Source organism: Hypanus sabinus, chromosome 2 (genome assembly GCF_030144855.1).
Source record: "Hypanus sabinus isolate sHypSab1 chromosome 2, sHypSab1.hap1, whole genome shotgun sequence".
NCBI classification, from domain to species: Eukaryota; Metazoa; Chordata; class Chondrichthyes; order Myliobatiformes; family Dasyatidae; genus Hypanus; species Hypanus sabinus.
The window spans coordinates 115501548-116075955 of record NC_082707.1 but is presented as its reverse complement, the minus strand read 5'-3'; the positions used below and the strand labels follow the sequence as shown (position 1 = coordinate 116075955).

The 574408-nt window shown below is 43.3% G+C and overlaps 5 protein-coding genes and 3 long non-coding RNA genes across 12 annotated transcripts; 4 read left to right on the top strand and 4 right to left on the bottom strand.

Moving 5' to 3' along the window:
* Positions 1–71044: 71044 nt before the first annotated feature.
* On the bottom strand, positions 71045–169167 carry LOC132382621 (uncharacterized). 2 transcript variants are annotated; one of them, XR_009508429.1, is made up of 3 exons: positions 168139–169167; positions 104159–104249; positions 71045–74276 (listed from the first exon to the last, which is right to left on the bottom strand). It is a non-coding gene; the product is annotated as an uncharacterized LOC132382621 (long non-coding RNA). The 2 variants fall into 2 exon arrangements; XR_009508428.1 differs by lacking the exon at positions 71045–74276 and adding an exon at positions 98005–102526.
* Positions 104958–162168, top strand: LOC132382609 (transmembrane protein 87A-like). Its single transcript, XM_059953008.1, has 20 exons — positions 104958–105123; positions 119463–119523; positions 120231–120325; positions 122431–122547; positions 124258–124308; positions 125876–125953; positions 132106–132310; positions 133980–134041; positions 135873–136056; positions 137374–137473; positions 143044–143137; positions 147266–147336; positions 148169–148275; positions 152770–152828; positions 156035–156138; positions 158170–158243; positions 158493–158554; positions 159030–159082; positions 160010–160040; positions 161398–162168. The coding sequence occupies exons 1-20, from the start codon at positions 105013–105015 to the stop codon at positions 161437–161439; spliced, it is 1761 nt and encodes a 586-aa protein (XP_059808991.1). The 5' UTR covers positions 104958–105012; the 3' UTR covers positions 161440–162168.
* LOC132382615 (uncharacterized) lies at positions 106462–119451 on the top strand. The gene is made up of 2 exons (XM_059953016.1): positions 106462–106504; positions 117460–119451. The coding sequence occupies exon 2, from the start codon at positions 118163–118165 to the stop codon at positions 118856–118858; it is 696 nt and encodes a 231-aa protein (XP_059808999.1). The 5' UTR covers positions 106462–106504; positions 117460–118162; the 3' UTR covers positions 118859–119451.
* Positions 169168–191122: 21955 nt separating the features above from the next.
* vps39 (VPS39 subunit of HOPS complex) lies at positions 191123–304865 on the top strand. The gene is made up of 25 exons (XM_059952985.1): positions 191123–191290; positions 200621–200686; positions 202545–202609; positions 225331–225373; positions 230213–230307; positions 238114–238212; positions 239642–239734; positions 246683–246866; positions 249865–249985; positions 252852–252972; positions 263420–263549; positions 264053–264195; positions 265491–265631; positions 266916–267057; positions 270779–270865; positions 271282–271355; positions 271671–271769; positions 273584–273701; positions 276980–277108; positions 279691–279793; positions 283449–283494; positions 287113–287262; positions 291939–292073; positions 293355–293446; positions 303995–304865. Exons 1-25 carry the CDS (start codon positions 191218–191220, stop codon positions 304074–304076), a joined length of 2631 nt encoding a protein of 876 aa, XP_059808968.1. The 5' UTR covers positions 191123–191217; the 3' UTR covers positions 304077–304865.
* An 83-nt stretch (positions 304866–304948) lies between these two features.
* eif2ak4 (eukaryotic translation initiation factor 2 alpha kinase 4) lies at positions 304949–492346 on the bottom strand. 4 transcript variants are annotated; one of them, XM_059952972.1, is made up of 40 exons: positions 491561–492346; positions 488230–488345; positions 470552–470654; positions 469736–469909; positions 463007–463087; positions 461879–462039; positions 460740–460855; positions 460466–460623; positions 455171–455706; positions 451389–451501; positions 450246–450406; positions 438672–439066; positions 433793–433865; positions 431250–431291; positions 428412–428510; positions 419078–419200; positions 399436–399540; positions 395479–395542; positions 393053–393132; positions 391830–391931; positions 388633–388680; positions 378581–378892; positions 375596–375671; positions 369680–369801; positions 367758–367807; positions 366551–366719; positions 365476–365592; positions 363859–363924; positions 362943–363113; positions 356797–356931; positions 354781–354885; positions 354464–354592; positions 352377–352457; positions 348450–348562; positions 340101–340162; positions 336124–336221; positions 335345–335413; positions 332088–332132; positions 331379–331497; positions 304949–305091 (listed from the first exon to the last, which is right to left on the bottom strand). In XM_059952972.1, exons 1-40 carry the CDS (start codon positions 491672–491674, stop codon positions 305088–305090), a joined length of 5007 nt encoding a protein of 1668 aa, XP_059808955.1. In that variant the 5' UTR covers positions 491675–492346; the 3' UTR covers positions 304949–305087. The 4 variants fall into 4 exon arrangements, with proteins under 4 accessions (XP_059808955.1, XP_059808945.1, XP_059808940.1 ...); XM_059952962.1 differs by lacking the exon at positions 304949–305091 and adding an exon at positions 328728–330352 and having other exon boundaries at positions 340101–340159; positions 491561–492345; XM_059952957.1 differs by lacking the exon at positions 304949–305091 and adding an exon at positions 328728–330352 and having other exon boundaries at positions 491561–492343.
* On the top strand, positions 305098–348502 carry LOC132382607 (uncharacterized). Its single transcript, XR_009508417.1, has 3 exons — positions 305098–309503; positions 340302–340436; positions 348368–348502. It is a non-coding gene; the product is annotated as an uncharacterized LOC132382607 (long non-coding RNA).
* A 36923-nt stretch (positions 492347–529269) lies between the features above and the next one.
* Positions 529270–549586, bottom strand: rpusd2 (RNA pseudouridine synthase domain containing 2). Its single transcript, XM_059952943.1, has 4 exons — positions 549329–549586; positions 547891–548105; positions 544789–545085; positions 529270–534082 (listed from the first exon to the last, which is right to left on the bottom strand). Exons 1-4 carry the CDS (start codon positions 549558–549560, stop codon positions 533453–533455), a joined length of 1374 nt encoding a protein of 457 aa, XP_059808926.1. The 5' UTR covers positions 549561–549586; the 3' UTR covers positions 529270–533452.
* An 11636-nt stretch (positions 549587–561222) lies between these two features.
* Positions 561223–568326, bottom strand: LOC132382583 (uncharacterized). Its single transcript, XR_009508411.1, has 2 exons — positions 567941–568326; positions 561223–567320 (listed from the first exon to the last, which is right to left on the bottom strand). It is a non-coding gene; the product is annotated as an uncharacterized LOC132382583 (long non-coding RNA).
* Between the last annotated feature and the right edge of the window lie 6082 nt (positions 568327–574408).

The following is a 574408-nucleotide window of genomic DNA, read 5'->3' as shown; positions in this document are numbered from 1 at the left end:
ATTCACTTGTAGCTTGTGAGGGCTCAGTGGAAGTGACAAGAGTTCATCAAAAGAAACTTCTGCTCTTCAGTATATGTGGACTGTTGGTGGTCGTCCTCCCAGGGTTCTGGGATGCCAGTGAGAAGGCCCAAGCTTTTGACCCACATGGGGAATCCATTCAAACAAACCCAATAGCTGTAATTCAAATTAACTTACAATTGACTGAAAGTATTTAAGTATTCTTGAATCTTCACCATTTTAAAATATTTTAGTGTTTCATTTTACAATTTATTTTTCATAGTTTTAACAATTAGTAGTTTTGTTAGTGTTTCTGAAAACACGGATTTGGTTAAAAAGCATTGCTTGTTTGGAACTGTGACTTTTTCAGCACTTGTAGAGTGGTCTTGATCATGCCTCACTCACACGAGGGAGTCCTGCTGCAGCAAGCACTGCCTTCCCACAGGTCCTCTCACAGCCAGACTGGAGGAAAATTCTGAAATTTCTGTGGAGGTCTGTAGCGAGCACAGACAACCAATGAAAATGGGTTTCTCAGGCACAACCTGTTCAGTACACGGAGACCGTAGATGCTGGAACCTGAAGCAACAATCTGCTGAAGGAACTCCGCGGGGCAAGCAGCATCTGTGGGATAAAAGAGATTGTCCAATTTTTGGTCAAAACCCTGCATCGTGACTGAGAGCAATATAAAGAGGAGAAAGGGAGTGATGAGCAAGGAGTCTATGGTGCTTTATAGGTGAGTCTCAGATGCAGGCTACAATGTATGGGTGACCACCAGGAAAAGTAAGGGGAGTAAGCAGCGAGAGGAGATTCCCTTGTGGCTATTCTAGTAATTCATATCGGAGAAGGGTGAAGTTAGCAGAGCACTAGTGACAGGGGTCTTGATAGTAAGGAGCACTGATAGGCAAGGTCATCCCTAGCTCAAGGACTTCTCACGTCAGGTACAGGACATTCTGAGAGAGCAGGCTGTGCATTGAGAGTTTGTGGTCTGTATGGGTAACAGTAACATCAAGAACGAGGACCTGCAAAGGGATTTTTGGGGCACTGTGTAGCAAGTTAAAAAGCAGGACTTCCAGAGTTGTAACCTCAGGATTATTACCTGTGTCATGTAGAAGTGAGATGAGAAATAGATAGAAATTGCAGTTCTATGTGTGTCTAAGGAGTTGGCATGGTGGGGGGGGGGGGGGCTTCAGATTGTTGGATCATTTGATTCTCTTCTAGGACAGGTTGGCCTGTAAAGACAACTTGAATCTGATCTGAACTGAATTGAATTAATTCTGAAATGGAGAGAAACCAATGACCTCACTGTTGGTGCTCAGGAATGGCAGGGGGATGGGAACTATAGCAACGGGAGGTAGGGTTGAGAGCAGGAAAGATGGCATGTGAAATATGACTAAAAGTAACAAGGAGGGGGCTTCTGGTAAGATGGCGATTGCTTAGCTGCTCCGAACTTTTGTTCCGTTACTGTCGCTATCTTTGCACTAAATGTCTCCATTTTTTAAACCTTAGTCGGGAACTTTTTCGGTACCTCTTACTTGCCTGTGAACACCTCTAACTTACAATGTCTAGCAAGAGCTCTAAATCCAGGAGAAAGGAAGCTCCGGCTCTCTCAGACGAGACCCTGGCTGCGCTCGGTCAGCTCCGAGACGAAATTTTAAAGGAATTCAAAACCGCTTTCAAACAGTTGGAGGACAAGCTTGATCGGATCAACGACAAGGTGGGCAAGCATGCCAACACTTATCTCGCATCGATTCGACTTCTGAAGATTTAGAAAGTCGTGTTCGATACTTGGAGACTCTCTGTTCCAGCTTGGAGGAAAAGTGTAACAAACTCCTTTTCAAAACGGTGGATCTTGAACATCGCAGCAGACGCTGCAATCTTAGAATTCTTGGATTGCCAGAGGCCACCGAACAGGGATCAACAGTGAAGTTTTTCGCCGAGTTTCTCTGTGAGATATTCGGGAAAGATTTGCTTCCGAACCCGCCTGAGCTCGAACGGGCACACCGGGTCCATGTTCCCGCCAGAATTCTGGGCTACCGCCCGCAACCAGTAATCTTGTGCTTCCATCAATACCAGGTAAAACACCGTCTGATCGTAGAGGCACATCGCAGAGGTTCTTTTATTTTCCAGGATACAACCATTCGCTTTGTGGAAGATTTTGCACCCCAGACCTTAAAGATGCGCGCTGAGTTTAAAGGCGCAATGAAAGTGCTTTTTGATCGTGGTTTTAAACCCTCTCTTCGTTCCCTTGCTGATCTACGAATCAAGCTTAACACTGGGAAATACAAATGGTTTAAGTCAGCCAAGGAAGCTGAAGCATTTGTGGCAAGTCTTCCGGCTATCCAGCCATCTTCAGAACCCGATCGGACCTCCTAAAATGGTGTTTAAGTACTTCTTGTAGTAAAATTACTTTTTCTGGACTCAGATTTTACATGAATCATTCAGACATTATTCATCGAAACTCTAAGGGCTGTTGACAATCTCTCCCTGGATTTGGTGTGTGTGTAATCTATTTTTTATTTTTGTACAACTTTATCTACAGAGTTCTTCAACTGACTTTAACTTGTTTTGGAGGATTGAAGTCTTCAGTGAAGGCCTTCCTGTTTGTTGGTTCACAGATTAATTGCCGATCTATTTTTCCTTCTTTTTATATTTATTTATTTTATTATACTTTTTTCTTTTCTTCACCCCCTTTTTTCTAATCTCTGAATTCTTTTCTCTCTTCTCTGTAAATAGTTGATAAATACTCGTCTTGAATTTATAATTTTCCCCTTCCTCTCCTTTTTTTATCCTTTTTTTTCCTTTCTCTTACTTTATTCTTCTATAATGTTTTCGCTGGCAGGTTAGTTTTGGTCCTCTTCCGATTTTCTCTGTATTAAGTTTTATATTCCTGCAGAAGGTGTCCTAATCTGTAGTTAAGTTTTCTAGTGCATAAACTAGTTACTATTTGTTATAGTATTTACACGGAACTGCTGTTAATGACACAGATCTGGAAGTTGTATTTGGGTTAATTTTTTTGGTAGAGCTAGCTACTTGTTTTGGTAGCCGTCTAGTTTTAGGTTGTGTGGGTGGGGTGGATTTTCTAGTTCCAACATCACTCACTGTATATATTATATCTCTTTATTGCTCAGGACATGTATATGTTTTGATTTTACAAATCTATGTTTACATCTCTGCTCCCAGACTGCTATTGTACTGCTTGACTTTTTATATGCCTTCTGTCTTTTATGCATTAGTAATTGATAATGGCTAGTGCACTTAAATTCGTGAGCTGGAATGTAAAGGGATTGAATCACCCTGTTAAAAGGTGGAAGGTATTCTCACATATTAAACAACTCAAAGCTGACATTGCTTTCCTTCAAGAAACTCATATTCGTTGTTCTGATAACTCTCTGCTTTTGTCAAAGTGGGCAGGTTAGCATTTTCATTCATCCTTTACCGCTAAAGCTAGGGGAGTCTCCATTCTTATTAACTCAAATATTCCTTTTGAACTCCATAATAAAATATCTGATATAAATGGCCGTTTTATTAGTGTTTCTGGCAAACTATATAACACTAAAGTTGCACTAGCAAACTTGTATGCCCCCAACTTTGATGATGTTAACTTTTTTGAGCGTTTTTTTTCCTCACTACCAGACTTAAATTCATACTCCCTTATACTGGGTGGTGACTTTAATTGTTGGTTAGATCCTAATTTGGATCAATCGTCCTCTGTTACTAGACCACTTACTAAATCTGCCTTAGCTATCCAATCGTTTCTCTCTAATTATGGTATCTCTGATATATGGCGTTTCCTCCATCCTACGGAGAGAGATTATTCTTTTTTCTCACATGTTCACCATACCTTCACTAGAATTGATTATTTCTTACTCGATAACCAACTTATTCCATTTGCCCACTCTTGTGACTATCAGAGTATACTGATCTCTGACCATGCCCCAATTACTCTCTCTCTGAATTTGCCTGGTGTCCCTCAGAGGAATAAACACTGGCGGTTTGATTCAACTTTACTATCGGATGATGATTTTTTAAAATTTATTAAGGATCAGATAACCTTTTATTTTAACACTAATACATCACCTGAAGTGTCATCCCAGATTGTCTGGGATGCCATGAAAGCATATCTGAGGGGTCAAATAATCCCTTACACAGCAAATCTCAACAGAAGATCCCGTGCAGATCGATTAGACCTCATTAACCAGATTAAAGAATTGGATCAAATATATGCCCAAACTAAGAACCCTGAATTATACAAGAAGCGTGTTGAACTCCAAACTAAATTTAACCTTCTGTCCACTCAACCTGTCGAACGCCAACTTCTCGAAAGCAAGAGTCGCTTTTACATTCGTGGGGATAAGTCTGGTAAATTCCTAGCCAATCAGCTGAGGCGTTCCAAAGCCAAACAACATATTACAAAGATCCGGAAGGAGAACGGAGACTTTACATCGGATCATTTAGAAATTAATGACGCATTTAAAAATTTTTATTCTCGGCTTTATTGCTCTGAATCTCTGAATGACAATATCTCTGTTGATCAATTTTTACAGAATCTGAATATCCCCTCACTTTCATCTGATTTCAAAGCCAAACTCAATTCACCTATGTCATTAGAAGAAATATCTACTGCAATTTCTGCACTGTCTTCAGGGAAATCTCCTGGACCTGATGGGTTCCCTGTAGAATTTTATAAATCATTCTCTTCACTTCTTTCTTCTCAGTTACTTTCAGTATTATCTGACTCGTTTAATTACGGCAAATTGCCACCCTCTTTCAGTGAGGCATCTATTATTCTTCTTTTAAAAAAGGGCAAAGACCCAACAGAGTGTTCCTTGTACAGGCCGATCTCTCTGCTCAATGTTGATGTAAAGATCTTAGCTAAAGTTTTGGCTCATAGATTAGAAATCATCATTCCCTCCATTATTTCTGATGACCAAACAGGCTTTAGTAAAAACCGTCTCCTTTTTTTAACATTCGGCATTTATTTAATATCTTATACTCACCTCCAACTGGGATTCCTGAATGTGTTATTTCCCTCAATGCGGAGAAAGCATTTGATCGTATAGAGTGGAACTACCTTTTTGCAGTTTTAGAAAAATTTGACCTTGGCCAAAGTTTCATCTCTGGATCCAATTGTTGTACCTGTGTCCTACTGCTTCTGTTTTAACTAATTTTCAGAAATCCCAAGTATTTAATCTCAAAGGTGGCACCCGCCAGGGATGCCCCTTAAGTCCCTTTCTCTTTGATTTGGCTATGGAACCTCTGGCGATAGCATTTTGAAACTGCCCTGAATTGACTGGGATTTGGAGAGGGGGTGTTGAGCATAAAGTTTCTCTCTATGCTGATGACTTATTACTCTTTCTCTCAAATCCGTCTACATCCTTACCGCCAATGTTTTCACTTCTTGACCAGTTTAGCCAGATCTCTGGCTATAAACTTAATTTACATAAGAGTGAACTTTTCCCAATTAATAAAGAAGCACAAGAACTAACATTTCATGATCTCCCTTTTAAAGTAGTCCATAATCAATTTACTTATCTTGGAACTACAGTCACAAGGAAGTTTAAAGATTTATTTCGTGAAAACTTTGCCAATCTTTCATATGCTATAAAACAGAGTCTGGTACATTGGTCACCTCTATCTATGTCTTTGGTAGGTCATATTAATGTTGTTAAAATGTATGTTCTCCCCAAATTTTTATACCTATTTCAATCTATCCCAATTTTTATTCCTATATCTTTTTTTGATTCCTTAGACTCTATTATTTTGTCATATCTGTGGCAAAATAAGCGCTCTAGAATTAATAAAATCCATCTCCAAAAATCTAAAAAAGAGGGTGGCATGGCTTTACCTAACTTTCGTTTATATTATTGGGCAGCCAATATACATTGTGCTACCTTTTGGTCTTTCTTCCATGGCCAACCCGAGTGCCCTAACTGGGTGGCGATGGAGTTGAGCTCCACTAAAGAATTATCTATCTCTGCACTTCTTGGCTCTGCACTCCCTAGTAGTCTGCCCAGATCAATAGCTAATCCTCTTGTTAGACACACTGCATATATGGGCTCAGATCAGGAAATGCTATGGTTTCCAGGGGTTTTCCATTTCCAGCCCTGTTGCTCATAATCACCTTTTTTTACCTACTACGTACGATTCAGCATTCCAGGTTTGGTATAGGAAGGGCATTAGACATTTTGAAGATCTTTTCATTGATAATCACCTTGCTTCTTTTCAACAGCTCTCTGTTAAGTTCAATCTGCCCAATGCTCATCTTTTCAGATATCTCCAAATCCGACACTTTATTGCTCCTTTAATTCCTAACTTTCCTGAAATGCCTGCGAAAAATGCTATGGACCTATTTCTTTCCATGAATCCACTAGGTAAAGGCTTAATATCAATCATCCGAGATAAACTAGCAGCCTTACGACGGGCCCCCATGGATAAAATCAAAATGGCCTGGGAGCAGGATTTAAATATCTCCTTATCTGAGGAAAGCTGGGATTCAATTCTCAAATCGGTTAACTCAACCTCTCTTTGTGCTTGCCACTGCCTTTTACAGTTTAAGATTGTTCATAGAGCCCATATGTCTAAATCTAAACTATTTCGATTCTACCCTGGCGTTAGTCTGCTTTGTGATAAATGCAAGAGGGGCGAGGCCTCTCTCATCCATATGTACTGGTTCTGTCCTAGCTTGGAGAAATTCTGGAAAGATGTCTTCACTACGTTATCGTGTATTCTGAATCAGCACCTAGAACCAAACCCCTTAATTGCTCTGTTCGGTTTTTGGGGTGAGACAGATTTATGTCTGGGTCCGACCAAATGCCGAATATTATCCTTTGCCTCTCTCCTGGCTAGACGCTTGATCCTCCTCAGATGGAGAGATGTTGCCCCGCCCACTCATGCTCAATGGCTTAACGACATCATGGCCTGTGTGGACCTCGAAAAAATTCATTATTCAGTTCTCAATTCGGATCTAAAGTTCCATAAGGTCTGGGGACCTTTTATCGAGTACTTTCATAACCTTCCTCTTGACTAGGGTTTTTTTTCCTTTTCGGTCCCTTGCTTTCAGCTCCTTTTTTTTCTGGTAGAAGGCATTATTATCCTCTGTTGCTGAGTGTATTCACAGTCTGGGAGTTTGGCTGTCCTGACTTATACTCTCTACATTGTGTTGTGGTTGGTCTGGAGTTGCTGTTGTTTTTTCTTGTGTTGTGGGGCTTGGGGAGGACACTAAGCTTACTTGTCTTTAATTCAGGTGCTTTTTTTTGCTAAATTCTCTTCCTTTGTAACATATTGTTATTGTATGCTTAATTTTGCACTGTTTTAATGGTCCTCATTGGGATTTGGGGTTTTTAATTTGTAAAATGTTTTGAAAAACTAATAAAAAAATTGTTAAAAAGTAACAAGGAGAGACAGACTGATTAAGATGGAGGGCTGATGGGCCTAGATGTATTTCACAACACATGTTGGTGATATTAAACCTGACTCTAGTGTGTTTATTTCACCACTACCGAATAAGGAGAATGAACCTAGAGTCTGAATCAGTGCATGGGATTATGTCGTTCTTGCTACTCCGGAGATCTGATTGTGTAAGGGATGGAACTGGCAGCTCAATTTCCTGCATATTCCTGTCGTAGATGTGGTGGCAGCGGGATGTGGGGTGGGGGGGTGGGGGAGAGGTGTTGTGGAGGAAGTAAAGCAGATGGAAGGTTTGCACTGCTGATAAGGAAAATGTCACTGAAGAACTCTGAGGGACATTGAAGGCCTTATCCATGAATATGATTTGGGTGGAAATCAAAATAAAAAAGGTGCAATTATATGAATTAAAGATGAAGATGACACATTTCTTTAATATTTTAGGCAAGGTTACTTTTTTATACTATAGACCCTCCAAAAGCCACTGAGTCATGGAGGAATAAATATATTGACAGTTTATTGCAAGGTGGGGAAGCACCAGGATCGTCATGGAGTGCCACTATTGACTGGAACTTCTTTAACACAAGAGGCTTAGATACAGTGGCATGTAAAAGTTTGGGCGCCCCTGGTCAAAATTTCTGTTGCTGTGAATAGCTAAGCAAGTACAAGATGACTTGATGAAGGGTCTTGGCCCAAAACATTGGCTACTCTTTTCTCATGGATGCTGCCTGACCTGCTGAGTTCTTCCAGCATTGTGTACGTATTAAAAGATGACCTGATTTCCAAAAGGCATAAAGTTAAAGATGACACATTTCTTTAATATTTTAGGCAAGGTTACTTTTTTATTTCCATCTTTTAAAGTTTCAAAATAACAAAAAAGGAAAAGGGCCCGAAGCAGAAGTTTGGGCACCCTGCATGGTCAGTACTTTGTAACACCCCCTTTATTTTTGCCCTTTCTTCGTTTCAAAAGGCTTCTAGTTCTGTGAGATTCTTGGGCTGTCTTGCATGTACTGCTCTTTTGAAGTCTATCCACAGATTCTCGATGATGTTTAGGTCAGGGGACTGTGAGGGCCACGGCAAAACCTTCATCTTGCACCTCTTGAGGAAGTCCAGTGTGGATTTTGAGGTGTGTTTAGGATCATTATCCTGTTGTAGAAGCCATCCTCTTTTCATCTTCAACTTTTTTACAGACGGTGTGATGTTTGCTTCCAGAATTTGCTGGTATTTAATTGAATTCCTTCTTCCCTCTACCAGTGAAATGTTCCCTGTGCCACTTGCTGCAACACAAGCCCAAAGCATGATGGATCCACCCCCGTGCTTAACAGTTGGAGAGGTGTTCTTTTCAGGTGTCATTTTCTCTTTGGAGAGTAGAAGAATGGGAGGGGACTTGATAGAGGTCTACAAGATTATAGGAGGCACAGATAGGGTGGATAGTCAGTACCTGTTTCCCAGGGCACCAACAGCAAACACCAGAGGGCATATGTACCAAATTAAGGGAGGGAAGTTTAGGGGAGACGTAAGGGGTAAGTTTTTTATACACAGAGGGTTGTGAGTGCCTGGAATGATTTGCCAGGGATGGTGGTGGAGGCTGAAACATTAGGGGTATTTAAGAGCCTCTTGAACTGTCACATGGATGAAAGAAAAATGGAGGGTTATGGGGTAGTGTGGGTTTAGTACTTTTTTTAAGGATTATATGGGTCGGCACAATATGGAGGGCCGAAGGGCCTGTACTGTGCTGTAGTGTTCTATGGTTCTATGAAATTCTGCAACGCTTTTTTCTCCAAACATACCTTTGCACATTGCGGCCAAAAAGTTTTATTTTAACCATCAGTCCACAGGACTTGTTTCCAAAATGCATCAGGGTTGTTCAGATGTTCCTTTGCAAATTTCTGACACTGAATTTAGTGGTAAGATCGCAAGAAAGGTTTTCTTCTGATGACTCTTCCATGAAGGTCATACTTGTGCAGGTGTTGCTGCACAGTAGAACAGTGCACCACCTCTCCAGAGTCTGCTAAATCTTCTTGAAGGTCTTTTGCAGTCAGACGGGGGTTTTGATTTGCCTTTCTCGCAATCCTACAAGCAGTTCTCTCAGAAAGTTTTCTTGGTCTTCCAGACCTCCACTGTTCCTGTTAACTGCCATTTCTTAATTACACTACGAACTGAGGAAACGGCTACCTGAAAACGCTTTGCTATCTTCTTACAGCCTTCTCCTGCTATAAGAAGAAGCGTGGCATCCCTTGGCATCGTTTATTTTAACTTTCAGAGCGCTAGGCAGCTGCTTAGAGGAGCCCATGGCTGCTGATTGTTGGGAGAAGGTTTGAGGAGTCAGAGTATTTATAAAGCTTTTGCCCAAACTTTTGCATGGTGCTCCTTTCCTTTTTTCCCCACTCTAAAATAGTACAAAACAAAAATAATACACTAATCTTGCTTAAAGAATGCTTTATCTTTATGCCTTTTGGAGATCAGTTCATCTTCTACTCACTTAACTATTCACAGTAACAGAAATTTTGACCAGGGGTGCCCAAACTTTTGCATACCACTGTAGGGTAGCATCTTTCTTTCCAAACAGATTGTAGGAAGTTGAACCAGAGGATAACCAAAGCCTGGCCGGGTGATAGACCTGATTGTGGCTGAACATTTTGGGAACAGTGATGACTACTCACTATGGGTAAGGATAAAATCTGATCTTGTGGGGAGATATTAAATTGGAGGAGGGCAAATTATAAGAGGGTAAGACAGGAGCTGAGGGGCATTCATTAGGAGCATTTGCTGTTGAACAAGTCTACATCTCACATGTGGGAATTGTCAGGGACCAACTTATTCAAGATAAGGTTTGGCATGTTCTGGTTAGGTATAAGGAGGATAGTGATAACAGAGTGGGGCTTGCTAATGTACTAAGTCTTGCAAAAAGCATTAAGGTCGATGAGACCCCAGGATCTGGTAGGAAATATTTCAGAATATTGAAAAGAGCAAGTGAGGAAGGTTCTGGTGACGTTGTCATTGAAAATGGCAGCTTAAGTCACTAGCTCCTCCAGAAAAACGCGTATTAAGCCCCATTAACCAATCAAATATAATATTTTTCAAAAAATATTTGAACTGAAAAGAGGGGCAAGAATGGGGAAAAAGAATGGAAATTAAAAGAGCGACACTGCGGAGCCTGTGGCCGAGAGGAGTGCAGCGAGTGGCTCTCCTACCCGACCGTGTGCTAGCCAGGCGGACACTGGGCCTTGTGCAGGCGAAGTGGCGAATATCTTCGAAATCCTGAAAGAAATAATGGAGTTTCAGAAAGAAATAAAGCAGCAGCTCTGGGATATTAAGTCAGAGCTCACCAGCGTTAATCAAAAAATAGCGGTGGCAGAGACTCGAATTGAGAAGGTGGGAGGTCGCGTTCAAAATGTGGAATGGATACTGAGTAACACAATAAAAGTATTAAATCACCAAGAAGGTAAACTGCTTGACCTGGAGGGAAGATCACGGCAGAAAAATATCAGAATCTACAACATTCCTGAAGGAGCGGAGGGCTTGTCTATGATGGAGTTTGTCGGAAAGTTACTGCGGGACGCACTGGAGCTTCCCCCGGCTATGAAGCTGGAAGTCGAAAGAGCCCATTGTGCACTCGTCCCAAAACCTACCCAGGATAGAAAGCTACACTCAATAATAATTAAATTCTTTCGGTACAGCACCAAGGTGGAGATTCTACGAAGGGCCTGGGGTAAGAAAAGAGTGTTTTTCAACGATAGATTAATATATTTCGACCAAGATTAACCCCCCCGCCCCCGTGGTCCTGTAGAAACACAAAGAATACTCTGAAGTAAAGCGAGTACCAAAGCAAAATAAGATTAGATTTCAAACTCCGTACCCTGCTAAACTTCGAGTGTTTTATGACAACGTGACACGGTTGTACCAGACAGTGGAAGAGGTGACTACAGACATGAAGGCCAGAGGGTTGCCCGTCAGGATGACCAAAACAGGGGAAAGCCTGGCTGAGGAATTATCCTGCTCTGCTTGGGAAATAGTGCGAGAAGCGAGAAGGCAAGAGATGGGAGGAGACTGAGAGAAATATATCAGGAAGAGACTGGGAATTTCCCAAAGACAGTCCTCATCCCCTTCAGAAGAGCCGTAAGGTTTGGCTAACTTTAAAAATGTTGAGAAGCTAAACGGAAGCAAAAGTACACGGTGATATACCTATCTCGAGAAATACTTATTATAATGTGGATTTTATATTACTTAGTAATATATATATTACTAATATATATATTAGTAACACTAATATATATATTTGTGTGTGTGTATATATATATATATATATATAAAAGGAGTACACAGGGAATTCTTTTCTGTGTAATGGATTTGTTCACTGACTTTTATGAATACTACAATGGGGGCCCTCAACTCACAAGTGGGAGGGGTTATCCCCCACAGCTAGACATTTCCTCTAGCTCAACGCAGGGTCATCTACTAGAGACCTCAGCATCGGAATCACACATTCGTTGCCATTTTTGTTATTATTTGCGTTTCTTGGTTCTTATTTGTTCAGGGAGTAGATCGATTAGGTTTTATTCTAATTTCAATGATACATTGATGGGAGATCCCCTCTTCAATTTCAGTTTATGTGGCGGCAATCCAGAGAATTTGACTGTATCAAGGAATTCTGTTGGAAAATGAGTGGCGTTAGCTCCTTCAGTTTCGGCATTGAAGGAACAGTATTCTTTCATGATTCCAGGGAAGCGTCTAATGCATGTGAAGTTTATTTTTCGCATCACTTCGTTGAGAGGAACCAAGATAGAATTCCTCGAGAACAGTTCTGCAGGATTGTTGAATGTCAGGTAGATGAAATCAATGCATTCTTCCATATTTTTTGCTGGCAGAATCATATCTTCAGGTAATTCGATGTCATCATTTTCATTTTTCTCAATCTTGTCTTCTCCAACGTTCAATAAGAAGTCAGAATATTGTCCTTCTCCCTCACTCAATTGCATGTTTCTCTTCAATTGAAACTTGATAAAGCTTCTCCATAAGTAGGATTTTTTATGCACAGATTCTCTAAATCCACATCTCACAACTGATAGAAGCTGACAGAAATCGCCACAGCAAATGGTTAAAACACCCCCGAAGGCCTCATTCTAGCCGCATACATCACGAAGAATCTGGTCCACGGCTTCAAAGCTCTCCCTCCTAATCATGGGGCACTCATCCCAGACAACAACCCTCGCATTTTGGAGTAAATTTGCAGTATTGTAGCGGTGTGCTACACGCAGCGCTAAAATTACGACACAGAGTCGATAACTGCAGTTGAAGGAAAAAACTTTATTCGAAATCCTCAGCCTCACTTTTAAGCCTCCCTCAACCTGCCCCCCCCCCCGTGGCGCAGGGGCTCCAAAGCTCTGTGCTCCCAAACCCCCGTAGGCTATCTAATTGTGAGCCGGTTCGGATGTGCCAGGAAATGGGTCGCCACATAACCCCCCCCCCCCCCGCAGAACCGGCGATATACCCCCCCCAATGTCCACAGTCTGGGCCACAACCTGCTTGGGAGGTTGGCCTCTGCGCCGAGGTGCCGGAAACTCGGCCGGTTGCGCCAGGTCCACATGGGCCGGTTTGAGGCGGTCCACCGTGAAAACCTCCTCTTTCCCCCCAACGTCCAGCACGAACGTGGACCCGTTGTTCTGGAGCACCATAACGGCCCCTCGTATGGCCGCTGCAACGGTGGCCGATGCCCACCCCTTCGTACAAACACAAACTTACAGTTCTGTAGGTCTTTGGGTACGCAGGTCGGGTGCCACCCGTGCTGTGAAGTGGGTATGGGGGCCAGGTTATCGAGTTTCTCACGTAGTCTGCCCAGGACTGCTGCGGGATCTTCCTCTTGCCCCCGTGGGGCTGGTAGGAACTCCCCGGGGACGACCAGGGGCGCGCCGTATACCAACTCGGCCGACAAGGCGTGCAGGTCGTCCTTGGGCGCTGTGCGGATGCCGAGTAGGACCCAGGGAAGCTCGTCCGCCCAGTTGGCTCCTCGCAGGTGGGCCATGAGGGCCGACTTCAGGTGACGGTGGAAACACTCCACTAGCCCGTTCAACTGTGGGCGGTAGGCAGTTGTGTGGTGCAGCTGAGTCCCCAAAAGGCTGGCCATAGCTGACCACAGGCTGGAGGTGAACTGGGCGCCTCTGTCGGAGGTAATGTGGGCTGGTACACCAAAGCGAGATATCCAGGTGGTGATCAGGGCTCGGGCGCAAGATTCGGAGGTGGTGTCGGTGAGCGGGACCGCCTCTGGCCATCTTGTGAACCGGTCCACGATAGTCAGGAGGTAACGCGCTCCGCGCGACACTGGCAGGGGGCCCACGATATCCACATGAATGTGGTCGAAACGCCAGTGGGCGGGATGGAACTGCTGCAGTGGGGCTTTGGTGTGCCGCTGCACCTTGGCCGTCTGGCAGTGCATGCACGTTCTGGCCCATTCACTGACCTGTTTGCGGAGTCCATGCCAAACGAACCTGCTGGAAACCATCCAGACAGTCGTCCAGATGGAGGGATGCGCCAAGTTATGAATGGAGTCGAAAACACGGCGCCGCCAGGCTGTCGGGACGACGGGACGGGGCTGGCCGGTGGCGACGTCACAGAGTAGGGTCCTCTCACCCGAGCCTACGGGGAGGTCCTGGAGCTGCAAACCGGAGACTGCGGTTCTGTAACTCGGAATCTCCTCATCTGCCTGCTGTGCCTCTGCCAGTGCCTCAAAGTCTACCCCTTGGGAAAGGGCATGAACGGTAGGGCGAGAGAGCGCATCCGCCACGACATTGTCCTTACCCGAGACGTGCCGGACATCCGTCGTGTATTCAGAGATCTAGGACAGGTGGCGTGTCCGAACTGGCATTTGGCGGGGTTGATTGTAAGACCGTACTAACTCAGTCGGGCGCAGAGTTGACAGAAGTGGGACAGATGCTCCTGATGACTGCTGCTGGCTATGAGGATGTCGTCCAAATAGATGAACGCGAAGTCCAGGTCCCGTCCCACCGTGTCCATTAACCGCTGGAATGTCTGTGCGGCATTCTTCAGGCTGAACGGCATGCGGAGGAACTCGAAAAGGCCAAACGGGGTGATGAGAGCCGTTTTGGGGACGTCGTCAGGATGCATCGGGATTTGATGGTACCCTTGGACGAGGTCTACCTTGGAGAATATCCGTGCGCCATGCAGGTTTGCTGCAAAGTCCTGAATGTGTGGCACAGGGTTGCAGTCCGGTGTGGTAGCCTCGTTCAGCCTGCAGTAGTCGCCGCACGGTCTCCAGCCACCCGTCGCTTTGGGCACCATGTGCAGGGGGGAGGCCCATGGGCTGTCGGACCGCCGGATGATCCCCAATTCCTCCATCCTCTGGAACTCCTCCTTCGCCAGTTGGAGCTTGTCTGGGGGAAGCCGCCGAGCACGGGCGTGGAGGGATGGTCCCTGGGTCGGGATGTGGTGCTGTACGCCGTGTCGTGGCATGGCCGCTGTGAACTGCGGTGCCAGAACCGATGGGAAATCCGCCAGGACCCTGGTGAAGTCGTTGTCGGACAGCGTGATGGAGCCGAGGTGAGGGGTTGGCAACTGGGCTGCACTCAGGGAGAACGTCTGAAAGGTCTCGGCGTGTACCAGTCTCTTCCTGGGCAGGTCGACCAGTAGGCTGTGAGCCCGCAAAAAATCCGCACCCAGAAGCGGTTGGGCTACGGCGGCCAGTGTGAAGTCCCACGTGAACTGACTGGAGCCGAACTGTAGCTGCACCTGACGGGTGCCATAGGTCCTTACTGTGCTGCCGTTCATGGCCCTCGGGGGGCCCCGGTGCCCTGCTGTGGGTGTCGTAACTCGTCGGAGGTAAAACGCTGATCTCGGCACCAGTGTCGACCAAAAACCGGCGTCCCGACCTTCTATCCCACACATACAGGAGGCTATCCCGATGGCCAGCCGCCGTAGCCATCAGCGGCGGCTGGCCCTGGCGTTTCCCGGGAACTTGCAGGGCGGGCGACAACGGCGGGCTTCTGCGCCCCACCGCTGGTGGTAGAAGCACCAGTGTTCATTGGGCCGGGGGTTAGCGGGCTCTGCGGCCGGGCCTGGACTGGTTTGCTGCCGGGAGCGTGGCTGGGAGATCTGTGCGATGGACGCCCCGCTCACCTTTTTGGCGTTCCACAGCAAGTCCGCCCGGGCTGCCACCTTCCGGGGGTCACTGAAATCCGCGTCAGACAGCAGCAGGCGTACGTCCTCGGGCAACTGCTCCAGGAATGCCTGCTCAAACATGAGGCAGGGTGTGTGTCCGTCGGCCAGAGACAACATCTCATTCATTAAAGCCGATGGAGGTCTGTCACCCAAGCCATCCAGGTGCAGTAAACGGGCAGCCCGCTCGCGCCGTGAGAGTCCGAAAGTCCTGAGGAGCAGGGCTTTGAATTCCGTGTACTTGCCGTCTGCCGGGGGCGACTGTACGAACTCCGCGACCTGGGCAGCTGTGTCCTGGTCGAGGGAGCTCACCACGTAGTAGTAGCGGGTGTCTTCTGAGGTGATCTGGCGAACGTGGAATTGGGCTTCGGCTTGCTGGAACCATAGGTCCAGGCGCTGTGTCCAGAAACCCGGCAGTTTCAACGAAACCGCATGAACAGAGGCGGCGTCAGTCATTTCTGGTCCAAAAATCATTTGGACCGTCGGGGTCACCAATTGTAGCGGTGTGCTACATGCAGCGCTAAAATTACGACACGGAGTCAGTAACTGCAGTCGAAGGAAAAACTTTATTCGAAATCCTCAGCCTCACTTTTAAGCCTCCCTCAACCTGCCCCCCCGTGGCGCAGAGGCTCCAAAGCTCTGTGCTCGCAAACCCCCGTAGGCTATCTAATTGTGAGTCGGTTCGGATGTGCCAGGAAATGGGTCACCACAGTATTGGTGTTTTTATCGATGTTACAAAGGGCATCTTCATCGACTCCGAGGGGTTTTTTGAATCTTGAATGTGCTGTCCTACCACCAGGCATGAATGTTGCTGCAATACCTGATGATGCTACAGCAATAGCAACACCTCCATCTCCCCTAACTTTAGCGAGGATCATGCTGATGATAAATGTCTTGCCCGTTCCCCTTGGTGCATCAATGAAAATCATTGAAGAGAGATTCCTTTCCAAGCTGTTGCACACATATTCATATACTTCTCTTTGCTCATTATTCAATAGGGGCTCCAGTGAATCAAATTCCTGATGTTCATCTCTGTTGTATTGCAGTTCATGCAGTAATTCCTGATTGCCTGCACTTTGAGTAATTGTACCGTTTTTTGGTGTTGGCAAGTTATATTCTTCAATTCTCCAAGTTCTCAAGTTTCACTTGGAAATACAGAAGAGCTTGTCCATGATGCCTCTCATCGATCATGATAATAGGATCACTGATAGTTCTTCTGTCCATTTGTAAGAAATCTTCAGACATTTCATTCTTGAACTGGGTCCATAATTGCTGTGGATTGTTGATTTCAGTGTTTGTTAGCAAGACAGCAAACAAATCTCTCTTTGCTCTTAGCATTCTTGCTCTCTCTGCTTCTTCCATAGTTTGCTGCCAATGATCGTCAGCTTCTCTCTCTGCAGACATCTTTGAATGATGGAAGGATATCTCCACCATGTGTTTTCCATGATTTGAAAGATCACCCCTTTATGTGATGAAGAAGAAGTCTCAAATAGTAGAAGTCACCACTTCGTGGAGAAACAGTATACTCTCGACCCAGAATGTTTGCTTCAAAAATCCCGGAGTACTCCTCCACTCTTTTCCCCCCATTCTCCTTCTTTCCCATCTCTTATTAGTCCAAGTGTAGAGTCTGGGAATTTCCACATAGTGCAGGGTTCTTGCAAATGGATCACCAGTGCAAAGATCCATGAATTCCGTTAAAGTGGTTCTTGCCACTGAATGAAAAGAATTGCATTCCCTAAATTCTATATAATAAACCAGACTTTCAGATACTTCATGATATAGGTCTGTATTTCTCTTAAACTCCCACCCCCACAGCAGTATTTTTGTTTATCTTAAGCGCTCCTATCATCTTCACTCTTTTTCTTTGATACTTCTTACATTTTATTAATACATGTTCAACTGTTTCTGGCTGATTACAGTATTCACACAACCCAGTTGGATGTTTCCCTGTTTTGTATAATGTGCAATTAAGACTTGTGTGTCCAATTCTTAAACAACAAATGATCACTTCTATCTTTCTATGCCCACCTGATATTCTTTGGTATCTGTATTGCCTTTGTATTTTGTACAGTTGTCTCCCTGTTTCACTCTCATCCCAGTGCTTCTGCCATGTCTCCTCAATACGTGTTTTTATAATGCTTTTGACTTCTGCTTTGCTTAGAGGAATTTGGATCTCTATTATAGACGATTTGAGTGATTGTTTATCTATAATGTCTATTTTATCACTACCCTCCACACCACAATGAGCAGGAGCCCAAAGGAAGCTTACCTCTACCCCATTTTGGGTCAGTGTACATAACTTGCATAGAATCTCCAATAGAATATCCTGTCTACTTTCTGATTTTCTTGATTTTATGGAGGTTAATGCAGACAAACTGTCTGAACAAATTACAGCCTTTTTGACATTATTTTCTGCTATCCAAGGTAATGCACTCAATATTGCCATTAATTCTGTTGTATATACTGATAAATAGTTTGATGTTCTTATCCTAATGCTAGTTTTGCACTGAGGAATGTAGACTGCAATACCTGTGTGGCCAGAGCAAGGGTCTTTTGATCCATCCATAAATATTACTAATTCGTTTGTAAAATGCAGGACTATATGTTCTTGTACTATCAGTTTGATTCCACAGTTAGACTTCTTTTTTAAAAGTTGTTGCAGGTTTATATCCACTGTATGTATTGTAAAGAGCCATGGGGGAACATCAGATAATGGAACTGTAGGGCTATATTCCATCTCGTGTAGACCATATTTATGTGCTGCTGCATCCCCAATCCATCCAACCCTATTATAATTTGAATTATTATGTTCCCAGCAGTCTTTTAATATAGCTTTAGCTGGATGTGAATAGTTATGCCCCATGATGTTAACCCAGTAATGTAGCATTAGCTTTATTCTTCTAAGTCTTAATGACATTTCCCCCGTTTCGACTTGAAGAGCTGATACAGGTGATGTTCTGAATGCACCAATGCATATCCTGAGGGCCTGAGCTTGCTCAACATCCAGCATTTTTAAATTACTTTCAGCAGCTGACATGTATGCTGCACATCCATAATCCAAGGTAGCCCTCAGTAGAGCTTGATAAATACTTAATAGCGATAACCTGCTCGCACCCCAATCCTGTCCAGCAAGACACCCCAAAAAGTTGTTTATTTTTTTACATTTGTTTGTAACTTTTTCAATTTGTTTTTTCCATGCAAGTCTCTCATCAAATAACAAGCTGAATTACCTTTACCTGCTCTAATTTTTGTTCATATAATTTCATGGAAACTGGTTTGTGATTTCTTGAGAAACATATCGCCAGTGGGGTGTTCTCTGGAGCTGCTTCATTTATGCCGAATCTTTTCTCTCCCCTGCAACTTACTATGGACTGGCCAGTATCGAATATAAACCCGCTGTCAGGAGATGAGTGATGTCTCTTGGTTTGAGGAATATTTTACTATGTTGTTGTAACCCCAGTTTGTTTAACTGATTGAAGTTTGGACTCTAGAACAGTTCTGTTGAGTTTGTAAACATTTTGTGTAAATAAACCCCCTATTTTTTTTCATTTTTACCTGCTCGGCAGAAGGTGGGGCTAGGTCCTCAGAAATAGAGGAGCCCCGGGAGCCCACTATTAGTGACCTGGCCAATATTCTTCGCACATATATGGGGCAGCAGCAGGTACAAGATGCCCAGTTGGTGAGGCCAAGAGCAGCGATTTAAAGCGCTGCAGCACCAATTCAATCTGCTTCAGTTAGACGTGCAGGCCCGCACCCCTCCAACATTTGATCAACCTTCTGGTAAGACAGATACTTTGGGGGCAGATGTTGTGGGTTCAGATGCAGGTCCCCCTCCTGCCCAGGTAAACTTTGGGGTCTCCCATGAGGATGGCTCTACGGCAGTTCATTTGAGATCTACTCAGGTGCCAAAGCTTCAGCAGCTGACACATCCTGATGATATTGAATATGTTCCTGTCACTTTTGAAAGAATAGCATCAGCATGCAGATGGCCAATTGAAAATTGTGCCTTTAGGCTCATTCCATTATTGACGGGCAAAGCTAGGAGTACCTATGTTCATAGGGACATTGATGAAGTTCTAGACTATGAGGAAGTTACAAGTGCTATTCTTAAAAAAAATGTTATAAATCCAGAAACCTACAGGCAGAGATTTTGCAGCCTTGAGGTTGAACCACATGAAGGCCCAAAAGAACTATATGGCAGGTTAAAGGAGCTTTATGGGAAGTGGGTTCACCTGAAGGGGAAGACAGTGAATGAAATTGGAGAAATTGTTGTCCTGGAACAATATCTGCAAATATGTTTTCCACTGAGCTACAGGTCTGGATTAAGGAGCACAACCCTGCAATGGCTGGAGAAGCAGCTGGCCTAGCTGATGTGTTTGTTGCTCCCAGACAGAAGAGGCAGCCGTGGAGCTTCACTGCCTGGAAGTTAACTAAGAATCACAAAGGGCCAGGTGTCTCCCGGTCAGTACAAAGGGTGGATTCACCCGGGGGTAAGGCTCCTGTAAAGGAGAAATCTACAGAGATTAACTCATTTCTAGATCTTCCAAGAGACTTACTTGTTACATGTGTGGTGAAGAGGGGCATACTAAATTTGTTTGCCCCAAGATGTGCTATGTGCCCAGAGGTGACCTGAAATCAAAGAGGGAGCCACAACAATCACAGAGATCATGGTGGAGGTGAATGGCTGTGAATTAAAGGCACTTATTGACAGTGGCAGCGACCAGACCCTTGTTCATAGACAGTTCATTCCTCCTCATAGTGTGTGTATGACTGAGACTGTGCCCATCTGTTGTGTACATGGAGATGACAAGCTTTATCCCACAGCAGATGTTCATATCAAAGTGCAAGGCCAGAATTATCTCCTGAACATAGGAGTTGCTGATCATCTCCCCTTTCCGGTGGTGCCAGGTCAGGATTTGCTTGTTCTTCTTGATCTTTTGCATCCAAGTGAGGTCTGCAATGTTGCATTTACACGGGCAAAAGCCAAGGACATCAAACAATCTACCCAGCCTCTCAGTGAACTTCCTTTTTATAATGCTGAAATTGAAACTAAGCCTGGAAGAGATCGTAAACCTTGTAGGCAGAAAAGTCGGGAAAAGTTTCAAAATACTGAAGTGAATTCATCCATTGAAACACACCCACCCCAGCTTTTGGGGTTTCAAATACCAACTGACATCCAGACAATGCAACAAAATGATGTTAGTCTAACTCCTTATTTTAAGCAGGTTCGACACTTTAAGGAAGGGGAAAAAGTTGAACTAATAAATGGAAAGGGATATTTTATAGAAAATGGGATACTGTACCACCAGCAGGGGTCGGTGAAGCAGCTAATGGTACCTAAATCTGCTAGAGAAATTGTACTTGAGTTGGGTCACTCTATTCCCTGGGCAGGCCACCTGGGGAAACACAAAAGTTTTGACCGTATTCAGGAACATTTTCACTGGCCGGGTCTACGTGCTGCTGTGGCCCAGTATTGCAGAAGCTGTCCTCAATGTCAACAAACCTCAGTCAGATTTCCTTCTAAAGTTCCCCTTTGACCTTTGCCGGTCATTGTCACTCCATTTGAACAGTTGGATGGTGTGGGCTCAGTAGAAAGAAGCGAGTCAGGAAATCGCTTTATGTTAGCAATTACTGACTATGCTACTAGATATCCGGAAGTTTTTCCACTTCAAACTGTCAAGGTTAAGTCAATTGCTTTTTGTTTGGTGCAATTCTTTGCAAGGGTGGGGGTTCCTAAGGAAATTCTCACTGATCAGGGGACTAACTTTATTTCCAAGTTACTGAGGGATGTGTACAAACTGCTGGGGATTAAAGGCATCAGGACTACCCCATATCCCCAGACTGATGGGTTGACAGAGAGGTTCAACCAAATCCGTAAACAAATGCTCAGAAAGTTCATAAATGATACAGGATCTGATTGGGACCAATGGTACTCTATTTGCTTTTTGCTTATGGGGAAGTACCTCAGGCATCAACCGGTTTTTCACCTTTTGAATTATTGTTTGGGCATGAGGTAAGAGGCCCATTTACTTAAAACCCACTGGGAAAAGAGTCACAAAATAGCTGAGCCACAGAATGTCATAGCCTATGTTGTCCACGAGGGAGAAATTGGAGAAAATGGCTGCATTGGCTCAGCAGAATGTGATGGAGGCTCAACAGAACCAAAAAACCTGGTGCAACCAAACTGCCCAGCAGCAGAGTTTTTCCCTGGACAGAAAGTTTTGGTAATACTCCCTGCAAAGAGAGCAAGCTTTTAGCTAAGTGGCAAGGGCCTTATGACATAACACAGAAAGTGGGTCCAACTACGTTCGCAACTCCTGGCGAGGCACGCCCACAGAGAATTTAACATGTTAACTTACTGAAAGATTGGTTTCCCAGGTCTGACCAGAAAGAGGTGTTGTTGATTGGACGTGTGGAAGAAGAGGATGATGATGAGGAGCAGTACCTTCCTGTACCCACCCCTGCCTTGCTCGATCTCGTCCACCAGGGCCAGGTCAGTGCTCTCTGTGTCCCAGAAGTTTTTAAAGAAATTCCTGGTCATATAAAAGTAATTGAACATAACACTGTGCTTAAAAAGAACGCTGCTGCGAGAAGAAGGAGCTACAGAACCCCAGAGCACCTCCTGGTGTCCCTAAAAAAGGAGATAGAATTGATGCTGTCCCTGGGCATCATTGAGGTATCAAGAAGTGAGTGGTGTAACCCCATTGTCTTGGTTCCAAAGAAAGATGGTACTATAAGATTCTGTATAGATTTTTGTCATCTGAATGCAATCTCTGAATTTGATTCCTATCCAGTTCCTCGCATTGATGAACTTATTGACCGGTTGGGCAAATCAAAATTTTTAACCACCATTGATCTCTGCAGGGGTTACTGGCAGGTCCCGTGAGCTGACAGGCATTTGTATGCCATGGGGTTCACTGTAATGCCTTTTGGACTGCATGGTGCCCCAGCTACGTTGCAAAGGTTAGTGGATCAGGTGTTGTTGGGACTTGCTGCAGCCTATTTGGACAATATTGTTGCTCACAGTGCTACCTGGGAGGAGCATAAAGATCACCCGAAGGCTGTCATCGGACGTCTCCAGGAAGCCGGGTTGACTGTCAACCCCTCAAAGTGTCAGTTTGCCAAGACTTAGACTGATTATCTTGGCTATATTATTGGCAACAGGGTTATCAAACCTCAGACACACAAACTTCAAGCCAATCAGTCCTGTCTGCGTCCACAGACAAAGACATTCCTTGGAGTGTCAGGTTGGTACAGACGATTTGTGCCTAACTATTCCCCTCGTGCTGCTGTTCTCACTCGGCAGATGAGCCCTACTCAGCTGCAGTGGAGGGAGGAGGAGGAATGTCAAGGATGCACTGAGTGAGAATCCTGTGTTGTGTAGTCCTGACTTTGCTAAAGATCTTGTGTTGCAGACGGATGCCTCAGAGCGAGGTTTGGGAGCGGTGCTTCTGCAGGGAGAGCCCAGTGGCTTACATCAGCAGGAAGTTGTTCCCGAGGGAGACTCGTTATTCCACTGTGGAGGAAGAATGCTTGGCACTGAAATGGGCTTTGGACTCGCTCAAGTATTACCTCCTGGGAAGAGAGTTCATCCTGGAAACTAACCATAAAGCCCTGAGGTGGATGGAAAGGATGAAGGATGCTAATAGCTGTATCACCTGCTGGTATTTGGCGATGCAGCCATATCGTTTCACCATCCAGCACATTCCCGGGCGAGATAACACCACTGCAGACTTTTTATCACGCTCTTAGGGTGTGATATCAGAAGGAGGGGAGTGTGTGGTGGCTGCAATTACCAGCCACACCATCAACCGGGCATATTAAAGTGTCCTGTAGCCGACCATCCTCCTGACAATCTGGCAAATGACTGAGCTGTTGCATTGCACCAGCCTAAGTAGATGGAGCTGGATAATTGGGCTGTGCCATTCTGCTACAGCCAGTGGGGTGTTCTCTGGAGCTGCTTCATTTATGCCGTATCTTTTTAAGGAGAGGAATGTTTTCTCTCCCCTACAATTTACTATGGACTGGCCAGCATCGAATATAAACCCGCAGTCAGGAGATGAGTGGGGGAGTATTTACTATGTCGTTGTAACCAAGTTCTGTTCTGCTTAGCTGATTCAAGTTTGGACTCTAGAACAGTTCTGTTGAGTTTGTAAACATTTTGGGTAAATAAAACCCCTATTTTTTTCACCTTTACCTGCTCTCCCAGTTTTATGTTTACCCTTGTCCTTCACAGTTACCCATTGCCCTCTATTTTTCTGAGCTCCATGTACCTGTCCAGGAGTCTCTTAAAAGACCCTACTGTATCCGCCTCCACCACCGTCGCCAGCAGCCCGTTCCACACACTCACCACTCTCTGTGGAAAAAAAACAAACAACAACAACTTACCCCTAACAGTTGATGAAGGCCAATGCACCGTATGCCTTCTTAACCACAGAGTCAACCTTCGCAGTAGCTTTGAGTATCCTATGGACTCGGACCCCAAGATCCTCCACTCTGCCAAGAGTCTTACCATTAATGCTATGTTCTGCCATCATATTTGTATTGGGAAGAGGGCATGTTCTGGGTGGTAAGGTTCCTCAGTGATGGATGCCATTTTGAGGCATGGTCTCTTGAAGATGTCCTCAATGATGAGGAGGGCTGTGCCATGTTGATGCTAGATGAGCCTCTTGCAATCCTGTGCATTGGAGCCTTCATGTTCGGCTGTGATGGAAGCAGTCAGAATATTCCAGTGTACGTCCATAGAAAGAGTCTTTGGTGATGTACCAAATCTCCTCAAACCCCTAATGAAGTGGAGCCACTGCTGTGCCTTCATGATGTCATCATTGCATTGGGTCCAGGCCAGATCTTCCAAAGTGCTGCCACCCAGGAACTTAAATTTGCTCACACTTTCCACAACAATCCTCAATGAGGAACTGCTTGTTCTCCATTCTCCCAACTTCTCTTTCCCTTTCCTCACACTCAATGTCAGCAAGAACAAGGAACTCATTTCACACAATTGATCTTACTGATGTTCAATGCTTAAGAAAGGATGTGCTGACATTGGAGAGGGTTCAGAGCAGATTCACTAGAATGATTCCGGGAATGAGAGGGTTAACATATGAGGAACGTTTGACCGCCCTTGGACTGTCCTCCTTGGAGTTTAGAAGAATGAGGGGGGGCCTCATAGAAACATTTCGAATGTTGAAAGGCCTGGACAGAGTGGATGTGGCAAAGTTGTTTCCCATGGTGGGGGAGTCTAGTATGAGACAGCATGACTTAAGGATTGAAGGGCGCCCATTCAGAGCAGAGATGCGAAGAGATTTTTTTTAGCCAGAGGGTGGTGAATCTATGGAATTTGTTGCCACGGGCAGCAATGGAGGCCAAGTCATTGGGTGTATTTAAGGCAGAGACTTTAGGTATCTGAGTAGTCAGGGCATCAAAGGTTATGATGAGAAGGCGGGGGAGTGGAACTAAAGGGGAGATTGGAGCAGCTCATGATGAAATGGCAGAGCAGACTCGATGGGCTGAATGGCCGATTCCTACTCCCTTGTCTTATGGTCTATGGAATGTGAGGTTGTTGTGATACCACTCAACCAGCTGATCTAATTCCTGCACATCTCCTCATTACCAGCTGTGACTTTATCAACAACGGTGGTATCAACTGTGAATGTACATCACATTTGAGCACAGCCACACAGTCATGGGAGAGTTGGGCAGTAGACTAAGCATGCAACATCGAAGTGCACCTGTGTTGATTGTCAGCGAGGAGATGTTATCACTCATCCATACCCATTCTGTTCCCCTGCACTTTGCTTCCAGGAAATCCACATAGAGATGTTGGGCTTTAGATGAACAGCTGTCACTTTGCCTCTGACGTGAATCACCAGATTTGGTCTGGATACCAGAGAACAGATTATGTCCACTGAGTGGCGTTCTAGAACAAAGCATAGGAAGGAAACTAACACAGCAAAGAAAATGTGAAGAGCTACTCTACTGTGGACAGGTTGGACTTCTGTAGAAGCTGCCAATAGTTCACCTCTCACTACCATCTGATCTGCTCTGGTAAAGTACTCTACTGAAAAAACACAGACACTCCAAATAATTAAACCTGCTTGTCTCCTGTCACTAGTTCCTCATATGATGATGCAAATGTTCCCTAGCAACCTTATCCAGACCTTGAGAAACCTCTTTAAAAGTTTTACCCTTCTTCACTCAATTGTTGATACATTTAGTATCGCAAGGTTCCTAAGGTTGTCATAGCCGGGGATGGTAGTGGGGATAAGCTCTCACTACCTATAAAGTTCTCCAAATGGTGTGCGACTCTTACAGCCTCTGAACCAAGTTCAACTCTTGGCCTTCGCGTGTGGCTGAGCTACTAGGCCGGGCAGAACTGTTTCTACTGACAAGAGAAAGGGCAAAGGCGGACAGCTGGTGCCTCAAAACCAGTTGCTTCAGGCAGGTGGGGCTCATCAGCCTTGGACAGCAGCCTGCCTGGGAGAAGGAAAACTCTGATTTTAAACCTCCGCTGCCCTGCAGCCATACCCACCCATGGGAAATGCTTCAGGAGTAAACCACAAAGAAGAAATATGGAGCTGGGATCCCCGAGGCAGTTTGATGTTGTTTACAACTTCACTCTGGCAACCTCTTTGATCACACTGGTACCAAACTGTATCAGCACTTGCACTTTGCTTAGACTACATCAGTGACATGGAGAGTGGGAACCCACTGCAAGGACAACAGACGGTTCTTCAAATCTTCCTGCACAGTCCACCAGAGGTGCAACGACTGGGATCAACGACTGCCTACTAGTATTGCAAACCTCCCTTCATGAGAATAGTTTCTCATTCATGTTAACACTACTGTGAATCAAAGCTCTTAAAGCTTTGTTCTGTAATGGGCTTTCCCACCTCCCTCTCCATCCCTTTGGTTTCAATTCTCTCTTTCACCCAGCAAACCTGTGATCTATTTCTGCCCACAATGCCCTTGTCACCAGTCAAATCATCCTAATTTCCTCCCATTTCCAGTTCACTGACACTCCTCTGACTGGAGGCCTGTGACTAGTGGTGTGCCACAGGAATGTGATAAACTGGATTCAGCAAATTTGTGGATGACACTAAGAATGGGGGTTGGTGGACAGCAAGGAAGGCTATCAAAGTTTGCAACCAGATTGGAACTAGCCAGAAAAATGGGCTGAAAAATAGCATTTGGAATTTAACGCAGAGAAGTGTGAGGTGCTGCACTTTGAAAGGACAAACCAGGGTAGGACTTACACAGCGAGAGCTATCACAGGTAGACAGGATCATAAAGGGAGCTCTTGGCCTTCAGTAAGTAAAGTATTAAGTGCAGGAGTTGGGATGTTATACTGGAGTTGTATAAGGCATTGACAAGTCCGAATTTGGAGTATTGTGTGCACTTCTGGTCACAGGAAAGATATCAAAAAGATTGAAAGAGTGCAGAGAAAATAAATAAGGACGTTGCCAGCATTTGGGGGCCTGAGTTTCCAGGGAAGGCTGAATAAGTTGGGACTTCATTCCACTAAAGTGTAGAAGGGAGTGGGTAGGGGGTTTGGGGTTTGTGAGCTTTTCATGTGGGGAGGGGTTAGTCTCTTCTTTCAATGACTCTTGTGGTTTGTTCTGTATTTCATGGCTATCAGAATTGGATTATACATGCATACTTTGACAATTAAATGAACCTTTGAGAATGAGGGGAGATTTTATTGAGGTATACAAAATTATGAGGGGTATAGATAGGGCAAATGCAAGCAGACTTTTTGCACTTTGGTTGGATGAGACTACAACTAGAGATCATGAGCTAAGGGTAAAAGGTGAAATGTTTAAGGGGAACATTTGGGGGAAACTTTCCAGAGGGCAGTGAGAATGTGGAACAAGCTGCCAAGAGAAATGGAGTATGCAGGTCTGATTTCAACATTTAAGAGAAATTTGGGTAGGTACATTGATAGGAGGGGTATGGAGGGCTATGGTCAGAGGGCAGATTGATGGGACTTGGCAGATTAATAGTTCAGGATGGGCTAGATGGGTCAAAAGACCCCCTTCTGCACTGTAATGTCCTATGGCTCGATTGGTCCCTTGCCCAACCCAACACTTCACATAACTCGGGAAGTCATGACTCACATGACCTCTTACTCAAGGTTTCTAATTCTGGACTGCTTCAAGTGTACCTGACTGTCTGCAATAGGCCTTGCAGGACAGGGTTAGAGTCAAAGGAAAGGATGGGAGTCGGTGCAAGAAGGTTGTAGTGAGAAACATTCAAATCAGGCAGTAACTTAAATACGTAGGAAGCTCATGGTCCAGTCAGAGGAACCCCAGACAACCAGGAAGAGCAGGTGAACTCTCTGCTCCCATCAAAAGCTAAATGATTTTGGTCAGATTACGAGACATTATGCAGTCCTGCAGTTGATATATGATGGACTTCCCAAACGTGCTTAGGAGCCAACACCTTAAGAAGGGAAACTAATTCCCCATCATTGCTTTCTGGATAGGCTACAAAAGCCACACTTTAGCATTGACTCTGCTCTTCAAGAGCTCTTTTCTTTAATGACCAAAACTACTTGTTTTCACTGCTGCCATCCTCCAATCTTTTCTCTGTCACTCAAAGCACAGTAACCATACAGTCCTCAGCAGGCAGCTAATCCGAGTGAGATGGCAAGGTGTATCATGACAATCTACTCTTGCCATTGTAGCCTTCTGTTGCCATTGCACCGATACGTCAGCCCTTGTTACTTGCCTGTTTTACCATTGAGCTTTTAGAATAAAATGGCTGTCTGTTATTTTCCCCTTGAACTTGATGGTCCATTGGAATGTCGCCTGGAGATTGCACTAAGGTTCAAAGATGCAGTGTAAATCTGTCTATAACATTAAGGTTGTGCCCCATGTACAAGACCAGCACTACAGCTTTCAAAACCTCCCATCTCCTTGTTATCTTTCACTTTCTACAAAGCCTAAAGATTCCAGACCAAGAAGCATCCTGCCCAATCTGATCAAAGTCAAGGTCAGGTTTATTGCCATATGCACAAATACAGGTACACACAGGTGCCCTGAAAAACTTACTTGCAGCAGATTCACAGATGCATTGTATCAGGCACAGATCATTCACAAGAAAAACAAACTATACAGAATTATGTGAGAAAGAACAGTTAAAATAAAACCATTGCACTCAGAAGTGGCCATAGTGTTGCTATACTGAGGTAGCTTTTAGGGTTGTGTTGGTTATCCTTGTGCTCAACACAAATTCTGAAACTTCTTAGCTTCTGGCATAAATTTAAAATAAACATTTCCGAGATAAAATTCTATTAGTATTTATAGACAATAGGTACAGAAGTAGACCATTCAGCCCTTCGAGCCTGCACTGCCATTCTGAGATCATGGCTGATCATCTACTATCAATACCCGGTTTCTGCCTTGTCCCCATATCCCTTGATTCCCCTATCCATGAGATACCTATCTAGCTCCTTCTTGAAAGCATCCAAAGAATTGGCCTCCACTACCTTCTGAGGTAGTGCATTCCAGACCCCCACAACTCTCTGGGAGAAGAAGTTTTTCCTTAACTCTGTCCTAAATGACATACCCCTTATTCTCAAACCATGCCCTCTGGTACTGGACTCTCCCAGCATCTGGAACATATTTCCTGCCTCTATCTTGTCCAATCCCTTAATAATCTTATAAATTGCAATCAGATCCCCTCTCAATCTCCTTAATTCCAGAGTGTACAAGCCCAGTCTCTCTAACTTCTCTGCATAAGACAGTCCGGACATCCCAGGAATTAACCTCGTATGTCTCATAACTCTTCCACAGCAGGTCATTGTCTGCAATCTACAAAGTTCTTGTTGGGATATTTTCTAAAAGATCATAACTATAAACTGAAAATCAATAAACTACAAATGCAACAATTCCAAATTAAGACCACAAGACATAGGAGCAGAATTAGGCTATTTGGCCCATCAAGTTTGCTTCACCATTTCATAATGGCTGTTTTAATCTCCCTCTCAACACCATTCTACTGTGTTCTCCCTGTAACCTTTTATGCCCTGACTAATCAAGAACCTATTAACATCTGCCTTAAATACACCCAATGACCTGGCCTCCTCAGCTGCCTGTGGTAATGAATTAGACAGATTCACCTGCCTCTAGCTGAAGAAATTCCTTCTCATCTCCATTCTGAAATGATATCCTTCCAATCTGAAGCTCTGGTCCTGAACCCCCCCCCCCCCCACCAACTATACAAAACATCCTCTCCACATCCACTCTATCTGGGCCTTTCAATATTTGATAGGTTTCAATGATATCTCCTTTCATTCTTCTGTATTCCAGCAAGTACAGGTCCAAAACCATCAAATGCCCTGTACATGTAACCCCTTCATTCACAAAATCATTCTAATGAACCTCCTCTGAACCCTCTGCAATATCAGTGCATCCTTTCTTAGAAAGGCAGCCCAAACCTGCTCACAATACTCCATGAGGCCTCACCAATGCCATATAAAGCTTCAGTATTACATCCTTGCTTTTATATTCTAGTCCTCTTGAAATTAGTGGTAACATTGCATCTGCCTTCCTTACCACCGATTCAGTCTGCAAGTTAACCTTTAGGGAATCCTGCATGAGGACTCCCAAGTCCCTTTGCATCTCGAATTTTTAAATGTTCTCTCCATTTAGAAACTAGCCTACACTTTTGTTATTTCTACAGAAGTGTATGACCATACACTTCCAGACACTGTATCCCATCTGCCACTTCTTTTCCCATTCTTCTAATCTGACTGAGTCCTTCTGCAGGCTCCCCACTTCCTCAAACTATCTGCCCCTCCACCTATCTTCATATCATCCGCAGACATAGCCACAACGCCATCAATTCCATCGTCCAAACCATTGGCGTAAAATGTGAAAAGAAGCTGTCTCATCACTGACCCCTATGGAGCACCAATAGTCACCGTCAGCCATTCAGAAAAAGCTCCCTTTATTCCCACTTTGTCTCCTGCCAGACATCCAATCTTGTATTCATGGGCTCTTTTCTTGTTGAACAGCCTCACGTGTGGCATCTTGTTAAAGGCCTTCTGAAAATCAGTACACCACATCCACCAATTCTGCTTTGTCTTTCTTGTTTGTTATTTCCTCAAAGAATTCCAATGGATTTGACAGGCAAGGTTTCAAATGTTAAGTTACAGTCACTGAACTATAAACTTATAAACTAGAATGCTAAATTCAAGTTCAAGTTTAATTGTCATTCAGTCATACATGATTCAAATAAAGGCTTATGTGGCAAAGTTTCCAAGTGAGAAGTGTTTGCATACCAGCACATTTCCTTAATAAGTATTGACTACTTTGATATTAAACTTCTCCTTATGAATATCAAAGCCTTTTGGCCAGCAACTCCCCACACGTAGATGTCCCATCAAATAAGTTTGGACGTTGGTCCTAATAAGCAACAGATGACACTCACACAGCTGATAATGTGTTGTCCTTGAAGCTGAATCTCCGAAGCAAGGGCTGGTTCTTACTCTGACAGTTGAGTGAACATTCAGTAAAAAACTACTTCTGCATTCTAAAGTAGGAACTTAGACTATCTTAGTCTCAAAGGTGATAACACCAATAATGAATCAATAATACAGTACAGGTATGCGTCACTTAACATCCACAATACATTCTGTGAAACTGGACGTTATGTGATTTGGACTGTTATGAATGTGAAGCAACTCTGAGGGGCCGAAGGGTACAAAGTCGCTCCCTCCTTTTTGAGAATTGCAAGATTCACTATTTATTCAGGTCTGGGACCCAGGAAATGAGAGAGAGACACACGGAATACACAAGGTTTGGAATGTGTCCTGGCCTCAGCGGAATGGAGCCATTGATAACGGCCATTGTCTCTTGGAGACGGAATTGTGTATTGAGTACTGTACTATTCATTGAAGCCCCTCAGGGGACAACCAGAGGGGGCTGGTTGAGGGATTACATCATCCCAATCTGATTGACATCTGAGACCCCGTGAGTAAGGATAAACGAGGGTTTGGGGAACAACCTCTTTAGACGCACCAGGAGAAACGCTAGAAATCCCGTAATAGCGTTTTATAGCGAAGGCCGGTGAGAGCTCGTGTGCGTCCTCCCTTGCCAGGGTGGCGGGCTCATCACGGAAGAACAGTTTAGCTAAAGGAGAGGCCACAAGTGAACGGCCACACCAACGAGACTCCGATGGATCGAAATCATACAAGGAAAGTCAGCAAGTTTTCTCCAAATCTCTCTCTCTCTCTCCAACCACTGCAACACAGCGGTCCCCAACGGCTGCAGCCTACATGAACTGAGTGAACTTTATATTTCAATCGGACAATACATTATCCCCTAGACAACAATAGAGCTTATTTCTTATTGATTATTATTATACCCGCACTTTTAGATTTAGTATTGATGACGTATATTATCTGTATATTTGCATTGATATTATTTTTGTGTATTTTTACTAATAAATACTGTTAAAAATAGTATAATCAGACTTCAACGGACGTCTCCATCTTTACTGGTAAGTGACCCAGTTACGGGGTTCATAACAGGACGTTGTGCGAACACCATATTATATACTTAGCAAGCCTATATGGAGTACTGTAGTGTACCTGTATTGACTAGAACTTACACTAAAACTGTATACTGTACTCTATAATACATACATACACTGTAATTTTTTATTTCATTTTAAACTTTTAAATTTTTTTCACTTTTTAAACTTTTATGTGAACACTTTCTTAGCCTCTATCACACACAATTTATCAAAGAGGATCAGGATCATCCACATCACTGGTCTCAACTTCCTGATAGTGTTCCACTTCTTCAGGAGGTGTTAGTGAGATCGTCGAGTACGACATGTCTAAATCCTGAGCAATAGTATTCACTGGTTTTCCACCTTCATATTGTTTAATAACCTTTTGTTTCACTTCCAAATCGATACTTTTTCTTTGCCTCTTGCTGCTGCTATCACTAGGAGTGGTTTTGCTGCGTTTGGAAGCCATGATGCACTTTACGGTAATATTTTCAAAAGAAAATTAAACAGCGAGATAACACTGCTACACTCAAGAGACACGCAATACCTGAGATTGGTTACGTCCGCTACGTCACGTTCTCCGATCGGAACAACGGACGTAAATGCGATCAGACATTGTCCGAATGGACTTTAAGCGGTGCACACCTGTATACTTGGGGAGAGAGGACACAGATAATTCCTTTCCACTTATAATCTCTTAAACCCAGTTGAGCTTCAGACTTGGATGTTACACCAGAATGCCCAACTCCACTCCATTTCATGCTGTTAATATAGTGTTAAGCATAGAGTGCTTTGTACCTCAGCATGCAGGAAGACCACTGATCAGTGCCTGGGCTGATAGCTACTGCACATTGTTTAGAGCCAAGACAGCTGCTCCACCTGGCTGAACATGCTGAAGCATCACCATAACTGGAAAAGACACTAATAAATCAAGCTATGTATAGACCAGAGCAGAAGGTTGAAAACTTGAAACGGTGAGATGACACTGCAGTGGTATTGTCGCTGGATGACTAACCTAGATACATAGGGCAAAATCATATAGACTTGGGTTCAAATCCCACCACAGCAGATGGTATTGTTCAACTTCAAAAGTTGAAGAGTCTAATAACAACCACAAATACTATTGTGGTCTGGTTCACCAATGTCTTGAAGAAGAAGAGACCTGCTACTAACATGATCTGGCCTCCAAGTGACTTGAGCCCTACATAAATCATATTATAAGAATTAGGCCATTTGGCACATCAACTCTGGTCCACCATTTCATCACAGCTGATTTATTATCCCTCTCAACCCCATCCTGCTGCCTTCTCCCTGTGATTTCATCCTTGATAAGGTACTCCAACATCTTCCCAACCTCTGAAATCAGGCTAACTGGCCTATAATTTCCTTTCCACTGCCTCACTACCTTCTTAAAGAGTAGAGTGACATTTGCAATTTTTCATTCCTCAGTCACCATTCCAAAATCTAATTATTCTTCAAAGATCAACATCAACTGTTTGTTCATTTCCCTTTAAATATGTTGCCTGACCTGCTGGGTTCCTCCAGCATTTTGTGTGTACGTTGCTTTGGATTTCCAGCATCTGCAGAATTTCTTGTGTTTGTGATTTGGTGCTCCAATACAAAGTCTCTTTGAATGATGCCTACCCTAAAGTTGTTTAAATCTTCTCTTCACCAGGACTTCAGTGAGACCCTCTCTCACTGCTCCCAATCTTTGTTGCCGTCCAACTCTTTAGCCATGTGCTGTCCCAGACCTGCTACCTCAGCTACATATCCTTCCTGGGAACTTGTGTTCACTGGCATCTTGCTCCACACCTGTTTTCAGGACTTTTGGTTTGGAGCCACTGATGCCTCCAACCTGATGGCATGAGATCATCCTTCATTCTTCAACTTTTTCCAGTCATCCAGAACCATTCCAGAATCTACTGATTCTTGAAAGATCATTACTAATGCCTCCACACTCTCTTCAGCTACCTCTTTCAGAACCTTGGGTGAACATTTAAAATTAGGTGAGAACATATAGACACAAAGTTAATGAAGTTATAACAACCCCACGAAAGTGGTGCAGCACAGCTCCAAATGCCCAGGTGCAGCCCTGACTTCTGGTGCTGTCTATGTGGACTCTGCATGTTCCCTCATGATGGAGTGAGGTTTTGCCTCACACATTTGAAAGATAAACCGGCTACTGCGAATCACTTTGAGACCTGGAGAACCAGGTTGAAGTTGGTGACAGTGTGAAATGAATGGCCAATTGGGACTGATAGGATTGCTCTTAGAGTCAACGTTGTCTTGCTGGCTCAAGTGACATTTTACATCATAAGAAAGGATGAATGAGAAATATAAATGTAACTTCCTGCAAAAATTGCAATGCGAACTGCAGGAAGAAGAAAGGTCAACGTTTGAGTGAATTGCCTTTCGTCAGAGAGAGTTTGAGTGGACACTATTGGCAGCAAGCACTGTTGGATCAGAGACTGAATGGACTGCCTCTAGATTTCAATATTTGAACGTCCAGTGTGACATTCACAGTTTCTAAAGCAGTTGTCGTTCTACTCTGAGCACTCACATTAACCAGAGCAGAGCTGAGAGTGAGTAATTTCAAGTTCCTGGGTGTCAATATTTCTGAGGATCTAACCTGGTCCCAGCATATTGATGCAGCTATAAAGAATTTCAAGACAGCAACTACATTTTATCAGAAGTTTGAGGAAATTTGGTTTGTCAACCAGAACGCTTGAAACCTCTACAAATGTACTGTGGAGAGCATTCTGACAGGCTACATCACCGTCTGGTATGGGGATGGGGGAGCCTGCTGCACAAGCTCGAGATAGAAAGTACCACATCCTGACTTGCTTAGCTGACCACAGTGAGGATGCAACAAGTACAGGTGCTACCTCAGAGCTCCAGCAATACAGTTTCAAGTGCAATATGTCCTCTCTCCTCCCAATCCCAAAATTGATAGATCAATTGGCTAAGTTACTCCGTGTGTAGGTGAGTGGGAGAAACTGGGGTGAAGACAGTTGATGAGAACTTAGGGAGAATAATATCCAATACTGTAGAATTAATATAAAAGTGAATGCTTGATGGTTGCCACAGATTCAGTGGGCTGAAAGGCTGTTTCATTTTGCATCTCTCAGGGCCGCTGTTGTGTTGCAATGAGGCTTGGGTGCCATGTGCTGAAGGGGCAATGTGACACATTTCTAGCTCTGACAGACTCTTCGATGGAAAAGCCTCAACAGAACTGTCACAAACATAAATCTAGCTCTTTTGAAATGTGGTGACCTACATTCTGAAATATGGTGACCTGCAGATGTTATCTGTACTAAACAATGGTCAACAGGATGAGCAAACAGAGGACCACATTGGTGTTGCACTCAGCAGGCAGCTACACATTCATTAACTAAGGGTTAATGTAAAGTAGGTCAAAGAACAATCTAACCAATGTTAAATGACATCCATTGTCCTCTCAGGGTAGATGCAAGTCAAAATTCTGGTTATGATGTATTGAGGCAAAGTTTCCATAATTATTATTTCCAGAAATGCTGCAGTTTACACTCCATCCCTATAGAACCATTATTACCTCTGCCTGGTTTAGATATCTCTTCCCAGAATGAACCAGTGGATCTTTCAAACAACCTACAATCATAAGTCTGAGAGAATCTACTTTGTGGACTTTCATTGCTGTTGCAAGATTCTCAAGCTACTCCTCTGAAAAGCTTGTACCTTGTAGGTTTCAGTCATAAACTGGTCGCATGTTCGGGACTTCTACAAACATGCTCAAAGAAATGCAGTGAAAAATCCAACCCAATAGATGTAGGCCCTTTTAGTGACAGAAATATTCCATAAAATGATTCAGAATTATAATGAAAACCTCAATATCAATATTATTTGAAAATTACTTTTTTTAAAAATAAGATCTTTCAATTCTGTAAGACAGCCATGTCATCATGTCAACACTTCCACGTGTTGCACCCTTATCCTTCCTCCCTCCTTAATGAGGAGGACGGAGGAAAAGAGTCAAGGATGCACTCAAAGCCTCTTGTACAACATCCCACAGACTGTCCAGAATCCCTGGCCTACGATTGCTCAGAGTGGAGAAGCAGCATTCAGGATGGTTTTGAAAACCTCAAGTCTCTGCATCAGGAACTCATGGAAGCCTTCCATAAACAGTTAAGAGCACCTGGCCACTAAGTACACATTCACCCACCACGTCAGACATCTCCTGCCTAATCTCCATAAGCATCTGCAACTCACACTGCCTCATCCCAACAAGACTGTAGTGAAAGCAAGTCATTCTTGCTTTGAAGGGCTGCCGACTGACAGGAGACAATTATGTAGTCATGTACCCCATTGTTACAGGAATGGTGAGGCTGTTTACACCATAGGAAAAGTAGTACAAAAACAGAAAGCAAAGGGCACTAGACTCAGTGGTCACCCTCAGCTGTGAATTAGCAGTGGAAAGGCAGCATTTGCACATTACTTATACATGATAAACTTTACCACACAATAAATGAGCATCAAAATATCTACAGATGTCAGAAATCTGAAATAAATCAGAAAATGCTGGAAACACTCAGCGGTAAGGCAACATCTATGAAAAGATTAATATTTCAGATCACAGACCCTGCGTCAAAACATTCTTTGTTTTTTTTATCCCGTTATGAGTGTTTCCAGTACTTTTGTTTTATTAACCTTGTTGTTGCTTTAGCCACTGAGCAGCAACGTGTAAATCAACCCTCTAACAGCAGAAACTGAATCGGTCACCGGGGAAACTTTTTTTGCCTTTATTGTTAATGAATTGCTTTCCAGCTGAAAAGCAAAGTCTCCTAAGGGATTGTTGTAAAGCAAATAGATTACAGAAAGTAACAGAATGCGGTTGTTCCCACTTAGTCCTGTCACCAATTAAATCGTGCTTACCTGAATATTTTATGTGGTGATATAATCATGACAGCAAAATGTAAATCTACCAGCCAATATGTTATGTGTTGTAACTTCAAAATATTAAACTAATTCAAAGGAAAACACAGGACTCCGAAATGTAAGTCTAACCTTGTGTTTACTTTAAGTAAGGCATTTGCAATTCACGCATTTATGCATATAAACTTATGAATTATTAAAATGGATAAGAATGCTTAGTCAACCAACATATGTACAAGATTACTCAAATATTACTGAAATATTAAATACACAACACAATAAGTTGACTGCTTTAGAGATGTATTGCTTACCATTTGCTTTGGTGTCTATAAACCCACAAAATTACTCTTTCCACAATTCTTGATCACCTTCATTCTCTTGAAAATTTAATCAGAAATTACATAACAAATTGCTTCCTCCCAGAGTAAATCTAGCTCACTAGTTTATTGGAGCCTCCTTAACAGCAACTGGTATTCCAGATTCTGCTGTCCAGGAACTCTGTCAATCCAAAGTAATACTTGACCTCAATACTGTAATGTCATGATATTCAAACATTAATAGTCACACAGGGAATGTTCAAAACCTGCAAAGTTTATTGAGTTACTTATTTAAATCAAGGTATTCAGATCCCTTAAAAGAAAGCAGAAAGAGGGCAAGGAGGCACTTTAAAGAAGTGTAACATTTAATTTTGAGACAAGCCAGAACTACTTTCAAAGGTAGCTCCACCTTCATGATGAGCTCGTGTATTGGTAAAGGCATCACTGGTTCACATTCCACTCTGACAGAGGTGGAGCACAAACCTGCAGTTGCTACAAACCTGAAACAGGCACAGAGATTGCTGGAAGTGCTCATAAGGTCAGGCAGCAGTAGTGGGGAGAGAAACTGAGTCAGTGCTTCAGTTCAAGGACTTTTGCCAAAAATGGAAAACTCTAAGCTGCTGGAAGAATGGAGTAAGGAAAGGGGATGTCTGTAATCATGTAAAGACCAAAGCTGTCAAGGTAACAATTATCTTAAAAATTGCTTTTCAAAACATCCCCATTGAGTTTGGAAGGAAATATTCAGAATGAGAATGAAATTTAGTATCGCCAGCATATGTCATGAAATTTGTTGTCTTTGTGGCAGCTGTACAATGCAATACTTAATAATAGAAAAAATGTGAATTACAGTTAAGTATATAAATAGGCCACATACCAGATGTACAGGAGAACTACAAATATCCGGGGATCCTGCAGCTGCTTGGAAGCCACAATAAGGACACAAGGAAGGTTGCAACATCTAAATACCTTCAAAGAGTGAGACAGGTTCTAAAAAGCCAGCTGAATGGGAAGAACAAAATCAGAACCATCAACACATTTGCCCTACCAGTCAACAGATACCCAGCCACAATAGTGTGCAGGCCAAGGAACAAATTGGAAGCCGCTGACTTCAAGACCCAGACACTACTAAGAATACATGGAGGATTCCATCCAAAGTCCAACGTCAAGTGACTGTACACCCACTAGAATAAAGGAAGGGACTTGTAATTGTTAAGGTCTAAAAGAAATGCAAAACATCCATGAGTATGTCAGGAAGAGGACCAGAGACCATGGCACTGCATGGGATGCACCATCGCCAGAAATCGGAGGTGGCTGACAAGTCCTACCAATGGCTGGAAATGGCAGGGCTGAGGGACAGCACAGCAGTGCTGCTCTTGGCCACACAAGACAAGGCGATGAGCACAAGAGCAGGGGTCTGGCACAACTGACAAGACCCAAGATGCAGACCGTGCAAGGAATCCACTAAAACCATCCAGCACATATTTGCAGGGTGCAAGATGCAGGCAGGGACGGCTTACACTGAATGGTACAACCAAGCTGCAGGAATTGTGGAGCATCTGCACTGAGTATGGATTGGACACTCCCAAGTCCAAATGGGAAACACCTGAGAAGGTAGTGGAGAATAACAGCTAAGGTCCTGTGGGGCTTCCAAATACAGACCGATAAGCAGGTACTGGCCAACCAACCAGACTTAGTAATACTGGACAAAGCAATAGTAAGAGATGTGGCAATCCCGAATGACAGCAACATCAGAAAGAAAGAATATGAGAAGCTAGAGAAATCCCATGGCTTGAAAGGGAAGATAGAAAGGATGAGGAAGGTTAAAGCCAGAGTAATCCTGGTGATGATCCAAGGACTTGGTGCTGTGACACCTGGACTGGGAGAGCAGCTCCAACAACAGCTCTAGCTCCCAGGCTTCTGGTAGTGGACTTGAGATTGAGGAAAAAATAATAGTTCAATTAAATAGTGCAAAAATAGAAATAAAAAGGGAGTGAGGTAGTGTTCATGCATTCAATGTCCATTCAGAAATCAGGTGCTAGAGGGGAAGAAACCATTCCTGAATCATTGAGTGTGTGCCTTCAGGCTTCTGTATCTTATTTTGACGTTAACAATGGGAATAAGCCATGACCTGGGAGATGGGGTCCTTCATGATGGGCTCCGCCTTTTTGAGGCATCACTCCTTGAAGATGCCACTGATTTTACTCAGGCCAGTGCCCATGCTGGAGCTGACTCAGGTTACAACTCCCTGCAGCTTATTTCGATCCTGTGCTGTAGCATGCCCCCACCCACCACCACCCATACCAGACGGTGATGCAGCCAGTTAGAATGCTTTCCACGGTACATCTGTAGAAATTTGCGAGAGTCTTTGGTGACATTCCAAACCTCCTCAAAATCTTAATGAAATATAGCTGCTGTCATGGCTTTTTTGTAGATGTATCAATATGCCCTGATGAAGGGTCTTGGCCCGAAACGTCGACTGTTTACACTTTACCATAGATGCTGCCTGACCTGCTGAGCTCCTCCAGCATTTTGTGTGTATATTTTGATTTCCTGCATCTGGGATTTACTCTTGCTTGTGAATTGATATGTTGTGTCCGGGTTAGATCCTCAGAAAAACTGACACCCAGAAACTTGAAATTGCTCACTCTTTCCGCTTCTGATCCCTTGATGAGGACTGATGTCTGTTCCCTTGTCTTACCCTTTCTGAAGTTCACAATCAATTCTTTGGTCTTACTGATGTTGAGCGCAAGGTTGTTATGACACCACTCAACTAGCTAATACAATATATCTTGCTCGTGACACCTTCTCGTCACCATCTGAAATTCTGCCAAGAATAGTTGTATTATCTACAGATTTATAAATGGCATCTGAGCTGTGCCCAGCCATACAGTCATGAATGTAGAGAGAGTAGAGCAGTGGACTAAGCACACATACTTGACGTGCACCAGTGTTGATTGTCAGGGAGGTGGAGATGTTATTTCTGATCCGCACAGATTCCTGTCTTTCAGTTAGGAAGTCGAGGATCCAGTTGCAGAGGGAGGTGCAGAGGCCCAGGCTCTTTTTGATCAGGATTGTGGGAATGATGGTGTTAAACGCTGAGCTCTAGTCAATGAGTAGCATCCTGGCATAGGTCTTTGTGTTGTCTAGGTGATCCAGGGCTGAGCAAAGAGCCAATGAGATCACATCCACCGTAGACCTATTGTGGCAATAAACAAAATGCAGTGGGTCCAGGTCCTTGCTGAGATAGGAGTTAATTCTACCCATAACCAACCTTGAAAGCACTTCATCACCGTAGATGTGAGTGCGACTGGATGATATTCATTAAAGCAGCTCACCCTGCTCTTCTTGGGCATTGGTATCATTGACACCCTTTTGAAGCAAATGAGAACTTCCAACTGTAGCAATGAGAGACTGAAAATGTCTTTCAACACCCCAGCAGATAGTTGGTACAGATTTTCAGAGCCCTACGAGGTACTCCATCAGGGCCTGTCACCTTGCAAGGGTTCACCCTCTTGAAAGAGAGCCTGATGTTGGCCTCCAAGACAGAGATGACAGTGTCACCAGGTACTGCAAGGATCATCATTGCTGCAGCTTTATTCACCCTTTTAAAGTGTGCATAAAATGTGTTGAGCTCATCACTACCACTCATGATGTTAGGTTTTGCTTTGTAAGAAGTAATGACCTGCAAGCCCTGCCAGAGTTGGCGTGCATCCGATTCCACCTCCAACCTCGGTCAGAATTGTTTCTTTGCTCGTGAGATAGCCCCCTGCAATTCATACCTGGTTTCCTTGAAAACCTGGGTCACCAGACTTGAATGCCACAGATCTAGCCCTGAGCTGACTATGACTCTCCTGGTTCATGGTTCATCCACAGCTTCTGATTTGAGTATCTACAGTTTGTTCTTGTAGGCACACACTAATCCACCCAGGTTTTAATGAAGCCAGTGACAGTTGTGGTGTACTGATTCAGACTCAAAGATGAATCCCCAAATACAGTCCAGACTACCGATTCAAAGCAGTCCTGTAAGTGCTCCTGTGCCTCCCTGGTCCAAACCTTCTTGGTCCTCACTACTGGTCCCTGCCTGTACTCAGGGAGTGGAAGTCAGCCAGGTGATCAAAGTGTGGGTGTGGGATAGCACAGGAAGCGCTCTTGATGGTGGTGTAACAGTGGTCCAGTGTGCTGATTCCTCTGGTACTACAAGTGATTTGTTGGTAATAATTATTTAGAAACTTTTTCAAGCTGACCTGGTTAGAATCCCCCAGAATAATAGGGAAGGCATCAGGATGTGCTGTTTCATGCCTGATGATTGCATCGCTCAGTTCGTCTAGACGAGCCTGAGGAGGGTCGTACTCTGTTACCAAGATGATTACTGGAATCATCTGAAACAGGTGAAAAGGCCGGTGTTGCGTTTTTGCAGCTACATATCAATTAAACGAAAGCGCGTGCATGGGAGATGGCTTTAAATGATGTATTCACATTGCAGTGAGAGAGAGAGGGATCAATACACCTGCGTAGACGACAGTCCATACGTAGTGCTAAAGAGAGTCATTGCTTTAAAAAAATAGATCTACACATCACACTTACTTCCCCTTTAGATTAATGTAACATAAAACCGTGTATGTACAAAACATTCAATTTGCCTTTCACAAAGCATATTCAAGTAAACATGCTTTCACAATAACATCCATGACTAACTTCACGATACTAAAGGTTCAGTCCTTTGGGTGACACTCTGTTTCTTTCAGGATAGTGCCCCTGGACCTGTGCAGTGACACCAGGTTTGGTAGGTGTCTTGTCAATGATAATGTTCTTGTCACGTCCCTGGACCTCTGCAGTGACACCAGGTTTGGTAGGTGTCTTGTCAATGATAACGTTCTTGTCACGTCCCTGGACCTCTGCAGTGACACCAGGTTTGGTAGGTGTCTTGTCAATGATAACGTTCTTGTCACGTCTCTGGACCTGTGGACTGGCATCAGGCTTGGTAGGTGTCTTGTCTAAGACAATGTTCTCTGTTGTAGGTGTCGCATTGCTGTCTGTGACATGATCATCACTGAGAGGTAAGTCTGGTGGTTGTAGTGTGTCAATCATGATAGATGCAGCCAGCTCAAGCATGTTCTTCAGTTGAGCATCCAGTATCTGGTCCACAGGACGTCTCCATGTCTGGTTGACTTCACTGGTATGACCTCCAGCCGCTTCAAATTAACTAACAACCACAGCAATCAGAAACATGGAGTCCATGAATGGCCTAGCAAAGTCAGTATATACTCTTCGCCATGGTGCCGAAGGCCACTCCCACAGGTGTAACAGTTTGTCATCCCGAACAGCTTTTGGCCAAGTCTTCAACCTGTCTTCCTATACCCGGCCACCACATGTAGCTCCAAGTGAGACTCTTCATCTTGAATGTACCCAGCTGTCCTTCATGCAGATTCTCCAACACTCTTGTCTCACTGAAAACTCTGGAAACAACAGGTTACCATGAGCCGGCCATCCTTGCATGGTGATGTCATAGACTTTTGACAATACCTTGTTTCTCTTTGTATTTCCAAATTTGTTACCAACTGGTCCACCAATGCTATGTGGAACACTACTGCTGGGTCACAGTTGAAGACTTTTGTTCTTCAGTTGCAACAGTGGAAGACGTGACAAACCATCAGTGTTGCTGAGTTGTTTGGTAGCCTTGAACTCCATGTCATAAGAGTGGGTTGCTAGGAATATTGTATCCAGGTATCCGGGTAGCAGTCATCACTGGAATTCCCTTCCTGGGATTGAAAGTGGACACGGGTTGGTGATCTGTTACTACCAACATTTATTCATAGAGGTAGTGGTGGTACCTGTTTATTTCCGGTACTAGACTAAGAGCTTCTCGGTTGTTCAGTGCATCATATGCAAATGCAATTGGGTGTTCAGATCTATCTTTCATAATGTGCAACAGAACGGCACCAATGTGCCATAAGGGGCACATCATAGCCCAGTCTGAAGGGCACCAATGGGTCACAATGGGTGAGAAGTTCATCTGATGTTATTAGTCTGTTTCCTTGAATGCTCTTCCACATCTTTCTGACCATTCCCACTTTGCTCCTGTCTGTAACAGTGCATTCAATGGATGCAGCACTGTAGCAATGTTTGGGAGAAACTAGTGTTAGTAGCTTACAAGGCCCAAGGGAAAATGTTGCAAAACATTTTCCTGTTTGGTTGCCTGTAGTACTGCTTCAGTCTTCTCTTGTGACTTATGTAAGCCGTGCTTGTCACTAATGTGTCCACAATATGAGGTTTCATTTTTGCAAAGCTCACATTTCTCTCTCTTTGTGTGCAGCCCATACTCTCCCAGCCTGGTAAGCACTTTACCAAGGTTCTGGAGGTGTTCTTCATCATTTTTCTCAGTCACAATGATGCCATCAAGGTAACATTGTGATCCTGGGATATCTAGGAGCACTTGATCCATTGCTCTTTGCCAAATTGCTGAGACTGATGTGACACCAAAGACGAGACAATTATACTGGAACAGTCCCTTGTGAGTGTTGATTGTGAGGAGCTTCCTGCTTGACTCTTCAATCTCCATTTTCAGATAGGTTTGTGACAAGTCAATCTTTGAAAATCTTTGGCAGGGGATACTGCACAGTACACAACACCGGGTTGATGCTCACCTTGAAGTCCCCACATATACGAACAGCTCAGGCCTTCCCTTTCTTGATCATTGGGACAAAGGGCATGGCCCAATCGCTCTACTCAACCTTGCAGAAAATTCCAGATGTCTCCAAGCTCTGCAGTTCAGCATCCACTTTCGGACATAGTATGTAAGTCACTGGACGTGCTTTTATGGAATCTCAGTGTTGCTTCATCCAGTCTTCATGCCTTTGAGTTTATCAATCCCCTTCTCAAGCACCTTCTCATTAGCATTAAGCAGCTGTGATAGTCTCTGGTTTGTGCAACCACTGGACTGCACTTGCTTGTTGATGACACATTGAGAGCTTTGATTGAGTGCCAGTCTAGTTGGATTTTTCTGCTGTGTTTGGCCTCCATACATCACATTCACTTTCGGTTCGCATTTGGGAGACAAATTTTCACCTGTGCAGGTGTTTAGCATCACTGAGGTCTTCTCTAATGGTAGCTTTGAAAACTTCCTGTTGTAGTCAACCTCTGAAATTATAGATAAATTATAGATAATTATGACCCTGTATCCAGCTCCATTTTCAGTTTTACACCAGACACATTGCTATCCATCTGATTTTGTGATTTGCTTCAGTAATACAATGCAGTTCTTGGCTTGACAGCTCACCTTTGTCGGACTCTGTGTTGTCTGATTCTGTTTCATATTCAGTCACTTTATGCATTTGCTTAGTTTTGTGTTTGAAACTTAGTGGGGTCTTTCTCTTTGGTTGTGCTTTTTGTCTGCCTTGCAGACTCTCTCTATGTGACCTTGTCTGTGACACTCACTGCAAACATTTTATTTGAACCAAGTCATTTGCATCATCGATAACATTTTTGGCTTTTTGCACCATTCAGGGACATATTGTGTATTTTACATTCTAACCTCTTTTTCTGTAGTCCTGCTGCATCCTTTGCTGCAGTCTCTAATGATATTGCAATGGTCAGTGCCCATTCTAAGGTTAGGTCAGCTACTGCTAGTAGCCTCCTTTGAATGATTTGGCTATGCATGCTGCATGCCACATACAAGCCTGTCCCTTAATGCAATAAGAAGCCCAGCTCTAGAGTCACAGTATCGGGAAAGTTTGCGCAGTTCTGCAATGTATTCAGAAATGCTTCCATCCTTTGACTGGTTCCTTTTGTAAAATCTAAATCTCTCAGGTAGTACCACTGGTTTAGGACTTAAGTAATTTTGTAAAATTGTAACAATTTTGTCGAACGTTTTGCTTGCTGGCTTTTCAGGGGTTACTAAGCTGCATAAGAGACTGTATGTTCGAGCACCCGTTAAGCTAAGAAGCATGGGGTTTCTTTTTCTCACCCTTGTTGTTCACATTACAATATAGTTCAACCCTTTCAACATATGACTCTCAGCCTTCAACAGTGCTATCAAATTAATCAACTTTCTTGAACAAAGCCATTGTCACGTAATTTTCACTTTAGCATTGCTAGTGTGTCTTTCACTGTGTACCATGTAGTTACTCTTGTGTCCTTTTGTTAGTGTTTGTGTTTAACTCTTTCCTCTCGCAGTCTCATCCCATAATCATCCTGTAACTTTCAGTGCAATCGGTGATACTCTCTGACATTCAGGTTCTTACTCGTTGCTAATTTGTTGTTTTTGCAACTATATATCAATTAAATAAAACCATGCCCACAAGAGATGGCTTTAATTGGTGTATTAATGTTGCAGAGAGAAAGAGAGAGAAAAAGAGATGTCTGTGCATAGACAACAGATCAATGCGAATGAGTAGGTAACAGTCCATATGTCGTGCTAAGGTGAGTCATTGCTCTAAAAGAGATAGATCAATACATTACATTACAGTCACCACTTGATCACAAGATGTTTCAGGCGGGACTGAAAAGGACTGGGACAGAACCACATTTATACACCACAAAGGGTTGATCATAAAGCACACTCCACCTCCTCTGCCTTTGAAAGACTCAGCCAACCTATCTTGCCATTCCTGTTGCCTGTCACTTTAATTACCTGCCTCAATCCTGTCTCTCTGAGACTTCATGAATATCTATATTTCATTTTCAAAGTTAATGCATAACAAATGAGCTTGCACAAAATGTATCACATTTTAGAGCCACAGGATTATGCAATTTCTTGTGAATAAATAACTAAGAAGAAAATAGGGATTTTTATGACTATTGTTCATACTGTCATTTAACCATTTTATTAATGGTGTAACACACAAAAGATGAAGGGTCTTCGCCTGAAATGTCGACTGTTTATTCATTTCCATGGATACTGCCTGACCTGCTGAGTTCCTCCAGCATTTTGTGTGTGTTGCCTGGATTTCTAACATCTCAGAATCTCTTGTGTTTATTAATGTTGTAATACAGAACCAGAAATCATTGCTGTCAACCACATGTCTGAATTTGTCTCACTGCCTTTATTAGTCCTCATTAGGGGATTGGAGGTGGAGAGAGTCAGTAACTTTACATTTTTTTGCATTATAATTTCAGAGGTTTTGTCCTGGGTCCAGCCGTAAATCCCATTACAAAGAAAGCACAGCAATGTCTTTGTTTTCTTAGAAGTTTGCATAAATTCAAAATGCCATCTAAATCTTCGACAAACTTCTACAAATACACAGTGGAGAATATCGTGACTGGTTGTATCACGCCCTGGTATAGATGCATCAATGCCCAAAATCAGAAAGGCCAACAAATGTAGTGGATACAATCCAGTCCATTGCAGAAGAGCCCTCCCCACCACTGAGCACTGTCACAAGATAGCAGCATCCATTAGTAAGGACCCTCACGATCCAGGCCATGCTCTCTTCTCGCTATGCATCAGAAAGGAGGTGCACATATACAGTATATCTGTCTATTTCTTTGTTTATTTATTTATCTATTTATTTATTTTTTGCATTTGCACAATGTGAATTCTTTTGTACATTGGTTGTTTGTCAATCATTATGTTTAGTTTTCACTGATTCAAAGTACATTTATTATCAAAGAATGTGTAAATTATACACAAAATGCTGGAGGAACTCAGCAGGCCAGGCAGCATTTATGGAGAAGAGTTCAGTCAACTTTTTGGCCCGAAACATCAACTTTACTCTTTTCCCGGATGCTGCCTGGCCTGCTGAGTTCCTCTAGCATTTCATGTGTGTTGCTTGGATTTCCAGCATCTGTAGATTATAAACCTTGAGATATGTTTGCTTACCTGCAACCTCAAAGCAAGAAACCTACACACACACACACACACACACACACACACACACACACACACACACACACACACACACACACACACACACACACACACACACACACACACACACACACACACACACACACACACACACACACACACACAGCATTCTGAACCAGACTGAGTCCTTAGATCTGCCCCCCAGAGCAGCTGGAGTAGGCCTAAGCCTGGATCTCAGTTCATCATATTAGCGGGGCAAAAAAGCCACAAAACTCACAGAGACAGCCGCTGCTGGTTCAGGTCACAGCCGCATCGACACAGATAGGAATGAACCTTGCGGGAGAGTGAGCAAAATCAGCCCAACCCTCAGGTTTTCTGGTCTATCTACTCTAATGTATTTCTCTGTTCTGCTGTGAATGTGTACAACAGTGGATCTCAGGGTTGTGTATACGTACGTTGATAATAAATTTACTTTGAACTTTGTTCAATCAGACAGTGCTTTTCCATTGTCAACTGCAATATTGTAAAAATTGCAAGTGGATACCCGCATGGCACATTGGATTTAATGTGGATTTAAACAAAGCTTCTAGTTGCATTTTCCACATTACAAATGTGGCATCTCTTCTAAACAGAGTGACAATATCTCTCATTATCCAACTTCTTCAACGTCTCCACCAGCTACAGCATGGTCTCAGCACGAGCCACATCTTCTCTCTCTGCTTTCCACAGGGAGAATTCTCTCCATGACTCCTGCCTCCCCACCCATTCCTCAGGCATCTTCCCCATTAACCATACATATAATACCTGTCCCTCCACCTCCTCCCTCACTACAACCAAAATCCAGATGAGGTAGAGTCATATGCATCTCCTCCAACTTTGCTTATTGTACTCACTGCTCTCATCAGGGATACCAAGTACAGACCAGGCAACCACTTTTCCAGCCCCTCCGCTCTGCCTGCCATGCCCATTTGGACCTGCTAGTTGCTGGCCATTTTAATGCTCCTCCCCATTCCCACACCATCCTGTCTGTCCTCAGCCTCCTCCACTCCCCCCCCCCCACAATTCATTTTTTCTCTTCTCTTGGTCCACCCAGTTCATCCTACCCTCACCCCCACATCACCCTGTTTCTTTCCCTTCCTCCATCCACTCTAGCTGCCCATTACCCACATTCTCCCACCATTGGGTCCCTTCCTCCTTACTATTCCCATTTGCCTACCCCAGCTGTTATTGGTTTCATGCTCCACCTTGCTTTCCTATCAGATTCCATCATCTGTATCCCTTTCTTACCTGCACTTATCACCTGCCAGCCTCTGTTGTTACTTCCACTCTCTCTTCCTCCATCTGCTTATCACCTGTCTTCATCTGGATCCACCCATCGCTTGCCAGCTCTTGCTCCATTCCTTTCCCTCACCTCTGCATATTGGGTACCTCTTTCAGTTCAGTTGTGTGGTCTTGGCCTAAAACATTCACTATCCATTTCCATTCACAGATGCTGCCTGACATGTTGAGTTCTCCTATCAGCTTGTTTGAAAATGTTGTAATCAATTTGATTACATTGGAAAAATATTGTAATCAATTTTGAATAATAATGCATCTTATTTAGTTTTATTAACACTTCAATATGCACAACTAATATTGGTTAAAAACCACTATGGTAATGACTAATCTATCTACAAGCTTAATTAAAGCTTGTTTGCTGTGATGGTTTGTCATGTGATGAGGTTATTAAGATCTACAATGAAAGGTAAGCCTTATTCTGTTTGGATGTCTGGGCCCAATGCACAATGTCTCTAAAATATAACTGGAACATCAAAAAGAAAGTGAAACATGGTCTCCATGATCTGTGATCCCTCATTGCTGGTGAGAGCACATTGCAATATTGTCTGCACTATTGCTCACTACGTTACCAGAAAAAAGTGATTAAGCTGTAGGAGGCTAGAAAAGAAATGCAGGAGCTATGCTGAGATATTTGCATCCTTGTTAGTGATGGAAGACTGGAGGGTAGTGAACACCATGCCATTATTTCAGAAGAGCAGCACAAAAAAATCTAGGAACTACAGAGCAGTAGGTCTATGGTGGGATGGAGAAGATTCTGAGGAATAAGATATATGCACATCTGGAAGAACAGGGGTTGCTTGGGGGTAGACAGCAGAGCTTTTGTGCATGGAAAATAATATGAACTGGATTGAGTTTTTCATGAAGTGACCAAGTGATTTTGTTGTCTAAATGGAATATTTTTCTTTGCAGCTCACTTACTATTTACTTCAATGTTGGCAATTGTTCACTGTACTTTATACATTACTGAAGAATTAATCACATCCAATTCACCCTTCTTAATTTTCTTTGTTTAGATTTGGGAGTCTGGTTTTCATCCCTGTTTCAAATTATTATCATCCTCTGGTCATTGTTCCCTAAAAGGCCCTTTTATAGCATGTTTATTAACTTCTCTTCATTGCACAAAGTCTCAAATATTGATTTTTACCCTTTTTCAGCCAACCTGTAAATTCATGCCATCTTCAGCTTGTTTTGGGCCTGGGATAGATCCTCTGAGAAGCTGAAGCTGATTGCCCTTTCCACCCCTGGCCTCACAATGAAGACTTCTGGGTTACCGTTCCTGGTTTTGTTTTCTTATCTGTCCTAGGTGAATGTTTTTTATCAAACTCTGAACAACTTCCTTCTCATTTTGCATAGTTTGGAATTCATCATGCAATTCTACTCCAAAGTTGAACGTACTCCTTCAGGAGTCATTTCTCAGTTTTCTTTGGAACGCTCATTTGGAGTTTTAGTGAGAGACAGCATGGCAAGTTCTGCATTGATAAGCAATTCCTCAGCTGCTCCTCTTGATAAATTCACATTATTTTGTCCATCTTGGTCTGTTACATCCAGCTGGTCACTCCGGACAAATTCCAGAGTTGTATACTTAGCCAACTCCATCGTGAGTATAGACATCCACACCATGGAAGACATCTTCAAGAAGATGGCATCCATATCTAAGGATCCAAGGCATTCCCTCTTCTCATTACTACCATCGAGGTGAAGACCCATGCATATGAGCAGCTTCTTCCCTTCTGCCATCAGATTAAAAGTTTGTTTGGTATTGTGATTGTTACAGGATGGGAAGTTGTTGGATCATGAGTATACTAGATTTCCACTGATTAAGTGAACTTCACCCTTTGGACTGAGATTTTTAGATTATGAGGACATTCAGTCCTCATTTATTGTCATTTAGAAATTCATGCATGCATTAAGAAGTGATACAATGTTCCTCTGGAGTGATATCACAAAATTAAAAAAAGAACAAACCAAGGCTCACATTGACAAAACCACATAATTATAGAATATAGTTACAGCAGTCCAAAACAATACTGTAATTCGATAAACACAGACCATGGACACAGTTTAAACATCTCAAGTGTTGATCGACTCCGATCGTCCTGATGTCAGGCAGCAAACGGGAGAACTCTCCCTGCCATAAACTTCCAGGCACTGACAATGCCACGGAAGCACCCGACGACAGCAGGCTCTGAGTCCATCCGAAAACTTCGAGCCTCCGACCAGCCCCTCCGATACAGCCTCCCGAGCGCCATCCTCTGCCGAGCGCCTTCGACCTCGTCCGGGCTGCCGAAACAAGCTAAGGCCTTCTCCTCCGGAGGTAGCAGTGGCAGCGAAGCGGGCATTTCAGAAATTTCTCCGGATGTTCCTCCACGCTCTCACATCTGCCTCCATCAAATCAGGATTGTGCACGGATCCCTACTTAACACAAAATGGATATCCATTCTCCAGAGAGGCCGCACACACTGTGTCATTCCGCCATCTTCTCCTCCTTATAATGCCAAGGGACAGAAAATCCTTTTCCATTTGCTATTACCGGGTGAGCAGAAGAGCAGAAGGAATTTGAGATTACTTTTTTGCTTAAACTAGGATTAATTGAGCTACTTCCCTTTTGAACAACGGTCACCAGAAGGTTCTGCTAGCAGGGAATTTGAGAGCTGATTACTTTAATAGAGGAAACTCTTCTCTTCTTTTTGATTACTAAATGCTGATTGGATCGAAGTTCAAAGTAACTTTATTATCAAAGTACATATATGTCACCATATACAACCCTGACATTTATTTTACTTGTGGGCATACTTGGAAAATCCAAGAAACAATAGAATCAATGAAATAGAATCAGCAGAATGGACAAGAAACTGTGCAATACAAAAGAAATAATAATAGTAATAAATAAATAAGCAAAAAATATCAAGAACATGAAATGAAGAGTCCTTGAAAGTGAGGCTATAGGTTGTGGGAACATTTTAATGACGTTGCCAGTGAACTTGATAAAGTTATCCCTATTGTTCGAAGTGCCTGATGGTTCCTGAACCTGGTGATGAGGGTCCCGAGCTACGTTCCCTCTAAGCTGTGCGTGTGCGCACACACACACACGTTTTTCAACCAGTCCACAAAGGAAATTAATGTGTGCACAAAAGGTTAGCTACCTAAAATAATGTAGTAATTAATAATTATTGAAAATAATCTTTTAGCTAAATGTTTCTGTTAACCAGTTAGTCAGTTTTTCAAATACCACAATGCAGGTCACTAATTTATGTCACCCCACCTTTCCTGTTCCGGTTTGTACAGCTGCATCATGGCGGCAGCCATCTTTGGCTGATAGTGTTTATATCATAACGTTTACAAAGATCTGTTTCAAATCCTGTAGATGGCTTAACAAGTTTTTATTGAAAAAAATATTGATTCGCTATGTCGAAGGGCATAAAGCGCAAAGGAACTGCAAATTTGTTTAAAGTTGAATGGCTTAACAAAATAGTAGAAACTGATACATTGAAAGCTCATGAGGTCATGAACGTTCAGCTATGAGAAATATTTATGTATGATTTGGAAACTGGAGTTACCTGTTTATATTGTTGTGATGCAAAAGTTGCTGGAGAATTTGCTAGTGGAAAGAAAAGGGATGGTATTTGGAAACTTGACTTTTTGAAGTGTCATTTGGCAAGTAAATCATATTTGTTCACTTCAATCTAGACATTTTGCATTGCAGGCAATAATAAAAAGTTATCAGGCACTGATCACATACTGTACTTTGAAGAAGATCAGTCAAATGACCCTGTGGCTAAATACTATCACAAGAAATTGATAAACATCACATACAAAGTAGCTTTACAGGTTTTAAGTGATGTCTTTGATGAACTGGCTGCACTGTGCAAGATTCTGCAAAAGAGGGGGCTGAGACCGATTGATTCACTTCATTTTGCGTGAAGCAAAATTAACAAGATAAGAAAGATAAGAAAGCAGTATCTGGGACACAACGTTTCGTGGAGTGACCAAGTTAGAGTCTTGCAAAACCAACAACGTGGAGAAAACCTCACAGTAGATATAAATTTGCTGTTGATTTTTATAAATAGTCTTTGTGTTCATTTAGAAGAAAGGTTTCCTGAAGATGAGGTACAAGAATGGTCAGCTTTTGATTTCTCTGCAATTGCAGATTGTAACTTCACATTTGGAGAGGAACAAGTTAATGCCTTATGTCTAAAAGATCATGATTTTCTCACTGAAAATACTGTAATAGTTTAATGATCTCAAATTTTCCGTGCAAGAAAAAAATAAATCCAAACTGATTTCAAACTTCACTCAAATGGTGACATTTGTACTTCAAAATGAGCAGTTTTGTGACCTTGCACAGTTGATGGACTTTGGGGGAATCTTTCTTGCCTCTAGTGTGGACTGTGAGCGAGGTTTTAGCCTAATGAATCAACTCAAAAGCAAGCTGAGAAACCGTTTAGGTGAATGTCATTTGGATATGTTAATGAGAATAAAAAGCTATCAATTGGATGGAAGTTCTATTAGTCTAGATAGAGGTTACAAAGAATGGGCAAAATGCCAAAGACAGGAGAGAGAGAAAAAATAACTGAGTGACTTAAATATGTATGTTATTTTGTTGTTATTCTGTGCAGTTTTATGTCAAATATTTTGTAAACCTACATAAACTGTGCCATATGTGCATTCAGTGCGCATATACTTTTGTCACAAGAAAAAAATTGCACAACATAAGATTTTTGTGCACACTGACTACTAAAAATTAGAGGGAACATTGGTCCCGAGGGTCCTGAACCTTCTTCTTGATGGCAGCATTAAGAAGAGAGTAAGGCCAGGGTGGTAGGGGTCCTTGATGATGGAAGCAATTTTCCTGTGAAGGTGCTTTGTGTAGATGTTCTCCATAATGGGGAGCGCTTTACCTGTGATCCACTACTGTTTGTAGGATTTTCCATTCAAGGGCACTGGTGTTTCCATACCAGGCCATGGTGCAACCAGTCAATATATGATAGAAGTTTCTCAAAGTTTTAGATGTCAGACTCCTAAGGAAGTAAAGGTGCTGCTGTGCTTTCTTCATAATTGCACCTATGTGCTGGGTCCAGGACAGACCCTCTGAAGTGACAACACTGAGGAATTTAAAGTTGCTGACCCTCTCCACCTCTGATCCCCCAATGAGGACTGGCTCATGGACCTCTGGTTTCCTTCTCCTGGGGTCAATGATCAGCTCATTGGTCTTCCTGACGTTGAGTGAGAGGTTGTTGTTATGGCTCCATTCGGCCACATTTTCATTCTCCCTCCTATATGCTGACTCATCACCATCTTTGATTCAGCCTATGTCAGAAGTATCATCAGCAATTTTAAATATGGCATTGGAACCATGCTTAGCCCCACAGTGAGTACAGCAGGCAGCCAAGCACAGTTGTGCTGATGGAGATTGTGGAGGAGATGTTCTTGCCAATCTGAACTGACTGGCGTCTGCAAGTAAGGAAATTGAGGATCCAATTGCACAAAGGGGTATTGAGGTCAAGGTCTTGGAGCTTATAGATTAGCCTCGGGAGATGATAGTACTGAATGCCGAGCTGTAGCCGATAAAGATCCAGTTGTTCCAGGGTTGAGTGAAGAGCCATTGAGATGGCATCTGCTGTGGACATTTTGAGCTGGTAGGCAATTTGGAGTGGATGCAAGTCACTTCTCAGGCAGGAGTTGATACGTTTCACCACCAGCCTCTCAAACACCTCATCATATTGGCTCACCGAGTCACAGACGCCGGTATAATCAAGCCTGCTTGAAGCAGGTGGGCACCTCAGACTGCTGAAGCAGAGGTTAAAGATATCAGTGAGCACACCAGCTAGTTGATCAGCACTTTAGTACCTGGTCTGGTATCCCATCTGGGCCAGATCCTTTCCATGGGTTCACCCTCCTGAAGGATGCTGCCACATCAGCCTCAGAGACTGGTCATAGGTTCATCAGGGACTGTGGGAGCCTGTGAAGGTCCCTCCATGCTTATGATCAGAATCATAATGTAATTAAACAGTACCTTGCATCAGCAGTAAGCATAGTCATGGGGAACTTTTATTTACATACAGGCTAGACAAGTCTAGCATAGGTGGAGATGCAGGACATCTGGAGGAAGCAGAAAGGCTACTAAAGGACAGAGACAGATTAAGAGAATGGGCAAAGAAGTGGCAGACAGTACATACTGTCAGGAAACATATGATCCTGCACTTGAGCAGAAGAAATAAAATGGAAGGTTATTTTCTCAACGCAGAGGAAATTGGAAAAACTAAGGTGAAAAGGGACTCTTCATCACCCGGAGCAGCAGGAACAGGCCCACAGCCTCAGCCTCAGATCATCACACAGCAGAACAAAACGCCGTGAAGCTTGCAGACATGAAACCCGGAGCAGCAGGAACAGGCCCACAGCCGCAGCCTCAGTGCCATGGAGAGCAGAGTAAACATAGCAGAGCAGTGAGCTGAACTGGTGGAAACTCATCTCTGGGCACGACAATCCTTCCTTCTCAATCCACCCAGCCCATTGTTTAAATCGTCCAAAGATCGGGTCATTCTTCACTCTAAGATCCAAGCCCACTGCATCGATGTGCTCTGGGCCTGGACCCCGCCACCACCCTTCAGCCTATACCAGACCTTTCCAAATCGACCCGCTGCTTAGACTGTAAGTAGTGTATATAGAAGCTAACAAAACAATGTTCCTCCGGGCCGTGGTGCACCCACAAATCATCGATCACAGATAGCACACAAAACAAAATACTGCCACAAATGAGTTTGTAAAAAATAATTCTAAGTGCATCTGGTATGCAGCACAGGTAAACAGTAAACAGCTCAGTCCTAGTGATGGGACCTCAGTGGCGGTAAAGTGTCCATTAGTCTCACAGACCAGGGAAGAAGCTGTTACCCAGTCTTGTAGTCCTAGACCTCGTGCTCCTGAAGCTCCTTACCGAAGGTAGTAGTTCAAAGAGATTGTGCGTGAGTGGTAGGGATCCTCAACACATACAATGGGCCTTATGTATACAAAGAAGAAAGTAGATAACAAATCAAAGGAGGCTGGGCAAGCTGCCAGAAATTGTAGCACTTGAATATTAGGAACCCTTAGAGCCTTGTATGATGGAACTACAACAAAAATGATAAAGGAAGACATGAAGGTAACCTGACAAGAAACATAAAACAGGATGTAAGGGCTTCCTCAGGTATGTAAAAAAAAGAGGGGGGGTGGAACAGTGAGAGCAAATGCAGGTGGAGTATGAAAAATTCAACAAAAACTCCCTTCAAGGAAGATACAAAAGGTAATTGTCAGAAATATTAGAGGATCAGGTGTCTAATGAAATTGAGAAGCTGTAGGAAGTTAGGATTGGTATTGGACTGGGAAGGTTTGACACTAGAAGCTGAATTCCAAAAGGATATAATCACATTGTTTTGAAAGTGCTGGCAATAAAGACGATATTTACGTCAGACAAAGTCTTTCTAGATTCTATATATTCTGGAATAGCTGCTGTAGGTTAGAGAATAGCAAATTTAACCACACTACTTAAGAAGTATGGGTAAGGCAAAACTGGAAATTTGACCTGATAGCCAAACATCAGCAAACAAGAGAAAATCTGCAGATGCTGGAAATCCAAGCAACACACACAAAATGCTGGAAGAACTCAGCAGGCCAGGCAGCATCTACGGAAAGAAGTACAGTCGACATTTCAGGCCAAGACCCTTCGGCAGGACTGAAGCAAAAAAATTGAGAAGTAGATTTAAAAGGTGGGGGGGAGGGGAGAGAAGAACACCAGGTAATAAGTGAAACCTGGAGGCAGCAGTGGTGGGGGGGGGGGGAATGAACTAAAGAGCTGGGAAGAGACAGAAGACCAAGGAAGAAAGAAAAAGGGGGAGGAGCACCAGAGGGAGGCAATGGGCAGGCAAGGAGATAAGGTGAGCGAGGAAGAAGGGGATGGGGAATGATGAAGGAGAAGCGGGTGGAGGGCTTTACCGGAAGTTCGAGAAATTGATGTTCATGCCATCAGGCTAGAGGCTACCCAAACGGAATATGAGGTGTTGCCCCTCCAACCTAAGTGTAGCCTTATCACCACAGTGGGGGACATGTCGGAATGGGAATGGGAAATGGAATTAAACTGGGTGCTTGTTCTGGCAGACGGAGCGTAGATGCTCGGTGAGGTGGCCTCTCAATCTATGTCGGGTCTCACCGATATAGAGGAGGCCACACCAGCAACATCAAACACAACGTATGACCCCAAAAGACTCACAGGTGCAGTGTCGCCTCACCTGGAAGAACTGTTTAGGTCCCTGAATGGTGGTGAGGGAGGAGGAGTAGGGGCTGGTGTAGCACTTGTCCTGCTTCCAAGGATAAGTGCCAGAAGGGAGATCAGTGGGGAGAGATGAATGGACAAGAGAGTTACTTAGGGAGCGATCCCTGCAGAAAGCAGAAAATTGGGGAGGGGGAGGGAAAGATGAGCTTGGTTGGAGGGATCCTGTTGCTGATGGCAGAAGTTACAGAGAATTACATGCTGGACACAGAGCCTGGTGGGGTGGTAGGTGAGGACAAGAGGAATCCTATCCCCGGTAGGGTGGCAGGAGGATGGAGTACGAGCAGAAATGCGTAAATGCGGTTGAGGGCGGCGTTGATGGTGGAGGAAGGGAGGCCCCTTTCTTTGAAAAGAAGGACGCCTCCTTCGTTCTAGAATGGAAAGCCTCATCCTGAGAGCAGATGCAGTAGAGATGGTGGAACTGAGAGAAGGGGATTGTCAGAAACACACTGAGTCTCAGCAATTTGCAGAACGGTAAACTTTATTTTTCGAGTCTGCAGAGTCGGACCCAACCAGCTCCTGCTAGATTGAGTGCCGAATTACACTTTGCACAGTTTTTTATACCCTACATTCTTCTTTAATCTCATTACAAAATTACAAATGTGATTACCCCTTTGGCCCACTTATCAGCCTCAGCGCATTAACACCGTTATTGTTCAACCGTTAAGCATGTCTTCCCGTTACCTGTATCGCTTCTTTAATCAGCAAGCTATTGTTTCATCCTGATTTTGCAAATTGGTTTATACGTTGCCCTGCAAGTTGCTTTGCACGTTCTTTCTGTGTCAGCACATTCTAAATGGACTCCTTAAGAATCATTTCTCTCAATCCACCCTTTTTCTTTTTAGAATGTGCTATCAGTTGAGCTTTTGCCACGGGTTTACATAGGCTTCTTCCTCTAGCTCTATTTCCCTTTGTAGGAGTACCTGAACAGGATCAGCTGGGGCCCCTGGTTGCATGACTTGTCTTGCCACCCGAGCTACTAGCTCCCGCAAGCAGGGGATCAGACATGGTAGCAGAAGGAGGACCATCAATCCCCCTCCTATAACCCCTAAAGCGGTTCGCCACCAGCCTCCTTTCAACCATCCGTCCAGCCAGTCCCAATACCCCAGCGGCTTCCAGGTCTGTACCGGCACGTGGGCCAGTTTCCTTATTTTATCTGATATTTTTTTTGAACCACCTTTCCGTTGTCATCTATCTTTAAGCAGCAGTTGGTTAGATTAAACTTTCCACATACTCCTCCTTTTTGTTGTAGTCATAACATTTCTCGTTTACATGCGAGTGTGATACAAAGGACCCTGGAAAAACCGTCATGCCCACCCTTACCATCGTCCTGCACTTATCACATCCCCCTTCAGCGCTTCTCAACAATAGCAGTATATACATTACAGTCCCAAAGTTCATTCTGTCCGTCTTTTGAGCTTTAGCACCATCGGGTCTTCTCCCTGGACGCAAGTCCATTCTGCACCTTCTTCGGGCTTTACGGGTCCCTTGATTCTCGCGGCGTGGGTCCACCCTTTTTCTTTTGTCCTTACTGCGGCTTCGGTGGTCAGTAGCACCTGGAATGGGCCTTCCCACTGCGGCTGTAACTTCTCTGGCTTCCAAGTCTTAATCAGGACCCAGTCGAGGCTGAGTTCGGTGGAGTGCGAAGTCCAGAGGTGGGGTTTGTGCGAGTAACCCCTTCCTGCGCAATTCTGCAAAAGAACGAGACAGTGCCTGTAAATAGTCCCTTACAAAGACATCTCCCCCTTGCAGGGAAGGATAGCCCTCCACCTTGTTCCAATATGGAAGGCCAAACAACATTTCATAAGGGGATACTCCTATATCTTTTCGAGGAGCCGTGCGGATTCTTAGTAGGGCTAGGGGTAGACACTTGGTCCAGGGTAGCTTGGTTTCCATCATTAGTTTTGTCAATTGCGTCTTCAAGGTACTGTTCATCCTCTCAACTCTTCCTGAGCTCTGAGGGTGCCAGGGGGTGTGCAGCTTCCACTGGATTCCTAAGGTGTCACAGATTAGCTGGTGTGTTTTTGAGGCAAGTGTGTTCCCCTATCTGAATCAATAGACCCCATTATTCCATATCTCGGGACTATATTTTCTAATAGGATCCGTGCCACTGTAGGGGCGTCCGCTTTAGTGGTTGGGAATGCTTCCACCCACCGAGTGAAGTGATGCACAATTACTAACAGGTACTTCCATCTCTGAACTTGTGGTAGTTCCGTAAAGTCTATTTGGATCCGATGGAACGGTCGGACGGCTAGTGTTTGTCCCCCCTTATGGGTGGCGCGCATCATTTTCTTGTTTACCTTTTGGCAGGTAACAGCCCCACACCTCCTGTTGAGCTAGTGTGAATATCCCTTTACAAACATAGTCCCTTAGGATAGTGTCGCACATAGCTTGCACTCCCCAATGGCTTTGTTGGTGTAGTTGTTGCAGTATATGACGAGTTACTTCCTTATTCAGTACTTGCCGTCCGTCGGGGGTCTTCCACTCGCCTTCTGATGTTTGTCGGGCTCCCCTGTTGATTCCCCGTATAAGAACTGTGCCGGGTTACAACTATTGTTCCTTTCAAAGCTTACATCATCCCCGACCATCAGAATGGTTTCGTATTTCAGTATGCGAGAGTCCGTCAACCACCGCTGAGCTTTTTGGGCTAAGAGGATGCTAACGGAGTGCTGGGTATACACCGTCATTCTTCCCCCAAAGGTTAATTTCCGTGCTTCTTCTACTAGTACAGCTGCTGCCGCTACGGCTTGTATGCACGTCGGCCATCCCCGGGATACCGGGTCTAACATTTTTGATAAAAAGGCCACAGGTTGCCGCTTTCCTCCTTTTTCTTGGGTTAGTACTCCTAACGCAGTTCCTTCATTGTTTGTTGCATACAGCTGAAAGGGCTTTTCCAGTGCTGGCAGTGTTAATACCGGGGCCCGAATTAGTTGCCCTTTTATTTTCCTGAACTTCTGTTCTTCTTCTTCGGTCCAGCTGATTATTCCCCGGTCTTCCTTTGCCAATTTGTCGTACATAAACTTCACCAGGGAGGTATAATTCTCTATCCAAATCCGGCAATAGCCCACTAAGCCCAGAAATTGTCTTATTTCCTTCTTTGTCCTGGGAAGCGGTATTTTAGTTATTCCCGTTATTCTTTCTGGGGTTATTTGGCGGTGCCCTTTACTGACTCTGTGTCCGAGATATGTTATTTCCTTCTCGACAAATTGCAGTTTCTTCTTGGACACCCGCAATCCTTTTTCTCCTAGGTAATTCAGGAGTCTTATAGTATCGTCTCGCACTACCTCCTCTGCTGGTCCCGATAGTAGTAGGTCATCGACATACTGTAATAGTTGGTTCTTTTCGGTACAATGGAATCCAGCCAATACTTGCTCCAGTACCTGTTCGAATAGGTTTGGGGACTCCGTGAACCCTTGGGGCAAGACGGTCCACCGGAGTTGCTTCTTCCGCCCAGTGAAGGGATTTTCCCATTCAAATGCGAACATATCTCGGCTACCTTCCTCCAACGGGCAACTCCAAAAGGCATCTTTTAGATCTATCACACTGAACCATTCATGTTCAGGAGGTATTTTGCTCATTAATGTATAGGGGTTAGGCACTACCGGGTATCGTGTTTGGACTACCGCATTTAAGCCTCTCAGATCTTGAACCATTCGATACGTGCCGTCGGGCTTTCGGACCGGTAGGATGGGGGTATTAAAGGGTGACATACATTCTTCCAGGAGTCCATCTGATACTAATGTCTCAATTACAGGTTGTAATCCCCTCCTCCCTTCCATGGCAATGGGATATTGCCGTCTTCTCTCTTCTGCTTGTTTGTCCCACTGTGGGTCGTTTACTGGAAATTTCCGGTCCCCCGGTAACTCATTCGGCTGTTCCCTTCCCCAAATTGATATTGCAGCTTGTCGTATCATTTGCCTCTCTTGTGCAGAAAATAGCGTTCCCATAATCGCATGCATTTCTTCCCAAGTGTAAACATTAGGTCCTAAGAATTGATCCAACTGTTCTGCCAGTCCCATTGGATCTTCTAATAAAGTTTTCATATCTTTCTTAAATCCTCGTACTTCGGTACTTGTCAGAGGGACGTTTACAAATCCTGTCCCTCCTCGTGCTCCTCCCATTGGAACCTCTCGAAGGGGATACATCGATACCTCTTCCTTTTTTAATTCGTCTTTCTTTTTCTTATCTGCTCCTGTCACACTCCTTGTTTCGATCCTTGCTTTTGCTTTTTCCCTAACATCCCTCTCCGGGTCTATTTCTTCTGTTTTTTTCACTTTCTTCACGTCCTCCCTCTGCTCCCGCAAGGGGCGCAGAAGGCTGGACATAGGGAGGGGGTAAATGATCGAGTGGGTCCCACTTCCGCTCCCCTTTAATGCCCAATTTAAAACTCTTTGTTGTTACTCCTGGCCAGGGAGCCCAACAAAAAGCATAAGCAATTTCTTTCGGTTTTACATTTGGTTTTGAATTAACGTAAATGCTTAAGACTTGTCGTACCCAATCCTCCTCAGACCCAAGCCGCGGCCACCAGACCGCAGGTTTTTCTATCGGCTGTTTCGACCAAATTAAACAGTACTGTATCATTTTTTTCTTTTGTTTCCCTTTTAGTCTTCCACATCCCCAATTCTCAAACATTCTACCGAGGGGGCTATCAGGAGGAACCCCCGGGTATGGTCCCGGTCTCTCCGTTTCCTCTTTCTTTTTAGAGCCACCCCCTCCCATCTTATTCCGCTCTTACTTAATCCCGCACCCTTCTACTGCAACAGTAGGCACTTTACCCGGTGCGTCCCAAGGACTTTTATCAGGAGGACCCCCGGGTAGCGATCCCGGTCTTCTCCGTCCTTACTTATTCCCGCACCCTTCTACTATAATAGTAGGCACTTACCCGGTGCGTCCTGGGGACTTCCAGTACCAGGTACTGTCCCCTTCTCCCCGTTTACCGCTCTGCGCTGTCCGGATATCACTCGCTCAAGCCGCGCTGGGGCGACGAGCAAGGAGTCAGGGACCGCCAAACTCGGCGGGGTGCACCGTCTCCGATGTCCTTCCTCGTGTCCACCGCGGCCGGAGTGTGGATCCCGGACGAGCCCCCACGTTGTCAGAAACACACTGAGTCTCAGCAATTTGCAGAACGGTAAACTTTATTTTTCGAGTCTGCAGAGTCGGACCCAACCAGCTCCTGCTAGATTGAGTGCCGAATTACACTTTGCACAGTTTTTTATACCCTACTTGTTTACGACTTTGTGAGTTGCACCCATGTGAGGTGCAGACATTCTTCCTTAATCTCATTACAAAATTACAAATGTGATTACCCCTTTGGCCCACTTATCAGCCTCAGCGCATTAACACCGTTATTGTTCAACCGTTAAGCATGTCTTCCCGTTACCCGTATCGCTTCTTTAATCAGCAAGCTATTGTTTCATCCTGATTTTGCAAATTGGTTTATACGTTGCCCTGCAAGTTGCTTTGCACGTTCTTTCTGTGTCAGCACATTCTAAATGGACTCCTTAAGAATCATTTCTCTCAGGGATGGTGTCTTTACAAGTTACAGGGTGGAAGAGGTATAGTCCAGGTAGCTGTGGGCTTATAATAGACATCAGTGGGTAAGCTGTCTTCAGAGATAGAGACAGTGAGGTTGAGAAAGGGAAGGGAAGTGTCAGAAATGGACTGGGTGAATTTGAGGGTAGAGTGGAAGTTGGGGGCAAAGTGGATGAAGTCGATCAGTTCAGCACGGGTGCAGGAAGCAGCACCAATGCAGTTGTCGATGTAGCGTAGGAAAAGTGCGGGACGGTCACCAGTGTACGCTTGGAACACAGACTGTTCCACGTGGCCGACAACAGGCAGGCATAGCTGGGACCCATGTAAGTGCCCATGGCTACCCCTTTTGTTTATGTTGTGGTTTCTCGTGCCCCACAAACGACCAGGAGATGCAGTAGATTCTTCAAGAAGGGTTAAACTTTAATTTGCAAATCAAAGCTGAGCTAGTCGCTGATTGCCCACCGATCCTTGGACATAGCATTTTTTATAGCAATCTCCTGGTTTAGTTGCATTAGCATATCCAATCGGTCTGTAGTTGCATATCACTAGTACATCCGCCACTATTGTTTCTACCCATTGACTTAATCATGTTCTAATCTACATCTCCTAGCTCGGGGGTCGGCAACCTGCGGCTCCCGAGCCATTTGTGGCTCTTTCACCTCTGTGCTGCGGCTCCCTGTGGCTTTGGGAAATAATTGGTCAGTATTTAATTAAAATGTATTTTATGTTAGTTTGTTAGCTTTTGAAATGTAATTATGGTGATCTTGTACAACCTAAGTGTAGCGACACATTTCCTGCCACATCCGAAACGGCTCACAATTAGCCAGCATTCCGGCTAAGGGAGATAGCCTACGGGGGTTTGTGAGTACGCGTCTTTTGCAGCATCTGCGTCCATGGGGGCTGGGTTGAGGGAGGCTTAAAAGCAAGGCTGTTTAGTTCGAATAAAGCTATCTTTGACTGCAGTTTACTGACACCGCTACAACGTGTTTTTATCGCTGGCTGTCCAGACGGAAGGTGCTGAAACGCTTTGTCGCGTGTCTGGAAGAAGTGAAAACTTTCCTGGGCAGCAAAGGGCTCACCTTTCCTGAGCTGGAACAGCCAGAGTGGCTGGAAAAGCTACACTTCATGGTAGACATGACAGCGCACCTGAACACTCTGAACACAGCTCTTCAGGGGAAAGGACGTACAGCCCTGCACATGTTGGAGGATGTTTTGGCATTCGAGCGCAAGTTGACAGTGCTTGCCAGAGATTTACAGAAAGGCACTTTGTCTCACTTCCCCAATTTGAGAGAGTTCAAACAAGGTCACGACATGATAATTTCGGAGTATTTACATTCTGCAATCATCGCAATGCAAACATCGTTTGGGAAACGCTTCTGTGAGTTCAGAGAGGAAAAAAAACACATTATCCTTCCCGGTCACTCCCTTAAGCATCGATCCTTCCCTACTGAATACGACTGCATTGGCAGGTGTGAGTCAACCTGATCTTGAGATGGAACTGGCCGACATAGCCGACAAAGACATATGGGTGTCCAAGTTTAGACGCTTGACAGCAGACCTTGAAGATGTTGCCCGTCAGAAGGCCGTTCTTGCTCAGAAACACAAATGGAGTGATATTGAAAACCTCACAGATGACAGCTTGCGATCCTGTGTAAAGATGAAGGTGACATCATACAGCCCTGATGTGCAGACGCTGTGCGCTGAGGTCCAGGAGCAGAAATCCCATTAACCAAGTATGATAAATATTTTAATTGCCTATTATTTTACTTATATTCATATTTTTTCATAGTTCAGTGAAATAGTCCTTTCATTTTTCAGGATGACAGCTGGCTGACGTTATTTTTGGTTTGCTGCTGGCGGAAAATTTAAGTTCGGCGTTTTTCATAAATACAAGAAGGACTCAAATAGACATTGAATATTTTACTTAAAAGTAACTTTCAACCCAACGTCTTTTTTTCGGAGTTCAAAATGTTTTTGTTGCATGCAGAAATGTAATTTCGTTTTCTCTGCAGGAGTTCATCAATTTCATAAATGCAACACATTATAGTTTGTTTATACATAGCATAAAGGCAAAAAAAAACGTTGTATGCAGTGTTATTTCATTTTAAATGTCAAACGGGTTTTGCGGCTCCCAGTGTTTTCTTTTCTGTGGGAAACGGGTCCAAGTGGCTCTTTCAGTGGTAAAGGTTGCTGACCCCTGTCCTAGCTAGCCTCTCATTAACACACCATTGTCTTCTACATTCTTAAGATTTCATTCTCCTACTAAATTGGATACATGCATAGCAAATAGCAAACTCAAAGCTGACTACATAGTTTTGGTTACACAGCAAACAATGCAACTTTTATACTCCAATATTTGTAGGAAGTGGGAGGAGCCAAAGGAGAAATTATTCAGAGTGCGGACAAGTGTCACTAGACAGAGCACAGTGGTGGTGAAGGGAAACTGGTTAGGTCTGGTACGAAACAGAGAGCTTGATGCCTTCCTGGTGGGGGAATGGAGGTGTATAGGGAGGGACATAGTAAAAATAAGATGATGGGAACCAGGGAACCTGGGAATCTGAAATCATTGAAAAGATCCAGAGAGTGTGAGGTGTCATGGGTGTAGGTAGGAAGGGACTGAATCGAGGGGGGATAAAACAGAGTTGAGGTATGCAGATTTGAGTTCAGTCATCAGCTCCAAGCATTGGCAGCAGGGTACTAATATCTACAATAAAACATCCAGTACAGTAACAGAACATCTTAAAGTATAATGAGGTCAGCATGGGTTAATGAAAAGAAAATAACATTTGACCAACTTTTTGAGATCATCTTGAGATGGGGATGAGCCAAGTAAAAGTGATGTATTTAGACTTTTTGGAATATTTTCTGCAAGTTCCACATAGATGGCTGGTCAGCGGTTAGAAATGGAACGTACTGGTATGGATTGAGATGGTTACTGTACAGAATGCAAAGAATGGGAATAAACAAATCATTCACAGGTTGGCAAAATGTGACGGATGGTGTGATGCTTTGCCCCATTTATTCACAACTTCTAGTAATGATGCGGCTGAGGGAATTGTATCATATTTCTGTTCACTGATGATACAAAACTAGGTAGGATTGAGTCTATTAAGATTGTAAAGAGGCTTTAAGGCAATATCAACACACTGAGATGGTGGACATGTTCCAAATGAAGAGTAATGTAGAAAAATGTGTGGCCATCTATTTGTGAATGCAAAACAAAACAGCAGAATACTTCAGAAATGACAATGCTCAAATGGACCCACTGTAGGCATCCTTGCACAAGCATCACAATAAGCACCATGGTAGCCTAGCGGTTAGCACAACACTTTACATTATCAGTGACACAGGTTCAATTCCTGCCACTGCCTGTAAGGAGTTTGTAGGTTCTCCCCGCGACCCTGCATGTTTCCTCTGGGTGTTCCACTTCCCCCCCCCCCCCCATGGTCCAAAGATGTATTGGTTAGTAGGTTAATTTTTAAGTTGTCCTGTGATTAGGCTAGGATTATATTGGGGGGTTGCTGGGTGGTGTGCTCGAAGGACTAGAAGGGCCTGTTCTGCACTGTATCTCAATAAATCAATACACAAAAATAAGCATACAATGTAGGAAGGGGCTGTGAGGCTAAATGATATGTTGATATTTATTATGAGAGGATAGGAGTAGAGTAGTAATGAAGTCTTACACAGTTACTAAGTCCTGAAGAAGGGTCTTGGCCCGAAACATCAACTGTCTATTCATTTCCATAGATGCTACCTGGCCTGCTGAGTTCCTCCAGCATTTTGTGTGTATTGCTTGGATTTCCAGCATCTGCAGAATTTCTCGTGTTTACAGGTAAAGAGTGTCTTAATTTAAACATATGTAATGTGTGCATGTTTTTGGTCCCCTTATCTGATAAAGACATCCCTGCTTTAAAGGGAGTGCAGCAAAGATAAAACTGACTGGTTCCAGTCATGGAGAACTTTCCATGCAAGAGACTGACTACACAAGGTCATACCCTCCACAGCTTTGAAGGATGAGAGTTCAATCTTAGAAAATTCTTACAGCGATTATTTTTCCCTTAACTGAGGAGTTTCAAACCAGGGATCAAAACCTCAGAATGAATGGGAAGAGGTGATACTTCTTCAATCAGAGGATGCAATTCTGAGGCCTAGAAAGTTGTGGAGCCTCAGTCATTAAGTTTATTCAAATCAGATTGATAGATTTCAGGACACCAAGGGAATGGAGAGATAATGCAGAGAGTGCAGAAAAGTGGCTCTGAGGTTGATTAACCATGACCTTGGAAATACCAGGGTAGGGTCAAGGAGATAACCTTCTTGTGCTCCTAATTATGTTGTTCACAATCCAGGTTGTGACGCTGTAGATGTCATCTGACAGCATAAGAAAGATGCTCTGACATTTGGAGAGAGGTTATTCCAGCAGCAGGAGAATTTGAGTTGTTTGAAAGTGAAGTTCCAAGGCAACATTTGGCTGCAGCTGATGTTGGAATGACATCCCATACATACACCAGTACAAGCCATGAGGCCCCCGATCGTCAGGTTGACCACAGGCCTTGCATCCTGACTGTCTACGTTCAATATACGCAAGGCAATGCTGTACAATATGGAGGCCAAGCTATTGTCCATGCAGCAAGGTCCCCCATCTCCAGGCAGCCGATGAATCCAAAGGAATGGCAAAGACCGATACAGTTTGGCACCAGCAGCATTGCAGGAGTTACCAGTCAGCATTGGACCTAACATAAGACTGTCGTAGGGACTCCAGTTCCAGATTTTTCCTTGAGATTTACTCCCAAAACCTTCCCCATGAGTTGGTATAGCCATATTCAGTGTTGGTTTGAGATAAGATTTTTCCTTTTCCTAGATGAGCCCCATCTGCCCAGAGCGACTGGTTTTAAGGCAGATAAATGTAGCACTGTTTCCTTCTCCTTTTCATCTGTTTCCTTTCTTGCTGCTGAAGTCTTGAACTATAATGAATTGAAACAGATTTGGTTCAAAGTTCAATGGCATGAATTGTTCAGCAAGGAAGTATTTTCAAATGTCTAAGGTGGGTTTAGTCCACTTTATAGGACTACCAGCTACCGTAAGTATAGAATAAGCAAGTTGAATAGAGATATAGTACTTAGTCATGTTATATAGGTATTAATGACTGGAAGGAAGCTCCTATTGGTTAACACACACCTTTAGAACCATAGATCCATAGAACACTACAGCATAGTACAGGCCCTTCAGCCCTCCATGTTGTGCCGACCCATATAATCCTTTAAAAAAAGTACTAAACCCACACTACCCCATAACCCTCTATTTTTCTTTTGTCCATGTGCATGTCCAAGAGGACGTCATGCAGCCGTCCCTCCTTTCGCCCTGGAGCCCAGTTAGTCACATCTGTGGATCATCGTGGCTTGTTGGGGCTCAAGGAGGCGACCCTGATGCCCATCGGCTGGCGGTGTGTATAGGGGGCTCTGGGACTGAATGGTGGTGGTCATCGTCGTGCTGCTCCTCTGGTTGCCCTGGCTTGGAGTTCCCCTTGTTAAAGATGAGTTCTTTAAGAAAGTCTGGCAGTCACCCTGGTCCTAGTTCCCTTCCTATCCCTTGCCTCTGTCGGGCAAGCCTGGATGGACTGCTGTTGCCTGGCGGGGGACTCTGCCCCTTTCCATCCCTTGCTGCTGATGGGTTGTGCCCTGCAACCTACCCAGGTGCCCTGTGACCTTCTCAGGCCCTGTGTTCCTGCCTGGGAGGCCTGGGCCTTGCCTAGGAGTTATGCGGCCCGCCCAGAGGTCTCTGCCCCTACCTATCTCTTGTTGTTGATGGGTTGTGGCCCGCTACCTACCCAGGTGTCCCGTGATCTGCTCAGGCCGTGTTCCTGCCTGGGAGGCCCTGCCCAGGAGTTATGCGGCCTGCCCAGTGAACTCCTAGACCCTGCCTGAACTCTGGGATCCTGCCGTGCCTGAACTCTAAGACTCTCCCGGAACCCCAGAATCACCTAGAACGTCATGTCCCTCATGCACGCCATGGTCACCACATCTTGTCCATCGTTTACTTGTTCCCATCCTGCCCCTAGTACTTCAGTGCCTGCGTCCTGCACTGGGGTCCAGCCTCTTGTCCCCTTGTGACATCACTGACCTCCAGGCAGAATACTTTCCTTCCACAACTACCCTCTGCTTTCTTCCTTTCAGCCAATTTTTTATCCAAACAGCCAAGGTTCCACTTATCCCATGCCTCATGACTTTCTGGATGAGTCTCTCATGAGGGACCTTGTCTTGATTTTGATTTTGAGTGGGACCTAGCCAACTAAACATCTCAGATTCTAAGTTGAGTTTATTGTTATATGCACAGGTGCAATGAAAAACAGCATTTACTTGAAAAACATTCATCAATTAGACATGTTTTACAGGAAAACAGAATGAAAACAATAAAGTCAATATTAGTGCAAGATGGTCAAAATGTTGCTAAACCATAGTAATAAGGGTTTCACCAGTTGCTTTAATAACCAAGTGGTTGAAGGGAAATAGCTGTTCTCAAACTTGATGGTGTGAGATTTCAAGTGTCTGTACCTCCTGCTTGATGACATTGTCACACTGGTGTGAATCTTTGATGATAGATATTGCCTTCTTGAGGCAGCATCTCCTTTGGGGGGGGGAGGGGTTTACTTGTGATGTGTTGGGCAGAGTCTACTTCTCTCAGCAGTTTCCTTACACTCCTGTGCATTCGAGTTGCCACACCAGACCACAATGCAACCACACAGGATATCTTCAGCAGTACCAGAGACACGTGGCAGGGAATCCAGAGGATTACAGACTGCAAGTCTACCCTGCACGTCAGCGACCAGGATGCCTCACTCCCTCAAAGGCTGAATGTCTTCTACGACCGATTTGATGGACAGAACAAAGTGCTGGCGAGGAAGTCACACCTCCTCCCCCCAGGGGAGCAGACACTCTGTCTGGCTGAAGCTGAGGTGATGAAAACCCTGGCTAGAGTCAACGCACACAAAGCTGCAGGGTCCAATAATGTAGCAGGTCATGTTCTGAAAGACCGCACTGCCCAGCTGACAGAGGCACTAAAGGATATATTCAACATCTCTCTGGAACAATGCATTGTCCCTTCGGTTTTCAAGGCAGCAACCATCATTCCAGTGCCAAAGCAGACGATACTAACCTGCCTAAATGACTATTGGCTGGAGGCATTAACAGCAAACACTATGAAATTCTTTAAGCAGGTGGTCATAGAGCACATTAAAGACTTTGGAGCTTTTCTAATTCACTTATCGCTCAAATTGATTCATTGACGATGCAATAGCCTCTACCCTTCACTCTGTCCTGTCCCACCTGGAAAATGGGGTCTCATTTGTGAGACTGCTGTTTATAGACTTCATTTTGGCATTCAACACCATCATACCCCAGAAACTGATGGGCAAATTGTCCTTGCTGGGTCTCAACACCTCCCTCTGCAATTGGACTCTGGACTTCCTAACAGTAAGGGCACAGTCAGTCTGTGTAAGCAGCAATGTCTCTCGTCCCATTACGCTGAGCACTGATGCTCCACAAGGCTATACCCACTGCTGATGCATGACTGTGTCGTAAGATCCAGCTCGAACCATGTCATCAAGTTTTCAGATGACACAACAGTGGTTGGCCTCATCAGGAATGATGATGAGATGGAGTATACAGAGGAAGTGGAGTGGCTGGTGGATTGGTGTGAGAAGAACAACTCAAGCCTGAACGTGGAGAAGACAAAGGAAATCATTGTGAGCTTCATACAAACCATCCTCTCCGTGAATACATGGCTCCTCCATAGAGAGAGTTAAGTGCACCAAGTTCCTGGGAGTTCACATCATGGATGATGCTCACCTGGTCCCTTAACATCACCTCCCTGAACAAGAAGGCACAGCAGTGCCTCCACTTTCTAAGAAGACTGAGGCAAGCAAGGGTCCCTCACCCCCATCTTAACTACATTTTACAGGAGTACCATTGAGAACATCCTGACAAGTTGCATCTTCATCTGGTCTGGGAGCAGGCAAGCATTAGATCAGAAGGTCCTACAAAGGACTGTGAGAACAGCTTGAGAAGATCATAGGAGTCTCCCTACCATCCATCAGGGATATTTATCAGGAACGCTGCATAGGCAGGGCCCTTTGCATCATTAAGGATCACACCCAGCCATCCAGCATCCTCTTTGACTTTTTACCATCAGGCAGGAAACTCTGATGCATAAAAGCAAGAATGGACAGGATGAGAAAGTTTCTTCCCGCAGATCATTAGGCTTCTGGACTCCTGGCCACATCATTTTCAAAGAGCCACTGGTTAATCTGTTCCATACCTAATGATATTTAATATTCATGCACTTTAGTTTGCTACTTATGTGTGATTCATCTGTAGATTTTATCCTTACCATAGTAAGTTATCGTGTATTATGTGTTATACACCCTGGTTCGAAGAAACATCTCATTTCGATATACATTATATGTGTTATGTACATGTATGTAGTTAAATGACAATAAACCTCACTTGTCACTTGTATATTGTAGAAGTTTGTTAGTGTGTTTGATAACAAGTCTCCTTAACCTCATAAGAAAGTGGCACACTTTCTGTATGATTGCGTCTTAAGTGCTGAATCCAGGACAGGAGACAGTCAGCCACTTGCTGACTCCTCTGTTGTATTTTGTAACTTCAAAGCATTAAATTAATTGCAAGAAAAAGAAGGGAGCCCAAGAGAACAGGTCTTAGTTTTACTTTTTATTACTTTAAGTGAGATGTACCCATATCACATGGTGGCATGATAACGCATAGCATTTACATACTTTTACAGACAATTCGCAATGCATTGCATAAACAACAAAGAAAGCTTAATCAAATGATATATTTGCAATATTACTCAAATACTACTGAAATATTAAATAGACAATACTTGTTTAGCCATGCTTAGCCATGAACTCCAACTCAACATAGAACGTATCTTAACTTATATGCACACAGTATAAACTATAATACAACTACTATACAGACATACAGCATAGTAATTTTTTTTGTAATTTATTTTTTATTGAAGTTCATCATCAAACAAACATTTCCATAAGATGTATTTCAGATATTGTACATATATATCATATGGTCATATATGCCACAAATCTCCACATAATATTTTTCTGAGGTATACACTTATAGAAGAGAGAAGAAAGGAAGAACAAGTGAAAGGAGAAAACTATGCACAAGTAGGGAGTGATCTTTTTTACAACGTATTCATTGATTTGTGAGAATAAAATCAGGCCTATGAGGTGTTATGTAGTTAAACCATTTTTCCCAGTATGAATCAAATTGTTCCAACATATAATTAACAGATGCTGTTATCTTCTCTATTTTGTAAATGTCCATTGTAATTTCCATCCATGCGTTTAAGGTTGGGCTCTCCTGTGATAACCATTCCCTTGTACGTGCCTTTTTACCAGCCACCAGCAGTATATTCATTAAATATTTATCTCTTTTCAACTATTCTTGAGGTATATACCCAAAATATATGGTCTTACTCTCTAAGGGTATTTCACATTTAAAGATGCCTTGTAGGGCATTGTGTATCCCACTCCAATAGTCTTTGATAATGGGGCATTCCCAGAAAATATGATAATGGTTTGCATTTTGATTCCCACAATTTCTCCAGCAAACAGGGACGTTACTATCATAATGGGATTTCTGAAAGGCTGTAATAAAATTTTTTATCAAGTTTTTCCATCCGAACTCCCTCCATTTCTGTGAACTGGTACACTTCCATTGATACCTCCATATAAATTTTCTCATTCAGGCCGAAAGATTTAACCGCTGTGAAGGATATCTTATTCTTTTGTGATATTGTCTTTCCTGACAAGGTAGGTTAATCTACTTGGCTGGTGAGACTTGTGGTTGTGAAAACAATCTCAGGTTTTGGGGTAATAACACACAAAAAGTGCTGGTGGAAGACAGCAGGCCAGGGAGCATCTATAAGGAGAAGCACTGTCAACGTTTCGGGCCGAGACCCTTCGTCAGATCTTGGGGTCTCCTCTGTGGTGCTTGTAGGAGTTGACTGAGACTGCAGGAAGTGATTCTGACAGCTCTGGACCCCTTTGTTTTTTTACTTATTCTCATTTCTGTATCTTGATCTTGGGAGGATCCATTTAGTTCACCGGAGTATTCTTTTATTAATCCTATTCTTCTCTTTATGATCTGATCTCTCCTCTTAGCTTCCTCGTCCACAACATCATCTGATGAATACTCTGTTGTTGTATCTCCTTTGATTCCTTTCTTTTTGGCCTTCCATTCATCCAGATGGGCTTTGGTCTTTGAGCCTACTTTTACAACTCCTAAGCAAACTGTATGTTTTTCCATCCAATGCACTCAGCAAAATTGGTACTTGTTTCTCATTGGCTATTCAATTTGCTTAAAATATTGTTCAGTTAGCACAATGTACATATTCTGGCTATCTATTGTGTAATCAAATGCATCAATCTTTCTGATGTAGCCAGCCATTTCTTTTTTTAATGATACTTACTGTTAATGAACCTGTGAATTCACCTGTTTTCTGCCTGTCTCTGACTGCTTTTGCAGAGAAAACACACTACGCTGCTTTCTTTTACTTAACTGTTTCTTGCTGTGCTTTTAAAAAAACTTGAATGTCCATTGTGCTTCAGTAGGTAGGTCACTATCTCAGGTTCATTTTAAAATACCTTGTCACCAGTGTTATGTTTTGTAACTCCAAAACATTAAATTAATTGCAAGAAAAAAGGTGGGAGCCCAAGAGAATGGGTCTTTATTTTGTTTTCTTTTACTTTAAATAGGAGCACCCATATCACATACTGGTATGAAGATGTATGCCATTTACATATTTTTACAGATAACTCGTAATGCATTATGTAAAAAACAAAGAATTCTTAATCAAACAATATATTTGCAATATTACTCAAATACTACTGAAATGCTAATTACTCAACACACTCCGCTGTTGATCCATCAATGTTGTTTGCTTATTTTCACCCTCCTTCTCCTTCCTGAAGTCAACAGCTATTTAGTTTTGCTGACGTTGAGTGTGAGGTTGTTGCAGCGCCACTCAACCAGGTGACCAATCTTGTTCTGGTGAGCTGACTCCTCACTACCTACCTGTGATTTGTCCAACAACGGTAGTGGCATTAGAGAATTAGAAGAGCAAGGCTTCAGGTTAAGCTTTAACACAAACTGCGAGAAAAGTATTAAGTAATAGTATATAAAGTTAGTACTTGAAAGTGGTGCAGAGGTAAAAACTCTGTCTTATTTTCTCATTATTGAAAGGAGGAGCAAGTCTGCTCCTGCCTTTTTTGTGTTTTAACGTAGGTCCCTTATAGAGTGAAGTATGAGAAATTGTATTAGGGAATAAACGAATGGACATGCAATTAGAATATTTCAAAGATTCAAAGGTCAAGATTAATGTCAGAGAAATGTATACAATATACATCCTGAAATGCTTTTGCTTTGCAAAACATCCATGAAAACAGAGAAGTGCCCCACAGAATGAACGACAGTTAAACATGAGAACCTCCAAGTCCCCCTCAGCTCCCCCCTCCCATGTGTAAGCGGCAGCGAGCAATGATCCCCCTCCCCTCTCACCACCAGCAAAAATAAACATGCACCAGTACAATCACCGAGCCCAAGCGTGAGCTAAGCGATAGCAAAGACACAGACCAAAGTCACCCCAAAAGCTTCGCATTTCATCCGAAGTTCGACAACCCACAGGTTCTCTCTTTCCCTGGCAAGGGAGAGGGAGGTGTCCCCCATATTCACAGCCAGCAGGAGACTTAACAACAACCCACTGGTTTACGATCTTAAAAGTCCATTTCATCCCTTTTTTCAAGCTCTGTGTCTGAAGATCGCAAAGCCCTCAGGTCATCAGGCCCACAGCGAAAGATTTTCTAGCCTCCCTGACGACACATGAGTCCCCGGCCATGACATCGACCCTCGATCCGCCTGTCTGACTTCCTGGAGCAGGTCACAAGAACCTGCTGGAAAATGGCAAGAGTAACAGTTTAAGGATGTGAGAAAATAGAAGGTATAGGCCACTCAGCCCCTTGAGCCTGCCCCACTATTAAATCAGAATCAGGTTTATTATCACCGGCAAGTGTCGTGAAATACGATGGTGGTGGACCTGCTTCAACTCCTATCCCGGTTCCTTACATCTATCAATTCCATGAGCTTTGAAATATGTATCCATTTCTTCTTCTAAATATTCCTGAGAAGTTAGCCTACACAGACCCCACCCCCGGGTAGAAAATCCCAGAGTTCACCACCCACTGCAAGAAGTTCCTACAAGCCTCTGGTTAAATGATGGTCCTTAACTTTGCAACTATATCCACTTGTTTGAGATGTTATGTGTAATTTAAAAAGAAGCTTTTGGTTTTGAAATGACAAAGACAGCTGTGCAAACAAACACTGCAGCAGTTTCTAAAACGAGCACAGAGGGAAGCAATAACAAGCATATGATAAGACAATCCTTCTGTTCAAAAAAACGTTTCCGGTAAATTTATTACCAAAGTACGTATATGTCACCATATACAACCCTGAGATTTATTTTCTTGTTGGCATTCACAGTCGATACAAAGAAACAACAAAAAACAAGCAAAATATTAATAAATAAGTAAGCAATAAAAATCGAGAACAAGAAATGAGAAGTCTCTGAAAGTAAGTCCATAGTTTGTGAAAGATTTTTTGCAAGAATGCACCAATGACAAACGCCAACATCCTGCATACAGTTTACAAAACTACTTCTTCTTCTTTTAAATATATCTCTACTGCTAATCTGTGTGCAATTGGAGCCCGTAATTTACATTTTGTGTTTGGGCCGAATGAGTGGTTTTGCATTCTCCGCAGGAATTTGACGTGGCCCAGGGTCAGGAGGTTCAGAATGGAGTGTGTGGCCATATGGCAGGGCACAAAGAATGATCAGCTCAATTTCTCACTGATCTCACTGATTAAAGCGTTGAGCAAGACTGTGATAGGCGAGGGCTCTGCAGTTCATGTTATATGTGTTTCTCCTCATGCTGTTGCCGTTTTGTATGATCTGATTGGAGCAGACAGGCTCTGCGGCCTGCAGTCAAATGAATGGCACAGCTCTATATTGAACTGAACTGAACATTCCTAGACTGGTTTTGTACTCTGTAGTTTGATGTTTAGTACTCTGTGTTATTCACTCATTTTTGTGACTTGCACGATTTGTTCTTTTTCTTTGTGTGTTGGATATTTGATGTTTTCTTTGAACAGGTTTCATGGTGTTTCTTTGTTTCGTGGCTGCCTACAGGAAGTCAAATCTCAGGGTTATGTACAACATACATACTTTGATAATAAATGTACTTTGACTTAAACTCTGTAATACCCACCCATATGACTAATTGCTCAGGGTGTTCGAATCAGCCATTAAAAATTCAAGATTCAAAAACTTTATTGTCATTCTAACCGTACATTAGCTCTGCAGGCAGAATGAGACAGCGTTTCCCAGGAGCAGTGCAATCATAACATAACAAACACAACACTAAATAATAAACATAACAATAAATAGTAAAACACAACAGCCACATATCAGTTTAAAACAAGTTATAAGTGTCCAGTGCAAGTTAAAAGTGTCCAAAGCAGAGTCAGGTAGAGCAGTTATTTAGCAGTCTGACTGCCTGTGGGAGGAAGCTGTTTAATAGCCTTGTGGTTTTAATTTTGATGCTCCTGTAATGTTTACCTGACGGCAGAAGAACATGGAGAGGGTGTGAGGGGTCTTTAACGATGTACCATGTCTTCTGAGGCATCGACTCTGAAAGAGGTCTTGGACTGAAGGTAGAGAGACCCCAATAACCTTCTCTGCTCCCCTAACCACCCTCTGCAAGGCTTTTTTGTCGGCAGCACTGCAGCTGGAGTACCAGGTTGTGATGCAAAAGGTCAGCACACTCTCAACCACGCCTCTGTATTAAGAGGTTAGTGGGGAGTGATGCTTGTTTAAGCTTCCTCAAAAAGTGCAATCTCTGCTGGGCTCGTTTCACAATCCCAGTGGTGTTCCTGGGCCAGGTGAGGTTGTCCGAGATCTGCACCCCAAGGAACTTGATGTTTTCCACTCTCTCCACTGTGGAGCCGCTGATGCTGATGGGTGTGTGCTCAGGCTGAGACATATCCTGAGATCTGTACCTTTGTAATATAGACAGGAGTACGCAGCAGGTAAATAAGGCTGATTTCCAACACCAGATAAGATCAAAAAAGGTTCCATATGGTTGTGGTTATATTTGTTTCATCAACTGAGTCCAAAGAACCATCCTCACTATCACAGTAAAAGACGGGTGTTTTTGATGTCTGAGTTTTGTCCATGGAAGCCTTTATTATATTGACATGAACTACCAAGTGTTCACCTATTTAGAGCTCATCAGTTAAGATGTGCTCCCATTGTGAATATGCAACTCCGTGGAATCACTTGTCCAAACCCAAAATATTGATATTATATTTAATCACCTACTTTTATTGTTGTACATGAATTATAAAAACTTAGTTTCTCACTTCTCATATCTGTGCTGAATAAAGACTGGTTACATCAACAACTCCTATCCTGTGTGGCTCATTCAGAATCAGAATCAGAATCAGACTTTAATCGCCAAGTACCTGTGCACATACAAGGAATTTACTTCCGGCAGATGTTGTCTCTCTGCTCATAACAATAATGATGATAAATATAAATGAAAATATAGATTATACATACAGGTAGTGCAATCCAAGTAATAGTTAGCCGACAGTTAACCGGCAGTTAACTGTTCAGCAAAGTGACCGCAGTAGGGAAAAAACTTCTCCAGTGCCTATTAGTCTTAGTCTGGAGGGATCTGAAGCGCCTACCAGACGGAAGCAGTTCAAACAGTCCGTGCGCAGGATGGGAGGAATCCTTTATGATGTTCCCTGCCCTCTTCTTCAACCTGGAAGAGTACAAGTCCACAATAGAGGGCAGAGAGGCTCCAATGATGCGCTCGGCTGTCCTCACTGTGCGCTGTAGTCTGGTTCTATCCTGCTTGGTGGCGGCTCCAAACCACACAGTGATGGAGGTGCACAGGACAGACTCAATGACTGCAGTATAGAACTGCAGCAACAATTCCTGAGGCAAACCATATTTCCTCAAGAGCCGCAGGAAGTACATCCGCTGCTGGGCCTTCTTCAGGATGGAGCTGATGTTCTGCTCCCTCTTCAGATCCTGAGAGATGGTGGTTCCCAGGAACCTGAAGTTCTCCACGGTGGACACAGGGCTGCCGAGGACTGTGAGGGGGGACATAACGGGGGGATGTCTCCTGAAATCCACTATCATCTCCTTTGTCTTGAGCGTGTTCAGCTCCAGATTGTTCCGACTGCACCAGAGCGCCAGTTGGTCCACCTGCTGTCGATATACAGACTCATCACTGTTCTGGATGAGTCCGATGACGGTGGTGACGTCTGCAAACTTCAAAAGCTTCACATAGGGGTTGGAGGAGGTGCAGTCATTGGTGTAGAGGGAGAACAGCAGTGGAGAGAGGACACACCCCTGGGGGGGCGGCGGTGTTGGTGATTCGAGTATCCGAGGTGACCTGTCCCATCCTTGCCTGCTGACTTCTGTTGGTCAGGAAGCTGTAAATCCAATTGCAGAGGTCAGGTGGCACAGTGAGGTGAGACAATTTGGAGCAGAGGGTATGAGGGACGATGGTGTTAAACGCTGAACTGAAATCCACAAACAGCATCCGAGCATAGGTCCCAGGACGATCCAGATGTTGCAGGATATAGTGCAGTCCCAGGTTGACTGCATCGTCTACTGACCTATTTGCCCGGTAGGCAAACTGCAGGGGGTCCAGCAGGCTGCTGGTGAGGGTCTTCAGTTGGTTCAACACCAAGCGTTCAAAAGGATTTCATGACCACAGATGTCAATGCGACAGGTCTGTAGTCATTCGAAGTCTTTGTTGTCCAAGATGGCACTAGCAATATATGGCAAAGTTTTGTGGGCAGCTCACAAGACTGCTAACTATTCTACTAATTATACTTCATCTGGTCTTCGATCACTGCAGTCCACAGCCTGTAATATCCCTTTGATTTTGAACCATCTAAATGATGTAGCATTTTTATGATCTCCTAAACGATTCAGCGAACTGGACTCTTGAGAATACAGGTATGGCAGTCATGGCAATGACCATTGCTGGAGCAAACTCCGTGACAGGTCGCAAGCCAATTAAGATATCCATTAATCACCGACTAAAGCATCAAGGAAGGTTGAGACATTGAAGTGAACGTAGAAGGTAAGCCAGAGTTCACTGCCAACTGCCTTCCCTTTGATTGCTGCTGAGAAGGAGTCTGTGAGTGGCCTACCTCTGTGTGGCAGGTGGGTAGGCCTCCCTGTCTTGTGTGGTATCCCTCTCTTTTGATGAATGTTGTTCACATCAAAGGATGGTATCATGGTTCTGCGTTTATGGATTGGACTATTGCGTTTATGGACTGTGCACTTATTCAAACTTAGAGTTTTATATTGAGTTTTTTTAAATCACCTGTTCCTTTGCCGTTTCGTTGTGCAAGCGGAGAGTGCTTTGGGGTTAACATTCTGTTGTATTTTGTTAGCTTTTGTGTGGGGGAGGGTTTTTTGAAGGGGTCGATGTTCCTGTTCCATTTAGTGCAGGGGAAGGGGTTTTTGGGGGTTGATAATCAAGGATGCCATTTTTTTGTGGGGTGGGGGTTGATAGTTCTCTCTGAACATCTTTCATGGCTATCTGGAGAAGACAAATTTCAGAGTTGTATATGGATACGTGCTTTAATAATAAATGAACCATTGAACCTTTAAGCTTTAGGCTGTAGGTCACACAAGTGCCTACAACATTATGATCAAAAAGCAGATTCTAAATTTACACTAATTTACAGCAGTTGAAAAATGATCAAAATGTGGACACTTCCTTTTGAAGAGCACATATGAAGTCAGAACACAGAAATGTTAGTACTTACATGTCACAAGATATTAAACCTGATTCTGCTTCTGACTATGAGCAGCAAGTAATAACTTCTTGAATGGAGGATGAATAAGTGGAAAAGAACTCACAGAATAGGGTTAAACACTACAGAATAGTACCATCGAATAGCAAAAAAATGTTCTTGCTGAAATCTAAATAAAACAGACTACAACTCAGCTGGTCAGGGAGCATTTGTGGAAAAAGAAACATTCTAATCAAAATCCCATAGTATCTGAAACAAAGTATCACAATTATTGGATTTTAGAAAAGTTAGGGGTGATTTTATTGAGCATAAAGGATCTTTTCAAAGTACAACAGGGTAGATGTTGAGATGCTTCCAATAGCAGCAGATCTCAAACAAGGCGACATAGTTATGAGATAAGGAGTCAGTCATATAAAACTAAGGTGAATAAGAATTTCTTCTCGCAGACAATGGCACCAAGCACAGAGGGTTTTAGAGCTAAATCACTAGAATCATTTACAGAGGATGGCAATTAAATTTTTGAAAGGTAATTGTATTAACTATCAATGTTCCCTCGGAGCTGCATGGGTGCACAGCAGTAGCCTTTGTCGCCACATAGCTATTCATTCTAAATATTCATAACAGCATTTTACAAAAAGAAATTTAAAGTGCCGTGCAGTTCTCAGGCGGTGGAGAGCTTCCCTGCTCAGAGTAATGGTTGGTCAGTGCAGCTGTAAAAAAAGTTAGAGGGAATGTTGCTGACCATATTAACCATAGTTAATTCAAACCCATGAGCTGCTGTATTTTCTTGGAGCACTGCTGGCACTGCTGGCACTGCTTGCCCAGCTGAGTCTGGTAACGGCCTGCTCCTCGAGCTATCCCAGCTCCATGTTAGAATGGTGAGAGCCCTGAAGCAATAGAGTTTTGGTTCTGTTTTGTTTTCAGAGGAATGGAAAATTTCCAAATAAAAGCCTTGCAGTAACTATACAAACATAACTTCTACATTAAAAAAAATCATTTTCCATATAAAACCCAATTGGCAGTGCAAAACTGTGTACCGGTGCCTATCTTCTGTCTATATTCTATTAGCTGCAGTGTTTTTTGCTTCTCCTAAATTATAAATAGCAATGAAAACTCTCTCTCTCACATAATCAAGACCAATGAGCTTTGAGGTTGTTCATGATCCCAATAATCACATCAAGAACCTGGTAACTCTCTGCAATTGTGAATGTTTCTTCCCCATAAGCAAGTTCTGATATTATTTTTCCAAGGGCCTTCATTGCTAAGAGTAATTCTGGAAGGTGACAATTTTCTTCTGAAGTACCGCTTGTGAACAACTACTTGGAGAGTCAGGAGCTGTAATATCTATGTGTTTTTATCTTCCTTTAGTCCTGAAGTTACCATCTCTTTCAAATATTCTAAGTAACAGGTGATCTAAAAAGGAATCTTTCCAAAGAATAATCTGTTGAATGCATAAGTGTGGAAGCAAAAAAAAAGGCTTTACATTCATTTCCAGTTCTCTTTTCATTTAAAAATTTCAACTACATCTCTAAGTATTTATTGCTAAGTTAGTAAACAATTCCAGTTGTCCTCATTATCCAAATCTCTAAAATTTGGCATTTCCATATCTACGTCTTATGCAGAACCAAAATAGCTTTGATCAAAAGAAAACCTGCAGAACAGTACATATACATGACAAACCCATGCCTCATATAATTACTGTAAGTCTTTGATGTCCTAACAGCACACACTGTAAAGCTAAATCAATATCCTGCTTGCTTCTCTATTTTTAAGTATCCTGCTTGGTTAACTACAGTTTGTAAGCCTTTTAATCCAAGACTCTTTTCTGATCTTTCACCTTTAACGGTTAACACTATTTAGGATGAGTTTCTTAACTCAATTGTTGACATTTCCCAAACCATGCCACGTTCACTTCATTGATTAAAAAATCAGCTTGCAGTTATTAATAAATTACTAAGCCAAAAATAACACTGTAGGACCAAGATACAAAACTACTGCAGGAACAACATGTAATGTTCTGACAAGTCACACACAACTTTGAAAAAGTATAGCTTTTGCTAACCACACCAAAGTGCTTAAGCAAACAAGCATGTTTGTTTTTGTGGGCAAAACCAGTTTAACACGTTATCTTTATCTCTTTAATACATTTGCATCATGCCACTAATTTATGCCTGTAGAATACTTTACCTTAATGTGTTTCTCTCTAATAAACTATCTCTGATGCACTGCAATTCATCAAGGCCATCATCTTGGCTCACAGAGTTTACTGCAGAAACGTGAAAGTTTGAAATGACCAAGGAACTGCTGAGAGGGAGATTAGAAACAGGAAGGATGACATAGCCCATTTTGAAGCTTGAACATACAGACAGCTTCTCTGTCTGACGAATGATACAAATATTAGCCCAGAGCACAAACCTGTGGAATCCATCTTCAAATTTCCTCAGCTGCCATTTCAAAAGTGTGATTCAACCCCAAGTTAAGGAACCCATTCTTTCTTATGATATTTTAAACATTCCCCAGTAAATTGTCAAATGCACAAATAAAAGCTTAAACAAATAATACAATAAATAGAAAAGGGCTATTTAATGTTTTCTTCAGCTCTGCTCATAGACTGGAATGACTGCCAGCATTGTTAATACAGTGAATTGAAATTCATTCAGTTGACTGAGTTCAGTGTTACCATGTATATGTTCTATTCTGAAAGCTTCAAGTGAACAAGGAATTCCATTGCACAGTGGTGTTTATGACAATGAATTAATATCAAGTTTATGATAACCAGCTATGGGTGAGCTGAAAAGCAGCCTTTAGAGTGGGAGGATTTGTCTTTGCTGGTAATAAAATAACTAGGCCCGGAACACACGCATTCTCACGATTCAAGCATCCTTTTTATCTTACGTGTGCACAAGGAGAACAGGATGGGTCCCTGTCACCCACACTCTTCTGAAGGCTGAACAGAAAACTGCTATTTTTATATAGATTTGGCTTATCAGTTACGGATATTGACTATTTGGTAAATTGTTTGAATTCCTTACTTGCAAGATCAATTGCCATTCACAATAGAGGTGTTAAAAGTCAATCGAAACTCCTAGATGACAACGGATGATATTTTGAAGTGAGGAAAGCAATTGTCCCTTACTTGTTTGGAGTATTTCACATCCTTCTGTTATGCCTACCTCATCTTTCTCTGGCACTCCAGCACACTGCCACAGTCTCCCCTGCGTATCTCGTCTATAGGTAAGCAGAGGTGCCTCCAGCCGTCTCACTTTAAAGATCTTACTCAACTACAACTGCCACAGGCTACTCTTGCCTGGACATTGTCTTTAAACCATGCCTTCATACAACTTCCACACATTTACTGCTGACATAGTTGGCACATGAGCGGTCTAGACAACTGGTAAAAACATAAGAGATAAAAGTAGCTGGCACTTTTGCTGCACTTTCTCATAACTCTCCAAATGGGATCTCACTCAGATCCTACACGAGTGTAATAAAGTGGAATGAGGGCAAATCTCTTTAATAAGGTCTAGCATGCCATTTACCTCCAATTCCCTTGCTGCACCTTCGTATTGGCCTTTACTGACATATGTACAAAGCACAGTTATATCCCTTTGAACATTAACATAATCTCTCACCACTTAAATAATCTGCTTTACCTCTCTGTGCTTCAAAGTGGGTGACCTCACATTTTTTTGCACATTATATTCCATCTGTCAGATTTTCACCTCCGATCTCAGCATTCAGTGTCTGATGAAATTCCCACCACAACATGGTGGCATAGCTGCAACCTCCCAGCTCCAGCAACCCAGTTCATTCCCGACTTCCCGTGCCAGTAGTGGGGAGTTGATATGTTCTCCCTGTGAACGCATGGGTTTCCCCCAGTACTCTGATTTCCTCTCACATCCGAAAGATAGCAGTTTAGTAATTTAATGGGTTGCTGTGTTAATTGCTTCTAGTGCGCAAATGAGTAATAGAATGTGTTGATGGAAAAGTAGAGAGAGTTACTAGGGATTAATGTAAATGGATGCTTGATGGGCAGAGCCAGTCTGATAGTTTGCATGGTTCTACAACCCGCTTCTATTACAGATGTTTGCTTGCTTCTACTACAAATGTTTTCCCTGGTGAGGAGTCTAAAATTCATAAGTGTTGTTTCAGGATAACCATCTAAGGCAGAAATATTTGTTATCGAGTCATATGGTAATACAGTATGGAAACAGGCCCTTCAGCCCAACTTGTCCATCGAACTAAGATGCCCACTTGCCTCTATTTGACCTTCAAACCCGTTCCAATCCGTGTACCTGTCTAAACTGGGGTGCATGAGGTGTTCTGGTGCTTGTTATGCTCCGCCCAGGGGTAGCTCGTCCACCTTTGGTCCCCACCTGCCACCCAGTTCTCACCTGTGGCTCCACCTGACTGTTTGTATGCAACAGTGGCCACAGACTGACAGGTGGGTTAAACCAGGAACCTCAAACCCCGGTGGGGTAGGATATGCATACCCCAGCAAGCAAAGACAGCTCCAGCAGGCCGAGTGGATGAGATCAGCTATACGATCCAATGGCTAAGAAGGCAGTGTTGCAATGCTTCGTGGAGAGTGAAGGGCATGACAAGGCACAGAAGTCGTCATGACTATCTACTGGAGTCGAGGAAGTCTCCAATTGTGATGATTTTTCATGCCATTGAACCAAGATTTTCAGGCTGAGAGAGTGGAACTGCCCCAGTGCAAGGGCTTTTTTGCTATAAAACTCCTCCCACACAAACTTTTCTCAATGCAGCTCTGTACTCAATCGATTGCTATACAAAAAACTGTCACAAAAGAAGATGAGACAGGTGCCAACCTTGTAAGAGGTTCAAGGACTGTGTGAATGCCAACCTCGTGCATGCTGACACGGCACCTAAGCAGCTTGAGCTGGGTGCTCAGGACCGGACGAGATGGCATGTCCTGGTAAGACAAGCCTCCAACAACTTCGAGAATAGTGCTGTGCAGATCTGGTCTCTGCTCAGGAGAGGAGAAAAATAGCCACTTCAGTTGCTCCAACAGTTTACCTGCCCTCACTGTCAACACTCATGCCTTTCTAGAATCAGACTGCAGAGCCACCTCAGAACACACATTTGATGAGCTGCTCAGACAAACATCATCATCGGAAATGACAGACAATCTACACCTGCCTAAATATCTTTTAAATCATGTATTTGTGTCTTAAGATGGCAGGGTGGAGATACGTCTCCACCAAAGGAGCTCATTCCCTCCATTAGCCTGCAGGTCAGGTTTACATCTGCTTAGCACCTTCCCTCCTCCCCACCCCGCAGATCACAGTCATGTGAAGTCATGGCAGCAGCTGGTGCACATCACAAGTCCTGGTTATGCGCTCTGACGCCAGGCAGATAATTACTGAAGTGTATTGATAATGGCCAGGGTCACCCATCCAGAAGGTGGTGATGGCAAAGCACTTTTGTTGAAAAATTTGCCAAGAACAATGATGATCATGGGACTATGATTGCCTACATATTGATGGTGAATGTGATTTGTATCCTGGGTAGGACTCGTACTTTCAAAGTATTCATCAGACAACATGAGGAAATAAAAATCAGTTTGTAGAGAACAAAATATAAAGCAAAAAGATAATGGTAGAAACAAATAAATCACACATAATTCTTAAAGCTAAAGATAAATGTAATTTCAAATGCAATGTCCAAAGAATTGATAATCTACAAATTTTAAATGAACTTTTTGGATTGTTGCGGCTTTAAGCATTCAGCCATTAAAAACTCACCACATACAGAAAGCTTCACACATTCAAGTTCTTTACTTGAAAGTAATTATTAAATATCTGAACTTTTGTTGGATCACAGATTAGGTAATGGGCCACTGCTTAGAATAAGGACTCACTACAAGATCACGATTTGCCACTTTCTTTCTGAAATGGCCGCTGAGGCACCGCATTCAATATTTATAAAGTGGAAGTGAGCAGATTCTTTCTCTTAGACGTACAAACAGGCTGGAGGAACTCAGCAGGTCGAGCAGCAACCGTTAAAAGGCGCAGTTAATGTTTCGGGCCGAGACCCTTCGTCAGGACTGAAGAAGGAGGGGGCAGGGGCCCTATAAAGAAGGTGGAGGGAGGGTGAAAAACCAATCAGAGGAAAGATCAAGGGGTGGGGGAGGGGAAGCAGGGAAGGGATAGGCCAGAAAGGTTAAGAAGGAATGTAAGGGGAAAGCACTATGGGTAGTAGAAGAAGGCAGAATCATGGGAGAGGTGATAGGCAGCTAGAAGAGGAGACAGAGTGAAAGTGTGATAGGGGAAGGGAGAGGGAGGGAATTACCGGAAGTTGGAGAATTCGATGTTCATTCCAAGGGGCTGGAGACTACCCAGACGGTATATGAGGTGCTGCTCCTCCAAACTGAGTTTGGCCTCATCATGGCAGTAGAGGAGGCCATGTATGGACATATCTGAATGGGAGTGTGAAAGAGAGTTGAAGTGAGTGGCAACCGGGGGATCCTGTCTGTTGTGGCGGACGGAGAGGTGCTCGATGAAGCGGTCCCCCAATCTGCGTCGGGTCTCATCGATGTAGAGGAGGCCACACTGGGAGCACTGGATGCAATAGATGACCCCAACTGACTCACCTGGAAATTGCCCCAAATTACCTCACCTGGAAGGACTGTTTGGGGACCTGAATGGTGGTAAGAGAGGAAGTGTAGGGACAGGTGCAGCACTTAACGCTTGCAGGGATAAGTACCAGGTGGGAGATCTGCGACTGCCTGGTCCACACATCCCTCCCCACAGATCTCCCACCTGGTACTTATCCCTGCAAGCGTTAAGTGCTACGCCTGTCCCTCCGCGACTGCCTGGTCCATACGTCCCTCCCCACAGATCTCACAAACACTTCCAGGTTGTTTTTCTCACTTATTCTTTGATGAACACCACTTCTGTGTCCAGCCATCACAGCAGCGTTGTCATAGCACTGTGACCGACAATCTTGTAGCTCCATTTCGTCCTTCTCTAGCTGTTTCAAGATGTCTTCAACCAAGCTCTCAGCATCCTTCTGGCTTTTCTGGATAAAACCAAGGAAGGACTCTCTAACATGGACTGTTTTCCTCTCAAAATCAACTTCCACATACCTCACTACTCTGCTCACGGTGTGTCTGATCAGGAGTCGAGTCAAACATGAGACCACAGTACTTGGCTTTACGAATGCTTCTCACAGTAAACTCTGGCAAACGGTGGATGCCATCATGTGGATGAATTCGTTTTGGACACCCGGTGAAAGATAAGACGTGGATCCAGAATGACCTTCCAAATGAGTGAGGTGTTCTTTTATGACAGGGTCAAAGATGGTAAGTGGTTTCAGTAAGCCAAGGAAATTTCCCACATTGGAGTCTTCGTCTAGCTGAAGTGACTCCGTGTCCTCGCAAAGCCAGGTTCTGAGTTGCAAGGAATTTTATGCAGTGAAGGATTCTTGTCAAAATATCACGCCACTTCTGCTTTTCCTTCTCAATCTGTGACTGAAATACCACGTCAATAACTCCTGTTTCCAGCTAAGTTTCTTTCCATTTCTTTCCACTGTGTGAAACATTCCCGATGATTCTTGGCATTTTCATAAACACTAATCCTTTCAGGTGCTTTCCACTGGTTGAATCCACTTTCCTGCTCCAATGAGGATTGATGGTCTGACCGGGAATAGAGAAGACAACAGATACAAAATGTAGACTTTTTAGAAGGGGAATAGACCAGCCATGAGTGAGTCACTTCCTCATCACGACCATTTCCCAATTTCCTCTTGAACCAAGTTTTGTTCATTGAGCAGGTATTTGTTGGTAGGACAGGCCCCTCACTGTTCCGGAAATACTTCGAACCCACCTTTATTATTTCTGTTCTCAATGCATCAGGCGGAATTGCTTTTCCAGATCCTTTCCAGGCTCTTTGCCACCATCCAGTTCACTAGGTTCAGTATTGTCAGGTTCAATCTCGTCAATAAACTCAACATCACCACCACCACCATCATCTTCCCCTCCTGTCATGTCCACGTTCTCTGTGGCAGCCTCACTCTTAATCTCATCATACTTGGATTTATCTGAATTGACTTCCTCCTCGGCTTGTGACGCATTTGTACTTGATCCACCTTCGGATTCTGACAAACTTGTAGCAGGTGCAGATGACTCCATGGAACGTGTCGAACTATTTGTTCTGAGCTTTTCAAAGAAGAGCATGAAGAACTTGCTCGACTTCTTGGCTTCCTCCATCTCCAACTTTTGTCTCTTCCATCCTTCAGCTCCACTTACCCTCTTCTTCGTGAAGAAACGTTTCATGGTCTTCTTACACAATGCTCTGAAATAAGGCCATCCTAGTGCTTCTCACCCATGATAATCACAGACAGATCATACATCTGAAGAAAATTATTTTTTCACTATCTGAGGATGGCTTGTCTGACTTTAATAGAAACTGCTCAGTGGCGCCCAGGGCACGTGCCATACCTGCCATACTTAGATACACCACTGCTTTAAACGCCTGGACGAGGCGGGAATGTGACGTCAGTATAACAAAAGTGCCAACAGACTGCTGGGACATTCAGGAGATAGAGATAGAGAGTGAGAGTGAGAGAGATAAATAGATAAGACTTGGGACTGTAAGCAGGAGCTTACTACAGTAATGGGTGAATTTTGATACTTTCCCATGCCCAAAGGATTGAGTTAATGGGCAGCACACAGTGCATATTGGATATGTAACTGTCAATTCATATGATCCATATGTGGATTTTTGGAGTATTCTGTGGCGACCACTTCCGTTAACCCTTACATGGATTTGAGGGTGTTATGTGGTGACCACCTGTGCTAAGGAATATTCCATGACTGTCACCTTGTGATAATCTCTACGTGGATTTCAGAACACAACTCATCGGCTGAGATCTTCTGTGACTGTTACTTTGTTTTCTCAACATGGAACCTGTGGAATTCTTTGTGATCCCCTCCTTGTTGCATTTTAATGTGGATTTACAAGTTTCTCCTATTCGGTGGATTACTGGAACTTTCTAGCTTGCCATCCTAAGACTTTAACAACTGTCCCTAAGCCTGATGGTTTGGGAGCTTCAATACATAATACCGTTAATTTCCGTTTAGAAGAGTGTTTAATCTTCCATATTTTGAGTAGATACTGATAAATATAGTGGCTTAACATTAAACCCTGACTCAGTTTGTGGTCTATTGCTGCTGGCACATAACGTAAATTGGGGGCTCATCCGCAATTTTGAACAAATTGGAGCTTATTGATTGATCAATTATCGATTTCAATGATTACTTCCCTTTTGATTGACTTGTGTGTGGAAACCAGCAGCAATGGATATTGATTAATTCCTGGCATCGCCAACCTCTGAGGCATTAGAGGAAGCTAAAAAGGCAGAGTTGTTGGTCATTGCTAAGAGGTCAAAACTTCTTACGGTAAAGTCGGCTATGAAAAAGGCAGAGATTCAGAGGAGAATAGTTGAGCACTATATATCCATGGGTGTGTTTGAAGCCGAGGTGTTAGAAATGTTTCCTGAAAGTAAATCAGTACAAGATGGAACAATTAAAGTTACAGCGAGAGAAACTTAAACTAGAAGCTGTGGAGAGAGAAAAACAAATACAGCTAGAGGCTGAGGAAAGACAAAGGCTGCTACAAGCGGATGAAAGAGACAAACAAAGGCAGTTTGAAGCTGAGGGAAAAGAAAAACAAAGGCTGCCAGAAGCAGAGGAAAGAAAAAGAAAGGCCGTTGGAGCTAAAGAAGCTAAAGTACGTGGATCAAACTTTTGGCTCTAGTGACAGATTTGTTGCCAGTCCGGAAGTTAGATTGGTTCCTCCATTTGATGAGGCCAAGATTGATAAATACTTACAGCATTTTGAGAAATCGCTCAGAGCCTATGGTGGCCAAGAGAGTGTTGGCCTCTTGTGTTGCAGAGTGTAATTAAAGGTAAGGCTTAGCAGGCTTATTCTGCCCTATCAGTTGAAGATGTTGCTGACTATGGGACAGTAAAACAGGCTGTGCTTAAAGCTTATGAGTTGGTTCCAGAGGCCTATAGGCAAAGGTTTAGGAACTTGAGAAAATCTGTGAGCCACTCTCATGTGGAATTCGCTTATGAAAAGTCTGTGTGTTTTGAATGATGGTGGACACCTAAAAATGTGGATGATGATTTCGACAAATTGAAAGGGTTGGTTTTAATTGAAGAGTTTAAAAGGAGTGCCCATAATGACATAAAGGCATGTTTAGATGAGAAGGATGCTGCAACTTTGCAAGAATTTGCTAAGTTAGCAGATGATTTTGCTGTAACCCACAAGTCTAAGTTTGCCAGAAGTAAGACCTTCCAAAAGAATAGCATGGATAATCAGGGTAAACCAGAAATCAAATCTGGGACTAGTGACAGAGGTAAGGATGAAGGGAAGCAATTAAAGGAGAAACATTCTGGTCCTGCTTGTCACTATTGCAAGAAACCTGGTCATATTATGGCTAATTGCTTCCTCCTGAGAAAGAGGAAGGAAAAGGAGTTAGTTCCAGATGCCTGCTTTCAGCGTTTGAAACACCTGTAAACCCACAGGGTTCCAGACATTCTGATGAAGCTCTATCAAAAGCTGAGACGTCTGACCTAGTTAGCAAAGAATTCATTCCTTTTGTGTCAGAGGGATTTGTTTCAGTAAATGAAGGGTCACACCCAGTGCCAGTGAAAATTCTTTGAGATACTGGGGCTTCTCAGTCACTCTTGTTAGACAATGTTCTAGTTTAGTAATGAGACTGCCAGTGGTGAGGTAAATCTTATTCAAGGCATTGTTTCTGTGCCTCTGCAGAAGGTAATTTTGAAGTCAGAGTTAGTTTCAGGACCGGTTAAGGTAGCTTACCAGTGAAAGGTGTTTCTTTGTTGTTAGGGAATGACCTAACAGGTGGCAGAACTGTCCCTGCAGTGCAGTTGACAACAATGCCAATCACTGATGGCCCAAAGATGGATTCTAATGTTTATCCATCCTGTGTAGTTGTGGTGAACTATGTGCCTGTCTGGACACGCCCCCTTCATGTGGTGAACTATGTGCCTGTCTGGACACGCCCCCTTCATGTGGTGAACTATGTGCCTGTCTGGACACGCCCCCTTCATGTGGTGAACTATGTGCCTGTCTGGACACGACCCCTTCTGACTGCTCCTGTGGCTCCTCCCACAGGCCCCTGTATAAAGGCGATCGAGGTCTGATCCTCTGCCTCATTCTCCAGGATGTAGTATGATGGTCACTTACTGCTGGTTCCTTCTTCAGTCAATAAAAGCCGATATCTTGCCTTACGTCTCAGAGTGAGTTATTGATGGTGCATCAGTAGTAACTCGAGCTATGGCCAAGAAGCTTGCCAATGCGGGTGGTTCTGTGCAGTATGGTTCTGCTACCCACGATAGCCCAAATCCAGATTCAGACTTTGATGACCTGTCAGTGACTTTCCTGCCTTCACTGTTTGACCAGGATCCTTGTATTAGGTCTGACTATAAAGATTTGCCTTTTTCCAGGAAGGAGTTTATAGTGGAACAGACTAGAGACCTTGAGACTGTTGCATTGAGAGAAAGAGCTCTCTCAGGTGAGAAGATTGAGAAAGTGCCAGTTGGGTATTATATCAAAGGTGGAGTGTTAATGAGGAAGTGGAGACCACCTGATATTCTGGCAAGTGAGGAATGGGCAATTGTTCACTAGGTTGTAGTTCCTAAAGTCTACAGAAATGAGATTTTAACCTTGGCCCATAGTATGCCCTTGGGTGGTCATTTGGGTGAAAATAAAACTGTGGACAAGGTTTTGAAACAATTCTTCTGGCCTGGTTTGAGGAAAGATGTTGTGACATTTTACTGGACTTGTCACACTTGTCAGGTTGTGGGTAAACCTAATCAGGTCACCGCAGTGGCTCCACCGCAGCCTATTCCTGCATTTGGTGAACCCTCTTCTAAAGTTATTGTGGATCACATTGGCCCATTGCCAAAGACTAGAGCTGGCCATCAGTATTTGCTAACCATCATGTGTACAGCACCTAGATTAAATCCATCATAATCCATTGGTGCTTTTGAGTAAACTGAAAAACAAATATTAGAAGGTTGTTGAATTGGAGTTTGATTTTACAGGAGTATGATCTCATGATAACTCACATTAAAGGCAGAGATAATATAATTGTCGATTGCCTTTCTAGGTGTTAAGTTTGCAAAGTACTTCTGATAGTGGAATAGAATTTGTTATTTGTATATGCTCTTGCAATATGTTATATTATTCTGTAGTGTGGTATTTGTTAATTGTATATGTATTGTTTCACATATTGCAGTTTGTAGTTAAAAATTTGCTCTCACAGATCAAAAATTTTCCTTCTTGGGGGGAGGTGTTACATGACCACGGGTTTCGTTTACTGTGGGCATCACTTTAAACGCCTGGACAAGGCAGAAGTGTGACGTCAGTATAACAAAAAAGCAGACAGACTGCTGGGAGATGGGAGGGACAGGAGGGAGAGGGGAGAGAGAGCGAAGACAAGACATTTTAAATAATTTAATTCAAATTATAATTTTGGATGTTCAAAGTTTTAGCTGTGGAGAAAATAAAACTATCCCCATTCGACTTGTGCCAAGATGAGGGTGAAGGAGCAACATCTTGATTTCTGTCTAGGTAAGCCTCCAACCTGACTGCATGAATATTGATTTCTCCTTCAGATAAACAAATTCCAACACCCTCTATTCCCCACTCTGACTTTTCACCTGCCTGTTACTTTCCCCTGGGTCCCCTCCTCTTTCCCTTTCTCCTATTGTCCACGATCTTCTATCAGATTCTTTCTTCTCCCACCCTTGATCTTTCCCACCCAACTGGCTTCACCTATCACCTTCTAGCTAGATCTTGGTATGAAACGTCAACTGTTTACTCTTTCCCATTGACCTTCTGAGTTCATCCAGCATTTTGTGTGTGTTGCTTTGGATTTCCAGCACCTGCAGTGTTTGTGAGTGTAACTGACTCTCAATATTTTATAATCTTCTAGTTCTGTAACATGTTAGTTCTTTTATGTAACCCCACGTTTCACAGCCTAGCAACTGATTCAAATTGAAAGCACACACTCAGCAATATGCATTAATTTGAATTTCTGAGCTAGTTATAGTTTCATTGGGAAATTAAGGGAGAACCCGGTCTACCTGATGCTAACCTTATTCTCTTCATTCAGCAATTACAGTTCGGCTCTGCAGTGTAATTTTTCAATCATATACAGCATGGCATGAATGGAAAATTCCCTGCTAAAAACTTTTCTGGCACCTGGAGAGGCAAGAAAAATAGTTTAAGATATTGGTGACAAACAATCAAACACACCAGTCTTCCACACCATTACATATTCAAATGCTACCACAAGGGCAGTAACCTGAACATTAATATTTCAACAAGCTTTTCTTGACACTGTGTAGATAAAAGTAACTATTCTAAGTTAAAGTAACTTTATTTTCAAAGTGCATATACATCACCATATACAACCCTGAGATTCATTGTCTTTTGGCATACTCAATAAATCCATAATAGAATAACAACCATAATAGAATCAATGAAAGACCACACCAACTTGGGCGTTCAACCAGTGTGCAAAGGACAACAAACTGTGCAAATACAAAAAAGAAAAATAAATAAATAAGCATGCAAGCATGTAAGCAAATAAAAACTGAGAACATGAGATGAAGAGTCCTTTAAAGTGAGTCCACTGGTTGAGAGAAGTTATCCCCTTTGGTTCAAAAGCCTGATGGCTGAGGGGTAATAACTGTTCCTGAATCTGGTGGTGAGCCCTGAGGTTCCTGTACCACCTTCCTGATGGCAAAAGTAAGAAGAGGACATGTCTAGGGTTGTGGGGGTCCATGATGATGGACACTGCTTTCCTACAACAGCATTTCGTGTAGGTGTGCTCACTGTTGGGGAGGGCTTTACCTGGGATGGACTGGACTATATCCAATACATTTTGTAGGATTTTCCGTTCAAGAGCATTAGTGTTTCATACCTGGCTGTGATGCAGCCAGTCAATATAGTCTGCACTACACATCTACAGAAGTTTATCAAAACTTTAAATGTCACGTCGAATCTTCACAAACTCCTAAGGAAGTAGAGGTGCTGATGTAAATATGTTGATACATCTTCCTTGTGATTACATGCTGGGTCCAGGGCAGGTCTTCGGATACGTTAACAGCTAGGAATTTAATGCTGCTGACTCTCTCCACGGCCAAATTTCCAATGTAACCTGCTGCATGTTTGCCCTCCTTCCCTTTTATGAACTCAACTATTAGCTCTTTAGTTTTACTGATACTGAGCAAGGTGTTATTGTTACCAAATACTTCACCAGGTGTCCTATCTCACTCCTGTACATTGACTCATCACCACAGCGGTGCCATGAGTGAATTTGCATATATAAGACCATAAGGCATAGAAGCAAATTAGGCCATTCAGCCCATCGAGTCAGCGCTATGATTTCATCAAGTCTGATCCATTTCCCTCTCAACCCCATTCTCCTGCCTTCTCCCTATAACCTTTCACAACTTATCAAACAAGAACCAATAAACCTCTGCCTTAAATACACCCAGTAGCCTGGCCTCCACAGCCGCCTTTGGCAACAAATTCCACCGATTCACCACCCTCTAGCTCAAGAAATTCCTCATCAACTTCTTTCTAAATGGAAGTCCCTCTATTCCCTTTTGTCCTAGACACTCCCATCATAGGAAACATCCTCTCCATATCCACACCATCTAGGCCTTTCGTTATTCAATAGATTTCAATGAGATTGCCCCCCCATTCTTCTAAATTCCAGCGAGTAAAGACCCAGAGCCATCAATCGTCCTCATATGATAAGCCTTTCATTCTCAGAATCATTGTCATGAACCTCCTCTGAACCCTTCCAATGACAGTGTATCCTTTCTCAGATTAGGGGCCCAAAAAGCTCATAATACTTCAAGTGATGCCTCACCAGTGTCTTATAAAGCCTCCACATTACATCCTTGTTTTTATATTCTAATCTTCTCAAAATGAAGGCTAACATTGCATTCGCCTTCCTCACCTTCAAGTTAATCTGTAAAGAATCCTGCACAAGTATTCTCAAGATTTTTTTTCCCTTGAATTTTTGAAGTTTTTGCCTGTTTAGAAAATAGGCCACACTTTTATTCCTTCTGCCAAAGTGCATGACGATACACTTCCTGAAAGTGCCACTTCTTTGCTCATTCTCCTAATCTGTCTAAGACCTTCTGCAGCCTCCCTGCTTCCTCAATCTTCAACACAATCTGCCCTTCCACCTATCTTCATATCGTCTGCAACCTTGGCCACAAATCCATCAATTCCATCATCCACATCATTGACATACAATGTAAAAAGAAACAGTCCCAACGTAAAAAGGAACACCACTAATCACCGACAGCTAACCAGAGAAGGATCCCTTTATTCCCACTCTTTGCCTCCTGTTCTATCCATGCTGGTATAATTCCTGTTAAGACCATGGACTCCTATCTTGTTTAGCAGCCTAATATTTGGTACCTTGTCAAAGTCCTTTTGAAAATCCAAGTACACAACATCTACTGATTCTCTTTTGTTTATCCTGCTTGTTATTTCCTCAATGAATTCCAGCAGATGTCCCAGGTAAGGCTTTCCTTTAAGGAAACCATTTTGGCCTACTTTATCATGTGTCTCCAATAACCCTAAAACCACATCCTTAACAAATTGATTCTAACATCTTCCCAACCACTGAACTCAGGCTAACTGGCCTATAATTTCCTTTCTTCTGTCTCCCTCCCTTTTTGAAGAGTGGAGTGACATTTGTAATTTTCCAGTCCTCTGGAACCATTCCAGAGTCTAGCAATTCTTAAAAGATCATTAATAATATTTCCACAATCTCTTCAGCCACATCTTTCGGAATCCTGGGGTGGAGTCCATCTGGTCCAGGTGACTTATCTACCTTTAGACCTTTGAGTTTCCCAAGCACGCACTCTCTAGTAATAGCAACTGCACTTACTTTTGCTCCTGAATGTCCGGCGTAATGCTAGTGTTTTCCACAGTGAAGACTGATGCAAAATACTTATTCACAATGTTCCCTCTAAAGTGTGCGTAGGTGCACAACCTTTGCAAATAGCACACAAAGGAATTTAAACTGCACACAAAAGATTGTCACCCTCTACCTCATTGGTATGTTACGTGTATTTCACAATCGTACACAATCACATTTCTTTTTCCGGTTTATGATATGGACAGTGTTGACAACATGGAGTTTACAAAGCCTTGTCTGCAAATTTTAGAACAGGCTTATTTATATGGATTTTATTGAAGAAATTATTAATTCACTATGTTGAATTTCAAAGAAGCAAAGGGCATGAAGCGCAAAAGAACTGCTAATTCATTTAATCTGGAATGGCTTAATTAAACAGTAAAAGCTGCTACACTGAAAGCTCATAAGGTCAAGAATGACCAACTACAAGAAATGTTTATGTACAATACAGAAACTGCATGTATCGCCATGATGCAAACGTTGCTGGAGAATTTGCAAGTGAGGAGAGGTGGAGTGACATTTGGAAACTTGAGATTTTAAAGTGTCATTTAGCAAGAAAATAGTATCTGGCAAAAGCTCAGGTGAAAAATGTTTTCATTACTCGCTATGCATGCTTTGTGAGAGTGCAGATGAACGAGAGCAAAATGATCAAACCCAATGGAGATCAAAGTTCTTACTAACTGTATTTTGCTAGCTATTAAAATGAGTACCTCAATATACAAAATTCAGTGCACACATGTTGTTGTCACTGGGCAAAAAATTGCACAGCCCAAGATTTTTGCACACACTGGTCATTACAAATTAGAGGGAATATTGCTTAATCAGTTTGTTCTCCATTTCCTTGTCCCCATTACTACCTCTCCATCATATTTTCCAATGTCCCAATAATTATCTAAAAAAAACATGACACTGGAATTGTGCTTAGCCACACAGTCATATGTGTATAGGGAGTAGACATGGAATAGAGCATGGAGCTTTGAGGTCATTGTAACAGCATCTTACCAATCTTCTCTGAATGAAATTTGCTGATGAGGAAGGGAAGCATTTAGTCAGAGAGGGAGGTACAGAGGCCCAGGTCTTGAAGCTCAATGATGAACAGCAGCTTGACATATATGTTCCTGGTGTTAAACTGTTTTGGCAGTAGACTAATAGAAGCAGATCCAAGTAATCTGAAGGAGGAAGTGATTCATACCATAACCAACCTCCAGAAGCATTTCATTATAGTTGATGTAAGCACTACCAGCAGTAGCATTGAAATAGGTCACCACACTCCTCCTGAGCACCAGTACAAAAGACGATGGGAACCTCAGATCACAGAAACAAAAGGTTGAATATTTCCAGTTGGCCCACACAGATTTTCAGTATTCTGCCAGATATGGCTCAAAATTTTAACAGACTTTGCATTAATTGCCTCCATTTTCTTGCAGTGTTTGGAGAATGAAAAATCATCAGAATGCAACAGTTCTGCTTATTCTGTTTTGAATTCTCTTTGGTGAATTAATCAAAGATTGTCATAATGCTATAAGTATATAGCATCGAAACAGGTCCTTCAGCCCAATTCAACCATGCCAACCAAGGAGTCTCCCTGCACTAGGCCCATTGGTCTATGCTTGGCCCACATTGCATTAACCTTTGCTACCCAATACCTGTCTATAAGTTGTTTGAACAATGTAACCGTTACCCAATTGTAGCACTTCTTCATCGCATATACCTGCCACCCTGTCTGTGAAAAAGATGCCCCTCAGGTCCCTTTAAATCTTTCCCCTTTCACCTTAAACCTATGCCCTTTAATTTTAGGCTTTCACACTCTGGGAGAAAGATTGCGACCACCTACTTCAATATGATTTCGGTAACAGTATTTCATCTTATTCCACCACCTCTTTTGGTAGTGAGTTCCACATATCAACCAGCATCTGTTTTCAAAAAGAAAATTCAACCGTTTGATCCCTTTCTTAATTAGGTTAAAAGGGAGCCTGTCTTTGTCAGCCATGCTATTACATTAAAGTAAACCAAGAGGTATAGATTAGATGGACAGTCAGAACTTTCTCCCCTGTGACTGGATATAAAAAACAGAGGATGCAGGTTTACAGTGGGAGCAACTTGATGGTGCATTTGGATGTGATGGGATGATCAGCTCTCAACACAATCATCCCAACCAAATTCATATTCAAATTCCTCCCACCTTAAACCTAAACTTGGTTTTGATATCATAACTGTGGGGAGAAATGTTCTGACTAACCAATCTACACCTCTTGCTTTAATCTGGTACCCGTATTTGGTAACATGGCTGAAAAAACAGGCTTCCCTTCAATGTAATAAAGATACTAAGTAATGGACATGACTTTATCATACTACATCAACCTAGCATATAGTCTCTTTGTAAATAAAATTACAGTGAAGTAAGCAACCAAAAAAAGGCAGAATTTTGTAATCCCTCAATGCAAAGTTCTGCTTGTGTTTACATGGTTAAAGTGAGAGGCAAGCATTGCTGTGAATTAATCAATGGTCTCTCCTCACTGTGCATGAGATGCAAATCGAGCCCCTCAACTGCAGTGAATAAAAGCAAACTCAGTGTTTCAAGATACAAACTGTGGAAACAGCGAGGCCTTAAGGTAATTGATCTTAATTAGTCTCAAAATTGGTCTACTGACTCACACTGATGTCATGTGAAACTGTACCTTTAACTTTTTCCTTTTTAAAATGTTATGAAATGTTGTAGCCCGGAGAAAAGTACACACTCAGGACAACAACTACTTTTTTTGGGTTTTAATTCCTTTATCTGTTTTAGATGTTTAAGTGCCAGAAGAGGGTCTTAAAACAAAACGAACGACTTTACAAAGAGGACCTGCTGTTACAATCTCCGTTTAACCTTCAATCCACACACTTGAGTCTTGACCAATCGCGTATGCAGTATAAAAATACAAAGAAAATCACACAGAACTATTACAGTACTAATACAGTAGTGGCAATTCTGAAGAAACACAATACAAACAACATTAGAATCTCCCCAACCCTGTATCTTATACACAGCAACGAAAAATGTAAGCGAATACATCTCATCTAAGATGTCTACTACTTTTTAGTACACAGGCGCTGAACCCCCGAACGGAGACTAAACATTCATGTTACACAGTCACGTGCACAATCAGTCATGATACAATAAAGTTAGACAGAAGGTACACTTTGGCACAACTTTTACAAGATATTGCCCGGTAGTTAAATTACAGGAAGACTGATCTACTTGGCCGGTGAGGAACTTTGCAAGCCACGCTATCCAATGTTGAGTTCTTTACTCATGAAAATCTAAAGCATCCACATGTAAAACATGTCAAATTACCGACATTCTCAAGTTGCCAGCAAGCATAAATGAATTCACGTGGATATTGTAAATTAATGCTCACCTTTCCTCACCAAGCCCAGCACCTCTGGGGGAACTTGATTCCAATGCCCCACCAGCTCCTGCAGCAGAAAATAAAAGGGTCTCCCCACTATCTCATGTGTGCATAATGACATCACCATCTCCACTTAAAGGCACAGACAACTGTTCTAGCATTACCCGGATGAATGCCTGAGTACACTTTTTAACGATAATGAATAGCATTCGATGGTCACCTGGTTACAGATAAAATGCATCCTTTGTGGCACTCAATAGCCACAAGTCATCTTGCTTCATTTGGCAAATCAGTGCTTTGACTAGGCCAGGCATTCAAAAGTCGTAGGCTCCAACACAAATAAGGAATTATTTCAATCAGATGGCAAATCTGAATGACATCTCAATGTGTCCCAACACTTCTGTATCAAAGAGGAGAATACCATACAGGTGAAATTCCTTCCGCTTCTCCCACCTTCTTATTCTGACCTCTCCCCACTTCCTGTCCAATCCTGATGAATGCCTTGGCCCAAAACAATGACTGTTTATTCATAGTTGCCAGCTGCTTGTGCCTGACAAGTTCCCTAGACCCGATCATCTTATTTTCACTATGGATGCCCAGTCCCTATACACCTCCATCCCCCATCAGGAAGACCCCAAAGCTCTCCCGTTTATTTCTAGGCACTAGACCCAACCAGTTCCCCTCCATCACCACTCCCCTGTCTGGTGGAACTTGTCTTCACTTTTAATTTCTCCTTCGGCTCCTCCCACTTCCTTCAAACAAAATGTGTAGCCATGGGCACTCGCATGGGTCCCAGCTATGCCAGCCTTTTTGTCAGCTATGTGCAACGGTCTATGTTCCAAGCCTACACTGATATCACTCCCCAACCTTTCCTTCGCTACATCGACAACTACATTGGTGTTGCTTCCTGTACTCACGTGGAGCTTGTCAACTTCATCAACTTTGTCTTCAATTTCCACCCTGCCCTCAGATTCAACTGGTCCACTTCCAACACCTCCCTCCCCTATCTCGATCTATCTATCTCTGTAGACAGCTTATCTACTGATGTCTGTTATGAACCCACAGACTCTCACAGCTACCTGGACTATACTTCTTCCCACCCTGCCACTTGTAAAAATATCATCCCCTTCTTTCAATTCCTCCGTCTCCGTCTCTGAGGGAATATCACACAGTTAGAGGGACAGTACTGAGGGAATGTCACACTGTCCCACCTGCACCAGCTCTGCAGCCATATATTATTTGACTTATCCATCTATTGTGCACATCTCAGGGAGTAATCCTGAGATTACAACCCAAAGGATCCTGTCCTTCGACTCCTTGTATTCAGTTCGCAGGAACTCATCTCTATTCCTCTGATATTGTTGGTGCCAATATGGTGCATAACCTCTTTCAATAATTAAAATCAGTAATACACCAAGAGGCTGCAACTAGATCTATGTAGAGATACACTGATAGGAAGGCTGTTACCATGATGTAATGAGAATTTTAAACCCTTAAGTGTTACCACCCAGAAAGCTATACAAGCCAGCAAGCATTGGATTCGTGGGATGGGATGCAATGCAAGTTAGGATATACACTTTACATTGTTTTGGATCAACTCAGGTCTATGTTGGGTCAAAAGTGATAGGTTGGTCAGAACATTAGGATAATAAGCAATTGATCATGATTTCAGTAGCAGATAATATGAGCATTATTGTTTTGAGAGATATTAGAGAAACTTAAAAACAGATAACCTTGGTAGGGAATCTATGATCTAAAACTCAGAACAGAATGAAGTTACTCTGGCCGCTGCCTCGGAATAGGAGTGTCCCATTTCAAACCAGCAGTCCCACAGAAAAATGACCTCATCCTGTGAAGTTCCACTGCAAGGGTCAGTCAGCATGACCACTCCTGGTAAAAAAATGCATGAGTTGTCAACCTCCTATCAGTGTATCTCCACAATCCAACCAGTGAAAAAGAAACTAACCAGCATTCTGTGACTTATTTAAATACCCACATGTAGATTCCAACCATGGAAAACAAATATAATTAAAACAAAAATGAAGTGAATGTTTTTAGAGGAATGAGAGATAAATATAGAGAGGCAATTCCAGTATAGGACTTGGGCAGCTAAGCATTATGAACTGTGTAAATGTTAGGGTAAGAGGCCAGAATAAGGGGAAGACTGATATCTCATGAGGATGTAAGGAAAAAGTTAAATGTGATTCCTCCTTGGTATATGCTAAAATAAAAAGGAAGTCTGTAAGACTGTTAGCTTGGGGTGTGATTGTTTTGAGAAAGTACAAGAGAATCAACCCACAGCAATGATTTGAGAAAGTTAAGGGATTATGTCTATAGTCATAAGATGGTGAAAAACATGTTTTTCATGGGAAAGTGAGGTAATTATGCATGGCCAGGTACCAAATGCACAGAAAAGTACCAGTGTAAGGGGCTTTGAAGGGTATAAAGGGGCACCTCCTAGGTGCAGGGGAAGAGAGTTTTGTCCCAGGCTAGGTCACGGCTGGTGACAAGTGCTGAGATAGAGAACAGTATGTTGGGAGAGTCATGTCGAGTCAGAATTAGAGGGGGAGAGGGAGAGACTGCATGTAAGTCTGTTGGCATTTCGCAGGTCAGTTCATTTGCAGGACAATAAATATTATTTTGATTTCTGTACTGCTACTACTTAACTGCTTTTGAGATTTGTTTTTCTTTCTGTATTGCATTTGTGCTAGTTCTAATAAAGTGTTTTCTTGTGGCCTTGAACACGTGTTGACTCCTTTTGTTTGCAAATCCCTGAGCTGAAATAAGGAAAGAACATGTAGCATATTGTAAAATAATTACTGTTTACAAAGGATATAGAGTTGGAGGAGATTGCATAGCTAGAGAGCCATATTGTGTCTTGAAAACAAAAATGCTAAGTTGCTAACTTAGATCCACTATTGTTATTTGGCAAGGATTGATGGAATGGGGCACAGAGAGCAGAATTCAGGATGACCTCATTCTAGATGTCTGCATGGGGTAGAAAACAGGTTGGCCAAGAGTACATCAAAACAGGAATAAGATTTGCGATAGGGAACAAATTATGATGGTTTCAGTCTTCCCAGCATCTGGAAGAATTGCTACTAAATGATTGCATACAATCTGGCAATTAAGGAGCCACAGTATTGTAAGACAGTCTGACACACATATTTACAGCTATGGTGCCTAAAACCTTTGCACTCCACTATATTCATCAATGTGGAGTAGAGTGAGTTTGTAAATCTGGCAGGAGCAAAGGTTGCTGTGAATAGTGTCACGTACCCCGTGACTGGGTTACTGAACTAGCAGAAATGGAAAACTCGTTGGAGTCCGGTATTACTGTAACTAATAGTGTTTTAATAGTAAACTAAGCAATACAAATAAAATGCAAATAAATGAAACAGGTTAGCGATGATATATACAGAAGTGTGGAAATAGGAATCAAAAACCAAGCTCTTTCAAAGTCTAGGGGTAAATGAATAGTCTTACGATGATGCAGAGCTCAGTTCAGTTTAGGTCGAGGAAGTTCTGGTGTAACGTTGGAGAGAGAGAGAGTGAGAGGTGACACAGTTGCCGACGAACCTTCCGTTGTCTTCCTGCCCTGTTATGGTCACCAACTGAGACCCCGTGCCAGGCACGACCGTTCTTCAGTGGTAGGCCTGTCACCCAGGCGAGGGTGGACACACAAACAAGTCCCCACCGGTCGCACCTTCCCCCGAATCGATCCTTCAAACCCCCACCTTCACGTGGGTGCACAATACTCTTTAAGTGTCCCATGGTGTGTCTGCTTGTGTCTTAGCAGACCTGCTTTTTATCATCACTTGCAGGGTACCGGCCATCCATCACCTGGTCCCGCCTTGCTGTCTCAGCAAGAATCCTCACAAGCAGGCAAAGAGATTGTCCTTGCAGCAAAGGTAAACAATCAGGTAAAACCATAATATTAAATCATGTCTCTCTCTCTCTCTCTCATCTGCAGCAGGATGCCTCCCCCCTCTTCTTCTCTCTCTCTCATAAGCAGCATAGTTCATGGGGGGAGTCAACTCTGGACCCCATCTCAGCTTGGTTTGCTCATCACAATAGCCAGAGTGGAGCACCATGGGAGGGGTGTGGGACATGTGGCAAAGGAGCACCGGGGTGGTGTAGGTACAGGCACACCCAGCCCTGAAATACCAGGCAAGGTCATTTGATTCCAAATAATCAGTTCACTGATCATTAAAGAGTGTCTCTCTGGTGATTCCCACTCCCTTCCTCTTTTCCCAACCATGATTCCCCTCTCCCTGCCCCTTCCCATTCTCAGTCTACGATAGAGACCCATATCAGAATCAGATTTATCATCACTCACTTGTCATAAAATTTGCTGGGTTCATTTGTGGCAGCAGTACAATGCCATACATAAAAATACTACAGTAGGGTGCAAAAGTTTTAAGCACCCTAACTATATACGTATACATGCCCAAGACTATTGCACAGTACTGTATGAAGAGATCAGGAAAGGTGATAAAGAGGTGCAGCTAGCTCTTTACATTTTGTAAATTAGCATCTTCATATCTACAGTTTGCACCTTCGATAGATCTATAAATATAATCAGCATTCAATAACCAAAATTCCTAAAGAAACTGGCTTGCCTAAGGATAAACTAAAAGTAATCCAAAGAATACAGTTCAGTGATGAGAATTTGAAATGCACTGTTGGAAATACTTTCTATCAAAGCTCTCGCCAAATTATTCAATATTTAACTCTGGCATTCAAAATTGGCTATGGGTGAAAGGAAAAGAATTTGGATAGCTATGAGAGGCCAGGAGAATGGGAACAGGCTGGAACTGAGTCAATGGGACAAGAAGCTTCTTTATGTAAATAAATAATTTAGGGAATCACAGTGAGTTGCTTTGTGTAGAACAAATCACTATGATTCCTTAAATTGTTTATTGTAATTTGATCTTGATGCACCATCAATAACTCTCTCTGAGATGTAAAGGCGAGATATCGGCTTTTATTGACTGGAAGAAGGAACAAGCAGTGGTTGACCACCATACTACATCCTGGAGACTGAGAGGCTGGGCTCAGGCCTCAATCGCCTTTATACAGGGGTCTGTGGGTGGAGCCACAGGAGCAGTCAGTGGGGGGGGGGGTGTCCAGACAGGTATATGTAGTTCACCACAGATCTGTAATTTGTTCAGTTTGAAACATGGTTACCATGACTCTGTCGGTCTGTTCACTTTGTTTAAATTACTCACTTCCCTGTATGCACTCAGTTCAGAATCATTATGTTGCCAAGTTTCAGAAGGACTGGAGTTACCTTTATCAAATTGTTAGTACCTTTGATCACCTTCCTGGAGTGACAAATGTGTATGCAGAACGGCCAAGGCTGATATAGGAGGGAAACTGCCATAATTGTACAGCCCAAAAGCATACCATGATTCCTCTCTTTAAAACTGTAAATGTTGATATAGTGTTAAATTAATTCCCATCTGTAAAGAAACAGTTAACCATCACATGGCAGTTTGATTAGGTGTTAATCAAGGGTTTTCCTGTACCTTATCTCATAGATATTTCAGAATGGGGTTCCATCCTTGCCGATTCTACGTTTCAGTCTTCCTTGTGTCGTGATAGTCTTGTAAACTGCATCTCCAAATAAAATTGAACAACGTGTCATTGAACAGATGGCTTATTTAATAAATTCGCTTCTTGCTCCTTACTACCACTCTTACACTCCTGTGACTTCCTTGGCATAAGAGGGCTACTGGGATATGTAGTTTAGGAAAGATAGAAATTCGGCCAATCTGGAATTCTAGGAATTTACAAACTACAATTAATTAACCTGTAAATTACAGCTGATGTGGGACATAAGCAGGCTGGAATTTCTCTGCACTACTTTAAGTCTTCTAGTAAGGAATTCTGTAGTATTTCGGGTTGTTTTACTGCACTCATGCAATGTAATTTGGGAGGATGAACTGCGGAGTGTTCAGGGTAATAGGGAGATAGTGCGGGCAAACTGAAGCACAACACCCATCAGCCCACAGCGGGCGGAGTGAGGTAAACCCACATTAGCCCCTTGCCCCCCCGTGAAACTCCGTACCGGCTCCGGCCGGGGCAATGCGCCCCGCCACCGCTGCAGCGCCCTCTGGCCGCCGGAAGACCGCGGTGTGCCCAGCCGGAGGCGATCGACTCCGGCCGGTGCAATGCGCCACGGCCACGGCGCCAGCGCCCTCTGGCCGCCGGAAGACCGCGGTGTGCCCAGCAGGAGGCGATCGGCTCCGGCCGGTGCAATGCGGCACGGCCACGGCGCCAGCGCCCTCTGGCCGCCGGAAGACCGCGGTGTGCCCAGCCGGAGGCGGAAGTGACGGCGCGCTGTGTGACTGAGAGGTGACTGCCGTGCGCTGTGGCAGCGATGATGTCCGGCCCAGCTGGAGGGTCCAGTTGGATTTACATTCTACTGCTCGGCGCTTTCCGAGTCAGTATCGCCGCCGAGGTGTCAAAATGGAGTATACCTGTTACGGAGGTAGGGAGAACCCGCGAAAGATACGGGAGAGGAAGGAACAGACGCTTGGAGGAGAGGCTGGCAAAGTGGGAAGGGCTGTTGGCGGAATAGCTGGGGAGTGTGGGCGGGTCTGTAGGGAAGGAGAGGTGAGAGCTGGGAGGCGTGGGGGGGCAGCTGTGTGAAGGGAAGGTGGGCGGGTCTGTAGGGAAGGAGAGGTGAGAGCTGGGAGGCGTGGGGGGGCAGCTGTGTGAAGGGAGTGTGGGCGGGTCTGTAGGGAAGGAGAGGTGAGAGCTGGGAGGCGTGGGGGGGCAGCTGTGTGAAGGGAGTGTGGGTGGGTCTGTAGGGAAGGAGAGGTGAGAGCTGGGAGGCGTGGGGGGGCAGCTGTGTGAAGGGAAGGTGGGCGGGTCTGTAGGGAAGGAGAGGTGAGAGCTGGGAGGCGTGGGGGGGCAGCTGTGTGAAGGGAAGGTGGGCGGGTCTGTAGGGAAGGAGAGGTGAGAGCTGGGAGGCGTGGGGGGGCAGCTGTGTGAAAGGGAGTGTGGGCGGGTCTGTAGGGAAGGAGAGGTGAGAGCTGGGAGGCGTGGGGGGGCAGCTGTGTGAAGGGAAGGTGGGCGGGTCTGTAGGGAAGGAGAGGTGAGAGCTGGGAGGCGTGGGGGGGCAGCTGTGTGAAGGGAAGGTGGGCGGGTCTGTAGGGAAGGAGAGGTGAGAGCTGGGAGGCGTGGGGGGGCAGCTGTGAGAAGGGAGTGTGGGCGGGTCTGTAGGGAAGGAGAGGTGAGAGCTGGGAGGCGTGGGGGGGCAGCTGTGTGAAGGGAAGGTGGGCGGGTCTGTAGGGAAGGAGAGGTGAGAGCTGGGAGGCGTGGGGGGGCAGCTGTGTGAAGGGAAGGTGGGCGGGTCTGTAGGGAAGGAGAGGTGAGAGCTGGGAGGCGTGGGGGGGCAGCTGTGTGAAGGGAGTGTGGGCGGGTCTGTAGGGAAGGAGAGGTGAGAGCTGGGAGGCGTGGGGGGGCAGCTGTGTGAAGGGAAGGTGGGTGGGTCTGTAGGGAAGGAGAAGTGAGAGCTGGGAGGCGTGGGGGGGCAGCTGTGTGAAGGGAAGGTGGGCGGGTCTGTAGGGAAGGAGAGGTGAGAGCTGGGAGGTGTGGGGGGGCAGCTGTGTGAAAGGGAGTGTGGGCGGGTCTGTAGGGAAGGAGAGGTGAGAGCTGGGAGGCGTGGGGGGCAGCTGTGTGAAGGGAAGGTGAGCGTAGGGGGGCAGCTGTGTGAAAGGGAGGGTGGGAGAGTGTTGAGGTGAGAGCTGGGAGGCGTAGGGGGGGGTTGCTGCGTAAAGAGGAGGTTGGGAGGGGTGCGTGTGTGTGGGGAGGGTGAGAGCTGGAGTGTGAGATTGAATTTTGATGCGAGGTATTGGAGGAGAAAGGTAAGATGAGTGATGTAAAAAGGGAGTGGGAGAATCCGGAGAGGGGTGTTGAGGCGATTCTCAGGATGTGCTGAGAGTGTGGAGATAGAGAAAGATAAAGAATAAAGAGGAATTAGGAGGAAGATGCAAATAGAAAGTGAGAAAGGGTTGCAGTAGGTGGAGGTGGAAACATTGAAATCCCATTTCCAATGGGATTTTTGGTAAAGTTGGAATTCAGAGAGTCTTAGCTAACTTTTGTAAGTCACTGAAAGCTAGCATGCAGGTGTAGCAAGTGATTTGAAGGGTTAATGCTACGTTGGCTTGGAATACAAAAGGATTTCAGTATGGAAGTGAAAATGCCTCTGTAATTATATTTGTGTCCAGTTTGTTGTATTGAAGTAGAAAGGATGCTAATGTGAATCCTCCAAATATGGTCAGACCAATACCTTAGAAAGCAGCAGTGTTACATTTCTGCTTTTTATATGTCTACTCTTAAAATGAATACAACATTGCATTTGTCTTGACTCAACCTGAAAGTTAACCTTTTGGGAATCCTGCATGAGGACTCCCAAGCCCCTTTGCACCTCTAATTTCTGAATTTGCTCCTGCTTAGAAAATAGTCTACTCTTATTTCTTCTACCAAGGTGCATGACCATACACTTCCTTACACAGTATTCCATCTGCGGCTTTTTTTTGTCCGTTCTCCCAAACTGTCTGAGTGCTTCAGTAGACTCCCTGCTTCCTCAGTACTCTCTGGCCCTCTGCTGATTTCTGTAACATTTCTGTAACATTCTGTAAATTTAGCTCAAAAGCCATCAATTCCTTCATTCAGATGATTAACATATAATGTGAAAAGAAGCAAACACAACCCCTACCCCTGAGGAACACTGCTAGTCAGTGCAGCCAATCAGAACAGGCCCCTTTATTTCCACTCTTTGCCTTCTGTCAGTCAGCCAATCTTCTGTCCATGCTAGTATCTTTCTGTAATACTGTGGGCTTTTATCTCAATTTGCAACCTCGTGTGGCATTTGTCAAAGGCCATTTGAAAGTCCAAGTAGATAACATCCTAAAAGACCATAAGATTATAAGATATAGGAGCAGAATTAGGCCATTTGGCCCCTTGAGTTTGCTGCACCATTACATCATGGCTGATCCATTTTCCCTCTCAGCCCCAGTCTCCTGCCTTCCACCCTGTATCCCTTCATGCTCTCACCAATCGAAAATCTATCAAACTCTGCCTGAGATATACATAAAGATTTGGCCTCTTACAGCTGCCTGTGGCAACAAATTCCACAGATTCACCATTCTCTGGCTAAAGAAATTCCTCCTTATCTCCATTCTAAAAGGATGCCTCTATTCTGAGACTGAATCCTCTGGTCTTTGACTCTTCCATCACAGGAAACATCTTCTCTAGTTCCACTTCATCAAGGCCTTTCACCATTCGATAGGATTCAATAAGGTCACCCCCCCACCCCCCATTCCTCTGAGTTCCAGTGAGTACAGGTCCAGAGCCATCAAACACTCTTCATATGCCAAGCCATTGAATCATTTTTGTGAACCTTCTTTGAACTCTCTCCAGTTTCAGCACATCCTTTGTAAGATAAGGGGCCCAAAACTGCTCACAATACTCAAGTGAGGCCTCACCAGTGCTTTATGAAGTCTCAGCATTACATCCTTGCTTTTATATTCTAGTCCTCTTGAAATGAATGTTAACATTGCATTTGCCTTCCTCATCACTGTCTTAACTTGCAAGTTAACTTTTTGGGAATCCTGCACAAGGACTCCCAGGTCCTTTTGCGCCTCACAGATTTGTATTTTCTCTCCATTTAGAAAATGCTCATGCCTTTCATTTCCTCTACCGAAGTGCATGACCATACACTTCCTGACACTGTATTTCATCTGCAACTTTGCTCATTCTCCAAGTTTAGTGTAGCCTCTCTACTTCCTCAAATCTAGCTGCATTTCCACCTATAGTATCTTCGTAAAGTCTGCAAACTTTGCAACAAAGCCATTAATTCCATCCTCCAAATCATTGACATATAATGTATAAAGAATCGGCCCCAACACAGAGCCCTGTGGAACACCACTAGTCAGCAGTAGCCAACCAGAAAAGGCTCCCTTTTCCTCCTGCCAATCAGCCGCTGCTTAATCCGTGCTAGAATTCTTCCTGTAATAGGGGCTCATAGCTTGTTAAGCAGCCTCTGACTCTCCTTTGTCTATCCTAATTGAAACTTCCTCAGAGAATTCCCCTGACACATAACAGGTGGGTTGGTGGGCAATTCAATAATTAGGGTGGCATAGGAGCTGGCGTATCACTATAACAGCTCCAACAATCAACAATTGGGATGCAATTACCGCCACTGTCTGTAAGGAGTTGTGGGTTTTCTGCAGGTGCTCTGATTTCCTCCCACGTTCCAAAGACATACAGATTGGGGTTATTTAGTTGTGTTGGTGCATTAGTCACTTGTGAACTGCTCAAGCACATGTTCAGACTGTGTTGATCATTGATGCAAATATTACATTTCACCATGTTTTGATGTACATGTGACAAATTGTATATCCAGTGGCCACTTTATTAGATGCTCTTGACAGTGCGCACTAGCTGTTGAAACTTGGATGCACTAGAGGATGGTCCATTGCATCATCCACAGCAGTTATGTTAAATTAACATGTGAACTCTTAGAATACTTTGCTGCAGGAAAAACAGATCCAGCCTATCCATTTGTATCATTCAAACCCTCTGCATGAACGAAGCACAGCAAAGTTATGAATCTTTTTTCAATCTCTCCGGTTAAATCCCATCTTACTTAACATGTTGTGCTCTGAACTACACACAATACTCCAAAGGCAGCTAACCAATGTTTTATATAAGTGTCACATGATGTCCAAACTATGGCACCCCTCCACTGGCAGCTACCTCCAGGTCCTTGTTATTTACTATGTGCATCCAAGTTAACATGTCAAATTCCCCCTGCCACTCCCTCGCCCATTTTCCCAGCTCCTCTATATCCTGTTGTAATTGTAGACACATTATTCACTGTTAACTCCACCAGTTTTTTAAAATCATCTTTACTCTTGCTAATTGTGCCATCTGCATGCTCATCCAAATCATTAATACTATATGTGTGTGTGTGTGTGTGTGTATATATATATATATGTGTGTATATGTATGTATATGTGTGTGTATTTAATTTTTTTTGCGAGTTTTGCCAATTATGTTTTATTGTCTTAAACTATTCTTTTCTTTTTAAGACAAAGAATGAAGCCATTTAGCTCATCAGGTCAATTTTGTTCCCAGCAGTCCCTTACCCTTCTTATTTCTCTATAACCCTACAACTTGTACTCTGACTTAACAGTCATTTCCCCTCCTGCTGCTCATATAAACTCAAGATAATCTATTGTTGCCAGTTAACCTCTTATCCCTAGGATGTCGGAGGAAACGGGCACACTGAGGATTCCCACGTGGTCATGGGAAGGAAGTGTGAACTCCACAGATAGCACCTGAGGTCAGGATGAAATCCTATTTCCTGGAGTTGTGAGATTCCCAACCTTTCTCATGCCATGGACCCCGGGTTGGGAACCCTGCGTTAAGGTTCACATCCCATCTCTGAGTATCTTTCACTTCTATTATTTTTCTTCATAATTTAGAGCTTATTTGACTATATCTCTATAATTTAAAAAATTGCAAAGAATTCTCAGATGTACAGTGCAAAGCGGGGAGGTCCATTGCACCACTCCTAGTGTTTATACTGAGCTGAACTTGGGCGTGAGAGAGCTGAAATACAGTGCTTATTGTTTCCATGGATACTACCTGCTCTGCTCAGTACACCCAATATTTTATTTCTGATGTACCCTATCATTGTTTAGAGACCAGTACGTATGTATGTATGTAATTATAGGCCCGACCTCCTGCATCTAAAGCAGATGGTTGTTGGTCCAAGTATAGATCAAAACTCTTGACATGCAAGTTTGGCTGATGCTTCAGTAAAGGACTGAAGGAATGTAACATTATCAGAGATAACATCATTTGCATAAGATATTAAATAGCGGCACAGTCTTTTTGAATTTCATATAAAAGATCCATTGGTCTTATTTAAAAGAAACGGGCCCTGGAGGTCCTGCTTGTCAGCTTTCAACTTAACTCCTTAATCTCTTTTCATTGGTAGCAATATGTACCACGACTTCTGGCTGCTCACCCACCCCCTTGAGAATGCTTGAACCTGCTCCGAGACATGCCTGATCCTGGTATCTGGGAGGCAAGATACCTTCCAGGTGTCTCTTTCACATTCACAGAATCTCCTGTCTGCTTCTCTAGCTATGGAATTCCCCCCCCCCCCCACTTCCCTTCTGAGCCTCAGTGCCAGAGACCTGGTCGCCGTGGCTTCCCCTGGTAGGTTGTTCCCCCACCCTATAGTATCCAAAGTGGTGTACTTATTAATGGGGGGTACAGCCATGGGGGTGCTTTGCATTCTTCCCTTTCCCTCTCCTGACAGTTACCCAGGTACCTGCCTCCAACAACTGAGTGGTAACTATCTCCCTGTAGTTCCTATCTTTCACTTCCTTGCGAAGGTCATTAAGCTGCAACTCCAGTCCTTAACATGGTCTCTAAAGAGTTCCTCAGGGCAAGGTAATCGTGCTATAATATACAGTACTGTGCAAAACTCTTAGGCACTCACGTAGCTAGGGTGCCTTAGACATTTGTACAGGTAATATTTGTGTGTATATGTATATATGCATGTATATGTATGTGTGTGTGTGTGTGTTTATTGTGCTAAATTGTTTGAACCCTTTCCCAATCAAGTTGCCAACATTTGGAAAAAGTCTGTCTGATCAATACTTATCACGATCAACTGTAGGACAGTCTATGTAAAGTACAATTTTCTGACATTAGCTGTAAGATTAACCCATTCCTCACTTAACTCAGTGTCATTAGCTTAATTTGACACAACACGGTGGACTAAAGGGGGCCTGTTCTGTGCTGTGTTAATCTATGTAGTCTGAACTCATGTCAACTCTCATAATGTGAACTAATATCCTGTAATCCTACTTTTCTTCTATTTGATCAATCTCTTACAGAATCACTGGTAATGAGGTGAAATAAGTCTCTTTTCTGTGTATTGCTATCCCTTCATATAAAAGACATAAACTTGTGTTTCAACTCTGTTCTCTGTAAAGTTTGATTTACCTAGTCTTCCATTCAAAATGATGATATTGCCAAAAAGAGCCCATTTAAAAAAAAGACTGTCATACACCCAATGTGCAAACAATAAAAATAAACAAATAAGGTTCAGAACTGAAGTTCACGAAAGTGACCCCTCTTCAGTTGTGAAGCTGGTCATCACTGCAGCTGATCCAGGAGCCCGTTATTTCCCGGCCACACCTCAGTTCACCGCAGCGACGAGTAAACCTCACCGAGCAACAAGCCCCGACACTCTGACCTTTTCAGTCTTAAATTGGCCAAACCCAACCTTTCCAATTCGGCTCAGTGCTTAAGTTGGTCAAACCTCTGATTGTCTTTGCATATTCTTAAGCAAAATAGTTAAAGCTGAGTTTCATGTGATTAAAGCGGAGTTTAATGGGATAGCAAGCACAGCTGGAGCCAGAGTGCAGATTAAGCTTAATACATTTACTAAAGTGGGACATTAAGCATAATTTTTTCAAGTTTCACATTGAAAAAAGTTACATAAATGCATTGTTTGACCACTTTTGTAGTAAAATCCCCACTATTTGTAGGTGTTCTGCCCTGTCACTGTGATTTGCATCACTTTGACAATAACCAGTATAACATAGAATTAAAAACTACCCAGCAGGTCAGGCAGCATTTCTGTGAAAAGAGAAGTAATGTTTTGGGTTGATTATCCTTCATTAGGAAATTTTATGACCTTTCATCACTGAGAGTCTCCCAGATAAATAAAGTGATTGAGTCATTCTTCTAAGGAATGCCTTTCTTCCACTGAGTTTGACCGTCAGGTTTGATGTCTGCTAAACTGACTTTAGCAGGGAGAGAGATTAATTCCATTCTTCTATAAGCATCAGTTTTCTGCTCAGAAGTTAACTGGAGAGACTCCTTGTCCACAAAGCTTACTGTTGTATAATCTGTTTCTTAGATTCATAACATACTGTTCAGCCCATTGAATCTATGATGGTTCTCAAAGCGATTATGTCATTCTTGTTTTTCCTCACATTTACTTTCAAGCTGTTGCCTCATTCCATGGTACAAATCTCCTGTGTAAAATATGTGGGATCACTGACCCTAGAAGCTTTGACCACTATTGTATGTCATTTCTATGTATACTTTGACACAGTTGCCCGTGCATTTAGGAAGTTAATGTGCCACGTTGAAAATTTCAATTTTCCGCATTCAGTATTTCCTTATGTTTACTCAAAGAAACAGAAACACGCTAGTCAATATTCTTTCTTTTTCAATCTTTTTATTATTATTATTAATATTAACATAATAAGATTGATACATAGATAATGAGATTACAAACATACACATTTCAACTGAACATGAAAGAATACATAAGCAATAGTTACAATATAAGTGAGTCTTTCCAAATCATGGACGATACAAGTAATATATAAACAAGGCAAACCTAGGTATATCATAATATATATTAAAAAAAAACAGAAAAGAGAAAAAGAAAAAAAATTATGCAAGAAAAACTAATCTAACAATCTAATAACTAATAAGGAAAAAAACAATAAAAGAAAAAAGGGAAAAAGAAAAAATGAAAAAAACGGCTGCTTGTAATATCTAACAAAAATACAAAATCATCAGTGTCGTCAACTCCAATCCTCTCAACATATGTAAAATCGAAACTGGAAAAACAAATAGGCTTGGAACAGGATCATATTACATCATATGAAAATATTGAATAAATGGTCTCCATATCTTTTCAAATTTAATAGAAGTATCAAATACAACAGTTCTAATTTTTTCTAAATTTAGACATAACATAGTTTGAGAAAACCAATGAAATAAGGTAGGAGGATTAATTTCTTTCCAATTCAACAAAATAGATCTTCTAGCCATTAATGTAAAAAATGCAATCATCTGACAAGCAGAAGAGGATAAATGGAGTGAGTCCATTGTTGGTAAACCAAAGATTGCAGTAATAGGATGAGATTGTAAATCAATGTTCAATACCGTGGAAATAATATCAAAAATGTCTTTGCAATATTTTTCCAAAAGCGGACAAGACCAGAACATATGAGTTAAAGACGCTATCTCAGAATGACATCTGTCACAAATAGGATTTACATAAGAATAAAAATGAGCCAGTTTATCCTTGGACATATGAGCCCTATGTACGACCTTAAACTGTATTAATGAATGTTTAACGCATATAGATGATGAATTAACTAATTGAAGAATTTTATCCCAATTCTCAATAGGGATAGTAAGGTTAAGTTCTCTTTCTTTTTTCTTTCTTTCTTTTTCAATCTTTTTATTGAGTTTCATATATAAAAAAAATAACATAATATAATATTGAATAGGTTGTAAATACACTAGGCTTGAAGTTAAATTAGTAATAAGATATCAATATCTTATTAAAATATCAGCAAAAAAAAAACATCATACAATATTCAGTCAAACCTATATTGATTATATATGAAAAAGGATAATCACTAAAAGAGAGAAAAGAAAAAAATATATAAAAAATACAAGAAAAAATATATATTGGAAAAAAAATAAACCTAGACTAACATGGGCTATAATAATAGTTTATATGTACATGATAGTGTCAAGAACTCCGGAACTCCATACCAGAACAAGGATAAAAAGAGAAAAGGTCCGGAAGAGGTCAGATTAACTCATATGAAAATGTCAAATAAACGGTCCCCAAGTTTCTTCAAATTTAATTGATGGATCAAAAATAGTACTTCTAATTTTTTCTAAGCTCAAACAAGAAATAGTTTGAGAGAACCACTGAAACGTGGTAGGAGGGTTTACTTCTTTCCAATTTTGTAATATAGACCTTCTAGCCATTAGGGTTGCAAAGGCGATCATTCGTCTAATTGAAGGGGAAAGTCGACTACCATCCTCATTTGGTATACCAAAAATTGCAGTGATAAAATGGGGTTGTAAATCAATATTCCAAACTGAGGAAATGATAGCAAATATGACCTTCCAATAGTTATATAAGGTGGGTCATGAACAAAGCATGTGGGTCAATGAAGCAACTTCTGAGTGACATCTGTCACATTGAGGGTTAATGTGGGAGTAGAATCGAGCAAGCTTATCTTTAGACAAAGTTCTCTTTCCCAATCATTTTTAATCTTATAGAAGGACTCTGTACGTATCTTCATAATTATATTGTAGAGTTTTGATATTAGCCCTTTCTGAGAAGAATTTAGTTCAAACAAATTCTCCAAAATATCTGAAGACACAAGATTTGGAAAGGTAGGAAGTACAGTATTTAAGAAATTCCTAATGTGTAAATATCTAAAAAAAAATGAAATCTAGGCAAATTATATTTATTAGATAATTGTTCAAAAGACATAAAACAATTATCCAAAAATAAATCGGAAAATCGTAGTAATCCTTTAGTCTTCCAAGCTGAATAAGCTTGGTCTATAATAGAAGGATAAAAAAAGCAATTGGATACAATAGGAATATTTAAAACAAACTGAGTCAACCCAAAAAATTTCTGAAATTGAAACCATATACGTAAAGTATGTTTAACTATCGGATTGTCAATTCGTTTCTGCAATTTAGAAAGAGCAAAGGGAAGAGAAGACCCTAAAATAGAACCCAATGAAAATCCTTGTACAGATTTAAATTCCAGGTTCACCCAATGAGGGCTAAAAGATAAATCCCAATCCTTTAACCAACATATCAAATATCGGATATTGACTGCCCAATAATAAAATCTAAAATTAGGCAATGCCAATCCACCTTCCTTCCTTGTCTTCTGTAAATATTTTTTACCTAATCTAGGATTTTTATTCTGCCATATATATGAGGAAATTTTTGAATCAACATTAGCAAAAAAAGATTTCGGAATAAAAATTGGTACCACTTGAAATATATATAAAAACTTGGGTAAAATAACCATCTTAATAGCATTAATCCGACCTATCAGAGATAAAGATACTGGTGACCGTAGACTAAACAAACATTTAATCTGATCGATTAGGGGTAAAAAATTAACCTTAAATAAATCCTTATAGGTTTTTGTGATTTTAATCCCTAAGTAAATGAGAGCCATTAACTAATTTAAAAGGTAAATTTCCATAAATTGGAACCTGTCTATTTAAAGGAAACAATTCACTCTTATTAGGATTTAATTTATACCCGGAAAAATTACTAAATTGAGCCAACAATGATATAACTGTGGGAATGGATTTCTCAGAATCAGAAATAAATAATAATAAATCATCTGCATATAATGATAGCTTATGTATATCCGACCCACAATTAATGCCAAAAATGTTCTGTGATTCTCTGATAGCAATTGCCAAGGGTTCTAAAGCAAAATCAAATAATAATGAACTAAGAGGACAGCCTTGTCTAGTACCCCGAAATAAACGAAAAAAGGGAGATCTTTGATTGTTAGTAAGCACCGAGGCTATTGGAATATGATATATCAGTTTAATCCAGGAAATGAATGTCGGACTAAAATTAAACTTCTCAAGCACAGTAAATAAGTATGGCCATTCAACTCTATCCAATGCTTTCTCCGCATCTAATGAAATGACATATTCTGAAGTGGTATGTGAAGGAGTATAAATAATATTTAATAATCTCCTAACATTGAAAAAAGAATAGCGATTTTTAATAAAACCAGTTTGATCTTCCGAGATAATTTGAGGTAATACCTTCTCCAGCCTGGATGCTAGTAACTTGGAAAAGATCTTAGAATCTACATTCAATAAGGATATTGGTCTATAGGATGCACAGTCAGTAGGGTCTTTATCTTTCTTCAATATTAAAGAAATGGAAGCTCTATAAAAATTGTGGGAGATTACCCAATCTAATTGCTTCTTCAAAAACCCTGCATAACCAAGGAGAAAGAATAGCGGAAAAACTTTTTAAAAATTCTACTGTATACCCATCTGGACCTGGTGCTTTCCCAGAATTCATAGAGGAAATAACCCCTTCAATTTTTGTATCTGTAATAGGAGTTTCTAATATTGAAAGATCATCTGATGATAATGTTGGAAAATTCAATTTCCCAAGAAAATCACACATGGTATTATAATCATGAGGGAATTCAGAATGATACAGGGAGGTATAAAAATCTTGAAAAGATTTGTTTATCTCATCATGACTAGTCAATATTCTTGGCAATACTTCTGTTAATTCAGGAACTTTCTGTTTCAAAATGGCAGCGTTACACTGCATAATTGAATCGTGTATTGATGTATATATCCCATTCTGTGACTTTTGGGTGGCTAGCTTTTAGAAATTGTTTTAAACTAACAAGTTTTGTGCTGTTATTATTCTGAAAATCACTCAATGTGAGATGTGTGTTCTAGTCCGTCTACCATTGTAGTATTTTTAAACCTAATTGCATTTATCAAATTTACTTTCCCTTTTCTTGACATTTGGGGCTAACAGCACAATGCATTATTAATGTGTTGTGGTCCTGCTTCTTCTGTCAGATTGGAACACTTTCCATTCTTCCTTCTTTCCATGTAACCATCTGGCTGACATTTGGGTCAACTGGTGACCATCCTATTGCATTTTATCTTTTCAGAAATGCCTAATGTGACATTCCAATAATGAGTGAGAAAGTTCTGAATATGGTGTTTGTTGTATTGTGAGCATTAGAAAAATAAGTTAATACTAATTAGGATGATGGTAATATAGCAATACTCTCACTAGGGGAAGCGTTAGTAAAGAGAGGCTGGTTCCGGGGTTTGGGGGGGGGGGGGTTACTTCTGTTTTCTTGTCCTGTGTGCATGTGTATTGCTTCTCTGCCATGCAGTGAAAACCTCCGTATATAAATATTGGTTTGCCGTCCCAGATAAAGTTGTTCCTTTGGACACGAAGTTATCAAGTGGTCCTTTTTCAAAGTAGAAGCTACCACATATTTTTGGCGATGAGGTGAGCTAGTTTTTTGGATGTATTGTCCCGCTGCTCTGGGGAGAGAATCCTCGCGTTCAGATGGCTACGTTTGGGTCTATCAGTGAATTTGTGCAGGGGAACGAGGACTGGCCGGAGTATGAGGAAAGGTTGGGACACTTTTTCTGTGCTAATGGAATTACTGAGGAGGCTAAGATGCACTCTATTCTCCTGAGTGTGTGTGGGGCAAAGACTTAAAAGCTAATAAGGAACTTAACCACACAGCAGAAACCAGGAGAAATTCCATATGATGAGCTGATCAAGCTCATGGGGAAACACCACAATACAAAACCTTCTGTGATAGTCCAATGGTTTAAGTTTCACAGCCATTTCAGGAAGCCAGGTCAGTCTGTGGCTGAGCTTCGGCAGCTGTTGGAACATTGTGATTTCGGAGCCATGTTGGATAACATGCTCCGTGACAGATTGGAAACTCCACCACTGACTTTCAAGAGAGCCCTAGAGATTGCCCAAGGCATGGAGATAGCTGCTGATAATATCCAGAAAGGATATGGGGGGTTGCAGTTGGCGGCAGTGTACTAAGTCAGGAGGGAGTCTGGTAAACGGGCAAAGCGGATGGAAATGTTTTCGGTGTGGAGGGACACACTATGCAAATGATTGCAAATTCAAAGACACTGTCAGCCATGCTTGTAGTTAAAAAGTGCAGGAGCATAAAGGGTGAGGTTAAGCCTGGGCAGGGGAAAGCTCAACAGACTCAGGCAGCCACACACCACCTAGGAGAAGCAGACGGAGAGGCAGCGTTTGCCTACAACATGTTTGGGGTGGAAATGGATGAGGGACCACCTGAACCATATTATGCCACAGTTACTGTTGGCGGAAAGGACATTAAGTCTGAGATTGATTCAGGGGCTACTGCATTGGTCATTGGTGAGGAGACCTACAGGAGGACATGGGGGTCCAACCTGCCTCCCATCAGACTGTCTAAGCTCCAACTCAGGACCTATACGGAGCAGCCCATACCTCATTTAGGGGTGTTATATGTGGATAATTCAGCCAGGCTGGTGATAGCTAAGGGCAGTGGGCCCAGTCTTTTGGGCCGCGATTGGCTTCGCAAAATCCGGCTCAACTGGCATGAAATTAAGTATGCACACACGATGAAGGACAGTCTGCAGCGGTACAGTGACGTGTTCAGGGATGAGCTGGGCACACTGAAGGGTGTGACCGTGAAACTCCATGTCAACCCTGAGGCCGCACCACGTTTTTTTAAGCCCAGATTGGTGCCCTATGCCACAAAAGGCAGTCGAGACGGAGCTGGAACGGTTACAGGAGCTGGGCATCATTGAGCCCGTCCAGTTTTCAAGGTGGGCAGCTCCTATTGTTCCAGTTTTGAAGGCAGATAAAATGGTGAGGATAAGTGGGGACTACAAGCTTACAGTGAATCAGGTCTCTCAGCTGGAGGAGTAATACGCACAGGGAGTTTGGAGTGGCGTCTAGCCCCGCCATTTTCTAAAGGACAATGGACTCTTTGCTGTAGGGGATTCTACACATAGCAGTGTATCTTGATGATATTTTAATCACGGCAGCCACGGAGGGGGAGCATCTGGCTAACTTAGAACAAGAGCTGAAGAGACTCAGACGCAGGGCTGTGATTGAAACGCGGCAAATGTGTGTTCCTAGCACCGAGTGTGAGCTGCCTGAGACACCAGATCACAGCTGAGGGGCTTTGCCCAGTGAACGACAAAGTGAGAGCCATTAAGGAGTTGTAAGTGGTAAATCTAGGTTTGATTTAAATGAATCCATAATGCTGTAATGAACAAGAATTTATAAAACATGGATCAATGCATTCCTAGAATAATATTGTCCCAAGCTGTGTTTTATGTTCACATTTGGTTTAAGAGAGTTTTCCTTGCACTCAATCACTCAATACCTCCCTTTTTGTTTCTCCAGCTTGTTTCTAATTATACCTTAAGGAAGACTCTTTTCAATGACACAACAATTTCCTTACACTGTAAGTAATAGTTCTTGGAATGTATATAAAAATAGTAATGGGAACCATAAGGGATTAGGAATGTGTTATGTGTTTTCAAGGGGGAAATGACTGCTATGTAGCCTTCTTCACAGTATTACTATGTAAGCTGGAGGATAATTAATCAGCAAATCGATGGAAGCAGCTCCATGAACACCCTCCTATTTTGTGATGGTTGGAGCCATTCACATATTTTAGTAGCTCAGGTTTTTGCCACTACCTTCCTGCAAAAGAGTTGAACATCTATGTCAGACGTATGTTGGGATTCCTACCCTCAGAAGCCGTATCTCAGCCAGGCTGATTCCCTCCACTTAGTACCCAGAATTTTAAAGAAGTATTTGTACATTGCCTGTGAATCTAGTCAAGTTGTCTCAGTAAGGTTAGAACACAGATGTATCCAACAATGTGAAAAAATTACAAGATTTCTCTTGTTCACAAAAAAAGCAGGACAAGTGTATTCCAGCCAATTCTTTGGCTTTGAGCTTCCTTAAGGAGCAAAATACCAATTGGTACCTTCCAGTGGATAATTCTGAAGTGTTTCTGGAATTTATTTTTAATTTCAGATTTTTTTACATTTTTACACAACATTCAGGTTGTACACTGTTTGCCAAGAACAATTGATTAAAAATATCTAAAAGTACCACATGATGTTCATAAACTAATGTTCTTTCTCGTGTTCTTGCGTGTAGTTTACAGTGAAAGTGGATGTGATTCTTCGCTGTCTTTTAATATCTCGTGGTACCTCAGGTATTCACACTGCTACAATGAAGTGTTCAACCTGCCAGTAAGTCCTGTTTGCTATAGTTTGAATGAGAAAATATTTCATGAAAACAGTAAGTGCTAGGCATACTATAAGGCAATATATATTGAGAAATGCTTAACACTTCAAGTTGATTTTTCATTTGCATTGGTGAAAGTTAGCTGCCAAGGTTTATCTAGGGAAATAAGTACTGATCATGAGATCTAATGGAAAGGCAATGGGAATGGTCACATTGTTGTTATCATGATTAAATAGTAATCAAAGACCATCTATTTCAACGTTGTCTGATGGGGATTCTTGCCTGCTTCAGACCATGTGTAACTCTAGTCACCGCAGTGTGATTGAACCAACTTGCCCAAACACACCCAGTACAATGAGTTTTATATTGTAAGGTTCTTTTCATGAGCTCCTGGGACTTTCTTGAATTAACATGAATGGTGTGGATTGGAATGACCTAGTCATAGACTTGTTACACCAAAATAACAAACCCTTTGGCCCAACCAGACCACTGCAGACCAAGTTGCCTACCTGAACTAGTCCTATTTGCCTCCTTTCGGCCCATATGCATTTAAACATTTCCTATCCTTGTGCCTAACTAAGTTGCCTTTTAAACTTTGGAATTGTATTCACATGCCATATCCTCAGCATTTCATTCCATATGCCCTCTTACAAACTTGCCCTTTATGTATTTTCCCTGTTACCTTAAGTCTCTTCATTTAGTTTTAGACTCCTGCCCTGGGAAAAAGACCTTTGTGTGTGTGTCCCTCATGATTTTATGCACCTCCATAAGGCCTCCTCGCAGTCTCTTCCAATTCAAGGAAGAGATAGTATCAAGTTTCTCCTTATGACTTAAGCCCTCTAATCTCGAAAAGGTCCTTGTGAAAGTCCTGCTTTACCTGGCAAGTACTCTTCTTGTGATGATGCACGACACTTATGTTAAATGGGACAGATCCATTAAAAAGAATGTGACATTGGTAGAAAAATCGGGGGGAACTGGGTTTGGGGAAAATTACTTTCAGAGGGTGTTGTGTTTTGGGAAGAGGTGTTGGAATACACTGCCTGAAAGGGTCATACAGGTAGAAACACAGGCCATGTTTAAGCATTATTTGGATGTGTATTTAATGGATCAAAGGATGTACTTCTGCCATTTCTTTTATTTCATATTTGTAATAAGATGTGCATGACGTCTCTCTTGCCTGTCCTGCTTGCCCACTGTCCTTCTTTGTCTTGCCCTCTTGTATAGCTGGTAACCATGTTCATTGTCCTAAATGCCATCAGAGAGATGAAGTTTAAAAACTGTGTGCAAAATTCTTCAGTATTGCACCTTTTGTTATGCTTGGTTCAGCATTATTACTTCGTAATCTGAATCATCAGTTTGCAAGCTTGTCCCATCCAGTACAGTTTAAAAGGTGTGTTGGCACATGGCCATGTGGTTAAGGTGTTGGACTAGTGATCCGAAGGTCATGAGTTCGAGCCCCAGCCAAGGCAGCGTGTTGTGTCCTTGAGCAAGGCACTTAACCACACATTGCTCCAATCCACCCAGCTGAAAATGGATACTGGCAAAATGCTGGAGTTAACCTTGCGATAGACTGGCGTCCTATCTGGGGGGGGGAGTCTTCACGCCACGGAAACTGCCATAAGTACTAGCCTGATGATCCCATAAGTCTCAGGACAGACTTTAACTAACAGTTTAAAGTGCCAACTTTTAATACATTCTCCAACCTCCAATTCATAGAAGGAATTCTATCAAAGGAAAGTTGGATGATTAACAATTAACCCTCAGCTTCGCAACCAGGCAGTCCATTGCATTACGATTACTGTTGCCTATGTTACTACAGTAATTAGATTTCATTGTCTGTAAAATGATCCAAAGAACACTGAGGTTTGGAAAGGCGTTACAAAAACAACTCGATCCTTCATATTAGTTTGAAGATAGTTGCATGTTAAGATACAGAATATATGTGAGATCAAAAGTAATGTATACTTTATGAATATTGTAGTTCATAGGAAAGAAGCAATTCCCTTCCTTCACCATTGCTACCCTTTGCAAGCTTAATCCACATTTGAGTCTTTTCTAACCATCTCTTCTTTGAATCACTGAAGCATTTGATTATTTCATTGTCTTGTAGGATGAGCAGAGTAATGTATACTTTGAAAGTAACAGAGAAATCAATCCAGGATGGTCTGGAAGCTATGCTCAAAATCACTTCATTGTTGAGAACTGCACAGAGCTCTTTAAGCCACAGGTATGTTGAAACCTTTGTTGCCTGGGGACTGATTGTGTAGAAAACTGTCATAGTCATGGCACCAACTCAAGTCCTTTGGTCCACTACATCCATGATGACTGTTTTGCCCATCTCATCATCATCATCATGTGCCACGTCATATCACATGGAAGATCTGTCTTTCCATCTGTTGTTCTTACTCTTTTCTTTATCCATGATTTTCTTGGCAATTTTTTCTATAGAAGTGGTTTACCATTGCCTCCTTCTGGGCAGTGTCTTTACAAGATGGGTGACCCCAGCCATTATCAATATTCCTCAGAGATTATCTGCCCGATGTCAGTGGTCGCATAACCAGGACTTGTGATAGGCACAATCTGCTCATACGACCGTTCACCATGTGCTTCCATGGCTTCACATGACCCTGAATGGGGGGTGGGGGTCTAAGCAGGCACTACACCTTGCCCAAGGGTGACCTGCAGACTAGCGGAGGGAAGGAGCGCCTTACCCCTCCTTTGGTAGAGATGTATCTCCACCCACCACCTCAACACTAACAATATTTGAAATTACAGTCGGCACTCATCCGCGAGTTCTGTATGCGCAAATTCAACCAACCGCGAATCGAGAAAACCCGGAAGTGCTCTTCCAGCATTTGTTGTTCGAGCATGTACAGACTTTTCTTTCTTGTCACTATTCCCTAAACGATGCAGTATAACAACTAGTTTACATAGCATTTACATTGTATTAGGTATTATAAGTAATCTAGAGATGATTTAAAGTATACGGGAGGATGTGCGTGGGTTATCGTGGATCGGGATCGAAAAAAATTGAAAGTTCTCTTAACTATGTAAGCTGGAACAGGTACATCCGGTATTATTTAGGGTCAGTTAGTCAAACGTTTGTCTTAGTATATAGTATATATTTTACCTTTCTATGCATATAAAATGCTTAAGAACGTATGTTTCAGTGCCGGCCTTGGGAAGTTCCTGAGTTCAATCCAATGACAGACCACTTACGAGTGCGCTCTCCACCAGTGCCTGGTTGATGTGGAGGATCAAAAACCCAAAACCCAATAATTAAACCACTGCGCTGCTTAGTAATAATTGTAGCTTTCATTGGGGCAGGACCTTTCTCACTTTATCCTTTAAAATTGTTCCAATCATTGACTGACGTAGTCTATCACTTTTCCGATGGCGTTTCACCTCTTTCTGATCGCTTTATTATTTCCACTTTATTTTCAATGGTGATCGTGATTATTTTCGTGAACAAAAACACTGCGGATTCAGAACTCCGCCGCCGGGTCCTAACGTCCACCACACTAAGACAGGTTAAATAAGGTCTGGGGTTCTGCTGGGTCCTAAGGTCCAGATCATTTAGACAGGTTGAATAAGAGACTTGAGCATCCACAAGGATGATATCCGCAAGGGGTCTCAGAACCAAACCCTTGCGGATAAGGAAGGCCGACTACTATTTTTTAAATTGTGCCATTGATCGTATAGAATTACAGAGAAAGGTAAGTTGGATAACAGGTGAACAGGAATATGGTCTGAAATGTTGGGGGGGTGTTGGATTTGGTATGTGAATATTCTTTCTGTAATGGGAGAGTGATGAAGTGTAACCTGCAGTTTGTGTGGGGGGGGCATCAAGTTACTAGAGATGGTTGGTGAAGGGGTGACACAATGAGGGGTTTTGAGCACAGGATGTTCAGTCATTTACACTACTTTCCTTTCTCAGACCTATAACCCATCTTTGATCCAGGTGAAGAAATTGGAGCCTCTGAAAGGGGTGAGTGCGCCTTGGGGTTAGATGGTTATTCTGGTTAAAAATTAACTGGTTAATGCAAACTGTTAAAATGTAGGGAAATTAATATTTTTTGAACTCAGTAATCTCATAGGTTAAAAGCTAAATCGTGTGTTTTGAAAATGGAGATAAGCGCTGATATTAGATTCTGGGATTAAACAGCAACATGCTTTAGATTCGGTTTACTATTTTTAAGCAATGCTTCCACTTGGTCCTCAGGTTCACTGTTTTAAATATCTAATTTCTAACTAGCTTCAGTCACATGAACTTGTGTGACCATAAGACACTACCGTGCTTAGAACAAACTATTTTTAAATAGTGCCGTTTGGGTGTGTTTGTGTTCAAAAAGCAATAGGTTCAGTTTAATGTCAGAGAAATGTATACAATATACATCCAGAAATTCTTTTTCTTCAGCAATTTTTGTCACTGATAGCTGGTGAGAAATTAGTAGTAAAACAATTCGGAACTGTTTTGCTCACTCTGGTTTGAAGCATTCAGACTTGGAGATACCAGAAACAACCAAGAGCGAAAATGAAATGATTTCATTACTGCAAGAAGTTAGGAGCTACAAAGAACTTGAAGGTGCAATTGTCAATGAAGGCAGTCCATTATGTACACTAGGTGGCTACACTGATTTTATTCATTTACACTCAATCAAAAGAACAGAGCAGCATACACAGGATGAATTCCACATTGATAACTATTAGGAACTAATACACACAAAATGCTGGAGGATCCTGATGATGGATCTCAGCCCAAAACGTAGACTTGTTTACACATTTCCATAGATGCTGCCTGGCCTGCCAAGTTCCTCCAGCATTTTGTATGTGTCGCTGGGGTTTCCAGCATCTGCAGATTTTCTCTTGTTTGTGATTAGGAATTAATACACAGTTTTAAAGTACTTTAGTAGTATTGAGTGCTCAAATTTGTTTCGTATTTTGTTTAAATACATAATTTGTTACTCGTTTTAGTTAATTAGTTTGTGTTTTTAACTATTTCCATGAAAGCTCAGCTAATTGAGGCAGCTGCCTAATTTGTCAAAATGCACTGTCCCAAAGTGTCCCAATTAGCCAGAATCCACAGTGCCTGCTCTTTAGACACTGTCTTGGGCAGCACCACATTTGGGGCTGTCTCCTCAACGTGAAGATAAGCAGCAAGTCAAATTTGGATCTGTCTTCAGCATGAATACCTATAAATAAATTTCACAGATCCCAAGCACAAGAAGGGTTATCTAACAGCTCAATCAAATTAATTTTTGGAAAGCAGGAAATTTAGTATCAATTCTGATGAGTATCCTTGGGTTAATAAGGAAGGAGCAAGTGGGGTGGTGGGGGGAGGGGGAAGAGACCTTTAGAGCAGAAACAATATAGCTGAAGACTTGGGTAACATGCCAAAACAGGATGACTAAAGGGTCTGGACTAAAAAACTGGGTTGAGTGAGATAACAGAGTTTTAAATCAAGACAAAGATGTGCAGGTTCAGAAGAGAAAGAATGTGGTTAAAGTAAATTGGCTGTGAATAAAAATTTCAAATGCCTTTGTTTCTTTTTCCAGAATCCAATAAACACACAAGAGAATGACAAAGGCAACAGAACGGTGGGAACTGTTTCACCTCCTGTCCCTGGACATGAAGTAAGTGCAGCTGAATTACACATTTCACTTATTTGCATTGGGCATTATTTCTTAAGAGATGTTTGAAAATATTTCTATCAGCTAACTTGTGGCTATACAAGTCTTCAGTGTCCTGCCTAAATGACTACCGTCCCGTTGCACTTACATCCATCATCATGAAGTGTTTCGAGAGGCTCGTCACGAGGCATATGAAGACCCTGCTGCTCCCCTCACTGGACCCCCTGCGTACCTTCCCAACCACTCAACAGATGACGCCATTGCCACCACCTTCCACCTGGCCCTAACCCACCTGGACAAAAAAGACACATACGTTCGGATGCTGTTTATAGACTTCAGTTCAGCATTCAACACAATCATCCCTCAGAAACTGATTGGAAAGCTGAGCCTACTGGGCCTGAACACCTCCCTCTGCAACTGGATCCTGGACTTCCTGACTGGGAGACCTCGATCAGTCCGGATCGGAGGCAGCATCTCCCAACACCATCACACTGAGCGCAAGGGCCCCCCAGGGCTGTGTGCTCAGTCCACTGCTGTTCACTCTGCTGACCCACGACTGTGCTGCAACACACAGCTCGAACCACATCATCGAGTTCGCCGATGACACGACCGTGGTGGGTCTCATCAGCAAGAACGACGAGTCAGCTTACAGAGAGGAGGTGCAGCAGCTAACGGACTGGTGCAGAGCCAACAACCTGTCTCTTAATGTGAACAAAACAAAAGAGATGGTTGTTGACTTCAGGAGGGCACGGAGCGACCACTCCCCGCTGAACATCGACAGCTCCTCGGTAGAGATCGTAAAGAGCACCAAATTTCTTGATGTTCACCTGACGGAGAATCTCACCTGGTCCCTCAACACCAGCTCCATAGCAAAGAAAGCCCAGCAGCGTCTCTACTTTTTGAGAAGGCTGAGGAAAGTCCATCTCCCACCCCCCATCCTCATCACATTCTACAGGGGTTGTATTGAGAGCATCCTGAGCAACTGCATCACTGTCTGGTTCGAAAATTGCACCATCTCGGATTGCAAGACCCTGCAGTGGATAGTGAGGTCAGCTGAGAAGATCATCGGGGTCTATCTCCCTGCCATCACGGACATTTACACTACACGCTGCATCCGCAACGGAAACAGCATTGTGAAGGGCCCCATGCACCCCTCATACAATTTCTTATCCCTCCTGCCGTCTGGGAAAAGGCTCTGAAGCATTCGGCCTCTCACGACTAGGCTATGTAACAGTTTCTTCCCCCAAGCTATCAGACTCCTCAATACCCAAAGCCTGGACTGACACCTTGCCCTACTGTCCTGTTTGTTATTTATTGTAATGCCTGCATTGTTTTTGTGCACTTTATGCAGTCCTGTGTAGGTCTGTAGTCTAGTGTAGCTTTCTCTGTGTTGTTTTTTTTTACGTAGTACAGTCTAGTTTTTGTACTGTCATGTGACACCATGGTCCTGAAAATATTTTTACTATGTACTGTACCAACAGTTATGGTCTAAATGACAATAGAGTGACTTGACTTGACTTGACACATCTCTACCATGATGCTTCAGAGGCCTGGGTGCTATTTTGATATTTTGGCTTGTCAAGTCAAGTCATTATGCAGTCTCCCTGCTAGTCAAAAAAACCTTGGACTACCTTGCACCCTACGACCTAGAACAGATCCCTGTGGAATACCACTGGTCACTGTCATTGAGGCATAATATGCTCTGTCTACAACCATCCTCTGTCTGTTTTGAATTCTGTATCCACACAGCCAAGTTATCCTGGATCTCATGTATCCTGATTTTCTGAAAAAGCCTACTATGGGGAATGTTATCAAATTACTAAGATCCATTTACGCTACATCCATTGCACTACTTTCATCAGTTTGCTTTGTCACATCTTCCCAGTCAGGCTCATGAGGCATGACCTACCCCTCAAAGCCATGCTGACTATCCCTAATCAGACCATACTTTTTCAAATGCTCGTAAATTTCTGTCTCTAGTAATTTGTCCACCACTGAATTAAAACTCACTGGTCTATTATTCCAATGGCTATCCCTACTCCCTTTTCTTTTGAACAAATAAATAACATTTGTTACTCTCCAAATATCTGGTACAACTCCGAGTGCCAGTGAGGATGCAAAGATCATTGCCAAAAGCTCAACGATCTCTTCCCTTGCTTCCTGTAATAACCTGGGTTATATCATGTATGGACCTGGGGACTTATCTATTCCAATGTTTTTCAAAAGTTCCAGCATATTCTCTTCCTTAATGTTAACATGTTCTAACATATCAGCCTGTTATACGCTGTCCTCACACACTGGTAAATTCTAAAGCAAAGTATTCGTTAAAGATCTTCTCTGACTCCAGGCATACATTTGCTTTTCTATCCCTGATTCGTGCTATCCCCACTCTAGTCATCCTACTGTTTTTCACACTTTTTTTTAGACATCTTGGGATTTTCCTTAATCCTACTTGCCAAAGCTTTCTCAAGTCCTCTTTCAGTCCATTCTTCAGCTCCTTCCTGGCTACTTTGTGACTTTCCAGTGCCCTGTCTGCTCCTTGCTTTCTAAACCTTATGTAGCTTTTTTCTTCCTCTTGTCAAACCCACCCAGAAACCCAGGCAAGCACTCCCTGAACGTTGCACCTTGATTGCCCCAATACATTTGTCAGGATTCTCTGTGATTTCAGTTGAGCCTTCAATACTATCATCCCTGAGCCTCTGCAAGAGAAACTCTTCATTCTTAACTTACTGCATCCCATGTCCAGGTGGATCACAAACTTCTCGGACAAGAGGCAGTATGTGACACTGGCAAACACATCAGCACAGCCCACACAGTCAGCCCTGGTGCACCAGAGTTGTGTTCACTCCCCTCTCCTATTTTCTCTATGCACTAATGTCTATTGTCTCCAGTGATTCATCGGTTAAACTGATAGTTTGTGGACAACACCACTGTCATAGGGCTAATCACCAGAGGCAACTAATCCAAGTACCACCAGGAGGTAAACAAGCCGGTAAACACGACACTTGGTGCTGAATGCCTTCAAAGCAGGAGGTACAGAAAATGAAAATGCCTTCTCTGCACCCTCCCACTCATCAGTTTCCTGGACATTATTTCACAGGACCTCATGTTTATTGATCTTCCGGCCCTTCGAGACGTGCCACCCCTGATTTAAACCAGCCTAGTCATGAGACAATTTATAAGTGACCAATTAGCCTACCAACCAGTATGTCTCTGGACTGTGGGAGGAAACTGGAGCCCCTGGAGAAAACCCATGCATTCCATAGGGAGGACATACAGACTCCTCAGGTGACATCAGAATCGAACTCTGAACTCCAACACCCTGAGCTGCAACAGCATCATGATAAACGTGATGCTACTGTGGTACCCCATTTACAAAAAGGCTTGGCAAAGTATGTACTTACAAGCAGTTGGTAAAATTCTATCTTCCCCAGAACATGCTGATGCAATTCCACACTGCTGTCATAGAGAGCACCTTCACATCAGCCATTACTGTTTGGTTTGGGGCAGCATCCTCTCACAATGTATGAAAGCTACAGTTAAACTGTCAGGACAACAGAAAAAGCCATTGCATGTGGTTTACTGTCACTACCAGACAGAGAATCAGGCAGGAAAAATCATTGCAAATATTACCCGCTGAGCAAACTGCCTTTTCTGAAAGTGCTGTAGGGCTATTAAATCAAAACACTTTATGCCATTTTAAAGGTTTCTTCCCCCAGGTAGTTATTCTGGTCAACCATTCCAGTTGGCTTTCTCACCATCCCCCTCTATCTGTTCCCTTTGTTACTGCACTGTAAAACAATCTAATAATGCTATTTACATTGCAAGTACATACAGTATTTATGTATGTACATTTTACATGTGTACTTATAACTTTATATTCTTTATTCTGTGTGATTTGTGAATGTTTATTTGTTTTATAGAGCCAACACAACAGAGCAATTTCCTAATGCACGTAAATATTATCATCATCATTATGTGCTGTGTCATATGATGTGGGATTAAGTGTCCGTGACCATATTATCATTGGCAAATGTTACTACAGAAATGGTTTGCCATTGTCTTCTGGGCAGTATCTTTACAAGGCGGGTGATCCCAGCCACTATCAATACGTTTCAGAGATTGTCTGGCATCAGTGGTTGCATAACCAGGACTTGTGATCTGCACCAGCTGTTCATACGACCATCCACCTCCTGCTCCTATGGCTTTATGTGATTCTGCTCAGGGACTAAGCAGGTGCTACACTTTGCCCAATGGTGACCTGCAGGGTAGCGGAGAGAAGGAATGCCGTCTACTTCCTTTGGCAGAGATGCGTCTGTATCCTGCTACCCAATGGCAAATTAAGTTGATTCTTACATCTACATTTTTGATGAGCATTTCATTGAGTACATCTGTTCCCAATTGTGCTCCCATTTCCTGTTTAATAACATTGTAATTCCCCCTCTCCCATTTAAATACTTTCTGTCTGTTCCTATCGCTGTCCAAAGCCAGGGTAAAGGTCAAGGAGTTGTGGTTCATTGTCTCCAAAATGGTCACCCATTGAGAGAGCTGATAGCTGACCTGGTTTGTTGCCTGGTACCAGATGCAATCTGGCCTCTCCTCTAGTCAGTCTGTCTATATAGTGTGGCAGAGCGGAGGGCGCTGAGTAGGCTACGGTCAATCATGGAAAACCCTGAACATCCTCTACATTGCACCATCCAGAGACAGAGAAGCAGCTTCAGTGGCAGGTTGCTGTCAATGCAATGCTCCTCAGACAGGATGAAGAGATCATTACTCCCCAACGCCATTCGGCTCTACAATTCAACCACCAGGGGCAAGACATGTTAAAGTGCCGGGGTTAGGACTGAGTTTAAGTTACCACTCAATGCACTTTAGTAAACTATTTAAGAACTTTTTAAAAGCTATTTATTAATGCTTTTTGGGAGGGTGATTTTAGATGCATATCATATTTATACTGAGTTAAATACTGTATGTAATTAGTTTTGCTACAATAAGTGTATGGGACACTGGAAAAATGTTGAATTTCCCCTTGGGGATGAATAAAGTATCTATCTATCTATCTATCTATCTAAGAATCTGTGTTGGACACACCTAACAAATTCCACCCTATCCAATCCTTTTGCATTAAGGAGCGACCAATCAATAAAAGGAAAAATGAAGTCACCCATGACAACAACCCTGTTATTTTCACCTTTCCAAAAATCTGCCTCCCAATTGTCTCTGTTGCTATTGGAGGTCTTCTATTTTATTATGTTGTAACTTCATTTAGAATGGAGCCAGGCAACAAACACTTTTGCTATAGACTGCTATTTGAATGATACTTGCATCAGAAAGGAAAGAAGAGTTTAGTTGCCAAACAAACTAAGAGCACCAACTGTACGTTGGAACATACTTTATGACCCAACAAGGAAAACGGACATCAATTGTAGATGTTGTTTTTCATTGTCCTTCTGCACAAAACTTTTATGTTTGCAGCTTTGTCCAATGTGACTGTAATCCAGGTTGTATGATGAAACAGCAGTAGCAAGTAGCAGTTTCAGGAAGAGTGATCCTACCAATAGCTTCAACCTGCCCTTTCTTCCATAGGGGTAGGCGGAGTGGAGATGCATCTCTACCAAAGGAGGTGTGAGGCGCTTCTTCCTTCTGCTAGCCTTCTGGTCACCCTTGGGCAAAGTGTAGCACCTGCTTAGCCCCCCCCCCCCCCCAAAAGACCAGGGTCACGTGAAACCATGGGAGGAGGTGGTGGATGATTATGAACAATTGGTGTATATCAAATGTCCTGGTTGTGGGTCCACTAACACCAGGCAGACAATCTCTGAAGTGTTGATAATGGGTCACAAGTCTTGTAAAGACGCCACTTGTGTCGAAAAATTTGCCAAAAACAATGATGGTCATGAAAAGACCATGATTGGTTCTGTCATACAGCGTGGCACATAATGATTTCCTCCATGGGAATGAGCTAACTAATAGAAATGAAATAAAAAGTCATAATTATCCCATTATCAGTAAAGGTACAAACATTTTTATTTGTGTTTTGCCCAAAAGAAAAGTTTTTTTTTCTTTTTCAGATGAGGATGGTTTCACTTCAGGAATCTAATCCAATTCATTTTAGTTTTATGTTACAATTTCTTAGCTTGTTTGTTTTACTTTAAAAGGTTCCTGGCATATTTAGAAGTTGGGAAGATGGACCATATTTGTTCATAATTAAAATCAAAGCATTACAAAGAAAGAATCAAGAAAGCAATAAAGAAAGCAAATCCACAGGAAAAGCAAATGATCCAGTGATGAATGCTACCAAGGACAAGCCAAAGGCAAAAAGGGAGGCTGCAGCAGCAAAACAGGCCGGGTTGTCACTCACAAGTAAGTTCTTATTCACTTGGGTGTGTGCATTTGAATTATTCTGCCCTCTCCTCTTTCATGTCAAACTGAATTGGAAATATCTTGCAACGGGAACAATGACAATCCATGTTAAAATGAGTTTTATGGTATATTTAGACAGACAGACATACTTTATTGATCCCAAGGGAAATTGGGTTTCCAACCAAGAATAGTGTAGAAATATAGCAATGTAAATCCATAAATAATTAAATAATAAGTAAATAATTCCAAGCGGAAATAAGTCCAGGACCAGTCTATTGGCTCAGGGTGTCTGACACTCTGAGGGAGGAGTTGTAAAGTTTGATGGCCACAAGCAGGAATGACTTCCTATGCCACTCAGTGTTGCATCTCAGTGGAATGAGTCTCTGGCTGGATGTACTCCTGTGCCTAACCAGTACATTATGGAGTGGATGGGAGTCATTGTCCAAGATGGCATGCAACTTGGACAGCATCCTCTTTCCAGACACCACCGTCAGAGTGTCCAGTTCCACCCCCACAACATCACTGGCCTTACAAATGAGTTTGTTGATTCTGTTGGTGTCTGCTACCCTCAGCCTGCTGCCCCAGCACACAACAGCAAACATGATAGCACTGGCCACCACAGCCTCGTAGAACATCCTCAGCATCATCCGGCTGATGTTAAAGGACCTCAGTCTCCTCAGGAAATAGAGACGGCTCTGACCCTTCTTGTAGACAGCCTCAGTGTTCTTTGACTAGTCCAGTTTATTGTCAGTTCGTATCCCCAGGTATTTGTAATCTTCCACCATGTCCACACTGACCCCTTGGATGGAAACAGGGGTCACCGGTGCCTTAGCCCTCCTCAGGTCCACCACCAGCTCCTTAGTCTTTTTCACATTAAGCTGCAGATGATTCTGCTCACACCATGTGACAAAGTTTCCCACCATAGCCCTGTACTACTCCTCATCTTCCTTGCTGATGCATCCAACTATGGCAGAGTCATCAGAAAACTTCTGAAGGTGACAAGGCTCTGTGCTGTAGTTGAAGTCCGAGGTGTAGATGGTGAAGAGAAAGGGAGACAGGACAGTCCCCTGTGGAGCCCCCGTGCTGCTGACCACTCTGTCTGACACACAATGTTGCAAGCACACGTACTGTGGTCTGCCAGTCAGGTAATCAATAATCCATGACACCAGGGAAGCATCCACTGTTGAGTACATTAACAGTACTCAATGTTCTTGGGATACTCTGTATTTCACACATTTCATAACCTGTTATGAAAAATGTAATAAGCCTCAGCTTCCGCTGAAAATTGAACGTTGACTGCTGGACAAAATACTAAGCTCTCACTGAATGATTTGAAGAGCTATGCTAGTTATCATTGGTTTCTAGTTACACATTTCATTGTAGATTTAAAAGGTAGAAATGGAAATTGTGAAGCAAAATATTCATTGAGGTCAATGAATGAGAGAGTGACGTAGCTGGACAAAAGTCATTAATAGAATGGGTCCATATCTGTGTGTATGTACAATATTGTTCCAAGTAACATTTTGCCTAATAAAAGATTAGTGTTGGTATTATTGAGCAATAAAAATATCAATGTTAGTGTTATTGAAGAAAAGAATTTGAATGAGGGAATTAAGTGGGTTTCTGGCTTTGGATTTAGTGCATTCGTAATGTCTTTTATCCTTTGCAGTGGTTGTTGAAATGAAAGGACAGAATGAGTACATCTCCCCAGCAGACTGGCCTCTCATGATGGTAAGTACTACAGTTAAAATATTTGCGGAGCATGTATCATCCCAGTTACTGCAGATTCAATGTATCCTCCCTGGGACGGTGGCACATTAGTTAGCTGTTAACATGCCACTATTACAGCTCAGAGTGCTGGAGATCAGAGTTCAATGTCAACATCCTCTGTAAGGAGTTTGTATGTTCTCCAGGTGGAATATGTGGGTTTCCTCCAGGTTCTCTAGTTTCTTCCCACAGTCCAAGGTGTCCCGGTTAGTAAGTTAATTGGGCATTGTAAATTGCCCTGTGATGAGGCTAGGTTTAAATCATTGGATTGCTGGTAGGGCAGCTCAAAGGATTGGAAAGGCCATTTCCAGGCTGGACCTCTTTTCAAAAAAATTGGAAAAAAAAGAATTGTTTTCCCCATATACAGTTCATGCAGAAGTCTTAGGCACCTTAGATCTCCAGAGCCCTGATCTCAACATCATCGAGGCTGTCTGGGAATACCTGAAGAGACAGAAGCAAGTGATACGACCAAAGTATTCAGAAGAACTGTGCCAATTTTTCCAAGGTGCTTGGAACAACTTACCAGCTGTTTTTCTTCAAAAGAAACAACTGCACGACAGTGTATCTAAGAGAACTGGTGCAGCTTTAAAGGCACAAGGTAGTCACACCAAATATTGGTTTGACTTACTTTTTACTGTTAACTGAACTTTATAGTAAATGTTTTGATATTTAGAAACTTTTCATTACATTATTTTTGAAAATATCTTTGCTTTACAGATTTTTGTTTATATCTGCCTTAAACATTTGCATGGTACTGTAGTCCCACTGCAGTCCAGAATATCAGAGCACATCACTTGCTGACGTTTTAAACCTAGTGGTAATGTCTTTAATGACTGCTAGGTGGCAAGTGGTATCAGCCCTGATAGACTCTTGGAAGTGTGTTCCTCTAGGTTGGAGGTTGTGTTCAGCTCCCAGATGATGTCAGCATCAAGGCACTGTAAGCCACCCTCAGCCCGCCCACCCAGACTCTTGTTTTACAGCACCTCCATTCCCCTTATTCAGCCATCGGGGAATAAAAGTTTGCTCATGCCAAACTTTTCTATTGCTTGTTTTATGAACAATTTTTTTTACCCTATACACTTTGAATTTAATGCCTAGGAGGGGGTTCTATAATATTAAACTCGGCAAGCTGTTTGGATCAACTTGCACAAAATCCTAGAGGAACTCAGCAATTCAGTCAGCATCTTTGGAGGGAAATGAACATGTTTTGGACCGAGACACTTTGTTAGGGCTGGAAAGGAAGAGGGCAGGATAAAGAGAGGGAGAGGGACAGGTGATAGGTGAGTTCAGATGAGAGGCGTAAGGTAGGTAAGTGAAATGGAATGGTGTGAGAAGCTAGAACGTGATAGTTGAAAGAGACAAAGGGCTGAAAAAAGGAATCTGCTAGCAGAGGACAGTAGACTTTGGAATGAAGGGAAGCAGGTAGGCAGCCAGTGGGAGGTAATGTGCAGGTTATGAGGCAGACGTACAGAGAAGGGGTGAGGGTCTACCACAGAGTGAGGGAAAAAAAAGGGAGGGGATAAAAGAAAATGGAAGAGGTTACTGAAAGTCAGAGAAATCAATGTTGATAACATGTTGGAGACTACCAAAACAGAATGTGAAGTGGAAACTGGTGTAACGTTTAAAAATTCAAAGCATTTCACGTCTAGTATGTCCCTGAACCAAGTCTGATCAAAAGATCTCAATCTTTGGCTGATTGACATAAGTGTACAGAATGGCACTGCAGCTGGGAGGTAAACTGATAGGTGGTAGTGTGAATGTTAGTGTAAGGTCTTTTTTTCTTTCTTTCTGCCAGTTTTTTATGGTGATGTGTATTGTCTACGTGCTGTTTGGAGCGCTGTGGCTTTTTTGGTCTGCCTGTTACTGGAGGGACCTGTTGCGCATCCAGTTCTGGATTGGTGCAGTTATCTTCCTGGGAATGTTGGAGAAGGCAGTCTTTTACGCAGAGTATCAGAATATCCGCTACAAGGGCGAGTCAGGTAAGGGATCTTGATAAACTGTTCTTTGTACAACGTTTCCAATTCACCTCATAACTATTCCATAATGCTGCTGTCAGATGAATGAAATGTTATAGCTTTAGCCAGGCATTTCAACCATTGGCAGAAGAGCAGTAAGCAGCTTTATTTCTATTTTGCTTTTTGCCTAATATATGTAGGGCTGCACTCTCCCTTTTTCACCCTCTTCCTTCTCTTACTCACCACATCTCAGCACCCCTAGCTAATTGAACAGAATATTGTTGAATGGATGTGTGCATGGTGTTAAGTCAGTGAAGGAGGTGGGAGTCAGTCGAAACTGCGTTTGCCCACTTTCATGTCGCATCTGCACTCATTGGTGTGCAATAATGGTCTTGAATGAATGAGCTGATTCTGTCAATGTTCAAGGATGTAATGGGAATGAGTATAGCTGTGAAAGGAGGGGGCTGGATTGCAATTTCTTCCCCCAACTTTCCAAAGCATGAAAACATCAATAGTGGAGCTGGAAGTAATCTTTCCTCTTTGCTTCACCAGCAAGTACATGTGTGAACAGCGAGACACATTTACTCCCTGTATTCTTCCCACTTTGGTTTGATGTTTCAGTCACAGCTGGCATCTGTACTTCGGCCACAAAACCTAATGTTCCCTTTGCTTAATAGATTTTTCTCTGCACCTGTTAGGATTGAAAAGGCCCAACCTAATCCTTGTAGTGCTCATCATCAGAGCTTTTTCCAACTATTTGAAATAGTTTTAAATCTGATCACAGGGGCTGATGAACATAGTCCTTTTGCCATACACTGCATTTAACCTTTAAAAGTCTGTTTATAACATTGCCGTTCACTTCTCTGATTATAGTAAAGCAATGTCAATCCACTAGTTTGTGCCACATGGTACAGCGATTCCTGAAGGAATCTTCTTAAACCGTATCGACACAATGATTTGTATTATTTTCTTAAAAGAAATGCAGTACAACGTGCTGGAGTTACATTGAGCACATTATGTCTCAGTTGTTAGAGGTGATTAGAATGTTGATTATAGTCCAACATTCTATACCTGTCTGCTGAGCTGTGTCAGCTGACCATCTGGGACTCTTTCATTTTAACTCTGAGGGGAAATGATTTGCCTTGGCATGAATGGGTCAGTGAAAAATGTTGAATTAAGGCTTTCTGGTAGGCAGTGCTGCTACATTTAGTTTCAACATTGTAGTTTAATTGTCCTGCATTTGTAGTTTTCAGTGAATGAAGACTTACAACAGTTCATTCTTCTGCTGAAGTTATTTAGTCTTGTATAACCACTATTATTTTTTCTTTAAAATGTGTTTAGTGCAAGGAGCAGTGATTTTTGCAGAATTACTGTCAGCGTTGAAGCGTTCCTTGGCTCGTGTTCTGGTTATTATAGTCAGTCTTGGATATGGAATTGTGAAGTAAGTATGAACAGTGACAATGGCATGTACTAAATCTCAATTCCAGCCATAACTCACAAGCTAAGCCGATTAACATGATGCATTGAATTAAGTACCTCTTTTGAGGTAATTCTTGTAATCCTTTGGAAAGCAATTGGGGAAGTACGGCAATTCTTTATTAAGGAAACTGTATCAGAGCACATGAAATAGGATTGAACAGAGTAGTTCTGAATTTTTGAAAGGGAAATTATATTTGGTAAATCTAGACCTTTTTTTTGAAGTTGTGCAGAAAAGAGTAGGTTGAACCAGTTGATGTGGTGTATTTAGACTTTTGCAAAGTTTTGATAATGAGCCACTTGAGGGTCAGGGATGTCTTAGATCAGGCCCACAGTATTCTAAAGGGAAAGGCTGAACAGCTGGAAGTTGAAGTACATAATGGTACCAATAACATAGATAGGGAAAGGGAGAGGTCCTGAAGAGGGAATATAGGGAGTTAGGTTAGAACACTGAAGAGCAACACATCTCTGGGTTGCTGCCTGTGCCACACATCAGTGAGGGTAAGAATAGGATGATTTGATAATTAAATGCATGGCTCAGCAGTTGGTGCTGGGGGCAGAGTTTCAGATTTCTGGATCATTGGGGTTGTGTCTGGGGAAGGTATAACCTATAGAAAAGAACAAAATTATCCTTGTGGGTAGGCAGGGGGATAGGAACCTCAGTGATGGGACTGAGGATGGGGCAGTTGGTATACAATTAGATGCAGTGTGTAGTGAGATTGAGGATAGGCAGATGATAGAGCAACGTTGCAGTCAGTGGGATGAGTTGAGGTATTACTTTATTGTCACCAAACAATTGATACTAGAGCGTACAATCATCACAGTGATATTTGATTCTGCACTTTGCACTCCCTGAAGTACAAATCAAAGTAAATATAATAAAAATTTAAATTATAAATCGTAATTAGAAAATAGAAAAAGGAACGTAAGGTAGTGCAAGTCAGGTCCGGATATTCGGAAGGTACGGCCCAGATCCGGGTCAGGATCCCTTCAGCAGTCTTATCACAGTTAGAAAGAAGCTGTTCCCAAACCTGGTCATATGAATCTTCAAGCTCCTGCACCTTCTCCCGGAGGGAAGAGGAACAAAAAGTGTGTTGGCTGGGTGGGTCGTATCCTTGATTATCCTGGCAGCACTGCTCCAACAGCGTGTGGTGTAAAGTGAGTCCAAAGATGGAAGATTGGTTTGTGTGATGTGCTGGGCTGTGTAACATGAGGGCAAAATCGAAAAGGATGATGAAATCAGGACTGAAGGTGTCATATGTGAAAGCACACAGAACATCAATAAAGTAGACGATCTTGTAGTACATTTAGAGATATGCAGATATGTTGTGGGCATTACTGAATTGTCTGAAAGAAGGTCATAGTAGAGAGCTTAACATCCAAGGATACACATTGTATCGAAAGTAGACAGGTGGGCAGAGGGTGTGGGTGACTATGGTTAAAAACTGAAGTCAAATCCTTAGAGATGACATAGGATTGGAAGATGTCAAATCCTTGTAGCTAGAGTTAAGAAACTATGGGCAAAAAGACCCTGATGGGATTATGCACACAAATGCTAGATGAACTCAGCAGGCCAAATAGCATATATGCCTTGGCCCAAAACGTCGACTGTACTCTTTTCCTTATATGTTGCCTGGCCTGCTGAGTTTCTCCAGCATTTTGTGTGTGTTGCTTGGATTTCCAGCATCTGCAGATTTTCTCTTGTTTCTGATGGGAGTTATATACGGGCCTCCATGCAGTAGCCAAAATGTGGGGTACAAATTACAACAGGAAATAGCAAAGGCATGTTAAAAAAAATGTAATTTACTCTAGTCATGGGGGATTTCAATGTGCTGGTAGACTGAAAAAATCAAGTTGGTGCTGGATACCAAGAGAATTTGCAGAATGCCTATGAGATAGCTTTTTAGAGCAGCTTGTGGTTGAACCCACTAGGGGAAAGGCAATTTTTGATTGGGTGTTGTGTAATAAACCAGATTTGATTAGGGAGCTCAAGGTAATGGAATCCTTGGGAAGCAGTAATCATAATGTGACAGACTTCACCCTGCGGTTTGAGGGGCAGAAACTAAAGTCAGATGTATCAGTATTACAGTGGAGTAAAGGGAATTACAGAGGCATGAGAGAGGGACTGGCCAAAAATGTTGATTGGAAGGGGACACCAGCAGGGATGACAGCAGAGCAGCAATGTCTGGAGTTTCTGGGAGCAATTTGGAAGGATACATCCCAAAGAAGTAGTAGTCTAAAGGGAGGATGACACAACTTTGGCTGACAAGGGAAGTCAAAGACAGCATAACAGCAAAAAAGAGGGCATATAATACAGCAAAAGTTAGGGAAGTTAGAAGATTGGGAAACTTCTTAAAAACCAACAAAGGGCAACTAAAAAGGCCATAGGGAGAGAAAAGATGAAATATGAAGGTAAGTTAGCCAATAATATAAGAAGATATAAAAAGATTTTCAGATACGTATGTATACGTGTATGTAAGGGTTAGTAATGGGGGACAAAGAAATGGTGGATGAACCTCAAGTATTTTGTCAGTCTTGGGTGTGGAAGACGTTAGTAGTATGCCCGAAGTTTGAGAGTCGGGCAGAAGTGTGTGCAGTTGCTAATACTAAGGAGAAGAAAGGGTGTTTGGGAAGAAGAAAGATCTGAAGGTACTTAAGTCACCTGCACCAGATGGACTACACCCCAGGGTTCTGAAAGAGATTGTGGAGGCATTAGTAGTGATCTTCCAAAAAATCTCTAGATTCTGGAAAATTGCAAATATCATTCCACGTTTTAGTTACCCTGAGTTCAGTGTTTGGGAAGATGTTGGAGTCAATTAGTAAGGATGAGGTTTTGGGGTACTTGGAGGTATATGGTAAAGTAGGCCAGAGTCAACATGGTTTCCTTGAGAGGAAATCTTGCCTGACAAATCTGTGGAAATTCGTTAAGGAAATAACAGGATAGACAAAGGAGAATCAGTGTATGTTGTTTACTTAGATTTTCAGAGAGCCTTTGACAAGGTGCTGAGCGAGGCTGCTGAACAAGATGAGCCCATGGTATTACAGGAAAGATACTAATGTGATTGACTGACAGGCAGCAAAGGATAAGAATATAGTGGGCCTTATCTGATTATCTGCCAGTGATTAGTAGTGTTCCACAGGGGTCAGTGATGGCACCACTTCTTTTTATGTTACATGTCAATGGTTTAGATGATGGAATTGATGGCGTGGACAAGCAAAAATAGGTGGAAGGGTAGGTAGTGTTGAGGAAGCAGGGCTTCTGCAGAAGGACTTGGACTTAGGAGAATGGGCAAAGAAATGGCAGATGGAATATAGTATAGGGAGGTGTATGGTCATGTACATTGATTGAAGGAATAGAAGTGTAGACTATTTTCTAAACGGGGAGAAAATTTAGAAATCAGAGGTACAAAGGAACTTTTGAGTGCTCTTGCAGCATTTCCTAAAAGTAAACTTGCATGTTGAGTTGGTGGTAAGGAAGGAAACATTCATTTCGAGAGGTCTAGAATATAGAAGCAAGGATGTAATGCTGAGACTTTATAAGGCATTGGTCAGACCACAGTTGGAATATTTGGAGTAGTTTTTGGTCCCTTACTTAAGAAAAGATGTCATGGTATTATAGAGGGTCCAGCAGAGAGTCACAGGAATGATTCCAGGAATTAAAGGGTTAACAGATAAGCAGTGTTTGATGTCTCTGTGCCAGTACACATGGGAGTTTAGAAGAGTGAGGAGAGAGTTCATTGAAACATCAAATATTGAAAGGCCTAAATAGAGTGGATGTGCATGCAAGGAAATTGGAATTGTCTTTTTCAGTGTGGGAGACTGTAGGGATTGGTACTGGATCAGCATCAGTCTTAATAATTTGGATGTCGGAATGCTTAACAGGAAACTTGGATGCCTTTATTGTTCATGTAAGATATATTAAGTTTGCTAATGATTCAAAACTGCTGGAATACGTTAGAGATGCAGAGGCTTTAAGAAGATCAGAAATGACATGGTGGATGGCATTACAGATGATCTTAGTGAATGGCAGAGTGGCTCAGTGGGCCACGTGGCCTAGTTTTGTTCTTTTTTAGTATGTTCTTATTTTTGCTGTTGTAAAGGATGGGGGCGGAAGAAAAGCATTATTATCTTTAAATGGTGAATATTGATTCAAGAGATGTGGGCTTTGCGGGCTGAACCAGCATTTAATTCCCATCCACCATGCCCATATGTTCATATTCGTAGGGGCCTGGGAGACCCTGATCTTGAATCACCTCTAATTAATATGCAGGTTCATGAAGCAATGAGCAAATGTAAGGTTATTTTGGTCTTCATTGCAAGAGAAAATAAGAACAAGAGTAAAGATGTATTATTTCAATTACATAGGGCTCTGATGAGACCACATCTGGAATGTTGCTTAGTAATTCTGGTCTCCATACCCAAAGAAAGACATTTTTAAAATGGAGGGAGTGCAGCAAATATTTACCAGATGGGTTACTGGATTTGTTGTAAGAGATGAGATGAAGCTTATATACTTCAGTTTAGAGGAATGAAATATGATTTCATAGTAACATATAAATTATGAGGTTTGACAGGGTAGATGTCTACCACAGGATGAAGTTGTTGACAATTAGGGGTCAAATCTCAGAAATAAAAGGATTACCAATCAGAATTGAGGTAAGATGGTGGTAAACTTTGGAGACTCAGTTGCTGAGTATATTCAATGTGAAATGTAGCCACCATAATAAAGAGGAGGCTGATGTTCCTTACGTTCAAACCAGACTAAGGGGCCAAATACCCTACTCTTACTTCCACTTTGTATGTTGTTAAAGGTGGTAGTATGCTTTAGAGAAGAAAGGGAACAGAAACTGCTGTCTGCAAGGAATCTAGTAGAGGATATAACTCACTCTGCAGACTTAATATTTCAGGAACTCAGTTCTCTGATTAGTAGAATGTTTAATTTTGTTCTCTTCCAAAAACTTCTTGTCCTGTGGCATCAGGACAGTGCCACAGATGCCAGCTACCCTAGGCAGGCTTGCCTCCATGCTGCCTCCCAGGACCCTGGATTACTACTGCTTCCCTCTGCTATCCCCAATTCTGATTTTAGCACATTGCTCCTCCTTTGAGCAATGCTGCCACCTCTGAAGCAAGGAGGGATATGGAGGAAGTTGCAAGTTTTTTGCTTGTATGTAATTATCAATACTCCTCAATTCCCTACATGTTCCTGCATATTCCAGCCTTTTAAATGTCACCAAAGTATCTGCTTCCACCATTTTCCCCCTCCCCAGCAAACCATTGCAAGCACCTACCCATTTTCCTTGTAAACAAAAAAACCTTGCTCTACACACCTCCATTAAACGTCCACAACTAGTTGCTGGAGGAAGCCCACTTCGTAGAGATTCATTAGATTAAGGAAGAGGATGTATTTGAAACCAGGGTAATGCTTTGACAGAGTGAGGCTATTGGATCATGGTATAAGTTCATTGGTACTTCATGTTTTTGTAGGCACTCGTGACTTTATTCAGCCATGTTTTAACTGTAATCTCTTTGTTCTAGGCCTCGTTTGGGAGCTATGCTGCACAGGGTCATTGGTGTTGGCATCCTTTATTTAATTTTCTCAGCAATAGAAGGCAATCTTCGAGCTACTGCAGTAAGTAGCAAAAATTCAAGGAGCTAGCACACTGAGAGTAGATACCACAGATTCTGCTGAAGTGTGTTAAACTATGTTCCTTATCCAAAGGAACAATCGTTGATTTAATTTCTCAGTGTTCTAAGTTACTCTTGTCTATGTGATAACTTCAGTATTACTGTTGTTAGGCCCTCTGAGCCAGTTGCTCAGTTTTCTCTCAGTCTTTGCCAAATCAGAGATTACTAACCAATGCCCTCGCCAGGTGCTATGCTGTGTGTGTTTTAATATTTGCAGCATTGCACTTACTGTGCAAATTAAACATCTGGGTGATTGTGGTTTTTTTAATCAATTTTGCCCTCAGTTGCTTTATTAGGAGCCCGTATGATGTGATGTAGGATGACAACCATAGCCACATATTCAACATACCAAATGCATGTTGACCAGCAACCACCCATTTACACTAAACCTACATCATGATAGTTAAAAGATTCAGATAAGGATATTGATAGGAGAGACAAATCATAAACACGAGATTCTGCAGATGCTGAAAATCCAGAGCAACACACAAAATGCTGGAGGGACTCAGCAGGTCGGGCAGCATCCATGAAGATGAATAAGCAGTCAAGTTTCAGGTCAAGACCCTTCTTCAGGGCTGGAAAGAAAGGGGGAAGACATCAGAATAAAAAGGTGGGGGGAGAAAGGGGATAGTTAGACGGTGATGGGTGAAACCAGGCACGTTGGAATGGAACAAAACAGGGCCAATTTTAGTTAAACTGGGAAAGATCAAAGGTGAAATGTACCTACCCACTGGAATGATGGATCCAAAGGCCAGTTTGTCATTTTTTGACCAGCAATAAAGTGTTCAGTAGATCCCTGAAGGTATTCAACATTCATTCCACTGCAGCCACCTGGCTTCACCTATCACTTTCAAACTGTACTCCGTACCTCCTCTTCTCCCCCCCACCCCACTGCACCTTTTTATACTGATGTCTCCCCCCCCCTTTCCTTTACAATCCTAATGAAGGATCTCTGCTTGGAATGTTGACTGTTTATTCATCCCCATAGATGCTGCCTGACCTGCTGAGTTCCTCCAGCGTTTTGAGTGTGTTGGTTAGGAGAGAGTTAGATGGATATGGTTCAAACATGAGCAAATGGGGTAGGTTTGCAAGGGTAAATTGAGCCAAAGAGCCTGTTTACATATTGTATTATTGTGACACTCTATTAATCTAATTTTTTAAAACTATCTACATTCTCATCAGTCACATTCCATCCCTCTCCTATGGACAATAGGAAAATTTAAGTGGCCAGATGATGACCCAACCCACATTTTTAAGATGTGGGAATAAACTAAAGAAACCAGCTGAAACCCAATCAGTCAAAAGCACACAGACAACACTGGAGGTCAAGATTGAACCTGGGTCTCTGGTGCTGAGAGACAAAGTCTCTACCAGCTGTGCCACTGTGCTGCCCAAAAGACAAAAAACAGGGTCCTCACCAACCCATTTACACTAATCCCAATTTTGTTTTTACTCTGTCTATATTGCCACCAACTCCCTCATGGTTCTGCAGCTCTCACACTAGGGGCAATATCCAGCAGCCAGTTGACCTACCATGGGAAGAAACTGGTGCATCTGGGGGACACCTGTGTAGTCACAATGTATATAAGCTGTGCCCTGAACTTTAGCAAGCGCTCACCTTTCCCTGACTGAGAATCAAGCACGAGCTGCAGTGGTGAGGTGGAATGAGTGTCGCATCCTCACCATCAGCGATCTACTGAACAATAGACAGTAGGTGCAGGAGTAGTCCATTCGGCCCTTCTAGCCTCACCGCCATTCACTGTGATCATGGCTGATCATACACAATCAGTACCCTATTCCTGCCCTCTCCCCATATCCCTTGACCCCACTATCTGTAAGAGCTCTACCTAACTCTCTCTTGAATGTATCCAGAGACTTGGCCTCCACTGCCTTCTGGGGCAGAGCATTCCACATATCCACCACTCTCTGGGTGAAAAAGTTTTTCTGCATCTCTGTTCTAAATGGCCTCTTTGGAATGAACTGATCCTGCACCTTCTGCATTATTCCCAGAAATACCTGCCATTCTTGTTCCACTGTCTTCCCTCCATTGAACTTTGGCCAGCTCCTCCCTCATAGCTCCATAGTTCCCTTTGTTCAACTGTAATACTGACACATCTGATTTTCCCTTCTCCTTCTCAAATTGTAGGTTAAAACATATCATATTATGGTCACTACCTCCTAATGGTTCCTTTACCTTGAGGTCCCTGATCAAATCCGGTTCATTGCACAACACTAAATCTAGAATTGCCTTCTCCCTGGTAGGCTCCAGTACAAGCAGTTCTAAGAATCCATCTCGGAGGCACTCCACAAACTCCCTTTCTTGGGGTCCAGTACCATTCTGATTCTCCCAGTCTACCCACACGTTGAAATCCCCCATGACAACTGTATCATTACCTTTGCGACAGGCCAATTTTAACTCTTGATCCAACTTACACCCTACATCCAGACTGCTGTTTGGGGGCCTGTAGATAACTCCATTAGGGTCTTTCTACCCTTAGAATTTCTCAGAACCCTTAGAACACTTTATACCTGGTCAAAAAATGGCAAACTGGCCTTTGGATCCATCATTCCATGTTGGTAGGTACATTTCACCTCTAATCTTTCTCAGTTTAACTAAAATTAGCCCTGTTTTGTTCCTGATTTAGGCCCCACTTATTACCTTGGCTCTCATAGGGAACATCATCCTTTCAGTCATCGACTCCTGTATGCTCTGGTGGATATCCTTTGCATTATACTCAAATATATTGGCTTTTCCTTTTATTACATTGATAGACAAATGATTCTTCCCTTTAAACCCAGTTGTGATTTGCACCCACATGGGAGTAAACTGGTGCTATTGAGTTCTGTTGTTCTTACCCATTTATTTTCTATTTGCAGTTGGCTGCTAATTAAAGCAGTGAATACATGCAGTAGATAAACTGGGAAGATCTAAGTTATTAGATTATTGGTTAATCTAATAGTGGTAGGATTTCTAGAATGGGTTTTAATGCTAGAAGGTTTGAAAATGTTGTTTGAGTTCTGGTCCTTATTTGATTTGTTGGGGTATTTGATCAGGTTCTCTTGAGTTTCTTTCCACGGCTGAATCTTGCCTCGTTCGCCACATGAATCCTAAACACTTGGGTGAGGCAGCAGAAGCCAATTACATCTGGAGAACATTACCCTGCTAGCTTCAGGAGAAACATGGAAACAAGCTACGAAGCTGAATGAAGCTCTTGAATCTCAAAGCACTGTAGATGACGGAAATCTAAAAGAGTCAACATTTTGGAAGGGAAAGGAGCTAACGTTTCAGTTCGAGAACCTTTGTCAGAAATGGAAAGGAGAAAATGTAGGGTAGTTTCAAGATTGACAGAGATAGGGGGAAGGACTGGTAGGACAAAAGGAATATTCTGATGCAATAAGTGATTGAAATTGGAGCTATAAGGCATTTTCCCTTGAGGATGAATGCTCGGATTGTTGCAGCAGGGTGTGGGTTAGACATTTGCTGTCAGTGGCTGTCGAATTAAGAATTCTGCCAATAAGGAATGGGAAGTCTGATGGAAGCTGCAAAGCTCTTGACTAACTGCTTATTTTCTGGAACACTGGTGGAAAATAATTGAAAGACGTTGACAAATCCTGATCTTTAATACACTTGAGAGCAGAAACAAAATGGGTGCAATTTCTGCTGAGTGGTGAGTTGATACTTGCCATAGAAACAGCTGTTGAATCTGTGATTCCATGGGCTGGCTTTCTGATTCTGATTCTAAATGGATATTGGCCATGTATCAATGGAACATGGGTTCCAATGCAGAGTAGTCTGTGTTATGTGATTTTCGCTTTGCTGCCTGTGAGAATCGTGATTTAAAATTAATTTGACTTACTTCAACCCAAATTATCCATCACCAGTAAAATGGAAACACTTGGATATCAATGTGTTGAAGTTAATTGTAGACCCTTGCTAATACAATGATTCTCACAGTTCAGTGAACACATCCCACTGCTGCTTCATTATGAATTCCTAACAAAACTGGAAGTCATTATTTTCTTTCTTTCTTTCTTCCTCTGTTTCACCTGATGCTATCCTTTCCTTTTTCAGGAGAATTTCGACCTGGCCCTTTTGGCTTTTATCCCTCTGGCTGTTCTCGACACTGCTCTCTGCTGGTGGATATCCTTTTGGGATCTGTTTTTTTCCAGCAAAAAGGATTTTCTGACCTGTTTTCTATTTATTCCTTGATCAAGAATGGAATATTGATAAAATCTGCTTTCTAAGCATGTAGTTTATAAGCCCTTGAATTTAATCTTTACACAGTGCATTGAGGTAAAACAATAGCACACTGCAGAATAATGTGCAATAGCTGCCTAGAAAGTGCTGTGCAGGGAGACGAGAAGGTGCAAGACTAGAACAAGGTAGACTCTGAGGTCAAGAATCCATCTTGTCTTACTAGAGGACAATTCAATAGATTTACAACACCAGCATAGAAGTTGTCCTTGAGTCTGGTGGTACACGCTCTCAAGCTTCTGTGAGTTCTGCCTGATAGCATGGTGGGGGGGCAGGTGCAGAGAAGAGAATGTCTGGCGTGAGTGGAGTCTTTGGTTATGCTGACTACCTTACAGAGGCAGCGAGGAGTGTAGATTATGGTTTCTGTGATGTGCTGAGTCGTGTCTGCAACTCAGTGCAATTTCTTCACAAGTAGAGCAATTACCATACCAAGCCCTGATGCATCTGGATAGAATGCTTTCTATGGGCTATTGATAAAAATTGGTAAGGGTCAACAAGAATTTGCTGAATTTATCCTCTTGAAGATCTAAAGGCATTGGCGGACTTTCATGGCCCTGGACAGTTTTTGTTTGAAAATCAAGTTGAGCAAGATGATGCACAATTCCTGTTGTACTGTTCTTTAACCTTAGACCTGATTTATATCTCTGAATTTATTTCCACGTGTGACACATGTGATGCTTCATTTTATGTTCCATCTGTTTTCTTTAACTATTGACACATTTTTATCAGCTTGACCCAAACAATGAAGATGCTAAAACTTAGAAGGAATGTTGTGAAGCTGTCCTTATACAGACATTTCACAAACACACTTATCTTCGCTGTCATAGGTAAGTTTAAAAATTGCTTATGCTTGGTGTTTCTAGGTGGCCTAACTACACACTAATGAACCACTAAATCTCTCATTTTAGGCTATCTCCGGCATGGACTGACCAGTTGAATAGAAAGAGCTACAACAGTGAAATATAGGTTATGTCGGTAGAGTTGTGAGGGCAAAGGGAATTTGCTCACCAATGGACAATTATGGGGCTTTTGCAAGTAGGAAGAAAAAGATGTAATTGCAAGTTAGCTGAGAAGGTTAAGAAGTTTTGGGGTCAGGTTTAAGAAGCTTAAAGATAGATGTGCCCAGGAGATGAAGATGGTAAGTAAAATATATGTACAAAAGCCTGACTTGTGAACAGTCTATGTATACAAATAAGCATCTGGAAGTCAGCCACTGCAGGCAGCTTCTGACAATTTGGAACTTGGTTTGCAGCCCATTTCTGACTAATGAACTGTAATGTGCTGGAGAAGCTCAGTAGGTCAGGCAGCAGCTGTGGATAGGAATAAACAGTTGACATTTCAGGCTAAGACTCTTTATCGGGCTACAAAAAGGTTCACAGAAATGGAACCCTGTCATAACCTGGTGGTAATGTGGTGTTATTGGATGTCTTACTCAACATTGGTGCTAAGGTAAATGGCTTAAACTTGTCTGATTAGGTGATAAATCAAATATATTTTCTTAGTTATGTAGAATTGGCACCACAGTTGTACAGAACTCTGTTCCACCAGTGTTAGGAAACTGAAAATCTGCTGAAGTAGCCAAGAGCAGAAATGCTAACTGGCAAATTGTGATAGATGCAAACATATTTCTAGAGAAACTTTAAATTTCAACAGCATAGGAGCATTCCCCGAAAATGAAGTGGGTTAAAGATTCACAAAATATTATCAAACTACATCTTTTTCTCACTCCATAGATGCTGCCCAGCCTACTGAGTATTTTCAGCCATTTCTGTTTTTCATTTCAGATTTCCAGGTGGCACAGTAGGTAAGAAGCTGAAAGGCAGGACCTCTAGGGTAGTAATCTCAGGACAAGTGCCAAGTGCTAGTGAGTGCAAGAATAGCATGATCGGGCATATTAATGTGTGACTGAGAGACTGGTGTAGGGGGCAGGGATTCAGCTTCCTGGATCATTGGGGCTTCTTCTGGGGGAGGTACGACCTGTACAAAAAGGACGGGTTACACCTGACCTCAAAGGGGTCCAATATCCTAGCAGGCACATTTAATAGAGCTGTTGGGGGGGGGGGGGTTAAACTAATTTTGCAGGGGGTTGAGAATGGGAGTGATAGGGTTGAGGAAGGGGAAAAATGAAATAAATCAAATATAGCATACAACAGAGATAATTGAAAGAACAGGCAGGAGATGAGGCTTAATCACAGCCAGTGGTATGAGTTACAGGGCAATAGAGGTGTGGTGTAGTTAAAACAGAAAGCAACAAATACTGGACTGAGAGTGTTATATTTGAATGCATGCAGCATAAGGAATAAAATGGACGATCTTGAAATTCAGCTACAGATGGGCAAATATGACATTGTGGCCATCTCTGAAACTTGGACGTTCAGCTCCCAATGGCAGCCATCCTTTAGCCAGAATTATACGGTGTATAAGAAAAATAGGTTAGTCGTCAGAAGGGGTGGTGTGGCTCTGTGTATAAGAAATAATATCAAATCATTAGAAAGAGATGACATGGGATTGGAAGATGTAGATTTTGTATGGGTTGAGTGAAGAAATGGCAAGGGTAAAAGGACCATACTGGCAGTTGTATACAGGCCTCCAAACGGCAGCTGGGATGTGGATTACAAATTACAGCAGGAGATACAAAAGGCATATCAGAAAGGCAATGCCATGATAATTATTGGGGATTTTAACATGAAAGTGGATTGGGAAAACCAGGTCAGTACTGAACCTCCAGAGAGGATTTGTAGAATGACTAGGGAATGGCTTTTTAGAACAGCTTGTTGATGAGCCCACTAGGGGATTGGCTGTGCTGGATTAGGTGTTGTGCAATTATCCACAGGTGATAAGAGAGCTTAAGGTTAAGGAACCCTTGGGGAACAGTGATCACAATATGATCGAGTTCACATTGAAATTGAGAAAGGAAAAAATAAAATCCAATGTGTTGGTATTTCAGTGGAATAAAGGAAATTACATTGGCATGAAAGGGGAGCTGGCTGAAGTTGACTGGGAAGGGACTTTTGCAGGAAGGACAGCAGAGCAGCAATGGCTGGAGTTTCTGCGAAAAATGAGGGAAGTGCAAGACAGATACAGTACCAAATAAGAAATTTTCAAAGGGAAGAAGGATACTACTGTGGCTGACAAGTAAAGTAAAAGTGAAAGGCACACAAGGAAGCCAGAGCTAGTGGAAAAATTGGGAAGCTTTTAAAAACTTACAGAAGGAAACTAAGAAGATCATTAGGAAGGAAAAGATGAATTATGAAAGGAAACTGATGACTAATATCAAAGAAGATACTAAAAGCTTTTTTTAAGTATACAAAGGGTAAAAGAGAGTCAAGGGTAGATATAGGACCAATACAAAATGATGCTGGAGATGGTTGTAATGAGAGATGCAGAGATGGCAGAGAAACTGTATGCGTATTTTGCATCTGTTTTCACAGTAGAAGATGTCTGCAGTATACTGGACATTCAAGAGTGTCAGGGAAATGAAGTTTGTGCGGTGAAAATTACGACTGAGAAGGTGCTCAGGAAGGTTAATGGTATGAAGGTGGATTAATCTCCTGGATCTGAAGGAATACACCTTCAGGTTCTGAAGGAAGTAGCTGGAGAGATTGTGGAGCATTAATGATGCTCATTCAAGAATCGGTAAATTCTGACATTGTACCGGATGACTGAAAAATTGCAAATGTCACTCCTGTCTGACTAACCTACTGCAATTCTTTGAGGAAATTACAGGGTAGATAAAGGAGTTGCAGTAGATGTGGTGTACTTGGATTTTCAGAAGACCTTTGACAAGGTGCCGCACATGAAGCTGCTTAGCAAAATAAGAGCCCACGGAATTGTAGGGAAGTTACTAGTGTGGGTGGAGAATTGGCTGGTCAGCAGAAAACAGTGGAAATAAAGGGATTCTATTCTGGCTGGCTGCCGGTTACCAGTGGAGTTCCACAGGGATCGGTGTTGGGACCGCTGCTTTTTATGATGTACGTCAATGATTTGGATTATGGGATTAATGGATTTGTGGCTAAATTTGCTGATGATACAACGATAGATGGAGGAGTGGGTAGTGTTGAGGAAACAGAGCCTGCAGGGTGACTTAGCTAGTTTTGGGGAATGAGAAAAGAAGTGACAAATGAAATACAGTGTTGGAAAGTGTAGGGTCATGCACTTTGATGGGAGAAATAAACAGGTAGACTTATTTAGATGAGGAGAGAATTCAAAATGCAGAGATGCAAAGGGACTTGGGAGTCCTTGTGCAAGATACCCTAAAGGTTAACCTCCAGTTCAGTCATTTGTGAAGAAGGCAAACGCAATGTTGCCATTCATTTCTAGAGATATAGAATATAAGTGCAGGGAAGTGATGTTGAGGATCTTTTAGGCACTTGTGAGACCACACGGAGTATTGTGTGCAGTTTTGGGCTCCTTATTTTGGAAAGGATATACTGACATTGGAGAGGGTTTAGAGAAGACTCACAAGAATGATTCCAGGAATGAAAGGGTTACCATATGAGGAACATCTGGCAGCTTTTGGGCTGTATTCCTTGTTCAGGAGAATGAGGGGCAATCTCATAGAGACATCCCGAATGTTAAAAGGCCTGAACAGATTAGATATGACGAAGGGATGACGAAGGGGATTCTAGGACAAGAGGGCACGACTTCAGGATTGAAGGACATCCATTTAGAACAGAGATACGGAGAAGTTACTGTAGTCAGAAAGTGATAAATCTCTGGAATTTGTTGCCACAAGTGGCTGTAGAGGCCAAGTCATTGGGTACATTTAAGGCAGAGATAGGTTCTTGATTAGTCAGGGCATCAAAGGTTATGGGGTGAAGGCAGGGGAGTGGAGATGACTGGAAGAATTGGATCAGCCCATGATTGAATGGCGAAGTGGACTAGATGGGCCGAATGGCCTACTTTTATTTCTTGTCCTGATTTGGATGTAAATTGTCCTGTGATTGGGCTAGGATTAAATTAGGGGATTGCTGGGTGGTGTGGCTCAAAAGGCCAGAAGGGCCTATTCTGCGCTGTGTCTCAATAAATAAAATAAAGCATCTACAACTTTGTTTTGGGTTATGGGCTGTCTTCATTTGAGTAAATGAATCCTACTGGTATTGCTGATTTACTTAAGAATGGCATGGTACAAACTGAAAGAGGATTGGATATATTATTGTTGCCTTTTTAATTTTATTCACGTTAAAAATTAACTGTGTGTAATCCATTCCCGTTTCTAAGGAGATGCTTGTAAAAGTATTTTGCTAGGGAGATATTGGGACAAGATGTCCTCTTGAAGAATACTTTGTTGATTCACGATGTTCACGGTTCCTTTTCTACAGCGTCAATATTTTTCATCATTTGGACAACAAAGAAATTCCGGCTTGCAGACTGTCAATCGGTAAGTTCTGTAAGCTGTTGTGTATGGGCTTTATGTAGAATGGTTCTGACACTCCTGTCTTGTGCTGTTTTCCTTGAAGGTGCCATCTCCCACCAACTTGGAACAAATGCCCGAGTCGATTCTTTTTATCTCATTTAAATCCACCTCAGGCAGTGCAGCTATGCACTCTTATCAGGGGAGAAGAAGAATTACTTATCCTGGAATTGGAGAGCATAGGAACATAGAAAACCTACAGCACGATACGGGCCCTTCGGCCCACAAAGCTGTGCCAAACATTTCTTCATAACCCTCTATTTTTCTAAGCTCCATCCAGGAGTCTCTTAAAAGACCCTATCGTTTCCACCTCCACTGCTGCCGCCAGCAGCCCATTCCATGTACTCACCATTCTCTGCATTAAAAAAAAACAACTTACCCCTGACATCTCCTCTGTACCTACTCCCAAACACTTTAACACTATTCCCTCTCGTTCTATTCCCTCTGACTATCCACACGATCAATGCCTCTCATTATCTTGTACACCTCCATCAGGTCACCTCTCATCCTCCATTGCTCCAAGGAGGAGAAAGGCGGAGTTCACTCAACCCATTCTCATAAGGCATGCTCCTTGTAAGTTTTCTCTGCACCCTTTCTATGGTTTCTACATTCTTCCTGTATTGAGGCAACCAGAATTGAGCACAGTACTCCAAGTGGGGTCTGATCAGGGTCCTATATTACCTCATTGCAACATTACCTCTCGGCTCTTAAACTCAATCCCACTGTTGATGAAGGCCAATGCACTGTATGCCTTCTTAACCACAGTCAACCTGCGAGACAGCTTTTGAGTGTCCTATGGACTCGGACCCCAAGATCCTTCTGATTCTCCACACTGCCAAGAGTCTTGCTATTAATGCTATATTCTGCCATCATATTTGACCTACCAAAATTAACCACTTCACACTTATCTGGGTTGAACTCCATCTGTTACTTCTCAGCCCAGTTTTGCATCCTATCAATCCTGCTGTAACCTCTGACAGCCCTCCACACTATCCATAACACCCCCAACCTTTGTGTTATCAGCAGATTTACTAACCCATCCCTCCACTTCCTCATTCAGGTCATTTATAAAAATCACTAATAGTAGGGGTCTCAGAACAAATCCCTGAGGCACACCACTGGTCACCAGCCTCCATGCAGAGTCTACAACCACTCTTTGCCTTCCGTGGGCAAGCCAGTTCTGCATCCACAAGGCAATGCTCCCTTGGATCCCATGCCTCCTTACTTTCTCAATAAGCCTTGCATGGGGTATCTTATCAAGTGCCTTGTTAAAATCCATATACACTACATCTACTGCTCTTCCTTCATTAATATGTTTAGTTACAGCCTCAAAAAATTCAATTAGGCTCATAAGGCATGGCCTGCCTTTGAAAAAGCCATGCTGACTATTCCTAATCATATTATACCTCTCCAAATGTTCATAAATCCTGCCTCTCAGGATCTTCTCCATCAACTTACCAACCACTGAAGACTCACTGGTCTATAATTTTCTGGGCTATCCCTACTCCCTTTCTTGAATAAGGGTGCAATGTCCGCAACCCTCCAATCCTCCAGAACCTCTCCAGTCCTCATTGATGATGCAATGCCAGAGGCTCAGCATTCTCCTTCCTCTCTTCCCACAGTAGTCTGGGGTATATCTTGTCTGGTCCCGGTGACTTATCCAACTTAGTGCTTTCCAAAAGCTGCAGCACATTATCTTCCTTAATATCAACATGCTCAAGCTTTTCAGTCCGCTGCAAGTCATCCCTACAATCGCCAAGATCCTTTTCTGGAGTAATACTGAAGTATTCATTAAGTACCTCTGCCATCTCCTCTGGTTCCATACACACTTTTCCACTGTCACACTTGATTGGCATCTTTATTTTAGCTGCTAGTATTAATGCCAAGTCTCCAACATTGTTTGCTATTACCCTTTATGCTCTATATACGTCCCATCACTTCAAAAACAGTTCAGTTACGAAGAGGTCACTTCTATAATGCTGCTCAGCTTTTGGAAAGGACATCAAAATTTTGGCATTTTGGCAATACTGGAGTATTCTTTGCTTTGCATCTTCAGTTCAAAATTATAGTTTGCCGGTTATTAATCATGGATGCATTGTGGCATTGTTAATTATTTCCAGACCAGTTAACTTCTTACCCTATCCTGGTTCAGTCCCATTAAGCTGTCCATTGATTAGACATGGAAGAGGATTAATATCTGTGAATATTGGCTGACTTAATTCATAGTTCATTTGAAAACATTTTGTGTAAGTGATCAGTTATGGAATGAAAGAGGATGAAAAGTTTTGGCTTTTAAATTTGGTTTTCAGTAGATACCCAAAGTTACAGGATTAAAGATGATGATAAAGTAGTTGCCCTACTTCATGAACACACTGCCCTTTGTGGTTCTACTGCAAGAATGTCTCACACCTGTCCATCAAATGCTTGTGCTGTGTCAGCGCTTGTCAATCAGGGCAGCATTTGTGTCCCTACAACTTGTCACAATAAACACGAGTTCAAAAATGAGAAGAATCTGAGGCAGAATCTCCCCTAGTGTATTGCATAACCACAATGCATTCAACATCATCTAAGCTAATTCAATCAACCAACCTTCTGCAAGTAAACATACCCCTTTTCGACTCATTTTAGCAATTTTCTTTTGGAGATTGGAGTAACTTGTGGAAAATCCCAACTACTCCCAATCCCTCCCCCTTGAGGTTGAGATATGAAATGAGGGTTATAGTTGGTGTTTGGGTGCAATTACATTTGAAACGTATTACTCGAAAAAACTTTGTATTTAACCTTAGCCCACTTTTACGGGGCGCTCCTTTATCAAAGCAGTGTGTTATGAGGAGTTCACTGCCAGTGGAAACATCCCCAGGATATTATTTGGTGCCTCTTAACTAATGTGGAATTTCATTCCTGAGAGAAGTTTTTGTTAGCAAAATTTTGTAGTTCAAGCTGGACAAAATGTATTAAAGGTATCTTGCTGCTTTGTATTATGCCCACTCAATCAAAAAATATAATCATGTGACAGTATAGAAACCCAAAGAGCAAAAATTGAAGAGGGCACTTATAAATCAAGGAAAAAGTGTCTGGATCTGTACATGATGCAGCAACTTCAAAAATGATAGTTAAAACTACAGCATGGATGCCATAAACAGCACTGATCCTTCTTTTCCATGTTCCTGTAGGACTGGAGAGAACGGTGGATAGATGATGCATTCTGGCGATTGCTCTTTTCTGTCATCCTGTTGGTCATAATCATCTTGTGGAGGCCATCGGCAAACAACCAAAGGTTTGAGCGTCATTTTTGGCAAACCTTTTCTGAGGGCTTTTGCTCAAGCTGAGGGATAACAATGTTGAGAGTAGAGGTGGCACATGGTATGTAAGAGTGAGTGAATTGTGGCTGGTGTAAGCGGGCACAGTTTGTGCCAACACACAACTTAAGAGGTGGAATATTGCCATAGTACAGAAGAAAAACTCAACCGGAGAATTATCTCCTTTTGTCTGTTGCTAACAGCTGATTATAAAATAATATAAGCAGAAATGTGTGTAACAATGCTATTTTCTTTAACTGGGAAGACAGAAAATTTGATAATTTCGTTCAGTTAATAGCTCATCGCATGGCCAGCTGGAATTCAGCCTGTTGAAAATTCTTTCCTTCACTCGTTATAAAATGTGGGCTGTGGAAACTGAGGAAATATTGATGACCTGTTTGCAAATGTGTGTGTGTGCACCAACAAATACAAAGTGCACGTCCCCACTTGCCCAGAATTGCAGGAGAACGTAGAACAGTACAGCACAGGAACGAGCCCTTTGGCCCACGATATCTATTGATGCTAATTTAACTAGTCCCAGCTGCCTGCAAGTGATCTATATAGGATCTGTCGCTTCCTACTTTTGATTATCTCTTGGCTCATAAAAGTTGCTATCATATCTGCTTCCACCTCATCTTCTGGCAGTGAGTTCCAGAATAACTATTGCTGTTTTTTTTAAAAAAAAACCTTGCCTCACCAATCTCTTTAAATGTCCCCCTCACCTTAAAACTGCCCTCCAGTGTTTAACGTTTTCATCACGTCAGAAGGACTGACTGTTTATGCTATCAATGCTTTTCATTATTATATAAACTATTAGATTTCTCATCAGCCACTCACATTCCAGAGGATACAATCTGAGACAGTCTCTCTTTGTAGTTAATACTCCAATGCAGGCAAGATCCTGGTGAACCTCCCCATCCTTCCTATAATGCAGCATCCAGAACTGCATACAATACTCCAAATGTGGCCTAATCAAAGCTTTATACAATTGTATCATGACTTCTGAACTTTAAAATCAGCAGCCCAGTTGATGAAAGCAACTACCATCTTTACCACCAGATTTGCTTACCTTATGACTTTCATGGAGCTAGGGTTTGCATCCCAAGATCCCTTTGTACATAAATGGTCCAACAGGTTGTCCCATTTATTGTGCCCTTACATGTGACTTCCTAAAGTGCAATGCTTAACACATAGAAGATAGTACAGTACAGTGATGAACAGGCCATTCAACCCATAATGTTGTGCCAATCGATACCAATTTATACTAAATATATCCTCTTTGTGTTCCACTGTATCTCTCTGTTCCCTTCATATTACTGTGTCTGTCTAAAAGCCTCTTAAACTCCACCAAACTGCCTGCTTCCACCGCTATCCCTGGCAACCTACCACTCTCTGCGTAAAACAACTTGCCCTCATGTCACTTTTATTTGACACTTTTACCCTGGGAACCAAGCACTAACTTGTAAATTTTGTAGGTGAGGCACATTGTGCCTAATAAAGCAAGTTTTGTTGGGTACATTGCTATTTTATTTATATTGCAATTACAGAGATAGCTTTAAGCTGCAACTCTTCTATGTGTAAAGACTGTGAGTGGTAAATTTAGTAATGATGATGCGTAAAAGTGGTCTGAATATAAGCTCTCATTTAAAAACTTGTTTCAGTGTATGGCTAAGTACTGTTGCAGAGATATTGTAAAGGCAAGATGATGCAAGTTGGTTTAAGCTTCTATGGTTTTGCTGTAAAAATGCAATGAATATAGAAATGCTCGTATGTTAAACGTTGGCATTTACTTATATAATAGTAATGTGGGCCATGAATTATATGCTCACTTATCTGAGTTGGGTGAGGGACTGCATCTATTTTCCAGGAACTAATTGTGAATCATTTCAGTGTGTCTAAGGAGAGAACCATTTCGAAATGTTTTTAGTGAAAATCTTACATCAACTTGATCTCTAATTCACTAACAATAACACAGGATTCAATGCTAACTCAAGACTTCCTTTTTGTAGGTTTGCCTTCACTCCTCTTGCCGATGATGATTATGACGAAGAAGTTAAGGAGCCAATGCTTAATGAAGCTTTTGGTAGGCTGGATCTGTCAGCTAGCAACTGGGATTTTTAAAAAAGCAACAATTAACTCTGAATTGTGGCAGGGCTGGGAAAAAGTTTTTTACCATTTTACCTTAATTTGTAAAATTATCATTTACTGTTAGCGGTTGGAGTTAAGGGTAATGATTAAAAGAGAGATTGAAAGATTTTATAACTAGAAAAGCCATTGAACAAAGACCTCTTAAAATTGAGAAACATGGTTATGCCTTGTATATTTTCTGCAGAGGGAATGAAGATGCGAGGTACAAAAGCAGAATCTAATGGCACTGCAAAACTAAATAAAGTGGTAAGACAGCAGGAAATCCTTGATTTTTAAATAGGTGGAATGTCTGTAGAGTGAAAGCGTTGTAAATGAAGCATATTGGGGGTTCATTTGTTAAGGTGTATAAAGTCTGGACACTTGATACATTATTTGCCCAGGGTGAATATTGCCCAGATGAGGTGATTTCAGATAAGAGCAGAGCAATTTAACTTTTCTCATGAAGAACTGAAGTGGTGGCCACTGAAATGTTTAAACAGTGTGTGTAGCGAAGAGTCTTATAGCTAACTGCCCTGGTTTGCTTTCCCACTGCTACATTCCATCCTGTGAATCCTGCTACTGCACTCTTCTCTCCCTTGCTCCCCTCCCACAAATTGATGTAGTATTCTCCAGATGTATCCATGACAGGGGGTAGATTTGTGCTTGGAACTGGGAGGGCTATTCTATGAATTGACTTATTAATTAGACTGAAACTCATCAGAGCTGTTGCTGTTGTTGACAGGACGAAGATCTGAAGTGGGTTGAGGAGAATGTCCCATCTTCCATGGCAGATGTGTAAGTGACTTTTCATCAGAGTTGCCTTTCAGCTATTTCAGTGCACTCTGCCCTGCTCACTCCTTAGTCCTGCTCCATCACTCTGAAAGGTCAGTCTGATCTGTCTTGGCTTCACTTTCCAGCCTAACTCCTGCAGCTCTCAAAACTCTCAGGAACCTGTATGTCACATCCTTAAATATATTGAGTGACTCCACCTCCACAGCCTTGAGGGGCAGGTAATTGTAAAGATGATGACCCTCTGATGGAAAAAGAACTCCATCTCCATCCTGAATGAACAAATCCTGGTTCTGAAAATCTACCCTTGGCACCAGTTTCCCCGTGAAGGAGAAATGTTTTTCACCGCTTCCACACTCCCATAGAGTCATGTTTCAGTAAGATCATTTCATTCTTCTAAACACTGATATATAGTCCAGGTGAGACAAAACTGTACACAATACTCCAAGTCTGATCTCGCTAAATCTCTGTATGTAATTAGCAAAGCTTCCCGATTTCAATACTTGATTTGCCATGCATTTGAAGGCACAATAGAATGACCTGTGGGAACTTTTGCATTCAAAACTGATAGATAATCCAAGTGATTTACATGGAGCAAATGCGGAGTAAAACATCCTTTAGCCAAGTCACTGTGACAAGTGTTTTTTTTACAATACTTTCTGCTTTCAATATTTATTGCCCAACAACTGCTATGCAGGGACAGGCTGCTGGGATGCAAAGCAACATTGAAATTGGATCTGGAGCTTAGAGTGCTTCTGGTTTTCCATCTGATCACCATTCTCAAGTTCACAAAATCTGAAGAAAAAATGCATAAAACCCAGTTGACTGGAACGGTTTCTCTGCACTTGGCAAGCAAGTGATGCTGGAGTATGTGACAATCAGTACATGGTATTACTGTTCATCAATAACTAAAATCTTGCTTCTTCCTTTCAGAGCTCTTCCTGCCCTCCTGGACTCAGATGAGGTAATTCAGTTTAAAGAAAATATTGTGCTAAGAAGCCTTTGCTAATATACATATGATGTGTTGGCTTGTGTGTGTGGAGAGCGGACATGTGGGTTGATGTCTGTGTGTGGGCATAGAGAACAGGCTGGGAACAGGAAATTGGCATGCATGCACTGATGTTGGCACGCATGTAGGAAGTGGGGATTTGCCATTTTGGAGGCCTTACTCTGCCTGAAAATTGCTCACTCCACGTTTTGTGGTCTTTGATGTTTAATTTTGATGCTCAGTGGATGAATGCTGCTCTTTAAAAGAGCAGCCAGAATCCGTTGCGTGCCCAATTTTCATTAAACAAAATTACGTAGCAGCAGTGAGAACTCTTGGAATGTAATTTACAATCTTATAAAAAGCAGTTTCCCAGCTACCTCTACCCACCCCACCCTACCCAACTCCAGCTCTAGCTCCGGCTCCATAATACCCAACCCTGGCTGTGCTCTAGAACTACCATCACTCCGGGTGAGCTGAGCAGGATGGTGTTTAACTTTCAAATTGTACAGATCATGGAGTGAATCTCTTGCAGTAGCCCTTCATTGATCCTCAGCTGGTCCTGCAGCTACAGGGAATGGGTTCTAAGCAACTAGTGCTCGTCGGATGGAAACAAGATTGAAAAAGATAAGCTTGCAATACAGATAGAGAGGTCAGGACAAATTGAACAAGGCAGATGTCCTTTCCCCGGTGTGTCCTCTTGGTTAGACATGGTTTCTGTGTCTCATGTTTGCTGAAGCAGAAGTTATGACCAAAGGATCTCCTTTACTTGGAGTAACAGGCAAATGGTAGTCCCTACCCAGTACTTTCCAATGGGTCAACAACATCCTGCTTAATCAATGCAGAAGTCCTGGTTCGTGCACACTTCTGTGACCAAATAGCAAATGTCAGAAGTCAGGCCAGGTGCTGATATCCTGGCAAGGCCTTGATCCAGGTGTGGGACAAATTCCATAATGACAGATTCGGATGAAAAGGCTGAATCAACATGGTGATCTGTGTTACAGAGTTGATAATGAGTGATCCATTTAAAATTATCACTGCAATGAAGGAGGGACTTTAACAGGGTTTTGTTATATGTACAAATGTTGGTATAATGAATTTTCGTCAACAGAATCGCTGAGGCACAAACCATTTCACCGTTTAAGGGATAAGTATTGATAAATATGTAAATATTTTAAACAAGGGAAGATGCCAGGCCACGGGAAGAGAATTGGGGAGCAAGATTAATTTTGGACGACTGGGGGAGAGGTCTAGCATATACTGCTGCACTCCTACCTTCAGCATTCTAAACTTCTGATAACTTAGAAATAAAACTGTTAATTTCTCTGTTTTGCAGGAAATTATGACTACAAAATTTGAGATTTCGAAAATGGAATGAAAATGGAACGAAAACACTACTCTTGTATTTGAAGCAATAGCTATTGAGAGTACACCTTCAGTCTGCACAAAGGCACTGGAATTGTACAATGTCACATAATTTCAGTAGGGTTGGGTGGGTGGAAGAGTGTATTTTATATGTTGCTGAAGTTACATTCTGAATTTTGTTTTTAAAACCAAGTAAGTTATTTTGCACGTACTTGCCATAGATTTGGATGGGCTTATACTTTTTTTGGGGGTAAATCTAAGCTGCTCTACTATAACTGTTCTTAACAAAGCTGGTCCACAAAGGGTAGGGCAAAAGTTGCCCTGTTGCCCTTCCTCGTTCCCTTATAATCCATCCTGCCAAATGAAGTGGAAAAGCTGTCTTTGTATTCCAATATTCTTCTAGCCTGCAACATGAAGGCATGGTACTTGTGGTGTTCTGCAGCCACTTGTCAACTGTAGCTCTCAAGTGGGTGGGTTTCCATTGCCCATATTATATGAGATTGTTCCTCCCTGAATTTATTTTGTGCACAATGTCTGGAGAAGGGGTGAGCTTTCTAGACACTGGACTGTAAGTTACCGATTGCTAGCTGTGCTGGCACCTTGAACAGTTATTCCAATTTCATTAGGAATGGTGTTAAAATGAAGTTTTGTAAACTTGGTTTGAAAGGGTTTAGTAAAACTATCAACGGAGCTTTATTGTGATCTTGTTTCAGATTAAATAAAAAATAGGCTTTAAGTTCTACATCTTGATTTATAGTGCCCGTGCAGATTTTTATAGTTAAGGACAAAATCAAGCTGTTGTATTTTGTTCTGTTGAACCTTCATGTTCAATTCTGAGGATATACTGCTGTGTTTTTAATGAGTATGACACCAAATTCCATATATTCAAGATTGAAGACCATAGGTGATAAAGGCAGTCAACACTTGGCGCAAAGGCAAGAGTAAAACTGCCAAAACAGTAGGTCCAGCAATGTCTGTGTAAGGGTGGGGGGAAGGATTGTTGATGTTTCAAGTCAGGTCCTGAAAACTGAGAATCCTAGGAAAGGGGTAAAAGTAGGAAACTTCCCTGGGGTATGGGGGTAGTTACAGTATATGATCTTCTCACAATGCTGCACTTATTACCCCTTATTGGAAATTTGCTTCTCATACAATAACTGTTCATCTCTACACCTTATTTTCTTTAATTTTTTTCATCCTTTGTCTGAAGTGTAGAAGTACTTGTCAGAAGTACAATAGTTGCCTTCAAACTCGTTTTCCTCTGACATTGAATCACTTCAGCAGTGGATGGCCCTGCAAGTCAGGGGTGCTGAGGCACAAGGCAGCAACCTCTGTGTGACTCAGCTCAATATTCTCAAATATCTGCTCTGATGTCCAACAATGAATCAAACCAAGTAACATATTAGTCCTGAATCTTCTCTTTTTGCATCCACTTTACGCAGGATTCTTCTCCTACTCTTAGTTTAAAATGTTATCTTTCACATTTCCTTACAACTTGGAAGGCTGTTTGGCCCATTGAGTCTGTCTTTGAGCTGTCATATCATTTCCATTGCCCCACTTCTTTCCTGTAATTTGTTCTTTCTCGCCTGTCCATTAACCTGTTCAATCCCTCCAACTCTTAATACTCCTGCCTTGTTTAATAAGTAATTTAGTGGCCAGTTAGCTTGCCATCTTAATGTCTTTTGATGTGGAAGTGGGGTGATGTATTTATAGGGAGAATGTATAAACTTTACTGACAACACTGGAGGTCAGAATCAAACCAAGACCAAAAAAATCTCTGAGGCAACATTGCTAACTGCTGCACCGTTATCTGTGAGAATCTCCAGCCTGATGCTGTATGGTCAATATCAACCTGTTTGTTTCTTGCACATTTTTTTTTAATCATTCTGAGTCATTTTGCAAAATGAGATGTCATTGCTAAGTTTACTATGATTTCTTGAAGCATTATTAGAACTTTATATCCTACTTCTAAGTTGCTCCTCTCTCAACTACAAGCCATACTCTACAACTTGTTGCTGAATCCTCTTGCCTTTCCAGCATTTGAAGCCTCTACTTTTTTGTCATGTTTCCCTGCTTCAGTACATTCCTGGAATGTTTTCACCTTTGATTAATTCTGTGATTACCTTTTGAAGATTGTTATTGAAGTTGTCTGTAAGTAACGTGTTCTAAATATTAACCACTCATTTTTATTAAAGAAAACAAAGATCCCTTAACAAAACCAGGAGTAAGCAACTTTTCCCATCGCGTCTGCTGTAAGACCTGCAATGGATCCATGGGCACTAAAATTTGGTTTTGATGACTTATATAATTTTAGTGGAAAGATACTTTCAAGAGAATCTATGCCTAGCAATTTGATCAACTTGAGTTTCCAAGAGATACAAACAGTGACAAAGTACAATTATATAGTGCCTTTAACATAGCAAAATGCCTTTGCGTATTTTACATAATATAAAAGCAAATTGAACACTGATCTACAATAGCCATTGGGGTATATAATCAAAGTTCAAGCCAGAGGTAATTTTAAGGAGCATCTTAAGAAAAGTGTGATTAATGAGTTTAGTGTTGGTGGGTAGATAAGATGGGTCTTTTGAGAAGAAGGTCACAGCAACTAAGTGCATGTGTGGTGGGGTGGTTATTATCTATGATTCTCAAGGTCAATAAATAAACACAAGAAACAATTAGTATTATTTTAATTGTGCAGAAGAACAGTTTTAGCATCTGCATCTCTTGCGCAGCACAAAATTAATATGCTAGAGATCGGTGCCATATTTTTTAAATCTTTAGAGATTCTGCTTTAATTAGATACAAGACAATTTCAACTCTTTATACTGTATTGTTGTCAATTACTTTCAAGTACTCCGGAAGTAGCTTAAGTTGGTTTTTTAACAGAGATACCCATAATAGGTACAGCAGCACTTCCATTCAAATTTCCTTCATGTTCCTTTCTTTGAATCAGCTCATTTCTTTAAATGAGCAAGTTTTTACTTAAATGTGCAATATAAACACTAGCAAAGGGGGAGGTTAGGCACATCAATGCATCACTAGCACTCATCAGCAGTAGCTAATTTTTTTTTTATGTGTTCTTGTGATTTTTATGACTGTGGCACAAAAGAGTAGAACCCTTTTCTATCTACTGTATTAGCTTTTTGGTGTACTACAGGTAGCCTGCCTACGTCTATCATGGGGATCCACATGTGTTTTCTGTGTAATTACATTTTCTGAGATGTTCTGAATTAGTTTTGCATGGAGTAAAAAAATGTGGTAACACACATCTTAAGATTCCCACTGCAAGTGTGTCAAAAGATACATAAGGGGACACTTCAACATATTTCTATCAGATTTCTGAAAGAGCTATCCATTTAGTACTAAAGCCTGATTTTTCCCCAAACTCTTGCAGTCTGTTTTACATTAATATCAGCTCTTGCATGTGAACCCATCTTTGTTGCATAAAATGAACAATAGATCATCTCAGCTTTGTTAATTCACTCATAAGGATTAGATCCCGGTTGATCTTTATGTTTACTTCATTTGTCCTGCTTGTTCCATAGGTGCGATGTATTTTCCTAATAAAAATCTTATCCTGATCTCTAAAATGTTAAATGCACCTACTTCATATTGCCACTCTTCCTAGCCAGTCCGTTGGGATAGAAGGTGGTTTGTTCCACTCTGGTTTTGAGTTAACCAAGGCAAATGTGTGAACCCCAGACTCTTTCACAAATAGGGCAGGGATTGTCATAGATAAGTAGCTGAGCAGTTTGCAAGGAGATGTTTCTTCCATTGGTACTGGACTGAAAGTTCTCCAGCCACCCTAGATGTCCCTTTACTTTGAGCAACTTGAACCAGATGTCCACATTTCTAAAGTTCTGAGCATTCTCTAAAATATTTTCTTCTGATCATTTGCGAATCTCATCCTATTACAATGTCAGTTTCAACAATTTAAAGAGATTCTTGAATGTTGTCATAATTCATTAGGAAAACATTTCCAGATTTCACATTTAGGGTGTAACCTCCAATGAGAAATAATTATATTGGCTAAGTTTATATTTATCATGAATAGGAGGCAGAGATGAGCAACAAATAGATGTAACAGAAGATAGTTATGCAGATAGTGGATTGTGGTTGTATTTATAGATCTGTAATCCATAAATATTTAATGTATTCAAGATAAATTTTCTCGTATTCTTTAAACAAAAAAAAAGTATCAGATATGGTTCCCTCTAACAGTTGTATTGAAAAAAACATCCGGTAAGATGGCAGCGCGCTCAGATGCAGCAGCTTCAATGGAGCCAACCAAAGGTGTTGTTGACTTTAAACATTTTTTATAATCACAAGACCCTGCTGGATATTAAGAACTTAAAAGTACTGCTGGTCTACCCCATCAGTGAGCTGCTCGTTGGCAAAGAAACTGAAGGAGTCTGACTTGGTGTTGATTGTGTTGCTGCCTGCATCAGACAAGCATTGGAAGAGTTGGTACGTGAAGGTGGTGTAGAGCGTAACAACGTGATCATCTTGGTCACTATTCTTGTGATCACAAGACGCCATTGGACATTATTAATGTGGAATGCTGCAAGTCCATTTCGCTGGTTCATTGGCAGACAGTGGGGAAGGTGTGTGGCCTTGGTTGTAGTGAGGACTGGGCCTCGAGCCATGGTGTCACCTGCTTACAGCAGGCCAGGAAAGGGGTATTGAAGTGGGTGTGCTCCACCAAAGGTGTGGCACAGCCAGAGTCAATGCTACCCATTCCGCCCCACCCCTGTATTTGCTAGGCAGAAGACAAGCCATATGTTCAACTGCCCACTGCTGCAGCATTCATCAACTCAGGGACTTCGACTATATTTTTCTCTCTGTGACTATATTCACTGCTAGCTTATATGTGCTTCCTATCTTACATGTGCTTTGTGTGCCTTGTGCTGTGTGTAACTGTTGCTAATGTGTTTTGCACCTTGACCTCGAGGCAACACTATTTTGTTTGGCTGTGAATTTGAGCTACATGTTTTGGGTTGTTAAGGAAAATAGAGCTTGGTTCTAGTGGTCTTTCTACCATCCAATAGTCATACAATAAATAAGTTGTACCAGACAGTGTTGAGACAAACCTGATTGGCAAGGATGGTGTGTTTTTTTTTGCGATTGTACTTTCTTGAATATTTGCTTGAAACTTGAAGTCAAAATCCAGTTTTCAGTACTTGCATTTCAAACCTCATCACCTTTGTGATGACCAAAGTAAAATTTAAAAAATGTTTAACTTGTACCAGTAAGGGAGGGAAACAAGCTTCTGAAATAAAATATTCAGAACCTATGTGTTTGTGCTGAGTTGTTAACAAGTACATAGCTTTTAATTGCTTTGAACTATCAACATACATGGATAGTTTTGTGGGATGGTAATGCAGAGCTTTGAGGCAGGGAAATGATGGGTTGAAAATTACATAATTTTGCAACACAGACAAAATGCTAGAGGAACTCAGCAAGTCAGGCAGAATCTATGGAAGGCAATAAACAGTCAACGTTTCAGGCCAGTACCCTTCATCAGGACTGGAAAGGACCTGAAACATTAACAGTTTAACACCACTCCATGCTGCATGACTTGTTGGATTCCTCCAGCATTTTTGTGTGCGTTGCTCAAAACATCCAGCATTTACAGAGTTTTGTGTCCACGTAATTCCGCAATGGTGGATAATGCACCCATCTGTTCTAACCCGCTAGTAGTATCTTTCACTTTTTCTGGGACACAGTTCTGTTCATGAAATCTTGCATAATACAGGGACTTTGTTTCTAATGCTTAAAAGTGACATTATAGTTGAAGTTGCAAATTGGTCTTTATTCATTCATGGGCTGTAGTTATCACTGGCAAGGCAGTTTTTATTGAGTATTTGTAATTGACATTGGGATAATAGCGGTGAACCATGAAGTATAATTGTGATTCAACTAAGTATTTATTTACAGTCACTTCTGCTGGCAATTGTTCCACATAGCTTGAACTAGTTAGGAAAGCAGAAGTAAAAAACTAGACTTGGCACATTTAATTCTGGGCCCATAACAGGTTAATGCCAAAGGATACAGAAGGACAAAATTGGCCAAGGTTCCTACTTTCAGTTAACTGCTGGGTAAATGTGGACACCAAATAGGGGTGGATTCTGATGCTGATCACAATTAACATAATTAATCTAGGGTACTGGATGGAAAGTGATGGGTGACCAGTGTTCATGGAATGCATTCTGAATGGGGGTAAAAATTAAGATAGTTCAAACCATCTGTTTGTATTCTCCAGCTTCAATTCCAATTTGAATATCTTACAGCAAATTACTGTGTTCTGTTTAGTGAGGTGGCTGATGCAATTTTTATGTGAAGTTTCTGTTTTGGCTGGAAATTGTTTTCTTGGTCACAGGCATGAATAATGTAATTATTGAGTAAGTGATGTGGTTGGATGGTGGAAGTGAATTAACTCTATACAGTTATAAAATCGATATGTGATGGAAGAAGATTAACCATTCAGGGATGGGAAATAAGTTTTGGTAGACTCTACTTTTGCACTTTCAAACTTAAAAAGTGATTGAAATTTAGGTATGAAATTTTTATTGGATGTAAACAGGGCTATTGGGTCAAATGACCTTCTTGTCTGAGAATGTTTCATCAAAATTACCACAGCCACACTGAAAGTTGGAAAAAAAGGAGTGTAGTTTTCTTGCACAGGTGTAAAAGAACTCTGACAATGGTTTACCTCGGTGTTTAGTTCAACGAAGACAGGATCGCAGTAAGATTAACCGTTTACTGTTCACTCTTCCACATTAACGTATGGTGAAAACTGTTGATAAAACAATACAAAATATATACAGTATTTGTTTCCTTCTTGATATCACATTTACATCATAAATACATGCAAAAGTAAAACTACAACAACTACATTACATTAAGGTGCAACATAGTCAGAATCTACCTACGCCATTGACTGCTTTAAATACACTTCAACACAAACTATCTGCAACTCTTTAAATAACAAAAACATAAACCTTATCAACCGTCATTAGTGTTAACAGAATCAGCGTTAACATTTTTAATTCAACATATCGATTATCTCATGAACTTACGGCGTTGCTTCGCGCTGATCCCCTCCTTCCCGTTTCTCCAAACCGGTATTTTCCCACAAGGCGCGGCGAAACCGGGCATGGCGTCATCGCAAGCCGCGCTTTATCACAGACAACGACACCAATCTTAACTAGAAAACGATAACAAACGAATTACTAAAGCGAAAATATTATAAACTAAACAAATGCCGTAAAGGCAACACAAGGAGGTTTTATTATTTAAGGAGAGCAGGAAGCTAACAATCAAAATAGGGCTGGGTGATTCAAAGTCATTCTTATCAGAATCAGGTTTGTTATCATTGGCAAACGTCAAATTTGCTGTTCTGCAACAGCATTATAGTGCATGTAGGAGCCATTAATCTACTTTGTCTAGATTGTATTTTGCGTTGCATATTTACCATGGGTTATGGTCACGGGTGGCAGAAGTAAATGAGTGTAGTCACATTTTCACCCTTTGTACACCCTTTGTTTTTAGTCAGTCAGGGAATGATTTTTTTTGTTGACCGCTGTATCACTAATTTGGTTATGCTAACTTAGCTTATTTCATTTGTTACGCTTATTTCACTATCTCTATGCTACTTTTGTTATTTTTTTATCATTATACTGTATAAGATCATTTGTTTTTGCTGGTTTTGTAATAAAGGATTGCATGTACTTTTTTTGACTTGGAACTCAGTTATTTGGAAGTGCATCATGGAGTGTCGAATCCTTCACTCAGTATCTCAGCAGTTTTAGGTTTGTTTTTTTTAAGTAACTACTACATTTTGTCAACAAAAGAAGTTATATCAAACAAACACGTTTAAGGCAAAGGATTGCAAGGGACCTGTTGATGAACCCGGAGCTGCTTCTCTAGGACTATCTGCAATCTTATGTTGACTCATGCTGTGTATTTGTGGTTTGAACATAGTTTTGAATGGTTAGCACTGCCCATCCATTAGAGACCATTGCTGGATTGTGTGAGGGTTCATTGCTTTGTTTAATTGAAATGTTGAAATATTCTTCCTGTTGCAGACATTTAATTGAATGGTGTTTGCTTGGTCTGGTTCAGTGTTGAGGATGTGCAGACAGTTTGTCATCTATGTTTATTGAACAGAATATTGTTGGTGTATTGCTCAAGTGTGCTGCAAACCAACAAAGTTAATTGAGAGTTGCACAATGAGGAGAAAGTAACAAGTGAATCAAAGCATGGAACTGACGTCAGCGACCTAAAGTCGGACTGGCAAAGAGAAATTAACCTTTCTATCAAAGCTTTGGTGAGTAGAGTGGAATGTCTTCAAAAGAAGTATAAGACAATTGTGAACTAAGTTAAAGGCTTAATACCATCAATTAACGGTCCTATGAAAAAGGAAAATAACTTATAAGTGCAATCTCATTTTGAAAACTAATTTGTGAAGTTGTTGCTTAGCAACATCAAATATTAATGTCATTACTTCCCAAGGATGAACAGAAAAACAGAATGAATGTTTTTCAAGCATTGATAGCTATAGCAGTGCATTCAGATGTTGTGAAAGAATGGTTGACTCAAACATGTTACAGTGAAGGTCATGTTGCTGCAGTGAGTGAAAATAGGCATCATCTTCCAACAGGCGATGCTTCTCAAACTTCAAGACATGTTTTGACTATGCAGATGACCCTCAAGATGATGTGAAACCAAACGACAGTGTGCAAAATGAAGCTGCTGCAGGAAGAGAAGCTTCTGTATCTAATACCTCCTCTGCACATGATTTTTTTAAAAAGGCTGATTTAGGGGCATTAATGGCATTTCAATTATCAAAGGACAAGCATGTGCCGCAGGAGCAAGAGGAATGATTAATTGCTATGGAATTATGGAGAAGAAAGGAACAGCTGAAGCTGGAAAAAATTGCCGCACATATGGCTAAAGTTTGGGAATGTGGCGTCTGCTAAAAGTGTTCCAGCAGGACAGTCCTATAGTGTGAGTTCCTATATTGAAAAGGCCCAAAGGAACACAAAAATACTCAGCTCTATGTAAGAAAGAGCTCAGCTGGGATGACACTATACCAACATCAGTTGACATAGGTGGACAAGCTGTCTGAAAGAACTCTGCCAGTTGGAAGACCTCAAGGTTGTTAGATGTTTGAAGCCTCTGGATTTTGAAGAAGTTATTGCTGCACAGATACACTATAGATAAAAGTGAAGACAGCTGTGAAGCAGTAACCTACCTATTGTTGCACAACGTGTGAGTAGTGCTTTGTGCTTTTATCATGGGGAAATCTATGGTAGCTCTGTTGAAATCAGTTTCTATCCCTCATATGGAGCTCATGCTGCTATGATAGTAAGCTGTATGGACACTCGTGGAGGAAGGAGTTATGCATTCAGCCTCATGACTCAGTTTTTTGGACTGATAACACTTTTGTGCTAAAGTACATCAAGAATGAAACATGGGCATCAGGGCTTTAGTATCTTCAACCCGAGAGGGAATGGCCTCTGAATCCTGATTGTTCTGGAGAACTCCTGCTAGATGATCTGGAAGTCAAGAGTGCTGCAATGAATGCCATGCAGAATGAAGAAGAGGTGGACACAGTAACATCTATAATCCATAACTTCTCATCTATTCTCATCTATTTGAATGCCATGCAGAATGAAGAAGAGGTGGACACAGTAACATCTATAATCCATAACTTCTCATCTATTTGAGGAAGACAATGGCCTGGGTTCTTAAGATTTAAGAACCTGTTCTTATTTCATAGAAGAGAAAGCAATTGAGAATGGTTCTTGCTCAGTCTGACTTGGATGAAGAACAATGAGGGTATTCTTTGAAGAGAGAGATTGAAAAGGCCAAAGGTCAGATCGGCTGAGATCCTGTCTTACTAGAGGAGCTCAGGCTGAAATGGAGATCACTGGGTTTTGCCAAAGAGATTTCCAGATGAATTCTCAAGTTTGCAAAGGGGTGAAAGTGTGAAAAGGAACAACCATAATTTCAAACTCAATCCAGTACTTGAAGATGGTGCCTTGAGAGTTGGTGAATGGCTTAGTAGGGCAGCCATGCCTGAAAAGTCTAAACTTCCCATTTTACTGGCAAAGGATCTCCATATCTCAGATATCATTGAGGCATGTACATCAGAGGTGAGTCATCATGGCAGTAACCACATATAATCCAGTTTGCACCAAAAATACTGGTGCTAGTACAGCTATAAGAAGAAAACTGTCTTAGTGTGTTGTTTGTTCACAATTGCACGTGGTTTTAGGATGCCAGCACATGGCAGATCTAGCTTTGGACAGTCTCCATTTACATGTGTAGGAGTGGACAACTTTGGACTTTTGAGGTGAAGAGCAGGAGTACAATGAAGAGGAATGGGGTAATATTTACCTGTTTAGTTCTACAAGCTGTTCACATTGAAGTGGCATCTTCTTTCAACACAGATTCCTTAATGCACTTTGATGCTTTATAATAAGGCAAAGACAAGTTAGTGAACTGTGCTCTGATAACGTGGCAAACTTTAGAGCTGAGCATGAGTTAAAAGAAGCATTGAGAAATGGAACCATTCACAGATCAATGATGTCCTTCAGAAAGGAATTGTGTATTTTTAACCCCTCAACTGGCTTACATCAGGGAGGAACATGGGTGAGATCGGTCAGGTCTGTGTGAAATGTCCTTAATTCCACCATGAAGGTACAGAATCTTGAAGGCGAGGGCTTCCACATAGTTCTTTATGAAGTAGAGATTAATATCAATTCTCATCCAATTACTAAGGCATCCTCTGATCCTGATGATTTAGAAGCACTAACGCCCACCCATCTGTTGTGTCTGAAGACCTCACAAACCATAGCATCAGGAGAGTTCCAAAAGGATGGCACTTATGCTCATCATAGATGGAAGTATGTCCAAGGCATGTCAGTCTTGTTTTGGAAACAATGGGTCAAAGAATACCATTGTTACAGGAACATCAGAAATGGTCAAGAATAAAGTGCAGTTTCCTCCCATGAGACATTGTGGCAACACAACACCTCAACTCATGGATCATGGGAAGAGTCATTCAACTTGTTATACTTTGTAACTTAAGAACATTAAATTAATTCAAAGGAAGACACAGGAGTCCAAAATGCAGGTCGAACTTCAAGTGTACGTCAAGCAAGGCACACCTCAAAGTCAGTGGTAGCATGATGACATATGCAACTCACATATTTATACATATTCCCATAATAATTTATTTAAAGGAATGATCAATCAACCAATTTATATACTGTATACAAGGTTACTCAAATATATTTAAATATTAAATACACAACTCAGGCCTTTCCATACATAAGAAGATTCTAGAGACCAAGTCTAGCTATCTGGAAAGGCCTATAACCAAGATCTGTTGGTTAACAGGAGGCAGAGGTTCAAGGAGCTAAAGCTCTAGAAGATTTATGACTTTGACTTGATTTACTGACTTGGCAGAGTGGTGGTAAAGATCATTCTGTACACGACTAAGTGCTGGTAATCTCTGACCTAGATGACTGTTATATAACTTCAAGAAGAAAGAGTAGATTTGCATGAATGTTTATCCTTGAAGATTTCATCTCTCTTTTTTGCAATATATAGTAATTTTAGTGTAATATTTAGGGACTGGAATTGTGTTTATTATAGGTTATGGTATTTTGTCATTTGGGTTGACGTGTAGTAGAAGCAAATGAGTATAGTCATGTATTCACTGTTTGTGCAGTTAGTTTTTAGTTGGAGTCAGCCAGGGATTGGATGTTTTTTGTTGACTGCTTTGTCTCTAATTTGGTTACATTAGCTTAGCTTATTTTGTTTATTTTTCTATTGCTACTTAGTTCTGTTAGTTTTTCTCACTAAGATCATTCGTCTTGCTGGTTTTGTAATAGAGAATTGAACAAACTTTTTTCAACTTGGAACTCAGTTATTTGGAAGCGTGTCATACAGTGTCAAGTCCTTTGCTCAGACCTAGTGGTTTTGGTTTGTTTTTCAAGTAACCACTACAATGAAAGACAAATTCTATGTTACAAAAATAACATGAAACAGATCTTGAAGGGTCCATGAAAATCATTTGCTTATATGATTAAAGAGAATCCCAAGGCATTCTGCATCTACATTAAGAGAAAACAGATTACTATGGAGAGGGAAGGACCACACAGGGATAAAGGAGAGAAAATATACTTGGAAGCAGAGGATGTAGGGGAGTTCCTAAATGAATACTTTCCATCAGTATATACCAAAAATAAAGAAGTGATGGATAATGAGATTAGTGTGGAATCTGCTAATATGCAAGGGCACTCTGAGATTAAGAAAGAGGTAGTGTTGGGTCTCTTGAAGGACATTAAGAAGGATAAGTGCTCAAGGACTGTCGAGATATACTCCAGGTTTTTCAGAGAAACAAGAGATGAGATTGCTGGGACCTTGACCAGGATCTTTGTATCCTCAGTAGCTACTGGTGAGATTGCAGAGGACTAGCTAATTGTTCATGTTGTTCCATTGTTTAAGAAAGGAAATGTGGGTAATCCTGGTAACTAGACTGGTGGCTCTCACATCAGTGGCAGGGAAGCTATTCAACAGCATGTTTAGGGATAAGATTGTGAGCATTTGAAGAGTTTAATTAGGGACAAACAGTGTGACTTAGTTTTTGAAGAGGTGATGAATATTATTGTTATGGGTAAAGCTGTGGAAGTTGTCTACATGGATTTTAGTGGGACATGCGACAGGGTACCAAATGATAGGCTTCTCCAGAAAGCTGAGATGTATGGGATACATGATGAACTGGCTTCCCCAGTTAAAGGAAAAACACAGGGTAGTGGTCAGTGGAGTGTATTCTGGCTGGAGGTGACTTATGTAAACTCCAAAAACTAATCAAACAAAAAAAAACTGGAGCAAGGGTGCTGACTAAGCTTCTCCATTTTTATTAAATGAGGTGCTCACATGTAACGTGGTGTAATGATGTACGTTATTCACATACTTGTTACGTATAACTCATAATGAATTATGTAAATACTTAATCAAACAATATATTTAAAATATTACTGAAATATTAAATCCACTACATTCCTCCCTGGTTAGCTATAAACTTCAACTCAAATATATAACATATTAGCCTCTTGTCATATATATAGTCATGTGTATATGTGCAAATACCTTGTACTATATAATACAACTACTATATAGACATCCACAGTATGGTACATTTTAAATTTCTTGCTTTTGTGGGATAACATCTTTCCTGACAAGGGGAGTCATTCTGGCAGATGAGACTTGTGGCTGTGAAACAATCTCAGGTTCTGGGGCCTGCTGTGGTGGTTGTAAGTGTTGACTTAGGACTGCAGGAGGTGGTTCTGACAGCTCTGAAACCTTTCTTCTCTAACAATTGACCCTGCTTTCCTCAACTCATCTCCAGATAACATTAGACATAATCTCCACTGTGTAGGAGAGTGATCCAGTTCTGTCCTTAATCTTTCCAAGTACCCACCTTTGATCATCTCTGTAGTCCCTCACCAGGACTGTTTGTCCAGGATTGAAACATAGAATCTTCTTGTTTGAGCTGTTTTTCCTGCATACTCCTGATATTGGGTTTGAGGAGATCCAAGCATGAACAATCTTTAGACTCTGGACAAACCTGTCTACCAGGCCATTTGTAGCTGGGTGGTATGGGACAGATGTATCTTATTCCATTCATTTTCAGATACTGCAGTTGTTCTGCAACGAACTGGTCAATTGTCACTGTATTCTGAAACACCAGTCCTTGAGAAGAGGCTTCTCAAGTGACTATTTATATATGACAAGAGGCTAATATGTTATATATTTGAGTTGAACACTTCAGGATTGTACAAGGCTGTAGTGGAAGCTTTGGAAATACTTCTGGCCACTTTGTAGCTACGTCCACTACTATCAAGAAATTTATATCTATGAACGGTTCAGTAAAATCCACACAAATCCTCTGCCAGGGCAATGCAGATCATTCCTAGAATGGAGAGACGCTGCTGCTCTTGGCATCTTCTGGACATATTGGCATCCCAAACAATGTTGGCAAGTTGCTCCATCTGCTGATCTGTCCCAAGCCACCAGACAAAGCTTTGAGCCAACACTTCATTTTGACCATGCCTAGATGACCAGCATAACGCCACTCCCAACATTTTGCATCTTAACTTGGATGGTACAGTAACTCTCGATCCTCACATAAGGCAACCCCCATCAAGGGCAACTTCATCATGACACTGGTGAAAATGCAGAAACTGGAATTTCTACTGGATGGTCCAGCCATTTTGGATTGCCATATTGTTATGAACCCCGTAACTGGGTTACTTACCAGCAAAGATAGAGGCGTCCGTTGGAGTCTGGTGATACTATTTTAACAGTATTTATTAGCAAAAACACACAAAAATAATATCAATGCAAATATCAAGTTCGTTTCACTTCACACCAGCTGCAGTGTTTGTTTGTCGCTGTGTTGCAATTGTTGGAGAGAGAGAGAGAGATAAGAATGGGAACAGTTTTTGCCAACCTTCCTTTATGATTTTGATCCATCGGTGTCTCATTGTTGTGGCCGTTCAAGTATGACCTCTCCTTTAGCTAAACCATTCTTCCGTGATGAGCCCGCTACCCAGGCATGGGAGGACACACACGAGCTCTCACCGGCTTTCGCTATAAAACGCTGTCTCTGGATTTCTAGTGTTTCTCCTGGTGTGTCTGAAGGATGTTTCCCCAGACCCGACTTTTATCCTCACTCACGGGGTCTCAGATGTCAATCAGGTTGGGATGATGCAATCCCTCAACCAGACCACTCTGGCTGCCTCCTGAGGGGTTTCAATGAATAGTACAGTACTCAATACACAATTCCTCTTCAAGAGACAATAGCACTAATCTCTCTCTTTGTCAATAGGAGACATTCCACCTTGTGTATTCTGCGTTGTCTATAACAACTGCCTTTGCTGTTATCCTGTGTCTCTCTCATTACTGACATGCTGTGTATTTCTCTCATTTCCTGGGTATCAGACCCGAAATAATAGTGATTTTGCGATTCTCAAAAGGGGGGGGGGACTTTGCTCCCTTCATTCATAACGCCCCCATCCTTCTGAGGATTTTTACCACAGGGAAAAATTAACTACTACAGAGTCTTACAGAATTTCAGAATCTAGCACAATACAAAAGAGTTTTTTTTCACGACAGAGTAATACAATTATACATTCAATTCAGCATCTAGATAAACAGTCAGTGAGCACATTATCACTTCCTTAATATCTTGTACCTTAATAAATTCCTGTAGCATCAGACTCCAATTTAATAACCACCCTTTTTTTTTATTCCTTTTCTTCAGCAAAACAAAAGAGTTGTGATCTTAGCTTATGTGTATATTACAAAAGCTTATGCAAATAATAATCTTTATTTTACTTTCAAACTTAACAGTCAATCTTCCATGGTGTTGTCTTTATTATTTACATGCTTTGTCGAAATCCCTTAAAACCGTTCCTGTTATTTAAAGTGGCATCCCATCAACCTTCGCCCCTTTTCCAGTTAACTCTCACGTGGTTAACTTGTATACCAGTGTGGAATAGGCTTTTGCATGCTCCTTTCATAGGAGGTATTTTATCAACAATGTTTTCCAAACTTAGCCCATCTTCTGAACTTCCACACAATTCTTTATTTTTAAGCAAGTCGTTAGTTTTATCTTCAGGACCCTTCATTCTATTAGTTTTCAGTTTAATATCTGCAAGCGATCCCTGTTTGTCCAAACAACATTTCAAATTCTGCCTCTTCACAGCACACCCTTGAATAACATTAGCGAGTGGGGCACCTTTACATTCCAAATCAACCTGTAATTGATTCACAGGCACCTTGTTAACAAGCCATTGTTCCTTCAGCCTGGTTACTGCTTCTGACACCAATCCAGACTTTAAATTTTCTTCATTCTATTTAGGAACTACACTTTTCCCTTTCCCTTCAATAATAATATCCACATCACCACCTTTTATCTCCTCACTAACTTTTAACACACCTTCGAACACAAACAACTGGGAATTCTCACTTCCCACTAGTACCAAGGTTAACCCTTTCTTCACTGAACCAAGTCCATCTGACCCACAAGGACTACATTCCTTTTTAACTGGTACCACGTGCATCCACATCTTGAACACACTCAAATGGGACATCTGCCTCTTCCAGGCTTTCAATACCCGTCCCCTTTTCAAATTCTAAGTTCCCCTGATCCTCCCAGTTACTCTCTGGGCAACTCCCTTCCGGAGGAAACTCAACCCTGCGGGCTGAAACAACCTCATCTGCTAACCCAGCAGACTCCAACGTAACGGCATCCTTTTCATCTAGGACTATCCTTACTTTATTATCGGGAACACATTTAAAATTTTCAACTTCTTCAAACAGTTCTGTCAAGCCAGACAGATCATCCATGTCCAACCCTGGACCTTCTAACAGTCTTATCTGTTTCTCATTTTTACTCCGTGCCTCTATACATTTCCTCCTGGCTAAGGGTAGGTCTACCTCCTCTGCTTTAGTCTCTTTCACCTCCCTATTCTCCATTTTACCACCCTCTAACCCCTCTTGGTACAGGGTCGGTAAAAAATGTCTCAGCCAAATCGATACTGGACTGATTTAAACTGGTCTCTTTCTCAGCTGCCTTTCTCGACATGTTGCGAGTGGTCGCGCATGCGGGATAGATCTTGGAACCGAGGGGCGGGACCTCAACACTTACAGGCTTGCTCGTCAGCTTCATTGCTGACCAAACCTCACCACATGCTAAATCATTACCCAGAAGGACGTCCACGTCAGTTCTCGGAAATTCTGATCGCACCCCTATTTCAACTGGTCCAGATACCAGATCACAATTTATAATGATCCTATGCAAAGGTACAGCTTCTGTCCCTTTTCCCATGCCTGTCAAAGCAACCTCTCCAGTCTCAGGACCAAAATCTAGTACCTTACTGAGAATCAATGACTGCTCAGCTCCAGTGTCTCTCCAGATCTGCACTGGAACTGGTGTTTCTCCCTCTTTCACAGACATGGTCCCTTCTGAAATAAATTTCTCACGCCCCTCTCATATTCTATCTACCTGGGGCTTTCTCGTCAATTTGCTGATCAACACAATACACCCTGTAGGGACTGCTGCTTTCCCTTTTCCTGCCTCCTTCCTCGGAGCAAAGCACTTAGATGCAATATGACCCACCTTTCCACAATTAAAACAGGTCAAGCCAGGACCTCTCCTGCCATCTTGCCTTTCTTCCTCCTTATTTTTACCACTAGCTCCCGGCTGAATCTCTGCCTCAGCCGGCGGGCTTTCTCTACAGTTCCTACAGTCTTTCTGGTAACCCTTATTCGAGGAAAACTTTGTCTTATGGGTTAGGGCATATTCATCTGCGAACCTGGCAAATTCGGATATGGACTTATTTGGCTTCTTGTTCGAATACATCCGGATATCATCCGAAACACAACCTTTCAATTCCTTAATCAGAATTAACTCCCTTAAACGCTGAAAATCTTCTTCCACCATTTCTGCTGCACACCAACAATCCAAGAGCACACCCTTCTCATAGGCAAACTCTGCAAAAGTCTGATTCCACACTTTCTTTAAATTTCTGAACTTTTGTCTATAGGCCTCAGGTACCAATTTGTAGGCCCGAAGAATGGCCTGTTTTACTTCCTCATAATTCTCATACTCCTCCTCTTCCACATACAACACCGCATATGCTCGTTGTGCCTTCCCTTTTAACACACTTTGTTACAACGCCACCCACTGATCTCTGGGCCACTTCTGATTCACTGCCACCTTTTCAAAATGCAAGAAATAACTATCAACATCTGTCTCTTCGAACAGAGGTATTAACCTAATCTCCCTACTAACATTAAATCTCTCCTCTCGATCTGCCCCTGGAGCTTTTCGCTCTTGCCTTAATTTCTCCAAGTCCAGCTCATGCTGCCTGTTTCTCCTTCTCCCTCTGCTTTTCAGCTCTTTCCTTCTCCTTTTCAGCTGCTTCCATCTGTTTTAACTTAATTTCATGTTCCAACCTTAATTTTTCCAACTCTGAGCCGCCCCAATAGCTGGTACTTTTTCCAGGGATATTTTCCAATACCTCAGCCGAAAACACATTCTTCTCAATATAATACTGAGTTATGGCCCTCCGCATCTCCCACTTTTTCATTGATGACCTCATCTCTGCGAGATTTAGTCCTTTTGCAATATTTAACAAGTCCGACTTTGTGGCCCCCTCTAGCTCCTTCAAAGTCAGGTTTTGTGTAAATTCGTCTGCGTCCATCTTTGCTGGTTTCCCGTCTGGCTACCCGCGCAACCAGATCCAAGTCTGGACTTAAAAGCCTGATTTACACGTGCTACCTTCTGGTCTTTCTTCCATGGCCAACCTGAATGCCCTAACTGGGTGGCGATGGAACTGAGCTCCACTAAAGAATTATCTATCTCTGCACTTCTTGGCTCTGCACTCCCTAGTAGTCTGCCCAGATCAATAGCTAATCCTCTTGTTAGACATACTTTGTGTATATGGGCTCAGATCAGGAAATGCTATGGTTTCCAGGGGTTTTCCATTTCCAGCCCTATTGCTCATAATCACCTTTTTTTACCTACTACATACGATTCAGCATTCCAGGTTTGGTATAGGAAGGGCATTAGACATTTTGAAGATCTTTTCATTGATAATCGCTTCGTTTCTTTTCAGCAGCTCTCTGTTAAGTTCAATCTGCCCAATGCTCATTTTCTCAGATATCTCCAAATCCGACACTTTATTGCTCCTTTAATTCCTAACTTTCCTGAAATGCCTGTAAAAAATGCTATGGACCTATTTCTTTCCATGAATCCACTAAGTAAAGGCTTAGTATCAATCATCCGAGATAAACTAGCAGCCTTACGACGGCCCCCCATGGATAAAATCAAAATGGCTTGGGAGCAGGATTTAAACATCTTATCTGAGGAGAGCTGGGATTCAGTTCTCAAATCGGTTAACTCAACCTCTCTTTGTGCTCGCCACTGCCTTTTACAGTTTAAGATTGTTCATAGAGCCCATTTGTCTAAATCTAAACTATCTCGATTCTACCCTAGTGTTAGTCCACTCTGTGATAAATGCAAGAGGGGCGTGGCCTCTCTCATCCATATGTACTGGTTCTGTCCTAGCTTGGAGAAATTCTGGAAAGATGTCTTCACTACGTTATCATGTATTCTGAATCAGCACCTAGAACCAAACCCCTTAATTGCTCTGTTCGGTTTTTGACGCGAGACAGATTTATGTCTGGGTCCGACCAAATGCCGAATATCATCCTTTGCCTCTCTCCTGGCTAGACGCTTGATCCTCCTCAGATGGAGAGATGTTGCCCCGCCCACTCATGCTCAATGGCTTAACGACATCATGGCCTGTGTGGACCTCGAAAAAATTCATTATTCAGTTCTCAATTCGGATCTAAAGTTCCATAAGGTCTGGGGACCTTTTATCGAGTACTTTCATAACCTTCCTCTTGACTAGGGTTTTTTTTTCCTTTTCGGTCCCTTGCTTTCAGCTCCTTTTTTTTTCTGGTAGAAGGCATTATTACCCTCTGTTACTGAGTGTATTCACAGTCTGGGAGTTTGGCTGTCCTGACTTATACTCTCTACATTGTGTTGTGGTTGGTCTGGAGTTGCTGTTGTTTTTTTCTTGTGTTGTGGGGCTTGGGGAGGACACTAAGCTTACTTGTCTTTAATTCAGGTGCTTTTTTTTTGCTAAATTCTCTTCCTTTGTAGCATATTGTTATTGTATCCTTAATTTTGCACTGTTTTAATGTTCCTCATTGGGATTTGGGGTTTTTAATTTGTAAAATGTTTTGAAAAACTAATAAAATTTTTTTTAAAAAAGCCTGATTTACTGGTCCTCCAATTTGGTAACAAATTTCGAGACGAGGCCCCAAGTTGTTATGAACCCCGTAACTGGGTTACTTACCAGCAAAGATAGAGGCGTCCGTTGGAGTCTGGTGATACTATTTTAACAGTATTTATTAGCAAAAACACACAAAAATAATATCAATGCAAATATACAGATAATATACATCGTCAATACTAAACCTAAAAGTGCAGGTATAATAAGTCAATAAGAAAGAAGCTCTATCGTTGTCCAGGGGATAACGAATTGTCCGATGGAAATATCAAGTTCGTTTCACTTCACACCAGCTGCAGTGTTTGGAGGGAGAGAGAGGGAGAGAATTGTTTTTGCCAACCTTCCTTTATGATTTTGATCCATCGGTGTCTTGTTGTTGTGGCCGTTCAAGTATGACCTCTCCTTTAGCTAAACCATTCTTCCGTGATGAGCCCGCCACCCAGGCATGGGAGGACACACACGAGCTCTCACCGGCTTTCGCTATAAAACGCTGTCTCTGGATTTCTAGCGTTTCTCCTGGTGTGTCTGAAGGATGTTTCCCCAGACCCGACTTTTATCCTCACTCACGGGGTCTCAGATGTCAATCAGGTTGGGATGATGCAATCCCTCAACCAGACCACTCTGGCTGCCTCCTGAGGGGTTTCAATGAATAGTACAGTACTCAATACACAATTCCTCTTCAAGAGACAATAGCACTAATCTCTCTCTTTGTCAATAGGAGACATCCCACCTTGTGTATTCTGCGTTGTCAATAACAGCTGCTTTTGCTATTATCCTGTGTCTCTCTCATTACTGACATGCTGTGTATTTCTCTCATTTCCTGGGTATCAGACCCGAAATAATAGCGATTTTGCGATTCTCAAAAAGGGAATTGCAAAAAGCAAAAGACTTTGCTCCCTTCATTCATAACAATATATAGACAAACAATGTAGTGTCTTTTCTGGTTTCCCTTTGGACCATCTTGGCCATAATAGGGAGACTTTCTATTTGCATTAGGGAGAATAAAGTAAGAGGAGTGTCCTCTTTTGTAAATTTTTCAGGTGTTTCCTTTTCCAAGAGTAAACAGGACAATCCATCAGCATTTCTATGATAACTTGTCCTCTTGAATTCAATCTCGTAATTGTGTCCTCCAAGAAACAGCACATCTCTGCATCAATGCTGCTGCTGTTAGTGGAACACCATTCTGTGAATTGAAAATGGACACCAGTAGTTGATCATCTCTAACGAGAGTAAATTCTTTTCCATACAGGTGCTCGTTGAAATGTATTTTCCCCACTACTGGTGTCAAGACCTCTCAATCTCTACATGATTTTTCTCTACAGTGGTAAGGGAATGTGATACAAAGGCTATGGAGTGCTCACTTTCATCATTTATAACATGACATTCCTGCATCTATACCATAAGGTAAGACATACCAGGGAAGCTTCACTGGACAATGTTGGTCATTATATATGAGCACAGGTCTGATGCCACCATTTCCCTTATGTTTTGGAAAGCCGCTTAAACACTACCAATTCCCATTTCTTGGTAATGAGTTCATTTCAACTAATTTCTGGAGTGATGAGTTCATAAGGGTGGAGCACAGTAGCCAGATTTGACAGGTAGTCATTGACAAATCATAAAAAGGACCACAACTGCGACTCATCCTTTGGCATTCACCACTACTTTAATTTTCTCAGCACAATTGTGCATCAATGGTGTGACCACAGTAAATGATGCTTGGCTTAAATAATTCATACTTGTGTCACACTCTGAACTGATAATCTTAACGCAGTCTTGATATTTTGGAGATGTTTCTTGTCATCCTCTCTAATAAAAATGATGCCACCCAGGTAACACTGCATCTCTGGGCAGCCGTGCAGCACTTGATCTATTGCTTTCTGCCAGAATGCAGGTGCAGATTGTGGTAAAGCCCTTTATGGTGAAAAACACTTTGGACTCTTCTTCCATCTCCATCTGTAGACAGACCTCAGTCCACTTTGCTGAAGCGTTTCCCTCCAGAAAGGTTTGTAAGGATATCCTCTATCCTGAGCAGAAGGTATTGATCTACTTTCAGTACAGGGTTGATGGTGACATTAAAATCACCACAAATCCTGACAGACCCATCCTTCTTGACTACTGGGACCACTGGCATTGCCCAGGGGCTCCATTCAACCTTGGACAGAATTCCTTCAGTCTTTATGCAATCTAGCTCACTGGCTACCCTATCACGGATGGTATGAGAAACCTGACTCGCTTTGTAAAATTTGGGTATGACAGTTTCATTTAACACTTTTACCTTTGATATATCTGAGTTTTCCAAAGCAATCCTTGAACACTAAAGTGGCATTATCCAGTACCTACCTTAATCTGCTTTCAGTTGAGTCTATTGCTGGGGATGTGGCATGCAAATAGTGGATGGATCTCCAATAATGTTGTAATCGTCTCAGCCAATTATGATCTCACAATGCTGGCCTTCCTGTTTTACCACATACAAGCTCAATGTGGCTTGTTGATTGTCCTATTTCTCTGTTACAAATATAATTCCCACAGGAGATATCTTTTCTTCACTGTAAGTTCTTCTTCAGATATGTACAGTTCTGTATCTTTGAAATGCAGTGCAAACTCATTTTGGTGGAATTCCAGTGTCCATTTTAGTTAATTTGCTGTTCATTTCTGGTGTAAGCCATATTGGTGGTCTATTATTAGTTTTCATATTTTGAAGTTCAAGACTACCCAGCCCTGTGTCACTCTCATCAGATTTTTCATCAACAGTATGCAGATTAGTGCTGTTTTTGAAACTGCAACTTTTTAGTTTTTTTTCTCTTCCTTGTGCAGTCCATTTATTTTTGTCTGCCCAACATGCTGTTTGCATGTGTCCTACTGTGTTGCATTTTCTGCAAGTTTCGCCTTTAAACCTGTATTATTCTGGTGTATGTGAGACCTTGTCACAATGGAAACACAATTTCTTCAGCCAGGCAGTTTTCTGTTTAATGCAATTTTGTTCACGCTCACTTTCATTCCTGATTGCAACTCTATTGGGCTCTTTTAAATGTGACGTGCTTCAGTTAGGAGCCATTTTTGAATGTTTTCTTGTCAGATTCCACAAACTAAATGATCTCTCATTTATCTGGAATTATGGTTCATTAAGCCATAATAAACTGAATGTTCAAACAACTTTCAATTCAGCCATGTAAACTAAAATGGACTTCCCCTTCCTGCTTATGAAACCTAAAGCATTCTTCAATCAACAACAATTTTGATTCTGAATGTTCCTGCATCATGTTCATGAAATCAGCAAAGCTCGTTTCATCTGGTTTGGTTGGAGCAGTCAAACTTCTAAGCAAACTATGCTTTTCCACCAATTGCACTCAGCAAAGTGGCACTCTTATTGGCTATTCAGATTGCTTTAAAAGAGTGCTCATTCTGTTCAGTATACATCAGGCAGTTATCTGATGTGCGATCGACCATGTCTATATTTCCACTGTAACCAGTCATTTCTGCATTTTTTATTATTATCATCATTGCCTGGTACTCACTGTTTGAGCCCATGAATTTGATCTATTTTACCTTTTTGATAACTCGAACGTCTCCTTTTCTGAAGAAATACATGCTGCATTTTTTTTAATAACTTAAACATCTCTCTCTAGGGTTCGTTTTAAAATTTACTCCTTGCCATTGTGGTGTTTTATAACTCCAGAAATTAATCAAAAGGGAAATACATGAACCTGGGAAAAAGTGTTTACTTCATGTTACTTTAGTGAGGTGCTCACTTTGACATGGTGGTATAATGACGTATGCCATTCACTTCTTACAAATAACCCATATGAATTCTGTAAACAAACCAAGAATGCTTAATCAATACATATTTATAATATTATTGAAATATTAAATATACCATAGCAGGAGTTCCCGAACTACTTTATGCCATGGATTTCTACCATTAATCAAGGGGTCCATGGGTTCCATGTTGGGAACCCCTGATGCACACTGGGACCATATTCCACATTAAACAACCTAAGATTTTGTGCCCATTCATTTTCCATGCATCAAAAATTATTAATGCAGTGCTCTCAACACTACTAATGTTGCCAATATTGTCCTCTTACATTAACCCAGTAAACCATTTCTAACTGTAGCCTGTGTAGATGTAAAGGTACTTCACCCATTTCTACAGGCAATGCTGAAACTGGGGATGATTTAATAGAACTACAACATAATCTCGATGTTTGACTTTATCTAGTGCCTTTAAAGGCAGTGGTGAGACTGACCCATAAGCCAATCGGCCCATCAAGCATGCTCTCCTTTCATTATGGCTGATACACTTCCTCTCAGCCCCAATGTTCTGCCTTCTCCCTGTAACCCTTCATGTCCTGACTAATCAAGAACCTATCAACTTCTGCCTTAAATATATCCAATGACTCGACCTCGACAGTTACCTTGGCTAAAGAAATTCCTCCAAGTCTGTTCTAAATGGACGTTCATCTTTTCTGAGGCTATGTCCTCTGGTCCTAGACCATCATGGGAAACATTGTCTCCACATCCACTCTATTGAGGCCTTTCACCATTCAACTGGTTTCAATGTGGTCACCTCTCATTCTTCTGAATTCAAGTGAGTATAGGCTCAGAGACATCAAACGCTCCTTATCTGATGAGCCTTTCAAACCCGGCATCATTTTCATGAACCTCCTTTGAACCTTCTCCAATAAGGGGCTCAAATCTGCTCACAATACAGTGAGGCCTCACCAGTGCCTCATAAAGCCTCAATATTATAAAAGCCTTGCTTTTATATTCTAGTCCTCTTGAAATGAATGCTAACATTGCACTTGCCTTCCTCACCACAGACTCAACCTGAAAATTAACCTGTAGGAAATCCTACACAAGTATTCCCAAGTTCTTTTCCACCTTTTTTTGTATTTTATCTCCATTTAGTCTTACTCTTTTGTTCCTTCTACCAAAGTGCATGAGCATACACTCCCGACACTGTCAGTCCTTCTGCAGCCTCTTTGCTTCATCAACACTACCTTCCCCTCACCTGCATCGTATCATCCACAAAGCCATTAACTCTATCATCCAAATCATTCATATATAACATACAGGTCCTTTTGGAACACCACTTGTCACTGGCAGCCAACCAGAAAAGGCTCCCTTTATTTCTACTCTGTCTCCTGCCAATCAGCCAATTTTCTATTGATGTTAGTATCTTTCCTGTAATATCATGGGCTCTTAACTTGTTAATCAGTCTCCTGTATGGCACCTTGTCAAAGGCCTTCTTAAAATCCAAATAAACAACACCCACCATTTCTCCTTGTCTATCCTGCCTGCAGTTTTATCAAAGAATTCCAACAGATTTGTCAGGCAAGGTTTTCCCTTAAGGAAACCATGCTGGCTTCGTCCTATTGTATAATGTTCTTTCAAGTACTCTCAAACTACATCCGTAACAATCAATTCCAACATCTTCACAATTACTCAGGTCAGACTAACTGGCTTATAATCTCTTCCTTCTGCCTCTTTCCCTCCTTGATGGGTGGTGTGACACTTGCAAATTTCCAGTCCTCCGGAAATACCTAAGAATCTATTGATTCTTGAAAGATCATTACTAATGCCTCCAAAATATCTTCAGCCATCTCTTTCAAAACCCTGGGGTGCAGACCATCTAGTTCAGGTGATTTATCTATCTTCACATATTTCAGTTTCCTAAGCACCTTCTCCTTAGTAATGGCAACTGCACTCACTTCTGCCCCCCCCCACCCAACACTCTCGAACTTATGGCATACTGCTAGTGTCTTCCATAGTGAAGACTGGTGCTAAATACTTACATAGTACACTCACTATTCCCTTGTTCCCCCAGTACCACCTTCCAGTGGTCTGATATCTACTCTTCCTCTTTTAACATAGAACATAGAATAGTACAGCACAGTACAGGCCCTTTGGCCCACAATGTTGTGCTGACCCTTAAACCCTGCCTCCCATATATCCCCCACCTTAAATTCTTCCATATACCTGTCTAGTAGTCTCTTAAATTTCACTAGTGTATCTGCCTCCACCACTGACTCGGGCAGTGCATTCCACACACCAACCACTCACTGAATGAAAAACCTTCCTCTAATATTCCCCTTGAACTTCCCACCCCTTACCTTAAAGCCATGTCCTCTTGTATTGAGCAGTGGTGCCCTGGGGAAGATGCGCTGGCTGTCCACTCTATCTATTCCTCTTAATATCTTGTACACCTCTATCATGTCTCCTCTCATCCACCTTCTTTCCAAAGGGTAAAGCCCTAAGCTCCCTTAATCTCTGATCATAATCCATACTCTTTAAACCAGGCAGCATCCTGGTAAATCTCCTCTGTACCCTTTCCAATGCTTCCATATCCTCCTTATAGCGAGGTGACCTGAACTGGCCACAGAACTCCAAATGTGGCCTAACCAGAGTTTTATAGAGCTGCATCATTACCTCACGACTCTTAAACTCTATCTCCTGATTTATGAAAGCTAACACCCCATAAGCTTTCTTAACTACCCTATCTACCTGTGAGGCAACTTTCAGGGATCTGTGGACATGTACCCCCAGATCCCTCTGCTCCTCCACACTACCAAGTATCCTGCCATTTACTTTGTACTCTGCCTTGGTTTGTCCTTCCAAAGTGTACCACCTCACACTTCACTGGGTTGAACTCCATCTGCCACTTCTGTGCTCACTTCTGCATCCTATCAATGTCTCTGCAATCTTCGACAATCCTCTGCACTATCCACAACACCACCAACCTTTGTGTCATCTGCAAACTTGCCAACCCACTCTTCTACCCCACCATCCAGGTCGTTAATAAAAATCACAAAAAGTAGGGGTCCCAGAACCAATCCTTGTGGGACATCACTAGTCACTATCCTCCAATTCAAATGCACTCCCTCCACCACGACCCTCTGCTTTCTGCAGGCAAGCCAATTCTGAATCCACCTGGCCAAACTTCCCTGGATCCCATGCCTTCTGACTTTCTGAATAAGCCTACTGTGTGGAACCTTATCAAATGCCTTACTAAAATCCATGTAGATCACACCCACTGCACTACCCTCATGCCTGGCACCTCCTCAAAGAACTAACAGGCTTGTTAGATACGATCTGCCCTTCACAAACTACTCGCCAAAGCCTTCTCATGCCCCTTCTTGCTCAGCCCCTTCTTAAGCTCCTTTGTTGCTACTCTATGTTCCTCAATCTGACTCCTTTTCAAATATCAGGGTGAATTCAATCATACTATGATCACTTTCCCTAAGGGTTCTTTTACCTTAGGCTCTCTCATCAATTTTGGTTTATTACACAACACCAATTCAGAATTACTGATACTCTGGTGGGCTCAACCACGACCTGCTCTGAAAAGCCATCTTGTCGGCACTCTAGAAATTTCCCCTCCTGGAATCCAGAACCAGCCTGATCTTTCTGACCTAGTTGCATAGTCCCTCATGACTATTGTTACATTGCCCTCATGGCATGCACTTATCTCCCATTGTAATTTGTAGGCCACATCCTTACTATTGTTTGGGGGTCTGTATACAGCTCCCGCCAGTGTCTTTTACTTTGCAGTTTCTTAGCTCTATCCACAATGATTCAACACCTTCCAAAACTATGTCAACTCTTTCTAATGATTTGATTTCACTGTTTTTACTGCACGCCCCATCTATTCTTTCAATAAATTGTGTATCCTTGGACATTAAGCTCACAGCTATAATCTTTTAGCTAAGATTCAGTGATGCCTATAACATTATACCTGCTCATCTGAAACTGTGCTGCAAGTTCATCTACCTTATTCTATATACTGCACATTCAGACACAATACCTTCAGTCCTGTATTCACCCTTTTTGATGTTGTCTGCTTTTTACATTACAACTAATCCTGTTAACTGCAATTTTGCCCTATCAGCAACCTCTCCTCACTACATATTGCCCCCTTTTTGTAAACCAGCTAACTCATCTTTAGCACAATTATCCACCTCTCCTACAATACTTTTTGCATTGAAATATCAACAGCTGAGGACTGTAGTTGTACCACGTTCAACCTTTTGATTCCTGACTTTGTCTGAGGTCTTACCAACATGTGCCTCACCACCTCTCCACTAACTGTTCTGGCACTTTGATTCCCATCCTCTGCAACTCTAGTTTAAACTCCACTGTGCTGCATTAACAAACCTTCCCACTTGGATATTAGTCCCCCCTCCAGTTCAGGTGCAAATTGTCCCTTCTGTACAGGTCCCACCTTCCCTGCAAGAGAGCTCAATGCTCCAAAAATCTTATGCCCTCCCTCCTACACTAACTCCTTAGCCACGTAATAAACTATAGTCTTCCTAGTTCTAGTCTCACTAGCATGAGGCACAAGTCGCAATCCTTAGATCACAACCCTGGAAGACCTGCCCTTTAACTTAGCACCTAACTCCCTGAACTCCTTATTACAAACCTCATCACTCATCCTACCTATGTATTGGCACCTACATGGACCACGACTTCTGACTGTTCACCCTCCCACTTAAGAATGCTGAGGATTTGATTAGAGATGTCCTGGACCCAGGCACCCAAGAGGCAACATACCATCTGGGAATTTCATTCTTGCCCACAGAACCTCCTGTCTGTTTCCCTAACTAATGAATCCCCTATCACCATAGCGTGCCTCCTCTTCCCCCTCCCTTCCCTTCTGAGCCAGAGAGGCAGAGACCTGACCACTGTGGCTTTCCTGTTAGGTCATCCCCACCCCGACAGTATCCAAAGTGAAGGGGGTGGCCACTGGTACTCTGCACTGGCTCCTTAACCCCTTTTCCCTACCTGACTGTCACCCAGTGTCCTGCACCCTGGGTGTAATTACTCTCTGTATGTCCTATCTCTCACCCCTTCAGCCTCCTGAATGTTCTGGAGTTCATTCAGTTCCAGCTCCAACTGCTTAATGCAGTTTGTTAGAAGCTGTAGCTGAATGCACTTCTCACAGTCGTAGTGGTCAGGGAAACTAGAGGACCCCCTGCCTTCCCACATCCCACAAGAAGCACTTCACTACCCTGCCTGCCATCTCTATTGTTCTAGCTGAAGAGAAAGGGGAAAATTTTTGAGCCTTTCTTTCCATTGCTTTTTCTGAGTGAAGCCTCTTTGCTATAATCTTTTTTCAGGAGGCAACATACCATCCAGGTGTCTCTATCACGTCCATGGAACGTTGTCTCTATTCCTCTTACTATAGAATCTCCAGTCATTGCTGCAGTCCTTTTCGCATCTCTTCTTCTGAGCCACAACACCAGACTTGGTGCTGGAGTCCGGGTTGCTGTGGCTTCCCCCCCCCCCCCCCCCCCCCCCCCCGGTAGGTGGTCTCCTCAATGGTTTCCAAAATGCTACTTTTATTACTGAGGGCAATGGCTCAGAGCTACTCTTCACCTTTTTTTTCCTCCTGATGGTCAGTTACCTGTCTTCTGCAACCTAGGGCTGAATACCTCCCTGTAGCCCCTATCTATTACCTCCTCATTCTCCTGTACTGCAGCTTGAGTTCCGTGAGGAGTTGCAGCTCGGTGCAGATGTGGTTATCCGTAGGTTGGAGGTCTCCCACAGTCAGGGTGCAAGTAGATGACCTAATCGCACCCTGATCACATTTACTAAGCACCTGAACCCACGAAGGGCCTTTCAAGAACACTTCTCTAGAATCTTATTCCACGGCAGCCGGGTGTCCATTAACGTACCTACACGGTCAGCTCGGCAAAACGACTACATCTTGCCGCGGCCCCGTTAGCGCATGCGCAGACTTGCGGGAGGCTGCGGGGCGGAACGAGGGCGGCGCACGTGACGTTGGTCACGGGACTGTCGTGCGCAGGCACGCAAGCGCGCGCGCCGGCGTTCGGAGGACGTGCGCGGGCCCGAGCCCCGGGAGTTTGTTTTGGGCAGCCGGCTGGGCCGTACCCACCGCCAGGATGCACGATGCGTACGAACCGGTGCCGATTCTGGAGAAGCTGCCGCTGCAGATCGATTGCATGGCGGCCTGGGGTAAGGTGCTGGGCCGGGGAGCTCTTTCGCCAGTGGGGTGAGACTGACAGGAGGAGCAGGGGTTGTCAGGGATCCTAGACGGGGTGTTAGAAATTGGTGGATTGAGGCAAGACGGTACTACCGTTAAAATAAACACCATTTACGTAGTTAAAATATCGACTCCGGTGGTGGGGGAAGAGCGGTACGCAGAGAACAACGTTTGTGTCGCCTGATGATGACATCATCAAAGTAACCAAACTAAAATCTGTGGGACTTGAGATGGGTTCAACTAATTCTTCCTCCCGGGTTTGGCCAGTTTTCAATTTAAAACAACATGCTGTCTTTTCACTTTTGGAGCACGGTTTCTTCTTTAATGAAGGCATAATGATATTCCCGCACACCAACACATGCTAGCTGTGAGAAAAGGCTGGTGGCATCACCCTTGTCTACTGTAGTTGCCCACCTTTGGCACAGTTCCTTTGAATCTGCTTGGCCCATCTATGTTTGCTTGTAGAATTGTTTTATTTATTCCTGTTCTTCCATAGTTTCCTTGTCTGATATATTTTCTGACGTGTCCTGTACTCAGTGTCCCTACCTTAACAGTCAGTGAATTCAAGATCACAACCGTTCTGTGTCTTTTTAAAAACATGATAATGTATTTTCTAGTGCTTTGTTTCAGTTATTTGGTTCTCAAACTATCCACTAACACCAAAAGATCATTTCAATGTATCCTGTCTATACCATCATGACCTTGTACACCTCTTCCAAATCTCCTCTCAGCTGCCTCTGTTCCAAGTACTATAAACCAGCTTCTTCAGTTCTAACCTACACTTGAAATTCCTCACTCCCAGAGCTGGTATAGCAAACCTCTAACTCTTTTCACAGCATACAGAGACGTACGTAGGATCTGAGTGAAAGAAAGAGTGTTTGAAAGGGAAAGAGCTGTGGAGTGAAGGTGTTGAGTATGTCACAGATCAATTTCAATTCTATAATCGTCATAATGAGCTGTATGGTATGTGGGTGATTATGATTGTTCTTGGCAAATAGTTCTACAAAAGTGATTTGCCATTCCTTTCTTCTGGGCAGTGACTTCATGTAACAGGTGACCCCAGGCATTATCAATACTCTTCTGAGATTGTCTGCCTGATGTCAGTGGTTGTATAATCAGGACTTGTGATATGTACCAGCTGTTCATACAAGCATCCATTACCTGCTCCTACAGCTTCACATGACCCTGATCATGTCAACACCTTGCCCAAGGGTGTCCTGGAGGCTAGCAGAGGGAATGTGTGCTTTTGGTAGAGATGTATCTCCACCCCACCACCTAGAATTATGTGATATCAAGGCTGAAAGCTTAGATTTTGAGGACAGGTGGTATGGACTTGTTTACTTCCTCAGATACAGAAGGTGAAGAGATGATATTATTGAGGTTCAAGTTGATTAAAGACAATGGCGTAAGATACTATTCCTCTCTGGGAAGTCTAGAACTAACAACAGCTATGTAAGTAGAGGGGGTCAGCAAGACAAGAAATACATTTTCTGCAGAAAGAACATGGAGATTTGGATCTGTCTTTTCCAAAATCTTATGGAGGCTAAGAAATTAAAACAAATATGACTGATTTTGTTACATGTTGTTGGTTTGTGTTAAGCAGTCAGGATAAAAAATAGAGATGAAGATTAGCTAAGATTTAACCGAATGGTAGAACGTACCCAAGGACAGCTTAATTGTTGCTATATTCTTTCCTGTCATCCTGCTGTGTTCCAATAGCATCATATACACTTTAAACTGGGACTTTAAAATCTTATGCTTTAAAATAATTCTCAGTGGTTCTCTCAGCTATTTTTCATTGTGTACTTCTATAGAAACTAATGAAAAGTGAACCAGGATTTGTGGTTAAATACTGTGTTTTTTTCTGGATCAGTACTACTTGTGTGGGCTAGGATGTTGGATAAAACAACCGAGTCATTGAAACAACTTGGTGATATGTGCATGTCAACAAATACACACAAGAACTTCTATAAATGTACCGTGGTGAGCATTCTGACAGGCCGCATCACTGTATGGTATGTAGGGATCCTGCACAGGACCAAAAGAAACTGCAGAGGGTTGTAAATCTAGTCAGCTCCATCTTGGGTACTAGCCTAGAAAGTCCCCAGGACATCTTTAGGGAGTAGTGTCTCAGAAAGGCAGCGTCTATTATTAAGGACCTCCAGCACCCAGGGCATGCCCTTTTCTCACTGTTACCATCAGGTAGGAGTTACAGAAGTCTGAAGACACACACTCAGTGACACAGAAATGGCTTCTTCCCCTCTGCCATCAATTCCTAAATGGACATTGAAGTTTTGGACACTACAGTTGGCCCTCCTTATCCGTGAGGGATTGGTTCCAGGACCTCCCACGGATACCAAAAAACACGGATGTTGAAGTCCAAAGTTCAAAATGGAGTAGTATTTGTATATAACCTATGCTCATCCTCCCATATACTTCAAATCATCTCTAGATTACTTATAACACCTAATACAATGGAAATGCTATGTAAATCGTTGTTACACTGTCTTGGTTAGGGAATATTGACAGGGAAAAAAACTGCGAGACGAACATTGACCAAACAAAGAGTGAAACTTGTAATACCTGTACAGTAGTTGTTACACTGTCTTGTTTAGGGAATAAGGACACTTTGGAGGAGGCTCAATAATACTAAGTCAGGAACTGTGGAGGTTGAGGGCTGAGGTTCTTCAAGCGTTGAACGTCGAGACTTCAGAATTGCAGATGTTTTAGTTAGAAACATTGTTATAGGAAGCTCTGTCTTTGTATCATCAAACAAATCTTGCAAGGTAGCCTTTCTCTTCTATGAGTTTCTTGAGCTCCTCTGGGAACGCTGCTACAGCCTCGGCATTAGCCGATGCCGATTCTCCTGTGATCTTTACATTCTTGAAGCTGTAGCACTTTACATAGCCAGTCAACCATCCCATTGCTTTGACCATGTAATTGCTTTTTAGGAGTCATTTTTTTCACAGGAACAAGTAGCGAACGAATGAGACGCGAGGCGAATAATGCTCGAACAAGTGCTGGAAGAGCACTTCTGGGTTTTCCCGCTTTGTGGTTGGTTGAATTTGCACATGCGGAACTCGCAGATAAATTGGGCCGACTGTACTTCACTTTTTTTTAATATACAGTATTTCTGTTTTTGCACATTCTTTAAAATCTGTTCAATATACATAATTGATTTACTTATTTATTATGTTTTATTTTGTTATTTCTTTTCTCTCTCTGCAAGGTTATGTATTGCATTGAACTGCTGCTGCTGAGTTATCAAATTTCATGTCACATGCCGGTGATAATAAACCTGATTCTGATTCTAGCGATCCCTTTAGACAAGTGGTTCTCAACCACCTTCTGCTTGTGGCTGTCTTCTGACTCTCATTTACCTCTGTGGCCCCCACCCTCCGTAGTCTCCATTAGTTTTTAAAGTTTTTTTTTGGTCAACTGTACCAACTATTTTAACATAGTCAATATTTATGTTTTAGCAGGTTATAATAATGTTAAACATAATGTTACAGTTGTGTATGAAAACTAAATCAAAGTTCTGAATAGCACATTTATATACTGTATACAATTCTTCCAAAAAAGCACCTTATATTGTTATTTTGGATATTTAGTAAGATACTTGCAGCTGATGCAAACTAGCAAGTTTTTGAATGTCTGGTTGCACTTGGTTAAAGATAATTGAAGATCTTTTTTCACAACATCAAGATGGTTGTGAGCTTTTGCTATCAGCTGAAATACTTGACTAAAACCACATTCAACTAGATAAAAGGAGGGAAATCCAATTAAAAACAACTTTGCTTTCTCCCAGAATTGTGAAAATTTATTTTGAATATCACTAGTTATCCAAAAAATTTTGCTTGCTGAGTTTGAATTTTGCTTGAGTTGTTATGTCACTGTGCCAGTCAATTTTTGCAATGTGGTGCCAACATTATTTACATTCAACTGAAATAGATCCACCACCCAATCTGGAATATGCATCTCCAGCAGGACTCTGAACCAAAATTTCATTCAGTGTGCAGTTGTTTCAAATGATCATAATAGACGAGAGAAAATCTGCAGATGCTGTAAATTCAAGCAACACACACAAAATCCTGGAGGAATTCAGCAAGCCAGGCAGCATCTATGGAAAAAAGTACCATCGACATTTTAGGCCAAGACCCTTTGGCAGGATAGTATATTGATAATATACAATCAAATCATCAAGCTTTTCACTGTTGGTGCATGTGACAGTAATAAAACCTATTTTAATTCCATTTTAATTATTCCTTGTAATAACTGCTTAAGTATCAAAGGCATTTCAAACAAACCATTAAGGACCCCTCTGCTTTATAGCCATTGAATATGGGCATTGGGCTTTAATTTTAAAAGCAATCAAGAATGTTTTGGGAGCTTCATCTCCTCATTGATGTATTGGAGGCCCTGCTGCTGTGTATCTTTGGGTTCATGAGGTTTCTCTCCTGACTCTAGCCTAGTGTGGGCGATGGGAAACTGTGGGTGGTAATTTTTGGGTTGGAAAACTGGGACAGCAATTTCTAGCCATTTGAGAGCAAGGAGAATATATATACCTTAACAAAAAATGTAAGAAATATGTAGAAATACCTTAAACTTTTTTTACTACGCTGAGTCCCAAGGTAATAGGTTCAAGAATCTAGACATAAATTGAAAAAATTATACTTCAGAAGAATATTGGAGGTGATCTGCTGCTTTAGGTTGAGACATTAAATGAAGGCCCAGGTTCCAGCAAGTCCTTTAAGCTGCTTTGCACATTTTATAAGGCAGAGAGGTTTATTTCAATGCCTTGACAGAAATATCTCCTTAGGCAGGTCCTTGAAGTCCGTGAAAACATGATTCACCATTTTTTGGCCTTTCAGCTGGCTGATCTGTCCTAAGTGGGATCCACAGACCCTCTCACAGTTGGGCATGCTGAGTTTGAAGAGGCCTATAGACGAGTTGTTGAAGTAGTTGTGCAGTGGTCCCACTTAGTCTCCATGCATTTATTACAGTTCCTCTTGTTTATGACAAAAATCTTCTCGACCAAAGTCACAACATCTGCTAAGCTTTGTGTACAAAATAGTGCTCAGCACAAGAACAGGATTTTTTCGGCAATTGGCTAAAGTTGTTGGTACGGTATGTGTGAATTATTGAAAATAATTATTGTATATTCCTCGTCAAATAAAACTTTAGATTTGTAGGAACCTGTCCCACTAGAGGTCCTATCAAGGAAAAAGAAGTTTACTCGGAGTAGTGTAGGGCCTTCTACTTACTGAGAGAGTTCACTGCCATTGTGACTATTGCTGTTCACATTCCCCCTATCCCCCATCCAACGCTATTGCTGGGGAAGTGCTACAGGAGGTCTGTGGCACCAACTGCGACCTCAAACTCCAATGGTGTCTTTGCTGCTGGTGACTTCAATCATGGCAACATGAAAAACAGTCCTTCTGAAGTTCTAGTAGCATGACAACTTCTCAACCAGAGGATAGAATATATTAGACTTGCTTTATACCAACGTTGGTGGAACCTACAGAACTGTACCCAACCTCCACTCCACATCCACCCCATCCTCGCCTCGGATACATATAAGTTTTACTAATCCCTGCATTTAGACTCCTGGTTTAATGAGTCAAACTAGTTCACAAGGAGATCAGGGCCTGGCCAGAAGGTGCCACCTCAGTGCTGCAGGACTGCTTCGAAAGCACCATATTCAGGGAGGTGGACACCTACGATTATCACCGAAACCTGCAGGCCTGGACAACATACCTGGTCAGTTGCTGAGGGACTGTGCCCAACTAATAGATATCTTAACAGACATCTTTAGTATCTCTTTGAAGCAGTCCATTGTTTCTGGAGACTTCAAGGCACCCACCGTTATTCAGTGGCCAAGAGAGCAATGCTAACTGGTCTAAATGATTATTACCCAATAGCACTGACTTCAGCAGTCACGACGTTCTTTCATGGTTGTATAAAATCCCACCTTCCAGATACAGTGGATGCTTTCCAGTTTGCCTACTGTTCAAACCAGTCCACTGATGATGCTGTCCACTCTGCCCTGTCCCACCAGGAAAATTATGTTTTATCTTCATCAGCTCAGCGAATAACAAGATCGTCCCTCAAAGGATGGTGGGTAACCTGTCTTTGTTGGGACTCAACATCCCTCTCTGTAACTGGATCTTGGACTTATTGACAGAAAGACCCCAGTCAGTCCGAGTTGGCAGCAACATCTCAAACCCCGTCACACTGAGCACTGCTGCTCTCCAGAGCTGTGTGCTCAGCCCGCTATTGACTCACAGTTGCACTGTCAAATCCACTCAAACCCCATCATCAGGTACTACAGTAGTTCACCTCATCAACGATAATGATGAGTCGGCGTACAAAGAGAAGGTAGAGAGGCTTGTTAAGTGGTGTGAGAACAACACTCAGACTCAATGTGGACAAGACAAAAGAGATGATTGTGGACCTTAGGAAGGCATGGGTCACCACATTCCATTGCACATCAATGGCTGTGCTGTGGGGAGAGTGAAGAGCACAGAGTTCCTTGATGTGAACATAATGGACAATCTAATCAGCACCCACAACACCTCTTCATTAGTCAAAAAGACACAGCAGCGTCTACGTTTTCTGAGGAAAATGAGGCATGCAAGGCTTCCCACCCCCATTTTAACAAATGTCTACAGAAGCACCATCAAAAGTGTCTTGTCAGGCTGCATCATTGTGTGGTACGGAAGCTGCAGGACCTAACAGAGGCCGAGAGGATCAGCAGAATCCTGCCTCCTGTTGGTGACATTTACTGGGACTGTTGCAGATGAAGGGGCTGAAGCAATGTTGAGGATCCCCACCATTCATCCCACAATCCCTTTGACCCACTACCATCAGGAGCCTCAGGACTAGGGCTGCCAGACTGGGTAACAGTTGCTCCTCTCAGGCTGTGAGGCCAATGAATACCCTGCCACCACCAAGGCCTTGTCACTAGGACAGTGAGTAGTTTACTGTTTACCTGTGCTGTACACTTCACATGCATCTTGAATTATATTTTATTAACTTATTTATGGTAATACACATTGAGAACCTCTTATCCAAAATGCTTGGGCTTTGAAATGTTTTGGATTTTGTATTTTTTCTGAATTTGGAATATTTGAGTCTATATAATGTGATACCTTGCAGATGGGACCCAAGTCTAAACACAAAATCCATTTACATATATGTACCTTGAAGGTAGTTTTCTATAATATTTTTAATAATTTTGTGCATGAAACAATGTGTTCATTGAACCATCAGAAAGCTAAGCTATCAGTTGCCCATATGGACAGTCAGTGGCTGTTCGGCTTCGCCATCAATCCCGACTGAATTTGTGTTACCAGTGAGCAGTCTGTCTTACACTCGTTCATCACACAAATGTACTGATGCAGTTGTTCAGAGTGTTAGATTTTCATCAGCTCAGCAAACTCAATGAATTTCTCTGCTGCCTCATGATCAGCAGACTCTTTATCACCACAAACCTTTAAAAATGCCATGCCTTTTCTTAAATTTCTGCAACGTCTGAATATTCACAATTACCTTCAATTCTCATTTTGTCATGATAGATCTTTATTTATTTTATGATCAGTATGCTGTGAATCGGCATGTGTTCACTCTGAAGTTGACAAATCCACACTTTCTGTACATGATAGAGATTACCATCTTTTGCTTTATGCAGTGTTTTTCCTGTTTTTTTTATTAACTTCTGTTTGTTATATATGTGAGGTCACTTCTCAGAACAGTCTGTGTTGTGCAGAGACTTGTCCATCGGCTGGGAACCTTCCCAGTGCTTTGTGAAATTTTTCATTTGTGACATCATGTCAATGCTCAAAATAAGTTTCAGATTTTGCAGGTTTTCGGAATTTTGAATTTCGGAAAGGGGTGATCAACTTGTATTTTGGTTTAGGTTTGGTTTATACAATTTGTGGGTACAACATGGTCCAGAGGAACGTTGTATATATGTACAGTCAGGTGACACTCAACTTGAACTTAAAGTGCCAATCCCCTCTCAGCTTTGATTGTACCCTAATCCTTTTGTTTAAGAATTTCCATCACTTGTGTTCAAAGAATCATCGGAATGTCATCAAAGACTTCCTTGCCATTCGATTCATGTAGACAGATTGGACTGAATAACTTCAGATCTTAACTATAGCTTAATTGTTTATTTGAATATTGCAGTTATATGGGCTCAGGTGTATTGCCTTTAGAAAGGGTAGTAAGTTGCTTTGTTGAATGGCTGCAACCTCATTGATAGGGGATTCCAGAATTTAGATCTGTCACAGTAGCCAAGATGGTTTATGCCTTGGAGGTGGTGATGTACCACACATAGACCTTGTTTTTCTCTCAAAGCATTGTTCCCAAAGCTAGGATTTGTTGCCCATTTCTAATTAAAACAACTTTTATGCTCACTTCTAGGCATGCAATACAATGCCAGCCACAAACGCTGTACCCTTTCAGGTGAGCAGCCTGTGTCTGCAACAGCAGAAGACATGAGAAGGACTCTGTGGAGAGTCAATTCCCTCATAAGGTGGCCTGACCAGACAACTTGACAGGCCAAGTACTCGGACCATGCACACCAGCTCACTGACAACTTCATAGACATCTTAAGCACTTCACTCATCCAGGGCACCAGACTCAAAATCAGTAACTTTCACCAAGCAGTAAGGCTGATCAACACCTTCACACACTAACCCATCCCTCCATATCCAACCACTGCCGCTGTCAATCACCTTATGTACAGTCATTCCAGTGCCTTGCTTCGCTTTATGGACATATAAATGATCTATGTATATAAGCTTTCTTATGTACTTGTATTTATTGTGTTCTTCATCTTATTGTGTTCAATTTTCTTGTGCTGCATCGGATCCTGAGTAACAATTATTTCATTCTCCTTTAAACTCGTATATTGGAAATAACAATAAACAATATTGAATCTGTAAATCCTTTTCTTGAACTGTAACTATCTTTCCTGTAAAAGTCCTCCCAGTGATGTTGGATGAGGATTTCCAGGCTTTAGACCCAGTAGTGTTTAAGTAATAATAAAACATTTCTAGATTCTGTCCTTACAATTTTGATATTTTTAAATGGTTTATGTACTGACTGCGATATATACCAATATGATGTATATATTTGCTGTATTGTACTCTAGGCCAAATATGCTGTATTGTGACACCATATCAGTAGCAACAGAGCAGCTGGAGTTCTCTACAAATTGATAGAGAAACAGGTTGTTATGTCCTTCAGCTCTTTAACAACTAACATAACCTTGCACTATTTTTTTTCTCTCCTAGAGGATTGGCTTCTTGTTGGTACCAAGCCAGGACATCTTCTGCTCTACAGGATCAAGAAGGAATTGGGCAAGTTGATTTCTCTTGGATTGGAATTTGTGTCACATGAATGCTGTTTTTAGTTGTATCTAGGATCTGCTGACTGCACTTAGGAACTGAAATTTGACGTGTTAACAAACCCTGATGCATTATTCCAAATTCCTCAACATCATTCCCTTGCATAATGCATGTGTTCCTAAGTTGCTATCTATTATGATACATAATACTAGGAAGCTATTAGCTCTTTTGGGTCCCCATCATCCAGGTCATCCTCTGTTCTCCTACTACCATAGGAACTAGGTCCCACTAGTTTTTACCAGACAGCCATCAGGCTCCTGAACTGGCGTGGATAACTTCACTCAACACAACTCTGAACTGATTGCATAACCGTCTAGTATGGGGGGGGGGGCACTGCGACTATTGCAAAAGCTGAAGTTGTAAACTCAGCCAGCTCCGTCATGGGCGGTAACTTCCCCAGCATCGAAGATATCTTCAGAAGGCAGTTCCTCAAAATAGCAGCATCCACCATTAAGGACCCCCCACCAAGACTTGCCCTCTTCTCATTGCCACCATCAAGGAGGAGGTGCAGTAGCCTGAAGACACACTCAAAGTTTCAGGAGCAGCTTCTTCCCCTCTGCCATTTGATTTCTGCATGAACAATAAACTCAAGAATCAGCTTTTTACTTTTGTTTTGCATTATTTATTTAATCTGTTTGCATACATATACTTATTGTAATTTATAGGTTTTATTATGTATTGCAATGTACCGCTGCCACAGAGCCACAAATTTCACGACGTATTCCAGTGATGCTAAACCTAACTCTGATCCTAGAAACTCACTTTCAAGGACACTACAACTCATGTATTTTTTATTTCTGCATTTTGTCTTATTTCTCACATTGGTTGTTTGTCAGTCTTTGTTTATGCATAGTTTTACACAAATTCTATTGTATTTCTTTATTTTCCTGTAAGAAATGAATTTCAAGGCAGTATATGGTAACATATATGTACTTTGATAATATATTTGCTTTGGGTTTGAGCCAAGGTGAATTATGTCATTAAGGAATGGTAGGGACATTAATAGAAAGGGCCTGGATTTTAGGTAAGGGGAGGTAGATTTAAAGAAGATTTGAGGGGACCTTTTTTAAACACTCATTGAGCTCATTGCTAGAGGAGGTGATGGAATTAGATAAAATATACATGTGTTACTACCCGTTACGCCACTGGCGTTTAGGGTAGCAATGAAGGTCCTCCATCTCTAGTGGTGTTCAGGTATTCTTTCATCGTGTCAGTAGCTTCCTATTGGTTTTCACTACTATCAGTAATGCAAGTTCCAGATGGCAACTCAGGAATACCATCACACTCAGATGTTGAGGATTCTTCATTGCTGTTTCCATGACAATTTTGTCTTACCGGTCAGGGTTGTTAGCCCTGAGCTGAATCCCCGAACGTGGAGAACTGGTGGACCACATTTAATCTGACCTGTTTGGCATGGGTGACCCTACAAAGAACCAAAGCACAAAGTCCTGACTCCAGCCAAGATAGCTCTGTGTCATTGAGGCACAGAAGCCTTCAAACCATGACAAACGTGGCGTCCTCTTGGAGGAATAGTCATTTAGTAGTCACTTAAATAACGTGACATAAAAGGTTACATACAGTATTAGAGCAACCAAGTAAACTAGTGTAAATGAGGAAGAAAGATTGCCATGGATATTGTGGGGTAAAGAACTCATTTCTGACTTGTACAACTCTGTGATCATAATTGAGTGGAGGCTTCAGGCCATGTTACTTATTAATCTAGGAAGCTGAGAAATTCTTGTTGGTTGTAGGGTATTTGAATGTTATGAAAAATTAATTGGTGTGTTCTCATTTTCCTGTCTTTAAACAGGTAGCAACAAATTTGAAGTCTTACTAGAAAAGTCCAACAAAAACTTTTCAAAGAAAATTCAACAGGTATTTACTATGTTTTTTAAAATGATACAATATTGTCTAATAGTTATGAAATTTCAGTAATTTTAAAATTCCCCCTTGCTTTCTTTCAAATAAGTTACTCTCTCCAACTTTCAACCCTTTTTTTCTGAGAACTATGACCAGTGCTGTGTTTTTATTCACTGATGTTATTTAGAATTTATATCTCTAATTAGGATTTTCAAAAACCTACTTTACTGAATAGTATGAGCTGCCTTAATGACTGTCACCCAGAAGCACTCATGTTAAAAGGACTAGATTGGGTGGATGTGGGGAGGATGTTTCCTATGGTGGGATATCCAGAACAAGGGAGCACAGACTCAAAATTGAGGGACGACCCTTTAGAACAGAGGTAAGGAGGAATTTTGTAAGCCAGAGATTAGTGAATCTGTGGAATGCTCTGCCACAGACTGCGGTGGAGGCCAAGTCCGTGCGTATATTTAAAGAGGAAACTGATCATTTCCTGATTGGTCAGGGCATCAAAGGATGTGATGAGAAGGCAGGTGTATGGGGTTGTATGGGATCCAGGATCGGCCATGATGGAATGGCAGAGCATACTTGATGGGCTTGATGCTTTACCCAAGGTGTATAGGGCCAAATCTGCTATTTTTGCAGTATTTTCCACTCAAAGGCATTGATGTTCCCATACCAGACAGTGATGTAGCCAGTCAGCACATTTTCCACCACACATCTGTAGAAGTTTGCCAGGGTTTTTAATAACATGCCAAATATCCATGGACTGCTGAGGAAGTAGAGGCACTGTCAAGCTTTCTTTGCGATTACAGTGCCTATAAAATGTATTTCCCCGCCCCTCCCCCCAAAAGTTTTCATATTTTACGACATTGAATCACAGTGGATTTAATTTGGCTTTTTTGATGCTGATCAATATAAAAGACATTTACATGTCAAAGTGAAAGAAGATTTCTACAAACTGGTCTAAATGTATTAAGCACAAAATAATTGCATAATTACTCACCCCCTTCGAGTCAGTATTTAGTAGCTGCACTTTTGGCAGCAATTACAGCTTTGAGTCTGTGTGAATAGGTCTTTCTCAGCTTTTCACATCTGGACGGTGCAATTTTTCCCCATCCTTCTTTACAAAACTGCTCAAGCTCTGTCAGATTGTATGGGGATCATGAGTGAACAGCCCTTTAAGTCCTACCACAAATCCTTAATTGGATTGAGGACAGACTCTGACTTGTGAACTCCGGGACATTAACTTTGTTGTTTCTAAGCCAGTCTGGTGTAACTTTGGCTTTATGCTTGGAGTTCGTCTTGCTGGAAAACAAATCTTCTCCCAAGTTTCTCTTGGAGACTGCATCAGGATTTCCCTGTATTTTGTTGCAGTCATTTTACCATCTACCTTCACAAGCCTTCCAGGGGCTGCTGCAGTGAAGCATTCCCACAGCTTAGTCTGATAGCCAAAAAGCTCAATTTTGGTTTCATCAGACCTTAGAACCTTCCAGCTGACTCCAGAGTCTCACATGGCTTTCTTGTTGCCACTCTCCCATAAAGTTGTGACTGGTAAAGCACCCTGGCAAAAGTTGTGGTCTGCACAGTCTCTCCCATCTCAGCCAAAGAAGTTAGTAACTTCTCTGTAGCTGTCATTGGTCTCTTGGTAGCCTCCCTCACTAGTCCCCTCAATTTTTGAGGATGGCCTGCTTAGGCAGATTTACAGCTGTACCATATTCTTTCCATTTCTTGATGATTGACTTAACTGTTCTCCAAGGAATATTCAGTGACTTGGAAATTTTCTTGTATTTGTCTCCTGACTTGTGCTTTTCAATAATCTTTTCATGGAGTTGCTTGGAGTGTTCTTTTGTCTTCATGGTGTAGTTTTTGCCAGGATACTGACTGACCAGCAGTTGGACCTTCCAGATACCTGTGTATTCTTACTACAATCAATTTAACTCCTCAACTGTCTGCAGTGATCTCCATTTAACTAATTATGTGACTTCTAAAACCAATTTGCTGCACCAGTGATGGTTTGGTGTGTCATATTGAAGGGATTTAATACTTATCCAGTCAATTATTTTGTGTTTATATTTGTAATTAATTTAGATCACTTTGTAGAGATCTGTTTTCACTTTGACATGAAGGAGTATTTCTGTTGATCAATGTCAAAAAAAAAAGCCAAATTAAATCCACTGTGATTCAGTATTGTAAAGCAAAAAAATATGAAAACTTCCAATGGGAGGGGGAATACTTTTTATAGGCACTATATATGATGGGTCCAGGACAAGTCCTCTGAGAGAGTGTCACCGAGGAATTTGAAGTCACTGACCCTCTCCACCCTAATCCTCTGCTGAGGACTGGCTCGTTGACCACTGGTCTCCCTCTCCTGAAGTCTACAGTCAGTTCCTTGGTTTTACTGACATTGAATGAGAGGTTGTTATTATTACACCACTGAGCCGAATTCTCAATCTCTCCCCAGTATGCTGAATCATCACCACTTTTGATACAGCCCACAACAGTGGTATCATCAGCAAACTTGTAAATGATGTTTGAGCTGTTCTTAGTCACACAGTCATAGGTGTAAAGCAAGTAGACCAGGGTGCTAAGCACACATCCCTGTGGTGCTTCTGTGCTGATGGAGATTGTGGAGGAGATATTTTTGCCAATACAAATTTACAAGGGTCTGCAAGTGAGGAAATCCAGGATCCAATTGCTCAAAGGGGTATTGAGGCCCAGATCTTGGGGATTTACTGCTTACTTTTGAGGGGATGAGTGTATTAAATGCTGAGCTATAATCGATAAAGAGCATCCTGATGTATGCATCTAGATGTTCCAGGGTTGTGTGAAGAACCAGTGAGGTGGCATCTGCTGTAGACCTGTTGCTTCGATAGATGAATTGGAGTAGATCTAAGTTGTCACTCAGATAGGAGCTGATATGCTTCAACACTGCCTCTCAAAACACTTCATCACAGTGGATGTAAGTGCCACTGATTAATATTCATTGATGCAGGTTGGGCACCTGCTTGAAGCATGTGGGTACCAAACACTGCCAGAGCAAGATGTTGTAGATATCTGTGAGTGCACCAGCCAGTTGATCAGCACAGGTCTTCAGTACTCAGCTAGGTACTCCATCCGAACTGGATTCTTTCCTTGGATTCACTGTTTTGAATGCAGCTCACATGTTGTCTTCACATACTGAGACCAAAGGATCATCGGGAAACATGGGGGTATGCAGTGGTTTCTTGATCAAAGCGAGCATAGAAGGCATTGAGCTCCTTTGGAAGTGAAGCTCTCCTGTCCCCTATGTTGCAAGATTTAACTTTGTAGGAGGTTACAACATTCAAACCCTGCCACAGCTGTCGAGCATCCCTCCTTCACTTCCAAATAACTTTCTCGACAATATCATCTCCAGGTCCAGTATTCTCTTGGTTTGACCAATTGAATGGCAAAGCAAGGGGTACTACTAGTCATTGCAAAGTATGAGTTTAGGGAAAACTTTTGAGTGCAGTGAGGAAGAGGCAGGAATCCTAGTCTCCATTTATTCTACCTCATTATGCTTCTGTTAAATATTCATTTCCTAACTAGTGGATCTGCAAGTGGTCAATAGCAAGTATTTGTGCCATAGTATCTCTGGTCTGTGAGCTCAGACTAAATGTGCTCCAGCTGGTTTGGTGGATTTGGATCTTTTGCTAGTCTAAAGTCAAAATTTGTGTGATTCCCAATTCTTTATTCCAAGGGGCTGTTTGGCCACTTCTCAGTATGCACACATTTGCTTTCCACCAAGCTTTGCTTTATTTTTATTTTTCAAGCACAAGCATCGTGAGACTTTTGCTCAGATATGGTGAAACCAATGTGGCTTGTTTAAATCATTTTCGTTTCTAGATTTATAGAAGAATTTGGGTTCCTTATTCTAGTTTAACAATAATGACACATTGGCTTGCCATGCCTGATGACACATGAGTTCAAGGGTGGGCATTCACCACTCATCTCCTTAAGCTGATTAACTATTTGGAAGGGCCTTGTAACAGAAGTCAAAATGTATGCTTCCTGATAGTTCCTCCTGCTGGTCTATCAGCACTTCATTTTTAAATTACCTGGAGAGACAGAAACAAGTGAGACCGCGAAAGTTCTCCAAGATTCTTGGAACAACCTACCAGATGATTTTCTTACAAAACTGCATGACAGTGTACCAAAGAGAACTGATGTAGTTTTAAAGGCAAAACTGGTCACACCAAATATTGATTTGATTTAGTTTTGTTTTACTGTTTACTGCTCTTTATAGTCAGTTTTTTGATGTTTACAAACTTAACCGTTTCATTTTTGGAAACTTCGCTTTACAGAATTTTTTTAACATATGCACATATGACTTTTGCACAGTACTGTTGACAAGGATCAAATGTGGCCTGATAAGCAGCAAGTAACAAATAGGATTCAGAGATTCAAAGTGCATTTATTATCAACAAATATATCTATTATACAATCTATTATACAAACAGTAGAAGTGAGCAGCAACAACAGCATTCCAACCCAAATTGAGTCCTTGGTTCCAAATCTTCGGAGCAGCTTGGAGTAGGCCCAAAGCCTCAGAATTCAGTTCATCATATTAGCAAAGAAAATCGCCGCATGGTTCACAGATGTGAAGCACAATAGCCAGGGGCCCTAGCATTGTGGAGAGAGGAGCCCCAAGACTATCTGGGCTGGCATTTCAATTGCCCGAACCTTGCAATGGAAAGTGGGCCCTGCCACAGTGAATCGTTCCAGGTTTAGATGTCGCTGCTGGAGAAGCTGTTCTCAACCTCTCCAAATTGGCTAAGCACTTACAGTGATCCATCCTCTCCCAACTCTCGACACCCTGCCTTTCCAGTCTATTTAGGCAGGCATTTAGGTTGTCCAAACAGTGGGTTGTATTTCACATTAGGACCCGGACCTTGCCGTGGTGAATTGCTCCAGGGCTAGAATATACTGCCCAGCGATTCGCTTCAGACCAGATTTCGCTGCTGAAGAAGCTATTCTCCACCTCACCAAATCAGCTCGGTGTTTAGAGTGGAGCTTCCTCACACCCAGCTAAGTTGGACAGGCATCAGAACTCATCAGTCTCTGAGTTGTCCACTCCAACCAGCACGAGTGCATTGATTTTGCAGGGTACCAGCAGGGCACATCTCTTGAGTTCACTTTGCCCTCATTCGCCTCTTCATTGTTCATGGTGAAGGTTTACTACAATTTACTTCAAAAAAAAGTTTGCTTCAAAATAAGCCACAAAATTATCAGATAATGACTGGCTCCAAAAAGAGTGTCTAATCAGCTATCTATGACATGCTGTACCATAACTGTGTTTACAGTACAGGCCCTTCAGCCCACAATGTTGTGCCGACCCTTAAGCCCTGCCTCCCATTTAACCTCCCCCCCACCTTAAGTTCCTCCATATACCTGTCTAGTAGTCTCTTTTCCACATAGAAAGTTAACCATCTACAGTCGGCCCTCCTTATCTACGGGGGATTGGTTCCGAGACCCCCCGCGGATACCAAAAAAGAGCGGATGCTTAAGTCAGTGGACTTTAGGACCCTGTGGAGCTCAGGACCTGCCACCTGCATGTTTCTGTTCCATTGACAGAAAACAATCATGATTGAAAATAAAGTGGAAGTAATAAAGCGAACGGAAAGAGGTGAAACGCCATCGGTCATTGGAAAAGCGTTAGGCTACAGTCGGTCAATGATCGGAACAATTTTAAAGAATAAAGTGAGAATAATGAAGCATGTGAAAGGCCCTGCCCCAATGAAAGCTACAATTATTACTAAGCAATGCAGTGGTTTAATTATTGGAATACATATGTTTCTTAAGTGTTTTGTATGCATAGAAAGGTAAAATATATACTATATACTAAGAAAAAAGTTTGACTAACTGACACTAAATAATACCAGATGTACCTGTCCTGACTTAGAGAACTTCCATTTTTTTTCTCGATTCCTGATCCACAATCCTCCCGTATTCTTTAAATCATCTTCAGATTATTTATAATACCTAATACAATGTAAATTACCATGTAAATAGTTGTTATACTGTATTGTTTAGGGAATGATGACAAGAAAAAAAGTCTGTATATGTTCAAACAACAAGTGCTGGAGAGAGAACTTCTGAGTTTTCCCGATCCGCGGTTGGTTGAATTCGTGCATGCAGAACCTGCGGATAAGGAGGGCCAACTGTATGTGGATGACATTTAGCTGCTGTGTTTAATATCCTGGAAGTCACCATTGAACAGAAACTCAACTGGACCAGCCACACACATACATTAAGGGGCAAATGAGACCTCTTCTGACACCTACTGAAGAGCAATAAATCCACCTACTGAGAAATTAATAAATAATGAGAGACTTACAGTATTATATTAATTACATCATATAAGGCAAGTGTTAGTGTTTCCCTCATTGGGGATATGTCTCTGTAATTTGTAAATTTTTTCAATATTGAAACTCCTGGCTATATGGATACATTTGATGAATGTGATTTGGAGCTGTTAAGTCCTGTGGCTCCTTCCCATATTATACCACACAGCATAGGAGCACAATTGAGTATTCTCCACTATAATTTTCTATTTAGGACATTTACAGCAACAGGTATGTAAGAAGGGCCAGGAGGATCAACAGGGACTCCAGCCACCCCAACCACAAACTGTTCCAGCTGCTTCCATCTGGCATACAGTACTGCAACATTAAAGCCAGGACCAACAGGCTACGGGACAGCTTCTTTCACCAGCCATCAGATTGATCAATACACATTGATCTGATTGCATATCTGACTGTATATACATGTACACAAAACAATTATGTATACAATCTCAGTGTTTGGGCAATATCCTCCCAAATTTCCCTTACTTATTGTTTGTACATAGCGATGGAGATGCACCATAAAGATTTTTACTCCCTCATGTTGAGATGGATGTAAGAAATAAAATTCATGGCTGAGTTATTATTCCTCTCAACCCCATTCTCCTGCTTTCACCCCATGACTTTTGATGCCCTTACTAATCAAGAAGCAATCAACTTCTGCTTGAGATTTACCCAATGACTTGGCCACCACAGCTGTCTGTGGCAATGAATTCCATAGATTCACCACCCTCTTGCCAAAGAAATTCCTCCTCATCTCTGTTCTAAGTGGACATACCCCAATTCTGAGGCTATATCTTCTGGTCCTGAACTCCCCTGCATTAGGAAACAACCTCTCCACATCCACTCTTTCTAGGCCTTTCAATATTTGATAGGTTTCAGTGAGCTCTCCCCCTGCATCCCCCCCCCCCCCATTCTTCCTGGGATTATTCTCCTGAACCTCCTCTGGACCCTCTCCAATGCTAGTGCATCCTTTCTTGGATATAAGAGACTTAAAACTGCACTTGATATTCCAAGTGCAGTCTGTCTAGTGTCTTATAAAGCCTCTGCATTATATCCTTTTGTATTCTAGTCCTCTTGAAATTAAGTGCTAGCAGTTTTCCTTGCCACTGACTCAACCTGCAAGTTAATATTGAGGGAATCCTGCAGGAAAACTTCTGAGTTCCTTTGCAGCTCTAATTTCTGAATTTGCTCCCCATTTGAGAAAAAAGCGTACACCTTTATTCTTTCTACTAAAGTGAATGACCATACACCTCCCTACACTGTATTCAGACTGCCACTTCTTTGACTGTTCTCCTGATCTGTTTAAGTCCTTCTGCAGACTCCCTACTTCCTCAACACTAACTGCTACTCCATCAATCTTCATACTGTCTGCAGTCTTGGCCACAAGGCCATCAATTCCATCCAAATCATTTACATATAATTTGAAAAGAAGTGGTGCCAACATCTACCGCTGCAGAACACCACTCACTAGTCACCAGCCGTCAATCAGAAGAGGCCCCCTTTATTCCCATTCTTTACCTCCTGCCAGTCAGCAATCTTCTATCCTTGCTAGTATTTTTTCTGTAGTACCATGGGCTGTTACCTTGTTTAGTAGCCTCATGTGTGGCCCATGAAAACAACATACACTGACTCCTTTGTCTATCTGCCTGTTATTTCCTCAAAAAATTCCAACAGATTTGTTTCCCTTATGGAAACCATGATGACTTGGTCTTATTTTATCATGTGCCTCTAAATACTCAGAAACCTCTTCCTTAGTAATGGACTCCAACCTTCCCAACCACTGAATCAGGCTGACATTTGGTCTGGGACTGTGGAATTTCAAGTCTCGGTTAGAATTGGTGTTATGGTACTTGGAACATGGGCAGCTGAGAGGAGATTTGGGAGAGGCGTTGCAAGGTCATGGTGGTATAGATAGGATACATTGAAGTCGTCTGTTGGTGTTGGTGGATAGTTTGAGAACCAAATAACTGAAACAAAGCACAAGAAAATGCATTATCATGTTTTTAAAAAGAGACAGAATGGCTGTGATCTTGAAATCACTGACTGTTAAGGTAGGAAAATTGAGTACATCAGGCACATCAGGGAAAGTAGTTTGTCAGGCCACAGGGAAAGTATGGAAGAACAGGGATAAATAAAGTCACTATCCTCTGGCTAAAGAAATTCCTCATCATCTCTGTTCTAAATGGACTTACTTCTATTTTCAGCTGTCCTAGATTCCCCCACTCTAGGATACATCCTCTCCACCCTGTCTGGACCTTTCAATATGCATTAGGTTTCAATGAGATCTTTCCCTCATTCTTCTAAACTTGCAGCCCCAGAACCATCAAACACTCCTCATATATGAACCATTTCATTCCTGGGATCATTATAACAGATATAATGTTTCAAGTAATTTATCAACTTTTAATTTTTAAAAAACTGTTGGAAATAGCATTATTTAACCTTAATAGGTCAAATAAAGTCATTAAAATGGGTTACATACAGGCAAGGCTAGGCTGGATCTTTGCATATACCCTTTCCCCAGAGCTTAGTAAGCCTGTAGTAGAAGTCACATGCTTGTGCAGTGACCACTGACTTTCTGTACGTATTGAAGACCTTTCAGCTGCATCACAGCTCACATCATTATCAAGGGTGATTCCTATTACATCTTCTCTTTGATAGATATTGGAAGGATTTATCTGTTGGTCCTTGTGTTGAGATAAGGGAATCAGTCTGGGTGCATCGTTATACTGAGGATGAGATTAGACTTTTCTGCTGAGAATATTCTCTAATTTTTGGCAACTGGAGAGTGTTACAGAATTAAGAGCTGCAGTTCCTTAATTTATAGCAATATGGTATAATTCTGTTTGACCAGAGCCTCTTGGTTCCATCTGCAGAGCTTACTTCACACAACTTTCCTATTATTTGAATGTCTATCTTGCAGGAGTCAGTCATTTTGCATTGTCCTGACTGAGTACAGTGACATTGTTCCATATTTGACACACTTGCTCCTCTCTTCCTAAGATAGTGTTACGTATCCTGTAACTGAATAACTTACCAGCAAAGATAGCGAGGTCCGTTGAAGTCTGATGTCACTATTTTCAAACGTTTTTATTTGAAAAGGGGCACAAAAGGTTAATACAAACATTCAGATAATGCACGTCGTCAATACTCAATCTAAAGCGCGGGTATAGTAATAATCATCATTAAGAAATGAGCTCTACTGTTGTCTAGGGGATAATATATTGTCCGTTGGAACTATAAAAGTCACTCAGAAGTCTGCAGGCTTCAGCCTTTTGGGAATCGCTGGGTTTCACGTGGGGCAACAGAGAGAGAGAGATTGGGGAGAAGAGGAAAGACTTGCCGGGTCTTTATGAAGCTTCCGTTGAATCGGGGGAGCGTGGGTTCCCCCTCCCCGATGTTAGTTAAAAGTGGTTTTCCGTGATTCCAGCCACAAATTCCAATCCCGGAATCTAACGCACGTGGCTTCCTTCAGAATGGCTTCCCGCTACGGCGGGATCACTCTCTTGTCTTCTTGGTGCGTCTGAAGGGGCTGTCCCCCTTCAACCCTCCTTTATACTTCCTTACGGTGTCGCAGTTGTCAATCAGGTTGGGATGATGCAATCTCTCTCTCAACCAGCCCACTTTGCCCGAGGGCTTTACACGTGGTCGCCTTATTTGGCATCCCGGTGGAACGTGCTATTCGGCACGTTTCTCTCTCTTCCACTTCCTGTGTCTATTCAGCACGTCTCTCTCTCTCTCCCACTTCCTGGGTCTACTGACCCCCCCACTCAACGGGTGCTCTTGTGATTCTCACAAAGGAGGGGGCTGGGATCATAACACCTCCCCTCTTAAAAACGTTTTTACCAGCGGTTAAAACGGAGTGGTGCACAGTCTTACAGGATTTTTGAATCTAACACAATACACAAGTTTTTCTTTTCACAGAGTACTACCGTTATACATTCAAGTCAGTATCTAAATAGTTGAAGATCACAGTGTCCCTTTCTTTAATATCTTAACATCGCGTACCGTACTAAAGTCTTGTAACATCAGACCTCAATTCAATAACCACCTATTTATGTTTTTTCCTTACAAAACTAAGGAGGTGTGGCCTTAGCTTAGGTGCATTTACAAAAGTTTATGCGAATACTAATCGTTTCAGTCGTTTTACTTAACCAGCAGGTCTCCAAAGGGGCTGTCTTTATTATTCACAGGCTTTGGCGCAAACCCGTTAAACCTGTTTTGCTGGCTAACAGTGGCATCCCTATTAACTGTTGCCTCTTTTCCGTTGAGTCCCGTCCCCCCCGTCCCCCCCCCCCCCCGTGGGGAACTTGAGTAATTTGGCGTGGTGAACTCCCGCCCACCTCTTTCATCGGGGTTATTTTAGCAACACCATGCCCCAAAGTTAGACCATTTCCACCCAATTCTTTAGTTTTACCCAGGTGGCTGGCCCTTTTGTCAGTACCCTTCAGGCTATTGGTGTTTAATTCGAACTCTTCGCTCAAGTAGCATTTCGAAGGCGGCCTCTTCACATTCACACCCCATCCTGGCATAACAATAGAGTGGGGGGCCCCGCTATCTCCCGGCTCACTCTGTGAGCGATCTGCCAAGTTTAAGATTTCTTCCTTCGATTTGGAAACTACTGACTTTCCGTTTCCTTCAATAACAATCCTCATCCCCCCCCCCATTCTTAAATTCTGCATGAACTTTGAACCCACCTTCGAGTACAAACACCGGGGAACTCACACTTCCCACAGTTACCAAGATTAACCCTTTTCCCACTGAACCAAGTCTATCTGACCCACAAGGACGCCCGCCCCGTTCCACTGAATCAGATACCTCAGACTTCTTCTGAGCTCCGTTACCAGGTTCAGCACCACGTGCATCCCCATCTTGGACACACTCAAACAGGACATTGGCCTCTTCCAGGCTTTCAATACCCGTACCTTTTCCACATTCTAACTTCCCCTGATCCTCCCAGTTACTCTCTGGGTAGCTCCCACCCGGGGAAGGCGCAACCCTGCAAGCTGAAACAACCTCCTCGGCCTTTTCAGCAGACTCCTTTGAGGCAAGGGTACCCTTTCCATCTAGGACTGCCCTCACCTCATTATCGGGAACACCTTTAGAACTCTCAAGTTCTTCAAACAATTCTGCCAAACCAGACAGATCATCCATGTCCAACTCTGGACCTTTTAACAGCTTTATCTGTTTCTCATTTTTTTTTCCCTACCTTTAGGACCTTTCTCTTCGCTAAGGGCAGATCTATCTCCTCTCCCTTACCCCCTTTCACTTTACTACTCTTCGTCTTACCACCTTCTAAACCCTCATGGCACAGGGTCAGCAAAGACATCTCAGCCAAATCAAAACTGGCCAGATTTAAACTGCTCTCGTTCTCATCTGCCTCTCCCGACAGGCTGCGAGTGACCACGCCTGCGAGATGGTCCTTGGGCGCTAGGGGCAGGGCCACCGCACTCGCCGGTTGGCAGGTCGGCAGCATTGCTGACCAAACCTTACCCCCTCCTAAGTCGTTTCCCAGCAGGATGTCCACGTCAGCTCTCAGGAATTCTGATGGCACCCCTATTTCAACTGATCCATACGCCAGCTCACAATCCAGAATGACTTTATGTAAGAACACCATTTCTATCCTTTTATTTATTCCTTCTACCTTTACCCTGCCCGTTTTCCAACCAAATTCTAGTACCTTACTGCTGATCAACGACAGCACAGCCCCCGTGTCTCTCCAGATTCGTACGGGAACTGGTGTGTCTCCCTCCGTCACAGACACGGTTCCGTGTGACAGACAACTCTCAGAGCCTTCTGGTACTCTGTCTATCCTCGGCTTTCTGGTCGATTTACTGATTACCACGGCACACCCGATAGGGACTGCGGCTTTCCCTCTTCCTATCTCTGTCCTCGGAGCAAAGCATCGAGATGCAATATGCCCCTCCTTTCCACAATTAAAACAGGTCAAACCCGGAAACCTCTGGCCGTCTTGCCTTTCCCCCTCAACCTTACCGCTAGCTCCCGGTGGGACCTCTGCCTCACTCGTCGGACTTTCTCGATCGTTCCCATGGTCTCTCTGGGGACCTTTATTCGAGGGAGTCTTTGTCTTGTGGGTTAGGACATATTTGTCCGCAAACCTAGCAAATTCTGAAATGGACTTATCTGGCTTCTCATTCAAATACACCCGGATCTCCTCCGGAACACAACTTTTAAATTCCTCAATCAAAAATAACTCCCTGAGACGCCCATAATCCTCGTCCACCCTTTCCGCGGTGCACCAACGGTCCAAGAGCACCCCCTTCTCATGGGCTAGCTCGGTATATGTTTGATTCCACCCTTTCCTTAAATTTCTAAACTTTTGCCTATAGGCCTCAGGTACCAATTCGTAAGTCTGGAGATTGGCCTCCTTTACTTCAGCATAATTCTCCGCTTCTCCCTCCTCCAGGGACAACGCCGCATATGCTCGTTGGGCCTTCCCCTTTAACGCACTTTGTAACAACGCCGCCCATTGCTCTTTTGGCCACTTCTGATTTACTGCCACCTTTTCAAAAAGCAAGAAATAACTATCAACATCTGTCTCCTCAAACGGGGGTACCAATATCAACTCCCTACTAAAATTAAACCACTCCGCTCGGTCTAACCCTTGATCTCTTCGCTCGTTCCTCATCTTCTCCATGTCCCAGTCATGTTGCCTCTGTTTCTCTTTCTTGGCCCGTTCCTTCTCTTTCTTGACTGCTTCTAGCTCCTTTAACTGAATTTCATGCTGTCTTTGCCTGTCAGCTTAGTCCTGCTCCTTTTTCATCTCTAACCCCTTTAGTTGGAGCTCATGGTCCCGGGTCGCCTCCAGCTCCTTTAGGTGGAACGCCTGCTCCCTTTCTCTCTCAGCCCTTTCTTTCTCTCTCTCAGCCGCTTCCAGCTCTTTTAACTTAATTTCATGTTCCAACCTTAATTTCTCCACCTCTAACTGAATCGTCCCACTTGATGGTACCTTTTCAGGGATATCTTCCAATACCTCAGCTTCAAACACATTCTTCCCAATATAATACTGAGTTATGGCCCTTCGCACCTCCGGCTTTTTCATGGACGACCTCACTTCTGCGAGGTTCAACCCCTTTGCCAAATTTAACAAGTCTGATTTGGTGGCCGCCTCTAGCGCCCTCACAGTTGGGTTTTTCATAAATTCACCCACGTCCATCTTTGCTGGTTTCCCGTCTGGCTACCTGCGTAACCAGATTCAAGTTTTGGACTTACAAGCCCGATTCACTGGCCTCCCAATTTAGTGTCAAATCCCGAGACGAGAAACCCCAAGTTGTTACGTATCCCGTAACTGGATAACTTACCAGCAAAGATAGCGAGGTCCGTTGAAGTCTGATGTCACTATTTTCAAACGTTTTTATTTGAAAAGGGGCACAAAAGTAAGGTTAATACAAACATTCAGATAATGCACGTCGTCAATACTCAATCTAAAGCGCGGGTATAGTAATAATCATCATTAAGAAATGAGCTCTACTGTTGTCTAGGGGATAATATATTGTCCATTGGAAATATAAAAGTCACTCAGAAGTCTGCAGGCTTTAGCCTTTTGGGAATCGCTGGGTTTCACGTGGGGCAACAGAGAGAGAGAGATTGGGGAGAAGAGGAAAGACTTGCCGGGTCTTTATGAAGCTTCCGTTGAATCGGGGGAGCGTGGGTTCCCCCTCCCTGATGTTAGTTAAAAGTGGTTTTCCGTGATTCCAGCCACAAATTCCAATCCCGGAATCTAACGCACGTGGCTTCCTTCAGAATGGCTTCCCGCTACGGCGGGATCACTCTCGTGTCTTCTTGGTGCGTCTGAAGGGGCTGTCCCCCTTCAACCCTCCTTTATACTTCCTCACGGTGTCGCAGTTGTCAATCAGGTTGGGATGATGCAATCTCTCTCTCAACCAGCCCACTTTGCCCGAGGGCTTTACACGTGGTCTCCATGAGACAATAGTCACTGTCGCCTTATTTGGCATCCCGGTGGAACGTGCTATTCGGCACGTTTCTCTCTCTCCCACTTCCTGTGTCTATTCAGCACGTCTCTCTCTCTCTCTCCCACTTCCTGGGTCTACTGACCCCCCCCCCCCCCCCCAACGGGTGCTCTTGCGATTCTCAGAAAGGAGGGGGCTGGGATCATAACAATAGTGCTGGCAATACACGACAACGTTGTTGTGAGCATTTCACAAAACTACTAGATATACTTGTGTACTATGATTGCTGCAATCCACAGCCTGCAATTCTCTTTAAGAAATGTACTTTTGAACTGTCTAAACAAAGTAGCAATTTTACAATCTCTTGAAGGGTTCAGCAAACTCAACTCTCAGTAATGAGGGTTCAGCACCTTGAAACAGATGAAGATCGGCCATTGCTGGAAGAAAGAGCGCCAGGGCAGACCTTAAGCTACATCAAAGCGTTGAAGTATGAAGTTGCTTCTGCCAACCACTCTTGTGGCCAGTGTGTATTCAATAGAGAACAAGATAGAAGACTTAAGCCAAGATTGCTGAATCAAAGGGAAATGAGAGATTCCTGTATTCTATTACACTGGATGTTGCTCACTCTGGACCCAGTGTTGCGGGCCAGATGTTCTTAATCCACTGGATGGACTGAACTATAGACTTGAAGAAGGCAATAATTGAGGGACTATTTCGTGACAAACTCTTCATGGTGCTTGGGCTAGCAGTTTTGTTGCACTCTTGTTCTCTTGACTTGGAACACCTATTGATTTAAATATCATTCTACTTACCAAGAGAGTTCTGCATCATGATCCTGACTGCAGTTTACATACTACCAAAGGCAGAGGTTAAGCAAGCTGTTAATATATTGAATGCCATGTTTAGCATACAACAAACAGCCAATGCTGATGCCTTCCCTAGTACTTCAATTAGACTTGCTTGAAGAAATCACTGTCCTGTACCATCAGCACATCGCCTGCAGAGCCAGGGGTCCCAACACACTCAACCACTCCTACACTACAATCAAGAATGCCTGGCATTCCATCCATAGACCATACTTTGGGAAATCCGATAATCTGGCTGTTCTCCTTCTACCTATGTAAAGGCAGAAGCTAGAAAGCAAGGCATCAGAAGGAAGGACAACAAAGAGATAGTCATGGGAGGCAGAGGAGTGGCTATGGGATTACTTGGAGTTGGTATCTGGCCCATGTTCAGAGGATTTGAATGAATATGCCATGAATGCTCTGGTCTTTATAAAGGCATTCATGGACAGGTGTGTACCTATGAAATCATTCAGTCTTTTCCAATCAGAAACCCTGTATGAACCAAGAGATCCACAATCTACTGAGAGCTAGATCGGTATGGTTCAGGAGTGGTGACCCAGTAAAATACGAGAGGCCCAAGAACGCTCTCTGGTGTTACGAACCTGTAACTGGGTCACTTACCAGCAAAGATAGAGAAGTCGGATGGTACTACTTTTTAAAGTCTTTATTTATAAAGGGGCACAAAAATAAGAATAACACAGACATTCAGATAAAATACGTTGCCAATACTTAATCGAAAAACACGGGTATAATAATAATCATCAATTAAGCAATAGCTCTCGTTTGTCTAGGCCAGGGGTCGGCAACGTTTACCACTGAAAGAGCCACTTGGACCCGTTTCCCACAGAAAAGAAAACACTGGGAGCCACAAAACCCATTTGACAGTTAAAATGAAATAACACTGCATACAATGGTTTTTTTTGCCTTTATGCTATGTATAAACAAACTATAATGTGTTGCATTTATGAAATCGATGGACTCCTGCAGAGAAAACAAAATTACATTTCTGCATGCAACAAAAACATTTTGAACTCCGAAAAAAAGACGTTGGGTTGAAGGTTACTTTTAAGTAAAATACTCAACGTCTATTTGAGTCCTTCTTGTATTTATGAAAAACGCCGAACTTAAATTGTCCGCCAGCAGCAAACCAAAAATAACGTCAGCCAGCTGTCAGCCTGAAAAATAAAAGGACTATTTCACTGAACAATAAAAAAAAATGAATATACGTAAAATAATAGGCAATTAAACTATTTATCATACTTGGTTAATGGGATTTCTGCTCCTAGACCTCAGCACTCAGCGTCTGCACATCAGGGCTGTATGACGTCACCTTCATCTTTACACAGGATCGCAAGCTGTCATCTGTGAGGCATGCGCGATGTTTGTTTTTAATAAAGTTCATGTTGGGAGAACACCTGCTCACTTACATATGTGGATCCAAAGATCGACAGGACTCCAAGCGCATACTTTTTAATGTTTACATAAGTGTTGGGGATAGCATTCCATGTTTTGAACACAAGTTTGTCCGATTTGGGGAGGTTTTCAATATCACTCCATTTGTGATTCTGAGCAAGAACGGCCTTCTGACGGGCAACATCTTCAAGGTCTGCTGTCAAGCGTCTAAACTTGGACACCCATTTGTCGGCTATGTTGGCCAGTTCCATCTCAAGATCAGGTTGACTCACATCTGCCAATGCAGTTGTATTCAGTAGGGATGGATCGATGCTTAGGGGAGTGACCGGGAAGGATAATGTGTTTTTTTCCTCTCTGAACTCACAGAAGTGTTTCCCAAACGATGCTTGCATTGCAATGATTGCAGAATGTAATACTCCGAATTTATCATGTCGTGAGCTTGTTTGAACTCTCTCAAATTGGGGAAGTGAGACAATGTGCCTTTCTGTAAATCTCTGGCAAGCACTGTCAACTTGCGCTCGAATGCCAAAACATCCTCCAACATGTGCAGGGCTGTACGTCCTTTTCCCTGAAGAGCTGTGTTCAACGTGTTCATGTGCGCTGTCATGTCTACCATGAAGTGTAGCTTTTCCAGCCACTCTGGCTGTTCCAGCTCAGGAAAGGTGAACCCTTTGCTGCCCAGGAAAGTTTTCACTTCTTCCAAACACGCGGCAAAGCGTTTCAGCACCTCCCCTCTGGACAGCCACTGGACTTTGTTGTGCAGCAGGAGATCAGAATATGCGCTTTCCAGCTCGTCCAGTAACAAACGAAATTGACGGTGATTTAAACTTTTTGCCATTATTTTATTGATAATCTGAATGCCAACATTCATTACTTCTGTGCATTCCGGAGGAAATGTTTGAGTGCACAGTGCCTCTTGGTGCAAGATGCTGTGAAAAGTCAGCAGCTTTCTGTCCAGCGACTTCTGCAGTAAAGCCACAAATCCCTTGTGCACTCCTGTCATACTTGGTGCCCCTTCAGTAGCTACTGACACCAGGTGGGTGGTCTTTATTCCTTTGGCTCTTAAACAATTCAAAACAGCCTCACAGATGTCCTCCCCCCCGTGTATGGCCTTTTAGAGGTATCAACTCAATCATTTCTTCCTGTGGCCCGGCAGAACAGCGGTATTTGTTCAATATCACCTTTGTCTTTAGACTCGTCACAGGCAATCGAGTAGGCCACAGCTGAATTGATGTCTTTAATTTGCTGTCTTGGGATGTCTTCTGCCATTTTTATGGTTCTGTCTTTGACAGTCTTTGCAGAGAGGGTCATATCCCTGATTTTCTGCACAATTTCACTCTTGTTTTTAAAGTCCGTGAATAGATGTTCTGAAATCTTAATGAAAGATTCTTTTATATATTCACCATCTGTAAACTGCTTCCCGTGCCTGACTATTTGCTGAGCGGCAACAAAACTAGCATATGTAGTTGATTTTCCAGACTTCATTCACTTCTTGAAATGATTCTTGCTCCGATCAACCTTGCGCATGAGTTCCGATACGGCTTTTTTTCTCTCATCTCCATCCAGATATTTTTGAGCAAAGGCTGCGTGTTTATTCTGGAAATGTCTTGCGACATTTGACTTTTTGTTGTTTGCTAGTTTCTCATTGCATATTAAGCATACCGGTAAACCAGTCTCGTCAGCAGTGAAAGCAAATGAATCTGCCCACGTATCATTAAACGTTCTGTTTTCTTCAGTCACTTTTCTTTTTTTAGAATTCTCCATAGTTAGCCTACCTTGGATCGAAAAATTTAAAAAATCGCGCACTCGCGGGTATCAGGCATTGGCAGTGGTGAAGTATATTAATAGCGACAAAAAACACGTTTTATTTAGATTGTACAAGATCACCATAATCTTCAAACTTAGAATTACATTTCAAAAACTAACAAACTAACATAAAATACATTTTAATTAAATACTCATCATTTATCTTCCAAAGCCACAGGAAGCCGCAGCACAGAGATGAAAGAGCCGCGGGTTGCCAACCCCTGGTCTAGGGGATATTGTATTGTCCGATGGAAAGATAAAAGTCACTGTCCTTTCAAGCTGCAGCTTTTGGGTTTAAGAGAGACAGTTTTAAACTTGCCCGGGACTTTTATGAGGCCAATCCGTTGCGTCGGGGGAGTTGGTTCCCTGTTGTTAGTTCCAAGTCGTTTTCAGTGGTACCAGCCACCAGTCCTCTGGTAAGGGAACCGAATGCATGTGGCTTCCTTCAAATGGCTTCCCGCTATTACGGGATCGCTAGCGTTTCTTCTGGTGCATCTGAAAGGGGTTGTTCCCCCAGAACATCTTTTATACTTCCTCACGGGGTCTCAGATGTCAATCAGGTTGGGATGATGCAATCCCTCTCTGAACCAGCCCACTTTGCCCGAGGGCTTGCATGTAGCATAGTCCCCAATCCACAAACATGGTCTCCAGGAGACAATGGCCAGGTCTCGCACTCTCATTTCCTGGGTCCTCTGACACAACCCAATAATGCTCTTGCGATTCTCACAAAGGAGGGGGCTCCCCCGCACCATTCGGCCCCTCAGAGCTGTGGTGCATTCATAACACTGGAAAGTCATATCACATGCAATGTGGAAATTCTGGACTAAACATGAAACACAGATGCCTGACAACTGTGGCAGGGTTTGAATTCTGTCTCCTCCTGCAAAAGCAAAGCCATCAAGGTTCACTCCCAGATGAGCTCAATGTCTTTTATGCTCACTTTAACTAACAAAACATCAAGGAACTTTCATGAACTCCCAAAGCACTGACCCTGTTATTTCAGTCTCTGATACCTATCTGAAAGCATCTTTCAGGAGGGTGAACTCACAGAAAGTATCTGGCCCAGACAATGTACCTGGTTGAGTGCTGAAGTCCTGTGTAATCAACAAACATCTTTTATCTCTTGCTTTCGCAATCTGAGGCCCCCCCCCCACTTCAAGCAAGCTTCAATCACACCAGTGCCCAAGAAGAAATTAGTAGCCTGCCTCAAAGACTGTCATCCAGTTGCACTTACACCCACTGTAATGAAGTGTTTTGAAACTACCAACTCATGCCCAAGAAGTGACTTGGATCTGCTCCAAATTACCTACCTTCACCACAAGTCAACAGCAGGTACCATTTTATTGGCTCTCCACTTAACTCTAGAACATTTGGACAGTGAAGATACCTACATCAGGATGCTCATTATTGATTACAGCTCAATATTCAACACCATCGTCCTCTCAAAACTAATCAATATACTTTAAGACCTAGGCCTTGATACTTCCTTATACAACAGGATCCTCGATTTCCTTGCTTGCAAACCCCAGTCAGTTTGGATTGGCAATGACATCTCTTCCACAATCACCTTCATCACAGGTGCACCACAAAGCTGTGCATAGCCCCCTGCTCTTCTCATTTTAAAGTATGACTGTGAAGCTAAGAATAGATCTAATGCCATTTTTAACTTGCTGCTGACTCCACAGTTTTGTTTGCCAAATTAAAGGTGGTGACAAATTGGTACATTGGAGGGAGATTGAAAATCTGGTTGAGTGCCACAACAGCAACCTCACACTCAAATTATCAGCAAATCCAAAGAACTGATTATTGATGCAACACACAAAAAGTGCTGGAGGAACTGGTTGGTGTGTTTATAGACATTTTTAATCTCTCCCTCTACCAGTGTATAGTGCCCTCCTGTTTCAAATTGTCCATTATTGTCCCGGTACCTAAGAAAATTAAGGTAGTATACCTGAACGATTAGCACCCTGTTGCACTCTCCTCAATTATAAGCAAGTGCTTTGAGAGGCTGGTTAAAGACTTCATCTGCAGCATACTATCACCCACTCTGGACCCCCTACCGACGGAACCAGTCTACTGATGACTCCATAACCGCAGCACTACACACCATCCTCACTCACCTGGAGAAGGGGGATGCGTACGTTAGAATGCTGTTCCTGGACTACAGCTCAGCATTTAATTCTCTAGTTCCCTCCAGACTTGACAGGAAGCTCAGAGACCTCGGTCTGCACCCAACCTTGTACAGCTGGATCCCAGACTTCCTATCAGATCATCAACAGGTGGTAAGAATGGGCTCCCCACCTCTGCCCCTCTGACCCTCAAACACAGGTGCCCCCAGAGTTGTGTTCTGAGTCCCCTTCTCTACTCCCATTGTATTGCCACACACAGCTCCAATCTGCCAATCAAATTCGCAGAAGACACGATTTTGATCAGCCTTATTTCTAGCAGTGATGAGACAGCCTACAGAGGAGAGGTTGACACCCTGACACAGTGGTGCCAAGTTAACAACCTCTTCCTCAATGTCCAAAAAACAAAACAGTTGATTGTGGATCACAGAAGGAACGGAGATGGGCTCGGCCCAATCAACATCAATGGGTCTGCGGTTGAGAGAGTGAGTAGTTTCAAGTTCTTTGGTGTACACATCACCAATGATCTCACCTGGACTGTACACACAGACTTTGTGGCAAAAAAAGTGTCTCTTCCCCCTCAGGCAACTGAAGAAATTTGGCATGGGCCCCCAAATCCTCAAGACACTCTACAGGGGCACCACTGAGAGCATATTGACTGGCTGAATCACTGCCTGGTATAAGAAATGCACCAACCTTGATTGCTGAGCACTGCAGAGAGTGGTATGGACAACCCAGTGAATCTATGGATGTGAACTTCCCACCACTGACAACATTTATAACAGCAGGTGCAGAAAGATCATCGGGGACACCAGTTACCCCACAATAAACTGTTTCACTGCTTCCTTCTGACAAACACTACCGCAGCATTAAAGCCAGGACCAACAGACTATGGGACAGTGTCTGTCTACAAACCTTTAGACTTATAATTTCACATGTCTGTACATTGCAACAGAATCATAACACAAAGATGTTTACTCCCTCACATTGTGTGATGGATGTAAGATTTAAATAAATTCTGAATTCATCTATGAAAAAGAGTACAGTCAACCTTTCGGGCTGAGCCCCTGTGATAGAATTTCCAGCATCTGCAGATCTTCTCTTGTTAGTGAACTGATTATTGACGACAGGAGGAAGAAATCAGGTCCATGAGCCAGTGTTCATTAGAGGACCAGAGCTGGAGAGGGTAAGTAACTAAATTCCTGGGTGTTATCAGAGGATCTGTCCTAGAATGAGCTTGTAAGTTCTAATTCAAAGAAGAATTGGCACTGCCTTGTCTTTCATAAAAGTTTGCAAAGATTCAGCATGTCATTTAAAACTGACCATTTTTTATGCATACACAGTGGGGTGTATACTGACTGTTCCATCACAGCCAGGTATGGAAACACCAATGCCCAAGAACAGAAAGCCTACTGAAAGTGTAGATACAGCTCTGTTCATCACAGGAAAAACCCTCCCCACATTTAAGCACATTTACAAAGAGCATTGCCATGAGAAAGCAGCATCTATCATCAAGGACCTCCACCATCCAGGCCATGGTCTCTTCCCACTGCTACCATAGGGAAGAAGGTACAGGAGCCTTAGGTCGCACACCTCCGGGTTCAGGAACATTAATTACCCTTCAACCTTGGGTTCCTGAACCAGCATGGAGAACCTCACTCACCACAATACTGAAAACACTCATTTTCAAGGACTCCACAAATCATGTTCTCATTTATTATTGTTTATTTTTGTTTTTCCTCATTGTTTGCTTATCAGTCTTTGTGTGCATTTTTTATTGATTTTGTTGTATTTCTTTGTTCTGATGTGAATGTCGGTAGTATATGTACTTTGTACATATAGTACATATAGATTGACATTTACTATCGATCTTTGCCTCGGTAATAATGTCGTCTCATCCTCAGTATAATTATGTGCCAAGACTGATTCCCTGTTTATTTACATATTAAGTGCAGTTGTTAATATATTACTTATATCAAGACATGGCCATCTGAATGACTAATTTGATTATTTATCATGTTACAAGCAGTTTTGCTCCTTTTTGCTTATTTGCCATTCTGGTGCATCATGTGTCAATTTCTTCTATCCCTTTGCATGGCATACTACCTCTTTTTTTTAATTCAACAATGTGCTGTGTTTCCTGTTTACTCTATTTAAATGGAATCTTGAATATGAGTAACAGGCATTCTATGATTTTTCATGATGGTGATTTAACTGAATTAATGCCTTTTTATTTTGGTCTTCTAGCTTTATGTGGTATCACAATTTAAGATACTGATTTCACTCTTGGGTAAGTAAAAGAATTTAAAGCTGATGTTTTACCTTTGAATCAAAGTCTAATTTTAAGAGAATTAAGCTGTTTGTAGGTTAACTGTTGTACATGAAATAAAATGGATGAGTGATTGAATTTATAAAAGAAAATTAATCATGTACATAACAATTCATTTGCTTCATTATCTTGATTGGTGTTACCTGTAGATTTTATTCTGTTCTCATAATCACCTTGACAAAATTTGCACCAAAATGTCCGTGGATGATTGCTTACAGTATCTCAGGCTGTCTGTGAGTTATCCCCATACAAATTACTTTCCACAGAAGACCATGTCTTTTGCTAAGTAGATGTTAAGGAATAAATGAAGCAAACTGAGAAACCAGAACACTAAAAAAAGGTAGCCCTGTGTCCATTAAGGGAATAGGTGTTTCAGCTTTCATTCAGGTGACGACATTAGACAGGGCAGACTATAATTTGGGCTTGCACTCAAATCTGAAGCAAAATACGAGAAAATACTGAGATGCAGATAATGTGATGTGTACCTTACTCTGGTTCAATACCAAACATGGACGGAGGCCCATCATGTCTGAACAATCCTGTGTTGAGTGCTCAGCTGCATCTCATTTCCACATTTCTTTCTCAGAGGCTGGAATTCCTAGTCCTTAAACCATCTGCTACCTTTATCCACTGTGAATTCGTATATCTCTATCAAATGTCTGCTTAACTTTCATTTTTGCTAGGAGAGCAGTCTGACCTTGTATCTGAAAACCTGCATCATGCCCAGATGTGTCCAAGAACTATCCTTTGCCCCACTCTAAGATCTTGCGTTTTCTTTCCTAACAAGTTCTTTATGAACCCCAGAATAGAATTTGCCTCTAGCACCTCACAATACATCAATACATTCCAGATCTTAACCACTTACTGTCATTTTTTTAAAAAGGGATTTAAATTTTGTTTGTCACTTCTGACCTTTTTGTCAATCCCATTAAATTACATCTTTTGGTTCTTAAGTGTATTAATGTTGATAATACCTCCTTTCTCTGAAACCTTTGTGATTTTCTACACTTTTTTCAAATCCCCCTCAGTCTTTGGAGAAGAGTGTCATTTTCTCTCATCTGTTCTCATAATAGAAATCCACTATGCCTGCATTCGTTTCGATCAGTGGTTCCCCAACTTTTTTGGAGAACATCCCCTTGATTCCCAGTGCTTCCCCTTCCTTTTCCAACCATTACATAAAAGCTATGAAGACTTTTGATTTATGATGCACAGTGAAAGAACAGGAACTGTAATTCCAAAGCAGTAAGAGATAATTGCAAAAAGTTATTTAAAGCTACAAATACCATTATTTGTTTATTTAATTACAGTAAAAACTATTTTCATCAATGATTTTAGAATGTGCATTAGTATTCCCAACTAGTCGCTATTTCATTGCTTTTTGAGCTTTCAGAGAGATGGCTGGGCTTGGTGCAGTGATATCAGCTTCTCAGCATCAGGCTGAATGTCACTCAGAAGGAGGCTCAGATCCCCACATTCAGTAATTTGCAGTCTGTTTTGTTGCTTTAAAAGAAGTTGGGCGACTGCACTGAAACTGTGCTCTCCTAAATATAAACAACAACACACACAAAATGCTGGTGGAACACAGCAGGCCAGGCAGCATCTATAGGGAGAATCGCTGACGACGGTTCGGGCTGAGACCCTTCATCAGGACGAAGGTTCCACCAGCATTTTGTCAGCTTCCTAACGGTAGCCAAATATGCTTTACAAAGGTTCCAGCATCATCTTTTGCCCCTTTTTTCAACCTATGAAGTCCAGTTCACTTTATGCATTATTAACTGCATTTTCAACATGTCTGGCTATTACCAAGATCACTCTATGCCCCCTTTAATGTAGTGCTCTATAGTTTGCATTTTCTCCTTTCTGCCAAAGAAATGAAATCCTTAAATTTATTAGTAATTGGAAATCATAAACTCTGAAATCCTCAGCAGTGTTGAATCATAAATTTTACAGCAAAAACTCACTGAAGGTGGAAATCTGCTTAAATCACAGTAAGCTAGAGATGCTCAGCAGCTGATGAAAGGTTAACTGCTTCCCTTGCCATGAATGCTGCCTGACTTGAGAACCTCCAGAACTTTCTGTCTTTGTGAGCTTCTTTAAGTTCAAAGTGAATTTATTATCAAAGTACATATATGTCACCATATATTTATGTTGCCAAAACAACAATCACTTACTCAATGTCAGTAAGACCAAAGAGCTAATTAGCCCTGAGATTTTTTTTCTTGCAGGCATGCTCAATACATCCATAATACAATAATAACCATATCAGAATCAATGAAAGACTGCACAGACTTGGGTGTTCAACCAGTGTGCAAAAGACAACAAACTGTGAAAATACAAAAGAAAGAATAATAAACAAACAATAGATATCAAGAACATGAGAAGAGTCCTTGAAAGTGAGCTCTTAAGCTGTGAGAACATTTCAATGATAGGCAAGTGAAGTTGAGTAAAGTTATCCCCTCAGGTTCAAGAGCCTGATGGAAGTTTGTCAAAGTTTTAGATGACATGTCGAATCTTTGGAAACTCCAAGAGGGACTGAGGAATTTAAAGTTGCTGACCCTCTGCACCTCTGATCCTCTAATGAGGAGTGGCTCATACTCCTGTTGTTAATAATTAGCTTTTTGGTCTTGCTGACATTGAGTAAGAACTTGTTATGATGGCACTGCTCAGCCACATTTTCAATCTCCCTCTAATATTCTGATTCATCAATACTTTTGATTTGGCCTACAATGGTAGGATTCAATTTTATATTTATTTCAGAAACCTCTTTGGGTGGCACAATAGCATAATGGTTAGCGCAGTGTTTTACAGTACCAGAGACCCGGGGTCAATTCCCGCCTCTGCCTGTAAGGAGCTTGTACAATCTCCCCGTAACCGTGTGGGTTTCCTCCAGATGCTCTGGTTTCTTCCCAATGTCCAAAGATGTACCAGTTTGTAGGATGTTTGGTCATTGTAAATTGTCCCATGTTTAGGCTAGCGTTAAATTGGGCGATTGCTGGGCAATGTGGCCTATTCTGCATTGTATGTCAATAATTAATTAGTAAAGAAAATCTCACCACCAAATTTATCTTTCCTTTCTTCTTTAACATTCTAGTGGAATCATTCCTCCCATGACACCATTCATGCTTCATTCTTTGATCATAAACAGTATTACTGTCCTTCTCATGCAAATGCTGGGAATATAACACCTTTGTTTCCAGAGTCTAGGTCTCTGAAGCACCAATTTACAGTTTAATACAGTACTTGCAACTTCAGTATTATCCCCTAGATTAGAAAAGACTAAAGACAAATGTGTGTGTCTGCTTTGTGAAACATCACTGCCAGTGTGCAAGCAGACTCAAAGCTACAGGGCTGTTTGATGCTGTAATTCTCCATCCCACTCTCACTCATGACTTTTCTGGTCCTTGGCTACAGTATTTCATTGAAGTACACTGGGAACAACACCGGACCTTTAGTCTAGGCATGATGCAACTTCCCTGTTTCAAAATTGAGTTCAGAGGTTTTAGGGAATGCTTCCACTTACACCAATTGTTCCGATGAAAAGTCATGGACTGGAATTCTGGCTCTGTTTCTCTGTCTCCAGGTGCTACATTATTTTTTTTAACTATTTCAACATCATTTGTTTTTATCTTAGCTTTCCAGCATCTTGATTTTGTAGTTTTAGCAGGTTTAATCACCCAGACCAGAACTGGTACAGATGCCATGTCATTTCAGCTTAGCTAACTTGGCTGAAAACACAAATTGAATTTTGTACTTTTTGTTTACATGGTTAGTAAAACATGACTCTCAGAATCAGAAAGGAAGACTGTATGGCAACAAGCCCTTTGACCCCACCAGCACCCATTTACATTGATCCTGCACTAATCATTCTCCCCATATTCCCACACCATCTGAGCTGTGAGATGTCTTTTCACTCTGCTCCTTGGTGCGACACATATCAAATTTATGTCTATTAAAGGTGGTACACGTAATTTAATACTTTTACCAAGTGCTAATATTTAATGATTTGATTTCATCCTCTCTGACATCCTATGATCATATAAGTGGTTTAAGGAATTGGAGCAACACATTTGTAACTAATTCAGATCTGGTGACAGGAATTGTGAGCTTAATAAAAACTGTGCAACAGTATCTGTCATCTTGAGCTCTAATACAGTTGTAGCTGACATGTCTCCCTTTTCCCCAAGATCCCTGGTATATAACCAGTTTATAGTAATTTTTAAAATGAACCTTATTGTAAATTGTTCATAAGGTATAGAAGCACACAGAGCTTGAATTTTATCATAAACAATGTATTAACAATGGTTTGTTATATGGTTGTAACATTTTTGTGAATTCTGCAAAATTTTTTATCAATGGTTGAACATAATAATGCCTTAAGTTTAAAAAAAATAGGAATTGTTTGTGCTGAAATTTAACATTAAGAAGCCAGTTAAAAAGGTAAAGTAATAATAGAATAGTGGTCGAAGTGATTGATCTGTTCTGACTGGATAATCTCAGAAGCAAAATTGGTCCTTCCTAGTGGAATGGAAATTTGAGTCGGGTTTTTTTGAGGTTTTGGTGAAGAATGAGATAAAGTCAGAGACATTTAATCCTAGACTAAAAGTGTGTCTTGAACTTTAACAATATACAGTATAGTTTATTGGAGCAGGCAGAATTGATGCTGAAATATATACTGACTAAATGAGATTTTCAAGCAGTTGCCAAATTAACGGCAGTGTAAGACAAATATCAATGAAATTGTTATGTAAGGGAGAAATGCTTCTAACAAAATTTAAATATATATTTCTTTTTCCCTTGCAGAAAATAATATTTATGTTCATGATTTACTCACATTCCAACAAATTACAATGGTTGCAAAAGCTAAAGGTGCTAGTCTCTTCTCGTGTGATTTGAAGGTAAGAGGTAACGTGCTGCGAGTTGTACCTAGTATTATTTCTGGAATAATAAATATAATGGTCATGATGTCTACAATTTCATATTTTCCAATCAAATCTCAACCTGTCGCACTGATTTAAAAAAAACACCAAGGGAACATTTGAATGCATGTTTCATGGCTGATAATTTCTACCATTTTCCCACCTTACAAATGCAGAGTTAGTTGAGAAAAGGCATAATGTCCCTCCATCTCCTTCCCTTCTGTAGTATTCTACCTACCTCTTCTGATGCTGCTGCTTGTTCTGGGGTGTATTTGCCCTATCAGGTACCTTGTTCAAGTGTCCTTCCATTAATGAATCTCACCACCCTTCCTTGAAGTTGAGAATGGAGAGACTGAAAAAAGGACAGAAAGAAACCACAGTCGAATAGAAGCAGTGAAGGCAGGGAAATCAAGGCTTAGAGGCAAAAAGGGTCAGAGAATGAAAAAGATTTAAAATGATTTTTTAAAAATCTAACCTGAAGGCCTTGTATCTTAATGTACAAAGCATGTGCAAAAAGATAAATGAACTAACAGCACATGGGTGAATGGGTATGATTACAGAGATGTAGTTGCAAAAGGAACAAAATCAGGAACTAAACATTTAAGGTTATTTGACTTTTTGAGAGGACAGGTGAAAAGGAAAAGATTATGGAGTGGCACTGTTAATGAAGGATTAGATAAATATAATTGTGAGAGGTAGTGGATCAGCAGGAGACGCTCATGGAGTGAGCACTGTTTCAGATTCGCTCCATAACCTTTACTTTTCTTAACCTATGATCACCCTTATTTAACTTAGTTTTACCTACACCAAAAGATTCTTGCTACTTTTTTGGACTTATCTTTAGGAGTTTATTGTGAATTTTTGAAGAAATGAATACAGAAATGGCTCTTAGGTCTAAAGGGCGAGAACCGGGGAAAGATCCTAATGGGAACGGGAAGAAGAAGACGACTGATCCTAAGCGCACTGAATTGACTTATGAAATATTATTGGAGGTTTTAAATGAAAAATTTGAAGAACAACGACAAATTTTTAAACAAGATATAAAGGCTTTTCAAGATTATATGGATAAGACGGATTCAGTAGTTAACCAGCAGCAAGTTCTAATCGCAACTTTGCAAGAGGACGCTCGGAAGCGAGACTTGATAATTGAAAAACCGGAGCAGAAATTACTTTCGACGATTAAGCAGGTGGAAACACTTAAAGCCAAGAGTGTCGACTTTGAGAATCGGTCCAGAAGACAGAACTTACGCATACTTGGTCTCCCGGAAGGTATTGAACAAGGGGACCCCTCGAAGTACTTTGCTCAACTTTTAAAGGATGCGTTCCCTTCTGTATTCCCAGACAGTCCTCCGTTACTTGATCGCGCTCACAGAATTATGCGTTGATCACCAAGTGCTACAGCTAAACCACCCGTTGTAATTGTCCGATTTCACTATGTGTATGTTAAAGAGCAACTTATTCGTGTGGCTTGGCGTGTAGGGATGGTCAAATTTCAAAATCACAATTTTCGATTAGTGGAAGATTTTAGTCCAGAAGTAATGAAGGCAAGGCTTCTTTTTAAACCTCTGATGTCCGAATGTTATGAGAAAAATCTAAAACCTGCGCTCTTATACCCTGCGAAGCTCAGAATCTCGCCTCCCAATGCACCACGGCGTATTTTCCTTTCTACATCTGAAGCGAGAAGTTTCCTGAATGAGAACTTCCCTACAGCTGCGGATTCTCGTCTCTAAAAAATGAGTGATTTTGATCATGCAAGATGGTTTTTGTTTCCAAAACCAGATTTTGTTTCTGGCTATTGGTGTAGGTTTACTCTATATTTTATACTCTAATTAAAGTTTTTTTTTCGTCATATTAATCTTTTTATTTTACTTACTTCAACCACTGTACTTTATCTTTGGTCATTATTCTTAATCCTTCGAAGGTGAATTTTTTTTTACTAAGATGGCAGTTTCTTCTCTAAAATATTTTAGGCTTTTTTTTTGATTTCTCCATTTTTTTTCTCTCGTCTTCCTATAATGTACCTCTTATCACAGTTTAAATTTTTTTTGGTTTGTTCGGGTTTTAACCCGATTTATAAGTTACTAGTGATTATATTCTTTTTGTTTTTTTACTATATTAAGTAGTTTGGTTTTAGTATAGTGATTATTATTTCTTTAGAGTTTGAGTGGATCTTTTTTTTTATCCTTTATATGCGGAGTTGTCTTCTGCTGATATGGGGGTAGATTTAGTTTCATCTCTCCTTTTTCCCAGCCTTTTCCTGGCTGGGGTGGTCTTTTTTCCTCTTGGGTGGGGGGGTGGGGTTTTTATTTCTAAATCTTATGTTCCTTACATCAGTTTTTTTTAGTTTCTTCGTTTGGGCTGATTTTAAACTACTAAAATGTCCGCGGTGTTGTCACTTCCGGTTCAGCCCCTTATTTTTGTTCCTCTTCCGGGTGCATGAGTTCATAATTTGGTTAACCCTTTATGTACCAAAGGGTTGATTTCAGAAATATGGCTCAGACCATTAATTTTGTCTCGGAATACTAATGGCTTAAACCATCCCATTAAACGGAAAAAGATTTTCAAAGTATTCCAAAGACTTAATGCTTATATTATTTTTGTACAAGAAACTCATGTGAGGAAAGAGGACAATTATCACTTTTTTAGGTTTTGGAGGTGGTCAACAGTACCATTCGAATTCGAATGCTAAAGTAAAGGGAGTTTCAATTTTTATTGACTCCTCTATTGCATTTGTCCAACACGATATCTTTTCGGATCCGAATGGTAGATCTTTGTTAATTACTGGCTTACTTTTTAACAAAAAGGTTGCTATGGTTAATGTTTATGCTCCAAATGTGGATTGTCCCGATTTTTTAAGTCCTTATTTACTTCTCTACCTAATCTAAATGAATATAAGTTAATAATGGGTGGTGAATTTAATTGTTGTTTAAATCCTTTGTTGGACAAATCTATATCTACTCAGAATTTACCTAATAAGTATTAACTCTTTTTTGACTGATAATGGAATTTTTGATATTTGGAGATTTTGGCATCCTAAGGACAAAGAGTTTTCATTTTTCTCACATGTTTATCATTCCTACTCGAGAATTGATTATTTTTTTATTGACTCTTGTTTTATTCCATCGGTAATTGGTTGTAATTATGATATTATAGCCATCTCTGACCATGCTCCATTAAAACTTTCTATTAAATTTAAGAATACAGCTTCTAGTGCTAGACAATGGCGATTTGATTCTACCTTACTGCAAGATCCAGAATTTATTAAATTTATGAAGGAACAGATTGATTTCTTCTTTTCAACTAATTCCATGGATGATATTTCTTGCGGAACACTTTGCGACACTTTTAAAGCATATAAAAAATTAGAAGTGTTGTATTTAATACTTCTATTAAATTTGAAAAGATATGGAGACCATTTATTCAATATTTTCATATGATGTAATATGACCCTGTTCCAAGCCTATTTGTTTTTCCATTTTCGATTTTATATATGTTGAGAGGATCAGAGTTGACGACACTGATGATTTTGTATTTTTGTGAGATATTATAAACAGCCCTTTTTTTCCTATTTTTTCTTTTTCTCTTTTTTCTTTTTATGTTTTTTCCCTTATTAGTTATTAGATTATTAGATTAGTTTTTTTGCATTTTTTTTTTCTTTTTCTTTTTTCTGTTTTTTTTTAATATATATTATGATATACCTAGGTTTGCCTTGTTTATTTGTAAATTGTATCGTCCATGATTTGGGAATACTCATTTATACTGTAACCATTGCTTATGTATTCTTACATGTTCAGTTGAAATGTGTATGTTTTTAATCCCATTATCTATGTATCAATTTTATTTTGTTGATAATAATAATAATAAAAAGATTGAAAAAGAAAAAGAGAGGTAGTATGTGCTCAGAAGATACTGACTTTAGACTGAGGTTTCTAAACAAAAGCCAAGGGAAAGAAAATACAGGTTAGAGGAAGGTGGTACTACCCCCTCACACCAACCCCCTGACATGTTGCCTTACTCCCCATACAGAGGCCACATTGTAGGAAAGAGTATAACTCTATATAACAGGAAGATAATCACAGGGGACTTTAATCTTCATGTAGATTGGATTAGTCAAATTGGAAAGAGGAGTTACAACAACATTCATAGTGTATTTGGGATTGTTTCTTGGAGTACAATGTTATGTAGATAAACCAGAGAACACACTAAATTAGATCTGATAAAGGATATAATTTTGTCTTCTATTTGAGAGATAGAAACTGGGGTTAGAAGCAAATGTGCTTAAATTAAATAAGGGGAATTACAGTGGAATGAAGATAGTGTTAGCTAAAGTGTTCTGAACTGATAAATAAGGGAAGACAATAGACAAATAGTGGCAAACATTTAAAGAAGTAATTCATGGCACAGTGTATATGTGCATGTATGCTGCATAGATACACAAACTTCAGCCCAACCCCAACCAGTTCATGCCTACCACGTTGCCCACCCAGCTTATCCTGATCTCCTACATTTGACCAGGTTGCACCTCCATGTACCTTTCCAAGTGTTTCATAAATTATACTACTGTACCTCCCTCAACCTCTTCCTCACCCTCCATATGGAAAAGTGGCCCTCGAGTTCCTCAGCATTTTATGTGATTTGCTTTGGATTTGTAGCATCTACAGGATATTTTGTGATTACAAATTCCCCTTTCACAAGGATATGCTAACCCTGCTTAATTAGATTATGATTTCCCAGATGTATTAATATGGTTTCCTTAGTTATTGATTTAAATATTTTTTCTACAATAGACGTGCTGCTAATCAGCCTACAGATACCTGCTGCTTTGCCTCCCTTTAGAAGCAACATATCACTGGCAGCTTTCCAATCCTCTGACACTTCTCTAGAATCATGGGATTTTTGAGGAATTCTAACAATGAATTCCACTATCTTAGCAGTCATTTATTTTTATATCCTGGGATGCAGGCTACGTGGGTCTAGAGACTTAACAGTCTTTAGTTCAAGCTATAGGCATAGCTTTTTGTTGGCTACAGTCCATGTTCCAAGCTCCCCAACTCTCTCTGCACTACATTGATGACTACATTGATGCTGCTTCATGCACCCATGCTGTGCTTATCAATTTCAACTTCCACCCTGCCATTAAATTTACTTGGTCTATTTCTGACACCTCTTTTTCAATCTCTTTGCCTCCAACTCTGGAAGCAAACTGTCTACTGATTTTTGAAATTAATTTACCAATTCCTACGACTGTCGTGACTGTACCTCTTCCCACCCTGACTCCTGTAAAAATGCCACTCCCTTTTCTCAGTTCCTTCATCTATACCCATCCTGTTCCCAGGATGTGGCTTTCCTTTCCAGGATGCCAGAGATGTCGTCCTTCAAAGATTTGGGTTTCCCTTCCTCCGCAATTGATACTGCTCTCACCCGCATCAACTCCATTTCCTGGACATCTGCGCTCACCCCATCTTCCCACTGACTTAATAGGGATAGAGTTCCTCTTGTTCTCACTTACCACCCCATGAGACTCCACATCCAACCTGTCATTCACCATAATTTCCACCATCTTCAATAGGACCCTACCAGCAAACACATCTTTACCTCACCTGCCCCCCCCCCCCCCCCCCACTTTCTGCAGTGATTGCTCTGTCCGTGACTCCCTTGTCCATTCACCCCTCTCCACTAAACCCCCGTCTGGCACTTAGCCATGTAGCGAACAGAAGTGCTGCACCTGCCCATTCACCTCCAACCTCAACTCCATTCAAACTCTGTCACACTGAGCACAGGTGATCCCCAGGGTTGTGTGCTCGGTATACTGTTGACTCAGGTCTGCACTGCCAAATCCAGCTCACACCACTTCATCAAATTCGCTGATGATACTACAGTGGATGGCTTCATCAACAACAATGATGAGTCAGCATACAGAGAAGAGGTAGAGAGACTTGACAAATGGTGCAGAAGCAACAAGCTGAGTCTCATCATGGACAAGACAAAGAAATAATAAGGGACTTCAGGAAGGCACAGTCAACCATTCTCCATTGCACATCAGTGGCAGTGCCATAGAGAGAGAGTGAAGAAGTCAATGTCCACATAATGGGCAATCTAACCTGGACTCACAACATCTCCTCAGTAGCCAAGAAGGCACAGCAGTGTCTACCTTTCTGAGGAGACTGAGGTGTGCAAGACTCCCCGCCCCTGTTCTAACAACTTTCTACAGGAGCACCATCAAGAGTGTCCTGTGTGGTACAGAAGCTGCAGGGCATCAGACTGCCAAACCCTACAGAGGATAGTAAAAACTGCCAAGAGGATTATCGGAGATTCCCTCCCTCCACCCCCCCCCCCCAATTGTGACATTTACCAGGAAAGTTCCAGACAAAGGGCCCAAAGCATTGTTAAAGATCTCCCACCATCCATCCCACAATCTCTTAGACCCACTACTGTCAGGAAGGAGGTACATAAGCACTGCTAGGCTGTGAGGCTTATGAATGTCCTGCCACTTAATCCTTGTAGTCATAAATACATTGATTTTTGTCCCTTCACTTGGAGGGGTCAACTCCTTGATATGGATGTGTTTGTGGTTGCTAGATATGCCCGGTAATTCAGCCAGTGAGTCATTTTGGTGAAGATGACTTTTGACGGTGATGATTAAGTCAACTATACTGAGCAACGTAGCTGATCCTAACAGATGTACATGTGGGTGTACATTTTGCCCTGCTTTCCTTTTCCATGACAAATTACTGATGTTGCTGCCACAGCAACAATGTTTGCAAATTCAGTCCAAGCTTGGGATCTTTCTTCTAACTAGGCTGTGTCTATTGATCCTTCCTTTAACCAGCAGAATAATTAGAGGGATTCTGGAATAGAGTTGCTCTGTATGTGATTAATTATGTTCTACCTTCTACTGTTTATATTTGGAAAAAATCTAGTTGCAGTAGTCCTGTCATCAAATCTATAACAGCAAGATGTAAAATTGCTAATGTAATTTTGCATAATTGATGGTTATTTTAAAACTGGAATATTTTTATTCTTTTAGCGGTGTATCAATATTATATATTATCCACTATATCAGAATCAGTTTTATTATCAGTGACATGCAAAATTTGCTTTGTGGCAGCAGGTCAATGCAAAAACAAAAGGAATAACAAGATAGTGTTCATTGGTCAGGGGCTATTCAGAAATCTGATGCGAAAGGAGAAAAGCTTTTACTGAATCATTGAGTGGGTCTTCAGGCTCCTGGACTAACTCCCCAACTATGGTAAAGAGAAGAGGGCACACCCCAGTAGAAGCTGATGGATGCCACATTCTTGAGGCACCAGCTCTTGAAGATGTCCTCAATAATGGGGAGGATTTTTGGCTATAATGGATCTAGCTAAATCTTACAATCCTCTGCTGTTCCTTGCGAGTTTGTGCACTGCAGCTTCCAGACCAGGCAATGATGCAACCAGTCGGAATGCTCTCCATTGTACATCTGTAGAAATTTGTAAGTGACATACCAAAGCTTCTCAAATTCCAGACTCCTAACAAAGTAGTGATGCTGATGTGCCTTCTTCATGATGGAATTACTGTAATGTGTTGTATTTTTGATCCAGAGAAAGATATATTAAACAATCCTTACCAAGTTGTGATGCAGCCTTTTAAAATGGTCCCACCATATTTCCATAGAAATTTACAAGAGTCTTTGGAGGTAGAAGAAGTAGAGCTGCTGGCATGCCTTTCTCATGATTATATCAATATGTTGTATGTTTTAATCCAGAGAAACTGTAATTGGTAACAAGCATCCTGTATTTTCAGCGAACTGATGGTGATGAGCCAATTCTCAGTATGTGTGTAGCTGTGAAGAAGAAACTGCAACTCTACTACTGGCGTGGTCGAGAGTTCCAAGAAGCACAGGTGAGGATATCTCAATTGAGGCAAATTTCAGCAAGATAATCTAAAATCAAGATGGGTATTAACCTGGGTTTCTCTCATTTCCAGTAATTTCTCTCCCCTTCCTCCCTCCTCCTTTATCCGTTATTTCATTCTGGTTACCCTTTCTCTTTCCCTCCCCTGCCCATCACCTCTTTTCTCTTTCTTCCATGATCCACTTTTCTCTCCTGTTAGGTTCTTTCTTTACCCCCTTATCTCTTCCACCTAACCTCTCTTCCAGCTTCTTTCTTCAACCACTCCTCCTTCACCCTTGCACCTTCCCCCTCACCTTGTCTCACCTATCACCTGCCAACTTGTACTCGTTCCCTACCCGCCCCCAACCCCAGCCTTCATACTGTGGTTTCTGCTCCTTCCTTTCCAGTACCAGTGAAGATCTCAGCCCCTCCACAGATGCTGCCTTATGAGTTCTTCCAGTATTTGTATGTATCTTGCTCTAAATGCAGCAAGCTTCTATGATCCAGAAGACCAGAATCAGATGTATTATCATTGACTGAGGTGATGTGAAATTTGTTGTTTTGTGACAGCAGTGCAGTGCAAAGATGTTAAATTAGTTAAAATTACAGAACTATAAAGTGGAAAAAGGGAAAGGAATAATGAGGGTTCATTGGTTCATGGGCTATTCAGACAGAGGGGAAGAAGCTGTTTATGATTTACTGAGTATATGTCTTCAGGCTCCTGAAAGCAAGCATGCAGGTACAGCAGGCAGTGAAGAAAGCTAATGGCATGCTGGCCTTTATAACAAGAGCAATTGAGTATAGGAGTAAAGAGGTCCTTCCACAGCTGTACAGGGCCCTGGTGAGACCCCACCTGGAGTACTGTGTGCAGTTTTGGTCTCCAGATTTGCTATTGAGGGAGTGCAGCGTAGGTTCACAAGGTTAATTCCTGGAATGGCGGGACTGTCATATGTTGAAAGATTGGAGCGACTGGGCTTGTATACACTGGAATTTAGAAGGTTGAGAGGGGATCTGATTGAAACATATAAGATTATTAAGGGATTGGACACGCTGGAGGCAGGAAGCATGTTCCCGCTGATGGGTGAGTCCAGAACTAGAGGCCACAGTTTAAGCATAAGGGGTAGGCCATTTAGAACAGAGTTGCGGAAAAACTTTTTCACCCAGAGAGTGGTGGATATGTGGAATGCTCTGCCCCAGAAGGCAGTGGAGGCCAAGTCTCTGGATGCATTCAAGAGAGAGTTAGATAGAGCTCTTATAGATAGTGGGGTCAAGGGATATGGGGACACGGCAGGAACGGGGTACTGATTGTGTATGATCAGCCATGATCACAGTGAATGGCAGTGCTGACTAGTAAGGGCCAAATGGCCTACTCCTGCACCTACTGTCTATTGTCTCAGTATACTTCTATTTTAAATGAATTACATGTTTTGTTGTTGCAGGCAGATTTCAGTGTTCCCGATGTTCCCAAATCCATGGCCTGGTGTGAGAACTCCATTTGCGTGGGCTTTAAAAGAGATTATTATCTTATCAGGGTACGTAAGATATAGGTCACTGATTATCAGAATTGCAGTTTTTGATAGAAAATTAGTACATTACATTTGTAACTTGATTGTAGAAATTCCTTTAATATGCAGTTGATAGCCTTTTGTGAATGATGAGACATTAAACTGAGCATGGACAGTAAGAGCTAATGTGCATTCCACAATGACTTTGCTTTATCAGTAGCCCAACAATAATATTTTAATGATCTCTGAAGGTCAGAATTAAAGGAACAGATGTAATGAAATTGGTAATCAAAATCTTGGGTGGTGTGGTGGATATAGCGTCTCTACCAAAGGAGGTATAAGGCCACCCTTGGGCAAGGTGTAGCACCTGCTTAGCACGCCCCCCCCCCCCCCCCCAATCAGGGACATCTGAAGCCATGGGAGCTGCTGGTGCATATCACAAGCCCTGGTTATGCAACCATTGATGTCGGGCAATCTCTGAAGTGTATGGATAATGGCTGGAGTCACCCATCTTGTAACGACACTGTCCAAAAATTTGCCAGGAACTGTGATGGTCAGGATAGATGAAAGAGCATGATCGCCTACCTCATATGACACAGCACTTAACGATAATGGCTAGAATATTTATCCAGTAAATGGAGAGGCAGGTGCTCAGATTGCCAAGTTATCTGTTATTGTATGAGATTATTGTATAATGTTATAGGAAGTGGGAAACTTGTTATTTTTTTTATGTATGTTTGTCAGCCTTTGTTCAGTTTAAAGCCATCTACAAAAGCTCAGTTTAAAGGTAAAGTGTTACATACATATATATATATATATATATATAATATAATTGTTCTTCCATCTCAATTTCTAAAATACTTTTAATATGCTCATATTCATCTAGTCCTGAGTGCCAGAGCTTTCAAAAACCATCATAGCCAGCTGATAGCACACTAAAAAGTAATCTTTGGCTGAGGGTAATATATGGTTGTTCTTCTTCATGCCCCTATTCTGAGCTAAATAAATAAACAGCAGATGAATATGATTTTCAATTTAAGAAATGCCTTTATATCCTTCCCACAATCTCTTTGACCTCCTGCCGTCGGTTAGAAGCATTAGAACCAGCACTGTCAGGCTGAGTAACAGCTTCTTCCTCCTGGCTGGAAGACTTCTTAACAACCTGCTGTCACCCAGCACACATGAACACCCTGTCTGAATGCCCAGGCACTCCCCAACTCAAAGACATGCTCTTATCCTGTACTGGTTACTTTCCATCATTTATTGCTGCTGTTTCATATACATGACTGCTGTTTTATTATGATAGTGCCAGTAACATTTCATAAGCATGCACCTTGCACTTTATGTCAACCTGTCAATCTTCAGGCCATGTCACTTGGGGACTTGTGCTAATATTATTTTGTGACTCTGCGTGCTGGATTGTAACTATATGTGCTGTGTGTGACTACATGGACTGTGTTTTGCACTTTGGCCCCAGAAGAACAATGTTTCATTTATCTGTTTACTAGACAACTGGGTGACCCGTTGGGGCACCCTTTGAGAGAAAGGTAGTGCAGTCGGATGTGATGTGCTTTGGAAATTAAAGAAAAACTCAGTTTATTAAAGAATAAAGACACATAGCAAGGCAAATATAGCTCCTCCTTGTTTAATGAAGGACACTTTTTATGAAACCATTTCTGGTTGATCTGCCACCCTTCAAGAATACTCTAACGTTTTCATTTCTTTTTCCCCGGCTTAAAGCCACATACAGCTGACCATTCTGGAATGCTGGTTTCTCCAAATAAATCAACACATTCTCCATGGTTTGGCCTTGCGCATTATGTATGGTCATAGTAAAGCATGACTGTATCGGGAACTGGTTCCACTGAAATGGGACATCGTCCCCTTCTGATAAATTGAGAGTAATTCTTGGGATCATGACAATGTCATTATTGAACACACCAATGTTTATCTTTGCTACGATGAGATTGTCGTGCAGTTCTTCCACCATCATTTGCGTTCCATTGCAAAGCCTTGGTGGATCCAAGTTCCTCATTGAAATGATGGGAGATCCCCTCTTGAATTCCAGTTTATGTGGCGGCAATCCAGAGAGTTCGACTGAATCAAGGAATTCTGTTGGAAAATGAGTGGCGTTAGCTCCTTCAGTTTCGGCATTGAAGGAACAGTATTCTTTCATGATTCCAGGGAAGCATCTAATGCATGTGGTTTATTTTTTTTGCATCGTTTCATTGAGAGGAACCAAGATAGAATTCTTTGAGAACAGTTCTGCAGGATTGTTGAATGTCAGGTAGATGAAATCAATGCATTCTTCTATAGTTTTTGCTGGCAGAATCATATCTTCAGGTAATTTGATTTCATTATTCTCATTTTTCTTAATCTTGTCTTCTTCAACATCCAATAAGATCTCAGAATATCGTCCTTCTCCCTCATTCAATCACGTTTCTCTTCAATTGAAACTTGATGAAGCTTCTCCATAAGTAAGATTTTTTATGCATGGATTCTCCACATCAGCATCATTTCTGCATTTCACAACTGGTAGAAGCTGACGGAAGTCGCCACAGCAAATGGTTAAAATGCTCCCGAAGGCCTCATTCTTGCCGCATTCATCACAAAGAATCCAGTCCACGGCTTCAAAGTTCTCCCTTTTAATCATGGGGCACTCATCCTGACAACAAGCCTCACATTTTGGAGTGAATTTGCAGTATTGGTGTTTTTATCAATGTTACAAAGGGCATCTTCATTGACTTTGAGAGGTTTTTTGAATCTTGAATGTGCTGTCCTACCACCAGGCATGAATGTTGCTGATGATGCTACAGCAATAGCAACACCTCCATCTCCCCTAACTTTAGCGAGGATCATGCTGATGATAAATGTCTTGCCCGTTCCCCTTGGTGCATCAATGAAAATCATTGAAGAGAGATTCCTTTCCAAGCATTTGCACACATATTCATATATAGTCGGCCTTCCTTATGCGCGGATTCAACCAACCGCAGATCGGGAAAACACGGAAGTTCTCTCTCCAGCATTCATTGCTTGAGCATATACAGACTATTTTTCTTGTCATTGTTCTCTAAACAATACAGTATGACAACTATTTACATAGTATTTACATTGTATTAGGTATTTTAAGTAATCTAGAAATGACTTGAAAGTACAGGCAGTCCCCGGGTTATGAATGAGTTCCATTCCTGAGTCCGTCTTTAAGTCGGATCTGAAGTCGGAACAGGTACATCCGGTATTATTTAGCGTCAGTTAGTCAAATGTTTTTCTTAGTATATAATACATATTTGACCTTTCAATGCATATAAAACAGTTAAGAAACATACGTATTTCAATAATTTAACCACTGCGTTGCTTAGTAATAATTGTAGCTTTCATTGGGGCAGGGCCTTTCACATTCTCCATTAAAATTGTTCCGATCGTTGACCGACTGTAGCCTAACGCTTTTCCAGTGACCGATGGCATTTCACCTCTTTCCAATCGCTTTATTACTTCCACCTTATTTTCAATTGCGATCGTGATTATTTTCGTGAACAGAAACACTGCAGATTCAGAGCTGCACCGCCAAGTCCTAATGTCCACCGCATGGAGACGTTAAATAAAGTCCGGGGTTCCACTGGGTCCTAAAGACCACCGCACTGATACATATTAAATAAAGGACTTGAGCATCCGCAAATTTTGGTATCCGCGGGGGGTCCTGGAACTAATCCCCAGCGGATAAGGAGGGCCAACTGTACTTCTCTTTGCTCATTATTCAATAGGGGCTCCTTCTGTGAAACAAATTCCTGCTGTTCATCTCTGTTGTTTTGCAGTTCACGCAGTAATTCCAGATTGCCTGCACTTTCAGTAATTGTACCGTTTTTTGGTGTTGGCAAGATATATTCTTCAAGTGTTTTGCCCAAGTTCTCAAGTTTCACTTGGAAATACAGAAGAGCTTGTCCATGATGCCTCTCACCGATCATGATATTAGGATCACTGATAGTTCTTCTGTCCATTTGTAAGAAATCTTCAGACATTTCATTCTTGAACTGGGTCCATAATTGCTGTGGATTGTTGATTTTAGTGTTTGTTAGCAAGACAACAAACAAATCTCTCTTTGCTCTGGGCATTCTTCTTCTCTCTGCAGATATCTTTGAATGATGGAAGGATATCTCCATCATGTATTTTCAATGATTTGAAAGATACTGGTCCCTTTATGTGATGAAGAAGAAGCCTCAAAAAGTAGAAGTCACCACTTCGTGGAGAAACAGTATACTCTCGACCCAGAACATTTGCTTCAAAAATCCTGGAGTACTCCTCCACTCTTTTCCCCCCCATTCTCCTCCTTTCCCATCTGTAGTCCAAGTGTAGAATCTGGGAATTTCCACATAGTACAGGGTTCTTGCAAATGAATCTCAAGTGCGAAGATCCATGAATTCCGTTAAAGTGGTTCTTGCCATATCATTATCCAGTTGCACAGCAGCATTATCTTGAAAGAATACGATGCTGTTGGGGAAGGTGCACTTGAAGACAAACAACGGCTAGTTCCCTCTCGTGAACTGGAAATCCAAGTATTGATCTGACAGCTTCAAAGGGCCCGATATATCTATCTGTCAAATACAGTGTGATTTCGTATTCTCTATTCACTGCAAAAATTGCCCGATCCCTCAAAGGTGGAATTGGCTCTGTGAGCATCGTGAGACGCTGCTGAGGCTGGCTGTGCGTCTGGTGTCGCGTCCCTATTTCCATGATGGCGGATCAGCTCTCAGGTCAAAACGGGACAGTTGATTTTAGTGAATGAACAATTTTATACAAGTTTGTAACCCTGAATTTTGCCTGCATTCTGTAAGATAGCGCATTTTAAGTCGATTTAACCAAAAATAGTGCCACTGTAATGCACCGTTTGTGCTAATTGAAGGTCACAAGCAGACAGACAGAGCGTGATAGTTTTAGTATTATATAGATGTGTATGGTTGAATGACAATAAACTTCAAAGTTCAAGATAGGAGCACAGTTAAAAGAATGAATATTTCTTCAAAGCATACTAGTGCTCTAAGATTAATCCACATTGCCATGAATACTTGTAGGTGATTCTTTCTGCCCATGTCTTCATTTGCTTGTTCTTCTGTCCAAGTTATATAGAAGTACAGCATGTAACAAGCCATTCAACCCAACTCATCCATCCTGCCCACCAAGTTTACCTATGTCTGGCCCATATTCCCCAAACTTCTTCTATCCATTTACTTATCCAAATCACTTTTAAATGCTGTTATTTTAGCCATTTCCTCTGGCAGCTCATTCCATAAATGCACCACCCTCTGTGAAGAAGGTACTGTAAGTCTCTTTCAAATCTTTCACCTTAAACCTATGCCCTCTAATTTTTAGCTTCCCTTCCATGGGAAAATGCCTGTATATAATCACCTTCTCTACGCCTGTTATGATTTTATAACCTCAATAAGGTCACTCTTCGATCCCCTACATCCCAAGGAATAAAGTCACAGACTGCTCAACCTCTCCCTACTAGTCCTCATCAAGGGATCAGAAATGGAAAGGATGAGCAATTTCAAGTTCTTGGGTGTCAGCATCTCTGAAGATCTATCCTGGGCCTAACATATTGATGCAGTTACAAAGAAGGCATGAGTTTTAGGAAATTTGATATGTCAAGAAAGACACTTGCAAATTTCTACATATGTACCACGGAGAGCATTCTAACTGGCTACATCGCCACCTGGAATGGCATGGAAGGCACTGCACAGGATTGAAATTACTGGTGCAAGTTAGCTCCATCATAGGCACTAGCCTCTTCAAGGAGTGATGCCTCAAAAAATCGGCATCAATCATTAAGAACCCCATCTTGCAGGACATGCCCTCTTCTCATTATTACCATGAGGGAGGAGGTACAGGACTTGAAGGCACACACTCCACGATTCAGGAATGTCATCTTCCCCTCTGCCATGACTGATTTAAGGCCAGCATGCCAAACAGCTTTTTCACCATGCTGTGTACCTGACACCGCTTTCAACATACTTGTACTCTTGGGTCCCACTGTTCCATAACATTTCCTAGGGCCCAACCATCCATCATATCAGTCCTATCCTGGTTTGACTTTCTGAAAAAGCAACACCTGACACTTTTCTGAATTGATAGTATTTGTCAATCCTTGACCCACCTGATCAAGATTCCTTCCCCCCACTCCTTAATTTTTGATAAGCTTCTTTCACTGTCTGCAATACCACCTATTGTAGTAATATCTGTAAACCTATAAACCAGGGCTTGTATATTCACATCCGGATTGTTTATATAAATAATGAACAATAATGGTCCCAGGACTGACCCCTGTGGTACACCACCAGTATCAGGCCAACAACCTGAGAAGCAACCTTCTAATGTCACTCACGTGCTCCAGCCAGTTGCAGGTTCAAAGGTTCAGTGTTTTTCTAATTTGTGGCAGGTGATATAATAGCATTTAGTTCTCTGTCAGCACAGTAACCTAAGCGTAGTACGTACACCCAGTTTAGGGTGTTGCATGAATTCTTCATGTCACTACTTACTAGTCCACCAATAAAGGATATCAGAAGTGTTGCTGTTAGTATGCCCGGACCATAGATCAGTAAGTGATTCAAGTAGAGGTTGTTATCATGTAGTTCCAAACTTGCTAGCAAAGATTTCATGAGGATATGAAGGATGGGCTTGTTATCATATAAAGTATTGCCAGAACTTCTGGTATTTCCTGTCCCTTAGTTATACACGCACACACAGACAATCAAACAGGCACGCACACACACACGCAAATTATGTTTCACTATTATGGACAGAAATGGGCAATAATATATAATTTGAAAGTATTTTACGGTCTCTATGAGAATGTACAGTAAATAGTAAGTCCATTTTCATTATTAATATGAATGAAGACTTTCAAACAAGTGAAGATTATATTTTTGTGGGATAATCTGATTTTGAATCAATAATGTACAGTTTTTGTTTCTTTTCAAACAGTTAGATGGAAAAGGTTCAATCAAGGAACTTTTTCCGACCGGGAAACAACTAGAGCCTCTCGTAACTCCCTTGGAGGACCAAAAGGTGGCAGTTGGACAAGATGACTTAACAGTGGTTCTGAACAAAGATGGAATCTGCACTCAGAAATGTGCCCTGAACTGGACTGATATCCCTCTTGCTATGGGTATATAACATTTAAATTATTCCTTGTTTTTAATCTTTTCTATTGATATTTTCACAGGATTCCTATAAATGTTAGTATTTGGAGAACTGAACCGAACATTCAGTGCAAACTGTAGCACCAGATTTGTACCTCAAGGAGAATTTGAAAAGCTTAACGATATTTGTTGGTTTTCTTTCCTAAATAAATGTGGAAGCAAGATTTCCATCCCCTCCCTTCACTCTTGTTATTTTCTGAATATTCTCATCTGCAAAGACAAAGAAGCAAAAGAACTTAAAGTGACAAGAGGAAATATTTTTTGCATAGCAAGTAATTATGGTATGGATTTGGTGCGTAGTTTATCTTCTTAAAAGGTCGTGAATCCAAAAGTAGACAAATAGTTAGTAGTCATTACACTTGCCCATCATTTTTGTTCCTGGTTATTGTTGTTGAAACTTTCTCCGCAACTAGTTGAACTCAGTACAATATCATGGACTGAAGGGCCTGTTCTTGTGCTGAACTTTTCTATGTTCTACTCAGGTTAAGGTAGTTACTCTGTAGTTACTGCACAATTATCTATTCAGCTTTTTTTCAGATGAACATCCCTCTGAATCTGCAATTATCTTCCCATGCTAGTGTAAGGTGCTTTCTGAGCAAGTGATTTATCCAGTAAGTGAAACTAGTCTTCTAGTATGTTCTCATTATTATATTTTAGCTCACCCGGAATCTCAACTATATCTCCTGCTGCTGACACTCCAGCATGGTCATTTTCATTGAGCTTTCTGGATATTTCACATTGATATTTGGCCTGGTATATTTCCCAGAACCAGTTCCAGTAATACCATCTTTCTCATTGGGTTATAGTAATTACAGATAAACTGAGTTCTCTTGGAATACACTTCAGAAACTCCTCTTCAAACCTTTACCTCTTTCCCTTTCCTCTCCCAGCTTCTGGGCAACACAGACAAAATGCAGGAGGAACTCAGTAGGTCAGGCAGCATTTATGGAAAGGAATAAACTGTCGACGTTTCAGGTTAAGAACCTTATCAAGGCTGGAATCAGTCTTTTTATTGTTGCCAGGTGTAGCCCATTGACTTGGTTTTCTTCATCCCCCAGGGATGAGGTCTGGAGATTTCTGTAGCTTTGGGTTTTTAACAGGATGGGCTTGCTAGCCTCATGCCCAACCCTCCTCCTTTCGCAGCTGAGCGGGGGAATCTCCATAGCTGTGTTACAATGTTTATATACATTTCTTCAATTTCCCTGTAGATTTGCTGTCATTATCCTTCTGAATAATTGGTGGTCTTTAGAATTAACTGGAATTATGAAGGCACCATTAGTACTCTCTCTCCAACACACAGTATACCCTTTTCTTAAAATGCACATCAACAACCCCCTCCCCTGCCATCCTTCTTTCTTTCCTACTGGTTCCTGCTCTGTTAAAGTGCTGTACACTTGACCTTCACGGGGTTCCACATTGCACTGGAATCAGAAACAGGTTTAATATCACAGGTATATGCTGTGAAACTTGTTAACTTAGCAGCAGCAGTATAATGCAATACATGATAATATGGAGAAATAAATAAATAAATAAATAAATCTTTACAGTGAGTGTATATATGCATATTAAATTAAAAACGGTGCAAAAACAAATAATATAAAAACAAGAAGTAAGTGGGGTAGTGTTCATGGGTTTAATGTCCACTTAGGAAGAAGCTGTTCCTGAATCACTAAGTGTGTGCCTTCAGGCTTCTGTACTTCCTGACAGTAACAGTGAGTGATGGGAGTCCTTGATAATGAATGCTGACTTTCTGAGGCACCGCTCCTTGAAGATGTCTTGGATACTATGGAGGCTAGTACCCAAGATAGAGCTGACTAATTTTACAACTTTCTGTAGTTTCTTTTGATCCTGTGCAGTAGCCACCCCTGTCCTCATACCTGACAGTGATGCGGTCTGTCAGAATGCTCTCCACAGGGCATCTGTAGAAGTTTTCAAGTATTTTAGGTGACAAACCAAACCTCCTCAGATTCCTAATGAAACATAGCCGTTGTCTTGATTTCTTTATAGCTTCATTGATATGTTGGGACCAGGTTAGATCCTCAGAGGTATTGACACCCAGGAACTTGAAATTGCTTACTCTCTCCACTTCTGATCACTCTGAGGATTGGTTCGTGCTCCCTCGTCTTACCCATCCTGAAGTCCACAATCAGCTCTTTGGTCTTACTGACATTGAGTGCAAGGTTGTTGCTGTGACACCACTCAACTTGCTGATATTCTCTCTCCTGTACGCCCTCTTGTCTCCATCTGAGATTCTGCCAACAGTGGTTGTATCATCAGCAAATTTGTAGATGGCATTTGAGCTATACCTAGCCGCACAGCCAGGGATACAGAGAAAGTAAAGCAGTGGGCAATCCCACATCGTTAAGGTGCACCAATGTTGATCAGCAGTGAGGAGGAGATATTATTACCAATCCACACTTCTAAATCCTTCCCCCTTGCACTATCCTTCCAGCCATAATTTGGTGTATTTCTGGAGTCATACAGTACAGAAATAGGTCCATTGATCTTTCATATTTATGTCAACTGTGGTAATCCTCTTTCATGTGCTTTCTGGATGCCCTGATGCATGGATTTAGAATCAACTTGGCTTCCTGATGACTGATCGCTTGCCTTTCATTCTATATGATTACTTGACAATTGAGCTTAATTCTATATTCGCCAGGTCTTGATATGTGCTGTCTAAGTAGAAATCAATGAATAGTTTTATTCCCTTCCAGTCTACGTCACAAATGACATTGCCAAACTGTAGAATAGCAGATGATCAGCTGTGGGTAGGTAATTCAGAATTATCCACAAATTAATATTGAATCCACTGTGGAGATCTGTGATTTGCTTGAAGAATACTTAGCAGAGTGGATGATGAAAAATGGATCATAACAGCACTGTAATGAAATTTCCAAAATTTCTCAGTGAAGAGTGTTTCTCATGACTCATATCCACTTAATTTATTTATATTTCCAATAGAACACCAGTCTCCTTATATCATAGCAGTGCTGCCACGATATGTAGAGATTCGTACCTTTGAGCCACGGCTGCTGGTACAGAGTGTGGAGCTGCAAAGGCCCCGCTTTATCACATCTGGAGGGTAAGTGTGCACTATTCTTTCATTCCAAATCAGATGCAGACTACAAAGCAAGGAGGGTATCAGCGGGAGTTTAATCTTTCCAAGATAGACATTATAACTTGGCCAGGACTTGCAGCATCTCAGTTAGAAAGTACTGTAATGTCTCATTCCAGACTATTAACAGTGCAGATGGATTAGTTTGAAATGTAGGGATACACACTATAAGAAGGATATTACCCAGTATTTTCTTTAGTGGTCTTGAGGATAAACCCATGAAAAACTAGAGATATTGAAAGTATTTTAAGTCTGCCATTGGTTCATATTTAAACTACTACTGAAGGAAGTATCCTTGCTGTTGTATGTGGCTCTCTCTGTTACTACAACATTTTTAAGGTATTATAGGAATTGGTGTTTTTAATTTACCTCGCCCATTGTGTTATCATATAACAAAATAGTATAAAATGGAATAATTCTGTGGATGAATTTCCGTTAAATCTTTCAAAAGACTTATCTTCTCTGTTCCTCTGCCATATTTCTGTTTTCCTTATTAAAGTATTTGTCCAATTTCCTTTTATATCTATTTCCATCATACCTTTGGGATCTACTTTACAATCCAAGCAATTAACATCGTCTCCACCAGTCATTGTCACAAACGTTGCAAAATTTCTCTAATCTATCTTTTAGCCTTTCACCACAGAGGAGACCTATCCAATAATCTAATAACATTCCAATAGTCACTAATCAATCCAAATAAATGTAATCTATTATCACTGGTAAATCTCTTTTATATCTAATCAAAAACCTTTAGTCGAATGCTATCATTATTCTAAAATGAATGAACTACTAGCCTAATTTATATAATCTATATCCATATATGAAGCTCAGAATCCAAACATGGAGCATTAGATGTGTATTGATGATGATTCTTTTGGCTAAATGAATCATCTTACAGTCCCCTACACTGAATTTCAATTGCCATTTGCTTTCCTGCCCCATCACTCTGCATTAAAGCAAACTGCTACCTTTCCTGTTCGGAACAATACTTCAGCATTTTGCTGTCTGCAAACATTGAAATTATGTCCTATACCTTTGGTCTAAATGTAAATTGATAGATTGATCTATTATTGTCTCATAAATGAGGTACAGTGGAAAAAATGTTGTTTTACATGCCGTCCAAACATATCACTTTATCACATTAGTACTTTGATAGTATAACAGAAAAGGATAACAGAATGCAGAATAAGTTGTTACAAAAAAAATACAATGCATATAGACAATAAGGTGCAAGGGCATAATGCAGTACGTATATTGCAAGGTCAAGGGACCATCTTATTCTACAAGGGAAATGTTCAATAATCATATAACAGCAGAATGGAAGCTGTCCTTGAACCTGGCTCTATGTGCTTTCAGGCCTTATTATCTTCTGACCTATGGGAGGGTGTAGGAGAGAAAATAACCGCAGGGGAGAGGGAGGTGGTGGCTTTGATTATGTTGGCTGTTTTATCAGGGCAGCGAGAAGTGTATACATAGTCTATGGGGGGGGGGGGGCTGTTTCTGGTGTTATGCTGAGCTATGCTGCACAAAAAAACAAGGGGGAGCACGAGTGTATATCTTTCTCTTAACCCAAGATTTAATTAGTGCATTATTGTTATTTAAGTTTTTACCAACTTAAGTTCTCCATTAATGCCCTGTGAACATAAACAAATGTTTGTGCTCTCCACTGCACAACATTGTAACATTGAATCAGGTTTGCAGGTCTGGCGAATGAGACAGAAAACACTGACTACAAATAACTATATCAATCATTTACTTATAAGCAGTAAAAATTCAACCAAACATTCATGTTCCCCAAGTTATAAACGCTACAAAGTTGAATGTTCAACAAGCATACTTTAATAAACATACATTCAACAAACATACTTAGGTAAAAGTACGCTCAGAGCATACCTTCCCAGTGGTTGTGTGCACCGCTTGTCTTAAACAAAGGAAGAGAGAGCAACCTCTTCCACGTGTTATACCTGAGATATCTGACCTGGACACCAGGCGACTAACCAATGGGAAAAGCAGCTGCAGTTTGTAAACTAACCAATCAAGACGGAAGCGACTTTCAACAAACAGAATAAGTAATGCCCTTCCCCACCACCACCACCACCACCACCACACCCAAGTATATTTGCACCAAGGACCCAAGTATATTTGCATTCCTTCTGGGAATTTTAATTTGATGCTGGCCTGTAAATAAATGCACCATCAACACAGAGCATTTTGAAACACTTCTAAAAATCTACTTTTTTAATTTGGCCTACTTTTAGGATTACTTAATGCCTGTTTATATTATTCACTATATCCAATTACATTTTATTCTATATGATGTTTTCCTTTACTTATTAAGTTCATTTCATATTTTTATGACTATATTGATTTATCTTTACAATCTTTGTAAAGCAGTTTGAGCCTACATTTTAATGTATGAAAGATGCTATATAAATAAAATTATTATTAATATCAATTTTCTCCCTTTTTCTAAACTAATAACATCTTTTTGTTGCACAGTACATCTGGCAATCTCAAAGCCTCCTTTATTTCTTTCACTGTGTAATTATTATTGTCATTACCTGTAAGGCCTATATATTTGAATATATGTATAGATTTGTTGACTTCATTGAAATCCTGCAGTTTTGTTTGGATCAAGAATGTAAAGGCAAAATACTCACCTAAAAGCTGTTTTACCTTGCATTCCTCCTGTAGAAGAAGGCTGAATTTCTTAATTTCACAGTCAACGAGTTTCTCTTCATTTGCTTATTATTAAACAGGAAGTTGGACAAATATAGTGTTTTCATCTGTCTTTCTACCTTTCTCACCTGCTGTCCACATTTTTTCTTCCCAGCACTAATATTGTTTACGTGGCTAGTAATCACTTTGTGTGGAGACTGGTACCTGTTTCAATTGCAACTCAAATTCGACAGCTTCTTCAAGACAAGCAATTTGAACTAGCTTTGCAACTTGCTGTAAGTATTTATAGAAGTTAACCTCAGGATATTGTATATTTTTTAAAATTACTGTTAAAATACAGTAAATATCTACTTGCGTTGCTTTCCTATCCTCGTATCTCCCTGATGCAAGAGGGTGTGATGAGTACAGCTTTGATAATACTCTTGACTACTGTATTTAATGTACATAATTAAGTGAAATGGCACAGTAATTGTTTTCAAATTAATATCTTCCTTATGATTTTGAGATGTCCAAGATATTTCAGACTATGCTGCATACTTCATATTGAGGCCTTTGATAAGGTGCCACATAAGAGGCTGCTTAATAAGATGAGGGCCCATGGAATTACAGGAAGGATATTGGAATGGGTGGAGCATTGGCTGATAGGCAGAAAGCAAAGAGTGGGAATACAGGGATCCTATTCTGGTTGGTTGCCGGTTACTAGTGGTGTTCCGCAAGGGTTGGTGTTGGGGCCTTTTCTTTTTACGCTGTATATCGACGATTTAGACTATGGATTAAATGGTTTTGTGGCTAAGTTTGCGGATGACACCAAGATAGGCGGAGGAGCAGGAAGTGTTGAGGAAACAGAAAGGTTGCAGAGAGACTTGGTCAGTTTAGGAGAGTGGGCAAAGAAATGGCAGATGAGATACAATATTGAGAAATGTACGATTGTACATTTTGGAAGAAGAAACAATCGGGCAGATTATTATTTAGAATGGGAGAAAATTCAAAAATCGGAAGTGCAAAGGGACTTGGGGGTCCTAGTGCAGGATACCCTAAAGGTTAACCACCAGGTTGGATCGGCAGTAAGGAAAGCTAATGCAATGTTGGCATTCATTTCAAGAGGAATAGTGTATAAGAGTAAGGAGGTGTTGATGAGGCTCTATGGGGCACTGGTAAGACCCCATTTGGAATACTGTGTGCAGTTTTGGGCCCCCTATCTTAGAAAGGATGTGCTGATGTTGGAGAGAGTTCAGAGAAGATTCACTAGGATGATTCCTGGAATGCAGGAACTAACATATGAGGAGCGTTTGTCAGCTCTTGGATTGTATTCATTAGAGTATAGAAGAATGAGAGGGGATCTCATAGAAACATTTTGAATGTTGAAAGGATTGGACAGAGTAGATGTGGAAAAGCTGTTTCCCTTGGTGGGTGAGTCCAGGACAAGAGGTCACAGTCTTAGAATTAGAGGGTACCCATTTAAAACAGAGATGAGGAGAATTTTTTTTAGCTAGAGGGTCGTGGATTTATGGAATTCGTTGCCACATACAGCTGTGGAGGCCCAGTCATTGAGGGTGTTTAAGGAAGAGATTGATAGATATCTAATTAGTCAGGGTATCAAGGGATATGGGGGGAAAAGCCGGAAATTGGAACTAGATGGGAGAATAGTTTAGCTCATGGTGGAGTGGCGGAGCAGACTCGATGGGCCGAATGGCCTACTTTTGCTCCTTTGTCTTGTGAATCTTGTGAAAATTGAAAAATGTAAAATGCTGGAAGCACACAGCAACTTGGGTAACGTCTATGAAAAGGGAAATAGAGTTAAAATCTAGCCAAGAGCCCTTAGTCAGTCAGAACTGTGAAAAAGAGTGAACAAGTTGGTTTGCATTTGCAGTGAAGGTTGGAAAGGATGGTTCCAAAGATAAGATGTAGTAAAATGAGGCCAAAATTACAAGGGATTAAGTTATCTGGTGTTCCAGTTGATGGGTGAAAGGGACAGCGTGTGTGAAAGGGAGCATGAACAAAAGCTATGAAGTGAGCATAGTTAAGAGAATGAGGATATATCCCTTCCTTAGGAAAGTAAGAGCTTCTTACTTCATCAACATAACATTCTACTTCCCTGCCCATCATAAAGTCCTTCAGAATGGAAAAAGATCTTTCAGATCATGTATATCCCATGCCAACCAAGATGTATATTCAAGTTAATTTCATTTCCCAGATTTTGTACAATATCCTGCTGAATTTTTGCCATCGTGTATCTGTTCAAATGTTTCTAGAATTCACAGCTTGTAAACACTTTCTGTAGCCACCCAAGAGTCTTTCAATTCCTGTTTGGGGGATTTTCGCCCATTCTTCCTCGCAAAAGGCTTCTAGTTCTGTGAGATTCTTGGGCTGTCTTGCATGCACTGCTCTTTTGAGGTCTAACCACAGATTTTCAATGATGTTTAGGTCAGGGGACTGTGAGGGCCATGGCAAAACATTCAGCTTGCACCTCTTGAGGTAGTCCAGTGTGGATTTTGAGGAGTGTTTAGGATCATTATCCTGTTGTAGAAGACATCCTCTTTTCATCTTCAGCTTTTTTACAGACAGTCTGATATTTGCTTCCAGAATTTGCTGGTATTTATTTGAATTCATTCTTCCCTCTACCAGTGAAATGTTCCCCATGCTACTGGCTGCAACACAAGCCCAAAGCATGATGGATCCACCCCCGTGCTTAACAGTTGGAGAGGTGTTCTTTTCATGAAATTCTGTACCATTTTTTTCTCCAAACATACCTTTGCTCATTGTGGCCAAAAAGTTCTATTTTAACTTCATCAGTACACAGGACTTGTTTCCAAAATGCATCAGCCTTGTTTAGATGATCCTTTGCAAACTTTTTTTGTTGTGAGGATGCAGGAAAGGTTTTCTTCTGATGACTCTTCCATGAAGGTCATATTTGTGCAGGTGTTGCTGCACAGTAGAACAGTGCACCACCACTCCAGAGTCTGCTAAATCTTCCTGAAGGTCTCTTGCAGTCAAATGTATTTCTAGCAATCCTACGAGCAGTTCTTTCGGAAAGTTTTTGTGGTCTTCCAGACCTCAACTTGACCTCCACCATTCCTGTTAACTGCTATTTCTTAATTACATTACAAAATGAGGAAATGGCTACCTGAAAACGCTTTGCTGTCTTCTTATAGCCTTCTCCTGCTTTGTGGGCATCATTTATTTTAAATTTCAGAGTGCTAGGCAACTGCTTAGAGGAGCCCATGGCTGCTGACAAGATTTGAGGAGTCGGGGTATTTATAAAGCTTTGAAATTTGCATCACCTGGCCTTTCCTAACGATGACTGTGAACAAGTCATAGCTCTAACAAGCTAATTAAGGTCTGAGACCTCGGTAAAAGTTATCTGAGAGCTCAAATCTCTTGGGGTGCCCAAACTTTTGCATGGCGCTCCTTTCCTTTTTTTCCACTCTAAACTTGTACAAAACAAAAATTAATACACTAATCTTGCTTAAAATGTTGAAAAGAATGTTTCATCTTTAACCTTATGCCTTTTGGAGATCAGTTCATCTTCTACTCATTTAACTATTCGTAGTAACAGAAATTTTGACCGGGGTGCCCAAGTTTTTGCAAGCCACTGTAAGATAAGCCAGCCAATAATATAAAAGAGAATACCAAAAGGTTTTTTTCCCCAGATACATAAACTAAAAGAGAGGAAAGAAAGGATATTGGGCCGCAGGAAAGTGATGCTGGAGAGATAGCAATGGGTAGTGAAGAAATGGCAGGTGAATGGAAGGAGTATTTTGCATCCGTCTTCACTGTGGTAGACACCAGCAGCATGCCAGAAATTCGAGAATGTCGGGGCAGAAGGGAGTTTATTCACAATAACTAAGGTGAAGGTGCTTCGGAAGCTGAAAGGTCTGAAAGTCGATAAGTCACTTGTACAAGATGGACTATACCCTAGGGTTCTGAAAGAGTTAGCAGAAGTGAATATGAAGACAGTATTAGTGACCTTTAGTGATGTTTTAAAAATCACTAAATTCTGGAATGGTTCCAGAGGACTGGAAAATTGTAACTGTTACTCCACTTTTTAAGAATGGGGGGAGACAAGATACAGGAAATTTTAGGCCAGTTAGTCTGACTTCAGTGGTTAGGAAGATGTTGGAGTCCATTATTAGGATTGAGGTTTTGGGGTGTTTGGAGGCACGTGATAAAATAAGCTGAAGTCAGCGTTGTTTCCTTAAGGGGGATGTCTTTTGTGACAATCTGTTAGAAAGATGTGAGGGAATTACCAGCATGACAGACAAAGGAGAGTCAGTGGAAGTTGTTTACATGGATTTTCAGAAGGTCTTTGACAAGATGCCACACATGAGGCTGCTAAACAGGATAGGAGCCCATGCTATTACAGGGAAGATACTAGCATAAGCAGAAGATTGGCTGCCTGGCAGAAAGCAAAAAGCAGGAATAAAGGGGGCCTTTTCTTTTTGGCTGTCAGTGACTAGTGGTGTTCCACAGGGATCATTACTGGATCTTCTACTTCATGTTATATGTTGATGATTTGGATGACAGAATTGATGGCTTTGTGGCCATGTTTGCAGCTGATACACAGATAGGTGGATGTACAGGTAATGTTGAGGAAGCAGGGAGTGTGCAGGACTTGGACAGATTATGACAATGGGCAAAGAAGTGGCAGATGGAATACAGTGTGGGCAAGTCTATGGCCATGAACTTTTCATGCACTTGAGGAATAAAGGCATAGCCTATTTTCTAAATGTGGAGTGAATTCAGAAATCAAAGATGCATAGGGACTGAAGATTCCTGGTGCAAGGTTTTCTGAAGGTTAACTTGCAGATTGAATTGGTACTAAGGAAGGCAATTGTAATGTTAGCATTCATTTCAAGAGGATTAGAAAGTAAAAGCAAGGATGTACTACTGAGCAACACACACAAAATGTTAGAGAAACTCAGCAGGTCTGGCAGCATCTATGGATAGGAATAGAGTCAATGTTTTGGGCCAAAACCCATTATCAGGTCTCCAGATAAAAGGTCTCCGCCCAAAACCTCAGCTTTTTATTCCTCTCCATAGATGCTGCCTGACCTACTGAGTTCCTCCAGCATTTTGTGTGTGTTACTCTGTACTTCCAGCATCTACAGAATTTCTTGTGTTTATGCATTCTTGAGACTCTACAAGGTATTGGTCAGAAAACATTTGTAGTATTGTGAACTGTTTTGGGCCCCTAATCTAAGAAGGGATGTGTTGGCATTGAAGAGGGACAGGAAGGTTTCTGGGGATGAAAGGGTTAACATATGGGGAGTGTTTGATGGCTCTGGAACTGTACTCACTGGAGTTCAGAAGAATGAGGGAGAGGATCTCATTGAAATCTTATCAAATATTGAAAAGCCAAGATAGAGTGGACATGGGGAGGATGTTTCCAAGAATGGGAGAGTCTCGGGCCAGTGGGCACTGCCTCAGAATAGAGGGACGTCCAGTTAGAACAAAGATGAGGAGGAATTTCTTTAGCCAGAGGTATTGAACCTGTGGAATTCATTGCCAAAGATGACTGTGAAGGCCAAGTTATTAGATATATATTCAAAGCAGAGGTTGATAGGTTCTTGATTAGTAAGGGCTTCAAAGGTGATGCGAGAAGGCAAGAGAGTGGGATTGAGAGGGAAAATAAATCATCTATGATAGAATGCCCTAATTCTGGTCCTATGTCTTATTGTCTTGTGATTTCATAGCTTAATTTCTTCATGTTTTATTTCACTGACTTCCATATAGAAATGGTGAGTGGAGAAGAAGGTGGAAGATTATAACATAATTTTGTCTGAGGTCTTATAACATATGATGTTATGGCATCAGACAAAGTCAGGAAGCTAAAGGTTAACAATGGTACAACTAATATTGTGAGTTGCATATATTTTAACGCAAGAGGTATTGTAGGGAAAACTGATGAGCTCAGGGCATGAATCAACATGGGAGAGTGATATTGTAGCCATTAGTGAGACTTGGTTGCAAGAGGGGCAGGACTGGCAGCTCATTATTCTCGGTTTCTGTTTTAGACATGATAGAGCAGGAGGCATTAAAGGGTGGAAGGATAGTGTTACTAGTCAGGGAAAACATCAGAGTGGTCAAGTTAGGACAGGTAGGTGAACTCATCTAGTGAGACTTTGTGGGTAATACCGAGTAATAAGAAGGGTATGACCACATTAATGGAGCTATATTACAGACCACTCAACAGTCCGTGGGACTTAGAGAAACAATAGACAATAGGTGTAGGAGTAGACCATTCAGCCCTTCTAGCCACACTGCCATTCACTGTGATCATGGCTGATCACAAATTTGCAGAGAGATTGCAGACTGTTGCAAGAAACATGGGGTTGTGATAGAAGGTGACTTTCCACATATTGACTGGGACTCCCATACTGTAAAAGGACTAGATGGGATAGAGTTTGACAACTGTGTTCAGGAAAGTTTCTTTAATCAGTACATAGAAATCCCAACAAGGGGGTATGTAGTACTTGATCCCTTAGTAGGGCAAGTGACAGAAGATTCTGTAGGAGAACACTTTACATCTAGTGACCAAAATGCCATTAGTTTCAAAGTAAGTATGCAAAAAGATGGGTCTGGTCCACAAGTTGAGATTCTAAATTGTAGAAAGGACAATTTTGATGGTATCAGAAAGGATTTGGCAAGTGTGGATTGGGACAGGTTATTTTCTGGCAAAGGTGTACTTGGTAAGTGGGAGGCCTTCAAAAGTGAAATTCTGAAAGTACAAAGCTTGTATATGCCTGTCAGAATAAAAGGCAAGGGTAACAAGTTTAGGGAACTTTGGTTTTCGAGAGATACTGAGGCCCTGGTTAAGAAGAAAAAGGACGTGCATAGCAGGTATAGGCAGGTAGGAGCAACTGAGGTGCTTATGGGATATTAGTAATGCAAGAGAACACAAAAGAAATAAATCGGGAGAGCTAAAGGAAGGCATGAGGATGCTCTAGCAGGCAGAGTGAAGGAGAATCATAACAGTTTCCATAGTTATCTTAAGAGCAAAAGGATTGTAAGGGATAAAATTGGTCCTCTGGAAGATCAGAATGGTAGTCTATGTGTGGAGCAAAAGAAATGGGGGAGATCTTAAATGGGTCTGTATTTACTGGGGAGAAGAACACAGAATCTATAAAAGTGAGGCAGGGCAGCAGTGGGATCATGGACCCTTTACGGATTACAGAGCAAAAGTGTTTGCTGTCTTGAGACAAATCAAGGTGGACAAATCCCCAGGGCTTGACAAGGGACCCTTGGACCCTGTGGGAAGCAAGTGCAGAAATTGCAAGGGCCCTAGCAGATATATTTAAAACATCTTTAGCAATAGGTGAGGTATTGGAGGACTGGAAGATAGCTAATATTATTCCACTTTTTAAGAAAGACTATAAGAATAAACTAGGAAACTATAAGCTGGTGAACCTGACATCAGTAGTGGGAAAGTTATTGAAAGGTATTCTAAGAGACGAGATATATGATTATTTGGATAGACAGGGATTGATTAGTGAAAGTCATCATGGCTTTGTGTGTTGTAGGTTATGTCTAATCAAACAAATAGAGTTTTTTGAGGATGTTACCAGGAAAGTTGGTGAAGGCAATGTGTTGTCTACATGGACTTCTGCAAGGTATTTGACAAAGGTCTGCTTGGAAAGTTTGTCAGAAAAGTTCAGTCGCCTGGCATCCAAGATGAGGTAGTAAATTGGATTAGACATTGGCTTTGCAGGAGGAGCCAAAAAGTGGTATAGTTGGTTGCCTCTCTGACTAGTGGAGTGCCCTGCTGATTGGTGCTGAGTCTGTTGTTGTTGGTTATCTATATCACCGATCTAGGTGATAATGTAGTTAACTGGATCAGCAAACTTGTGGATGTCACCAAAATTGGAGGTGTAGTGGACAGCAAGGAAGACTACCAAAGCTTGCAGCAGGATCTAGACCAGCTGGAAAAGTGGGCTGAAAAATGGCAAATGGAATTTAATGCAGACAAGTGCAAGCTGTTGCACTTCGGTAGGAATAATTAGGGTAAGTCTTACATAGTAAATTGGAGGGCACTGAAGAGTGCTGAAGAACAAAGAAATCTGGGAATACAGTTCCATAATTCATTGAAAGAGGTAGATAGAGTTGTAAAGAAAGCTTTTGGCACATTGGCCTTCATATATCAAAGTATTGAGTACAGGAGATGGGACATTATGTTGAAGTTGTACAAGATGTTGGTGAGACTTAATTTAGAGAATTGTTTGCAGTTTTGGTCATCTACCTACAGTAAACATGTAAATAAGATTGAAAGAATACAGAGAAAATTTACAAGGATGTTGCCAGTACTGGAGGACCTGAGTTAAAAAGAAACATTGGATATTTTAGAACTTTATTCTTCGGAATGTACAAAGTTGAGAGGAGATTTGATAGAGGTATGCAAAATTATGAGGGGTAGAGATAGTGTAAGTACAAGCAGGCTTTTTCCACTAAGGTTGGGTGAGACTACAACTAGAAGTCATGGGTTAAGGGTGAAAGGTGAGATGTTTAAGTGCAACATGAGGGGAAACCTCTTCATTCAAAGAGTGGTGGGAGTGTGGAATGAATGGCCAGTGCAAGTGGTGGATGCGCTTTTGATTTCAATGTGCAGGAGAAGTTTGGATCGGTACATGGATAGGAAGGGTATGGAGGGCTATGGTCCAGGTGCATGTTAGTGGGACTAAGCAGGTTAAATGGTTCAGCCTGGACTAGATGAGCCAAAGGGTCTGTTTCTGTGTAATTTTCTATGACTGAAATGTAAGAATAGAGAGATGGGATTTAAATCATTATTAGTGCTAAGCACATAAAATCTACCTGGCCTTTATTGGAATGCATGCTGGATTGCTGAAAGTAATAGTAAAGAAATTATGGAAACTGCTTACACAACCATTCATGGATCCCTGGGTATTCATGTTTTAATGGTAAAATAAATTATTACATCCCTAATCCATGAGGTAGGAGGATTACAAATAGGCTGGTTGATTAAATGTCATCATGAAACTGAGTCTAGGATTTTGAACAATATGCACTGGGTAACAAACGTGATTGAAATCAGTGAAGTAATGAAAAACAGTTGAAGGAAGTTAATGTACTCTCCACCACACATCTGTAGAAGTTTGTCAAAGTTTTAGATGACGTACTGAATCTTCACAAACTTCTAAGAAAGTAAATGAAGGTTAAGAAAGAGATCTAATAGATGTGCTCAAACTGGATTTATTTCTTCATGCCAAAAATAGTTTGAACTTTGTCTTAAACTTACACAGTGAATGAAGATTATTACTGTCTTGGGTTGATTATTTCAAGGTTTCACAATCAAAGTGAAGTAGCTTATCCTCCACTAGGTGGTTTTAATCTGACAGTAAATGCTAGAATGATTAATGGAGTCTTGGCATTCGTGAAGGGTAGTATTCAAAAATTGACTGTTTTTCAGACTACTTTAAGGGAGAACTCAGAAGAGTGTTGTTGGACAGGAGTTGCTCAAGGCCAGACCAGATAAAAGACAGGAATATGCCATTTGTTTTATTTATATAATGGTTTTATGTGCCCATTCCTTTTCAAACTTGTATCAAACTCTCATACTCTTCCTTAGTAGGATTTAAGTTTTAAGTTTCCTGAATTGCCACCTCATTAACATAATCCTTGGTATTATCACAAACAGTTAGTTGCTAGCATAGATATTCACTTAGATGGATAGGATAAATATTTTGTAGCACTGAATGTCTGATTCAGATAATGATATGTTCCAAGACCATCTTCAGTTCACCTGGGAGCTTGTGATTATTAATCTTCCTACAGTATATAACTTACCTACAGAACTCAATTGACCTTCTGAAAGGTCTTGGCCCGAAACATCAGCTGTACTCTTCTCCATAGATGCTACCTGACCTGCTAAGTTCCTCCAGCATTTGTGTGTGTTGCTTGAATTTCAAGCATCTGCAAATTTTTTCTTGTTCGTTGACTGGGCAAAGTAAATTAGTTTCAGAGTTCAGTCAATAAAGTGCACAATTTTAAAAAAAAAATAATGTAATGTGCTACATGTGAAATGCATCATGATTAATTATAATTCTGTTGCATTGAATATCTCGGGCAGTGAAAATGATCAAGGATCTTTTCTCCAGTCAGGCAGTTGTGTAGCAATTGGTTACAGATACTCTTTAGATTGTAGCAGAACTTTATGCTGTCTGCCTTTCCTTCTCGTTGTTTTGGGTGGTATAGTAATACAACAGTTAGCTGTCACACAGTTTCAGGTACCGAGATTTCATCCTAATCTCTGCTATCCTTGTGGAATTTGCATATTTTCGGCCACCACTTCAATTTCCCAAATACATACTGCTAGGTTAACTGACTAATGCAAATTACCCTTTTTGTAGGTAAGTGACAAAAGTATAAAGAGTTGATGAGTATTTGAAGAAGAGAGTTGAGGGGAATAGGACTGACAGGAGCTAGCATGAGCTTGATGAGTTGTAATGAGTTTCAGATTATGTTGGGTGCTCTCTCATGGAGTAGGGGTCTTGTTATAGGACTTACTACCAGACAGGATAGTGAGAATATTCTGATGTTCATTGGACATTTACAAAAGAAAGCCATATATTTTATTCACTTATTTCCCATCCAAACTTTTCAGAAGCCGATTGGTTTGTGCTTCAGAGTGCTGTGCTCAGTGGTGTTTGTGAATACTGACTGTCTACTTATCACTCAGTATTTGTCTGAAGTGTTGCCATTTTGTTTCAGAAAATGAAGGATGATTCAGACAGCGATAAGTGGCAACAGATTCATCATATACAGAACCTTTTTGCTTTCAACCTGTTCTGCCAAAAACGCTTTGATGACTCCATGCAGGTTTTTGCTAAGCTTGGCACAGGTAACAACATACCTATACCATTTTTAAAATAGATGATGAACCGGGGCCCATGCAGGACAGCAGGAATGATAACAGCATGTGAATGTGGGAAAGAAGTTGAAACTCTCATTAGTAATCTCATACTAATTCTTACTTCCCTTTCTATAATCAGAAATGATGATTAAGGAAGCCATATTTGGTATGTGTAATGGAAGTGGAGAGCAAGAAATACTAGTAAGGGGCTTAATAATTTAGTAATTATGAGAAACTTCTGAGAGGATTGGTTTGAATGTGACAAGGAACAATGTAGTATTGTGCACTAAAGAACATAGAACTAAGAGGAGCAGTTCATAACAGTGCCATATCCAAACTGTAGGTACATGAAATATCTTAAATATTAACTGTATTTAAGGAGCACTTAATACATATTTAAAGCTATAGATATGCAGTATAGGTTTTAGATATTTTGGATTTCAAAGGGAACTGAATTATATTCTTTTCATTAAATTTATTTGATTTATCAGATCCCACTCATGTGATTGGACTGTATCCAGACTTGTTGCCAGCTGATTTCAGGAAGCAACTTCAGTATCCAAACCCACTTCCGACACTATCTACTGCAGAGCTGGAAAAAGCACACTTAGCACTTATCGACTACTTGACCCAGGTAAATGTCCCTGGTGAAATCAAATTCTGCCTTCTTTGAATGCACCTGTAAGGGCATGCATAACTTTTAAGTAACATATCATGAATGTTCCTGGAGCTTTGTGGCCTGTCATATTTGAATGGTTCATTGGAAGATTGGTTCAACTCAGGCTGCAATTGGACTTAGAACAACAGAATGTCAGAAATATCTGAATGTATTGGATTGGGGTTGGCTACACTAGAGTAAATGCTCCAGAGTTTGGATTTGGGCAGGAAATCAGGTATTCTACCTGTTAAAGGTGAATACAATTATATTTACAAGTGGTTTGTACCTCCTGGAAAGAAGTGCAGACTACCTAATGATGGCTACAAAAACATTGGGTTTTGTAGAATAAATCTTGTGGTGACGTGGTTGTAAGATGCATGGTGGGTTAAATGCAAATTTGTTTATGGCATTTTTTATGAATCCTGTAACTGGAGAACTTACCAGCAAAGATAGAGAGGTCCGTTGAAGTCTGATGTCACTATTTTCAAACGTTTTATTCGTAAAGTGACACAAAAGTAGGGTTAATACATACATTCAGATAGTGCACATTGTCAACATTCAATCTAAAGCGCGGGTATAGTAATCATCATCATTAAGAAGTGAGCTCTGCTGGTGTCTAGGGGTTAATAGATTGTCCGTTGGAAATATAAAAGTCACTCTGAAAGTCTGCGGGCCTCAGCCCTTTGAAAATCGCTGCGTTTTGCGTGGGGCGACCGAGAGAGAGAGATTGGGGGGAAAAGAGAAAGAACTTGCCGAGTCTGGATGAATCTTCCGTGAAATCGGGGAAGCGTTGGTTTCCTCTCCCCGATGTTAGTTAAAAGCGGTTTCCTGTGATTTCAGCCACAAGTTCCAATCCCGGAATCTAACGCACGTGGCTTCCTTCAGAATGGCATCCCGCTGCTGCGGGATCACTCTCTCGTGTCTTCTGGGTGCGTCTGAGGGGGCTGTCCCCCTGAGACTCTCCTTTATACTTCCTTACGGGGTCGCAGGTGTCAATCAGGTTGGGATGATGCAATCTCTCTCTCAACCAGCCCACCTTGCCCGAGGGCTTTTCACGTGGTCTCCATGAGACAATAGTTGCTGGCATCTTATTCTGTATCCCTGGTGGGACGTGCAATTTTTCACGTTTCTCTCTCTCTCACTTCCTGGGTCTACTGATCCCCCCCCCCCAACGGGTGCTCTTGCGATTCTCACAAAGGAGGGGGCTGGGATCATAACACATTGTAAAGCTTTATTAATATATTGTTTATAATTTTTGTCATTCTTCCTAGAAACGAATGCACTTGGTTAAACAACTGAATGATTCAGATCCTTCTACCACTTCACCACTAATGGAAGGAACACCGACCATTAAGTCAAAGAAAAAGTTGCTCCAGATTATTGACACAACATTATTAAAGTGTTACCTTCAAGTGAGTAGGGCAGCATTGTGATTCAGTAACATGATTTGTCCGACTTTAAAGGCAAAAGCAAATGTTGCACTTTCTTTTCCCTATTGAGGTGTTGACACGTGCCTCAAAATGAACCATTCTATTTTTGACCTTTCAGCGTTGTGAATGGTGTTGTGCAGCATGTGCTGGTTGATAGAGACACAGCATGGAGCAGGCCCTACCGCCCAATTGCCTTCATCTTCAGGATGTTAAGTGTAATCTTCATCCAGCGATGAGCTAAGTCACAACTATCAGTTGTGGGATCTTGAGGGAAAATTTGGAGGAAAACAGTTATTATTGCATTGTTAGTTAAGGAAGGTGTGATAAGTGGGGACTTGGCAGCAGATTTGAAAACCAGGACATGAATTTTAAGTCTGAGATAAAATTGGAGCCAAAGGTGAATGATGATTGTGTCATTTTAGAAAGAGAGCAGCAGGATTTTGTTTGAGCTGCTTCTAATGAAAGATTGTGGGTGGACTACCAGCAATAGGCATATCATGACACTGAAAAGATACCACCCACAGTTTCCCTGGAAAATCCTCCAAATTCACCTTTCACTAGTCAGCTCTAGTGGACAGACAACGCAGTTCACTTGCTTGACACTGGACTTTTGTAACAGATGCTCTATTTAAGCAGAAAGAGGGACATTTTTAAGAAGGTATTCAGTGTTTCCTGGAATGACTTGGGAATCCCTGGTCCATGACTGCCTAAAGTAGGGAATAAGTATTCAGCAGGTACTCAAGTCATGCTTTGGAAGCACACTCAAGTGGCAGGATTTCGATCCTTGGTTCTTGGGACTGACTGCCCAATTGGTACATTTGCCACAATTGCATAAAAGGTCAGGGCAGACATAGAGAAACAGAAGCTTTGCAATTGTTTATCTTCAGAATAGTCAAGTCTAGAAGCACCTAAGGTACGCATGAGTTTCAACTGCAGGTGGGGTGAATCAGCTAGTGGTGGAAAGTATTTACAGGGTGATTTTGAGGAAGACAATGTTTCACAATTAGCAGGTAATTTTAGGATTTACTAACTGTGTTATTGAGATTTCATCAGTCATTGAGAGGAATAGAGCCAATAATTAGGAGTAGGGAAAGCCAAGGATGGTGGCTTCAGTCTTCCCAGTATCTAACTGATCTTGGCTTCATCCGTCACAGGTACAGTGGAAGGGATGAAAACGATGATGAAGTAGAGCTGTGTGTCATTAGCGTACAAAAAGTTTTCATCATTCTCTTTCTCCTTACTGAATACTGACTCTGTGTGTTTCAGACTAATGTAGCTCTTGTAGCACCATTGTTACGGCTGGAAAACAACCATTGTCACATTGAGGAGAGCGAACACGTTCTGAAGAAAGCACAGAAGTACAGTGAGCTTATTATTCTGTATGAAAAGAAGGGTCTACACGAGAAAGGTAAAATAGTAAACTTAAATCCATTGCTTAAATTCTGTTTCCTTTTACAGGAGCAGGATTAACCTGTTCTACTATCCACTTCACGATTGATCTCTCAACTGAAACAGTTAGCCACCTGAACACTATCTGCTGCCCTTCCTTAGCTGATGAATCAGTACTTCTGTAGTTGAACAATACTTGGAAGAAGTGCCAAGGATAGTGGTGTAAGATTAATTCTGGATAAGGTTTTCATGTCCAGCAACAAGCAGCAAGATATCAATACCAGCAACTGAATTGTCCTCAGCATGATGGAATACTGTCAGTGGTGATAGTTTGAGCCTAGGGCAAGAGATGAACCTGTCTGACATCGGCTTCAGTTTACTTGTTACGGATCCATCAATCCACATTAGTTTTTTTAGGACAGTGTTGATAGAGGCGAAGTCCCACCTTCCTACAATCCACATGATAGCATGGAAAGATGGAGCCCTGAATGTAAAAGAGGGGAAAAGAAGACACATCACTGATAATGAGGAAACACTAGTGTTCCCAATGTAGCCTAATTTGTACCCAAGTACTTGCATTACTGTTACAACACTGAATCTACCTCACAAAGTGAAATTTCCTTAATAATTATGTCCTGCCATATTATAAGCAGCCAATTATTACCCAATATTTTGCAGTCAACCATCAGAAAAGGGACAGATTATGCTATCAACGTACTTACCAATAGCCTCTTATATTGGATTTCCCTATAACTATTTGCTTTCAATCTGTTTATAACATTTGATCCAAATCAGCAGAAGTGGTAAATTCCAGAGAGGTTCAAGTGACTACCCTTCAAGTCAAGCATCATTTGACAGAAAGTGGCAACAAGAGTCTTAGTAAAATTGAACTCATTGGCAGTAAGAATAAACACTATTAGGTTGAGTTATATCTTGCATGAAGAAAGGTGGTAGTGGTTGTTGGTCCATTATCTCAGATCCAGGCCATTGTTGCAAGAGTTTCTCAGGGCAATGTCCTGGGTCCAACTGCCTTTGGCTGCTGCCTCAGTGATATTCCTTTCATCATGGTGAGGAGATTCATTGATTATACAGTGTTCTGTTCCTTTAAAAATAACAGACTATGCCGGTGTGCAGCAAAGAAACATACCATTTGAACAGGGTTGATAATTGGGAAGTCAAATTGTCATGCCAGGCAATAGAAGTTTTCAACTAGAGCGTCAAGCTACCTACCTGTGATAATCAATGGCATTATTATCACTAAGTCTTCTACTTGAACATCTTGTGGTTCACAATTGACCAGAAGCTCAGCTGAGCTTGCTACCGTACATAAATTTTATCATGGCTGCAAGAGCAGATCAGAGACTTGCCTTGCAGTATGATTCATTTCCTGACAGGCCAAAGCTTTTCCGCCACATATAATGTACCAGTTATGAGTGTGATGGAAGCTTTCCAGCTGCATGGATGAGTGTATCTCAATATCTCAATACTCAGTATCTTTCAGATCAAAACAGCTTGCTCGATAGGCACTCATAGTGTCATAGTGCACTACAGAACAGAAACAGGCCCTTTAGCCCATCTAGTCTGTGCCGAACTGTTAATCTACTTAGTCCCATCAACCCACACCTGGACCATAGCCCTCAATATCCCTCCCTTCCATGTACTTATCTAAACTTCTTTTAAATGTTGAAATCCTACCCGCATCCATCAATTCCACTGGCAGCTCCTTCCAGGCACACAGTACTATTACCATAAACATTCAACCTTCATGCACTGCCACAGTTTGTAGTGTGTATCATCTACAAAATACTTACCAATACTACTACAATAGCATGTCTCAAGCTTGTCAGCTCCACCACCAGAATAGACAAGCAAACCAAGTGCATGGGGTTAGCACCATATAAATAATACAAATAAAATTACCTGCATGGTTTGATCAACTTGATTAGCTTTACCAAATTAAACCTGATTCATTTCAGATTTTAAAATCTTTAATTAGTCCAGCCTCAATAGCGTTTTATTGTACTAATGTGAAGCGGTATTGTCTGGAATCAGTGCAATGATAATTTAGTGACCCTTGTTCTAAATCTGTCCACAAGAGTAAGTAGTTTCTTTCTAATCATTCTCTTGAATGGTTTAATCTTCTGAAACATCTCATAAGACTATAAAACCTAAGAGAAGAATTAAGCCATTTGGCCCATTCGCTCATGGCTGATTTATTATCCCTCTCAACCCTATTCTTCTGCCGACTCCCATGCTCTTGCTAATCTAGAATATGGACTTTCTACTTTAATATACCAAATGACTTGGCCTCCACAGCAGTCTATGGCAATGAATTTCACAGATTTACCATCTATTGGCTAAAATACTTACTCTTCATCTCTGTTCTAAAGTGTCATTCTTGCATAATGAGACAGTGACATCAGGCCCTGTTCTGTCCCATTATTGGAAACATCCCTTGCATATCCACTCTTTGTTTGATAGGTTTCAGTGGGATCCATGAGACTTAGAGCAGAATTAGACCATTCAGCCTGTCAGGTCTGTTCCACAATTCCATCATGGCTGATTTATTATCTCTCTCTACTCCATTCTCCTGCCTTCTTTTGATGCTCTTACTAATCAAGAACCTCTCTATCTCTGCTTTCAATGACTTTGCTTTCACAGCTGTCTGGCAATGAAATCCATAGATTTACCGCCCTCTGGCTGAAGAAAATTTTCATCCCTGTACTAAAGGAACCTCCTTCTATTCCGAGGCTGTGCCCTCTGGTCCTAGGCTCCCCCACTATAGAAACACCTTTTCCATGTCAACTCTATCTAGGCCTTCTAATATTCGAATATTCAATAGGTATCAATGAGACCATTCTAAACTCCAGCGAGTGCAGGCTCGGAGCCATTATATACTCACATATTATTCTCGTAAATCTCCTCTGGACCCACTTCAATGCCAGCACATCCTTTCATAGATAAGTGGCTCAAAACTGCTCACATTACTCCGTGAGCAGTCTAAGCAAAGCGTTATATAGCCTCATCATTATGTCCTTGCATCCTTCCACCAAATTGCATGACCAGTAGTATAAAAACAGCGCTTTCATTTAAATAGCTCCATTACACTACTGCTAAATAGATGCTTTTGTTGCTGCTGTAATCATTGTTGTGTTGAAAGCATGCACAGCAAGCTGCTAATTCTTTGCCCATCCACCTAATCTATCCTTCTGCATATTCCCTGTTTCCTCACCACCTTCTGCCCCTCCACCTGTCTTTATATCGTCTGCAAACTCGGCCATGAAGCCATCATTTCCATCATCCAGATCATTGACATATAACGTGAAAAGAAGTGGTCTAAGCACCAACCCCAGCATGCAGAAACCCCCCCCCCCCCCTTATTCCCATTCATTGCCTCAGCTAATTTGTCCATGGTAGAAACCTACCACAGGTTTCACGCTTTTTAGCCACCTCATGTGCGGCACTGTGTCAAAGGTTTTTATTAATTCCAAGTAAACAACATCCACTGATTCTTTTTCGTATCTCTTAGCTGTTATTTCCTCAAATAATTCCGAGAGTTGTACCATTGTTTTAATTTACATAATTCATAGATAAAAGCCTGTTTATGACATGGTGTCACAAATGTTCAGCTGGCTTTAAAATGCTGTGGTGCTGTAGTTATCTGTCCATTATAACTGTGCCTGCCATTCCTCCCCTTGTTTTTGAATGATATTTCATGTGCTGTTGTGCTTTCTTTGCAGCTTTACAGGTCCTTCTCGATCAGGCAAAAAAAGCTAACTCACCACTGAAAGGACATGAGCGAACTGTGCAGTACCTGCAAAGGCTGGGTTAGTAATAGTTAGTAACATATTATAATAACATTATAAAGAAACCTGTTAAATAACAGATGATTGCTCAATGTAGTTAGTTCCTACTCTAATTCACTGCAGTATTCAGGATATAATTAAGTTCACGGGCTGTGATGAAAGACATGGCTGCATATTACTTCTGAATAGGACATTTACGCAGACAGTGAGTGAGACTAGATTGAGTTTAGCTGTGATGCTTGCTGTTGCATATTGGCAGGAAGGGTCTTTGGAAATATTGGCATTCAAGAAGCCTTTTGAGGCCTTCCAGTAATCTGCAGTTTTTATATTTGGAATTTATGATTTTATTTGTTATAGTTAATTTATGCATTAGGTGTTCTCCAGAAGAAACCTTTTTCTTCTATTTCTATTTTCTGATGTGTTTCTTTTCTCTTTAGGGAAAGAGAACTTGAATATAATTTTTGAATTTTCTCTTTGGGTCCTAAAAGCATGTCCTGAAGATGGATTAAAGGTTAGTGTTTATAATAGGTTTTGTTTTGATCCTTAGTTAAAATCTGAACGGTTTGCTATAGACCATTTTTAGTTGAGTCCTGACATCTGCTCTGTGTGACTATGATTGTCAGTGTTGCTTGACACTAGTTGATAAAGTTTTACGGAGAGATTATGCTATATAGCTGCAGTGCTGAGATGGAACTTTATCATAGACTGTGGCATGGCAAGGAGATGAATGTCAGGAGCAGAATTGCCCAGAGTTTAAACACCCAGATGAACTTACCAAGGTGCACAACAAATTGGTCCATATTTGCTTTTTGTCGTCTTTGTTTAGATATTTACAGAGGATCTCCCTGAAGTGGAAAACCTACCAAGAGACAAAGTATTGGAATTCTTGAAGGAGAGCTTTAAGGAGCTTGCTACTCCATATCTGGTAAGAACTCTTCATATCTGGAAATAGTATTAATATTACTCCCAGTGATGTGTCCATTTTGTTACAGTTTGTACAGACGTGTTCATCCCTTCCCCCACTTTTCATAGTCCAGCAAAAGTTTTCCTTTAATTTGCTGGGTGTTCCTTCATTGTTTGGTCAAGAATGCGAGGTTGAGTTTTGCAAGTTATTTTCAATTCAATTGATGTTCATATTGATGGAATAGGACCTGCTTGGTATAGAGATATAAAAAAGACATTTGCGTTTAAATGGTTATATTACACCACAGCCAAATAAATGTTTTTGGACTTGCTATTATCATTGTCATGTTGGAAGAATGCATAGCAGACTGCCACAAGTAGCAATGCAATAGCTATATCTGTATTAGTGTTGCAGATTGGTCATTAAATATTGGTCCAGAAATCTGGGATAACTCTTGTTCTTCTAAGTAACACTAATACAGCTGCAAGAGTGACGAGGCCTCTGTCTCATTGGTTTTACTTTTTTTATATCCGTTCAAGGGACTGGGCTTCACTAATTGCATTTAATTGCCCATCCCTTGTCATCCATGAGAATGGTGCTAGGATACAACTAGGGTTAATTAGCAAGAGCCAATATAAATATGTGTAGGTCAGAGGAATTTGGTTTGGGGGGGACTGTTGGATTTACTTTTTAGCAAGTTTGGCACAACATTGTAGGCCGATGGGCCTGTTTGTACGCTGTACTGTTCTGCGTTCTATTTCCAATTTAGTATTCTACATTCATGTCATGATATTCTGTAACAGGAAAGTCAGTCACACTCTTCATATCTGTTATAGAGTACCTTTGTCAAGTCTGCATATATGACCTCCAATTGCTTCTCATTTTAATTCTATGTACTCCTGCACTTCAGCCTTTTACAATGTTTCTGATGCACATTTGAGAATCCCATCTTATCTTTTTATTAGGCACCAAACCTAGCAGTAAGTTCAACATATTCAGACATTCATCAGTTTCCTCATTTTTAATAATTTCATATATAATTTATCTTCCTTACATCAACCCCTATCCCTTGTTGTCCACAAATGCCTTTACCAATTTCTTTCACCTTACTCTATTTTTGTCATCTCTCCTGTCCTCATTGTGTCACGGTTTTGTATTTTTTCTTCCCTGCCTCCCTTATCAGCCACTTAAAATTTTTGTCATTAACTTTTCACTGTTCTGCTGAAAGGTTATTAATTGAAATGTAATAAATCTGTTTAACCATTCCAACCTAACCTGCTGAGTATTTCCAGGATTTTGTGGGAGTTGAGGGTTGGGATTCAGATTTCTTATGTCTGTAGTGCTTTCCTTTTAGATAAGCATATTGTGGATAATTGCTTGTCCTGAGGTATTTGACTCCCCTCCTGGCTATGCCTTCTTTTGTTTGCTCTGCCTCATCTACTGTTCATTACCAAATTGTTTCTTGCTCAGTTTTCGGTCTTCTAAAGCTTCTTTGAGCATCTTGCCTTGTTCAGCATTGCTGGTGTTTTTTTTAATGTTTTTCTCTGTGCTGCCCACCCAAAAAATATAATTGCATAAAATCCAAGATGCATAAATATTTAAAGAAAGGATTCTTTGTTTGTCAGTGCTTCTGTGGAGGTACTCTGGAATTTGATTATTCTGGCGGTACCTTACTCCAGTAACTCGCTATTCATCTTTGTTTAATCTAAGACAGTGAGATTTGATAGAATAATTGCTCTGGGCATAGGCCTGAGATAATGCTCCCCATTACCCCTTACCCATCAACCATTTATTGGATCTTTATGATGATTTTTGTTTATTATCTTCTTTTCGAGGAACATATCATTTACATCTGGGATGAAACAGGGCCAGTCTTCCACAACTGCCTGATCCAATTGTACCGTGAAAAAGTACAAGCCCTCATGAAGGACTACCTCAACTCTCTACCTGAGGGTAAGACCTATGTCTGAGGATCAGTGCTGCATTGCAATTCCTATTTTGTTTTCGAGTTGTCAACAAAATTATTTTGTTTATGTAGCCAACTTTTCAACCATCCTTCTATAAAAGTACTTCCTTGGGAATTTCACTAATCTCTGTTGCTGTGATATTGCACCAGTGATTCCAAACTTGGTACACCTTACAGCAATAAATATTCCACAATGCCATTCTACATTAAACTTTGCCATAATTTTGCAAGAAATGGAATTGAACAGTTATCTAGCACAGCTGCTATGTCCAGAAGCAAGAACATTTAAGTCATCGCATTTTCCTATCAATGGAAATTGTACAAGGTTACACTTCACATTAATTAACAATTAATGAGGTAATACTGTGAGGCAGCATTGAATTTTGGCATCTTTTGACTATATTCTGTTCCCTTTATTTCTGTAGCATCTTTCCTCCTCTAACTTTCTAGGGGTGCACTTTGGGTGTGCACTTGTCATATTTATGAAAGTAGGAGGATGTAGAAAGAAGGCACAAGAGATTCTGGGATAGCAGAGATTCTTGAGCAACACATGCAAAATTCCTTAGACCAATTGAAATTAGGCATTTTATGTGAATGTGGAAACAAGTTCAAAAATGAAGTGGTAAATGTATGTTTAGTACAAATGGGAGTTTGATGGATTATATTGTTTGCATGCTGTATCACTATGTCTGATGCCTAGTATGATTTTTCCACTTAGGGCAATTAAGATGAACTATATGATGTAATGTGCCCATTATATTATCAAATTGCTGTTTGCATTTATTTTGTCATTTACAGCATCTGCAATGTGACACATTCTGGCTTAATTTTAAGACATATTTACAAGTTTTCAATTTAAATGTGGCAAAGATTCAAGATAATATTTGGGTTGTTTATCTCCTTCAGATACCTTTCCATTGTTCCTGTTACAGTATGACTGCCTCATTGTAGTCCCATGGTTATTGTTTAGTCTAGGATATTTGGGGTAGTGGGATGAGATACCTCTCTGCCAAAGCAGATGTAAAGCGCTCCTTCCCTCAGGTCACCCTTGGGCAAGGGTTAGCACCTACTTGGCATGCCCACCACCTCCCGAATCCCGAATCAGGGTCACATGAAGCCACGGGAGCCGGTGGTGGATGGTCATCAGAGCAGTTGGTGCAGGTCACAAGTCCTGGTTATTTGACCACTGATGCCAAGTAGATAATCTCTGAAGAATATTGAACATGGCTGGGGTCACCCATCTTGTAAAGACACTGCCCAGGAGAAGACAATGACAAATCATTTCTGTGGAAAAATTTGCCAAGAACAATGATCCCTCACGTCATATAACACGGCACTTAATGACGATGACGATGATGACTAGAATATTTAAATAGTAAATGGAGAGGTAAGTGCTCCGATTGAAAAGTTATCTGTTATTGTATGAGAACTGCCCTAAGATCCCAAGGATATATTTTTCTTAACAGAGAGATCAGTAACTGAGATGCGGGGATAAAGATTTAAGGACTAAAAAGAACTGAGGAAAACGGGTTACACTCAGAGTAGGGGTGTCTGGAAATTTTCTAGAACATTTGAAATCAGGATCAGGTTATTATTGTAGTATATAATGTGAAATTTGTCGTTTTGTGTCAGCAGTACAGTTCAAAGACACAAAACTACTATGAATTGCAAAGTAAATAAATCGTATAAAAAAGGAGTAACAAATATAAGGATTTATGGATTGTTCAGAAATCTTTGGCATAGGGGAAGAAGCTGTTTCTGATCCATTGAGTGTGGGTCTTCAGCACCTCCCCAATGCTAGTAATGAGATGGCATGGGTCCTTCATGATTGATGCCAGCTTCTTGAGGCACCCCCCCCCCCCCCGCCCCGAGACTGCTCTCTTATGCCCATGGTGGAACCGGCTGAGTCTACAACCCTCTGCAGCCTCTTGTGATCCTGTGTACTGGAGCCTCCGGTACTGGACCAGGCTGTTATGTAACCTTACAGAGTGCTCTCCACCACACTACATCTATAGAATTTTGCAAGAGTATTTGGTGACATACTAAATCTTCCCAAGCTCCTCACAAAGTAGAGAGGCTGGTATGCCTTCTTCGTGATTGCATCAATATGTGTGGCCCAGAAAAGATCCTCCAAGAGGTTGACACCCAGGACTTAAAGCTTTCCACCACTGCCTCTTGAATGAGAACTAGAGTGTGTTTTTCCAACTAGTATGTCTTTGCAATTGTATTCTCTTATATCAGGCAGCATTTTGGTGAATTTTTCGTACGTTTTCTAAAGCCTTAATAGGCCATCTTTAGTGGAAATCCATATCACTCTGTTATTGTTGTGACTAGCGTTCTTTGAAGTTGTTGAAGAGTAACCTGCCTCGTTCATTTTTCTGCTGTTTGATGTACTATAATGATGCCAAAATGTGTTGCAAGCAATCTCCATCTAAGTGGAAAATGCCTAAAGAAGCTAGTTCTGAATAGACAAAGGTGTATGTACATTTCATACACTGTCCTTTAAACAAAATTTTATACACTTCATTTCATTTCCTCTTGTGTTTTAACAAGATTTTCAAGCTAAAAATGCTGCACCTGACAAAATCCATTGAGACCAAGATTTTTCCATTCACTTTTCATCAGAATCTTGATGCATATGCCTAGACAATATGCAATAGCCAGCAACTAGTGCAAAGTGGTTCTGAACTGTATAGGTAAAGCTGTATCACAATACAATGGAACTATTTAAAGCTTTGTTCAGAACTGCTTAGTATTAAATATTTTGTCGCACTTACTTTGTCATTTCTGAGCCTGTGCAGAAAGCTTCATCAGCCCCAATTTGCTTATTTTTGGCTGTGACGTTTATGGCAGAGTTTGTAACACGGTCACTTCTGACTCAGTAGGTCTTATTCCAGAGATTGAGCAGCAATGATTACCACCTCAATGTTAAGGGAGCATTGCACTGTTAGTGCTGCCTTTTGAATGTGATGTTAAATCAATCCATAATATGCTATTTTTCAGCAAGGCATAAATGGTTTCATTGGATAATTTCAAAGGAAAATAGAAGCTGATCCCTAGTATTTATTGTTCACCAGTTTTATTAAGACAGGTCAACGATGTTTGAAGGTGCTTCCTTTCCCCAAATTATGTTAAACTGCTTATTGTCCTTAAAGTGTTTTGGAACACATAGTAAATAAACACAAGCTTTTTTCTCTTTTTCTAAAGACTTGCATGTCTATAACAATTTGATTATAATCACCTTGAGTTGATTTTTGTTTTGCAGATGATATTCCTGTTCCTGCTGGAATGGAGGAAGGGGAGTTGGGAGAATATAGGAGAAAACTGTTGGCATTCTTGGAAATCTCAACATATTATCAGCCCAGTAGGCTTATCAGTGACTTTCCATTTGATGGTGAGTGGTTAACAAGCACAGCTTTCATTGTTTTGGTAAAATATTATGTGCAGATGGCCTTTAGTGGTTAACAGAATTGTGTTAGGTTTATGAAATTAATTTGCCCAAGTTTTCTCAGAGTTCTGTAGAAATGTTAAACTAGACTGGAATTCAGCATAAATGCATACTGTGTAATATTTATAGACCTTTGATCTGGACATGATATTGGAGCATAAAAATATTTGATAAAGATGGCAGTTATTAATGTGCGGACAACAGACACCTAACAAAGCCTAGATTTGAGATTTGTGTATACTGATTTGGAGATGGGCCTTGGTGAGGATTGAGCTGCATACCTAATAGATCTCCTCCATAAGCTTGTACTTTCTCTCATAAAATCTTGCTACACTAGGTGCAATAACATTTAAGATTAATGTACATCTGAGTTTATCCAGACATTGCCCAGTTACAATCTGTCATACATGCATGTGGGATTAGATTTCCATTTTTAACAAGCTCTTATAAATATAGTTTGCATATTAATCACTATCTTGGATAAACTAAGAAGATTGGGGTTGAAAATTTCCATTTATTTGCAAAGCTTTGCTTTCAGTTCCCTGAGCTATTATTGTCTAAATTTTCATTAGAAAATCCTGCTTACATATTTACCAAAGGACAATAGTATGCTACATAGGACAATAGTATGCTGTATTTGCATACTTCCAGTTGAGGTGGTGCTGAAACACAGCAGCTTTGAGATTCCATCGTTTAACTCCTAACTATGGAGGTATTGCCTGAGGATGTGGTCAGGGAGAGGATATAACCATATAACAATTACAGCACGGAAACAGGCCATCTCGGCCCTTCTAGTCCATGCCAACACTTACACTAACCTAGTCCCACTGGCCCGCACTCAGCCCATAACCCTCCATTCCTTTCCTATCCATATACCTATCCAATTTTGCTTTAAATGACAATACCGAACCTGCCTCTACCACTTCTACTGGAAGCTCATTCCACACAGCTACCACTCTCTGAGTAAAGAAATTCCCCCTCGTGTTACCCTTAAACTTTTGCCCCCTAACTCTCAAATCATGACCTCTTGTTTGAATCTCCCCTACTCTCAATGGAAAAAGCCTATCCACGTCAACTCTATCTATCCCCCTCATAGTTTTAAATACCTCTATCAAGTCCCCCCTCAACCTTCTACGCTCCAAAGAATAAAGACCTATCTTGTTCAACCTTCCCCTTTAACTTAGGTGCTGAAACCCAGGTAACATTCTAGTAAATCTTCTCTGTACTCTCTCTATTTTGTTGATATCTTTCCTATAATTCGGTGACCAGAACTGTACACAATACTCCAAATTCGGCCTTACCAATACCTTGTACAATTTTAAGATTACATCCCAACTCCTATGCTCAATGGCAACACGAGTGAATCTGCAGGTGCTGGAAATAAATAAAAACACAAAATGCTGGCAGAACTCAGCAGGCCAGATAGCATCTATGGGAGGAGGTAGTGACAACGTTTCAGGCCGAAACCCTTCATCAGCAGTGAAGTAACATGAGATGGTCGAGGGGGGATAAGAATTAGGGGGAGGGATGAAGTAGAGAGTCCAAAAGTTTCAGGGCCCAAGAAATAGTAGGTTGGGAGCACAGAGAGAGAGGCTCTCGCTGAACTCCCATCAGAGAGATCTGAACTTCTTCAGTGTAGGCATCACTGGAAGAGGCTTCGCAGTAGTGAATTCAAAGGCAACATGAGTGAATCTGCAGATGTTGGAAATAAATAAAAACACAAAATGCTGGCAGAACTCAGCAGGCCAGACAGCATCTATGGGAGGAGGTAGTGATGACGTTTTGGGCCGAAACCCTTCATCAGGAGTGAAGTAACATGGGATGGTCAAGAGGAGATCCAAAAGTTTCAGGGCTGAAGAAATAGTAGGTTGGGAGCAGAGAGAGAGGCTCTCGCTGATCTATACTCAATGCTCTGATTTATAAAGGCCAGCATAACAAAAGCTTTCTTCACCACATGAGATTCCACCTTCAGGGAACTATGCACCATTATTCCTAGATCACTCTGTTCTACTGCATTCTTCAATGCCCTACCATTTACCATGTATATCCTATTTGGATTATCCCTACCAACATGTAGCACCTCACACTTATCAGCATTAAACTCCATCTGCCATCGTTCAGCCCACTCTTCTAACTGGCCTAAATCTCTGCAAGCTTTGAAAACCTAGCTTGCAGAGCTAGGATGAACAACTTGCTACCGATACACATTTCACAACTGAAAAATTGGAGTATTGGACAAAGCTAGCACAACCTTCATTGAGGTTGTGCACTCTAATATAAGGGTTCTTCCATATAAAGCCATCACATAAAGCAGGGGTTCTTAACCTTTTTAACACCATAGATCATTATGGCAGTCTGGTGAACCCATGGACCCCTTCTCAGAATAATGTATTTAAATATATAAAATAGAATACATAGGACTGCAAAAGAAACCAATTATGTTGAAATACAGTTATCAATGTATTAAAAAAAAGAGGAATGGAAGTGTGCTTGATAAATCATATTTCTATCTTATTTCTGCATTTTAGGACTGCTAGAGGAGCGAGCTCTGCTCATGGGCCAAATGGGTTTACATGAACAAGCCCTTTTTATTTATGTCCATGTACTGAAGAATATTAAAATGGCAGAAGAGTAAGTATATTCTCAGAAATCATTATTCTGAGCCATGAACGAGCTTGGCTATCCTTCTGTATAATTGGCTCTCTACCTGATGGCGGCAAAGGGAGCCCACCACTTCAACTAGTATAGTTATGCATGTGCACTTGGGTAGGAGGCAGGGGAGCAGAGACTGCAGGGATTTTGCAGAGGTGGGAATGAAATTTGGACTTGCTTGAATCCCAAATTCTGATGTAATGTGAAATCTAGTGAACCAGTGAAGAAGATCAGGAGGTGTAAGTCTAAAGCAGGTTATGAGAGCATTGGTTTTATCAGTTTGGCCGAATCAGAATCAGGTTTATTATCACTGGCATTTGACATGAAATTTGTTAGCAGCAACAGTTCAATGCAATACATAATATAGCAGAGAAAAAATAATAATAATAATAAATAAAATAAAGCAGAATAATAATAAATAAACAAGTAAATCAATTATGCATGTTGAATAGATTGAAAAATGTGCAAAAAGAAAAATACTGTATATTAAAAAGTGAGGTCGTGTCCAAAGCTTCAATGTCCATTTAGGAATCAGATGGCAGAGGGAATGAAGCTGTTCCTGAATCACTGAGTGTGTGCCTTCAGGCTTCTGTACCTCCTACCTGATGGTAACAGTGAGAAAAGGACATGCCCTGGGTGCTGGAGGTCCTTAATAATGGACGCTGCCTTTCTGAGATACTGCTCCCTAAAGATGTCCTGGGTACTTTGTAGACTAGTGCCCAAGATGGAGCTGACTAAATTTACAATCTTCTGCAGCTTCTTTTGGTCCTGTGCAGTAGCCCCTCCGTACCAGACAGTGATTCAGCCTGTCCGAATGCTCTCCACAGCAAAACTATAGAAGTTTTTGTGTGTATTTGTTGATACACCAAATCTCTTCAAACTCCAAATAAAATATAGAAGCTGTGTTGCCTTCTTTATAACTACATTGATATGTTGGGACCAGGTTAGATCCGCAGAGATCTTGACACCCAGGAACTTGAAGTTGCTCACTCTCTCCATTTCTGATCCCCCTGTGAGGATTGGTATGTGTTCCTTCATCTTACCCTTCCTGAAGTCCACAATCATCAGCTCCTTCGTCTTACTGATGTTGAGTGCCAGGTTGTTGCTACGGCACCATTCCACTAGTTGGTATATCTCACTCCTGTATGCCTTCCCGTCGCCACCTGAGATTCTATCAACAAAATTGGGTTATGCCTGGAAAATTGCCTCCATATCAGAACAAAAATGGTGAGTTTGTAGTGATTTACTAATATGGGAGGCTCTTGAAATGTGCTCACTTTTCTTGTGCCCCTTCAGTCTTCATGCTTCTTTAAATGTTTTTCTTAATATTAGACTACATTCATTTACTAATAAAATACGACAGTGTAACTAAGTGATTCATAAGTGTTTATTTTCAAATTTCAGATTGCTCATAAGCGGAGGACTAGCTAATGTGTGAAATTTGGAGGCAAATAAATGTTCAAGTGCATTAATAAAGTTATAAGATTACCATCTAAATACTGTGGGGAGATGTTTTAGTGCAAAGAAACAACCAGTTCTATAACACTGCCAGTATACACTGGTTCACTGATAATTCAGGATTTGTAATGAAACAAACATGAAATATAGCCTTAGCGGTCCTGTTTCAGTGGCATAAACAAGAGATTCTGCAGATGCTGCAAATCCAGAGCAAATGCAAGGAAGGAGGAGGAGCATCATTGGGAGGCGATAGGCAGGTGAGGAGAAGAGGTAGGAGGCCCTCCACACTAATCTCCCTCCTAGCATTTATCCTTGCAAGTGGCAGAAGTGCAAAACCTACCCATTCACCTCTTCTTTTACTTTGGTTCAGGGCCACAGGTGAGGCAACACTTCACCTGTGAACCTGTTGGGATCATCTATTGTATTTGGTGCTCCCAATGTGCCCTCCTCTGTTTTGGTGAGGCCCAATATAGATTTGGGGGTCTCTGTCAAGCACCTCTATTCCATCTCAGAAAGCAAGATGTCCTGGTGACCAACCATTTTAATTCCTTTGCTCATTCCCATTCCAAGATAGTGGTCCGTGGCCTCCTCTCTGCCATGATGAGGCTACTCTCAGATTGGAGGAGCAACACTTATATTCCATCAAGGTAGTCTCCAAACTGATGGCATGAACATTGATTTCTCCAGCTTCTGGTAATTTTTCTTCTTCCCTCTTCAGTTCTCCACTCTGGCCTCTTCTCCTTACCTGCCTATCACCTCCTTTCTCCAATGGTCTCCTCTTCTCTCCTGTCAAGATTCCTTCTTCTCCAGCCCTTTACCTTTTCCACCTATTACCTCCCAGCTTCTTACTTCATCCTCCCTTCCCCACCCACCTGGCTTTACCTATCACCTTCCAGCTTGTCCTCCTTCCCGTCCCACCACTTTCTAAATGGTTCTGCCATCTTCCCCCTTCCTTTCCAGTCCAGATGAAAATTTTGGCCTGAAACATTAACTGTCTATTCATTGCCATAGATGCTGCCTTACCTGCCAGCGTTTTGTGCCTATTTCACTAGCATCCTTTGTCATTTCCCAGTTGAACCTGATGGAAATGTTGTGCCTTTTTCTCTACTTTTAAACAAAAATGGTCACTTAGCAGTAGTTGTCTTGGATCCTCCTCATATGGTAAGCTGTACTCTCATGACGTGGAGCTGTTTGGAGGGAAGAAGAATGAAGAAGAGCATGCAGAAGAGATTTACAAGGTCGTTGCTTGGACTGAGTTATAGGGAGAGGTTGGCCATGTTGCATTTACACTTCCTGGAGTGCAAATTAATGAAACTTGATTTTATAAACCTCTTGTAAGTTTATAAAATCAGCCATAATCTTTTCTCAGGATTGGGGAGTCTAAAACTGGAGGGCACAGATACAGGACATGAGGGGAGAGATTAAAAACTGCCAGAGGAAGGGGTTGAGGCAGGTACAAATGCAAAACTTAAAAGGGATTTGGATGGGTACGTAAAGGAGAGCAGCTTGGAGAGTGCAGGGCACCGGGACTGGCAGGGAGGATGCTGTGGTTGGCAAGGTCTAGTTGGGCTGAAGGGCCTGTTTCTGTGCTGTGACGCTCTGATTCTCTGAATTGTGATCCACTAATGAAAGCAAATGAACAGATTATACTGAATAATCGTTGAAAAATATTTAAAAACACAAAATGCCGGCAGAACTCAGCAGGCCAGACAGCATCTATGGGAGGAGGTAGTGACGACGTTTCGGGCGGAAACCCTTCATCAGGAGTCAATATTTGCTGGTTGATTTCTTTCAAAGTTTGCTCAATTCAGAAAATTGACCCTTGAACTGGTTTTACTTGTATGGCCAGGCTGTCATAGATAGAAAACGGTTTCCATTTTTGCAGAATCAATTTTGTTCATAAATTGGAAAATACACAAAAATCATTCAAGTAGCCATATCTGCACAGCATTATAATGAATGGCATCAAAAGCACACAAGATTAATAAGCGAGTTACTAAACTGAAGAGAGAAAACTGGTTCAGTCATTAGGAATAGCTGTATGTAGAGCTTTGAATTTAATAATAATGGAGCTTGCTTGATACCGAAGTTGAACATCATAATCTACGTATGACTTGTAAATGTAACAGACTTATTGTTTGGTTTGAGATACTTTTGAGCACTTCTCTGATTTCAGATACTGTCACAAGCATTATGACTGGAGCAGGGATGGCAACAAAGATGTGAGTACAAATTGTTCTAGTTCTAATTGTAAGGAACTTAGCACTCTGTCTTCCTCTATGGCAATGTGGAGCATGAGCACCAGAGATTATTGTTTTGCTGTCGGAGCAACATTAATTAGTCCTTGGCAGATTGGAATTCAAACTACTTACCCCCCCCCCCCCAAAGTTAATAAACAGCTTGTATGTTCAAGCCGCCCCTTGGTTGACATTTTTCGTAATTTTTTAAGTTCCAGGAGGGTATCAGAAGATTGGAAAACAGCTAATGTGACCCCCCTCCCCTTTGTTTAAAAAGGAAGAAAGATAGAAGGCTAGTTATTTTAACATCGATGGTTAGAAAGGTGCTGGAGTTAATGAACAAGGCAATAACTAATTATTTGGCTAAATATAATCAAATATAATCAACATGGTTTTATGAAAGGTAACTCATATTTGACAAATTTCCTTTTATTCCTTGTGGATATGGTGGAGAGCTGTTCGAGGAGAACCATTAAGTATAGTGTATTTAGATTTCCAAAAAATCATTTGACAGGGTGATGCATAAGAGGCTCACTTATAAATTAAGAGCCCAAATTATTGGAGGAGGTGGTAGCATGGATTGAAATCTAATGTTGAAAAAGTTAAAATAAATGGGTCCTTTTTAAGCTGGACCCCAAGGATCCGTTTATAGAGCTGAATCATTTACTAATGACCTGGAAGGGGAACAAATGTAAGATTTCCAGATTTGCCAATGATAAGAAAGTAGGTGAAAGGGCATGTTATAATGGAGATGTTGCAATTCAGCAACAGGATTTAGCTAGGTTGAGTGGTTGGGTAAACATCAACAACAAATGCAGATGCTGGCAAGCTAAACTGAAAACAGATCTGTGGTACAAGAAACCGACTGAACCTTTCAGGTCAAAGACTCTTCATCAGAACTGGGAAGGAAAGTGAAGAAGTTTCTAAAGCTGCAGGAAAGGTGGGAAAATGGGGTTACTTTATGACCATGCCAATAAGTTAGAAACAAGATTATCTGGGTAGTGAATAATGAGGAGCAGTTCAAAAGTGAGAACATAGACAAAAGAATGTAACTGCAAAACAGGGAAGCATGTCCAGTAGGTCAACTTGGGCACTTTTCTCCAATCCCACAGAGGGAGATAAAAGTAGGGGAAAAGACAACAAACAAACTGGGTCAATATCACTGATACCTGAAATCACATTGTGGAATTCAGTACTGAGTCGAGAAAGCTGTAAGGTAGTGAGGTGATGTTCTTAATGCTTGCATTAGGTTTCATTATAATATTGATTGGATGAAAACCTGTTGAGAATGTCATACATTTGGGTGAGAGGAATCAAAGCTGAATTAGTATATAAATGGAGATAATCCAAATTCAGATTTATTATCACTGGGTTGTATGACATGAAATCTGTTGTTTTGTAGCAACTGCACAGTGTGAAAACATAAAATCAGTATAAATTAATAAAATAAATAGTGCAAAAATGTTACTCCCATCATCTACTTGTAAACCTGCTGGCTTATCCTCAGCTCTAACGTACTGGTTCCCATCTTCCTGCCATATTATTTTAAATCACTCCCAACAGCTCTAGTAAATTTGCCATAAGAATATTGGTCCCCCTCAGATTTAAGTGCAACCCATCCCTTTTGTACAGGTCACACCTGCCCCAGAAGAGGTCCCAATTATTCAGAAATCTGAATCCCTGCTGCCTGCTCTAATTTTTCAGGCACGCATTTATCTGCCACCTCATTCTATTCCTGTCCTCACTGTCACATGGCACAGGCAGCAATCCCAAGATTACTACCCTTGAGGTCAGGACCTCCTCCCTTTTTCTACCCATGTTGTTGGTATCAATATGTATCACAACTTTGGCTGCTCACCCTCCCTTTTCAAGATACTGTGGACACATTCAGAAACATCGTGGATCATGGTACCTGGGAGGCGAACTACCATCCATGTTTTCTTTATGTGTACACACAATCACCTGTCTGTCCCACTGAGTATAGAATTCTTTATTACTGCTGCCATCCTCTTCAAATCCTTACCATACTGCACCACAGGGCCGGACTGAGTGCCAGAGGTACGGCTGCTGTTGCTCACCCCAGATATGTCATCTCCTCCCCCCCCACCCCCCCACAACAGTACTCAAAATGGAATGTTTATTGTTGAGGGGACGGTCATGGGTGCTTTCCACTATCTGATGTCCCCCTGGCTTCTCCTGACACTCATTTATCTGTCTCCTTGTAGCCCTGGGGTAACTACCTCCCTGTAGCTCCTGTCTATCACTGCCTCACTCTCACTAATAAGTCGAAGATCATCGAGCTGCAGCTCCAGTTCCCTAACGTGGCCTCTAAGGAGCTGCATCCTTTTGCACCCGGTACAGATGTGGCCATTGGGGAGGCTGCAAGAAATCACACATCTGGCACCCAGAACAGAATACTGGCTCTGCAGACATTCTCTCAGCAGTTAATTCAAAAGAAAAAAATAAGGAATGAACTTATCTACTTACCTTGTCTCTGCCTGTTCTCACCAAAGGCAAGGTCTTACAACTCTGACTCACTACTCCGATGACAAGTGCTCCCACAGTGACTGCTCCACAAGGCGGTACCTCTCTTTTATAGAGACTTGTGTTTTTAAAGCCAGACCTGTGCAGGAACGCTCCTGTTGTGTCTGTACAGTACTCCATTCAGAAATCTGATGGTGGAGAGCTTAAGCTGTTTCTGAATCATTGAGTTTGGATCTTCTGGCTGCTGTACGTTCTCCCTGATGATAGTAATGAGAGGAGGCATGCCCCAGATGGTGAAGGTCCATAGAGATGAATGTTCGAGTGCATGAATTCCACAGTGTTCACAGACAGATACACGTAGTTGGTAAACAGCATTCTGGCTTCATTACAAAGGGGTTAGAGTTTTAAAAACTAGAGATGTTTAGTTAAATTGTACAGAGTATTGATGAGGCCATATTTGGAGTACTGTGCACAGTTTTAGTCCCCTTATTTAAAAGATGATATAGTGGAGATAATCCAAAGGAGATTCAGCAATCTGTTTCTTAAGATGAGAAGGTTCTCCTTTCAAGAGGGACTGAAAAGTTTAGTTCTGTATTCTTCGGAGTTTATAAAAATGAAGAGTGATTTTATTCAAAATATAAGATCTTACGGGCTTGGCTGGTAAATGTTAAGATGTTTTCATTAGTCACAGTGTCTTGAAAAAGGGGATATAGTTACAAGATAAAGAGTCCAGTCATATAAAATTGAGGTATATAGAAATTTCTATTCTGAGAAGGCAGTGAATTTCTGGAATTCTCTGCCCCAAAGGATAGTGAAGGCCAAATCATTGGAAATATTTAAGCTGATTTGAAAGGTCTAGCAAGTTAAGGGCTATGGAGAACTAGCATAAAAGAGAAGCTTAGATCAGCCAGGTTCATATTGAATGGTGGATCAGGCTTGAGGAACCTGATGGTTCTGTTTTCTTGTCTTCTTATGTGCTTCTTTGCTGCATTCACGGGAATGGCACGGGATATAAATGCAGTAAGTTCTTGTTGGATCTTCTTGGTGTTCGCACAACACTGAATAGTGAATGGTTGTCTGTTTGACTTTTTCAAAACATTATCTCTTTGTTTCATTTAGGTATACCTCTCTTTACTTCGTATGTACCTTTCACCACCTGACATTCACTGTGTGGGGCCAATCCGAATGGAGGTACCAGAACCACAGGCAAACCTGCAAGCAGCACTGAGAATACTAGAGGTGCACCACAACAAGCTAGACACTACAAAGGTACTGTCAGGGTGATTTTATACTCAGTTGCAAATGTCAGAAATCTCAGCTGACTGAAGCAGTTATTGCTCCAATATGCTTGTAATTCATATCTAGCATTGATTTTCAAATATGATTCAAGTTCACACTGCCTCTGCCCCATTTACTGCTAAGGGTGCCCACTCTCCTGAATTATGTGACCTAATATTTTCAAACTATTTGACACTGATAAGAGCAACCTATCTTTAGTGAACGTAAATATTTATATATACTTGATCTCCCATACATATATTTGTACACATAGAATACAGATCAGCTCAATTCTGTGTCTCAGTTTGACATTTGAGATGCTTATGCAATGAGGATACTGCTGTTGTAAACCAGGTTTTGATGAGCAGTAAATGTATTCATTTCCCTAAGCCTTGCATATTATCTCTATGGTAGTGTTCCAATTTTCTATCCTCGTGTACCACTTCAATTTCAATACCTAGATAATCTGTTGTATGCCTTTTATAGATTACCTTTAAGTTTATTTATGTTAACAGAACATGCTGATGATCTGTATACTTTTATCAGTTTAATCAAAAACACAACAGGTTCTGCAAATGTTGCAACATACAAAATGCTGGGTGAACTCAGTAAGTCAGGCAGCATCTGTGGAAGGGAATAAACAGTCATCATTTCAAGCCAGTACCCTTCATCGGGACTGGACAGAAAAGAGAAAGAAGGCAGAATAAGGTGGGGAAGGGAGGAGGAGTGCAAGCTGAGACCAGGTGAGGGGGAAGGGTGATAAAGGAAGAAGTTGGGATAGGGTGAGTGAAAGAGGTAAAGGTTTGAAGAGGACCTTCTGAAGTGTGTCATTTTTGTGACCCACTGAGAAATGTGGTTTTACTGGACTGAAAGGAAAGGAGACGGTGGTGGGAGGGGAAGGAGTGCAAACAGGTGAAACCAGGGGCCAAGTGATAGGAAGAAGAGATGAGGGCTAAAGAAGAGGAATATGATGGGAGGGGACAGTAGACCGTGGGAGAAAGGGAAGGAGGTGGGACACCAGAGGAAAGTGATAGGCATGTGAGGAGAAAAGAAGGGGTAAGAAGGAGCCAGATTGGGGAATAGAAAAAGGGGGAGAAATTACTGGGAGTTAGAAAAATCAATGTTCATGCATTCATACCATCAAGTTGGGCGTTGCCCAGATGGAACATGAGGTACTGCTCCACTACCTGAGAGTGGCCACATTATGGCAGTAGAGGAAGCCATTGACCAACATGTCAGAAAGGGAATGGAAGCAGAATTAAAATGGTTGGCCTTCAAAAAATTCTGCCTGTTGTGTGCAAACGGAGCGAAGGTGCTTAAGGATGCTCTGGGTAGACTCCAACCTGATAGCATGAGCATTAATTTCTCTAACATCATATCCTGGATTAAACTGATATATCATACTCCAGTAGCCTCGGTCTTTACTAACAATCAAAGATCTCCCTTTTTTCATTGATTTTGGGGTACCAGGCAAGGTTGTCCGCTTAGTCCATTATTATTTGATATTGCTTTAGAACCTCTAACAATTGCTATTAGAGAATCACCGAACATTTTTGGCATTACTCGTGGATGGATATACATAAGTTATCATTATACGCAGATGACTTGTTATTATATATTTCTGATCCTGAGAAATCCATTCCTGCAGTTATATCATTGTTAGCTCAGTTTAGTAAATTTTCCGGGTATAAATTAAATCTTAATAAGAGTGAATTGTTTCCCTTAAATAGACAGGTTCCAATTTATGGAAATTTACCTTTTAAATTAGTTAATGACTCTTTTATATACTTAGGGATTAAAATTACAAAAAACCATAAGGAGTTATTGAAGGTTAATTTTTTACCCATAATTGATCAGATTAAATGTTTGTTCACTAAATGGTCGCCATTATCTCTATCTCTGATAGGTCAGATTAATGCTATTAAGATGATTATTTTACCCAAGTTTTTATGTATATTTCAACGGTACCAATTTTTATTCCGAAATCTTTTTTTGACAATGTTGATTCAAAAATTTCCTCATATATATGGCAGAATCAAAATCCTAGATTAGGTAAAAGATATTTACAGAAGGCAAGGAAGGAAGGTGGATTGGCATTGCCTAATTTTAGATTTTATTATTGAGCAGTGAATATCCGATATTTGATATGTTGGTTAAAGGATTGGGATTTATCTTTTAGCCCTCATTGGATAAGTCTGGAAACTAAATCTATACAAGGATTTTCATTGGGTTCTATTTTAGGGACTTCTCTTCCCTTTGCTCTTTCTAATTTGCAGAAACGAATTGACAATCCGATAGTCAAACATACTTTACGTATATGGTTTCAATTTTGGAAATTTTTTGGGTTGAATCAATTTGTTTTAACTATTCCTATTGTATCCAATTTCTTTTTTCATCCTTTTATTATAGACCAAGCTTATTCAGCTTGGAAGACTAAAGGAATACTACGATTTTCTGACTTATTTTTGGATAATTGTTTTATGTCCTTTGAACAATTATCTAATAAATATAATTTGCCTAGATTTCATTTTTTTTTAGATATTTACAGATTAGGAATTTCTTAAACACTGTATTTCCTACCTTTCCAAATTTTGAGCCTTCGGCTATTTTGGAGAATTTGTTAGAACTAAATCCTTTTCAGAAAGGTGTAATATCAAAACTTTAGAATATAATTATGAAAATACGTTCAGAGGCCTTCTATAAGATTAAAAATGATTGGGAAAGAGAACTTAACCTTACTATCCCTATTGAGAATTGGGATAAAATTCTTCAGTTAGTTAATTTATTATCATCTATATGTGCTAAACATTCATTAATACCGTTTAAAGTTTTGCACAGGGCTCATATGTCCAAGGATAAATTGGCTCATTTTTATTCCCATATAAATCCTATATGTGACAGATGTCATTCTGAGATAGCTTCTTTAACTCATATGTTTTGGTCATGTCCACTTTTGGAAAAATATTGGAAAGACATTTTTGATATTATTTCCACGATATTGAACGTTGATTTACAACCTCATCCTATTGCTGCAATTTTTGGTTTACCAATGATGGACTCAATCCATTTATCTTCTTCTGCTTGTCAAATGATTGCATTTCTTACATTAATGGCTAGAAGATCTATTTTGTTGAATTGGAAAGAAATTAATCCTCCTACCGTATTTCATTGGCTTTCTCAAACTTTGTTATGTCTAAATTTGGAGAAAATTATAAGTGTTGTATTTGACCCTTCTATTAATTTTGAAAAGACATGGAGACCATTTATTCAATATCTTCATATGATGTAATTTGACCCTGTTCCAATCCTATTCGTTTTTTCGGTTTTGATTATACATATGTTGAGAGGATCGGAGTTGACAACACCAATGATTTTGTACTTTTTTAATAGATACTATCAACAGCCCATTATTTAATATATATTTTTTTCCTTTTCTTTTTTTTCTCTTTATTAGTGTTAGGTTGTTAGATTAGTTTTTCTTAGGGTTAATTTTCTTTTCTTTTTCTCTTTTCTGTTTTTATATATGATATATCTAGTTTTGTTCTGTTTATATGATATTTGTATCATTCATGATTTGGGAAGACTTAACTATATTGTAATTATTGCTTGTGTATCCTTTCATGTTCAGTGTAACTTTGTAAGTTTGTAATCCCACTATCTATGTATTAATCTTATCATGTTGATATTAATAATAATAATAATAAAGAGATTGAAAAAGAATTTCTCTAACTCATGGTAATTTCACTCCTCCCCCACCATCCACCTTCGCTCTTTCCAATCTTTCCATTCCCCCATCTGGCTTCCCTTTTACTCCTTCTCTTCGCCTTACCTGGCTGTCACCTCAACATGGTGCCCCTCCACCTGTCCGTCCCTTTTCCCCGTGGTCCACTCTTCTCTCCTAATGGATTCCTTCTTCACCAGCCCTTTACCTTTTGCATCTACCACCTCCCAGCTTCTCAGTCCACCCCTCCCCCATCCACCCACTTTCTCCCTCTCCTGGATTCACATATCACCTGCTGTCTTGTACTCTTGCCCTCCCTCCTTGTCACCTTCTTGACCTACTGAGCTCACCAACGTGTTGTTGTTTATCAGTTTAAATGTGTTTTAATTTCTGTTCACAAATAAAGCTATATGGGCTGTCTATACTCTCGTTAAAAAACATGCGCAAGAGGCTTATATTTAGATACATCTAGGAAGAAATTATCAAGAATAATATTTTATTTGTCTTGCAGGGCTGAATCATTACTGCTTTCTTACATGCTATGGATGCATTAAATTTCAGTATTTACATGAATGACGATATTCTCTATATACACAATAGAAGCTAGTTACAATTACTATAAAAACACCAAAATAGTTTTCAGATCTTTATCTGAAAGGAATTCCACTAATCCAATTGGCCACTGTTTGTGAAGTGCATGTCAGCAACCTGTCCATTTATTAGCCCTTTAGAATTGAATCTCAAACCGAGCTAATCCAAAACTTTCCAGATAAGGCTAACATCTGTCAATAAGAGTAAGCTTTGATGAAGCTCTCTAACATTTCATTGTGAGTTCTTCTCACGTAAAGTGACTGTTTGCTATATAGTAGAATGGGTATTACACCAAAGTAAAATATTGGGTTTGGTTATAGTCATAGAGCAACATTGTTTCTGTAATGTTCCATAGGCTTTGAATCTGCTTCCTGCCAACACACAAATCCGGGAGATTCAAGTATTTCTGGAGAATGTTCTTGAAGGAAATGCTCAGAAACGACGCTCCAATCAAGTTAAGAAAAGTCTTCTTCATGCTGAATTCCTTCGTGTAAGTCATTAGATCTTGAGTGCAAAATAATCAAAAGTATTGCTTCAAAGTATTCCATATGCATGATGAAAATGTAGCATCCTCACCAACACAGTGATAAAATGAGTTTCTTAAACACAGAGTACACAAAGATGCTGTGGTCAAATCAACACGCTGGAGGAACTCAGCAGGTCGGGCAGCATCCGTGGAAACGAGTAGTCAACGTTTCGGGCTGAGACCCTTCATCAGGACTGTCGAAGTCCTGACGAAGGGTCTCAGCCCGAAACGTTGACTGTTTGTTTCCACGGATGCTGCCCGACCTGCTGAGTTCCTCCAGCGTGTTGTACGTGTTGAAAATGAGTTTCTTTCCCGCTGATTCATAATTTTCAAGTGTATCAAACAGTATTTTATCTTTCTGAATGGATCCCTAATAGCTGAAGTTGACTGTAGTATAGCTGAAACTAAATACTTTTTCTGTGCATTATATCAGGAAGCACACGTTGAAGGCCAGGCTTTCCCAATCAAATGCAGAAAGAAAGCTTTTAAAGTCCTATTCCAGTGACCACTAGTCAGCCTTTTCCAGTCATCCATTACAAAATATAAGTCATTCATTCAAGACTAAGAAGGAGAATGTGTCTCTAGCCACAGGACTTCCATGAAGAGTGATTTTGGGTAGAGAACCTTTACACACTACTGCATCTAATTTGACCATCTCATCTGAAGATTCTGCTAGTTGACTAATGCAAAGTGGAGAAAAATTGTCTTATGGAAGTGGGAAGAGCTTCTCTTCAATTTGGATAGGCTGGGTTGGAAGAGTGATAATCTATATTCACTTTACAATCCCTAACTTCGAAGTGTTTGGTGGTTAAAAGGTTTCCATATAGAACATAAGAAACAAAAACAAGGAAAGGGACAGATGAATCTTTTGCTTTGGAGCATGTTGTAACAACTGTGCTTAGATCTTTTGCTGACAGGTGAACTGGCTAGACTGTCAGGTAACTTGCCCTTGAAGCACCCACCCTTAAGGCCTCATATTCCACTGAGAAGCAACTTGCCAGATGACTAGTAAGGCTTAGTATCGTGCAGAAACCTCCTGATTACAGATGACCCACATATTACTGTTATTCTGGTAATAGAAATTCCCCTTCATGGAATTTGTGAGGGAAAAGGAAATAAATACATTTTTTTTTAATTGGCCACATCGTGGGGGAGTGGTGGGAGAGACTGGAATTCTTAATATTTTGTCAACTTTATAAAAGGTAACATATATAAATGCAAATTCCATTCTTCATTATTTGATAGATCCAAGAGCAGAGGATTTACCATCAGGAGGTGAAATGCATCATTACCGAAGAGAAAATTTGTCGAGTCTGCAAGAAAAAAATAGGAAACAGGTTTGATCACTAGATATCTGTCCTTAAATTTATTGAACACTTAAATATTTATTTATATATATATATATATATATATATATATTTAAGTGTTCAATATCTATATATAGATATAAATAAATTTATAGATACAGTTACATATTTATTAAAGTTTATTTAGTTAAGTAGTTAAGCTTGAAGTCACCAGTTTCTCCTCAGCAAATTATACTTTTTGTTCTGTGACCTTTTAATTTGTGAATAACATCCAAATAAGAACGATAGATTCTTTCTTGAGAACTTATCCCAAAGATCAACTTGGGCAGTGTAAGATCAAGGATGAAACTGATAGTCAAGGCTAGAACTAACCATGGATGTTGAAGAACCAGAGACAATGAATTAACAGCATTGGATTAGAGGATTACTGCACAGGCTTTAAAGGTTTAGCTTTTCTGTTGTGCATACACCTTTCTATGTCCCCACAATTGCTCAAATGACTTAAGAGTGAAGGTTCTAAATTCAAGGAATGTCAGTTTCCTTGAATTGGACTTGGGAAAAACTTGAAGGTGAATTAATCTCAGAGTGATAGAATACTTCCATTGGGTTCGGGCTAAATATGTTTTCCACAAAGGCTGCCAAGTATAAAGCCTCCTTAAGTGATAACCAAAACAAAACAACGAAGCTTATAACAGGCATTTTGAGCGATATCTTAGTTCTGTGATCAACAGGGATCAAATTACAAGGCCATTAAGGACATGAAAAGAATATTGGCAAAATGTATCCAAAGTTTGATAAGTACTTAGAGACATGCAATACAGAAACCGGCCCTAAGGCCCTACTGGTCTAGTTGACCAAGGTTCTCATCCAAGCAGTCCAGTTGGCCCATATCCCTCTATTTATACCTTTCCTATTGTGTACCTGTCCAAGTTGTTAATATACTTGCCTCAACCACTTCCTCTGGGAGCTCATTCCATATACTGACCATCCTCTGGGCAAAAACGTTGCTCTTTGGGCTCCTATTAAATTTTTTCCCTCTCACCTTAAACCTTGTCCTCTAGTTCTTGAGTTCCCCAACTCTGAGCAGAAGATCATAAGCACTAATTCATCTATGTCCCTCCTGATTTTACTCATTCTCCTGCACTCCAATGAAAGAAGTCTCAACCTGCTCAAAGGCTCTCCATAACTCAGTAACCTGAGCCCTACCAACATCTATCTAATTCTCATTTGTTCTCCTTCCAGATTAATGGCATCTTCCCAAAAGCATATACTGTTTATTTCAAAGGCAGCCTCACTAATGTACTTGGAGCAAAAAGATGACTAAGGAAAAGAGTATGGCCTGTTAAAGTTTTCTTCGACATTGAGGAATGTGAAAGGAGACTTAATTGAGATAAATGTTGGAAGGTGGGGATGACTGGTTTAGTAGGAAGGACAGCAGAGGTACAAAACCAGATGGAGTAGATTTTATAAGCACTTGACAACAGAGTTTAAGGAGAAATGATGAAAATACTTTCTGCCAAGTAGTGATAGGAGTCTGGAATTGCTGACTAGAAAGACACCATCGTCAGATGTAAACAATATTTGGATGTGAACTTGGAAGAGCCATGACCACATGGCTGTCAATCACATGCTGGAAAATGGAATTAGTCTGGGTGGGCTTTTTCAGCAAGTTAAATGGTTTTCTGTGCTATAAATTTACAGTGATTCTGCTATCACTTGTCCAGACCCCTCACACTTATCGGGCTTTTGTTTTTCTTTTGAAGCTTTACAACTTCAGGCTGAAAACCATGGACTCCTGGGGACACACAGATAGAGTTTGGCTTTAGCTTTAAGGATGAGCGTACATCCAGCTGATACCAGGATTGTCCACATGTGAGAGGCTTTATCACAAGTCCTGATCAAAGTATTTTATGCAGATGCTGGAATCTGAACCGAAAAGTAAACTGCTGAAGGAACGACTAAGTTCAGCAGCATCTATAGAGGGAACACTGACAGTCAGATAAAGGACTCAACCTGAGATATTGGCTGTCCATTTCCCTCCACAAATGTCACCTAAGTGCTGAATTCCTGTAGCAGTTGTATTTTGTGCAGAGTTGCCATTTTATAAAAGGGTGCAAGCTTATCATGCAGAGGGAGCGGTGTGTTGGACTGCCTTGTTGCAAGCACCATACTAGAGACCTGAGAGAAGGCCACTGCCTCCTGTCCAGCTAACTCAATGCTAACCTTTGCAATAGTGAGTATAGGCCTCAGGCGGCTCACCTGTAAAGCAAAGCACCTTGCTGTGAGCCCAAGGAGATTGAGGGATGCACAACCAAGATATGTGAAGCAGTTTACACAAGCACAGAAATTGTCACATTCATTTTGTGGCTCTAGTACTATTTTCTTGATATGCAAAATATATAGCACCTTACAAGATAGTTAATTAGCACATAGATAAATCCCCAGGGCCTGGCAAGGTGTTCCCTCAGATAGTGTGGGAGGCAAGTGCAGAAATTGCCAAAGCCTGAGTGGAGATAGATAAATCATCGTTAGCGACGTGTTATGTACCAGAGGAATGAAGGATAGCCAATGTTGTTCTGCTGTTTAAGAAATATAAACCAGCAAATTATAGGCCGGTGAGTCTGATATCAGTTACTGGAAGGTACTCTGAGGGACCAGATATGTAAGTATATTAAGGATAGTCAGCATGACTTCATGCCACATTGACTAACCAACGTTAGAGAATTTTTTGAGTAAGTTACCAGGGAAGTTGATGAAGGCAAGATGGTGGATATTGTCCACATGGACTATAGCAAAGCTCAGGCCTAATAACTAAATTGTTATGGAAACAGCAAATAAGAAAGAATCCTTCTACATCTAAGTGCAATGGTGTTCCTGAGTCTCCACCCAGGACTTGCGTGACTGACAGTGGTGAAAACTGGGAGAAAGCTACTGACATGATGAAGGAAGCCGTGAACACTGCCAGAGATGGAGGACCTTCATTGCTGCCGTAATGGGCAATAAGTAAGGACTTTAGCAGGCATTTGACAAGGTCCCGTAAGGGAGGTTGCTCAAGAAGGTTCAGTCATTGGCATTCAAGATGAGGTAGTAAGTTGGATTAGGCATTGACTTTGTGGTAGTACATGGTTGCCTCGCTGACTGTGACCAGTGGAGTGCAGCAGGGTCAGTGCTGGGTCCGTTGTTGTTTGCCATCTGTATCAATGATCTGGGTGATAATGTGGGTCACTGGATCAGCACATTTGCAACTAAGATTGGGGGTGTAGTGGACAGAGATGAAAACTATCAAAGCTTGCAGCCAGATCTGGACCAGCTGGAAAAATGGGCTGAAAATGGTAGAGGAGTTTAATGCAGACAAGTGTGAGGTATTACACTTAAGTAGGACCAACCAGGGTAGGTCTTACACAGTGAATGGAGGGGCATTGAGGAATGCTGTAGAACAAAGGGATCTGGGAATACAGGTCCAAATTTCATTGAAAATGATGTCACAGGTAGATAGAATTATAAAGAAAGTTTTTGGCCTTCATAAATCAAAGTATTGAATTGAATTGACTTTATTTCTTACATTCTTTGCATTAGTCTGAATGTGCAATGTGCGAATTACAGTAATCTGTAATAAATAGTATGTACAGTAAGATATACAACAGAACAGTCAATATAACATAGAAATACAATTGTATCAGCATGAGTTGATCAGTCTTGTGGCTTGGTGGAAGAAGCTGTCCCAGAGCCTGTTGGTCTTGGCTTTTATGTTGCGGTACCGTTTCCTGGATGGTAGCAGCTGAAGCAGTTTGTGGTTGGGATGACTCGGGACCCCAATGATCCTTCAGGCCCTTTTTACATACCTGTCGCAGTAAGTGTTCTGAATAGTGGGAAGTTCACATCCACGGATGTACTGGGCTGTCTGCACCACTCTCTGCAGAGCCCTGTGATTGAGGGAGGTATAGTTCCCATACCAGACAGTGATACAGCCAGTCAGGATGCTCTCAATTGTGCCCCTGTAAAAAGTCCTTAGGGTTTGGGGACTCATGCTAAACTTCTTCAGCAGTCTGAGGTGAAAGCAGCGCTGTTGTGTTTTTTTCACCACACAGCCAGTATGTACAGTCCACGCGAGATCCTTGGTAACGTGTATACCGAGGAACTTGAAGTTGCTCACCCTGTGAACCCCAGATACATTGATGTCAATAGGGGTGAGCCTTTCTCCATTCCTCCTGTAGTCCACAACAAGCTCTTTTGTTTTTGCGACACTGAGAGACAGGTTGTTTTCTTGACACCACTGTGTCAGGGTCATGACTTCCTCTCTGTAGGCTGCCTCATTATTATTTGAGATTAGGCCAATCAGTGTAGTATAATCTGCAAATTTAATTAGAGTGTGGGAGCTGTGGGTGGCACAGTCATGGGTGCGCAGAGAGTAAAGGAGGGGGCTTAGGACACAGCCCTGCGGGGCTCCTGTGTTGAGGCTAAGAGGGGCAGAGGTGAGGGAGCCCATTCATACCACCTGCTGGTGATCTGACAAGAAGTCCAGAATCCAGCTGCACAAGACAGGGTGAAGGCCGAGGTCTCTGAGTTTCTTGTCGAGCCTGGAGGGAATTATGGTGTTGAATGCTGAACTGTAGCCCAAGAACAGCATTCTCACATAAGTATCCCTCTTCTCTAGATGTGTCAAGCTGTGACTATTGTGTCATCTGTGAATTGGTTGTGTCAGTAGGCAAATTGTAGGGGGTCCAGTGTGGATGGCAGCATGCTGCAGATACTGTCCTTGATCAGCCTCTCAAAGCATTTGCTTATTATTAGGGTGAGTGCGACAGGACGCCAGTCATTCAGACATGTTACCTTGATCTTTTTAGGTACAGGGACAATGGTAGATGTTTTGAAGCAGAAGGGCACTCTACTCCAGGAGATGGATGTTATGTTGAAGTTGTATAAGATGCTGGTGAGGCCTGATTTGGAGTATTGTGTGCAGTTGTGGTTTGGTCATGTACCTACAGGAAAGATGTAAGTAACGTTGAAAGAGAAGAAAAAATTTACAAGGATGTTGCCAGGTCTGGAGGACCTGAGTTATAGGGAAAGATTGAATAGGTTAGGACCTTATTCCTTGGACCATTGAAGATAGTGGGATGATTTGATAGAGGTATACAAAATTATGAGGGATATAGATAGGGTGGGTGAGACTGCAAATAGAGGTCATGGATTAAGGGTGAAAGATAAAAAGTTTAAAGGGCACATGAGGGGAAACTTCTTCACTCAGAGGGTTGTGAGAGTGTGAAACGAACTGCCAGCACAAGCAGTGTATATAGAACCATAGTAACATAGATGGTAGGGTTATGGAGTGCTATGGTTCTGGTGTAGGTCGGTGGGAATAAGCAATTTAATAGCTTGACATGTACTTGATGGGCCGAAGGGCCTGCTTCTATGACAATGACATTGAAAAGGCAGGCCAATGGACATTATTAGAGACAATGATAACTCTGCTTTGGGTGGTAGTGTAACATGCAAGAGAATTTATTTCACAGCTGATCCAGATGTTTTTAGGCTGGCTTAAGCTAATAGTCTGAAGCAGAACCAAGAATTTAAATTTAAATTCCTTAACCTTAAGTTTTACTTTGACAATAAGAACTTGTATTTTTATCGCATTTTAATGCAGCAGAATTTCACAAGAACTTTTTCAAACAAAATTCACGCCCTTAAGCATTTTGAGTTTTAAAAGTCAAAGTAAATTTATTATCAAAGTGAATATATGTCACTATATACAACCCTGAGATTCATTTTCTTGTAGGTATACTCAGTAAGTTCAAGAACTATAATAGAATCAATGCAAGACTGTACCCAACAGCACAGACAAACACAACAAATCGTGCAAATGCAAAAGAGGAAAGAAAGGAAGAAAAAAGAAGTGGATGAATGGATAGATAGATAAATAAGCAATAAATATCAAGAACATGACATAAAGAATCCTTGAAAGTGAGTCCATAGGTTGTGGGAACAGTTCAGTGAAGTTATCCCTTCTAGTTCAAGAGCCTGATTGTTGAGGGGTATAAATGTTCCTAAACCTGGTAGTATGATTCCTGAGGCTCCTGTAGCTTCTTCCTGATGGTTGTGGGGGTCCCTGATGATGGATGCTGCTTTCCTGCGATAGTGCTCCATGTAGATGTGCTCAATGGAGGGGAGGGCTTTGCCCTTGATAGACTGGGCCATATCCACTAATTTTTCTAGGATTTTCTGTTCAAGGGCATTGCTGTTCCCATACCAGGCCGTAATGGCAAACAGTCAATATAGGTGGAGACGTATGAAGATTTAGAGAGGGAATTCTAAATTTTAACAGTGGTAACTGAATGCATGCAAAGGTATAAGAGTGGAGTTGTATGGTGAGGGCTGAAGAGAGGCAAGGTGGAAGTGTTGATGATGTTTTTGGCACTGAAAGAGGTTGTAGTGATGAGAAGGAGTGAGGGATTCAGAAACATGAATGAGAATCTTAAAATCTGGATGCCCATTGATGGGAAATTGATGTCCGTCAGTAAACTTAGGTAATACGTGAACAAGAATCTGCAAGTTTGGATATGGACAAAAGCTCTTTAATTTCTGTGAAACTAAGGCAACAGATCCTTACGTGCTGCTAACGCAAGGAATTATTCTATTGGGTCCATGGCCTCCTCCCCATTAAGTTAAATGTTTCTTTCATCAGTGAAGTGGTACAGATGGTAGCTCTTCAATAATGTTCAAGCATTTCATGTCAAAGTTTGAAGCTAGTAACAGATATGGTTTCCATGGAGATGGTGTTTGTTCAATTGTGAAGCTGTTCCTGCATACAATACTGAATTCTGAACATGGTGGTTTTAAAAGTTTTGGTTAGCCATGTTATGAATGTAAATGGTTCTCATTATTCAATATTGTAACAGCAACGAAAATGAGTTCCATAATAAATTCAGCATTGCATTTGCAAAATAGACCTTTAGTCACTGAGCAGCCAGATTAAATTAATATTGGAAGCCTTCAAAAAAAGTGAGTACTTGTTGACGAGCATAAAGCCACCAAAGCCGCTTTCAACCACCTCATAAATACTCATTATTCAAAGGACATGAGTTTGCTTCACATTATCAGAAGCAAGGATGTCACATTTTATTTGTCCTGATTTTTCAAACTTGCTCTCAAATGACCCTCACTATCATGTGTTTAGAATGCATGAATGGATCTTGTATTTATGTATGCAGTATCAGAATGTACAGATAACATCTTTGCACACTGTAACCATCATACACATATAAACACCAAAGCATAACCCACATACATATCCAGTTTTTAATATCTACTGAACCGCTGCCAGCAACTCTTCACTGCCTGTGTGCTGAGGTTTTGTGAGGAACTGCCAAGTCACCAAGGGGAAGTATTAACAAACCAGTCATGACCTGGTGTTTGTCAAAGTTCTGCATTTCTTTATTTTTATTTCATGCCTATGGCATTGTTATATTTACAAAATATGTTGAGTCACAGGTGGATTTTTTAAGGGTTAGAGATTCATTTTATTTGTCACATGTACATTGAAACATACAGTGAATTGTGAAATTTGCATCAATCAAATAGGCGAGGATTGATTGGGCAGCCCACAAGTGTGGTCATGCTTCCAGCACCCACATAGCGTGCCCATGACTCACAATCCCGAACCATAAGTCTTTGGAACCATAGAACCAGAGAACATTACAGCACAGTACAGGCCCTTCAGCCCTCTATGTTGTGCCATCCCATATAATCCTTTAAAAAAGTACTAAACCCACACTACCCCATAACCCTCTATTTTTCTTTCATCCATGTGCCTGTCCAAGAGGCTCTTAAATACCCCTAATGTTTCAGCTTCCACCACCATCCCTGGCAAGTCGCTCCAGGCACTCACAGCCCTCTGTGTAAAAAAAACTTACCCCTGATGTCTCCCCTGAACTTCCCTCCCTTAATTTTGTACATATGCCCTCTGGTGTTTGCTGTTGGTGCCCTGGGAAACAGGTACTGACTATCCACCCTATCTATGCCTTTCATAATCTTGTAGACCTCTATCAAGTCCCCTCCCATTCTTCTACTCTCCAAAGAGAAAAGTCCCAGCTCTGCTAACCTTGCTTCATATGACTTGTTCTCTAAACCAAGCAACATCCTGGTAAATCTCCTCTGCACCCTCTCCATAGCTTCCACATCCTTCCTATAATGTGACCAGAATTGAAAACAATACTCTAAGTGCGGTCTCACCAGAGATTTGTAGAGTTGCAACATGACCTCTCTACTCTTGAACTCAATCCCCCTGTTAATGAAGCCTTAGCATCCCATAGGCCTTCTTAACTACCCTATCAATCTGCACAGCGACCTTGAGGGATGTATGGATTTGAACCCCAAGGTCCTTTTGTTTATCCACACTCTTAAGTAACTGACCATTAATCCTGTACTCAGTCTTCTGATTTGTCCTTCCAAAATGCATCACCTCACATTTAGCCGGATTGAACTCCAGATAACTTATGCTCTGGAATATGCGAAGAAACCAGAGCACCTAAAAGGAACCCACGCCGTCACAGGAAGAACGTACAAACTCCTTACGTGCAGCGGCGGGATTTGAACACTGATCAGTGATTGCTGTCCTGTTATACAAACCATTGTGCTACCGTGGCACTTTGCTAGTTTAACAATTCATACTGATGTGCCTACACGCCATGTGCTACAACTTTTCTAATAAACCTTTTCTAATATGGGGCATCTTTTCAAAAGATTTGTGTAAGTCCATTGTACACACATCAATTGCATTATCCTCACTAATTCTTATGTGCTACCTCATCAAAAATTTCTGTCAAATTGGATAAACATGATGTGCCCTTAAGAAACCTACATTGATTTGCCTTAATTAACTTATTTACTCCAGATGACTATCAATCCTGTCCCAGATTAATGTTTCTAACCACTTTCCCACTCCTGATCTTAAACTTGTTGCCCAGAAATTATTAAGGTTATGTTTACTTCCTTTTTTAAGCAAAGAAGTAACTTACCCCATTCTCTAGTCAAAAGCTCCAGAAAAACACAATGATGAAAAATAGTTTTATATATAAGTTGTTTATAAAATAAATCTGTCATTGCTGTATGATTTTTGGAAAATTAGTTGTTGATTTCATTCAATGACAATAGAGTACCTTATTTTTACTTTCTTAGATTTTGAATGATCCAGTGGAAAACATTTTCCCTTATTGACACCAACAATATAATTGAATGTTCTCATTATGTCCACATCCCTCCCCATGAGCTTGCACCAGTCCTATGAGTTTGATTTAGTTTCCTGCTACAGCAGCACAAGGTACAGCTTCCTCTCTTGATGCCTTACATCCCATTTACCTCCACATGCCATCACTGTCCCTCCTGGTAGAGCAATTAATATACGTTCAGTAATGCACATCTGGTAGGTGAAATCCACGTCATTCACTGTTGCTGAGATAGTAGGAAGGGGATGGTTGACTCATGTTTGACAAAGAGCCACGATAGAGAGGTTTGAAGACTGAACTAGTCATGGGATATGAGAGTCATCAACCCAAGCACTGGGCAGGTGGGGTTGGCTGTGGAGTGCTGAGTTTGAACTGTAAAACAATGTGGTGGTCTAAAAGTGGCCTGTGGAAGCCATTGTTAAACTTACTTCCTGCAACACACAAAAGCAGATTACAGTAATTTGCACTGGAGCATTTAATTGATATTTTACTGTGGGATTGAGTTTCAAAATATAAGCCTCTTTGACAAATATAGAAGGGCTTAATTCTACATTTTGCTGCTTTAAGAGTGTTGCTGTTATATTTGATTAGGAATTAAAATATTGTGATTGCTAAGTATTTCTGAGTTGTCTCACTGCTTAATGAATATATTCAAAAATGGTATAGGACTCTATTAAATTAAAGCAACTAGTATATTGATATCAAGCTTAGTCCTGCTGGGTAAATTGTTGGCAGGAGGACTACCTTTTCTGAGCATGTGGAATTTCAATTTCAGTTCAATTTCTTGAACTGTTGTATACATATTTATCTTAATTTTATTCCAATTTATAGATACTACATTCAGAGAAGGGGATTTTGGTCTACTTGAAAGACATGCTGGCATCTAAGACTTTACTATGTGAAAAGTATCTGAATAAATGTGTATAGGTGTTTGGGCTAAATTTGAGATTGCCCATCAGAACATCGGAAGAGTGATGGGTTCTAATTTTCTATTATTGTACAGTAATCTCTTTTGGGAGACACTGTTAATTCATACTACTGACTTATGCTTATTAATAACTAAAGAATCAATGTTGGCACAGATTCAGTTAGTCAACATAGTACCTGGTGTTGGAACATGACAATCATGGATCAGAAAATAGTAAGTTAGATAGAAAAATATAATAATAGCAACATAATAATAGCAGGTGATCTGGATGATATGGTGGTCAATTAAATATTTCACTTTGTCTTTCAGTTTATATCCTACCCCAATTTAAAGAGTTAAATGCAAATTAAGTTGCTTTTTCCAATTTGTGTTATTTTTAAATGCTTTTCTCCTCTTCAGATTGGTTACTTAAAGTTGTTTCTCTTCTTCTAGTGCCTTTGCCCGTTATCCCAATGGTGTTGTGGTCCATTATTTCTGCTGCAAAGACCGAAATGTTTGTCCCACAGAGACGTGAATGTGCAAGCTCATTTGAAATGCAGGAATCTATTTGCTGTCTAGATAGACAGTTGGAAAACATGGAGGCTTGAGAAGGCGCCTGCCTTTCACTGAAGGAGGAACAACTGTTGGACAAATGGCACGCACACTGTTACACTGTTGGCGTTAATAATTACATTAATAATTGTGTATATACTGGCATGTTGGCTTTCCGCTTACATTGGGGTATTAGTGTAAAACTGGAAGCTGTTTCATGTGTAAAGTTGTATAGTAAACTTGTGCCACTTTATGAAAGACAGTTGCACTCCATGATGGTAAACCCCAGGGTATGAAAGCACTGTGCTCTGAAGTACTTTGTTAGAGGGGCTGTTGACTTTTAGCCTGACCAGGGATTAAATCTCTTCAAAGCAAGAAGACCTTTTGAGTATTGTTCTCATTTACGTTATATCTTGTTTAAGCCCTCTGCTCATAGCACTTCTGGTTTGTAACACCCTGATTTTTATTTCCACGTGATATTTGCTTTGAGTGTGTGCCTTCATCAAACAAGAAAAACTATGAAACTCCCAAAAGTGTTGCATTGCACAGAATAATCTACTTACCTGTACTGTGCTCCATTTGGAGTTCGTCCTGATGCTATAAAATACATTTAATGATCTTTCTATTTAAGATCTTGAAACTGTAAATGTTAAATTTGGGTAAATATACTTAGAACCCAAAATTTTGAAATGCTGAACATTTCTTGTATGTCTTACCATTTTGTATTTTTTCACTTTAACATCCAACTTAATAAAACAACAGTACAGAATCATTTCCCACCTGTTCTCCAGTTTGGGCGGAACTCGTGATGCTGCAGTTGATATGATTCCCTCTCTCCTCTCCCTACATTTCCACTTTAGAACAGAATTCTTGCAGTTGAATGCCACCATACAGTACTGTACAAAATTCTTAGGCTGCTTAGATTTTTTATATTGTTTCAGATGGTGTGGTCTCTGCAGATCCTTGATCGCAACATCACTGAGGCTGTCTGGGATTACCTGGAGAGACAGAAGCAAGCGAGAAATCTGCAAAAGAACTCTGGCAGTTCTCCAAGATGCTTGAAACAAACTACCAGCTGACTTTCTTATAAAACTGCATAACAGTTTTAAGAAAATTGATGCGGTTTTAAAGGCAAAGGATGGTCACACCAAATATTGATTTGATTTAGTTTTTTTTTACTGTTCACTGTTTTTTATAGTAATTTTTTTGATATTTAGAAACTTCTAATTTCATTATTTTTGAAAGCCACTTTACAGAAATGTTTTACATGTGCCTAAGACTCTTGCACAATACTGTACATCCAGGATGAAAAGAACACATGTAAACCAGCTTCAGTTAGGAAGTCACCCCACCATAGTTATTTCATAAACACTGTCTACTGACTAGTGGTTGAGGTTTCAGAGTATCACTGCAATTGTGTTCTTGTTACAAGAAGAGAAGAGGAAGGAAATAATGTACAGAATTGTTCCTTTGGCTTTAGTAGTAACCATAAAGTTGTATTTTAAATAGTTCCTCAAATTAATCTGGCTGATTTTGTTTGTGTAATTGCAATGGACTGTGGAATTATACTTACTCCAAGCAAGGAACAAACAACAGTTGAATTTAAGGTCATTGAAAGTGGCTAGGTTTGACAGTGAATTTATTTTTTTAATATTTCCAAGAGTGATATTTAAAACTATTTTGTCCACCCAGCTACCTTCACCCCTGAACAGTTATGGCAGCCATTCCAAGGAGGGGAATTTACTGAAGGCATAGATGTAAAGAGTAGGCATACAACAAGCTGATGCACATGTTCTAATCACTTTTCAATTGCATAACCAGCATTCTATGGAAACAATTACTGAAGACTGGAAAATTGAGTTGAATGTGTTGATATTGTAAGGATAAGTTTACCAAAACTGATGATAGGAAACATCCCAACTTGTCAGTTTTCCAACATTTAGCTCTGCATTGAATGCTATGATTTGGAATTAAGTCATGATAATCTTACAAAGATTTTATTTTTCAACCAGTTTATTTTTATATTTACCCCCAGTTAAATTTGGACCAATTCCAAGACTGCCTAGTTTTGTGCAAGAAAAAAGAAAACAAGCAAATTGAGAACTTCAATACTTCATTCTACTCATTTCCAGTTACTGGTGAGCTGCTTTTTTCAAAGTTGACTAGAAGTCTGAGTAACAGTGTGCACCCAACTTGAAGTGAAAAGAGAATAGGAAGAGACTAAACATTTTCTTGGCTTCGAAGTTAGGTAATAATATATGAGAAAAATTAAAAGGACAGAAAGTTGTTTGGAGCAATAAATGATGCTAGCATGCCAATGATAAACACACAAGAGAAAAGGTGCAGTTAAGCTCCACACAATTTATAGTATGAAGATAAATTGGGAACTGTGACAGGACTGTTTTCTTGTGTTATAATCTGAGATTGAATCTCCCATATTTCATATTGAATAACTTTTACTTTGTTCTGTATCGTACTTCTAAGGATACCCAAAGTTTCCTCCAGATGAGAAATCTACTTTTACTTAACTATCCAGATGGGAGGCTGAGCGATACACACGCTCAGCAGGAGCGTTCTGGAGGAACTCGGCAGGCCAGACAGCGTCACTGGAAAAGAATACAGTCGATGTTTTGGGCTGAGACATTGACTGTACTCTTTTCTATAGATGCTGCCTGGCCTGCTGAGCTCCTGCAGCATTTTGCGTGTGCTGCTTGGATTTCCAGCATCTGCAGATATTTTCTTGTTTCAGGTGGGAGGTGTGATGACCATGTTAGATTCAATTCAAATTGTGGTTGGTTTAGATTTTCTTTATCTGCAGCATGTTGGGAAATGAGTTGACAATATTCTCAACATTGTTCCACAGCTGTTTGGAACATACGGACCTTAATTATTTTCTGAAGCCGAGCCTGTACATATCAGACAATGCAAGGTGGAATTTGATATAGCATGTTACTAAGATTATTTGCATTTCTGAATCCATTTGTTTTAAATCAATGTATGACTCCCTGGTTAAATTCTGGCATTTGAATATTTTGTGGTTACTCTAACTTCAGTTTCTCAGCTTTTTGCAGCCGGAAGTAGAAAGGTTCTTTAACTCTTCCTCCTGCATCTCACCAAAGTGACTGTGGGTTTTTCTCCCTTGAGGAATTTTGAATTTTAAAGGTGAGCTGTGAAAAGTTGTGTATCTTTATGTTCCTCTCTGGAACCGCAACACATCATCCATTCTTTCCTTCCTCTCCTGTAAAAACTAAAACATTGAATTTCTAGATGTCCCATGATAGGATATACATTTTTGCTTTAACCTGAAGATTCAATAATGCATACCCGGCTGTGAGATCCAACAGTTGAATTCTGAATAAATCCAGCAAGTGGCAGGCAAAGACAGCTATCACTCAGTTAAAGCGGTTTTGCAACAGTAAAATAACTCATTAAAATGGCCAGTTATTCTATCTGCAGTCTCTTCTGAGTGCCATCATACACATTAACAACTGCCATCTAAATATTTATGGCACTGCATCCTTAACATGCTGGTTAAGGCAGCCAAAGTGGAGTGCAGAGGCCCTTTGACTAAGACAGGTGTGTGGCAGTCTCCAGTTAGAGCCTTCCCAGATGACCTCACAGTGACAACTACATCAGTCATAGGTTGTAGATAGATCCTGCAGGGGTAGAGAGACTCATCGCATGGACAAAGATGATCATTAATAGACAATAGGTGCAGAAGTAGACCATTCGGCCCCTCGAGTCTGCACCGCCATTCTGAGATCATGGCTGATCATTCACTATCAATACCCAGTCCCTGCCTTGTCCCCATATCCCTTGATTCCCCTATCCATCAGATATCTATCCAGCTATCTATCAGATATCCATCAGATATCATTAAGCCAGAGGAATCCAGGTTTCTGGTGTTAAAGAATGGCAGACTCAAGTTCCGTTTCTCCTTTCTCATGAAACCAGTCAAGAGCCTGGGGAGGGTCTTTAACTGCAGCCTAAGAAATGCAATTGCCATCCAGTAGACCACCAAGGAGTTAGAAGTCTGGCTTACCAATACGGACAAGTCAGCCCTACCTGACAAGTCCAAGGCCTGGATCAAGCAGCATAGCTTCCTCCCCTGAATCCCCTGGCCCATGCTAGTATATGAGGTATCCTTGTCAACAGTTGAGCTCTTGAAAGAACCATTAGTGGCTACCTTCCAAGGTGACTGGGACTCCCACATAGCCTGAGCAGCACTGCTTTGTACAGGAAGGGGAATAAAATGCAGCTTCTCTTCAGCAGGCTGAACAAGGAGTCATGGTTTCCTGTACAAGTTAATTGCTGCTGTACAGAGATGCCAGCAATCCCAGTCTTGTCAGCAGGCATTGTGGTCTGGACAGGCAGGAAATGGAAGGTCGAGATGCAGTGGAGATGACTGAGGCACAGGGATCTGGTAGGGACAGTAGCTTCTGGTCGGGCAGGGCTGGACAGCTTCCTTTGCCCCGCTGTCATAGGGCCCAGGGCAGGGACAGATGCAAATAGGTCAAGGAAGTGAGTACCACCAGGATGGTAGGAATGGGGCAGCAGGGATCTTGAACAAGCTGGAAGGGTATGCTGAAGCAGATCTCCTGGTCCAACATTTAGCAGGCAGAACCCCAGCACGTCAAGTTCATGATCCAGGTTGCGTATGATGACCTGCCTAATCCAGCAAACCTTTTTGCTTGGTATAAAAGTGAGGGCCATGGCAGAGGGACCCTAGAACACTTCCTCAGCAGCAGACCAAAAGCTTTAGTAGAAGGATGCTATCGCTGGCACCATGGCCTGCTGCTGAAAACAGTGGTAGGTAGTATTGACATGGCCATTACAGCAGTAAGTGCTTCCACAACCCAGAAAACCCGTGGCCTTTGTCAAAGCTGGAGACCAACTACAGCCTCAGCACAGATCACCAGCAGGCTTGCTCACCATAGTGTAATTGAAAGTCAATCTTGGCAACCAATTAAAGTTTCCTGACTTCAGTGCATCATCGTCCCTGAGGCCTGATATGGTCATTCTGTCAGAAACCTCAAAGCAGGTGCTCATGGTTGAACTGACAGTGCCTTGGGAAGACCAGATTGAGGAGACGTTTGGGCATAAGAAAGCCAAATACCAGGACCGGTGGAGGGAACGATGTGAGCCTGTAGAGGTTGGAGGTTAGAGCTTTTTGCTGGCTGCTCGCTGTGCAGAACCTATTCTCTCCTTGGCATTACAGGGGCTGCAAAGAAAAGAGCCATCGAGAACATCGCAGAGACTGCTAAACAAGCCTCCAAGTGGCTATGGATCAAGAGGTGTGACCTGTGATCAACTCTACTGGGATATTAGCCAGGACTTGATCAACGCTGGCAGGGTTGCCAGGGCGAGGGTGTCTGATGTTAAAAAGACCAGAAACAGCCGATGACCCAGGGTACGTCAATGATGAAGTGTCCCAGCAAGTCCTACGATGTATCTCAGCATCATCACTGTTAACAGAATGGAAATTCTAATTACTGCTAGATTTGAAACACTTTGAAAAATTACAAAAGATGAAAAACTGAAATAAAAACAAAATATGCTGGAAATAGGCAGCATCTGAGGAGAATTTCAAGTTGAAAATATTTCATCAGAATTAAGCATGGTAAAAAATCAAGGGGTGAAGAGAATAAAGGGAATATCTACGTTATGGTCGAGATCATGAGAGACTGACACAAGACACTATTTTTGAAACGGAGCAAACTCAGAAACCAGAGGTTAAAGGGAACTTGGGAGTCCTTGTGCAGGACTTCCTGAAGGTTAACTTGCAGGTTAGTGGTAAGGAAGGGAAATGCAATGTTAGCATTCATTTCAAGAGAACTAGAATGTAGGAGCAAGGATGTGATCCTGAGACTTTATAAGGCAGTGGTCAGACTGCACCTGGAGTATTGTAGCAGTTTTGGGTCCTACATTTATGAAAGGGTGTGCTGAGAGTTTTCAGAGGTGGTTTGCAAGAATGGTCTCAGAAATGAAAAGGTCATTTGATTGCCATTACTGAAACTTGGTTAAGAGAGGGGAAGGAATAGGTGATTACTGTACCAGGTTTCAAAGTTTTAGAAAAGAGAGGAGGAGGTAAAAAGGGTGGTGGGGGGAGTTACACAACTAATCAGGGACAATATTATAGCTGCAATTGGGCGACATAATGGACAGTTCAGATACTGAGTCCATTTTGGGTAGAATTCAGGAATAGGAAGGGTGTACTCACACTGATAGGATTGTACTACAGAACCCTAGTAGCCACCGGGACATTGAAGAACAGATAAGTAATCAGATTAAGGAAATATGTACAAATAATAGGATTGTTGTGGGGAATTTAAATTTGCTTAATATAAACTGGGACCTTCTTGGTGCTAGGAGTTTAGATGGGGCAGAAGTTAATGCATCCAGGAGAATTTCATAAATCAATATGTGGACGGTCCAATGAGAAAAGGGACTGTACTGGATCTGGTGTTGGATGATGAGCCTGAGCCAGTGGGTGAACGGTTAGGGAACAGTAGCCACAACTCCTTAACATTTAGGATAACTCTGGATAAGGATAGGCATGGTCTTTGCAGAAGAGTTTTAAATCGGAGTAGGACAAATTATGAGGACATTAGGCAGCAACTAAGAAGAGTTAACTGGGACCACCTTTTTTCTGGCAAGTCCACATCAGACATGTGGAGGGTGTTTAAAGATCAATTGCACAGAGTACAGGAAAGTTTAGAATGGAAAGATAAGAGAATCTTGGATATCCAGAGAGGTGGTGAATTTAGTTAAGAAACAAAAGAAAAAATATAAAGCTTTGGAAGTCAGGATCAAACAAAGCACATGAGTATAAAGAAACCAGAAAAGAAATTAGTAAAGCCAGGAGGGGCCATGTAAATTCCTTGGCAAGTAGGATTAAGGTGAATCCCGAGGCAACCCTATACATATATAAGGAGCAGGAAGATAACTAGGGAGAGGGTAGGACTGCTCAGGGATAAAGGGGGCAGCATTTTTCTTGAATGTGGAGAATGTGAGTGAGATACTTAAATGAGTAACTTGCTTAAGTATTTAATAAGGAAAAGGATATGGAGTACCAGGAGATCCTTGCTGAGTATATAAATATATTAGGGAGTTTAGAGGTCAAAACTCAGGTGAAGCCACATCTAGAGTATTGCATACAGTTCTGGTCGCCCCATTACAGGAAGGAAGTTGAGGCTTTGGAGAAGGTGCAGAAGAGGTTTACCAGGATGCTGCCTGGTTTAGAGGGTGTGTGCTGTCATGGGAGGCTGAATAAACTTGGGTTGTGTTCTCTGGAGCCACGGAGGCTGAGGGAAGATCTGATCTCCCCTGAGCAGACAGGGAGTATCTGATTCCCAGAGTTAAGGTATCTAATACGAGAGGGCACGCATTGAAGGTGAGAGGGGGTAGGTTCAAAGGGGATGTGAGGGGTAAGTTTTTTACTCAGAGAATGGTGAATGCATGGAACGCACTGCCTGGGGTGGGGTAGAGACAAGTGCATTAGAGGCTCTTAAGAGACATTTAGATAGTCACATGAATGTGAGGAAGATGGAGAGATATGGATATTGTGCAGGTGGGAGGTATTAGTGTTTGGGTGTTCTTTATTTACTTTTCAGCTGGTTCAGCGCAACATTGTGGGTTGAAGGGCATTTTCCTGTGCTGTTCTATGTTCTGGGCCTGTTCTCACTGGAGTTTTGAAGAATGAGGGATGACCTCATTGAAACTTATGCATCACTGAAAGACCCAGATAGAGTGGATGTGGAGAGGATGGATCCTATAGTGGGGATGTTTCCTGTAGGGCACAGACACAGAATAGGGGAATGTCCATTTAGATAGATAGATAGATAGATAAATAGATACTTTATTCATCCCCAAGGGGAAATTCAACATTTTTCCAGTGTCCCATACATTTATTGTAGCAAAACTAATTACATACAGTATTTAACTCAGTATAAATATGATATGCATCTAAAATCACCCTCCCAAAAAGCATTAATAAATAGCTTTTAAAAAGTTCTTAAATAGTTTACTAAAGTGCATTGAGTGGTAACTTAAGCTCAGTCCTAACCCCGGCACTTTAACATGTCTTGCCCCTGGTGGTTGAATTGTAGAGCTGAATGGCGTTGGGGAGTAATGATCTCTTCATCCCGTCTGAGGAGCATTGCATTGACAGCAACCTGCCGCTGAAGCTGCTTCTCTGTCTCTGGATGGTGCTGTGCAGAGGATGTTCAGGGTTTTCCATGATTGACCGTAGCCTACTCAGCGCCCTCCTCTCTGCCACCGATGTCATACTCTCCAGTTCTGTGCCCACGACAGAGCCCACCTTCCTTACCAGCTTATTAAGACGTGAGGCGTCCCTCTTCTTAATGCTGCCTCCCCAGCACGCCACCACAAAGAAGAGGGCGCTCTCCACAACTGACCGATAGAACATCTTCAGCATCTCACTACAAACATTGAATGACGCCAGCCTTCTGAGGAAGTACAGTCGACTCTGTGCTTTCCTGCACAGGGCATCTGTGTTGGCAGTCCAGTCCAGCTTCTCGTCTAACTGCACTCCCAGATACTTGTATGTCTTAAACTGCTCCACACATTCAACAGGGATGAGGAGAAATTCTTTAGCCACAGGGTGGTGAATCTGTGGAATTCATTGCTGCAGATTAACTGGAAGACAAATCACGATATATTTAAAGCAGAGGTTGATAGGTTCTTGACTGTAAGTGTGTCAATGTTTACAGGGAAAAGGCAGGAGAATGGTGTTGAGAAAGAAGATAAATCAGCCATAATGGAATTGCAGAACAGACTAATTCTGATGCGATGTTTTATGGTCTTAAGTGGTAGTGGTAATGACATCTGAGAGAGGGTGGTTGAGGCTTATTAATCAGCTGATCTGTCCAAAGGAGAAGGAGACAAAAGAAGTGAATCAGGACAAAGGTAATTTACAGAACATTGCATTTGTTTGAAATCCAAAATGAAAGTGAATGCTCAAAACGCCAAGCAAATTAGATACTTCTATGGAGAAAGAAAATCAGAGTTAACATTATAAATTGATGACTTTTCATCTGAACTGACAGCATCGCACCTGGTTAGAAGTTGCAGGGTTGTTCTTTCAGCCTATGTTAGATTTCATTGGAACAATGCAAAAGGATAAAAGCAGATGTCAGAATGTAAGTGGGATGGAGAGTTAAAGTGATAGGCAGTGGAACCTCATCCTTGTAGACTGAGTGAAGGGATTCCTCAAAGTGCATTTTATCCAGGCCAGTAAAGGCTGCCAAATGAAGTGCACTAAATTGGAAAAAGTACGTCAATTGCTGCTTTACATGGAGAAAGTGGATCTCTGCATGTTCAAAGGAGCGTTTGTTATCGAAGTATGTATGCAGTATACAAGTCTGAGAGTCGTCTTTTCCAGACAGCCACGAAACAAGGAAAATCATGGTAGTCATTCAAAGAAAAACATCAATCTCCCCTCCCCCCCCCCAACCCCCACTGGAAAAATAAACAAATCTCTCAAACACCCAACTTCTTCCCTCGCACAAAGAAACCAATGGATCGCTCCACATGTTGAGCAGAATTTAGATAAAAGGACAGGTGTTGCATAGGAAGGTGCCATGAAGTGAAGCGCGTGTGCTGGTGGAGATGGAAGTGTTAAACAGGGAGTTCTGAAGGGAATTGTCCCTTTGAAATGCTGGGAGTGGGGGAGATAGAAACATAGAAAACCGACAGCACAATACAGGGCCTTTGGCCCACAAAGCTGTGTCGAACATGTCCTTACCTTAGAAATTCCACGTACCTGTCCAGGAGTCTCTTAAAGATCCTATTGTATCCATCTCCAGCACCATCGCTAACAACCCATTCCACGCACTCACCACTCTCTGCATTTAAAAAAAACTTAACCCTGACATCTCCTCTGTACCTGCTTCCAAGCACCTTAAAACTATGCCCTCTCATGCTAGCAATTTCAGCCCTGGGAAAAAGCCTCTGACTATCCACACGATCAATGCCTCTCATCATCTTATACACCTCTATCAGATCACCTCTCATCCTTTGTCACTCCAAGGAAAAAAGACTGAGTTCACTCTACCTATTCCCATAAGGCATGCTCCTCAATCCAGGCAACATCCTTGTAAATCTCCTCTGCACCCTACCTATGGTTTCCACATCCAATGAGTTTGGTTGTCGCACTATGTTGAAGTGATAGGCAACTGGAACCTCATGGATGATTCACAAAAATGTAAAGGTTGATGAGATGGAAGGTGAGTTACTTTGCCTCGGGTTGGAGAAGACTTGGGTGTAAATAGATATTTAGGAAATGGATCAGAGTTGATGAATTTGGTTGGTGGTTAAGAACCTTTAAGATAAAGTGAAGTGAAAGCTTTTAGAGAAAGTGGAAGGCTGCCCCTTTGTTTGGGATTCTCAATCATATTGGTCCCATTTAATGCATTTTTGCTCTTGCTCCATCTTCTGCCCAGAGTAAGGATAGCTTTCTCTCATTTTCCATGAGCAGCTTCTACACTCAGTGGATTGTCATTTGTAATTTCTGTCATCTTCTAGATGATGACTTTTATTTTGGAATAGTCAGCATGGCTTTATCAAAGGCAGGTTGTGCCTTACGAGCCTGATTGAATTTTTTGAGGATATGGCTAAACACATTGATGAAGGTGGAGCAGTAGATGTAGTGTATATGGATTTCAGCAAGGCATTTAATAAGGTGCCCCATGCAAGGCTTATTGAGAAAGTAAGGAGGCATGGGATCCAAGGAGACATTGCTTTGTGTATCCAGAACTGGTTTCCCACAGAAGGCAAAGAATGGTTATAGATGGGTCATATTCTGCATGGAGGCTGGTGACCAGTGGTGCACCTCAGGGATCTGTTATGGGACCCTTACTCTTTTGTGATTTTTTATAAATGACCTGAATGAGGAAGTGGAGGGATGGGTTAGTAAATTTGCTGATGACACAAAGGTTGGGTGTATTGTGGATAGTGTGGAGGGTTGTCAGAGGTTACAATGGGTCATTGATAGGATGCAAAACTAGGCTGAGAATATCAGATGGAGTTCAACCCAGATAAGTATGAGGTGGTTCATTTTGGCAGGTCAAATATGATGGCAGAATATAGCATTAATGGTAAGACTCTTGACAGTGTAAAGAATCAGAAGGATCTTGGGGTCTGAGTCCACAGGACAATCAAAGCTGCTAAGCAGGTTGACTCTGTGGTTAAGAAGGTATATGGTGAGTCCTGACGAAGGGTCTTGGCCCGAAACGTCAACTGTACTTCCTATAGATGCTGCCTGGCCTGCTGCATTCCACCAGCATTTTGCGTGTGTTGCTTGAATTTCCAGCATCTGCAGATTTACTTGTGTTTGCATTTACAAGGATGTTGCCTGGATTGGGGAGCATGCCTTATGAGAATAAGTTGAGTGAACTCGGCCCTTTCTCCTTGGAGCGACAGAGGATGAGAGGTGACCTGCTAGAGGTGTACAAGATAATGAGAGGCATTGATCATGTTGATAGTCAGAGGCTTTTCCCCAGGGCTAAAATGGCTAGCACAAGAGGGCATAGTTTTAAAGTGCTGGGGAGTAGGTACAGAGATGTCAGGGGTAGGTTTTTTACACAGAGAGTGGTGAGTGCGTGGAATGGGCTGCCAGTGGTGGTGGTGGAGGCAGATATGATAGGGTCTTTTAAGAGACTCCTGAATGGCTTCATGGAAGAAAAATAAAGGCCTATGGGCAAAGCCTAGGTGATTTCTAAGGTAAGGACATGTTCGGCACAGCTTTGTGGGCCAAAGGACCTGTATTGTGCTGTATGTTTTCTATGTTTCCAAGTTTTCCATGTTTCTATGTTTCTATCATTACTAATGCCTCCACAATCTCTTCAGTCACCCCTTTCAGAACCCTAGGGTATACACCATCTGGTCCAAGTGATTTATCTACCTTCAGACCTTTCAGTTTCCCAAGAACCTTCTCACTAGTTATGGTCACTTCACACACTTCATGACCCCTGACACCTGGAACTTCCACCATACTGCTCGTGTATTCCGCAGTGAAAACAGATGCAAAATACTTATTCAGTTCATCTACCATTTCCTTGTCCCCCTTAACTACCTATCCAGCATCATTTTCCAGCTGTCCAATATCCATTTTTGCCTCCCTTTTACACTTTATGTATCTGAAGAAACTTCTGGTATCCTCTTTAATGTTACAGTAGTTACTTTCCTATTCCATCTTTACCTTCATAATTACTTTCTTAGTTGCTTTTAAAAACTTCCCAATCCCTTAACATTTCACTAGCTTTTGCTCTATTATCTGCCCTCTCTTTGGCTTTTACATTGGCTTTGACTTCTCTTGTTAGCCATGGTTGTCTGATCTTGCTTTTAGAATACTTTTTCCTCTTTGGGATGTATCTATCCTGTGCCTTCCAAATTGCTTCCAGAAATTCCAGACATTGCTGCTCTGACACAATCCCTACCTGTGTTCTTTTCCAAATAATTTTGCCCAACTCCTCTTTCATGCCTCTGTAATTCCCTTTACTCCACTGTAACACTGATACATCTGACTTCAAGGAGAAGTCACTTATGATCACTTTCCCTAAGGGTTCTTTTACCTTAAGCTCTCTAATCAACTCCGGTTCATTGCACGACATCCAATCCAGAATAGCTGAACCTCTAGTGGGCTCAGCCATGAGCTGCTTTAAAACACCATCTCATAGGCATTCTAAAAAATCCCCCTCTTGGAATCCAACACCAACCTAATTTTCACTATCTACCTGCATATTGAAATCCCCATAACAGTTATAATATTGCCCTTTTGGCATGCATTTTCTATCTTCCCTTGTAACTTGTAGACCACATCCTTACTACTGTTTGGGGGTCTGTATACAACTCCCATCAGGGTATTTTTATCCTTGCAGCTCCTTAGCTCTATCCACAACAATTCAGCACCTTCCAGCCCTTTGTCACCTCTTTCTAACAATTTGATTTCATTTTCTACCAACAGAGCTATACCACCCCCTCTGCTTTCCTGCCTATCCTTTCCATACAATGTGTATCCTTGGACATTAAGCTCCCAGTTATAATCTTCTTTCAGCCATGATTCAGTGATGCCTACAACATTATGCATGCCAATCTGTAACTGTGCTGCAAGTTCGTCAACCTTATTCCATATACTGCTACAATCAAATACAGACTCAAGGCTGTAATTGCTGCAAAAGGTGCATCTAGTAAATATCGACTTGAAGGGAGTGAATACATACGCAATCAATTATTTTGTTTTATATTTGTAATTAATTTAGATCACTTTGTAGGGATCTGTTTTCACTTTGACAGGAGAGTCTTTTTCTGTCGATCAGTGTAAAAAAAAAAGCCAAATTAAATCCAATGTTGTAAAACACTAAAATATGAAAACTTCCAAGGGGGTGGGTGAATACTTTTTATAGGCACTGTATTGGCACCATTGACACAGGTAGACAAAGTGAGGAGGTCCTGAAGAGAAATCTTAGGGAGCTAGGTAGAAAGGTGAGAAACAGCACCTCCAGGGTCATAATCTCTGGATTGCTGCCTGTGCCACGTACCAGTGGGTATAAGATTATAATGATTTGACAGGTGAACGTGTGGCTGAGGAACTGGTGCAGGGGCAAGGGTTCAGATTTATGGATCATTGGGGAGAAGAGAATAGCGGCCAATTGATGGAATTTTGAATTATTGCTGTTCTGCCTATACACTGGATTCTAGTTAGTTGGATCATCAGTTTATCGGGGCAGTCATTTACTTGGGACAACTCTGAATGAAGACTGCCGGGATTCCCTTCATTTGTTTGGACACAATGCTGCTTAGCTGGGGCAGAAGACTTGCCAAACAGATTCTAACTAACATCAGTCACACATACTTGCATGGCTGTTGGACGCTACATTGTGCTTAAAGCAAACACTTTTTAAATAGTGTTAGTCACCTGTGTTTGAGTTCAAGGAACAGTGATTATTGTCACTGACAGCTGGTGAGAAATAAGCAATAAGACAATTCGGAACTGTTTTGCTCACTGCGTGTCATGGTCCGGTCCACGAAATCCGCATTCCGGTTTGCGGTCTGGTCCATGCTCCTTATTCCAGGTTTTCCGGGTTTCCCCAGTTTCTGTTGAGGCAGCTGATTCTTGTTAGGGCTGGCTTCATAAATAGCTTCAGGATTCAGCCTCTGGCTGCTGGATTGTTCCTGTCTGTATCCCTTCCCTTCACCTTCCTGCCTGGAGCCTTGCCTTGCCTCGCCTCGCCTTGCCCTGCCCTGCCCTGCCCTGCCCTGCCCTGCCTCCACCTGGAGCCCTGCCTTGCCTCACCTCTGCCTGGAGCTTGCCCCACCTTGCCTCTGCCTGGAGCCTCACCCTGTTTGGAACTGTCTGTCTGTGTCCACACCTTTTGCTAGGAATGTCCGGCTGTTTGCCACTTCCTAGCATTGGGAACTGACAGTGCCCGTGCCTTTGCTAGGTAGGTCCAGCCACTTACCGCTACCTAGCATTGGGAACTGACAGTGCCCGTGCCTTTGCTAGGTAGGTCCAGCCACTTACCGCTACCTAGCATTGGGAACTGTCAGTGCCCGTGCCTTTGCTAGGTAGGTCCAGCCACTTACCGCTACCTAGCATTGGGAACTGACAGTGCCCGTGCCTTTGCTAGGTAGGTCCAGCCACTTACCGCTACCTAGCATTGGGAACTGTCTGTGTCCACGCCTTTGCTAGGTAGGTCCGACCGTTTTGCCACTACCTAGTGTTGGGAACTGTCTTATTGTGTTCAGCGTTCTGTGTTATGAGTCCTGGCCATATGTCCTGTACCCAAGGAGGGGTCCCGGCCCTACGTCCTGTACCCAAGGAGGTCCCAGCTCGGTGTTCCATGTTCATGTCTCTCCCTCGACCAAGGCTCTGGGTTCTTGTCATGTCCATGTGCCTCGCCCAGCACAGGAGTACCTTGCCCAGCCCGGTGCTGGGATTCCCTCATCCTGTGCTGAGGTTCCCCTGTCCCATCCAGGAGTCTCTTGTCCCGTCCTGTGCCTCTCCTCGTCCTGTCCTCACCGGGATCTGGAGTCCGAGCCAGAGTCAAGACCCAGGTTCTGGGTCCTTGTCCAAGCCCAGGCTCCTAGTTCCCAGTTCCACGTCCTGGTTCCGCTATCCTCATCTAGTCTTAGCCCAGGCTCATCCTTGTCTCACCCAGGGCCTGCATCATGTCCTGCGTCCTTTCTTCCCCACTTTCCTTGCTTCCTTCTCATGCCTAGTCCTGTTCCTGGTAGTTCTTGCATTTGGGTCCTTCAAGCATCCAGACTTGGAGATGCCAGTAGTGGTCGGGAGTGAAAAAGAAACTATTTCACTACTTCAGCAAGTTAGGAACAATGAAGAATTTGAAACTATCGACAATCATCTTGAATATTACAATGAAAATAAAGATTTGGAGGATGTGGTAGTCAATAGCATTGCATGAGGTGTCTGCACCGATTTTGTTAATTTACAGTCTATTGAAAGAACACGGCAGCAGACATGGTGAATTTCTCAGTGTTATAATTTGCTCTATATTTCATTTAAATACATAATTTGGGTCTCAGTTTGTCTTTTTAAGGCCTTTTTAACTATTTCCATGAAACTTTGATTGAGTCAGCCACTTAATTGGGCAAAAATGTACTGTTCCAATGAACCAAGATTCAGTGTACTGGGTATTTAGAATCAGAAGTTGACAATATAGAGACGATATAGAAGCAAGAGTAAGCCAACAGACAGAAACAAGCAGCTGATTTTTCTCCAGCATTCCTCTCATTAAATATCAGCCTTCAACGATGAAGCATGGACTGGAACATAAATCACATACTTTAGAGAGTCTGCAGGGGGACCATTCTTTGATATTACTGAAATACCGCAGTATTACTCTGTTGAGGTTGAGGCTGAGGTGCACTGTTGGGGAAGGCAGAAGGAGGTATTTGGCAGAGGATTGTGTTTGGATTGTGTTCCTAGTTTATAGTGACTAATTTCAATGATACAGTATCTGATACTGTGTTAATTATGCAGATATGTAGTCTACAACTGTACTTTGAGAATAGTAGAAACTGGGAAAACTCCCAGAGCTTCACATTAAAGGAGCAAAATACTTAACATAGGATGAGTACCCCTTATCCAAAATGCTTGGAGCATGAAGTGTTCAGGATTTTGGAATATTTGAGATAGTTTGAGATGCTATTATTTCTGACTGAACTTATGTGCTACTGGCAAGCAGGCTTTGTCTTACACTTTGTTCATCAGACACACATACTTAACAGTAAAAATTATTACATAAAATTGACATAATGAAACTATAATGTGTGCAGGGTAACAGAAACAGCACAGCAGCATCGGGAGAGAATACCCGATGTTGAACCTCAACGAACAACAGGCTTTCTGTCTCCACCTACGATGCCACGTTTTGATTAAAAGGTTACAGTACACTGTATCTGTATTTTACTTTTTTCAGGTTTTATGTAAGGAATGAAAACAATCAGCATTGTGAACTTGTTCTGCAATTGGATTTTTGGTGGTGCCTTAAAAATGTACAGCCGTTATGTAAGGTATAAAAACAATTAACATCGTAGACTTGTTCTGGTGCTAGATTTTCCTGATCAGCAGATGCTTTAAAAATTTAATGCTGTGCTTTTTCTTAAATTTCTGCAGCTAGCCTGTTGATTATTCACAATTACCTTCAATTTTCGGTTTGCCGTTGTATGATTAGCATAATGTTAAACACATATGTTCAAGCATAATGAAAAGCAGTAGCCTGGGCAACTTTACAGAGAAAAATACAAGGTGTTTGGATTATTAGTGAGTGGGAAGAACAGATGACTCTGGGGCCGTGATATATACTGCAGACATAAATTATGATCAGAAATTCAGAAATATTACTAGCCAATTTATTCCCTCAAGTCATGCAGTGACACGAGAGATTTCCACTTGGGAATTCCAGATGCAACACCTTCTGTGAAAGTTATTTTCACACACCACACCCTTAAAAGCCTGTCCTCTTATCTTGTAGCCATAACCCCTCATATGAGACTGTCACTGGTGGAAACATCTCCACCCCATGCAGTTCCTAAGGAGCTTACAAATTTCAATAAGACCGTCCTTCATTTTTCTAAACTCCAGTGGATACTGTCTCAGCCTGATAATCCTCTCATAATAAGACAATGCACTCACCCCAAGAATTAGCCTGATGAATCTCCTTTGACCTATCTCCAATTACAGTGGATTCTAGTTAATTAGGAATTATTTGGAAATTCACAATTAAGTACTGGATTGGGAATTTCAGTTAGATTCCTGACCAGTATGTTTTGGCCCAATTAAGTGGCTGCCTTAGTAAGCTGAAGATTCAAGGAAATGGTTAAAAAGGGATAAAAGAAAGACAAACTGAGTAACAAATTATGAATTTAAATGAAATACAGAACAAATTAGAACACTACCCATAGTACTATAAAACTGTCTATTAGTTCCTAAAAGTAATCAACAGAGAAATTTATCGAGTGTCTGCTGCTGTGTTCTTTAGATTGACTATAAATTAATAAAATCAGCACAGACACCAAGTAGATAATAGACCGCCTTCATACAATGTTTTTGTTGATTACTTCCTGCAAATCTTCCTTTTCATTGTAACATTCAAGATGATTGACAATACCATCAAATTCTTCATAGTTCATAACTTGTTGAAGTAGTGAAATTGTTTAATTTTCACTCCTGATACAGTATGGTCAAAGTTCCAGGTGTCAGGGGTCATGAAGTGTATGAAGTTACCATAACTAGAGAGAATTTTCTTGGGAAATTGAAAGGTCTGAAAGTAGATAAGTAAGCTGGACCAGATGGTGTACAACCCAGGATTTTGAAGAGATTGTGAAGGCATTAGTAATGATTTTTCAAAAATCTCCAGATCAACCTTTCTCAAACTTTTTGCCCTGGAGAAAATCTTGAAATAATTTTCAGGACTCAGGGAACCCCTGCATAAAAATTATTTTGTCTAGAGCCTACAGTATATTAGCATGATCAGTAAGTTGTGGTTATAATAAACCAAAAATAATTGTTAATGATCATTTGAGTAGAGAATGAATTTTTAGCAACCTTTCTTTAAACAGTTAGTTAAGCTTAACCTACCTTTTTTGAAATTACTCTTCCTTTATCTTTTATAAATTTTTAAAACTCCATAAGGCAAACATAATAAGTTAATCAATTCTGGATGGAACAAGATGAGCACACCTGAATTTCATCATCAACTGAAATGAGACTGTATCTATCATTGCTCTTAATGCTTGATAAACAAGAAAAAGCTTGCTCACACATATAAGAAGTTGAAAACTGCAGCAAGACGTTTGTTGCTTTCCTATGGATGGCAGGATACTCTTCGTTCACAGAAATCCAGAACTTGTCCAGGGACAGGTCAGTAAATCTCATTTTGAGTGCATGATCAGAGTGCAGCTCACAAAGTTCCTCCTCTTCTCTCAAAGTTAAGTTCTCAGGCTGAGCAGAAGATTCAGAGAAAGGACCCCTCACCCAGACATACACTCGTGTTGAGAGGGAGGGAAAAACTGTTCAGGTTTGTTCTGCAGTTCTTCCAGGTGGTTTACAATAAGGCTTGATACTTCCTGATATCCTTCCTCATTTTCAAGTCCAAGCAGCAGTGGACATTTCAAGATTTCCTTTTGCAGCATGATTTTTCCAAAGATTCACTTCCTTTTAAATCTTGTCACTTAAAGTCAAAACGTTTTCTCCAGGGCCTTGCAGAGACTTGTTCAACTGGTTCATATGATGAAAACTGTCTGCTAAGTAGGCTAGTTTCTACAGCCATTCTTCATCTTCAAAGGACTCAGCAAAATCTGGACCACTATTTTCTTGAAAGTCCTCCTACAATTCATCATTCAGCTCAAACATCCTGTTCAGAACTCTTCCTCTGCTAAGCCACTGGATTTCTGTCTGTAGCAGGAGATTGGTGTACTCTTTGTCCAGGTTTTCACAGTACTTTTTAAAAACATTATCGAGTGAACTGGTCTCAAATAATTTGCTTCCTGAATTCTTTTACTGACTTTAACTTTATTTTCAAAGCTTTAATCTGTTTTGAGATTCCAGTAATTGTTTAAAATAATCAGCATTTTATGTGTCACATGGTTGTGATTTGTAGTTAAGTGTATTTTCAATTTTGATGAAGCTATTGCTACATTTGTAAGTACCATTGATCATGTCAGAGGCTTTTCCCCAGGGCTGAAATGGCTACCATGAGAGGGCATAGTTTTAATGTGCTTGGAAGTAGGTTTTTTTGACGCTTTCGTAAGCTCTTTTCTTCTTGACTAGATTTACAACAGCCTTTGTGCACCACGGATCTTGTACCCTACCATCCTTTCCCTGTCTCATTGGAACGTACCTATGTAGAACTCCACGCAAATATCCCCTGAACATTTGCCACATTTCTTCAGTATGTTTCCAAGAGAACATCTGTTTCCAATTTATGCTTTATGCTTCCAAGTTCCTACGTGATAGCCTCTTAGTTCCCCTTACTCCAATTAAACGTTTCCCTAACATGTATGTTCCTATCTCTCTCCAATGCTATGGTAAAGGAAATAGAATTGTGATCACTATCCCCAAAATGCTCTCCTAAGAGACCTGACACCTGACCAGGTTCATTTCCCAATACCAGATTCAGTACAGCCTCTCCTCTTGTAGGCTTATCTACATGTTGCATCAAGAAACCTTCCTGAACACATCTAACAAACTTCACCCCATCTAAACCCCTCACTCTAGGGAGGTGCCAGTCAATATTTGGGAAATTAAAATCTCCCACCACAACAACCCTGTTATTATTACACCTTTGCAGAATCTGTCTCCCTATCTGTTCCTCCATGTCCCTGTTACTATTGGGTGGTCTATAAAAAACACCCGTTAAGAGTTATTGACCCCTTCTTATTCCTAACTACCATCCACAGAGACTCTGTAGACAACCCCTCCATAACTTCCTCCTTTTCTGCAGCCGTGACACCATTCCTTATCAACAGTGCCACACCCCCACCTCTTTTGCCTCCCTTCATGTCCTTTCTGAAACATCTAAAGCCTGGTAATTGAAGTAGCCATTCCTGCCCCTGCACCAGCCAAGTCTCTGTAATGACACAACATCATAGCTCCAAGTGCTGATCCACGCTCTAAGCTCATCCGCTTTATTCACGATACTCCAGCCCAAATAGACTGGGGGCTCCTCTCTCCATGACACTGAGGCTGTGAGACTGCCCCTGGCTGTTGTGCTTCGTGTCTGTGAACTTTGTGGCGACTTGCCCTGATAATGTGATGAACTGAGTACCAAGGCTTCAGGCCCAGTCCGAGTTACTCCGAGGACTTGGACTCAATGCCGGTCGGAATGCTGTTATTGTTGTTGGGTCACTTCTACTGTTTGCATGATTTGTTTTGTTTCTCTTCTCTGTGGGCAGTGGGAGGTTAGTCTTTTTTTTAAATTGATTTCTTTTGAGTTTCTTGCTTTGCAACTGCCTATTAAGGAAACAAATCTCGAGGTTGTATGCATTCTTTGATGACAAATCTTTGAATTTAATTATTGGCAGAAGTTGCAGAGGTGGGAAGTACGACTAATTGGAGAGAGCTTGCAACATTGGTGCAAGAGCCTGTGTGGTGCAGTTCCATCTTGTGGTCGTGCTCAGCTCTGCATCCAGATGTGAGCAGCAAGCTAATCAGGCCGGGTACCTACAGATACCTGTCATTGCAGTCCTCAGTGGGATCTGAGCAATGAACTCCCTCAATGGGATCCCGCCAGGGCTGTGGAAGCTGTAGCTTCTGGATGGGATGTAGGAGGGAACTCAAACACCTGGAGGTCAGAGTGCAGAGGTCTGGACTGAACCTCAAGGCATTGGAGCTGTAGGACACCAGCTGTCCATGCACAATGACAAACTCTCTCAGCAGCTAGCCGCACTCTTTTTTGTAAATATGAAGGCGTATACTATTTGCACAGGGAGCAGCTTTCGGACAGTACCATCAATGTTTTTGGAGTGCTGAAATCCACCTCATGAGTGGGTGTTTGAGCCGATCTGGATGCAGATTTCTGAATTACATCTGTTTCATCTTTGTGCTCATTAAAGTGTGGATTGTTTATTTAGGGGAATTAAAATCTTCCCCCATTTTGGATGCTGGGAATGTTGGTATTGGAAAAGCACAGGGAATTAGAAGTGATTCAAATATAAAACAGGCTAGGCCAGGTAGCCGGCTGAAAGCCCGACGTTTGGGCACTTTACTCTTCATCCCAGTTGTTCTGGAGGCCCAGCTCAATCACCGTGAATTTCAGCAATCAGCAGCAAGGCAGGGCTGGCGGCTAGCAGACACCCAGCTTTGCTGAATAACGCCAGGCTGCAGCCCCTGCTCCACAGTGCAGTGAAGACATGCTCAGCAATGGGTGGTGGTGACAGGTGATCTCATAACGGCAAGGGCATTACCAGCTGCCTTCACACTCTCCTAACATCGGTGACTTAGACTGAAGTGTAAGGGTCACAAGAAAGGAGTTTGCTGGTGGTTGACGCCGATTGTGTGATTGAGTGAGGAAAGCCTTTGAACGCCTGTACAGAAAATAGGAAATGAAATTTATTGAATGAAGTGTGAGATGAGTTTTAATGTGCAGCAAGGGAAGGGTTATACAATCAGGGAATAAGTATTACACAAAATGCTGGAGGAACTCAGCATATCAGGCAGCATCTATGGAAATGAATGAACAGTTGATGTTTTGGGCTGAGACCCTTCTTCTGGACTGGAAAGGAATGGGGAGAAGGTGGTTGGAGGGGAAGGAGGATAGCTGGAACATGATAGGTGAACTTGGGTAGGTGGGAAAGGTAAAGGGCTGGAGAGGAAGAAATCATAGAAGCAAGTGGACCATAGAAGAAAGGGAAGGAGGAGACTCAGGAGGAGGTGATAGGTGAGTGCGAAGGGGTAAGAGGCCAGAGTGGGGAATAGAAGAGTTGGACTAATGGGATTGCTGCACTGGCAGCTAGCATACACCCGATGGCCCGAATAACCTGCATCAGAATCAATGCAGTGTATCCAGTGTGTCAGTGTGTCCATAAATCAATAAAGGTCGAAGATAGATCAGTCAGAGCTTAGAAAGACACAAATGATATTTACAGCTCTTAAGCTCTGGCACAGAGGAGCAAGAACATTCTGCTGCTGCTGTACATGACTGTAAACCAGCTGGAGTACTGCGTACAGCTGTCACCATTTTACAGCAAAGTTACGAGGAATGGAAATCTAGTTTATGAGGAAGGATTAGATAAACATTTGGAACAGAGGAGGCTAGACAGAAGCCTTAATTGACATATTTAAATAGCAGACCAACTAAGACAAAACTATTTCTGATGGTTGAAGGGTCACATTTGGGGACAAAGATTAAAGCCATTGGTAGAAAGATTAGTCAGGAAGTTGTATGGTATTGAAAGACTCTTCAGTCCACCAGATCTATGCTGGCCCTCATGCCTGTCTGTATTAACCCCACTTCCCTACACTAGTTCCGTATCTGTCTATGCTCTGATCATTTAAGTATCTCAGTAGATGCTTCTTAAATGTTGTAACTGTTCCTACCTCCTCTGGCAGTTCATTCCAGACACTACCATATTGTTTGCATCAAAAAGATACTCCTCAGATTCCCTTTAAATGCCCTCCTTCTCACCTTCAACCTGTGTCCCCCAGTTTGGAAACAGACGCTGGCTCTCTAACCTATCTATGCCCCTCATAGTTTGATATATCCCTGTTGTGTCAACCCCCAGCCTCCCACACTCCATGAGAACCAGGCCCAGCCTGTCCAGTCCCTCCTTATACTTCAAGCCTTTAAGTCCAGACAGTGTTGCTGTGGATCTTTTCTGCACCTTTCTAGCTGAATCACATCCTTCCTACAGTGAGAGTGGTGATCTCAAGTGTGACCTAACCGAAGATTTGTAATGTGATATCCCACTCCTGAACTCTTAATGAGAGGGGCGATGAGGAAAGGCAGGCTTGAAGATCTGAATGGCCTAAATCTGTTACAATGTCTTTATTTTACAAGCTATGTCAGGGAAATGGAGAAAGCGGAAGCAAGTTTCATTGAAGATGTTTTCAGTTATGAGATTTTTTTTTGGTAAAATGTCCTTTCGAATTTACTTTGAAAATGCAAATAATCAACCAAATTAGGAGTATATAATCATAAAGCATCTTAACAATTAACTATGCTAAACCAGATGCAAATCCACTTCAGCAGGTTGCTTCAGCATTACCTAGAAGGCACAACGAAGGAATTCATTTTGCCTTTAACCCTTCATCATTTGGAGGGTTGGGGTTGATGGAAAAATGCATTCCATAGGAATGAACTCCTCTGCCACCCATCTGGTCCGGGCCCCAGACTGTCTTCACTCAGAGCGTGCTGCAGGTGTGAAACGTGTGGTAGATGCAGTTCAATTGCAGCATACAAGTTTGGATAGGTACATGGATGACAGAGCTTTGGAGGGCTATGATTTGAGTGCAGGTAGATGGAATTAGCCAGAAGACCAGGCTAGTACAGAGTAAATGGGCCGATAGATCTGTTTCTATGCAGTAGTTCTCTAAGACTGACTCCAAGGTGCTCCCACAGTTCTGTTTAGGAAGGGGTTCCATGATTTAATGGAGATGATGATATGGTTCCGAGTCAGAATGGTGTGCAGCGCAGAGGGAAAGCTGCGGGTGCTGTTGTCCATTTAGAGATGGCAGTTTAGGAAGATGCTGTCAGCACCCGGCTGAGTGGGTGACGTAATACCTCATGTGGATGGCACATTCTGTGGGAGGGACGATAAGTGGTTGGAATGGTGAATCTGGTGTCTTGTCCTGGGTGCAATTGTGTTGAGCCTGAGTGGGCTTGGAGCTCCATTCATTCAAGCTCCATCACACTCACACGGCCTCAGGATTAGCCATCCCCTAGCTGCTCTTCAACCCATGATATTTATCTGGCTGGGCCAGTTGAGGTCCTGGCGCTCCAGATATTCTGATGGTTGCAGCAAGTATCCGAGATTAACTTGTTGTACAATTCACGCTTAACCTATTCACTCATTATCTGGAATGACTGCTTCCAACTACAGTCACTCTTACTCCAACCGTTACAAGGTGACCCTACACCAAAAGCAACAGCATGTGCCATCAAAAAAGCTGTGTCAGTGAGGGAGGTCCTTTCTTTTGGTTTCACTGTCTTCGACCAATTTGAAACATTACTTATAGTCAAACCTTCAGCTACAGAGACAGACATCAAATAGATTTTGCAAAATTACCCAAACAAGCTTTTCAGCAAAAGTAAACTGCAACTGTTGTCCAGTGTAGTGGAGTGCTGACCTCCTCCACTTTCACTATGTCAGTTGGATATAACCAGCAAGTGTGTTTCCTTCAGCGACTAGGGTCAGCAGATTGGTACGTGCTGTAATACACTGCTCCACTTCACCACCACTTGCTGCAAACAGATGTACGTTGCAGCAGAATCTGGTTGAGAATGTTGCCGTCCAAATGTTTTCATAAACTGCCAAGAAGCAATAATGCTGTTGCTGCACATCAGTGTAGGCTGGCTTTGCGGAAAAACCCTCTGAATATCTTATCATCCAAACAGTTAACAGCTGAAGTATAATGACCATAACCAAGAAGTGCATAGACAGGGATAAAAATCTCATGTGCAAAGTTTATTTTTCTCCAGATTTACAGCAAAAGTCACTTTATGTTCACTGTGCAATTTCACAATTTAGAATGATCTAGATTTGAAGTATAATCAACTCATGCTTTGAAATTCCCTGGGGCACCTTGACAAATCACTAAAAACCAAGCAGTAGCATCAGGACCTCAGGGCAACTGTTTGCTTGCTCCTATGATTGCTGTACCAGCAACGCTCCCTTAAGGCAGGATAAAAGCGTCAAGTGATCATGATGAAGTACACTGGCTTTGGTTTGTATCGTTCACCTTTGATTCTTCTGAATTGTTCAACACCAGCCACAACAACAAACCTTGTAGCAGCTAGGCTGTGTTTTACTTTCCTCAGAATTTCTGGCTAATTCTACAATATTTCATAATTCTACAAACTTAGCTTCAGTCCTGATGCAAGGCTGCTTTTCTGTACAATTAAAAACCAGAGTGGCTCAGCTGAGGGGGGCACTATCAATCCAAAATGGATTGGATAAGCAACACATTAGTAGCAACTTTAAAACCCATAAAATACTCCCCAACTCATCAGAGTGGCTCCAGTGCCTGCCTACAGATTGGGGCCACTAGTTATACACAATCTGGTACTACAATGCTCACATTACACATGATTCAAGGATTCTTCTTTGAAAACCAAACACCATGATTCCTAAAGCAAAACAAATTCCTCATGAAGCGGGTGGGCCAATCACATTGCCTTATTGCTCGAATTTAGTTAAACAGAAAATCTGCTGACATTGATTAGGATGACCCACTAAGGCAGGCTGGTGGATTTAAAAGGCACTCATTCCAATCAAACGGTTGGCTGCGCAACACCAAACAGTGAGCAAAACGGCTGCTTGGAAGGAGGGACGAGAGAAAATGCAGTATGGCTGCAGGCATGGTTAGCACAGCGGGCAGTGACAGGGCACGTCTCAGGAAACAAGAGAATTTCTACGCCATGAGCCCTGCTGAACACTGTGGGGCAGTCTCATCACAGCTCACTCCTGAACTAGACGGTCAGGTGTAATCATTAACAAAGAAAACGCAGGGACTGCCAGTGACAGTAAATGTCTGCCTCAGAAGAGGAATATACTTGTTGCATCAGGTCACACCACGGATGGGGCAGTGCACCTAATGTGAAGGAACTAGCAGCTACTTTGATGCAGTGCGGAGCTGTGCCTGCCAGCTTTGACTCAAGCTTTAGCTGAAGAAATGGCTGCAGGGGAGCGTTGTCTGTGGTATGGGATGGGATGGTTATAGCCTCCATAAAACTGGAGCCCAGAGCTTGGGTGGAGACAGTAACTAGAGGAAGGAATGACGCTGAGATTAACAGTGGAATGACGATGATGGTGCAGTTTAACACTCTGCATTGACACGAGATATGTACATCCACAACACACTGGATTGACATATTTGATTCAAATATTCCCAGTTTTCTGCTCTCCCAAGTCATTAACTCATGAAACTCCCACACATCAAAATAATCTGTGCACACTACTCTGTGCAGTGTTCCTGTACAAACTTCAAACCGGGAATCTCACTAGAACATAATCTGGTAGTAGTCATCTTTGTAACTGTACAGAAGCAGCATGGACACTCTGTGGAGACAAAAGGACAAACATCAGGTCTCTCTCTCTGTGACACATACTCCGAAAGACACTTACTTCCAGAGAACAGGTCTCTTGTAGTTTGAAGAGATTTGGTTTGTCAACTAGAACACTCAAAACTTCTACAGATGTACCTTGGAGAGCATTCTGACATGTTGCATCAGTGTCTGGTATGGGCAGGGGCTCCTGCACAGGACAGAGTGAAGCTACAGAAAGTTGTAAAATTCGTCGGCTCCACTGGGTACTACCCTCTGTAATATTCAAGACATCTTCACACAAGAAGAACATCTTCATGTTTCAGAAAGTTGGCATCCATTATTATCACCCAGGACATGCCCTCTTCTCATTGTAACCGTCAGGAAGGAGGTGCAGAAGCCTGAAGGCACACACTCAGTGATTAAGAAACAGCTTCTTCCCCTCTGCTATACGATTCCTAAATGGACCCATGAACACAGCCTCATTTTATGTATATGTGTGTATATATATTTTGTGTGCTTGCACTGTTTTTAATCTATTCAATATATAAATATACTTTAATTTATCTGTTTATTTTCTTTCTATATTATGTATTGCATTGTACTGCTGCTGCAGAGTGAACACATGCCGGTGATAATAAACATGATTCTGACTTTATATAACCCTTGCTACACCTACCCTAGGACAACTCTCATGAAGCACATGATAGAAAAGTGTTCATGCCATTGATCCAATGCAACTAGCGTTTAAGGTCAAATACTCTTCCTGCCCAAACCCTCAGTAATCAGCTGCTAAATTTCAGAAATAATTTTGCGATCACGAAACAAATTGTTAATGCTGTTCCTCTGAAGTATGGTAGGAGTTGTAACTGATTCAAGATTCATGACTGTGAAAGTGGCCTGACGCAACATGCCACTCTCCTTACAGCAGCTGCTGTGAGAAGTGGGAGCCAGAGACCCTTGCCGAGCACCTCTGCAGCAACCAGGGATCTTGCCCCCACAACGCTCACCCCACAGATTTTTGGAACTCAGCTGGCCTTACCTCTTGATTAACTTGAAGTGGTGGATTTGGTCACAAATGGTTTTCAGATACCGTTGTTTCGATGACTGAGAGAGCAGCTGTTGGACACTTGTGTTAAATGTTTGCTCGTCCCTGTCACACTGGGAAAACAAGAAAACAGGATCGGGAAGGCAGACCAAGAAACAACTTCATTATGAGGCCAATGCAAGGCTGAAACCATTCAACAATCTCATCAGGTGCATTACCAGACAGTACCTGAGGTATGTACACTTGGTTCAGGCAAATCTTTTATCTGTGACTTTTTGCAGTGACTCCACCCTTAAAAAGGAGAGGCATCTCATTTATTGACATGTGGGGAACAAGCCAGAATCAGTTTGGGTCATGATGTCCGATGATCTGGCGTGGCCTCACCCCTCATTCACAGCCTACAGAGCCAGCTTGTGAGCAAGCCAAGGGCAGCTACAGGGATGTGTCCTCCTACTCACCCAGTCAAGTGATCCCCGAGATGGCACCAGAATTGCATGAGCCTTCCCTACCACGTAGTGGATGTTACTTGTGAAACAGTCATTTACAGAGCCAAAACTCAGCAGACCAGGCAGCACCCGTGGAAAGACAAACTGAGTTCATATTTCAGCTACTGTCTGACCAGCTGAGTATTTTCAGCGATTTCGGTTTTTATCTCTGACTTGATTTTTCATTTACAGTGAGTTGCTTAGATTAAAACCCTTACCTTCAGTGACAAGAAGCTCTTCACAGTTTCCTTCGACACATCAACCTGCAAATTATACCATATGTGTAACTCATGGGAAATTATCACCGTGCTGTTTCACACAGCTCCTCGTGACTGGGAGTGGTTCTGAACCCTATGTGACACGAACTCTGGAGAGTAAAGCAGCCTTCCTGAGCTGAGAGTGGTGTAAGTGGAGTACGGAAAACCGGCCAGGTGAAGCAAGCCGTAAAGCCCTGGTGGCACAGACACTTCCTCGTGTGTACGACAATGTCCAGGTTCATCTCCACCGAGGATCAATCAATTCGGTGGGTATCCCTCTCATGAGGAGGTTACACTGTCCAAAGTCATCCCCACTATTGAGCATACCCACACAGGAAAGCAGCATCCAGCATCAGAGACCCCCAACACCCAGGACATGCTCTCATCAGCAAGAAAGCACAGGAGCCTCAGGACCCACACCACCAGGTTCAGGAATGGTTATTACTCCTCAACCATCAGGCTCTTGAACCAAAGTTCATTCAACTTCACCTGCCCCATCACTGAAATGTTCCCATGACCTACGGACTCACTTTCAAGGACTCTTCATCTCACAGTCTCAATATCTACAGCTTAATTATTTATTATCATTGTTTCTTTCTTTTAGTATTTGTACAGTAGTTAAACGCCCAAGTTGGTGCAGTCTTTCACTGATATTATGGATTTTCTGAATATACCCACAAAAAAACGAATTTCAGGGTTGTATATGGTAATGGATATAAACTTTGATAATATATTTAGCTTAAACTTAAAAAGAATTGGGAAAAGGGATAAAAGTTGGTCTCCTCTCCCCCAACACTCCCTGCCGGGAATTACCTGTCAACACCAAAATCACAGAAAAGATCAAAATCCCATCAAGTAAAGCAGCCCTCATTAACTGGAAATAATAACAGGGTGATTAAACAGGGAAGACACGAAGATGAAGCTGGGACAAAGTGCTGCTTAGTTACTGGTGTTTGGGCCAGTCTAGCTGAGGCAAACTAGCAGCAGTAGGTATCTGCCATTTCCTACTTCATCATCGAAGTTAATGCTCCACACAGAGATGGTACAGAACATTCTATACAGTTGGGACAACCTGCCTTCTGAAGGCAGTGTCCCTGAAATGGCTTCCCCCTCACATTGAGTACAGAAATCTCTTTCCCTGAGCTGAGCTGCTTTAGTTGCAGGGCAGTCCCCCGACATGCTTAAGAAATGGGTTACCAATCAAAATGTGACACAGAGGCAAGACACAGCTCCTGGGCAGATTCTCTAATATTTTGGACAGACAGCAAACTTTGAGGAGAGAGATTTGGAAGAGAATTTCAGAGCGTAGAACCCAGGCAACCATACACACTATCCGAATGCTGGAGGGTCTGCAAGGGGCTGGAATTCCAAGTGGAAACTTGTAGAACTCAAGTGGGTTCCTGAGGAGAGAGGGATTTGAATCGGAGGACTGGGTTATTTTAAACCAAAGCAGGAGGGAGATGGAGCCGGAGCTGTCGTTCAGTAAAAACATGGATGGAAGATGTTCCCACGTGGCAGTGAGGAAGCTGCCTTCTCCTTTGGTGTTCCCTCATGGTTGAGAATGCCCTGACTCCCTTCCACTACCAAGGGCCATTACAGCCAAACTGCCAGTCCTGGCCCTATGTCAGGGAGGTCTAAGGCATTTGAAGACTGCTGCATAGAATCACCGTATGCACACAAACTCAGCGCTGTCAGAAGTATCATCCGGCAAAAAAGAGGTTAAACTGAGCCCCACCTTCTTTCTTAAATCAACAAAAATTGTTTGACTCAATTCAAACCAAGGGAAGTTTTTGCAGAGCTGTGATTGACGTTGAAAACCCAGTAAATGTGAGTTTAATATAACAGATTACCTGCTGAAATATCTCACTGCTGTGGGATTACAATAGTGGTGAATGATATCTGTGGTAACACTCTCATGAAACTGCTTGGTTGCCATTTCAATAGTTTGAGTTAGGAAGAGATAGAAGACCAAGATTAGGCCATTCAGCTCCTCGAACTCATCTTTTTTTCAATCAGATGATGGCTGCTCCATGTGCTGTTCTCACCCACCCACTTGGGTTCTGCAGCCTTTAATACCCTTACCTAGCAAAGCATATAACTCTGATTTGAGACTTTCCATGAATCCTTGGCCTGACCAGTATGTTTCGGGGGGGGGGGGGGGGGGGGGGGAGGGAAACAAGCAAAAATTTAATTCACCTGTATGCTCTCACTCGTTCTAGATTTTCCACCCCTGACCCCAAGGAAAGACTTCCTCCCAACTCTCTCTTCTAACCGTCCAATCGTCTTAAACATTTCATCTTCAATATTCGTAGAAACGTAACCTTAGGCTCTAACACCCTAATGTTCCAGGTGCATTCTGATGGACCTGCCCTGTACCCCCTCCCAAGATCATTATGGTGTCCTCGTCATGTACTGCCCAGAACTAAAGACAGGGCATAATCAAACATTTATCCAAATGCAGGAACTCCTTGAACAAAGCCCAAAGTTGCACTCGCATCCCCCGGTAGCTAGTGACTAGTACAGAACAGAAATAGGCCCTTCTGTACCAGCTATGATGCCTATCTAACTAGTCCATTTTAACAACTCCCTTTGTAAAAGAAAAACTTATTTTACAGATCTTTAAACTCCACCACCACCACCCCCTCACCGTATGGCCTCTGATATTTGACATTTTCATCCTCGGAAAAAACTGACCATCTACTCTATCTTTACCTCTCATAATTTTATCTCAGCCCCTTAACGCTCCAGAGAAAAGTTTGTCCAACATCCTTATAGCTAATACTCTCTAATCCAGGCAGCAATTTCGATACTCGATACCCTGATTTATCTGCACATAATTGATCCACACTTTGTTCTCCTCCACAATTCTACACATCTTGTCATTAAATACAAACCTGGATTTATCCTTCATACTGCTACAGCTCTCTGCTCTCCCAGACATGTCATTTATGAAGCAAACAGTGAAATAGATCAGCTGATCAATATTGTTTTCTTGAACCTCAGACATCTGGCTCAGCTCAACTCACTTTAATGGGAGCCTTTTATCAACAGGAGACAGAAAGGGAAACAATGAAATAGCTCAATATCTCTCTTTCTTCCTTTTGGTTCTCACCTTGATCTCCCTCCAGCTGCCCCAATCATTGAGCCGTGCCCCTTTTCATTGCAGTCACCCCCCCCCCCCCACATACACACACTACACCCATCAATTAGACACTTACCATTAAAACTTCAATTTCACTCCCTTTCTGCTGCAGGTTACTGACAAAGGTTTTAAGTTTTGTTACAACCTGAGAAGAGAGTTATGCAGGATGAGGAAAACTCAGAAAACTCACACAAGTTCTGCAGCAAATTATAATAAAGAAGCAGCCAGTGTTCATTGCGTCTCATACAAGCTCTGGTTTGACAACTTTTATCAATGCCCTCACAGTCTTATTACAGCCATGATCTAATATCAGCACAAATTCATAGGGAAATGCACGTTATTAAAAGCCAGAATCTTTGTGAGAGCACTAATTTAGTTTGCAGGACTGGGTGCAAAGGTAGAAAGTAAACTGTAAAAATACTTCTTAGCCATTAATGATGTTGTTCAATGTTCAAATGTATATTGTGCCCTGACTTTCCTACAGTATTTGGTAACATTCACTTATCATGTGCTCTGTTGTATGATGTGAACAATCATAGTCTCTGTGATCACAACTGTTCCTGGCAAATTTTTCTACAGAAGCGGTTTGCTAGGCAATGTCATTGCCAGACAGTTGACTCTAGCCTTTATCAATACTCTACAGAAAGATGGCCTGCCTGGTGTCAGTGGCCGCATAACCAGGACTTGTGATGTGCACCAGCTGCTCATATGACCATCCACCGCCTGCGCCCAACTAACCCTGATCAGGGAGGGAGGGGGAGTGGGGGCTAAGCAGGTGTTACACCTTGGTGGTAAGGAGTCTTTTTATAGGAAGTCTCCTATAACACGACAACAATGAAGGAGAAAACCTCTCACCTTCTCTCTGTACTGTTCTTTGTTGCTGGCAGATAATTTGTCAGGTGGAATGAAAGTAAGATGTGGGGTAATCGAACCTCCATTAGATTCGAAAGATCCTGTGAGAAGACAGCAATAAATAAATTACTAATGTAGTTTTGGCCCATAAGACATAGGAGCAGAATTAGGCCATTTGGCCCATCAAGTCTGCCCCACCATTCAATCATGGCTGATCCCTTGTCCCCTCTTCAGCCCCACTCCCCAGCCTTCTCCCCATAGCCTTTGATGCTGTGTTCAATCAAGAACCTATCAAGCTCTGCCTTAAATACACCCAGTGACCTGGCCTCCACAGCTGCCTGCGGTAATAAATTCCACAAATTCACCACCCAATGGCTAAAGAAATTTCTCTGCATCTGGTTTAAATGGACGCCTCTCTATCCTGTGCCCTTTTCCTAGACTCCTGCACCATGGGAAACAACTTTTCCACATATACTCTGTCTATGCCTTACAACTTTTAAAAGGTTTCAATGGGATCCCACTTCATCCTTCTAAATTCGAGCAACTACAGACCCAGAGCTATCAAACGTTCCTCATATGATAATCCTTTCATTCCTGGAATCACCCTTGTGAACCTCCTCTGAACCCTCTCCAATGCCAACACATTTTTTTTAAGATGAGGAGCCCAAAACTGCTCACAAAGCTCATGGTGAGGCCTCTCCAGTGCCTTATGAAGCTTCAGCATCACATGTTCTAGACCTCTTGAAATGAATGCTAACACTGCATTTACCTTACTCACCACTAACTCTACATGCAAGCTAACCTTTAAGCTGTTCTGCACAAGGTCTCCAAGTCCCTTTGCATCTTGGATTTCTGGATTGCCTCCCTGTTTAGAAAATAGTCTGCACAATATTTCTACTATCAAAGTGCATGACCATGCATTTTCCAACATTGCTTCCTTTGCCACTTTCTTGCCCATTCTCTTAATCTGTACAAGTCCTTCTGCATCCGACCTGTTTCCTCAACACTACCTGCACCTCTGCCAATCTTCATATCATCTGCAAACTTGGCAACAAAGCCATCTATTCCATCATCTAAATCACTGATAAACAGCATAAAAAGCAGTCCCAAGATCAACCCTGTGGCAGCCAACCAGAAAAGAATCCTTTTATTCCCACTCGCTTCCTCCTACCAATAAGCTAATGCTTTAACCATGCCAGTAACTTTCCTGTAATAGCATTAGTTCTTAACTTGGTAAGCAGCCTCATGTGTGGTTCTGAAGGTCCAAATATACAACATCCACTGCATCTCTTTCATCTAACCTACTATAACCTCCTCAAAGAATTCCAATAGGTTCACCAGGCAAGATTTTCCCTTAAGGAAACCATGCTGACTTTGTCCTATCCTGTCCTGTGTCACCAAGTACTCCATCACCTCATCCTTAACAACTGACTCCAACATCTTCCCAACCACAGAGGTCAGGCTAACTGGTCTATAATTTCTTTCACTGCCTTCATTCTTTCTTAAAGAGTGGAGTGACATTTGCAATTTTTCAGTCCTCTGGCACCATGCTAGAGTCTAATGATCTTTGAAAGATCATTTCACAGTCTCTAGCACTACCTCTTTCAGAACCCTAGGGTACAATTCATCTGGTCAGGTAACTTGTGTACCCTTAGGTCTTTCAGCTTTTTGAGCACCTTCTTCCTTGTAATAGTAACTGCACTCACTTCTCTTCCCTCACACCCTTCAACATCTGGCACATAGCTAGTGACTTCCACAGTGAGGACTGATGTAAATACTCATTTAGTTTATCTGTCACCTCCTTGGCCCTCGTTATCATTTCTCCAGCCTCATTTTCTAGTGGTCCTATACTCATTCTCATCTCTCTTACTTTCTTATATACTTGAAAAAGTTTTTACTATGCACTGTGATATTGTTTGCTAGCTTGCATTCATGTTTCATCTTTTCCCTCCTGATGATTCTTTTACTTGCTCCCTGTAGGGTTTTAAAAGCTTCAAAATCCTCTGTCTTCCCAATAATTTTTGTTTTGTTGTATGCCCTCTTTTTTGCTTTTACATTAGCTTTGATCACATATTATGATCACTGTCTCCTAAGGATTCGTTAACTCCCTAATCACCTCCGGTTCATTACATAACACCCAATCCAATACAGCTGATCCCCTGGTAGGCTCAATGATAAACTGCTCTAAAAAGCCATTTCATAGGCATTCAACAAACTCACTCTCGTGAGATCCATTTCCAACCTGGTCTTCCCAATCAACCTGCATGTTGAAGTCTCCCATGACTCCCATAATGTGGTGATTTAGCCCCTGAAGAGTTGACTAGTAATGTTGAAAATAACAATTTGTATATTTCTAGATCCAAGCTAACAAATCTTAGAATTACATGCCAAACAATTTATTCTGGTAAGCATTTTACAACTCAGAACACTCGGCAGCAAATAAAGATCATGTAAAGCAACACACAACAGAGGCTCCCAAACTTGGACCAATACCATTAAGGTTGGGAACCCACCCCCAAGCTAGAGAACCTCATGAAGGTACCTATGGAGGGAATTGAACAGTCACCTTTAAACGTCGAGACTTCATCTGAAAGAGGGCGAGGGAAAGAGCCATATAAAAAGTGGAAGGAAGAAATGGAGGCAAAGCTAGCAAGCAGTAGGTGGATCGAGGTGAAGAAGGGTGACAGGGAGATGAAGGAGGGGAGAGTGGAGATGGTGACAGAAGGTGCGAGGTGATAGGTGGCTGCAAAGGCCCATATTGGAAAGGTATTGGAAAGGAGAGGAAGGTGGAGCAAGTGAGGGAGATGTGGAAGCAGAGGCAAAGAGTAGCATAAAACTGGCTGCAAACACCAAAGGTTCTTTATTGCCCTGAACGGGAAGTCTGAGATAACAACAGAAGGCAGCAAAGGGCAGGTTCATTTAAAAGGTAGCAGATCTCATTCAGCAACATTACTCCTATAGGGTCCAAACTGGAGAAAGGCTGTAGGAAGAAGAGAAATAGGAGCAAGAGTGCAGCTTTCGCTGATTGATCCCAGAATCATTACTGTGACCCATTCACTTCCGGAAATCCATCGATCTCTAATTCAGTGCGTGAGACAACACAGCCTCTGAGATTCCCAAGATTTACAGCCATGAAGAAATTTCTGTTCATCTGCTAAACTGGAATTCAGAAGAATGAAGTGTGACCTCATTGAAATCTATCGAATGGTGAAAGGCCTTGATAGAGTGGATGTGGAGAGGATGTTTCCTATGGGACACGGGGAAAAGGCAGGAGATTGGAACTGAAAGGAAAAATGATCAGCCATGATGAAATGGCACAGCAGATTCGATGGGATAAATGGCCTAATTCGGCTCCTATGTCTTATGGTCTAAATTCTTGCTATTCTTCTATGGAAAGTGTATCAAGAATTTTTTTTTTTAATTTATGGGTGATATTCCAGCTATCACCTCACAAAGCCATTGAAAGGAACAAAATGAACTGAATTTATTGTGAACGATGGAACTGAATAAGAAGAATACTTTCACAAAACCAGAGTGGAAAGTAGATATAGGTATCAGAACAAACACCTCAAGACAGAAAGAAATATTCTACTTGTCCTTTCTCTCTCATAATAAATTCACCAATAAATGTTAAACACATCTATGAACTTGAGTATAATTATTATTGACATGGTATCATAACATAATAATTGCCACTTTTGTACGTTTAATCCCTGCGAAAACAAATACACACCTTTGAACTTGACAGAGCTACAAATTAAAAAGCATTACTATGATAGGTACAGCAGCAGGTTTCAAAGGCAGAAATTTGAAATGTTATGTCCAAAAGAGAAGGAAGACTGACAAAAATAGCACGTGCCATGAATTGAATTTAACGCTGGTCCCAACCATGGCAAGTCACTCAATAACTAACTCCTTCATCATCTTCCCTTCAATGAGGTTTATGACATTATTCACCAAGGCACACATGCACCAGTTACCTGTAACACAGCAGAGTGATCCTATCAGGTCCTGAGAGGAGAAGTTCTCTCGAGGTTCCCTGCTTAGAGTTCAACATGGAAAAAAAAGACTATAAACACAAAGCAATCACACAAAATGAAGATCACAATAGGAGCAACATGGTAGTTGTTTTAAATATAATTTTAATTAAATTATAATTTAAATATCATTTTCTTCATCAGTTTAACAGGGGCACGACTGTGCAAGTGCGTGTAAGTCGGACTGTGAGGCAGCGGGAGTACTTAAAGACGGAGCAGGCGACGGAGTAGGAAGGCTTTGGCGAGCAGAGGCTGAGGACAAGCTTCACTCCAAGTGAGGTAAGGCTGGGTAAGTTCCTTTAAAAGGAGAAAGTTTCAAAAGTTGAGGCAAGTATTGGGTAGGTCATGGTAGCTGAGATCTACGTGGTTTGTTCATCCTGCAGCATGTGGGAAATCAGGGATACTTCCAGTGTCCCTGACAACTATGTGTGCAGGAAGTGGGTCCAGCTGCAGCTTCTGGCAGACCACACTGAGCAGCTGGAGCTGCGATTGGATTCATACTGGAGCATCTGCGATGCTGAGAAAGTCGTGAATAGTACGTTCAGTAAGTTGGCCACACCGCAGGTAAAGGCTACACAGGCAGAAAGGGAAGGGGTGGCCACTAGACAGTGTAGCAGTAGGCAGGTAGTGCAGGAGTCCCCTGAGGTCATCTCCCTCCTAACGGATATACTGTTTTGGATACTGTTGGGGGAGATGTCTCATCAGGGGAAGGCAGCAGCAGCCGAGTTCATTGCACCATGGGTGGCTCTGCGGCACAGGAGGGAAGGAAAAGGAGTGGGAGAGCTATAGTGATAGGGGATTCAATTGTAAGGGGAATAGATAGGCGTTTCTGCGGCCACAAACGAGACTCCAGGATGGTATGTTGCCTCCCTGGTGCAAGGGTCAAGGATGTCTTTGAGCAGCTGCAGGACATTCTGGAATGGGAGGGTGAACAGCCAGTGGTCGTGATGCACATAGGTACCAACGATATAGGTAAAAAAAAGGGATGAGGTCCTACAAGGTGAATTCAGGGAGTTAGGAGATAAACTAAAAAGTAGGACCACAAAGGTAATAATCTCTGGATTACTACCAGTGTCACGTGCTAGTCAGAGTAGAAATAGGAGGATATTTCAGATGAATACGTGGCTTGAAAAATGGTGCAAGGGGGAAGGATTCAAATTTCTGGAGCATTGGAACCAGTTCTGGGGGAGGTGGGACTGGTATAAACAGGACGGTCTGCACCTGGGCTGGACTGGAACCAATGTCCTAGGGGGAGCGTTTGCTACTGCTGCTCAGGAGTATTTAAACTAATGTGGCAGGCGGATGGGAACGAGTGCAGAGAGACAGAGGGGTGTAAAATGAGGGTAGAAACAAAAAGTACAAAGGTGAAAAGTAAAAGTGACAGGCAGGCAAATCCAGGGCAAAAAGCAAAAAGGGCTACTTTTCAACATAATTGTATAAGGGCTAAGAGTGTTGTAAAAACAAACCTGAAGGCTTTGTGTGTCAAAGCGAGGAGCATTTGTAACAAGGTGGATGAATTGAATGTGCAGATAGTTGTTAATGAATATGATATAGTTGGGATCACAGAGACATGGCTCCAGAGTGACCAAGGATGGGAGGGATAGACAGGAAAGAAAAGGAGGTGGGGTAGATTTGCTGGTTAGAGAGGAGATTAACGCAATAGAAAGGAAGGGCATTAGCCTGGAGGATGTGGAATCGATATTTGTAGAGCTGCATAACATTAAGGGGCAGAAAACGCTGGTGGGAGTTGTGTACAGACCACCTAACAGTAGTAGTGAGGTTGGAGATGGCATTAACAGGAAATTAGAAATGCATGCAATAAAGGAACAGTAGTTATAATGGGTGACTTCAATCTATATATAGATTGGGTGAACCAAATTGGTAAGGGTGCTGAGGAAGAGGATTTCTTGGAATGTATGCGGGATGGTTTTCTGAACCAACATGTCAAGGAACCAACTAGAGAGCAGGCCATTCTAGATTGGGTATTGAGCAATGAGGAAAGGTTAGTTAGCAATCTTGTCGTGCGAGGCCCCTTGGGTAAGAGTGACCATAATATGGTGGAATTCTTCATTAAGATGGAGAGTGACATAGTTAATTCAGAAACAAAGGTTCTGAACTTGAAGAAGGGTAACTTCGAAGGTATGAGACGTGAATTAGCTAAGATAGACTGGCAAATGATACTTAAAGGGTTGACGGTGGATATGCAATAGCAAGCATTTAAAGATTGCATGGATGAACTACAACAATTGCTCATCCCAGTTTGGCAAAAGAATAAACCAGGGAAGGTAGTGCACCCGTGACTGACAAGGGAAATTAGGGATAGTATCAAGTCCAAAGAAGAAACATATAAATTAGCAAAAAAAAAAGCGGCACACCTGAGGACTGGGAGAAATTCAGAGACCAGCAGAGGAGGACAAAGGGCTTAAATTAGGAAAGGGAAAAAAGATTCTGAGGGAAAGCTGGCAGGGAACATAAAAACTGACTGTAAAAGCTTTTATAGATATGTGAAAAGAAAAAGATTGGTCAAGACAAATGTAGGTCCCTTACAGTCAGAAACAGGTGAATTGATCATAGGGAACAAGGACATGGCAGACCAATTGAATAACAACTTTGGTTCTGTCTTCACTAAGGAGGACATAAATAATCTTCCGGAAATAGTAAGGGACCGAGGGTCTAGTGAGATGGAGGAACTGAGGGAAATACATGTTAGTAGGGAAGTGGTGTTAGGTAAACTGAAGGGATTAAAGGCAGATAAATCCCCAGGGCCAGATGGTCTGCATCCCAGAGTGCTTAAGGAAGTAGCCCAAGAAATAATGGATGCACTAGTGATAATTTTTCAAAACTCGTTGGATTCTGGATTAGTTCTTGAGGATTGGAGGGTGGCTAATGTAACCCCACTTTTTAAAAAAGGAGGGAGAGAAAAACCAGGGAATTATAGACCAGTTAGTCTGACATCGGTGGTGGGGAAAATGCTAAGAGTCGGTTATCAAAGATGTGATAACAGCACATTTGGAAAGAGGTGAAATCATCGGACAAAGTCAGTATGGATTTGTGAAAGGAAAATCATGTCTGACGAATCTTATAGAATTTTTTGAAGATGTAACTAGTAGAGTGGATAGGGGAGAGCCAGTGGATGTGGTATATTTAGATTTTCAAAAGGCTTTTGACAAGGTCCCACACAGGAGATTAGTGTGCAAACTTAAAGCACACGGTATTGGGGGTATGGTATTGATGTGAATAGAGAATTGGTTGGCAGACAGGAAGCAAAGAATGGGAGTAAACGGGACCTTTTCAGAATGGCAGGCAGTGACTAGTGGGGTACCGCAAGGCTCAGTGCTGGGACCCCAGTTGTTTATAATATATATTAATGATTTAGACGAGGGAATTAAATGCAGCATCTCCAAGTTTGCAGATGACAAGAAGCTGGGTGGCGGTGTTAGCTGTGAGGAGGATGCTAAGAGGATGCAGTGTGACTTGGATAGGTTAGGTGAGTGGGCAAATTCATGGCAGATGCAATTTAACGTGGATAAATGTGAGGTTATCCACCTTGGTTGCAAGAACAGGAAAACAGATTATTATCTGAACGGTGGCTGATTAGGAAAAGGGGAGGTGCAACGAGACTTGGGTGTCATTGTACACCAGTCATTGAAGGTGGGCATGCAGGTACAGCAGGCAGATGGTATGTTGGCATTCATAGAAAAAGGATTTGAGTACAGGAGCAGGGAGGTTCTACTGCAGTTGTACGAGGCCTTGGTGAGACTGCACCTAGAGTATTGTGTGCAGTTTTGGTCCCCTAATCTGAGGAAAGACATTCTTGCCATAGAGGGAGTACAAAGAAGGTTCACCATATTGATTCCTGGGATGGCAGGACTTTCATATGAAGAAAGACTGGATCCACTAGGCTTATACTCACTGGAATTTAGAAGATTGAGAGGGGATCTTATTGAAACGTATAAAATTCTAAAGGGATTGGACAGGCTAGATGCAGGAAGATTGTTTCTGATGTTGGGGAAGTCCAAAACGAGGGGTCACAGTTTAAGGATAAATGACTTTTAGGACTGAGATGAGGAAAAACTTCTTCACACAGAGAGTGGTGAATCTGTGGAATTCTCTACCACAGGAAACAGTTCATTGTCTATATTTAAGAGGAAGTTAGATATGGCCCTTGTGGCTAAAGGGATCAGTGGTTATGGAGAGAAAGCAGGTACAGGGTTCTGAGTTGGATGATCAGCCATGATCATACTGAATGGCAGTGCAGGCTCGAAGGGCCGAATGGCCTGCTCCTGCACCTATTTTCTATGTTTCTATAAATTTCTATCACTGGCCAACTGGACATTTTACATCTGAACTCAATCATTTCTGAATATTCCCAAAAATAGTGATAAATAATTCTTCATCCCTTGAAATATTTCAATTGTACCCAACATGACTGGACCACTTTAGTGGGCAAGTTAATCAAACTGATAGTAATCAGAACAACAGAACTTCCCTCAATAATTAAGAGAGAAACTGCTGGAAAACTCAGCGACCCTGTGGTAAGAGAAGCATTTTCGGGTCTGAGTCTGAGAAAAAGATTGAACCAGTTAGTTTTGGCTACAGAAAGGGTGGAAGTGGGAGGGGGCACTGGATGGAATAGAGAGAGTATCTCAGATATGGTGTGACAAAGCATCTTTGTGCTTTGCATCACTAACAACAGGGCTGTGGGACTTGTCCAGCAGGTCAGACAACACCAAAGGGGAGAGGAAAACTGCGCCAAAATCACTTAAGTCCTGATACAGATAGAAAGAAGACAGTCATAGTTAGACAGCATGAAAACAGACCTTACAGCCCAGCTTGTCCAAGATGGCTGTACAACCCAGTTCCAATCCCCTAAAATTTTAGATTGTAAAACATTAACTTTGTTTCTCTTTCTGAAGATACTGCCTGACCTGCTAAATGTGTCTAGCATTTTCTTTTTTTTTTGGTTTCAGATTTCCAGCATGTTTTTTTTTCCTCCTTTTTTCTCCCCTCAGTAATTTATTGATTTCCAAACTGTGCTGGTCTAGCTGGGTGCTCAATATTAGGCCTCACATTCATAGGAGCAGCTTTGAGAAGTGAGCTACATAGTAAGAGAGTCTGCTTTCTTCTAAAGAATAACCATGACCTCTCCACCAACTCAGCCAGCTGCCAAAACTTGATTTAGAGACATAATTCATTTTAAATTTGAACACAAAGACCTGCTGTAACTTCAGCAAGAGAACGGAAAGCATAGTGATCACCATATTCACTAAAGGTATGACATTCGATTTGGAGCATTTTGTTGCTGCTTATTGTATCCCATGCCATCAGGTTTCTTCAACGGCTTTCCCGCTTCCCTTCAATATTTTTACTTGAATTATCTAATTCTCTCACATTTAACTAAAGTTTCTGTGTCATACAGCATGGAACTCAATTTGTCCATGCTAACTATGGTGACCACAAAGGTACTCCCATTTGCCATGTCCTTCTAACACTCTCCTATCCAATGTCTGTTAGAAATGATTACTATAGCTGCCTCAACAACTTTCTCTGGCAGCTCACTCCATATACTATTCTCTGTGTGAAGAAGGAGCCCTCAGCTAAACCTGTGCCCTTTAGGTTTTTAGTTCCTTTTTGCTGGGAAAAAGACTGTGTGAGTTCACCTTATCTAGAGTCCTCATGATTTTAGAACATAGAACAATACAGCACAGTACAGGCCCTTCAGCCCACAATGTTGTGCTGACCCTCAAACCCTGCCTCCCATATAACCCTCCAACTTAAATTCCTCCATATACCTGTCTAGTAGTCTCTTAAATTTCACTAGTGTATCTGCCTCCACCACTGACTCAGGCAGTGCATTCCACACACCAACCACTCTCTGAGTGAAAAACCTTCCTCTAATATCTCCCTTGAACTTCACACCCCTTCCTTTAAAGCCATGTCCTCTTGTATTGAGCAGTGGTGCTGGCAGTGGGGAAAAGGTGCTGGCTGCCCACTCTACCCATTCCTCTTGTACACCTCTATCATGTCTCCTCTCATCTGCCTCCTCTCCAAAGTGTAAAGCCCTAGCTCCCTTAATCTCTGATCATAATGTATACTCTCTAAACCAGGCAGCATCCTGGTAAATCTTCTCTGTACCCTTTCCAATGCTTCCACATCCTTCCTATAGTGAGGTGACCAGAACTGGACACAGTACTCCAAGTGTGGCCTAACCAGAGTTTTATAGAGCTGCATCATTACCCCGCAACTCTTAAACTCTGTCCCTCAACATAGGAAAGCTAACACTCCATAAGCTTTCTTAACTACCCTATCTACCTGTGAGGCAACTTTCAGGGATCTGTGGACATGTACCCCCAGATCCCTCTGCTCCTCCACACTACCAAGTATCCTGCCATTTACTTTGTACTCTACCTTGGAGTTTGTCCTTCCAAAGTGTACCACCTCACACTTCTCCAGGTTGAACTCCATCTGCCACTTCTCAGCCCACTTCTGCATCCTATCAATGTCTCTCTGCAATCTTCGACAATCCTCAACACTATCCACACCACCACCAACCTTGGTGTCATCTGCAAACTTGCCAACCCACCCTTTTACCCCCACATTTAGGTCGTTAATAAAAATCACGAGAAGTAGAGGTCCCAGATCTGATCCTTGTGGGACACCACTAGTCACAACTCTCCAATCCGAATGTACTCCCTCCACCATGACCCTCTGCTTTCTGCAGGCAAGCCAATTCTGAATCCACCTGGCCAAACTTCCCTGGATCCCATGCCTTCTGACTTTTTGAATAAGCCTACCATGTGGAACCTTGTCAAATGCCTTACTAAAATCCATGTATCACATCCACTGCACTACCCTCATCTATATGCCTGGTCACCTCCTCAAAGAACTCTATCAGGCTTGTTAAACACAATTTGCCCTTCACAAAGCCATGCTGACTGTCCCTGATCAGACCATGATTCTCTAAATGCCCATAGATCCTATCTCTAAGAATCTTTTCCAACAGCTTTCCCACCACAGACATAAGGCTCACTGGTCTATAATTACCCAGACTATCCCTACTACTTTTTTTGAACAAGGGGACTTATCCATCCTAATGTATTTTAACAACTCCAACATCAACCTCACTCATATTGTCCTCACCGTCATCAAGTGCCTTCTCATTGGTGAATACCGAAGAGAAGTATTCATTGAGGACCTCACTCACTTCGACAGCCTCCAAGCACATCTTCCTACCTTTATCTCTAATTGGTCCTATCTTCACTCCTGTCAACCTTTTGTTCTTCACATAATTGAAGAATGCCTTGGGGTTTTCCTTTACCCTACTCACTAAGGCCTTCTCATGCACCCTTCTTGCTCTCCTCAGCCCCTTCTTAAGCTCCTTTCTTGCTAGCCTATATTCCTCAATAGACCCATCTGATCCTTGCTTCCTAAACCTCATGTATGCTGCCTTCTTCCACCTGACTAGATTCTCCACCTCACTTGTCACCCATGGTTCCTTCACCCTACCACTCTTTACCTTCATCACCAGGACAAATTTATCCCTAACATCCTGCAAGAGATCCCTAAACATCGACCATGTGTCCATAGTACATTTCCCTTCTAAAACATCATCCCAATTGACACCCGCAAGTTTTAGCCTTATAGCCTCATAATTTGCCCTTCCCCAATTAATATTTTATACTGCTCTTCAAATTTACCTCCTTAGTCTACTATTTCAAGGAATAGTCCTAGCCTGCTCAACTTGCCCCCAACATTTAGGCTCTCTAGTACTGGAAGCATCATTCTGCACTCTTTCCAGTTTAATGAAGTCTCCCCTACAACAAGGTGACCAAAACTATACAGAATATTCCAAACACAAAAATACAACTGCAGACACTGTGGATCAAAGAATACGTACACGACGCTGGAAGAACTCAGCAGGTCAGGCAGCATCCGTGAGGAAAGAGTAGCCAATGTTTCGGGCCGAGACCCTTCATCAGGAAGTTCTTCCAGCGTTGTGTACGTATTCCAGAATATTCCAAGATGTGTCTCACCAACACATTGCACGACTGCAACATAACTCCCAACTACTGTACTCCAGCAGAAAGTTCACATCAAAGGCCTGTTTCTGCACTTATTCCCAGCTTTCGATTGTGAATCCAATCCTTTGGTCTTTGGTACAATCTAATCAATACCATTAACTCTTTGCTATTTAATCTCTCCCATTTCAGGCAATTACTTGGGCTGACCCTCTGCTCCAGTGAATCCACTCCACCAGTAATGACCAGGACTCACAGACCAAACCGTGCTCACCTGCTGTTCTTGTCATCAGACACTTTGCACCACAGCTTCTCGGAGAAATGATCAACTAATTTTTTTTCCAAAACTCGCTTTTCCGTCTGTTTATCCTTTTCAAATGACCTCACCTGAGAGAAGGATAAGCCGTTAAGAACCACAAGCCACTTATCAATGAAACAGTCTTTAAAATGTCAGGTAACTTGAGATTTTGACATTCCAATCTGCAATGGTGTTGACTAAATAACAGCCGAACCCCAAACTACCCATTGAACAGGATTACTGCTAAATCCCCACGTATACATAAATTCAACATGTTGGTGTACATATAACTTTTTAAGGTACCAGTTTAGAAATGTGAAACTTTTTTTTAAAAAAATCATTAAAAACCCTGAAGAAAGCTTTCAGCTCAGGTGATTATTCATGTGTTTAACTCTCTGCCTAGCTTTGTACACATACGTTGCAAGGACAGTAAAGTAAATGATAACTCATCTCCAAAGGCAATGCCAGGAGACTGGAGATGCGTCTGAAGGCTATAAGCTACAACCATCAGTTTCTGACCCCGGCAACTTCCATTGCCCAGCCCTGGAAGTCAGGTCAGAATGTGGCGCATCAATCGGGTCTTTGCGACTCTCAAGCATTGCTGCAGCACGAATCCACGCCACAGCTGAAACAGCAAGGACGAGGAGCCTAACGCTGAGGCTACGTTAACAGGACATGAAGCAGCAACACACACAAAATGCTGAAGGGCTGACCGAACCCCTGCCAAATGTCGGGCACAGGTTAGAATCCTTCTTGTTCTTCAAAGACAGGTGTATGCAGAGGATGTGCAGTGCATCACAAAGCAGGAATTTCTCCCAATCCAAAGTTACCTTACACATTCCAGTTAAGATGGCACCTTTGGTCTATCATCTTCTGGATAGACCAAAATACCATGTACTTCTTTTATGTCCTTTAATGTTTGTTTTCATCTCGAGTGTGAATCTGGAACTGTCTGGAGATCGTTTGGGTGTTCCAGTACATCGAGCCAAATGCAGAGTCTGGAGATCATTTGGGTGCTCCAGCACTCTGCTCTCTCCAAGAGGATTCCAGGAGACAGAGGCAGTGCTGCTCAAACCTTGAGGCAGGCTGCGGGACGGGGCACAAGCCGATGTTTGATTCCTTTTCACCAATTAAAGCGATGAGGGAGATTAAGCCACGGAGACAATTGCGAAGGGTAAGCCTGTCGTTTGATCACTCTGCCACTGGAGAGCCGAGAGCCTGCCGCTGTGCCCAAAGAGTGTTGCCCAGGTTTTCTGTGTTTTGTATGTGGACTTTTTTTTTAAGTCTTATAGTTTTTTTTATATTCTGTGGCTTCTCGCCCAGTTCTCTTTTTTTGTGTGGGCAGTGGGGGAGGAGTGAGGGTGTAACGTTCTCCTTCGCGTGTACTAATAACGCCGAATTCAACGTCGAGATAAACCAGTCAATGAAAACCAGATCGCAGTAAGATTAACCATTTACTGTTCACTCTTCACATTAACATATGGTGAAAACTGTTGATAAAACAATACAAGATTGATACAGTATTTGTTCCTTCCTTAATATCACATTTCAATTGTAAATACTTGCTAAGGTGACTATAACTACATTACACTAAGGTGCAGTATACAGGGAGAGTTTACCTGCTCCATTGACTACTTTAAATACACTTCCATGCAAACCATCCACAACTCTTTAACTAACGAAAGCATAAACATTATCTACCGTCGTTACTTCTAACAGGATCAGCATTAACATCTTAGTTCAATATATCGATTATCTATTAACTTACAGCGTTGCTCTCACTGTGATTTCTCATGCCTGCAAAACAACTTCTGCTCGGGTCTGCCTCGTGGTAAGCCCCCACCCTCGTGCTAATTTCAAACCGGTATTTCCCACAAGACGCGGCGAAACCGGATGTGACGTCATCGCATGCCGATATATTTTACATGCAATGAATATACTTTAAACACTTCTAATTCTAACTAGAAAATACTATCGAATGAATTACTAAGCGAAAATATTATAAACTAAATAACTGTCGTAAAGACAGCACAGAGGGGTATTTGAGTGTTTATGTATCTCTTCCCTTCTGTTCGTTTTTTTTGTGAGGGAGGAGGGAATTGGGGGTTGTTGTGCCTGTTCCATTTTTGTTCTTTTTTTTGTGTGTGGAGGGGGCATTTGGTTTCATGGCTACCTGGAGATGAAGAATTTCAGAGCTGCATATTTTGATGATAAATTAACCTTTGAACTCTGTCCAATTTCTTGACTCCAAGGAGCTATTGCAACTTGGATGACACATAAAGAGAGCACAACTCACTCTAGAGTTACCTCACCCAATCGTCATTCAGAGTGAGCACCGGTCACCGGTCTGCTCATCAGACATTACCATGAGCAAGTGTGTCATCAAAGTCGACACTTTCGAAGTGAGAACGTTAAAGACTGCGCAGTAAGGCTGTTTCAAGACCAGTGTCTGAGACTGTCCTTTCTTTTGCCATGGACATAATTGTATGATCATTTGACTTCTAGTTTCAGTCCATCTTATGGATGTCAGACGGGGGGGGGGGGGTTGTTCCTGCCTCTAGAGGCACTGCTCTTTTCATATGCAGTTCATTTGTATGAACATCACTTCCTGTACGCAAGCTCCTTTTACATCATTTCCTGTGTAGTTAATTTGGATTTCAACTTTAAGCACACACGGTAGAAAGACATCCATCTCCATCCACTCTTTATTTGCTCTTGAAACAGCAATATCTGAGTCTTAAGATTTCTTAATATCGGTAAACATTTAGTAGGTGTACTTTGAAGAAAGTGTTATGTTTATCATTCATCGCTATTAAACTGTTGTTGCACCACAAGTTCACAGGGCATAGTATGGAATGTTGCCTTTGGTTAATGCCGATTGTGAGAATAATCAATAGAATTAGTAGATTCAGGCATGCGACGATTCTGTATTGTATTTAACACGTATTCCGCAGTTTCACAAGTTCTTCCTCATTAAAAACCCCTAAGAAAGCTTCTGGCTCAGATGACCTTTGAGAAAGTGTTTAACTCTCTGCCAAGCATTGACACACACATTGTGAGGGCAGTACAACAATAGAACCCACTAAAAACAACACACACACACATAACAAAGACTGTCAAAACACCAAATGTGTGAAAAAAAGAACGAATCATGCAAAAAATTAAAAGAATAAACACACAGAATTGAACCGCAGAATCCTTGAAAATGAGTTTGCAGCCACCGTACCAGTTCAGTCTGCAGCTGGTCCAAGAGCCCCATGGTTGCAGCCACAGCCATGGAACTGGTTCAGCGTTGAGGTAAATACAGCCTCACGGGTAGTAAGCTGAATACTGCTTCATTCTTTGCCCTTGGCCTCAACAGCTTGATCTTTTTAATCCGGCTCGGCGCTGAAATCGACTAAACATCGGCTCATTTTCTGTTCTCAGGCCTGGGCCTCGATGCTTTGATCCGGCCTCAAGTCTACTCCAACAATGGCCGGCACCTGCATTCCCGAGAGTCTGCGTAACTGAATCCTTCAGGGCACCGCAAAAACGCCCAGTCGTTCAGCAGGTTCGAAAGCACTACTCCAAAAGGGAAAGTACAGTCTGCTGATTTCAGTAACCGCAGTCTAGACAAAGTATTATTAATAAACAGTTTTATTCCCTGCCCACAAAAAGTTACCGTGTCTTGCCTGCACCATCTTCCCAACACCTAGATTAAAGTCGGGTTTCTGTAGAATGGGTCAGTTTCCAAAGAGCCTGCGTCCAAGCTGTGTCACTTTGACTGCAGATGGTGTAACACTCCTTTCATTAGCCATCCACACAGGAGCAATGACACAGAATATTAGTGGGAAGATATTACTTAGACACAAAGAATGTGGGTTGTAACAGAGGAAAGCTGTAAAAACTCCAAAGTACTTGTACCTTCACGTGGTCTTTCTCTTTATCTGAGACCAGGATTAAATAACTGATTCCCGTCTGTTTGCAATGGTGCTGAACTTCCTCCTGCTCAGGGAAAAGTAGAGGAAATCAGAAACAACAGTTTGATCAAGAGAAAAGCAGCTGATTCACAGTATAATGTAATCAAAATAATAAAGAGGCATAATCATATAATCCTTAAGCATCCTTGCTGGAAGAATCCAGATCAATTCCCAGATAATGTCTGAGATTGTTAGATCTCAGCTGGGGTAACAGGGGGAGGGCAAGGAAGCAGAACTGGGGAGAGGTGTCTAATTCAGGTGCCCCCACCCACTCCAGCTGCCAACTGTAACACCGTCACACATCAGCCGAGCCAAGAAGACCACTGACTACGTCCACTACAGGTCCCCTATATAATGGGGTGGAACAGACTGCTGTCTACAGAACACGGATATTTAATAATAACACCTAGACAGAGCCTTAATCACATGGATTATGGAATTAGCAACAAAATCTGTAGAAGAGAATGTGGTTGCCTCATTAAGGAAGGATGTGGAAGTGCTAATGAAGAGATTTACCAGGATGCTGCCTGGATTAGGGAACATGTTTTCTAAGGAAATGGGGTTTTTTTCTCTTTGGAGCAAAGGAGTACGAGAGAAAGCTTCATAGAACTGTTAACTATAACGAACAGTAAAAAAGTTCACTGCAGTGCAAAGTGGTCTTAACGCTGGTAATGGGTTATGCCGGTGGGTTCAGTGTTGAACAGTTGAAGGAAAGCAGCTGTTCCTCAGCTGGTGGTGTGGGACGATGGTAAATGTGAGAAGATGGCACAGAACCAGTGGTGGGGATTTTTGATGATGGATGCCGCCTTGAGGCAGCCCCTCCTGTAGATTGTACCTACCAATGGTGGGAGGGGTGAGCCATGCTGTGTCGGGCAGAGTTCACTATTTTCCTCAGCTTCCTGAGCGTACCACACCATAGGCCACCAGTAGGAATACTTCCATTAACACATCTGCAGCGTTAAACCTGTAGGTGCTTTTAAGCCTCCACTTACAGTACTGGGTGCACTTCCCAGTACAGGAAGGATGTAGTTAAGCTAAAGAGATTGCAGGAAAGAATCACAGGATGTCGTCAGGACTGGAGGGCTTCTGGAGTTATAGAGAAAGACCGAATTGTCTGGGACTGTTTTCCCCGGAGCAACCAGGTAGAGATCTATAAAATCATGAGGGGAATAGATGGGTACATAGTCAAGTCTTTTTCCCAGGGTAGGGTAATCTAAAAGCAGAGGGTAAGGTGACAGGGTAGAGATTTAAAAGGAAGCATTCTCAGAGAGTGCTCCATATGTGGAATCTGTTGTCAGAGGAAGTGTTAGAAGTGGATAGAACTTCAATGTTTAAAAGACATATTGGCAAGTACATTGATAGGAAAGGTTTAGAGCAGGGGTTCCCACCTGGGGTCCACAGAACCCTCAGTTAACGATAGGTGTCCACGGCATTAGAAAGGTTGGGAACCCCTGTTTTTGAGGGTATGGGCCAAACGCAAACAAATGGCACTGTCAGGTTGGTACCCTGGTTAGCCTGAATGAGACGGGCCGAAGGGCCTGTTTTTATGCTACACAACTCTGAGACAATGATTTGAAGATCATCACACACAGTGCAAGATATTTACTTGCATAGACAACAGGCAGACGGGCAGCAGACCCTAGCACTGCTCACTGCTGACCTCTGAAAGACCATCCAGATGAACAGAATCGTGGTGCCTGCAACAATGTTAGTGCAATATTTCACAGCACCGGCTGTGGGAACAGGGTTTGATTCCCACCACTGTCTGTACGTTCTCCCAGTGGCCCTGTGGAATCCAAAGACGGACAGGTGAGTTGTGGGACACCATGTTGGCAGAAGCCTGTTAACACTTGTGGGCTGTCCTTGCTGATTTGATTTGACATAAATGATGCATTTCACCACGTTTCAATGTAGAGGTGACAAGAAGTTAGTCTAATGAGGCAAGAATCTGAATCACCTGAGAGAATTTTTGCCCCCTCCTACTAAATCAAATTATCCATAAGCCCAGCAGCCAGCTCTGCAGTACTTTACCTGGGAGACATCACAAAGGAGCTCAGCATTTATCCCCACTGTCCACAGGTTCTGGATGATGCGGATAGATCTGTCAATCAAAATTCGACTGACTGCAACCACCAGTGCCTTACAGTGGCAACCATCGGGCTGGAATGGAAGGACAAAGTTTAGCTCTTGGCCACGGAGATTTGCACAAACACATCAGTAATTCAATGGAATCGACAAAGACTGCTTCTGCCAGTCCGCCTGTCTACCCCCATCTCCCACTCTCTTGATCAATTTATTAGTTAAAGCATGAGAGAAGTCCACAGAAAGACTTTTGTCAGATAACTCACTGGTACCAAATCACTACAAAGCGTGGAGATTTTATCCAAGGCCAGACTGACTCCTACAGCAGTGGGAACCGGACCTGTGAGACGCAGACGTTGAAACTCCAGGATCTGAAAGAGCCGAAAAAGAATGAGTAACTTCTTGAGAAAGCTAAATAGATTTGCAAACCTGTTGAATATCTCAGGGAGACTTCTGGGAATAATGGTACTCCCTAGCACGACTCTCAATCTGCTCTGGAGGGTGAGTCTGCAGACATTAACCCCCCTCCCCCACATACCACCTGGTATGGGGGGAGGAGGTCCTACTGCACAGGATCGAAGTAAGTTGCAGAAAGTTGTAAACTTAATCAGCTCCATCACAGGTACCAGCCTCTGTAGTATCCAAGGTACCTTTAAGGAGCAGTGCTTTAGCAGTGCTTTTGTTAAGGACCTCCACCACCCAGAACGTGCCCTCTTCTCATTGCTACCAACAGAAAGGAGGTACAGAAGCCTGAAGGCACGCAACCAGTGATTCAATAACAGCTTCTTCCCCTCTGCCATCCAATTTCTAAATGGATATTGAACCCATGAACACGACCTCAGTACTACTTTTATTTCTGTTTTTGCACTACTTATTTTAACTACTTAATATACATATACATACTTCTGCAATTGACTTTTATCCTACATTATGTATTGCATTGTACTATAAGTTACTAATATGCCAGTGTGATTAAACCTGATTCTGATACCACAGTACTTGGAAAACAATGCAAGTCAGAAATGGGCCTTTCAACTCTCTGTGCCAACCTTGACAGTGATGCCTACCTATGCTAAACAGCTTTTCCCACATTAGACCCATATTCCTCTATGCCTTCCTCCCCACATAATTATATCTACCTCTATCACCTCCCTCTAGACAATACCACCCACTGTGTGAAAAATACTTATGCAGAAAATTTAGAAACCCTCCAAATTTCCCTCCTCCATTCATAAACCTGTGCTCCTTAGTTCTAGATTCCCCTGCCCTGGAAGACCACTTATCCAGTGTATCCCTTTGCAATGTTGTAAACCACAGTAAAGGTCATCAGTCAACCTCCCACATTCCAGTGTGGAAAAAACAAACAATCCAATGTCTCTCTACAACTAAAGCCCCTCATTTCAGGCAACATCCGAGTGAATCTGTTCTGCACTCTCCCCATCGCTACCACATCCTTCCTTTAGAGTGGCAACCAGAATGGTACACCAATCTCCAAAGTACTGAATGGAAACAAGGAGCTAGTGATCTCACTCAGTGACAATGATCTGGGATATCACACACAGCACAAGGGAACCACCTGCAAACACATTCATCAAATGAAGAGGAAGAAAATGGGCTTTTAACTCTCATGCACTGCTTCTGTGCATAATGCAGTTCGTGCCTGAGATGTAGAGAGTGGCCAGCTCAGCTGGCTCTGCACCTTGTGGGCTCACAACTGAAGTGTTCTGTGTGGATGTGGAGTCGAGTCAAGACAAGAGTGAAGTCATGGATGCCGGCCACTCTCAACTAGTCCAACATTGCTAACGAGTTGGCTGATAAATGGAGAGTGGCATTGTTTGATTGATGTATTTGTTTATTGAGATAGAGCACGGAACAAGCCCTTCTGCCCCTTCGAGCCATGCCACTCAGTAACTCCCAATTTAACTGTGGCTTAATCCCATGACAATTTATAATGACCAATTAACCTCCCAACCAGTATATCTTTGAACTGTGGGAGGAAACCGGATGAAACCCATGCGGTCAAGGGAAGAAAGTATAAACTCCTTACAGAGAGCAGCAGGATTTGAACCTGGGTCACCAGTACTGTAAAGTGTCGTGCTATCCACTATACCATCGTGCTACCTCTCTTATCCTCACAGAAAGGTAAGAGAAGCTTTGTCACAGGAATACAGAGTACCATAGTGCAAGATGTCTGGACAAAATGAACAGAAAGACTTTTTAATAACTTGCAGATGTATGTGAGACCTTTTCCCTTTCATAACCTCTAATCAAACAGGACTCACCAGATTGTCATATCTCCCTCCTGCTGCAAGGATATCTGGCACAAGATGTTGTCGCCGCTTTACAAATGCAACAAACTGGAAGACGATTCCACTGAATAGGTGCACCTTGTAGACAAGACCCAGATTGATCTCCACCTGCAAAGCAAGAACACCAATTTCACTCCACAGCTGCCACAGATATCATTATCTGTGTCCTCTGTGTAGACACCAAGTGTCTGATTCCTCTGGCCCTCAATTTCCTATACTTCACAGGAAGGAGAAGGGAACATTGCCTTATGAGAAAGGCCCAGACAGAGGCTGCAAGTTTCTCTCATTTCCCTCCCGGCTATTGGATAGGCAGTCATTTGAGTCGAACCTCAATGCTTGGAACGTTGCTTCTCCAAAAGCGAGACTCAGTAGAACCGGCATAATTCATTCCAAGTCAAATCAGTGGCAGAAACAATTCCCTTCCCTTTCCCCAATACCAGCCCTAACAATACAACAGCTTCTCATAGCACCAATGTGACATTTGCCATTTTCCATAGGAGCTAATGCTGTGATTACTTGTTGAAATTCACAATTTGTTGTGAGGTTCTACTAGGCCAGCCTTTAATCATTCAACTGATGTAATCTAAACAATCAAAGTTTGCAAACTTGTGGGCCTGAAGATAGACGAGTCCCCTGGTCCTGATGGAATGCATCCCAGGGTACTGAAAGAAATGGCAGAAATTATAGTAGAGGCTTTGGCGATAATTTACCAAAATTCTTTGGACTCTGGGCAGGTCCTGGCAGACTGGAAGATGGTGAATGTCACACCACTGTTCAATAAAGGATATAGGCCAGTTAGTTTAACATCTGAAGTTGGGGAAAATGCTTGAAGCGATCATTAAAGAAGAAATAGTGAGGCATCTGGAAAGAAATGGATCCAACAGGCAGACACAGCATGGATTCAGCAAAGGCAGGTCCTGTTTGACAAACTTTCTGGAGTTTTTTGAGGATATATTGAGTGCAGTGGATAGAGGGGAACAGGTAGACGTTGTTTACTTGGATTTCCAGAAGGTGTTCAATAAGATGCCACATAAAAGACTTATCCATAAGATAAGGATGCATCGAGTTGGGGGTGATGTATTAGCATGGATAGAGGATTGGTTAACTAATAGAAAGCAGGGAGTTGGTTACATGGGTGTTACTCTGGTTGGCAATCAGTGGTGAGCGGCATGCTGCAGGGGTCAGTGCTGGGCCCACAACTGTTCACAATATACATTAACGATCTGGAAGAGAGGATTGAGTGTAATGTATTAAAGTTTGCTGATGATATTAAATTGAGTAGAAAAGATATAGATATGTTAAGTGAGTGGGCAAGGGTCTGGCAGATGGAATACAATGTCATTCACCGGAAGGAAAAATGGAAGAGCAGATTATTACTTAAATGGTAAAAAAAAATTGCAGCATGCTGCTGTGCAGAGGGACTTGGGAGTGCTTGTGTATGAATAGCAAGAAGTTGGCTTGCAGGTTCAGCAGGCTATCAAGAAGGCAAATGGATTTCCATTAGAAAAAATTACTTATAATTTAAGAGATAAATATGAAACATTTTTGAAAATTTGGAGCCCTTATTTACAAAAGACAGGATTAAATATATAGATGCTTTGAAGATGAAACAATTGGTTATTAGGGGAAAGAAATAAATATACATATTAAAATTATTACGAATTCCATGGAGCATGTGGAGATCTTCCAACCACCAGGCATTCATTCATTCTTTCTTTCTTTCTTCTTTTTTTTTTTCTATGGGGCAGTTAGGGGGGAGGGGTTAAGGGGAGGGGGTATGGGTTATATACATTGTTTTTTTTCATACTTTGTAATCATTTAAAAATGCAATAAAAAATTATTAAAAAAAAAAAGAAGGCAAATGGGATGTTGGCCTTCATTGCTAGAGGGATTGAATTTAAGAGCAGGGAGGTTATGCTGCAACTATACAGGGTACTGGTGAGGCTGCACCTGGAGTCCTGTGTGCAGTTCTGGTCTCCATACTTGAGGAAGGATATAGTGGCTGTGGAGGTGGTATAGAGGAGGTTCACTGGGTTGATTCCAGAGATGAGGGGGTTAGATTATGAGGAGAGATTGAGTTGCCTGGGACTGTACTTGCTGGAATTCAGAAGAATGAGAGATTTTATAGAAACATATAAAATTATGAAAGGGATAGATAGAGGCAGGAATGTTGTTTCCACTGATAGGTGAGACTAGAACTAGGGGACATAGCCTCAATGTTCAAGGGAGTAGATTTAGCAGGAGATGAGGAGGAACTGCTTTTCCCAGAGGGTGGTGAATCTGTGGAATTCTCTGCCCAATGAAGCAGTAGAGGCCACCTCAGTAAATATATTTAAGACAAGGTTGGATAGATATTTGCATAGTCAGGGAATTAAGGGTTATGGGAAAATACAGGTAGGTGGAGATGAGTCCATGGCCAGATCAGCCATGATGGCCACGTTCAATAGCCCAGATGGCATACTCCTGCTCCTATTTCTTACATTTTATGTAAGAAGAAATGGCAGTCACCATAACTAGTGACAACCATTACTGACATTGCTCTAAGTGTACAGCAATGAGCAAGATTACTGCCTTTCATCTTACTGAAGTACAGAATCTTTGCTCTGCATCTGTATGAGGAGCGTAGAGAACCTGTCCAATTAGTTTTTCAAAGAGATAACCAAGAATATCGATGATGGACTCAAGAGTCACAGAACTGTAGACTAATACAGTTAACACAGTCTATGTAGATTTCAGTAAGACCTTTGATGTGGGAGACTGGGCCAAAATGCAAAACCCACATGATCCAGAAACTCAGCAAACTGGATTCAGAAATGGCTTGTGGTAAATGAGGAAGTATCCTGATGGAAACAATTGGAAATCTATGACCAGTGGAATACCACAGCGATCCATGTTAAGACACTTGCTACTTGTTGCATTCACTAGCAATCTGGATGTGAATGTTAGAGGCCATTAAAGTTTGTAAATGTTAAGAAAATGGGTGGCGGTGTTGATAATGAGGAAGGTCACTCTCAGCTTCAAAACAGTATTGTCATTTGGTAAGACGGACCGAGAAAAGGCAGAGAGTAACGATGTGAGGTGAGGCGACACAGTCTACTAACAGGGACAGGATACACACAGTGAATCGTAGGGCTCTGGGGAGAGCATGCTCGTCCAAGGGTCTCCGTGCGTGCAGCATAGGTAGATAAGGGGTTAAGAATGCTGCTTGCCTCAACAACCAGGACACACAATAGGAGAGCAGGGAGATTGTAGCACAACTACCACAGCTGTCACCATGCTAATGGAAAGGATGTGAGTGTGCTGGAGAGGGTGAAGGGAGGATGTTACCTGGGATGAAATGTTCCAGCCACGAGAAGAGGCTCATCAGATTGGACTGGTTTACCATGGAGAGTGCAAGAGTGTACTGACTGATATACAGGATAGTGAGAAATCATTTCCCTTAGCAGAGGTTTCTAGAACTACAGGATGTCAATTAGATAATACGTGGATTACTTGGAAGTAATTTGAGAAGACATTTTCCAGCCAGAGGGTGGTTGGACTCTGGGACCTGATGCCTGGGTGGCTAATGGAGACAGTGACTCTTACTGAGAATTGCTCGTGCATATTGAATATGGAGTTAATCTACTTATTCAATCCCTCCCCACCTATGTTCACGACACTTCTCATGCTCTGGATTTTTTCAATGATGTCAAGTTCCCTAGCCTCTGGCATCTTATTTTCACCATGGACGTCCAGTCCCAAAATACCTACATCCCCCACCAGGAAGGTCTCAAAGCTCTCCATTTCTTTTTGGATTCCAGACCCAACCAGTTCCCCTCTACCACCATTCTCCTCTGTCTAGCGGAATTGGTCCTTACTCTTAATAATTTCTCCTTTGGCTCCTCCCACTTCCTTCAAACTAAAGGTGTAGCCATGGGCACCCGTATGGGTCCCAGCTATGCCTGCCTTTTTGTTGGCTATGTGGAACAGTCCATGTTCCAAGCATATACGGGTATCCGTCCCCCTCTTTTCCTTCGCTACATTGCCAACTGCATTGGCGCTGCCTCCTGCACACATGCTGAGCTCGTCGACTTCATTAACTTTGCCTTCAACTTTCACCCTGCCCTCAAATTTACCTGGTCCATTTCCGACACCTCCCTCCCCTTTCTTGATCTTTCTGTCTCCATCTCTGGAGACGCCTTATCTATTGATGTCTACCATAAGCCCACGGACTCTCACAGCTACCTGGACTATTCCTCTTCCCACTGTTACTTGTAAAAATGCCACCCCCTTCTCTCAATTCCACCATCTCTGCCACATCTGCTCTCAGAATGAGGTTTTTCATTCCAGGACAAAGGAGATTTCTTCCTTTTTTAAAGAAAGGGGCTTCCCTTTCTCCACCATCAACTCTGCCTTCAAATGCATCTCTTCCATTTCACGCACATCCTCCTGCCACTCCACTAGGGATAGGGTTCCTCTTATCCTTCTAAGTGGAACGAGTGCTTCACCTGCCCTTACACTTCCTCCCTCACCACCATTCAGGGCCCCAGACAGTCCTTCCAGGTAAGGCGACACTTCACCTGTGAGTCGGCTGGTGTGGTATACTGCGTCCGGTGCTCCCGGTGCGGCCTTCTATATATTGGTGAGACCCGATGCAGACTGGGAGATCGTTTCGCTGAGCACCTACACGTTGTGCGCCAGAGAAAGCAGGATCTCCCCGTGGCCACACATTTTAATTCCACGTCCCATTCCCATTCTGATATGTCAATCCATGGCCTCCTCTACTGTCAAGATGAAGCCACACTCAGTTTGGAACAACAACACCTTATATTCCGTCTGGGTAGCCTCCAACCTGATGGCATGAACATTGATTTCTCTAACTTCCATTAATGCTCCTCCTCCTCTTCTTACGCCATCCTTAATTTTTTCCCCCTCTCTCTGTCCCTCTCACAGTAACTCCTTGCCAGTTCTCCATCTTCCTCTGGTACTCCCCTCACCCTTTCTTTCTTCCAAGGGCTTCTGTCATACGATACTCCCCCTTCTCCAGCTCTGCATCCCTTTTGCCAATCAACTTTCCAGCTCTTAGCTTCACCCCTCTCCCTCCAGTCTTCTCCTATCATTTCAGGTCTTCCCCTCTCAAATCTCTTACTATCTCTTTTTTCCATTAGTCCTGACGAAGGGTCTGGACCCGAAACGTCGACCGTACTTCGTCCCATATATGCTGCCTGACCTGCTGTGTTCCACCAGCATTTTGCGTGCTTTGCTTGAATCTATATTTATCAGGAGTCGTGACGAAGGGTCCTGGTCTGAAATGTCAACTCTTTATTCCTTTCCATAGATGCTGCCTGGCCCGCTCAATTACTCCTGATTTTGTGCATGTTACTCTGGATTTCCAGCCTCTGCAGAATCTCTTACATTTAAGAACAGAACAAAACCTGCTTGTTAGTAATTCCCAGTAAGGACTAATCTGTCCCATGAGCCAGCTTTGATTAGTAACTATAGTACTTCTATTCTCCAAATTCTCTCTGCTGTAGTCAGTCCCAACACTGGGTACAGCAGCCTGTCTAACACAAGACAAAGCCATTAACTGTGGAGAATCCTCACCCAGGTTACACATACCCAACCTATGGATACTCAGTACATAAGTTCAGGCACTGGGGAGACATGCCAGGTGAATGGGGATGGATCTGCCACTGATGCAGAGCTGCAGGCATTTTCTGCTGGGTGGGAATGGGGTATTTCCTCAAGCCTGCACCAAGTCACAAAAGTCAGGGCCGGGAAGAGCCCTGCAGAGCTCAGAGCACTGAGCTGGTGAGGCCAGCTGACAGCCGCTCTTTCCACGCCTGTCACAGTTGTTTCTGTTCATTTTCAATTTATGAACAATTGTCTGGAGGAGAACTCTGTTGTAGCGTGGAGACTGCCCGCACAAAAGTGATGAGGAAAGGAAACTAGCTCAGTAGGCAAGCTGAGCTGAAGGCTCGCCATCCATGTCTGACCTCAGCTGGTTGCAGCCTTGCTCAGCCAGTCCAAACGATTAAACTGACGGCACTCGGCCAGCATGGTTCAGCAGCGTTCAATGCCTTCAGAAGATAGGTTAGCAGCTAACTTACCGAGAATTAGTCACTGGCATTACAACCAACCTGAAGCTCGATGTCAAGTTTCTTCAGGAGCTCTGTCACAGTTTCCAAGTCCTTTAAGCCTTGCTGTGCCAGCTGGGAAACAGCTAACTTCCCTTTCATCAGTGGGCTCAATGCACTGCTCAAATCTTTTATGTCCAACTTGACTTCAATGTACTTGTACAGGTGCAAGAGCTGAAAAAGAGAAAATGGGAACTTAAATGTCTTAAATCATCCTTCCTGCTAACTTTCATACTGCATTCTCCACAGCACACTATGTTACACATTTGTATTTAAGGGAAATAAGGGTACAATAAGATTCTGATAATCCACTCTCTGACCATTTGGAAACAATTTGCCACACATGCCTTTCTACTTCCTAAACCCAGCACTCTCGTTAAAATGACCAAGGTCCCAGTTCCCACATTCCCTAAAAACCTACTATAATCAATGGAAAATTTATGATACATACCATAACATCTAAAAAAAATGTGAATTAAAAATCTGTTGAAACAACATGGAACTCTCAAAAATCTACTGATTAGAGAGCAAAGTCCTGAGCATACCGGATTACCAAAGTTTTACTGTAAACTCTTAAGAAAATGAAACAGAGGGCTGAAGTTCACTGGGAGCAGAATGACTGCCATTGACCTGTTGGTTTAAATGCCTAGACTGCCCAACATACACAAAATGTTGAAGAAACTCAACAGGTCAGGCAACATCTGTGAAAAAAAGTACAGTCGAAGTCTAGGCCCGAAACATCAGCTGTACTCTTTCCCATAGATGCTGCCTGGCCTGCTGAGTTTCTCCAGCATTTTGTGTGTGTTGTACGGATTTCCAGCGTCCGCAGATATTCACTCGTTTGTAATCTAGACTGCCCATCTTCTTCCTTGCAGTTGCCGATGGAATGATCAAGTGATGCCAATAACACAAAACTTACATTATTCTGTGACAAGGAGAGATTGTAGAACTTGATTTCTATCTCTCTTTTGGTCAGCTTCCCTGTCTATAAAGGAAGAGAGGTTAAATGTTAAAATATTATGGCAGATGGCAAAATAATGCATTTAGAAATACACCAATTCTGTATTATATAATTAGAGATGTGTTTAAAGGCACAGATATCAATTGATGTCTCCTGTATGATGAATACAACAAGAATGTCAAATCCAATATGTTCACAAACTTCAAGGATCGCCTAGAGTCCAGTCTCAAGATAATGCACCTCATTTGCGCAATTACCCTTAAAGGTCTGGCCCAAAAGGCTGCGTCCTCGGCCCCCAATGCACTTATGAACGTGTAGTCAAATTCTGCTCGAACTCTAGTTTACAGATGATACCACTGTAGTAGGCCAGATCTCTGAGTTGGCATACAGAGAGGAGAGCTTAGTGACATGGTGTCATGACACAACCTTTCCCTCAATGTCAACAAAACCATGGAAGAGGTCATTGATTCAAAAGGGGGCAGTACACATGCTCCTGTCTACATCAAAGGTGCAGAAGTTGACAGCTTCAAGGTCCTAGGAGTGATCCGTTGTCAATTGCCTGTCCTGGTCCAACCACACAATCAGCGCACAGGAGGCTACAGAGACCTTGGCCATGAACCAACTTGTATCAAAGAACCATGGAATTCATCTATCCAGATGCACCACAGCTGTACGGCAACTGCTCTCCCAAGACCACAAGAAAGCGCAGGGAGTTGTGGAAACAGCTCAGCACATCTCGAAAATCAGCCTCCCCCTCCATGAACCCTGCCTACAGTCTTGCCGCCTTGGTAAAGCAGCCAACATATTCAAAGGTCCCACCACACCAACATTCTTTTCTTCCCCTTCCATCAGGCAGAAGATAAAAAGCCTGAAAGCATGCGCTACCAGGTTAAAGGACAGCTTCTACTCCACTGAAACAAGACTACTGAATGGACTCCTGACTGGGTTTATGGCCCTGCAGCTCATTGTCCTGCCTGCGCTTCACTTTCCCTATAAACGCAACACTTTATGCTCCTCCAATGTCCTCAGGATCGTTAAAGAGATAGCTCTGTGGCATATGAATGCCCAACTTACAGTTACCCCATAAATAAAACTGAGCATTTGGGAGACCAATGGGGGATGAATTGGCCAGCTTCAACAGGTTTCTTCTACCGAATGGGACACTTTCATGTGCCTTCTCTTCTCAGCCCATCACAATCACAGTTGCAACAGTCAGAGCTGGGGACACTGAACAGATTCACTCAGCCAGTGAGACTGGCTGGCAGCCTCTCTTCCTGCGCCCGTCGTTCTCCCATCACACCTGTTTACGTGCTCTTCTCCCACACACTGTGGTTCTGTTCTAGACTGAGGACCAGTTCCCGAGAACAGAACACTGTTGTAACCTGGGGACTGCCCGTACAAGTTGAAATGCAAATCATTTCTCCCCTATAATCCATCTGTGCCATGCACTACTGTACAGAGGAGGTAAGTTGGCAAATCTGCAAGGGATCAGGGACAGCCCGAAACAGAACCATTTTTGGATGCCGTGACATGTGATGCTGAGTCCAGTTAGATTTAATCAGCTCCACGACTTACCATGACATCGCACAGGATGTTGCACACCTGAAGGAGTTTGTCCTCCGGTATCCCACAATGCAGCAGCACTGCCTTCAGCAGGCAGATATGGTTCAGATAGATGCTATAGTTCCTCTTCTGAAAACCAAATAAATGCAATCATTTCTCAAGGAGTAGCTTGTAATAATCACACTACAGCCTCAGAGGCTTCAAAAGAGAAAGAAATTACTGATTGGAAGCTTTCCTTTAATCCTTCCCTGTTTAATAATAATTACAACAGAACTGTAAATTCCACCTTGCATTTTTCTTGACAGGGATTTCTGCAACTTCACCTATATTTGGCAAGTTAAGTTAAAGCAATGAGACTCCTAACAACAGTGTGTCACTTTGATTACAATCCCTCTGTGTTATGTAGCATCACTGGTAACTGCATGGGCAGTGAGTGATAGAACTGTGTATACAGTTACCAATGATGCAGAGGGATTGTAATCAAAGTGACACACTGCTGTCAGGAGTCTCACCGTGAGAAGCAAAGATCACCGCTTTAAACCCGCAAAACCAGCAACAAACTCAGCTTTTTAGCTGCCTCACCTGAACTGTGACAATTGAGAACCCATTGGCAAGATGCGAATATTTTGCAAGGATCTATTTCAGCAAGGATTTTTCTTTGTAGAAGTAGGATTTCAGCAGGCATGCAAGGGAGGTGGGAGGATGAGTGAGAGGGAGGTGGGTGGGAGGGTTAGTGAGTCTAGGTGGACAGGGGAGAATTGGTGAATTGAGAAAGGCAGAAAAGGCATGCATTTCTACAAGCAACATCAGACATCTGGCAGATTTTCCAGACTACTGGTTGTTTTTCTCCAACAAACTTCCAATTCATTTTTTCCAGATATCACAAAGTCGAGTAATAAATTTTCCAGGAGAACCCAGCAAGTGAACAGGAGCTCAGGAACCTGGAACCTGATGAAGCCTCACTGAAATCATTGCAATTTCCAAACACTAGGATAGCAGACAATAAGTTTAACTGTTCTGACCCTATCTGAGGCATTAAAACAGAATTAGATTAGAAATGGTGACAGACTGTGAACTAAATCCATACCTGCAGTACGTGAAACAATTTAATAATCTGGGCAACGACTTGGATGACCTCTGCATCTGCCAGCAAGTTGTTTGTGATTGGTGTGACAATATCAAATGCACATTCTAAAAGTTCTTTAGGGTGGGACCGGTGCAGCCTTCGTGGTCTGAATACTCGTTCAATACAGTACCTTGTGATAAAGAAACAGATAAGATGGCGTCAACACGAGAGGTTTCAAAACTAAATAAAGTAACACACACACTTCTACATTTTACCATCAATGAGTACCATACAACCCAAGAAGGATCAGACCGTAAGACACAGGAGCAGAATAAGGCCATTCAGCCCATCAAGTCTGCTCTGCCATTCCATCATGCTGATCCACTTCCCTCTCAATCTCAACCTCAATTCTCCTGCCTTCTCCCCATAATCTCTCATGCCCTGACGACTCAAGAACCTGTCAGCCTCCACCTTAAATACACACAGTAGCCTGGCCTCCACAGCCACTCGTGGCAACAAATTCCATGGATTCACCACCATCTGAGTAAAGAAATTTCACATCTCTATTCAGAATCAGATTTAATAACACTGGCATAAATTGTGAAATTTGTTAACTTTCTAACTGAATGACCCTCTGTTTTGAGGCTGTGCCCTCTGGTCCTAGACTACCCCACCATAAAAAACATTATCTTCACCTCCATTCTATCTAGACCTTCCAACATTCGATATGTTTCAATGAGATCCCCCCCCCCCCCAATTCTTCTAAATTCCAGCAAGTACAGGTCCACAGCCGTCCATTGCTGCTCATATGATAACCCTTTCATTCACAACATTATTCTCATGAATCACCTCTGAACCCTCTCCATCTTTCTTTAGACAAGGGGCCCAAAACTGCTGACAATACTCCAAGTGAGGCCTCACCAGTGCCTTAGAAATCCTTGCTTTTAGATTCTAGCCCTCTTGAAATTAATGCTAACATTGCATCTGCCTTCCTTGCCACGGATTCAACCTGAAAATTGTCCTTCAGGGAATTCTGCACAAGGAGTTGAAAATTGCTTTGCAGGTAACAGGAAGAGTAGTCAACTTTGCCTTTCTGCAACCCAACTGCTAAGAGGCTTGTCAGTCACCAAAGTCATCCAATTCTGCCCAAAAAACATGGTCCTCAAATTTCAGGCAAGCAAATGACTCCCAACACATTCCAGCAGCTGCAGTAACCTCTTCCACTCACCTTTTTAAACTGGTGATGTTGTTCCTTGCCACAAATCTCGCAAATGGCACCTAAACAAAAGAAAAAAAAACACACATGCACAAATAACCAATTCTTTGGGTAACTAGCTTTCGGTATAAATTAAACATTCTTAAACATTTATTATTAAAGTAACATTTTCAAAAGTTTCTTTATATAAACAAATCTGCTATTTCATGGCCAAAGTAATTGCCAGACTCTGGTAGAAGACATCTACTAATGCAAATCGATAGATTTGGCTCATTCATAAAATCATGGAAACTTGGCAGAGTTGGCTTGCCCACAGAATGAAAAGGGTGGTTGTAAATTTTTATAAATGACTTAGAAGAGGAAGTGGAAGGGTGGGTTATCAAATTTGTAGATGAGATGAACGCTGGTGGAATTAGAGAGAGTGTAAAACGCTGTCGTAGCTTGCAACAGGACACTGACCTGGCGTTCTACCCAAAAAAGTGTGAAGTGATTCACTTTGGAAGGTCGAATTTTAAGGCAGAATACAGGGTTAATGGTAGGATTCTTGACAATGTGGAAGAACAGAGAGATCTTGGGGTCTACGTCCATAGACTAGGGGTCGTTAAGAAGCTGTATGGTCGGTTGGCCTTCATTATATAGGGGACTGAGTTCAAGAACTAGGAATACTGTGTTCCATTCTGGTCACCATTTTAGGAAGAATGTGGAAGCTATAGAGAGGGTGCAGAGAAGATTTGCTATGATTCTGCCTGGATCGGAGAGCATGTCTTATGAGGATGGGTTGAGCAAGCTAGGGCTTTTCTCTCTGGAGCACAGGAGGATAAGAGGTGACTTGATGGAAGGTGTACAAGATGAAAAGAGGCATAGATTGAGCAGAGAGCCGGAGACTTTTTTCCAAGGCAGGAACAGCTATCATGAGGGGGCTTAATTTTAGGGTGATTGGAGGAAAGTACAGAGTAGGTGTCAGAAGGAACTTTTTTGACACAGAGTGGTGGGTGCATGGAACATCCTGCCAGGTGGGGTGACAGAGATAGATACTCATCAACAGAAACATGGAAGACAGAAAAGTAGAGGACTATGTAGGACCGAAAGGTTAGATTGATCTTACAGTAGGTCAAAAGGTCAGCACAAATAATGGGCCATACTGCACTGTAATTTTGTATGCTCTTAAAATTAAACTAAAGTTCCCTGGATTGGGGAGCATGCCTTATGAGAACAGGTAGAGTGAACTCGGCCTTTTCTCCTTGGAGCGACGGAGGATGAGAGGTGACCTGCTAGAGGTGTACAGGATGATGAGAGGCATTGATCGTGTGGATAGTCAGAGGCTTTTTCCCAGGGCTGAAATGGTTGCCACAAGAGGGCACAGGCTGGGGAGTAGGTACAGGATAAGTTTTTTACTCAGAGAGTGGTGAGTGTGTGGAATGGGCTGAGGGCAACAGTGGTGGAGGTGGATACGATAGGGTCTTTTAAGAGACTTTTGGATAGATACATGGAGCTTAGTAAAATAGAGGGTTATAGGTAAGCCTAGTAATTTCTAGGGTAGGGACATGTTCAGCATAACCTTGTGGGCCAAAGGGCCTGTATTGTGCTGTGGGGTTTCTATGTTTTCCATGAAATCTGAAATAATAAAGAAAGAAAATTCTGGGAACACTCAGCAGTCAGGCAGCATCTGTAGAAAGAGAAACCCTTCCTCTCGGAACTGATGAAAGGCCTCTGACCTGAATTTTGCTTCACCTTCTACAAATGCTGCCTGACCCGAGTCCTTTCAGCATTTTTGTTTTTAAAACGTCTTTTCAATTTTATTTCTCTAATTGAGAAGAGTTATAATTACCTCATGAACAGAATACGCAAGGGAATAAAGTGATCACAGCCAATAACCGCAGGAATTCCACATGGGACACACCACAACATGTGGACAATATTATCACATGACTTACCCTAAGGTCTTGGGGAAGCGTGACTAACATTCCAGAATGGTCTATGAAGAGAGCTCCTCCACTAGTCTCATACAATTTTTTGTTCTTTGGCATAAGTAGTGGCGTGTTCACACAAGTGGCACCTGTAAAACGAATTCAGACGTTCACACGAAGCTTAATACTTCCAGTCACTTGAGGATGTTGTCAGCCAGTGGTCTCAAAGTTTGGGTCATTCGTGGGTTGAGCTGAGTAACAGTACAGAGATTCAAAACAGCATAGAAAGAGGCCGTTCGTGCCATCATCCTTGTGATAGCACTTTAGTAGTGCTTTTAATCCTACTATCTCACCTTCCCACCGTCTTGTAAGTTTATTTTCTACAAGTATTTATGTAATGCTCTTCTTAACCATACAACCAAAGAAGCAATATTCACTGATTCTTCTCTACATAATTATCTTTATTCTCTGTGTTCTGATTACTGAATCAGAATGGTATTGGACCCCAAGAAGGGGAGTTTGTGGAGTGCCTCCGAGATGGATTCTTAGAACAGCTTGTACTGGAGCCTACCAGGGAGAAGGCAATTCTAGAGTTAGTGTTGTGCAATGAACCGGATTTGATCAGGGACTTCGAGGTAAAGGAACCATTAGGAGGTAGTGACCATAATATGATATGTTTTAACCTACAATTTGAGAAGAAGGGAAAATAGGATGTGTCAGTATTACAGTTGAACAAAGGGAACTATGGAGCTATGAGGGAGGAGATGGCCAAAGTTCAATGGAACAATACCCTAGCAGGGAAGACAGTGGAACAAAAATGGCAGGTATTTCTGGGAATAATGCAGAAGGTGCAGGATCGGTTCATCCCAAAGAGGAAGAAAGATCCTAAGGGGAGTAAGGGGCGGTCGTGGCTGACGAGGGAAGTAAAGGGCAGTATAAAAATAAAAGAGAAGTATAACATAGAAAAGATGAGTGGGAAACCGGAGGACTGGGAAGCTTTTAAAGAGCAACAGAAGATAACAAAAAAGGCAATACGCCAAGAAAAAATGAGGTACGAAGGTAAACTAGCCAAGAATATAAAGGAGGATAGTAAAAGCTTCTTCAGGGATGTGAATAGCAAAAAAATAGTTGAGACAAAAATTGGGCCATTGAAGACAGAAACCGGTGAATTTATTATGGGGAACAAGGAAATGGCAGATGAGATGAACAGGTACTTTGGATCTGTCTTCACTAGGGAAGACACAAACAATTTCCCAGATGTAATAGTGGCCAAAGGAACTAGGGTAAAGGATGAACTGAAGGAAATTTATATTAGGCAAGAAATGGTGTTGGATAGACATTGTTGAGTCTGAAAGGCTGATAAGTTCCCGGAACCTGATGGTCTGCATCCCAGGGTACTTAAAGAGGTGGCTCTAGAAATCGTGGACACATTGGTCATCATTTTCTAATGTTCCATAGATTCAGGAACAGTTCCTGCTGATTGGAGGGTGGCTAATGTTGTCCCACTTTTCAAGAAAGGAGGGAGAGAGGAAACAGGGAATTATAGACCGGCATCAGTGGTGGGAAAGATGCTGGAGTCAATTATAAAAGAGGAAATTACGACACATTTGGATAGCAGTAGAAGGATCAGTCCGAGTCAGCATGGATTTATGAAGGGAAAGTCATGCTTGACTAATCTTCTGGAGTTTTTTGAGGATGTAACTATGAAAATGGACAAGGGAGAGCCAGTGGATGTAGTGTACCTGGACTTCCAGAAAGCTTTTGATAAAGTCCCACATAGGAAATTAGTGGGCAAAATTAGGGCATATGGTATTGGGGGCAGAGTACTGACATGGATTGAAAATTGGCTGGCTGACAGGAAACAAAGAGTAGTGATTAACGAGTCCCTTTTGGAATGGCAGGCTGTGACCAGTGGGGTACCGCAAGGTTTGGTGCTAGGACCGCAGCTGTTTACAATATACATTAATGATTTAGATGAAGGGATTAAAAGTAACATTAGCAAATTTGCTGATGACACAAAGCTGGGTGGCAGTGTGAAATGTCAGGAGGATGTTATGAGAATGCAGGGTGACTTGGACAGGTTGGGTGAGTGGGCAAATGTATGGCAGATGCAGTTTAATGAGGATAAATGTGAGGTAACAGGAAGGCAGATTACTATCTAAATGGAGTCAAGTTAGGAAAAGGGGAAGTACAACAAGATCTAGGTGTTCTTGTACATCAGTCAATAAAAGCAAGCATGCAGGTACAGCAGGCAGTGAAGGAAGCTAATGGCATGCTGGCTTTTATAACAAGAGGAATTGAGTATAGGAGTAAAGAGGTCCTTCTGCAGCTGTACAGGGCCCTGGTGAGACCCCACCTGGAGTATAGTGTGCAGTTTTGGTCTCCAAATTTGAGGGACATTCTTGCTATTGAGGAAGTGCAGCGTAGGTTCACAAGGTTAATTCCCGGAATGACGGGACTGTCATATGTTGAAAGATTGGAGCGACTGGGCTTGTATACACTGGAATTTAGAAGGATGAAAGGGGATCTGATTGAAACATATAAGATTATTAAGGGATTGGACACACTGGAGGCAGGAAGCATGTTCCCGCTGATGGGTGAGTCCAGAACTAAAGGCCACAGTTTAAGAATAAGGGGTAGGCCATTTAGGACAGAGGTGTGGAAAAACTTTTTCACCCAGAGAGTGGTGGATATGTGGAATGCTCTGCCCCAGAAGGCAGTGGAGGCCGAATCTCTGGATGCATTCAAGAGAGAGTTAGATAGCAGGGTCAAGGGATATAGGGAGAGGGCAGGAACGGGGTACTGATTGTGTATGATCAGCCATGATCACAGTGAATGGCAGTGCTGGCTAGAAGGGCCGAATGGCCTACTCCTGCACCTACTGTCTATTGTCATTCCTGTAACTACACCAACTGTGGCACAACAGGTAGAGCTGCCGCATCAAAGCAGCCGAGTCCCAGGTTCAATCCTGTCCGTGTGGAGTGTGCACGCTATTTCCGTGGGTTCCCTCCAGGTGCTCCATTTTCCCCCCATATCCCAAATTCGTGCAGATTGGCTGCTATAAAATGCCCTTAGTGCAATTACAGACCCCTCAGTTAATGCAGGTATAGAAGAGGATGAAACCCCTGCACCAGTGTGTGGGTGAATGCCTGCTCGGAAAGGAGCTGAAGGGAATGTGGGGAGAATTGGCTTGTTGTAGGAGAGCAAAATGGGTGTTGATAACTCAATGGCTGAAGGCCCTGATTCTGTGCTGTATCTGAATACTCTGGCTTAGATCCAGCAAGTTTAATTAGTTTCAATTTTATCAGCACTTTGTCTACAGTGCTTCATTACTTACTAATTAATTTTGTTCATCTGCTTTCCAAATTCTTTTCCCTTTTTTCTCAAAATTACTTAGGTCTTTATCTTACTTGTGCCTTTCTCAATTATATTATCATCACTATGATGATGTGGGGTGTAAGGGGTGTCCAGGGAGGGGCGGCACCTCTGGTGAAGGGGCTTGTCGTGTCCATTCTGGTCCTCACCGGATACCCAGCTCTCACCCGTGGCTCCAAGTAGCTGCTGCAGACAGCAGCAGCCACGCCACGGTATACCACTTCGACAGGCGGGCAAAACTAGGGGAGGCCTCGTACCCCAGTGGAATAGGGACATGCAAAGTCAGCTCTGGTGGATCTACAGCGAGAGACAATGGCCAGGAAGGTGGTTCCACAATGCTCCATGGAGAACAAGGACCATGACAAGGCACTGAAGATGTCATGGTCATCCTCTGCAGCCAAGGAAGACCCCAGTTTGTGACGATTGTTTGTACCACTGGAGCCTGATCTCTCAGGTTGAGAGCATGGAGCTGCCCCAGGGTAACAGCTCTGTCACTCAGGTCTCGTGTTACCGTCAGACACGAAAGACAACACCATTAACATCACTACTGCATGGGAGTCCTCAAGTTATTTTCTTCATCTATTCTGATCCTTGTTCTGGCTTTTACCGGGCTGATTATGCATAACTATTACTGATACATTGTAGACCTTGCCCTTTTCTTTCCTCTTTTTGGCAAGTTATGTGGGAATAGTTGAATCAGTGAAATCAAAATATACAACACAAGCCCATTGTATCTGGCTGACCTATCCTAAACCCACCTTTGAGCAATACTCCAGCAGTCAGAGCATTTTGTAAATGTGGTGACAGATTCTATTTCCACCTCCTTTTCACACTTCTATCAAACACCTTAAATCTGCATCCCCTACTTTTTCAACCTCTGTTAGGAGCAACAAGGGCTTCCTGCTTTTTCTATCTAGGAAGCCTACACCTAGACATGCACTTCGTCTCCCCAAAGGCTCTGCTGTTTCAGAAGTAAAAGACTCTCTAGTTTATTCTATCTTTGTAAAACTGGCCATGTTCTCGGAAATCTCCTCTACAAAGACAGCGATGAGGCAGACACAAATCTGATTGAGTTTTTTGAAGAGCTGATGAAAATTGATGAAGGCAGGGCAGAATATGTGGCCCACATGAACTTCAGCAAGGCCTTTGACAAGGTCCACAAGATGGGATACTCCAGAACATGAGGTACAGAGTAATAACCAGTGGTGTAACTGCAGTGGTGTTCTGACTGATGAAAGGTCTCGACCCAAAATGTCAACTGTTTACTCTTTTCCACAGATGCTGTCTGGCCTGCTGAGTTCCTCCAGCAGTTTGTCTGTTGCACTTTGGATTTCCAGCATCTGCAGATTTTCTCGTTTGTGGCGTATTGGAGGGATCAGCACTGAGTCTACTGTTGCTTGTCATCTATATGATTAATGATCTGAATGACAATGGTTCGTAAGTCTGCAGATAACAGAACAGGTATGTGGACAGTCAAGGAGCTTGTCTAAGGATACAACAGAACTGGGGAAGTGGGCCAAGGAATGTCAGATGGAATTTAATTTGGACAAGTGTGAGGTATTGCATTTTGACAGTTAAATCAGAAAAGGACTTGTACTTGTACTTGACTCCTGATGAAGGGTTTCGGCCCGAAACGTCGTCGCTACCTCCTCCCATAGATGCTGTCTGGCCTGCTGAGTTCTGCCAGCATTTTGTGTTTTTATTTGTACAGTAAATGTTAGGGTCCTAGCAAGAGCTATGAAACAGAATGAGGCCAGAGATAGTTAGCTCCCTGAAAGTGGCAATACAGACAGGGCAGTGAAGAATGCTTCTGATACACTTGCCCTACCAGTCAGGGCAAAGAGTACAGTCACTGGAACACCATGTTGCAATCACACAACACATTGGTGAGAACACTCAAGGAGCACTGTGTGTAACTCTAGTTCCCAGCTATAAGAAGGATGCTATTAAGCTGGAAAAGATGTAAAAAATATTTACAAGATGTTACCGGAGCTGAAGGGCTAGAGTTATAAGGAGAGGCTGGATAGGCTAGAACTTTTCCCCCTGGAGAACAAAAGGCTGGCGGATGACCTTATAAAAGGTGGGTGATCAGTCTTTTTCCCAGGGTAAGTGCCTCTAAAACAAGACGACAGAGAATTAAGGTGGAGGGGGAAGATTTAAAAGGGTGTGGAACAATGCCAGAGCAGGTTACCATTACAGTATTTAAGCAACACACAGAAATGCTGGAGGATCTACAGATTTTCTCGTCTTTGTGCCATTACAATATTTAAAAACATTTGGACAGGCAGGAGATGGAAATGGGCTGTAAGACTCTACGATTTTGTAACTGAAGCAAGATTGGGTGCAGGGAAGAGAAGGATCCACATCATCTGAAGTTTTACCTTGTATTCTGTTCAGGGCCAAGGACTGTCTGCAAACAGAACACCCAAGTGTCTCATGGAGCCCTGAGCTTCATGCACTTTGAAGTAAAACAAGCAGGCTAACGTGACGGAGGGTCACCGGGGCAAGTGACACGTGGTGCGGTTTGAACAGTCGATACGGACAAGGCCGTCACCACGCATTACTCACCATGTCTTTTGAATATTCGGCATACTGTCTCCTGCACAAACTCCTGCACCATGTTATAATGAACTGAGAAACCACTCTGAAAACAGAAAATAATTTACATTTTTGAACAAAACAGACTAAATTACAGTCTGAACTACATTCATTACAGGCTCTTCAGAACAAAGAGATTAAAGCACTAAAAGTTTTCCAAGATTTGTTTAGCTTTGCCACCACAAGATACACAAATAGGGGCCCATCATCATTTCAGAACTGACCCTACTATGTGAAATTGGTTTTGAAGTGCAATGCAGAGGCAGGAATGAGGCTGCAGGCTGGTTTTAAAGGAAGGACTAAGATGAGGAAAATTATTCATTGAATTAAGGAGGCCACATTCAATCAGAGAGAGGGATCAGGGAGTGCAGTGACTGTACTGGGTGAGGAGAACCCAGGAGCCAGGCTATCTTCCCCTCATCCTCACCCACCAATTTTCATCAACTCCAGTGATGAGAAATCATCACAACAGATCATGCCATCTTTGTGTTCTCCATTTAGCAAGTAACGTCACTGCACTGTTGGTCATACAGGATTTTATGTATCATTGGTTGGATTCAGGCAGAATTCTAACGCTCAACAATCAACTAGACTGTGGCAATAGTAAAATATAAATGATATTGCATTCCAGCAGTGACCACACTGACTTGTATTCAGCACTGGATGCCGAGCACTACGCACACCTCATCAATTACAAGCCAACAGATTTTACAGTGTTACAACCATATCAACATACAAATTATAACAAAGAATGTAAATGGATCACTGAAGTTAGAAGCCTGTCATGTTTCAAATATTCACCAGTGTGTTGTTCCACTTTGTATTTTCTGCAAAAGAAAGCCATTAAACTCTTGGTGCATTCGTAACACCAAAAGAATAAGGAGCAGGATGAGGCCATTCTGCCATGGCTGATTTACCTTTCTCAACTCCATTCTCCTGCCTCATCGCCACAATCTTTAACATCCTTACCAATCAAGAACCCATCAGTCACTGGTTTAATACACCCAATGACTTGGGACTCCACAGTCCTGTGTGGCATGAATTCCACAGGCTCACCACCCTCTGGAAGGATAAATAACTCCCTAAAGGAATGTCCCTTTATCCTGAGGTTGTACCCTTGGATCCTGTCTGCATCCACTCTATCCAACCCTTTCACTGTCTGGTAAATTTCAGTGAGATTGCCCCTAATCTTTGTTACCTCCATCAAGTGCAGGGCTACAGCCAACATACATTAAGCTTTTCATTTTGGGGATCATTTATACTTCATTGTTAATACTACATTGCTACAAGATAACCTTGACCTTATTTCTACTGTCTCGGGTATTTTTCTCCTCCTCTTCATTTCCATGACACTGCAAATACTGAATCGCCCTTAAGAACTCTGCCTGAAGATTTCCAAAATCTCTGTAAAGATGTGGGAATTTGAACAAAAATCCTCAGCACCCCATTCCCCCAGGCAATCCGCAGCATCCCATTCCCCCAGGCAATCCTCAGCACCCCATTCCCCCAGAGAATCCTCAGTACCCCATTCCCTCAGACAATCCCCAGCATCCCATTCCCCCAGAGAATCCTCAGTACCCCATTTCCCCAGGCAATCCACAGTACCCCATTCCCCCAGGCAATCCCCAGCATCCCATTCCCCCAGTCAATCCCCAGTACCCCATTCCCCCAGACAATCCCCAGTACCCCATTTCCCCAGGCAATCCCCAGTACCCCATTCCCCCAGGCAATCCCCAGCATCCCATTCCCCCAGTCAATCCCCAGTACCCCATTCCCCCAGACAATCCCCAGTACCCCATTCCCCCAGACAATCCCCAGTACCCCATTCCCCCAGGCAATCCCCAGCACCCCATTCCCCCAGACAATCCTCAGTACCCCATTCCCCCAGGCAATCCCCAGCACCCCATTCCCCCAGGCAATCCCCAGCATCCCATTCCCCCAGACAATCCTCAGCACCCCATTCCCCCAGGCAATCCCCAGCACCCCATTTCCCCAGACAATCCTCAGTACCCCATTCCCCCAGGCAATCCCCAGCACCCCATTTCCCCAGACAATCCCCAGTACCCCATTCCCCCAGGCAATCCCCAGCACCCCATTCCCCCAGACAATCCTCAGTACCCCATTCCCCCAGGCAATCCCCAGCACCCCATTCCCCCAGGCAATCCCCAGCATCCCATTCCCCCAGACAATCCTCAGCACCCCATTCCCCCAGGCAATCCCCAGCACCCCATTTCCCCAGACAATCCTCAGTACCCCATTCCCCCAGGCAATCCCCAGCACCCCATTTCCCCAGACAATCCTCAGTACCCCATTCCCCCAGGCAATCCCCAGCACCCCATTCCCCCAGGCAATCCCCAGCACCCCATTCCCCCAGGCAATCCCCAGCACCCCATTCCCCCAGGCAATCCCCAGCATCCCATTCCCCCAGGCAATCCTCAGCACCCCATTCCCCCAGGCAATCCCCAGCATCCCATTCCCCCAGGCAATCCCTAGCATCCCATTCCCCCAGGCAATCCCCAGCATCCCATTCCCCCAGAGAATCCTCAGTACCCCATTCCCCCAGACAATCCTCAGTACCCCATTCCCCCAGACAATCCTCAGTACCCCATTCCCCCAGACAATCCCCAGCGTCCCATTCCCCCAGGCAATCCCCAGCATCCCATTCCCCCAGAGAATCCTCAGTACCCCATTCCCCCAGGCAATCCCCAGCATCCCATTCCCCTAGACAATCCTCAGCACCCCATTCCCCCAGGCAATCCTCAGCATCCCATTCCCAAAGAGAATCCTCAACATCCCATTCCCCCAGACAATCCTCAGTACCCCATTCCCCCAGACAATCCTCAGTACCCCATTCCCCCAGGCAATCCTCAGTACCCCATTCCCCCAGGCAATCCCCAGCATCCCATTCCCCTAGACAATCCTCAGTACCCCATTCCCCCAGACAATCCTCAGTACCCCATTCGCCGAGGCAATGTCGAGTACATTGAAGTCGTCCTGTGAAGGATGTTCTTGACAGTATCTGTTCCTCCCCTTACGAAGATCAGAATCATAGGTGAAATCCATGGCAGGAGTAACACTTTGGGAGAAGAGTTGAGTGACCATGGTTCGGTAAGCCTTGCTGCTGGTGTTTGCCAGGGTGTGGTGCAGGATTTCATAAAGCTCTGACTCTTCCATCTGGGGGGGCGGGAGGTACTCGCTCTTCAGCAGCTCAACTGCAGAGGGGCGTCTGGATGGGTCGTGATCCAACAGCCAGCCAATGATCAATTTCTTTAAAGAAAACAAACAACAATGAGATGTGAAGTTTATGCACAACTTCTATGAGAATAGAGAGCTTGTACTGAGGCATCTCAGAGGCAGCCTATTTAATTTGATCAAGCCTAATCAACAACCAAGCCTCCACAAGCATCTTGGGAAGAGAATTCCAAAGGGTTGCTGCTCATTGCTCCTGATCAGCACTTTGTTTACAGGCCCACTGATAACTCCTAGGATACTGATAGTTAACTACTTCATAATGGTCATCAAGACTGCAAGCACTGGAATCAGAAGCAACACAAAACACACTGAAGGAACTCAGGTCAGGCAACATCAGTGGAGAGAAAAGGATAGTTGGCGCTTCCAATGAAGAACCTTTATCTTGATCCTTTGACCAGATGAAACCTGAGACGTGGACCCATTGACGCTGCCTGACCCTAGGGAGACTGCAGACGCTGGAAATTTGAATCCTGTCTCCCTTTCACTTCACCATCTACACCTCGGACTTCAGCTACAACAGAGTCTTGCCATCTTCAGAAGCTTTCTGATGGCTCTGCTGTAGTTGGATGCATCAGCAAGGGAGATGAGGCTGAGTACAGGGTTACGGTGGGAAACTTTGTCACATTGTGTGAACAGAATCATCTGCAGCTTAATGTGAAAAAGACTAAAGAGCTGGTGGTGGACCTGAGGAGGGCTAAGGCACCGGTGACCCCTGTTTCCATCCAAGGGGTCAGTGTGGACATGGTGGCGGATTACAAATACCTGGAGATACTACATGACAATAAATTGGACTAGTCAAAGAACACTGAGGCTGTCTACATGAAGGGTCAGAGCCATCTCTATTTCCTGAGGAGACTGAGGTCCTTTAACATCTGCCGGACGATGCTGAGGATGTTCTACAAGTCTGTGGTGGCCAGTGCTATCATGTTTGCTGTTGTGTGCTGGGGCAGCAGGCTGAGGGTAGTCTAAACCAACAGAATCAACAAACTCATTCGTAAGGCCAGTGATGTTGTGGGGGTGGAACTGGACACTCTGATGGTGGTGTCTGAAAAGAGGATGCTGTCCAAGTTCCACTCCATAATGTACTGGTTAGGCACAGGAGTACATTCAGCCAGAGACTCATTCCACCGAGATGCAACACTGAGCATCATAGGAAGTCATTCCTGCCTGTGGCCATCAAACTTTACAACTCCTCCCTCGGAGTGTCAGACACCCTGAGCCAATAGGCTGGTCCTGGACTTATTTCCACTTGGTACGATTAACTTATTATTTATTTATTTATGGTTTTATATTGCTATATTGCTTCACTATTCTTGGTTGGTGCGGCTGTAACAAAACCCAGTTTCCCTCGGGATCAATAAAGTATGTCCATCTGTCTGTCTGTCTGTCAAAACACAGAAAATGCTGGAGGAACTCAGCAGGTCTGGCAGCATCTATAGAAATGAATAAATAGCTGATGTTTTGGACTGGATAGAAAGAGAGCAGAAACCTGAATGGAAGGGTAGAAGGGAGGGGAAAAGTATGGCTTGCAGGTCATAGGTGAATCCAGGTGAGGGGGTGGGGGGGACAGAAGGCAAGAGGTGGGGGGCCTAGAAGAAAGAGGAATCCGATAGAGGAGGACAGTAGACCATGGAATAACAAGAAGGGAATGGGGAACCAGAGGGAGGAAGGTGAAAACGAAGAGCAAATCATGAGGGAAGAGGAGGGAAAGAGCAGGTAATACAGCCACAGGGACAAGGGAAAAAGGCAGTGGTGAGAAGGGAGTGATTACTGAAAGATAGTGAAAGCAAAGCCATCAGGTTGGAGACTACCAAGACAAAATGTGAGGCATTATTCCCCCAAACTGCATCTGGATTCAACAAGGCAGTGGAGAAGCTGTGGGCAGATATATCAGTGGGAATGGGAAGTGGAACTGAAAGGGTTTGCCCCTGGGAGATCCTGGCTCTGGGCAGACATGCCAGTGTGGGAATGGGAAGTGAAACATATTTTGGATGAAAATCTCTTTCTGACCACAGGTGACCGTGGAGTTCCACACAGGCTCTTTAAAACCAATGCACAACTGTTTCTCCTTTGTATTGTAGAAGCAGGTCAATCAATCATCTATCATGCTACAACATAACCACTCAAGGTGTCCCAAAGAACTTCACAGCCAGTGAGGTACTTTTAAAACTCAGTCAGCGCTGACTGGATTTTATAAGTAAATTATTCCAAATAAATTAATTGCACAAGTAAACGTGCTTTTTTTTCAGACCGTTGGTTAACTGGTAACAGAAATATCCAATGATACTTTGCATCAATCTCACAGAATCTTTGCTTCTACCCAACAATGCAGCAATCTGTTACATTTAAGCTCTGCTGATACCATAGCTCTCTCTCAGTAATATCCTGGGTACATCAGATTAGATCATTCAGTTCATTTCCCGGAGTACCATTAGAACATGGCTGAAAATCACAAACAAGAGAATACTGGCACAATTCCATGGGGTACAAGATCCTTCTGGAGAATGTAGTAGTGTGCTCACTCGATGACCACGTCATCCACAGCTGATCCGAGACCCACACATTCTGCTGCAGTGCAGACACAAGTAAGTGGTGCCTGTAGTTAGTGGTTGAGTGTTGAGTGTTCCTTCTCTCCTTTCGCAGCCGACACGTGTTCTCTCAGCACAGCAGAGGTCACTCTCACGTAGCACAGCTCTCTCGTGAACACATTTCCCTCAGGTGCATCTACTGAGTGCTATTCCATGTAATGGTGAATTTCTTTAGGGTGATTTTGATGTTACCTTTGAAGCGATTTCTTTGCCTACCGGGGGCACACTGGGAGTAAAGGATCTGTTTGGAGAAACTAGAGTTACACATCAGAATCTATTGGAGTTGGTGCTGCTTTAGTGTGAAAACATTGCTCATGTCGACCTCCCAGTACGCTGGTGTTAGAGCGTTAGCCCTTCCAGCTGATCCTCAAAAAATCTTCCAAAAGGATCTTTGGTGGTTTTTCCAGGTGTCTACTGTACATGGTCAACCCCATGTAGTACTGTAGGAAAGACAGCTGCTCTATGGACCAAAAGTTTTGTTTGGACCTGTAGTCTGCAGTCTTCCAAGACTCTTTCCTTGACCTTGTGTAGAGTCCACTAACACTAACTACTCAGGTGGTGGTTGCCAATATCTGATTCTGCGGAGAGAATGCTGCCAAGGGCAATACTGCCAGCTTTTATGGAGAGCTGAATAAATGGCTGGTTGGGTGGTGGTTGATACAGGATCTATGTATTTTTTACATTCAAAACAAGATTCAGGGCCCTATATGCCCTGAGAAAGGTATTCAGGATACAACAGAGCTTTAGTTCAGAGCGTGATACATTGCCTTTGTTACGCGCATACCGACACTACCCGATGCAGACTGGGAAACCGTTTCACAGAACACCTACGCTCTGTCCGCCACAGAAAGCAGGATCTCCCGGTGGCCACACATTTTAATTCCACGTTCCATTCCCATCCATGCTCATCTGCTGTCAAGGTGAAGCCACACTCAGGAACAACACCTCATATTCCATCTGGGTAGCCTCCAACCTGATGGCATGGACATTGATTTCTCTAACTTCCGTTAATGCCCCTCCTCCCCTTCTTAACCCATCCCTGATTTATTTATTTTTCCCTCTTTCTCTGCCCATCACTCTTTGCCTGTTCTCCATCTCCCTCTGGTACTCCCCTCCCCCCCTTTCTTTCTCCCTAGGCCTCCCAGCCCATGATCCTTTCCAGCTCTGCATCCCTTTAGCCAATCACCTTTCCAGCTCTCAGCTTCACCCCACCCCCTCCGGTCTTCTCCTATCATTTTGCATTTCCCCCTCCCCCTCCTACTTTCAAATCTCTTACTATTTTTTCTTTCAGTTAGTCCTGACGAAGGCTCTCGGCCCAAAACGTCGACTGTACTTCTTCCTATAGATGCTGCCTGGCCTGCTGCGTTCCACCAGCATTTTGTCTGTGTTGCTCCAGGGTGGTAGTGGTCCTGACCTTGTTCTTGGCTTTGAACCAACCAGCTGAGAATAAAAAACCAGTTGTCCATTCTATTTCAGATTCAGATTCCCTGTGGCAGATCTCAACCACTGAGGTGAGGATGTAGCAGCAAAAAAGATGACAAATATGATGGCACAGGGTACTTGAACATTCAGAGATGTCTCCCATCGTAGGTATGCAATACAAAGAAAGCACATCAACAAATGTGACTGTGAATGAAGGACACTGAAGCTGGTGATATAGAAGTCTTTATTCAACACATCAAGCAGGTATCATTCTGGAGACACTCTACACCGGATAAATCCATAACCAAAGCTTTTTCTCTTCGTTTTTACCCTCCGTCCACACTGAAGTGGCATTTTCATCCCCCGAAACCGGAGCTTTTCAGAAACACTTTCCAGGGTGGGTATTTTTGAAAACACTGCTCGGGCATATCAGTATGGATGGGGTAACCAGAGAAATCTGAAAACGCTATTGGATGGCAGCATGTTATTTCATTGTTTTCTTGAATGCAATCTAACAATTTCAGAACAGACGGCAACGAGACTGAAGCCAGAAGAGTTAGAAATGTACTCACCAAATACTTTGACCCATAACTTACTGAATAAATAAGTATACTCACTTTGCCCTGTTTACTGTCCTTGCTCGTATGAAGGTGGTTTACCTATTTATGCAAGTACTTCTCTGACAATAGATGTGTAACAGCCTAAAGTAACATTGTACGGAAATACAAGATAACACTGATGCAGACATGTTTTATACATTTAACAAGGTGCTTTATTAATGCAACAGAGTTAGTCAGTTTTTCAATGTACGTTGTCAGCCAGGTCGATCTGTCCCTGAACTCCCTATCGGTTGCCTCCATAAGCTCCAGTATGTTTTTTTTTACTTTTAAGTTCTCCTGTGTGAGAGCCAACAGCTGTCCGTCATTTTAAGTTTTTCTAGTCTGTAACTACACAAACGCGCACTTTCACGGCGAGATTCGACACCAAACGTGTCACTTGCTTTCGGTAGATGTGGCCTGCACATGCGCAGTAGGAGGAGATTCACCAAAATCTCTGTTTCAAAGTGGATAGAGATATTTTTTTAAAACGCATAGTGTGGACACCTATCATTTTTACGCGAAACCGGTGTTTTCAAAATTATCCGGTCTAGTGTGGATGTAGCCTCAGTAGAGGCTCACAAACTCAAAACTGTATCACATTTCTTATACCCTCAAGATCAATGGTAAGATCTTAATGGTGATTCAATGCAGTTTCAATAGATACAATTACATCGTTCACTTCAATACTTTGGGTTGACAATGCTTCCTTTGAATTGCATATCTGCAGTGGGAGACATCTCTGAATGTTCAAATACCTTGGCTGGATCACCTCCCTGAACTTAAACAATCGTACAAATGCCTTAAACTCACAGATGATGCAGGGCAATTAACACCTTATTGTATGGCTGGTGCATATGCAATTTCTTAATCTGTGCATCAGCCTGTGCTTACAACTTCAAATTTACAAAAACTTAAAGACTAAATGCAAGCTTCCTGAATTTGTAAGAACTGGATTGTTTCACATGTGAATTAATTCTGTTGTAATCACGTAACTCCAGAATACTCCTGACACACCACCATGCAGAAGCCTCTATTCGTAAGTACTTGTCAGGGTAGCCAAGAGAGCTTGGCAGTCCTTTATCAAAAATCTTTGAAGACCAAGTACAAGAGTTGTCTTTGTTCACAGCATTTTTCCTGCAGTTGGTGTGCTGTGAAGTAGCTCCAGATGGATGGAAACCACACTGTGACTCAGGGAGGACTGCAGACAGCGGATGGAGTCAGCGGACAGCAACCCACACAAAGTGCTGGAGGAACGCAGACCAGGCAGCATCTCTGGAAAAAAGCACTTTGATGCCTACTGTTCACAGGAGGGAGATGCCTCTGTAATTGCCACAATCTGCCTTGTCTCCTTTCTTCGATACAACATCAACTTAAATGGAACACTACTTCTCACTATATGTGCTGAGCACAATCACAAACACTTCCCTCCACCAGAAAAAACAAATTCAAGGCATTCTGGGAGCACTCCCGATCCAAACACTGGCACCTCACTGACTGTCACTGCCTGATCAAGGGACCACTGTGATATGACTATCACAAGGGCCATGATTGGCACAGATGACAAACCTGTGAAACAGGTCAGACCAGTTCCAAAGGTGGCAAAAACCTGGCCAGAGGGTGCAATCTCTGCACTCTACTTCAATAACTGGATAATAATAACAACTTCAATAATTCTCCAGAACTGGAGAATGTTCTGGAAGGCTGCTACCTATGGCAACCAGGATTCTGTGACCAGCAACATAGGGAAATGTATTGAGGATGTTACCATTGCAAAACACATCGAGGTGAGGGTAACTCAGAAGCCACGTCCATGCATGGCTGAGGGATTGTGATGCCACCTTTAGATTGGGGGATGTAACAACTCGCAGGGAAGCAAGAACTATACTTTCCCACTCCATCAGGAAGACAGAACAGGAGCATTCTCAGAGAATTTACAGACACTTTTATCATACCAGGGACATGAGACTCATATGGCAGGGAATTCAAAGGATTATAGACAACTAGTCTACCCTGCACATCAGTGACCAGGATGCTTCACTCCCCTACAGGCTGAATGTCTTCTACGCCTGGTTTGACACACAGAACAAAGTGCTGGCGAGGAAGGTGCCCCTTCCACCTCCCACACAGGGGAGCAGACATTCCGTCTGGTCGATGCTGAGGTGAGGAAGACCCTGGCCAGAATAAACTCACACAAAGCTGCAGGGGCCAATAACATACCAGGTCAGGGTCTGAAAGACCCAGCTGATAGAAGTGCTAATGGATATATTCAACATTTCTCTGGAACAGTCCTCTGTGTCCTTGGTTTTCAAAGCGGCAACCATCATTCCAGTGCCAAAGAAGGTGAGAGTAACCTACCTAAATGACCATCAACATCAACCATTCTGAAATGCTTTGAGCAGCTGGTCATGGAGCAGAGTAAAGCCTTTCTTCCAGCTCCATTGGACCCATTCCAGTTTGCTTATCGTTCAAATCGACCCACTGACAATGCAATAGTCTCTGCTCTTAACTCCATCCTGTCCCACCCGGAAAATACAGTCTCATATGCCAGACTGCTGTTTACAGACTTCAGTTTGGCGTTTACCACCATCATACCCCAGAAACTGGTGGAAAACTGTCCTCACTGGGTCTCAACACCTTCCTCTGCAACTGACCACTGGATTTCTGAACAGTAAGGGCAGAGACAGTCTGTGTAGGCAGCAACATCTCTCGTTCTATAATGCTCAGCAATGGTGCTCCCCAAGGCTGTGTGCTCAGCCCTCTACCATTCACACTGCTGACACAAGACCGTACCGCAGGATCCAGCTCAAACTGTGCTATCAAGTTTGCAGATGACACAACAGTGGTCAGCCTCATTAAAAATGATGACAAGACGGAATACAGAGAGGAAATCATTGTGGACTTCAGGAAGGTGCAGACGAGCCATCCCCCTCTGTGAATACATGGCTCCACAGAGAGAGTTAAGTTCCTGGGAGTTCACTTCATGGATGACCTCACCTGGTCCCTTCATGTCACCTCCCTGAACAAGAAGGTACAGCAACACCTCCACTTCCTGAGAAGACTGAGGCAAGCAAGACTCCCACCCTCTCATCTTAACTGCGTTTTACAGGAGCACCATCAACGCATCCTAACAAATTCCATCTCCATCTGAGCATCAGACCTGAAGTTCCTACAAAGGACTATGAGAACAGCTGAGAGGATCATAGGAGTCTCCCTGACACCCATCAGGGACATTTATCAGCAGCAATATGTACACAGGCCCTTTAGTACTATTAAGGATCCCACTCATCCGTCCAGCATTCTCTTTGACCCTCTACCATCAGGCAGGAGACTCCAATGTATAAAAACAAGAACGGTCAGGATGGGAAACCATTTCTTCCCTCAGGCCATTGGTCTTCTGGAACTCCCAGCTGCATCATACTCGAAGTGTCATCTGTTCTGCACCTTACAATATTTAATTTATGCACTTTATTATTTATGTGTGATTCATCTGTAGATTTTATCCTTACCATCCTAAGTTATTGTGTGTTATGCGTACTACTGTGCTTTACACTCTGGTTCGGAGAAACATCTCATTTCTACATACATACATTGTATGGTTATATACATTGTATGCATGTATAGATTTAAATGAGAATTAGCTTGACTTGACTTGCTGGACAGATTATCAACTGATCCACCATGTCCATCACACCCATGAAAAAGAGGAAGGTTCAAAAGAAGCAGACCAGGCCAAGACTAAACCTTGCTTGACACTGCATCGCCACCCGATGGCACGATCAGGTCTCGTTTGGGTTTTCATGAACTTCTTAACCGCAACAGTACTGCTGAACCAGAGATTACTACCCAAATCCTCCAGAGACCTGTGAGAGAAGACACGTGGGATCCTCCCAGTAGGAGCGAGGTCCCTGATGCCATCAGGAGTGGAATTAGCAACAAAACCACTGGTCCTGATGGGATCCCTATAGAGATCCTCAAAGAAATTAAACCAGCACTCCTACACCAAATTCTGCTCCTGAAGGCCTGGGAAAAGGCACGACCGTCCTCAGAGCTCAGAGATGCTCTAATAGTGGAGAATACAAGTGAGCCTATGAACACAATTCCATAAACTTATAATTCGTATTTTTGAATTCTGTGGACCCTTGTAATAATCTCAATGCTACTTCCCATTTTTGTATTTATTCTGCTGACCTGACATACTGTATTTTATGAACCTATCACTAGATCCCTTTGCCTTTATCCCCTATACAGTTCATTTTTATTTCCACTGGTTTGATAAAATTTGTAGTTTTTCCTACCAAAATGTACAATCTCATATTTATCCAAACTGAAATCATTTGTGGTTTATAATATTTTTATAACGTTGCAGTTGTCCCCAGTCTTCCTGTAGCCCCAGCATTGGATCATCACCGCAATCTGATTTGATATTACTTACTCTGCTCCAATCACTGAATATTAATGGTCCCAATAATTACTATTGTGGAACACCACCCTTTTCTTCCGAATTGAAGGCAAGTCATCCCAAGGTTATGGCAGGATTCTGTTCCCATGAACTGCTCATAACTCAAACAGCTCACAGATTGGAAATGTGGCCATAAGTTGAGTTCCCACCTGACAGAAGGTGCCTACACTCTCACATCAGTCAACAAGTCCATCCCATCACTCTCCCAAACACTCAACTGGGCATACAGGCCACACACACATCAGGCACTCGTAAGCTGGGGAGGATCTGTGACTACTTTGTACCACCGCCCCCGACTGCTATTTTCTGCCCATACAGCTTTTAACCCAATTCCATGTGCCCTATCCAGTTGTGATCTGTCACTGTGCCCAGTTAACACAGCCAGCTCCAAAGAACCTACGACTACTACAAGTTAGAACTCCCTGCAAATAAACGGTTCATAGCTGCTTCAGGACCACTTGCTGAAAGATACAAAACCTGCCCGCATTACAGTTCAAGAGCTGAAGTCCATCTCCAGGACACAGATAAAGCTGAAGAATGTCCAAACAAGCTGGATGAACTCAGCAGGTCAGGCAGCATCCGTTGAAATGAGATGGTGCCCGACCTGCTGAGTTCATCCAGCTTGTTTGTACGTGTTTATATGACCACAGCATCTGCAGTGTACTTTTTGTAAGCTAAAGAATGTACCTGTTTTGAACATTTTTCATCAAAATCTTCAGGAAACTCGATAGCTGGCTACGGAAAAAGAACATTTAAAATGGTTAACAAAGTTTTGATTAGCTTTATTTTTTACATGCATATCAAAACATACAGCAATGCGCATCATTTACGTCATCTCTTACGACGTGCTGGGGCAGCCCACAGGTGTTGCTATACTTCTGGCACCAGCATAGCATGCCTACAACTTACTAATCCTAACCCGTACATCTTTCTTTTGGAACGTAGGAGGTAACCAGAGCACCGAGAGGAAACCCATGCAGTCATGGTGAGGACTGAACCTCCATCCAATTGCTGATCCTGTAAAGCGTTACACTAACCACGACGTTACCACACCTCCCAACACGGTGCATAACAACGAGGAATATCCCAACACTCGACCAATATTTAGTTTTTCTCCACTGGATGCTCTAACGTACAATCCTAAAATAAAGGACATTCAGAGTTCAATCCAATATCAGAGAATGTACACTGTATGCAACCTGAAATTCTTACTCTTCACAGACATCCACGAAACAAAAGACCCAGAAGAATAAAAGACAGAAACTTGTTTAAGAAACAAGGTTATTAGAAGAGGAACACAGGGTTTATAATGCCGCAAAGAATAACGGTAGAGATTGAGAGAATTTTATATACCAGTAAAGAGTAACTAAAAAGAGGGAGAGAACAGTAAACTACCAGGAATATAAAGCAGATCGAAAGGGCTCAAACATGCAGTTAGGGAGAGGGTAGCTGAGGTGCCTTAGGTGCTAAGAGAAGAATTAATGATGAGCAAACAGCAAAGACATTAGATAAACATTTTATTTCCATCTGTAGAGTGCAAGATATTAAATGCCGACACAAACAATCAAAAGATGGGAACAAAAGGGTGAGCACAGATATCAACAGAGGGAGTGGACTGGATAAACTGCTGGAACTTAAGGTGACAAATCCCTTTGGCCTGAAGGTAAAGGTAACAGAGTTTTCAAAGTTCTTGAATTTCTAATAACACATTGGAAGTTGTAAAAATAGCCTTACTGCAAGGAAGGTGGGAAAGAGAAGGCCAGTTTGCCTACCTAATGCTGGAATCTATTACTAAAGAAGAAGCAACTTGAGACTTAGAAAGTGAAAGATAGGGCAGATTCATGTTGGTTTTATGGAAGAAACACTGTGTTTAACAAATTTATTAGAGTTATAACGAGCAGGGCTGATAAACAGAAACCTGCGAATCACTGTATATGTATATTCTGTTTCCAAAAAGTATTCAATAAAGTACTAGAAAATTAAGTTATTTTACACGATAAGGGCTCATGGAGTTGAAGGGGTATGTTACTATGGATAGATCGGTGAGAAGAGAGGAAGTGGAGCAGCTTGGTGAGCTGCAGTAAGGTGTCACATGGAATGATGTTGTTACCTCAGTTTGAGTTAGGTAAAGGGACCAAGTGTATTCATCCAAGTCTGACAATAGGAGAAATAGAAATGAAAAATTCAGACTCAGCCTATCTAATCTCTTCCTATAACTCAAACCTTCCAACCCAGGCAACACCTTTGTGAGTCTTTTCTACACCCTTTTTTAACTGAATTACATCCTGGTCATCGCACCGTGTAGAATACACCAAGTGCGGCCCTAACCAACAACTGTAACATCATGTACTCATTGCTTTGGCAAGCATGCCATATGCTTTCTTTACCAGTCCGTCTCCTTGTGTTGTCAATTTTAGGAAGCTACGTACTTGTAGCACTAGGTCTCTGTTCAGCAACATTTCCCAGTGCTTGGAGATACTTTACTAACGTTTACATTAATTTTCCACTTACCAGAGTTAAATTCCATCTGCCAGTCCTTGTCCACTTTGTGAATTGATTTATACCTGTATACCATCGTACTCTTAGACAGCTTTCTTCATTATCTAATATACTGACAATTTCGGTGTCATCTGTGATCATGCCCAGTACATTCTCATCCAAATGGATGACAAACAACATCGGTCATACACCACACCAGTGGCCACAGGTCTCTAATCGAAAAGCAACTCCTTGCTTTTACACTCCGTCTCCTACCACCAAAAAGACATTGTATCCAATTGGCCAGCTCATCCTGGATTCCATGTATTCTTGCAGATCAGCCTACCAAAGGAACTTTATCAAAGATCACAGAGATGATGTCTAGCATCCTCCCTTTGTTGATCCCGTTGGTCATCTCTTCAAAAAAAAATCAATTCAATTTAAAAAATCCAGCTTATGAGACATGATGTTTCATGCACAAAGCCACACTGACTATGCCTCATTAGTCCTTGCCTTTCCAAATGCAAAGAAATGCTGCCTTTAAGAATCCCCTCCAATAAGTTGCCGACCACTGATGTAAGGCTCCCTGTCTATGGTTCCTCTTGGCTTTTTACATAAAGGTAAAAGATTGGCTCTCTCCTATTCCACCAGTACATCACCTGTGAAGTTTCAATAGTTTCTGACAAGGCCCTGGCAACTTCCTCCCTTATTTCCCCATAACATCCCAGTCGGCCCTATACCCTACCAACATGTGCTCCCTCCATTCACCCTTAAAATAATGCTGCGATTGTGATTTCGAAACCAGCATCAGGAAAAGTGCTGCCTTTCTACTCTTTTCAGGTGCAGTGAACCCAGAGCATTACCAGGCCATCTAGAGAATAAATGTGTACAAGGTTCGGCACCAATCTCAACAGTGAACCAACAGCACTTCTGAACGGAAGGCAACTTAACACCAGTGCTTATTAAACTGTGATCGGGACAGCTATCTCACCCCCAAAAAACACTCGTCGTTTATTAGATCAAGTGTAGCAAAAATTCACTGTTGCTATATTTTTATTTACTGTTAGGCACTATAAATAAATCTGCACAGGTTTTCTTTAAATACACATCTATATAGATTTACATACATAATGTTACAAAATTCCGTGACCAGTAAATTACACTGTCGTGTGGTGCAATCAGGAGCCACATCAACTAATAGCCAAACCTATAAGATTAATAATAATCCAACTTTTACATTCACAGTTCCATTGGATAGAAAGAGAGAACTCTTATTCACATTTGAGTTTAATATTATGGATTTAAAAACACAAACTGATTATTTTTCTAAGGCAGACATGTCAGTAAGAGTTACAATGATTCAGAACTATTACACTCCCATTAAAGGTTAACAAGCTGGTACATACCGTTCGAAGCTTGCCGAGGACAAAAATCCTCTCAGAAACAGTAGCCATAGGACGATATGACATCTCAAAGAAAATGATCCCTAAACTGAACAGGTCCACTTTCTGGAAGAGATGATTGTGAACTAATATTGGTAACAGAAGGGATAAAATTAGCCACATGATTCTGAACACCTTAGAACATGGCATACTTTCTGTTGATGACACATATAAAATGCTATACGCCTTATGATTCAATGACTGTTTCCTTTGCTGTGTATGACTTGCAGAACAACCCTTCTACTAATCCTTCTTCCAGCGGACCTGTCTTTCAGCTCCAAGGTGCCTGATGATAGGACTAACAATGTCACAGAGATCACCATCATTTCAACTACTCAGTGCAATATTTAAGTTCATCTCCCGTTTATTGTTGTTCTCAAACCCATGACTTTTACCAACAAGAAGGGTTTAGGTGTTTGGGAACCCCAGCACTGTACATTACACCTACAGTTGCCCACCATCCTGACTTGGAAATGTACAGCCAACCCTTCATTGTCTCTGAGTGCAAATCCTCGAACTCTCCCCTCAACAATGAATGACCTGAAGGTCATAGCAGTTCAAAGTGGTTTCTTCAAACAGTTTAATAAAGAGAATTCTGTAAAATCCATGGTTGTAGAAAGGCTGCTGCACACTTAAACCTGACAACAATAAATGTTCAATCAGGTAACTTGAACAAAGTAGACTTCAATCTGTGTCATGTTACATGGGTAGGGTTTTCCAGCCTTTCAATGGAAATAGAAAACAGCACATAGCTACAACAGGCAAGGTAGCATCTAAAACCCTAATGTATCCAAAATCTATTTGCAAAAGTCTGTGGATCTAATCTTACTGCACACTGCAGAAAGTAAACACGTCTTTCACTTGCTTATGGTTTGGAAGAATTGAGCAGAATCTCACTTGCCTCTGTCTGAAATGCAGAGCTGTAAAACACAGCCAATAACAATAGCATCTCCCACAGGGAGTAGTCAATGAGGCAGGAATAGCTTGGAACTGTCCATCCCTTATACTAAGCACAACAGCAACAGTGTCAAACTAACCACATCACACCAGTTAGAAGACAAAGACAAAATTAATAAATAGGCTGAAAATTTCTAGAATTGTGCAGTCAAACACAGAGCTGACATACAGATATCAGTACATCTCAGTATGAATTGCAATGCTTGTTTCAAACAAATGCAATGGGTTACCTGATTGTAAGTGGCCTTTGCATTGCCCTGTACTTCAGGGCTCACATACAGAGCAGTGCCGACCATTCCAGTTAAGTTCTCTGGAATTGGAACAAACGCAGAGCTGTTAACTTACGTATTGTAAAATCAAATAAAGATTTAAAGAACAACAGATGAAACAGCAGATGCAGTAGTCTAGGGCAATAAACGAACTGCTGGGAGGAACTGAATGGATTAAGCAAAGGGGAGATCGATGGTTCAGATTGAAACCCTGGACAACATCTGATGGACAATCAAAGACATCTCATCCTTCTGAGCTCCAGTGCTTAGAAACCAGTCTCAAATTTTTCCCACCCTCATCCCAGGAATTGGTAAATCTATGCTGTGAAGATCCCAAGATGGAGAGCAAATCTACATGTATTAAATTAAGCCAGCAGTTAGGGCTGAATCTGCAGAAGCTTGGGCTCAATGCTTCATCAGGACTGAGAGCGTAAGGGGAGATAGCCAATCGGAAGAGGTGAGGGCGAGGGCTGAGGCAGGAGCTGGTAAATGGCGGGTGGAACCAAGTGAGCACAGAGTTCATGGGCAGATGGAGTCAGGTGAGGAGGGAGTGATGTTTCTATCTGTATGTATTAATTCATTCATTGAGATACAGAATAGGCCACTCCCAGCCTTTCGAGCTGAGCCGCCCAGCATCCCTGGATTTAACTCCAGCCTAATCACAGAACAATTCACAATGGCCAATAAACCTGCCAGCTGTTAGTGACAGAGGCTGGGAGGTGATCAGTGGAGGGCAGAGGGCTGTAAATAATGGAATCTGATCAGGAAGGAAGATAATGGGTGCAACCCGAAAAGGGAGGGATGGTGGGCAGAGGGGAACAGTGAACGGTGATTGGCAAACTCGTAGGCTGCACATGTGGTATGAACGTTGAATTCTCCTACTTCAGGTCACCCGCACCCCCTCTGCTTCTGATCCACACTGACCCTCGCGCATAACCCTGTTACCCAGTTCCTTTCCATTCCCCTCCCCCATAATTTCATCTGCCCCTCCCTCCCCCTACCTGACTCCTCCTGCCAATCAACTCCTCACCTGGATCCACCAATCGTTTGCTAGTTCCTGTCCCACTCCTCCCTCTCACACCTTCATGTTGGCTGCTTACCGTCTACACTAGTGGTCGCCAACCAGTCAATCGCCATCGACCGGGCGATCTTCGAGACTTTCCTGGTAGATCCCGGAAAAAAATTGAAAAATGCGCTCCAGGCAGAAAAGACCGGAAGTAAAACCCCGTAACCCAGAAAGCAATCTCTCCCCACAAACAGCTCTCCACAGAAGCACTGCTACATCACCATTATCCTAACTGGCATCAACCTACGCTCACATTACAACACTTCTCCCCCTTTAAATTCCAACATTCCCCAAATGTAAACGAACTGGGAAACAAAAATCAGTGGTGTCATTAGCTTGCGTTCCTCTGAAACATACTGATATCTCAGTAAGTTTAACAAAACACCCGAAAAACGTGGCAGATTCAACATTCAGTCTAACAAAGGAAACTGTCCATTCAAATATTCAGTCTGTCAGGAGGTTTGTGAGGGCGCTGTGCTGCAACAGATTAAAATGATTAATTCTAAGTACAGGAGCTGTTTTACTGACAGACACCTCACAGACTGTCTCAGATTGGCTGTCTGTAGTTATGAGCCAAGTTTCAGCAAACTAGCAGAAAGTATTCAGCCCCAGTCATCACACTAAGTGCAACAGTCAATTTTTATTCATTTATTTTTTGTGTTGAAATAAAATTAAATAATGAAACATAGAATTAAAGGTGTTGTAATGTGAGCATAATAAAAACAAGTAATACCAATTAAGATCATGGTAACCAGCTTTTTCCCTTGCTGGTGAAGCAGGCTTGGCACCCTCTTTGGGACCTGCCTCAATGCTGGCGCGCGCCGCTTTGTGAGCCGGTTCGAGTGTGCTACGGAAAGCCGCCTGCAAAGAGAGACTGCTTCCGGGGCTGCGGGGCTCCACTTCAGTCCCTTCTGCATATCTAAACAATTTAGTAGGTCGATCTTGCCTTTCACTAAGGCCGAGGTAGGGGATCTTGGGCTTAAAAAGGTTGGTGACCACTACTCTATACACTCAGTCCTGTTGCAGGATTTCAACCTGAAAAGCTGACCGTCCCTTTAGACGTTCCTGATCGGCCAAGTTCCTCATTCTTTTCAACGTTTTCAGACTCGTCTCTCTTCCTGAACTGCTGAGTATTTTCAGCACTATGTTTTATTCAAATTCAGTGATGTGTCCACCTGTGCATGTGCAACTGCAATTTCCTCTATTTAGCTGGCTCCTTGGTTACGTGAACTTGGACCTTCACCACAGCAGAACTACTCTACCCTGAGTGTCTGCACTGTGAGTGATCCACAGGACAGCAACTGGATCCCTGTGCCCTCACCTGCTGAGTCAGATTTAATCCCGTGAACTGATCCACCCTCATCTGCTTCCAGCTTGTCATGTTCCTGTGGGGAAAGAATTTTAAATTTGCAAGTTTTATTAGTAGGTTCCAGTTTTTAAGCTACAAAGAGCCAGAGACATACAACATGGAGACAGCAGTATCAACCCACTGAGTCCATGTTAACCCAATTCTACACTAGTCCCATTTCATTCCACCCACACCCCATCAATGACCCCGACATTTTGCTAGCCACCTTCAGATGGAACAATTAGTGCATTAATCAGTAGATTTTTGAGACACAGGAAATAACCCACATGGTCTCAAGGAGAAATCCACACAGACAGCATCAAAATTCACGACAGAACCCAGGTCGCTGGAGCTGCGAGCTGTGTTACGGTGCTAGCACAAAAATAAATAGAATTCAGAGAAACTTTAAACTCCTGAAGCTTTGATTCTTTTGACATACAGAGAAGAGTTCACAGAAGACAGCCATTGTTACAGAGCATGGAAACTGGCCTTCCAGCCGAGCTCATCCATACTGACCAACATGGCTATCCCAGCTAGTCCCATTTGCCTGCCCATATCCCTCCAAACTTTTTCCATCCATATACCTGCCAAACATCTGTTAAGCATTGTAACTGTACGCTCTTCTAACCACTTTCTCTGCCAACTTGTTCCACATATCCTCCCCCCAGGTCCCCTTTAAGTCTTTCCCCTCACTGAAAACTCTGGTTTTTAACTCCCCTACCCTGGGAAAAAGCCTGTGGTCATCCTGCTGATCTACACCCCTCATGGCTTTACGTGTCTCTACAAGGTCAGCTTCAGACTCCTACACGGACAGAAAACAATCCCAGCCTATCTAGATTCTCATAGCCCAAGTCCTCCAGTCCTTAACGTCCTTGTGATGATATGCTTTCTGCAGCTGGTTGACCAGAATTGTGCAAAATGCGGCATGTGTGGTCTCTTCAACAATTTGTACGAGTACAACTCGTACACCCAGTGGCCTGACTGACTACGGCAAGTGTGCCTAATGCTTTTTCTCAGCACCTTGTCATCCTCATTTTCTCTGCCATCAACCCCTGACTGATCTAAACATCAACATTCACTTGCTTTTTGATACCCTTACCTTACACAAGTATACTGATCTCTGTCTTCAAAACTCAATTGAACTAGTTACCACGGGAAAAAAGTTCAGCATTTGAGCTTCCCCTGTGTACCAAGGGTTCTTTGGTTCCACCCATAAATAGCCTCATCATCACAACCACCACTCGCTCTTGATCATCCCACCCAGAAATATTCTGTCTCATTGCCTCATCAAATACTTTTGTTTTAATTCTGCCTGAACACAAGTTACAACTTTAAATCACGGGGTTAAGCTGTTTCTATATCTTGAGCTCATTTCAGCCTTTGTGACAGAAAATGACTGAATGATCTTTCCAACAGCTCATATCCCAGAAAACAGATCAATGGGATGTAAGTTTCTGGAAATTTAACAGCCTCAGCGGAAGTAAACTTGACCTGCAATAATCAGGAATCCAGAATACCTGGAAATCCCGCTGCCTTTGGCTGACAGGATGTAAACTTGACCTGCAATAATCAGTAATCCAGAATACCTGGAAATCCCGCTGCCTTTGGCTGACAGGATGTTTGCTGTTCTCTCTTTAAATCACCAGGGTCCTGCTTCCTGCCTTCACTTTCAATTAGTCAGGGTCCCAGCTCCCACAGCTCTCTTTCACTCACCAGGACCCCAGTTTCTATGCTCCCTTTGAGATGACCAAGGCTCTATTTCCCACCCCAATTTTAAACTCACCGCATCCTGATTCCCACTCTCCCATTAACCTGACCAGGGCCCTGTCTAACACACTTCTTTAAGCTTACTCAGTTCACTGGAAAATTTATTATTGTAAAAACAAGAATTAAAAGTAAATTGGGTTATTAACAGAAATAGTCCAGAAATACCAAAGTCCTGAGCCTAGAACACTACATGCCCTGAGATGTGCTATCGAACTTTTAACCCACTCTAATCAATCTACTTTTCTCTTCTACATAACCTTCCATTTTTCTATCATCCATGTGCTTATCAAAGAATTTCTTAAATACACCCTATCCTTGTTATATGTGTCTTCAGACAATGCGGATTCACAGTTATGCAAGGAACCTATTTCTACCAAAGTCTCCTTTAATATGTCCAAAACTCACAGTTATGCGAGGAGCACTGCTTTCCCACCAATACAAGTCAGGTGCGCATGCCTCACAGTCTCACTGTTGGGACGAGAAGCACCGCTTTCCCACCAATACAGTCTCACTCCCGCCAGTCTCGCATTGGTTTTGGCAAGGTGTGGATGTGCAATCTTGCGCTCTTAAACTTCTGTTGGTTTTACCTACGGTGCAGTGATTTTGTGCTTGAAATACTTAGCTATGCTTCCTAAGCGTCTGATGTCATGTCCCGGGCCTACAGCCCAGTGGCAGAGAACCACTTTAACACTTGGAAACCTGGGACGCTACGGCCGGGAACAGAATCTTGCCTTTAAAGTTCTTTTGTTGCTTGACAATGCGCCAGCCCATCCTAAACATTTGGACAGCGTTCATCCTAACAGTGCGTTTCCTGCAGCCTAACACAACATTGCTGATTCAACCACTCGACCAAGGTGTGATCCACATTCAAGGTGTATTTTTTTATATGGCAAACTATCTCTCAGACGCTGCAAGCAACAGACAATTTTGAAAATCCCAGGAGTTCACCAATGGTGAGGGAATGGTGGAAGTTGGAACACTTGGCACAAATGGCAATGGATGTCGACCCAAGTTTAGAACAGAGTCAGCATTTCAGTCATTTCCTGCCGTCAACCCTTCTTCCCTACAAGCAAATTTATGCTTGAAAACAAAATGCTGCCAAGCAAACAACCCTCACCACTTTCTTCAAACTGGTGTCAACTCCTGCTGCCAGCAATTCTGAGAGTTCTGTGAGTCTTCCTTCACCCCTTGCTGTGTTTGATATGATCCTGACAACCACAACCATTCACCTTCTCCATGTAAAGCTGCCCGACACCACAACAACCACTCATCTTCCAGAGCGAACACACATCTGCCACTGTTGGTGAGTACTGTACACCCTAGTATGTTAACTTTCTATGATTTATTGCATTGAATATTACCTTAAATTGATGAAATATAATACGAATGTTGCTTTGTGGTACTGCTTTTGTGTCGTATAGGTATGAAAATGTGAATAAATTACAGATAAAACATATTGAGGAAGCCCTCTGGAACGCATCACTATTTTCTCCATTTAACTAATTATTCACATTATGCGTCGACTGCGAGGAACGTATCCCCCGCATATGACGAGGGTAGGGTGTACCCTAATGTATCTGCCACTTGCACGTCCCCAACAGGGTGTTCCATACACTCATCACTCCGTGTGAAAAGCTTACCTCTGACAGACCCTACCTGAGATATCTAAGTTTTGCTGCATGCAAAGGACAGATTTAGCAGTCTGTTGAAAAGATTGATAACCTGGCTTGATCAGGAAGCAAGGGGTTAGGAGCAGGATCTTGTAACCACATATTCTCATCTTCCACTCACCTGAAAGTCTAGGGACATCTCTATCAGTATCTCCATCTGGAGATCAACATGTTGCTGCCAATGGACAAGCCACTTCTCACAAGCTAACATCACAAAGGAACAGTACAGATGGAGTGCAGGTCGACAAGGGCACAGAATTATGAAGACATGCTGCTACTTAAACTTTTAAAAACTTGAAAACAAAAATCCTCAATTTCAACATATAAATGTTAGGAGAATGTAAGTGTAGCCTCCCTAAAGCTACAACGAATAAAAACACAAATATCCCACATAAAAGATATTATTCCTGAACCGCAAAATATATCAGACTGAAAGCACTGCTGCTGTCATCCATTTATGTGAAACATACAATATCTTAAAAACTCCTCTTACCACATTAGCAAGGTGATCTGTGGCTAAACCGAAGTCTCCTATTTTCACGTGATCATACAAATCAAGGAAAATATTAACAGGTTTCAGATCCCTGTGAATCATTCCCTGAAATGAGAGAGAACAGTTGGTCAGAACAGACTGGGCCAGAAGGTTATCAGGACAGTCAAGATTCAGATTTGATTCTGGAATGGCAAAACTAAATCAAATTTTAGAACATGGATTTTTCCAGCTAAAAATGGTGCACTTATCATATGATTTTTCTTCTATCAGAACTATCTGATTTCCCTCATCCTGCTCATTCCCCCATTACAAACACCACTGGCATTCCCTTAAGACCTGGGACACAGGTGAACTTGGTTATCCATCGCCTGACCTGGCTAGATCAAATCAATTGTGTAGTGTGACTCTCCTAGAATGAAAAAGCAACTGCAACATCTCTTCTCCACTCTACTTCTCAAGCACATGTGTCTTCCCCTCCATCGTCACTCCTAAATGCGAGGAACTAATTCTCACCAGGACTAAGACTATTTGTTAGTTGTCTCAGCAGACCCTTCCTCCACTCAACAAGCAATCAAACAATTGACATCATTCTCCAGTTTGAGGACATGATTTGAGAGTTAGGGTGCAAAAGTTTAAGGGAAACATGAGGGGGTATTTCTTTACTCAGAGAGTAATAACTGTGTGGAATGAGCTTCCTGTAGAAGTAGTAGAGGCCAGTTCAGTTGTGTCATTTAAGGTAAAATTGGATAGGTATATGGACAGGAAAGGAGAGGAGGGTTATGGGCTGAGTGCAGGTAGATGGGACTAGGTGAGATTAAGAGTTTGGCATAGACTAGGAGGGCCTGTTTCCATGCTGTGATTGTTATATGATTATATATCATTTTACTTCCTCTTCCTGCCAACTCCCTGAATCAAAGATGTCACAATGTTCTCCTTGAGCTTACTAAAACAGGACAGGTCCTTGGTGATACCATACCTGGAGTACTGTGTGACATATCAAACTCCATACCAAGGAGGGGATATACATGCCTTAGAGGGAGTACGGCAAAGGCTCTTTCTGAGACAGTGGAACAAGAAGAGATTGGCTCGTCAAGGCCTGTGCAGTTCAGAGATTTCCAAGCAGATCTTATGGAAAAATACACATTTTGGACAGGCCTAAACAGGCCAGAACTGGGGAAGATGCTTCCCTTAACAAAGGCATCTCAAACCAAGGATCACAGTCTCAGGATACATATAGGATTAAACGAAGCTTCCTTACTTTGTAGGTCAGTGAATCTGTGGGGTCCTCTACCCTGTGGAGGCAAAATTGCTGAATACATCTGTAAAGGACAGTACAGTGGCACCACAGACAATGCAGCAGCATCAGAGCTCCAGCAATCCAGGTCCCACACTAACCTCCAGAGACTGTTCCAGTCCCAATCACCCTCAGCTCCCAGACTCTGCACACCCTCCCTGCTCCAGTCCCAATCACTCTCAGCTCCCAGAGACTGTACACCCTCCCTGTTCCAGTCCCAATCACTCTCAGCTCCCAGACTCTGCACACCCTCCCTGTTCCAGACCCAAACACTCTCAGCTCCCAGATGCTCCAGATTCCTTTCATGCACAGATTGGTAGATTAATTTCTTATCTCGTGTAGTTAGATGGCAGAGAATGGTGGGTTGGGAAGTAGATCTGATGGGTATTTCAGTTCAGTTCAGTTTCAGTTTATTGTCATTTAGAAACCACAAATGCAAAGCAGTAAAAAATGAGACAACCTTCTCCAGAATGATATCACAAAAGCACATGACGAAACAGACTACACCAGAAAATCCACATAACCTTTGGCAATCCCCAAATCCCGAGTCCGGAGAGGCTGCTGCGTATTAATATCGCGCTACCAGCTTAGCATGTTAAATAAAGAAGGGAGGATGTGAAATAAAGCAGGTTACAGGGAGTGAGTGAATGGGATTAATGGCATTACTCCGAGAGCCAGAATAGGATTGTGGAGCCAAGTGGCCTCTTCTTGTTGTGAGATGAGAAATATGAGAAATAATTAAAAAGGCAGATGGATTTTTAGACATAAAAGGGTCAAGGGGTATGGGGAGAGAGCATGATATACAGGGTCAGCCTTGTATGGTTGAGCAAACCCAAGGGACCAAATGGTCGACTCCTGCTTTTATTTTTCTATGTGTCTATGTCTTTCATCAATGTTGTCCATTGCCTCTCTTGCCTCAGCTAATCTGTGGCTGAATCCTTCCTCCACTCTTTTACTACCACCAAGTTCAATGTTCCAACCTACCTTTTCCGTTCTCCACAAGCTTCATGTAACCTGAGCTTTTGCCCTGCCCCTAACTCACACATCGCACTGCCAGGTCCTCAATCTTCCTTCTATGCTCCACCAAAGCTGCAATCACAGACTACTCATCACTGGATAAAACGTCAACGGAAGCCATTGTCCCAGCAAAGCCTCAATTTTAACATTCACATCCTGTTTTTGTATCTCTACAAACCCTCATCTCAATCCTACAGATCTATGGCACTCCAACATCCGTCTCAATGTTCAAGGACAAGGAGATCAGGGAAGGAGGACAGAAATAAAATATACTATCAAGAAAATCAAAGAACCACAAAATAAAAGTAAACTGTGAAAATACTTGTTGCATGGCATATGATAAAACTTACCAAGTCATGGCGTTACAGAGAAACATAGAAAACCTACAGCACAATACAGACCCTTCAGCCCACAAAGCTGTGCCAAACATGTCCCTAACTTAGAAATTACTAGGCTTACCCATAGCCCTCTGTTTTTCTAAGCTCCATGTAACTATCTAAAAGTCTCTTAAAAGACCCTATCGTATCCACCTCCACCACCGTTGCTGACAGCACATTCCACACACTCACCACTCTCTGCATAAAAAACTTACCCCTTACATCTCCTCTGTACCTACTCTCCAGCACCTTAAACCTGTGCCCTCTCATGGGAGCCATTTCAGCCTTGGGAAAAAGCCTCTGACTGTCCACTTGATCAATGCCTCTCATCATCTTATACACCTCTATCAGGTCACCTCTCATCTTCCGTCACCCCCAGGAGAAAAGGCTGAGTTCACTCAACTTATTCTCATAAGGCATGTTCTCCAATCCAGGAAACATCCTTGTAAATCTCCTCTGCAGCCTTTCTATGGTTTCCACATCCTTCCTGTAGTGAGGCAACCAGAACTGAGCACAGTACTCCATGGGGTCTGACCAGGGTTCTATATAGCTGCAACATTACCTCTCAGCTCTTAAGCTCAATCCCACAATTGATGAAGGCCAATACACCGTATGCCTTCTTAACTACAGAGTCAACCAGCACAGCTGCTTTGAGTGTCCTATGGACTCGGACCCAAAGATCCCTCTGATTCTTCACAATGCCAAGAGTCTTACCATTAATATTATATTCTGCCATCATATTTGACCTACCAAAATGAACCACTTCACACTTATCTGGGTTGAACTCCATCTGCCACTTCTCAGCCCAGTCTTGCATCCTATCAATGTCCTGCTGTAACCTCTGACAGCCCTCCACACTATTCAAAACACCTTCAACCTTTATGTCATCAGCAAACTTACTAACCCATCCCTCCACTTCTTCATCCAGGTCATTTATAAAAAATCACAAACAGTAAGGGTCCTAGAACAGATCTCTGAGGCACTCCACTGGTCACCGACCTCCATGCGAAATATGACCTGTCTATAACCACTCTTTGCCTTCTGTGGGCAAGCCAGTTCTTGATCCACAAAGCAATGTCCTCTTGGATCCCATGCCTCCTTACTTTCTCAATAAGCCTTGCATGGTGAACCTTATCAAATGCCTTGCTAAAATCCATATACACTACCTCTACTGCTCTTCCTTCATCAATGTGTTTAGTCACATCCTCAAAAAATTCAATGTTATTGAGGCTGAAAACATTTTTCTGCAATGGGTGGTTCTGGACTTGAAAGATTACAACTGCTGACCAGAAAGACTGGGTTGTTCTCCTTCGCACAAGAGAAGTGAAGAGGGAAATGTACCGGATTGGCAGAGACATTAAAAGGAGTGCTGTTTATTCCAGCTGATGGACTAAAGGTACAGGAGAGCTGTGAATGAAAATGTTTAACGTAGAGAGACATTATGATAACAAGTTGGTGTCTATGAGGATGGTGAAAACAGAAATGAATTGGTAGGCACTTGAGGAAATATAATTTGCAGAACCATAAAGCAAAAACAAAGGATGGGACTGTTTGGATACTCGAAGAAGGCAAATTAGGCTTGATGAGCTAAATGGACTCTTCCTATAATATGAAGATGCTCTGAAGTTATAACATTAACTTGGCTCAGTGTTTACTTGATGACTTGATAGTCAAGAACAAGAGTTACAGTCAAAAGTGTTATAATAGTATTTGCCATAGAAAGGGAGGGTATGAACCAATTCGATGCTAAAACAGACAGATAAGGGCCCAGGGGTAGGAGCAGCAGAGGTATGACAGTAGGAATATAGCCCGAACTGTCTGGGAAACACTGCCTGCTGTTTGCACTGGATCGTAGTTCCTTTTTTTTCCCCTGATTTCAAGCAACTGCAGTTCTTTGACTTTCATTCTGTTTGAAGTAGGACTGTGCAAAAATCTTAGGAACCCTAGATGTATTATGTAGTTTCAGATGGTATGGCCTCGACAAAGCCCTGATTTCAACATGATCGAGGCTGTCCGGGATTACCTGGAGAGACCGACGCAGGCAAGACAGCCAAAGTCTGCAGAAGAACCGTGGCAAGTTCTCCAAGATGCTCGGAATAACCTGCCAGCTGATTTTCTTTTAGAAATGCATGACAGTGTACCGAAGAGAATTGATATAGTTTTAAAGGCGTCACACCAAATATTGATTTGATTTAGTTTTTACTGTTTACCGCTCTTTACAGTATTTTTTTGATATTTAGTAACTTTTCATTTCATTATTTTTGGAAGCACCTTCACTTTAAAACATGTGCCTGAGACTTCTGCATTTACCGTACAACACGTGACCAAACTAATTTGCTGTAAGTATTACATTGGAAATCCCATGTTAGATTATACAGCAGTCTCAAGGCTAGGATAAATCTCGACACAGTTACGTAAACACTATAATGAGCCTTGATGAGAAAGCTTACTGGAAATTATTAAAGTATTGGAAATAATAATTCTTTCTACAAATTACCTGCATTGAGATGCTTCTGGTTTATCAAATTGCTTGCCTCAGTAGTACTGAGTCATAGAAATTTATGGTCCACAAAAGGAAACAGTTCCATTTATCTTTGAACAGAGAACAGTACAATGCAAGAACAGGAAGCTTTGGCCCACAATGTATGTGTTGACCATCATTCAAAAAGAAACTAATCCCATCTTCCTACACATATCCATACCCCTTCATTCCTTGCATCTTATATAAAACAAACAACAACACAGCACACAATACCATTCTAGCCCATCATGGCTTTGACAACCATAATGAAAAATTAGACTGCACATGGTCCAACTCACTCTATTCCCTGCCGTAAAGGAGCCTGACTACACACCTCTTGTTCACATATCTGTCAAAAACTGTTCTGAGGGGAAAAAAAATCAGAAACTAGCAATAACAAACTGTCCAGCCTGAGCCATAACCAAGTAAGCTTCTGAATCTTTAGGTAGGGTCTTCAACATTTAGGTGCTGGTATGAGAGAGGAGCTGGCCGAAGTAAATTAGGAAGAGATGCTGGCAGGGATGACGGCAGAGCAGAAATGGTGAGAGTTTCTGGGAAAAATGAGGAAAGTGCAAGACAGGTGTGTTTCAAAAACAAAGAAATACTCAAATGGCAAAATAGTACAACCATGGCTGACAAGGGAAGTCAAAACTATTGTAAAAGCAAAAGGAAGGGCATACAACAAAGCAAAATTAGTGGGAAGAGAGAGAATTGGGAAGCTTTAAAAACCTACAGAGAGCAGCTAAAAGAGTCGTTATGAGGGAAAAGATGAAATATGAAAGCAAGCTAGCAAACAACAGCAAAGTGGATAGTAAAAGCTTATGTAAAAAATAAAAGAAAGATGAGAGTGGATATAGGACTGCTAGAAAATGAGGCCAGAGAAATAATAATGAGGGACAAGGAGATGGCAGATCAACTAAATAGGTTGCATCAGTCTTCACTGAGGAAGACATTATCTCTGTGCTAGATGTTGAAGAATGCAAGGAAAGAGAAGTGAGTGCAGTAACTATTATAAGGAAGAAGGTGCTGAAAAAGCTGTAAGACCCCAAGGTACATAAGTCACCTGGACCAGATGAACTGCACCCTAGGGTTCTGAAAAAGGTAGCGGTAGAGATTGTGGAGGCATTAGTAATGATCTTTCAAAAATCATTGGACTCTGGCATAGTGCCAAAGGACTGGAAATTTGCAAATGTCACGTCCACTCTTCAAGAAGGGAGAGAGGCAGAAGAGAAGAAACTACAGGCCGGTTAGCTTGACCTCAGTGGTTGGGAAAGTGTTGGAGTCAATTGTTAAGGATGAGGCTAAGGAGTACTTGGTGACACAGGACAAGATAGGACAAAGTCAGCATGAATTTCCTTAAGGGAAAATCTTGCCTGACAAACCTGTTGGAGTTCTTTGAGGAAATTACAAGTAGGAGAGATAAAGGGGATGCAGTGGATTGTGTATACTTGGACTTTCAGAAGGCCTTTGACAAGGTTGCACACCTGAGGCTGCTTACCAAGTTACGAGCCCATGGTATTACTGGAAAATTGCTAACATGTTTAGAGCATTGGCTGATTGGTAGGAGGCAGTGAGTGGGAATAAAGGATCCTTTTCTGGTTGGCTGCCAGTGACTAGTGGTGTTCTGAAGGGGTCAGTGCTGGGACCACTTCTTTTTATGCTGTATATCAATGATTAAGATGATAGAATAAATGGCTTTGCTGTCAAGTTTGCACATGATATGAAGATAGGTGGAGGGGCAGCTAGTGTTGAGGAAACAGGTAGGCTGCAGAAGGACTTAGATTAGGGGAATTGGCAAAAGAGTGGCAAATGAAATACCATGTTGAAAATGTATGGTCATGCACTTTGGTAGAAGAAATAAATGTGCAGACTATTTTCTAAATGGGGAGAAAATCCGAAAATCTGAGATGCAAAGTGGACTTGCGAGTCCTTGTGCAGAACAGCCTAAAGGTTAACTTGCAGGTAGAGTCGGTGGTGAGGAAGGCAAATGCCACGTTAACATTCATTTCAAGAGGTCTAGAATACAAGATGTGATGCCGAGGCTTTATAAGACACTGGTGAGGCCTCACCTTGAGTACTGTGAACTGTTTTGGGCTCCTCATCTAAGAAAAGGTGTTCTGGCATTGGAGAGGGTCCAGAGGAGGGTCACAAGGATGATTCCGGGAATGAAATGTTTATCATATGAGAAATGTTTGATAGCTTTGGGAATTTAGAAGGATGAGAGGGATCTAACTGAAACCTTTTGAATGTTGAAAAACCTAGCAGAGTAGATGTGGAAAGGATGTTTCCCATGGTGGGAGAGTCTAGGACAAGGGGGCACAGCCTCCAGATAGAGGGGTAACCATTTAAAACAGAAATGTGGAGAAATTTCTTCAGCTAGCTGGTGGTGAATTTGTGGAATTTGTTACCACAGACAGCTGTAGAGGCCAGGTCGTTGGGTGTATTTAAGGCAGAGCTTGATAGGTTCTTGATTGGACACGGCATCAAATGTTACAGGGAGAAGGTTGGGGAGTGGGGCTGAGGAGGGGAAAAAGGATCAGCCATGATTGAATGGTGAAGCAGACTGGCAATAAGAGTATTAAACGAAAACAGCTTTATAGAGCGGGCGACAGTAGAGGGAGTCAGAGTAGGAGAGCTTTGGCTCAATGGGGCTTCGGCGATAACGGATTGGGGCGAGGCAAGTTACTTAGGATGTATGTCTGCGAGGCCAGTTTCTATACTGGGTGTCAGATGTGGGATGTCCGGGAGAGTCCCAGCCTCTCGGATGCACCAAGTGTGTTGAGCTGCAGCTCCTTAGGGACTGGGCTAGGGAACTGGAGATGCAGCTCGATGACCTTAGTCTGGTCAGGGAAAGTGAGGAGGTGATAAAGAGGAGCTATGGGCAAGTAGTCACACCAGGGCTTCGGAAGACAGATAGTGGGTAACAGTCAAGAGGGGAAGGGCAGGAGTCAGATACTAGAGAGACCCCTGTGGCTGTCCTGTTTGAGTACTACTGGGGGGACGGCCTACCTGGGGGAAGCAACCCTCTGGGACAGAGTCCAGCACTGTGGAAGAGGATGGCAGTAGTGATAGGGGACTCTAAAGTTAGGGGGTCAGACAGGCGATTCTGTGGATGCAGGAAAGAAACGCAGATGGTAGTTTGCCTTCCAGGTACCAGGGTCTGGGATGTTTCTGATCGCATCCATGACATCCTGAAGTGAGAAGGTGAGCAGCCAGAGGTCGTGGTACATATTGGTACCAACAACACAGGTAGGAAAAGGAAGGAGGTTCTGAAAACAGACGACAGGGAGTAGAGGAATAGAGTGAGGTGGAGGATTAATGAGCGGCTGAGGGATTGGAGCAGGGGGCAGGGATTCAGATTTCTGGATCATTAGGACCTCTTTTGGGGCAGGTGTGACCTGTACAATAAGAACGGGTTGCACTTGAATCTGAGGGGGACCAATATCCTGGTGGGGAGGTTTGCAAAAGCTACTGGGGAGTGTTTAAACTAGAATTGCTGGGGGTGGGAAGTGTACTGAAGAGATGGAGGAAAGGGTGGTTGGCTCACAAACAGAGAAAGCTTGGAGACAGTGCGAGAGGGAGGACAGGCAGGTGATAGAGAAGGGATACATTCAGACTGATGCTTTGAGATTACTCTAATGCAAGGAGTATCATGAACAAAGCGGATGAGCCCAAAGCATGGATCAATACTTGGAGCTATGATACAAAGTTACTAGAAACTTAGAATCTCTGCCTGTATTCATGTAACCTCTTGAGCCAAAGTCTAACCACTCCAACAATAGTCACTCCCACAATAGCTGCTCCATCTACATCTTGCTTCTTATTATCAGCCCTTGCTAAGTTACTAATCACCCAAAAGCAATCTCCCACTCAGCAGACAAGTCCTGAAAGGCTCCACTTACTTAAAGCTAGCACATAAACTCCACAAGGAGCTGTCTCTGCAATCTCATACTTGGCAGGATACCAAACCCTTTACCCATCCAGCACCTTGGAGTGACCATCGTTAATTTCATGCATACAAGCCAGAGATAATACTTCTGACTCTGGGGGTTGTCCGGCGACTGAAATATACACTAAATGAGGGTTTACTCATCTGACATCAGTGCATACTCTAGAAAAGAGTATATAGCAAAATAAGGCAAAAAAAATCTACCTGATATCCCAGTTAACGTAATAGGGCACTGAGCCCTGTCCCTATGTCCCAGTTGAAAAGTGACAACTTTGCTTCCCTAGATAAGACGTACTGTATATCCTTGAATAATTAGGTAGTAGGCTCCCCATCCCGCTAATGAATCAAATTCCCTCAAACAGCAAGCATCTTTCAATACTGTCACCTCAAAGAGAAACAAGACAGTTTAGGAACAGTTTACCAGTGTCATTGCTACTGTTTAGTGCTGACTAACTCCCCAGTATGTTCCTGGGCATGTGATTTGCAGTATAGTTGACCTAAACATAACACCTTTTCATGTGATTTCAGTTTCCAACTATTATTCATTTAATTATGTTGTGAAGATGTATAACAAATACAAACACACCCTAGGTACATAGAACACTGGTTTGATCGAGTAAAGCGTCCTCTGTCAAATCCTTTTGAAACACGTACAACCAGTAAGCAAACATTGCAAGTTATTTCGGTATAATGTTCATGTAAGAATGTTATCTTGTATTTGTAATCATCTTGTATTGTGCTTCTGCAGCAAAAAAAAATCTATTTTCCATGTTATTTTTACCCTGTGTATGTATGTCTATGATTATAATGATCTTGAGTTTTGAACTTGAAACCATCACCAATATAATCCAAGTAAAATGCAAGAAGCGTCATAAACAAAGTGGATGAGCTTAGAGTGTGGATCAGCACTTGAGTTATGAAGTTATGGCCATTACAGAGACTTCGATGGCTCAGGGGCAGGAATGGTTACTTAAGAGTGCAAAGCTTTAGATGTTTCAGAAAGGACAGGGAGGGAGGCAAAAGAGGTGGGGGTTGATCAGAGATAGTGTCACAGCTGGAGAAAAGCATGAAGTCAGGGAGGGATTGTCTTTGGAGTCTCTGTGGGTGGAAGTTAGGAACAGAAAGGGGCAATAATTCTACTGGGTGTGTTTTATAGACCACCCAATAGCAACAGGGACATCGAGGAGTAGATTGGGAGACAGATTCTGGAAAGATGCAATAATAACAGTGTTGTCGTGGGGGGATATTTTAATTTCCCCAATATTGATTGGCATCTCCCTCGAGGAAGGGGTTTAGATGGCGTGGAGTTTGTTAGGTGTGTTCAGGAAGGTTTCTTGACACAATATGTAGATGAGTCGACAAGAGGAGAGGCTGTACTTGATCTGGCATTGGGAAATGAACCTGTTCAGGTGTCAGGTCTCTCAGTGGGAGAGCATTTTGGAGATAGTGATCATAATTCTATCTCCTTTACCATAGCATTGGAGAGGGGTAGGAACAGACAAGTTAAGAAAACATTTAATTGGAGTAAGGGGAAAGATGAAGCTATCAGGCAGGAACTTGGAAGCATAAATTGGGAACAGGTAGTCTCAGGGAAATGTTCGGCAGATGTTCAGGGGATATTTGTGTGGTGTTCTGCATAGATACGTTCCATTGAGACAGGGAAAGGATGGTAGGGTACAAGAGCCAAGGTATACAAAAGCTGTTGAAAATCTAGCCAAGAAGAAAAGCTTAGAAAAGGTTTAAAAAAACTAGGTAGTGATAGAGATCTAGAAAATTATAAGGCTAGCAGGAAGGAGCTTAATCATTTGAAATTAGGAGAGCCAGAAGGGGCCATGAGAAGGCCTTGGTGAGCAGAATTAAGGAAAACCCCAAGGCAATGTACAAGTATGTGAAGAGCAAGGGGATAAGACATCAAAGAATAGGACCAATCGAGTGTAACAGTGGAAAAGTGTGTATGGAACCACAGGAGATGGCAGAGGTACTTAATGAATCCTTTGCTTCAGTGTTCACTACTGAAAAGGATCTTGGTGATTGTGGGGATGATTTACAGCAGACTGAAAAGCTTGAGCATGTAGATATTAAGAAAGAGGATGTGCTGGAGCTTTTGAAAAGCATCAAGTTGGATAAGTCACTGGGACCAGACAAGATGTACCCCAGGCTACTATGGGAGGTGAGGGTGGAGATTGCTGAGCCTCTGGCGATGATCTTTGCATCATCAATAGGGATGGGAGAGGTTCCGGAGGATTGGAGGGTTGCAGATGTTGTTCCCTTATTCAAGTGTTACGAGTGAGGAGCAAACCTGATGGGCAGAAGGGTACAGAATCGCCAATGTCCGCCCCCCCCCCCCCCGCCCTTTTTGAGAATCACAAGATCGCTATTATTTCGGATCTGATAGCCAGGAAATGAGAGAGATACACAGCATGTCAGTAATGAGAGAGAGACGCAGGATAACAGAAAAGACAGTTGTTATTGACAACGCAGAATACACAAGGTGGAATGTCTCCTATTGACAAAGAGAGAAATTACTGCTATTGTCTCTTGAAGGAGGAATTGTGTATTGAGAACTGTACTATTCATTGAAACCCCTCGGGGGCAGCCAGAGTGGTCTGGTTGAGGGATTGCATCATCCCAACCTGACTGACATCTGAGACCCCGTGAGTGAGGATAAAAGTAGGGTCTGGGGAAACACCCCTCAGACGCACCAGGAGAGACGCTACGAGACCGGTGGGGGCTTGTGTATGTGTCCACCCTTGCCTGGATGACGAGTCCTCCACGGAACGGTCTAGCTAAAGGATGGATACGGATCAAGATCGTAACAAGGAAAGTCTGCAAGTTTTTCTCTTTCTCTCTCTCTCTCCAACAATTGCAACACAGCGATCAACAACGACTGCAGCCTGTATGAACTGAAATAAACTTTAGATTTCCATCAGACAATTCATTATCCCCTAGACGACGATAGAGCTTATTTTTTATTGATTATTATTATACCCACTCTTTTAGGTTTAGTATTGATGACGTATATTATCTGTATATTTGCATTGATATTATTTTTGTGTATTTTTACTAATAAATACTGTTAAAAATAGTATCATCAGACTTCAATGGCTACTCCTATCTTTGCTGATAAGACACCCAGTTACAGGGTTCGTAACAACTTGGGGCCTCGTCTTGAGATTTGATACCAAATTGGAGGGCCAGTAAATCGGGCTTTTAAGTCCACACTTGGATCTGGTTGCGCGGGTAACCAGGCGGGAAACCAGCAAAGATGGACGTAGACGAATTTACACAAAACCCGACTTTGAAGGCGCTAGAGGGGGCCACAAAGTCGTACTTGGTAAATATTGTGAAAGGACTAAATTTCGCAGAGGTGAGGTTGTCAATGAAAAAATGGGAGATGCGGAGGGCCATAACTCAGTATTATATTGAGAAGAATGTGTTTTCGGCTGAGGTATTGGACAATATCCCTGAAAAGGTACCAGCTATTGGGATGGTTCAGTTAGAGTTGGAAAAATTGAGGCTGGACGCGGAACAGAGGAAGAGGTAACATGAAATTAGGTTAAAAGAACTGGAAGCAGCTGAAAAGGAGAAGGAGTTAGAGCTGAAAAGGAGAAGGAAAGAGCTGAAAAACAGAGGGAGTATGAGAAGAAGGAGAAACAGAGGCAGCATGAGCTGGACATGGAGACGTTAAGGAAAGAGTGAAGAGCTCAAGGGGCAGACCGAGAGGAGAGGTTTAATGTTAGTAGGGAGTTTAGGTTAGTACCTCCGTTCGAGGAGACGGATGTTGCTAGTTATTTCTCGCATTTTGAAAAGGTGGCAGTGAGTCAGAAGTGGCCCAGAGATCAGTGGGTGGCGTTGTTACAAAGTGTGTTAAAAGGGAAGGCACAACGGCCATATGCGACGTTGTCCGTGGAGGAGGAGGAGTCTGAGAATTATGAGAAAGTAAAGGAGGCCATTCTTCGGACCTATGAATTGGTATCTGAGGCCTATAGACAAAAGTTCAGAAATTTGAAGAAAGGGTGGAATCAGACGTATACTGAGTTTGCCTATGAGAAAGGTGTGCTCTTGGACCGTTGGTGTACAGCAGAAACAGTGGAAGAGGATTTTTGGCGTCTCAGGGAGTTAATTCTGATTGAGGAATTTAAAGGTTGTGTTTCGGATGATATCCGGATGTATTTGAATGAGAAGCCAAATAAATCCATGTCCGAATTTGCCAGGTTCGCAATTGAATATGCCCTAACCCACAAGACAAAGTTTTCCTCGAATGAGAGTTACCAGAAAGACTGTAGGAACGGTAGAGAAAGCCCGCCGGCTGAGGCAGAGATTCAGCCGGGAGCTAGTGGTAAAAGTAAGGAGGAAGAAAGGCAGGCTGGCAGGAGGGTTCCTGGCTTGACCTGTTTTAATTGTGGAAAGGTGGGTCATATTGCATCTAAGTGCTTTGCTCCGAGGAAGGAGACAGGAAAAGGGAACGCAGCAGTCCCTACAGGGTGTATTGTGTCAATCAGCAAATCAACGAGAAAGCCCCAGGTGGATAGAATACGAGAGGGGCGTGAGAAATTTATTTCAGAAGGGACCATGTCTGTGAAAGAGGGAGAAACACCAGTTCCGTTGCGGATCTGGAGAGATACTGGAGCTGAGCAGTCATTGATTCTCAGTAAGGTACTAGATTTTGGTCCTGAGACTGGAGAGGTAGCTTTGAGAGGCGTAGGAAAAGGGACAGAAGCTGTACCTTTGCATAGGATCATTATAAATTGTGATCTGGTATCTGGACCAGTTGAAATAGGGGTGCGATCAGAATTCCCGAGAGAAGGTGTGGACGTCCTTCTGGGCAAAGATTTAGCAGGTGGTGAGGTTTGGTCAGCAATGAAGCTGACGAGCCAGCCTGTAAGTGTTGAGGACCTGCCCCTAGGTTCCAAGATCTATCCCGCATGCGCGACCACTCGCAGCATGTCGAGAAAGGCAGCTGAGAACGAGGCCAGTTTAAATCCGGCCAGTATCAATTTGGCCGACGTTTTTACCGACCCTGTACCAAGAGGGGTTAGAGGGTGGTAAAACAGAGAATAGGGAGGTGAAAGAGAGTAAGGGAGAGGAGGTAGATCTATCCTTAGCCATTAGGAAATTTATAGAGGCACGGAGTAAAAATGAGAAACAGATAAGGCTGTTAGAAGGTCCAGGGTTGGACATGGATGATCTGTCTGGTTTGACAGAACTGTTTGAAGAAGTTGAAAATTTTAAATGTGTTCCCGACAATGAAATGAGGGCAGTCCTAGATGAAAAGAATGCCATTACCTTGAAGGAATCTGTTGGGTTGGCAGATGAGGTTGTCTTAACCCGCAGGGTTGAGTTTACTCCGGAAGGGAGTTGCCCAGATTGTGAGATTAGAGATTGTGTAACTGGGAGGATCAGGGGAACTTAGAATTTGAAAAGGGGACGGGTATTGAAAGCCTGGAAGAGGCAGATGTCCCATTTGAGTGTGTTCAAGATGTGGATGCACGTGGTACTGAACCTAGTAATGAAACTCAGGAAAAGTCTGAGGTATCTGACTCAGCTGAAAAGGAATGCAGTCCTTGTGGACTTGGTTCAGTGAAGAAAGGGTTAACTTTGGTACTAGTGGGAAGTGAGAATTCCCAGTTGTTTGTGTTCGAAGGTGTGGTAAAAGTTAGTGAGGAGATAAAAGGTGGTGATGTAGATATTATTATTGAAGGGAAAGGGAAAAGTGTAGTTCCTAAATTGAATGAAGAAAATTTAAAGTCTGGATTGGTGTCAGAAGCAGTAACCAGGCTGAAGGAACAATGGCTTGTTAACAAGATACCTGTGAATCAATTACAGGTTGATTTGGAATGTAAAGGTGCCCCACTCGCTAATGTTATTCAAGGGTGTGCTGTGAAGAAGCAGAATTTGAAATGTTGTTTGGACAAAGAGGGATCACTTGCAGATATTAAACTGAAAAGTCCTAAAGAGTCCTGAAGTTAAAACTAACGACTTGCTTAAAAATAAAGAATTGTGTGGAAGTTCAGAAGATGGGCTAAGTTTGGAAAACATTGTTGATAAAATAACTCCTATGAAAGGAGTATGCAAAAGCCTATTCCACACTGGTAAGCAAGCTAACCACGTGGGAGTTAACTGGAAAAGGGGCGAGGGTTGACGGGATGCCACTTTAAATAACAGGATCTGGTTTTAAGGGATTTCGACAAAGCATGTAAATAATAAAGACAACACCATGGAAGATTAACTGTTAAGTTTGAAAGTAAAATAAAGATTAGTATTTGCATAAACTTTTGTAATATACATGTAAGCTAAGATCACAACTCTTTTGTTTTGTTGAAGAAAAGGAATTGACATAGGTGATTATTAAATTGGAGTCTGATGCTACAGGAATTTATTAAGGTACAAGATATTAAGATATTAAAGGAAGTGACAATGTAATCACTAACTGTTTAGGTGCTAAATTGAATGTATAACTGTATTACTCTGTAGTGAAATAAAAAACTCTTTTGTATTGTGTTAGATTCTGAAATTCTGTAAGTCTCTGTAGTAGTAAATTTTTCCCTGTGGTAAAAATCCTTAGAAGGATGGGGGTGTTACGAATGAGGAGCAAACCTGATGGGCAGAAGGGTACAGAATCGCCAACGCCCGCCTCCCCCCCCTTTTTGAGAATCGCAAGATCGCTATTATTTTGGGTCTGATACCCAGGAAATGAGAGAGATACACAGATGTCAGTAATGAGAGAGAGACGCAGGATAACAGAAAAGGCAGTTGTTATTGACAACGCAGAATACACAAGGTGGAATGTCTCCTATTGACAAAGAGAGAGATTACTACTATTGTTTCTTGAAGGAGGAATTGTGTATTGGGTACTGTACTATTCATTGAAACCCCTCAGGGGGCAGCCAGAGTGGTCTGGTTGAGGGATTGCATCATCCCAACCTGACTGACACCTGAGACCCCGTGAGTGAGGATAAAAGTCGGGTCTGGGGAACACCCCTCAGACGCACCAGGAGAGACGCTACGAGACCAATGGGTGCTTGTATGTGTGTCCACCCTTGCCTGGGTGACGAGTCCTCCACGGAACGGTCTAGCTGAAGGACGGATACGGATCAAGATCGTACAAGGAAAGTCGGCAAGTTTTTCTCTTTCTCTCTCTCTCTCTCTCCAACAATTGCAACACAGCGATCAACAACGACTGCAGCCTGTATGAACTGAACTGAACTTTAGATTTCCATCAGACAATTCATTATCCCCTAGACGACAATAGAGCTTATTTCTTAATGATTATTATTATACCCGCACTTTTAGATTTAGTATTGACAACGTGTATTATCTGTATATTTGCATTGATATTATTTTTGTGTATTTTTACTAATAAATACTGTTGAAAATAGAATCATCAGACTTCAACGGCTACTCCTATCTTTGCTGGTAAGACACCTAGTTACGGGGTTCGTAACACAAGAAGGGGTATAGAGATAGCCCAGGAAATTATAGATCAGTGAGTCTTACTTCAGTAGTTGGTAAGTTGTTGGAGAAGATCCTGAGAGGCAGGATTCACGAGCATTTGCAGAGGTATAATATGATTAGGAATAGTCAGCATGATTGAATTTTTTGAGGATATGACTAAACACATTGATGAAGGTCGAGAGTAGATGTAGTGTATATGGATTTCAGCAAAGCATTTGATAAGATACCCCATGCTAGGCTTATTGAAAAAGTAAGGATGTATGGGATCCAAGGGGACACTGCTTTGTGGATCCAGAAGTGGCTTGCCCACGGAAGGCAGAGTAGCTGTAGACGGGTCATATTCTGCACGGAGGCCGGTGACTAGTGATGTGCCTCAGGGATCTGTTATGGGACCCCTTCTGTTCATGATTTTTATAAAAGACCTGGATGAGGAAGTTGAAGAATGGGTTAGTAAATTTGCTGATGACAGAAGTTGGGGGTGTTGTGGACAGTGTAGAGGGCTGTCAGAGGTTACAGCGGGACATCGATAGGATGCAAAATTGGGCTGAGAAGTGGCAGATGGAGTTCAATCCAGATAAGTGTGAGGTGGTTCATTTTGGTAGGTCAAATATGATGGCAGAATATAACATTAATGGCAAGACTCTTGGCAGTGTGGAGGATCAGAGGGATCTTGGGGTCCGAGTCCATATGACACTCAAAGCTGCTGCGTTGGTCGACTCTGTGGTTAAGAAAGCATACGGTGCATTGGCCTTCATCAATCATGGGACTGAGTTTAAGAGCCAAGAGGTAACGTTGCAGCTATATAGGGCCGTGGTCAGACCCCACTTGGAGTATTGTGCTGAATTCTGGTCGCCTTACTACAGGAAGGATGCGGAAACTATAGAGAGAGTGCAGAGGAGATCTACAAGGATGTTGCCTGGATTGGAGAACATGCCTTATGAGAATAGGTTGAGTGAACTCGGCCTTTTCTTCTTGGAGCGATGGAGGATGAGGGGTGACCTGATAGAGGTGTACAAGATGATGAGAGGCATTGATCGTGTGGATAGTCAGAGGCTTTTTCCCAGGGCTGAAATGGCTAACACGAGAGGGCACAGTGTTAAGGTGCTTAGAAGTAGGTACAGAGGAGATATCAGGGGTAAGTTGTTTTTTTTTAAAAACGCAGAGAGTGGTGAGTGTGTGGAATGGGCTACCAGTGACAGTGGCAGAGGCGGATACGACAGGGTCTTTTAAGAGACTCCCGGACAAGTACATGGAGCTGAGAAAAATAGAGGGCTATTGGTAACCTTAGGTAATTTCTAAGGTAAAGACATGTTTGGCACAGCATGTGCGCCGAAGGGCCTGTATTGTGCTGTAAGTTTTCTGTTTCTACTCGATGGGCCAAATGGCCTAATTCTAAGTGGACCTAAAGGTCTTTTTGAATGCTGTACTCTATGACATCAGAGATATGCTATTCAATCCATTGTGTCCATTCTAGCCCATTGTGGAGCAATTTAATCAATCCCATTCCTTTACTTTTACCCCGTGGCCCTGCAGAGACTACGTTCCATCAAGTGCCCATCAATCCTGTTTAAAACCCCTGATAGAATCTGTTTTCACCGTTCTGCAGGCAGGGTGTTGCAGACTATAACCTCTCCTGGCATGAAAATGCTTTTCCTCACATCTCCCCGTACCTTTTTGCACTACAGCGAAGGACACAGGAATCTTCCGGAAGTCAGTTGCAACCTCAGTGAAGAATGTTACAAACTCATGCCCTCAGCCACAACAGGAACAAGGTTAAAGCAGGAAAGTGGACAACAAAACCAACTCCAGATACAGTGTTAGTGTTCAGTGTGACTACGCCGATTGGCAAGCTGAGGAATATTTCCGGCACTATGTGCATTCAAAATTTTAGTAGAAAATTTGGGTTCCGAAACCAGTGGTACAATTTCTAAAGTTGTGTTCAGAACAAAAGTATATCCAAGAAAAGAAGAATGTGATAAAATTCTGGAAGCTATTTAGAAGCCTGCAGAATGGGTGCCCAATTGACAAAACGAATTTCAATACAGGCAACTGTGGGCAGGTTTACATTGATAAAAGCAGCATGTCCTGCTTTGAGAGGTGGAAGAGGCACGAAGGCAACTTTGGGTACAGATACACAAATTACTATAGAGCCAAAGAAGCCATACAAACTAACCATTAAAAAATTGCAACTTTACTTTTAGTTACAAAATGGATTGAGATGGATTGCAGCAGAACTGAGAATATATTCAGAGATTGTGGCTCCAAATCCTAGTAAAAACTCAATGTGGGTGAAGGGCCTTGGCCAGGACTGCTTATTCATTTCTATCGATGCTGCCTGACCTGTCGAGCTCCTCCAGCGTTTTATGTGGATTTCCAGCATCTTCAGAATCTCACGTTTAAGATCTGAGTGAAGGGCAGGTGTGAGAGGCGACCCGTTACAAATCCATAAAGGGTTTCATAGAAGGGATGTGGAAATAAATGTGTTTACTTACAGGGAATTCACAGAAAGAAATGCTGATACAGAACAAAGTAGAATGTGGGAGAAATCTCCAGAGAAACATAAATAGCAATAAGAACTCACTTGGGCTAACTGGCCTGTTTCAGTGTCTACGCTCTACCTAACCAACCTCTCAGTCCTTATTTCTGTGGTCCTATATTTTATAGCTGACTGACTTAAATCATCATTTCATCTAAATTCTACCCTCAAACTCTTCAAGGTTTCATACTATCATGGTTTTTTCTTTAAAAAACATTCGGAAACAGCTTCTTCCGCTCTGCCATCCAATTTCTAAATGGACAATGAACCCATGAACACTACCTCACTACTTTTATTTGTTTGTTTTTGCACTACTTATTTTAACTACTTAATAGACATATATACTTACCATAATTCAGTTTTTTTCTTTATTTACTTATCATGTATTGCATTGTACTGCTGCCGTAAATTTAACAGATTTCACAACATATGCCTGTGATATTAAACCTGACTCTGACAGTAAGTATGACAGATGGCCTTCTGACAAGCTAACCTGTTCATGGATGTAGGCTAATCCATCAAGGATTTCCCGGAAGAGCCTCCAAAGGCGGCTGGTGTCTCCATACAGTCCATGGTCGATTGTGTCTCGTAGAGTGCTTTTCTCGCAGTACTCCATCTGAAACACATTGCAAGATTCAGTCACTGGGTATTCCAGGAGATTATTTCTTTACCTGAAATATACGCGCAACTGCACCTCACTGGGTGTAGAGTGGATCAGCAGAATTACTCATCTTTAAAGCTAAATTGGTACATGATCTTTACTTCACACTTAGCACTGTGTTTACAAAAACCTGGTGTTTCCTCCTCCTTTTTGGGAGATGTGGACAAACTGCTGTGGTCAAAGCCAACATAAAAGCCAAAGAGAGGGCACATAATAGAACAAAAATTAGTGAGAAGTTGGAGGATTGGGAAGCTTTTAAAAAGCAATAGAAGGAAACTAAAAATAGTCATTAAGGAGGTCAGGATGGAATACAAAAGTAAGCTAACTAATAATATTAAAGAGGATACCAGAAGTTTCTTTAGATACATAAACGTGTACAAGAGAAGTGACAGTAGATACTGGACAACTGAAAACGGTAGTAATGGGGGGGGGGGGGGGGCGGAGAAGAACAAGGAAATGGCAGACAGACTGAATAAGTATTTTGCATCAATCTTCACTGTGGAAAACACTGACAGTATGGTGGAATTTCCAGGTGTCAGGGTCATGAGGTGGGTGAAGTTAACATTACTAGAGAGAAGGTTTTTGGGGAACTGAAAGGTGTGAATAGATAAGGCACCTGGACCAGATAATGTGCACCCATCTGAGGCAGCTGAAGAGATTGTGGAGGCATTAATAATGATCTGTCAAGAATCAATTGACTCTGGAATGGTTCCAGAAGACTGGAAAATTGCAAATGCCTCCACTCCTCAAGAAGAGAGAGGCAGAAGAAAGGCAACTACAGGCCAGTGAGTCTGACCTCAGTGGTTGGGAGGAGGTTGAAGTCAACAATTAAGGATGAGGTCTCAGGGTACTTGGAGGCTCATGATAAAATAGGCTGTAATCAGCATGGCTTCCTCAAGGGAAAATCTTGCCTGACATCTTGACTCTTTCAAAGCTCCTCATCATCATCTCAGTTCAGTCCCCTCAATCTCCTTGCATTCAAAAGGAAACAAAGCTGCCTATCCAATGCAACACCAGGCAGATCCCTTCTGAGGGAGGATTGTCAGCCTGAAGCCTTAACTCTGTTGCTCTCTCTACACGTGTCTGTCAAGTACTTTGAGAACGCTTTTTTATTTTTACTCCTCAGAGCTACCGTTTTCCAGTCCTGGCTCAGAAAACTCTTCTGACTTTTCCAGTACAATCCTGTAGTTGCTGAACGGACTAGATGCAGTATGCATGTTGTGGTCCAACCTCCCTGTCTTAGCTGATACAGGAAACTACCCACGTAGAGTACTGTGCAAACATCTCAGACACACCTAGAGTGTTGAAAACCTTTGCACCATACTGTGGCGACCCATTTCCTAGCGTATCCGAACCCACTCACAATTAGATAGCCTACGGGGGTTTGCGAGCACAGAGCTTTGGAGCCTCTGCGCCACGGGGGGCAGGTTGAGGGAGGCTTAAAAGTGAGGCTGAAGTTTTCGAATAAAGTTTTTTCCTTCGACTGCAGTTACCGACTCCGTGTCGTAATTTTAGCGCTGCGTGTAGCACACCGCTACAATTGGTGACCCCGACGGTCCAAACGATTTTTGGACCAGAAATGACCGACGCCGCCTCTGTTCATGCGGTTTTGTTGAAACTGCCGGGTTTCTGGACACAGCGACCGAACCTATGGTTCCAGCAAGCCGAAGCCCAATTCCACGTTCGCCAGATCACCTCAGAAGACACCCGCTACTACTACGTGGTGAGCTCCCTCGACCAGGACACAGCGGCCCAGGTCGCGGAGTTCGTACTGTCGCCCCCGGCAGATGGCAAGTACACGGAATTCAAAGCCCTGCTCCTCAGGACTTTCGGACTCTCACGGCGCGAGCGGGCTGCCCGTTTACTGCACCTGGATGGCTTGGGCGACAGACCTCCATCGGCTTTAATGAATGAGATGTTGTCTCTGGCCGACGGACACACATGCCTCATGTTTGAGCAGGCATTCCTGGAGCAGCTGCCCGAGGACATACGCCTGCTGCTGTCCGACGCGGATTTCAGTGACCCCCGGAAGGTGGCAGCCCGGGCGGACTTGCTGTGGAACGCCAAAAAGGTGAGCGGGGCGTCCATCACACAGATCTCCCAGCCACGCTCCCGGCAGCAAACCAGTCCAGGCCCGGCCGCAGAGCCCGCTAACCCCCGGCCCAATGAACACTGGTGCTTCTACCACCAGCGGTGGGGCGCAGAAGCCCGCCGTTGTCGCCCGCCCTGCAAGTTCCCGGGAAACGCCAGGGCCAGCCGCCGCTGATGGCTACGGCGGCTGGCCATCGGGATAGCCTCCTGTATGTGTGGGATAGAAGGTCGGGACGCCGGTTTTTGGTCGATACTGGGGCTGAGATCAGCGTTTTACCTCCGACGAGTTACGACACCCGCAGCAGGGCACCGGGTCCCCCCCTGAGGGCCGTGAATGGCAGCACGGTAAGGACCTACGGCACCCGTACGGTGCAGCTACAGTTCGACTCCAGCCAGTTCATGTGGGACTTCACACTGGCCGCCGTAGCCCAACCGCTTCTGGGTGCGGATTTTTTGCGGGCTCGCAGCCTACTGGTCGACCTGCCCAGGAAGAGACTGGTACACGCCGAGACCTTTCAGACGTTCTCCCTGGGTGCAGCCCAGTTGCCAGCCCCTCACCTCGGCTCCATCACGCTGTCCGACAACGACTTCACCAGGGTCCTGGCGGAGTTCCCATCGGTTCTGGCACCACAGTTCACAGCGGCCATGCCCAGGCACGGCGTACAGCACCACATCCCGACCCAGGGACCACCCCTCCATGCCCGTGCTCGGCGGCTTCCCCCGGACAAGCTCCGACTGGCGAAGGAGGAGTTCCAGAGGATGGAGGAATTGGGGATCATCCGGCGGTCCGACAGCCCATGGGCCTCCCCCCTGCACATGGTGCCCAAAGCGACGGGGGGCTGGAGACCGTGCGGCGACTACCGCAGGCTGAACGAGGCTACCACACCGGACCGCTACCCTGTGCCGCACATTCAGGACTTTGCAGCAAACCTGCACGGCGCACAGATCTTCTCCAAGGTAGATCTCGTCTGGGGATACCATCAAATCCCGATGCATCCTGACGACGTCCCCAAAACGGCTCTCATCACCCCTTTCGGCCTTTTCGAGTTCCTCCGCATGCCGTTCGGCCTGAAGAATGCCGCACAGACGTTCCAGCGGTTAATGGACGCAGTGGGACGGGACCTGGACTTCGCGTTCATCTATTTGGATGACATCCTCATAGCCAGCGGCAGTCGTCAGGAACATCTGTCCCACCTCCGTCAACTCTGCGCCCGACTGAGTGAGTATGGTCTTACAATCAACCCCGCCAAATGCCAGTTCGGACTCGATACCATTGACTTCCTGGGCCACAGGATTACTAAAGACAGGGCAACCCCTCTGCCCGCCACGATCAAAGGCCTTCAGGAATTCGTAGGTATGGTCAATTTCTACCGCCGCTTCCTCCCTTCAGCTGCCCGGATCATGCGCCCCCTGTTCGCCCTGATGTCGGGTCCGAGCAAGGACATTACCTGGGACGAGGAGTCCGCCGCCGCTTTCGTTCAAACGAAGGAAGCTTTGGCGGACGCCGCAATGCTAGTACATCCCAGAATGGACACCCCTACCGCCCTCACAGTGGATGCATCAAACACGGCAGTCGGTGGGGTGCTGGAGCAACTCATCGCGGGTCGCTGGCAACCCCTGGCGTTTTTCAGCAAACACCTGCGAGCACCCGAGCTTAAGTACAGTGCTTTCGACCGGGAACTGTTGGCGCTCTACCTGGCAATCCGGCATTTCAGGTACTTCCTAGAAGATCGGCCCTTCACCGCGTTCACGGACCACAAACCGCTTACCTTTGCGTTTACGAAAGCATCCGACCCCTGGTCGTCCCGCCAGCAACGCCACCTGTCCTACATCTCTGAATACACGACGGATGTCCGGCACGTCTCGGGTAAGGACAATGTCGTGGCGGATGCGCTCTCTCGCCCTACCGTTCATGCCCTTTCCCAAGGGGTAGACTTTGAGGCACTGGCAGAGGCGCAGCAGGCGGATGAGGAGATTCCGAGTTACAGAACCGCAGTCTCCAGTCTGCAGCTCCAGGATCTCCCCGTGGGCCCAGGTGAGAGGACCCTACTCTGTGACGTCGCCACCGGCCAGCCCCGTCCAGTCGTCCCGACAGCATGGCGGCGCCGCGTTTTCGACTCCATTCATAACTTGGCGCATCCGGATGGTTTCCAGCAGGTTCGTTTGGCACGGACTCCGCAAACAGGTCAGTGAATGGGCCAGAACGTGCATGCACTGCCAGACGGCCAAGGTGCAGCGGCACACCAAAGCCCCACCGCAGCAGTTCCATCCCGCCCACCGGCGTTTCAACCACATTCATGTGGATATCGTGGGCCCCCTGCCAGTGTCGCGCGGAGCGCGTTACCTCCTGACTATCGTGGACCGGTTCACAAGATGGCCAGAGGCGGTCCCGCTCACCGACACCACCTCCGAATCTTGCGCCCAAGCCCTGATCGCCACCTGGATATCTCGCTTTGGTGTCCCGGCCCACATTACCTCCGACAGAGGCGCCCAGTTCACCTCCAGCCTGTGGTCAGCTATGGCCAGCCTTTTGGGGACTCAGCTGCACCACACAACTGCCTACCACCCACAGTCGAACGGGCTAGTGGAGCGTTTCCACCGTCACCTGAAGTCGGCCCTCATGGCCCGCCTGCGAGGAGCCAACTGGGCGGACGAGCTTCCCTGGGTCCTACTCAGCATCCGCACAGCGCCCAAGGACGACCTGCACGCCTCGTCGGCCGAGTTTGTATACGGCGCGCCCCTGGTCGTCCCCAGGGAGTTCCTACCAGCCCCAAGGGGGCAAGAGGAAGAACCCGCAGCAGTCCTGGGCAGACTACGCGAGAAGCTCGGTAACCTGGCCCCCATACCCACTTCACAGCACGGGCGGCACCCGACCTGCGTACCCAAAGACCTACAGAACTGTAAGTTTGTGTTTGTACGAAGGGGCGGGCATCGGCCACCGCTGCAGCGGCCATACGAGGGGCCGTTTATGGTGCTCCGGAACAACGGGTCCACATTCGTGCTGGACGTAGGGGGGAAAGAGGAGGTTTTCACAGTGGACCGCCTCAAACCGGCCCATGTGGACCTGGCGCAACCGGCCGAGTTTCCGGCGCCTCGGCGCAGAGGCCGACCTCCCAAGCAGGTTCTGGCCCAGACTGTGGGCATTGGGGGGTGTATCGCTGGTTCTGGGGGGGGGTTATGTGGCGACCCATTTCCTAGCGTATCCGAACCGACTCACAATTAGATAGCCTACGGGGGTTTGCGAGCACAGAGCTTTGGAGCCTCTGCGCCATGGGGGGCCGGTTGACAGAGGCTTAAAAGTGAGGCTGAAGTTTTCGAATAAAGTTTTTTCCTTCGACTGCAGTTACCGACTCCGTGTCGTAATTTTAGCGCTGCGTGTAGCACACCGCTACAGTACTGTATTTGTCAACGTGGAGCAGACAGCAAGCTTGTAAACCTGGCAGGAGCAAATGATATTGGGAATGGCAAGGGTGCTGCGGGTGCAAGCACGCCTAGTCCTGCGACACCAGACAAAAGAATTGGTCTATTGATCATTACAGAATGTCTCTCTGTTGCTTCCTGCTCCCTCACCTCTCCCTTTCCCAACCATGATTCCCTTCTCCTTGCCTCCTTCCCACTCTCAGTCCACAACAGAAAACAGTATCAGAGTCAGCTTTATCATTTATCATGAAATTTGCTGGTTTTTTTGTAGCAGCAGTACAGTGCAGAAGTCTTTGGCACCATGACTAATCAAGAATCTAGTAACCTCTGCCTTAAATATACCCAATGATTTGGCCCCACAGCTGGCTGCGGCAATGAATTCCACAGATTCAACATTCTCTAGTTAAAAAGAAATTCTCATCTCCGTTCTAAATGGATGCTTTTTATTCTAAGGCTGTCCCCTCTGGTCTTAAGACTTCCCCACGAGAGAAAACATCATCTCCAAATCCTCTCCAAACATCAATCGCAGCCTTTCAACATTCAATAGGTTTCAATGAGATCCACCCTCCCCCCATTCCTCTGAATTCCAGGCCCAGAGACATCAAATGCTTCTCATACGATAAGGCTTTCAATCTAGGAATCATTTAGTGAACCCTCTCCAATGTCAGTACATCTTTTGTTAGATAAGGGGCCCAAACTGCTCACAATACTTCACGTGAGGCCCCCACCAGTGACTTATAAAGCCTCAACATTACATCCTAAATTTTATATCCTAATCCTCTTGAAATGAATTCTAACATTGTATTTACCTTCTTCACCCCAGATTCAACTTGCAAATTAATCTTTAGGGAATCCTGCATGAGGTCTCCCAAGTCCTTTTGCTCCTCCTATTTTTTAATTTTCACTCCAAAAATAGTCTGAGCTTTTATTTCTTCTACCAAAATGCATGACCATACATTTCCCAACACTGTATTCCATCTGCCACTTCTTCGGCCATTATCCTAATCTGTCTCAGTCCTTCCGCAGCCTCTCTGCTTCATCAACACTACCTACCTTTATATCATCTGCAAACTTGGCCACAAAGCCATTGATTTTGTCATCCAAATCATTGACATATAATGTAAAAAGAAACAGTTCGAACAAAGACCCCTGTGGGATACCACTAGTCAATTAAAAGCCAATCATAAAAGGTTCCCTCCCTTTATTCTCACTCTTTGCCTCCTGCCAATCAGCCAATTCACTACACATGCTAGTATATTCCCTGTAATACACTGGGCTCTTGTTAAGCAGTCTCATGTATGGCATCTTGTCAAAGGCCTTCTGAAAATCCAAGTACACAACATCAACCGTCTATCCTGCTTGGTATTTCTTCAAAGAATTCCAAGAGTTTTGTCAGGCAAGATTTTCCCTTAAGGAAACCATGCTGACTTTGGCCTATTTTATCATTTACCTCCAAGTAACCTGAAACTACATCCTTAGCAATCGACTAACATCTTGCCAACCACTGAAATCCAACTGATTTGCCTATAATTGGATATACAATCCAAGGTCCCTCTCTAAATATTCTCCCATTTATTGTACATTCCCTTGCCTCACTGCACACCTCCAGAAAAACCCACTTTTCCACCCAACTGGTCAGACCATCCATATCCTGCAATCTACGGTTTTCCTCCTCACTAATTGGTAATTGGGTTGTTACGGTCAATGAAAAGTCTTTGTTTGTAGGCCACCTTTCTCGACAGAGTATTCCATACAGACAGGTAAAATCAAGGATAACAAAATGCAGAATTTTGTATTACAGTTACAAAGAAAGTACAGTGTAGTTAGACAAATGAGGTGCAAAAGCTACGACAAGGTAGATTTAGAGATCAGGATGTCACCCATATCATACAGAGTATCTGGTATCTATGGCCAAAGTATTTAAGAAGCTCTTGGATAGACACAAGAATTAGATAAATTATGTTTTTTTTTAATTACTAGTTTAATTAGTTCAGCACAACAGCATGTTAGTGGGATAGGTATCTTTGATCATACTGGCTGCTTTCCCAAGGCAGCAAGTCAGTCGAGGGAAATTGGTTTTGTGCTAAACTTAGTTGTGTTCAAAAACTCCTGCAATTCCTTTGAGCACTTGGGCAGAGAGGTTCCCATACCAAGCTGGATACAACTTTAACTGTGTTGTTGCCAATTTTTGAAATTTTCTGTTGTCAGCAATCTTACTGATCAAACTTCCTACCTCAAATATGAACACATTTTACAAAAGGTGAAAGGCCAAGTATGACGCATGTGGAAACTCATGCCTGTTTCCTGCCAATGAGCCAATTTTGGATCCAATTTCCCTCTCTCTCTTGATCCTACAAGGATTTTTTTTAAACAACCTTGCCAAAACCCTTTACTAAAGCCCACATGAAGGGTAATAAACACACAGCCAGCTTATTACTTCCTCAAAAAAAATTCAAACAAGTTTGTCAGAAGCAACCTTTCCTTAAGTGGGTCCTGAAGCAGGGTGTCAACCCAAAACGTTACCCATTCCTCTGTCTCCTCAGATGCTGCCTGACCCACTCAGCATCTCCAACAGATCTATTTTTGCTCCAGATCACAGCATCTGCAGTCTCTTGTGTCTCAGTTTTCTTAAATCCAAAATGACAGCCCTATTAATATAAATTTCTTAATGAAGGTTTACATCATTCCTCAGAATTCATTCCAATAATATGTCCACTATCACCACTAAGCCTACTGGCCTGTAACTGCTCCCTTATCCCATCTTCCCTTTTTAAACAACAGCACTACATTGAATACACAAACTGAGCACAACTTCATTATGAAGTACACAAAACTATTTCTCCTTCCACAGGTGCTGCCTGACCCACTGATCATTTCCAGTATTTTCTGTTGTCAGCAAATCTGAATTAAGAAATAAACAGTAACAATCAGTGTTTATTTCAAATTTCTGACATCTGCACTTTTTTTTAAAATTTTGTGTACTGGAGTACAATGCATTGGCACATTCAAATAGTACACAAAGTGGGGTGCCTGAATGAAGAATGCAAATTCTGGACAGAATTTTTTTTCTATTGGCTCTCCTCCATTATGTCATGTCTAAGCTTAGAGGAAATTAGAAGCTGGATATTTGATACATCCTTTAATTTTGAACAAGTCTGGCGACCCTTTATTCAATACTTTCACATGATTTAATTTATTTTTATTTATTTATTTTTCTTTACTCTCTTTGGGGAAAACCCTGACCCACGAAGGTTCGGAGATGACTGGAAGGATGTTTTTTCCCTCTCTTTTTTAAAAAATTTTTATCCTCAATTGGACTGCCCAATCTTTCTTTTTCGTTCTTTTTTTTTCTTTCTCTTTTTTTTTGTTCTAGGTTAGTTAGTGGGGTTTCTTTTTCTTTTATCAATATAATTTCCAGTTTTTTTTATGATTGCTATGAGGAGTTGTAGTTTTTTTAAATCACTGTATATGTAACAGCATAATATTTTACCTATTTGATTTTGACATTATATACTTCCTGCTTTTACTAATGCTGTTTATATGTCTTTCATATTATCTGTTTGTTAAACTGCTCTTCTGATTTGTATATTCTTTATTTGAAAATCAATAAAAAGATTGAAAAATGAAATGAATTCTGGACAATCAAATCAGTTACCTGAATATATAAATAATGCACAGTCTGTGGCACCAGCACGGTCTCTGCTTTCTCCACTCTCTCACTGCCTGGATCCTTCCTGCTTGTAGTTTCTCCGCTCTGCGGGGTAATAAATCATCACAATATATCATCACATTAGAAGCCACGTAGTCCAATTCGTTAGCAAAACAGAACACACTCACACTGTTGTTAGGACAAGAAGAAAAAGCATATACTCGCTGATAGACAAACATTTTGAAGTAATTTCTTAGTCAAGTCACCATTCATATCTCAGCAAAGAAATACTGTGTTTGAGTTAGTAAATAGTAATACCACGCTGTGGGTTACTTTGGATTTGTTCTTTACCATAAATTCTCAGATTTGGACTGTCAGCTTGGTAACTGCTTGTTCCTACTATATGTGGGTCCTCCAAGCCTCTGCTGCTCAGATGCAGGCCAGCCTTCCCTGGTTTCCGGGTGGCTTACTGGTAAACTTTGTGGATGTTTACTTGATCAGTTAAGCAGCTGAGATAACGTACTTATTGCTGTGGGATTATTGCATCCAGTAGGAAACGGCAGAACAGAATGCACACAAAAACCAACAGGAGTACACACTCAGCACTTCAATCGCGCTCCACCATTCAATCAGAGCATGACCCAAGTGTAACCTTGACTCCACATTTGTATCTTCCTCCTGGAGCTCTTCACCCCTTGTTAATTAATTCCATTTACCTCTACCTTAAAAACATTTAAAGATTCTGCTTTGAGAAAGAGAGCTCCAAATATGCATAATGCACTGAAAATAAACTTTCTTTCATCTCTACTTTATGCAGACACTCTAGTTCTAGATCAGGGGCTTCCAACCTTTCCATGTCACAGACCAATATCGTTAACCAGGTTGGGAGCCGCTGTTCTAGATTCTCCTACAGAAAGCCACTCCACACATCCAAGAACTCTTGAGAGCAAGATCCCCTTACTCTTCCACATAAGCATCCCCATCCTACTTTTCATCACAAGATTAGCTGCCCATTCCAGAAATCTAATACACCTGCCGCCTGGAGAAAATAAACACTGAACAATCTGGGGAGCATCAATGCTATGGATTAAATCATGGGAGGTTCTGGAACTTTCTACATCTGCCGGGTAATTTCTGTCCTTCCTTGGAGTCAATAGCAAGTACATGCCAGGTCTGCAGTGAGCTCCTTGTCCAGCCACTGGCTAACGCTGTGCTCTGCTGACCAGAACCCTCATACCTTCAGTTGTACTGTTCCTTACTTAAACTTGCTTCTCTCCCAACCCAGATTGCTCCACTGTGATCTCTTGCAATTTCTTTTTCTTGTATCATGCCCCTTCACATACCCAATCCCCCTTCACTGTGCTTTCCACTCCCCTTCATTTCTTGCAAATAATTTCAATCATCAGGCCACATGTTGCTTCCAGTATTAGTAAGCTGTTTTCAGAAAACCCAGTACACATGCAGCAGGGATCCTCAACAGACTGGAGGAATTACACAAATTCAGGAAATTATCCTGTCTGAATTCCAGCTGCTAGTCTCTGACACTACTGTGACATACAAGTTAACCAACGGGAAGTGTAAGACTACTGGAAAGAGCAAATGCAAATCAGATCATATTCAGTACAGCAAAGCATTAAGTGGCTTTGAAACAAAGCAATATAAAGTGAACAAATCACTAACAAGGAAAAACCTGCAGATGCTGGAAATCCAAAGGAACACACACAAAATACTGGAGGAACTCAACAGGCCAGGCAGCATCTATGGGAAAAAAATACAGCTGATATTCAAAGGGTCTCGGCCCAAAACTTCAACTGTACTTTCCCCCCCCATAGATGCTGCTTGGCCTGCTGAATTCCTCCACCATTTTGTTAATGTAAAGTGAACGAATGAATGTTAAAGAGAGAGCGGGTGTGAACTGCTTCATTACATGTTAAGTAGATAAAGTGCAGACAGGATTTATAGTGGCATTTAATTATTAAAAGAAGCTTTAATAAATTATAAAATACCAATTAGCCCCAGCAACAGTAATGTGTCACACTTTAGAAAGGATAACAGAGCGTTGGAAGAGTGCGAATGAGATTCAGACTGGTATCCACACAGAAAGGTATCATATAGAGAGATTGGGACAACAGGTCCTCTTCTCTCAACACACACAAAATGCTGGAGGAACTCAGCAGGCCAAGCAGCACCTATGGAAAAGAGTACAGTCGACGTTTTGGGCCGAGACCCTTCATCCAGGCTGCTGGCCTGCTGAGTTCCTCCAGCATTTTGTGTGTGTTGCTTGGATTTTCATCATCTGCAGATTCTCTCTCGTTTGTGATTAGTCCTGTTCTCTGCAGCTTAGAATCATTGGAGGAAATTTTTTACAAAAACATTAAAAATAACTGAGGTTTTTACTGATCAAGGCTGAGGAACCACTTCCAATGATAGAGCCATATGACAGATCTATGCCAATCTGCAAAAATAAAATCAATATCTGAAGTGAGCTTACCTTGCAAAGCAAGCTATTAACAGCCAAAAATGTGGTCAAAGATAGATTCAACATTATCTTAAAAATGCAATTAGAATATATACTTGAAAAGAAGCAATTTGTAGGACTACAAAGGAAACGCAAATGAAATGGACCAAACTGGATTGTTGTTTCAAATAAACTGAACTGGTCCAATGCACTGACTTTCTGTCAGATGGCTGCAGAGTTGCTAACTGAAACAAACGGGATGTCCTGCATCCCAAAAGCCACTGGAATCTGATTATGTGGGAAACTGATCACACATCAATGCAGCTTTACAGACGAAGCATTTTGCACAACCACTAGGCAACATCCACCTCCCTATATCCACATACCAGTTCAGAAGAGAATGAGAAGAAGTCAATGGATCCAAAGTCCTGAAGAAGAGAGACACCATTATAACAGAGTGCCCAGTGGGCACGAAATGCAGAAATGCAATCCCAGATGTAAGAAATCTAGTTATACGAGCAACAGTGTCAGCCAAGCTCACTGTGTTCCAGCACTTTGCTCGACAGCAACTGGCCAGCGGCAGTCCCCCTACAGGCTGCAGCTACCTGTGATTAAGACAACTGGCAATGCATCTGGTATAGGCAGACCTATAAAGCCACAAAACAAGCCCATTTATGGTAGTAAAGACAAACCTTGCAGTGAATGAAACTCTTTGCCCATTTAGCACTTCCCTCATCTATCCCTATCTTAGGCATCAAATATCATTCCTGAGGCCCTCCGTTGGTCAGGCAAGACTATGGATATTGCATCCCATCTGTCTACATGATACGCAAGCAAAGGCAGTACGAAATGGAGAGCAAGTTGTTGCCCGTATAGCAGGCTCCCCCTCTCCATGCATCTGATGAATCCAAAGGAACAGCAGAGACCAATAGTTTGGCATCAGCAACGTCACAGGAGAGGCCGGTCAACATTGAATTCAATGTAGGATTCCATCTCCAGACTTTTCCCTCAGGGTTTACTCCCAAATCGTTCCCCATGGGTGTGTATAGCTGCCAGGCAGTGGAGGTTTGAAATCAGTGTTCTTCTCCTGGATGAGCTGGCAACCACAGCTGGGGAGACCCATCTACCCAAAGCATCTGGTACTAAGGCAACAGTGATCCATTTTTACCCCTTCTGTCCGCTGGGTTTAGTAGCTAAGTCGCATTGTGAAGGTCCGGGAGTTGGACTGTTGTCAGAGGTCATTTGAGCCATATACCATTTAACAGGTAGTGGGAGCTTATCCTCATTACCACCCCTGGCTAAAACAACCTCAAGGAACCAAAATATCATTGGCATGCAATATTCAGGAGTGCTGCGTCCAAGTTCGAATGGCTTGTACACAAGTGTTTACAGGCTTACCTAGACAAGCCCACACGTTTTGGTGGTACCTTAATGACTTGCTTCACCTCCAGTTCAGAGTGTACAAGATCCCACTAGATTCTTCAGCACAGGTGTGGACTTCACAAACTTGCTACCACATGGTCTTGATGTAGTGAGGTCAATGGCAAGAAGGTCCAAGAGAATGGAGGCCAGTTCTACTACACCGTGCGCTGCTGATCCATCATCCACACAGAGGCCCACGGAGAGTGATCTCCAACAAAAGCCTGGCGAAGCTTTGCATTCCCTAGTTGGCTAGGTTGGCCAATTAAGATCAGCTAGTTCAGTAAAGATTGGCAATCAAGCACAGCCCACATGACTTGTGCTAAACCCTGGATTTATTTCAAACAATCCATCAAGAAGGTCAGATATTCAAAAGATGTTATCTGCTATATAGCCTCATTAGTTCTTTCTTTAGAGAGGAGATTAAATCATTAGAATAGAAGTCACCAAGGATGTCTAGTTTTAAAACCACCAACAACAATACCAGGAGTACTCACGTAGAAGATACCAAGCCCTACTGCGTAAAGAGGGGTGACTAGCAGTAGATATCTATCACACCAGAAAAATCAGGTTGTACAGAGTTGAGAGATGAGATCCTAAGGTTTATTCAATATGGACTGTTCCTTTAAAAAGAGAGAGTGTGTGTACTGATTGACAGAGAGCACCGAACAGCTTGTGAGTTGCGATGTTTATGGAAGGGCGGAGCTATATAATGGGCAGCTGGCGTTCAGCATGTTTGGGATATATACAAGGTCAGCTGGCTTTTCAGACAGACACACAGAAGAAATAGACACTGGATGAGCTTTGAGTGCCCATGAAAGGGTGGGTTTTGCTCGCAGTGTGGAATAGGGGTGACTAGTGGGAAGGCGTGTTTAACCCTTGCCTGGGTTGATAGCTTTACCGCGTGAAGATGGTACCCTTTTGTGTGGTCACAGTCAGTGACTTTAACAGGACTTTGGAGAACAACGTGGAAGAATCGACAGCATCAGCTTACTTGGAAAACAAATCACCTCTTCCTCTCTCCTCAATTCTACTCAAGTCAATATCACAAACTGAACTGACTTTGTTCCTATACCATCGTAAGACTGTATCATTTACCACCTGAGCCTGAAGAAGTTTGGGGTTTTATATTTACACACTTATGTATGCATAAACTCTGCTAACCTGTTTTATATTATTAGGTAGATACTAATAAATAGTGTTTTGTTTATAGCAAAACCATACTCCGGATGTGTTCCATTTCTGCTGGTTCTTTTAACCTGTACGGGGTTCGTAACAGTTGATTGTATTATTTTGGTTTCCTCATGCCCATCAGGCTCAGGAACACTGAGGAATGGGATTTGTTGTTGTTACCCAGTCACAGGCCACCAAATACATTACACCAGGGCAGCAGATCCACATATAACTGTGTAGAGTCGTGTCTGCTATCCATTACCTTCTGACTTAAACATGCTACTGAACAATGCTGATTAGAAACACAACATTCACGGATAAAATTTTGGTTCCTCACCATGGAGATGTTGTTGCTGTTTTCATCACCATTCTCAAAAATAATGTCACTGTCTGAATCAACGTCAGCTTGTCTGTAAAAACAAAGAGCGCACTTAATATGGAACTTCAGGCACACTAGGCAAGTTAAGAGGACAAAATGAGATGCTAATCAAGGCCCAATCACACCCCAAGTGAGGCCTGATGAACTTGATGAAATTCTTCGAACAGATTACACATAGGATAGATAAAGGGGATGCAGTAGATGTTGTATATTTGGACTTGCAGAAGGCCTTTGACAGGTGCCACACATAAGGCTGCTTACGAAGTTACAGGAAAGTTACTGGCATGATCAAAGCATTGGCAGACCGGCAGGAGGAAGTGAATGGGAATAAAAGGATCATTTTCTGGTTGACTGCCAATGACTAGTGGTGTTCCGCAAGGGTCAGTGTCGGGACCGCTTCTTTTTATATTGTATATCAATGATAGAATAAATGGTTTTGTTGCCAAGTTTGCAGATGATACAAAGATTGGTGGAGGGACAGGTAGTGTTGAGGAGACAGGTAGGCTGCAGAAGGACTTAGACAGATTAGAATGAGCGAGAGTTGCAAATGAAATACAATGTTGGAAAATTCAGTCATGCACTTGGGTAGTAGAAATAAACGTGCAGACTATTTTCTAAACAGGGAGAAAATCCAGAAATCTGAGATGCAAAGTGACTTTGGAGTCCTTGTGCAGAACAACTTAAAGGTAAGTTCGGTGGTGAAGAAGGCAAATACAATGTTAGTATTCATTTCATGTGGCCTAGAAAACAAGAGCAGGGGTGTGATACTGAGGCTTTATAAGGTACTAGAGAAGTGTCACCTTGAGTATTATGAACAGTTATTATGAACAGTTTTGGGCTCCTCATATAAGAAAAGATATACTGGCATTGGAGAGGCTTCAGAGGAGGTTCACAGGATAATTCTGGAAATGAAAGGGTTATCATACGAGGGACATTTGATGGCTCTGGGTCTGGAATTCAGAAGGATGGGCGGGAGGGGGGTATCTCATTGAAACCTTTCGAATGTTAAAAGGCCTAGATGGAGTAGATGTGGAAAGGATGTTTCCCATGGTGAGGGAGTCTAGGACAAGAGGGAACTGCCTCAGGATAGAGGGGCCTCCATTTAAACCAGAGATGCAGAGAAATTTCTTTTGCCAGATGGTGGTGAATTTGTGGACTTTGTTACCACAGGTATTTAAGGTGTATTTAAGGCAAAGCTTGATAGGTTCTTGATTGGACATGCAATCAAAGGTTATGGGGAGAAAGCTGGGGAGTGGGGCTAAGGAGAGGAAAAAAGGATCATTGATGACAGAGCACACTCAATGGGCCAAATGGCCTAATTCTGTGGCTATGTCTTATAGTCAATGGTCTTATGGACTTCAAGCACAAATGTTGATGGAATCACTGTGTTATATTAAGCCTTTCTTTTCCTTTTACCATCATTTTGTGAAGGTCTTAATTGTCAACATTTAAAGACAGCAAGCCTACAATGGAAGGGTGAAAACGTGAAATTCCACCACACTCAGCAGGTAGTAAAGGAAAGATGGCACACAACAGTCTCTGTCCAATGACTCGTTGAAAATTCACATAGGCAGTTCACTAGAGGATCAGACTTGGTCGTGTGTAGCTGAACATTACATGGTAAATAGAGATTCAGTTTGGTCTTCATTGGAATTAGGATTATAGGGCAAAGACCACATTTCAAAGGCTGAACTGCCCACTATAAAGGAAATGCTCAGTAAAGGATCCTCCTCCTTTGCATCTTCACATGGGCAATTTGCAATATAAATGAGTGGCAGCAAGGAGCAAAAATAACACAAGATGAGATTAATACATTTCTGTCCACATATCATTTTGAATTTCATTAGTTGGAATTATATTTACAAGTTATTTATTGAGATAGGCCCTTCTGGCCCTTTGTGCCGCATCACCAGTAACCCACCAATTTGACCTAACTGACCAATCAGCCTACTAACCATGGATTATGTGAGGAAACCAGAGCACCCTGAGGAAACTCACATGTTCACGAGGACAAAGTGCAAACTCCTTACAGGTGACTTCAGAATTGAACTGCGGATTCTGACACCCCAAGCTGTGATAGTGTCACGCTAATCACTACGTTACCATAGCAGTAGTGGAGCAGTTAGCGTGGTCTTTTTGAACATTAGAAGCTTTTCTTCAAATAGAGGATAAATCATGAATAGTTAACTCATTCACAAATTAACTCAGATAAAATTTAGAAAAGATAACCTATCAAATCAGTTTGTCATTGAGCAGGTTAAGATACAATTTCTCTACAATCTGTGAAGTACAAATAAATATACCAAATTGTGAAGTTATACATTGACTGAGCTAACATTGAACACTGGTTTGATTGCAAATCTTAGTCATAGAAAGGTATTGCCAAGTTGCAATGTCTGTTGATGTCATGGCTCAAATTTAATTTTTTTTAGGTTCATTGTGATGGTTTGGGGACAGTGTGGGGAGTTAGGGACTGAGTTGGGTTCAGGGGCCGGTGACGGGGAGCAAGAGATCAGGGGTAGTAAATGAAGACTCTGAGCAGGGGTTTGAGACCAGACTGAAATGCTCCACTGTCAAATGTCAGCAATCCCGGAAGCTGTGTCGGCAGGCAGATGACACAAAGATTGGTGGTGTTGTGGTTAGTGTAGAAGGCTGGTGCAGATTATAACAAGACACTGACAGGATACAGAGCTGGGCTGAGAAGAGGCAGATGGAATTTAATCCAGAAAAGTGTGAAGTATTCACTGTGGAAGGTTGAATTTGAAGGCAGAATACAGGGTTAATGGCTGGATTCTTGATAGTGTACAGGAATAGAGGGATCTTGGGGTTTCCCAAAATATGAAGGAAGTGGAAGCTTTGGAGTGTGTGTGCAGAGATTTACCAAGATGCTGCCTAGACGAGGGAGCATGTCTTACGAGAGATTGAGTGAGCTAGAGCTCTTCTCTTTGGAGAGGAGGAGGAGCACTGACTTGATAGAGGTGTACAAGATGATAAAAGGGATAAATTCAGTGGACAGCCTGCGACTTTATCCCAGTGGAAAAGGCTGATACAAGGAGGCATAATTTTAAGGTGATTGGAGGAAAGTATAGGGAAAATGATAGAAATAAGTTCGGCTTTCTTCTTTTTTTTTAAACACAGTGATGGAATGCTCTGCCGGGGGTGGTAAGGGAGAAAGACACATTAGGGACATTTAAGAGATTCTTAGAAAGGCATATGGATGACAGAAAAATAGAGGGCTATGTGGGAGGGAAAGGTTAGATTGATCTTACAGTAGGTTAAAAGGTCGCCACAACATCATGGGCCAAAGGATCTGTATTTTGCAGCACACTTTTCTGACATGTGTGAGGGAAGCAGATCAACTGGGCAAAAGCACATGCAGTCACAGGAAGAGCATGCAAACTCCACAGAGGCAACCCCAGAGATCGGGACTGAACATAGACTGCTGGAGCTGCGAGGCAAAGGCTTTATCAACTGCATCAGTGTGAAACCCCTTCCCCAACTGTCTTGTAATACAGCCATCGACCTTGATTGAGCATTAAGTGCTCCTCTCTCCACAAATGCTGCCCAACCCAAGTAGCTCCAGTATTTTCTGTTTTTATTTCCTGCATCTTCAGGTTGCTTGGCTTTTCAACTTTAGAACTAGGATAATGCAAAGGTCCTGAAACCTCGGGGTAATAATGGAGAGGGCCCACTTGGGTAGGATTCGTGATTTATATAAACAGCCTGAACTCAACATGAGGCAGGTTCTTGCAATCGATCACTCTCAGATTGCCTTTCAGCAGGTAAATGGTTCTGATTTCACCCTGCACAATCAGAATCCACAGTTGCTGTCAGCGCTCACAGCGTGACCAAGGTGGAAAACTGAGATGTAATCCTCAAATTTAAAATTCAATTAATTTTGAAAGATGATTTCAAGACTCTGAATTTTGCAGAAAGTGTATGGCAAATAAGCCAGCATCCTCTGAAATCACAATCTGCTGGAAAATTATTCCTCCCGTAAAACATTGTCTCCTGGCCACCAATATTCTTAAAACTGACAGGTTATGTCCTGGTTTATCACTACAATTGGAGGGGAGAGCCCAGCAACCCACCAACTTGCTCGCCTACTAGCTTATTTGAATTTTAAAGCTCTTCTCACTTTCAAACTCCTCATGTAGCTTTATTCCTATTCACTTGGTCTATAACCTTGCCAACTTCTGTTTTCCTCCAATTCTGCCTCTTGTACAACTTCAATTTTAACTACCCTTCTTGATAATGGCTAATCTGAGCCCCAAGCTCTGAAATTTTCTTCATTTAAGCCTCATCAATTCCCTCCCTTTAAGATGCCTCATAAAACCTACTTCCTCATCTCAGCTTCTGCCAGCTTACTCCAGCATCTCCAGACCTAGCTTAATGCCAAACGTCAACTGACTTCAGTTTTCCTGTGAATAGTGTGGTTACATTTTACTAGATCACGGCCAGTGTCTAAATGTCAGGTTTTCTTGTGGGATGGATTGAGCAAGTAACTACGAACTAAAAAGAAAATCAGTAGGATTGAGTAATACAAATTTCCCTCAAAAAAATTAACCCTAGTCCATTACCCTTGACTGATTTTCTTCACTCTGGCTGGCAACAGGATTAAACTGTTTCAGCTTAATAGCTCATAACCAAGAATCATTCAAGTTAGCTTGAGTAACTAATAAGAGATCTGCAGACCTCCAAAAGACAAAAAAGAGAAATCAAATTCTGAAGTAGAAGATGGGTCCCCACCACCTCCTGCATTGCAATGCACTTCCAAATGGTGTAGTAGACTGGTAGAAACACACCAATTAACAACCGCAATCTGTATCATACTCACAAAAAGGATGCACAAAACACATCGTCTTCATCATCATCCTCATCACTTGACTCCCTGTCCCCACATTTGGCACTTGATGATCTTTCACATGATGTGCTCCACTCCACTGAACTGGTTGTAACTGGAGGCGGGGCATTTTTGTCAACATCATCCGACACGATCCACTTGTTCTGCTGTCCTGACTCCGGTGTTTGTTGGGAACATTCCGAGCTCGAGTCCAGGGGAGGCTGAATTTCATGCTTCTCGATCCAGGCGTTGTAGTACCTCACAATGTTTTCATGACTTAGACGTGACAGCAGTGTCACCTCACCCTTTATCCTGCGGAACTGCTTACTGTTGGGATTCACCAGGATGCGTTTAACAGCATAGTAACAGCCGTCCAGTTTATTCTTCACCTAAATGAAATATAACACAACATTCAAGTAACAGGTAAGGCAACAGGACCGTATCGAGTTGGAGTCGCCAATTTGTTCTCCTTTGTTTACCCAAAGTTATCGACCTTACAAGGGTCCAGGAAAAGACTCAGTTCACCCAAGGCCTTTGAAATGAGGGCCTGAGCAGAAATATCACAACCACTTTGGTCACAGATCAAACAGCACCCACAAAGCTTAAACGAAAAAGGCACATTTCCCAGTACTTGCCCAGCCACATCCAGTCGTACAGCAGTCCACCCTTGAACAAATGATACTCATTAGAAACCTGGAGTAGTAGTCAAACAGAGGGGAGGTGTGGGTTATAAAATCTGTTATTTGTTATTTAGATTTTGGTAAATAGTGAGGATAGCCAGTATCCTGTCAGGGGAGATCAGCGAGTAAAATGAGCACACGAGTGGCATGAGTTTTTTTTATTTAGAGATACAGCGTGGTAACAGGCCCATGCCTCCCAATAACAGCCAACTGACCAATTAACCTGCTAACCCGTGCGTGCATGGAAACCACAGCTCCCAGAGTAAACACACACGGTATTGGGCAGAATGTACAAACTCTTTACAGACAGCTGCAGGAATTGAACCCAGGTCGCTGGCACTGCGAAGTGATGTGCTAACTGCTACATTGCCATGGCAAACAGATTAAAACAGCGAAACGTGAAGCAATACATTCTGATAGTAGTGCACGAATCACACAAAGGTAGCAGGCAGCTCCAACAAGTAGTTAAGACGGCAAGCAGTATTTCAACCCTTATTGCAGTTTAAAAATAGGGAATTTTTGTCACAGTTGCACTGATGTTGATGAGGCCACACCTGAAATACTGTGCAGAGTTTTGGTTCTATTTTAAAAGAGAACATAATAGTGTTACAGGCAATCCCTGGGAGATTTCCACCCCATTCCTAATATGGATATGGGGGGGGGGGTGTCTTATCAAGAGAAGCAAGAAAATGTGCATCTGCATTCATTGGAATTTTAATATAAGTCATCTGATTGAAACATACAAGACCAGGCATGTAAGACCAGGCTTGACCAGGTAGATACTGCCATGCTTTCAACAGTGAGTGAGTCAAGAACAATGGGATATGCTTGTTGTACATAAAATCATTAAAAACTTTAAACTCTCAGAGGGCAGTGAATCTCTCCCTGAGCCCAGATCATTAGATATAATTAAGGTGGAGTTAGATAAATATTTGAAAGATGAAGGGATTGATGGTTATTGGGAACAGGCACAGAAGAGGAGCCCACCTGTGATTGTAGTGAAGGGTGGAACAGGTTTGAAGAGTGTACTCAAGCTCCTATGCTCTTGTGTTCAAAAGAATAAGGAGCAAACATGCTGACAAAACAGCGAGTTCTGAGATTGTGCAGGAACAGAGGGAGTGGTGCATATGTATATAGTAACAGTGTGTGTTGAAACTGGTCAGTAAACCATATGGGATCCTGGTATTTTGAAGATATGAGGTTTGTACACAAAAATGGTACAAAATGCAGGAAAGCTCCATTGTTAGTAGTAGAAGTAGAAACATTTCATACTTTTAACAACAGCTCTCAAGTATAAAATGCAGTAAAGCTCTATTGGGTGCTGTAGTAGTCTAGTGGTTAGTACAATGCTATTACTGCTCGGGACATTTCAGAGTTCAGAGTTCAATTCAGGAGCCATGCTAAGCGATCTCTGAATGTGTGGGTTTTCCCTGGGTACTCACAGTCCAAAGGGTAGGTTAGGGTCACTGCAAATGATGAGGTTAGGGTCAATCAGGGTTTTGAGGTTGCTTGGAAGGCCGGACGGCCGACTCCGCACTGTATCGCTAAATAAATAAATCAGCTGATCAGGTCTGCCACCTCATCCAATTCTGATCACGCAATTTAGGAAAGATATCAGAATAATGAGAGAAAGTGCAGGAGAATTACTAGAACTGTTTTACAGAAGAGCAATTTTACTATCAGGTTAAATCTTTGGTGGAAAGAACACCAAGAAACTTTTACAGAGATACAGAAGTTCATAGAGGGTTTAGCTCTATGTTGAGAGAAGCATTCTCTTTAGAACAGGTTTAATACGATGATCAAAAAGGTACAGAGGAAAGAAGGAATTTTGTTATAAAACACAGAATTCCCTGTCTGTAGGGGTGATGGAAACAGAATCAATCAGTACCTCTGTATTTTCATTAGCTGAGGGTGGGTTATCAGCACAGTAGCCATAGTTACTGCTATCCCTTTATTTAAGTTCAGTAGGGGTAAACAAGGGTACTACAGGCTGATGAGCCTAATGTACAGTCATCAGTATGTTCCATATTGTGTGACATGGCGATCATCGTCCTTTACCATGATTGTTCTTGGCATATTTTTCTTCAGAAATGGTTTGCCATTGCTTTCTTCTGGGCAGTGTCTTTACAAGACAGGCAACCCCAGCCATTATCAATACTCTTCAGTGATTATCTGCCTGGCATCAGTGGTTGTAGACCAGGACTACTATGCACCAGCTGCTCATACAAACATCCACCAGCTGCTCCCATGGTTTCACCTGACTCTGATCGGGGGGGGGCTAAGTGGGTGCCACTCCTTGCCCAAGGCTGACCTACAGACTAGTGGAGGGAAGGAGCACCTCACACCTGCTTTGGTAGAGATGCATCTCCATCCCGCCACCCTAAACACAGCCCATTGTTAAATGACTGAATCAGATACGACACTCTTGTTCTTGATCAGGTTTAATGGTCAAAGCAGACTAACACCCGAATTCAGAGCCACTGCCACTGAGCTGGTACCTTCTGTTGCAACATTAAACTGACACCTTGTCAGTTCCCAAGTCAATTTATCAATTCCAAGGCACAGCCTCCTCTCTGTGCTCAGAACTATCCTGCACACAATATTACCAAAATAAATACCAGTTTGCTGACCTCCTCAATATCCACCTGACTCTTGTAACACGGGCGATGAGATTTCCTGGTGCTGGCTGATGGGAGTAACAGCGATCTCCTGTTGCTCCAATTCTAGTTATCTTACTATTTCCAACCTGTCTTGAAACCTTCATTTTTAAGTGTGATATTTTTTCATTATGGCCACATTAAGGGGTGGCACTAAACAGGATGATCCCCCTGCTTCTCTGGATTCTATTTGCTGCAAAGTCATACACGAGAACCCTGAGAAGTTTCAACAATTCAGCTCTGAATTTAAACAAATAGATGGTAAATTGGATTCTATTCAGCAAACTCTTAATGAACACAATAAACGTATAAAAAATAATGAAGCGATTTTGTCGTCTCTGGAAAAGGAAGTGGATGAACTGCAAAAGCTTTGTGAAAAGCAATCATAGTCCCAACAAAAAGACAGAAGATTATCAACGTAGAAAACTGAAGTAGAAGGAACAACCTAGGGGTTCTGGGTCTCGAAGAATCAATTGAAGGTAATCACCCTATGGAATTCTTTGCAAACTTTCTGCAAGAATTATTTCTGGAAATTTTGGTGTCTTTGCCTATGATTGATCGAATTCACAGGTCTCCCATTTTAGACCTCCTAACAGAGATAGACCAAGATCAGTAATCTTTTGTTTTCATGAATTTAAAACAAAGGAAATCTTAATACATGAATCTTGTCGAAGAGGCATGATTGACTATCATGGTTGCAAGATTAGAATTGTTCCAAGAATACTCGCCTGAGGTTATGCAGGAACATGCTAAGTTCAAAGAAGTTATGTCTGAGTGTTTTTAACAAGGGTTTCAAGCCTTCCCTTCGCTACCCAGCTCATCTCAGAATCACACTTAAAACTGGTTCTTTCAAATGTTTTCGTCCGACTGCTGAAGGACAAAGGTTTTTAAAATCCGAAGGCTAGCTGTTTAGTTTGTCCTTACATGAAAACACACGATTAAATGAGAAACTTTTAATTCCCAAATCCAGTCGAAGGGGCATGGAATAGTAAGATTCTCAAAGACTATTCGCTTGAGGTTAAGCAGGAATGTGCTAAGCTTAAACAAGCTTTGTTTGGATTTTTTTAACAACGGTTTTAACCCGTCCCTTGGCTACCCAGTTTGACTGAGAACCTCATTAAAGATGGATCCTTCAAATAGATTTGTTTGAATGCTGAAGCATAAAGATTTTTTAAATTTGAAAGTTAACTACTTAGCCTGTTTTTTTTTCATGAAGATATAAAATTAAATCTTTAATGTCTTTCTGTATGAACAACTGTATCTTTTACTTTTGGTAAACCTTTGTAACTGATTTCCTTTTGTATTTTTTAACACTGTACAGGTGTCCCCTGTATTTTGAATGCTCGCTTTACGACACCTCGCTGTCATTAAAGACATACCTGTTACTTTGCTAACAGAAGGTGTTTTCACTGTTACGAAAAAAGGCAGCGCGCGCCGAGCAGCCAAGCTCCTCCCCCCGACTGCATTCTAGCCGGCATTGCTTAAACACGTGCCTGTGAGCATCTGTGCTTTAAGTCGATTTATTTTGTGCATCCGTTAGCAAGATGTGTTCTAAGGTATCAGAAAAGCCTAAAAGAGCTCGTAAGGGTGTTACACTAAGCATAAAATTATACATAATAAAGCTTTTCGATTGTGGTGAACGATATAGTGAGTTTGGCTAAGGTTTGTGGAAGTTGATGTTGAAGAGGTTTTGGCATCCCATGACCAAAAACTGACAAATGAAAAGCTGATGCAATTGCAAGAGGAAAAGATAACAATCAAAACTGAACAAAGTAGTGAACAAAGTAGCCCGGAAGTGAAGTCGTCCAGGAACTGAATGTAAAGCAACTGCTTGAGATTTTCGCTGTGATTGACAACTCTGCAATGATTGCAGAAAAGTATGAGTTTAATTTTAACATTGAGGCAGGCAGACATAGAAGGTGGTGACCTGCCAGCCCTGATGGATACAGACGACGAGATGACACCCCAGTGTCCCACCATCCCAACCTCCGACAACTCAGCCTAACACACCATCATCAGTGTGCTCGCTGTCTTCCCGATTCCGGTAAGTGAAACTACACTCTACATATATTATTTCTACTTTATGTAGGCTGTGTATTTTTATGCATTATTGGGTATGATTTGGCAGCTTCATAGCTTAAAGGTCACTGGAGAGAGTGCTTCTGCTGAGAGCGTTTGTGTGAGAATTTCGCTACAGTGGACAGTGTTGCAACGATTGCAGAAGAGTATTCCTACTTTATGCAGGCTGTGTATTTATCAAATCATTCCTGCTGTTACCATATGTTAGGTTTTATGTGTTATTTGGCATGATTTGGTGGGTATATTTTTTGGGTCTGGGAATGCTCACAAATTTTTCCAATATAAATAAAGGGTAATTGCTTCTTTGCATTATGACATTTCACCTTACGAACTGTTTCATAGGAACGCTCTACCTTCGAATAGCGGGGGAAACCTGTATTTTTGATATACAAGAATTGAATTTCTTGTTTGGATATTGTTTAGTCTAGGTTGGAATACAACTAACCTTGAAACTAATTGGAGCGATCACCAGGTTTCTTTGGGGGAGGGGTTGTCTGTAGTTGTAGATGCCTGCTTTCTATTGGTCGGTTTTCTTTCTTTGGGAGGTGGGTGGGGGTATGGTATTTTTTCCTCAGAAGCTGCTTTCGAAATTTTTTTAGCCAACTTGTTGTTTGGTTACCATTTCTCAAGGTTTATGGATTGGTTTTAATTTATATTTTAACCCTTCCTTTAAATAATATTAAAAATGGAACAAATTATTAATCTATTCAGTTTTAACATGAAAGGGTTAAATCACCCTGTTAAACGTAATAAGAATTTTGCTTATATTAGGAAATTTAAAGTCTCTATTAGTTTTTTTTTTACAAGAAACTCACATACACAAATGTGATAATCGACATTTTTTTAGCCATTGGAACGGACTTTGTTTTCATTCGTCTTTTCAGGCCAAATCCAGAGGAGATTCAATTCCCATAGATAATACACTTCCCTTTGTCCAACATCAAATAATGTCTGATGCTAATGGACATTTTGTTATAGCTTCAGGAAAACTAGATAATAACTTAATAGTATTTGTTAATGTGTATGCCCTAAATGTAGATGAACCCGAATTCTTTGAGCATTTTTTTTTCGTTTTTACCAGATCTGAGTCTTTTTTCTTTGGTGATGGGAGGAGATTTTAACTGCTGGCTAGACCCAATGTTAGACCGATCAGCTTCTAAACCAGCATCTCTTAATAAATCAGCTTTGCTTATTCAATCTTTTTTATTGGAATATGGTATTGTTGGTGTTTGGCGTTTCTTACATCCTTTAGATAGGGAGTACTAGTTTTTTTCCCCATGTTTATCATATGTATTCCAGGATTGATTATTTTGTCATTGATAGTCAAATGATTTCATCAGTTCGTCCATGTGAATATAAAGAAATTGCTGTTTCAGATCATGCTCCTGTATTTCTATCTTTAAATCTCCATGGTCCTCCTCAAACAAACAGATTTTGGCATTTTAATACAACTTTGTTATCTGACAAGGAATTTTTAAAATTTCTAGAGGCATATTATTTTGTTTTTTGAAGAGAATAAAAAAGAAGAGACTTCTAATCTTATTGTATGGGATACTTTCAAGGCCTATATTAAAGGACAAATTACTGCCAGTGTTAAGAATAAAGCCAATAAATAAAGAATTGAATTAGCCAATTAATTGAAACAATTAGATCAAAAATATGCTACAGCTCCTGATCCTCTTTTTATATAAAAGATGTGTTTAAATTAAAACTAAATATGATATTCTGTTAACATATCCAATTGAAACTCAACTTTAAAGATAAAACTCAATTTTACATTCACTGAGATAAATCAGGCAAAGTATTGGCCAACCAATTAAAAACTTCTGTAGTTAAATGACAAATTATAGACATTTGCAAAACTAATGGTGATAAGACAACTGATCACTCTTAAATAAATGATACCTTTAGAGAATTCTATTCTAAACTTTATAGTTCTGATTCCCCTAAAGATAATACTGTAATGAATAATTTTCTTGATCAATTAAATATCCCTGCACTTTCTGCAGATAATTGTAAACAGATGGATCGACCCACTTCTTATGAGGAAATTGCTGAGGCTATACCTTCAGTACACTCGGGGAAGGCTCCGGGTCTAGATGGATTTTCTGGAGAATTTTATGAAGCTTTTTCTTCATTAATTACACCGCACTTACACTTAGTCTTTTTGGGTAACTTGTCTCAATCTTTCTATGAAGCCACTATTTCACTTATCCTAAAGAAGAACAAGGACCCAACTGAATGCTCTTCATAGAGCCCAATTTCATTACTCAATGTTGATACTAAAATCCTTTCTAAAGCTCTGGCTCGTAGGATTGAAAATATTCTACCTTCCATTGTTTCTGATAATCAGACTGAATTTATTAAAAACCAATATTCCCATTTTAATATACACCGTGTATTAAATGTTATTTACTCTCCCTCCCAAGAGATATCTGAATGTGTGATATCCTTAGATGCTGAGAAGGCCTTCGATTGGGTTGAATGGAAGTATTTATTTAAAACCTTAGAAAAATTTCATTTTGGACCAGATTTTATTCAATGGATTAAATTACTTTATTTATCTCCTTCTGCTCAGGTTCTTACTAATTTTTGAAATTCCAAACCATTTAAACTTCATCGTGGAACTAGACAAGGCTGTCCGTTGAGCCCTCTGCTCTTTGCTCTAGTTTTAGAACCTTTGCAATTGCTTTTCGAGAATCTAATGGTATCAGTGGTATTTTAAGGAGAGGTATTGCTCACAAAATTTCGCTTTACGCTGATGATATATTGCTGTTTATCTCTAATGTTGAGACCTCGTTACCTTGCATACTTTCTTTACTCTCCCGTTTTAGCCAGTTTTCAGGATTTAAATTAAACCTATATAAGAGTGAATTATTTCCTCTCAATTAATACTAATCTCCCTTTTAAAGTTGTAAGGAATCAATTTACTTATTCGGGTGTAACAGTCACTAAGAATTACAAACACCTGTTTAAACAAAACTTTCGTACTTTATTGAATCATGTGAAAAGGATATCATTAAATTGGTCACCTCTTTCAATACCATTGATTGGACAAATTAATTCTATTAAAATTAATATTCTACCTATATTTATATATCTTTTTCAGGTTTTACCCATTTTTATTCCTAAATTCTTTTCTGACTTTCTTGATTCTATTTTATTCTCTTCTATATGGAAAAATAAATGTCCTCGGTCAAATAAAGTTCATCTTCAAAAATCTAAAAAGTCTGGAAGTTTAGCCTTAAAGTTTTATTACTCGGCAGTTAATATACAATATCTTACATTTTGGCTATATTCTATTAATCGTGTAGACTGTCCGGTCTGGTCTCTTTAGAAGCTAACTCTGTTAATAAATTTTCTATTATTTCTCTTCTTGGATCCTCACTTCCTTTATCTGTAAGTAAACTAACTGATAATTTAATAGTTAAACATACTCTGAGGATCCGGATACAATTTAGAAATCACTTTGGTTTATTGAGATTTTCCCTTTCAAGTCCCATTTATTCTAATTTTTTTCAAAACCCTCCATGACTGATGTAGTTTTTAAAGAATGGGACAGGTTGGGTATTAAATGTTTTTTGGATCTATTTGTTGGAAGAAACCTTTTTTCATTTGTGCAATTGTCAGCTGAATATAGCTTACCCAAAACTCACTTTTCTAGATATTTATAAATCAGAGACTTTTTAATATCTCAATTATGCACATTTCCTATAAGCTCAGATAAGCTTAATAGATGTAATTTTTAGTTTGACACCTTTTCATAATGGTTCAATATCTTATGGTATGTTACTGGAGACAAGGAATGTTCCTTTAGACAAAATTAAGAATCTCTGGGAACAAGATTTACAGACATCAATATCTGAGGAAGCTTGGAATGAAATTTTTAAACTGGTTAATACTTCATCGCTATGTGCTTGTCATTCCCTCAATCAATTTAAGGTGGTACATAGAGCTCATATGAATAAGGATAAGCTATCTTGTTTTTATTCAGATATACCTCCCTACTGTGACAGATGTAATAATGGAGAAGCTTCATTAATTCATATGCTTTGGACTTGTCTGAATCTTGAAAAATATTGGAAGGAAGGTTTTCAAACTTTTCCCTTACTTTTTAGTCAATTTTAAGCCTAATCCTCTGACGGCCCTATTCGATATTGTTGCAGGACAAGATATTAAGCTGAAGGCATCTGATTTAAATATTTTGGCCTTTAGCTCTCTTATAGCTAGGAGGACGCTTTTGTTTAAATGGAAAGATGTTTTCCTCCTACTCATACTCAATGGTTATGCGACCTTATGTCATGATTAGATTTAGAGAAGATTCGTTGTTCAATTTCTGAATCTCCTCAAGACTTTCAAACATTGTGCGGACCTTTTTTGAATTATTTTCAAAACCTTCAATTCATTGTTTACACTCAGATGTTGGCTATTATTAATTTTTACTATATGAGAAGGTATTTTACCTTCTTTTCTCCTTAATAAACAACTTCAGTCTTGGTAGGGGTCAGATTCTTTTTTTTTGGTAATAAATTAGTATATTTCAATATAACTATTGATTAACTTACATGAATACGGGGTAATGAGATTGTTATTATGAACAGATATAATGTAATTGGTAGTTTTTTATCCTTTTTGATCTTTTATATACACTTTCTTGTACTCTGTATTCTTCTATGTAGAAGCTAATAAAAATATTGAAAAGTAACATGGACGATTACATTTTAAAAGTAATCCATAACTTGGGATCCTTCTCCACCATCAGAAGTATGTACAGGACACAGTGCCTCAAGAGGGCAAAACTCCCATCATTCAGGCCAGGCCATCTTCCTGCAGCTACCACTGAGAGAAGGTACAGAAGCCTGGAGCTGCACAACACCAGGTTCAACAACAGCCACTTCCCTGCAACCACTTGGTCTTGAACCAACCGACAGAACCCCAGCCATTACAGTTGACCAACACTATGATCGCTTTGATCACCTTGAACTAAAATAGACTGTGAATTTTTCAATAGTTTCAATAGGTGCATTTAATGTCAGAGAAATATATACAATATACAGCCCAAAATTCTTTTCCTTCGCAATTCTTTTGCGTTTTCTTGTAATAATTTAAGGTAGTTTGCTTTTCTTGTGAATGCTGTTTATATGATGCAGTGTTTCTGGGATGCTGCTGCAAGTAAGATTTTGATTGCACCTGTGCATAGATATTGACTTTGAAGAACTGCTGAAGAGGCACTGAATATCTAATGGATACAATTACAATAGCAGATATAATTACGTAGAATACTCCAGACATTCTCTCTTCCCCTCTTTCCCTCGGGCTTCAAACACACACCATCAGCAGCTTCAACCCACCCCCTCATTACAAGACTGCTGTATGGACTTCTTGTACATTAAAGATGCACTCTAAGTCTCACAATTTACTTTGGCTTGACCCCTGCACTGCGCTATCTCTGTGGTTGTAACACCATATTCTGCATTCTGTTATTGTTTTTCCCTTCTACTACCTCAATGTAATTAGGTTTTAAGAAGATCAGTACGGATGGCTTGCAAGACTAAACTTCTCACTGCATCCCAATATATGCGACTATAACAAATCGATGCCAGAAATGGGGGAAAAAAAACATAAGATCAGTTTGGACAAGAAAGTTCAGAGAAGAGGGACAACCAATTAATTGTTTGGCTCCTTCTCATTCCCTCATGCAGTTACTCCACAAAGGCAAAAGCAAAACAAACTGCAGAAAGAACCAAGTGGGCCAAGCAGCATCTATAGAGGCAAAGAGCCTGTCAGTATTTCAGGCTCTTGACCCGAAATATCAACCTTCTGTGAATGCCGCTGAAACCACCGAGTTCTTCAAGCAAATCTATTGCTTGCTGCAGATTCGAGCAACTGCGGTCTCTTGCCTCTAGTCTCTACTGCAAAAGGCAGCTCACTGCTGGAGGAGGCTGAGTAAAAGCGATCTTAAAACTGCACTATTTTCATTTTGGACATAGGTGACTAGCTACTAGGTTCTTCCTGCAGTTTGTTTTGATTTTGCCTTTGTGGGAATGAGAGGAAAGATTAGCTGTAAATATCACTAGCATTAATTAACATTCAGAGAACAATTTCAGTAATGAAACATTTCAAAAAAAATTACTCCTCTCTCTTAAAATTACCTTGATGACAGCTCCAAAGGCACCTTTCCCCAGAAGTTGCAGCTCCTCAAACTCACTGTAATAGTGTGAGTGTTGCTTCTGGATGTCTGTGTAGACTGAATCTTTCAGAAGCTGGCTGCTTGGAACAATAGTTTCTGCACAGTCCACTCCTCCAGCCAAACCTGATAAGAGAGCAGCCTATCATATTAATTTACTTGTTATGTGCCCTGTCGTATGACGTGGGTGATCACGGTCTTTCCATGACCATGACTGTTCTTGGCAAATTTTTCTACAGAAGTGGTTTGCCATTGCCTTCTACTGGGCAGTGTCTTTACAAGATCCCAGCCATTATCAATACTCTTCAGAGACTGTCTGCTTGTTGTCAGATCACGTTAATAGGGTGTGCATAAAAATAGTCAAGGGAAAATTTGCCATCACATATAATCAAACATAGAACCAAGATCATCACCACCTGTACTTGTAATTAGACTGACCCTAGTCTTCGAGGAAACTGTAAAACTCAAACAAAGCTGTGTGGTGTAAACAAGCAGAGCTGGAAATAGAGAACAAATCATCGGGTGCTGCAAAGTACATGCAAAATACATAATTCAACTTGATTTCCCATCCATCAAAGTTAAGAAAGAAAAACAATAATTAAGATTTTGCTCACAGCCTCAAGCTTCACGTTCAGAGAAGACAGTATTCAGAGACTGGGACATGAAGATAAATGGGGACAGTTGGTGCAGAGACTGTCAAAGGGAAATTAGCACAAGCATGCAACTTTATATGAAGGAGCAGGAAAACTTAAAAAGTCAAAATAATACATGACATACGAACAACATTGAGTCAAAAACACATTACTCATAGCACAATGTCTCTGGGTTTAATTTTTGTAAAAACGGTGTACAATTCAGTATGTTTATGCTGTACATGCTGCTCATCTGATGCTACATGTCTGTGTTAGTGCTGCGTGTAGATTTTTCATTGCACACATATGACGACAAACTCAAGTCTTTTCAAGTATTTATTTCCCAAGTTAAGTAGTTAGATCTGCTCTAATTCAAAGACATTCCAGGCACTGAACGGCAGTCCTGGCCTCTGATGTTGCTGTCTCTGGTTACCGGACTAAAGGATGAACAACAATGTTGATTTTGATCCACTCACCTGGAATTTCTTCGTTGCCACAGTAAGGAGCACGTACAACTGGGGGCTTGATAAAGGAATGCTGAAGCAGCTGCTGGGTGTTCCAGCGTGCTTTATCCTCCAAACATACACACCTACAATACAAGCGACATTCTGAGAGATGGTTGGTCTAATATTCACACCTACTCCAATAACAACTAACCCAGGGTGTATGCAATTCAGTCATTAACAGCTACAGATGCAAACGACTGCAGATGTTGTTTGCAAAAAAAGAAACAAACTGCAGGGGGAACACAGGTCAGGCAGCATCTGCGGAGAGAAACAAACCGTCGATTTTTCAGGTTACGATCCCTGATCTGGACTGGTTGACTGAAAAGTTACACTTTAAATCTGGGGCAAAGACTGGAAAATGAGATGCAGAATGCTATGTAACAAAACATGGTCAATAAAGCACTGTTATTGATTTGTGAACACATCCGTTATACCATGGATGAGTACAAAGCTCAGCCTGTAACTCATACATCTCTATACAGGGATTTATCCTGATAAAGCTGAGAGAAGAGGAGGGAGGGGAGGGGTGCAGCATGGGTAGCGAGAGTGCAAGGCAAGCAGAAAGTGGGGACGTAGGCGAGAGAGCGTAGGCAGATGGGGCCACGGGCGAGAGAGAGAGAGCGGGCGGGCGGGGGCACGAGAAAGCGAAAAAGCGGGGGCGAGGGAATAAGAGCAATGATCTGAAATATTACCTCCCTCTCTCTGCTGCCCCTCCCACACAGGTGCCACCTGACCCAATGAGGGTCCCAGTACCTAATATTTTTATTTCCAGCTTTTGCTTTTCATTTTCTATTTATCTCTATGCTCCATACTCTATACTCTTGATCCTCCATCGTACATGGGCAGGTTCAAGAAGTGAGAAGCCAGCATTCAACCACTGGTGTCAATAACCATCTCCAAAGTGCTTCCACCCTCTAACACTCTCCTGGATAACTGCTATCATCCATGCAGTAGAGTTCAAAGTTGAGTTTGCTGCTTTCAGACAGAGTAACAGATGAGCATGTAATTGGGGGCTGGCGGTGTTGGGAAAGGAATAATTAAGAATCATATTTCTGTTAGTTATGTTTCCCACCTTTCACTGTAAAGGTGAACTGCTTTGCTTACATTGTCAATCACCAATTCATCAGATCAGGATCATTATGGAGGCAGTTCCATGTGGTAGGTGGCATAGAAAAAGTTGGGAAACTCTGCTCCAAACCCATCCTATCCTTGCATTGGTCTGTATGCCTCTTAAACTTCGTTATTTCTCTCCCTGTAGCTCAACCCTTCCAGTTCCTGGCAACATCCTTCTGAGCCTTATAGCAGTTTGTGCCAATTCTTGCTGTCTGGCATGGGTGCTGTAATTATGAAGGATTTTAACAGCTCAAGCAGAGCCTTCCTGGGGCTTTACCTGCTGAGGTTCTTTAAAGAGAAGCTACTGATCCACCTAGACAATATGATAAAGTCACCCATTTGGAACATCAGCAGCTTATTCTGCAGTGTCTGATATGCTGAGTATTCCCAATATTTTGTGTTGTAATCATAATTATTTCTTTAGGACAGCAAACAAGATCTATTTACTCTGCAGGTTCTGGGTCAAATAAATAAATTACTCAACACTTTGTGGCTATGCAATTGATGCTAATGTAAATAGTAGAGTAATATTGTGAAAGAAAATACTTCACATATCAAGGACTGTTTGGCCTATAATGGACAAGTTGACATAGTTATTTGTTGATAAGCAAGGGGCTTCGGTGCCCCAATCAATACTTATTCCACATCCGTCCATCTGTTCGTTATGTGCCATGTCGCATGACCATGGTCGCATCACCACAATTGTTCTTGGCAAATTTTCTTCGGAAGTGGTTTGCCACTGTCTCCTTTTGGGTAGTGTCTTTACAAGTCAGGTGACCCAAACCATTATCGATAATTCAAATGTCTCCTAACCAGGACTTGTGATGTTCATCAGCTGCTCATACGACCATCCTAAACATGCTTCCGTGACCCAATTCCTGGGGGGGGCGGGCTAAGCAGGTGCTACACCTTGCCCAAGGGTGACCTGCAGGCCAGTAGAGGGAAAGAGCACCTTACACCTCCTTTGACAGAGATGTGCCTCCACCCCGTCATCCCACTATCTACATCTAAAGCAGATTCTCGCTACTAGTTTCAATTAGGTGTCATTTTATCCTGCATTACAACAAAAGCTACACTTCTAAATGGCCCTTTGATGCATCCCAAGAGGGGCAAGTTGCTACTTAAGCACAAATATCTTGTTACATGTCAACGTTGTTTTAATTAACCATAATCGTCATTTAGGTGCGCCTGGACGGGGCGTGGGGGGGGGCATCATTTAGGTGCACCTGGATGGGGGAGGGGGTGGATGGTGTCATATATCAAATGAGTGTAGGCTTTTTCTATTCAATTCGGGAGGTTTCTGGAAATTTTGGCAGCTAAGTGATACAACGGACTGCGAGACCAGCGAGAGAGTGAGTTGAAGAGTGAGTTAGTTGAAGAGTTCACTATAGCAGTGGGTGATCCTAATATTTCTCTGTGTTCAGAGGATTGTGATAATTTGCGGCACACAGTGCCTATTGGACACGTGACTGTCACTTTGTATGATCCATACTTAGATTTCTGGAGTATCCTTTGCCAACCACTTTTTGTTAATCCATACATGGATTCGGGTGTGTTATGTGGCAATCGCTTGCACTAAGGAACATTCCATAACCATCACCTTGTGATATCCCTACTTGGATTTTGGAACTTAGGCGTCACTTTGTTATCCCTGAGTGAACTCTAGTATTTAAGTGACGACCACTCAACTTCTGGAATCTTCTGCGACCGTCACCTTGTTATCTCTGCGTGGATACAGTGTGTTACGTGACAATCACTTGTCTTCTGAAATTCTTTGTGATCATCACCTTGTGTCATCTTAATGTGGATTTATGAACCCTTCCTCACAGACACCTGTACCTGTACCCGTGGCTTCCGGAACCTTCTGGATTGCCATCCTAGGACTCTGTTTGAGTAACCTGGATGGGGACTGTTTCCAGACCTCCACGGTTTGTGAGTTAAGATGCATTGCACTGTTAATTTTTGGTTAGGGGAGCAATTGTTTTAATTGTCTCTATTTTTGTGTAGGTATTGAAAATATATTTGTTGAACATTAAAATCTGTGTCTGTGGTCTATTGCCGCTGGCACGTAACAATCTGATTTCATTCGCGTTGCTACGAGTAAGATGCAGACTGGTTATTTATCATTTACCGCAAAAACCGCATGACGTACTTCCTCAACGGTGGGTATAATCGTCCATCTAAACTCCCACTCATCCAAAACAAAACAAATACACTTCTACTGAGGTATTAACGTGGCAATGATCTGACAGCAAAAAAACATCTCCAACAAATGGCATTTCAGCTACTGCTCTGAAATGGACGAAGCTTGCTCGAGCATCTACCAGATGATTCCCAACCTTTTTTATGCCATGGACCCTTGCCATTAACCAAGGGGTCCATGGACCACAGGTTGGGAACCTCTGCTAGAAGCAGAAAATTCCAGTCCACTTGGGATAGGACGATCCCACCAGTGCAAAGCTTGTACCTTATGACTTGCATCAGCACCTCCATAAGCAGTGGTGAGGGAAAAAATCAAGACAGGATTTGCATTTCTGTTCATAACCCACGTCACATTGAACATCAAATGATCCATTTGCCATCAACTGGGGTGGGGGAGGGGAGGGAGAGCTGGATGAAACTGGTAACATTCCACTTACTTGTTTAGGAAATCCTGGAAGTTACCAGGCAGGTTGTTTGGCACAGTTATTGGGTATTCCTTCACAGCTGCCCCCTGGTTAAGAGCCAACAAGAGGAGGCCCAGCCTCCAGACATCCCCCTTTTTTCCACTCTTGTAAGGCAGAGCATTCTCACTGAATCGCACTTTTGTCTGCTCAAACACATCCTCCTTGCATATGTCTGCCAGCCTCTTAGAGATGCTGTAATCTGTCAGTTTCACATTGCCTTTGTTGTCCACCAGAACACTGGAGGCATCAAGCACCTTGTGCACCACTGAGTTACTGTGCAGGTAGTCCAAGGCTGTCAGGAGCTGTAATGCATAATGCTGGAGCTGGTCGACTGCAATGGGGGTCCCTTTGCTCAGAACATCGGACAAGCTGGAGCCACTGACGTATTCCACAAGCAGACTGACCACAATGGAGTCCTCCTGCTCCTTACAGCACATCGCCATGTAACGTACCAGATTCTCGTGGCTCAGTTTCAACAGGGAACTAAACTCAGTTTCTGCACCTTGAATCTGGAAAACAAAACATGGTGATTCTAACAGGCAGCATGCTTAATGCACCAAACTTACTTCAGCACCACAATCCTGTGAGCAACCCACCACAGACCCTGTCCAAGAAATGGATTACTGTAAATCCCTGCATTTCCAATTAGCCATTCAGGAGTGGGGAGGACAGAGGCATACCCCTTTCATTTTCTTTCTCTCCACCCTCTCCTTCTCCTTTTCTTTCAGTCCACCTCTTTGACAGCTCAGTACCCAATGGTCTTGTGTTCCCTCCTTTCTGACAATCTCTCACCATTCAGATCATTTGGATAATTATCTGCCTTTCTGTTTTTAGAACCAAAGTACATAACCTCACATTTACCCATAACTTTGAAGAAAGGGAGGGGGTGGGAAATGTAGTCTGTAGGAAGACCGCAGTGAAAAGCCAGAGAGAAGATCAGGGCAGATCCAAAGGATGGAGCAGTGCCTGAAAACGAAGAGTCGTACTGGAGTTATCCACTAACGTGGAGGCCAGAAAGGCAAGCAGGTCTTGAGAAGTTTGGTGAGACAGAGCTTAGGATAATTTGAGGCAACAGAGAAAGAGCAGAAAGATGCAAATTCAGAACTGGAGATGGAGAGACGTTGGTAAACTAAAGGAATTCAGGATGTAAGCTAAGACAGTTGAATGGATGGTCAGTGAGAATGAAGGTCATAACTTCCCAAAGGCTTAGACAAGACAGCAGCAAGGGCAGGCAGGAAGAATTTGAGAAGATACTAGCAGTGGAGAAAACTTAGCAGTAATAACTGATAAAGATCATGAATTTCAGGGAGAGTTTGAGAAGAGAGTGATAGAGTGAATGGGATTAAGCACCAGAAGGTATGATAATGATGGGAGAATGGTTGAACAACAAATCATAAACAGGGGAAAATTTTTTGGTTGGTCTATCTGAAAATTTAGGAGCCATCTTGCCATTAACAATGTCCTGACCCTTTACATTTGATCTCCTAAAGTGCAACACCTCACATTTGGTCAGATTAAACTCTGCCCACATCTTCAACTGATCTATATTCTACTGTGTCCTTTGTCAATCTTCTACACTATCCACAACGCCATTCATTTTGTATCGTACACAAGCTTACTAACCCAGCCATCCACGTTTTCATCCAGGTCATTTAAGTACATCACAAACAGCTGAGGTGCCAGTATGGATCCCTGTGGAACACCAGTCACACACATCCAGCCAGAATAAGTCCCATCATCTACAACCCTCCATCTTCTATGTGCAAACCAATCCTGAATCCAAACAGCCAAGCCACTGGGAATCCCCTGGATGTTAATTTTCTAGATGAGCCTCCCATAAGGGATCATATCAAACTCCTTTCTAAGATCCACATCCACAACTCTACCTTCATCACCTCCTCGAAAAATCCAATCGAGTTAATAAGAAACATTGACTGATCCTAATTTACTACGCCTTTCCAAATACACATAAATCCTATCCCTAAGAATCCCCTCTAATAGCTTCTAGTCTCACTGATTTAGACTCACAGGTCTATAGATTATCCCCATTTCCTTTCTTGAATAACAGATCATCATCAGATACCCGTCAGTCCTCCAGGCCTTTCCAGTAGCTAGAAGCGTGAAGATCCTGGTCAACATCCCAGCAATCTCATCTCTTGCTTCTTTCAATATCCTGTGGTGTATCCCATCAGGTCCTGGGGACTTAACCACTTTAAAGTTCTTTAAGATACCCCAGCACTACCTACTTATATCAGAATACCCAAGCATATTAGCACTAATCTCACTATACTCCACATCCTTGGTCTTGGTAAATGCTGACACAAAATATTCATTTAATATCTTGCCCACATTCTCTGCCTCCAAGCACATTTCCCCTCCTTTATCTTTTCTAGGTCTTTCCTTGCCCATCCTGGCTCTAATTCCCTTCTGGAGTTATTTTCCAACTTTTTTTAAAAATATAATTTTCAAGGGCTCCATTTGATATTAGTTTCCCAAATCTTACATATACCTCTTTATCCTTCTTAACTAAATTTACCAGTACTCTTGACATCTCACTGGAATATATTTGTCTTGTATGCTGTACAGTTGCTAGTTAAACACCCTCCACATATCAGATGCTGAAAAGTTCAAAAACAACTGTCTCCAATTTGCCCTGTTCCAATTTTATACACTCCTGCAAGGACTTAACTTATCTAAAGCTATCTGAGAAATTTTAAAGTTTGGGTCACTGTTCTCCAGCTGTTCTGCCACTGAAAGGTCAGTCAACTGGCCAGGCTTACTAATCAACACCAGATCTAGTCTGGACCCTGCTAGATGCACCTAACGTATCCTCCTCTCTCTAAATGTCTTACACTAACAATGTCCCAGTCTATACTAAGAAAACTGAAGTCACCCCAGAACAGCAAGCCAGTGGTTCATGCATATTTCCCTATTCTGCATGCAGATCTATTCCTCAGTGCCCTATGGGCTATGAATGGGGGGGGGGGGGGGGGTGATCTACAGGATAACCCCAGAGTGAATGTATCTTTGTTATTTTTGAGTTCTATGCATATAGACAGAGAATGAGCCACCATTGTATCCTGAGTATCAACGTGATATTATCCCTAATTAATAGTGCAACTCCACCCCCCCCCCCCCCCCCAGCTGCCTTCAGTCATGATTTACCTGAAGAAGCTGCAAGACAAATTCAATAGGTAAGAAAGCTTCTAATAAAATGAGCTGCACGACCTCAGGCCACAGATGGGATCAAAGTTCTATAGTCATTTTACACATAATCATGAATAAGACTGAACAAGCACGCAGAGGAGCCTACTCCAAGAACATGTCTACCATCTGTGCTGGAGGAGAAAGGAGCACTTGCAACCACGTGCACCAAGAAAGAATACTGCAGCCCGTTGTCACCCACTGAACAGCAACTAGGAACGGGCACAAACACTGCCCCTGCCAGCAACCCAAAAAGCCACCTAGAAAAAAAAGTGGCAAAGCGTCAATGTGCTCCTTACAAGTTATGAAGGAGACGCGAAGCAGCAGAGAAAATTTTAAGGACACCATTGTTATTTGTGTTTACAGTATGATAGTTCAACAGGACTTGCATTTTTTATTCTACTTACTGAGATACAGCATGGAATAGGCCCTTCCGGGCCTTCGGGCCATGCTGCCCAGCATCCCCCGATGTAACCCAAGCCTAATCATGGGACAATTTACAATGACCAATTCACCTACCAACCCACTGGTAGTCCAGTTAAAGATTCTCAGGATAAAAACACCAAGAGCATGAGATACTTCCAATTGCATCCTTTGTTTCAGAGACCACAGATGCAGATCACAATGCTGCAATTGACCAGGAGTAACAGTGCAAGTCTAGCCAATGTGTAAAGGACTTAGGAGTCGGAAAAAGCCGAAAATCTCAATGATGTGGGGCAGGGGGAAGTGGTAGAGCTCACTCCAAGAAAAGAGACGAAAGGACCGGACGAGAGTCAAAGGATGCTTGTGGTGTGAAAAATGGAAAATGGTCTAAGATGATTTCATCAATATAAACCAGGAGTCGAAAAAGCAAGCAAGAGCCAATGGATGTAAAGAGGGTTTCTTCTTTTTGTTAACTAGCAGGAATGCTAATTTACTGATAACGAGAATGGTATTCCTTTGTAAACCAAATGGGGATTAATGTTCTTTCTTCTGAGTCTGTAAGCTTTTGTTGACGGGCTTTTGGGCAGATCGGCGCGAGGGGGTCGAGAGAGAGGACGCAATGCTCTAAGCTGGGTGAGGATCGGACCCCAAAGGGGGGTCCGAGGCCGGGAGATTCTCCGAGGAGGGGGGGGATGAAGCTAGATGTGCTTGGTTGACCACTCGGAGGGTCCTGAGCTGTTTGGAGAGTCGAGGAGTTCGGAGGGTCCTGAGCTGCGAGTCGAGGAGTTCGGAGGGGAGCGAATGGTGGCCAGAAGACTTCAGTAATTGAGCTCCAACGGCTGTGCACGAAGTGGTTTGGACTTTGATAAGTTTGGCGCCTTTTCTTTAATTTTCTCTTCAGATATACTGTATCGTTATTAATCACTTAGTTATAGTAACCTTTATAAATTGTACTCATTTAATCGCATATGGTGTACTGTCTGTTTTTGGGCGAGGCAGGGACATCACACAGCATCCACACCAGCTGATTACCCAGTTTGGCGGGGCCGAAGGCTGCTCCCCCTAGACGAGAACGAGCTGAGCGAGCCTGAGGCGACCCAGGGGGTTACAGATGATTTCATCAATATAAACCAGGAGTCGAAAAAGCAAGCAAGAGCCAATGGACAAAGGATTCTTTGGGAGGAGAGGAGACTAAGTTCAGAGAAGAGAGAGAGAGCAACATTATTGGAGGTGAACACCATATTCTCCTTGCATGAGGGAAATGGAAACATTATTGAGAAACTCTCCCTTTAAAACATATAGCAACACCTTCAGCACTTGGCAAGCATACAACTTACGACAGATTTCCCTGCTGCATTTTAAGTGTTCACCTCTGTCAGGCAAGCCAGTTACTTGGCCTACATTTGAAGAGATTGTCCATGTGATACCAAAGAGCCAGAAATTAGATGAGCTTGTCTAGATTATTTTCCCAAGGCAAAGTTAGTCAAAACTGAGAATGTGAATCACTACCAGCTTGACTTACAGTCTGTGTTCCAGTCCTAAATCTTTAGACCAGTGCCTCCCAACAAACTTGCCACTTTCTGACAAAAATGATAATTAACACCAAATCAGAAGTTGTCTTTTAGAAATCAACATTAATACCTTTTTTTTGCATTTTTCAATCTTGTCCTTCTCCTCACTGGTGAGAAACTTGCCCATCTTCTTCTGCCATTGAAGAACCCACTCATAGACCATCACAAAACTTCCTGTCAACTCTTCAAAAGCGTTGTAAACCGATCGGCTCAGGTTTTCACTCTCACCTAGCGCACGAAGACGAACAAGCCACTTACATCTCTCAATAACATCAAGCTCCAGATACCAAAATGTTTCATGAGGGCAATGAGTTTAACATGCAGACACTAAAAACGTTCCTCACCAACAACCTTTCCCAAGTGTACAGTAAACCCTCCGGTTGATCCTGTGTTAAAGTGTATCACTTTGTACAGTTTAGAACTGTCTTCATTGCTACAGACAGAAATCTGGTGTTCTCGCCTATAAATTGAAAAATAATTTGCATTACACTGTTTAATACTAATGGAGTTGTTGTTATTAATCAGTTTTCACATAGCAAAATAATTTTCACAGCAGCATTATCAGTCTAATTTGAAACTAGAACCCTCACAATCAAAGCTTAGTCAAAATGATAGATTTTAAGAGGAGATAAGAGTGAAGGTTTAGAGACGGATGAGAAAGATTCACTATTTTCTAAACTGCAGGACAAGACTGTGCAGGCTCACATATAGGAATCACTTCAATAAAATTAGTGGAGAGTTTTTTTTAAAAAGTCCTCCCAACTTGCAGACATCTGTCTAATGGACATCCTATACATGAAACACCTCGGCTGACAAAGGAGCTGGTGGAACTCACGGGGTCAGTCAGCATACATGGAGAGAAACAGACAGCCGACACTTTGGGTCAGTACCCTTCATCATGAAACGAGCAAGAGGGATTCGCTGGATGCTTCGGGCTGTAGTCATCTTCTGCCAGGTGGGAATAACACACCTCCATGTGCCCTCTCTTCACACCACCCACCCTCTACCCATCTGCCAGGCCTCAACTATCAGGGCTGCGTCGAGCCGAGCCGAGCCGGGACTGTCTCACTCTCCCGACACAGTTGTGATCCTCTCCCACGCACTGTTTCCCTTCACTTCCAACCCCCAAACAATTCTCAGGAACGAAATCCTGTCACAAGCTGGGGACTGTCTGTAATCAAAAAGCTGGTGGAATACTGATAGTCATCTCAGTGGTTGTGAGCAATGTTGCTTCTGTATTGACCTCTGGTTATGCATTTAATACTTCATTCTACAATTCCAATGCCCTCCAGAAGATTACTAAATAGAAAAAAAACAAAAATACATTTAGTTCTAATTAAATAGCAATAATGAACAATTTTCAAAATGTGTTAACTTGTGAAGCCTAGTGACTAGCCAACTTGGGATCCAATTCAGCTGAACTCAACCTGCACCTGGAACCACGTTCACTCTTACTGCCAATAGTTCGCTATGATCTTCATACTTGGAGCGGCCGTTGGAACTTGTTCGGCGACGACTGTTCCCTCCTTTTTTGTGATCGACTCGCTCCATTGTGTTGTTCAAATTGGCAGAAGGCTGCTGGTTTAAAGCAGGAATTCTGGAAGTGTTGACTGGAAAGATCTCTTGGGCACTTTCCAACCTTTCCTGGGGCGTGGGGAAAGAAGGAAAGCAAAAGTGGAAGATTACATTCACACACGCCTGAGTGTTACATTTAGTCTCAGCATCCTTCCAGAATATAAGCAGCCGGAGTAGACCATTTAGACCCTTCAGCCTGTCACAGCACTCAATCTGTAGAGTTACATGGCCATTTTACATCCCTGCCACTAACCACAACCTCTAATTGCGAGTGTTTCAAACAAAAATTAACCTGCAAGCTTGAAAATGTTTGCTTTTGAGGACCTAACTGTTGGCCTTTTGCCATCCAAGATTTCTGCCCATTAGCTGTCCTTTTCGTGCAACCCTTTAAAAGTTCTAAATTGGTTTTATGTTGCCTCCCCCATTCCAAAATAATGCATCAATGTCATTAAATTTCATCTGCAAACCAATTATTTTGTCCCTTCTTTTGCATCCACCTCAATTCTGCCACTGTCCTTCTCACTTTACTACGCTCTTCTCCCTTCAGGAATTACATTCTTTGTAACGTTAGTGTAGCCAGCCGGTGGTGTAGTGGCATCAGCACCGGACTTCAAAGTCTGGAGTTCAAATCCGGCTGGCTCCTTCCACGCTTTCCATTATGCTAGGTTGAGCGTTAAGCTAGCCGCACAGCCTTATAAAAAAAACAGTAATTGCTACAGAAAAGGCAAAAATGTGCAAAAAGGAACAATACATTGATGCACATCAAAAAGAAACCTTGTTCTCATTACCCATCCAAGTGGGACACCTTCATTTATTTTCTGACAACACAAAGAACATTTTCAACCTCAGGTAAGATTAGGCAGCCGTTCCATGTACCTTAATTCTGCTGAATCTATTCTCGACAATTCCACAAATGCCTTGTGCACATCCATTAATTGAGCACATCAGCTCTCCATGATTTCATTAGGAACGAGATGAAGATTTACATCTCATCCTCTTGTGTATCAGAGGTCTGAAGAGACACGTTCCTACAAACCTGCTTGGCCAATTGATCCAGCTTCTTTGCATCCTTCTTTTCTTCTTCTCGCCTCTGTATTTCTTCAAGGATTTCACGTTGCTTCAAAAGCAATAAGAATTTAATATTACGTTAAAGCATCATGAGACTATTTAAAACTATAAGCAAAAAGCAGAATATAGAGGAACTCAGCAGGTCAGGCAGCATCTGTAGACCAGATAATTTTGAAAATGCTGGTTTTGCGTAAAAACAATAGGCGTCCACACCAAGCGTTTTTGAAAATATCTCTGTCCACGTTGAAGTGGAGATTTCGGCGAATCTCCTCCTACTGCGCATGCACAGGACACATCTACTGAAAACAAGCCACATATTTGGTGTCGAATCTCAGCGTGAAAGACAGTGCGTGTTTGTTCAGTTACAGACTAGAAAAACTTAAACGACAGGCAGCTGTTGGCTCTCGAGCAGAAGGACTTAAAAGTAAAAAAAAACAAATACTGAAGCATATGGAGGCAACCGACAGGGAGTTTACGGAGTGTATGACCCGGCTGACGACAAACATAGAAAAACTGACTAATTCTGTTGCATTAATAAAGCACCTTGTTAAATGTGTCTGCATCAGTATTATCTTGTATTTCCATACAATGTTACATTAGGCTGTTACACATCTATTGTCAGAGAAATATTTGCATAAATAGGTAAACCACCTTCATACGAGCAAGGACAGAAAACAGGGCAAAGTGAATATGCTTATTTATTCAGTAAGCTATGGGTCAAAGTATTTGGTGAGTACATTTCTAACTTTTCTGGCATCAGTCTCGTTGCCATCTGCCATCAAGAAATTGTTAGGTTGTGTTCAAGAAAACAATGAAATGGAGCACTGCCATCTGACAGCGTTTTCAGATTTCTCCGGTTACCCTGTCCACAATGACCTGCCGAATTGGCATTTTCAGAATTACACACCCTGGAAAGCGTTTCTGAAAAGCTCCGGTATTGTCCCCCGATACCGATGGATGTAGCCTAAAAGTGTCATTGCCCCAACTGTTAATTCCCCATTTTCTCCTAATTTCCTTTGATAGCTGCACACCTGGTTTTCATCAAGACCTGCAGCATAAGAACCCTAGCTTTGTACCCACTAGTTGCCAGATCATTGGTTTTGCCAGTGTGGTAATTAACGTTTCCCAGCCGCTTAGGATTATGTGTTCTAAGGCTACGTCCACATTAGACCGGATAAATCCGTAATCAAAGCTTTTTCTCTTCATTTTGACCCCCTGCCCACACTGAAGCAGCGTTTTCCTCCCCCGAAAACTGAGATTTTCAGAAACGCTCTCCAGAGTGAATAAATCTGAAAACGCCTAATATCCAGCGTAGTGTGTATGGGGTAACCGGCTATTTTTAAAACAGCTGTCATGACGTGCCAGAACAAATGTTGGCAGCAGCATGGCATTTCGTTGTTTTCTTGAACACAACCTCCAACACCACAACAATATCTGACAATAGATGTGCAACAGCCTAATGTAACATTGTATGGAAATACAAGATAACAGTGATGAAGACATGTTTTATACATTTAACAAGGTGTTTTATTAATGTATTGCTTGTGCAAACATTCAATAGATGCAACTGTCACTTTTGCTCAGTAACTCATTTTATTGCACATGTTAAATACAGCAAAATAATACAGAAAGACATGGCAAAAGTAAAGGGAAAGAAATGAGGTAACAGCAAATTTCACCTTTACCCAGCAACAAGCCTTATTGCATTTAGTTGTAGCTGTTGTCCTTCTCATCTGTGAAGAGACTATGGCTGTAGGAAATGTTTCTGGACAAGCACGCATCAAGTCTTTCTTCTGGCAATTTCCTTTTAAGTTTTTCTAGTCTGTAACTGGACAAACGCACACCAAGTATACTGTTTCCTCTTCGCTTGTTTTCTGTGTGTCCTGCACATGCCCAGTAGGAGGAGATTCACCCAAATATCCGTTTTAATGTGGATAGAGGTATTTTTAAAAACGAAATCGGCATTTTCAAAATTATCCGGTCTAGTCTGGACGTAGCCTAAGTTTTGCTTCAGTACTGAGATTTACCTGTGAAACTGTCTCTCAGTGTCAAGATAAGTTTTCTAAGTTCTACTCCAGTTCCAAGGTTTACCTGTGAAACTACGTCTCTCCGTGCAAAGGAAAGTTTTGTCTGTCACTTCCCTTTCTACGCTCCCTCTCAATATCAGTTCTGCCTGCCTCCTGCTTCCCTGCACTCCCTCCTGTTTGCCGTTCAACGCTCATGCCCACGTCTGCATCCTAACTCAATCTCTGTGCCTGAGTCCTGCGTTTGGGTTTGCCTCATTCGTTGCAACAAAAAGGCAGCTAATTCTGCAGCTGAGAAATGGAAAGCAAGCATACCTCAGAGGGCAAACAAGAGAAATCCAAACAACACACACAAAATGCACAGTTTTGGTCTTTTTGTTAGATTAACACCTTGAACATGCTTAGGATATTTTTAGAAGACAACAATATTGGCAGAATGATTGGCTGTGAGAAAGGAATGCTTCAGTTGTAGGAGAGTACTAATGGACAGGTATTTGGACAATAAATTGCAAATGGAACTCAAACAGTAAATGGTAGAATATTGCAATGTAGAGAAACATGGGAATGGATTCCTAAAGGTAGCATGGTAGATGGATTACTAATTGGTCCATGCACAGAATATGAAAGCAGGCAATTATTGTGGGAAAGCAATAAGACCATAAGATATAGGAACAGAATTTGGCCATTTGGCCCATCGAGGATGTTCTTCCATGTCATCATGGCTGATCCAATTTCCCTATCAGCACCAATCTCCTGCCTCCTCCCCATATCCCTTCATGCCCTGACCAATCAAGAATCTATCACCCTCTGCCTTAAATATACATAGACTTGGCCTCCACAACTATGCCAAAGAAATCCAAAGATTCCCTACTCTCCAGTTAAAGATATTCCTCTTTATAATCTTTATTCTGAAAGGATGTCCCTCTATTCTGAGGCTGTGCCTTAAGATTCTCTCACCATAGGAAACATCCTCTCCACATTCACTATATCAAGGCCTTTCGCAATTCGATAGGTTTCAATGAGGTCACCCTTCATTCTTCTGAATTCTAGTGAATACAGTCCCAGAGCCATCAAATGCTCCTCATTTGACAAGCCATTCAATCCTGGAATCATTTTTGTGAATTTCCTCTGAATCTTCTCCAGTTTCACCATATCCTTTGTAAGATAAGGGACCCCAAACTGCTCACAATACTCCAAGTGAGGCCTCACCAGTGCTTTATAAAGTCTCACATTACATCCTTGCTTTTATATTCTAGTCTTGAAATGAATGCTAACAATGCATTTGCCTTCCTCACCACTGACTCAACCTGGAAATTAACCTTTAGGGAATCCTGCACAAGGACTCACAAGAACCTTTGTATGGTCAGTTTTTGTATTTTCTCTCCATTTAGAAGACAGTCAACCCTTTCATTTCTTCTGCCAAAGTGCATGACCGTACACTTCCCAACACTGCTTTCGATCTGCCATTTCTTTACCCATTCTCCTAATATGTCCAGGTAGTTCTGTAGCCTCTCTACTTCCTCAAACCTACCTGCCCCTCCACCAATCTTCATATCATCTGCAAACTTTGCAAAAAAGCCATCAATTCCATCACCTAAATCATGTGTCCCAATACAGAACACCATTAGTCATCAGCAGCCAGCCAGAAAAGACTCCCTTTATTCCCACTCTTTTCCTCCTGCAAATCAGCCACTGCTTTATCAATGCAAGAATCTTTCCCGTAATACCATGGATTCGTAGCTTGTTAAGCAGCTTCATGTGTGGCACCTTGTCAAAGGACTTCTGAAAATCTAAGTACACGATACCAATCGATTCTCCATTGTCTATCCTGGTTGTTATTTCTTCTAACAATTCCAACAGATTTGTCAGCAAGATTTTCCCTTGAGGAATCTATGCTGACCACGGTCTATTTCAGTGGTCCCCAACCACCAGGCCACAAAGCATGTGCTACTGGGCCGTGAGGAAACGATATGATTTGGCGATACGAAACGATACGAGTCAGCTGCACCTTTCCTCATTCCCTGTCACACCCACTGTTGAACTTGAACGCATGCGAGGTCATCAGTCGCCTAAACGCAGTGACACCCTCGTGCCAAAAATCACTGGTTGGCCTCGGGTAATTGGCCGCCTTGCACAGCCAGCAAGAACTGCCGTTACTACTGGCCAGGAGCGTGGACAGATGGGCACCATCTCTAAACCTGCTTAGCACAGCCAATGTTCATGGGGAACTTGGTGCTAAAATATTTGCAGACGACCTAATTCGGGCTCAGGGATTCGTAAGTAACAGAGTTACCTCGCTGCAATCGACTGAAAGTCATCCCTCGAGGCAAACTTTTGTCGGCCGATAGATCCTACCTACCTACAAGGGGGCGGGCACATGCCTGTCGCACTCCTCGCTCAGTTGGTTGCTTTCTCCAGACTGTGACTGCCGCGGCCCTAGTCCGGCTCTAACCTTGTCCTCTCACCCCACCCAGGACCAGCCGCACCTGGCCAAAGCGTCTGGCGGCGGGCCGGAGGCTGTCTGATGAGGCAATGAAGCCCTCAAAACTGCTTCGGTACCTTGAGTCCAAGCACCCTGCACTTAAAGACAACTCCATTGAGTTTTTCGAGCAGAAAAAACATGAGCGGGCAGGACAGAAGTGCTGATAGCCACGAAAACTAAATTGTGGAATAAACTGCACATAAGGAACCCCTTCGAGTATCGCTGTATTCCGGCCGTGATTAACACCCCCCCCCCCCACCCATCAGCCAGTCCGCAAGAACAGTGTCAACATTAAACTGGTCCGCTGTGCGAGAAAGGTCGGGGACCCCTGGTCTATTTCATCATGTGCCTCCAAGTATCCCGAAACCACATCCATAACCATCGACTCCAACGTCTTCCTAATCACTAACTGGCCTGTAGTTTCCTTTCTCCTGCCTCTCCCCCTTCTTGAAGAGTGGAGTGACATTTGCAATTTTTCAGTCTTCCGGAACCATTCAACAACCTAGCGATCCTTGAAACATCATTACAAAATGGTTCCACAATCTCTTTAGCCACCTCTTTCAGAACCCTAGGGTGCATACCATCTGATCCAAGTGACTTAACTGCCTTAGGGCAGATATAAAGAAGTGAACGGTAAAAAAACGAGCTTTCCATTTTCAAAGAATAAAACATTAGTTAAGTCAGTGTACAGTTCTGGTCACATTATGGAAAATAAGAATGCCAACCCTGCAGTAAGGGTGTGAAGGAAAGCTGTGAGGATGATAAAAATTACCAGGTCTGAAAAACATCAATTATTAAGCTACACTGAAAATTCCTCAGTTTGTATTAAAAGTGGACAAAAGTATAAAAACCCTAGATTGGATGGACAGAAAAAACTCATGTCCCTTAAAAAAGTGGTTAAAATTTTCAAATAATTGATGGGATTAGTGTTGACAAAAACCTTCTGAACCGGCATATGGCGGGAGTCTGAAACTCAGTGGAAGGACGGTGGGGTAAAACACTCGGCATCTTTAAGAGCACAATTTAGCACAAGTTGCCAAGTCCACCACTTTCCAAAAACTGGAAAGTAAATTTAGCCCAAATAGTAATTTTCTTTTGATTTGAACAGTCAGGAGGGATGAATTCTCTCATCCCTGAACATTGCTGATTCTATTAAAATGGACCATCCAGCCCATCGCTCTCCTTCTTCCTGGACTGTAATACTCACTGTCAGTAACTCTCCCAAAGGCAAGACTACTATCCCCAACAGCCAGAAACAAAATGGTGCCAATTACTTGTCGATGCAATTCCTTAATCTCACACCTTGATATATCATTCTTAATCACTGCCCATCAAGCTCCTCTGAAGGCTTTGCTGCATTGAAAAGGGGCCTTTATTTTTGCTTGAAATGTTCCACATAAATGAATCTTATAGCAATGTAGTCAACATTACTACCACCTACAGCTTAGCACAACAATTAGGAGTTCCACATTTCCCTAAAAATTCCGAAGTCATAGGCAATTACATGAGATATCTAATATAGAGGGAACTTCTTACATTTCTCTACAGATTCTGAGCTACCAAACACTACTTCAATAGCAGAGGAACTGACAAAAAGATGAAGTGCTGTCAGGGCGAAAGACTGGTTGGTCGGGAGTAGGGCAATCAATCACAGCAGCATGTGACTATGTTGGTCTAATGTCTAGGCTGTTAGCAGATTTCACTCCTTGGAGATCAAGGAGTCACAGAAGGGAAGACTAAAGGTGGACATAAAGCTTGTGGATATTACTGGTAATTTCTGAATATTGAGCAAAGGATGGAGGGAGAGGAACCAGTTGAAAAGGGGAAAATGTAACAGACCATGAATGAGTATGTCCTCTCCCTTTATCTAAACTCCAACAGTCGAGCATATGTATGGACTAAAGAAATGTAGAGAGTTAAACTTCCCAATTACTGATCAGAGGTCTATAAACTTTGTCTCATGTTATAAAGTTTGATAACAAAATAGAAACAAGCCACGTGGATAGACAGTGTGTACACACACACACACACAGAGATATGAATTGATGTTATAACGGTCGTGCTGTCCTGCAAAGACGGTCACTAGTGCTTAAGAGTCAACGGCTTTGGAACCTGCTTCAAGCATCAGGTAAGGAAACGTGGCAAATGGCAAGAAGCTTCCATGCAACAAAGGGAATAAAGTCAAACCCACCATTTTCTCTTTGTGCTGCTTTTCCTGTTCTATCCTGCGCTGTTGTTCCAGTGCAAGCCGCTCCTGCTGCTCCTGTTGGTTCTTCAGCATCTCCTCATAGAAAGACTTGGAAGGAGGGATGTTGTGTTCACTGAGAAATGACTCCACATGACCCGCCAAGAGGAATATCATCACCTACCAGGAGAAAACACTGCAGCTTCCTCAGGCAAAATGAGACAACCACCCCACTGTAAGAACACAACACTTGGGTAGAATTAGAGTTCTTTTAAGAAGAGAATCCACTGGTATATTTCCATTACTGAATTTATCAGGGTACCATGTTAAGAATGCTTCCCAATTCTCAGATGCAACCCACTTATTTGGACAAACTGGCATTAAGCACACACACAGCATGGCTGTTGCGCATTCTCTCCACAATGCTATGAGAAGCAAAATTGGCCTGTGGTTCTACCAAATATTAACCATGGAAACAATTAGCTATCTTACACTCCAACAATCCCAAACCCTTCTTGTACTGAGGCAAAGAGGACAGGCAGCAACATGCTCCTGGCCTTCATAGCAAGGAGCAAACCTTTCCTAACCATAAATCCACAATTCCCAATAGCCAAAAGAAGATTCCTTTACAGGTGAACCTATTGAATCAGGCAAACAACGCAGCTGCTTTAAAACTCATCACCGTTCTATCATAACGTGTACAAGCAGTGAGGCTGTCGGCAAGCTAGCGTGCTCTCACATTCAACAGCAACTGGATGTTTCTGTATTACTTGGACTGTGACCCTGAGTTGAAGTTATTTTGCAAGCCCCCAGTTTTCTCACCTCTCCACAGAGATCTTTGGCCTGGTTCACCAGCTCTGTCTGCAGCTGGTTCAGCTTTTCATTTGACAGCCCCTTTGTTCTCTTCAGCTCAATTTTTGGAGGTCTGTAGTTAGGACAGAGAAACAGCATTAGCACTGAACCAAAGAGCCAAGCAGTGGGTAGAACCACAGTCTCACCTCTCCAGCAACTCAGGCTCAATCCTGACCTCCAGCAATCTGTGTGGAGTTTGCACACTCTCTCTGCGACTGTCCACCCATAACCCACCCCAAGCAGTTCAGTTTCCTCTCAAATTCCAAAGGTATTGGGTGGGGGGGGGGGGGGGGGGGGGGGGGGATGGTAGGTTACACTATGGTTGGAAATTGCTCTTAGTGTGTAGATGAATGGCAGAATCTAGAGCTCAATGGAACCTAGGGGAGTGAAATGGGATCAATGTCGTTGGGGAGGTGGTGATCCACATGTGGGCTGAAGGGTGCAATCCCATGAAGAGTGATTCTATGAACAATTTGTGCAGTGAACTGACCCTCACTGCAGCCACTGCATCAACTCATTACTACATTGGAAAGAGAGAGAGCTCAAAAACTGCACGACCCTCGGGTCGGGCATTTTACTTGGATTTTAATCACTAGCTGCCTCATGTTCTCTTTTGGCAAAGCCTTTGTCACCAGCCTCTGTATCGCTAGGTCTCTGTGTCCTACAATACTCCCCAGGTCCCTGTCATTCACTGTCTGTCCTGATCAGGTTTAACTTTCCAAAATGCATTTGTCTGAGTTACATTTCATCAGCCATTGCTTTGCACCCTTCCCCAGTTGTTCTGGATGTTGTCAGAACCTCAGACAACCTTCACTGTCTTCACACTGTCAGTTTTGATGCCATCTGCAAGATTAGTATCCATGACACCTACCTACATTCACATCCAAACCATTAATATAGATGATAAACAACAGTGAACCCAGCACCTATTCCTACAGCACACCACTGGTTACAGGCCTCCAATCTGAAAAGCAACCATTCAATACTGACTTCTCCCACCAAGCCAATTGGCCAGCTTACCCTGGATCCTTGTGATCTCACCTTCTGGACCAAACTACTGAATCAATGTCTACCACCCTACAGTTGTCAATCATCTTGGTTGGTTCCAAAATCACAAGGTGTGACGCTGTAAACAAAGTCTGTTGGAATAGTAAGGACAATGTTACACAGCAGGAATCCACTGCCACAAGGTCCCGCATGGGAGGTTAGTTAGGAAGATTCAGTCGCTAGGTATACATGGAGAGCTAGTAAACTGGATTAGACATTGGCTCAATGGGAGAAGTCAAGAGAGTGGTAGTGGAGGATTGCTTCTCTGAGTGGAGGCCTGTGACTAGTGGTGTGCCACAGGGATCAGTGCTGGGTCCATTGTTATTTGTCACCTATATCAATGATCTGGATGATAATATGGTAAATTGGATCAGCAAATTTCCTGATGATACAAAGATTGGAGGTGTAGTGGACAGTGAGGAAGGTTTTCAAAGCTTGCAGAAGGATCTGGACCAGCTGAAAAAATGGGTTGAAAAATGGCAGATGGAGTTTAATAAAGACAAGTAAGAGGACAAACCAAGGTAGAACATACAGGGTAAATGGTAGGACACTGAGGAGTGCAGTAGAACAGAGGGATCTGGAAATACAGATACATAATTCCCTAAAAGTGGCGTCACAGGTAGATAGGGTCGTAAAGAGAGTTTTTGGTACATTGGCCTTTATAAATCAAAGTATTGAGTATAATAGTTCGAATGTTATGGTGAGGTTTTATAAGGCAATGGTAAGGCCGTATTGTGTGCAGTTTTGGTCACCAAATTACAGGAAGGATATTAATAAGGTTGAAAGAGTGCAGAGAAGGTTTACAAGGATGTTGCCGGGACTTGAGAAACTGAGTTACAGAGAAAGGTTGAATAGGTTAGGACTTTATTCCCTGGAGCGTAGGAGAATGAGGGGTGATTTGATAGAGGTATATAAAATTATGATGGATGTAGATAGAGTGAATGCAAGCAGGCTTTTTCCACTGAGGCTAGGGGAGAAAAAAACTAGAGGACATGGGTTAAGGGTAAAGGGGGAAAAGTTTAAAGGGAACATGGGGGGGGGGGCGGGCTTCTTCACACACAGAGAGTGGTGGAAGTGTGGAATGAGCTGCCAGATGAAGTGGTAAATGTGGGCTCACTTTTAACATTTAAGAAAAACTTGGACAGTACATGGATGAGAGGTGTATGGAGGGATATGGTCCAGGTGCAGGTCAGTGGGACTAGGCAGAAAAATGGTTCGGCATAGCCAAGAAGGGCCAAAAGGCCTGTTTCTGTGCTGTAATGTTCTATGGTTCTATGTGATCTGGAAAGCAATCACTGTCCCTGTATGGACAATGAGGATTGCTGAAGCTTTGGGAATCACGTGTAATCTTTTAGTGTTCTACAGATGTTGGTCATGAACTGCAAATAGCACAATTACAAATAAGGAGGGACCAGGAGAATATCAAACATGAACTTGGTGTGCAGAGTGAAATTTCAAGATCTTGAAGATTTTGAAATCAAACTTGAAGTGTGGTTGCAGGTTAGAATCAGGCTGTAAGAGGACATAAGTTGGCTGGCAGTGTAGGCAGATATTGCCAAGTGAAAGTTAATGGAGGGAAATTTAAATGAAAAGTGATTCCACTGCAGATGCTGGAAATCTGAAATAAAAACAGAAACTGCTAGAAACACCCAGCAGGAGAGGCAGCATCTGCGGAAAGAGGAGAAGAATGAATGTTACTGGCCTAAGAGCCCTCTTCAGAACTGGTAGAGAAGAAGAAAATAAGTTGTTCAGAGCAGGGAAGGCCGGAGAGTATTGGAGTATAAAAGTTGCAACTTGCTATTTGCTAGAGAATGAAATCTTAAGAATGTAGAAGACAATGGTGTGTTAATAAGAGGAAGCTAAGAGATGTAAATTATGTAGTCTGAGTTTGCTATTTGTTATGCATGTACCCAATTTAGTAGGAGAATGAAATATTAAGAATGTAGAAGACAATGGTGGGTTAATGAGAGGTAGCTAAGAGATGTAGGTTAGAACATGATTAAGTCAACGGGTAGAAACAATTCCACCCAGGAGACCACAATACCCTCTAAGACCAGAAGCAGAAGAGGGAATAGCATCGACAGTGCAAGGGTTGCTTGAAATAGGAGTGCTTAAAAGAACAAACAGTCCATGCAATACCCCGTTGCTGCCGGTCTTAAAAGCAGATAAATCTAAGTGGAGATTGGTGCATGATTTGTGAATGGTAAATGATGTGGTAGAGGACTGGCCAGCGTAGTCCCCAACCCACACACGCTTTTGACTGATGTTCCACCAGAAGCAAGTTACTTTTCAGTGATTGATTTGTGTTCGGCTTTCTTTAGCTTTCCTCTGGCCGACCAGTGTCAGTATCTGTTTACATTTACTTACAGAGGTGCTCAGTATACCTATACCAGAATGCCGCAAGGATTTAAACATTCACCACACGTTTTTAATCAGGTGTTGAAGGCAGACCTAGGGGGCATACCATTGGAAAGTACATTGTTACAGTATGTGGATGACCTGTTGATTTGCTCCCACAGTAAGGAACAGTGTGAGCAGGACACTACAACTCTGTTAGAGAAACTGGCGCACGGAGGACATAAAGTATCCAAAAAGAAAACTGCAATTTTGCAAGCAGCAAGTGGAATACTTAGGCAGGGTAATATCCAAGGGAGTGAAGACGATAGCACCAGATCAGATTGAGGCAATAACTAAGGCCCCCAAACCCCAGACTGTAGGGCAGATAATGACGTTTTTGGGAATGGCAGGGTACAGCTCAGATTGGATAGGAGAATATGCTGAGATTGTGGCACCTTTGAGAAAGATAATGAAAGAAGCAGGACACACAAATTTGAAGAATGGCTTACAGTGGAATGGAGAGGCGGAGATAGCTTTCAATACTATTAAGCAGGAAGTGCAGTCAGCACCAGTATTAGCTTTGCCTGACTATGAGAAGGATTTTCATTTGTATGTATCCAACCGACAGGTGGGTTATGTCACAGCAGTTCTAACACAGGAGACAGGCACAGGAAAAGCAAAGCAGCCGATAGCATATTACAGTACGAGACTAGATGAGGTGGCTCAGGGGAATCCACCGTTATCAGGGATTGGCAGCGCTGTACTATGCATATGAAAAGGCATCATCTGTAACCCTGGGCTATCCTGTGACTCTGTACACACACCACAAAGTAGCAGAATTGCTGGAAAGAGGGAAATTTGTGCTGACGCCAGCCAGGATAGCAGCGTATCAGATGCTATTGACATTTCCAGATGTAACTATACAGAGATGCACTACCAGTAATATAGCCAATTTTGTCCCTTTGGGCTATGAAGGAGAACCCCATGACTGTGTAGGGAAGACGATGGCATTTGCCAAACTGAGAGCAGATTTACGGTCAGAACCACTAGAGGATGCAGATAAAAAGGTTCTGTTCGTAGATGGCTCTTGTTATAGGGATTATGATGGAAATCATGCAGGGTTCTCAGTAGTGCAGCAGGATCAGTTGAGCTATAAGATTATTAGGATGGAGTCCTGTCCCCAACCGTGTTCCGCCCAACTAGCGGAAATCTAAGCCCTGACAGCTGCGTGTGAAATGATGGAAGGTGAGAAAGTAGACATCTACACTGATTCGGCATATGCTCATGGAGTATGCCATTTGTTCAGGGCAGTGTGGAAACAGAGAGGTTTTAAAAAAAGTAGTGGAGATCCCATACAACATTGTCAGCAAATTCTAGACTTAATAAAAGCCATAATGAAACCTAAAGCATTGGCTATAGTAAAATGCCAGGCACATAAAAAGGGAAATGATGTAATAACAAAGGGAAATCAAGCTGCGGACGAGGCAGCCAGAAAAGCGTCTGGGTGTACATCAGCTGTCATTGCCCCCCAGGTAAGCCTAACTCCAGAACCTGAGGTAAAGGACCTAATTGAAATACAAGGTAAGGCAACACTGGCAGAACAGACAATGTGGAGACGAAGGGGGGGGGCCAAGCAGAACCCGGAAGGCTTGTGGAGCGCAGAAGACGGTTTGTTGGTTGCGCCCACCCCTCTACTGACGTTTCTGATTTCAGAAGCGCATGGGATGGACCATTGTGCAAGGGGAAATGATAAAGAAAATAAAGAAGGATGGTTTTTGGTCACCTTATTTACAGGCTTCAGTGGACTTTGTCCTGTCACAGTGCGAGGTATGCGCACAGAATAATGTTCGAAAGGGATTTACAACCCCAATAGGTCACATTCCTGTACCTGAAGGACCATTTAAACATTTAGTGATCGATTATGTAGACATGATAAAGACAGTGAGAGGGAAAAGATGCATGCTGGTAGTAATTGATCGACTTAGCAGATGGGTGGAGGTGGTACCTTCAAGAGATCAAGGGGCAAAGACAGTAATTTCTGACAGATGAAGTGATCCCAAGGTTTGGAATACCTACAGAAGTTAGCTCAGACAATGGTTCAGCTTTTATCCAGAAAGTGGTCAAACTGGTACTACAGGCGCTGAGGATAAAGCAACGATTTGGATGTGTATACCACCCTCAGTTGCAGGACATGGTAGAGAGAATTAATAGAACCCTGAAAGCCAAATTAAACAAAATTTGTGCAGACACTAAACTTAATTGGGTCGATGCTTTACCGTTAGCATTGATGAGTTACCGCATGCAAACTAATCGAATGACATGCCTGACACCGCATGAGATGCTCACTGGGAAGCTATCATACCTGTGATAGGGGTAAGCAAAAATGTTGAATGGATAAACTATATAAGCTACAATCAACAGAGATTCATCAACTACACCGATGATGCACTGGAGGCCTTAGGGCAACAGCTGGATGCAACTAGCAGGATGGCGTGGCAAAACAGACAGGTACTGGATTGGCTTTTGGCAGAAAAAGGGTGTGTGTGTGTAATGTTTGGAGAACAATGCTGCAATTTCATACCGAACAATACTAGCCCAGAAGGGTCTTTCACCAGAGCAGTGAATAAATTAAAGAATCTGCGGACAGAGGTCAAACAGAATGCAGGATTTGAACATCAGTTTTTTGATTGGTTAGAAAGTAGACTCGGAGGATGGGGAGCATGGCTGACTAAAATAGCAATAACTGTCAGTATTATATTGTTGAGCTGTGCGCTTGTGCTGTGCTGTTTTCTTCCTTGTCTCAAATCTCTTGTAGTGCGTGCTGCAACCAAACAATTTCCAATGCTCGTGGCAATTACTGAAGCAAGCTTAGTGGAGAAAGAAACACCAAAAATGTATGGTTACAGCCTACAACACCTGCAGGATGAACAAGAGCAAAACAACAGTGTGGGAGTATATTGTAAGGGCTTCTGAGTCTTTTTCCCTGTCTCAGGTACAGAGGGACAGGTTTTTGGCTCAGCGGCCCAGGGTAACAGGGAGAGAATACTTTGAGGTCTTGGCGCAGAAAATTATAGTTTAACCCAAGATTTGGGAATAAGTGCTTGAGTTTATTGGGGCTTTTGTGTGCAGACTCTTAGTCTTTTCTCTGTGTGAGAGGGTCTCAAAGGGGAGAAATATTGGAGTATAAAAGTTGCAACTTGCTATTTGCCAGAGAATGAAATCTTAAGAATGTAGAAGACAATGGTGTGTTAATGAAAGGTAGCTAAGAGATGTAGATTAGAAGATGATTAAGTCAATGGGTAGAAACAATAGTGGCGGATGTACGTGTGATACGCAACTATAGACCGATTGCATATGCTAATGCAACTAAACCAGGAGATTGCTATAAAAAATGCTATGTCCAAGGATCGGTGGGCAATCAGCGACTAGCTCAATGAGTGTCTCAGCTTTGATTTGCAAATTAAAGTTTAACCCTTCTTGAAGAATCTTCTGCGTCTCCTAGTCATTTGTGGGGCACGAGAAACCACAACAAGAGCGACAATGACCAAAACAAAGGGAATATCTTGGATAGGTTGAGACCCGACGGGTTACTGAGGCAATTAGAGACAAATTATGCTTCTTTGTCTGTGCTTTTAAAACAAAGGTGATGCCCAGTAGATCTAGCTGTACCAAAACAAACACTGAGGTAAACTGACAGGTGGATGATTAGCAGAAATGGTTAGTAGAAAAAGCTACCAAGTTGAAAAGATTAGCTTTATTTGTCACTTATGCATCGAAAGATACAGTGAAATGTGTCATTTGCGTCAACAAACACAGTTCAAAGGTGTGCTGGGGGCAGCCCACAAACATCGCTATGCTTCCAGCACCAACAGAGCATGCCCACAAGTTACTAACCCTAATCCATATGTCCTTGGAATGTGGGAGGAAACCTGAGCACTCAGTGAAAAGCCACAATGTTACGGGAGAGCATGCAAACTCCTGACAGACGGCGATGGAAATTGAATCCAGATTGCTGGAGTTGTAAAGTGTAACAGTAACCACTTCGCCGCTGGGCCTGCCGCCTACCAATAGGACATTCAGTCCTGAAAGCTGCAGTAAGACCAGAGGAAAGGTAAGATGGCGCTTGTCAGGAGGCCAGAGTGGGAGTAGGGTGGTGAAATAAAGTGGAACGAAAACCACCTCTGGCCACCGAACGCCGTACACAGGAAAGGACAAGGCAGATGAGAAACACAACTCCATATGGAAAATGTGTCTGGGTCACTGGACAGTGGGAAAGGAAGAAGTAAACGAACAAGTGTTGAATCTCCTAAGATTGAATAGGGAAGTGCCCAGGAGGCAAGAGAATATTTGGTGGGGACAGAAGAGAGGGCCAGGAACTTGCAAAAAGAGGAGAGACTTCAAATTAGTAAAAGGCAAGAGCAGCAGTAAAATCTTGTTAGAGTTGGCAGAAGGATAATCCATCAAATGGGGAGGCTGAAAAGGAAAGTGAGGACTGAAGGAACTTTGTTTCCTTCTCTCCAAGAGTGCAAGAATAGACTAGTCAAGGATTCTGCCCACTATGGTGGATAGGAATCCATGGTTCAGGAGGAAGGAAAGAAATATTTCAGAGGCACTTTCATAGAAAGCTTTTATTTCACAGAAACATGAAGTTATAGACAAAACTTCATATGACATAGGCCACTACCATTAAGCTTCTTGGCAAATTTTTCTCCGAAGCGGTTTGCCTTTGCCTTCTAGGCCAGGGGTCAGCAACCTTTACCACTGAAAGAGCCATTTGGACCCGTTTCCCACAGAAAAGAAAACACTGGGAGCCGCAAAACCCGTTTGACAGTTAAAATGAAATAACACTGCGTACAACGTTTTGTTTTGCCTTTATGCTATGTATAAACAAACTATAATGTGTTGCATTTATGAAATTGATGAGCTCCTGCAGAGAAAACGAAATTACATTTCTGCATGCAACAAAAACATTTTGAACTCTGAAAATAAGACGTTGGGTTGAAAGTTACTTTTAAGTAAAATACTCAACGTCTATTTGAGTCCTTCTTATATTTATGAAAAACGCTAAACTTAAATTTGCCGCCAGCAGCAAACCAAAAATAACATCAGCCAGCTGTCAACCTGAAAAATAAAAGGACTATTTCACTGAACAATGAAAACATATGAATATACGTAAAATAATAGGCAATTAAAATATTTATCATACTTGGTCAGGTTGACTCACACCTGACAATGCAGTCATATTCAGTAGGGATGGATCGATGCTTAGGGGAGTGCCCGGGAAGGATAATGTGTTTTTTTCCTCTCTGAACTCACAGAAGCGTTTCCCAAACGATGTTTGCATTGCGATGATTGCAGAATGTAAATACTCCGAATTTATCATGTCGTGACCTTGTTTGAACTCTCTCAAATTGGGGAAGTCAGACAATGTGCCTTTCTGTAAATCTCTGGCAAGCACTGTCAACTTGCGCTCGAATGCCAAAACATCCTCCAACATGTGCAGGGCTGTACGTCCTTACCCCTGAAGAGCTGTGTTCAGCGTGTTCAGGTGCGCTGTCATGTCTACCATGAAGTGTAGCTTTTCCAGCCACTCTGGCTGTTCCAGCTCAGGAAAGGTGAGCCCTTTGCTGCCCAGGAAAGTTTTCACTTCTTCCAGACACGCGACAAAGCGTTTCAGCACCTCCCCTCTGGACAGCCAGCGATAAAAACACGTTGTAGCGGTGTGCTACACGCAGTCAGTAAACTGCAGTCAAAGATAGCTTTATTCAAACTAAACAGCCTTGCTTTTAAGCCTCCCTCAACCCGCCCCCCCCATGGGCACGGATGCTGCAAAAGACACGTACTCACAAACCCCCGTAGGCTATCTCCCTTAGCCTGAACGCTGGCTAATTGTGAGCCGGTATGGATGTGTCAGGAAATGGGTCGCCACAACGTCTTATTTAGATTGTACAAGATCACCATAATCTTCAAATTTAGAATTACATTTCAAAAACTAACAAACCAACATAAAATACAGTTTAATTAAATACTGACCAATTATTTCCCAAAGCAACAGGGAGCCGCAACACAGACGTAAAAGAGCCACATTTGGCTCCGGAGCCGCGGGCTGCCGACCCCCGTTCTAGGCAGTGCCTTTACAGGATGGCACACCAAGGCCCACTGACTCTAGGACGGCAGTTGTACTAGACATGTCCTCTCACTAGATTACAAATGAGCAACACAACACAAGCTAGGATTTAACCTTAAGGCTACATGGATGCCCATCTGGAAAGCAGTAACACGATGAAAGGCATCGAAGAGCACTGGAAGGTCAAAGATATGGCTGTCGTTTTATTTGTGAAGCAATGGGTAGTACATTTGAAGAGGCAGCATGGATTTCACACTAAAGAGGAAAATTGTTGAGAGGGAGGAAGTGAAAAACGAAATCTGTCAGAGAGAAGGACACAGGAGAGCTGTGGCTTTTCCCAAAGAGGTTTCATGTAGGGAAGAAACATGATAAACAATTGAACAGTGAATAAAGGTCAGCTTGCACTGCTCTCTCTCACATGGGCATCCATTCCACAGCAAATTAACCATCTGAAGACTTTGGAAGGAAACCCACGCAGTGAGATGGAGAATGTTCACACTACAGACAGCCATGCCCAAGGTCAGAATCAAACCCAAATCACTGAAGCCATGCAGTTTATTCCTTAAAATACCATATCTAAACTCATCTCACAATTCCAGATGAAGCCTTTCACTCTCCTGTAAAATCTATTGCACCCAGCAGTGACTCAACTTTGCAACCATCTATCTGTCCTTTCCATTCCGGTATCCTATGCTACTCTACCTCAATGCCAGTACATACTGCCTTGCCACGTTCTCTCCTGATAGTGCCCACTAAGCATTTTAAATCCTTTCAAAAGTGCCTTGGGCACAGCTGCTGCTTCACAGCTTCATCAGCCTCGGTTTGATTCTGACGTCCGATTCTTTATGTGTGCAGTTTGCAAACGGCTCCCTGTGACAGCCCAGGCTTTCCCCAGACAGTCTGTTTTCCTCACACATCCCAACAATGTGTGGACACTGGGTTAATTGGCTACGGTAAATTGCCCCAAGAGTGTTTATGAGTGGTGGAATTGGGGGGGGGGGGGGGGGAGTTGATGGGGTGAATGCAATGCGATTCACGTAGGATTATTGTAAAAGAATATGTGATGGTGAAAATTCAGTGGCTGCAAGACCTCATTCCATGATGTATCATTTCATACCCATCAAACCTTCATCAATGTCCTCTGATTACAGGAATCATTACATCAAGTCTCTCTCTCACTGCTTCCTGCACCCATGCAGTGTTCATCAACTTTGCCTCCAACTCCCACCCTGCCCTTAAATTTACCTGGTCCATTTCCGACATTTCCCTCCCCTTTCTCGATCTGTCCGTCTCTATCTCTGGAGACAGCATATCTACTGATGTCTATTATAAACCCACTGACTCTCACAGCTACCTGGACTATACCTCTTCCCACCATGTTACATGTAAAAAAACACCATCCCCTTCTCTCAATTCCTCCGTTTCTGCCACATCTGCTCTCAGGATGAGGCTTTTCTAGAATGAAAATGATGTCCTCCTTTTTCAAAGAAAGGGGCTTCCCTTCCTCCAGTATCAACACTGCCCTCAACCACATCTCTTCTATTTCACATAGGTCTGCCCTCACACAATTCTCCCACCACCCCACCATGGATAGGGTTCATCTTGTCCTCAGCTACCACCTGACCAGGCTCTGCATCCAGAACATAATTCCTTGTAACTGCTGCCATCTCCAACGGGATCCCACCACCCAGTACTTCCTTCCCTCCTCAAACCATCACATTTTCCGCAGGGATCGCTGCCTATGTGTCTCCCTTGTCCATTTCTTCCTCCCTGTATATTGTTGAGACCTGATACAGATAGGGAGACAGCTACACTCTGTCTGCCAGGAAAAGAGGGATCTCCCAGTGGCCACCCATTTTAATTCCACCTCCCACTCCACCATGTCAGTCCATGGCCTCCTTCTACCGTCACGATGAGGCCACACTCAGGGTGGAGGACCAACACCTTATGTTCCATCTGGGTAGCCTCCAACCTGATGGCATGAACATCGATTTCTTGAACTTCCAGTAATTCCCCCCCCCCACAACTCCTCCACCACCCCCTTTCCCTCTCTCACCTTATCTCCTCACTTGCCCTCGCCTTCCTCTGATGCTTCTCCCCCTTTTCTTTCTTCCACGGCCTTGTGTCCTCTCCTGTTAGATCCTCACTTCTCCAACTCTGTGTATCTCTTTCACTACTCAACTTCCCAACTCTTTACTCACCCCTCCTCCCCCTCAGTTTCACCTATCACCTCACGGTTCTTTCTCCCCTCCTCCCACTTCCTTACTCTGACTCCTCATCTCTTTTCCCAGTCCTGACGAAGGGTCTCAGCCCAAAACACTGACCGTACTCTGTTCCACAGATGCTGCTGAGTTCCTCCAGCATTTTGTGTGTGTTGCAAGGATTTCCAGCATCCGCAAGTTTTCTCTTGTCTATGAAGGACATGCAGTTCATCATCCTCCAAGCAACATAACTCCAGACAGACTTCTAGCACTAGTCTGGTAAGACAACGGCTCTGCGCATGACCACAAGGAACTGGATACAGCTCAGCACATCACGGAAACCAGTCTCTGCTCTACGTCCCACTGCCTCAGTAATCATCGACCCCATCCCACCCTGAGCATCCTCTCTTCTCCCATCTCCCATCGAGCGGAAGATACAAAAACCTGAAAGCACATCCCGCCGGACTCATGGACTGCTTCTGTCCTGCAGTTATCAGACTCTTGAACAGAATTTTGTACAATAAAATGGACCTTACTGTTTATCTGCTCTGCACTTTCTCTGTCATTGTTACACTCTATTCTGCATTGTTACTGTTCTACCTCAATGCACTGTGACATGATCTGATCTGTATGAGTATCTTGGTATGTGTAACATAACAAACCAGCAAACAGTAGTGCCCATGATATTTCACAAGTATTCCAATAACATGGGGACGTCACGTGATGATGTAGGATCGAGACGCTGGAACTCAGCTCTCCCGTAAAAAATCAATAAATTAATGTTTAAGTGAAGAAAAGTTAGTCAATACATTCTAAAAGTTACTTATAAACTACTCCGGATTGTTTCAAGCTATGCCTCAAAAACAGAAGATGAAGAAAACCACTACCGGGAAGACAAAGCACCTTGGAGCAGAACCAAGGCCCACTTCTACCGAAGAACTGCGGACTCAGGTACATTATACCACTGGCGATACGGAACAGGAAACTGCGGCAACATCGGATATTCCTGAAGGAAAAGACCAACGAGAACTACGCAAGCGTGAAGCAAGGAGCATGCGCAAACGGGAGCAACCAAAACTACAAAGCCCAGTTACGACTGCAACCAAAAGTGAAAGTGAATCTGAGGGAGAGTCAGATTCTTTGGAAAGATCAGACGGAGATGGAGATAAAAGTTCTTCTGGAAATATAGAAAAGACTTTGAGGCAAATAATGCGTAAATTAGGCGCATTAAAAGTAATTAAAAGTAATCAAAGAAAAAATGATAAATATGGAGATTATGTTTGATAAAATGACAAAGAGACAGGAAAAAATGGAAAAGAGAATTATAGACTTGGAAACTACAACAGAAGACATGATTGAAAGAATGAACAAAATGGAAAATGAGAATACTGCTTGGACATCAGAAAGAAAACAATTTATGGAAAAAATTGATAAGCTTGAAAATTTTAGTAGACGAAACAATATTAAAATTGTTGGACTTAAAGAAGATGAAGAAGGTGATGATCCAAAAAGTTCTTTTCAAAAATGGATCCCTGAAAAATTGGAAATGGAAGGAGAAACTCCAATTGAGATAGAAAGGGTCCACAGAGCCTGAAAACCAAAACCTCAACCTGATCAAAACCCACGACCAATTTTGATAAAATGCTTAAGATACCAAGATAAAGAAAAGATCCTGAAGGCGGCTGCCCAAAGAGCCAAACATAGAAACGGGCCATTGATGATAGCAGGGAAACCAGTTCTTTTTTATCCTGATATAAGTTATAACCTTTTGAAGAGAAAGAAGGAATTTAACCCAGCGAAAAAAGCCTTATGGGAAAAAGGTTATAAATTTATAATGCGTCACCCAGCAACATTGATAATTTTTTTGAAGGAGGGAAAAAGAAGATTTTTTTCCGATTATCGAGAAGCGGAGGTGTTCGCACAAGAACTTCCATCTAGTGGCTAATTATACATAGAGACTTCCAAACGTAATGGATTAAAGATGAAGATAGAGACAGCGAACAGAAGTGATGGACATTTAAGGATAATATAGGGAAGAAAAGTAAAATTGTATTTTTTTCTTCTTATGTATATACTTTTTTATGTTGCGGGGAGGCTGGGGAGCTTTGGACCGGTTTCTGCGGGATTCACGTGTGCAATCATGGCGATCGCCATGACCCGTACAACAGAGGGGGGTAATCTTGTGTTTTTTTCACAACATTAGTAGGGGGGTTTTTGTTTTTTTCTTTATATTCTGTTTTTCTTCTATCTTTTTGCCTGGATGATTGGTGGGGACACACATAGCAACATGGAGAATTTTTAAAAGATTTCCCAAGATACCAAGAAAGTTGAAAGATTAGGTATTATTATAGCTTGGAGTAACATAATTAAAAATAATGACTAATTTACTGAATTTTTTAAGTTTTAATGTTAATGGGCTTAATGGACCGGTAAAAAGAAAAAGAATTCTAACATACATTAAAAAAATGAAAACAGATATAGCTTTTTTTTTACAAGAAACGCATTTAACAGATAAAGAACATCAGAAATTAAAAAGAGACTGGGTTGGAAATGTTATTGCAGCTTCATTTAATTCAAAGGCAAGAGGAGTTGCAATTTTGGTTAATAAAAATTTACCAATTAAAATACAAAACGTAATAATTGATTCGGCGGGGAGATACGTAATTATACATCGTCAAATTTTTTCAAAACTATGGACTCTTATGAATATTTATGCACCAAATGAAAATGATGTAAAATTTATACAAGAGGTCTTTTTGAATTTGGCTAACGCACATGACAAAATATTAATAGGTGGAGATTTTAACTTTTGTCTAGATCCAGTTTTAGATAGATCAACAAAGGTGGTCACAAAATCAAAAGTAGTAAAATTAACTCTATCATTGATGAAAGATTTAAACTTGATTGATATATGGAGAATTAATCTAAAAGAAAGAGATTACTCATTTTATTCAAATAGACATAAAGCATATTCAAGGATAGATTTTTTCCTATTATCAACGAATATTCAAAATAGAGTGAAAAATGTGGAATATAAAGCAAGAATATTGTCAGATCATTCTCCTTTGATAATGACAATGATAATGACAGATAAAGAGGAATCAATTTATAGATGGAGATTTAATTCAATGTTACTAGAACGTCAAGATTTTTGTGATTTTATGAAAAAGCAGATTCAGTTCTTTTTAGATACAAATTCACATTCAGTTGATGATAAATTCATATTGTGGGAAGCAATGAAGGCATACTTGAGAGGTCAGATAATAAGTTATACTTCTAAAATTAAGAAGGAATATATGATAGAAATAGATCAATTGGAAAAAGAGATTACAAAATTAGAAAAAGAATCTCAAAGAAATATGACAGAAGAAAAATGAAGACATCTTATTAATAAGAAGTTACAATATAATACACTCCAGACATAACGAACAGAAAAAGCAATTATGAGAACTAAACAGAGATATTATGAACTAGGTGAAAGATCACATAAGGTCCTTGCATGGCAGTTAAAAACAGACCAGACTTCTAAAACAATAAATGCAATTCGAACAAGAGTAAATAAAACTACTTATAAACCTTTAGAAATTAATGAAACGTAAGAATTTTTATTCTGAGTTGTATAAATCAGAATCACAAAATGATAATGTCAAGATAGAAAGATTTTTATCACAAATAACTCTTCCAAAATTAAATACAGAAGAACAGAAGGGATTAGATATGCCTTTTACATTGAAAGAGGTCGAAGAAGCTTTGGGATCACTTCAAAGTAATAAATCTCCAGGAGAAGATGGCTTTCCACCTGAATTTTATAAAAAGTTTAAAGATTTATTAATTCCTCCTTTTATGGAGTTAATACATTAAGCAGAAAGAACGCATAAACTTCCAGAATCTTTTTCGACAGCTATTCTAATAGTATTGCCAAAAAAAGATAGAGATCTTTTAAAGCGAGCATCATATAGACCTATTTTATTAAACACTGATTATAAAATAATAGCAAAAATCTTATCTAACAGATTATCTAAGTACTTACCAAAATTAGTACATATGGATCAAACAGGATTTATTAAAAACAGACAATCGGCAGATAATGTAACTCGGTTATTTAGTATAATTCATTTAGCGCAAAAGAGGGAAGAAATGAGTGTGGCAGTTGCTTTAGATGCAGAAAAAGCATTTGATAGATTGGAATGGGATTTTTTATTTAAGGTATTGGAAAAATATGGATTAGAAGTATCTTTTATAAAATGGATTAAAACCTTAAATACTAATCCCAAAGCTAAAAGTAGTGAAAATGGTCAAATTTCAACACCATTTCAGTTAACAAGGTCAACCAGGCAAGGTTGTCCATTATCACCTGCTTTACTTGTGTTGGCGATAGAGCCATTAGCTGAACTAATTAGAATGGACCCAGATATTAAGGGTTTTAGAGTTAATCAGGAAGAATACAAGATTAACTTATTTGCTGATGATGTTCTGCTTTATCTAACAAACCCATTGCACTCGTTGCGTAAATTATCCTATAGATTAGAAGAATATGGGAAAATATCAGGTTATAAAATAAATTGGGATAAAAGTGAAATTTTACCTCTTACTAAAGGAGATTATAGTCAATGTCGATTAATAACCCAATTTAGATGGCCGGCAAATGGTATAAAGTATTTAGGTATAAGAGTTGATAATGATATAAAGTATTTATACTAATTAAATTACTTACCACTATTGAAAAAAATTCAAGAAGATCTTGATAAATGGATGGTATTACCAATAACATAGAGTAAATACGATAAAAATTAATATATTCCCTAGACTACAATATTTATTTCAATCATTACCAATACAAATACCCCAGAAGTTTTTTCAAGAGTTAAATAAATATGTGAGGAAGTTTCTTTGGAAAGGTAAGATGTCAAGAATATCGTTGGAAAAATCGACATGGAAATTTGATCTAGGAGGGTTACAACTTCCAAATTTTAAGAATTATTATAATGCAAATCAACTTAGATTTATTGCATCTTTTTTTGAGAAAGACAAACCGGCATGGATTAGAATAGAACTAGATAAAATAGGAGAAAATATACCAGAAGATTTTATATATAAATGGGAATCTAAATGGATACGGGAAAAGAAAGAATCTCCTATATTAAAACATTTGATTGACTCATGGAATAAGATAAATGTTGACGACGAGATAAAGAAATCCTTATTAGCAAAGAGATCTTTAATTCAAAATACTTATTCCTTTTACAATGGATAATCAACTTTTATATAATTGGTTTCAAAAAGGGATTAGATATATAGGTGATTGTTTTGAAGGAGGTATATTAATGTCATTTGATCAATTAAAGAATAAATATAAAATATCAAACAACACTCTTTTTTGTTACTTTCAACTAAGGGCTTATTTAAGAGAAAAATTAGGTCAAATTCTGAAAATTTGGCGCCCTTATTTACAAAAGATAGGACTAAATATATAGGTGCTCCGAAGATAAAATTACTGGTTATTTGGGGTAAGAAATAAATATATATACTAAATTTATTACGAACTCCATGGAGCATGTGGGGATCTTCCAATATCCAGGCACTCTTTCTTTCTTTCTCTTTTTTTTCTATAGGGATGCTAGGGGGGAGGGATTAAGGGGAGGGGGGGATGGGTAATATACATTTTTTTTCCATACTTTATTTTGTAACTACTTGAATTACAATAAAAAAAAGTTTATATAGAAGTATTCCAATAACATTTTAAAACAGGTGTTTTATTTCCAACACACTAAACCTCCACAAGTTTTTTAAACATCCTCATCATCTCCTAGCCGAGCACTCCCTGGGCATCTTGACTAGCAGATAACCCCCTGGGCTTGATTGCACAATCTATGAAACAGAAGAACAACTTGCACCAAATTGCAAAGAGTCTGATACAGTAATAACAAAGAACTCACACATCCGGATAGTTGGGTAGGCAAGTAACATGCAAGTCCACTGCCACATGGCTATCTTCAACACTGTCCACTCCCTGAGGGTGCAGCGCAATACAGATTTCAGGGGGGCGTTTCACCTGGAACACAAACGAGGGTTCACATTCATTAGCAAGAGCAAAGAAAGACGTCTCCGTCCCTAGCTAAGAACAACAAACTACAGCTACTGAAAAGTTGCTTTGCTACATATGCATAGAGACACAAGAGACCGCAGATGTGGAGCAGCAAATTGTCAAGACCCCGTAGCAGGACCTGAGAATGAGATAACAGTTCCCTGCGGGTCTGGGATCACACTGTTAACTGATCCCAACTCTCAGACATCCACCAGTGAGAAAAGGCACTTCATAAGTGATGCCAAGTTGCAGATGGCATCACGGACACACACAAAAGTTAAAATAATTCCTCATGTTATAACGCTGAGAAACAAAGGATTTCTGAAGCATTGGGTAATTGGTAACTTCAAAGTTAAAAGTTAGAAGTACATTTACTTTCAAAGTATGTATACTCTACACAACCTTGAGATTCGTCTCCTTACAGGCAGCCACGAAACAAAGGAACCCAACAGAACCCATTACAAAAAGACCGTCATACACCCAGTGTGCTGGAAAAAAAATGTGCAAACAATAAAAGAAAGCAACTACTGTCAAGATGAATCCACACTCAGGTTGGAGGAACAACACCTTATATACCGGCTGGGTAGCCTCCAACCTGATGGCATGAACATTGATTTCTCTAACTTCCGTTAATGCCCCTCCTCCTCTTCTTACCCCATCCCTGATTTTATTTATTTATTTCTCCTCCTCTACCGTCAAGATGAAGCCACAGTCAGGTTGGAGGAACAACACCTTATATTCCATCTGGGTAGCCTCCAACCTGATGCATGATCATTGATTTCTCCTTAAAATATCCAATGTATTTCTGTGTCTGACCAACAGGTTATTGCATTTGTTACACTGTTAGCTAGGAGAGCCATCTTGTTGAAATGGAAGGATATATCAGCTCTTACTTTGTCACAATGGTTCTGTCAAGTGATGCTATGTCTTACCTTGAAGGAAATTAAAGTCGAACCTTTGAACCTTTATTTGATTTTGAGAAGAGATGGGGCTCATTTGCTAGTTATTATCATTTCAGTTAACTGATAGATTTCCTCCACAATCTAAAAGTAAATTCTTCTTGATATATCTTTTTTTCTTGTTGGCGGTTTGATGCTTATTTTTAGAAGCTTTTTGTATGACGCATGGCTCCGGGGTTGTATCCCAAATGGGTTTCTTTTCTCCCCCCTCACTTTTCTTGCTTAGTAGGGTTTTTTGTTAATTCAGAAAAGTTTTCAATCCTTAAGATAATTTGTTCTTTTTTGAGGCATTGTAAGTGTTGTTACTTCGATGTACTTGTGCTATTTTTGAATAATAATAATAAAATTATTTGAAAAGATCGTTGATTTCTCTAACTTCGGTTAATGCCCCTCCTCCTCTTCTTACCCCATCCCTTATTTTATTTATTCCCTCTCTCTCTTTTCTCTCTGTCCCTCTCACAATCACTGCTTGCCTGTTCTCCATCTCCCTCTGGTGCTTCCCTTCCCCCTTTCTTTCTCCCTAGGCCTCCCGCCCCATGATCCTTTCCCTTCTCCAGCTCTGTACCCTTTTGCCAATCAACTTTCCAGCTCTTAGCTTCATCCCTCCCCTTCCTGGCTTCTCCTATCTTTTCAGATCTCCCCCTCCCCCTCTCAAATCTCTTACTATCTCTTCTTTCAGTTAGTCCTGGCAAAGGGTCTCGGCCTGAAACGTCAACTGTGCTTCTTCCTATAGATGCTGCCTGACCTGCTGCGTTCCACCAGCATTTTGTTTGTGTTGCTCGAACTTCCAGCATCTGCAGATTTACTTGTGTTAACATTGAGAGCTATAGTTCACAAAAGTGAGTTCACATCCATGAACCCAGGCACCAATTTGTTGCAGGCCACAGCCTCAGTTCAGCATAGAGGTGAGTAAACCTTACAGAGCAGCTAGCTGAACATCAGCCCATCCCTTTCTTCTGACCACGACATCCTGGTCTTTTCAATCTGGCACAGCACATAAATTAGCCAAAGCTTGGGTTGTTCCTCACTCTCAGGCCCGGGTCCTGCCACTTCAATATGCACTCGGGCCCAGGTCCCACCACCTCAATTCAGCCTGTCCCCAACCTTCCCAATCTTGTTTGGCACTTAAATTTCCTCACGGAATGCTCTTCTATGTTCCTCATTGAAGCTCCCATTCCCCTTGTGTGGACTGAGAGTAAAGAGGGTATATGAGGCTTTGGGATTACATAGTGTGGTGCAGTACAGATCAGTATCTGCTGACTGCCCACTGATTCACAACAACGCCCATTTTCACTAACTGGATCTGGTCTTAGTCCATCACAGCTTGCATGCACTGTCATAAAAAAGCAACAGAAGGTTCTCCCTTCTAACCCTCCTCATTCCATTCTCCCTACAATCACCCCGCTCAATCCTCCTTGCACACCTGCCCTTTCCCACCTACTATGCTCTTGTTCACTCTTTACTCCCTCTATCCTTCTGCCCCATCCTCACTCTGCATCTCTCCACCCTGCTCCTCTCTCCTTACCCTCTACTCTTCCCCACTCCTTGGCTTCTGCCCCTTTCCACAGGAAATGGGGCTCCCAATCTTTTTTATGCCATGAAACTCTTACCATTAACTAAGGGGTCAGTAAACCCCAGGTTGGGAGCCCCTGTTCCAGAACCCCCCCCCCCCCAATCTCCTACCCTTCCTCAATAATGCTCCCATCAATCTACCCACTTCTCCTGACATTACTCCTCACCACAAACCCCTACCCACCCCCAGTCTCTCCAACCTCTTCTTTGACCAACATAAGCCCCTGGCCTCTTCTTCTCTCCTACTTACCCTCCCCCATCTACACCTACTCCACCCTTCTACCCCTCATTTACCTCTGCTCCTCCAATCCTCCTGTTTCCCATCCAACCCCCTTCCTCTTCCATCTACCTCCCTATGACATGCTCTCCTGATCTCCCTCTCCTTTTCCTTTCCTCACAACACTCCACTCTTCACTATATGCTTCTTCCCCATTCCCACCAGCACCTCTTCCCCTCTTTCTTCCTCCCTCCACCCACTTTCCCCATTCCCCCACCTTTCTCTATCCCAGACCTATCTCCTCACCTCCCCCCCCCCATCCCTCCTCTCCACTCCCCCTCCCAGCACCTCGGCCCCTCCACTGTCCCACTCCAAACTCCCCTTATCCCCACCGCACGCCATTTCCCCTTCCAGCCCTCTCCCCTCCGCCTCACCTTCCACGGGTCCTGCTCACGCAGGTCTCCGAAGTCCCGGCCATAGATGGCGTTCAAGACCTGCACCTCGTTTTCCTGAACGTCTGCGTAGCTCTCGGACTCCTCCAGACTCATAGCCGCCGCAACCACCGCGCCTCCTCCTGTCGGCCCGGGCCAGGAGTCCGGCGGCCTCCCCGTCTCCCACAGCCCCGGGCCAGCGTATCGCCGAGCGGCAGCCGCTCGCTCCTCGGCATCACGGTGGCCCCGCTGAGCCAGGCGCCTCCCCCGGAACCAGCGCGGCCTTCCGGCTCACGCAGGGAACGGCCCACCTCCGTCCGGCAGCATGGGGCCCCGCACCCGCCGGGTAACAGAATTCCCTGTTATCCGCGTTAATGCTCACGGTTGACAGCATCCGAACATGTCCTGTTGAGGGGTCTCGGCCTAGTCCACTGGACTCCTCTGCCTGGCCTACTGAGTTCCTCCAGCACTTTGTGTGTGTTGCTTTGGATTTCCAGCGTCTGCAGACTTCCTCATGTTTCACTGTGTGGTACAGAAATCGCTCTGCAATGGACAGCAGGGCTCTACCACAGCCAGCTAACACTGCCCAACGCCTCACTGGAACCAGAATACCCGCCACTGAGGACAAGGTGCTGGACATATCTTAAGGAATCACACTCACCTTGCTCATGGACTGTTTGTCCCACTCCCATCAGGGAGGGGGCTATGTAGCGCCCATGCCAGGGCCACCACATTCAATATAACAGTTACGTCCCACAAGACCGAACAACACCTCCATCCATTAACCTACCCCATCCATGCATTGTGTTTTTATGCTTGTTGTTTTATGCTGTATTGGATCGAGAGTCAGAATAATCTTGTTCTCTTTTACACTGGTTTACTGATGAATGCAATAAACTTGAATCTTTTAAAATCCAGAATGCTAGAGCAGATTTGGACAATATTACACAAATACATCAGATCAAGCACCTTTGTTTCGGAACATCCATTTTGCTCAGGCGACAGGAACATTTACCAGGGCACTGGGGAAACCCCCTCACCTGAAGACAAACAGAGATTGTCCTCTGACAGGACTCAGCACTGCACTGGAACGTCAGTCAAGAGTATGAACCCTGGAGTGATACTTGAGGTGATCTTATTTAGAGTTGAGAGTCCCTCCCAGGATAGCTGCCTCTGCAACTGATCGCTGTAACATGTCCCTGGCAGTAACATGTCTTCCATTCACAACCCACTGTTGTCTGGACGGGCACCTGATTCACCCAGTAACCTCTGGCAAGCCATGGATCCCAGTCTAACCTTTCCCCTCCAGTAATCCATCACAGCTTGCCTTTCCTGGACTCCCTTCACTTCAACTTTGAATTTAAACTGAGTGTCAGTCAGGTAAACAAGAGAAGTACTGAAATAGAAAGGATTAAAGACTGTATTCAAGATGCATCTAGACTAGAAGTGTACTTTTTTTAGACTGTTGATACCAGAGATTTAAATACAAGTAATTCTAATAAAGAGTCTGAAATATTAAACTGTATTATATAATCCATATGATCATATACTGTATATAGAGGAGCAGAATTAAACCATCAAGTCTGCTCCGCTATTCCATCATAGCTGATTTATTATCCCTCAACCCCATTCTCCAGCCTTCTCCCAATAACCTTTGATCTCTTTACTAACCTATTAACTTCTGCTTTAAATATACCCGATGACTTAGCAATGAATTCCCCAAGTTCACCATCCTCCGGCTAAAGATATTCCTCATTTCTGTTGTAAAGGGACATCCTTCTATTCTAAGGCTGTGCCCCCTGGTCCCAGACTTCCCCTCGATAGGAAGCATCATCTCCTCATCCATTCTATCTAGCCCTTTCAATGAGATCCACTCTCACTCTCCTGAACTCTAGCGAGGGCAGGTCCACAGCTATCAAACACTCCTCATATGATAACCTTGCAGAAGCAAACTTCCTCTGGACCATCTCCAATGCCATCACATGCTTTCTTAGATAAGATGGTGGTGCAGCCTGTCAGACATCTGGTACATCTGTAGAAATTTTTGAGTGTTTTAGGTGCTAAACCAAATCTCAAACTCCTAATGAAATATAGCCATTGTCTTCCCTTCTTTATAGCTACATCAATATGTTGGGACCAGGTCAGATCCTCAGAGATATGAACACCCAGGAACATGAAATTGATCACTCTCTCCACTTCTGATCCCTCTATGAGAACTGGTGTGTGTTCCCTCATCTTATCCTTCCTGAAGTCCACAATCAGTTCTTTGGTCTTGCTGACATTGAGTGTAAGGTTGTTGCTGTGTGTTACGTACCCCGTAACTGGGTGTTTAACCAGCAGAGAAAGAAGTTTCCGTTGGAGTCTGGTGGTACTATTTTCAAACAGTGTTTATTAGTAAAATATACAAATCAATATCAACAATGCAAATATATAGATAATACACATTAGCAATACTAAACCTAAAAGTGTGGGTATAATAATAATCAATAATAAACAAGCTCTATCGACGTCTAGGGGATAATGAATTGTCGTTTATAAGTATAAAGTTCAGTTCAGTTCATACGGGCTGAGGTAGTTGTTGGTTGTGGTGTTGTAATCATTAGAGAGAGAGAGCAAACAAACAGTAACAGCTACAGTCAGCCAAACCTTCCTTTACGATCTTGATCCGTCGATGTGTTGTGGCCATTCAGTTATGACCCCTCTATCCTTCAGCTAGACCATTCTTCTGTGGTGGACTCGTCACCCAAGCAAGGGCAGACACACACACAAGCCCCCACCGGCCCTGCTATAACACTGTGAGTTAAACTGACCAATCCTTTGTTCGGTCTCCAATGCCCCACACCTTCTCGTGGGTTCCAGCACTCAAGCAGTGCTCAATAGTGTGTCTCCTGGTGCGTCTGAGGGGTGTCTCCCCAGACCTCACTTTTGTCCCTACCCACAGGGTCTCAGGTGTCAATCAGTTTTGAATGGCTTTGTCCATCAAACCAGCCCACTCCGGCTGTCCACTGAGGAATTTTAATGAACAGAATAGTATAAGGTAAACAATCCTCTCAGAAGTCATAAGTTTTTCAGAAGTCATAATATGGTGAATCAACAAGTCTCTTTCCCCCTGCTTTATCTCTCTCTTATCTGTAGCAGATGTTCCAGTTCCAGCATGGTTTCCCCTACATCTCTCTCTCTCTCATTAGCAGCAAAGCAACAGTAACGGTTTGTGATTCTCCCGGGGGGGGGGGGGACATGGGCAACTCTGCACCCTTCCGCCCATCAGAGCTGTTCATCCTTCATAACACTGTGACAACACTCAACTAACTAGTATATCTCATTCCTGTACACCCTCTCATCACAATCTGAGATTTTGCCAACAATGTTTGCATCATCATCAAATTTATAGATGGCATTTGAACTAAGCCTAGCCACACAACCATGGGTATAGAGAAAGTAGAGCAGTAGGCTAAGCACACACCCCCGAGGTGTACCAGTGTTGATCATCAGCAAGATGTTATTAGCAATCTACACAGATTGTGGTTTTCTGGTTAGAAAGACAGACAGACATACTTTATTGATCCCAAGGGAAATTGGGTTTTGTTACAGTTGCACCAACCAAGAATATTGTAGAAATTTAGCAATATAAAACCATAAATAATTAAATAATAATAAGTAAATTATGCCAAGTGGAAATGAGTCCAGGACCAGCCTATTGGCTCAGGGTGTCTGACACTCCGAGGGAGGAGTTGTAAAGTTTGATGGCCACAGGCAGGAATGACTTCCTATGACGCTCAGTGTTGCATCTCAGTGGAATGAGTCTCTGGCTGAATGTACTCCTGTGCCTAACCAGTACATTATGGAGTGGATGGGAGACATTGTCCAAGATGGCTGCAACTTGGACAGCATCCTCTTTTCAGACAACACCATCAGAGAGTCCAGTTCCACCCCCACAACATCACTGGCCTTACGAATGAGTTTGTTGATTCTGTTGGTGTCTGCTACCCTCAGCCTGCTGCCCCAGCACACAACAGCAAACATGATAGCACTGGTCACCACAAACTTGTAGAGCATCCTCAGCATCGTCCGGCAGATGTTAAAGGACCTCAGCCTCCTCAGGAAATAGAGACAGCTCTGACCCTTCCTGTAGACAGCCTCAGTGTTCTTTGACCAGTCCAGTTTATTGTTGATTCATATCTCCAGGTATTTGTAATCCTCCACCATGTCCACACTGACCCCTTGGATGGATACAGGGGTCATTGGTGCCTTAGCCCTCCTCAGGTCCACCACCTGCTCCTTAGTCTTTTTCACATTAAGCTGCAGATGATTCTGCTCACACCATGGATACAAGTCAAGGATACAATTACAATCAACTCTTTAGAAAGAGGTGACATGAGACTGGAAGATGTTGAATCCTTGTGGGTAGAGTTAAGAAACTGCAAGGGTAAAAAGACTCTGATGGGAGCTACATATAGGCCTCAGAACAGTAGCCAGGATGTGGGGTACAAACTACAATGGGAGATAGAAAAGAAATGTAAAAAGGGACACACACAAAATGCTGGTGGAATATAGTAGGCCAGGCAGCATCTATAGGGAGAAGTGCTGTTGACGTTTTGGGCTGAGACCCTTCGTCAGGTCTAACTGAAAGGAAAGATAGTAAGAGATTTGAAAGTAGGAGGAGGAGGGGGAAATGCCAAATGGTACGAGAAGAGCGGAGGGGGTGGGGTGAAGTTAAGAGTTGGAAAGGTGATTGGCAAAAGGGATACAGAGCTGGAGAAGGGAAAGGATCATGGGACGGGAGGCCGAGGGAGAAAGAAAGGGGGAGGGGAGCACCAGAGGGAGATGGAGAACAGGCAGAGAGAGGAAAAAAAGGGGGAGGGGAAAATAAATAAATCAGGGATGGGGTAAGAAGGGGAAGAGGGGCATTAACAGAAGTTAGAGAAGTCAATGTTCATGCCAGCAGGTTGGAGGCTACCCAGCCGGTATATAAGGTGTTGTTCCTCCAACCTGAGTGTGGCTTCATTTTGACAGTAGAGGAGGCCATGGATAGACATATCAGAATGGGAATGGGACGTGGAATTAAAATGTGTGACCACTGGGAGATCCTGCTTTCTCTGGCGGACAGGGTGTAGGTGTTCAGCAAAACGGTCTCCCAGTCTACGTCAGGTCTCGCCAATATATAAAAGGCCACACCGGACACAGTATACCACACCGGCCGACTCACAGGTGAAGTGTCACCTCACCTGGAAGGACTGTCAGGGGCCCTGAATGGTGGTGAGGGAGGAAGTGTAAGGGCAGGTTTAGCACTTGTTCCGCTTACAAGGATAAGTGACAGGAGGGAAATCGGTGGGGAGGGATGGGGGAGATGAATGGACAAGGGAGTCGCTGAGGGAGCGATCCCTGTGGAAAGCAGAAGGGGGGGGAGGGAAAGATGTGCTTGGTAGTGGGATCCCATTGGAGGTGGCGGAAGTTACAGAGATTTATACGTTGGACCCAGAGGCTGGTGGGGTGGTAGGTGAGGGCAAGGGGAACCCTATCCCAAGTGGGGTGGCAGGACGATGGGGTGAGGGCAGACGTGCGTGAAATGGGAGAGATGCGTTTGAGAGCAGAGTTGATGGTGGAAGAAGGGAAGCCCCTTTGTTTAAAAAAGGAAGACATCTCCTTCATTCTGGAATGAAAAGCCTCTTCCTGAGAGCAGATGCGGCGGAGACGGAGGAATTGTGAGAAGGGGATAGCCTTTTTGCAAGAGACAGGGTGGGAAGAGGAATAGTCCAGGTAGCTGTGAGAGTCTGTAGACTTATAGTAGATATCAGTAGATAGGTCGTCTCCAGAGATGGAGACAGAAAGATCAAGAAAGTGGAGGGAGGTGTCGGAAATGGACCAGGTAAATTTGAGGGCAGGGTGAAAGTTGGAGGCAAAGTTAATGAAGTCAACGAGCTCAGCATGTGTGCAGGAGGCAGCACCAATGCAGTCGTCAATGTAGCGAAGGAAAAGACTTCTCTAACTTCCGTTAATGCCCCTCCTCCCCTTCTTACCCCATCCCTGATTTATTTATTTTCCCCCTCCCCCTTTTTGTTCTCTCTCTGCCTGTTCTCCAGCTCCCTCTGGTGCTCCCCTCCCCCTTTCTTTCTTTCTCCCTCGGCCTCCCGTCTCATGATCTTTTACCTTCTCCAGCTCTGTATCCCTTTTGCCAATCACCTTTCCATCTTTTAGCTTCACCCCTCTCCCTCCGGTCTTCTATCATTTTGCATTTCCCCCTCCTCCTCCTACTTTCAAATCTCTTTTTTTTTAATTTTTTTATTGAGTTTTCAAATGATTACAGTAGGAAAGAAAAAAAATTATCAACCCTTCCCCCCTCCCTTAACCCCGCCCCCCCTAACATATCCCTATAGAAAGAAAGAAAAAAAAGAAAGAAAGAAAGAATGCCTAGATATCAGAAGATCCCTACATGCTCCATGGAGTTCATAATAGCTTTAGTATATATATTTATTTCCCCAAATAACCAGTAATTTTATCTTCGGAGCACCTATATATTTAGTCCTATCTTTTGTAAATAAGGGCACCAAATTTTCAGAAAAGTTTCATATTTATCTCTTAAATTATAAGTAATTTTTTCAAGTGGAATACAGCTAAAGATTTTGTTCTTCCAACAACCTATACTTAAGTATGAATCCGATTTCCAAGTAACTGCAATAGCCTTTTTGGCTACTGCCAATGCAATTTTTATGAATTCTTTCTGATATTTATTCAATTTGGGTTTTGGTTTTATCCCTTCAATATCGCCTAGTAAAAATAATATTGGGTTATGTGGAAGTTGTGTTCCAATAATTTGTTCCAGTAAAACTCTTAAATTTGTCCAAAAAGGTTGAATTTTAAAACAAGACCAAGTAGAATGTAAAAAAGTACCAATTTCTTGATTACATCGGAAGCATTGATCAGATAAATTTGGGTTTAGTTTATTTATTTTTTGTGGTGTAATATATAATTGATGTAAAAAATTATATTGCACTAATCTTAACCAGACATTTGTTGTATTTGTCATACTGTCAAGACATAGTCTTGACCAACTTGTTTCTTCAATTTTAATATTCAAGTCAGTTTCCCATTTTTGCCTTGACTTATGAATTCCTTGTTTAATTGCCTGTTTTTGAATCAAACTATAAATACAAGAAATAATTTTTTTAATTTTTCCTTTTTGAATTAAAGTTTCTATTTCATTAGGTTTCGGCAATAACATTGTTTGACCCAGTTTATCTCTTAAATAAGTCCTTAATTGGAAATAAAAAAAAGTGTTGTTTGATATTTTGTATTTATTCTTTAACTGATCAAATGACATTAATATACCTCCTTCAAGACAGTCTCCTATATATCTAATCCCTTTTTGAAACCAGTTGTATAAAAGTTGGTTATCCATTGTAAAAGGAATAAGTTTATTTTGAATTAAAGTTCTCTTTGCTAATAAAGATTTCCTTATCTCATCGTCAACATTTATCTTATTCCATAAGTCAATCAAATGTTTTAATATAGGAGATTCTTTCTTTTCCCGTATTCATTTAGATTCCCACTTATATATAAAATCTTCTAGTATATTTTCTCCTATCTTATCGAACTCTATTCTAATCCATGCCGGTTTTTCTTCATCAAAAAAAGATGCAATAAATCTAAGTTGATTTGCTTTATAATAATTTTTAAAGTTTGGAAGTTGTAACCCTCCTAGATCAAATTTCCATGTCAATTTTTCCAATGATATTCTTGACACTTTCAAATCTCTTACTATATTTTCTTTCAGTTAGTCCTGATGAAGGGTCTCAGCCCAAAACGTCGACAGTGCTTCTCCCTTTAGATGCTGCCTGACCTGCTGTGTTCCACCAGCATTTTGTGTGTGTTGCTTGAATCTCCAGCATCTGCAGATTTCCTTGTGAAATGTAAAAAGGGCAATGTTACGATAGTCATAGGTGATTTCAATATTCAGGCAGCTTAGGAAAATTGGGTTGGTGATGGACCCCAAGAAAGAGAATTTGTAGAATATCTACAAGATGGCTGGATTGGGTGTTGTGTAACAAACCAGATTTGATTAGGGAGTTCAAGGTAAAGGAACCCTTAGGAGACAAAGTCTACATCAGTGAGAATTCACTCTGTAATTTGAGAGGGAGAAGCTGAAGTCAGATGTATTACTATTACTGTGGAGGAAAGTGAATTACAAAAGCATGAAAGAGAAGCTGGCAAAAGTTAACTGGAAGGGAACACAAGCAGGGAATTTTGCAGAACAGCAATGGCTGGAGTTTGCAGGAGCAATTTAGTATGCGCGGGACAGATACATCCCAAAGTACGGTAGTATTGTAGTATTCTAAAGACAAGATGATGCAACCATGGCTGACAAGGAAAGTCAAAGTCAACATAAATGCAAAGAACAGACCATATAATAGAGCAAAAGTTAGTGGGAAACTTATAAAAACCAATAAAGGTAGTTAAAAAAAGGCATAAGGGGGAAAAGATCAAATATGAAGGTAAGCTAACCAATAATATCATAGAGGATACCTGAAGTTTTTTTCCAGATATATGCTGAAAGAGGGGCAACAGTAGATATTGGACTGCTCAAAAATAACTCTGGAAGGAAGTAACAGGAGACAAGGAAAAGGCAAATGAACTGAATAAGTATTTTGCATTAGTCTTCACTGTGGAAGACACTAGCAGTATGCCCGAAGTTCAGGAGTGTCAGGAGGTGGAAGTGTATGAACTTTCCATTACTAGCGAAAAGTTTCTTGGGAAACTGAGAGGTCTGAAAGTAGGCAAGTCACCTGGACAGATGGGGTTTTGAAAGAGGTGGCCGAAGAGATTGTGGAGGCATTAGTAATGATCTTTAAAGAATCATTAGATTCTGGAATGGTTCCAGAGGACTGGAAAATTGCAAATGTCACTCCACACTTCAAGAAGGGAGGAAGGCAGAAGAAAGGAAATTATAGGCCAGTGAGCCTGAGCTCAGTGGTTGGGAAGATATTGGAGTTGATTGTTAATGGTATGGCTTAAGGGTGCTTGGAGGCACATGATAAATAGGATAAAGTCAGCATGGTTTTCTTAAGGGAAAATCTTGTCTGACAAATCTGTTAGAATTCTTTGAGGAAATAACAAGCAGAATAGACAAAGGAGAATCAGTAGATGTTGTGTACTTGAATTTTCAGAAGGCATTTGACAAGGTGCCACACTTGAGGCTGCTTTACAAGATAACAACCCATGGTATTACAGAAAAGGTACTAGCAAGAATAGAGCATTGGCTGATTGGCAGTGATTAGTGGTGTTTCACAGGGGTGGGTTTTGAAAACACTTCCTTTTACTTTTCATGTCCATGTTTTCAATGATGGAATCGATGGCTTTGTGGATAACTTTGCAAGTGATACAATGATAGGTGGAGGGACAGGTAGTGTTGAGGATGCAGGGAGGCTGCAGAAGGACTTGGACAGTTTAGGAGAATGAGCAAAGAAGTGGCAAATGGAATACAATGTTGGGAGGTTAAGGTGATACTCTTCGGTAGAAGGAATATGTCGAGTACCTTTTCACTATGTCTTATAACAAACAACAATTAACTCAGAGTAGATCAATTATAAATGCATTTATTTGACTTGCAGCAAGGGAAGACCAGCACTGCACAAGAGCCAGAAGCTTTGAAAAAAAAACAAACTCTTTCATCATTCTTTTATACACAAGTGTTAGCTACCCATACTTTAGTTCAAGGAAAGGGTGCATTTTGTCCTTCTGCTTAATCAATGTACTGTATTTGGCATTCTTCCGGTAATGCACCTGCTGATCTGCAGTTTGTCAAGGACTCAAGTTCTATTGGCATAATGTTGCATGAACATGATTAGAAAACACTCTGGTACAATACAGGTTCCATTTTGTTACAACAAGTAAAGTTCATTTCCACATTCCCTCCTTTTTGTCATTTCATGACAACTCTACATTTCACCAAATACATTAATTGAAATATGTTTATAAAGCAACAATGCAGTTTCAAAGCTCAACCTAAAATTCCCTTTTTGTCCATCCAAGTCAATGAGCACCCATTTCTTTGCTTAATATTCTCTTCCTCATCCTGTTAATTCACACAAAAATTGTAAAAGAATAACACCCATTATTCTAACACCAAATGCTATACCATAATACAGAGTAGTTGTCCACCATGCTCTCAGCGTCCAGATTGGCCACCGTCCACCTCCCAGAGTGTGGTAGTTGTGATACCAATCCCTCACTTTCTGAACTTTCTCAGATGTAGTTTGCCAAGCTAGTTATATTTTCTGATTTATCACGTATAAGCATCCCTTTCTGACAGAATAAAATCCAAAGCTATTCTATTCTGTAATGCTACTTTATGAACAGCCACCAGTTCTGCCAACAACTTGGTAGATGCTTGATGGGTTTGATCAAAGGGACAGACAATCTCTTTTGCTATTTTCTCCAAAGCCAATGCCATATCACTTCAGCTGGTCGTCTCTAGCTCACAGAAGATCATCGGGACACAGCTCCCAGCCCTGGAGGACACCTATAGCTCACGCTGCCCAAGGAAAGCTACAAGCATCTGTAAGGACAATACACACCCATGCAATCATCTGTTTGAACTTCTTCCATCTGGTAAACGTTATAAGATTTTCTACGCCCACACTTCCAGACTGAAAAATAGCTTTTTTAACGGAGGGACATTAAAACACTCATTGTGGCAATCGGTGACTGTCCTGTGACTGTTCGCAGGTTTTAGTTCGGCTCCACTCATTCCTGAGCATGGACGCTGAACCCATTTGTTGGAATTAAAGGGAACCACCCGCAGCAGGATTCCACCTTCACCATGGAATGGAACATGGGTACAAGTCAAACATGCTGAAATGTTCAATCTTTGGGCACATTCATTACTGAGCAAAAGGGAAGAGTTATGAGCAGGGGCACTGTTTATATGTGCCGAGGCATCTCTCAGTTCCAGCTTCGCCAGTGGGAGCAGGGCGATCGGTCCGGTGTTCAGGGGTCGTGTGTTTTTTTTTACAGTATGCGGCGTGTATCCATGATGGTTTTTCTCTTATCTCGATGGCTGTATTAGTCAGAAACAGTACCCAGAATGGTCCCTCAAGCCAAGGTTGCAAACAATATTTCTTTTTCGATATCGGAGCTCAATGTTGATCCAGTGTCAGTCGCTGTGCTGCCTTTACCTGCTGTTAGTAACTGGTGATACTTCTTGCCAAAGGTACATAATGGGCCAACATGCCTTCAGCCAGATTGTGTGTATGCATTTGCTTAACTCTTGGTGGTGCATCAAACGGCAGACACAATGGCCTCCCTGCTATGATTTCGTGGAGAAACAACCCAGTGGTACTATTGCTTATTGCCCTAATGGTCACAAGGCCCAAAGGTAAAAGCTGTTTCCATCTAGGTCCAGTTTCCTCACACATTTCACTAAACTTGTTTTAAATCGTTCCGTTCACCCTTTCCACTCGGCCTGCCGAGATGGAAATGTTGGTCTGTAAGACTTTACTTGCCTTCTTTTATTACCTACCCAGTAAAGTGGCTATCATTGTTACTGAATGAATATTTACCTACTGTAACCGTGTTATTACCTACCCAGTAAAGTGGCTATCATTGTTACTGAATGAATATTTACCTACTGTAACCGTGTTATTACCTGCCCAGTAAAGTGGCTATCATTGTTACTGAATGAATATTTACCTACTGTAACCGTGTTATTACCTACCCAGTAAAGTGGCTATCATTGTTACTGAATGAATATTTACCTACTGTAACCGTGTTATTACCTGCCCAGTAAAGTGGCTATCATTGTTACTGAATGATTTAATATTTACCTACTGTAACTGTGTTATTCTTTCTACAAGGAAGTGCTTCAGCCCATCATGAAAAACATCAATAACGACCAGTACATATTTATATCCTTCACATGAAGGTAATTCTATAAAATCTATCTGTAAGTGTCTGGATTCCCCTGGATGTTGTAAAATACGTATCATACATTGTTCACAAACTTGATTTTCAGCTTGTGATGAACCAGGGGCAAACTACGTTTGACTTGTGATCTATGAATTCCCTCTTCACCCTGCGGGGAAAGGGGACTGTGCCCTGTGGCAGTGGGTTGATGGTCACTTTACGTGGCTCAGCCGTGCCATCTTGCCCGACTCATTGGGCCCAAAGTTGTGGTGGGACTTTGGAGAGTAAAGATTCTATATCAGCACTGAACAACAGCTCTTCTACAACTTCTGCTCCTAATGTACGAGGGAGTGATAAAGAAAAGTCCTTGCCTCCTTCCAATCGCCACAAACACCATTCAGTCGTTTCCGGGACCTTCTGTCATGGCTCACTGAGCCCTCACCGTAGGTCCAAGGTCCTTTGCCTCTTTACTTCTGCAAACTGCCAGAGTCAGGTGGGGTTCGGTTTTTGGGATCACTGAACCTCACAGGGAAGATGCGCCACCGCCAGAGTACCGGAATCACAATGGCGGCAATACTTCAGAAGTGTATAGAACGATTTCCTTACCGATTATAGGGGTCCAATTTCTGATGCATAAAACGGTCATTTCCAGTGAGCACAGGTAAGATAATAGTGGTATTTGCCAAGTTGTAGGTCTAAGCTGAACCGAGAGAAATCTCTGGGGCCTTTAAAGGCACTTACGCAAAAAATATTCCAAATACTTTGAGAAGTGGGTAGTGAGTACCTGCCGCTTATACAAAATAGGTTGATTGCTACTGAAATACTATCATGCACAGTGCCTCCCTGGTATACATACATTAAGTCCCTCAGGAAGGCGAGTAATACTAGCTCACATTTTACACATAAAGCTCTCCCACATGCATTTACGGACACATCCAGAGAGAGTAGAAAGGTATGAACGGAATCCTGGACTCCTGATATAACCTCCACCAGGGCTAATTTCGGGACATCAACAGGCAATTCTCTGTTTGGGAAGGACATAACACAATTCTGGCCGAAGACCATTTGCAATAATACTACTTGCTGGTCTCATGGCCAGCTCTTTCGCAGTCCAGAATAATTTTCCACTCCTGTGCTATTTTTTGTATATATTCTTCTCCACACTAACCTCCACCTTGTGTCTCCATAATCTGAGACCAACTAGCTTTTTTCAGGAAAGGCAGCAAGTAAAGCATCGTACTTATTTTTGTAAAAATCTTCATTTGGTACAGTGGCAGCACCGTTATGATGTTCTTGAAAGCCCAGGAATTTAATCTTGTAAACTTCAAACTTGAGCGTTAACGATGCCCTCATTAAGGTTTCCAAATACACAATACTAGGTTCCCAACATTAAACAATAGTTGTAAGTTTCTCATCACACCATTACCGTTACCGGAGAGTCCCTGACACTCATCACACCGTTACCGTTACCGTTACCGTTACCGGAGAGTCCCTGACACTCATCACACCGTTACCGTTATCAGAGAGTCCCTGACACTCATCACACCGTTACCGTTATCAGAGAGTCCCTGACACTCATCACACCGTTACCGTTACCGGAGAGTCCCTGACACTCATCACACCGTTACCGGAGAGTCCCTGACGCTCATCACACCATTAACGTTACCGGAGAGTCCCTGACGCTCATCACACCGTTACCGGAGAGTCCCTGACGCTCATCACACCATTAACGTTATCGGAGAGTCCCTGACACTCATCACACCGTTACCGGAGAGTCCCTGACGCTCATCACACCGTTACCGTTACCGGAGAGTCCCTGACACTCATCACACCATTACCGTTACCGGAGAGTCCCTGACGCTCATCACACCGTTACCGTTATCAGAGAGTCCCTGACGCTCATCACACCGTTACCGTTATCAGAGAGTCCCTGACGCTCATCACACCGTTACCGTTACCGGAGAGTCCCTGACGCTCATCACACCGTTACCGTTATCAGAGAGTCCCTGACGCTCATCACACCGTTACCGTTACCGGAGAGTCCCTGATGCTCATCACACCGTTACCGTTATCAGAGAGTCCCTGACACTCATCACACCATTACCGTTATCAGAGAGTCCCTGACGCTCATCACACCGTTACCGTTATCAGAGAGTCCCTGACGCTCATTACACCATTACCGTTACCGTTATCGGAGAGTTCCTGACGCTGATCACACCGTTACCGTTACCAGAGAGTCCCTGACGCTCATCACACCGTTACCGTTATCAGAGAGTCCCTGACACTCATCACACCGTTACCGTTATCAGAGAGTCCCTGACGCTCATCACACCATTATCGTTATCAGAGAGTCCCTGACACTCATCACACCATTACCGTTATCAGAGAGTCCCTGACACTCATCACACCGTCACCGTTACCGGAGAGTCCCTGACACTCATCACACCGTTACCGTTACCGGAGAGTCCCTGACGCTCATCACACCGTTACCGTTATCAGAGAGTCCCTGACGCTCATCACACCGTTACCATTACCGGAGAGTCCCTGACGCTCATCACACCGTTACCGTTACCGGAGAGTCCCTGACGCTCTATATCACACCGTTACCGTTATCAGAGAGTCCCTGACGCTCATCACACCGTTACCGTTACCGGAGAGTCCCTGACGCTCATCACACCGTTACCGTTATCAGAGAGTCCCTGACGCTCATCACACCGTTACCGTTACCGGAGAGTCCCTGACGCTCATCACACCGTTACCGTTATCAGAGAGTCCCTGACGCTCATCACACCGTTACCGTTACCGGAGAGTCCCTGACGCTCATCACACCGTTACCGTTATCAGAGAGTCCCTGACGCTCATCTCACCGTTACCGATATCAGAGAGTCCCTGACGCTCATCACACCGTTACCGTTACCGGAGAGTTCCTGACGCTGATCACACCGTTACCGTTACCGGAGAGTCCCTGACACTCATCACACCGTTACCGTTACCGGAGAGTCCCTGACGCTCATCTCACCGTTACCGTTATCAGAGAGTCCCTGACGCTCATCACACCGTTACCGTTACCGGAGAGTTCCTGACGCTGATCACACCGTTACCGTTACCGGAGAGTCCCTGACGCTCATCACACCATTACAGTTATCAGAGAGTCCCTGACACTCATCACACCGTTACCGTTACCGGAGAGTCCCTGACACTCATCACACCGTTACCGTTACCGGAGAGTCCCTGACGCTCATCACACCGTTACCATTATCAGAGAGTCCCTGACACTCATCACACCGTTACCGTTACCGGAGAGTCCCTGACGCTCTATAACACACCGTTACCATTATCAGAGAGTCCCTGACGCTCATCACACCGTTACCATTATCGGAGAGTCCCTGACACTCATCACACCGTTACCGTTATCAGAGAGTCCCTGACGCTCATCACACCGTTACCGTTATCAGAGAGTCCCTGACACTCATCACACCGTTACCGTTATCAGAGAGTCCCTGACGCTCATCACACCATTACCGTTATCAGAGAGTCCCTGACACTCATCACACCATTACCGTTATCAGAGAGTCCCTGACACTCATCACACCGTCACCGTTACCGGAGAGTCCCTGACACTCATCACACCGTTACCGTTACCGGAGAGTCCCTGACGCTCATCACACCGTTACCGTTATCAGAGAGTCCCTGACGCTCATCACACCGTTACCATTACCGGAGAGTCCCTGACGCTCATCACACCGTTACCGTTACCGGAGAGTCCCTGACGCTCTATATCACACCGTTACCGTTATCAGAGAGTCCCTGACGCTCATCACACCGTTACCGTTACCGGAGAGTCCCTGACGCTCATCACACCGTTACCGTTATCAGAGAGTCCCTGACGCTCATCACACCGTTACCGTTACCGGAGAGTCCCTGACGCTCATCACACCGTTACCGTTATCAGAGAGTCCCTGACGCTCATCACACCGTTACCGTTACCGGAGAGTCCCTGACGCTCATCACACCGTTACCGTTATCGGAGAGTCCCTGACGCTCATCTCACCGTTACCGTTATCAGAGAGTCCCTGACGCTCATCACACCGTTACCGTTACCGGAGAGTTCCTGACGCTGATCACACCGTTACCGTTACCGGAGAGTCCCTGACACTCATCACACCGTTACCGTTACCGGAGAGTCCCTGACGCTCATCTCACCGTTACCGTTATCAGAGAGTCCCTGACGCTCATCACACCGTTACCGTTACCGGAGAGTTCCTGACGCTGATCACACCGTTACCGTTACCGGAGAGTCCCTGACGCTCATCACACCATTACAGTTATCAGAGAGTCCCTGACACTCATCACACCGTTACCGTTACCGGAGAGTCCCTGACACTCATCACACCGTTACCGTTACCGGAGAGTCCCTGACGCTCATCACACCGTTACCGTTACCGGAGAGTCCCTGACGCTCTATAACACACCGTTACCATTATCAGAGAGTCCCTGACGCTCTATAACACACCGTTACCATTATCAGAGAGTCCCTGACGCTCATCACACCGTTACCATTATCGGAGAGTCCCTGACGCTCATCACACCGTTACCGTTATCGGAGAGTCCCTGACGCTCTATATCACACCGTTACCGTTACCGGAGAGTCCCTGACGCTCATCACACCATTACCATTATCGGAGAGTCCCTGACACTCATCACACCATTACCGTTATCAGAGAGTCCCTGACGCTCATCACACCGTTACCGTTATCAGAGAGTCCCTGACGCTCATCACACCGTTACCGTTATCAGAGAGTCCCTGACACTCATCACACCGTTACCGTTACCGGAGAGTCCCTGACGCTCATCACACCGTTACCGTTATCAGAGAGTCCCTGACGCTGATCACACCATTACCGTTATCAGAGAGTCCCTGACACTCATCACACCGTTACCGTTACCGGAGAGTCCCTGACGCTCTATATCACACCGTTACCGTTATCAGAGAGTCCCTGACACTCATCACACCGTCACCGTTATCAGAGAGTCCCTGACGCTCTATATCACACCGTTACCGTTATCAGAGAGTCCCTGACGCTCATCACACCGTTACCGTTACCGGAGAGTCCCTGACGCTCATCACACCGTTACTGTTATCAGAGAGTCCCTGACGCTCATCACACCGTTACCGTTACCGGAGAGTCCCTGACGCTCATCACACCGTTACCGTTACCGGAGAGTCCCTGACACTCATCACACCGTTACCGTTATCAGAGAGTCCCTGACGCTCATCACACCATTACCGTTATCGGAGAGTCTCTGACGCTCATCACACCGTTACCGTTACCGGAGAGTCCCTGACGCTCATCACACCGTTACCGTTAGCAGAGAGACCCTGACGCTCATCACACCGTTACCGTTACCGGAGAGTCCCTGACACTCATCACACCGTTACCGTTATCAGAGAGTCCCTGACGCTCATTACACAATTACCGTCACCGTTATCAGAGAGTCCCTGACGCTCATCACACCATTACCGTTACCGGAGAGTCCCTGACACTCATCACACCGTTACCGTTATCAGAGAGTCCCTGACGCTCATCACACCGTTACCGTTATCAGAGAGTCCCTGACGCTCATCACACCGTTACCGTTACCGGAGAGTCCCTGACACTCATCACACCGTTACCGTTACCGGAGAGTCCCTGACACTCATCACACCGTTACCGTTACCGGAGAGTCCCTGACGCTCATCACACCGTTACCGTTATCAGAGAGTCCCTGACGCTCTATATCACACCGTTACCATTATCAGAGAGTCCCTGACGCTCATCACACCGTTACCGTTACCGGAGAGTCCCTGACACTCATCACACCGTTACCGTTATCAGAGAGTCCCTGACGCTCTATATCACACCGTTACCATTTTCAGAGAGTCCCTGACGCTCATCACACCGTTACCGTTACCGGAGAGTCCCTGACACTCATCACACCGTTACCGTTACCGGAGAGTCCCTGACACTCATCACACCGTTACCATTACCGGAGAGTCCCTGACGCTCATCACACCGTTAACGTTATCAGAGAGTCCCTGACGCTCATCACACCGTTACCGTTACCGGAGAGTCCCTGACGCTCATCACACCGTTACCGTTACCGGAGAGTCCCTGACGCTCATCACACCGTTACCGTTATCAGAGAGTCCCTGACGCTCATCACACCGTTACCGTTATCAGAGAGTCCCTGACGCTCATCACACCGTTACCGTTACCGGAGAGTCCCTGACACTCATCACACCATTACCGTTATCAGAGAGTCCCTGACGCTCATCACACCGTTACCGTTATCAGAGAGTCCCTGACGCTCATTACACCATTACCGTTATCAGAGAGTCCCTGACGCTCATCACACCGTTACCGTTATCAGAGAGTCCCTGACACTCATCACACCGTTACCGTTATCGGAGAGTTCCTGACGCTGATCACACCGTTACCGTTACCAGAGAGTCCCTGACGCTCATCACACCGTTACCGTTATCAGAGAGTCCCTGACACTCATCACACCGTTACCGTTACCGGAGAGTCCCTGACGCTCATCACACCGTTACCATTACCGTTATCAGAGAGTCCCTGACGCTCTATATCACACCGTTACCGTTACCGGAGAGTCCCTGACGCTCATCACACCGTTACCGTTATCAGAGAGTCCCTGACACTCATCACACCGTTACCGTTACCGGAGAGTCCCTGACGCTGATCACACCGTTACCATTACCGTTATCAGAGAGTCCCTGACGCTCTATATCACACCGTTACCGTTATCAGAGAGTCCCTGACGCTCATCACACCATTACCGTTATCAGAGAGTCCCTGACACTCATCACACCATTACCGTTATCAGAGAGTCCCTGACACTCATCACACCGTCACCGTTACCGGAGAGTCCCTGACACTCATCACACCGTTACCGTTACCGGAGAGTCCCTGACGCTCATCACACCGTTACCGTTATCAGAGAGTCCCTGACGCTCATCACACCGTTACCGTTACCGGAGAGTCCCTGACGCTCATCACACCGTTACCGTTACCGGAGAGTCCCTGACGCTCTATATCACACCGTTACCGTTATCAGAGAGTCCCTGACGCTCATCACACCATTACCGTTACCGGAGAGTCCCTGACGCTCATCACACCGTTACCGTTATCAGAGAGTCCCTGACGCTCATCACACCGTTACCGTTACCGGAGAGTCCCTGACGCTCATCACACCGTTACCGTTATCAGAGAGTCCCTGACGCTCATCACACCGTTACCGTTACCGGAGAGTCCCTGACGCTCATCACACCGTTACCGTTATCAGAGAGTCCCTGACGCTCATCTCACCGTTACCGTTATCAGAGAGTCCCTGACGCTCATCACACCGTTACCGTTACCGGAGAGTTCCTGACGCTGATCACACCGTTACCGTTACCGGAGAGTCCCTGACACTCATCACACCGTTACCGTTACCGGAGAGTCCCTGACGCTCATCTCACCGTTACCGTTATCAGAGAGTCCCTGACGCTCCTCACACCGTTACCGTTACCGGAGAGTTCCTGACGCTGATCACACCGTTACCGTTACCGGAGAGTCCCTGACGCTCATCACACCATTACAGTTATCAGAGAGTCCCTGACACTCATCACACCGTTACCGTTACCGGAGAGTCCCTGACACTCATCACACCGTTACCGTTACCGGAGAGTCCCTGACGCTCATCACACCGTTACCATTATCAGAGAGTCCCTGACACTCATCACACCGTTACCGTTACCGGAGAGTCCCTGACGCTCTATAACACACCGTTACCATTATCAGAGAGTCCCTGACGCTCATCACACCGTTACCATTATCGGAGAGTCCCTGACACTCATCACACCGTTACCGTTATCAGAGAGTCCCTGACGCTCATCACACCGTTACCGTTATCAGAGAGTCCCTGACACTCATCACACCGTTACCGTTATCAGAGAGTCCCTGACGCTCATCACACCATTACCGTTATCAGAGAGTCCCTGACACTCATCACACCATTACCGTTATCAGAGAGTCCCTGACACTCATCACACCGTCACCGTTACCGGAGAGTCCCTGACACTCATCACACCGTTACCGTTACCGGAGAGTCCCTGACGCTCATCACACCGTTACCGTTATCAGAGAGTCCCTGACGCTCATCACACCGTTACCATTACCGGAGAGTCCCTGACGCTCATCACACCGTTACCGTTACCGGAGAGTCCCTGACGCTCTATATCACACCGTTACCGTTATCAGAGAGTCCCTGACGCTCATCACACCGTTACCGTTACCGGAGAGTCCCTGACGCTCATCACACCGTTACCGTTATCAGAGAGTCCCTGACGCTCATCACACCGTTACCGTTACCGGAGAGTCCCTGACGCTCATCACACCGTTACCGTTATCAGAGAGTCCCTGACGCTCATCACACCGTTACCGTTACCGGAGAGTCCCTGACGCTCATCACACCGTTACCGTTATCGGAGAGTCCCTGACGCTCATCTCACCGTTACCGTTATCAGAGAGTCCCTGACGCTCATCACACCGTTACCGTTACCGGAGAGTTCCTGACGCTGATCACACCGTTACCGTTACCGGAGAGTCCCTGACACTCATCACACCGTTACCGTTACCGGAGAGTCCCTGACGCTCATCTCACCGTTACCGTTATCAGAGAGTCCCTGACGCTCATCACACCGTTACCGTTACCGGAGAGTTCCTGACGCTGATCACACCGTTACCGTTACCGGAGAGTCCCTGACGCTCATCACACCATTACAGTTATCAGAGAGTCCCTGACACTCATCACACCGTTACCGTTACCGGAGAGTCCCTGACACTCATCACACCGTTACCGTTACCGGAGAGTCCCTGACGCTCATCACACCGTTACCGTTACCGGAGAGTCCCTGACGCTCTATAACACACCGTTACCATTATCAGAGAGTCCCTGACGCTCTATAACACACCGTTACCATTATCAGAGAGTCCCTGACGCTCATCACACCGTTACCATTATCGGAGAGTCCCTGACGCTCATCACACCGTTACCGTTATCGGAGAGTCCCTGACGCTCTATATCACACCGTTACCGTTACCGGAGAGTCCCTGACGCTCATCACACCATTACCATTATCGGAGAGTCCCTGACACTCATCACACCATTACCGTTATCAGAGAGTCCCTGACGCTCATCACACCGTTACCGTTATCAGAGAGTCCCTGACGCTCATCACACCGTTACCGTTATCAGAGAGTCCCTGACACTCATCACACCGTTACCGTTACCGGAGAGTCCCTGACGCTCATCACACCGTTACCGTTATCAGAGAGTCCCTGACGCTGATCACACCATTACCGTTATCAGAGAGTCCCTGACACTCATCACACCGTTACCGTTACCGGAGAGTCCCTGACGCTCTATATCACACCGTTACCGTTATCAGAGAGTCCCTGACACTCATCACACCGTCACCGTTATCAGAGAGTCCCTGACGCTCTATATCACACCGTTACCGTTATCAGAGAGTCCCTGACGCTCATCACACCGTTACCGTTACCGGAGAGTCCCTGACGCTCATCACACCGTTACTGTTATCAGAGAGTCCCTGACGCTCATCACACCGTTACCGTTACCGGAGAGTCCCTGACGCTCATCACACCGTTACCGTTACCGGAGAGTCCCTGACACTCATCACACCGTTACCGTTATCAGAGAGTCCCTGACGCTCATCACACCATTACCGTTATCGGAGAGTCTCTGACGCTCATCACACCGTTACCGTTACCGGAGAGTCCCTGACGCTCATCACACCGTTACCGTTAGCAGAGAGACCCTGACGCTCATCACACCGTTACCGTTACCGGAGAGTCCCTGACACTCATCACACCGTTACCGTTATCAGAGAGTCCCTGACGCTCATTACACAATTACCGTCACCGTTATCAGAGAGTCCCTGACGCTCATCACACCATTACCGTTACCGGAGAGTCCCTGACACTCATCACACCGTTACCGTTATCAGAGAGTCCCTGACGCTCATCACACCGTTACCGTTATCAGAGAGTCCCTGACGCTCATCACACCGTTACCGTTACCGGAGAGTCCCTGACACTCATCACACCGTTACCGTTACCGGAGAGTCCCTGACACTCATCACACCGTTACCGTTACCGGAGAGTCCCTGACGCTCATCACACCGTTACCGTTATCAGAGAGTCCCTGACGCTCTATATCACACCGTTACCATTATCAGAGAGTCCCTGACGCTCATCACACCGTTACCGTTACCGGAGAGTCCCTGACACTCATCACACCGTTACCGTTATCAGAGAGTCCCTGACGCTCTATATCACACCGTTACCATTATCAGAGAGTCCCTGACGCTCATCACACCGTTACCGTTACCGGAGAGTCCCTGACACTCATCACACCGTTACCGTTACCGGAGAGTCCCTGACACTCATCACACCGTTACCATTACCGGAGAGTCCCTGACGCTCATCACACCGTTAACGTTATCAGAGAGTCCCTGACGCTCATCACACCGTTACCGTTACCGGAGAGTCCCTGATGCTCATCACACCGTTACCATTATCAGAGAGTCCCTGACACTCATCACACCGTTGCCGTTACCGGAGAGTCCCTGACACTCATCACACCGTTACCGTTACCGGAGAGTCCCTGACACTCATCACACCATTACCGTTATCAGAGAGTCCCTGACGCTCATCACACCGTTACCGTTATCAGAGAGTCCCTGACGCTCATTACACCATTACCGTTATCAGAGAGTCCCTGACGCTCATCACACCGTTACCGTTATCAGAGAGTCCCTGACACTCATCACACCGTTACCGTTATCGGAGAGTTCCTGACGCTGATCACACCGTTACCGTTACCAGAGAGTCCCTGACGCTCATCACACCGTTACCGTTATCAGAGAGTCCCTGACACTCATCACACCGTTACCGTTACCGGAGAGTCCCTGACGCTCATCACACCGTTACCATTACCGTTATCAGAGAGTCCCTGACGCTCTATATCACACCGTTACCGTTACCGGAGAGTCCCTGACGCTCATCACACCGTTACCGTTATCAGAGAGTCCCTGACACTCATCACACCGTTACCGTTACCGGAGAGTCCCTGACGCTCATCACACCGTTACCATTACCGTTATCAGAGAGTCCCTGACGCTCTATATCACACCGTTACCGTTATCAGAGAGTCCCTGACGCTCATCACACCATTACCGTTATCAGAGAGTCCCTGACACTCATCACACCATTACCGTTATCAGAGAGTCCCTGACACTCATCACACCGTCACCGTTACCGGAGAGTCCCTGACACTCATCACACCGTTACCGTTACCGGAGAGTCCCTGACGCTCATCACACCGTTACCGTTATCAGAGAGTCCCTGACGCTCATCACACCGTTACCGTTACCGGAGAGTCCCTGACGCTCATCACACCGTTACCGTTACCGGAGAGTCCCTGACGCTCTATATCACACCGTTACCGTTATCAGAGAGTCCCTGACGCTCATCACACCATTACCGTTACCGGAGAGTCCCTGACGCTCATCACACCGTTACCGTTATCAGAGAGTCCCTGACGCTCATCACACCGTTACCGTTACCGGAGAGTCCCTGACGCTCATCACACCGTTACCGTTATCAGAGAGTCCCTGACGCTCATCACACCGTTACCGTTACCGGAGAGTCCCTGACGCTCATCACACCGTTACCGTTATCAGAGAGTCCCTGACGCTCATCTCACCGTTACCGTTATCAGAGAGTCCCTGACGCTCATCACACCGTTACCGTTACCGGAGAGTTCCTGACGCTGATCACACCGTTACCGTTACCGGAGAGTCCCTGACACTCATCACACCGTTACCGTTACCGGAGAGTCCCTGACGCTCATCTCACCGTTACCGTTATCAGAGAGTCCCTGACGCTCCTCACACCGTTACCGTTACCGGAGAGTTCCTGACGCTGATCACACCGTTACCGTTACCGGAGAGTCCCTGACGCTCATCACACCATTACAGTTATCAGAGAGTCCCTGACACTCATCACACCGTTACCGTTACCGGAGAGTCCCTGACACTCATCACACCGTTACCGTTACTGGAGAGTCCCTGACGCTCATCACACCGTTACCATTATCAGAGAGTCCCTGACACTCATCACACCGTTACCGTTACCGGAGAGTCCCTGACGCTCTATAACACACCGTTACCATTATCAGAGAGTCCCTGACACTCATCTCACCGTTACCGTTATCAGAGAGTCCCTGACGCTCTATAACACACCGTTACCATTATCAGAGAGTCCCTGACGCTCTATAACACACCGTTACCATTATCAGAGAGTCCCTGACGCTCATCACACCGTTACCATTATCGGAGAGTCCCTGACGCTCATCACACCGTTACCATTATCGGAGAGTCCCTGACGCTCTATATCACACCGTTACCGTTATCAGAGAGTCCCTGACGCTCATCACACCGTTACCGTTATCAGAGAGTCCCTGACGCTCATCACACCGTTACCGTTATCAGAGAGTCCCTGACGCTCATCACACCGTTACCGTTACTGGAGAGTCCCTGACGCTGTATATCACACCGTTACCGTTATCAGAGAGTCCCTGACACTCATCACACCGTTACCGTTATCAGAGAGTCCCTGACGCTCATCACACCGTTACCGTTATCAGAGAGTCCCTGACGCTCATCACACCGTTACCGTTATCAGAGAGTCCCTGACACTCATCACACCGTTACCGTTACCGGAGAGTCCCTGACGCTCATCACACCGTTACCGTTACCGGAGAGTCCCTGACGCTCTATATCACACCGTTACCGTTACCGGAGAGTCCCTGACGCTCTATATCACACCGTTACCGTTATCAGAGAGTCCCTGACACTCATCACACCGTCACCGTTATCAGAGAGTCCCTGACGCTCTATATCACACCGTTACCGTTATCAGAGAGTCCCTGACGCTCATCACACCGTTACCGTTACCGGAGAGTCCCTGACACTCATCACACCGTTACCGTTATCAGAGAGTCCCTGACGCTCATCACACCATTACCGTTATCGGAGAGTCGCTGACACTCATCACACCGTTACCGTTACCGGAGAGTCCCTGACGCTCATCACACCGTTACCGTTACCGGAGAGTCCCTGACACTCATCACACCGTTACCGTTATCAGAGAGTCCCTGACGCTCATCACACCATTACCGTTATCGGAGAGTCGCTGACGCTCATCACACCGTTACCGTTACCGGAGAGTCCCTGACGCTCATCACACCGTTACCGTTATCAGAGAGTCCCTGACACTCATCTCACCGTTACCGTTACCGGAGAGTCCCTGACACTCATCACACCGTTACCGTTATCAGAGAGTCCCTGACGCTCATTACACCATTACCGTCACCGTTATCAGAGAGTCCCTGACGCTCATCACACCGTTACCGTTACCGGAGAGTCCCTGATGCTCATCACACCGTTACCGTTACCGGAGAGTCCCTGACACTCATCACACCGTTACCGTTACCGGAGAGTCCCTGACACTCATCACACCATTACCGTTATCGGAGAGTCCCTGACGCTCATCACACCGTTACCGTTACCGGAGAGTCCCTGAAGCTCTATATCACACCGTTACCGTTACCGGAGAGTCCCTGACGCTCTATATCACACCGTTACCGTTATCAGAGAGTCCCTGACGCTCATCACACCGTTACCGTTACCGGAGAGTCCCTGACACTCATCACACCGTTACCATTATCAGAGAGTCCCTGACGCTCTATATCACACCGTTACCATTATCAGAGAGTCCCTGACGCTCATCACACCGTTACCGTTACCGGAGAGTCCCTGACACTCATCACACCGTTACCGTTACCGGAGAGTCCCTGACACTCATCACACCGTTACCGTTACCGGAGAGTCCCTGACGCTCATCACACCGTTACCGTTATCAGAGAGTCCCTGACGCTCATCACACCGTTACCGTTACCGGAGAGTCCCTGACACTCATCACACCGTTACCGTTATCAGAGAGTCCCTGACGCTCATCACACCATTACCGTTATCAGAGAGTCCCTGACACTCTATATCACACCGTTACTGTTACCGGAGAGTCCCTGACGCTCTATATCACACCGTTACCGTTATCAGAGAGTCCCTGACACTCATCACACCATTACCGTTACCGGAGAGTCCCTGACACTCTATATCACACCGTTACCGTTATCAGAGAGTCCCTGACACTCATCACACCGTTACCGTTATCAGAGAGTCCCTGACGCTCTATATCACACCGTTACCGTTATCAGAGAGTCCCTGACGCTCATCACACCGTTACCGTTACCGGAGAGTCCCTGACGCTCATCACACCGTTACCGTTACCGGAGAGTCCCTGACGCTCATCACACCGTTACCGTTACCGGAGAGTCCCTGACGCTCATCACACCGTTACCGTTACCGGAGAGTCCCTGACACTCATCACACCGTTACCGTTACCGGAGAGTCCCTGACACTCATCACACCGTTACCGTTATCAGAGAGTCCCTGACGCTCATCACACCGTTACCGTTACCGGAGAGTCCCTGACGCTCTATAACACACCGTTACCATTATCAGAGAGTCCCTGACGCTCATCACACCGTTACCATTATCGGAGAGTCCCTGACGCTCTATATCACACCGTTACCGTTATCAGAGAGTCCCTGACGCTCATCACACCGTTACCGTTATCAGAGAGTCCCTGACGCTCATCACACCGTTACCGTTATCAGAGAGTCCCTGACGCTCATCACACCGTTACCGTTACTGGAGAGTCCCTGACGCTGTATATCACACCGTTACCGTTATCAGAGAGTCCCTGACACTCATCACACCGTTACCGTTATCAGAGAGTCCCTGACGCTCATCACACCGTTACCGTTATCAGAGAGTCCCTGACGCTCATCACACCGTTACCGTTATCAGAGAGTCCCTGACACTCATCACACCGTTACCGTTACCGGAGAGTCCCTGACGCTCATCACACCGTTACCGTTACCGGAGAGTCCCTGACGCTCTATATCACACCGTTACCGTTACCGGAGAGTCCCTGACGCTCTATATCACACCGTTACCGTTATCAGAGAGTCCCTGACACTCATCACACCGTCACCGTTATCAGAGAGTCCCTGACGCTCTATATCACACCGTTACCGTTATCAGAGAGTCCCTGACGCTCATCACACCGTTACCGTTACCGGAGAGTCCCTGACACTCATCACACCGTTACCGTTATCAGAGAGTCCCTGACGCTCATCACACCATTACCGTTATCGGAGAGTCGCTGACACTCATCACACCGTTACCGTTACCGGAGAGTCCCTGACGCTCATCACACCGTTACCGTTACCGGAGAGTCCCTGACACTCATCACACCGTTACCGTTATCAGAGAGTCCCTGACGCTCATCACACCATTACCGTTATCGGAGAGTCGCTGACGCTCATCACACCGTTACCGTTACCGGAGAGTCCCTGACGCTCATCACACCGTTACCGTTATCAGAGAGTCCCTGACACTCATCTCACCGTTACCGTTACCGGAGAGTCCCTGACACTCATCACACCGTTACCGTTATCAGAGAGTCCCTGACGCTCATTACACCATTACCGTCACCGTTATCAGAGAGTCCCTGACGCTCATCACACCGTTACCGTTACCGGAGAGTCCCTGATGCTCATCACACCGTTACCGTTACCGGAGAGTCCCTGACACTCATCACACCGTTACCGTTACCGGAGAGTCCCTGACACTCATCACACCATTACCGTTATCGGAGAGTCCCTGACGCTCATCACACCGTTACCGTTACCGGAGAGTCCCTGAAGCTCTATATCACACCGTTACCGTTACCGGAGAGTCCCTGACGCTCTATATCACACCGTTACCGTTATCAGAGAGTCCCTGACGCTCATCACACCGTTACCGTTACCGGAGAGTCCCTGACACTCATCACACCGTTACCATTATCAGAGAGTCCCTGACGCTCTATATCACACCGTTACCATTATCAGAGAGTCCCTGACGCTCATCACACCGTTACCGTTACCGGAGAGTCCCTGACACTCATCACACCGTTACCGTTACCGGAGAGTCCCTGACACTGATCACACCGTTACCGTTACCGGAGAGTCCCTGACGCTCATCACACCGTTACCGTTATCAGAGAGTCCCTGACGCTCATCACACCGTTACCGTTACCGGAGAGTCCCTGACACTCATCACACCGTTACCGTTATCAGAGAGTCCCTGACGCTCATCACACCATTACCGTTATCAGAGAGTCCCTGACACTCTATATCACACCGTTACTGTTACCGGAGAGTCCCTGACGCTCTATATCACACCGTTACCGTTATCAGAGAGTCCCTGACACTCATCACACCATTACCGTTACCGGAGAGTCCCTGACACTCTATATCACACCGTTACCGTTATCAGAGAGTCCCTGACACTCATCACACCGTTACCGTTATCAGAGAGTCCCTGACGCTCTATATCACACCGTTACCGTTATCAGAGAGTCCCTGACGCTCATCACACCGTTACCGTTACCGGAGAGTCCCTGACGCTCATCACACCGTTACCGTTACCGGAGAGTCCCTGACGCTCATCACACCGTTACCGTTACCGGAGAGTCCCTGACGCTCATCACACCGTTACCGTTACCGGAGAGTCCCTGACACTCATCACACCGTTACCGTTACCGGAGAGTCCCTGACACTCATCACACCGTTACCGTTATCAGAGAGTCCCTGACGCTCATCACACCGTTACCGTTACCGGAGAGTCCCTGACGCTCTATAACACACCGTTACCATTATCAGAGAGTCCCTGACGCTCTATATCACACCGTTACCGTTATCGGAGAGTCCCTGACTCTCATCACACCGTTACCATTATCAGAGAGTCCCTGACGCTCATCACACCGTTACCGTTACCGGAGAGTTCCTGACGCTGATCACACCGTTACCGTTATCAGAGAGTCCCTGACACTCATCACACCGTTACCGTTACCGGAGAGTTCCTGACGCTGATCACACCGTTACCGTTATCAGAGAGTCCGTGACACTCATCACACCGTTACCGTTACCGGAGAGTCCCTGACGCTCATCACACCATTACCGTTACCGGAGAGTCCCTGACACTCATCACACCATTACCGTTACCGGAGAGTCCCTGACGCTCATCACACCATTACCGTTACCGGAGAGTCCCTGACGCTCATCACACCGTTACCGTTATCGGAGAGTCCCTGACGCTCATCACACCGTTACCGTTATCAGAGAGTCCCTGACGCTCATCACACCATTACCGTTACCGGAGAGTCCCTGACGCTCATCACACCATTACTGTTACCGGAGAGTCCCTGACGCTCATCACACCATTACCGTTACCGGAGAGTCCCTGACACTCATCACACCGTTACCGTTATCAGAGAGTCCCTGACGCTCATCACACCGTTACCGTTACCGGAGAGTCCCTGACGCTCATCACACCGTTACCGTTACCGGAGAGTCCCTGACGCTCATCACACCGTTACCGTTATCAGAGAGTCCCTGACACTCATCACACCGTTACCGTTACCGGAGAGTCCCTGAAGCTCTATATCACACCGTTACCGTTATCGGAGAGTCCCTGACGCTCTATATCACACCGTTACCGTTATCAGAGAGTCCCTGACACTCATCACACCGTTACCGTTATCAGAGAGTCCCTGACACTCATCACACCATTACCGTTATCGGAGAGTCCCTGACGCTCATCACACCGTTACCGTTACCGGAGAGTCCCTGAAGCTCTATATCACACCGTTACCGTTACCGGAGAGTCCCTGACGCTCTATATCACACCGTTACCGTTATCAGAGAGTCCCTGACGCTCATCACACCGTTACCGTTACCGGAGAGTCCCTGACACTCATCACACCTGACGCTGAGAGATGTGTGAGTGAGTGAGGGAGAGAGAGAGAGTGTGTGTGTGTGTGTGAGTGACAGAGTGTGTGAGTGAGAGATGTGTGAGTGAGAGGGAGTGAGTGTGTTTGTGTGTTTGAGAGATGTGTGAGTGAGTGAGTGAGAGAGAGTGTGAGTGAGAGATGTGTGAGTGAGTGAGAGACAGTGTGTGAGTGAGTGAGAGAGAGAGACAGAGAGAGTGTGAGTGAGTGAGTGAGTGAGTGAGTGAGAGAGAGTGTGAGTGAGAGATGTGTGAGTGAGTGAGTGAGTGAGAGAGACAGAGAGTGTGTGAGTGAGAGAGAGAGAGAGACAGAGAGAGTGTGAGTGAGTGAGAGAGAGAGAGAGTGTGTGAGTGAGAGATGTGTGAGTGAGTGAGAGAGAGACAGTGTGTGAGTGAGTGAATGAGAGAGAGAGACAGAGAGAGTGTGAGTGAGTGAGTGAGTGAGAGAGAGTGTGAGTGAGAGATGTGTGAGTGAGTGAGTGAGTGAGAGAGTCAGAGAGAGAGTGAGTGTGTGTGTGTGAGAGAGAAAGAGAGAGAGTGAGAGTGTGTATGTAAGACATAGTGTTCGTGTTTATTAGCAGAGGGGAAAATACTACTTTGCAAGCAATCTCCTGCAACAGACAAGCTTTAAAGAAAAACCAGAACCTAGCCAGACGGAACTATGCTTCCCAGCACAGCCCCATTACCTGTTTGAATTGAGCTGGATTTTGGAGGGTTTCGGTCATGCAGACTGAGGTCCAGCCTAAGAGTGACAGACAAGTTCAAGACGAGCTCCAACTTAACTGCACATTTGGCTGTGTAAAAGTAATGGGCCCTATTTGTTTTTTTTTAGAAAACATACAGCATAATACAGGCCCTTCGACCCACCAAGCTGTGCTGAACATGTTCTTACCTTCAAAATTACCTCGGGTTACCTGTAGCCCTCAATTCTTCTAATCTCCATGTACCTATCCAGGAGTCTTTTAAAAGTCCCTACCGTTTCCGGCTCCACCACCGTTGCCGGCAGCCCATTCCACACACTCACCACTCCCTGCGTAAAAAACTTACCCCAACATCTCCTCTGTACCGACTCCCCAGCACCTTAAAACAGTGCCTTCTCGTGCTGGCCATTTCAGCCCTGGGGAAAAGCCTCCGACTATCCACACGATCAATGCCTCTCATCATCTTATACACCTCTATCAGGTCATCTCTCATCCCCTGTCGCTCCAAGGAGAAAAGGCCGAGTCCACACAACCTATTCTCATAAGGCATTCTCCCCAATCGAGGGAACATCCTTGTAAATCTCCTCTACACCCTTTCTATGGTTTCCACATCCTTCCTTTGGTGAGGTGACCAAAATCGAGCACAGTATTCCAAGTGGGGTCTGACCAGGGTCCTGTATAGCTGCAACATTACCTCTTGGCTCTTAAACTCAATCCCAAAATTGATGGAAGGCCAATGCACTGTATGCCTTCTTAACCACAGAGACAACCTGCGCAGCTGCTTTGAGTGTCCTATGGACTCTGACCCCAAGATCCCTCTGATCCTCCACACTGCCGAGAGTCTTACTATATTCTGCCATCATATTTGACCTACCGATATGAACCATCTCACACTTAACTGAGCTGAACTCCATCTGCAACTTCTCAGTCCAGTTTTACATCCTATCAATGTCCCACTGTAACCTCTGACAGCCCTCCACACTATCCACAACACCTCCAACCTTTGTGTCATCAGCAAATTTACAATCCCATCCCTCCACTTCCTCATCCAGGTCATTTATAAAAATCACAGAGTAGGGCTCCCAGAGCAGATCCCTGAGGCACACCACTGGTCACCACCTTCCATGCAGAATATGACCCGTCTACAGCCACTCTATGCCTTCTATGGGCAAGCCAGTTCTGGATCTATAAAGCAATGTCCTCTTGGATCCCAAGCCTTCTTACTTTCTCAATAAGCCTTGCATGAGGCACCTTATCAAATGCCTTGCTGAAATCCATATACACTACATCTACGACTCCACCTTAATCAATATGCTTAGTCACATCCTCAAAAAAATTCAATCAGGCTCGTAAGGCACGACTTAGCCTTTGACAAAGCCATGCTGACTATTCCTAATCACATTATGCCTCTCCAAATGTTCATAAATCCTGCCTCTCAGGATCTTCTCCATCAACTTACCAACCACTGAAGTAAGACTCACTGGTCTATAGTTTCCTGGGCTATCCCTATTCTCTTTCTTGAATTAGGGAACAACACCCACAACCCTCCAATCCTCCGGAACTCTCCCATCCCCATTGATGATGCAAAGATCATCGCCAGAGGCTCAGCAATCTCCTCCCTCGCTTCCCACAGTAGCCTGGGGTATATCCCAGCTGGTCCTGGTGACTTATCAACTTGATGCTTTCCAAAAGCTCCAGTACATCTTCTTCCTTTTTAATATTTTTAATATCTACATGCTTTTATCTTTTTAATATCTACATGCTCAAGTTTTCAGTCCGCTGCAAGTCATCACTACAATCGCCAAGATCCTTTTCTGTAGTGAATACTGAAGCAAAGTATTCATTAAGTACCTCTGCCATCTCTTCCGGTTCCATACACACTTTTCCACTGTCACCCTTGATTTCCTATTTTCTCACATCTTATCCTCTTGCTCTTCACATACTTGTAGAATGCCTTGGGGTTTTCCTTAATCCTGTCTGCCAAGGCCTTCTCATGGCCCCTTCTGGCTCTCCTGATTTCATTCTTAAACTCCTTCCTGCTAGATTTATAATCTTCCAGATCTCTATCATTACCTAATTTTCTAACCTTTTATAAGCTCTTCTTTTCTTCTTGGCTAGATTTACAACAGCCTTTGTACATCACGGTTCCTGTACCCTACCATCCTTTCCATATCTCATTGGAATGTACCTACTCAGAACCCCAAGCAAATATCCCCTGAATATTTGACTCATTTCTTCGGTACATTTCCCTGAGAACATCTGTTTCCAATTTATGCTTCCAGGTTCCTGTCTGAAAGTCTCATATTTCCCCTTACTCCAATTAAGCGTTTCCCTGACTTGTCTGTTCCTATCCCTCTCCAATACTATGGTAAAGGAGATAAAATTCTGATCACTATCTCCAAAATGCTCTCCCACAGAGAGACCTGACACCTGACCAGGTTCATTTCCCAAAACCAGATCAAGTACAGCCTCTCCTCTTGTAGGCTTATCTACATATTGTGTCAGGAAACCTTCCTGAGCACACCTAACAAACTCCACCCCTTCTAAACCCCTCAACTCTTGGGAAACACCAATCAATATTTGGGAAATTAAAATCTCCCACCGCAATAACCCTGTTATCAATACTCTTTTCCAGAATCTGCTCCTCGATGTCCCTGTTACTATTAGGTTGTCTATAAAAAACACCCAGTAGAATTATTGACCCCTTCCTCTTCCTAACTTCCATCCACAGAGACTCCGTAGTCAACCCCTCCATGACTTCCTCCTTTTCTGCAGCCGTGAGACTATCTCTGATCAACAGTGTCACACCCCCACCTCTTTTGCCTCCCTCCCTGTTCTTTCTGAAACATCTAAAGCCTGGCATTTGAAGTAGCCATTCCTGCCCCTGCACCATCCAATTCTCTGTAATAGCCACAACATCATAGCTCCAAGTGCTGTTCCACGTTTTAAGCTCATCTGCTTTATTCATAATACTCCTCGCATTGAAATAGACACATCTCAATCCATTGGTCTGAGTGCATCCCTTCTCTATCACCTGCCTGTCCTCCGGTTCGCACTGTCTCCAAACTTTCTCTATTTGTGAGCCAACCTCCTTTTTCTCCGTCACTTCAGTTCGGTTCCCACCGACCAGCAACTCTAGTTTAAACTCTCCCCAATAGCCTTTGCAAACCTCCCCACCAGGATATTTGGTCCTCCTGGGATTCAAGTGCAACCCGTCCTTTTTGTTAAGGTCACACGTGCCCCAGAAGAGGTCTTTTATTTAATAACTGTTTGCTTAAATTGTGAGTCATGCTTTTTACATTTGAATTTGATGATTAGGTTGCATTTGTGTGGTCCACTTTCTGGTAGATTTTTCCAGCTGTCTTGCTGAGCCCATTATTGAGGGAGTGGGGTAATATATAATCACACTTGGAGTAAGGATATGGTTTTCCTTCCCTAAAAAGCACTGACAAACCAGTTAACAATGTTAGCGACCTCAAAGCTTAATCCCCGACTTTGTACAAAACTGTGAAGGGGATGAGAATCGAGAATGAAGGGGATACTCAGCAGATGTGGAGAGAGAAAAACAATTCATGTTTTTGGTCAAAGACTCTGATAGAAGAAATGATCAATGGCATCAAAATGTCTGTAACGGTCCCCTGTCAGCGATACTCCCTTTGCTGTACCCAATCCCTCTACTGCTGAAAACTTATTTTCACAAAGGTCATGAAGTATTAACCCTTTCTCTCTCTCCACAAATACTACCTGATCTGCTGAAGGCATTTCATTTTTATTTTGGATGCCCATTTTAAAAAAATCAGAAACTTACTTCTTGTTTTAACAACTGGTTTTATAAGTTCTTTGCACCTACACTACTTTTAGAACCATATAACATTACAGCACAGAAACAGACCTTTTGGCCCTTCTTGGCTGTGCCGAACCATTTTTCAGCCTAGTCCCACTGACCTGCACCTGGACCATATCCCTCCATACACCTCTCATCCATGTACCTGTCCAACTTTTTCTTAAATGTTAAAAGTGAGCCCGCATTCACCACTTCATCTGGCATTTTTTGCATTTTTATGCTAAAAATGCAACCTGGGGTTAAAATCTTTCCATTTAAAGTCTCAAAGAACAAATTCTTAGTTCAAAATTGCAAATCTGTTTATGTAGTGCCCTGGTTAAGATTTTTACCACTATGCAGTAGGTATTTCACTTTAGCAGTCTGTTCTGCTTTCAGACTGTTTGGGTTTGAGCTAAGAGGCTTGTTATTCGATTTAGGAATGTGCTTTCAGCCAATGGGGATAGTGGAATATGGAGCAGGCTCTGGAGAATGCTGGGTTGAAGGTCTTTGTTGACAGGAGTTGGGATAAGACAGGAGGGAAGTGGCTGAGGATGCTGTACTTGTTGGACAAGGTGCTTTGTGCTCCCTACATGACTCCCTTGTCCATTCATTACCCCCCCCCCCCCCCCCCAATCCCTTCCCACCGATCTCCCTCCTGGCACTTATCCTTGTAAACGGAACAAGTGCTACATCTGCCCTTACACTTCCTCCCTCACCACCATTCAGGGCCCCAGACAGTCCTTCCAGGTGAGGCGACACTTCACCTGTGAGTCGGCTGGTGTGGTATACTGCGTCCGGTGCTCCCGGTGTGGCCTTTTATATATTGGTGAGAACCAATGCAGACTGGGAGACCGTTTCGCTGAACACCTACGCTCTGTCTGCCAGAGAAAGCAGGATCACCCAGTGGCAACACATTTTAATTCCACGTCCCATTCCCATTCTGATATGTCTATCCATGGCCTCCTCGACTGTCAAGATGAAGCCACACTCAGGTTGGAGGAACAACACCTTATATACCGGCTGGGTAGCCTCCAACCTGATGGCATGAACATTGACTTCTCTAACTTCCATTGATGCCCCTCCTCCCCTTCTTATCCCATCCCTGATATATTTAGTTTTTTTTCTCCGCTCCCCCCTTTTTTCCTCTCTCTGCCTGCTCTCCATCACCCTCTGGTTCTCCCCTCCGTCTTTCTTTCTCCCTCGGCATCCCGTCCCATGATCCTCTCCCTTCTCCAGATCTGTATCCCTTTTGCCAACCACCTTTCCAACTCTTAACTTCACCCCACCCCCGTCGTCTTCTCCTATCATTTCAGATTTCCCCCTCCCCCTTTCAAATCTCATACTATCTTTCCTTTCAGTTAGTCCTGACGAAGGGTCTCAGCCCGAAACGTCGACAGTGCTTCTTCCTATAGATGCTGCCTGGGCTGCTGTGTTCCACCAGCATTTTGTGTGTGTTGCTTGAATTTCTAGCATCTGCAGATTTCCTCGTGTTTGCTGCGTGCAGATGAATGGCTTCAGGAACGACAAGCCAATACTCTCATGGGAGACCCATCTGTTCGAGATGGATTGCAAGCGACGTTTGGAAGGTGGTGTGTGCTTTCACGCAGACCTAGGGCCCAACACACGAGTGACAGACAAATTCAAGATGAGCTCCAGCTTAAGTGCACATTTGGCTGTTTAAGAGTAAAGGCCTGTTTTGTTTCTTGTTCTTTCTTTTATTTAATAACTGTTTGCTTAAATTAATATTCTTAAATATACCTTATAAATTGTATGCAGTGTATGATGTTATTTCTTGCTGGGGCAGTAACTCTTCACACAAACCAGGGTTTGGGGGGGGGCAAGACACCCAACCTCATGGATTTGGTGGGGCCAAAGTTGTATACACCCTAGATGTACGAAGCCAGAGAAAGGTGGGTTTAATCACCGCAGAATCTAGTGGCTGTAAGCGAGGGGGTAATGAGCTGGTTTTCCAGAGACGCCCAGAAAAGGGGGTGGGGGTTTCATTTAATATAAATATTTTTGTTATGTCTTGTGATTCAAATTACAGTGTTAATAGAATGTCAATTATCTTAATATAGAACAGTATTTAACAGAGATTTATCCACCGTGGTCACACTAGCTGGACTCTGCTTCACCGTGTTCCTCTGTCACCTCTGGACCTTGAATCTTGCAGCACACAGGCAAGAATGACACCAGTTTCAGGAATTTGAGGACTGTCTCCAGCTGCAGTTGAGAACTGTTCCTATGTGTGTCCCAGGAGAAAAGCCTTTACAGAACACACCTCAACTAATATCTGTGTCCCTTCTCAGACTACGTGTCCTCTACCGGGAGATGGGTCATTACCTCATATCCAGTGTAGCCATCACAAGGGTGTTATTTACCCATACTGCTCTGACCATATGTAAGAGATCAGCAGGCTGGCCCCTCCTCTCTCCAAGGCAAGGTCTCATTGCTCATTTGAAAGTTCTTCTGATGAAGCATTCTGTCAGGATGTGTAACTTCTACCACTAAATCCCACCTTGTGATAAAATTATTTATAGCAGCAGCAACTTGGAAAACTCCACCCTACTGATAGCCTCGCTACCTTGCTTTTACCCAGTATATTCGACACATCAACTCCCAGAACCTTTTTATTTCAACACACGTTCCATTGGATAGCTTCGTACCTACATATACTGGTCTTTGTTTGCACTCTGGTAAAAGGATTACTGGTGTGGAATTCTATTGTTGACCACCTACCAATGATGCCCACCAGGGTTAACTGTACCTGTGAAAACTGGATGTGACCAACAACATCCTGAGTACCATCAACGTAGCATGCCCAGAGTTTAATTTTCCCATTTATTTTGAGGATTTAGGATGTCATTCTCAAGGTCAGCAGAGATTATTACCATCCCTATTCAACCTGGGACAGTAGTGACAAGACACATTCTGGAACTGGCAGAGTAGTTACAGTGGTACAACTGAGAGGTTTCAGAGCTGCAGCTTGGGAAAGGAAACCAACCAGAAAATGCTGTAAACACTTAGCATCTGCAGAGTTAAAACCTCACATTTCTCCCCATACTTCCCAAACTATTTGGCAGGTCTTCAACAAAAGTATTCACCTCCCCCCGGAAAGTTTTCAGTTTTACAACATTGAATCATAGTGGATTTAATTTGGCTTTTTTGACACTGATCAACAGAAAAAGACTCTTTCATGTCAAAGTGAAAAAAAAAGATCTTTTATTAGTATGACACACCAAGTCATCATTTGCCAACTGGTTTTAGAAGTCACATAATTATATGGAAATCACCGTGTCCAGTCAAGGTGTTTCAATTGATTGTGGTAGAAATACACCTGTATCTGGAAGATCCAACTGCTGGTGAGTCAGTATCCTGGCAAAAACTACACCACAAAGACAAAAGAACACTCTCAGCAACTCCACCAAAATGTTATTGAAAAGCACAAGTCAGGAGATGGATACAAGAACATTTCCAAGTCACTGACTATCCCTTAGTACAGTTAACTCAATCATCAACAAATGGAAAGAATATGGCAAAGCTGTAAATCTGCCCAGAGCAAGCCGTCCTCAAAAACTGAGTGACCATGCCAGAAGGGGACTAGTGAGGGAGGCCACCATGAGATCTATGACAACCGTGTAGGAGTTGCAAGTTTCAGCGGCTGAGATGGAAGAGACTGTGCATACAACTGTTGCCTGCGTGCTTCACCAGTCGCAGCTTTATGGGAGTGACAGAGAGAAAACCACTGTTGAAAAAAACTGACTTGAAATCTCAGCTAGAATTTGCCAGCAGGCATGTGGGAGACTCTGAAGTCAGCTGGAAGAAGATTCTATGGTCTGATGAAACCAAAATTGAGCTTTCTGACCATCAGAGTAAACAGTATGTTTGGCATAACCCAAACATATGCACATAATCAAAAACACACCATCCCTACCCTAACCCTACTGTTAAAAAATGGTGGTGGCTGCATCACGCTGTGGGGATGCTTCACTGCAACAGGCTCTGGAAAGCTTGTGAAGGTAGAGGGTAAAATAAATGCAGTAAAATACAGGGAAATCCTGATGCAGTCTGCAAGAGAACTGCGACTTGGGAGAAGTTTGTTTTCCAAGCATAAAGCTAGATAGGAATAGCTTTCAAGCAACAAAGTTAACGTCCTGGAGTGGTCAAGTCAGAGTCCAGACCTCAATCCAATTGAGAATTTGCAACTGGACTTGAAAAGGGCTATTCACCAACAATCCTCATGCAATTTGACACAGCTTGAACAGTTTTGTAAAAAAAAGGGGGAAAATTGCAGCGTCCAGATGTGCAAAGCTGATAGAGACCTATCCACACAGACTCCAGGCTGTAATTGCTGCCAAAGGTGCATCTGACTTGAAGGGGAATGAATACTTACACAATCAATTATTTTGTATTTTATATTTGTAATTAACTTAGATCACTTTGCAGAGACCCATTTTCTCTTTGACACAAAAGTCCTTTTCTGTTGATCAGTGCCAAAAAAGCCAAGTTAAATGCACTGTGAGTCAATGTTGTAGAACATGGGGGGGGGGGTGAATACTTTTTGTAGACACTGTATCTCCATTCCCTTTGCTACAGATACTGCCTGAACTACTGAACTACAGCTATTCCCATTTTATTTCAGATTTTCAACATTTGCCTCTTTGATTATTCACATACAAAAGGCAATGTCTGGTTTGGACTGATTTCACAAGTGGAGGTGTGACACTCAGGGATCAGCCCTCTACTCTCAAGTCAGATCGGGTTCAATCCATGAGGAAACTATTGCAGATCCATGGAATTTCACCTGTTGGTGCAGGAACACACAATCTGAGGTTCCTTGTGTCGAGATTAGCTTGTTAAATGTCAGTGAATTTTGAGTGTGAGTCCTACTCTAGAGGTCTGAGCTGGAAGACTTTGGCAGACCCAGCGTGGGCCTGAGGGAATGCTGCATAATTGGGGTTGCGGCTATTTTCCCTGTTTCTGCACTTTCCAGTAGAGGTAAAAGACATAAAACAGAGCAGGGAGTTAACCCCAACCTCTCAAACATTTACAATAATCTGGTACCTACTTTGTGCTCAGGGTGTCTTCCAAGGAAGGGGTGCATGGCTGGACTTGGAGCTGAAAAGGTGATTGTGAAGGTACCACAATACTGGCAGCGTGCTTTCCACACACACCTAGCTTCCCCATCCCAGTTCAGGGGCTGGCTCTGCGTTTAGAGCTCATCACCAAAGAGAAATATCTAAGCTGGCAAAGAGGGAAAGTCAGCAGCTGCTGAGAGAGACCAGGTAGCTTATCAAACACGGAGCTGCCCATCAATGGCCAGCTCTCTCTGAGTGCCCCGAGTGCCAGGTCTCAGTGATGAACAGCCTCACTGCTCTTCCCAGCCAACACAGGCAGATTGTCCACACGAAGCCATGGGGCTGACTCACTGAGGGGAAGGATCAGAGAGTATGGACTCCAGCACACCACCACTTGGACCAAGCTTGTTATAGCATCAGGTGCAGTGAGTGTTCAGAGAGAAAGCCAAGGGCCTCCCAAGCACCAAGCTGATACCATAGAGTCAAAGAGCCTTTGGGCCAGCTGGTCCCCACTGACCAAGATGCCCTACCCAAACTGGTGTTAGTTGCCAGCATTTGACCCATAACTTCCTAAATCTCTATGCACACAAGTGTCAGACAATAACCACATCATGGCCGAGTTCCCTACATTGAACCCAGGAGATCTCCATTGACCAGATAACCAAATAAGTCAGTATCACCAACAGTAGCAGCGGCTGGGTACCGTGGAGTGGTCTACCACTCTGACTATCCACAGCCCCGGCCTGGGTTTCCTACAAAAGCACAAGAGTACTGAACTGTGGCCTAGTTGGGGAAGTTGTGTGTCTAAAGTAGATTATCACCACACTTTAGGAATCCCCCTCATTCCACCAAACTACCCCCACTACTTCTGATCCCCCCCTTTCCTCCACCACCCACACAGCTGTGGTTAATAATCCTGTGGTTGTTAACCAGGGGTATTTGTGGGAATGGATCTGTCATCAGTCAGACAGGAGTAAGAATTGGATCTGGAGGCTGCAGTGTTAATGCAGTGCTATTGCCAAGTTAGTCTGGCAATAGCGGGGTCAGAGAGATGAGTAAAATGCAGGTCTAACAGCAGTGGGTGATGTCCCTCTGCTCCATAAGAGGCCCATTCAAGAGTACAGTAAGGATGAACACTTGATCTCTCAGTCAACCTCACTGTGCCCTTGTCTGTCTTTCTGCACTTTATTTACTGTGTAATTACATTATATTCTGCTTTCATCAGCAAGGAAGTACGGGAGCCTGAAGACACACACTCAACGATTCAGGAACAGCTTTTTCTCTTCTGCCATCAGATTTCTGAATGGAAATAGAACCCATAAACTCTACCCACTACCTCACTCTTTTTCACCCTCTTTTTCCACTAATTTAACTTTTTAATATACTGTAATTTGCAGTTTTAAAATTATGTTTTGCACTGTACTACTGCCACAAAACAAATTTCACAACATATGCTGGTGATATTAAAATTGATGCTGTAGGCTGATTTTTTCCTTCCCTTTTGTTCTACCCTGATGTACTCGCATATGCCACGATCTCTCTAGATGTACGTGTCTACGCTACGATCTCCCTGGGTGTCATGCATACAAATGTCTTTCAATATAAATCAGGACATGCAACCTGTTGGAAAACCAAGAACATCACCTCACAGTCAGAAGGCCTGGGTGTGTGAGCAGCTCTTGGCTTCTCGACCCTGTGTAAGTGACCATTCCGTACACCAACCACCTTTTTCCTTCTACTTTGTCATCGCTGGAATCACTTTGACACCACAGCCCAGGGTTTTCTTGACATTACTCTATTTTACCTTTACAGATCGTGTAGCCAAAAACAAGGAGTAACAACAAATACACGAAATACTGTGGAACCATCAGTCTCAGCAGCTAATAGGCATCAGGGATACCACGTCAGATCCACCCGACCAGTAAAGCTGTAGGAATGATTGGAGAAGGTGTTGAGCTCATCATTCCCCTGCTCCTAGCAGCAGTACAGGGACCTAGGATGCGGGCTGGGTCCAATCCATCAGTTCCACAGTCCAGTAAGTGAGTGTTCTACTGCAAAATGCATCAGTACTGAGCCCATTCCTTCCTGGCCAGATTCCCAAGCACTGGTACCTCTCGTCCGGACCACCAATCTCAGGCTCGTGGCCACGGTAACACAATCAGCCACCGAGACACATCACGGCCAGAAAACAACCTCCTGCAGTGCAGGGAAGGCCGCCGTAAGCAGTCGCTCACACAAGGCAGCCTGATGCCTCATGGTATAACACTCCCGCACAGGCGCACATACGGACCAGCAGTGGGCCAATATTGTTCAGTTCTGGTCCCAGTCTGCTGCAGCCCAGGCGGGCAGCGTGGAGGAATACTCCCAATCTGGCCCCGTGTACCGTAGCGCGTGCAGATACATGACCAGGTCCTCGGGAGAGGGGTCTTTCCTGACCAGCCGACACTCTCCACATAGATTGTCCTTCACTGACCCCAGCAGCTGTGTGGGGTCTCCACCCCCGCCAGTGATCCCCTCCACGCCCCCCCTGGCCCCGGGCCGTTGTTCATCCGGGAGATCCAGCAGGTCGAGGCTCTCCCGCTGCCGGTGAAGCTCCACCAGGTCTCTCAGCAACTCCTCATCTGTCTTGTCCAGCCTCCCCCCTCTGGCACGGTGGGAGCCCCAGGCCTCGGTGTTGTACACGGGGTCGTTGACAATGGGGTGGCCCAGGTACTGGAGGTGGACGCGAATCTGGTGGGTGCGGCCAGTGTAGGGCTGGCAGCAAACTACACTGGACCGCCCGTTGTAGCTCAGCCTCTGGAAGGCAGTGCGGCAGGGCTTGCCCGCGGGGTGCACCCGGCATACGCCCACCTTGTAGGACACCACCAGGATGGGCTCCTCACATATCACGTTGCCATCAGGAAACTCCCCCTCCACTCGGCACACATACTCCTTCTGCACCTGCAATGACAGCAACAGCTCAATGAGTTGGTGAGGTGACCAGCAGCACCCCCTGCCCCCACCCCTCCTTCCTTCACCGTGTCCTCCCAGGATCACAGGGAAATGCAGAGTTCTGGGCACAGCTCAGTACACCGGGAAAACCAGTCTCCCCGTGTACTCTGCACTGGTCAAGCAGCCAACATAATTAATAACCCCACCACCCCAGACATTGTCCCTTCTTCCCCCCTCCATCAGATTTAAAATACCAAACCATCTACTATCATCAGGCTGAAGCACAGCTTCTGTCTCAATGTTATAGGACTATTGTATGACCCCCTCGTATGATAAGAAGGACTCTTGAGGGCAATCTGAAGTGAGAGGAATGATTTGAGGTGGACAGGGGTTACACTTGGGAAAAGGCAGTGGTGTGGGAATACCTGCACACCTTATGGAACCTAAGCCCCAGGAAGCCTGCCACGTCCCAAACAAACAAAATGGATGGTGGTCAGCTCCCTATTATCCCAGCCAGATGCTCACTGCCTGGGCAGAGGCTATGCGAAGGTCCGAGAGTCACTGAGCACAGCTGCGGACTCCTTAGCCCAAATCGTCGATGCTGACAAAGATACCTTCCTGAGCCAGTGCCATTGCACATGTTTGGCCAGCTCTCTCCACACCTTTCTATCCAAGTACCTGCCCAAATGGTGTAAATGTCTATAGCTCTTTCGACATACACACCGCCCTGTGAGGAAAATCTTGCTCCTCAGACCTCCATTTAGATCTTCCCTATCACCCTAGACCCATGCCCTCTAGTTTCAGAATCCGCTATCCTGCGGAAAAGACTGCGGCCACCCACTGATCAACAACCTCGTGATTTTATACACGAGTGGCATTTGATTGAGAAGAGATGTGACGGGATAACGGTGTTGAGACCAAGACTGGATCTTTTATTGAATGGCGAAGCAAGCTCGAGGGGCTCTTGACTATGTTCTTGCAATCCATGCTTTTCCACAACAAAAGGCAGCACAATAAATCCCAATTCTTTCCAAACCAATGCAATTTCCAGCAGCAGGCACCACTCTCTAAGTGAATAAGCATGCACAGACACCCAGGGGTATATAGATACATAATCCCCTGAAAGGGGTAACACAAGTAGGGCGAAGAAAGCATTTGGCACACTGGTCTTCACTGGTAAGGCCACAGAGTACAGGAATTGGGATGTCCTATAAAGATGAGCCACATTTACAAGAAATATGGGTAGTTCTAATCTCTACATTACAGTAATGGATAGACTGGGTCTGATTTTCCTGAAGCAAAGAATGCTGATGGGTGACATAATTGACATAGAGTATAAAATTGCGAGAGATGTTAATAGGTTATACAGCCAGAGTCTGAACAAAGAGGGAGTAGCTTTAATGTGAGAGTGAGGAAGTTTAAAGTGGTTGAGAGTAATTGGTATCCGGAAGGAGCTGCCAGGAGGTGGTAGAAACCCAACAACAGTTAAGCAGCATCTGGTCCAGTGTTTTCATCAGCAGGACATAGAGGGATTACGAATTGATGCAGGCCATGGGGATTAGGCACACGGTGGTCAGTAGCGATGCCTAGGGTCACAGGGATTAGACACACGATGGTCAGCAGCGATGCCGAGGGCCACAGGGATTAGACACATGGTGGTCAGCAGCGATGCCGAGGGTCACGGGGATTAGTATAGACACACGGTGGTCAGTAGCGATGCCGAGGGTCACGGGGATTAGTACGGACACACGGTGGTCAGTAGCGATGCCGAGGGTCACGGGGATTAGTATAGACAGACGGTGGTCAGTAGCGATGCCGAGGGTCACGGGGATTAGTATAGACAGACGGTGGTCAGTAGCGATGCCGAGGGTCACGGGGATTAGTATAGACACACGGTGGTCAGTAGCGATGCCGAGGGTCACGGGGATTAGTATAGACAGACGGTGGTCAGTAGCGATGCCGAGGGTCACGGGGATTAGTATAGACAGACGGTGGTCAGTAGCGATGCCGAGGGTCACGGGGATTAGTACGGACACACGGTGGTCAGTAGCGATGCCGAGGGTCACGGGGATTAGTACGGACACACGGTGGTCAGTAGCGATGCCGAGGGTCACGGGGATTAGTACGGACACACGGTGGTCAGTATCGATGACGAGGGTCACGGGGATTAGTACGGACACACGGTGGTCAGTAGCGATGCCGAGGGTCACGGGGATTAGTACGGACACACGGTGGTCAGTAGCGATGCCGAGGGTCACGGGGATTAGTACGGACACACGGTGGTCAGTAGCGATGCCGAGGGTCACGGGGATTAGTACGGACACACGGTGGTCAGTAGCGATGCCGAGGGTCACGGGGATTAGTACGGACACACGGTGGTCAGTAGCGATGCCGAGGGTCACGGGGATTAGTACGGACACACGGTGGTCAGTAGCGATGCCGAGGGTCACGGGGATTAGTACGGACACACGGTGGTCAGTAGCGATGCCGAGGGTCACGGGGATTAGTACGGACACACGGTGGTCAGTAGCGATGCCGAGGGTCACGGGGATTAGTACGGACACACGGTGGTCAGTAGCGATGCCGAGGGTCACGGGGATTAGTACGGACACACGGTGGTCAGTAGCGATGTCGAGGGTCACGGGGATTAGTACGGACACACGGTGGTCAGTAGCGATGCCGAGGGTCACGGGGATTAGTACGGACACACGGTGGTCAGTAGCGATGCCGAGGGTCACGGGGATTAGTACGGACACACGGTGGTCAGTAGCGATGCCGAGGGTCACGGGGATTAGTAGAGACACACGGTGGTCAGTAGCGTTGCCGAGGGTCACGGGGATTAGTACGGACACACGGTGGCCAGTAGCGATGCCGAGGGTCACGGGGATTAGTACGGACACACGGTGGTCAGTAGCGATGCCGAGGGTCACGGGGATTAGTACGGACACACGGTGGTCAGTAGCGATGCCGAGGGTCACGGGGATTAGTAGGGACACACGGTGGTCAGTAGCGATGCCGAGGGTCACGGGGATTAGTACGGACACACGGTGGTCAGTAGCGATGCCGAGGGTCACGGGGATTAGTACGGACACACGGTGGTCAGTAGCGATGCCGAGGGTCACGGGGATTAGTACGGACACACGGTGGTCAGTAGCGATGCCGAGGGTCACGGGGATTAGTACGGACACACGGTGGTCAGTAGCGATGCCGAGGGTCACGGGGATTAGTACGGACACACGGTGGTCAGTAGCGATGCCGAGGGTCACGGGGATTAGTACGGACACACGGTGGTCAGTAGCGATGCCGAGGGTCACTGGGATTAGTACGGACACACGGTGGTCAGTAGCGATGCCGAGGGTCACGGGGATTAGTACGGACACACGGTGGTCAGTAGCGATGCCGAGGGTCACGGGGATTAGTACGGACACACGGTGGTCAGTAGCGATGCCGAGGGTCACGGGGATTAGTACGGACACACGGTGGTCAGTAGCGATGCCGAGGGTCACGGGGATTAGTACGGACACACGGTGGTCAGTAGCGATGCCGAGGGTCACGGGGATTAGTACGGACACACGGTGGTCAGTAGCGATGCCGAGGGTCACGGGGATTAGTACGGACACACGGTGGTCAGTAGCGATGCCGAGGGTCACGGGGATTAGTACGGACACACGGTGGTCAGTAGCGATGCCGAGGGTCACGGGGATTAGTACGGACACACGGTGGTCAGTAGCGATGCCGAGGGTCACGGGGATTAGTACGGACACACGGTGGTCAGTAGCGATGCCGAGGGTCACGGGGATTAGTACGGACACACGGTGGTCAGTAGCGATGCCGAGGGTCACGGGGATTAGTACGGACACACGGTGGTCAGTAGCGATGCCGAGGGTCACGGGGATTAGTACGGACACACGGTGGTCAGTAGCGATGCCGAGGGTCACGGGGATTAGTACGGACACACGGTGGTCAGTAGCGATGCCGAGGGTCACGGGGATTAGTACGGACACACGGTGGTCAGTAGCGATGCCGAGGGTCACGGGGATTAGTACTGACACACGGTGGTCAGTAGCGATGCCGAGGGTCACGGGGATTAGTACAGACACACGGTGGTCAGTAGCGATGCCGAGGGTCACGGGGATTAGTACAGACACACGGTGGTCAGTAGCGATGCCGAGGGTCACGGGGATTAGTACGGACACACGGTGGTCAGTAGCGATGCCGAGGGTCACGGGGATTAGTACGGACACACGGTGGTCAGTAGCGATGCCGAGGGTCACGGGGATTAGTACAGACACACGGTGGTCAGTAGCGATGCCGAGGGTCACGGGGATTAGTACGGACACACGGTGGTCAGTAGCGATGCCGAGGGTCACGGGGATTAGTATAGACACACGGTGGTCAGTAGCGATGCCGAGGGTCACGGGGATTAGTAGGGACACACGGTGGTCAGTAGCGATGCCGAGGGTCACGGGGATTAGTGTAGACACACGGTGGTCAGTAGCGATGCCGAGGGTCACGGGGATTAGTACGGACACACGGTGGTCAGTAGCGATGCCGAGGGTCACGGGGATTAGTACGGACACACGGTGGTCAGTAGCGATGCCGAGGGTCACGGGGATTAGTACGGACACACGGTGGTCAGTAGCGATGCCGAGGGTCACGGGGATTAGTACGGACACACGGTGGTCAGTAGCGATGCCGAGGGTCACTGGGATTAGTACGGACACACGGTGGTCAGTAGCGATGCCGAGGGTCACGGGGATTAGTACGGACACACGGTGGTCAGTAGCGATGCCGAGGGTCACGGGGATTAGTACGGACACACGGTGGTCAGTAGCGATGCCGAGGGTCACGGGGATTAGTACGGACACACGGTGGTCAGTAGCGATGCCGAGGGTCACGGGGATTAGTACGGACACACGGTGGTCAGTAGCGATGCCGAGGGTCACGGGGATTAGTACGGACACACGGTGGTCAGTAGCGATGCCGAGGGTCACGGGGATTAGTACGGACACACGGTGGTCAGTAGCGATGCCGAGGGTCACGGGGATTAGTACGGACACACGGTGGTCAGTAGCGATGCCGAGGGTCACGGGGATTAGTACGGACACACGGTGGTCAGTAGCGATGCCGAGGGTCACGGGGATTAGTACGGACACACGGTGGTCAGTAGCGATGCCGAGGGTCACGGGGATTAGTACGGACACACGGTGGTCAGTAGCGATGCCGAGGGTCACGGGGATTAGTACGGACACACGGTGGTCAGTAGCGATGCCGAGGGTCACGGGGATTAGTACGGACACACGGTGGTCAGTAGCGATGCCGAGGGTCACGGGGATTAGTACGGACACACGGTGGTCAGTAGCGATGCCGAGGGTCACGGGGATTAGTACGGACACACGGTGGTCAGTAGCGATGCCGAGGGTCACGGGGATTAGTACTGACACACGGTGGTCAGTAGCGATGCCGAGGGTCACGGGGATTAGTACAGACACACGGTGGTCAGTAGCGATGCCGAGGGTCACGGGGATTAGTACAGACACACGGTGGTCAGTAGCGATGCCGAGGGTCACGGGGATTAGTACGGACACACGGTGGTCAGTAGCGATGCCGAGGGTCACGGGGATTAGTATAGACACACGGTGGTCAGTAGCGATGCCGAGGGTCACGGGGATTAGTAGGGACACACGGTGGTCAGTAGCGATGCCGAGGGTCACGGGGATTAGTGTAGACACACGGTGGTCAGTAGCGATGCCGAGGGTCACGGGGATTAGTACGGACACACGGTGGTCAGTAGCGATGCCGAGGGTCACGGGGATTAGTACGGACACACGGTGGTCAGTAGCGATGCCGAGGGTCACGGGGATTAGTACGGACACACGGTGGTCAGTAGCGATGCCGAGGGTCACGGGGATTAGTACGGACACACGGTGGTCAGTAGCGATGCCGAGGGTCACGGGGATTAGTAGAGACACACGGTGGTCAGTAGCGATGCCGAGGGTCACGGGGATTAGTACAGACACACGGTGGTCAGTAGCGATGCCGAGGGTCACGGGGATTAGTACAGACACACGGTGGTCAGTAGCGATGCCGAGGGTCACGGGGATTAGTACGGACACACGGTGGTCAGTAGCGATGCCGAGGGTCACGGGGATTAGTACGGACACACGGTGGTCAGTAGCGATGCCGAGGGTCACGGGGATTAGTACGGACACACGGTGGTCAGTAGCGATGCCGAGGGTCACGGGGATTAGTACGGACACACGGTGGTCAGTAGCGATGCCGAGGGTCACGGGGATTAGTACTGACACACGGTGGTCAGTAGCGATGCCGAGGGTCACGGGGATTAGTACGGACACACGGTGGTCAGTAGCGATGCCGAGGGTCACGGGGATTAGTACAGACACACGGTGGTCAGTAGCGATGCCGAGGGTCACGGGGATTAGTACGGACACACGGTGGTCAGTAGCGATGCCGAGGGTCACGGGGATTAGTATAGACACACGGTGGTCAGTAGCGATGCCGAGGGTCACGGGGATTAGTAGGGACACACGGTGGTCAGTAGCGATGCCGAGGGTCACGGGGATTAGTGTAGACACACGGTGGTCAGTAGCGATGCCGAGGGTCACGGGGATTAGTACGGACACACGGTGGTCAGTAGCGATGCCGAGGGTCACGGGGATTAGTACGGACACACGGTGGTCAGTAGCGATGCCGAGGGTCACGGGGATTAGTACGGACACACGGTGGTCAGTAGCGATGCCGAGGGTCACGGGGATTAGTACGGACACACGGTGGTCAGTAGCGATGCCGAGGGTCACTGGGATTAGTACGGACACACGGTGGTCAGTAGCGATGCCGAGGGTCACGGGGATTAGTACGGACACACGGTGGTCAGTAGCGATGCCGAGGGTCACGGGGATTAGTACGGACACACGGTGGTCAGTAGCGATGCCGAGGGTCACGGGGATTAGTACGGACACACGGTGGTCAGTAGCGATGCCGAGGGTCACGGGGATTAGTACGGACACACGGTGGTCAGTAGCGATGCCGAGGGTCACGGGGATTAGTACGGACACACGGTGGTCAGTAGCGATGCCGAGGGTCACGGGGATTAGTACGGACACACGGTGGTCAGTAGCGATGCCGAGGGTCACGGGGATTAGTACGGACACACGGTGGTCAGTAGCGATGCCGAGGGTCACGGGGATTAGTACGGACACACGGTGGTCAGTAGCGATGCCGAGGGTCACGGGGATTAGTACGGACACACGGTGGTCAGTAGCGATGCCGAGGGTCACGGGGATTAGTACGGACACACGGTGGTCAGTAGCGATGCCGAGGGTCACGGGGATTAGTACGGACACACGGTGGTCAGTAGCGATGCCGAGGGTCACGGGGATTAGTACGGACACACGGTGGTCAGTAGCGATGCCGAGGGTCACGGGGATTAGTACGGACACACGGTGGTCAGTAGCGATGCCGAGGGTCACGGGGATTAGTACGGACACACGGTGGTCAGTAGCGATGCCGAGGGTCACGGGGATTAGTACTGACACACGGTGGTCAGTAGCGATGCCGAGGGTCACGGGGATTAGTACAGACACACGGTGGTCAGTAGCGATGCCGAGGGTCACGGGGATTAGTACAGACACACGGTGGTCAGTAGCGATGCCGAGGGTCACGGGGATTAGTACGGACACACGGTGGTCAGTAGCGATGCCGAGGGTCACGGGGATTAGTATAGACACACGGTGGTCAGTAGCGATGCCGAGGGTCACGGGGATTAGTAGGGACACACGGTGGTCAGTAGCGATGCCGAGGGTCACGGGGATTAGTGTAGACACACGGTGGTCAGTAGCGATGCCGAGGGTCACGGGGATTAGTACGGACACACGGTGGTCAGTAGCGATGCCGAGGGTCACGGGGATTATTACGGACACACGATGGTCAGTAGCGATGCCGAGGGTCACGGGGATTAGTATGGACACACGGTGGTCAGTAGCGATGCCGAGGGTCACGGGGATTAGTACGGACACACGGTGGTCAGTAGCGATGCCGAGGGTCACGGGGATTAGTACGGACACACGGTGGTCAGTAGCGATGCCGAGGGTCACGGGGATTAGTACGGACACACGGTGGTCAGTAGCGATGCCAAGGGTCACGGGGATTAGTACGGACACACGGTGGTCAGTAGCGATGCCGAGGGTCACGGGGATTAGTACGGACACACGGTGGTCAGTAGCGATGCCGAGGGTCACGGGGATTAGTACGGACACACGGTGGTCAGTAGCGATGCCGAGGGTCACTGGGATTAGTACGGACACACGGTGGTCAGTAGCGATGCCGAGGGTCACGGGGATTAGTACGGACACACGGTGGTCAGTAGCGATGCCGAGGGTCACGGGGATTAGTACGGACACACGGTGGTCAGTAGCGATGCCGAGGGTCACGGGGATTAGTACGGACACACGGTGGTCAGTAGCGATGCCGAGGGTCACGGGGATTAGTACGGACACACGGTGGTCAGTAGCGATGCCGAGGGTCACGGGGATTAGTACGGACACACGGTGGTCAGTAGCGATGCCGAGGGTCACGGGGATTAGTACGGACACACGGTGGTCAGTAGCGATGCCGAGGGTCACGGGGATTAGTACGGACACACGGTGGTCAGTAGCGATGCCGAGGGTCACGGGGATTAGTACGGACACACGGTGGTCAGTAGCGATGCCGAGGGTCACGGGGATTAGTACGGACACACGGTGGTCAGTAGCGATGCCGAGGGTCACGGGGATTAGTACGGACACACGGTGGTCAGTAGCGATGCCGAGGGTCACGGGGATTAGTACGGACACACGGTGGTCAGTAGCGATGCCGAGGGTCACGGGGATTAGTACGGACACACGGTGGTCAGTAGCGATGCCGAGGGTCACGGGGATTAGTACGGACACACGGTGGTCAGTAGCGATGCCGAGGGTCACGGGGATTAGTACGGACACACGGTGGTCAGTAGCGATGCCGAGGGTCACGGGGATTAGTACTGACACACGGTGGTCAGTAGCGATGCCGAGGGTCACGGGGATTAGTACAGACACACGGTGGTCAGTAGCGATGCCGAGGGTCACGGGGATTAGTACAGACACACGGTGGTCAGTAGCGATGCCGAGGGTCACGGGGATTAGTACAGACACACGGTGGTCAGTAGCGATGCCGAGGGTCACGGGGATTAGTACGGACACACGGTGGTCAGTAGCGATGCCGAGGGTCACGGGGATTAGTACGGACACACGGTGGTCAGTAGCGATGCCGAGGGTCACGGGGATTAGTACGGACACACGGTGGTCAGTAGCGATGCCGAGGGTCACGGGGATTAGTACGGACACACGGTGGTCAGTAGCGATGCCGAGGGTCACGGGGATTAGTACGGACACACGGTGGTCAGTAGCGATGCCGAGGGTCACGGGGATTAGTATAGACAGACGGTGGTCAGTAGCGATGCCGAGGGTCACGGGGATTAGTACGGACACACGGTGGTCAGTAGCGATGCCGAGGGTCACGGGGATTAGTATAGACAGACGGTGGTCAGTAGCGATGCCGAGGGTCACGGGGATTAGTACGGACACACGGTGGTCAGTAGCGATGCCGAGGGTCACGGGGATTAGTATAGACAGACGGTGGTCAGTAGCGATGCCGAGGGTCACGGGGATTAGTAGGGACACACGGTGGTCAGTAGCGATGCCGAGGGTCACGGGGATTAGTACGGACACACGGTGGTCAGTAGCGATGCCGAGGGTCACGGGGATTAGTACGGACACACGGTGGTCAGTAGCGATGCCGAGGGTCACGGGGATTAGTACGGACACACGGTGGTCAGTAGCGATGCCGAGGGTCATGGGGATTAGTACTGACACACGGTGGTCAGTAGCGATGCCGAGGGTCACGGGGATTAGTACGGACACACGGTGGTCAGTAGCGATGCCGAGGGTCACGGGGATTAGTATAGACAGACGGTGGTCAGTAGCGATGCCGAGGGTCACGGGGATTAGTACGGACACACGGTGGTCAGTAGCGATGCCGAGGGTCACGGGGATTAGTATAGACACACGGTGGTCAGTAGCGATGCCGAGGGTCACGGGGATTAGTAGGGACACACGGTGGTCAGTAGCGATGCCGAGGGTCACGGGGATTAGTGTAGACACACGATGGTCAGTAGCGATGCCGAGGGTCACGGGGATTAGTACGGACACACGGTGGTCAGTAGCGATGCCGAGGGTCACGGGGATTATTACGGACACACGATGGTCAGTAGCGATGCCGAGGGTCACGGGGATTAGTATGGACACACGGTGGTCAGTAGTGATGCCGAGGGTCACGGGGATTAGTGTAGAGACACGATGGTCAGTAGCGATGTCAAGTGCCACAAGGCCTGTATCTATGAATTTTAGATTCTCTCAGACTCCATGAGGGGAGGACCTGGGCTGAGAGATGGGCTTGGCTCCCATTCTGAAGGGCAGAACACAATTCCAGTACTACGGGAATTGAAACAGTGACTGTGGGATGACGTACTTCACTGTTCAAGATGTCAGGGCTATGAAAGTCCCTGGCTCAACAGGAGTTTACTGGTACTTGTATAAATTTAGTTCAGTGTGGTATAATCCTAGATTCATAGCTGCTTATGAGATTCATCCTGAACCAAGCCTGCCCTTGTATGCACGTACCTGTCTCTCTCGGACCTGTTGATCAATTTTCTTGGAGACCTCCAATGTCCGGGCAAACATGAGGACTCCGGATGTGAGCCGGTCCAAGCGGTGAATGGTGTGAAGCTCGTTCAGATTGTACTCCTTGCCCAGGATGAAGATAACAGTGTTGTGTCGGAATCGGCCACAGGGGTGGACGGGGATTGAAGCTGGCTTATCCACCACAACCAGGTCCTCGTTCTGGCTCAGAATCGCAATTGGCTGGGCAGTGACTGGCGGCTCGTGCCTGTGCACTGTGTTCCGCATGAAATCATTGTCCTGGAAAAAGGCAAAGAGCGTGCTTTAATTTAAGCAAGCAAACGTCAACCCCACTGCTTCCACCGAAGGTCCAGGATCAACAGCAGCAAAAGGACAGTCTATAAGGGAGTCTTCTGGGCCCTTGAGTGGAAGTGTTGCACAGAACAGTGCCAAACAAGTCTTTATAGTTCATGGACTCCCAGGCTGTCTGTCATTTCAATGGTCTGGAAGAGTCTGCGTTCCAGCTACCGGTATATGATCAACATGAGATGTTAGAGCCCTCTTCCAGCATTTGAAGGGGCTGCTCCTCACATTCTGATTTCACTTTAGCCCACTCTGATCTTCAGGCATCCGGTGGGGGTAGTTGGGACTGAAGATCATCTTGTACATAAATAAACTAGCCCAGAAAATCCCATAAGATCCACAGCAAGCTGGTAGGTTAAACTGAAAACTGGCTTAAGAGAAGAGAGAGGGTGGTGGTGGTGAAGTGTTCTCTGATTGGAAGTCCACGACTGTGATGATCAGTGCTGTGACCTCACATTGGTCATAGATAGTAATGATACAGATTAAAGTGTCAGTGGCCCGGTTAGAAGGCTGAAAAGTCAAAGCTGAGTTCAACATTTGTAGATGACGTGAAGATTGTGGAACTGTGGAGAGGTTGTCAAAGGATATAGATCAGCTGGAAATTTGAGTGGAGAAATACAGTCAAGTGTGAGGTGATAGATTTTGGGAGGTTGTGCAAGAGGACGGCATACAGTAAACAGCAGGGCCCGGGGGAGTATGATGTTTCAGCTCACTGGAAGTAGATAGTGAAAATGTGGTGTGGGGCATACTTACCTTCATCAGTAGGGGCACTGAGCTGAGATGTCAGCAAGGCACATTACAGCTGTATAAACATATAGGTGCGGCCACACTTGGGAGTATTGTGTACAGTTCATCACATTACAGGAAGCACGTGGAATCTTTGGAGAGGGCGGTCACCAGAACATTGCCTGGATTGGAGAGGCTGAATGAATTTACAATGACTTCTCTGGAGTTTCAGAGGCTGAAGAGTAGCCCGATACAAGTTCATGAAATTATGAGAGGCATAGATATGGTAGGCATTACCCCCACCCCCCACCCCGCGAGGATAGATGTCAACTACTAGAGGACATAATTTTTGAATGAGAGGGGTGAAGTTTAAAGGAGATGTACAGAGTAGAATTAATTTTTAAGAGAGTGTCAGGTGTCTCAAAAGTGCTGCCAGGGAAGTGGTGACAGCAGATAAGAGAGCAATTTAGACAGATGTGAACAAATTGGGAGCAGAGGGATATCGACCACGTACATGCAGGCACAGTTAGATTAGTTTCATGGTGAGCACAGATGTGGTGGGCCAAAAGGCCTGTTGATGTTCATTCTGTTCTGAGTTCTAAACCTTCTTCAAAAACAAAGAGATAAAATGGTAGTAGGCAGGTCTGGATTAGTGAGGGACTCACCTGTGGTATATTGAGGCAGGGACCCACACAGCATTCACAAACATAAACACAGTGTCTGGGTTCCTGCCTCAATCTACCACAGTTGAGTTCCTCACCAGCCTCGTCACACCCACTGCCTTTCTGGTATCCTTAGTGCCCTGGAGAGATTGTGGCACCAATCACTCGCAGCCCAGGTCGACTGCCACCTGAGGGTTACAGGGCAGGGAAGCCTTCACCCAGTGACAGAGAGAAAACTAAATGGGCCCGAGAGAATGATCAGACACCGCTCACAACAGTGGTATGATTATCTAGCAGTACTTAACATACGTTGCTATTAACATGGCATTCACTCAGACACAGCAGCCCCTCTGGAGCAACAGCTCAATCTTGTGTCTTTTCTCCATCTAAGACTACAGATACAGCCGAATGATAATCACTGGATAACAGTGAGCACATCATGTTGTAGCAGTGCACATTCCAACACGATGTGTCTTGACATTTTGGTGTGATCACAAGACCCTGTTGGACAGTGGTAACGCAGAACATTGCATGTCTGATTCACTGGTTCATTGGCAAGACCAATGGCGGGGGCAGCATTGCTTCGGTTATTGAGTGGATGAGGCCCTCATTCCTCAGGGTCGCCTACTGCGGCCGCTGTGGAAGGGATCGCCGGAGCTGGCTGTGTGCCACTGGATTCCATGCTTTGGGGGGGAGGGGGGGAGAGAAGGCGGCGGCCCCTCCCGTTGGTGCTGCCCTCCAGTGTTCACTCGTTGAAGACAAGCTGGATTATGTTCATCTCTGGCTGCATATGCGTGATGACCAATGGCTATGGGCTCGCGAAGAAGTGACTCTCAACAACATCTATCCACAATCAATCTGCAGGCCAGGACACTCAGACTCCGGCTGTGTTATTATTTATATAATATTACTTTCTATAATTGTATGTTTTTCTTCTGTCATACTGACATGTGCTTTGTGCGTGTGTAACAATTGATACCGTGTCTTGCACCTTGGCCCTGGAGGAAAGCTGCTTTGTTTAGCTGTATGATTGTATGACAATTAAACTTGAACATCCGGACGATTTGCACTCATGGGAGCAAGTCCCCCAGACAAGGAAAGGTATCGGCACAACTCCCAATGACAAGATGCAGGTACTCTCCCCCCCCCCCCCCCCACCGACAGGGGAAAGCACGGGCACACCCCTCACCAATGAGGTATAGGCACATCCGTCACTGACAAATGCATATGACCCACTGCAAACATTGAACACAGTCACGCACGACTGCTGTAAAATATAAAGGGTTTCCCGTTGACCTTGACCGGCCACTGAGAGGTGACGTGAGCTGCACTGAACAGCTGACCGTTGTCGTACCTTTAAGATGGTATCGAGGTTGGCGGGTTGCTCGTTGAGCCGGATTCTGCCCGCTTTGGCTGCCTCTGTATAGTACTCGATGGGCTCCACCCGAAACTCCGTACTGAAGACATCGCGCAGGGTCTTCCCCACCCAGCGGCCCTTGCAGTAGGTCTGGAAGTCAAAGTAGTAAGGAAGGACCTTCCTCAGTCCATGCTCGAAGTAATACTCCGTCTCTGAGGGAGAAGCGGGAAGCAGTATCACCAAGCAGACAGACCCCAGCACACACCACCTTGATACCCCGTCTAGACACTCACAGATCGTGGATGGACTGGGTCTGCATCCGGAAGAGCAACCAGCTGGGATCCAGGGTTTGGAGTGTTGCCACTTCAGCAGGAGCCCCAGCTTTTGCCGCCAATCCCTCACTCGGAGAGCAGATGGGAATGAGACCGAGGGAGGGCAGGTAGCTGTTTACCAGATGGGTAAACCCACCCCAAGCCAGTGGGAGAATCAAGATTGGAAATGAAGTCATCGGGCATTTGGAGGCCAGGGGGAGCATGGAATTAGCATGAGCCATTTTGGGTAAACGGCCTGTTCCTCTGACACAGACTAAGAGGATGAGAGACAAATGGGTCCCTTCAAGATGAAGGAAAAGCTTGTGCTTCAGCAACAAGTAGCAAGCACACAAGATGGACTGACAGGGCAGGTCTTCAAGGTCTGGTAAACCTCTACCATCCAGAGCTCAGACAGCACCCTCACCAGGCTCAGTTCCCATGAGGGGTGGCAGTATGTCGAAACCCAGAAGAACTGAGAGGAAGAGCTGCTGAAGCATGTAAGGTGCCCTGGAGGGCTCAACTACCAGAAACAGGGCAAAGTGACAACCCCGTCCCACCCAGCGCTTTAAACTGCTGTGCCGTCCACTGGGGCTGGCTGTGGTCCCAAACCGTGTGAAGTACTGCGAAAGGCTCAAGGAGGGAGCAGTAAACTGATGGTGTCACATCGCATGGTGGGATCTGCTAGGAGCGGGCGGGGAGGCGAGCAGACTTCTTTGGTCTCAGGCCTGGCTGGGCTCCTGACCACACAGTGCAGCATCAGGGCAAGGGGAGTGGAGTGAGGCAAAGTGAGATGGAAGGGGCTCAGGAAGTGAAGGGCAGGAGCGATCAAGGTAATGAACCAGGAGCGGGGCAGGTAGTGCGGGGCGGGAGGGTGACGGGCCTCGATGTGTGTAGGAAGATCGCAGTTGGGAAAGAAGTGCATTCAAAACCATGAAATTAGAGGGATCAGATTAAAATAAATAAACGAGACGTTTAAAATTCGGTGCGGAGCTGCCGAAGCCCACCCGCACTCTCGCTAATGAAACCATTTACTACTCAGTTTCGGCCCTCTCTCACCACTACAGAGGTCACCGTGAAACAACGAGACGATTTCTGGTGCTCCACTGGGGCCCGCCCGCACTCACCGCTGAAGTGCTGATGACTGAAGCTGACACCCAGATTCTTCTTGCTGGGCGGGGGCACGTAGCGTTCGCCCGGCCGGCCGTTCTTGCCCTTCTTGCTCCGCTGCTTTTTGGTCGGGGGTTGCCTGACTCCCGGCTCCTCCTCCAGCCCTTTCCGTTTATCGCCGCCGACCGCCCCGCTCATCCTGGCGGCAACCATGCGATAAGCAGGCAGGCGGCAACGCGACCACCACATGGACTTCCGGTTGGATACGAAGGACCCGCGCTGCGTCCCGAAATATGCCTGATCCACTGACTCTTGCACTTTAAATGCGAGGTGTGCATCTGCGGGCCCCAGCACGCACACAGGCGGTGGGTGTCACTCACCATGTCAACACTACAATAATCCCATTTATCCGCATTGGCATTCAAGTATTTGTACCGATGTTCCTTAACCTGCTGTGACAGTATCTACCACAACCATTTCTTTCAGACCCCCAATCATCCTCTGTGGAGTAAAATACCCACTCATTTAGAGGGGAACTAGAGCTACAGCTCGATTACCTTCATCTCATACGGAAGAATGAGATGTGTAGGAGCTACAGAGAGGTAGTCGGTCACCCTTAAGTTGCGGGAGGCAGATACCTGGGTGACTGTCAGGAGAGGGAAAGAGATTTGGCAGCCAATGCAGAGAAGCCCTCCAGCCCTCAATAATAAGTATACCGCTTTGGATACTGTTGAGGACTATGACCTAACAGGGGGAAGCCACAATAACTGGAAGGGGGAGAACAGAGCTACAGTAGTGATAGGAGATTCTGTGGATGTCAAAGAGACACCTAAATGATATGTTGCCTCACAGGTGCCTGGGTCAGGGAAGTCTCAGATCGAATCCACAGTATTCTGAAGAGGGAGAATGGGCAGCTGGAAGTCATACACGTTAGTACCAACAACATAGATAGGAAACAGGATGAGGTTCTGAAGAGAGATTTTAAGGAGCGAGGTAGAAAGTTGAAAAACAGGACCTCCAAGACAGTAATCTCTGGATTGGTGCCTGTGCCAGTTGCACTGAGGTTAAGAATCGGATGATTTGGCAGATGAATGTGTGGCTGAGAAACTGGTGTAGGGGGCAGGGTTTCTGATTTCTGGGTCATTGAGATCTCTTCTAGGTGTACAAAGAGGATGGGTTACACCTGATTCTGAGGGGAACAAATATCCTTGTGGACTGGTTTGCTGGACCTGTTGAGATGGAGTTATAGGGCTGAGGATGGTGCAGTTGGTATAGAAGTATATACAGAGTGTAGTGATACTATGAGGAAGGACAAAAGGATAGGGCAAAATTAAAAGGAGTGATTCATACTGGACTGAAGGTGTTACATTTGAATGCACGCCATATACGGTGCAAGGTAGATGATGTTGCAGTGCAGTTAGAGATTGGCAGGTATGATATCGTGGGCATCATTGAGATGTTACTGAAAAAGATTATAGTTGGGAGCTTAACATCCAAGAATACACATTGTATTGAAAAGAAAGGGCAGGTAGGCAGAGGGTGTTGCTCTGTTGGTATAAAATTAAATCAGATCTTTAGAGGTGACGTAGGATTGGAAAGTGTAGAATTCTTGTGGGTAGAGTTAAGAAACTGCAAGGGTTAAGAACACTGATGGGACTCCAAACCATAGCCAGGATGTTGGTTACAAATTACAATGGGAGATAGGAAAGATATGTAAAAAGTGCAATGTTACGATAGTCATGGGGGGCGGGGAGGGATTTCAATGTGCAGATAGATTGAGAAAATCAGGTTGGTGCTGGATCCCAAGTGAGGGAATTTGTAGATGCCTATGAGATGGCTTTTTAAAACAACTTGTGGTTGAGCCCACTAGGGGATCAGCTATTCCAAACTGGATGTTGTGTAATAAACTAGATTTGATTAGGGAGCTTAAGATAAAAGAACACTTAGGAGGCAGTGATAATAATATAACAGAATTCACCCTGCAGTTTGAGGAGGAGAGGCTAAAGTCAGATGTATCAGTATTACAGTGGAGTGAAAGGAATTAAAGAGGCTTAAGAGAGGAGCTGGCCAACATTGATTAGAAGGGGACACTCGCAGGGATGGCTGGAGATTCTGGGAGTAATTTGGAAGGCACAAGACAAATACATCACAAAGATGAAGAAGTATTCTAATAAGTAGATGATGCAACTGTGGCTGACAATAAAGGTCAGCCAGAGGGCATATAAAAGAGCAAAAATTAGTGGGAAGTTAGAGGATTGGGAAGCTTTTAAAAACCAACAGAAGGCAACTCATATACACAATATGCTGGAGGAACTCAGCAGCATCTGTAGAAGAGTACAGATGACGTTTTGGGCTGAGACCCTTCATTAGGACTGGAGAAAAAAAGCTGAGGAGTAGATTTAAAGGGTGGAGGAGGGAAGAGAGAAGCACAAGGTGATAGGTGAAACCGGGAGGGGTTGGGATGAAGCAAAGAGCTGGGAAGTTGATTGGTGAAAGAGATAAAGGGCTGGAGAAGGGAGGAGTCTGTTAGAAGAGGACAGAAGACCATGGAAGAAAGAAAAGGGGGAGGAGCACCAGAGGGAGGTGATGGACAGGCAAGGAGATAAGGTGAGAGAGGGAAAAGGGATGGGGAATGGTTTGAGTAATCGATGTTCATGCCTTCAGGTTGGAGACTACCCAGGTGGAATACAAGGTGTTGTTCCTGCAACCTAAGTGTGGCCTCATTGCAACAGTGGAGGAGGACATGGATGGACATATCAGAATGGGAATCGGAAGTGGAATTAAAATGGGTGGGCACTGGGAGATCCCACTTTTTCTGGCAGAAGCCGTCTCCCAATCTACGTCGGATCTCACTAATATACAGGAGGCCACACTAGGAGCACCAGACACAGTATATGACTCCAACAGACTTACAGGTGAAGTGTTGCCTCACCTGGAAGAACTGTTTATGGCCCTGAATGGTAGTGAGGGAGGAGGTGTAGCACTTGTTACATTTGCAAGGATAAGTGCCAGGAGGAAGATCAGTGGAGAGGGATGAATGGACAAGGGAGTCACTTAGGGAGTGATCCCTGTGGAAAGCAGGAAGTGGGGGCGGAGGGAAAGATGTGCTTGGTGATGGGATCCCGCTGGAGGTGGTGAAAGTTGCGGCGCAACTATGAGCTGGACAGCAAGGCTGGCGGAGACAAGAGGAACCCTGTCCCTGGTAGGGTGGCAAGAGGATGGGGGTAAGAGCAGACGTGTGTGAAATGGAAGAGGGCAGCGTTGACGGTGGAAGAAGGGAAGCTCCTTTCTTTGAAAAAACAGGACATCTCCTTCGTTCTGGAATGAAAAGCACCCTGCGGCACAGATGGAGGAATTGAGAGAAGGGGATGGCACTTTTACAAGTAATACAGTGGGAGAATAGAAAGCAACTGAAAACCCATGAGGAGAGAAAAGATGAAATATGAAGGTCAATAATATGAAAGAGGATACCAAAGGTATTTTCTAAAGAGTAAAAGAGAGGCAAGAGTGGATATCAGACCACTAGAAAATGACACTGGAGAAGTAGTAATGGGGGACAAAGAAATGGCAGACTAATTTAATTAGTATTTTGCGTCAGTCGTACCTGTGGAAGACACAGCAGTATACCAGAAGTTCTGGAGTTTCAGGGTTCAGAAGTGAATGCAGTTGCTATTACTAAAACAAAGGTGCTTGGAAAGCTGAAAGATCTTAACATTCTGAAGGAGGCAGCTGAAGAGATTGAGGAGGCATTAGTAATGATCTTTCAAGAATCACTAGGTTCTGTAGGACTGGAAAATTGCAAATGTCACTCCATTCTTTATGAAGGAAGGGAGGCAAAAGACAGGAAATTATAGGCCAGTTATAATTTCAGTGGTTGGGAAGCTGTTGGAGTCTATGCTTAAGGATGAGGTTTCTGGGTACTTGATAGGCCAAAGTCAGCATGGTTTCCTTAAGGAGAATCTTGCCTGAGAAGTATGTTGGAATTCCTTGAGGAAATAATCAGCAGGGTAGACAAAGGAGAGTCAGTGGATGTTGTTTACTTGGGTTTTCAGAAGTCCTTGACGAGGTAATGCACATAAAGCTGCTTAACAAGAAAGACAATAGTGTAGATAGAAGACTGGCTGACTGGTGGGAGACAAAAAGTGGGAATAAATGGGGCATTTTCTGGTTGGCTGCCACTGACTAGTGGTGTTCTGCAGATGTCCCTGTTGGGATCACTTCTTTTCTCTTATACTTCAATGATTTGGGTGACTGAATTAATGGCTTTGTGGCCAAATTTGCAGACAAGGTGGAGGGGCAGGTAGTGTTGAGGAAGCAGGGAGTCTGCAGAAAGTCTTGGACAGATTGATAGAATGGAAAAAGAAGTGGCAGATAGAAAATAGTTTAGGGATGTGTATGGTCATGCACTGTGGTAGAAGGGATATTTTCTAAATGGTGAAAATTACACAATCAGGGGTGCAAAGGGAGCCCATGTGCAGGATTTCCTATAGGCCAGCTTGCAGATTGTGCTGGTGGAAGCAAAGCAAAGACAATGTTAGCATTCACTACAAGGGGACTAAAATATAAAAGCAAGGATGTAATGCTGAGGCTTTAAAAGGCACCAATAAGACCTCACCTGGAGTATTGTGAGCAGTTTTGGGCTCCTTATCAAGGAAAAGATGTGCTGACATTGGAGAGGGTTCCGATCAGGCTCTCAAGTGTGATACTGGAGATGAAAGGGTTAACACATGGGGGCATTTGATGGTTCTGCACCTGTATTTGCTGGAGTTTAGGAGAATGAAAGGAGGGGATCTCATTAAAACCTATAGAATATTGAAAAGCCTAGAGAGAGTGGATGTTTCCTATAATGGGGGAGTATAAAACAAGAAGGCAGAGCCTCAGAGCAGAGTGAACAGAGATGAGGAGGAATTTCTTCAGCCAGAGAGTGATGAATCTGTGGTTCCTACCTGTGATTGCGGAGGCTAAGTCATTGGGTATATTTAAAGTGGAGGCTGATAGGTCTTTGATTTGTCAGGATGTCAAAGGTTAGGGGGAGAAGACAGGAGAATGGAACTGAGAGGCCTAATATATCAGCCATGATGGAAAGGCAGAGTGGACTTGATCGGGCAAATGGCCTAATTCTGCTTCTATACGTTCTAAGTACTCCCTCAGATCCCCTCTAAACCGCTAACCTATGCCCTCTTAGACACCACCAAGAGAAAAAGGTATTCTACTGTCTATCCTATTTATCCCCACATCATTTTAGATACTTCTATCAGGTCACCTCTCAGCCTTCTCTGCTCCACATCAAAATTAAGCCAGTCTACCTGATCTCTCCTTATAGCTGAAATCCTCTAATCCAGGCAACATCCTGATGAATCCACATCACCTCCCCTCCAAAAGGAAGGTATATCAATTATGGGACACCAAGATTATTAATTACGGTTTTAATTTCCTTGCCTAATAAAAAGATGTTCTTGATGCAGAGAGCAGTGAAGATGCTCAGGACTCGGTCCTGGGACGATTAATCTAGATGTGAAACTGGATATCTAAACAGGGAAGTTGTAGGTGGGATCATTCGTTGGGATCTAGAGTTAGGGCCACAGTTCAAAATAAAGGGTACACCTTTATTATGGAAACAGGCAGATTTGGAATTCTGTGCCCCTGAAGGATGTGGGTCCGAGCCAAGAAAGTAGAAACTTACGAATTTCTAGATTTATCGGGAAAAGTCAGGCATGGGGGGTTGAGGCAGAAGATCAGCTATTATTGTGTTGAATTTTCACGTTTGAGGGCCTCAAACAATCTGCAGAGAAACTCAGTAGGCCATGCGGCAATTGTGGAAGGAAAGTTTAACATTGAGTTGAAATCATACATCAGAGGGGATGGTGTTTTCCTCCAACAGATTGTCTGTTGCTCCAGATTTCAGCATTTGAGAGGTTTGATGATCTGTTCCTGATTCTATTTATGTAATGATTTGATCTGTATAAGCTTTTCACTGTATCTTGGTACATGACAACAATAAACCTATACCAATCTGTGAATGTTGTATATTTAAGATTCTATGACTGCAGGCAAATCCTGCAGCAGCTGTACCCTCTAGCCTGGAAATCTGTTCCCAAGAGATCAGAGGGAGATGGATTCAGAACAAAAGTGGAGAATAGATCTTCTAAATCCATTCCCCACTATCGAACCCTTTTGCTGAGACTCAAGATTAGGAACTAAATCAAGACCAAAGAACAAGAGACACTGGATCAGGCTTAAAAATAAACAATTGTTCAGTCTTTCTTTTGTTACAAATGAGGAGCAACTCTGATGGGCAGAAGGGTGCAAAGTTGCCCCCCCCCCTTTTTGAGAATCGCAAAATCGCTACTATTTCAGGTCTGATACCAAGGAAATGAGAGAGATAACAGCAAAACATAGTTGTTATTGATAAACAGCTCATGTCAGTTAATGAGAGACAACGCAGGGATACACAAAGTGGAATGTCTCCTCCTAACAAAAGCGGAACAGAACCACTGATTACTGCTATTGTCTCTTGGAGAAGGATTGTGTATTGAGTACTGTTCTATTCATTGAGACCCCTCAGGGGGCAACCAGAGGGGGCGGGTTTGATGGGTTGCATCATCCCAACCTGATTGACACCTGAGACCCCGTGAGTGGGGATAAAAGTAAGGTCTGGGGAACACCCCTCAGACGCACCAGGAGAGACACTACCAGACCGGTGGGGGCTTGTGTGTGTGTCCACCCTTGCCTGGGTGACAAGTCCTCCACGGAACGATCTAGCTAAAGGACGGAGGGGTCATACATGAATGGCCACAACAACAACGCATCAATGGATCAAGATCGTAAAGGAAAGTCGGCAAGTCAATAGCTGTTACTCTCTCTCTCTCTCTCTCTCTCTCTCTCTCTCTCTTCAACAATTGCAACACAGCGACCAACAACTACTGCAGCCTGCATGAACTGAACTGAACTTTATACTCACATATGACAATTCATTATCCCCTAGACAATGATAGAGCTTATTTCTTATTGATTATTATTATACCCGCACTTTTAGGTTTAATATTGATGACATATTATCTGTATATTTGCATTGATATTATTACTAATAAATACTGTTAAAAATAGTATCACCAGACTGCAATGGATACTCCTATCTTTGCTGGTAAGATACCCAGTTACGGGGTTCATAACAACATAACAAATCTCGTCTTGAGATTTGATACCAAATTGGAGGGCCAGTGAATCGGGCTCAAGTCCAGACTTGGATCTGGTTGCGCAGGTAACCAGATGGGAAACCAGCAAAGATGGACGTAGATGAATTTACACAAAACCTGACTTTGAAGGCGCTAGAGGAGGCCACAAAGACGGACTTGGTAAATATTGCGAAAGGACTAAATCTCGCAGAGGTGAGGTCATCAATGAAGAAGTGGGAGATGCAGAGGGCCATAACTCAGTATTATATTGAGAAGAATGTGTTTTCGGCTGAGGTATTGGAACAGATCCCTGAAAAGGTACCAGCTATTGGGACAGCTCAGTTAGAGTTGGAAAAATTAAGGTTGGAACAGAAGAAAAGGGAGTATGAGCTCCAGCTAAAGGAGTTAGAGGCACAGAGGGAGGTTAAAACAGCTGGAAGCAGCTGAAAAGGAGAAGGAAACAGCTGAAAGGGAGGAGAAACAGAGGCAGCATGAGCTGGACATGGAGAAGTTAAAGCAAGAGAGAAGGGTCCAAGGGGCAGACCGAGAGGAGAGGTTTAATGTTAGTAGGGAGTTTAGGTTAGTATCTCCGTTCGAGGAGACGGATGTTGATAGTTATTTCTTGCATTTGAAAAGGTGGCAGGGAATCAGAAGTGGCCCAGAGATCAGTGGGTGGCATTGTTACAAAGTGTGTTAAAAGGGAAGGCACAACGGGCATATGCGGCATTGTCTGTAGAGGAGGAGGAGTCTGAGAATTATGAGGAAGTAAAACAGGCCATTCTTCGGGCCTACAAGTTGGTACCTGAGGCATATAGACAAAAGTTAAGAGATTTAAGGAAAGTGTGGAATCAGACATATGCAGAGTTTGCCTATGAGAAGGGTGTGCTCTTGGATCGTTGGTGTGCAGCAGAAAGGGTGGAAGAAGATTTTCGGCGTTTCAGAGAGTTAATTCTGATTGAGGAATTTAAAGGTTGTGTTTCGGATGATATCCGGATGTATTTGAACAAGAAGCCGAATAAGTCTATATCAGAATTTGCCAGGTTCGCAGATGAATATGCCCTAACCCACAAGACAAAGTTTCCCTTGAATAAGAGTTACCAGAAAGACCGTAGGAACGGTAGAGAAAGCCCGCCGGCTGAGGTAGAAATTCAGCCGGGAGCTAGTGGTAAAAGTAAGGAGGAAGAAAGGCAGGCTGGCAGGAGGGTTCCTGGCTTGACCTGTTTTAATTGTGGAAAGGTTGGTCATATTGCATCTAAGTGCTTTGGTCCGAGGAAGGAGACAGGAAAAGGGAACGCAGCAGTCCCTACAGGGTGTATTGTGTCGATCAACAAATTGACGAGAAAGCCCCAGGTAGATAAAATACAAGAGGGGCGTGAGAAATTTATTTCAGAAGGGACCGTGTCTGTGAAAGAGGGAGAAACACCAGTTCCAGTGCAGATCTGGAGAGATACTGGAGCTGAGCAGTCATTGATCCTTGGTAAAGTACTAGATTTTGGTCCTGAAATGGGAGATGTAGTTTAGAGAGGCATAGGAAAAGGGACAGAAGCTGTACCTTTGCATGGGATCATTATAAATTGTGATCTGATATCTGGACCAGATGAAGTAGGGGTACGGTCAGAATTACCGAGAGACGGCGTGGACGTCCTTCTTGGTAATGATTTAGCAGGGGGTGAGGTGTGTTCAGCTTTGAAGCTGACGAGCCAGCCAGTAAGTGTTGAGGTCCCGCCCCTAGATTCCAAGATCTATCCCACATGCGTGATCACTCGCAGCATGTCAAGAAAGGCAGCTGAGAAAGAGACCTGTTTAAATCAGTCCAGTGTCGATTTGGCTGAGAAGTTTGTACCGACCCTGTACCAAGAGGGGTTAGGGGATGGAAAAACGAAGAATAGGGAGGTGAAAGAGAGTAACGGAGAGGAGGTAGACCTACCCTTAGCCAGGAGGAAATGTATAGAGGCACGGAGTAAAGATGAGAAACAGATAAGGCAGTTAGAAGGTCCAGGGTTGGACATGGATGATCTGTCTGGCTTGACAGAACTGTTTGAAGAAGTTGAAAATTTTAAATGTGTTCCCGATAACGAAATAAGGGCAGTCCTAGATGAAAAGGATGCCATTACCTTGAAGGAGTCTGCTGGGTTAGCAGATGAGGTTGTTTTAATCCGCAGGGTTGAGTTTACTCCGGATGGGAGTTGCCCAGAGAGTAGCTGGGATTTGAAAAGGGGACGGGTATTGAAAGCCTGGAAGAGGCAGATGTCCCGTTTGAGTGTGTTCAAGATGTGGATGCACGTGGTACTGAACCTAGTAATGAAACTCAGGAAAAGTCTGAAGTATCTGATTTAGTTGAAAAGGAATGCAGTCCTTTCGGGTCAGATGGACTTGGTTCAGTGAAGAAAGGGTTAACCTTGGTACCAGTGGGAAGTGAGAATTCCCAGTTGTTTGTGTTAGAAGATGTGTTAAAAGTTAGTGAGGAGATAAAAGGTGGTGATGTGAATATTATTGAAGGAGAAGGGAAAAGTGTAGTTCCTAAATTGAATTTAAAAAAATGTAAAGTCTGGATTGGTGTCAGAAGCAGTAACCAGGCTGAAGGAACAATGGCTTGTTAACAAGGTGCCTGTGAATCAATTAGTTTGATTTGGAATGTAAAGGTACCCCACTCGCTAATGTTATTCAAGGGTGTGCTGTGAAGAGGCAGAACTTGAAATGTTGTTTGGACAAAGAGGGATCGCTTGCAGATATTAAACTGAAAACTAATAGAATGAAGGGTCCTGAAGATAAAACTAACGACTTGCTTAAAAATAAAGAATTGTGTGGAAGTTCAGAAGATGGGCCAGGTTTGGAAAACATTGTTGATAAAATAACTGCTATGAAAGGAGTATGCAAAAGCCTATTCCACACTGGTGAACAAACTAACCACGTGAGAGTTAAGTGGAAAAGAGGCGAAGGTTGACAAAATGCCACTTTAAATAACAGGATCTGGTTTTGAGGGATTTCGACAAAGCATGTAAATAATAAAGACAACACCATGGAAGATTGACTGTTAAGTTTAAAAGTAAAATAAAGATTAGTATTTGCATAAACTTTTGTAATGTACCACAGAATAATCACACATGTATTGGTTCACATTTTGTAATATATACTTAAGATCACAACTCTTTAGTTTTGTTTTTGCTGAAGAAAAGGAATAAAAATAGGTGGTTATTAAATTGGAGTCTGATGCTACAGGAATTTTATTAGGTACAAGATATTAAGATATTAAAGAAAGTGACAATGTAATCGCTAAATGTTTAGATGCTAAATTGAATGTATAACTGTATTACTCTGTAGTGGAAAAACTCTTGTATTGTGTTAGATTCTGAAATTCTGTAAGACTCTGTATTAGTTAATTTTCCCCTTCGGTGAAAATTCTTAGAAGGATGGGGGTGTTACAAATGAGGAGCCACTCTGATGGGCAGAAAGGTGCAAAGTCGCCCCCCCCCCCTTTTTGAGAATCGCAAAATCGCTACTATTTCAGGTCTGATACCAAGGAAATGAGAGAGTTAACAGCAAAAGATAGTTGTTATTGATAAACAGCTCATGTCAGTTAATAAGAGACAACGCAGGGATACACAAAGTGGAATGTCTCCTCCTAACAAAAGCGGAACAGAACCACTGATTACTGCTATTGTCTCTTGGAGAAGGATTGTGTATTGAGTACTATTCTATTCATTGAGACCCCTTAGGGGGCGGGTTTGATGGGTTGCATCATCCCAACCTGATTGACACCTGAGACCCTGTGAGTGGGGATAAAAGTAAGGTCTGGGGAACACCCCTCAGATGCACCAGGAGAGACGCTACCCGACCGGTGGGGGCTTGTGTGTGTGTCCACCCTTGCCTGGGTGATGAGTCTACCACGGAACAGTCATAAAGGACGGAGGGGTCATACGTGAATGGCCACAACAACGCATCGACGGATCAAAATCGTAAAGTCGGCAAATCAATAGCTGTTACTCTCTCTCCAACAATTGTAACACAGCGACCAACAACTACCGCAGCCTGCATGAACTGAACTGAACTTTATACTCACATATGACAATTCATTATCTCCTAGACAACGATAGAGCTTATTTCTTATTATTATACCCGCACTTTTAGGTTTAGCATTGATGACGTATATTATCTGTATATTCGCATTGATATTATTTTTGTGTATTTTTACTAATAAATACTGTTAAAAATAATATCACCAGACTCCAACGGATACTCCTGTCTTTGCTAGTAAGATACCCAGTTACAGGGTTTGTAACACTTTTTAAAGAATTTTGTCCTAGTTTCCAACTGCCTATAAAGTAAATTTCGTTAAGACATCGGAATCAGTTACTCTGTGGTACCAGCTAAACTAGTTGAAATTGTTCTACTGTATTCCCCATCAGGAAGAGATTGTAATAGTAACACTGTTAAGGGTCATAAATTGTAATGGGAAGTTCTCCATTAATTTTAATCTGTAACAAATGGTTCATCAAGACACCAGCTCATGGTTTACAATTCATAGCATTCTAAAATTGCTGAGCTCGGCTGTGGTGAAAGTGGGTTGGGGTTGCTCAGTTTTGAGGCTAACAACCTCCCAAATGTAATTGACGATACACAGGATGACAATAATGCATCTTCCATACGATAAAATTAATCCTCTATTTGTAAGGCACTGGAGAATTCATCTGGCTACAAACACTTATCTGCAAAGAAACAGACAAAAATACAGCAAATAAACACTGGTGCACCCTTGGAACACGGGTCTTTTATTGCTGTTAGTTCTGTACAGAGGTGAAATTAGAGCAATTAAACTGCTCCAGGGATCATTCTACATATGAGCGATTCATGCAATTCTTATCCCTTCTCTCTGAAATGCATAGTTTAATGCAAGCTGCCTCATGCATCTAGAAAACATATAGCACTGGTATTCCATTAAAAAAAAATCAAATAACAAATTTAGACAGCAGAATGTTTTATAAACCCAGTGAAACACAGCATTTATTGAACAGACACATTTGAGGACTGAGGCAGCGTGCTCCAATATAGCACTTAATCACACCAGCTTGAATCAGGCACTACACATGACTTGTACAAAGGGAAACCTGGGACTGAATGTAGTCAGCTGGCTGCACTTTAAGCTGTATATGGACAGCTGCATCAAGCACCAGGTTACCCTCAGTGAAGCTTCCCATCCCGACTTTTGAACAGATCAACTTGTAGCAGACATCGCTGATGGGCATTTGAAAACACACCAGCAATTACCTCAGAAGGGATGTTTAAAAAAATAATAAAATACATTGTTTCTAACAAAATCTCAATCTGGACAGATTACACATGTCCTAAAATATGGAAGAGGCACTTCTAAATACATTGAGTAATTTCTTTAAAAAAAGTAAAAACAGAAGCTAATGCAGCACTGATAAAAGATTGAGAGCACCCAGGAAACTATAGACTAATTGGATTACAAGTGCAGAGTAATGATTCACACTAAAGGAGAAACCAAAAATTGAATTGTCTGTGAATAAAAAAAATTGAAATTTAAAATGGAGAGAAAACACTGGAAATATGCGACATCTATGGGAAAATGTTAACTTTTTGTCTCTTCCCACGTGGCTGAACCTGCCGAGTATTTCCAGCCTTTTCTGTTTCCATAATGAAGTCAGCACAAATTCAACCTGAAACCTTCTTCAACCAACTTTGAAAAAGTATCGAAGTGAACAAGGAATATACATTAGTAATTGATTTAATTTCAGTAGATAGCTATAATGGATTAACAAGAAAGATAGAATCAATAGGCAGCTGCTTCCAGGTGTGGATGACTGCAGTTCAGAGTCAGTCCTTGGGAATGGTTGTGCATAATGAGTTATAGTTTGGACTTGAAAACAATTTCCAAATTTTCAGATGACACTGAATAAACTGCCAATTTTTGAAGAAAAACAAAAAAAATTATAATAATGGAAGCCACTCAGACCGCCTCTAAGGAGTCCTGAAAATGATGAAGGATTTTATTGTAGGGAAAGGAATGGCTTCTCTGGGGAGGAAGGCCAGATGAGTCAGCCAATGAGCACTGGGCCCTCACTAAAGGGAAGAACCAGAGCCTAATGAACTGGGACAGCAATGCAAGAAAGCCTCCACATACTGCTGTCTCTATCAGTGGCTACGGTGAGTATTGGAAATGTACCAGATTTTACCCAATTTCACCAGCTTGAAAACCAGGAAACAGGGAGGGAGAGATTCCCTCCACTGGAAAAATGGAACCCAAGCTAATCCCGCTCCTCGGAGTGAAGAGGGGGGAATGGAACATTACTACTCACTGCTTGGGAAAGCAGAACATCTTTAAATTGCCAGTTAGGGAGAACAGATACACTATCTACAGTCTGAGAAAAAGACACAACATACACCTCTCAGAGTGAGCAGAAGTGTTCTCAACCTTGCCACTACAAGGACCTGGGCTGACTTAGAAAAATTCTTCGGTATAGATCCACGGCTCCTGATCAGCGAGAATGGACAGGGTAGAAGTTGTTGGTGCCCGACTGAGAGGGAGAGCTGGATAAAGACACAAACAGCTTGTGAGGCAAAACAAACCAGCAGCTGAATGACCATGGACTGGAGGAAGCTGCTGGTAAAATGAGACTAAACACAGAACCAGTGCCTGAGTCAGAGCTGGTGCCTCAGCCCCATACAATCACTGTCCTGCCAGCTCAATACCTCGCCCTCTCTGTCTCCTGAAACACAATCAGCTTTGCTGGCTGGACAGCAAACAGGATGGTACATCTGCCATACATTTTAATTCCTATTGCTCAGTGTGTTATGCAGTGGACAGATTTTGTTACAGACTTGGCTATTATATACTGTACATTTGTGAACATGCATTTTTGAAGATGTGACCCTCTTTTTCCCAGGTTCTTATGATCAGTCCAAGGTTCTGCCAGCATCTAGCAGAGACTTTCCACTCAGGCTCCAGCTGCCTGTGGCGATGAGCCTCAAACATAATGGCAGCAACCCTTGCTATACTGGGCAAACACCTGGCTCATGAAGGAGGAGCATTTAGAGTCTGAAAAGTGTGCTGTACTCAGGACTGAACTTCTTGGGATCGATTGCTCTGGGTCATATCCATTAAGACCGTTGTCTCGCATTTGTCCTTTTTCCAGAAGTACTCGAGTGCTGCAGTTCTGAGACAGGCTCCTCCTGGGGTGTCGGAGAGATGACTGCAAGAACCAGCCAAGCATTCAGATCCTTGTCAGCCACAGATATTGCTGCTGGACTTGTACCAGCCAAATACAGAGATATTCCAGTCCCTTTGAAGTCAAGGTTTCCAGGATTAGATGATAGCCTGTACCAGAATAACTGAGTTGAGGTCCGTTTGGTCATTCTACAGCCAGTTCGTTCCAAGGCCTTCCTCTCTTATACCGTACAGCATTACTAACACACATACAACAGTTATTGCTTCTAATGGCAGATACTCTAAAATCATATGGCTTTATTTGCATTTTAGTGTGACTACAATTTGTGCTAAGAGTTTCATTTGTAGTTGAAACCCAGGAGGTATTTAATAATCTTATCCAAAGCAGAATTGTTTTGCAAAGCACTATTTTTAAAAAAGAAAAGGGACCGTAGTATTAATCTGACCTTCGTGAAGTTAGTCTCAGTTAGCGTGAAGGATGTTTCAAGACAGGGTTGTGCGATTAACTGCTTCAAAGCCTCCAGATGCTCAATAAATGGCACTAAAATCCACCCTCATCACAACAAAGGATCAAGAACAAGCAAAGTAAATTGTGACAAATCAGCATTCTGTGCACATACGCTGCCACTCTGTATTAGAGAACCAGCATTAAAAGCACTACCAACTAGCCAGCTCCAGGCTCAGCTCTCAAAAATGTTCAACGTAAAAGGCTGTTCAAGAAACCCTCTTTAAGATCCCCTCATGTGGCAGATTCACCGTCATGGGCAGCTTTCATCTTTTCCTCATTCCAAACTTACTTTAAAAAAAATCAAAGGCCCATTTCCGAGCAAAGGTCCTTCCCTGGGAAGCCTTGCAGAAGCCAGTGTCAGGCTGCAAGGTGGTAGGAAACCACTCTGAACCAATGACAGAGCTGCAGAGTAGATGGATGTACTGCTGGACACAGTACTGTGAACTCTACACATGGTGGGACTCCTAACAACAAGATGTGTGGACAAAGGATAATGTGGTGCCTAAACTTCCCTCATCAGTCACATACCCCTTTCCTCCTTGCACAAACAAGTCACCAAGAGGATGTAATTTCTAGATTTCTTACGCATAAAGCTTTGAAATGTTACTGGTAGTATTTTCAGAAGCTAATTGTTCATATCTGTGTTACATATCACTTTGTTCGTGGAATGGGAAACTGGATGTTCACTTGCTCCAGGTGTTGGGACAGACACTCCCACCAGCAAGATCACCCCTCCCCCTTCACTCCCAACTCACTAGGTTTTCTGAAGATCCATAAAAGGAATCATTGCCTTCCCCAAAGCAAGCAGTGGCCTATCTGAAGCATCAACATTTCATTGCAAAGCCAAAGCTCAAGAGATGGAGAGACTGAAAGAATGGGTATGAGGCCATCCTGAATCCCTCAAACCAGTCTGCTGTTTAAACCTGAATTCTGGTTAGTTCATTAAGCTAAACCCCACTTTAAAAAAAAAATTTCGGTTAAACTGCTCATGGCAAGCTCCGCTAACCTCATGCACTGCCTCTAACGTTTGGCACTACAGCTGCTACTGAAGCACTAAAGTGGCGTGGAACTATACATCTCCAAATGGAAGACATTGGTGATTTTGTTGTTCTGTTTTTTTCTCTTAAAAAAACTCGTCGTGACACATCTTTTCACGTTATAATATTGCACAGCCCGAACTTTTACCTAAATGAATACTAAAAATTAAAAAATAAATGCAAGACTAAAAGATCTAAAAAAATAGGGTTTGGGAGGGGAAAGGGGAGCAGTCTACTCTACCAATACTGCACTATATACAACAGCCCACATCCTCTCCGGCCCCAATGCCACTATTATAGCTATCAAAATCAACACAGACCAGACCAGTTCCAGGAAAGCTCTTTTAAAGAAGCAGACTACCCAGACAACCCGCTGTTTGAACCTGACACCCTGCCTTCACAGTACAGAGCTCGCTTCAAACTGGAGCATGTGATTGAAGAAAGTTTATCTATATATTTATGCATTTCACCCCCCCCCCCCCACTGTGGATTAGGGCTGACGTGGTGTTTGGACGTCCAGTGGGAATCAAAGTTGCTTGCAGTGTTTTCTCAAACACTGATCTCCAAGATGGTGCATACTGGTCCCGGCAGATATCCCGCACTGCTCAGTCTGAAAGCAGAACCAGAACCTACAACCCATGAAACTGAACAGATCTCTTGACTCTGGACGCTAGAACATAGGGAGAACAACTCAAATGGAAGGCACAGATTTCCCTCAAGAATTCAGAAAAGTCTTCACGGATATCTTGTCTTGGTTAGGAATGACCATTTTTACTTCTTTCACACACTCATGGCTTTGCCTAACCCACTCTTACAATGTCACCTTTCCCAGCTCTCATTTTGACTTACATACCAAGCAACAATTGCAGTGTGCCAAAAGGTGTGTGTGAGGAGGGGGGGAGGGGGTAAACACAGTGCTCCATAATGTACCAACCAGTCTTTTCCCTTGGCACCCGACTGCCTGTCAACTGAGAGACTACAAGCAGAAAAAGCTGCAAACACACAGTCCAAAGGAGAAGAGCCTGCATCTGGGGCAAGAGCACTGATAAAAACTTGCAGTATTTTGAACTACAGCTCTGAAGGGTTTGGGGGGAATGGGGGGGGGGTTAATCGACATTCTTACGCTTAAACAAAAGTGATGGGCATTTCAAAGGGCGGAGGGAGGTTAAGTCCCATCTTATTACCACAGAACCTTCTCTTTGATCTCAAGGGCTAACCTGAACTTGGTGCAATCCTAGACACTCAATTCACAAACTGAAACAGCGTCAAATGGCTGCACACCTGGGAGCTGGAGCTTTCCCAAAATGGAAGGGAAGTCACCACTGCGAATTTAGCAACAGACAGCCTGTGACTGAATACAAGGGAGACATTGTTTCAGATGCTCGTTGCCCAACTGTCTCCGAAGAAGACTGTGCCACGGTACACGATGATGCAAAGCTGCAGCAGGTCAGCCGCTGGCCACTGCCTCTGGTGACCAGGAATGTACACTGAACCTGCCACATGCCAAGACGGGAACATAATGGTGGGATTTTAAATGACCATTCACATGAAGATCAGTAACTTGATTTTCAGCAGTACGGTAAAAGGGCACCGGGAGAACAATTAAATTCAGCCAGACAAGGTCACTCCTCAGCACAGGGCGCGGCAGCGTGGCTTGTAACTTTGATCTGCCACCTTCTTGCACAAAGCTAATCATTGGCATGAAATCTGGGCAGTTCTGAGTTGTAGGAAAAGGAATTCAACAACCAGTACAACTGCTGGATCTTTTCACGAAGTACACAGGAGTAATGACAAACAGCAGCACCTTTTGTTTGAATGCTGGAATGTTGGGATGCTAGCAGGTCTTCGTGCGGCTCAGAATCAATTGTGAATGCCACTGTTTCTCAGAGATGGTAATTGTGGAGAGAAAGCTGAAGCCAAATGTGGACAGCTGTTAATCCAGGCCTCTTCAGATCGCGCTGTTTCTTACAACCAAAAGAGGAAGAGAGAGGGTGTGTTGATGCAGTGTCTGTCTTGTGACAGCAAATCTGACATGGTTGTTACAGCCATGAATGGAGTGCAGATCTCAAACTTCTGGTCTAACAACAGCAAGGAGTCACCAACCTGAATTTGAAAACAAAAAAAAATGCAGGTAACAATCGGTAATGGACTCTGCAACACTTCTGTCCCTGTGACCTCCACAGAAACATAAAGGGTAAGGGGAGTGCAATGGCTTCCGGGAGATTGAATTGTTTGCATAAGGATCCAGCGAGAAGGAAATCAGGGTGAGGTGAGCAAGCAATTAGATGGGGTGGGGTAGTCAGTAAGGGCTAGAAGCTGACAGGATCAGGATGTCGGAGTTAGGAAGCGTACGAGGACAGAATATTGTTGCTCAGATAGTGGGTGGCTTACCAGGTTCAGGAGGAAATGGTCTGGATCAGGGGCTAGGAATGGGGAGCAGATGGGGGTCAGAGGTGGGAATGAGGATAGTAGCAGTTAAGGAGAAGTTGCGAATGAGGGAGTGGCGGTAGGGAGATCAGGAGGAGGGGGAGAGGGATCTGGGAGGTGCGAGATCTAAAGGAGGCGGCTCAGGTCAGCAGCCTGGTGGTGGTAGGGAGGGAATCCGGAGGAAGGGGTTTAGGTCAGGGGTCGCGAAGTGGGGGAGTCGGCACTTCGCCACTCGGTCACATGATCATCTCCACTCCCAGAATGCCACGCGTCGCGAACGTGCCGCAGACCCTTACCTGCCGCCCCGGGGTCGCTCTCCAGCCGCCGTCCCGAAAGCACTTCGCCATTCCTTCACCATTCCTCCGCCACAGTTCAGCTTCATGCTCCGCCTGCAGCTTCCCATTTCTCCACCGCTACCCTTTCGCCGCCATCTTCACCTCCGCTCAACCCGCCCGCCCCCGGATGGGGCGCACGCCCGGAGCGTCTGCGCGCTGCCACCTTCACTCCCATTGGCTGGAGTCCACATCAATCACTCTGGCTTTCTTCAGCCATGTCTTGCTCCCATTGGTTGTGACGGCCTTCCGTATCTGATTGGACAACGCTGTTGGCAAAGGCTCGAGCTGGGGAACCGCGGTGACGCCGACCGCCCCTACCGGCCTGAGGCCCACACCCAGACCGGGAGTGTCCGCCCGTCCCTACCGGCCTGAGGCCCACACCCAGACCGGGAGTGTCCGTCCGTCCCTACCGGCCTGAGGCCCACACCCAGACCGGGAGTGTCCGTCCGTCCCTACCGGCCTGAGGCCCACACCCAGACCGGGAGTGTCCGTCCGTCCCTACCGGCCTGAGGCCCACACCCAGACCGGGAGTGTCCGTCCGTCCGCCCCTACCGGCCTCAGGCCCACACCCAGACCGGGAGTGTCCGTCCGTCCCTACCGGCCTGAGGCCCACACCCAGACCGGGAGTGTCCTACCGCCCACCCCTACCGGCCTGAGGCCCACACCCAGACCGGGAGTGTCCGTCCGTCCGCCCCTACCGGCCTGAGGCCCACACCCAGACCGGGAGTGTCCGTCCGTCCGCCCCTACCGGCCTGAGGCCCACACCCAGACCGGGAGTGTCCGTCCGTCCGCCCCAACCGGCCTGAGGCCCACACCCAGACCGGGAGTGTCCGTCCGTCCGCCCCTACCGGCCTGAGGCCCACACCCAGACCGGGAGTGTCCGTCCGTCCCTACCGGCCTGAGGCCCACACCCAGACCGGGAGTGTCCGTCCGTCCCTACCGGCCTCAGGCCCACACCCAGACCGGGAGTGTCCGTCCGTCCCTACCGGCCTGAGGCCCACACCCAGACCGGGAGTGTCCGTCCGTCCCTACCGGCCTCAGGCCCACACCCAGACCGGGAGTGTCCGTCCGCCCGCCCCAACCGGCCTGAGGCCCACACCCAGACCGGGAGTGTCCGACCGTCCGTCCCTACCGGCCTGAGGCCCACACCCAGACCGGGAGTGTCCGTCCGTCCCTACCGGCCTGAGGCCCACACCCAGACCGGGAGTGTCCGTCCGCCCGCCCCAACCGGCCTGAGGCCCACACCCAGACCGGGAGTGTCCGTCCGTCCCTACCGGCCTGAGGCCCACACCCAGACCGGGAGTGTCCGTCCGCCCCTACCGGCCTCAAGCCCACACCCAGACCGGGAGTGTCCGTCCGTCCCAACCGGCCTGAGGCCCACACCCAGACCGGGAGTGTCCGTCCGTCCGCCCCTACCGGCCTGAGGCCCACACCCAGACCGGGAGTGTCCGTCCGTCCGCCCCTACCGGCCTGAGGCCCACACCCAGACCGGGAGTGTCCGTCCGTCCCAACCGGCCTGAGGCCCACACCCAGACCGGGAGTGTCCGTCCGTCCGCCCCTACCGGCCTGAGGCCCACACCCAGACCGGGAGTGTCCGTCCGTCCGCCCCTACCGGCCTGAGGCCGACACCCACACCGGGAGTGTCCGTCCGTCCGCCCCTACCGGCCTCAGGCCGACACCCACACCGGGAGTGTCCGTCCGTCCGCCCCTACCGGCCTCAGGCCGACACCCAGACCGGGAGTGTCCGTCCGTCCCAACCGGCCTGAGGCCCACACCCAGACCGGGAGTGTCCGTCCGCCCCAACCGGCCTGAGGCCCACACCCAGACCGGGAGTGTCCGTCCGTCCCAACCGGCCTGAGGCCCACACCCAGACCGGGAGTGTCTGCCCGACCGCCCCAACCGGCCTGAGGCCCACACCCAGACCGGGAGTGTCGGCCCGACCGCCCCAACCGGCCTGAGGCCCACACCCAGACCGGGAGTGTCTGCCCGACCGCCCCAACCGGCCTGAGGCCCACACCCAGACCGGGAGTGTCCGTCCGCCCCAACCGGCCTGAGGCCCACACCCAGACCGGGAGTGTCTGCCCGACCGCCCCAACCGGCCTGAGGCCCACACCCAGACCGGGAGTGTCCGTCCGTCCGCCCCTACCGGCCTGAGGCCCACACCCAGACCGGGAGTGTCTGCCCGACCGCCCCAACCGGCCTGAGGCCCACACCCAGACCGGGAGTGTCCGCCCGCCCGCCCCAACCGGCCTGAGGCCCACACCCAGACCGGGAGTGTCCGTCCGCCCCAACCGGCCTGAGGCCCACACCCAGACCGGGAGTGTCCGACCGCCCCAACCGGCCTGAGGCCCACACCCAGACCGGGAGTGTCCGTCCGTCCCAACCGGCCTGAGGCCCACACCCAGACCGGGAGTGTCCGTCCGTCCGCCCCAACCGGCCTGAGGCCCACACCCAGACCGGGAGTGTCCGTCCGTCCGCCCGCCCGCCCCAACCGGCCTGAGGCCCACACCCAGACCGGGAGTGTCCGTCCGTCCGCCCCAACCGGCCTGAGGCCCACACCCAGACCGGGAGTGTCCGTCCGTCCGCCCGCCCCAACCGGCCTGAGGCCCACACCCAGACCGGGAGTGTCCGTCCGTCCGTCCGCCCCTACCGGCCTGAGGCCCACACCCAGACCGGGAGTGTCCGTCCGTCCGCCCGCCCCAACAGGCCTGAGGCCCACACCCAGACCGGGAGTGTCCGTCCGTCCGTCCGCCCCTACCGGCCTGAGGCCCACACCCAGACCGGGAGTGTCCGTCCGTCCGCCCGCCCCAACAGGCCTGAGGCCCACACCCAGACCGGGAGTGTCCGTCCGTCCGTCCGCCCCTACCGGCCTGAGGCCCACACCCAGACCGGGAGTGTCCGCCCGTCCGCCCGCCCCAACCGGCCTGAGGCCCACACCCAGACCGGGAGTGTCCGCCCGTCCGCCCGCCCCAACCGGCCTGAGGCCCACACCCAGACCGGGAGTGTCCGTCCGCCCGCCCCAACCGGCCTGAGGCCCACACCCAGACCGGGAGTGTCTGCCCGACCGCCCCAACCGGCCTGAGGCCCACACCCAGACCGGGAGTGTCCGTCCGCCCCAACCGGCCTGAGGCCCACACCCAGACCGGGAGTGTCTGCCCGACCGCCCCAACCGGCCTGAGGCCCACACCCAGACCGGGAGTGTCCGTCCGCCCCAACCGGCCTGAGGCCCACACCCAGACCGGGAGTGTCCGTCCGTCTGTCCCTACCGGCCTGAGGCCCACACCCAGACCGGGAGTGTCCGTCCGCCCCAACCGGCCTGAGGCCCACACCCAGACCGGGAGTGTCTGCCCGACCGCCCCAACCGGCCTGAGGCCCACACCCAGACCGGGAGTGTCCGTCCGTCCGCCCGCCCCAACCGGCCTGAGGCCCACACCCAGACCGGGAGTGTCCGTCCGCCCCAACCGGCCTGAGGCCCACACCCAGACCGGGAGTGTCTGCCCGACCGCCCCAACCGGCCTGAGGCCCACACCCAGACCGGGAGTGTCCGTCCGTCCGCCCGCCCCAACCGGCCTGAGGCCCACACCCAGACCGGGAGTGTCCGTCCGTCCGCCCGCCCCAACCGGCCTGAGGCCCACACCCAGACCGGGAGTGTCCGTCCGCCCCAACCGGCCTGAGGCCCACACCCAGACCGGGAGTGTCCGTCCGCCCCTACCGGCCTCAGGCCCACACCCAGACCGGGAGTGTCCGTCCGCCCCTACCGGCCTCAGGCCCACACCCAGACCGGGAGTGTCCGTCCGCCCCTACCGGCCTCAGGCCCACACCCAGACCGGGAGTGTCCGTCCGCCCCTACCGGCCTGAGGCCCACACCCAGACCGGGAGTGTCCGTCCGTCCGCCCGCCCCAACCGGCCTGAGGCCCACACCCAGACCGGGAGTGTCCGTCCGTCCGTCCGCCCCTACCGGCCTGAGGCCCACACCCAGACCGGGGGTGTCCGCCCGTCCGCCCGCCCCAACCGGCCTGAGGCCCACACCCAGACCGGGAGTGTCCGCCCGTCCGCCCGCCCCAACCGGCCTGAGGCCCACACCCAGACCGGGAGTGTCCGTCCGCCCGCCCCAACCGGCCTGAGGCCCACACCCAGACCGGGAGTGTCTGCCCGACCGCCCCAACCGGCCTGAGGCCCACACCCAGACCGGGAGTGTCTGCCCGACCGCCCCAACCGGCCTGAGGCCCACACCCAGACCGGGAGTGTCTGCCCGACCGCCCCAACCGGCCTGAGGCCCACACCCAGACCGGGAGTGTCCGTCCGCCCCAACCGGCCTGAGGCCCACACCCAGACCGGGAGTGTCCGTCCGTCCGTCCCTACCGGCCTGAGGCCCACACCCAGACCGGGAGTGTCCGTCCGCCCCAACCGGCCTGAGGCCCACACCCAGACCGGGAGTGTCTGCCCGACCGCCCCAACCGGCCTGAGGCCCACACCCAGACCGGGAGTGTCCGTCCGTCCGCCCGCCCCAACCGGCCTGAGGCCCACACCCAGACCGGGAGTGTCCGTCCGCCCCAACCGGCCTGAGGCCCACACCCAGACCGGGAGTGTCTGCCCGACCGCCCCAACCGGCCTGAGGCCCACACCCAGACCGGGAGTGTCCGTCCGTCCGCCCGCCCCAACCGGCCTGAGGCCCACACCCAGACCGGGAGTGTCCGTCCGTCCGCCCGCCCCAACCGGCCTGAGGCCCACACCCAGACCGGGAGTGTCCGTCCGCCCCAACCGGCCTGAGGCCCACACCCAGACCGGGAGTGTCCGTCCGCCCCTACCGGCCTCAGGCCCACACCCAGACCGGGAGTGTCCGTCCGCCCCAACCGGCCTCAGGCCCACACCCAGACCGGGAGTGTCCGTCCGCCCCTACCGGCCTCAGGCCCACACCCAGACCGGGAGTGTCCGTCCGCCCCTACCGGCCTGAGGCCCACACCCAGACCGGGAGTGTCCGTCCGTCCGCCCGCCCCAACCGGCCTGAGGCCCACACCCAGACCGGGAGTGTCCGTCCGCCCCAACCGGCCTGAGGCCCACACCCAGACCGGGAGTGTCCGTCCGTCCGTCCGCCCGCCCCAACCGGCCTGAGGCCCACACCCAGACCGGGAGTGTCCGTCCGTCCGCCCGCCCCAACCGGCCTGAGGCCCAGACCCAGACCGGGAGTGTCCGTCCGTCCGTCCCTACCGGCCTGAGGCCCACACCCAGACCGGGAGTGTCCGTACGTCCGCCCCAACCGGCCTGAGGCCCACACCCAGACCGGGAGTGTCCGTCCGTCCACCCCAACCGGCCTGAGGCCCACACCCAGACCGGGAGTGTCCGTCCGTCCGCCCCAACCGGCCTGAGGCCCACACCCAGACCGGGAGTGTCCGTCCGTCCGCCCCAACCGGCCTGAGGCCCACACCCAGACCGGGAGTGTCCGTCCGTCCGCCCGCCCCAACCGGCCTGAGGCCCACACCCAGACCGGGAGTGTCCGTCCGTCCGTCCGTCCCTACCGGCCTGAGGCCCACACCCAGACCGGGAGTGTCCGTCCGTCCGTCCCTACCGGCCTGAGGCCCACACCCAGACCGGGAGTGTCCGTCCGTCCGCCCGCCCCAACCGGCCTGAGGCCCACACCCAGACCGGGAGAGTCTGCCCGCCCGCCCCTACCGGCCTGAGGCCCACACCCAGACCAGGAGTGTCCGTCCGTCCGTCCCTACCGGCCTGAGGCCCACACCCAGACCGGGAGTGTCCGTCTGTCCGCCCCAACCGGCCTGAGGCCCACACCCAGACCGGGAGTGTCCGTCCGTCCGTCCGTCCCTACCGGCCTGAGGCCCACACCCAGACCGGGAGTGTCCGTCCGTCCGTCCCTACCGGCCTGAGGCCCACACCCAGACCGGGAGTGTCCGTCCGTCCGTCCGTCCCTACCGGCCTGAGGCCCACACCCAGACCGGGAGTGTCCGTCCGTCCGCCCCAACCGGCCTGAGGCCCACACCGAGACCGGGAGTGTCCGTCCGTCCGTCCCAACCGGCCTGAGGCCCACACCCAGACCGGGAGTGTCCGTCCGTCCGCCCCAACCGGCCTGAGGCCCACACCCAGACCGGGAGTGTCCGTCCGTCCGCCCCAACCGGCCTGAGGCCCACACCCAGACCGGGAGTGTCCGTCCGTCCGTCCCAACCGGCCTGAGGCCCACACCCAGACCGGGAGTGTCCGTCTGTCCGCCCCAACCGGCCTGAGGCCCACACCCAGACCGGGAGTGTCCGTCCGCCCCTACCGGCCTGAGGCCCACACCCAGACCGGGAGTGTCCGTCCGTCCGCCCCTACCGGCCTGAGGCCCACACCCAGACCGGGAGTGTCCGTCCGTCCGCCCCTACCGGCCTGAGGCCCACACCCAGACCGGGAGTGTCCGTCCGTCCGCCCCTACCGGCC

What these genes read in the sequence shown, in the direction of transcription:
- LOC132382609 (XM_059953008.1), top strand. Translation starts at nt 105,013, where the DNA reads ATGATGTCCGGCCCAGCTGGAGGGTCCAGTTGGATTTACATTCTACTG. An exon ending in CAGAGCTCTTTAAGCCACAG is followed by an intron (nt 122,548 to 124,257) that starts GTATGTTGAAAC and finishes TTCCTTTCTCAG; the next exon opens with ACCTATAACCCATCTTTGAT. An exon ending in CCATCGGCAAACAACCAAAG is followed by an intron (nt 156,139 to 158,169) that starts GTTTGAGCGTCA and finishes TCCTTTTTGTAG; the next exon opens with GTTTGCCTTCACTCCTCTTG.
- LOC132382615 (XM_059953016.1), top strand. Translation starts at nt 118,163, where the DNA reads ATGCAAATGATTGCAAATTCAAAGACACTGTCAGCCATGCTTGTAGTT.
- vps39 (XM_059952985.1), top strand. Translation starts at nt 191,218, where the DNA reads ATGCACGATGCGTACGAACCGGTGCCGATTCTGGAGAAGCTGCCGCTG. An exon ending in CCTCAACTCTCTACCTGAGG is followed by an intron (nt 273,702 to 276,979) that starts GTAAGACCTATG and finishes TTTGTTTTGCAG; the next exon opens with ATGATATTCCTGTTCCTGCT. An exon ending in GCAGGGATGGCAACAAAGAT is followed by an intron (nt 283,495 to 287,112) that starts GTGAGTACAAAT and finishes TGTTTCATTTAG; the next exon opens with GTATACCTCTCTTTACTTCG.
- eif2ak4 (XM_059952957.1), bottom strand. Translation starts at nt 491,674, where the DNA reads ATGAGTCTGGAGGAGTCCGAGAGCTACGCAGACGTTCAGGAAAACGAG. An exon ending in TGGCAACGAAGAAATTCCAG is followed by an intron (nt 450,407 to 451,388) that starts GTGAGTGGATCA and finishes CTCTCTTATCAG; the next exon opens with GTTTGGCTGGAGGAGTGGAC. An exon ending in GTGAAATTGAAGTTTTAATG is followed by an intron (nt 332,133 to 335,344) that starts GTAAGTGTCTAA and finishes TATAATTTGCAG; the next exon opens with GTTGATGTGTCGAAGGAAAC.
- rpusd2 (XM_059952943.1), bottom strand. Translation starts at nt 549,560, where the DNA reads ATGTGGTGGTCGCGTTGCCGCCTGCCTGCTTATCGCATGGTTGCCGCC. An exon ending in CAGTCATCAGCACTTCAGCG is followed by an intron (nt 548,106 to 549,328) that starts GTGAGTGCGGGC and finishes CTTCTCCCTCAG; the next exon opens with AGACGGAGTATTACTTCGAG. An exon ending in AACAGGTCCGAGAGAGACAG is followed by an intron (nt 534,083 to 544,788) that starts GTACGTGCATAC and finishes CTGTCATTGCAG; the next exon opens with GTGCAGAAGGAGTATGTGTG.